We start from the raw sequence: 576,716 nt of genomic DNA on the forward strand, positions 1-576,716 counted from the left end.
TTGTTGAAGTCATCTACATATAAGTACCAATTCAGTTAGTACACATCTTAATTCAAAGGCATTCTATATTCTTTGCGTCCAGAAGAGGAGTTCAACCAGCCAATACAGGCTCAGTAGCTCCTAGAAGTCCTAATGGACCCATTCTAACATTCTCCACTCAGTTGGTAAATGCACACCAAACCATGTTTCCTCTTGCTGATATCTTATAAGGATTTCTATCCTTTAGATGCAGCTCATAATCAGCAGACTTAGGGGCAGTTTTAAACTTATGAAAATGCCTAGGATGTATCTCTACAGGATCAAACTCCACCCTTGAGTAAAATATTTTAAAGGAGTATGCTACACGTACGGTAACTCCTACAATTCGCTCACCCCCTCCTTTCAGGAAACCTCATCCCACAAAGTGTTCTATTAATTGGACTCTAAAACGTAACCTTATCACCAAAGGGACTACTGCAATTGTGAGACAGATTCATAATTATTTAAAAATGCAATTGAATGTGGAAATTATTTTACCAGTCAGGCTTGATAAATTCGTTAGCAGAGAGGGAGCTCAAATCAAAACCGAGGGAGGAAACCAAAATTAAAACAGCCATCTCCACATTAGTAATTATTGGTACAATCAAGTGCATTTTTCAATGGCTACTCGAAACTCCACCTGCTTTGGGCACCATGGTACATGTTTGCAACTTTAGAAGCAAATGTAGCCCAGTTTTTAGAAACCTTAAACTGTCTGGCAAAGATCAGTCTTAGCCAACCCGAGCCAGGGAACCTAGCTAACCTCCTACTCATTTCTTGACGATGATGCGTTCATGGCAATTAGTTGTGAGTCTACAGGATTACTTGTTGCATTAATGAGTTCTGAATCTCCTTTGGCCAGGGATTGACACACACAAACAATCCATATTATATATTGAATATATTTGTTTTAATTAAATGCCATAACCTAGTGTAGATGCAATGAAGAGCTGTAATTATGAAAATAAGAAACCAGTGCCAATGAAAACGATTCATAAAAATATGTCAAGAATTACAATACTGTTAATGGTATTGATCGCAAAACTCTCTTAACAATGAAGTGCTCATTTGAGTGTCTTAGGTGGCCTCTAACTTGCATAACTTGGCTAAATATGTCAGCTGTATTATTAGAAGGTCACTCCATTTCTCGGTTGTGGTGTTTCTCGAGCCGAGAAAGGTGCAGATAGCGACAGCCCTGCTCCAGGGAACTGATGACCTTTGCTGAAGATGGTTGCTGCTGCAACTTGACCAAATCTCTAAAGAAAAAACTGAAGATGACTCTCCCCAAATATGTCTGTACTAGACTTAAATGTTTTTTTCTGATTATAATGAAAAGACCAGACCTTGTGATGCAAGAATAAACATATGTATTCGATTGCACATTTACTAAAATACATTACACACCATAAATCAGATTACTACATATATGAGCAAATGGATGATCTATCTGCTTAAAATGTAGCACAGTTTTATATGTTGTACATATACAAATAGCATTAAATGAATCACGTTTATAAAGGAAAAATATGCACTCAAATACATGAACTTATGAAATGCAATAGAGGAATATATGCAGAAAACGCAGAGCACACATCACAATCCTTCACTTTAATCTTTCGTAGAAACAATTGAAACTTAGGGTTTGATTGAGCAAGAAAACTAGCTCCAACGCATCTCCATCTTCAACCCTTCACTCACTTTGGTCCTCAGATCCATCTCAATGGTCTGTGCCTGACAACTCATTGATGACCTCTCACCTCCATGTGTCACAGTCGTGTGCATTCCTACCACAGAGTGAGCAGCATCCATACTACTCCAGTAGCTGTAATTATTATGAGATTTTTCTTCAATATGCAGCTCTCTTACAAAGGAAATGCTCTGACACATCTTCAGATGTCATGCGGGCAATCTTCAGGAATGCAGTGCTCTGTCTGATATACTATGCAACTTTACCTCTGTTCGACAAGCAGCCAAAAATAAACAATAACACTCAAAAGCCTCTTTTATGGACTTCCCATTCGTCTCTTGTGCTTTCTCGTTTGCCGTATATGTGTGCACCGCTCGGATCAAACATTGTCCTCATAATTAAGGTGCAGTGGAATGACCCAAATGGTGATGCACAGCAAAGTTAGAGTCAATTTATGTATAAGTCCAATCCAAATTGTGTGCATTCCAATGCGTCTTTATTTTCAATTTTCAATGGTGATATGGAAAAAAGCTGAAATGGTCATTATGGGCGAGACGTGTAGAAGAACACCATGGAATTCTAGAGATGCAGGACACTAAATTGAGGGTCTGAGATGCAGGTCTATTAGGCGACCCTGGCAGAATGACCAAAAACAGCAGGAGACATGATGATCCATTGTTATTAAGAGATTGAATTGACATTGGGTGAAGATTATACCTGACCGATGCACAGCTTCAAATGCCCTCACAAAGTTCACATATGGTGAACGAAATGCGTTGACTGTTTTTCCATATCACCAATGAAAATTTAACATAAAGATGCATTGGAATGCACACAATTTGGATTGGACATATATACAAATGGACTCTATGTTTGCGGTGCATCATCATTTTGTGCACTTGGATTGTGTTTGACCATCTGGTTGCACCTCGGGAGCGGCAGGTGCTTGGTTTGGTGCATGCAGTAAAATGTTAACTTTTTATCAATCGGAAAAAGGGTGATGTGCAACTCCAAAAGTGACTCACTGCTCTGTTGTGTGCATGAGGCCGTGGAATGACCCTAGGTGCACAATGTCCTTTGATGGACATACAACAGACACAACTAAAGTCTGCAATATGCAGGATTGTTTCAGAGCTCCCAAACACCATGACTGAGTCACCTTTACTACAATTCCCCCCACAAACCTTCAATTTGGCACTGAATTCAAGCTCTCCATTACCATTCCCCTCCACCTCCGTCTACCCTTCAGGGCAGTACATCTTCTGCTCTCTCTCCAGTGCCAGGGTGAGCCAGTAGGACTTCTTTTCTTACACATAGCCCCAAAGAGTTCCAATGCAACAAGTTATAGTTGCTTCTCACGTACATGGAAAGATATGCCTGAAAAAACACAAACAGTCTGGAGCCTGTGAGTCTCTGTGGTCCCAATAAAGCACACCAAAAGGCTCCAGATGTTGAGAACATCGAGGCCCCACACCAGGTCTGTTTTTTGTAAGGGGGCCTTCCAGAGAAGAGAAAACAGCAGTTCAGTTTAATAAGTCCTGCACCTCAAAGAATCACCTACAGTAGGCATTCTAGAATGTGGCTTTGCTTGATTACACCTGCTTGGGTTTTGAGACCTTTTATGACATTATTCACTGGATGCCCATTTAAAAGTGCTATTTTCGAAAACAAGAGAGAGCCCAAGAATCACTAGGGATACTTTAACAAACAGTGGTCCCTAATATAAGTATAGACTAATATTAATAACCATTTCTCATTTAATAAATATATATATTTTACAAAGTAAGAATCGGGTGCCGTTGTTCTCTCTTTGGCGTGTCTTTCTTTGCCCGACTGAAGCACTGCACAGTTCCCTGGACTCTCAAACAGGCACATCTTTCACTCCGGCTCCTCCCCATCGTAGTGACGTTGACGTCGGACTATCTGCATATTCAGGCGTCAACCCCTGCTACTTGTATTTGTCTTGCCCAAGAGACCAGCTTTTTGATTACTCTGACTATCTAAACATTTGACACGTGTTTTGATTTCCTGTTGTCTCCGCCTCGGGTTCCATGTCTTTAGAGTCCCGATGATGATCCTTTAATGTCCAGAGGAATCGAAACGTCGTTGACATTAGGTATGGACCCTTGCAGCATTGTATATTTTAGCCAAACGGGCCTGTTCTTGACATCTTGATACACACATTGAACACTTTGCTCACACGTGGGTAGCGCACTAAGGACAACACGTTTGTCAGTGGAACCTGTTTGTTTAGATTGTAAAATGTATAAATTCATTAAAGGACAAATGGTTATTAATATTGATATATACTTATATTAGGGAATACTGTTTTTTGAAAGTGCCAATTAAAAATCCTGACGCATTGAGAATGGATTCTGTATTTGGCACAGACGTTTTCTGTGAACGTTTGCTTGGCATGGTCTCCCAGACGTCCTCTCTCAATTCTGTTTGGGCAATTACTTGGGGAATCATGTATATTTTATAAACTTAACATTTGTGTGCGGTGTGTGAAGGGTATTGGATGTGTTCTGGGACGAGGTAATTTTTCATAAATCGTCTTAACGAGGCAATGTTAAGAATATGCCTCATTGCAAGAGCAGGTACAACATTAGCGATTGGCCGAATGGCGCTGTATGGTTAGGTTTTGCACAATTAGACATTACATTTGCCTAGGAACGCTGGGACAAGGGATTTGAATGACAATACAGAGAGATAATGAATAAGTGGGGTCTGGCCTGAATTGCACCTCATTTTCATACAAAAGTCCCATTTTGAGTACTTTCACCTCCCCGCAGAAAAATATCTTTCTTGAGCGTCTTACTCCTCAGTCTGTCCGTCGTCCCCTTCCACATCTAACTTCATTAGTTTTGAAGCAGTTATCCCTTGTAGCAAACCGCAAGGACCAAGGCCACACCACATGCTGTAACGACAACCCCAAGTACCATCCCCACTTCCAAGTAGCGCAGCATCGGCTCCTCGGGCTGCTCCACTGCTGAAGGAAAATGTCGGGTTCTTGCTCTTGTTTTAGGGCCTGCGAAGAGAATCAAATCAAACGAGTCACTTTACAAGCAGAAGAGGTGGATCCTGCCTAGCAGGGGTCTCAGGACTGATGGTTGGTGCTGTGCCCCATGGGGTTTAAATTAGCATTTGTCTTTCTTTTGTCCAAGAGTACCATCACCACAACACCATATTTCCAATCTCTGAACGTGAACACATGTCCCTCTGCATTTCCTGAAATTCTGAGCATACCGTGAAATCAGACTCATAGAAACAAGCATTTGCAATGCAATCGGTCTCGCCTTTGGGACCTTATATGTATTTAGCTATGTTGCACATTAGCCTGAGTGCTGAAATATCTACTGTTCTTTAGAGGGAAAGTAAGCACCAAACTGCATGACAAACCAGGTATGGGAACACATGGAGAGCAATATTGCCTTTCAGCAGGAAATGGTATAGTCCAAAGCCCTGTTTTTAATATAGCAGGGCCTTCGGTGGTCATATCATTGAAAATACAAGATTTGAAAAGATTATTATTGTCTATGGGTGCTCGTGGAAGACAATTTCTATGGACTGGAATCTAGAGAATGCTAAAGTGATTCTGGTATTTTGCTGACCTCTGCTGGTCGTTTTCTATCAAGAAAGTTAAATAGAGGAGGTTGCCAGAAAAAAAAGAGAAAGTCTCTCAGAAGAAAGCAATTCTGGTATTTTACTGACCTCTGCTGGTCGTTTTCTATCAAGACAGTTAAATAGAGGCAGTTGAACAGAAAAAAAGTACCTAAGCGGAAGCAGACAGGTCTTAGGGCTCATCTCCAGAGCCCACAAAGTTCATACACATATAAGTATATACTAAAGTATATATACTAAAGTATACTAAAGTATATACAAGAGGTCTTGAATGCTCGACCTAAAAAATGCGTTTTGTACTCTAGGTTTCCGGTTTGCTTGCATTCCATTTCTGATTGTCTGTGGCTTGGCAGTTTGTCATATCAAAAATAATGCAGTTCTTCTTGTGGTGGCCTGCAGCCAGCCCCACGTTTCACCAAGGCTGGGCATGAGAATCACACAAGACCTGCTGAACTAATGCTTTGGACAGTGCAACCCTCATGGCACAGACACACATGGCACACTCTTCAAAAGACAAAACCAGCACGCAGCGACTGTTCAGCATTACTGACAGCATGGAGAAGTGAACAGACAACTAATTTTCAATGGCAACCACCAGCAGAAGAGCTTGGATCAATGCATACTAAGCAGGCTGAATGAATGCACAGGGCTGTAAAAGGGGCTCTGCAGTGCTTGATTTGTAATGACATTACGTGCAGAAGCCCAAAGATTTCCTTAGGAGACTGCCTCCGGTGCTGCTGTATGCCGAGGTTTCTGAATTCCAAGGCAAAATTAGTCTAGATTCAGTAGTGGCTGGCATTGCTTGTTGGTTGGGGGGCAGGGGCAAGGGGTCGTGGAGGGGATTCACAGGGGTATCTAGGGGGGATTTGCAGGGGTGTCATGGGCAAATTAAAAAATAAAATAAATAAAATTAAACCTACCTTTCCGTCGGGTCATGCGTCTTCTCTGCTCCTGCTCTCCTGCCTCTGACGGAAACAGGAACAAGAAGCAGTCAGCCAGGCTCCCTCCCCTAAGTCAATCACAACGCTGCAATGGCAGCGTTCTGATTGGTCGGGACGGCGCAAAGCCAGGGGCTGGTGGGGTTGGCATGTTCTCTCTTCAGGCTGCACTGCAGCCTGCTTATAAAAGGGCAGAGTCCGCATCATTGGTTTGGGCGGCCCGAGAGGGCCAACAAAACAGTCTTTGCGCACTCAGGGGTGGACAAACCACTCCTCCCCTGCCCTGCTCAAAGAACAGAGCGGCCCAGTAATATCCACCCGCCTGCCCAAAATGCGCAAAGCAAACATAAAATGGTAATAACTAAAATGTATTATCATTTTATGTTTTGGCTTTCTAGCACTGCAAGAAAACAGTTGGGCGACGCTAATCCGCCCTAGTGGAGGAACTGCCCTTGTTTAGATTACACCTCAAGCCTCCTTCCACCACACTACACTGCCTAGCACCAACGCATGCACCCATGTGCCCTAGTGCAAAGGTCCCTGGGTTGCAGGGAATAATTGTTTATGTGCAGGGAGGTGTCCCTTTCTGCACATAAACAATCAATAATGACATCTTGCTCTTTCTATGCAGCACACATTGAAAAAGCAAAAACGAGGAGAAATAAAAATATTTCTCCTCGTTGTGCCATTCTAATGCCTGCTAATGCATGCCACTCGTTTTTGGGAGCTGCCTCACATTTACACCTCCTTGTAGATCTGGGGCAGCGGCAAAAAACAATGGGTGTTGTGGTACAACAACCACTACAACACCCATTGCACACCCCTTTCACGCAGATACCTGTGTGGAAGGGTACCATATTTACAAAGCGGCGTTAAACTACAAAATGTAGCTTAACTGCACTTAGCAAATATGTTGCAGGGCACTGCACCACTGGAACTTCAATAAAAGTGACGTTCCAGTGGCTCAAACCAATTGTAAATATGCCTCTCTATTTTATCCCTGCAGTCTTCCTCTACTGCTGGTTTTCCTCTCCTCTTCCTGCGTCTTTCGTCCTTTTGTGCTTTTCTCTCTTTTGCTCTCAGGGAAAATGTAAGAAAAAGCAAGTCCAAGACCCCGAAAGTGAGCTTCAGTGCCGACCACCAACAACCACTGGCTCTGGAATCTGTTTTATAAGCATAGCTGATAAATTATCATTTATAAACAGGTCGATTTTGTCAGACTTGTGTTTTCATACCACTGTAAACAACAGAGTGTACTTTTACCCAATTTAAGGGTACTGATGTTATATAACTTGGTAACAAAAAGTCTGCAAGCTCACAGCAAACATACTGCTCGCAGGCTGTGCAAAGGTTAGTGCAGCAACCACATTAACATACTAGTCTATGCATGTGTTTTTCCGCGCTACAGATAAGGCGCAACAAAAGTTTCTGTCACTGAATTTAATCAAGGAAATTGGAACATCATTCAATTTCAATCAATTTGACGAACACATTTTCAATCAAGCAGTTAAAATACAATGAGGAGACAAGATATCAGTATCAAAGATCACTCAAATTCATGGATGTTTTGTTTTAGGATCAAATGTTAGAAACAACATGATCATCAGCAGTGGTCCAATTGGGAGTTGATGCCTAAAGACAACGTCCGTGGCATAAACACCCAATAACTCTGCACCCCGTCGGAGAGCTCGAGGAGATTCCAATACCGGGCCGGCACCGGGGGCAAGATCGATCTGAGAGCCAGGCCTCCGGCCTCAAAATGAGGGACCCCATGGCGTGCCGCACCAGGGAAGCAACGGCCAGCGCCCCGTCTTCTATTCTTCACAGCCGAGACTGAATTGAAGCAGCCCCCCACCAAGCAGCTCAGCTGAGGGATACGGGACTTGGAGTGGAGAGTCAGCAGCTGCCGGAGGTGTCTCCTGGTGGCCTGAGCGGGGACAGAGGGAGCCCCCTGGAGGGACTCCGGCGGAAGGCTTGAAGCAGAGGTGGAGTTCCCCCCGCAAGGCCCTGTCAGTGTGCAAACGGGCATTGCTGCAGAGCCCCTACCGCGGCCCCGGCGGCACGCAGCACAAGATGGCTGGAAGCCCCTCCCCCATCTGCGGCCTGCAACCTAAGGCCTAGTGGTATGTTTCCGAAGACTCCGACACTACAAGGCCTAAGCGTTTAAGTTTAACCGGTTCATTTTGAATGTAATAGAGTGACAGATGCTTCTGTCCCAGGGGTATAGGGTGGGAGGAGGTGGGGGGGGGGGTTGAGACCATTGTCCTATGTTTTTGTTCATTACTGTTTAGTGTTCACAGCACTCCATCCTTTCACCAACGTGAATACATAGCGATCCCACAAACTAGAAGACAGATGCCTAGGTTACAACCGCTCGCAATCCAGCCCAGTCCCCCAGGGAGACTGAAGCCCAGTAGTCTCCTGACCCCATACATAGATCATGACACAAAGGTTAAATAGGGGTAATCCCCTCTGAGTTCTGTCATGGAACGTCAATGTTATGCTTGACAGAATCAAACGAACAGCAGTCTTGATGTACGCCCAAAGGCGTATTCTTGCTTCAAGAAACTCACCTCCTGGGGAACCATTGCTCCTTATTTGCAAGGTATGGGTTCGACAGAGTATGGCACTCCAGTTTCGAATGGGGGTCACGGGGGTGGCGATCCTCCTGAGGAGCAGCTTTCCCTTTGTACTTACTCACGTCACTAGGGACTCTCAAGGCTGGTTTGTGGTCCTATCCGGGATGTTGGGGGAAAACACCCTCAACCAAATATATATATATATATATGTCCCGCCCGCCATGCTCACATCGTCACTGAGACAGCTTACTGATATTGTTTCCACCCTGCTCCTGGGTGAGACAGTAATAGAGGGTTACTTCAATGCAGTCATGCAACCAGACCTCAACACCATATTCATACCCTCCTCTGGTAGGACAGCACGTCTGGAGAACTTGGAACCCTTGAGGCACTCACTACACCCACACTTCAGCGGCACACCATACACATGCACGAATCGATATGATTTTCATGGCAGCCCATGATTGCCAGAGAGTGTCGGACATCAGTATCCTCCCCCGAGGTATCTCATACCATTCATCACTTCTCCTTTACCTGGGCGACCCCTTCAACACACTTCGCCCAATCTGGAGGCTGAATGCCTGGTACCTCCAGAACAAAGATATCAATAAAGCGATAGGGGAGGAACTCCAACAATACTTCTTTATTAATCAGGACTCTGTCCGCTCTCCGGGTACCCTCTGGAAATCAGCTAAGGCCACTATTCGTGACTTTGCCAGGGGCCAACTCAAGGCACAATGACTATCCCAGGATAGCCGACTTGCCCTCCTCGAAGCTCAGGCAACTCGCCTTGAGAGAAACTCAACTGAGGCATCAGTCGATTTGCGAGAAAGGCAGCTCACAATCCTACGGAAAGAGATCAAACAGATCTCGTTAGAATCAGCTATGCTGCTATGGAGTTTCTCCATTGCCCGAGTGCAATGTTGGGGTGACAAGAATGGGAAAATATTGCACAGGCTGGAGTCGTATCCCTTAGCAAAATGTATAGTTCCCGGGGTCTGGGACCTCTCTGGAGCCATCCATTGTATGCCACCCACTATAGCCCATGCTTTTGCTATTATTCCTGGCTTTACACTGCCCAAAGACCCGAAGCCTCGCTTCCCAATCTGACTAACCTGGGAGGTGCTCGTCTTCCCCCCGTACCGCAAGCGAGGCTGCAGGCTTAGATCTTCTGTTCACCCCCAGAGGAAATAGGTGACACTATCCCCTCGATAGTAGCAGGGAAACACCGGGCCCGAAGGGTTCCCGCAAGAATACTATGCTACATACCGAGACATTTTGATCCCCCACCTCTCCGCTCTATTCCAAGATGTCACAGAGACAGGGGCATTCCCCCCTGAAACGGATGCAGCAACCATTGTCGTCATCCCCAAGACTCAAACACCCTCACCTACCTGCTCGGACTACTGTCCAATCTCACTAATCAACATGGAGGTAAAGATAGTTGCCACGATCCTGGCCCAACGCTTCTGTCCATCCCTCAGTAAATTGGTCTATCCTGATCAATGTAGCTTTATGCCGGCGCGTAGGACAAGACATTGTCTGCGGCGTCTACACCTGGCCCTCGTGAGTCGCCAGTCACTCACCCCCTATCCAGCACTCCTCTTTGTTGATTTTGAAAAAGCCTTCGACACAGTCGATTGGCAATACCTGGACGACGTGCTAGCCGCAGCCTGTCTGGAACAGTACTTCCGCCGCTTCTAGAATGTCCTAAACTCCAAACCAAGAGTGAGAGTACTCATAAATGGGACTCTCTCAGAGGTGTTGCTGATTAGGAGGGGTACAAGACAAGGTTGCCCTCTCTCGCCCCTCTTTTTTTCGCCCTGGCGATTGAGCCCTTGGCTTACATCATCCGGGCTGATGATCTGATCCAGGGCTGGAAATGGAAGGACCACCACATTGACAAAATCGCCCTATATGCAGATGATGTACTGCTCTTTCTTGTGGATCCGGCCCAGTCCGGACCCAGGTACCTTCAAGTTCTCTGGGCCTTTGTACAGGTCTCAGGCCTACGTTTAATCCAGTGGAAGCACAGATCATGATGGGGGACTTAGGGAGGGGTTTCACAAATATATCTCTCCTTAACAAAAAATGGCCCAACAACTCTTGCCTCGCTCAGACACCGCTGGGAGGGGTGGCTGGGTCCCCTCGAGGAGGAGGACCGGTGCAATGCTTTAATGGCCCCCAAGACTATTACCACCTCAGCTAAGCTCTGCTTATTCCAGATATACTATCTTCATAATGCCTACCTAACCCCAGATCGCCTTTATTAGGCAGGTCTGCGATCCTTACTGTCCTGTACGTGCGGCGGGCAGGAACCGGCTAACTTTTATCATATGGTCAGGTCCTGTCCCCACCTCACCCCATACTGGGAAACACTGGAATCTGAACTTACAGGTGTCCTGGGTAGGGAGGTACCACACAACCCCCTGAACCTCATCCTGGGAGTCATGGACGGCCTAGACGGGTCCAGGGCAGACAAGCTCTCCCTAGGTTCCGCCACCATGGTGGCTAAACGAGACATTGCCGCGGTATGGAAGCAGTCTGACCCCCCCAAGCTTAAATAAATGACACCAGGGCGTGGACTGGTGTGCAGCACAATAGAAGCCCTTGTTCAAAGCTAGGGGATGCCCAGCCAAACACTCAAAGGTCTGAGGCAAATGGTTTAACCAATTGGGATGAATGGGTTTTCTGTCTCTTTTCCGACTGTGATTGCATTGACAATAAGTTTTTAAAAATTTACCAACATGTATGTTTGTACATGACAAAATCAATCATATGCTACTGTACCAACCGCTATTGGTTATCTGTGCTGAAAGGTTTTTAGTTTGTTCAAAAATCAATAAAGTTGATTATAAAAAAAAACAATCAGAAACACACTCTTTGCCCGCAGACTCTGCAGCACTTGCTGGGATGGGACCTCATCCCCCAGCAGACCTGTGATCAGGAGGAGGAAACATATCATCGCGCTTGAAAAGCGCTTGGTTTTTCCATCTGCATGGGACCCACTCTTTGACCGCAGACAATACATCATTTGCTGGGGTGGGACTTCATCCCCCAGCAGACCTGTGACCAGGAGGAAGAAGCCTCACGTCTCACTTCAAAAGCGTATGGTTTCTCCCGCTGTACGAAACGTGCCAGGACCAGGCCAAGACCAGGCCCATCTGCACCTGAGCCAGGAAGATGCTGGGCTGGGCAACCCCTCCAACATTTGTGTTGGTGATGATACCGTGGAAAATTTGTATCCTATGTGGGTTACCTGTTAGGAGTGCAATATAATTGCTGTAGATCGCATTCACATATTATCCAATATAATGAGAGAAATTAGATGCTAGCAAAAATGTAAATCAAGTAACATTCTATGAAAGTAGTACATTTTATACTAAGCTTAATAATTAATGTGTATAACTTGTGCTGTAAATTGTGACCAATGCAATTCGTTGATATAGGACTTATTAGTGAATGTGATTCAGTGATGTATTAATTTGTTAGATGCTTTTGTAGGCTAATGATGTAGAGTGCAAGGCACGTCTCAATGTAGTTAAAGGGATTATTCGTAATGAATGTTAATGGGTTATACAATTTCTTACATATATCGTAGGGCGAATTCATTATTTTAGCCTAAGTCGTAGGCCTTAATTTGCAACACATTTAAATGTTCCTGTTTCTGAAAATGAATGTTAAATTCTCACATGAATTTACGCAGATTACTTTCTGTCTCACGTTTGCATTGCAGGTAGACAACGTTTAGTAGCAAAGAGTAGGGGTATTGTTCTATTAGACAAGGTTGCAGAATGAAGGAGTTACAGTTAGGCTGGCCTGAGAAAGATAAGGTGGAGGGAGGTGATTTCACCTGGGAGAAGGAGAGAAGAGCAAGGACGAACTGTTACAGAGGGACGTACATAGAGGAGGCTGTGAAGATAGGAGACGTCATGGAAAATGTTGTGGCTGAGTGTATTGTGAAGAATCTATGAGAAAGGCATCATGGGATATTTGCAGACTACAAGTTTGAGCACATGATGCATTGTAGAGAGGGACAGACACCCCATTCCTGTTTGCCATCTTGACAGAGAGCACAAGTGCTATCTTGCTTCCCTTTCCTTGGTTGTGGCTTCATGCCTTAGACACATCTGATGGTAAAGATACTTCTTAGGAAGGCTCTACCCGCTGATATCTTTTCTCTTGCAAATCCTGTTCTTATTGCTAATTTAGGGATGCCACCTCTAGAGTTAGAGAAAAGATAGTTAGAAGCTAAATGCTGTGTATTGAAGAAGTGCCGATGCAGAGTGACTTGAACTTTTGCTTTCTAATTTCATGCAGAATTGTAATAGAACCTATTGCCCTTTTCATGTTTCATCGAGTGGACCTTTTCTGAGATTCAGATTCCTCCTATTCCCCTGTACTTTTATACTCTCATGCTAAGATTTGTGTAGGTCCAAATATTCTTGACTTTGTATAAATTTTAATTTGTTGTCTTGCGAAGTAGTCACAGGAATTGAGTGAATGTGCTTGTTGTGTCCAACGTGATCCAAGAAGTTGTTTTATGGTTATCGGGCCCTGAAGTGGCTTAAGATTTCAGAATATTTAAAGGTGTAGAAAACACAGAGATTGTGATTGTCTGCTGAAGAATTGAGGGGTCTTCATGAGACGTAGTCAATGGCTCCACCTAAGATAGGGAACTTTGTGTGAATGGGACAATTGTGAGCGTTCGTTTAATTTCTTTTAGAAAGGCAGACAATTACAAATTATAAGATGATTGTGTGAGTGAATACGTACAGAGAAATTGTGAAGGAGGGTAGTAAGCCCCTGTGAGGAGCAAGAGTGCCGTCAGATTGTGCTGCGCTGGGATAGGTTGGTTGTTGTAATGCCATGCTGGGATTGGTTGATGATTGTTCATCACATTTCAGATGTTTGAGATTGCATTGTCATACTAGTTGATTTGAATTGTATTTGGATTGTTGAATCTCATAACCAGACCAAACCATGCAATGTTTTAGGGATCTAAAACATATGTTTCGAGCGGATGAGGGCCTTATATAACAAGGGGGAGGAGGGCGAAGAAGCGCCACTAGAAGACACACCAGCAAATGGTAACAAATGTAGGACTTCATACTATTTTTTGGCTTCAAAATTGGCACAAGATCACTGAGAAAGAGGGAGTTTTGGCATTTCCATCCTTTGGCACTTTCAAATTAGAGATACTTAACCAGTTCAGGGGATTTATGTTTGCAATGAAACCTTTACCTATGCCTACCTAGTTTGAGGCACTTGATGCATAAATGAGTGCAGCTCATGCTAGACAGTAAAAATGCTATCAGGGAAAGGTAAAGAAAACAATGCAAGCTTACCAAGAGGCACAGTGGGATGCTAAAATGAAGAGATGTAGGGTAGACATGGTTGAGTCCGAGATATTATATCCTGCGCTGATGAGGGATGAGGATGCAAGAGATAAGTGGAAAAAGTAGACAGGTGTAAATGATGACAGCGACACTGGTGATAGTCTGTTGGATGGACTACTGGCAGAACATCCACCCCCTTGTAGTCTACTGCGGGATGAAAGCGAGAGACCCCCTGAGGAGACTGTCAACACTGGGAGCACATCAGCACTAATGGTCTAGGACCCTGGTGTTGTGGGAAGGATATCAACAGGGGTGAGGTTAGCAGAAGGGAGAGAAGAGGCAGGAAGAGAGCTAATAGGGGGATCAAATCACAGTAATACCAACAATGCTGCTTCAAGGTTACTGGAAGCTCTTACAGTACTGGTCAAAGTTGGCCTATCATTCCTATATACAACCCATGTTCAAAAGGGAATGACAGTAAACGAAAAAATGTGGGGATTGAGGGAACATCACGAGGCACATTAGCGCATGATGGGGGGTTTTATCCCGTTGCTTTCTGTAAACTTGAGTATTCCGTATGGAGCGATGGCAGACCCTTCAGTAGATCAAAGTAATTCTCATGTTATGAGGACCCTACCCCCAAGAACCACTAATTCGAACCTGACAGTCTAAAGGGCTCTTCCTAGAGTACAGAATAGCACACCTCAGGAAGAAGGGGCACGACAGGGAACATCTGGCGGTCAGCACATCCTTGATGTCTCAGATTTAGAGTCGTGGCTTAGAGATTACAGTTACACCAAGGAGACTCAAAACAAGCAATTGAGTCAGGGTACTATAAAGTCTGCAGTGAAGGCAAAACTGGTAGATGTAGTAAGGATGAGAGACAAATTGGACGATATAATTAATGGGAATCTAGCACTTGTGCGAGTAGAGACATATGAACCTGACAAATTACTGTTTATTGTGAAGGATATCAACAGGAGCGCAAGACAGGTCAATGAGAAGTTGACTATATTGCCTTAGAATTATGATGTAGATTTGACTTGAACTAAGATGTTGCAACAGAATCACAGGCTTACCTACAGTGGTCAGGAGACAGAGGAAAAGAGAGTGGCCAACTTGAAAACCCACATTTGAGAATTGGTAATAGGTATGAGAGCATGAAGTATGTTGGACAAATGGGAAGAGAGGTGGTCGAAGAAATTAAATGCAAAGAAGGTGTTGGGGGCACTGCCTTCTCTGGTGGCAGGGAGAAGCAGGAGTAAAGGCATACCTGTTACGAGAAGTGTCTAGCGTAGGCTATGTACATGTTCCTTTAAGTCAAAATGATCTTGCTGCCTACACAAATGAGTTTCCGAAGTTAAAGAAAAATCTAACTGAATGGTATAAACAGGTTAAACAATCTGTGAAGATTTCAAAGGTGTTGTTGTTTGATTTGAACACGTTGTTTGGAATTGTAGTCCCTAGTGATTTGTGGTCTACATATCAGATAGCCATAGAATGTCCCTAGAAGGAACCAGACAGGGATCCAGTGACTCATGGTCCATCGCCGATGGTAATGAAGAAATATAGTCAGGTGAACACGCTTTGCAATCCAAAATAGCCCCATAGGATATTGATTGTGTTAAGATTGACAAACAACTCAGGAGCCCAAAGAAACTGTTCATGAATATTATGAAAGACCCTTTCAAACAGTACAGTGGATTAGATACCCTTGATCCCAAGGACATGGGACAATTTGTGTCTAAGTTCGTAACAGGTTTGCGTGTCCTGAGCTTAGCTTAATGATACAACAAGACAACACTTGATCTGCTGGCAAAATAAGACTGTGGATACAATTCTACAATATGTCAGGTATTGTAGCGATGAGGTTGACTCCAAGCATAAGAAATGGAAGGAAAAGCTTGTGTTAGTACAGATGCGGAATGCACAAAGTAGAAGACAGGCACAGGCACCTGTTGGAAACGTTCCTCGTGTGCAGGGAGCTCATCCAGTGGGAGTTCAGATGCAAACCATTGAAGGGGCAACAGGACAAGGAAGAGGTAGAGGGTGCCCTATAGACCCGAAGACGGGGATAGATGTGGCGACGTTGAAGAAGTCGACAATGGGTCATTTTTGTAATAAGGTGGGGCATTGGAAATGGAAATGTCACCTCAACCCTGCAAACCAGAAGCAGGAAGAGAATGACATGGCGCAAATACAGTCTGCGAGTAGGCCGAGATCTCAAAACATGGGGGGGGTTCCAGGGTCATATAATGCCAGTACCCCAACTCCCAATAATATCGCAGGGAAATCAAAGGTACCATCAAATGCCTCTAATGGAATATATTGGCAATTTTGGTTTGGATTCGTCCTTATGATGGTGCCTGAGGGGGAGGAAGACTGTTCACTTGGTGCAGGCTATGAGGTAGACCATGTATGTAGATGCTGAAGTTGGCAAGCATCCAATAACATTCCTAAATTATATCAATGCTATCCGCTCTACTGTGAGAACAACAGAGGCCTCAGATCTAACCCTCTCGGGAACATCAATCCAAGTTGTGGGTGTTACAAATAAAAGGATGTGTAACCCTCTAACTGAAGAGATACCTGTAAAGATTGAGTCCTTTGAGGACCAGCACCAGTTTTGGTGTGTGACTCGAGTCCTGTATGTTTATTGGGTCGTGACTTGCTCTTTAAATTTAATTGTACCATGTACTTCACCCCTATGGGGATAGAATTGCAAACAAATGATGAGGATATTGCTTTCAAGTTTGTGAATCAGAATTTGTGTGTTACCATGTTTTCCCTTTTAACGGTGGAAGATAACCCTATAGACCTTAAGGACACTGTCTCAGCAGTATTGTGGGACTTCACAGGTGAAGATATAGAACTCATCAAAGGAGATGACCAAGTTAGCATACAAGTCAAGCCAAATACTGAATATCTGAGAACCCCACAGTATAATTGGACCCCTGAAACTGTGGCGGGTATTACACTTGTGATCCACTCCATGATTGAACAGGGCATCCTGAAAGAGATCCTGGGAAGTCTATGTAACCCTCCTATTATGGGCTTGCAGAAGCCTTGCGGCAAGTAATGCATTGTTCAGGATCTCCGAAGGATTAATACAATCGGGGTTCCTTGTTGTCCTGTGGTACTGAATCCATCAGTGATACTGTTTCAAATCCCATGTGAAGCTGAGTGGTACATGGTCATCGACCTCTGCCAAGTTTTCTTCTCCATCCCATTGCATGAGGAGAGACAATTTGTATTTGCTTTCTAGCTGGGAAACTGTGTCTTAACATGGTGTTGTATCCCACAACGGTATACTGAAAGCCCATCTATCTTTAACCAGATTTTGAAGAGGAATCTTGAGTCCCTGGTCTTTCCCCACAACTTGGTTCTGATCCAATACATCGATGATCTTTTGATTGCATCCAACACAAGAGAGCCTTACAGAGATACCATTGCGTTGTTGAGTCATCTTGCTGACAATGGACATAATGTGTCCTGGGTAAAATTCTGTATTCTCTGCATGAGGTACATTACTTGGGACATCGGAATGGGAAAGGTAAGAGGAATGTGTCACCAGAATGGGTATTGGCGATCATGCAAATGAATCCCCCGCACATTCAAAAGGAGTTCGGGATGTTTCTGGGAATGGTGAGCTACTTTCAACAGTTGATCCCAAATTTTTCTCTAATGGCCAAGCCCTTGCGGACCCTGACACATAAGGACGTGTCAGATCCATTGCCATAGGATAACGATTGCTTGCTTGCTTTCCTGTGGCTGAGAGAGAGCCTGTGTTGCGCTCCAGCTTTAGTAATGCCTGATTACAACAAAGCGTTTCCACTATTTTGTCATGAATGAGAGGGTTGCGCACACTCTGTCCTCACTCAGTTACATGGAAGTGCCCTTAGACCAGTGATTTATTTCTCTGCTGCACTATATCCTGTAGCATCAGCATTGCTCGGATGTCTCAAATCCGTTGATGCAGCTGGTGCCAGTAATGAAAGGTGCGAGTGCATCATAATGGGTCATCCATTAACTGTAACCTCACTCGGGAAATTCTGTTAACCAGAACAAAGACGCAGCATTTGACAAGCACTCGGTTGACCAAATATGAGCAGGTAATTTCGGTGGCCGACAACATTCCATTGAAACGCTGTTCTGTGTCAAACCCTGCTACCTTGTTACCTGTTCCAAACCCAGAGGAGGAGGAAGGTGAACACCACGATTGTCTCGATATCACTGAACTGTGGACCAAATCACGTCCTGACATTGTTGATGAGCCACTGCCCAATTATGATTATGTCCTATTTGTCGATAGCTCATGTTTAAGGGACAATGAAGGACATCTGAGGACAGACTTTGCTGTCTGTACCATTTCTGGAGTGGTGGAAGGCACTTGGTTACAAGGAGTACACTTCATGCAAGTGACTGAACTTGTTGCCTTGACCTGTGCATGTTTCTGAGAACCTCCGAGCAACAAAATACAACTGACGGTCAATATGGGTTCGGAGTGGTTCATGACTTTGGAAAGTTGTAGTCTCAAAGGGATTTCATGACCATGACTGGGTATCCAATAAGAAATGGGGAAACTGTGTGAAAATTGTTGGGAGCATTAAAGTTGTGAAGTGCTCTGAGCATTGCAAGTGAACGGAATATGTTACTGCTGGAAACAACTACGCAGATAAAATTGCACATTATTGTCCTATGAATGCTTGTACTTTAAATGGGGAATACAGAAAGGAGGAAACAGAAGTGACCGATTTCAGTGTGATACTGTTTTTTGCCAATACTTGGGATGAGGTGAAGCGTTTACAGCAGGAAGTTTCTAAAGAGAACAATCAGGCTGGGTTATACCAGGTTGTGTGAACAGAGAGGATGATATCTGGGTATCGACTGATGAGAGAGCAGTTTTGCCCGACTGTTTACTGTATCAGATGGAAAGACAGATTCATGGTGCAGCACACGTGGGAAGAGATGCAATGGTGAGGGTATTTAGGCAGAAATGGTTTACTCCAAAGTTTTGAGTGGTTGTCATCGATGTGTAACTTGTCACCAAATAAACGCAGAGAAAAGGACTTTCATTACATTGAGCCAAACAGAGAGGTCAGCGGGACCTTTCAACAGGATGCAGATGGATATTTTTAAGATGCCTATCTGCAATGGATTGAAGTACATTTTGGTTGTGTGTGCTTATTCTCCCATTGGGTCAAAGCCTTCACAACTAGGAGGTGTGACATATCACTGTAGCTAAGCTGGTGTTGAGGGAACTCATTCCAAGGCTCGGCGCTACATTGGAGTCAGACCGAGGGACTCATTTCAATAATGTTGTTCTGAAATTGCTGTGTGCTGCTTTGAGGGTGAAACAGGGACTACATTGCAGTTACAGGCCTGAACCTCAGGAATAATTGAGCAGATCAACATTACTCTAAAATCAAGACTGGCAAAGGTGTGCTCTTCAACTTGCCTCAAATGGCCCTATGAATTGCCCCTTGTGCTAATGAGCCTAATGAGGATGAGCTGAGTGTAGTCGGAGTAGGAAATGATGTTGATGTCATGGGTTCTGACGATATCAGCTAGCAGCGTCATGTAGATGTTGAAGAGGGTGGGGCTGAAGGAAGAGCCTTGTGGAGACGTCGCAGATGGTGCTCTTGGGTTGCAACGTGAAGGGGTAGGTGGATTCTTTGCATGTGTCCCATAAGAAATAGTGCCATCCATCTGAGTTTGTCTCCTTTGATACCGATTTGTTGTAATCTTTTCATGAGTGTGGGTGGGAGATGGTTTCGAAGGTGCGGAGAGGTCGAAAATGATCAGGGCGGCCAAGTCTCCTCTGTCGGGTAGGGGGTGGATGTTGTCCGTGGCGGCAATCAGGGTAGTCTCAGTTCTGTGCTTGGCTCTAGAAAACTGATTGGGAGGGATCTAGCAGGCTGTTTCTTTCTAGGTGTTCGGTGGGCTGATGGTTGATGGCCTTCTCCAGGACTATGGCGAGTAACAGGAGCAGCAAGATTGAACGGTAGTTACGGAGATCACTGGGGTCTGCGGAGGATTTCTTGAGGAGAGATCTGACCTCAGCATGTTTCCATTAATCAGGAAAGGTGACTATGGCGATGGATGCTTTGAGGATGGTGGTGAGTTGGTGGATGATCTTGTTGTCTCCTGGGTTGAAGAGGCAGTGGGGGCATGGGTGCCCCTGAGTAAATGGAGTTCCTTATGGTTGTGGTGTCAGGTGTGTTGAGTTGTTCCCATGTGGTGAGGTGGTCGGTGGGGGGACTTCTGTAGGAGTAGTGAGGCTGAGGAGTTTGATGGGCTGGTTTGGAAGTTCCTGTAGATGGCATATCTCTTGTTCTAGAAGTGATCTACTAAAGCGTTGCAGAGTCCCTGTGGGGGAAGGATCGAGTTCTTGGTGGCTGCTGGGCAAGAGGACTCTCTGACGATGGTGAAGAGTTCCTTGGTGTAGTTGGCGCTTGCCTCAATGCATTCTGCAAGGGCCTTTTTCTTCAAGTCTTTGAGTTGATGGTGGCATTTGTTCGGGGCTGATTTGAAAGTGGCTTGGTCTGTGTCATCTCTGCCGGTGTGCCATCTTCTTTCTAGTTGTTTGCAGCTTCGTTTCATTGCGTTGAGTTCCGGTGTGTACCAGCTGGCTTGTTTGGTGGATCTGTGAGTTTTCACTGGTTTGATAGGGCCAACTCGGTCAGCAGCGTTGGTGATCCAGCTGACTGCTTGTTTCTGGTTGCTTGCTGCGTCGGGCTGGGTGGTGTTGAGGGCATCCGACCATTGATTCTCTTTCACTTTTCTCCAGCTGCGGAAGGAGGTGCTAGGAGGGTTGGAGGAGGTGCACGGTGTTTCTGCGGTGGTGAAGTGGACGATGGAGTGATCCGTGATATGGCTGCATTTGAATCTGTTGCTGGACGTGAAGTTAGGGTCTAGTGTGTGCCTTGCTCTGTGTGTGGTGTCTATGACCAGCTGGGTGACGCCGATGTTGTCCATTAATTCTAGGAGGTTGGCAGAGTTCACGTCTGTGGGGTCGTACATGTGGGAGTTAAGGTCTCCAAGGAGGATGTAGTGCTTGGATTTGATGTTGAGTGGGTGATAAAGTCTGTGATGGCGTTGCAGAGGCCGGTTCATGGTCCTGGGGGTCTGTAGGCGAGGATGTCTTTGATGGTAGTTTTGTCATTGGTGTGGAGTTGAAAATTCAGGTTTTCCATGATCGGTGTTGTTTTGTCTTCGGTGGTGGTGCAGCAGATTCATTCTTTGTGGATGATGGCAATGCCACCTCTGTGTTTGCTGGTGTGTTGAAGGACACATAGTGATGTCTTTATGTAAAAAGAAGTTGTGTTTTAGATGTCGATTTTCATTTCCACACTACGGTAAATGTCTTGCTCTTGTACAGATTAGTAAAGGCTGTGGGAAGGAGTACCATTTAGTGATGGTTTGCAAAGTGAAGGAAAAAGTATGTGCGTCACGGCACAAAGACAAACAGGCTGCTGGAATGTTCTATAAGCAACATTTGACGCACACCCACAAGGCCAATTGGTGACAGCTGTTAAGACAAATTGACGCTGAAAGAAGTTGATAATCATCTAAATCATCGTCATTTCTTTCAAATCAATGTACAGTCAAAGTGATAAAAATGATTTTAAAATGTTGATGGTTATCTCAGAAAAGCATATGCATGTTGATTTGGTCGCTTGTGAAGAAAAATGTCAGTCGAAGAAAATTCATCTTGCCAAAGCACCAAAGCCATTCAAACATTGTCCAAGATTACACTGAAAGTAAATGGTTGTTCGATACCTTTTATTATCGACAGTGGTGCATCAATAAACATTATGCCTGGGGAGAAATATACTCCCACATGCATCAAGCTAGGATTTTGCGAGTCCTTAATTGTGAATATTAAGGATTCGCAATTAAGGACTCGCAAAATCCTATGCATGTAGGAATCGCTATAATAATAGAGATTCCTACACATTCCTTATTTGCGACCCGCAAATTGTGAGTCGCAAATAAGGAATAGCTTCTCAATCATTCCTATGGGCCTACAGGCTCATAGGAATGAATGGCAAATTGCAAGCGCAATTTGCGAGTACCAATAGGTACTCGCAAATTGCGCATGCAATTTCAGGGTGCATGGGTGTCAAAAGGACACCCTGTTGCACCTCTGGAATTGACCTGTGCAAATATGTTGCGCACACACATGCCTTAGGGCCATGTGTGTGCGCAACATGGAACTTTGAAAAATGCACAAAAGTGCATTTTTCAAAGGTTTTGCAAATTACCATGAAGTTCAACTTCATGGTAATTTGCCGCACCCTATTAGCGAAATCGCTAATTTTTTTACTTTAATGCATTGCATTTAAGGAATCTCAATTTGGGATTCCTTAAATGCAATCGCAATTTAAGTAATCACAATTTAGAGATGACTTAAATTGCGATTTTTGCATTTGGGATGATGCATCCCAAATGCAAAAATATCGGTCGCAAAGGGGCAGATTCTGAGAATCTGCCCGTTTGCGACCGGTTTTTCTTTTGATGCATATGCCTGATAATGATTTAACTCCATTGCCACAACTTACACCATCAAAAACCAAACTGTATACATGGGCTTGATCAACGCCCTTAAAAAGACAAGGTTCATTTGTAGTGACAAAGAGACATAGAGAAATGAAGCTGCAAGCACCAATCCATGTACTTCAAGTCGCAGTGTCAAGTGCCTGTCTACTCTGTTTCAGCACAGCCGCTGATATGGGACTGGTTTCTCTGAATTACAACATAAATGCTCACCACAAAATAGTAAGTCAGTTCCCTTTATTATTGGTTTGGGAAAGCTTAAGACTATGAAAATAAAGTTGCATATTAATGAGGATGCCCGTCTGTTGCTCAAAGACATAGATTAATTGCTTTTCATTTGCAAGAAGCTGTTGAAAAAGATTCTGAATCATTACTTAAGCAAGATATTATTAAGCGTTCTACTGGTCCAACGCCACGGGCTTCTCCCATAGTAGTGGTGCCTAAAAAAACAGTAAAGGAGCTGTACGCATATGCATTGACATGCATCAGGCAAACAAGCCGATTGAATGAGAACAGCATCTAGGTCCACATATTGCTGACATGATTTACATAAAGGTAATGATCAGTTAGAACTAAAAAAAGATTTCAGGTACATTACAACCTTTTCTACACATGTTGGTCTTTATCGATACAAAAGAATACGTATTGGTGTGTCATCCACTGCAGAACTGTTTCTAGACGTCATTCGATGCATCATACAGCCTGTCATGAATGTTTTCAATTACAATGATGACATATTGGTTTTTGGAGCAACACAAATGGAGGGAGATAAAGCTCTTATACACGTATGTTGTTTACTTGCAGAAGCAGTATTGACTTTGAATGTAGACAAGTGTGAGTTCCATAAGACAAAGCTAAACTGGCCATATCTTTTCTGACGGGGTTATGACACCAGATTCTGCTAAAGTACAAGCGCTGTTAAATGCTGATCCCCCACAAGATGCTGCTATGATGCGTTTGTTTCTTGGCGTGGCCGGTTACTGTTCCAGATACATGCAAGACTTTGGCACTGTAAGTGATCCATTGAGAGACTTGACAAAAATAATGTTTCATTTATTTGGTCACATGAATGTGAGAAAAGCTTTAAAAGAAGCAAGCTAGCCATTAAGAATGCAATTGAAATGGCATATTTATAGCCGAAGCGTCATACAGAAGTTGTTGTTGACTCTAGCCCAGTTGGGTTAGGGGCAACCCTTGCACAGCACAGCAGACACCAGAATGCTATAAGGCATATAGTGGCATATGCAAGTAGAAGTTTGTCCCAAACAGAATGTGCTTACTCATAACCAGATAAAGAAAGTTTAGCCTGGAATGGGGTTGTGAACATTTCTATGAATTCTTGTATAAAAAACCTTTTACGATGGTCACTCATCATCAAGCATTACTAACTATATTTTGCAATCAAAAAGCCAAAATGCCTCCTCACATTGAATGATGAAGACCTGGGTTACAAGACTAATATTATAACATTGTGCACTAGCCAGGGAAGGATCATAACCCTGCTGACTACTTTTCCAGAGTGCCCTTACAAGGTCACAGAACTCCATCTAAGACAGCTAAGGCCTATATGAACTTCATTGTAAAATCAAATACACCAGCTGCCCTTTCGTTAGCCCAGATTATTCCTGCTCTGAGCCATGATAGTGACATGGTAAAATTGAAGGATATAATTACACATCAGTCATGGAACTAACACACTCAACCACTCATCAGTGATTGTGATCAGAAATACAACAATGTCAAGGATAAACTGTCCATAACTCAGGAAGGAGTTATACTACAAGGGTTGAGAATTCTGATTCCGGGAGAGTCTGCAACAGAAAATCATTGAAGTAGCCCATGAAGGACATCATGGAATCGTTGCCACAAAACTAGCTCTCCATGACCGAGTCTGGTTTCCTTATATTCATAACAGGGTTGAAAAGGTATTGAAGGTCTGTCATCTATGCAACTGCTTTTCCACAAAACTACTCACCACACCTTGAACATGTCAGAAATTCCAAAGCATGCATGGAAGAGAATAGCCATTGACTTTTTCGGTCCACTCGACAATAGACATCATCTGCTGGTGATTATGGACGAATACTCATAAGTTACATTAATTGAAAATCTTTCATCTACTACTCAAAAATGAGTCAGTGAAAGGCTAGATGTTATCTTTGTGACATGGGGTGTTCAAGCCATAGTGAAGTTTGACAGTGCCCCACCTTTCAATAGTCAAGAGTTCAAATATTTCTTGGAGCATTTGAATATAAAGCACCAGAAGTGCACCCCTTTGTGGCCTCAGACCAAGGGACTTGTTGAAAATGTTATGAGTACGCTAAAGAAAGCAGTGTTGTAGGCTATTTTGGGAAGCTCGATTTTAAAACTGTGTTGACTTCTACCTTGAGAGCTTATTGTTCAACACCTCACTCGACTACAGGTGAAAGCCTTGCAACATTGATGTTCGGGAGAGCAAGAAACACCAAGTTACATCAATGGACCAATCAAAGAAAGATGAGAAAGCATCTCATGAGAAGGACTTGGTTAACCAAAATACGAAGAACATTGTCTTTAAGAAAGGAGATCGAGTGCTCTCACGACAGATGCGGAGACAAAAATCTGATGCTACATTTGATGCAGAACCTTTTCAAGTGGTGTCTACCAAAGGACACATGGTGACTGCCCAGTGCCCTGAAAAGTCTGTTACCAGAAACTCTTTTAATTGTAGGCATTTAACTAGTCATTCGTCAGATCTTACTGTTGAGGGAGGGACTGGGTCTGAAACATCAGTGACTGCTGTTGCTTTAACAACATTGACATAGATCCTGGACATTGATGATGACAGTTCCAAATTTCCAAGAACAAGATCAAATCGAACATTAAAGGGGCTAAAAAGATAAATTGAAGAGATTTAATTGTATATGTCTATCTACATATGTATTTTGTAAAATGTTTTAATGTTTTTATTTAACTGAGGGAGAGATATAGTGTTCTGCAAGGAAGCCTGGGCGGAGTTCGAGGAGTTCAAGTGACAAAAAACTTCTGCCAAGCTACGCGGAGTTCCGCGAGCAGCGAAGTGGGTTACCTTGCGCCGTCGCACTGATTTTCAGTGCCGGGTGTTTGTCCTGCACTGTAAAATACAGCACAAACAGCTTCTTGCGCAGTGCAAGAGGGCGCTGCTTCTTTCTGCCGCTTGAGTAGAAGCTCTACTCAAGCAGCAGCTTTCCCAACATGAACGGAAGGTTTCTCAACACGAGAGATAGCAACCATCAGTGACCACCCGTGTTGAGAAATCTCGCAGGGAAGTGGTCTAGCTTTGAATTTTCCTCACTCGCGCTCACCAACTTACTGTTGGCAAGCGTGAGCGAGGAAAAAACTCGGAACCCCGTGAGTTCTGCAGAGTTAAAAAAAACTCTGCAAACTCTGCAAACGGAGAAGAGTTCACTGCCGAGGCTTACTTGCGAGTTAGAAATGATGGAAGTCTTTCGGCTCCTGATGGATTCTGTAGAACTGTGACTAACTTTTAGAGCCGGATGCACTGAAGACCGGTTTAGAATGTGGAGTTCACAGTTACATGCAGACGAATAAAGACGTGTAATACTAAGATCCATGTAAGGTGTAGTCATTTGCAGCTGGAGAAGACGCTATAGATGACACTTGAGGCGCCCAGCAGCCAACAAGTATTGATTTTAAGGGGAATGGGGGAAGAGTTCAGAATTGACTAACTCCTGAGAAAGCTGTTGTGAGGTCTAATATAATAAATCCAAGAAGGTGTGCTTCATAGAGTCTCATTCGACATCATTCTGAACTGCTACCCAGACAGTTTCTGTCTCCTATTCAAGTCCAACCTTCACGCACGTCTAATCAAGCAACACAAGTGAGTCTCGATGGCTCAAGAAACAACAGGGCAAATATTTTTTTACCTATTTTTACCTATTTTGGCAATGGCTGAGTGCATAAAGATAGGTCTAAAGCTTGCTCATTGTTTGGAGGTGAGCTGAGCTTCTTTAGGAAAGGCTTTATGAGACCTTCATTCTAGCAAAAGAACACTACTTCTTTGAAAAAAGAGGCACTTAGTGACGATGTATTTGCTTGTGTAACTGCCTGGAATAATGTAGGAGGCACCACTATATGGCAGCAATCATCTGGAGAGCCCGATCTGATAGACATGAATGGAACATCATCCTAATCATGCTCAATTAGATACCTTATGTAAAATCTAGCTTTATTGTCAGATTTGACCAAACCGTGAAAGGCCACATTTATAACTTTGTTGAGTTTCTGAATTTTCCAGGTAAAGTATGTGACAACTTTGTACCAGGTGTTGAAACACTCACACTTTTGGGATTGACCAGAAGTGAGAAGTGGAACTTGAAACTCTTTCTTGCAGGCACTGTACCTATACACAGGCACAATAAGCCTGCCCTGGGCATGGATGAGAATGCACATCTTTTCAGGGCACAAATCAATGAAAGTACCTTAAGTGCTTCAAAGATTAACGCCTATGTTCTATAGTAGGCATTGCCTATTAAGGTAGAGAAATAGGGTGGGTGGATTTGCTTTTGTTTGAGTCTTTGGGTAACCACCGTGTAATTTGTATACCATAGGGACTTGGCTTCTCTTGCATTGGGCCGGATGCTTGGTGAGCACTGTTCCTCACCAAACACACTCTAGTGTGGTAGTGGAAACTGAATGGACTGGAAGACAGTCAGACCTCTTCAGGTTAGCCTATGTCCTACAAGCAATACAGTGAGGGATGGTTGTGAGTTACTAAGCCAGCAGGTGGTGTTGTTAGGCAGCCTTCTCCTTAACTTTTAACAAATCAGGGCTATGGTGCACCTCTCCATCATCACATGATTTTTCTTGATAGGCGGGGGGGTAGTCATCTTGAGCGCTAAGGTGTTGATCTATTTACCCATCTGCAGAGCACCTAAAGTGACTGTGTATCCCCTTATTGGTAGTAATATGTGACAATTTTTCCCCTTTTAGACTGAGTTCTGAGTACAGATGGTAGGATTATTTTTCTTGAAAGCAACATTTGCAAAAGATTTTGCTCCACCATCTTATTGTGCCCCTAAGAAAAGCTGTTTTTTTTGGTAACTCATACTTTTTAGAATGGTACAGTTGCAAGTAATTTCTGACGCTAAGATTTCCAGAAGTCCCAGAACTTTTGTGTGATATTCTGTTATGTTCTGAATGCTCTCTGGATTGGTGTTTCACTCTGGTTTATTGTGCTGTGTCCGATCAAAGTCGATAGCCAACCCAGTCCCAGGACTTCACTCAGAAAACTAGACAGAAGCCATTCTACGCATTTTTTCTTCGATGGGCACTTGTATGATCACCACCTACACGAAGGTATGGAACACCTTCCCAACTACCAAACATGTAACAGGTGGTAGTAACTGGCACATTTTGCGTCAAACAATAATAGCCTGGGAAAATGATTAGGCGGGTGCTCCTGAATCGATGAGCAAAACGTGTTGATAAATTTCCAGCCAGGTTTTAGAAAAGGGATTGGAACCATAGAGCAGGCATTTGGCCTCTTATATGCGCCAAATATGTGGTGATCGAAAAATGTCCACTTTATCTTATGTTTATTGACCTGAGGTCTGCCTTTGAGCTGGTATGCATACAAAAGCTGTGAAGCAACCTCCACCTGCTTGGTGACGATCCATCTTCGTTGAAATGCATTAAAAGTCTTCACTTTCATACCATACAGTGTATCCGAGTTGGCCCAGCAGGGGAATGTGGCCCATCCTTTCCCATCCCCTCTGGAGTTTGACAGGGTTGAATAAAGGCACCCTTCTAATTTGGTTATTTATAAACCATGTTAATTCCTCTCTGTAAGGGACTACCCTAAGCTAGTAAGGGAAAAGGTACCAATTTTACAATATGCAGACTAAGGCAGAACTTCTATCTTTAACATGCATGCTCTGATCAACACATTTATTGGGTACTGTGGAGAAAAGTGGCTACACATTAATGTTAAAAACGATGGTCATGGCTATGAAAACAGGTTTGAAATCTAAGAAGGTCATTTAAGGTCCTGAAGATCCAAACCATCCTCGGACCAGCTAAAAATTCTTAGATCGGAAAGGAGCTCCTATAACAAACAAATCAAGATCGCTAAGGACGACTACTTCAGATCCCAACTTAATCAAGCCGCTAATCACCCCAAGAAACTTTTTGAGCTGGTTAAACAACAATCGGTGGAAGCACCAAATCGCCCGGACTCTGAAGTCATGCGATGAGCTGGCTGCTTTGTTTACTGAGAAATCAAGACTCATCAACATTGATCTTGACTCCAGGAATGCTCTATTGCTATCCAGTGGGTCTGCGCCCCCCCGGCCCTACTAGAGAAGATCAAACCGAGTAGCCTGAGCACCAAGAACAATGCCTCATGGGGCACCTTCACTCCCCTCAGTGAAAGAGACATTAACAAGATTCTTCAGAGTATCAACCCTTCTAATCATTTTAGTGACCCATTGCCACCTTCCATTTTCAAAGAAATCAAGGATGTCATCACCTCCATCTGGACAAAGATTGTCAATATGTCTCTGTCACAAGGCACAATCCCGGATTGCCTAAAAGCTGCTCAGATAACACCTATTTTAAAAAGCCTACCGCAGATAGTACTGACCTTAACAACTTCCGCCCTATTTCTAATATCCTCCCTCTAGGCAAACTCCTAGAAAAATGCTTCCAATCTCAACTATGTGAATTTCCATCTCCTGGACCAACATCAATCTGGCCTTCGGAGTGGGCACAGCACCCAATCGGCTCTCACTCACGTTATGGATGACATTTTAAAAATGCTTGACCAAAATGAATCTTGCCTCCTTATCCTTATTGACCTTTCCTCTGTGTTTGACACTGTTAATCGTGACAACCTCCTATCCATTTGAAGCCTTTCTGGTTCGGTGCTGCAATGGTTCTCGTCCTTCCTCCACCACAGATCCCAAAGAGTTAAGGCAAACCACTCTCTCTCCCAGCCATCACCAGTATCCTTGGGGGTCCCCCAAGGGTCTGCATTATCCCCCATACTCTTCAACTTGTTCTTGGAACCATTAGCTAATGCACTAAATTCCACGGACATTCTCTTCCATATGTATGCGGATGATACACAACTTTATCTGAAAATCTCCTCCCCGTTTAACCTCATATTACTCAACACTACCCTAATAAATATTCAAAACTGGTTAACTGAGAACCACCTCCTGCTCAACACCTTCAAAACAGAATACCTTCTTATTTCTCCTCCGAATCACACCCCCAAGTTAGACCTTTAGATGAACCACCTCTTTGCCTTCAACTACTCCCCCCTCATTATTGACTCAGCCAAAACTCTCGGAATCACCCTGGGCAAGCATCTGAACATGAAGAATCATATTAGCAATGTGTGCAAGGGAGCTAATTACCTGATGAGGATACTCAGCAATCTCAAACCTTTCCCCCTACAAGCTGACATCAAGCAAGTGGTCCAAGTGCTTGTTTTGCCGAGGCTAGACTATGGCAGTGCTATGCTCTGTGGCCTCTCCAACTATACATTAGCCCTACTAAGGGCCTCACTGAATGCTGCGGCCAGATTGGTTAGGGGTACAAAAAGAAATGCGCAAATCTCCCAAGTCTTAAAATCTCTAAATTGGTTGCCCTATAAAGGAAGAATACAGCTAAAGATTGCCTGCCTGTCTCACCAAGCCCTCCATTTCAAAACCCCCAGTTATCTAGCGCAAAAGCTAGAATTATCCGGAGGGGGTAGACCTTCTAGGAGTGCTAACTCTCTCCTCCTGAAACCACAGATCTTTCGCAAAAAGAGAACGTGTCACTGAACTTTCTCCGGCTCTGCGACAACGATCTGGAACTCTCTCCCACCGGAAATACGCAGAATCTCCTCCAAGGTTGCCTTCAAATTGGAAGTAAAAAGATTTCTCATGAACAAGTTCTTACCTTAAAAGGGTTTCGGATCATCTGCTCTAATGCATTGGACTTACACCCTAAGCCCTGCGCTGGTTGTTATTCGTCTTTACTAATCATTTGCTTGCTTCCCAGTTCGCTATGTACCAGTTAGTATCTTATTCTTTGTTGACCCCTTTCGACTGCAACCTTTTTGTTTGGTATGCCTATTTGATATGTGTTTGGGTTGGTATTCCTTTTGATGCCTGTACTGCAATTGTTACCTTCCTTTCCCTCCAATTGTAAAGCACTCTGATATCCTTCGGGATCATGTTCGCGCTATATAAAACTTTATAAATAAATAAAATAAGATAGGAGGGTATCCATTAGAACATATCAACCAGTTTGATTATTTAGGGCAGGGCTTTCATCGCTCACTAAGCTGGCATCCGAATTGGAAAAATCCACAGCTAAATTTAGAGCATGCCGTAACTCGGTTCTTAGTTTCGTCGACAAAATAGGAAGACAGTTGTTAACTGTCACTCTGAATGAATTTCTTTTTTTTAATTGTCTTTATTGGTATTTATAACAAGAGCCAAAATGAAAACCCGCATTGGATACATGGCAGACAATGATGTTGTCTGTGTCATAAGCTCTGAACAAAAACAGAAACCAAGGTATACAAATACTATCAAGTAAAGGAAGTGTGAGGGAGGAGGGGAAGGAGGAGAGGGGGCAGAACAAAAGGGTTATGGAGTTGGACCTCCCATGTGATATAGATAGGAAAGCTAACCATTGAAGTTGTACAGCAAATACAAAAAAAGTATAGAAGAAACAATCAACGTTTGCCATTAAATAGCTCAAATCATAGTGAGATAAACTGGACCATGGGCTCTCACTGATATGTGAAAAGGAAGAATTTGACTTAAATCAACTTGTGCATGGTCACAGAGAGACCACTAGGCCGGCGCCGAGGGCTGAGCACCTGCATGGGAATTCACCGTATGTAGCTGTCCAGCAGTGGGTTCCTGTGAGTAGAGATATAGTAGTAACGGTTCCCAAATCTCTTTGGGGCGAGGTGTCGGTGGCATCTGCTCTGAGCAGTTAGCCAGCTGCTCTTAGCAGTAGATCACATCTTGGAACCAAGATTTAGTTTTGGGTGCCGGTTCTGGGTGCCGGTTTCCATCCCCAGGGCATAGCGACATGGCGCTTCGCCAACAGCAGGAGCATAGCTGTGAAACAGCGGGTGTCTGACGGGAGGTCTTTCATGTAACCCAGTAAACATGTCAGTGGGGTTGGCGGCATTGCATGCCCAGAGATCTGTTTTAGAGTACATTCTGCCAGTAGTCCATGATGGGGGACAGGCCAGGGCGAGATGTATAAAAGGGGCTTGTGGAGCACCTGCACCTTTTACAGCATTCATCCACCTCAAGCCCCATTCTTTGCAATTGGTTCGGTGTTCGGTATATCTGATGGAGAAATTTTAAATTGATAAGCCACAGTCTATAATTAGCTGAGAGAGCAGCGGTTTGTGTGCAGCAGAATTTCCATTGATCATCCATAATGAGGGAGCCGATATCTCGCTCCCATAATGCACGAGCATTAGTGGTACGAATGGGTACTGCATTTTGCATAATGTATAGCCTGGTGATTAATTTACGGGAAGACGGTGCAGTAAGCATATGTTCAAGAGCATGCAGCTGCTGTGGGGACTCAGGGAATGTGTTATGGAGAGTCCTGCATGTGGCACATAGCTGGTAGTTGAGCATAGTGTCTAGTATAATAGAACTGGGAGTGTCACCAGGGGTAAAAGGCGGAATTAAATGACCTTCTGGGTATAGATCTGCAAAAGTGAACAACTGCCACTGGCGCGCACGTGCTCTAGTACATTCAGCCTGTAGGGTGAATGCAGTGGGCTGCTTGCTAGTGGGATGGATGGAGTATATAGGATGGAAAGCCGGGCGCGGCCGACTGTAGCATTCCACTGTGTTAATTTCTCTGCGTGGGGGGTTATAGTGCTGGTAAAGCGCAGTGGTCCGTGGCCAGGGAGCGGCGGCACCCATCTCCACCTCTATGTAGGGTTGAAATCTTGTAGGGTACAGCCAGTAATGTAGATATTGCGTTTGCACGCGTAGTGCACATGGCGGCAGGTCAGGTGCATTTAGACCCCCATGAGAAAAAGGAAGTGTGAATATTTCCCCTGCAACTTGAGGTTGTTTGCCAGTCTACGCTAGGGATATCAGATTAGAATGCAGGTGCTTAAAGAATGAGACAGGGAGCGGCATAGGAGCGTTGTTAAATAAGTACAAGACTTTATGTAATACTATCATCTTGGCTATTGGCAGACGTCCCATCAGGGACAAAGGAAGCCTACTCCATGTCGGTATTTTCTCTACAAGCCAGGTCATTGCTCTACCGTAACTTCCAAAGTTCCTCAGTGTCTCAATTGAGCCAAATATCAAGAGAACTTATCAGCTCCAGGGCCCACTTTAATGGAAATTCTGATTCAATCTGAAGGGTTGCATCAGTAAGAGGAAACAACGTGGACTTAGCCCAGTTAATATGGATACCTGAGTAGCCGCCAAATCGTATAATTTCTCGTATAACAGGCTCAAGGTTTGATTGTGGGTTTTGGATATATAGAGCAATATCATTTGTGAACACGGATATTAGGAGACTGAGATATTGTGAAGCTACTGCAGTAGGCCACCAGGGGGTCCATTGCTATCACAAATAAGATAGAAGACGGAGGACAGCCCTGCAGAGTGCCCAACATTATCAGAAATGGATCTGTTAATATACCATTAAGACTTAGGGCGAAGGCCAAGTCGAGGGAGAAGAAAGAATAGATATGTCCACTCAAGTGAGCCAAACGCCTTTGTGGCGTCAAGTAGGGCAGCAAACGGAAGGTAGGCTAGGTTCCATTCTGTGGAGCACTGCAAATAAGGTGCACAAATTATGTGCTGTGGATCGGCCCAGGACAAAACCGGATTGGTCTGGGCATACTATGTCAGGCAAAAGCACTAAGAGATGGTTAGCAAGCAATTTTGCAAATATTGTACTATCGACATTAATCATCGATACTGGCCAATAGAAGTCGTAGCGATTGGCTGGTTTGTCAGGCTTGAGAAAGGTTATGATGACTGCCTTTAGGGGGAAGCTCACCGGCAGATTGGGAAGCCTCAAACATATCTTGTAAGTGTGGGATTAGCAGGGTAACATACTCTTTATAGAAGGAGGCTGTCAAGCTATCCAAGACCGGACCCTTGTCATTGGGTAGGTTTTGTATGACTCTCGCAACTCTTCCTCAGTAAAGGGAGAGCTAGGAATGTGTGGTGAGAGGGGTCCATCCAATGCCGCATTGTCTCAAGGTACTTTTTGAGCCCAGTCATGCCATGAGGCACAGTAGTGCAGTAGAGATGGGCAATATATGAGGTCATAGTAGAGAGCATGCCTTTAGGCACGGAATGTTGCTCCTGCCGGTCATCTATCAATTCAACTACATATTCGGAGGTCAGTGGATGTCAGAGCAAGTTTGCAAGGGTTTTCCCAGGACGTTCCCCTTTGCCAAAACGGCATGCCACTGAATCACGGGTAAGGAAGCTTAACTCCCATGATGCCTCGCCGTTGTGTGCAGTGAGAGTTTCCTGGAACATCACCATGATGAAAGGGGATTTAGACATGCAGTATTCCTGCTCCAATGCCCGGAGATTCCCAATCATGATCTAATTGCTTTGAGGAAGCCAGCTTGTCTAGTAATACATACTCCCCGAATTGTAACTTTAAAGGCATCCCATAAGGTCGATGGTGAGGAGATGGAGCCTGCGTTTAGTTAAAAAAAAAAAAAATTTTTAGTTGCACGCAATTGGCCCCACAAGCAGAACCTGAAAGGCTCAAGATGGCAGCCGCCATGTGAATGCGCGTGATATGGTCACTGGAAAGTCAAGTTTGAGGATTACTGGGGTGTGATCTCATAGAGTTCTGAATAGGTGAGATACCTCAATTGTCCAAGTGAGTGCAGCGCAAGAGACAAGCCAGTAGTCTATAGGCGACCAGGTGTTATGTGTTGATGTAATGCAGGTACCCTCCCTGCTTTGCTCATGTTTATATTGCCAAGTGTCCACGAGAGAGTTGTAAGTTATGAGGATGTGTAGCTGAGTGGCAGAATTGGTATGAGGACGGCAGGACATGCCTGAACATTCTCGTGCCGTATCTAATATAATGTTAAAATCAACCCCATATGATCGCTCCTGGTTCTATAATAGTGATGCGTGGCCATACGGTCACAAATAAATTTGAAAATTCATAATTTGGGCCAGAGATAGAGACAAATATAACAAAACGTTGATGCAGAACTCCAGCCACCATGATAAATCGACCCTCTGGATCACTGATACTTTGACATAGATGCCATGGTGTTCCCTCGCGAATCAATAAGGCAGTCCTGCGTGCATAGCTGAAGTAGATTGTGACATATGAGTCTGTGCCCCAACTCACCTTCTTGCCGTCAAGGGTGTGAGATGTAGTTCTTGGAGAAAGCATATATCAGCATGATGTTGTGCTATATAGGCATGGACAAGTTGAGCTTTGCCCTGGTTATTTGAGTCCCCTGATGTTCGAGGCAAGACATCTAATTTTGGCAGTCATATTAATGTGGGAGCGGAGTTGGAAATACAGTGTGTGAGGCTTTGGATGTCCAAAGTTCTGGAATGGTGGGACAAAGAAAATGTGACTGCCTGGAGTGTGAAGAACGTGTTAACATGTCAAGTGTGTATATGATGCACAACCCAGGAAATGCAGTTCTATAAATTGTCATGGTGGACGTCTGCTGAAGAAAAAAGCAGTAAACAAACAAAAACATTAACATTTCTACCTGCCCCCACCCACTTCCGCGCCTAAATCTGGCAGAGTTCCAGAACCCTCCCCCTCTCCCAAACCCACATCCCATGTGAAACAACATTTATTGGAATCATTCTTGGAAACGGAGTCGAAGCAGGCAAACTGCCCAATCTAAACTAGTCTGGGTGGACGAAGGGCATATGCGCCCAAGGGTACTTCTAAGGGCAAGTACGTGGTAATAGAAATCAAACGGGCGTGTTAGTGTGATGGTCGATCAACACAAGACATTATAATGAAAGTTAGAGTCTATAATTTTGTTAGTCAGGAGACCAAGAGGCAGCGCCACAGGCTGATCAATTCGGTACAGCGGCGCTTCACTTAATGCCGTTAATGTCATCTTCAACTCTGTCATGTGACGATACCCGGGTAGACCCAGTTTCTTCCATAATGAGTTTGGCAAATTTGAGGGATGCCTTCGGGTCGGTGTAGTGATGCATTTTATCTCCATGTGATATACGTAGTTTGATAGGGTATAATAGAGCGCAGGTAATATTCAGCTTTTGCAAGATCATCTTCGTAGGAAGAAATTGTCTGCGGGCTGCCTGCACCAGGGGGGTGAAGTCCAGGTAGAAAGAGAGTTTATTTCCTTGAGAGTGTATGTCTTTCTGTTCTTGGGCTCGACTAAGTACCACATTGTGATCTTTGTAGTTGAGCAGTCGAGCCACTATAGGCCTGGGTGTGGAGCCTGGCGGCGGTCGAGGCACCAAAGTATGATGGGCCCTCTCAACCATAAATACCGGGCTAAAGTAGTTCCCAAAAATCTCACAAAGCATGGTCTCTATGTAGTCTTCACCTCTGTCTATGTTGGTGGATTTCGGTATTCCAGTTATTCGGAGGTTGTTGCGTCATGATCGCACCTCCAGGTCCTTGTTCTTTGCCGTTATGAGCTTCAAAATTTTGTCCATGCGCAGTAGGGGTTTGCTGGTTGGGGCTTGTCCATCTTCTGCCTCCGATACCCTAGTCTCCAGGTTGTCTATTCTGGACTCATGTTTATCGACCCTCTCCTTCATATGGTCCAAGCGGCTCGCCATGAGATTTAGTTTAGCATCGATGGCCCGCAGACTGGATTTAACACCCACCAGGATTTCTTTGAAGTCTTCTCTGCGGCCGTCCGCTTGAGTATCAGTTAGTTCTTCCTGCGCTGGATCACGGTGCGTTTGTCTTGCATATTTGTTACCTTCAAAGTTAAGTTTCGACTGGTGTGTGACCTGCTTGCCCATTGTAGCAATGTATGAAGGTCTTGTACAGAACTAACAAGTGCAGAGTGAATGCTGGGGCTATGCAAGGGCGACAACATCCCCAGCTTACAACACCAGTGGGCTGATAAGATCTAAAGTTCAGTCATCTACAGTAGGCTGTGTTATTAGCTGCTGGGTACCTGCATCAAGGGATAAAGGATGGATAGGTCAACAAGGTCTGATCTTACAGCGCTAGTTTGGTGAGCACGGTGACAAACCGGTATAGAAGGTGAGCCAGGAGCACTCAACGGTGGCATTTTCCAGTGTGGCCCTTCCACATCCTGGGAGGGAGGCAAAAGCCGGGAGGCACAAGCAGGCTACACAGCGTTAAGCAGACCAGGAGGGGGGCCACCATGGGGCAGCCTACAGTTGTGGGGTCTAAGGGGAATACGATGACCCAGGTAGGCTTCAGTAATCCCCACCCCAGACAAGGAGTGGCAAGATAAATGAGGCATCCAAGTCTACCAGGATATCAATAGTCAGTTAGTGGTCTCCCCTTTGTTGCAGTCTCAAAAGGCGGCCCGCCTCTCGCCGGGATAGCCAACGATCTCGGGTAGCACGAGCAGGTCATTGTTCACCACCGAAGGTCGCTGGCAGGGAGCCACAGGGTCCGAGGGCCAAAAGTTGAAAACTGGACAGTAAATGGTGTTAGGAGTGACCTTTGTTCTAGTGGGCTGTGTGCAGGCCCAGGTCCGCCGGAAGCAGTTACGATTATGTCTGGGCCCAGGATCCTGAGGGGAAGCTCAGGGGGCCAGGGAATGAAGGCAGGTCCACATTCATGGGGGCTCAAACAGTTCGGTGGCCGGTTCGGGAACCACTCATGGGCTCTCCCTGCCGGTAGGGACCTCGGGGGCTAAAATAACACACAGCGGGCCAGGCGGCAGGCCATTGATGATCCAAGAGCTGGGCCACACCGTGCAGCAGACCACCCTAGCTGCACGCACAGTCCACCCCGAGGGCTAGGCCCAGCACACCAATGACTCACAACCAGGGCCCGAATTCATGCCCTCACCTCACTCCCCTCACTGAAGTCCCGGCTGGGCCTCAGAAGCAGGTTTCTATGCCGCTTGTGGCTCTGGTAGTACAGCGTTGCCGCACTCTACCTGCAGGGTTTGGCACCGCAGGTCCCACGTGCAGGCTGGGCAAGGCAGTGCCCACCGCCGCCTGTGACAGCTGCGATCTCCCTCTAAGCCCCTCACACAGAGTCTTGTCTTCTCAAAGCCACTTCTCAAGCACCCTGTCACCCACAGGCAGCCCCAGGCCACTCTCAAGACAGGCACCGCCGCTCTCCACTCCCTTTTCAATAAGGTCTCTTTCAATCTGAACCAGCTCTTCATGGTTTGTGGTGACAATATAAGGGCGATGATAATATGGATGCCCCCCTGGAGGCAGGATGTATGACAGAAATTAATCATGGCTGGCAGAGCCTCTCTAAAGAGCGGCCATGTTGCTGTCCGGCCAGGTCCCCCCCAATTTGAAGATTTATGAGCAGAAGGCCATTTCAGCAGCTCTCTATGGTGTAGAGGTATGGAGCTATATTAGAGCCGAGGTTCTGCAAATAGTGACATTTTTTTTTGCACACTCTATTAAAAACTGAACCCTAGGACTCTGCTACTTCCCTTTTACGCAGAACTAGATATTTATACGGTATCAGATATAGCTGGCTTCTGACCTGTCCTATACTGAATTTGATTAGACATGAACCATTTGGCAAGTGTGTACCTTTAATTCGCCATGGAAGTACTGCCACTGAATTCACAGAGAGGTATAGTTGAGGGAACATGTAAGCAAAGTGCTTAGTGAACTAATCTTGGGTTATTTCTGGTGAGACCCTAGCTGAATAAACAGGAGCCTTGCAATCAATAAGAAGGCATACTGGCCTTCTAAATGTACTGCTGCGAGCAACAGCGAGAACCCAGTGGTGTAACAAATGCCCTGTAGCTGCTGTGGGGGGACCCCGAACTCTGGGGGCCCCCTCCAGCACTGGCAGGCCCATGGCCTGAGAGCATCAGACTGGGTCCGGAGCATGGGGTCCCTTGTTTGTACTTTGCAGGGGGGCCCTCAAGTTTGGTAATGCCACTGCGTGGACCCCCTAACTGCTAGCTATTTTTGATGTTACACACCTAGCAAAACCACATACCTGGATTTTTTACATCCAGAACAGAAACGTACATTATACATATAGTTTAGGCTCGGAATACTGCCAAATTGAGTGTACCACTAAAAATGGGTGGCACATCTGCCTAAAGACTACAAATGTTCTTTAAGGAGTTAAGGACACAATATTCCACTATTTGCTTTTTTGTACAAAACCTGCAGGTTCAAGGCATAATTGGCTCCACCCTTTGTTTAATAAGCTCGGAATAAGGTTTTATGAGGCTGTACTATCATTATGCTATAAACAGATGATATTGCTATAGTTTGCACTGTCGCCTACAATTTATGGTCTGCTTGGTATACCTTGAGAAAAGAAGAAATTGAGAGCCATAAAATTGATTATGAAATGTTTTTGATGTATTATTAATATAATACATTTTGTTGGATGGCTTTATTGGTTTTACTGCGATTCTAACATTGATGCATTAGGCTGCTATTCATTTTTTTATTTACATGCTGTTAATAATTTTATCTTCTTATGCTTGGCTGTAATTTTGTGTTAATATGTTATAGCTTTAAGCTGAAACATTCGCAATAAATTAATACTGATTGAGAGGATTCAAAACTCCTCCCAACCAACAACCACAGTCCTTGTCAGGGTGAACGATAAAGGTCACTAAATTAAAATGTGCCTAACTCTGGTAGCTTGGCACAAAAGCAGTCAGGCTTAACTTAGAGGCACTCTGTTAAGTATTTATGCAGCACACAAACTGTAATAAAGTGTAACCACAACACAAGAAAAAGTCGCACACCAATTTAGAAAATAGAGTAAACTTGAATAAATGAGAGGACATCAAAACATATTACATCCAATCAGTAGAATTGGAAAAATGCAAATTTAAAGGTTTATGTAAAACTAGAGCCAAGAAGCAGAAAGCACTAACTCTGAGGAATCTGGTCCCCCTAGACCGGGACAAAGTCACAAGTTCAGGCCGACCGCAATAAAGTGCGGGTGGACACAGGGACCAGGTTAGTTCTGCTGAAATGTTACCTTCTGAAAGTACTGCTGCAGAGTTTGAAACTTCAGAATTTCGCTGCAAGGTCTCATCTGATGCCAGCCAAGGGTCCAGGACCTAGGGAGGCACCTCCTGGGGGGCAGGAACTGCACTCCAACAGGAGCCAGTAGGGCTCAGACAGGTCCAGTTGCAGGGCCAGGCAGGGCAAGTTGCAGCAGGTCAGCTGGCCAGTTGCAGTGAAGCCTCTGGAGCTTGCTGTTTCCATGCAGCTCTGAACATGAAGTCAGCCAACTGACCCCTGTAGTCACACAGGATAGCCTGGTAGAAAAGGAGGTACAGCCTTCCTTCTCAGAGAGTAGAGCAGGCTCCACTCCAGCAGCAGGGCACTCATCTGAAGAACAAGACAGGCCTCAAGCAGCAGGGCAGTCCTCTAGGGGACAAAGGAGTCTTTCTTCTATAATGTCGACTGGACAGGAGTGTACTGATGAGTGGCTTAGGATGTCCAATATTTATACCCGGTGCAACCTTTTGAAGTGGTGGAAACATCTAGTCCACCCCCATATGTAGTTTGAGAAATTTCCTTTCTTCTCCAATCTACCCAGAATCCAAGAGGTCTAGGGTGCTAAAAGGCTGGTGTCAAGTTCCTTTATGAGTGTGCTGGAGGCAGCCCTTTGACATGTAAGTGAAGCAGGGAACAGCTCTGCCACTCCCGTCCTGGCAGGATAGTCCTCTTCTACTTACACTCAGGTCCCATGGTTTACTGTCTGGTTCTTATATGCATTCCTTATAGGGGAGCAATTAACAGGTCCAGGCATCTGGAAACTCCTAGAAGGCCTCAGAATGTTTTGGACAGGAAATAACAACTTTCTACATGTGCAACAACAAAAAGGTGATAGATGGAATGCTTGAATTATTCTCAGCCACTGGCAATTGATCAGGCTGCATTCCAATCCATTGTTTTTCACCCACCATGCTACCTCTGTTTGGACCCAGCCATATGCAAATCAGACTTGACCCTGCATCTCATGGGAATAGTCCAGCCCAAAATGCCAAGCCAGATTCTCCCTGAACTGAAATACAAGCAACCAAAGACCGGTTTCGCCCTGAGAAGTGCTCATCTGCCAGGCATAGCTTGATTCCAAGGGCACAGTGAGCATGAGACCCAGGTCTGGGCATACCATTTACACTTATGGCATCAACTGCAACAACAAAAAGGTTATGGATGGAATACTTGAATTACTCTCAGCCGCTGGCAATTGCTTGGGCCGCATCCCAATCCATTGTTTTTCGCCCACCATGCCATCTCAGTTTGGACCCAGCCATATGCAAATCATCCTTAACTTACACCTCATGGGAACAGTCCGACCTGAACTGCCGATTTTTCCCTGATCAAGGCTTATTAGCCAGGTATAGCTTGAATCCAGCGGCACAGTGAGAATGGGACCCACATATGAGCATAACCATCTCAACTTTCTAAAAGTGGCATTTTCAAAATTGTAATCTAAAATCCATCTTTACCATTCAAAAAGATTTTAAAATACAATTGATTTGAGTCAAACATGACATGTCTACCTGTTCCTAATGAAAAGTTAGCGCTTATTATATATACTAAGGTAATCCTGTTATCCTGTGGGAGGGGCGGGCCTTGCAGTAGCCAAAAACAAATTTAGGAGTTTTTCACTATCAGGACATGTAAACCTTAAAACACGTCCTACTTTTTTAAATACAATGCACCCTGCCCTATGGGCTGTTTAGTGTCTGGCCTATGGGTAGCATATATGTATTACAAAGGAAGGTTTAGGCCTGGCAAAAGATTAATTTTTTCAGGTCGAATTGGCAGTTTACAACTGCACCACAAGCTGCAATGGCAGTTCTGAGACATGATTTAAAATACTTCTTTTAGTGAGAGTCATTATGAGTGCTGCTGCCCACTACTAGCATTTCATTAAAAAGCCCTGGAACCCGTGGTACCACATAAGAGGCACTTACAAGTAAATTAAATGTACCAATCCTGTGTAAGCCAATTGTACCAAGTTTTAGGTGGAGGGCACACACCCTTTAGCACTGGTTAGCAGTTGTAAAGTACACAGAGTCCTAAAAGCAACACAAATTGGGTCAGACATGGGGAGGGTGAAAGCAAAAGATTTAGGATGATCCTGGAGAGAGAGCCAAGTCCAACAGCTTCCCTCAGTTGTATGTTAGAATACTGCTGCCTCAAGTGTTGCCTGACACAAATATTGTCTTCTAAATACAATGTATTGCCTCTTTGTAATGTAGATTTTCTATTACTTTATTTACAACACACTATTTTTGTCAGACACTCTTTAGTTCAAGATAATCTGGTTACATTTCTTTTATTCAGCCCTTCCTCTCACAAATAATGTCAATTTTAGTCATAAAATGCAGGTTGGTGATTGACAAGTATGTTTCTGATGCCAAGTGTTTCCATTGGATGACAAGACTCAGTACTGACCGGTCAATTTATGAGACATAGTGTTGGGCTGTGGTGGCAGGAAAGTGTTAAATGTGTTGGATAGAAATAGTCCAGGCAAACGAGGCTGTGGGGAATGAATGTTAAAAATGACTAATAGAGTCTAGGGTAATGATAGCTAGAAGGGGCATAGAGTAAAATGTGCTGGAAGGACTGCTGATCAGTGATCAGTAGTGCCAGAAAAGAGTAATGGCGGTGCTAGGTGGCAACGGTGGCAAGAGATGGCTGTCAGAAAGCATACTAGCCTATTGCAGCTCATGGTAAGGCAGGCTGTATGCTGGGTAGAGCACTAGGTGGTCTGACTTAGAAGGACTCCAGGGAAAATGGAGCTGGAGAAGAGCTAGCAGTGGTGGGAACAAGGAGTGCAGTTCAATGGCTCCATTATGCAGTCATGAGAAACAGCAATGCAGCTGGAAGGAGGGAATGATGGGCTAGCAATGGTGATAGCAGGAAGTGATTGGCACACAGGGTAATTTGCGCAACAATTGCAGATGGTTAGAACCAGCACTCATTTTTGGGAGAGCAGGACTTGTTTTTTAGCCCTCAAGCTTTAAGTCAGAAAATGAGAGAGAGACAAGGAAGAAAGAAAGAAGCAAACGGTAGGGGCGTAATGACAAAGATACAAAACTTGCATGAAAAAGAACCTACAAGAGCGAGATTATGAGACAGAATTAAATGATGATGGATGAAAGACACATGAAGTGGAATCATTCAGCAATACTAGCAGTCGGCTACTAAAAAAATGTTTGGTGCCTGTACTTATTTTATTTGCGTAATGCGTGGCCAACGCTATTAGCAAAGAGTACTGTGCAATGACATCAGTAATGAGTGCTGGCAGACGATGGCTGGAAGGGCTGTTGGGCAAAACAAATTGGAAAAAGTGCGGGAAATGACATCTGGAAAGTGTATCAGATGATTGCACCATGTAAGAGCCTAGCAGTGGTGATGAGAACTATGATCAGAAATCCTCAGTCTAAGGAGTGGCGCTTCTTAATAGTTAGTGGATATGCAGCCATAAGCCGTGGCAACCCACCTCCCACGCAATTAGATATGCTACTAAAGCTCACCTTCTACCTTCAGCATCAAGATGCAGGTCTTTTCCTCTTTGTCCTCGTAGGTGACGAAGCAGTGGTACAATCCGGCGTCAGCAAGGGTCACCTTCTCTATGAATAGGGTTGCATTCCACATTGTATTCGTGTCCTCTACTGGCTGAAGGATATGGTGTGACCTCTGTTCAGAAGGTGATGCTCCGTCTTCCCTAGTCCAGCGTGTGGACAGCTGCCCTGGGGACGTAGGGGCTGGAGTCACCAAAAAGACACACCAGAGCAGCGCTCGCTCGCTACTCTGGCCAGCGACCTCCTGTACTGTCTGTGTCGCTGGGGACATTGTACCTGAAAAGCGATCGCAAGGAGGGTTAAAGCAGGATCCATATCAGAATCGATCAAACCATGATTCATGCAGATAAGTAGGCGGTCAGTCACAACACAGGACCAAACGGTCCGCTTTCTCGCGAGTTTTGCACTTTTTTGTCATTTCAGCTCCATTGTCACTTTTGCTTTACTACGCCAATGCATTGACTCAGCCTTCCCTTTGTGGGACAAGACTATACAGTATGCTTTTAATTCTGACAACACATTAACGAGTTCATGCAGGTCACAGTACATTCCAGTGTGAGCATTGGACACAAATGCTTCTTTGTGCTCATTGAGGTTGCCCCCTTTGCTGAAGTGAGAAGGGATTTGCCTCAGGATTGGAATCTGCATGTCAGGCTTTTGTCATTGATAAGGTGGGCAGCATGCCTCACACTGTACAAGATACACACCACAAACACATGCACCTACAAATGCTCCACGCTGACTGTACTGAAGAAATCATCCACCCTGTAGGTGGGTGTTCTATCCATCTCTCTTTTAACTTTTTGGACTTTTCTTCCATCAGCTGCAGGACGGCAAGAAGTGTGACGTGTCTCAGTGATCTAGAAGCAGAGCACTAGGCTGTGCTAAACAGGTGGCGCAACCCACGGTGTACCCATACCCGCGATAGAGGCGGCCCTACCTCCACACGGTGCTGTGGGCAAACTAGAAGTTGGGTTTGCAGGGTTGACATAGGCCACATATATGTTTAGCCGTGTTCCAGGGCAGGGGTAATTAGTGACTCATTTGTTAGAATCTGTTCAAACCTCCATGACTGGGTTTCTTTACATGTCAATGAGTGTGAACTGTGTATAGGGGTTTAACCAAAATATCAATGCTTTATTCAACTGCACAATATCCACTAGCAACATCTTTTCAAGTTAAGCAGATGTGTTGGTAGAAGAGTAAATCTACACTCTCCAGTGCTTGCTTAGCTTGATGATATGTTGGAAGTCTATATTGGGTAGGTGATATAAGAACAGGTCCATATTCTTAACCTCATTATTTTGACATACAAGCATCTGTATCATATGTGGGTTCTCTTCACAGACATACCACATATAGCACATAAAGGAGGTTTCCGCTTTAGAGCTATGTTCACTCCACTTTCAGTGTTGTTGGGCCAGTCCCTGTGTCATGGTTTCACCCGTATCTGGACAATAATATATACATTTTTGTCTTTAGTCTATAGAATGCTTGTGTGAATGCTGTTAGGATGTGGACCTATTTATATTTCATATTTGTTGTATTACTTTATTAAAATATAGTTTGTACTCTTTTACGTTTTGTTCCTTCTGGTTTAATTATGAATTATTGTTCGTTTTTTATAACAATTGAGTTACCTTAGGTCTTTGCATTTATATTTTGATCCCTGCCTATAGGAACTCGCATCGTACAGCAGTGGGCCCTTTGTTTATTTATACTGTAAATTTCTCTGTTTCCACCCACATTTTTGTCATGGAGTGTTGCCGATAAGGTGCGTGTCAGTTTTAATAAATTGTGAGGTGTTTTTGGTCATTGAAACAAGGCTATATCACATTGTTTACATATTTTGAAGGTTAGTACAGTTGCCTATTGTTCAGTAAATGTATGTGAGTGGTAGGTATCTGATGGTGTAAGTGTTGCTGTATTAGTTTGTGCCCACTCAGCCATCTTTTTGGTCGGCATGATCTAGAGTAGGCAAGTGCCCAGGGCAGACATAATATTGCCTCTGCAATGTGTACAATCCCAGTAACCCTTGCTATGAAACTCATAGTCCAATCAAAAAGATCCAGGTTTAGCCAAAGCATCCATGCCTTCCTCCCCAGGATATCATTGACCATACATTCCAGAGCTAAACTTACTATAATGTCTCACTGTGCATTTAAGGTGTTTATACTGTATGTTGCCACAGAGAATGCTAAAACCTTTAGGTTTTCGGTCTTGGTTATTATTTTAGCAGGACTACCCTTTCATACTGAACATAAACACCCAAACTACCACTTTGGGGTAAAGACCGAGGCTATCATTTAGGCCTTGGTATACAGCCCTCCGTTCACCAGGAGAGAGATGGCAATGGCCCCTGCCACCTGCCAAATCTAGAGATCTGTCTGCCTCTCTATGACTTTAGAGCAGAGATCTTCAATCTGTGGGGCGCGACGCCATCTCAGGGGGGGGGGCGCGCACTCCTCTCTATTCTTTCCTTACGATCCCATGCTTTTGTTTAGCTAACTCTCCGGGGGGGGGGGGGGGGGCGGGGGCGGGGGGGGGGGTTAATTCATAGAGCTGAAACGCTTCAGCTGCAGTGGGAAGCAGGATGTCTCCTCTGCTAAAACCGAAAGCAAACGAACAGACAGTCCTGTTCCATATCACAGCAGAGGAGACCCCTTGCCTCCCACTGCAGCTGAAGCATTTCAGGTCTATGAATTAACCCCCTCCTGGGAGAGATAGCTCTTCCCAGAAAGGAGACAAAAGTTTCCAGGGATGTTTTAAGGCATGGGCAAGGTGGGCTCTGGCCTAGGGTCCCAGCCTTTTAAAGCGGGTGGGGTGGGAGGGGGTGCTGAAAGAGCCAGCTCTGTTCTGCAGAGTCTTGCCATCATGACCTTGACATTTTTTTTAAACACAATGCTGTAAATAGCGTTTTTCTATCATTCATTTTTAATGTGTAAGAGTCTATTACAGACATTTTGCAGCCAAAAGTTGTTTATGCGTCATGTAGCATCCATATAAAAAGTTATTTTAGATCAATACAGGACCTCGCATATGAGAAATGGGAGGGTGTGACAGAGATTATTTGCAGTAATATTAGTGAAGTGTTGTTGTGTTACATACTGAAAACACACATCACTATCCCTGAATATCATATGTACACACATTTAGTATTTGACCAAAGAAGGCATGAAAGAGCTGAGGCTGGATCCAAAAATCAAAGCTGGTCCGAACAGGGGCCCCCAAAATCCTTAAAACATCCCTGAAAGTTTCTTTTAAAATTACACAGGCAGGCGCGCAAAATGCCAGCCAGCCATGTGTTGTTTAAACAGCATGCAAATTGCTTGACTTGACACTAAATATGGTTATAAATAAAGTAGTATGTATTCATTTGTAATGTGCCTTTTCTGTTTTTGTTCCCTTTAATTATCAGTCATGGATCATTCAGGCAGCTCTAGAAAACAATTAAAAGTTCTTTCTATTTATATTTGCTGTTCAAAGTATGCACAGACAAGTGCTGAAAATACAGCTTTAGGTGACTGCTCATTTTTATACCATCTGTGACATCAAAATAATGAGCTGGGTACCCTAATCATAAGACTGGAAGTTTGTTGAGGGATCAGCACACTATTTCTTTCTTCCACCCTGATCCCTGGTTACTGCCATAATAGCAATAGTTTAAACCCTACGCTGCGGTCAATAACATGCTGAGTTACTTCAAGTGTCTGGGATTGCACCATGCATTCAGACAACTCGCTCCTCATTCTCGCCCTTCACTTTCACCCTCACCCTGCACTCACACTGATCCGATACACTCACACCATTCACCCACTTACCCTCCACTCACACTGATCACCATGCACTCACACCATTCACCCGCTCACCCTGCACTCACACTGATCACCATGTACTCACACCATTCACCCACTTACCCTCCACTCACAGTGATCACTCTGCACTCACAGCGATCACAATGCGCTCACACTGATCACAATGCGCTCACACTGATCACAATGTGCTCACACTGATCACCATGCACTCACACTGATCACCATGCACTCATACCATTGACCCATTTACCCTCCACTCACAGTGATCACTCTGCACTCACAATGCACTTGCGCTGTTCACCCTGTACCTCACCCTGCAGTCACACGAGCCCACGACTCAACCTGCACTCGTGACACTTCACTCTACTGTCCCCCTCACTGTTCAATCTGCAATCTCACTCAAATAAGCCCACCACTAACCATACATTCATTCGCCTCACTCTGCACCAACATGCACACCCAAATTCATATGGTCACCTCACTCACCCCTGTACACAAGTATGGGCATGTCCTGCCCCATCAAGGTTTTCGTCCTAAATTACAAAAGGAGACATCTAAATGCACTGCAATCCAGCCTTACAGGGGCTCCTTGATAGAGACAGTTCTGTTGTTGCCTTGAGGGCCTGGAATAATTCCTAAACAGATTCTTGCAAATACTGTTTTGTTTAATCTCTTTTTGATGTGATTGATGTGAGGGAGTCTATTACTATTTGCAGAGAAATGTGTTTGTTTCATGCACCAACCATAAAAACGTTAACCATAAAAAAGTTAGCTCCAAGCGAGTCCTCACATATGAGAAATTGGAGGATATCACAGATATTATTCACTGTAAAATTAGTGGGCTGCTGCTTTGTTACAACAGTGAAAACACATCACTATCTCGGAATATTAGATGTAAACGCTTTTAGAATTTTGACTACAGTGCCTGTGCACCGTTAGAAGCCTGGCTAAATAGGGTATGGCAGAGTTGAAAGTAAATCATTTAAACTCAAAGCTGTACTAAACAGGGGCATCCAAAATAGTTTTGGCACAGGGCACCCAAAATCACTAACATGTCCATGCCATCACAAAGTCTGTCAGACAACATTACCCTGAAGTAAAATAGACAACATCATTTATTTATTATTAGTTCTATTTTTTTGAAACATAAGCCCGACGTGTCCTAAACTCCCACTGCTTCAGGCAAGCAACTTATCGTACTACTTAGGAATTCTCAATTAGGTGTTCGTTCAAAGGGCTATAAGTGATTGTCCTTTAAACCTTGGCATTGAGAAATCTTGACCCTGGGCCCCCAGGTTGCTTTTACATTCTATCTGCGGAATGTTATTTACTATCTCGATGAGCCGTTTGCTAATAACCTAGAAAAGGCGGGGCCGGCACCGGACACGCTGATAATATGGCGGTCCTGCCAGCCCCCGACGACCTGGAAGGCGGGCCTGTCGCGCACAGCAGTGACGCGACAGGCGCGCCTCCACCACTATTGGTCATCGGCTATAGGTCGTGACCCGGAAGTGAAGTGATTCACGCTAGTGGCCAGCACCAGGCCGGCTAGAACCGGCCTGGGCTATTGATGGCCATAAAAGGCTGGGGAGCAGAGGAATCTTCCTCTTTGCCTTCCGCGCTCCCCAGCCTGTAGAACAACCTCGCTAGGTTTGCTAATAACCTTACAATTGGAGTGTGCCGCGTTTACTCGATCGTAAAAATTGAATGTTTCCTCCTGGCATTCTGCAATCAATCCTACACTTTTAGTAGTGATTGTGTAATGCATAACAATGCCATTTATTGTGTTTTTTTTAACTGATATGCTTATATATCGCCACATTTAAAATGTTATTTTTATGTACATGTCGATTGTGCTTGTTTGTTTGTCTATACTTTCATGATCCATGGTGATTGAAATAAAGTGTTATGGTATGCAATCAATCGTTTTGTCCACACTCTGTGTGCAGTATACTCCTAATTATTACCAGATCCTGCAGTTTCAACTGACCTGGGTCTGCCTTGTCTCACAACTAGGTGAACAGATTTTTTTCTCACTGACTCTCTTGTTTGAATTCCTGTAGGATTCTCCACATTAGTAAATATTATGTTGTGCTTATCTTGCTCTATTTCCACAAAAATCAAAGGCATTACGGGGCATATGTACTATTTTTTTATGCAAGGAAGGGTAGCAAGCAAAGTTGCTGCTGTGCGTTGTGTGAAACGTATAGAGCAGAAATACACCTCAACTACTTAGATATGACACACTTCTGTTCCCTCCTAGCACTGGCACGCTGTGTGCTGTCTAGCACCAGCGCAGGCACCCTTGCGCTATGTTCAAGTGTGCCTGCAATACAGCCTGTTTTGTGCCTGTGCAGCAAGGGATACTTTCAAGCACAAAAACAGTCTGAAGAGTCATTTTATAATGCATCAAGGAAAGAAAGAAGAAATAATGAGCGAAAAAATTGGTTTTCTCCTTGCTATGCAATCCTCTGGCAGGCATACCAATTTCCCTCAAATACATGGTTTACTAACCTTTGTAAATTTTAAATTGCATCAAATCCATGGGTAGATGCATGGGAAAGCCCACGTTCCACCCATGGAATGCCGACCACCTTAAAATGTAACATAATGCAGTACAAGCCACTTTGTTGCATTACTTTTGTTTATAAAGCCACGCAAGGCAGTCCAAATCGCCCCTTCCGTGGCTTTGTAAATCTTACTGAAGCCTTGCATTGCCCTAGCATTGCTTTTCGTGATGCAAGGACCACGCAAAGGCTTAGTACATCTGTACCTGGGTGATCCTCATAATCCTTCTAATGAGATTCACCTATAAAGCTAGTCAGTGTAGGGAAACATCGTTTACAACGCGGGGATTACATCGCGATGCCATTACATCGCGGTTTTTACAACGCAAGTCGTTACAACGACTTGCGCTGGATGGCGCTCTAGGACAAGGAATAGTATAATTTACTATCCAACACCTTCCCTACTGTACGTAAACTGGAGTTGGAATAGTAAATTATACTACTCCTAAGTCCAGCGCCCTCCAACGCAAGTCGTTGTAACGACTTGCGTTGTAAAAACCGCGATGTAATGTACCGCGATGTAAATGTATGCATTGTAACGTCATACATCCGTCAGTGTAATCTGAGGTAAGTCTTCCTCCAGGACCTACTTGGCACCGCTTATTTCATTTGTAAGCCATTGCATGAATCTATATTACTCTGCAAAAGTTGCTTCATTTGCTGGCAGTCAGAATTTAAACTTCATGCTTGAAGGTTTCTCTCAGTATGAATAAACTGGAAGGGAAGAAGCGTCAGGCGACTTGGTTGGGAAGATGTAGGTGTTTACCACAAAAGAGCTGCTCCTAGTGTGATAACCCAAACGAGTTACAAGAACGTCGTGAGTGTGGGCATCTCACAAAAAGATACGGACTGGTCTCACACACCACCTGGTGTCATGCTTCATCATTGACCAGTCCTCGCCCTCCAAAACCTTCGTTTGATGGAGGGCGGGCATACACTTGACGACAAGGATGCACTTCTAAGTGATTGAGTGGGGGCCCGTGACTATGTGAGTGAAGTTAAAAATCATTATAGTAATCAGTAGCAATTTTTTAATGTGAAATGAAAACTATATGATATTAAAATAAAGGTGTGACGGTGATTGGGACGGTTATTGTTCCCAACCGTCTAGTGGATGGTCTAGTGGATGGTCGACATGTTTCTGCCTGAATGGCCCCGAAGGGTCCGTGGCATTCATCAGGACCTAGAAGTAAAGAATAAAGGGCTCCGTTCTTACCAAATTTGGTAATGTGTAACCACTGCGGGAGTGTGGCGTTAGTCACACTTCACCGTCTTAGAGCTGCTTCCAATAGTGAAGCCCTAGTAATTTGGACACTTTGTCCCATGGGGGAAGGGGCGGGGGAGAAACCACAGTTGTGTCTCCTTGTAACTTGTGATCAATGCGTCCCGAAACCTATACGTCCGCTCCCGGTCCTCCCGAATGTCACATTGGGAACAATAACCGTCCCAATCACCGTCACACCTTTATTTTAATATCATATAGTTTTCATTTCACATTAAAAAATTGCTACTGATTACTATAATGATTTTTAACTTCACTCACATAGTCACGGGCCCCCACTAAATCACTTAGAAGTACATCCTTGTCGTCAAGTGTATGCCCGCCCTCCATCAAACGAAGGTTTTGGAGGGCGAGGACAGGTCAATGATGAAGCATGACACCAGGTGGTGTGTGAGACCAGTCCGTATCTTTTTGTGAGATGCCCACACTCACGACGTTCTTGTAACTCGTTTGGGTTATCACACTAGGAGCAGCTCTTTTGTGGTAAACATTTAGTATTGGAGGCTGCTGCTCCTAGAACCCCATGCCTCTTGTTCCCTCCTCCACACATCTAGTGGAGTTCTCTTGTGATTGGGAAGATGTAGGGACATTTCAACTCAATGTCAGGTGATATTAGACTCTCAGATATGGGGAACTTGCAGATCCTTGGGAACGCCACTGTCCTGCTGGGGATCATCATGACAGTTTTATAAACCTGCCTTGAATCTAGGCACGGTATAGCCATAATCTTGACTTCATATTCTCTTTCCTTGTAAAGATTGTTAGTGTGAGAGCCCAGGGGTTTGGAACCGGTCCTTAAGACCGTCAGCTTGATCAACCTCCTTTGTCATTGCTGCTCAGATAGGCAATACCATTTTGGTGCTCACACCTGCTTGAGGATGACCTCTGTCACTCAGGATTTTTATACTATGTCAGGGTGTCTGTTTTCTCTTGTAAATACCTTTTGGTGCAGGATGTAATTCCACCTGGTCTGGAACATCCTACTCATCCACTTTGCATTCTGTCACATTATAAACTGGAACGAGTAATTGCTGGAGCAGGGTTTTCTGTTGAAAATTTATCGGGGTTTTAAGCTCCAGTTTTGTCTATATGTCGAGACTTAAAATACTAATTTGTAATCATTAATTATTTGTTTCTGTGTGAAAATTCTGACTAACCAATACAATTAACAAGAGAAATTACACGTGGGAATGCATATATGGTGCTTAATAATAATGTGCAGGTTTAATTAAATGAATGTTGCTAAGTGCTGTTTGTTTAAAAGCACAAAACGCTTTTGAAATAATGTGTATTAATGCTTTATTGTGTTGCAAAAGGCTAGATAATTATATATACATAAGGGTATTAGTGGGGTTAACACTGTTTAATTACTATGCTATGGTAACGTTGTTTTTGTCTCTTTTAATTAAGATGGTCCGTTTTGGCCTGTGATAAAATGGCTGCCTTTTACGGCCTGCACTCGAGTGATCGAATTTTGATGAGAGGGCCTTGCTGAACATGGTTGACAGTCACCTGACCATGGCTTCTGCTGGAGTTTTGAAAGTTTCCGTGATGACAGTGACTCCAGGCAAGCGTCCAAATAACCTTGGAGGACAAGAGAGCCACAATGAACTTTGTGATTACAGTGATGGTTCCGAGGAAATGTGTGCGCGAAAGTAACATTTGCAAAACTCGAGTTTCCTTCTTCCGTCTTTTTATTTTTGTGATTTTTCTGAGCGGAGATTTTCCAAATGTAGCCATGCTACATCCTTTCCTGCTCGCTCTGCTCAGCGGTTCAACGGATACTCAGAACATTTTATGTTGCGTTATTTTTGAAAGATTTGCTATAAGTATTGTTAGACTAGAGAGGGTCTAAGGCCACTTCTTCCCAAACCTGCGTTGGTGAGGATCGATGCTGTGAGGACGGCGACTCGGGAGACTTCTACTGAGAGACCTGTCCTGACCCATTCATGACATTTAGCTAGAATAGGTAATTATGAGAATAATGATTTGCTTTGATTGAATTTCTTCCAACTAATTTTAGATAAAGTACCATTATTTTTAAATACAGTGTTGGTGGTTATTTCTTGTCGTTTATTGAATACTCTATTGTGATTATTGTTGTTTATATCATGACTCAGGACAGAATCAATTTGGTCGCATTGGCCTCACTGTAGATACAGGGTGTGATAGGAGTTTTCTCTCTCCACAGGTTCAGTGCTGATAGAGTAATCGAGCGTATGTTAGTAAAATGGGCCCAAGTGTGTGATGAGTGTGTGTGCGTGTATCTGTGAAATTACTCTATCCGTGGAAGTAGGGAGAATTTGTATGCCCTGATCTGCAGCAATTTCCTGGTAGCAGAATTTGATGGTTTTGATTATTGTCTTGATCTGATCAGATTTCTTTTTAAATTGGCTTTTTGATTCATTGATTATTGATTGATGTTGGTATATGTACTAATACTATATGTTGGAGTCGTCGTATTGAGTTATATGTAGTGCTTCTGGAACTTGGGAGCTGGTAGCAGTTCCGTAGTAGGGCAGAGGGAAGTATATACTGCTCTCGGGAAAGACGGGATTGTTGGTCCTGTACGTATGCAGGAGAAACGTGTGACCATTGAAGTTGCACGTCACATTGTCTGGGTTCGGAATCAGTGACATCGTCGTGTGTTACTATTAGGGATATATTTCTGGTATAAAAGAAGTGTGGATGCTAGCGAAGGTTATCTGTGAAACTCTGGTCTTAAGTCCCAGGGATCCGTAAGGTTCGCCGTTAAAGCTTATCGCGGGAGAAGTAATAGGTATTCTCTGAGCTTGTCTGAAGGACTGGGCAGAGGTGAGCACTGCTTGGTTAACGTGTGTTATAATTCTGTAGTAGGGCAGACTGTTTGCTGTTCTCGGAAAAAAAAACAGGATTCTGTGTGTATGTACTACATTTTCTTGCGTGAAAGTGCGTGAATGTATGAGCATTTAGTTGATTGTAAGACTCTTTGGAGTAGTCCTAGAGGAAACAGTTAATGAATGCATGATAGAAGGGCAGAGTAGAGGGATGTACTACTGTGTCAACGAGAGTATTAATTCCGTACTGGAGCAGAAGTGAGTGCTGTTTCAGGGAAAGACGGGATTCTTGTGAAATAGATTTTCTTTACTATTCTGTGGTTAGCGAAGCAGACAATGGAGATGTTTATATGTTGTAACTAATAGATTCTGTAGAATTTGACACGAAGTCTACTGAGAAGTTTTGTAAAGGAGGGGTAGACGAGTGACAGGAGACAGGAGCAGGAGCGACTGCAGCAACTGCTGACGTCAAACAAACCGCGCTCTGATTGGATATTGGATCAGAACAGTGTTCGCGCTGGGATTGGTGCGTTGGTGTGAGCCGCGCAGGGATTGGAAGGAGTACAGGGTGACGTATACGCTCCAGGATTGGTGCGTTGGTGTGAGTCGCGCTGTTATTGGATGAAATATCGTATTGTACAGTTGTATTACGGAAGGGATTAGAAAGTTTTGGTAAACGCTAAAATGTATTACCAAGAAGAGAAAAAGAAGAAATCCTTGTTCGGAAAAATTAAAAGATGGTTTGACAAGGATAAAGATGTTAAAACAAGAGAAGGTGAATTGTTACCTCCAACGAAAACGCCTGCATCCTTCATGGTTGCGAGATATGGGTATCATACCTGTATATGGTTGGAGAATTGGGCTAGGTATACTAAGGAAGATGGTGTCCTAGCATTCCCAGAACATGGTTCATTTAATCTGGCCGTGTTGAGAAATTTACGGGAGAAAATGATGAGTCTAGAGCCTAGACCAAGGCCGACACAGTTTGAGGCTTTGGTGGAATGGGAAGAGGAAGTACATGAGCGAGAAAAACAGAGGTCTGGAGGCAACTATAGGTACATGTTCGGGAGGAAATATGATCGTGAAACTCATCATGATGGAATGAGGAGATGGCGAGATGCTAGTATGTCAGAGGGATTATATCCTATGAGAACAGTTGACGAGAAGGAAGAAAGGAAGGGTACGGAAAGGGTTCCTGAGGCAGAAGTGAAAAGATATAGAGTTAATGATTATGAGGGTGAGGTCTTGGATGACATGATTTACAAGAGACGACCTCCATATAGACCAGAACCCGAAGAGAGCACACCAGTTGCTTCTCCGATAAGGGATACATTGCGTATCATTGAGACAGAAGTTGTGACACCTGACTTAAGAAGTGGTAGTTCTTTCAGGGAAAAAGAGAGAGAGAAAAGATGTGGTGATGAGAATACGAGAGAATTAGCCAGAACTACATCAGAACTGACGGAAAAGATTAGAGAACTGACGAAGAATCTAGAAGCTGTTACGGTGCCTGTAACCATAGGTCCGGTTATGCCTATTTTTGATAAGCAGAGGACGAGTGAAAATGGTTTGGTGGTTCCATATGTTGGGAATAAGATAACAAGTTTGGCTGGTCCCTCAGGAGAATCAGGAAAAAGGACAGAAAGTAGTGATTTGAGACAATCCAGACATGACACATGTAGTGGAGGATTAGAGGTACAGTCTAATTCGAGATTGGATACTAGTGATACTAGTTGTTCAGGGATGCCAATTTTAGAACCACAGAGGATGCCAGAAAAAGTGGTTCCAGTGAGAAAAACTACTGAAATAACAGCTGAAGATTTGAATGATTGGATGAGAGTCCTTCAAAAAAGGGATAAAGACTCACAGGCAATTGATGTGGCCAGGTTACGCATAGAATTAGAGGAGCTTGTTGTAGGGACAATTCCTACAGACATTGTAAAAAACCATCATGATGGAGAATTATTATTCATGTGCAAAAACATTACCTGGAGAGCTAAAAATACACATGACAGGTTAAGAGCAATAGCGAATGAACAAGGAGTTGACATTGATAAGGTGAAAGCATTGCAGAAGTCTTACAGGATGGATTTCACGGACAAAGATATTGAAAATCTGAATGGTGCTGGTAGAACAGGACAGATTAAGGAAATGATTGCATTGTTGCGAAAATGGGGTGATGTAGAAAAATGGAAGGATAGGTGGTACAAGAAAAGGGAAGAATCAGTGGACAGGACTTATTCAGCATTTCCTGTGAGAGAAAAAGAGAAAACAGTGGATGCTTATCCTATGAGAGAAATACCTGGAGGAGGATATGTACATGTTCCATGGACCAGACAGGATATTTTATCATTTACGAATGATTTCCCTCGACTAAGAGAAAAGCCTGTCGAGTGGTATAGGCAGGTAGACAGGTTTGTGAAATTGTCAAAAGTGCTGTGGATTGACCTGAATAGTCTTTTTGATATAATTGTTCCAGCAGACTTGTGGGCTGAGTGTAAAATAGTTGTAAGTTGGCCTACTGAGGAATATCCAAGAGATCAGAGAACAGGAGCACCAGATCCAGAGGTAATGAGGAAGTATGATCAGGTGATTGTATACCTGAAAAGTAAAGTACCTCCAAAAGAGACAGACTGGGTTAAGATAGATCGAACACATCAGGAAGCAAAAGAATCAGTTCATGCTTTTTATGAGAGGCTGATACTGGCTTTTAAACAGAAGGTTGTGAGACAGCAGAGCCAAGAGCCAAAACCGCCCTTGCCGCAGAATAGAGGGTCACAAAAGTACAATCAGGATTCAGGATTCTACAATGATGAGCAGGTAAACAAACCAAGGCGTTATAACCAGGTACAACAGTATTTGTTAACCCCTTCGGTGCTCATGACGGAACGGTTCCGTCATGAGCCACGGTTGAGCTGTGCTCATGACGGAACCGTTCCGTCATGACCACGCCCGCGCAAGATTCCGTCAGCACAGCGGCGGAATCTGCGCAGCATGGAAGGGGTTAAAGAATGAAGGGAGTGAGCCTGAAGGTGATTATTGACGGTGCCGAGGAGAGGAGGAAGAGTGCATACTTGGTGCAACTCTAGAAATAGACCAGGCAGGACCATTTGTAGATGGGAAAATAAATGAAGAAAGTGTTACTGTTTTAGTAGACACAGGTGCGACAAGATCAACTGTCAGGTCAGCAGATATTAGAAATCTTCCTCTCTCGGATGAAGCAATCCAAGTAGTGGGTGTAGCCAATACACAAATCAAGACACGTCTTACTGAACCAGTAAGAGTAAGAATAGGGACATTTTCAGACATGCACAGATTTGTGGTCTGTGACACTAGTCCAGTGAACTTGTTAGGCAGGGACCTGCTATGCAAGATGAATTGTACAATTTTTTGTACTCCGGATGGAATAGCTTTTGAAACACAAGATGAGGATGTTTTGTACCGAATGACTCTAGATAATAGAGAGAGTGAGATGGTTGGTGCATATGCTGTGTTTAATCCGGAGGATTTGCCTCAAGAGCTGAGAGACACAGTGAAAAAGACAGTTTGGGATTTTACTGGAGAGGATGTGGGATTGATGAATAATGTAGATCCTGTGAAAATTTCAGTGAAAGAGGGAATTACTTATCCTAACATTCCTTAGTACAAAATGACACCAGAAATAATTGAAGGAATAACTCCTATAATTGAGAAAATGATTCAGCAAGGAGTTTTGAGAGAACTACTGAGTAGCCCGTGTAATTCACCGATAATGGGGCTAAAGAAACCTAATGGGAAGTTCAGGATTGTACAAGATTTGAGAAAAGTTAACAAAATTGTGGTGGCATGTTGTCCCATTGTGCCAAATCCGTCAGTGATTTTGTATCAGATTCCACATGATGCTGAGTGGTACACAGTGATTGATTTGTGTCATGCTTTCTTCTCGATACCATTGCATCATGACAGCCAGCCAATTTTTGCATTTAGATTTGGCCAGCGTATTTTAGCATGGTGTCGAATCCCACAGGGGTACACAGAGAGTCCTTCGATATTCAATCAGTTATTGAAAAAATCATTGGAGAGTTTGATCATGCCTGAAAGCTCAGTACTAGTGCAGTATATTGATGACCTACTTGTGGCATCAAAGACACGTGAAGCTTGTGAAGTAGATACTATAGCTTTACTGAATCATCTGGCAGATGGAGGGTTAAAAGTATCTCCAGCCAAATTGCAATTTTGCAAGAAAGAGGTGCATTATCTTGGACACAATATTGAAAAGGGTCTGAGGAAGGTGACTGATGACAGGATCAACATTATCAGGGGAATGAAAGCCCCAAGGACCCAGAGGGAAGTGACGATGTTTCTGGGGATGGTGGGTTATTGTCGTCAGTGGATTAGTAACTTCTCCCTGATAGCAAGACCACTGATTAAGCTGACAAAGAGTGAGGTAAAAGACCCATTGGAACTAGATGGAGAACAGATGGCAGCATTTGAGGAATTGAAGAGCAGAATGTGTGAAGCCCCTGCTTTGGGTATGCCAGACTATGAAAAAGAGTTTGAGTTGTACTGCAGTGAGAGAAATGGATGTGCACTTTCAGTGTTAATCCAGAAGCATGGACAACTGAGGAGGCCTATTGCGTACTTCTCATCGACACTTGACCCTGTAGCTGTAGGTTTACCAGGTTGTTTGAAATCTGTAGCTGCAACATGCAGAAGTCTGGAACAGAGTGAGGGAATCATAATGGGATATCCTGTAAGGGTATTCGTACCTCATAATGTGGCAATTCTTTTGACAAGAAGCAGAACTCAGTACATGTCACATAGTCGGCTGACTAAATATGAGAAAGTCATTCTGGGAGCATCAAATGTGACTCTTGAGAGATGTGTGAATGTGAATCCAGCAACATTATTGCCAGATACTGAAAGTGTGGGTATAAAGACAGAAGATGATCACAATTGTTTAGATGTGCTTGATTACTGTACAAAACCGAGACCAGACATAAGAGATCTTCCATTGCCTGAGAGTGATCATGTGCTGTTTGTGGATGGATCATGTCTGAGGAATGATGAGGGTGTGCTGAGTGCAGCATATGCAGTGTGCAAGGTTTCAGAAGTTATGGAAGCTTCACCATTGAAAGGAGTGAAATCTGCACAAGTTGCTGAATTGGTGGCATTGACGAAAGCTTGCAAAATTGGGAAAGATCTGAGAGTGACTGTGATGACTGATAGTCAGTATGGATTTGGAGTTGTGCATGATTTTGGCCAGCTTTGGCTACAGAGAGGTTTCTTGACGTCGAGTGGGACTCCAATAAAGAATGCTGAAGTGATTGGAAAATTACTTGAGGCGATACAGCTGCCTAAAGAATTAGCAGTTGTAAAATGTGCTGCTCATGGACAAGGAGATGATTTTGTAACTCTTGGAAATCGTTTTGCAAACGATATAGCACAATATTGTGCGAAAAATAATCACTCGATTAATAGGGAACGAGAAGGGGAAATGTCTTTTTGTTCTGTAATGTTTACTAATGTCCTAGAGACGTGGGATGAGGTGAAACAGTTTCAGGATGAGGCAGGAAAAGAAGAAAAGAAAGACTGGATCAAGGCAGGTTGTGCCCCAAGAGAAACAGATCATGTTTGGGTCTATAGAGATGGTAGACCAGTCATGCCTAACTCTATGTTGTCGACAATGGCAAGGATGTATCATGGCCAGGGACATTTGGGAAGGAATGCGATGATCAGGTCTTTTAAACAGACTTGGTACAATGCAAAGTTCAGGACGATTGCAGAAAGCATCTGTCAAAGATGTTTGATTTGCCAGCAATTTAACACTGGGAAAAAGACAGTGGTGAGTCTGGGAACGATAGGCAGAGAAGGTGGTCCTTTTACGAGAATGCAGATTGATTTCATTGAAATGCCCCAAGTGAACAGATTGAGGTATGTTCTAGTGGTAGTCTGTTTGTTCTCGAGGTGGGTGGAGGCCTATCCGACTAGGAGAAATGATGGAATAACAGTGGCAAAGTTACTGTTAAGAGAGTTGATTCCTAGGTATGGGTTTCCAGTAATGATTGAGTCTGATAGAGGTGGACACTTCTATAATGAGCTCATGAGTTTAATTTGGGAAGCATTAAGCATACAGCAGAAGCTACATTGTGCTTACAGACCAGAGGCTTCTGGTGTTGTTGAGCAGATGAACGACACGATCAAGAACAGGATTGGTAAGATGTGTTTAGCCACTGGAATAAAATGGCCTGATGTCTTGCCTCTAGTGCTAATGACTATTAGATCTACTCCAGATAGAACTACTGGTTTAAGTCCACATGAGATTTTGATGGGACGTGCAATGCATCATGCATTTGTGCCTGTCAATAAGTTGATGACAATAACTGATGACATGGTTTTGGATTACTGTAAAGGCCTGGCTGATGCAGTTCATTCTGTGTTTCACCAGGTTGGAGGAGAGTCTACCACACTTGAGAAGAAGCAAGCTCATGATCTGAGTCCAGGGGACTGGGTGAGGATTAAAGTGCACAGAAGAAGAAATTGCTTGGTTCCAAGGTGGGGAAGGCCAAGACAAGTCATTCTGACTACGACAACTGCAGTGAAGTGTGCTGGTGTGAAAAACTGGGTACATGCAAGTCATACTCTGAGAGTTCCAAACCCAAAAGATGGGACTGGTAAGGAGTATTTTGAAGAGTAAGATTCCAGTGATGATGAAGAAACAGAACCAGTGAGAAAGAATCGGAATTTTGAAAGAACAGAAGGAGAAAGAGAATCAGGTGATTCTTTCTTTCCAGGAGAAACTTCAAGAGAAACATTGAGAGTCTCAGAAGGAAGATCAGATTCTGTAAGAGATCCTGAAGTTCCGACAAGCAGTGGAAAAGAACGAAGAGAAAAGAGCAGTTCCACAGAGACTACTCCTGAATCAGATGAGGAGATTGAAAAACCACTTGAGATTATACTTGAAGAAGCAGGGTCAGAAGAAGATAGAGAGGGACAGATTGCGGAAGACCCCCGAGGAGGTGTAGGGAACATTCCTGATAAGCTAGGTGAAGGGACAAGTAGACAGCAAGAAGATTGCGTGTTGGAGACCCGAGGAGGGAAAGAAATAGGGAAGTCTCAAACAGTGGTGGAAAAGACTGTGGAGCGAAAGAAAACTGCTGAAGAACAAGAGGCATTTGAAACAGAATCAGATGAAAGTGAGAATGAGAAATCAGAGGGTCGAGTTCTGAGAAAGAGAACTTGGATTGGAGAAAGGAATAATAAAGAAGTAAGACCAAAAAAGGTTGTGAGAGGAGATCTTTGGCCTAACAACAGAATAAAGAGGCTGAGATACAGACTGATACGAGCAAATACATCGAAAGCTGAACACGTGAAAGAAGTGTCGAGTCAAAATTCAGCAAAAGGTGAAAATCAGAAAGAGTCGAAGGAACCAGAGGAGATCAAAAGAATAAGAAAACCTAACCAGAAGTATAGGTCGCCGGAATGGACGTACGTGGCACTGTCTGAAGGTGAAGAGGCAGAAAGTCAAGGAAATCCAGAGGAGACCGTACGAGAAGTGGTTGAGGAAGATACAGGTGAAATCTTGAAAGTTATCTTGACTGACATTGAAGAAAAGTCGGATACTGCGGATGTTGTTGAAGATCTAATACAATTTGATGTCGAAGAAGTTGAAGTGAAGAATGATGAATATCCAAATTGAGTGAACTAAAGGAGTCACTTGGAGAAAAGTGAAGAGAGAGAAGTCTGAAATTAAGCAGTTTGAAGTAATCCAAAGTTTCAAAAGTTCCAGTAGTAATATAGTAGAGGCTAAATCAAAAGACACGGTCAAAGTAGTAAAATGGCTAACATAGAGAATAATCAAAGTAGATGTGCCTTCTTAAAAAGATGGTGTAAAATGTGCTGCTGCTGTACTGGATTATTAATGCTATTGTGGGGTGTACTAGCTTTATTAGTTACTTTTAGAGTTACCATAGGTACATTTGAGATACACACTGAGAATGTGACTAATGCAGAGAAGAGTTCGCATAAAGTAGTTCCAACTAGAATTAGTAATGCTTACATACATAAAGATAGGTCAATTAATGATTTTTCTAGCAATGTTTTTTTCAAAGCTGTTGTACGAATACGTGAAGACAATGGAAGTAAGGGATTGCTACGTATGTATGCAGTTACCTGCATCCGTTTCAGAGGGTGTTACTTATCACCATTTACCAGCTACGTATGGAATTTCTTGTAGTGTGTTAAGTAGTGTTTTTTATTTGCTAGGGAAAATAGATTACGAGATGTCTAACAAAGATAACATTTTTGGGCAATTGCCTATGAACGAAAGGCTGAATCCAGCTAAAGAAGCTAATATTTTTGGTGAGATTTTTATTGAAAAAGAAGAATTAACATTAGATTACATTTTTAAGAACAATTTAACTTGCAGTTTGAAAGAAGAGGAGAAGGCTTTCCTAAATATGGTGGAGGAAAGAAGAATGAGCATGCATGAAAAGACAGGGAAGTATAAAGTGAGTGAGACAATTTGGGACATTGAGATGGGAAAAGAGTTGAAAAATGGGGCTAGTCCAACTTTAGCTCTAGATGCACCACAGAAGGGTAAGCTATGCATTACAAGAAAGAAATCCCAATATGATACATATTTTGTTGGGACTAGTGAGTGTCATGATACATACTTCATTGCAACAGGATGGGGTTTCAAGGGAGGAGAGGATCCAGGATATTGTTTCCTTTGACTTGTGTAATTGTTGCTTTATTGATACTAAGATTGGTGTGTTTGTGTTGTAAAAACAGGGGAGGGAAAAAGAAATTAAAAGAAATATTGAAAAGAGAAATAAAAGGTCAAAAAGAGAACCACAAGAAATAGAATTAGAAGAATTGAGGGAGAGTGTTTACTTGGAAACGAAGAGGGATGATGAAAGGGAGTCTGGTGTGTAGTGTTGTGAAAAGAGAAAAAAGACATTTCCAATTTCTCCTAAAATGGGACTAAATTTTTTTTGGGTTGTTTATTTGGTGATGATAACACCAAAGGGGGGATTGCTGGAGCAGGGTTTTCTGTTGAAAATTTATCGGGTTTTTAAGCTCCAGTTTTGTCTATATGTCGAGACTTAAAATACTAATTTGTAATCATTAATTATTTGTTTCTGTGTGAAAATTCTGACTAACCAATACAATTAACAAGAGAAATTACACGTGGGAATGCATATATGTTGCTTAATAATAATGTGCAGGTTTAATTAAATGAATGTTGCTAAGTGCTGTTTGTTTAAAAGCACAAAACGCTTTTGAAATAACGTGTATTAATGCTTTATTGTGTTGCAAAAGGCTAGATAATTACATATACATAAGGGTGGGGTTAACACTGTTTAATCACTATGCTATGGTAACGTTGTTTTTGTCTCTTTTAATTAAGATTGTCCGTTTTGGCCTGTGATAAAATGGCTGCCTTTTACAGCCTGCACTCGAGTGATCGAATTTTGATGAGAGGGCCTTGCTGAACATGGTTGACAGTCACCTGACCATGGCTTCTGCTGGAGTTTTGAAAGTTTCCGTGATGACAGTGACTCCAGGCAAGCGTCCAAATAACCTTGGAGGACAAGAGAGCCACAATGAACTTTGTGATTACAGTGGTGGTTCCGAGGAAATGTGTGCGCGAAAGTAACATTTGCAAAACTCGAGTTTCCTTCTTCCGTCTTTTTATTTTTGTGATTTTTCTGAGCGGAGATTTTCCAAATGTAGCGATGCTACATCCTTTCCTGCTCGCTCTGCTCAGCGGTTCAATGGATATTCAGAACATTTTATGTTGCGTTATTTTTGAAAGATTTGCTATAAGTATTGTTAGACTAGAGAGGGTCTAAGGCCACTTCTTCCCAAACCTGCGTTGGTGAGGATCGATGCTGTGAGGACGGCGACTCGGGAGACTTCTACTGAGAGACCTGTCCTGACCCATTCATGACATTTAGCTAGAATAGGTAATTATGAGAATAATGATTTGCTTTGATTGAATTTCTTCCAACTAATTTTAGATAAAGTACCATTATTTTTAAATACAGTGTTGGTGGTTATTTCTTGTCGTTTATTGAATACTCTATTGTGATTATTGTTGTTTATATCATGACTCAGGACAGAATCAATTTGGTCGCATTGGCCTCACTGTAGATACAGGGGGCCTCATGTAGGTAGCGAAATACCGGTCGGTAACGGCCGATTTTCGGTAAATATGCCGTTACCGACCGGTATTCAGACAAGTGAGATGTAGGAGTCCAAAAACCACTTTTCGGTAAATATGAGGCGGTAAATACCGATTCATAGTTACCGAATTCTAAAATACCGATTCATGTTTACCGAATACATAATTAACGAATCGGTAAATATGAAGTGGTAAATATGAAGTGGTAAAAATTTAAAATGACATGTAGGAGCAGTCGGTAATTAAGAAATCCAGGAAAATCGGTAAATAAGAGTCGGTAATTAACACGGATGGAAAGCAGGTGGTAACCATCAACAATGCACATAAGCAATCCCAAAATGCAACAGCGTGGACAACATGGCCGCCATGTACGTCATCGCAAGGCGCCTACGTCTACAGGCAGCAGGACTGAGGGTGTGGCGACGGGAGGAACAAATCTACAGACAGCGCATCACACTATTCCAGCTGACTGATGCAGAGATACATGAGAGGTACAGGCTACACCCCGAAACCATCATGGACCTGATAAGGGACCTGCACCCACTCCTGGACCAGCCAACAAGAAGGGCGCACGCCATACCACCACATGTGCAGGTGCTCTGCAGCCTACATCTACTGGCATCCGGCAGTTATCAGGTGGTGATAGCTGCGGTGGGTGGTGTATCCCAGAGTTGCCTGTCCCGTTTCTTCAGGAAGTTCCTGGATGCCATGATGCAGAGAATGCACCACTACATAAGCTTCCCAAACACACAGGCTGCACTGCAGAAAACAAAAACAGACTTTTATCACATGGCACAGTTCCCCCATGTCATCGGCTGTATTGATGGTACACACATCCCAATCTGTCCACCAGCTGATACAGAGCACATCTACAGGAACAGGAAGTCCACCCACTCCATCAATGTGCAGGTGATCTGTGATGCAGGGAACATCATCACAGATATTGTTGCAAAGTTTCCTGGGAGCACCCACGACTCTTACATCTTCCAGAATAGTGGGATCTACACACGACTGAGTGCCGGCGAATTCGGAGAGGGATACCTGCTGGGTAAGTAACAGTGACGCCCCTTGAAACCTGCAAATCAGAGTGTATAGAGGCATGTAACTGATGGTTCCCTTTTACTCATCCAGGCGACAGTGCATATGCATGCCGGTCATTCATCCTCACTCCCTACCTACACCCAGCAACCCAGAGTGAGAGACGATACAACGTGGCCCACAAATCTACACGCAATGTGGTGGAGCGCACGTTTGGACTACTGAAGAGCAGGTTCCGCTGCCTCCACAAGAGCGGAGGCGCACGCCAGTACAAACCCATCACCTGCTGCAAGATAATTGCCACTTGTGCAATGCTGCACAACCTTGCCACGAAAAAAGGTACAGATGTGGAACTAACATATTTTGAGGACAACGAGGATGAGTCAGGCCAGCCAGAGGGCAGCGCAGCTAGAGTGCCAACTGCAGTCGATGGGAGAGAGAGACGGGCAGAGATCACATGCAACTATTTCTGAGTAAGTGAGGGGACACAGCGAGTTGTGAGAAGTCATGACGTAGTTTAATGTGGCACCACGCCATGAACACATGAACAGGCCAATCTGGCAATATGCCATCTATACAATGAGTATGTCCAGGGTTACGTCACCCAATGGCAAGTGGATAAGCAGGGCCACATCAATGTTTGCGCATACGCGCTGCAGTGGTGGATTGCACGGCCTGTGCATCCTCACTAGAGCCAACCCCAAGCCGCCTGCTGCTCCTGCGTGCTTCGGGGACGGGGGGTGTGATGCTGCTGCTGGTGTCGATGCTCTCCGCAGCATCCCCTGCAGCAGTTGTCGACGCCTGACTACTCAATAGCACCCCTAGTGCACTTGTCACCTGCACCATCCCCCGAGACAGGTCGCTGCAGCACTGTGTTAGGCCCTCCTGCATCGTCACAGAGCGCCGGCAAAGTAGGGAAGTCGCAGTTGCCAGACGGTTGAGTGCCCTGCTGGTAGTGTCCCTTCGCTGGCGTTCCCGGCGCCGTGCTTCGATGTCAGCATCTAATTTGCTGCACAACTGCTGGATTGACTGGGACATGTCCCGAATGCCCGCAGCCATGCCGCCAATGTTTGTGTCCATGTTGACTAAGCTTGTCTTCATCACCCGCATGTGCCTCTGGACTGACATAACTGCCTTTGATTGCAGGCGCTGTTGCTTCAACATTTGGCCCTCGAGCCCCAAGAAGACACCATGGCCGTCAGTGGGTGCTGGTGGACTCTGGACACGCGACCTGCGGCGCCCTCTTGCTCCCGTCTGTGCTGCCTGTGAGGTGTGGGGCACAGTGGGATGGCTCCCTTCCTGGGGCCCGGTGCGGTCTTCTGGGCCCATGCTGTCGTCTGACGAGGTGTCTAAGGCTCGTAGCCTGGCTGCTGGACGCCTCCTCATTCTCACACCTGCAAGCGGAGATGTGGCCGGTGAATCGAACATGAGTGGCGATGCTGGCTCTGGTGGTGGTGATGCTGGCTCTCGGTGAGGTGATGCTGGCTCTGTGTGCGGCGAGGCTGGCTGCGTAGGTGGTGCGGCTGCAAGTGGGCCTGCTCCCTGGTCTGAACTCGTGCTGGCTAGAGGTGATTTTTGTGGCCGGTGTGCCGTCTCCCCTGCAGCATGCCCTGTACTGCATGATGTCACATCTGTGGACAGAAAAACAACATTGGCTCAGTGTCCCCGAAGGGCTGCATTGCAAGCGTCACAATAAATCATTTCACATTCCAATCTGTCCTCTGTCTCCTTGTGCCTCGAGTGCGTGACATGCCTTGTTGCCCTGTGACATTTACGTCATGGTTAGTGTTGCCCTGACTACATCTCCCGGAATGCATTGCCTGTCTGCACTGACACGTGTGGACTGCAGTGTGATTCTCGTTTCACAATGGGGGATGTGGGATAGGGGTAGGGGAGGCTACATTGCTGTGCTTTCGTCTTACCTTGGTGTGTTGCGGCTCTGGCAGAGCTGTCGGCGTCCCCAAGACCCACGACGCTCTCTTGCTCGAGTGTGGCCGCCACCAGCTCCTCCAGTTCGGTGAGGGCAGGTGCCCTGTTGGTTCCACCTCCGGTCTGGCTGGCCTCCTTCTGGATGTCGCCCATCTTCCTCTTGGTCACAATCCTCAGGTCATACCAGCGCTTTTTGAGGACCTCAATGTCCCTGTGGGTCACTCCCACAGCATTGACCTGCGCCTGGATGGCCAGCCATATGTTGCGCTTTTTGGCCTCAGGCACTTGCAGGGATTGCCTCCCAAACAGCTTCTGGTGCTGCTTCACCACCTCCTCCACCAGCACCTGGAGTTCCTTGGGGCTGAATTTGAGCTTCCTCCTCCTTTCCCCTCCGTCTTTCTGTGTTCTCTGGCTGGACATGCTGTTCGTTTCCCGCTCGCACATGCAACTGCTCCCTGCCTCTCCTCTGCACTCCAGGCCTCTCCAGGGTCGGCTAATTATGTACACCTGCCTGGGTGTGGCCACTTCGGCTAATTGTGTACACCTGCCTGGGTGTGGGCAGTTCCTGGTTGGGTGGGCTGTCGTTGCACAGGATTGGCTGTTTCGTCAAGTCATGTGATGTTATTTACCGAATCCGTACGTACCGATTCGGTATTTTCCGATTCGGTAGATACCACCTCGGTATTTTCCGATTCGGTAGATACCACCTCGGTATTTTCCGAATCGGTAATTATCACCTCGGTATTTACCGAATCGGTGAATTCCGATTCGTATTTACCGAATGTTACCGAATCGGTAACTGTTACCGAATTTTTACCTACATATAACTTACCGATTCTAATTTACCGATTCGGTACGGCTCGGTATTTAAGAACCGGTAAAATTTATTTACCTACATGAGGCCCAGGGTGTGATAGGAGTTTTCTCTCTCCACAGGTTCAGTGCTGATAGAGTAATCGAGCGTATGTTAGTAAAATGGGCCCAAGTGTGTGATGAGTGTGTGTGCGTGTATCTGTGAAATTACTCTATCCGTGGAAGTAGGGAGAATTTGTATGCCCTGATCTGCAGCATAATTACTATCGCAAGTGCTTGAATTTTGTTCCTCCCTTGTGATGTGAACATCAGTGCCATTAGAGGTGTACATGTTAATGGGGTAATGCACCTGACAAGCTCTCTATTTTGGTAGTTTGAAGGAGACACCGGTCCTCTAAAGCACAAGGGGAGCAAAGAGAACTTTGAAAGCTCAGGCAAGCGATAGATCTCTTGTTCTTATCTTCGTGGGCAAACATGAACATGGTGGGATCATCAAACTAGAATCTGCTCACATGCACATGCCTACTTAAAAGTCTGAGCACGTTTATGAAGTAAATAAGGAAATTGTGATATCACAGGTTAAAGGGCCAATTGCTCTTATTTGGACAGCAGTGTGCATTAATGCCCTCAGATACATAGAGTTGTTTATTGGCTTTTGCATATAGACATCAACGGAGTACATTAGGCATACACTGAAACACTGATCATTGCAGATGTGCAGCGTTTTCACGAGAATGGTGTAAATGGCCTTGAGAACAGATACCACGAATGCAAACTTCTAGAAGCTGAGCTGGCTACTTGTGAATCCTCACCTAGTGCTGCCAAGCATGAGAGAAGGGCTAAATATGTCAAAGTGGTATAGCCTGTTCTGCTATGGCTAATATTGGCAAGCAAGAGACCATCAGCTATCACAATGATGTTAAAACATAAGTGCAATTTATCAGCATGGATATGTGAAATTTACCAAGATAAAGTGTGAGTATGGAATAGAGCGGTTAACCTAACTGCAGCAAATGTTAATACATTTTGGATGGGCACTTCGCGTTCCAGTGTCCAACTATGAACATTCTACCTGTTACCACCCATTACGTATGGGTTTCTTATGCTGATGTCCGAAGAAAATTTGTTTTGCTAAGGAGTTACATATGGCAACTGTGCCTGATATCAGCTTACATCTTGTCAGGTATGGAGCAACTTCACAGTCTGGCTCTTTTGTTAATTCTTCTTTCTTTTACTGGCAAGGATTTTAAAAGGCTTGTTAATATCAAATTGCATTGCTTTGTTATATTGAATATTTGTGTAATCCTTATGTATAAATAAGTGCATTCAACACGGCGTAAGAACATGCAAGGAGGCCTTAAGGTACATTTACACCACTATAGTCCCGATGGAGTTGGCACGAATTGGGAAGTTTTATGCAGCTGCTGGAATGTCTTTACGATCGGCCCGAGAATTGACAGTTAAATAAATTATGATTCACGGATCATCAGTACTTGCTTATGCTCAGCAGTGCACTTTTAATACTATTATTGTCTACACTTACTTTTACTAGCAACAGGACAATCAATAGACTAAGCCCCCCGTGGTGACGTAGCTTTGTATACCCTCTGCATGTCAAATCCTTCATGTGTTTTAGCTCTTAATGTCCCGTTTTTTGCACAAAGTTATTTATGTATGGGAATATTATAGCATCTCTGCAATTTAACCCCCCTTTTAGATTTTAACAATTTTATCTTTACCACTCATTTGTTTCGTTGTTGTAAAGGATTTTAAGTAATCATACAATAAAGTTCATTCGTTCAGAAAAAAATGCAGTGTTTCAGTTAATACATTTGCTCTCACAGGTCTACATCCATGCAAGGGTGCAGATTTAAGCCTTTCAGAAATTTCCAATCCCTTCTAGAGAAACTCCAGGGAAAGAGAACAATGTCGGTCCTTGTTTGCTCTTTGTCCAACCCTCAAAGAACCATCTTTGCAGCTCTCTTGCCCATGGGTGTGTTCAAGGCTTGTCATTTCGCAGGAACTCTGCATTTAAACTTTCACCCCCACAGAAGACACCCTAACTGTCATGAGGAAGCACAGAGACAGGAACATACAAGCTAATCACAATGCATCCCAGAGGTGGGACTCTCCATACATTGTGGAGATCAGCTCAAGGAATGGGATAGTAGTGACACCAGACATGCAAATGATTTTTTTTTGGCTAAAAAAAACTGTATGTTGCCATTTGCAACATTTTGTTTAGGATTTACACAACCTACATAACCAACTATACTTATGATCCAGGAGCTACGTGAAATAAACCCCATAGGTTACACCCTATCTTTTAAGAATTGCACTTAGTAAAGCAATAGATCTGGTACGCAAAAATATTCACACCATAAATGAGTATTCCATTGTTTGTCTGGCAGGACACTGATATCCAACATTCCAGAGTTCTGAAGTGATTTGGCATTTGAGCTAGGAAGGAGGATGGATTCCAGGACTGCCCAGCTCCACCCCCTGGACCAGCGCAGCTAACCTTGTTTGACTTCGCTACCGATAGAGCAGATATTCATATCGTACATGGGGTACCTGTTAGGAGTGCAATGTAACCGATTGTACTACGCGCTCACATAATATTCAGTGTTTTTTGTGAAAGCAGATGTTAGAGGAAATGTGAACCAAGCACCATGTCCTTATGAAATTAACACAATCCATTGTGAAGCTTAACAAATGATTCATAGAATTGTACTGAATACATATATAAACAATATAACACACTTATGTAGGGCTCATTAGTGAAGTGACACATTGACGTCTTAAATGTATTTTGAATGTTTCTTAGGCTAATGATGTAGTTGAAATAGACGTATTAAAATAGTTTAGTGAACGGTTCAACTGAACATGCTAATGGGTTTCTTGAAATGCTAAACGTAAATAACATGGTGCCCTCATTACTTTAGCCTAAGTTGTAGGCCTGAATCCACAGACCATTTTGAATGTTCTCCTGAAATTAATGCTTAGCTTCCCATGTGAGTCTAGTATAATGGTATTTGTTCCCATGTTTTTCATGTCAGGTGGACAAACGCTTTTTAGTGGAGAGTAAGAGTATTGTTTCCATTAGACAGTTGAGGAATGAAGGAGTTACAGTTAGCTTGGCCCGGCAAAGATAAAGTGAACGTAGGTGCGTTCACACGGGCGAAGGAGAAGAAACCAAGGATGAATTGTTGCAGAGGGCCATACATGGAGAAGGCCGTGGAAGGAATCAGCTTAATGGAACATTTGGTGGAGTAGTGTGAGAAAATCTTTATGGGACATTAGCTGAATGCAGCTTTGATGATATGATGCATTGTAGAGAGGGACAGATACCCCATTCCTTTTTGCCTTCCTGACAGAGAGCACCTGAGTGCTAGTGTGCTTCTTTTCAGCTTGTGGCTTCATGCTGCTGACCCATCTGATGCCGGAGAGACTTCTTAGGAAGACTCTAACCACTGATACCTTGTCTATCTCTCACCTTTTTCTTAAATGCTAAAGTTAGGGATGTCACTTATAGAGTTAGAGAGTAGGGATAGATAGAATTACATGCTTTTCACCAATGAAGTGCCGATGCAGGGGAACCTTAACTTTTGCTTTCTGATTTCATGCATAATCATAGAACTTGTTGATCTTTTCTTGCTACACCGAGTAAATCTCTTGAGGAGATCTGGATTTCTTATGTTTCCTCTGTATTTTTATACTCATACTGAGATTCGTGTATGTCCAACTATTTTTGGATTGGTAAAATATTTTAACTAACCTTCATTTGGTTGTCGAACTGAGTTATTGTGTAGCCACATTGAGTTACACTGTATCTTAAATTGATTTACAAAAATGTTACTCCCCTTTACACTTTCATGCTGATAAAAGAACCATCGAAGGATCGACACTGGAGGAGAATTGGACAGATGGGCCCAGGCCCTTTCACTACTCAAGGCCAGGCTTCTGGATTTCAGTCTGCAGTATATGCAAATCCTGATGATCTCCGAGTCCTGCAGATGTTTTCTGTGACTCATTCACCAACTTGTCTAGTAACCGGTTGCTAGGCACCCCCATGTATTGCTTCAAGGATGTCCAGCTGCTTTTAAATAGCCAAAAAAGAACTAATGTTCAAATCAGTCTAGACATCTATCCTGAAGAACCATAACAGCTGCTTGTCCTTATAAATTTGGCTCCTTACTATAAACTTTATTGCCTGGACGCAAGCTCCTAATACTATCTGCTAATTCGATATCAGTGTATGGATATCTGTGTCAAAGAGACTGTAGTACCAATCTGGGCCTTATTTAGAGAAAGGAAGTAACAGAACATGTATAAAAAATTATCCTGTCTGACCTCTTCTCTGTTCCGCCACATCAGGGGTTCCTAACCTTGTGATTTCCGTTGACTTCCACTCAATCACTACTGGATGCAGGGGGATCCTACCTAAGCAATTTATGCGATTCTAACACCCCAAACAGTACAAAAATACAGAAACAAGTATAAATAAAACAAATATAATAATAATATAATAATAATAATAATAATAATTTGCTCCTATGCAGATGACACCCAACTTACGGTAGTCCTGGATGAGAAGACCAATTCCAAGGACAGACTTAGGAGCTGCCTCTCAGATTTGGCTGATTGGATGCATAAACACTATCTCAAGCTGAATGCAGACAAATCAGAGATATTGTTGTTTGGAGGCCACACACAAAGGTGGAATGACACCTGGTGGCCCGAAGCATTGGGCATCCCCCCAGCCCCTACATTAACAGCAAGGAATCTGGGGATAACGATCGACACGTCCCTTTCCATGAAAGCTCATGTAGCCGCTATATGCGGCAAAGGCTTTGCGATCCTGAAAATGCTCAAAAGAGTTTTTCCTTGGATTCCATTAGATTGCAGAAGGATCCTAATTCAGTCTCTCTTGATGAGCAGGCTGGACTATGGAAACTCTCTGTTTGTTGGCATGGCGGAGTATTTGTTCACCAAGCTACAAACACTTCAGAACGCAGCAGCCAAGGCCATCTGTATGAAAAGGAAATATGACTCGGCCAAAAACTGTCTGCGAGATCTGCACTGGCTTCCGATGAAGCAGAGAGCAACTTTTAAGATGCTGTGCATTGCTCATAGAGCACTTCATGAGACAGGCCCTCTCATCCTTAGAAACAGGATCCGGTTCTACACGCCCACTAGACACCTCCGCTCACAAATCGCGGCTCTGGCCAGCATACCGAGGGTAAAGAAAGCCAGAAGGGGCGAACGAGCCTTTTCCCACGTTGCCGCAAAGAAGTGGAATGAACTTCCCATGGAACTTCCCATGGCCCTTCGACTTACAGAGGATCATCTGGCGTTCAGGAAACAACTGAAAACTTTTCTTTTCCCTGACTACGACTAAAGACACCTATTTTTTTCCCACTGCATCCTCACTGTAGCAATCGCAGCGCCGTGATATCCCTCGGGATGATTGTTAGCGCTTTATAAGTAACCTAAATAAAAATAAATAAATAAATAAAAATATACAAATTAATTAATATTTTGGTCGATTTACAAACAAAAATATGCAAAAATCTAAATTTTAATTTTAATGTGAAGGTCGGAGCTTTTCAAAATGTAGTTTTATTTCTAAAGATTAACCAATACGCTAGACTCTAGGATATGGCTTTGTCTTTTTGCTCCATCTGCATGCTCTTTTTGTGTTGGCAGATACCACTGCTGCTTTAACTGAGGCTACCATGCAACCATACTAAAGTGTCCATTCCGTTTGCTGAACTTGTGCTGGTATCACTTTTCAAGATAGGGATTACAATGGAATTTTTATTTTCCGATTTCAAACTGCTTCACATTTACAAAGCATTTTAAAACTTTGCTTTTTATGTTATTTACTTTATTAATTTGCTAACTTTATTTAATGCTGCAGACCTACTGAGTAGGTGTGGCTGACCCCCAGGAGTTCACGGAGCACAGATTAAGAGCCGCTGATTTAGAGTGTAAGGGAATACAGTTTTCCTGGTGGCAGATCAGTGATTGCTCTACATCTTTCAGCAATTCTAAGGATGGGTTCCTGCTCTGGGTGCCTAAGTTTAGAAAATACATCTTGATGACAGCTAGCCCATGTCGGACTGGCATGCCTGCCAATACATATATGGTCTGTGACTCCGGCAGCTGTACCGACACTGGGACTACTGTGACGCAACGCAACCTTGCACAGTGAGTCCAGCAGCACAGCTCACGGCCGCAGGCTCAAACGATAGAGACTACCACTCCCCTGCGGATACTCGGCAAGCCCCCAATGAGGACTGTTCTGGGCATCTCCATAAATCAGGTAAATGGATTGCATGGCTTTCTCCCCCGCCTGGGTGATTCTTCCTTGACTGCCTGGGGCAGCGGCTGCAGCATTAACCATGGACCAGGTTGAATAGACCCTATTGCTGTAGTGGTGATCATACTGCGGCCTAGATCAGGGCACCTGGCTGCATCTGCCCTCCACTTGCAGATCTCGCAGGGATTGGCCAGTAGGTCCTTGGATGTAGGAAGCCTACCTGGCCCCCCTAATTACAACGCTGCATTAAACAAGGCTATGAGGTGCCCACCTATAAGTATTGCTAGTCGGATACTTAGACTCTGTGTCGCCCTAATTGGGTGTCCGCTCACCGGGAGCTGTGTGGTGCATACTTGATGTCTCGAGCATCCCATGGGACTCAGCTTGATGCTCTGTGATTTAAAGACTCAATAAGGGGGCCTGCATCCTCTTCAAATACCCCATATACAAGCACTGTCTGCATCAATGATACATAATCCTCAGTACTGGCTTGTCTCACCCATAAGACTTTGGCAGAGCAGGCCCCCAAGGGTGTGCCTACATGTACACCAGCTTCTGGGCCCGGGTCGTATGCCCTCACTGCTGCCCTAAGAGCTGTCACCTGCACTCTTACTGAGGGGCTGTTTCTTACCCAGTCATGGCCTTATCATAATTTCTAGTGACCCCCCCCCCTATACTGGTTTGTTGCGCACGCCTAAGCAAACTACGGACTATAAACAAGCTGTTCTTGCTGCTGGCTTCCCAGAGGTGTGTCATAATAGAGGGGGCTTTGGAGGTAGATGTGTGAACACCCAGGGTGATTGTGGGACCTTAATTATCCATACTTTACACACCTCCTTATTGGGATATATTTCAGGCTTTGCCTATATACAGCTGCTCCCTGGGTAATACACCGACTAGGTACAGCTGTTTTCTGCACTACTGTTACATGGATCCTGGTGATTTGTTTCCGCCTGTGTAACCTGTTATACTGAGCTGTGTCACTACCTGGCCACGCACACTGGTGTGTCTGAAGACTGATAAGACCCCAGCAACGGTGGTAGGTGCCCATGGGAGTGAGGAGATCACAAATACTACTGATGCTGTGGGTTCGTCCCTAGAGGCCAGGTTATTCGATCATTCATGCTGATTTGATGAACTTTTGACAGCTGTGCTAGACATTAAATCCACTCTTGAACCTAAGCTAGACACCTTATGCAAAGATATGGGCCTATTGCGTGAGGATCACCAGAAACTAAAAGACTGAGTTCAGAACACAAAATCAGCACTAGCTGCTTTGAGACCCATGGTGATGGACTCTGACAAGTGCCTCCAGACCATGTAGGAGAAGATAGCTTATCTCCAGGGCAGAGTAGATGATTAAGAGGGCAGTTCGAGATGGAACAATGTGATGATCATTGGCCTCCTGAAACAGGCAGCGGGCCCAAATATGGAACTGTATCTCGAGGACTGGTTCATGAACATGATTTTGCAGGGTAAACAATCTTCCTTTTTCTATGTTGAACAGGCCCACAGGGAGACCTTTTCCTCTGGGTGCCCCTTCAAGGCCAGTGGTTACCCACCTTTTTCACTATAGGGACAAAGACCATATTGTACAGGTGATGCAAACCAGATCCATGCTTCCTTACGGAAACGTGGCTTAAACCCTACTCGACCCCGGCCATTGCGCTTGCAATTCCCACGGGCTATAAAATAATCAGGCTAGACCGTCCCACGAAAATAGGAGGAGGGATTGCTATCATTCATAAACAAGAAATCAATTGTACTGTTGTAGCTGAATTAAGCACTCCAGATATTGAATTACTGGTTTTTAAATCCTTCTTTTCCTCCAAAAATATACAGATGGGTGCCCTGGTTTATCGCCCTCCGGGTCCTTGTACGAACTTCTCCAATACGTTACTTGAGATCCTTGTCCCATATATCAGTAATGATAGGGACTTCCTATTGGTAGGAGATTTTAATATACATAGCGAACAGAAAGACTGTAAGGAGGCACAGTCTGTATTAAACGACTTATCCCTACTTGGGTTAACACAACTGAATTCAGGGCCAACACACCAGGCAGGGCATACCTTAGATTTGATATTAGCCAATTTTCCCTCAGTTACATGTCTACCCCCCACCCAAGTCAGCTGGACTGACCATTTTATCATTGAATTTTATACCTCTCACCCCAAACACACTCTCTATGGACCGACTTCCCTCCCTAGCAAACGACGTCAATGGCATAAAGTCAATAAAGAAGCTTTTAAAGATAATTTCACAGAGCCTTCCATTACCACATCAGAGAATATTGAAAGTGCCCTAAGGAAGTTCGAAATAGCAACTGGGTTGGCTATAGATAATATAGCCCCTTTAAAACAATTTAAACCCCGGCCTGCTAACAAACAAGAAATTTGGTTCTCTGAGGACCTCAGGGCATTAAAACAAGCAGCTAGGAAGCTAGAGAAAAAATGGAGAACTTCCCACCAGGTGAGTGACAGGAGTCACTATTGGGATTCATTATCTATTTATCACAAAGCGATCCGTAGTGCGAGAAAAACTCACATAGCATCCCAAATTACTGCTGCAGGGAATTCCCCGCGGATCCTCTATCAGGAACTTCAATCATTTGTCAAACCTGTAGCATGCGAAAGCTCTGAGCTGGCGTCACAACAAAATAGATACTATCTACGAGAAAATAGTTGATTCAAATAATGCTATGACCACCGACATAGCTCTTGTTTTTTACGACACAGAACATAATCAAAACGCACATACTCTAGACATTTTTCTCCCTATCACTCCTAAGGACATACTAGCACTAACCACGCAGATCAAAAGTGGTAGCCCGGATGATACTATCCCAGCCAGACTAATGCCCACCTTATTCAAATTACTATGTCCTATGATTGAAAAACTTGTCAATCTGTCTCTTAGTACGGGCTCCGTCCCCAGAGAATGGAAGCGTGCGTTAGTAAGGCCTATTAGGAAAAACACTGCTAATCCATGGACTGAACTAGCCAACCTTAGGCCCATCTCACTGCTGCCTTTTCTGGAAAAATTGACGGAAAAATATGTCAACAGACTCCTATCCAGCTATATCGAAACTGCTGGCGGCCTAGACTACTCCCAATCTGGGTTTAGGCCGAAACACAGCACTGAGTCCACCCTTCTGTCTGTTACGGACGACTTACATATGTTTCAAGACAAAGGCTACTCTGTGATCTTAGTGCTACTAGATCTGTCGGCAGTGTTCGACACCGTGTCACATAACATCCTTATTAACTGGTTGTCGAACGTAGGAATAAAGACCAAAGCCCTTGCCTGGCTGAGGAGCTTTCTTTCTGAACGTACCCAGACCATCACCATGGGCACATACCGTTCGGCGGAGGTAGAAATTACGAAAGGGGTGCCACAGGGCTCCTGTTTGAGCCCAACACTCTTTAACATCTATGTGGCACCCCTGGCAAGATTGATGCGCAAATTTGGTTTCATCCCTGTGTCATATGCCGATGATACGCAGCTCCTCTTCCCCTTTAAAACCCTCACCACGGAATTAAGGAGTTCCTTCTCTGCAGGCATGAAGGCTGTAGGACAATGGATGTCTACCAACTACCTACAGTGCAATGTCAGCAAAACTGAGATTATGCTGTTCGGAGAAGCTAAAATATTGTGGACTCCTGATTGGTGGCCACCTGATCTTGGCACAGCCCCAGAGCCCAAACAGGTTGTTAAAAACCTGGGGATCCGCCTTGACCAGGATCAGTCGCTAAAACAACATACAAACTACGTTGCAGGCGTATGTTTTCATACTATCAGCCTGCTACGCAAGGTCTTCCCCTTGCTGCCGGACTCTTTCAGAAAAACCTTAGTGCAGGCCCCTTTTGAGTCGGATTGACTACTGCAATGGCCTGCTTCTCTCTGCCAATGAGGGAGTGTTGGCCAGACTCCAGGTAATACAAAACACGGCGGCTCGCCTGGTCCTTAATGCCCCTCCAAGAACAGCATCTAAGCCACTCTTAGAGAAACTACACTGGCTCTCAATCCGTCAAAGGACAAAATTCTAAATATGCTGTCGGATCCACAAGAGCATAAATGGACAAGGTCCCTCCTACCTGGAAAAGAAATTCATCCCTTATATTCCTTCCAGGTCGCTCAGATCCAGTAATGGACATCTGCTGGTAGTGCCACGTGCTAAGAAGGCTAGACACGGAGGCAAAGCTCTATCAGTGGTGGGACCCACATTGTGGAATAGTCTCCCTCTAACTCTTCGATTATGTTCTGAACACCTGAAATTCAGGAAACAACTTAAGACCCTGCTGTTTAAAAATTAGATTTAGTCTCAGCCCTCTCTCCTTCTGCAATAAATGATGGATAATCCGGCCCTAAAGCGCAGAGATACTCCAGTTGGAGTCGATTCAAGCGCTATATAAACCCATAAATAAATAAATAAATGCTGGCTAGATACCCCTGGTCTGTTCGATCATGGCCTTAAATACGCTTCGCAGTTTCCTGCCACACTTAGGATTATACACAAGGGCACTACTTCCTTTTGCACGACACCAGAGGATGCCTGGTCCTGGCTGGAACTCAGAGGCATCACATTCGCCTCTGGGTTTAGGAAAGACCCCCCCATATGGAACACTCAAAGGCAATGTAAGCCACATAATAGTGGCTGGTGGCTGAAAGAATAATATCACTTGGTGATACGATAGCTGAGCGTTGCAGTCACATCCACACAGGTCCACTGCTGTCGATGTCAGAACACCTCCCACTTGTAAAGTACCTCTGGTATAGACTTTTACCTTCATATTGTTCGGATTGCATTATAGTGCCAATGGCTGGTCACTCTTTCGTGCACTGGCTTGGGAATGGGAGTTGGGAGTTTCTTATATTCTCTCTTTATTATTTCCCATATGGATTCTTCTTTTATTTTTGTGGACGATTGTTGTTAGTTGAAGGGATGGAGAGAAGGGGTTTGGGGTGTCGGGAGTGCTGGGATGGACTTCACACACACATCACAATGGTATTAATGTTGTAGCAGCTGATACCTCACTTCTATTAATGACCTGGAATGTACAAGGATTAGCAAGTTACACAAAGTGATACCGTGTCTACCAATACATCTGCAGGCGCAAGACTCAGATAGCACTCCTTCAAGAGACACACCTGATTGCTTCAGACCTAGAAACTTTAAACACGCTTTGGATTGGCACACTGATAGGGACTGCATATTCCAGATATGCAAGGGGAGTTTTAATTTGGATGGCACCAGAATACCCTTGGAGGTGTTGCACACCAGAATCGATACAGACGGATGGTATGTTGTTTTAGAGGGTCTATTGGATGGCCTCCCTCTCTCCCTTGTATCACTTTATGCACCCAACCCTAATCAGGCTTCCTTGCTACAGTTGTTGACTCCAGCGCTGGTGCATAATACATTGGCATCTAGCTTTTGGGGAGCAGATTTTATTCAATCCCGGATCTAACCTATGACCGTTCCCCCCAACCTACACGGGGCACAATCGAACTCTCTTACACAACAGTTACAAAGATGGGCCACCAATATTCAGGTGAGGGATGCCTGGTGCAGTCTGAACCCGGAGGCTAGGGAGTATTCGTATTACTCAGGTCTACATGACCTAAACTATAGGATTGATCTCAGTTACTGTTCTCACGGTGCCCTTGCTAGAGTAACGTGGACCGAATACGGCAGAAGCACTCTTTCAGATCACTTTCCTTTGCAGCTGCAGTCGGGAAGAAGTAGACTGAAAATACCTACATGGTGCATTGCCTCGGAAGCGCTCTACGACTCCGCATTTTGCTCTTCTCTCTAGAAAATATCACCTCCTATTTTCAGGAAAATGAGGGCTCAGCCTCGGGAGCTGGGGTCGAATGGGACGGGTTCAAGTCCATACTCCACGGCTACACAATTAAGGCTGTCTACGGAGCCAAACAAACCCTTCGCAGGGAACTCAGTGCCCTGGAAACAGACATACAGCACTATAAATAATTATCTCCTACAGACCAATCGGGTGCAGCCCCTGCTGGTGCACGCTTGACTGGCGTGTAGAACTGCACTGGAGAAGCTGGGGGCCCTCGATTACAGGGAGCAAGTAGCCAAGAAGTATGTAGAAGGGGATAAACCAGGTAGACTCCTTGCATGGCCTCTTCACCTTCACCTAGGAACCTGATTACAGTTATAGGAGATAGAACAGGATGTATTTGTAACTCACAAGACAGCATTAATGTTGCTTTTCATTCATACTACACAAATTTGTATAAAGCCTCATAGGGGAGGGCCCAACATCAATGCAATCCTTTCTAGACGGAGTAACTCTTCCCCTCATACAGGCCTCACAGCGTGCGGATCTGGAAGCTCCAATTACTGAAACTGAGATCTCTGATTTGATTAAACAAATGGCATGAGGTAAAACCCTAAGGGCGGATAGCTGGCCACTGGAGCTTTACTCCACATACATATCACAGCTCGATCCAGAGCTGCTCAAGACCTACACCAAGGCTTACACAGTGGCGGTGTTGGTAGTCTTTCCCAAACCAGAGAGGGATCCACTACTCCTGTAGTCATATCAGTCTCTCTCTATTGCACTCAGATTACAAGATTCTTGGGAAGGTGCTAGCCAACCGACTGATCCCAATAGTGCAACATGTGGTGCATCACAACCAAAATGGGTTTATTCCTAGCAGGAGTACTTTCCTGAACATGCATCTGCTTTTTATATTGATGGATTGAGCTCACAAAACGGGTGTGCGCCCTTGGGTTGCATCCTCTGACATGGAGAAGGTTTTTGACACCTTGGGACAGGGCTACCTGATAGCAGTACCTGGGAGATTAAGAATGGGATCCAAATTCTTTAAATGGGTCTTTCTGTTATACAACTCACCTATGGGTCAGATGGCTCCGGTAAAACCAGGGACCACATTTTGGGGCCGATTCCGATCTGGGTCGGAAGGGCACCGAACGTGATCCGGCCGGAAAAACGACGAGCCGTAAGCGTGCTTTCTGGCCGACTCGTACAGCTCAACGAGCGAGCCAGTATGATGCGAGCTACATGAAATTCACGACCGAGTCGTTTCCGGGTCCGAACCGCTCCGTACGTCTCGGTCGTAAGCTAACCGTGGCGTGCAATGGATGCGGTTCACGACCAAGCCAGTATGATGCACGCTTCGGACAGCCTGTGCGAGCCGGAGTGTCCGGCTCGCAAAAGCTCCCGTAGTCGGACTTTGGGGGTCCGCATCGGACCCCCGACACCCGCAGCCATATGACTCGCACACAGGGAGAGACCTATGGGTCTCCCCAACACAGACATGTACGGTGCGGATGGCACTGACGTGTACCCACTGTAGGGGGCGCACTTGTTCGAGACATACCCATTCAGTCAATGGGAGCCCATGTAGGCGTCGTACGACCGGCTCCAATTGACTCCTATGGGGGTCCGACCGAACCGAGTCCGGCAGCATACGGTCGCATCGTACTCGCTCGGTCGGACTGCAGTCCTCCGGCTCGGTCGGAGTGCTTTCCGACCCGGATCGGAATCGGCCCCTTTGTGTTTCTTTCAATATAGGGTGTGGCACCCAGCCAGGCTGCCCGATCTCTGATTATTTTTGCACTCATGTTGGAACCACTGGCTTGTGCTCCGGCAATGCGCAACAAGTTAGGGATACAAGCAGACAATCATTGCCATATAATATCTATGCGGATGATGCCCTGGTGTATATTTTAGAGGACACCATAATACTAGTGAGTCTCATGGAAAAATTAGACCAGTTCGGAGCGCCTTAGGATCTAAGGTGGATTGGGATAAATCCCAATTGTTCCTAATGAAAAATGCCTTTCCCTTAATCGGCGGCGGGCACTTCCGGACACCTTGCTCCCTTGGGCCTGTGATTCGTTTAAGTATTTGGGGATCCAGGTTTAACCCTCTGAAAGGGATTTATTGGACCGAAACTTGGGTAAGGCCATTACTAGTTCCAGATCTTCTCTGTCATTCTGGACTGCATTGCCGATTTACCCTATGGGCCATTTAGATATCTAAAAAATGCTGGTGCTTCCCAGATTATGATACTTTTTGCGGGCACTCCTCATTCTAATACCTCAAAAACATTTTAATGATTTGCGAGCACTTTTGATCTTACTTATATATGGTAATGGTAGGAAGCGAGTGTCTATTAGTAAATGATATGCCCATCTAGCGGAGGGCAGCTTAGGTGCCCCAAATTATGAGTATTATTACACAGCCACTCAATTACAATGGCCTACTCATTGATTGGCGGGCCTAAATATGACGGAACTGGGAGACTGGTCGGTTGGGATACACCCGCCCATGGTGTTGGAGTGGTTGCTGGGGTCGGAGAGAGTGATCCCTAAAAAATCTGGAAATACTCTTATAAACACAACCCGTTTGTTTTGGAATACTTATCTAGTCAAGAAGCACCACTAACCCCATCCACCACTGAATTGTCTCTTTGGGTGATGCCGGATTGTATAAACTTAGGTTCCAGGCCGGAGGACGCCGCCCGGATCAATTTGGGCCTCACAACATGAGAAGACTTCTTCTCACACAAAATCCTCTGCACGTTTGAGACTCTGGTTGATGATTTTGGTATTCCACTGGGATCTTTTCTTCTCTGTGCTGCTCTAACCCACCATTTACACATGGTCTGGCATAGAACACACAATGAACCAGATACATGTTTTGTTATGTTATGAGGTATTTCTTAAGCGCACAGCTACTCCGAGGAGTGTCCCGGCGCTGATTAGACCCCAACACAAAGAGCAAAACTAGAATACTCTATCACCCTAATATTGTAAGAGCCAAGTTTTCACGCACTTACGAAAATTTAAGAGGTCGCATTCCTGTCGCAGCTTAAGAGGGAGGCTATTCCATAGTTTTGCTGCGTCCACCGGAAAGGAGCGACCACCCTTTAGAGAAAGAAAAAATGTAGGCACAGTTATTAATTGTTGTGAGGACGAACGTAATGTTCTGAAGGGTTTATAGAGCTGAATCTTATTTCTAAGATATGGTGCTCCAATTTTATTGATGGCTTTAAACGTTAAAATTAGGGATTTAAAACATATCCTTTGTCTTACTGGAAGCCAGTGTAAGGTGCTCAAATGAGAAGACATATGGTCTCTAGGTCCCACTGTCAAAACATCCAGACTACTCCAGGTCATGCTTACACATGGGTCACCATGCTATCACACACCTATATAATTCTCTGCGAGCAGATAGAAACATGTCCCTCGCTACTCTCCGCACCTACTGGGACGAGGCACTATCCTTTACACTTTCAGACAAAAAAAGGACACAATGCTTAGGGGTCCTGTAATCTAATTCCAAGAACGCCAGGTTTAAATGGACCTAGTTCAATTACCTCAGGCATACGTTTCTCCCACCCCATAGATTGGCGCATATAAATCAGGGGTCCTCGAACTCCTGCCCACGCTGCTATGAAGCCATAGCAAATTTTAGGTGCAGAGACAGAATATCGAGTAAAAAATATTGATATGCACAAACATCGTGGCAAAAATATCGTTGGCCAGGAATATCGACAGACAAATTCTTGTGGTTAAGAATATTGATTTTAGGTAAGTAATATCGATTGAAAAAATATCAAAGTGTTTAATATTGTTTGAAAAAAATACAGTTGTTAAAGACATTGTTTTTTTTATAAATGTTATGTATTTTAAATGTATGTGATGTATTCTTTTTTTATAGAAGAATTGTTTGTATTTTTATTATAATGTGTTAAACTTTAGTAGTTATTAATTTTTATTTATTTAAATTTTACGTTTTTAGTTCCGTAGCGGGTTAAAGTAATTTAATTATATAAAATGTATGGATTGTTTTTAGTAATAATTATTTTTTTTTATTTGAATTTTGTGTTTTTAGTTCCGTAGCAGGTTGTGAGTTTATAGAGGAATAGGGCGGGAAGTACTTTATTTATATTTATTGAATAATTTGTATTTATTAATATTTGTTTAATTGAGATGCTATATTATTAATTATTTAACAATAAGTTGTTAATGATGGTAATTGTGTAATTAATTTTAGGTGTGTGTTGTGGTGTTTATAGGTGTAAATGGTGGAAAGCTATTTATTTTTTATTGATGAATTAATAATTAGTTGTTAATTAATTTAAATCAATTTATTAGTACTTAATGATGGTAATTGTGTAATTATTTTAGGTGTGTGTTGTGGATATTATAATGTTAAAGAATGAGTACTCAATGAATGTTTATTATTTTTTTATCAATAACATTTTTTAAATTCATTATTAGTTATGTTAGTTATGTAAATAAATTTAAAGAAACATGTTGATGTCTTTTTTTATCGGTGTGGTGTTATAGGGTAGGAAATAAAATAAATACATTTATGTTTTAAATAATGTGTTTGTTTGTTAATATTTGCTAGTGTTAAATGAATCTTGTTTATAAATGTATTTATTAATTTATTTTATATAATATCTGTAGCTTTTTGTTATTTGTAAATAATATTATAAAATGTGTTTGTTTTTTATATGTTTAATATATTTAATCGTATATTTTTAAAATATTGTTTATTTATTTTTAACCCGTTTGGTGCTTGCGTCGGCAGTATCTCTCTGGTGCGGCGCATGTCCATTGACCGTCACCAGGGAGGGCCTCCTGTGAATCTCCGGTGCAAAGCACCAGAGATTTTTTTTTAAATTTCCCCTGGGGGAGACACGGAAGGCTTTCCGCGTCCCCCCGCCCCCTCCCCTTCCCGCCCATCCTTGACATCAACGCCCCAAGAGGCACTTGGGGCCACTGGCGCCGAGGACAGCCGCAGGTAAGGCCGTGCTCGACTCCGGTGGGGAAATCAGCCCGAAAACGGACTCCTCAGCTTTTAGGAAGGCCTCGTTTGAAAGGGAAGAGTCTCCCCTTTCAAACAAAGCCTTCCTGAAAGGGTTTCCTGGCTGTGGATCACAACGCAGCCCCCACTAGACATCAGGGATGTATTTGGGGGGGTCGGCCCTCGTGGTGATGGGTCGGCTCCCCCGGGGGCATACGTTTTTATTCCTGAACGTTGGCGCGATCTCCCCCCAAAATGTTAAAATACTTAAAAATAATTTTGCTCAGTGGCCGACCCCCTGTGGGGGCATTTTGTTTTTTATAGCTATGTACCTTTTTGTGGGGGCCACAATCGGCCCCCAGGGAAGGTATAAAAAAAAATAGAGAAAGAGAGATATCTCTTTATATATATATATATATATATATATATTTATTTTTCTTTTTGCAAGGTTTTTTTAATTTTTTTTTCCTAACAATAATGTGTGTGAAACCTATGATTTTTTATTGTTTTTATTGTTTTTTTTTCTTTTTTACATCATTTTTTTCCTTTTTATTTTTTCCTTTAAACACTATTCTACCTATGTATATATTCATGGTTTTAATTCATTCTTCAATTTTTAAAGATTCACCTTTTTTAAATAATTGGTTAGATATAGTTGTATAACATAGTTAATATCTTCAGCAAACCTTTTTTTTTTTTTTTACCGTGCGCGTACGGTAAGCTTACCGTAAGCGCACGGTTCGCTTTATGTACGGTGAACGTACGTAATATTTCTACTCTGTTTGCGTATGCTTACGCAATTTGCGTATGCATCCGTACTTTCTACGCGATGCGTAAGCACATGCTTTACACGCGCACGCGCGCGCGCACGTTACGCGGAAGTGTTCGACCGTGCCTGTAATGCGCATGCGCGCGTGCGTCTTTCGTACGCGCATGCGTACTTTTACCGTACGCGCTCGGTAAGCTTACCGTGCGCGTACGGTTGGTCATGTGATCAAGAAACAACACTTTTGGTTTAAACTACTTTCAGTTCCAGAATCTTCCTACACCACACCCATTCCCCTCATTACTGCTTGTGATTTCTTAGGAGAAGGAGCTGAATTGTCTTTGGGATACAATGGCAGAGCAGCAGACCTCTTCTGAGAGTGAGCAGGGCAGCAGCATCATCAGGCAGAGAAGGAGGAAACAAAAGAATTCTTTTGTTTGGGAGTATTTTACTTTTCCAGAGGGGCAGAAAAAGGTAAATGCTCCATTAGTCACCTGCTCACTTTGTGAGCGTGTCTTATCTAGAGGTAACCCAAGGAAGAAGTATTTCTTTGGTAACCACACTATGGTGAGACACATTAGGGATAAACATCCCAGGACTTTTGCTCGACATTCTGAAGCAAATCCTTCAGAAAGTCATCCGAGCACACCCGCAGAAGCTCAGCCGAGTACATCTTCGGCAGCTCAGCTGAGCCCTTCCTCTGCGGTGGGAGCATCACCCTCTTCTGCTCCTCTGGAAATGAACCATCGATTTCTGAGGGTACAAATGAGGTGCACCAGATGTTATGGTCTAATTGTTCATGGGGAGAGCAGTGTTTCCCTAATAAACAATAGGATAGACCAGCCATCTGTAGTACTTATTAATATTCCCATTCTTTCTTTCCTCTGTCCCTGTATTAACACAACGGCTCTTTTAAGAGCCAACCTTACCTCACAACTTTTTTAAAAAAAAATGTAATTAATTTTTTTTAATTTTTTTTTACCGTGCGCATTTTAATTTTTTTATTTTTTTTAAAAACAAAAAAATTAGGTTTTTTTTTACCCTACAAGGTCCTTGAGGGAGTACAACGGAAATGAGAAAAGCAGAGAGAGGAGAAGTGAAAAAAAGGGAGCATGAAAATAAATGTGTAATAAATACAGAAATTTCACACTTACCTGACCCAAAAAATATAATATTTATAAATAAATGCTTCATTTAAATTGCTGGGAAAAACGTTTTTTTAAAAAAAAAATTTTTTTTCTCAATCTGAAAAAAAAGAAAAAAGTATTAATATTTAAAAATACATTTCAGAATACAATACACATATTTTCATATTTAAAAAACATTTTTTTGCCCTTTTTTTGCTGTTTTCAGAATATATTGAATTTCACTGTAAATCGTGAAAGCAATAGCATTCATCACTTAACAGCGGGCAAAAAAAAATAACAATCTGAAAGATTGTTTTAAAAAAGCCCAGAGTCTCTTCTCACTAAAACATACCTTTATAGAAATGTTACATATTTTTCAAAAATATCATCTAAGAACAATAACTTTTTGCACTACATATCGTCGTAAAAAAATTTTTGCATAAGCATAATCACCAAAATAATATGTGTCTAAGAAGTCCACAATACAAATTGTTACCTTTCCTTTAGGCCAAATGGTAATTTTTAAAACCTTTTTTGATGAAATTTCCAATGGTAATCCAATAAAATTGCAAAAATGGTTTGTACAGATGTTGCAAATTCTATCTAAAATTTTGGTTTCAGAAAAATTAAATAGGAATTTGCTAAATCAAGAGGCAAACGTTGCTTAAAAACCAATTGAGAATCATTACACAGTGTCCAGCCTTTTTCACATTTAAGATAAACTGTGTGATGACCAGAAGTTATTGTAGGTCCATCATGGAAAATTATTGCAACTGTAACAAAAGTTTTTCCTGAAATTGATAATTGCTGTCCTATAAACTTCTTTATTAAAGTGTCCAATTTTGAACCATCAGCTCTACAACGTTGCATCATTAAAATTACATACTGTCCATATTTCTTTAAAAATAACGTTGAAAACATGTCAGATTTACATTCACAGCATTCCATGCTATGATTGGCATCTTTAACTAATTTACTAAAACTCACTGATTTACTTTCTGGCAATGTTAAATAGATAAACCTTTCTGAATCAACATTAGAGCTGCATGTGAAAAAACAGTTTTCACAAGTATGTTCCCATTTATAAGAGAGACCGAACATATTCTCAATATCTATGCCTTCATCTTCCAGTACCATAAGGACATACATCAAGAATTCCTGTGCATCTTGCTGGACATTTTGAGTAAACTGTGTACGTCCTGAACAAACGTCTAAAAGATTTCTAATTTCATTAGCACTTTCTATTTTATTTTTATCAATACTCAGTTTCTCATAAAGCAGACTTAGCACAGAACAGAATCTTTTATCATGATTTACTATTATCTGCTCTTGCAAACTTTCAAGATAAAATACAACATTTAGCACTACATTTGCGTAGCAGTTGACACCAGAGCTATTTTCAAAATGACAACCAACAACCTCTTCAACATTATCCTTTTTCTTTTTGCTTGCAATCACATGAGTCTCTTTTTGTTTTCTCTTCTCTACATCCTCATTACAGATATTCTCAAATCTCCTTTTCCGAGAAACAACACGTTTCTCCAACACAGGATACTGACCTAAATGAGGAGCATAGGTTCTTCTTAATCTATTATACTCCTTTACACAATTTGCATCTGCACTAACTTTTGAGTCATCAAAGTCTATCATGAATAAACCAGATAATGTTTTCACTCGTGACAAAGCAACATATGCCATACCTTCTTTGAACACAGTAGATCCAATGTTTACAAAAGCACTATCTACAGTTAATCCTTGAGACTTGTGAATAGTTACAGCATATGCTAGAGAAAATGGAAACTGCTTCCTACGTACATATAAGTCTTTTACAAGCAAAAAACGGACTGAACAACGACTAATATCTTTAATCTCTGCAATCTGATCAAATTTTATGTTTAAAAATTCAATTCCATCTTTATTCTGGTATTTCACAAAACCCACAACTTTACCCATAGCTCCATTCACTAAACCTTTTTAAACATCCAAATTTCTCCTTAAAAATACTCGACAGTTCATGCAAAGATATAGATTTTTTTCTAATCCAGCTGTTTTCGAAATGTTCTTCTCTAGAGAATCCAATTTATTTTGCAGTTTGCCTGTTAATGTAATAGTAATTCCTTCATGCTGAATTTTGTCAACTGCTTCCATTTTCTTAATCTATTCCTTTTCCAATTTCAAAAGTTCCTCATTGAATGTCGAGCATTCACATAGTGTTGGCATTAAGCAGATTACAGTATTATTTTCTGCAATGTTCTTGTATATTTTCTCTGCAACTATTTCTTCCTTTGGAAATAAATTATGTAGCAACCGACTCTGTAATGCTTTTCTGCCAACTTCTGTCAGTAGTCCAATTCTGATATCTTTCAGAATACTTGCATAATCTTCATCGTTTGCTTGCCTCATATTGGTAGTAAGTTCTTTGTACTCAAAGAACGACCAAATATTTGCATTACCAATGCTTCCTAATGACTTCTTCGTGTCTTCATGTGTCACAGTATTAAACACTGGTTGTCCTTTAACTGGAGTAAGCTGTAGAAGATCCCCAAAAACTATAACATGTTTTTCACCAAATAACACGTCATAGTCTCTCTTTAGAATTTGCTGCATTCTTAAATGCACAAAGGCAAGCATTAAGTTTGATACCATGCTTACCTCATCAATAATGAGAACTTGCATCTTCTTCAACACTCTTGAAACTTCGAAGCATGCTTCTCCTGTAAGCTTGTGATATTCTATTTTGTTCTCATGCTCCACTGGTAATATTAGCAAGCGATGTAAGGTAATTCCTTTTATGTTATATGCTGCTAACCCAGTTGGAGCAGTAACAACACAAGACAAAGTTGAATCTGTTTTTTGCTGTAGGTAGCTTCTGATGACTTTAATTAGGAAACTTTTTCCAGTTCCAGCTTGTCCACTCTCATACATCCTGATTGGTTCAAATGATGTGCATGTGCACTCTTTATTTTCATGTAGTAATCCGTGATCAATTTTTTTTCTGACTTCTTCATAAATTTGTTGTTGTTCTTCATTCAGTTGTTGTTCCAAATTTGGTAAGTCTATCAAATCTTCTTGAGCTTGATTCATAGCTGTTTCAACTTCATTCATGGCTATTGCAGCTTCATTTTCTACAATTGGTTGTCCTAAGGGATCTTGACTGAGCGTTTCAGAACTTTGGCTGTCTTGAGAACTGTCTCTAGCTACTTCAGCTGCAATTGTTGCTTCCTGTTCAATTTCTTCATTTAACATTTGGACATAATTTATGAAAGTACTGCATTCAATCGTATCTTTACATGCATTGAATGAATCCTCATAGCTTTCAAATTTTCCAAGTAGTTCGTCCTCTGTACGCCATGGTTTAAACAGCTGTAAAAGTGCCAAGTAGTAAAATTCCTTTTTGTCAGTAGTGTCGCAACTCAGCTTCCTATGATTAATCAAACTTCCTTTTGTTTGCTTCACCAAACATTCTTCCTCACCAATGACTTTATATTTTCCATTTTTGATGTCTTCTGTGGCTTTCCGTGAAAAAATTTAGTTCTGCAGCACTTCATAGAGACACATGTTCTCAAGATGACAACTTCTTTTTGGGTAATACGTGTCCAACATGTTTGTTTTCAAAATATCTGTACTTTCCGGGTCGTTCTCGGCCAAATATTCAATTTCTGCAACAGATTTTAGTACCCGATTTCGCATTGCTGCAAGGCCTAAACTTACCCAAATTATTCTTCTGGATTTCGAGTACAGACTTGCATATGATAACCTATCTGAGCATTCGTAGGATCCAATTTCTCGATGCGACAACATCTTTAAACTGAAACTGTATAGTTTCTTACTCACAGTTTTCTCGTGAGAAATCTCTTCCCACATTTCCTTCAATTCCGTTGTCTCAGATTTAGTAATGTACGATGTGACATACCGAGCAACAGCAATAGAATTGTCTGCCACATACTGAATATCCATGTTAGCATTCCACATGGATAAAATGACTGGGTTGTAGTCATTTATATACTTTGACTCTTCTTTTCTTCTTAGGTTGTACGTATTTTTTGGAGATTTTCTTGTAATAGTATGTCGCACAGCTGACATAAAACTGTTGACTCTTCCTTTTGAAAGAACAGGTCGTGGAAATCCAAATCGACATTTTGTGTAGAATTTATCTTTACTCTTGTACTTCCGTCGACAGTATTTTCCACACCGATGACTTCAGAAACGTAAAACTTGGTCTTTTAACTTTTTCTCTTCTGTGCTTTTAGGTATAGCACATGTTGCATATTCTTCGATGAAAGATAAAACTGCTTCATCAGCATCTGTTCCAAATTTTGAGGCATCCTTGATCCACAACAGCATATGATTATGAGGAGCACCTCTTGCTTGGTACTCTTTTTTCCAAAAGAAATCCACAACTTCTCCAAGAGGTGGATTTTTTTTATTGCAGATGAAGGACATCATAGCCTCAAATCTATGATTGAAATATCTGCAAACATTAACCGGATCCAATGAGCACAGTTCTCCTGCTGTCTTGTATTTAATGTTTTTAATGTTTGAATTTGCCTCTCGTAGAAAATCCAGAAGATCATCCCAAGCGTACTCGGCACAGCTTAGGGTGAGAAACCATGTAGGAGTTCCTAAATTCCATAACATGCACTTCAATTCTCCATGGCGTCGGTACCAATATTCATTTGTCCTACGCTGACAAGCCATCAGATTGATCAATTGTGATTCCAAATGATCATCTCGCTGCTGCACTTTGTTCATAAAATCCTTAGCAGACACATTATGTAGATGTACTCCACTTTTTAAAATGTGATTTACTGCATAAGATAGTGCAGACAAGTCACTTTCAAATAAAAGATGGAACAAATAAGGAATACTTTGACAAAATCTGGGATCTTCTGCATATAATCTTGTAGTCCGATACTCCGAAGCAGGAATCTGTACTGGACGTTCATCATATCGTCCACCTTCTCCTGTAGGAAACAACTGGGGAAAACAACGAGCTTCCAAACTCTCCTCCCGTACACTTACGGGAGTTCCTTTGGCTTTTTTCATCTGAAATAGATCAATGGTGTTTGCCATAACTTCTTTTGAATGAAGAGGATGTATGCTGAAATGTTCATAAATTTCTTCTTCTTTTGACTTGTCCACTTTTTCAATTTGCCCAGTTGGTGTGTCTGTGTCTCCTATTAAATCTTCTTCATCTTCATCTATATAAATTGATTCATACCATTTATTATTCCTTTTCAAATATAAATTTGCTCTTTGTACTTTCCGTACATCTACCAGCTCCTGCCAAATTTTCTTACTCTTTGTAGGTACACCATTAACCAGAATAACTAATGGTTCAGTTTCCAAAGTATCTGTATCAACAGTTTCCATATTTTTTTTCAAATCCAACGGCAAATAGACAACTCTTCCTTTTAAACCTCTCTGTAAATCTGAAGGAGGTAATTTGCCTGTGTTTGGCTCCATACGTACTATGGTCTGGAACGGATGAACACATTGAATGAGTATAGACTCATACGTATTTAAATCAGAAAGTTCTGCAGGAACTTCAACCAATTCTAAATTATTATGTACAGCTCTAGCTGGCATTTTATTTTCTTCTAACTTGTTGTAACAGTATTTACAAATACGATGATCTTCACCCAAATCAAAACAATTTTTTCAAGAAATATATATGTTGCAAAATCCTTCCACTTATAATTATCTTCTTCTTCACTTGTAGAGATCAACATTAATTGTTTGGATTTTATAATGGCTTCTCCGGCAACAAATACAAGTAATATTTGGTCTTTCATTAGAGATGATAGCAAATTTTGTTATTTGATCTTCAAATTTCTTATTTACGGAGGGTTCTACATTCTCTTCCACATTTTCCTCAATAACTGTGTCATTCCCTGCACTTTCTTGTTCCGGACCAAAGTAACTTAACTGAATTTCATCAGTAACCTTCTCAACATCTGATACAGATCCACGGAACAGAGCCTTATTCAACTCATTTAACTTCAGTGCTGGACTTTTAGCAAAATACAATCTTCTCACAAATTTTCTAATTTCAGAATGATGAACTGCCAGCATCCTAAAATGGTGAAAAACACTTTGACAAACTTTCCTAGATAGACAAGCCAGAGAGTGTCCTTGCAAACCAGTATTCTCTCTCACTCTGCATGGATCTAGTCCTTGAAGCACCTTAATCTTCTATTTAACACTCTTTTTACTATATTCTCTTAAAAACTCACGTAATTTATCAATAGATTCCTGTCGCAAAGTACAAATACTACTACAATTCTCCCCATAACCTCATCCGCAATCACTTCTTCCTCATTTCTTGGAACCATTTTCTCCTTTTCCATTATACAACCATCTTTTACTTCATAAGCTCGTCCAGTGGTGTCAACTGCATGCAGCAAACTATTACTTTGAAGATAACTCTCTTCATTAAAAAATGGTTCAGTAATTGAACTATGCATCCATTCTCCTAAAAACACTTTACAAAAGTTATTTCTTTTCACTACTCTTTTCGTTTTGCTTTGTGACTTCATTACATTGACTATTTTTTCTAATGTACGCATCCTGTTCAAAATTAAAATGAATAGTTTTCTTTTTAATTCTAAAGCCTTAGCTACAATGGCTTCAATATCTTTTTTTCTCTTGTAAAATTTAGCTCTTTTCTTATATTTTTTCACATCCTTTAGCAAATTGGACATCACTCTTCTCTGAAACATTTTCCTACGGATCTCTTTAAATGCTGATTTTCTTTTCAAGTCAATTTTTATAGCTTCTGCTTGTACATTAGCATTTAGTAAATTCTCACTATTCTCCTGTTTTCTACTTGAAACAGTTTTTCCAATGGGGACATTTTTTAAATTTTTCCTTTTTTTGAATATATTTTTAAAGAATTCCTTTGTCTGCTAACCAGAAGACTTTTTCTTTTTTCCAACATGAGCATCTTCAACTAACTTGGGTCCTCCAGTTGTCTTCAAATATACATGTTTTTTCTGTTGTTTTCGCTTTCTTGATTTTATAGGCATCTTATATTTCCTTCACTGCTCTGCAGCAATACCTGAAAGAAACTAAAAAAAAATACCTTTTTGTAATTTAAATATATTTCTATTTTTGTTATGATCTTTTCTAATCTTATAACACTATCTACCCCTTTCCTACAAGTGAAAAACACAACAAAACCAACACGAATTTAATCTCTAAGAACAATTCCTGTGTGCACACAGACTCTTGGTGTGATTCTAGGCAGAACACGATATTTCATTTGCAATTCAAAAGCACACTTACTTTTTTTTTTTTTGCAACTGTTAATTACTCTAACAGTCTGACACTGTCCAAACAGCTTTTTCAGAGCATGTACATGTGTAACCTGGCTGACTGACTACACTCCAGCAAAGATAATGAGCCTTGGTGATGTTCAATGCATTAGCATTCCTCACTCCTACCTAAAACACCGCTCGCAGGCGTGGACACAGGAGAACTTTGTTCCTATCTTAACTTTTTAACAACGAGGAGTTTTATTCACGACGTCTTTGTGTTGGTATATTTGGAGTCAGTTTCCTGCTGGGACTGCGAGGTCCAGGGTGCGCTGTTGTGAAATCGGATTGAGCGCACCTGGTCACTCTTCCCGGCTCCTCCTCCTCCTCTCTCGCCTACATAACGCCTCGCGGCCCCCGCTTCGCGGGAGCCGCTCGCAGGCGTGGACACAGGAGAACTTTGTTCCTATCTTAACTTTTTAACAACGAGGAGTTATATTCACGACGTCTTTGTGTTGGTATATTTGGAGTCAGTTTCCTGCTGGGACTGCGAGGTCCAGGGTGCGCTGTTGTGAAATCGGATTGAGCGCACCTGGTCACTCTTCCCGGCTCCTCCTCCTCCTCTCTCGCCTACATAACGCCTCGCGGCCCCCGCTTCGCGGGAGCCGCTCTGAAGTACTGGGTATTTTAGTCCCAGCGGTGCAGGGGCACACACCCTATGACTTCTGGGTTTCACCCTGTTCCGGACCTACAGAAACACAGAGTCTTCTGGGTGAAGTCAAAGAATCGTTTATTGGCTGCAGACCAATTACAGGTATCCTAGAAGTACACCAGCGTGTATGTTCTCAGGAGACTGCTGAAAATCATAGGAACAGGCTACATCTTAAATAGGCCTTTTCTGGCCCCAAGCATACATTCCTGAGTTTTATGAAACGGCAATATACAAGGATATGTTACAAAGAAAAGGCAGAGTCATGATGACCATCCCACATTCCAGTTCGGCCAGCCCACAATGATTTACACAACAAGGTTCAGATCCCACATTAGATTTACAGATCCCCCCAATAAACATGAGCATCTCCTGTTTTGGGAAGCAAGTCATAAAGCAGGAACAGCCAGGTGCGAAAGAGATTAGCCAGGGGCTTGTGTAGGATGAAAGGGTTTTATGACGGGTCAAGCCCTGATACGAATCACAGGTGGAGAGAGGAAGGGGAGCTCGTGAGACCAGTTTGACCCGGGGCAGCAGAGCCAGCTGCCCAGGTCACAGAGAAGTCAGAGAAGAAGCCCATGTACTGTGAGGCCCGTATTTGCTCCATTATAGCCTATGTGAGGGCAATGACAAGATGGCCACTGCTTCCAAAATGGAACCCGCGTAGCGAAGCAGAATAACGTGTACGCAGTGCATTCATAGCTAGAACGGTATATAAAGCACTCGTACGTGCCGCATTTACCATTTGCGGTTCGCTAATACCAAGATAGACAGAGGTAGGGCCCTGTTCCCTACGCGGTCCCGAATATTAAAGTACGACAGACCCTCCTTTTGCCCTTACATAGGCAATCACTATACTCATCTTAATCCGAGTCTAGGTCAATGTTCACAAAGTCATGGAGATGTTGCTGTAGCATCATCCTATTACTTAGCTCGTCCCTCGATACAGGTTTCCTTACACATAAGGTAGCACAGAGGCCACATATCGCAGGAGCACACTGTATGCATAGACAGAACAGGAAAAGAATGGCTAAGATCATTCCAATGACCATTAGAACTTTCCAACCCCAGGCAGATATCAATTCCCAGAACCACCCCACCAGTGACCAATCTCCCTTATCCACGTGTATGGATTCAGATATTTTATGGAGTTTGGAGATGGCTTGATACACTGTTGGAGCATTATCTGGTATGAAAATGCATCAACTGGATTGGATAACCCTGCATACCCCACCGCGGTCTGCAAGAATAACGTCTAGGACCATGCGGTTCTGCAAAGTCATAAGGCGATCCGCTTGGAGCTCAGCTGTCAGATTACCAAGGGCACCAGCCGTTACATTGACGGTGGATTCAACCACACGAGTCAGCTGTCTCAGGTTCCTACTATTGACCATAGGTCCCCAAAACGGCAGGAAACCCAAGAAGAAATCTCCTGCTTCCTGACCGGCAGTGTCCTCCTTACTAATCACGCCTCTCACAACTCTGGTCTTGTGATAGTCGGAGGCAGCAGTAAATGTAGGCGGTAGCAGATTCGCAATATAACATGTGCCCGAGAAATCAGGGGGCAACCATGTATATGCTCGATCATTACAGATGAAATATGTACCCTTGGCAGTCAAAAACGCAGGGGAAAACTGTGACGGAAAAGTGTACGTTTCAGTACAGTCACTTCTTCCCAGTTGAGCTCTAGGATTCTGACCATTACCCTGTAAGCAGAACCGACCCATGTGGGGTACGACCCAGATTGGAGATGAGATTTTTCGCTGTCTTTCACCCAGACTAATACTATACCCCGTCGCGTTCCATCCTACATAAGGTCTCAGCTCTTCTTTGGGAATGGATGAGTATGCATCAATATCCCTACTCATATCGGCAATTCCTCTCACTAAGGCTTTATTATTTGTACCAGGTCTGATGGAACGCGGTTGGCGAGGGGAGTACGTATCTAGAGCATAGAGAAACATGGTCTGGAATGCCCATGACGATCCATTGTAACTATATGGCAGCACCAGGTAGGGAATACCCTTGTTAATGGTATGTGGCATTAACCCACACACCCAGCAATTGGTCGTGTTCACTACTAGTTGGTGCTGGTGCAAGAGCTGGATGAACGAGTTATTTACGAACTCTGATCGTCTGGTCTGTTCGTGTTCAGGCAAAGGGTGAAAAGAGTGAGAGGAGGCAGTAGAAAGGGGTATAGGCTGTTCAGTGGGTGCAATGGGCTTTTGAGCAGAGAAAAACACACATCCTACAATAAACATCATTATACTACACAGTGCAAAAAGGCACAAAAAGACAAAACATTTACTTTTTACAATTCTACACATCCTTGTTTGAAAGTTCATTTCCTCAATCGGTCTCTCCATCTTAAAAAACTCCATCCTCTACTCGGGCCGCTCGCGGCGGATGAGTTTCTTCTGCTAAGGAGTACGCCTGTCAGTCCAGGGAAACGCCCTAGACCAACCAGAACCGTTGACCTAACGTCTTCGGCCTGTACCCCAAAGTCTTGGCACCGCGACCCTGCGGCAGAACCCGGATGGTGGTTCGAAAAACAAAAATCAAGAAAGTCCTTCAGATGGGAGAGCAAAAAATGTCAAAAAGGAAAGAGTAAGGAAATCTTTATTTGTCCATGGGCCTTGGTCTCAAATTATAACGGAGACGGCCAGGTGCCGTTTGGTCTTGAAACAAAAGTTCAGGCTCAGTGGTGTCCAGTCGATTCGATGGCGGCACAGCTTCCTGCAGAATATTGTCACTCTCTTGGACTGAAGCTGTGTCTTTTAGGCGTGCGTCACTGAATGGTACAAAACGAAGCACAGTGTCTGTCTCAGTGTCAGCGATACCCTCTTTGACCCACTGGTCATATGGCAGAGGCAAGGGGACTATTTTGCAATGGGCACCATGAATCCAGTGCTTCCTTCCTTTTACTCGCACCGCTGATCTCGTCGACAGAAGCACAAGATGAGGGCCGATCCAGCGAGGCTCGTCGTTGCCCTTACGCTGGAAATTCCGGACCAGGACCCACGAGCCAGGGTTGATAGGGTGTCCAGGAGGTTCAGAAGCTTGGGGAAGAGTATCATGTACCTGTTGGTGCAAAACACGCAGTTTAACAGTCAAATCATACAGGTAATCGAGCAGTACTGGATGCTCTATTTCACTGAACTTCGTAGGCCTTGGCACACCCCATACGTTGGCCGGGCGGCCAAAGACTACTTCATAAGGACTAAGTCCCACTCGTGAGTGTATCGTCATTCTGGTGGACAGGAGTGCTAAAGGCAGAGCGTCAGGCCATTTAAGACCGGTGCTCGCCTGGATTTTGGCCAGCTTGAGCTTTAAAGCTCCATTGTAGCGTTCAACTAGTCCAGCTGATTGGGGGTGATTTGCAGCGTGGAATTTCTGCCTTATGCCTAAACCTTCACATACATTCTTCATCACTTTACCCACAAACTCACTTCCATTATCACACCATACCATTCTCGGCATTGCAAACCTGGGGAAAAATTCCTTCACAAGGGCTTTGGCTGTGGATAGGGCAGTGTTATCTTTCAGAGGATAAGCCTCTACCCATTTGGAGAAAGCACAAACAACCACCAGTACATATTTTAGGTTGTTGCATCTGTCCATGTGAATAAAGTCCAGCTGCAAAACTTCGAATGGACATGATGGGGGTGCAAAGTGACCGGCTGGAGTTGGGGTTCCCCTACCAGGGTTGTACTTCAAGCATACCATACAATTCTTGACCACATTCTCTGCACACTTGGGAATCCCAGCATTCTGCCGTACTGGAGCCAACAACTTACAGATACCTTTCGTACTGATATGTGCCATTCCATGTGCCATAGTAACCACTGGAAGCACATATGCATCAGGCAACAACCATCGCTTATGTTCTGTCAGATCAATCCAACAACCATTCTCATCCAACTTACCCATACTCTCTCTCCACTTGCTTAACTCTTCTTCTGTAGCTTCAGCCTGAAGCGACTTCACACTCTCTATTGTGTTCTCGCACATTCCCACATCATTAACCCATCTTGCGGGGCCTGCAACATACATTCTAGTCTTCACATTCTGTGCTGTCTCTTTCGCGGTCTCATCAGCAAACGCATTCCCACGTCCAACATCATCTGTGACTTTCCTGTGCGCACTGCATTTCATGATCGCAACTTGCAACGGTAGGGTCAGTGACTCAAGGAGATCATTCACCAACTTGCCATTCTGGATTTTAGCTCCATGTGACGTCAGGAACCCACGCTCTTTCCACAGTCGCCCGAAATTATGAGCCACGCCAAAGGCGTACTGGCTATCTGTGTATATATTCACTCTCATTCCTTCAGACAACACGCATGCTCTCGTGAGGGCAATTAATTCTGCTGCTTGGGCCGAATTATGTGGCACTCGTGCAGTTTCCATGACCGTGTGTAAAGTCGTGATAGCATATGCAGCAGTCGTGTCACCATTAGGGAGTTTGAAGCATGAACCATCCACCCATAAAGTACCATCACACTCAGTCAGGGGAGTATCTTTCAGATCCACTCTCCCTTTCGTTTCTTCTTCCGTTCTGAACAGGCAGTCATGCTGCTCAATCTCATCTGAGTCTGCTGGAATCGGCAATAACGTGGCTGGATTCAGCGTATTGCATCTTTTTATGTGTATATGATTCGCTAACAGTGTGAGTTCATACCCTGATAATCGCGCACTAGTCAAGTGTTGTGTCTTGGTCCTATTTAATAATGTGTCTACAGCATGTGGAACCATAACGATCAATGTGTTGTCCATTACCAGACCAGCAGATTGTCGGATAGACATTGCTGCAGCAGCTGTCGCTCTCAGACAGCTTGGCAATGCCCTCGCTACAGGGTCCAAGGTGGATGAAAAATATGCGCATGGGCGCGGTCTGTCGCCAAAAGGCTGTGTTAACACTGACAACGCACATCCATCTTTCTCGTGAACATACAATGTAAAAGGCTTGCTATAGTCAGGAGTGCCCAACACAGGTGCTGAACACAACGCATTGCGCAATTCCACAAAACTGTTCTGGCACTCTTCAGACCATGGGATAGGATTCGGTGTGTCTTTGCATGTTAATGCTAATAAAGGTTTTGCCAACAAAGAAAAACTTGGGATCCAATGCCTACAGTATGAAGTAATGCCCAAGAAAGCACGCACTTCTCTCTGTGTCTTTGGCACACTCAACTGTGCAATGGCTTGAATTCTTTCTGGGGTCAGTCTCCTTCCCTCCTTCGACAAGAGATGACCTAAGTAGGTCACTTCTTGTCGACAATATTGCAGCTTAGAGAGAGACACTTTGTGATGGTAAGCGGATAAATGGCGCAACAATGACAATGTGGCTTCTTTACAGATCTTCTCAGTATCCGCGGCGATTAGTAAATCATCCACGTACTGAATCAGGATAGCTCCACTAGGTAAAACAAGTGCATCAAGCTGCGCTTTCAAAGCTTGACTGTATATGGATGGACTCTCGCAGTAGCCCTGGGGAGCGCGTTTGAAGCGGAAGCTTCGGCCTCCCAGACTAAAACCAAAAATGTCTCTGCTCTCTTCTGCAATTGGGATGCTAAAGAAAGCATTCTTTAAATCTATCACTGAGAACCATGCAGCAGAGGCTGGAATCATCGTTAATAAGGCAGTTATATCAGGGACAACCGGAAACTGTGGCACAACAATCTTATTAACCTCTCTAAGATCAATCACAAATCTGTAAACAGGTGGCTGTGAAGGGTCCGTTCGTTTTAAGACAGGTAAAATCGGACTATTGCAAACGTTGCCTCTTGTCTCTTCAATCACACCCTTATTAATCAAGTCGCTGACAATGTCTAACAATGCTTTCTGGCCTTCATTAGAGATTTTGTACTGGGGAATACGTGGCAGTCTGACATTAGCCTTTAAAGTCACCACGTATGGCGGTATCTCCAAGAGGCCCACATCATTGGGACCAGTAGCCCAAAGGGCATCCGGAAGGGATGACAATTCAGGTGGCATTGTATTTTTAGACAAGTACATAGGGGAAATCACTTTTTTGCCTAATGTAAGTTGTACTCCTGAAGGAGAACAATACAGTGTAGCGTGCAATCTTTTCAACAAATCTAATCCCAGCAAATTCTCACCACAACCTGTTGTTAGGATCAGGGGTGCTTTCAGTTCGCAAGGTCCAACAGAAAGTGACATGGGACTAGAAATCGGGTTCCTAACTGGGGCGCCAGAAAAACCTACTGAAACATTTATATCGCCAGACAAAGGTGCGCCAGGGAGTTTGGAATGCATTATTGAACTCTTTGCAGCACCAGTGTCTAGCAGGAAAGGCTCCGTTACATTTGCTGTAGTCACATCAACATACGGTCCACTCTGATCCACTGGCACTGAAACAACTCCCTCTCTCTGTCTATGGCTGTCCTAGTAATCATTATTTTCTGCATCGCCATCCTCCACATAATAATCATTATTGTAATACTGGGCCGTATTACCAATCGCGTTAGCTTGCTGATCAAAGCTATTAATGGCGCTTTGGGGCGGAAGAGGACGCGCGTTTTGGGGAACACTTCCACGCCCTCTGCCTCTAGGAGCTTGCTGACCACCTCTACCTCTGGCGCCATACGCATTACCGTTCCGTTGCATTAATTTAGGGCAACTATATTTAAAATGACCTTCCTCTTTGCAGTATGAACATTGGTTGGGACCTACAGGGACACGTGGTTGATAATACCCATTCATTTGCTGATTAGTCTGAAACTGTTGGGGTTGGTGATAAACACCTTGGGGTTGCCTATAATTATTCTGACCTCCACGTGGTGGATAGGCCTGCTGTAAAAGGACCTTTGTCTTTAATTCCTTCGTTTTCTTTTCTGTCCTATCTTTCTCGTCTTTATCTCTGTTTTCATAATACTGTGCAGTAGCCAGTATTTGCGCTGAAGAAGAAACAGCCCAAGAACTCTCTGAGTCTTTCAACTTTTTACACAGGTCAGGAAGTAAATTCTGCACAAACTTATCCACAAATAACCGTTGGCCACCCTCAGTACTCATATCCTGCCCACTGTGGTCAATAAACGTTTCCTCAAACCTAGTAAAGAAGTCTGACACTGTCTCATCTTTCTTCTGCTTACATGCAGATAACTTGTCCCAATTTACGCGCATCGCAGGCATTAGTGTCTTCATATACGTGATTATTCTACCAGGCAATTCAGCTACTAAAGGCTCAGGTTTCGCGCCACCAGTTTGTCTTGCATCAGCAGCAATAATGTTAGCCCATGTATCCCCTAGTTCTGCATCGTGATCTGCATTACGAATTGACCCCCATAGAGGCTGTGGAACAACATTACCAAACAACATGTCTATATCGGCCAGGTTCATAACGCATGACCCTGCCGTCTGTGACAACTCTTTATAATAACCTGCTGGGTTTTTACGGGGATCAGGCAATGTCTGCTTAAGTGCTAACACCTCAGAGCGCTTCCATGGAACATGCACCCAAACACGTTGGAAATGCGCTGGCACAGCGGGGTTATTGCCGACAGCTGCAACTGCTTCCTTCCATACCGGGGGAACTTCTCTCATGGGATATTGTCGCGCTTTTACCTTTTTCCCCGCAAGGACATCTTGTTCAAACAATGACTGTTGACAATCATCATTCCTAAAGGAAAATACGACCGCAACTGCTTTATCTATATCGCGGTCCACAATTACACCAGTTCCAAAATCAAACCTCACTCTACACAATTCCTGCGGGCTCGGATTTTTACCACTATCCTCCAATTCCTCACAGAGAAATTCGCACATTTTCTCAAACACATATCTCTGTTTTGGGGCATCCCACTGATGGAAGACATTGACAACTGATTCCACATCATACAATGAAGGGAAAACAATCCATCTACGCGCCATGCTATCTATTACCTTTTTCTCATCAGGGTTAGGCAACTGACTACGCAATTGCTTACGCCGTAAACCAGGAGTCGCACCAGATGACTCAAAGAGAGGCGACATTAACGTAGTAACCACATTAGCTAAACGCTGTCGCGCTGAAGGAGAAGCTGAAGCGGAAACAGGGGGAAAAACAGAGGGAAGAAAAGAGGATGTAGAAACGGGTACTGGAGTGGTGCAAGGAAGAGTGTTAGGGGAGGCAGCTGCTGGATTAGGCAAAGTCGCAGGAAGTGCGGGGGCAGTTGGAAGCACAACTGGCAGCCCTTGAGAGGGTTGCGTTACATGGATAGGAGCCGGCTGCACAGCAGCTGGCGGTAACGGCAAGGCTTGTATTATATCAACTGGAGGTGGCATATTCACAAGCTAGGGAGGTGCTGTGGCATTTTGAGCATACGGAGGTGGTGAACTCAACAAATGTGACATCAGGGGATCTTTTTCCTTTTCTTCTAACTCATTCTGCTTAGAATGTGGTAAAGCTGGGTAACATTTGTCAATCCCTAACTTACGCTGCCTGTGCATTTGCTCGCTCATCTGCTCCTCCTCATTGTCTTTAAATTGTACAGCTGCTTGCATTACTGACATACCTCTCTCTCTTTTATTCTTCTTCGCTAGCTTAATTTCCTTCTGTTTGGCTTCCTTTCGCCATAAGCGGAAAGAGTCAAACATCGCCGGCCGGGCTTTCTTCTTAAACAATTTAATTTCCAAATTATCTAAAATATCGGTATCAAAACTACCATTTTGGGGCCATTTTAAAACACCGTCTTTCCTGGTGTAGTGGATCCACACTTCATTATATGCAATTGGGCCTACGCCATGTTTTACATAGAGCTCATAAGTTGGAGTTCCAACCGGAGGAACCGGACATGATTCTTCCAGCTGGAAACCTTTTCCACAACCCAAACAGAATAATCTACCAAATAGTCCAGAACCAGGCATCTTCGCTCACTAGTCTAGATCCAAACGTCAGAGGATTATCGATTACGATATTCTCGTGAATACACGAGTCCTCTGGCTTTGGGGTTTGCAAACACCAAATCACCAAATTACCAAATCAAACCAAACGATCCCGAAGGATACCAAAACAAATGGGAGACGCTCCACTTATACTTAACTGAATATTGCTGATCGATGACGTCACCAGAAGACTCTCTCGATTGTTTCGCTCTCTCAAACTCGTCAAGGGTCCAAAACAGGTCGATTAATCAGGGCAGCAGTCCTTCGTAGCCGTCGGGACGCGGAGAACCTCGCAGAAAAGACTTTCGGACCACGTCGACATGCAGGGGTCGATGAAGTGGCGGCCTTCCTCCGGAATTTCCACACGAAGCTCCTCACGAACCTCTGGCTTGGACTGGTACCGCTGAAATCGTCCCGAGTTGGGCGCCAAACTGAAGTACTGGGTATTTTAGTCCCAGCGGTGCAGGGGCACACACCCTATGACTTCTGGGTTTCACCCTGTTCCGGACCTACAGAAACACAGAGTCTTCTGGGTGAGGTCAAAGAATCGTTTATTGGCTGCAGACCAATTACAGGTATCCTAGAAGTACACCAGCGTGTATGTTCTCAGGAGACTGCTGAAAATCATAGGAACAGGCTACATCTTAAATAGGCCTTTTCTGGCCCCAAGCATACATTCCTGAGTTTTATGAAACGGCAATATACAAGGATATGTTACAAAGAAAAGGCAGAGTCATGATGACCATCCCACATTCCAGTTCGGCCAGCCCACAATGATTTACACAACAAGGTTCAGATCCCACATTAGATTTACAGATCCCCCCAATAAACATGAGCATCTCCTGTTTTGGGAAGCAAGTCATAAAGCAGGAACAGCCAGGTGCGAAAGAGATTAGCCAGGGGCTTGTGTAGGATGAAAGGGTTTTATGACGGGTCAAGCCCTGATACGAATCACAGGTGGAGAGAGGAAGGGGAGCTCGTGAGACCAGTTTGACCCGGGGCAGCAGAGCCAGCTGCCCAGGTCACAGAGAAGTCAGAGAAGAAGCCCATGTACTGTGAGGCCCGTATTTGCTCCATTATAGCCTATGTGAGGGCAATGACAAGATGGCCACTGCTTCCAAAATGGAACCCGCGTAGCGAAGCAGAATAACGTGTACGCAGTGCATTCATAGCTAGAACGGTATATAAAGCACTCGTACGTGCCGCATTTACCATTTGCGGTTCGCTAATACCAAGATAGACAGAGGTAGGGCCCTGTTCCCTACGCGGTCCCGAATATTAAAGTACGACAGCTCGCAGGCGTGGACACAGGAGAACTTTGTTCCTATCTTAACTTTTTAAGAACGAGGAGTTTTATTCACGACGTCTTTGTGTTGGTATATTTGGAGTCAGTTTCCTGCTGGGACTGCGAGGTCCAGGGTGCGCTGTTGTGAAATCGGATTGAGCGCACCTGGTCACTCTTCCCGGCTCCTCCTCCTCCTCTCTCGCCTACATAACGCCTCGCGGCCCCCGCTTCGTGGGAGCCGCTCGCAGGCGTGGACACAGGAGAACTTTGTTCCTATCTTAACTTTTTAACAACGAGGAGTTTTATTCACGACGTCTTTGTGTTGGTATATTTGGAGTCAGTTTCCTGCTGGGACTGCGAGGTCCAGGGTGCGCTGTTGTGAAATCGGATTGAGCGCACCTGGTCACTCTTCCCGGCTCCTCCTCCTCCTCTCTCGCCTACATAACGCCTCGCGGCCCCCGCTTCGCGGGAGCCGCTCGCAGGCGTGGACACAGGAGAACTTTGTTCCTATCTTAACTTTTTAAGAACGAGGAGTTTTATTCACGACGTCTTTGTGTTGGTATATTTGGAGTCAGTTTCCTGCTGGGACTGCGAGGTCCAGGGTGCGCTGTTGTGAAATCGGATTGAGCGCACCTGGTCACTCTTCCCGGCTCCTCCTCTTCCTATTTATTTCCCGCGCCTACTACCGCGTTGCGGGACGCGTTGCGGGACGCGTTGCGGGGCGTAGTCCGGGGCGAAGCCCGGGCAAAGGGCGGGCCCGTTTAAGCCCGTTCAAGCACGGACAAGACCGGACCGGGCCCTGTCCCTGTGTTCCACTGTTTCGCCGTGCACAAGGAAGTAAGTCACTATGGATACACGGGGTAAATTAACGAAATTACAACCGATAGTATCTGGAACACTGGATAATTTTATTATCAGGGCGAACTCTGTAATCCAAGGCGAACTGAACTTACTAGAAAGGCGTTTATCTGACGGGATTGCCAGTACACGCAGGTCATCTCTGGGTTTAATCGCATCTGCAGGCTCCCCTTCAAACCTCGATGACTCACAAGCAGCACTGATGGACAGTATTGATCGTACAATTGAATCTGTATTATGTGACTTAAGATCTAGCTCCCCCTCATGTAGAGATACTCTTCAACCCATCCCTGAGGGTACGGATCATACTATGCACCCCCGATTGCCGGACCAGATGCCAAATCGTGCACAGTACATTGAGGAGGGTGCTGTTCCAAAAAGAAAACGTGTGGGGCCCACAAAGAGAGGGAAAAAACCCAGACTCGATATACCCCATACTAGTACTGTTAATGCATCTATTCCAACATGTACTAGGCCTGCCCAAGTCAACAGTGGCATTCTCAAACCCCCATTGGAACAAATTGTATTGATGCCTAATACATCCATACATGTCTCTGATTGTGATTTGGAACCTGATGAGGCCTCTTGCCGATATAATGATATTGTAAATACTGCTATCAAGGGTCTTCTTACTTCATTGATTGCTAGGTTTGATGCAATTGACACTAGGCTTAAGGAAATAGAAAGGGTTGTCACAGCCCCGGCAAACGTATTAGTGAGCAGAGCCAAACCGTGTGCTGTATGCGAAGCAAGAAAAGCGGACTCACATTTTCCCTCCCTTCCTATTCCCTTAGGCTCCCCAAATCCGCTTCAAAGGAAGGAAATCCCTCCACTTGGAATTCGTGACCCCATGCCAAACATACCAGAACCTACACCAACTATCTCTTTGCCGGTATCCTCTGCCTCGCAACACACATCCTATGTGTCTGCCCAATGTCAATCACAATCCTTAACTAAGAATTTAGTTACAGTACCCACCCCACAACATGCAGATTCGGGCCAAAATAATAAGGATCCAAGAGCCAACATTAATTTAAATACGGCTCTAACAAATAGGAAAAATATAATCAATCTCCCACCAGAAGCCTCACCTTATGTTGTTGTTTTAACAGGCGTTCCGGAACTTACTAATTCATTGCCTGAATCCTATGCATCTTTAAAAAACAAAGTCATTAACTGGCTTAACAAGCATAGGCCTCTCCCCCCAAATATTAGGTCACAGGTTCTAATGGTCAGAAGGGTTCCTTGGCTCGGTAGCACTACAAAGAATATTAAGGGTGACTGTATTTTGGTTAATTTCAGCAACCGCCTAACAGCTCCCTATATTCTAAATTGGACTGGTGGCAATAGTACCTCCCTTATTAATTCTTTACCTCTGTCTTTTTTCTATCCCCCAATTCACACTTTTTTTCAGGATGATATGGATGATAATTGGTTCAAAGTTGGGGGCAATGGGGCTAGAGGCAGGCATAGGCGTTTCCATATCGATGAGCCCTTGTCCTCTGGCTACTCAACCTTTAATAGGTACGCCTGTCTCGAGGATGTCGATTGACTTCCTCAGGAAGACTCTACTTCTGTTCTATCTCCTCCACTGCTTCCACTTCCTAATTGTCACTCCACCTCTCCTGTTTCTATCCCTGTTCCTATTACCACTCCTACTTCTCCGAATTTGTGCGAGCCTTCCGCTTGTAAAACTCCCGTAGCTCCCTCCAATTGCACAACAAAACACAAAGTGCTTTCATGGAACATAGCCGGTCTACCCAGTAAACTTGATTGCCCAATTTGGGGCTCTTTTATAGATCTTCATCAAATTTGTTGCTTCCAAGAAACCTGGGAAGACAAGATTACCACCGATTGGGTTACGCTACTTATTCAATTCCGGCGGTGTGGGGTGGTCGTGGCCGCCCTTCTGGCGGTCTGACTATTTGGGTTGCTACTCACCTAGGATGTACTGTTACTAATTTTGAAACCGGGTCTGATGATATTCTATGCTTGATATTGGATTGGGGCTTAGATAACAAACTGGCGGTGATCAATGTATACGCCAGACCCGTGAATTTTTGTGTGGAATCCCGGGTGATTGAGGCCCTTTCTAATGTCTTAACTGGAATACCCGACCACATAATGCTTCTCATAGCCGGTGATTTTAACTCCCATTTTGAACCACTCGAGGGCTTGGTGGACCAAATAAACCTAGAAGAGGACGAAATCTGGAATATCCCTCAGGTTTCAGGCCCAATGGCTAGGGCCTGGACACCTTTGGCTATCCAGATTACCTCCTTGACAATGGTCCACTCTATTAGGGCTTGTAATGGACGAACTACTCTAGATAATCCCCCTAAGCCCACATTTAATAAACCAGGTAGAGAGGCCAGACTTGATTATATTTTTGTCCAAGCCAAGGACTGGAATAGAGTCCTTGATTTTCAAGTCATTCCAAGGGGGGAGAGTGACCATAATCCTCTTATACTGGATGTCTCCTTATCTGGTCTTTGCCCTCTAGATTTAGCGTCACCACCTAATTCGGAGCCGTCGGACTCAGCTATTCTCTCAAATAATAAGCGGAGAATTAAATGGACCAAATTGGTTCGCAATGATAAAGAAATATCCCAAGTTTATGCTGTAGCTGCCTCGGTTCTAAATAATATAGCGGAGATTCTAGAGCAGTATTCCCCTTCAAACTATCACGAGAAATTGGCTACTGCCCATCAGGAATTGTTTCTTATGTTGTCAGGTTTATTCAACCCTATCGTTCCTTGTAAAAAGGGATTCGTCAACCAGCCCAACTGGTATAACAAGACGTGTAGATCGGCCAAGAGCGACTTGCTCGATGCTATAAAGAAGAAAGCCCCTAAGGCTGACATCCAACACAAGAGACAGATTTATAGATCCCTGATACACTTTGCCAAATTGGAATGGGCTTCTGAAAATTGGGAGAATTTAACATCTGCCCTAAAATCTAGAGATTCAAGGAGATTTTGGTTGATTGTATCTACTGGCTCAACCGAACCTCCTGCAATTGTAATTAACAACATTGCCCCAGAAGCCTGGGAAACCCACTTCAGCACTCTCTATAGGGGCCCGATGTCTGCCCTAGTGAGCCCATTATATGCAGTATCAAGCCAGGACCAGGTAATTTTTATGTTAACTGAAATCCAGCTTGCAATCTCCCAACTTCCTGCTGGGAAAGCACCAGGGTTGGATGGGGTACCAGGTGATTTGTATAAACACGAACCTAGAGTATGGGCACCATACCTTACATTACTGTTTAATGCTATTCTTGACGGCTTGCCTATCCCCTCTACATGGCTAGGCGCCGAAGTTGTGCCTATTTTCAAAAAAGGGTCCCCACTGTTGCCAGGGAATTACAGGCCTATGAGCTTGATAGATGTTCCACAAAAACTTTTCTCGAGGCTGATTCCTGAACCGTATTATGGAATGGGTCGAGTCATCTGAGATCTTGAGCAACTACCAAGCTGGCTTCCGAAAGAGCGTTTCCACAACTGATCAGATTTTTAGGTTGTGTATGCTCTTCTGGAAAACAGTAAAGATAGAGGGGGGCTCACTCTATACAGTCTTTGTCGATCTCCGCGCGGCTTTCGACTTAGTTCCCCGCACAAAATTATGGACCGTGCTACAAGATTTAGGCCTTCCAGGGCCTCTCCTGCACATACTGGTGCGCCTCCATACTAACAACTATGCGAGGGTAAGATGTGGTAGAGATGGCAGCCTCTCTGCTAGTTTCCCTGTCGAAAGAGGGGTCAGGCAGGGTTGTGTTTTGGCGCCTACGTTGTTTTGCCTTTATGTAAATGGTCTCATTTCTCATCTAAATGATGTACCTAATAGAGACGCTCCACGGCTTGCGGGTATTGGCATTTCAGCCATTATGTTTGCCGATGACACGCTGCTTCTAGCTAAGACCCCTATGGGGTTACAACGTGTCTTGGATGGTTTTGTATCCTTCTGTATTGATCGGGGGTTGGAGATCAACACGGCCAAGACCAAATTTATGATCTTCAACCCCCCTAGGTCCCTTCGTCCTAATCCCACCATAAATGGAACCAGCTTAGAAAGAGTCCACACTTTCGAGTATTTGGGTCTAACTCTCAACGAGAAAATGACCTGGTCCCACCATCAGATAAAATCAAATTTAAAGTTAAATCAAAGGGTAGGGGGAATCCTGAAACTATGGAACCAATCCATGACCCATCCGATTGGTCCGCCTCTGGAAATTTATAAAATGCAGGCGCGTGGGGCTTTAATTTATGGCGGCGAACTCTGGGGCATTGATTGTGCCCCTGAGATCGCCGCTACGGAAAACAAGTTCTTACGGAACGTGTCTGCCCTTCCATCTAGCACGCCGTTACTTCCCTTGAGGCTCGATATGGGACTGAGACCGATAAGGGAAGAACTTGGTGTGAAGCCTTTAACTTTCTGGAGGCGTCTCTGAACAACCCCTGAACTTTTGAGCTATCGCTCTGAACTTATGGAACTCTATCTTCATCCAGCTCTGGGCAAAATCCCATGGCTGAACTATGTCAAAAATGAATTTATTAAGCTGGGCCTACAGACCCACTGGACAAAACCCCTAGAGGCCTGTGCGACTATACCTCGTAAATAACTTGTTGCACTATACCACAATTCTAATCTCTTGGCATCTCTTGCAAATGAGAATTTGGGATCAATGACCACCACTTTTTTAATCACTAAGGACCACTATAGATTGGAAACCGTCCTGAATGATATAAATCCTGTCGCCCTGAGAAAATTATTTTTACAATGGCGATATAACGCACTTCCAGTTAGAGCACTCACTAGTAAGTGGCACCCGCCTACCTTAAAAAATTGTCCTGCATGCTCTAGTGAGCTGGAGGACAATATTCATTTAATGTTCTTTTGTCCTATGTACACTAAATCTAGGAAGAAGTGGATCGCTCCTATTTGTAGGAATTGGGGCTTTAGACGATATTTAGATGCCTATAGGCTGCTGAAAAGTGATTTATCTTCTTCTACTGTTTTTGCTATTAGCAAGTACCTAGCAGCAGTATGGTATATTAGAAGAATTCATCTGCCGAAATGAAATGTAAATTGCTTATTTGTGGCTAGGATTATGCTGCAATTTCCCTCCCTAGTTTATAGTGTATTTTTTATTAATGAAAGATTTCTTTCTTTAAGATAATTTGTGTGATTTAAATGCATTTGTATGATTTCTTTTATGATTCGTTGAATCGAAATAAAGATTTAAGAAAGAAAGAAAACACCACACAGTGCTGATTAGTAAACATGAGTGTACAGGAAAAACAGCTAGCTCTCTGCTAAGAGTGTGGTTCTGGAGACTGTCTACTGTCAGGTGCAAGAGAGACTTGAATGGACCCTTACATAACTGCTTAAACACTGTAAACATGTATGTAAGACTACATGTGTGGTAAGGGTTAATATGAGTTTTTAGCATGTAGCAACTACATAACCCATTGCAAGAGTGGAAGAAAAATCTACCATGTTGATTTCAAATATGTTAGCATTTGCCTCTTATTTGAGATACTGTTTTGGGCTGAATACTAACCATCACATTTCCAGAAAACAAGCTTCCCCTTTCATACAAATGCAATTCTAAATGAAGCAGAGTGTCACGAAATGGATCTCTGAGAACAATTCCTGTGTGCTCACAGACTCATGGTGTGATTCTAAGCAGAAAACAAAATTTGCTTGCCAATTTCAAAGCACACTTACTACTGTTTTTTTCTGCAAGTGGTAAGTACTCTAACAGTCTGATACATTTTCATTACAGTTTTCTGAAACAGAAAAGAGCACATGTGCAAACAGCTTTTTGAGACCATGAACATGTGTGACCTTGGTGACTGACTACACTCCAGCAAAAGAAATCAGCCTTAGTGATGTTGAATGTATTAGCGTTACTCACTGCTACCTGAAACACCACTCACTTGTGAATACTAAGCATGATTCTACAGGATAAACTACTGGGTGTGTGCTAAGAGTCTGCTTATGCACACTGTGTATTTTCAGTTACAAGAGACATATGCATGTATACATCCATAACAGCATAAACATTGTAGTAATGTATGTAAAAGTATACGTGTGGCAAGGTTTAATTTGAGTTTTGTATATGTAGGACCAACCTCACCCATTCCATGTTTAGTAGCAAAATCTGCTATATCTATTTCAAATGTGTTATCATTTGCCTCCTATTTGTCTGATACTGATTTATAGTGAATAGAAACCATCACAGTACCCCAAAAAAAGCTGACCCTTTCATACAAATGGCATTCTTACACAACCAGGCCAACAGAAATAAAATCTCTGACAACATTCAAAACCTCCCCTTTCCTACCAATGCAATTCTTAAAGAACCAGAGTGACACAAAATACATCTCTGACAACAATTCCTGTGTGCTCACAGACTCATGCTGTGATTCTTGTCAGAAAACGAAATTTGCTTGTCAATTTCAAAGCACACTTACTGCTGTTTTTTTCTGCAAGTGATAAGTACTCTAATAGTCTGATACATTTTCATTACAGTTTTCAGAAACAGAAAACAGCACATGTGCAAACAGCTTTTTGAGACCATGAACATGTGTGACCTTGGTGACTGACTACACCCCAGCAAAACAAATCAGCCTTAGTGATGTTGAATGTATTTGCGTTACTCACTGCTACCTGAAACACCACTCACTTGTGAATACTAAGCATGATTGTACAGGATAAACTGCTGGGTGTGTGCTAACAGTCTGCTTATGCAGACTGTGTATTTTCAGTTGCAAGAGACATATTCATGCATGCATCCATAACAGCTTAAACATTCTAGTAATGTATGTAAAAGTAAATGTGTGGTAAGGTTTAATTGCAGTTTTGTATATGTATGACCAAGCTCAGCAATTGCATGATTAGAAGCAAAATCTGAGATATCAATTTCAAATGTGTTAGCATTTGCCTCCCATATGTGTCTTACTGATTTATGCTGAATGGAAACCATCATATTTACAAAAAGAAAGCTGCCCCTTTCCTACAAATGCCATTCTTACAGAACCGGACCATCACTATTAAAATCTCTAACAACAATTCCTGTGTGCACACAGACTCATGGGTTGATTCTAGGCACAAAACAGTATTCCTCAGTGATACCAGTACACCTTAACTTATGGTAAAAACACACTCCATAATATTTAACTAGTTAAAGACAGTTAAATATCTCCCAAACCACAAAATGTAAAACATAACTTTTAAAGAAGAATCACAATTCTAATATTTATATCAAAAATCACCACATACATCCTCTCTCAAACTCATATCTCACCTTTAAAATTACTTAGTTGAGAAAGAAATGTGGCACTCAAACAGCATACTATCAGAGTCAGAATATCAGAGCTCTACACCTCTCTCCTCTCTCCAGAACCAGTAAATGACAATGTTTCCCTCTCTTTTTTCACACATATACATGGTAATTACAAATCTCAGTGCTTCCCACATTTTTTCAAATGAAATCACACATTTCTATTGGTTGAAAACGTCAACCCTTTTCCAAATGTACCCTTCCCCCAACTTGACTTCTGCCTGCTACCATAGCAACAGCTCATGGAACACTGCTATGAGGAGAGAGGTCAGAAGTTCAGCACACAATGTTTCAAATCCAAAGAGCAAGAGTGCTTCACCTGTCGAACCTAACAGCAAATCCAAACTAATCTTCTGTGGGAACACAATTTTCTGAACCAATACAAAACATGCTTCTAAAAATGTACACATACAGCCTACTTTTTACTGTAAAAAGAATTGAATCAGCCAATGAGTTCTTTTTATTTTAAAAAAATATGTATGCCTCCATTTTACAACTGTCTTTCATTTCATATTGCCATTCTACTGAAAGACACCTTCTGAGTGCATCCAGATCTCCTTGAAAGATGTTCACAGTGTGGATTGTAGGTCACAGCTATGTCTTCTGGAGTGAAAAGTATGCAGAAAAAAGAGGTATGGTGAGAAACCTTGCTTTGCCAAATGTAGACATTAAATGGATTGGTCAGAGAGGGTTAAAGTGGCACCAATTATTGCCTTTGGTGAAAACCTTTCAACATCTCCCACAGCCTAACCTTATTATTGTGCACTGTGGTGGAAATGACCTAGGCACTTTAACTGGTGTAGGTCTGGAAATGCTTATTAAGGACACCTTTGTGCAATTGATGTCGCTTTTTCCTCAATCTGCCTTTGTATATTCTAACATATGCCAAAGGCAAAAGTGGAACTGGTCCAACCAATTTTGTCCACAGATTGACAAAGCAAGAAAGCACGTCAACAAATCTATTTCTGCTTTCCTCAGAGACTATGGTATGGGTTCTATATCCCACAACAACTTGCGTTACAACATGCCAGGCATTTATAGAGGAGACGGTGTACATTTCACTGATGAAGGCAACAGAGTCTTCCTCTTGAACTTTAGACTCTGCATCGGTACTTACTTGTAGGTACCGAAAAACACTTCATAAACACAACGGCTCTTTTTAGAGCCCCCTAATATCTTAACACTTAAATTTGTTTTTTACTTCTATTTTTTTTATTGTTTTTTTTTTCTACCGTATGCGTACGGTAAGCTTACCGTACGCGCACCCCGCGATTTTTTTTAAAAAAAATTTAAATGGATTTTTCATACTTTTATGACCTTCTTGGATCCCCTGACAAACGCTAGGGGGTCTGCAACTCTCTTTGTTGCCCCCTTTCCACGTTCTCCTCCTTTGTTTATCAGTGTGAGACACACAAAATGGAGGCCGACACTTCCTGATTTCGACCGATTCGAATGTTTACAGTCATGTAACCACCAATCAGAATTAAGCTCGCGCACGGCAGCGTGCGCGTACGGTATGCTTACGTACGCGCTCGGAGCGCGCCTATAGATATATATATTGATTTAAATGCTATTTTCTCAGCAAATACTGAACACATTTACACCAGACCTACAAAAGGCACATCCCTGACCTGAGGACTACCTCTCTGCCAAATTTCAAGTAATTCTGTTCAGCCGTTCGGGCTGTACCTTGGACTAAAGGTCCTATGGAAAAATGCATGGGGAAAACACGTTTTGGGACCCCCCTTTTTCTCAGCCCCCGCTTGACGAATCCCCCCGAGACTTTCAGGGTAGGAGCGGAGCGCCCCACCTATTTTGAGAATTTTGCGAGGATTCGTCAATCGGCTCCAAAGTTATTCCAAATAGAATGTTGCGGATTTCCTATGGAAACACGGTCCTAACTATAACTATCTACTGGCGACCGCCAGTAGATATATATATATATATATATATATACACACAAAAGGTTGTCCCAAGAAGAAGTTTTTACCCCTTCGTGAGCAGCTTCTTCTTGGGACAACCTTTGGTGTGCATCAATTAGCGGCCAGTCCAGCCGCGAGGTCGCTTCACTGCAGAGCCTGCAGGTCCATGGTGCTTAGAAGTACGAGCACTGGTGGGAACGGAGGGGGCCTGAGCCGCTGGTCGATACTGGCACGACTCGTAGCAGTGCTGCTGAATGCTTTCCACCCAACAGGGATAAACATTTTGCTACGCTTAGTGAGGCAGCGGAGTCCACATGGCTTTGCATTTAAGGAACTGTGCAGGTTGATTTTGTGTTGAAAAGACTACCACGACCATAATACTTTGAGCCCAACAGGGCGGAGCCTGTTACTTAAATAAATGGGATGTTCCTAACAGTTCGCAGACCTCGTGAGTGTTTGTGCCAGTGAACAAGAGCATTCATTGCTCAAAACGCGTATGGCTTGATTGTAAGGCGGATGGCGTACTGTGAGCCGTGCTGCCAGCAGGATTGTGTGTTTATACCCCTTTGTGAGCAGCTTCCTCTTGGGACAACCTTTTGTGTGCATCAATTTGCGACCAGTCCAGCTGCAAGGACGCTCCACTGCAGAGCCTGCAGGTCCATGGTGCTTAGAAGTATGAGCACTGGTGGGAACGGAGGGGGCCTGAGCCGCTGGTCGATACTGGCACGACTCGTAGCAGTGCTGCTGAACGCTTTCAAACCAACAGGGATAAACATTTTTCTATGCTTAGTGAGGCAGCGGAGTCCACATGGCTTTGCATTTAAGGAACTGTGCAGGCTGATTTTGTGTTGAAAAGACTACCATGACCATAATACTTTGAGCCCAATAGGGCGGAGCCTGTTACTTAAATAAATGGGATGTTCCTAACAGTCCGCAGACCTCGTGAGTGTTTGTGCCAGTGAACAAGAGCATCCATTGGTCAAAACGCGTATGGCTTGATTGTCAGGCGGATGGCGTACTGTGAGCCATGCTGCCAGCGGGATCATGTGTTTATACCCCTTCGTGAGCAGCTTCCTCTTGGGACAACCTTTTGTGTGCATATATATATATATATATATATATATATATATATATATATATATATATATATATATATATATATTACCTACTGGTAGTCGCCAGTAGGAAGTTATAGTTAGGACCTATTTTCCATAGGAAATCCGCAACTTCTATTTGGAATAACGTTGGCGCCGATTGACAAATCATGAAATTTTCCAAACTTTTGGCCAGCTCCTGTCTGCTCCTATCCTGAAAATTTCATGGTGATTCGTCAAGCGAGGGCCGAGAAAAAACGGGGGGTCCCAAAACGTGTTTTCCCCATGCATTTTCCCATAGGACCTGTTGACGCAGCTACAGTCCAAACTGCTGAACGGAATTACACCAAATTTGGCAAAGAGGTAGTCCTCAGTTCAGACTCGTGCCTTTTGCTTAAATGGTGTAAATCCGTTCAGTAGTTCCTGAGAAAATTAGAGTTAAAAAGATAGATATATCTGGGCGGAGCCTAACCACACATCTCATCGTGAGATCTGATTGGCTGTCAGTACTTCATCCAAGAAGTGTTGGCAGCCATCTTGGGACCAATATACATGATAGCACCTCATTAAAAAGCATTGCAGTTAATAGAAGGTTTGAAGACTTTAGTTACATTATAAATCATTTGTTGATGGTACCATACTCATTTTAGGAATTGTGGTGTGTTCTAAGGTGATTTTACCATGTGAAAAAGCCTTCTGTTGTGATATCATGAATCATGTTTGAGAGAAAACTATTTTCTCATGCTTTTCCCACAGAGGTTTGGAAGGTGATCTATAAGCTAAACTGAGAGCATATTTTCTGTAAATTCACATTATCTTTCTCAGTCATGTGAGAATGAAGTCTGACATTCTCAGTAAAACATGTACATCCAACAAGGGCAGAGACTGTCAGTTGATTCCTTTGTGTTCTACTGCAGCTTCCCAGAGTGTTCTAAATAACAACTAGAGCGCTAACAGTCCTACTTATGACAAACGTATTGCACAGCTGAAGCCATCTTGATTGGAATATCGTGGTAACTCTTAAAACATTTAATTTAAAAAGGAACAAAATGAGGGGGTTCATTTTGCCATAGAAAGTATGATTAGTGCTGCAGAAAGAAAAATTAGGGCACATTTTGACTTCTCAAATCCTCTTCTATTTCATAAAAAAATTCTGACATGCAGACTGAAACATGCACTTTGAATACCAGCAGCAGACTTCCCTGGTGAGCAGTAGCTTTACTACAGTGATCTAATGAGCAACTAGAGTGCTAACATTCAGAATGTATGGCAAATGTGTGACACATCTGAATGCCTTCTTGATGGAGCCAAAGTAAACAACTGAAAGTATTCCCTACTGAGGAGACTGCAGTAAATGAGGAAATTAGGAAACTTCATAACAAATAAATCTCCCAAGATGGCCACCAGAGACAAAAGAGCCCAAATGTAGCCCAAATATCACCCAGATGTAGCCCAAGTATAGCCCAATGACAGAATGTCCCAGAGTGTTCTCAAGAACAACTAGAGCGCTTACTGTTTTACTTATGACAAAGGTATGGCACACCTGAAGCCATCTTGATTGGAATAAACTGGTAATACTTAAAACATTTAATTTAAAAAGGAACACAATGAGGGGGTTCATTTTGCCATAGAAATTATGATTAGTGCTGAAGAAAGAAAAATTAGGGCACATTTTGAGTGACTTCTCAAATCCTCTTCTATTTCATTAAAATATTCTGATATGCAGATTGAAACATGCACTTTTAATACCAGCAGCAGACTTCCGTAGTGAGCAGTAGCTTTACTACAGTGATCTAATGAGCAACTAGAGTGCTAACATTCAGAATTTATGGCAAATGTGTGACATATCTGAATACCTTCTTGATGGAATCAAAGTAAAAAACTGAAAGCATTTCCTACTGAGGAGACTGTAATAAATGACGAAATTAGAAAACTTCATAACAAATAAATCTCCCAAGATGGCCACCAGAGATGAAAGAGCTCAAATGCAGCACAAATATCACCCAGATGTAGCCCACATGTAGCCCAATGACAGAAGTGTGCAAAACACTTATTTTTTGTGTATTTGCAGTTTTATATAGTGCAGACTTGTCAGGTATTGGAGTGCTTTACATGAGCATTGGTTACATCACACAAGATCAAATTCATTTCGGTTGTAGACATGGGGAGAATAAGTGATTTGACTAGAATCACAGAATGTTGAGCTGAAGCAGAAACTCCAACCTGGTTCCCCAGTTGAAAAGTCTGCAGCTCTGGAAGTAACACCACATCCTCTCCCCTAAGTGCAACATTTATTCAAGTGGTCAACTGGATAAAAAAACATAAAGATTACAAATAATTTAAAAGTTCTTTGTCGCTTATTAGAAAACTCAGAAACTATGTCCTCATTTTAGTTTTTTAGAGCACTAACCATAATTTTGACGCAAATAAGACCCTCTCATATATGTAAATTCTAAAGGAAATGCTCTAGGTATTACAGTTTTGATTACATCAAGATGACGTCAGGTGTTCCACACTTTTGTAATAAATATAGAATGTTAGCAATCTAGTTGTTCATTGGGATACTTTTGAGAGGCAGAGGTCAGGGGCACGGACTCTGAAAATTGAAGGCAGGTAGGAGAGTGCAGAGGCAACAATTTGACCACACTGGGCAGGCAGGAAGGGCAGTGGCAGCACAACAGACTATTGAGGGCAGTGGAAAGGGGGGCAGGGGCAACAAACCAACAATACAGGACTGGCAAGAGAGGCTGTGGCAATATAATAGACCATTGTGGGCAGAAGGAACAGGCAGTGGTAGTACAACCATACATCCCAACAGACCCGTTTCAGCCAGGAAACGTCCAATGTTTTTAAGCTCAAATGGGCTTTATTTGATCTGTCTCCTGTCTACAATCTCCTCTTTTTCAATGTAACTCAAAGGGGAAAATCAATACCCCAGTTTTTTTTCTCAAAATCTCCCTCTTACCAAGTTCAAAATGTTCGCAAGTATGGTACATTGGATCATGGTAGGCAGGAGGAATTGGAGTAGGGACATGGACTCGGATAACAGAGGACAGGAGGGACATGGAGCGGTGAACCAAACTGACCCTACAGGGCAGGCATCAGGGTTTGCAGCAGCACAATACACCACACAGGGCATGCGGGACGGGAGTGCTGCACAACAATCGATAGAAAGCAATAGGGAGGGGACAGGACCATGCACATGGACAACAGAGAACAGAGGGGGAAGAGGCAATGGTAGCTAGCTGACCATAATGGACAGACAGGAGAGAAAGCTGCAGCATAACAGACCATAAAGGGCAGGAGGGACGGATCAGGGGCATTACAATGGAACAGACAAGCCAGGAGGGAGGGAATAGGAGTCTGCACATGGAAACAGAGGGCTGGGGGCAAGGGGGCAGGGCAAGAGCAGCAAGATGACCATGGAGGTCAGGCAGGATGTGCACTAGAAACAAGACACACCATGGAGAGCAACAGTGAGACTATGATGGCATACACACAGACCATGGAGGGAAGGTGGGAGGGGGTCAGGGGCAGCTAGCTGACCACACAGGGAAGGTGGGAGGGGCCATGGCAGCACAGAAGACCATGCATGGCAAGCGGGAGGGTTAGTGGCAGCACAATGGCTATGATGGGCAAGAAGGAGGGTGCAGGGGCATGCACAAAGGACCATGGAGGATAGAAGGGAGGGTCAGGACCTGGGCACATACAAGAGAGTTCAGGGGAAGGGGCCTCACAACAGACCGCGCGGGGCAGGCAGGAGGAGCAGTTGCAGCACAACAGACCAGGGAGGGCAGAAGGGTGTGGCAGTAAAATGGACCATGGAGGACAGGAGGAAGGGGATAGGGGCATGGCATAGTGGAGGGGGCAGGGACAGGTTACAGTCATCTGACAATGCTAGGCAGGTGGGAGGGGAGTGGCAGCTCAACAGAACACTCAGAGTAGATAGGAGTGGCAGATCCATGGAACATGGTGGGCAAAAAGGATGGAGCAGGGGCATGCACAAAGACATCGGAGAGCAGGGGGAAGGAGAATAGGGGCAGCAAGCTAAGCACAGAGGCTGAGCTGGAGGTCAATGATGGGCCATAGAATTGGGCAATGGAGGGCAGGAGTAGTGGACTGGTACATCATGCTAAATGGAGGGCAGTGGCAGCACATCAGACCATGCATGGCAGGAGGGAGGAGGCTAGTCCATGGATTCAGACAACAGAGGATAGGGAGAAGGTGGATGGGGCAGCAAGCTAACAGTTCAGAGAAGGTGGGTATTAGGAACTTTTTTGTTTTTAAAATGTGTGTCTGTGCAAACTACTTAAAATATGAACAAGTATGCAGCATAATCTCACTTTTATTCAGGAAGAAGAGGACGTTTGTGACTGTGACTCCGGGCTCACTTGGCAGAAACACCCCCTGACCCTCCACCCCCCATCGCAAAATGTAATGCCCGTAAAAAGGGTAGGTGGATGCAGTGTTATATAGAACATAGTCCTGAGAGCACGATTGAAAATGAAAACTAGATATAGTATATGGTATAAACTATGCACCAAAAAGTGTGATATAAGATTAACCGGGCGTTAAATATAATATGTAATACATTGTGCGCAATGACAGATTCATTGGAGAGCGCGAGATAGCACAGGCACTAGCGCGTGCTATGCGATATGCGCCTTGGAGTGTAATATGCACAGGGCAGTGTTGTGTAACCTAACTAGTCTCTAAAGTTGTAATATAAAATATGTGCTGGGGAGTGTAACGTCTTTTAAGAAAAACAAGGGTACCCCAATACATGAACCTGGGGTGAAATATGCGGTAAAAAAGCAATGGTTCGGGTGTGGCTAAAAGGTCCAATAATAAAGTGATCCTAAGGAGAGCACTTATGGTTAGAGAGCTGAAGATTAATTATTTTAAAGGAGCAAAAAAATTAATAATGTACATAGGGACATAAGTCAGTTCATGTGAAACATTTATTTCCACAACAATAGAATCCAGGTGCTCACACAATAAGTGAAAGAGGCGTGACGTGCAGAGTGATGGTGAAGTTTAAAATAACGGCATCGCATTGACAACAATAGTGTAAAACTCCTCAAGCAACTTTATAGAATAGGAAGAGTTTTGTTGTAGAGGGTCAACGGCGTTTCGATCTCAACTGTTCGAGATCATCATCAGGACATATAACGGGTGAGCAAGCTGAATCTAAAATGAGGAAAAACGGGCAAATAAATAAGCTATAGTTTGATCGCTACATGTAGTATAATTAATACAATCAGAGGCTCCTTTTTATAAAAAACATAATGACATATATAAATACATATTACTCCTGAATTATTCTGTATAACATGTCTAGGGGTCAAGGTAGGTGTGGAAATACATGAATTAAAGCAAATACAGAAGACAAAGACATGATCTAAAGGCAATTCGGAAGCGAAAGTCAACGATGTAAATTACAAGTGGTGAAAGTATTTAAACGGTGGAAAAGAGAAGATAAATATTAGCGATTCAGAAGCAAGTGACCAGTACCTGGTATTGGTATGTCCATTGTTTTGAAAATTTTAGTTTCTATTTTTGAATGTGTGTATCAAAGGTTATATTAGGGGGACAAGAGGTCTGCCACTCTATCACAAAGATGATGTCATCAGTGATGTCATGAGTGATGTCACTGACCATGTCATGAGTGATGTAATATGTGACGTCATCAGCAGTGCATTGCGGGAGCGCGAGTTATAGTTAGCTGAACTAACTATAATGGGGGAATTGCAATGGTTTTGTACGAGTGAAAAGTCCAGCTAACCATAACGCCCCTGAAACCTATGGTTTTTTCAGTGAATAAATATATATATTACCTACTGGCAGTTGCCAGTAGGTAGTTATAGTTAGGACCTTTTTTCAATAGGAAATCCGCAACATTCTATTTGGAATAACATTGGCGCCGATTGACGAATCTTCGTGAAATTTTCCAAACTTTTGGCCAGCTCCGGTCCGCTCCTATCCAGAAAATTTCACGGTGATTCATGAAGCGGGGGCCGAGAAAAAAGGGGGGTCCCAAAATGCGTTTTCCCCATGCATTTTCCCATAGGACCTGTTGACGCAGCTACAGCCCGAACTGCTGACAGAATTACACCAAATTTGGCAAAGAGGTAGTCCTCAGTTCAGACTCGTGCCTTTTGATTAAATGGTGTAAATCCGTTCAGTAGTTCCTGAGAAAATTAGAGTTAAAAAGATAGATATATCTGGGCGGAGCCTAACCACACATCTCATCGTGAGATCTGATTGGCTGTCAGTACTTCATCCAAGAAGTGTTGGCAGCCATCTTGGGACCAATATACATGATAGCACCTCATTAAAAAGCATTGCAGTTAATAGAAGGTTTTAAGACTTTAGTTACATTATAAATCATGTGTTGATGGTACCATACTCATTTTAGGAATTGTGGTGTGTTCTAAGGTGATTTTACCATGTGAAAAACCCTTCTGCTATGATATCATGAATCATGTTTGAGAGAAAACTATTTTCTCATGCTTTTCCGCACAGAGGTTTGGAAGGTGATCTATAAGCTAAACTGAGAGCATATTTTCTGTAAATTCACATTATCTTTCTCAGTCTTGTGAGAATGAAGTCTGACATTCTCAGTAAAACATGTACATCCAACAAGGGCAGAGACTGTCAGTTTATTCCTTTGTGTTCTACTGCAGCTTCCCAGAGTGTTCTAAAGAACAACTAGAGCGCTAACAGTCCTACTTATGACAAACGTATTGCACACCTGAAGCCATCTTGATTGGAATATAGTGGTAACTCTTAAAACATTTAATTTAAAAAGGAACAAAATCAGGGGGTTCATTTTGCCATAGAAAGTATGATTAGTGCTGCAGAAAGAAAAATTAGGGCACATTTTGAGTGACTTCTCAAATCCTCTTCTATTTCATTAAAAAATTCTGACATGCAGACTGACACATGCACTTTCAATACCAGCAGCAGACTTCCCTGGTGAGCAGTAGCTTTACTACAGTGATCTAATAAGCAACTAGAGTGCTAACATTCTGAATTTATGGCAAATGTGTGACACATCTGAATGCCTTCTTGATGGAATCAAAGTAAAAAACTGAAAGTATTTCCTGCTGAGGAGACTGTAGTAAATGAGGAAATTAGGAAACTTCATAACAAATAAGTCTCCCAAAATGGCCACCAGGGACAAAAGAGCCCAAATGTAGCCCAAATATCACCCAGATGTAGCCCAAGTATAGCCCAATGACAGAATGGCCCAGAGTGTTCTAACGAACAAGTAGAGCGCTAACAGTCTCACTTATGACAAAAGTATGGCACACCTGAAGCCATCTTGATGGAATAAAGTGGTAACACTTAAAACATTTATTTTCCTCAGGAACAAAATGAGGGGGTTCATTTTGCCATAGAAATTATAATTAGTGCTGCAGAAAGAAAAATTAGGGCACATTTTGACTTCTCAAATCCTCTTCTATTTCATAAAAAATTCTGACATGCAGACTGAAACATGCACTTTGAATACCAGCAGCAGACTTCCCTGGTGAGCAGTAGCTTTACTACGGTGATCTAATGAGCAACTAGAGTGCTAACATTCAGAATTTATGGCAAATGTGTGACATATCTGAATACCTTCTTGATGGAATCAAAGTAACAAACTGAAAGCATTTCCTACTGAGGAGACTGCAGTAAATGATGAAATTAGGAAACTTCATAACAAATAAATCTCCCAAGATGGCCACCAGAGACAAAATAGCCCAAATGCAGCACAACTATCACCCAGATGTAGCCCACATGTAGCCCAATGACAGAAGTGTGCAAAACACTTATTTTTTGTGTATTTGCAGTTTTATATAGGGCAGACTTGTCAGGTATTGGAGTGCTTTACATGAGCATTGGTTACATCACACAAGATCAAATTCATTTCGGTTGTAGACATGGGGAGATTAAGTGATTTGACCAGAATCACAGAATGTTGAGCTGAAGCAGAAACTCCAACCTGGTTCCCCAGTTGCAAAGTCTGCAGCTCTGGAAGCATCACCACATCCTCTCCCCTAGGTGTAACATTTAATCAAGTGGTCAACTGGATAAAAAAACATAAAGATTACAAATAATTTAAAAGTTTTTTGTCGCTATTTGAAAACTCAGAAAATATGTCCTCATTTTAGTTTTTTTAGAGCACTAAGCATAATTTTGATGCAAATAAGACCCTCTCATATATGTCATTTCTAAAGGAAATGCTCTAGGTATTACAGTTTTGATGACATCAAGATGACGTCAGGCGTTCCACACTTTTGTAATAAATATAGAATGTTAGCAATCTAGTTGTTCATTGGGAAGAGGCCAGGGGCACGGACTCTGAAAATTGAAGGCAGGTAGGAGAGTGCAGGGGCAACAATTTGACAACACTGGGCAGGCAGGAAGGGAAGTGGAAGTCCAGGCTGTGTCACTTTTTACACCTCTCTGCAACGCAGCTCTGTGGCGCTTACTGGAGGTACTTAGTGGGCTAATTGGACCCTAGGGACCCTCAGGATTCAAATGAACTTAATCTCCCAACTAAAAACGGCCACAGAGCGTGTTTACACAGTGGTGAAGGGAGAGGACGGGGCCTGAGTTAATGTGTGCAAACAAGCCCTGTGGCACGTTTTAAGTTGGGGAAATAATTCCCCTTCAATCCTGAGGGACCCTGGGGGCCAACTAGCCCACCAGGTGCTTCCAGTAAGCGCCACTGCGCTGCGTTGGTCTAGGCCGTACCCCTTTTTACATCTCTCTGCAACGCAGCTCTGTGGCGCTTACTGGAGGTACCTAGTGGTCTTGTTGGTCCCTAGGGACCCTCAGGATTCAAGGGGACTTAATCTCCCAAATTAAAACGCCCACAGGGCGTGTTTACACAGTGGGGAAGGGAGGGGACGGGGCGTGAGGTGATGTGTGGAAACACGCCCATTGGCGCGTTTTAAGAGGTAGTTTTAATCCCCTGCCCTATTATATACTAGGGGCTTACAGAGGAGGTCATGCTAATCACAGGGGGACCCCAACGCATAGTGTTCCCTAGTGTATGTAGGTGTTTTCACTGTATTCTGAGTGTCTTTTAACATAGCACTGGCTCTAGGACTGGTTAGTCAGACTCAGTTACCACCAGTATCCGTCTGAAAAAAGTTGAGGATACAGGATGATTTTGCAACAAGGCTTCTTTCTGCTCTTCTGTTTGTTCTTTCTGCACGTTATCCTTCTTCTTGCAATTTTCTTCGTCTTTGAGGACTTCTGTTGCTTCTTTCTGCATTTCTTGTTTTTCTTTTTTTTTCTTTCTGTGCGTTTTTTCTTCTTTCTTCACATGTCCTATCTCTGTAGGCATAGTTAGAAATTAGCATTTAAAAAACCATTGAAATTCACTGAAAAAACCATAGGTTTCAGGCACGTTATAGTTAAGAATTAGCATTTTAAAAACCTTCGAAATTCACTGAAAAAACCATAGGTTTCAGGGGCGTTATAGTTAGCTGGACTTTTCACTCAAACAAAACCATTGAAATTCCCCAGTTATAATTAGTTCAGCTAACTATAACTCGCGCGCCCGCGATGTACTGCTGATGACGTCACATATTACATCACTCATGACATCACTGATGACATCTCAAATGACATCACTGATGACATCACTGATGACATCATCCTTGTGATAGAGTGGCAGACCTCCTCTCCCCCTAATATAACCTTTGATACACACATTCAAAAATAGAAACTACAATTTTCAAAACAATAGACATACCAATACCAGTTACAACAACCTATTCAGTAATTCTAAGATCCACATACACATCCACTCATTCACCAACAGTCCTATACAGTCACTCATACATGTACTCACTCATCATATGTACTCATACACCTATACATCCTGTTACACAACGCCACTCATCCATAGAGTTACTCAACACACATAGTCACTCATGCTAATAAAGAATCACACATCCATTTACTTGCATATGCAGTTATACACACACCACCACACTTACTTCTACAGAAACTTACACATACTTAGTCTTTTAAACAATCACTTATAGAAACACATACTTATTCATACAGGAACTCTTTCAATCTCTCACTCTCACATATACTCACTTATATACACCAATAGTCACATATACTTGTTTAAAACATATGTAGTTACTCATAAAGACACTATTGAGACAGTCATTCACTCACTAACACACCCATACACACACTCATCCACCCATACAGTCCTGCACACATGCTGTCTTCAACACATACAAACAGTGAGTCACTCATTCATGCACCTATGCACTACGTAATACCCCCCACCGAACCATACAGACACTCAGACACTCATAGTGATACTCAAAAAACCAACTAATAACTTATATAGACACTCATGTAGCTACTCACCAACCCATGCAGCCACTTATACACAAAGTGAGAGACTGATTCAGATATTTACATATTTAAACATTACGCACTAAGCCATGTATCCACTAAGATACACTTAATCAGTCAGTTATACAATCAATTTTTCAAAAACAAATCATCCATTTAGACACTTATATACCCATTTATTCTTCTATCGACCTTGAGATATACATATATAAAACATATGTAATTTTCAGAAAAACACACATTCACTGGATGATGTCATCAGTGATGTCATCAGTGACGGCATTTGAGATGTCATGAGTGATGTCACTGACCATGTCATGAGCGATGTAATATGTGACGTCATCAGCAGTGCATTGCGGGCGCGCAAGTTATAGTTAGCTGAACTAACTATAACTGGGGAATTTCAATGGTTTTGTTCGAGTGAAAAGTCCAGCTAACTATAACGCCCCTGAAACCTATGGTTTTTTCAGTGAATTTCTAAGGTTTTTAAAATGCTAATTCCTAACTATAACGTGCCTGAAACCTATGGTTTTTTCAGTGAATATATATATATATATATATATTACCTACTGGCAGTCGCCAGTAGGTAGTTATAGTTAGGACCCTGTTTCCATAGGAAAACCGCAACATTCTATTTGGAATAACTTTGGCGCCGGTCGACGAATCCTCGCGAAATTTTCAAAACTAATGGGGCGCTACGTTCCGCTCCTACCCTGAAAGTCTCGGGGGGATTCATCAAGCGGGGGCTGAGAAAAAAGGGGGGTCCCAAAACGCGTTTTTCCCATGCATTTTTCCATAGGACCTTTAGACACAGCTACAGCCCGAACGGCTGAACAGAGTTACTTGAAATTTGGCAGAGAGGTAGTCCTCAGGTCAAGGAAGTGCCTTTTGTAGGTCTGGTGTAAATCTGTTCAGTAGTTCCTGAGAAAATAGTATTTAAATCAATATATATATCTGTGGCAGCTTACGGTGCGCTTACCGTGCGCTTACGGTAAGCTTACCGTACGCGTACGGTGACGTGCGCGAGCGCAATTCTGATTGGCTGTTAGATCTTAGTAAACATTCGAATCGGTCGAAACCAGGAAGCGGCGGCCGCCATTTTGTGTGTTTCACACAGAAAAAAAAGGGTGATAACTTGAAAAGGGGGCAAGGAAGAGAGTTACAGACCCCCTAACATTTGAAAGGGGGTCAAAGAAGGACAGAAAAGTACAAAAAAAACATTTATTAATTTTAAAAAAAAATCGCGGGGTACGCGTACGGTAAGCTTACGGTAAGCTTACCGTACGCGTACGGTACAAAAATAAAATAAAAAAAGAAATAAAATTCAGATTTAAGTGTTTAGATATTAGGGGGCTCTAAAAAGAGCCGTTGTGTTTATGAAGTGATTTGATTTTTTAGTGGTACCTACAAGTAAGTACCGATGCAGAGTCTAAGGTTCAAGAGGAAGACTCTGTTCCCTTCATCAGTGAAGTGTACACCATCTCCTCTATAAATGTCTTGCATGTCGTAACGCAAGTTGTTGTGGTAAATGGAACCCATACCATAGTCTCGGAGGAAAGCAGAAACAGATTTGTTGACGTGCTTTCTTGCTTTGTCAATCTGCGGACAAAAATGATTGGACCAGTTCCATTTTTGCCTTTGGCATATGTTAGAATATGCAAAGGCAGTTTTAGGGAAAAGTGAAAACAGTTGTGCAAAGGTCTCCTTCATAAGCATTTCCAGACCTACCCCAGTCAAAGTGCCTAAGTCATTGCCACCACAGTGCACTATTATGAGGTCAGGGTGTTGGATTTGCATGAAGGATTTCACCAATGGCATCAATTGGTGCCACTTTAACCCTCTCTGACCAATCCATTTAATGTCTACATTTGGCAAAGCAAGGTCTCTCACCATACCTGTTTTCTCTGCATACTTTTCACTCCAGAAGACATAGCTGTGCCCTACAATCCACACTGTGAACATCTAAAAAGGAGAACTGGATGCACTCAGGAGGTGTCTTTCAGTAGAATGGGAAAAAAATGAAAGACAGTTTGGAAATGGAGGCATACATATTTTTTTTTTAAAAATGAACTGATTGGCTGTTTCATACCATTCTACACTAAAAACTAGGCTGTATGTGTAAATTTATAGAAGCATGTTTTGTATTGGTACAGAAAAATGTGTTACCAAAGAACAGTACTATGGATTTGCTGTTAGGTTTGAAAAGTCAAGCACTCCTGCTCTTTGGAAATGAAACATTGTGTGGTGAACTTCTGACCTAACTCTACACAGCAGTGTTTCAAGAGCTGTTGCTATGGTAGCAGGCAGAAGTCAAGTTGGGGGAAGGGTACTAGGCTGAAGTCAAGTTGGGGGAAGGGTACTTTTGGAAAAGGGTTGGTTTTCAACCAATAGAAATGTGTGATTACATTTGAAAAAAAGGGGGAAGCACTGAGATTTGAAATTAACATGTATATGTGTGGAAAAAGAGAGGGAAACATTGCCATTATCTGGTTCTGCTGAGAGGAGAGAGGTGTACAGAACAGAGATCCTGGCTCTGATAATCTGCTGTTTGAGTGCCACATTTCTTTCACAACTAACTAATTTTAAAGGTGAGTTATGAGTTTGAGAGGGGATGTATATGGTAAATTAAGAAATGAATAATAGAATTGGAATTCCTTTTGTTGAAGTTGTGTTTATCGTTTTGTGTTTTGGGAGAAATTTAAATGTGAGGAACATGTAAAATAATATTGACTATGTTTTCACCATAAAATAAGGTGTATTGTTATAAATGAGGAATACTTTTAGGGTTTGAGGTTCCAGTCAGTAATGCAAATACATTCAGCATCACTAAGGCTGGTTGCCCTTGCTGGAGTGTAGTCAGTCACCCAGGTTACACATGTTTCTGGTCTGAAAAAGCTGTTTGGACATGTGCTTTTTTAAGAATCTGAAAAGTGGATTAAAAATGTGTCAGACTGTAAAAGTACTTATCACGTGCAAAAAAAAAGAGTAGTAAGTGTGCTTTCAAATTGGCAAAGAAATTTTGTTTTCTGACTAATATGAAACCATGACTCTGTGTGCAAAGAGGAATTATAGACAGAGATTTATTGCGTATTACTCTGGTAATTTTACAGTTGCATTAGTAGGAAAGGGGGAGCTATTTTTTCTGCAGAAGCAGACTCTTAGCAGACACCCAGCTGCTTATCTTGTGGAATCATGCATAGTATTCACAACCGACTGGGGTTTAAGGTTGCAGTCAGTAATGCAAATACATTCAGCATCACTAAGGCTGGTTGCCTTTGCTGGAGTGTAGTCAGTCACCCAGGTTACACATGTTTCTGGTCTGAAAAAGCTGTTTGGACATGTGCTTTTTTAAGAATCTGAAAAGTGGATTCAAAATGTGTCAGACTGTAAAAGTACTTATCACTTGCAAAAAAAAAGAGTAGTAAGTGTGCTTTCAAATTGGCAAAGAAATATCGTTTTCTGACTAATATCAAAGCATTACTCTGTGTGCAAAGAGGAATTTTAGACAGAGATTTATTGCGTATTACTCTGGTAATTTTACATTTGCATTAGATGGAAAGGGGGAGCTATTTTTTTCTGCAGAAGCAGACTCTTAGCACACACCCAGCTGCTTATCCTGTGGAATCATGCATAGTATTCACAACCGAGTGGGGTTTGAGGTTGCAGTCAGTAATGAAAATACATTCAGCATCACTAAGGCTGGTTGCCCTTGCTGGAGTGTAGTCAGTCACCCAGGTTACACATGTTTCTGGTCTGAAAAAGCTGTTTGGACATGTGCTTTTTTAAGAATCTGAAAAGTGGATTAAAAATGTGTCAGACTGTAAAAGTACTTATCACGTGCAAAAAAAAAGAGTAGTAAGTGTGCTTTCAAATTGGCAAAGAAATTTCGTTTTCTGACTAATATCATACCATGACTCTGTGTGCAAAGAGGAATTATAGACAGAGATTTATTGCGTATTACTCTGGTAATTTTACAGTTGCATTAGTAGGAAAGGGGGAGCTATTTTTTCTGCAGAAGCAGACTCTTAGCACACACCCAGCTGCTTATCCTGTGGAATCATGCACAGTGTTCACAACCGAGTGGGGTTTGAGGTTGCAGTCAGTAATGCAAATACATTCAGCATCACTAAGGCTGGTTGCCCTTGCTGGAGTGTAGTCAGTCACCCAGGTTACAGATGTTGCTGGTCTGAAAAAGCTGTTTGGACATGTGCTTTTTTAAGAATCTGAAAAGTGGATTCAAAATGTATCAGACTGTAAAAGTACTTATCACTTGCCAAAAAAAGAGTAGTAAGTGTGCTTTCAAATTGGCAAAGAAATTTCGTTTTCTGACTAATATCAAACCATGACTCTGTGTGCAAAGAGGAATTATAGACAGAGATTTATTGCGTATTACTCTGGTAATTTTACATTTGCATTAGATGGAAAGGGGGAGCTATTTTTTTCTGCAGAAGCAGACTCTTAGCACACACCCAGCTGCTTATCCTGTGGAATCATGCACCGTGTTCACAACCGAGTGGGGTTTGAGGTTGCAGTCAGTAATGCAAATACATTCAGCATCACTAAGGCTGGTTGCCCTTGCTCGAGTGTAGTCAGTCACCCAGGTTACAGATGTTGCTGGTCTGAAAAAGCTGTTTGGCCATGTGCTTTTTTCAGAATCTGAAAAGTGGATTCAAAATGTGTCAGACTGTAAAAGTACTTATCACTTGCCGAAAAAAAGAGTAGTAAGTGTGCTTTCAAATTGGCAAAGAAATTTAGTTTTCTGCCTAATTTCAAACCATGACTCTGTGTGCAAAGAGGAATTACAGACAGAGATTTATTGCGTATTACTCTGGTAATTTTACATTTGCATTAGATGGAAAGGGGGAGCAATTATTTTCTGCAGGAGCAGACTCTTAGCACACACCCAGCTGCTTATCCTGTGGAATCATGCACAGTATTCACAACCGAGTGGGGTTTGAGGTTGCAGTCAGTAATGCAAATACATTCAGCATCACTAAGGCTGGTTGCCCTTGCTGGAGTGTAGTCAGTCACCCAGGTTATACATGTTGTTGGTCTCAAACAGCTGTTTGGACATGTGCTTTTTTCAGAATCTGAAAAGTGGATTCAAAATGTGTCAGACTGTAAAAGTACTTATCACTTGCCAAAAAAAAGAGTAGTAAGTGTGCTTTCAAATTAGCAAAGAAATTTCGTTTTCTGCCTAATTTCAAACCATGACTCTGTGTGCAAAGAGGAATTATAGACAGAGATTTATTGCGTATTACTCTGGTAATTTTACATTTGCATTAGATGGAAAGGGGGAGCTATTTTTTTCTGCAGAAGCAGACTCTTAGCACACACCCAGCTGCTTATCCTGTGGAATCATGCATAGAATTCACAACCGAGTGGGGTTTGAGGTTGCAGTCAGTAATGCAAATACATTCAGCATCACTAAGGCTGGTTGCCCTTGCTGGAGTGTAGTCAGTCACCCAGGTTACACATGTTGCTGGTCTCAAAAAAGCTGTTTGGACATGTGCTTTTTTAAGAATCTGAAAAGTGGATTCAAAATGTATCAGACTGTAAAAGTACTTATCACTTGCCAAAAAAAGAGTAGTAAGTGTGCTTTCAAATTGGCAAAGAAATTTCGTTTTCTGACTAATATCAAAGCATTAGTTTGTGTGCAAAGAGGAATTACACAAAGAGATTTATTGCGTATTACTCTGGTAATTTTACATTTGCATTAGATGGAAAGGGGGAGCTATTTTTTCTGCAGAAGCAGACTCTTAGCACACACCCAGCTGCTTATCCTGTGGAATCATGCACAGTATTCACAACTGAGTGGGGTTTGAGGTTGCAGTCAGTAATGGAAATACATTCACCATCACTAAGGCTGGTTGCCCTTGCTGGAGTGTAGTCAGTCACCCAGGTTACAGATGTTGCTGGTTTCAAAAAGCTGTTTGGACATGTGCTTTTTTCAGAATCTGAAAAGTGGATTCAAAATGTGTCAGACTGTAAAAGTACTTATCACTTGCCAAAAAAGCAGTAGGAAGTGTGCTTTCCAATTGGCAAAGAAATTTCGTTTTCTGCCTAATTTCAAACCATGACTCTGTGTGCACACAGGAATTGTTTTTAGATATTTAATTTGTGAAGGTGTTATTGTGATTTTCACTTGTAGGAAAGGGGTACATAGTATTTTAAGATTTGAAATGTTCATAAAAAATGTAGTAATATATTTAAATAAAATAAAGGATTTTTTTTTTAGTTTTTTTCAGGTATTGCTGAAGAGCAGTGAACAAAATTTAAGATGCCTACAAAATCCAGACTAAGGAAAAACCACAAAAAAACTATATTTGAAGACAACTGGAGGACCTAAGTTAGTTGGAGATGCTCATGTTGGGAAAAAGAGAAAGTCTTCTGGTAAGCAGACAAAAGATTTTTTAAACAACATCTTCAAAAAAAGGAAAAATGTACAAAATGTCTGTACTGGAAAGAATGTTTTAAATAGAAAACAACAGGAAAAAATTGAGCATTTAGTTAATGCAAATATACCTTCAGAAACAATAAAGATTAACTTTAAAAGAAAAACAGCGTTTAAAGAGATACATAGAAAAATGTTTCAGAGAAGAGTTATGTCCAATTTGATAAAGGATGTGAAGAAATATAAGAAAAAGGCTAAATTTTATAAGAGAAAAAAAGAAATTGAAGCCATTGCAGCAAAGGCATTAGAATTAAAAAGGAAACTATTCATTTTAATTTTGAACAGGATGCGTACATTAGATAAAATGGTCAATGTACTGAAATCACAAAGCAAAAGGAAAAGACTAGTGAAAAGAACAAACTTTTGTAAAGTGTTTTTAGGAGAATGGATGCATAGTTCAAGTAGTGAACCTTTTTTTAATGAAGAGAGTTATTTTCAAAGTAATAGTTTGCTGCATGCAGTTGACACCAGAGGTCGTGCTTATGAAGTGAAAAATGGTTGTATAATGGAGAAGGAGAAAATGGTTCCAAGAGATGAGATACAAGTGATGGCGGATGAGGCTATGGGGAGACGTCCTAAAGCCCCAGTGTACACTTGGAATTGTAGTAGTATTTGCACTGTGCGTCAGGAATCTATTGATACATTTCGTGAGTTTCTAAGAGAATATAGTAAAAAAAGTGTTAAACAGAAGATTAAGGTGCTTCAAAGTCTAGATCCATGCAGAGTGAGAGAGAATACTGGTTTGCAGGGACATTCTCTGGCTTGTCTATCTAGAAAAGTGTGTAAAAGTGTTTTTCATCATTTTAGGATGCTGGCTGTTCATCATACTGAAATGAGAAAGTTTGTGAGACGGTTGTATTTTGCTAAAAGTCCAGCAATAAAGTTAGATGAATTGAATAGGGCTCTGTTCCGTGGATCGGTATCAGATGTAGAGAAGGTTACTCATGAAATTCAGTTTTGTTACTTTGGTCCTGAACAAGACAGTGCAGAAAAGGAAACAGTAAATGAGGAAGAAGTGGAAGAGAATGTAGAACCCTCTGTAAGTAAGACATTTAATGATCACATAACAAAATTTGCAATAATCTCTAATGAAAGATCAAATATTACTTGTATTTGTTGCCGCGGAACTCATTATAGAAAACAAACCAGGAATGTTGATCTCTACAGAAAAAGTGAAAATGAAGATAATTATAAGTGGAAGGATTTTGCCACATATATATTTCTTGAAAATTGTTTTGAATTGGGTGAAGATCAGCGTATTTGTAAATACTGTTACAACAAGTTAGAGGAAAATAGAATGCCGACCAGAGCTGTACATAATAATTTAGAATTGGATGCTATTCCTGCCGAACTTTCTGAATTAAATACATATGAGTCTATACTTATTCAATGTGTTCATCCGTTCCAGACCATAGTACGTATGGAACCCAAAACTGGTAAATTACCTCCTTCAGATTTACTGAGAGGTTTAAAAGGTAGAGTGGTGTATTTGCCCTAGGATTTGAAAAAAAATATGGAAACTATTGATGCAGATACTTTGGAAACTGAACCATTAGTTATTCTGGTTAATGGTGTACCTACAAAGAATAAGAAGATTTGGCAGGAGCTGGTAGATGTACGAAAAGTACAAAGAGCAAATTTGTATTTGAAAAGGAATAACAAATGGTATGAATCAATTTTTATAGAAGAAGAAGAAGAAGATTTACAAGAAGACACAGAAACACCAACTGGACAAATTGAAAAAGTGGACAAGTCAAAGGAAGAAGAAATTTATGAACATTTTAGCATACATCCTCTTCACTCAAAAGAAGTTATGGGAGACAATATTGATCTGTTTCAGATGAAGAAAGCAAAAGGAACTCCCGTGAGCGTATGGGAGGAGAGCTTGGAAGCTCGATGTTTTCCCCAGCTGTTTCCTACAGGAAAAGGAGGACGATACGATGAACGTCCAGAACAGATTCCAGCTTCTGAGTATCGAACTACAAGACTATATGCAGAAGATCCCAGATTTCGACAAAGTATTCCTTATTTGTTCCATCTTTTATTTGAAAGCGACTTGTCTGCATTATCATATGCAGTAAATCACATTTTAAAAAGTGGAGTACATTTACAAAATGTGTCTGCTAAGGATTTTATGGAGAAAGTGCAGCACCGAGATGATCATTTGGAAACACAACTGATCAATCTGATGGCTTGTCAGCGTGGGACAAATGAATATTGGTACCGACGCCATGGTGAATTAAAATGCATGTTACGGAATTTAGGAACACCAACATGGTTCCTTACCCTAAGCTGTGCTGAGTACGCTTGGGATGATTTACTGGATTTTCTACGAGAGGCAAATTCAAACATTAAAAACATCGAATACAAGACAGCAGGAGAACTGTGCTCATTGGATCCGGTTAATGTTTGCAGATATTTCAATCATAGATTTGAGGCTATGATGTCCTTCATCTGCAATAAAAAAAATCCACCTCTTGGAGAAGTAGTGGATTTCTTTTGGAGGAAAGAGTACCAGGCAAGAGGTGCTCCTCATATTCATATGCTGTTGTGGATCAAGGATGCCCCAAAGTTTGGAACAGATACTGATGAAGCAGTGTTAGCTTTCATTGAAGAATATGCAACATGTGCTATACCAAAAAGCACAGAAGAGAAAAAGTTAAAGGAGCAAGTTTTACGTTTCCAAAGTCATCGGTGTGGAAAATACTGTCGACGGAAATACAAGAGCAAAGATAAATACTACACTAAATGTCGATTTGGATTTCCTAGACCTGTTCTTTCAAATGGAAGAGTAAACAGTTTTATGTCATCTGTGAGACATACTATTACAAGAAAATCACCTAAGAATACCTACAACCTTAAAAGAAAAGAAGAATCAAAAAATATAAAGGACTACAACCCAGTCATTTTATCCATGTGGAATGCTAACATGGATATACAGTATGTAGCCGACAATTCCATTGCTGTTGCTCGATATGTAACGTCTTACATTACTAAATCAGAAAAAACTGAATTGAAAGAAATGTGGGAAGAGATTTCTCACGAGAAGACTGTCAGTAAGAAGCTGTACAGTTTCAGTTTAAAGATGTTATCGCATCGAGAAATTGGATCCTACGAATGTTCAGATATGTTATCTTCTGCAAGTCTCTACTCGAAATCAAGAAGAATAATTTGGGCAAGTTTAGGCCTTGCAGCAATGAGAAATCGGGTACTGAAATACTGTTGGAGAAATTGAATATTTGGCCGAGAATGACCCAGAAAGTACAGATATTTTGAAATCAAACATGTTGGACACATATTATCCCAAGAGAAGTCTTCATCTAGAGAACATGTGTCTCTATGAAGTGCTGCAGAACTACATTTATTCACGGAAAGCCACAGAAGACATCAACAATGGAAAATATAAAGTCATTGGTGAGGAAGGATGTTTGGTGAAGCAAACAAAAGGAAGTTTGATAAATCACAGGAAGCTGAGTTGCGACACTACTGACAAAAAGGAATTTTACTACTTTGCTCTTTTACAGCTGTTTAAACTATGGCGTACAGAGGATGAACTACTGGGAGAATTTCAAAGCTATGAAGATTCATTTAATGCTTGCAAAGACAGCATAGAATGCAGTACATTCAAAAATTATGTGCAAATGTTAAATGAAGAAATTGAACAGGAAACTACAATTGCAGCTGAAGTAGCTAGAGACAGTTCTCAAGACAGCCAAAGTTCAGGAACACTCAGTCAAGATCCCGTAGGACAACCAATCGTTGAAAATGAAGCTGCAATAGCCATGAATGAAGTGGAAACGGCTATGAATCAAGCTCAAGAAGAATTTATAGACTTACCAAATTTGGAAAGACAACTGAATGAAGAGCAGCAACAAATTTATGAAGAGATCAGAAACAAAATTGATCACGGATTACTACATGAAAAAAAGAGTGCTCATGCACATCATTTCATCCAATCAGGATGTATGTAAGCGGACAAGCTGGAACTGGAAAAAGTTTCTTAATAAAAGTCATCAGAAGCTACCTACAGCAAAAAACGGATTCAACTTTGTCTTGTGTGGTTACTGCTCCAACTGGGTTAGCAGCATATAACATAAAAGGAATCACCTTACATCGTTTGCTAATGTTACCAGTGGAGCATGAGAACAAAATACAATACCACAAGCTAACTGGAGAAGCATGCTTGGAAGTTTCAAGAGTATTGAAGAAGATGCAAGTTCTCATTATTGATGAGGTGAGCATGGTATCAAACTTAATGCTTGCCTTTGTGCATTTAAGAATGCAGCAAATTCTAAGGACAGACTATGACGTGTTATTTGGTGGAAAACATGTCATAGTTTTTGGGGATCTTCTACAGCTTACTCCAGTTAAAGGACAACCAGTGTTTAATACTGTGACACATGAAGACACAAAGAAGTCATTGGGAAGCATTGGTAATGCAAATATTTGGTCCTTCTTTGAGTACAAGGAACTTACTACTAATATGAGGCAAGCAAACGATGAGGAATATGGAAGTATTCTGAAAGATATCAGAATTGGACTACTCACTGAAGCTGGCACAAAAGCATTACAGAGTTGGTTGCTACATAATTTATTTCCAAAGGAAGAAATAGTTGCAGAGAAGATACACAAGAACATTGCAGAAAAGAAAAGTGTCATCTGCTTAATGCCAACTCTACGTGAATGCTCAATATTCAATGAGGAGCTTTTGAAATTGGAAAAGGAAGATATCAGGAAATTGGAAGCAGTTGACAAAATTCAGGATGGAAGAATTACTATCACATTAACAGGCAAACTGAAAAATAAATTGGATTCACTAGAGAAGAACATTTCCAAAACTACTGGATTAGAAAAAAATCTATATGTTTGCATGAACTGTAGAGTATTTTTAAGGAGAAATTTGGATGTTGAAAAAGGCTTAGTAAATGGAGCTATGGGAAGAGTTGTGGGTTTTATTAATTATCAGAAAAAAGATGGAATTGAATGTTTAAAAATAAAATTTGATCAGATTGAAGAAGTTATAGACATTTGTCGTTGTACAGTTCGTTTCATGCTTGTGAAAGACTTATATGTACAAAGGAAACAGTTTCCGTTTTCTCTAGCATATGCTGTAACTATTCACAAGTCTCAAGGATTGACTGTAGATTGTGCATTTGTAAACATTGGTTCAACTGTGTTCAAAGAAGGTATGGCTTATGTAGCTTTGTCACGAGTGAAAACATTATCTGGTTTATTCATGATAGACTTTGATGATTCAAAAGTTAGTGCTGATACAAACTGTGTAAAGGAGTATAATAGATTAAGAAGAACCTATGCTCCTCATTTAGGTCAGTATCCTGTGTTGGAGAAACGTGTAGTTTCTCGAAAAAGGAGAATTGAGAATATCTGTAATGAGGATGTAGAGAGGAGGAAAAAGCAAAAAGAAAAAGGAAAATGTTGAAGAGGTTGTAGGTTGCCATTTTGAAAATAGCTCTGGTGTCAACTGCTACGCTAATGTAGTGCTGAATGTTGCATTTTATCTGGAAAGTTTACAAGAGCAGATAATAGTAAATCAGAGAAAAAGATTCTGTTCTGAGTTGAGTCTCCTTTTTCAAAAGCTGAGTAATGATAAAACTCAAATAGAAAGTGCTACTGAAATTAGAAAACTTTTAGATGTATGTTCAGGACGAACACAGTTTTCTCAAAATGTACAGCAAGACGCACAGGAATTCTTGATGTATTTTCTTCAGGTACTGGAAGAAGAAGGGGTGCCAATTGAAAATATGTTTGGTGTCTCTTATAAATGGGAACATAGTTGTGAAAACTGTTTCAATACATGTGGCTCTAATGTTGATTCTGAAAGGTTTATTTATTTAACATTGCCAGACAGTAAAACAGTCACTTTTGCTAAATTAGTTAAAGATGCTAATCATAGCATGGAATGCGGTGAGTGTAAATCTGACATGTTTTCAACGTTAATTTTAAAGGAATACGGACAGTATGTAATTTTAATGATGCAACGATGTAAAGCTGATGGTTCAAAATTAAATACTTTAATAAAGAAGTTTATAGGACAGCAATTATCAATTTCAGGAAAAACTTTTGTAACAGTTGCAATAATTTTCCATGAAGGACCTACTGTAACTTCTGGACATTACACAGTTTATCTTAAATGTGAAAAAGGCTGGACACTGTGTAATGATTCCCAATTGATTTTCAAGCAACGTTTGCCTTTTGATTTAGAAAATTCCTATCTAATCTTCCTGAAACCTAAATTTTAGAGAGACTTGGCAAGATCTGTACAAAACAATTTTACCATTTTATTGGATTAGCATTGGAATTTTCAAAAAAAAAAGATTTTTCAAATTACCATTTGGCCTAAAGGAAAGGTAACCAATTGTATTGTGGACTTATTTAATTCCTAATTAATCTTTCCGAAACCAAAAATTTTAGAGAGAATCGGTAACATCTGTACAATTTAAATTTTGGAATTTTATTGGATTACCATTGGAAATTTCATCAAAAAAGATTTTTAAAAATACCATTTGGCCTAAAGGAAAGGTAATCAATTGTATTGTGGACTTATTTAATTCCTAATTAATCTTTCGGAAACCAAAATTTTAGAGAGAATCGGTAACATCTGTCCAATTTAAATTTTGGAATTTTATTGGATTACCATTGGAAATTTAATCAAAAAAGAATTTTAAAATTACCATTTGGCCTAAAGGAAAGGGAACCAGATGTATTGTGGAGTTATTTGAGATATATTATTTTTGTGATTATGCTTCTGTAACAAAATTGTCAGACGGTATTTTAAAGAAATAGTTTTTGTTATTAGATGATATTTTTTTGAATATTTTGCATTTCTATAATGTTATGTTTAAGTGAGAATAGATTCTGGGCTTTTTTAAAACAATCTTTGAGATTGTTATTTTTTTTTTGCCCGCTGTTAAGTGATGAATGCAATTGCTTTCACGATTTATAGTGAAATGCAATATATTCTGAAAACAGCAAAAAAAGGCAAAAAAAGTGTTTTTGGAAAATATGTAAATACGTATACTGTGTTATATAATGATTGATTAAATATTAATACTTTTTTCTTTTTTTTCAGATTGTGAAAGAAAATTTTCGAAAAAAAACAACAATTTTTACAAGTAATTTCAATTTAAATTTTAATTAAAAATTAAATTGTTGGGTGGGTCAGGTAAGTCAGAAATTAGATGGTCCCTTTCTTCCACTTCTCCTCAAACAGATTTACAGTTTTTAGTTATTAATCCCTCAAGGATCTTGGAATGTGGTAATTGTTTTTTAGTGTTTAAAAAAAAAAAAAAAAAAAATACGCTTACCGTACGCGTACGGTAAAAAAAAAAAAAAAGTTTTTAAGAAAAAATAAAAAAAAGTTGAGAGGTAAGGTTGGCTCTTAAAAGAGCCGTTGTGTTCATGCAGGGGCAGAGGAAAGGAAGAATGGGAACATTAGCTGGTAGGACAAATGTGCTGGTCTATTTTGTTGTTAATGAGGGGAAGACTGGTCTCCCTATGAACAATTAGACCATGGCAAAATGAACACCGCATAGTAACCCTCGCAAACCGATGGTTCGTTTCCAGAGGATCAGAAAAAGGTGAATCTGCCCCCACAGATGAAGGGCTCTGCTGAGCTTCCGAAGAAGGACTCGGCTGAGCTGCTGTGGATGTGCTTGCTCGACTTACTGAAGGGTTGCCTCTAGTATGTCGTGCATGTGTCCTAGGATGTACATCCTCAAGGTGTCTCAACATAGTGTGATTCCCGAAGGAATACTTTTTGTTGGGATTACCTCTCGAAAGTACATGCTGGCACAGCTTGCAAGTCACCAAGGCAGCATTGACTTTTTTCTCGCCCTCAGGAAAAGTAAAATACTCCCATATAAAAGAGCTCTTCTGTTTCCTCTTTCTCTGCCTGATGGTGGTGCTGCTAGCCTCACTCTCAGCAGAAGAGTGCTGGTCTGCCATCGTATCCCAAAGACAACTCATCTCCTTCTCCTAAGGGATCACAAGCAGAAATGAGGGGAATGGGTGTGGTGTAGGAGAATTCTAGAACTGAAACTACTTTGAACCAATCAAAAGTTTTGTTTCATGATCACATGACCCACCGTGCGCGTACATTACGCTTACGTTACGCTTACGGAGCGCTTATGGTGCGCTTACGGTAAAAGTACGCATGCGCGTAAAAAAGACACGCGCTCGCGTGCATGCGCATAACAGGCACTCCCCAACACTTCCGCGTAACGTGCGCGTGTAGCGTACACGCTTACGCGCCCCATACGCAGTACGCACGGCTACATAAATTGCGTAACCATACGCAAAAAGAGTAGAAATATTACGTACATTACGCAAACCGTACGCTTACCGTAAGCTTACCGTACGCGCACTTAAAAAAAAAAAAAAAGGAAAAAAAGAATGTCTATGTTATACTAATATATCTTACCTGTTTAGTAAAAAAAATGAAAAAAAATAATATATTACTGTATTTTTTAAAATTAAGCATAGTGTATTAAGAGAATATAAAGTAAAAAAAAAAACAAAAAAAAAAACTTGCAAATTAAAAAAAAATAAAATAATTAATATAAGAAGTTGTATTAAAAAAATCATAAAAAATCAATGAAAAAACCATGGGAATCACACATGTTATAGGTAAGAATTAGCATTTAAAAAACCATACAATTCACTGAAAAAACCATGGGTTTCACACACGTTATAGTTAGGAATTAGCATTTAAAAAACCTTGCAAATTCACTGAAAAAACCATAGGTTTCACACACGTTATAGTTAGGATTTAGCATTTAAAAAACCTTGCAAATTCAGTGAAAAAACCATAGGTTTCACACACGTTATAGTTAGCGGACATTTCACTCATAAAAAACCATTGAAATTCCCCCGTTATAGTTAGTTAAGCTAACTATAACTCGCGCACCCGCAATCCACTGCTGATGACGTAACATATTACATCACTCATGACATGGTCAGTGACATCACTCATGACATCACTGATGACATCTCAAATGACATCACTGATGACATCATCCTTGTGATAGAGTGACAGACCTCCTCTCACCCTAATATAACCTTTGATACAAACATTAAAAAATAGAAACTGAAATTTTCATAAAAATGGACATACCAATACCAGTTACAACAACCTCTTCAGTAATTCTTAGATGCACATACACATCCACTCATTCACCAACAGTCCTGTACAGTCACTCATACATGTACTCACTCATCATATGTACTCATACAGCTATACATCCTGTTACACATTGCCACTCATCCATAGAGTTACTCACACACATAGTCACTCATGCTAATAAAGAATCAAACATCCATTTACTTGCATATTCAGTTATACACACACCTCAACACGTACTTCTACAGAAACTTACACATACTTACTCTTTTAAATAATCACTAAAAAAAACACATACTTACTCATACAGGAACTGTTTCAATGTCTCACTCTCACACATACTCACTTATATACACCAATAGTCAAATATACTTCTTTAAAACATATTTAGTAACTCATAAAGACACTATTGAGACAGTCATTCACTCACTAACACACCCATACACACACTCATCCAACCATACAGTCATGCACAAATGCTGTCTTCAACACATACAACCAGAGAGTCAATCATACATGCACCTATGCACTACGTAATACCCCCCACCGAACCATGCAGACACTCAGACTGATACTCAAAAAACAACCTAAAATCCAATATAAACACCCATGTAGCTACTCACACACCCATGCAGCCACTTATACACAAAGTGAGAGACTGATACAGATATTTACATATTTAAACATTACTCACTAAGCCATGTATTCACTAAGATACACTTAATCAGTCAGTTACACAATCAAATTTTCAAAAACAAATCATCCTTTTATACACTTATATACCCATTTATTTTTCCATCGACCTTGAGATATACATATATAAAACATATTTAATTTTCAGAAAAACACACATTCACTGGATGATGTCATCAGTGATGTCATTTGAGATGTCATCAGTGATGTCATGAGTGATGTCACTGACCATGTCATGAGTGATGTAATATGTTACGTCATCAGCAGTGGATTGCGGGTGCGCGAGTTATAATTAGCTTAACTAACTATAACGGGGGAATTTCAATGGTTTTTTATGAGTGAAATGTCCGCTAACTATAACGTGTGTGAAACCTATGGTTTTTTCACTGAATTTGCAAGGTTTTTTAAATGCTAAATCCTAACTATAACGTGTGTGAAACCTATGGTTTTTTCAGTGAATATATATATATATATATATTCAGAAAGACAAAGGATGCCGCACTCCAGAGATTGGTTTCAGAGTTGCTTTATTTTCACCATGACTGGTGGTAGTGGTGGTGAAACTAAAGCAACTCTGAAACCTGTCTCTGGAGTGCGGCATCCTTTGTGTTTTTGAATTTAAATATCGGGTAAGGATTCTACCAGTTGCTGCCTGCACCAGGTATTGAGGGCGCTGACATTGGGAATTAATTGTTATGCTGGAAAGAACAGATCTGTATTATGTGGATAGCTAAGTGGATTAGTAAATACACAGTAGAAACACTTTGAAACAGATGAAATGTATGTGAGAGAGGGGCTATGGAGAGATGAGGGGCACGTTTGCAAGGATGGTAGTGAGGGAATCAAAGGAAGTCATAGTGTGCAACTGTAAAGCACACGTTCACCCATAGGCATCTTGGCACCAAAATGATGGTCGCACTGGCTCCCACCAGCGCTAAAAGGCTGCGATGATGGGTATGTGACAAGGTAAAGTAATTCTGTGTCTTTTTTCTCTCTTTCTTAGTCTCTTTGGAGAACGTACGGATTTCACAAAGGAAAGGTAAGGTGACTTTGTCATTATTGACGGTTAAACACTTCACTCATGCACACACCCACTTACACTTTGAAACCAACAAACTATCTGCCTTGTCCATAGGATAGTGTTTTAAAAGGATAATTTTAGGCACTAGCAGAGATGGCATATCGTTGGATGAATGCTGCCCAGTCCCTAAGTCTGGTTCTGGAGTCCAGCTCTGAGGCAGGATCAGAGACTGAGACAGAAGATACTGAGACAGCATCTGAGGGAGAGGACAATGGAGCCGAATCTGGGAGTGATTTTTCAGTCGGCACAGTTCCATCCGACGACTCATCTTCCAGCGATTCTGAAGGAGACGATGTCAGTCGTGCTGTCCCTTTGCCAGAACAGTCTGTGCAGCAGGACACCAGTAACAGGTTAGGGCAACCCAGATCACAGGCACGTGCGGCCGCAAGCACAGACAGAGTGCTGTCTTGGCAGCCTCCCAATTTAGTTCAGCCCCAAATTCTGCCTTTCACTGGTGACGCTCAATGTAAAGTCGATACGGCAAATTCTTTGCCAATTGACTACATCCATCTCTTTTTGGATGTTCACTTCCTTGATGAAATTGTGCAGCAAACAAATTTGGGTGCCGAACAATTTCTGAGGGAGCAAGGAGGCACTCTTGGGCCTCATTCTAGGGCGTGCAAGTGGACTTCCACTTCTTTAGGGGAGTTGAAGATATTTTTGGGCCTCACGCTTAAAATGGGGGTAGTACATAAACCAACCTTGCTATCCTACTGGTCTACTTGCACGGTTTGGTTAACCCCCATCTTCGCACCATACATGAGCAGAGATCGTTTTTTGCTATTGCAGTGCATGCTGCATTTCAATGACAATTCTGCTGCATTGCCCTGGGACCATCCAGACCATGACAGGTTGTTCAAACTTCGGCCTGTCGTGGAACATTTGTCTGCCAGGTTTCCAGAGGTTTATACTCCTGGAAAGAATATAGCCATTGATGAGTCCTTGATCTTGTATAAAGAGCGGCTGCTGTTTTGGCAGTACATTACGAGCAAACGCGCTCGCTTTGGCATCAAGCTGTACATGCTGTGTGAGAGCTCCACTGGCTATGTGTACAGCTTGAAAGTGTATACAGGGAAGGACACAACTCTTAACCCTGTAGGTTGTCCTCCCATGCTAGGGGTCACAGGAAAGTTCATGTGGGAGCTTGTCCAGCTACTTCTTCACAAAGGCTATAACCTTTATGTGTACAATTTCTATACAGGAGTAGAGCTGTTCAGCGAGCTCTACAAAGCTGGCACCGTGACCTTCGGTACAATTCGTTGTTGTCGCAAAGGATTCCTGCAGAAGCTTGTTTGCAAGAAGCTCCAGAAATCGCAGAGCACTGCGTTGCGTTCCAACGAACTGCGAGCAGTCAAGTTCTCAGATAGGCATGATGTGAACGTGCTCACTACAATTAATCCTGAGAGCACTTCCCTGTCACGGTTTGAGGTCAGATGGCCGAAGTCCACAAACCTACCTGTATACTTGACTACAACAAGTACATGGGCGGAGTGGACAAGAACGACCAGGTTCTTCAGCCATACAATGCGAGTCGTAAAACTCGCACTTGGTATAAGATACTGTTTACTCACCTGATCCAGATGGCAACATACAATGCGTATGTTGTTTATCGTCAGACCACCACAGGAAGACTCATGTCTTTCCTTGACTTTCAGTTGTCTGTGATTGAAAGTCTCACTGTTACAGAAGCAGTAGCCTCCACTTCATGTGTTCTGGAGGAAGTGGCAAGGCTGCAGGAGCGACACTTTGCTGATACAATTCCTGCAAAACCCAAAAAGGAGAGACCACGTCGTCGTTGTAAAGTGTGCTCGATGCAGGCAAAGAGGCAGGAGACTCGTGTTTACTGTCCCCAGTGCCCAAGTAAGCCTGCCTTATGTTTTCCTACTTGCTCTATCTCGTATCACACTAAAGCAAAATACTGGGAAATTGACTGAGGTGGAGCTGCAAATAGGTAAACCTTTCAATTGGTGTGAATGGATACCTACTGTCTGTGGACCACTCCTTCACTACGCAAGCAGGTATAGATTATTTGTTCCTCTACTTCAGGAAATCATGGACTTCTCAACACCTTTATCTGCTTTCAGAACGTGGTAGTTGTTCTGTTTGTCAATTGACAAGTGCATTATAGTCCCCACGCTGCACATACTGGTGGACAGAACATATGCCACGTTGTCATGGAGTAGCCGTGTTTCACATTCAACCGTTCTTCATAGTTTATGAGGTTCTCTTTAGGAAGCTTTTCAAAATGTCCATGCATGTTTGCCTTAGTTTCAAAGGTAGATATGCTTGCTCAGCTCAAGGAATGACTTTGCGGCATACTCGGGCACCCCCCAACTTGCATCCACAAACTGGAAGGAGTTGGATTGAGCATAGTGAGAGCATTGATAGCATGTGACAGAAATGTTTACTCAAGCTTCAAGTAGCCAGAGATGGAAGGCATTAGTATAGGGTCTCTTGACAATTGGACAGGATTAGTCAGGACTCTGAGGACAGACACACGAACGGGTTAGGACAGCTTACGGTAGGTGCACTTTCCGAGGAATATTGCAAAGGTTAAAGGCAGATAGTAAAGGTAGTATAGATACACTTCATGACTTTATCTTCACTCATGAATTCAAATCCATTGCTGCCACACTCACACTGAATTTACTGTAGTACTTATGGGTCAATGCTGCTTGCCATGTTCATCCTCGGTTAGAACTTAGTAGATGGTCAGTTTGCTGAATGATAAGTGCATTACAGTCACTGCACATAACAGTGGATTGGACATATGCGTGTGTGGTGCGTGAAAGGCGTGTGAATGAGCCATACAGTGGTTGGTGCCTTGATGTGGCTTTATGGCTCCCCTTCAGAAGGCTTGGCTTCAATATTTATATACTTTGATAAGTATTTGTGCTTTGAAACCAGCGTTTCTGGAGGTGCTAAAACCAACCAGTGTAATTGGTAGATTAGCTTTCTCAAAGTAGTGTTAGAGTTATATTTGTAGCGGTTTAATGGCCGTTTGTAAGACTTTTTTGTTGTCAATATGAGCAGCAAGGGACTTTGTGTCCTAGCTCAGTTGTCACCTAGGCAAACCTTCACATTTTTGAGTAGTAGACAAGGGGGGGAGATACAAGGATGAATGACTTGTGTGTCCCTCATTGTTTTTTTGTACCCAACGTCCCCATGCAAACCTCAAATTTAGCTGAAAAAAATCACTTTTTCCACACAGTTTTGTGTGGGAAAGTTGTGGGATCACCGGGCTGACACAAATTTCCTACCACCCAGTGTTCCCCCAGGTCTCCCGATAAAAATGGTGCCTCACTCGTGTGGGAGGCCCAAGTACCCACGACAGGCAAGAGCCCAAAATGTATTGAGGAGACAACAAAATTCTATGTCAGGACCGGAGGCAAGGATTATGCTATTCTTTCTTTACTTTATTGAATAGCAGCCATTTGTAGTCAAGCAAAACAAACCACTATTCCCATGAACCATAGGGAATAACAAACAAAACAATAGAGAGTCTCAGTCTAGAGTGTCCATGCTCTGCACCAATCACATGCTCCCAATGTGCTGGTAGTCGCGTCTCTGCCCATTCCTCCTCTTTCTTCGCTGCTTGCAGTCAAGATAAGTCCAACCTTTTTTTCTCTACTTGTGTTTGTGACTGATATTGTTTATTCTATATTACTGCTTTATAGTTCTGTATTGCAGCGCGTAGTGCTTTACTTCTCGCGCTGTTGCTGTGCTTGGGTTTGTTGCCCTTAGGCGCGTAGGGATTTTATTGCCGTTTACCTCATGGCGGTGTGCAGGCAGCGCACATGTCAGGAATCGCGTGCCCGCCGTGTGTTTTTCTGTTTTGTTTTCAGATTTGTTTTCCCTATCAGCATGCATATTCTTGCGAATCTGCCGCTACTCGGCGGCTCGTGTTCGGCCGTGGGAGCGTCTGAGCTCCCTAGCGGCAGCGGTCTTTGGTGCCTGCGACCCGCGGTGACAGCGCCGCCTCGTTAGAGGGCGCTTGGGTCGCACGCTTGATGCGGCATGCGTGCTCCGGATTCCGCGCATTCTAACATCACGTCTGGATCCGGAGCACCGCTGCCGCGCGAGCCTGGTCTGGTCTTTGCCTGCTGTGACACCCCTGACCTGGGTCTGTTGTGTATCTGGGGAATTATTCCTGTGTATTTCGCTGGAGAATTATTCCCGTGCAGCAGTTGATTGTTACGCCCCCTGAACGCCTGTAATTACTGGTCGGTACCTGCCATTAGGCAGTTGTCAGCAGTCTTGCTGCTTATTTGGGGGTCCGTATTTTCTAGGCCAAAAACAATCCTCTTTGGGGAGTCAGTATCGCAGACAGAGTCTGTTGGGGACCCATTTTGCTGCAGGCTGCCCTTTCAATCTGTTGGCACCAGGGCTGTTGGGGTCCAGGGCTTAGCCCCTTTTTGTTATTGTGGGCATTGCCTGCCTTTATCAGGTAGTTACCCAGCCCCCCTTATATTCTGAGGTATAATCTCTCACCTGGTTCCTGCTCATCTTCCCCTGGTGCTTAGTGGTTCACCATGGCAGAATTCCAGGATGACGTCTATGAGGATGATCAGTGGGAGCAAGACCCCCTTGCGACCCTTCAATGGGACGATGATTTCTATGACTCTGTAGAAGCGTCCATCCTCAAAGCGGTGGAGCAAGCTATGACACCCCTTGAACAGAGGTTGGTTCGTAAGATAGACCAAGCCTGCGATCGACTGGCTAAGGATTCTCAAGGGTTTTCTACCACCCTCTCATCTTCTGTTACTTTGACAGACTCTCAACCACCGGCAAAACGCGCCAAGCCAGCTGGCCTAGACACAGATGCCTTTTTACCGCCTCAAGCAGGCGTTTCTTGCCAGTACTACCCCACGGCCCCTTCCAATACCCCTCCGACGCCCCCGGTTCCTGCTGGGGATGATGACCAGGGCGAAGATGATGACGCAGCCAGCCCCTCATGGCCTTGGCGCCCTTCTTGCCCAGATCCTTCCTCGGACAGGCAGAATCTCTGTGCGGATAAGTTGGATCCTGATGATGTTCTTCATCCACATTCCTCTGACTGGGCCCCCTCGGACAAGGTCGCCAAATATGTGGCCAGTCGTATCCGCCGCCCGCTCGAACCCGCGACTCAAAACTGTCTTAGGGCAGAATGTCCTCGCCCCTCCCTGGAGGGGAAGGTGGTCGCCACGCCCGACATCGACCAGAGAATGGCCACCTTCCTTCAGAAGTTTATCAAAGATCCTAAAAAGGGCATCGACAGGTCCTGGCGGGCGTGCCAGGACAAGCTCCTTGATATCCTGGGCCCAGCTACCAAGATCCTAGACATGGCGGAGGAGGCCAAGGCTTCTGGTTCCCTCATTTCTCCTGAACATCTGTCCTCGTGGGCTCAGCGTGTGGTGGTGTTCCTGGGAAATGCCAACTGTGCTATATTCACGGAAAAGGCGCCGGTCCCTTCTGATTAAAGTAGACCCGAAGTTGGGGGATCTGGCCGACTTGGAGGCGGGCGCTGTGGCGCAGGGCGGCCTCTTTGGCAAACCCTTTATAAAAGAGTTGGGGCGGTTTGTTAATACCTTTACCTCCCTGGACTGGGCGCAGTCCTCCATGAGAAGAGCGTTTCGTCCTCCGCTCCTTGATGCTTCACCAAGGTCCCTCGACCGGTGACCGAGCGCCTGCGAACGTAGGGCATGAGACTCATCGTCTACCTAGACGATATTCTTTTGATGGCTCAGGATCCTCGGACGCTCTTGTGTCACCTGCAGTCGGCGGTCGACCTCCTTCAGAGCCTCGGGCTTGTCATCAACAAGGCCAAGTCCACCCTGGTCCCGTCTCAGATGGTTCTTTTTCTTGGCTTTATGATAGACTCCTTGGAGTCCACCCTCAGCCTTCCCTCGCACAAGATGACGAAAATTTGTCACGAACTTCGGAGGTCTTTATCCCAGTCTTAGATCTCTCTCAGACAGCTCGCTTGCATTTTCGGTCTTCTGTCGGCCTCCATTCAGGCAATTTTTCCGGGCCCGCTTCATTACATAGCCCTTCAGCGTCTCAAGGCGGCGCACCTTCATAAAGGCCTTTCTTATTCCCACAAGCTGGCTTTCTCAGCGGATGCCAGAGAGGAGCTCCAATGGTGGCTCTCGCACATGGAGGCTTGGAATGGACGAGCCATTTTCGGGTCCACTCCAGATATGGTTATAGAGTCAGACTTCACCACGGGAGGTGTGTGGTCTCCGTCGGAGCAGAAATTACACATCAATTGTTTGGAGCTTTTGGCGGGCTTGTTCGCGATCCAGTGCTGGACCAAGGATTCGATCCAGTCCTGCGTCCTCCTCAGGATGGACAATGTGTCGGTGGTCCGGTACATCAACCATCTAGGAGGCGCGCGCTCAAAGGCTCTCTCCGATCGGGCAGCACATTTTTGGCAGTACTGCCTGGATCACCGGGTCTCGGTCACAGCGGAGAATCTACCGTACCAGGACAACAGGGTGGCGGACATCCAGTTGCGGCATTTCCAGGACGGGAGTCTCTGGAAGCTTCACCCAGGAGTGTTTGCGGACCTCCAGAGCCTCTGGGGGCCCTTTTCGGTGGCCCTTTTTGCCTCCCGTCTAGATCCTCAGCTTGCCTGATTCTTCAGTTGGAGGCCGGACCCCCTGGCGGAGAGGTCAGACGCGTTCCTACAGAATTGGGGGGAGGAAGCGGGTTGCGCCTTTCCCCCGTTTGCCATGATCATGCGAGTGACAGCCCATGTGAGGCGCCAGGAAGCGGATGTGGTGCTCATTTGTAGATGGCAAGTCTGGTTTCCAGTTCTGCTGGAACTTTCTTGGGATTTTCCAATCCCACTCCCCCTGTTTCCGACTCTTCTCCTCGATCCGACAGGGAATCCTACAGGGGACGATGGGCGGTCGCAGCCCTTTCGGAACCGACTGCGGCATTCATGGCTAGAGCCTGGGCTGACAGTACTGTCAAAAGATACCGGTTCTCCTGGGGACGGTGGTGTCGTTGGTGTGTGCGACGGAGTGTCAATCCCGTGGCAGCGGATGTGACCTCCATCTTACATATTTTGGCCTCTCTAGAGGAAGGGGGTTTGGCCTATCGGACCGGTCCGCTATTTCTGCTGGGCATGCCATGGTTGATGGCTTACCGGTCGGGGAACACCCCTTGGTCTGTTGTTTGCTCCGTGGCATCCGTCTGTCATTGCCCCCTGAGCCTCGTTACTCCCAACTATGGGATGTGAATAGGGTTCTGAATTTTCTGCTATCCTGGCAGCCGAATAGGTTCCTTTCCAGGAAGGAGCTTTCTGCAAAATTGGCCATGTTGCTTTGTCTGGTCTCTTGCAGACGGGTCTCGAATGTTAGAGCCCTGGATATCTCGGGTAGAATCTTTTCCCCTACGGGGGTTACTTTTACTATCCATAGCCGCACTAAGTGTGGAACGATATCCATCTCGTATCCCGCATTTCCGGATTCTCCTAAACTGTGCGTGGTTGCTTGCCTCAAGGCATATGAAGAGATGTCGGAGGAGTTCGGCCCTCCTGGAGAACACCAGTTGCTCATTTCTTTCAAGCAGCCTCATAAGGCTGTGTCTTCCCCCACAATTGCTTGCTGGGTAAGGTGGGTGATGCACAACTTGCGTGAGTTTGGAGCACATTATAAGAGAGGGGCGATGGCCTCCAAAGCATTTACCCTGGGAGCTCGTCTAGAAGACATTCTGAACGCGGCAGATTGGTCTTCAGACTCTACCTTTAAGAGGTTTTATTTCAAACCGGTTATCGATATGGCTCACTTGGTGGTGAGCAAGCTTTAAACGAGAATAATCCTCGCCTCCGGCTCTGACATAGAATGAAAAATTTCCTAGCTATCGTAACGGAAAGTTTCAATTCTATTTAGGACTCGGAGGCGAGGATTATCCCACCCAGGGTACAAGTTCCTTGCTGCTCTCCCTCCCTCGTATTGGAGTACGTAAAGTTTGGTTTCTTTAACTGCTTGGTTTGACAGTTTTGGTTGCTTGTTTTAAAAAGCTTTCTCCCACAGAAGTAATCCTTAACCATTTCTGTCGCTGATGTTATGCGTTTAATCCTTGCAGGCGATTCCAACAAACAGGATTCTTGAGGTGTCCGGTGCCGACTGAGCGACGAAAGAGGAGGAATGGGCAGAGACAGGGGACTACCAGCACATTGGGAGCCTGTGATTGGTGCAGAGCATGGACACTCTAGACTGAGACTCTCTATTGTTTTGTTTGTTATTCCCTATGGTTCATGGGAATAGTGGTTTGTTTTGCTTGAGTACAAATGGCTGCTATTCAATAAAGTGAAGAAAGAATAGCATAATCCTCGCCTCCTTAATAGAATTGAAACTTTCCAGTGCCTCCCTGGAATCCCCCGGGTGTCTAGTTTTCAGAAATATGTGGGTTCAGTAGGTTTCCCTAGCTGGCCGCCGATCACGGTGCCAAAAACCCAAGTAACCCCCTTGCAAAACAGGTTTTTTGTGATAGGCAATTTTGATGTCTCCTCAATACGTTTTAGGGCCTTGCCTGTCGCGGTTTACTTGGGCCTCCCACACAAGTGAGGTACCATTTTTATAGGGAGATCTGGAGGAACGCTGGGTGGTAGGAAATTTGTGTCAGCCCGGTGATCCCACAACTTTCCCTCACTAAAATGTGTGCAGAAAACGTTGGGGGATCCACGCAACCAATAGCTCCCTGAAATTCCCCGGATGTCCACGTTGCGTTTTAGGCCGTTTCCTGTAGCGGGTACTTGGGCCTTCCACACAAGTGACATACCATTTTTTTCAGAAGACTTTGGGGAACGCGGGGTGGGTGGAATTTTGTGGATCCACGCAGATTCCAGAACTTTCCACCACACAAATGTGAGGAAAATGTGTTTTTGTTTTTGCAATTCTTTAGGTTTGCAAGGGATTCTGGGTAATAGAACCTGGTGAGAGCCAGTCAAGTCACCCCATCCTGAATTCCCCTGGCTGTCTAGTTTTAAAAAATGTATAGGTTTGCTAGGTTTCCCTAGGTGCCGGCAGAGCTAGGGTTCAAAATCTACAGCTAGGCACTTTACAAAAAAAGGGTCAGTTTTCACTGTAAAAATAAAGTGTGTCCACGTTGCGTTTTGTGCAGTCGCAAGCACTAGGCCTACCCACACAAGTGAGATTCCATTTTTATCAGGAGACTGAGGGTAACACAGAATTGTAGAGCAACTGCAATTACCTATTGACTTTTAATGCATTTCTGCCTTCCAAATGAAAGACAATGTATAAAAAAGAAGTCATTTTGAAAAATGACCTATAATTCTCATGCTAGTATGGGTACTCACAATGTCGGAAATGTGCAAATATTCACTGTTTATAAACTCTATATTTTGTTTCAATTTCAGAAATACATAGGTGTCTTTCATACCGATGTTTCCATGTATATATTTTCCCAAATTAATTGCTATATACCGGGTACATAAAAAAAACCATTGCAAGACACTGCTCAGTTATTGGCTCTGGGTTCGTCTGGTTCTTGGTGAACTTACAAGTCCTATATATCCCCACAACCAGAAAGGTCCAGCAGATGTAACGGTATATTGCTTTCAAACAGCTGTCATAATTAGAAGAAGTTACAGGTGAAAACGTTGACACAAATGGCAGTTTTTTTCAACTAATTTTCAATTCTTCCTATATTCAACGGTTAGTTTCTATAAAGAAACCTTGAAGGATCTACACAAATGACCCAATGCTAAATTCAGAATTTTGTCTACTTTTTAAAAATGTAGCGCTTTCCAGGGTCCATTTTTGCTTTCATACCCATTTCTACCATTAACTGTAAAGAGGTTGAAAGCACAAAAAATAGCCAAAATAGGCTATGTCCCAGAAAAATGCAAAAACTTTGTAAAACAAATTTGGTTTTCTGACAAACATCTGCTTGTCCCTGTAAGTTGGGAAGATGGTGATTTCAGCACCATAATCCATTTTTTGATACCATTCGCAGGGAAAAAACCAGATGCTTTCATCTGTAGCTCTTATTTCCAATTGTTCCCCCCCCAAAAAATGGACCTGTATTTTGCCTAATTTCTGGGTCCCCTCAAGGGAATCCACAAACCCTTAGAATCCCCATGATGTTGGAAGAAAAATACGCAACTTTGACGTGGATACCTTATGTGGTCAAAAAGTTACAGAGGCTTAAGTGCGAACTACCCTAAATAGTCAAAAAAGGGCTCAGCACTGGGGCGGAAAAAGCCCAGCAGTTAAGGGGGTAAGATTTGTAAATTTTTTTCAATTTTTTAAATGTTATTAGTAATTTTTGTTTTCTGCTATCCAGCACTTTACCTACTGTTGCACTCATTGGAGTGGGAATTGTAATTTTTACCCCTCTGCTATCCAATACGTCCCTACTGTTGTTCTCACTGGAGTGGGAATAGTAATTTGTACCCCACCGCTATCCAAAACTTTCCCTACTGTTGCTCTCACTGGAGTGGAAATAGTAATTTTAACCCCTCTACAATCCAGCACTTTCCCTACTGTTGCACTCACTGGAGTGGGAATAGTAATTTCTACCCCTCTGCTATCCAAAACTTTCTCTACTGTTGCACTCACTGAAGTGTGAATAGTCATTTTTGCCCCTCCGCTATCCAACACTTTCCTTACTGTGCACTCACTGGAGTGGTGATGGTAATTTTTACCCCACCGCTATCCAATACTTACCCTACATTTGCACTAACTGGAGTGGGAATAGTAAATGTTACCCCTCCGCTACCCAACACTTTCCGTACCGTTGCACTCTTTGGAGTGGGAATAGTAATTTTTATCCCTCCGCTATACTACATTTTCCCTACTGTCGCACTTTTTGGAGTGGGAATAGTAATTTTTTCCCCTCCGCTATCCAACAGTTACCTACTGTTGCTCTAACTGGAGTGGGAATAGTAATTTTTATCCCTCTGCTATCCAACAGTTTCCCTACTGTTGCTCTAACTGGAGTGGGAATAGTAATTTTTACCCCTCTGCTATCCAACACTTTCCCTACTGTTGCATTTATTGTATTGCTAAATGTAAGTTTTAATTTTTTTAAATAGTTTAATGTTTTAATTTAATATAGAATGTTTTTTTATTTGAAAATATTGATATATATATAATATTTGTACATTATTTAAAAGCTTAAAAATTAAATAAAAATAATAGTTTATAAATTATTTTAAAGTAAATATATGTATATGTATAAATATTGTTTGTGTGTTTATATTATTTTAAATTACGTTTACTTTTTATATTTAGCTAAACTGTATATTAAATGTAAGTAATGCTGTTAAAGATAATATTTATATATATTATTTTATTTCATTTTATTATAAATCGAATTTTTTTACCTCTATATTTTTAACTTCAATATTTTTTATTCAACATTTTTGTATTTGCCTGTTAAGGTATGGGAGTCGAAATTTTTGTAGTCGATTTTTTTTTCTTGGACATTCAGAACACTGATGTTTTTAGCATCGATAATCTATCAGTGATCCCAATTTTATTCACATAGTATGGCATGCCCCCAGCTCCATATTTGACTACAGTTACAGAAGTACTCTACGAAGCAGTAGGCACTACACTAAGACAGCCTTCATTACCTCTTAGGGATAACCTCCTGTTTCGCTGCGCGCAAAGCCACCAATAAATTCCTTGATTTTGCTTCAATTTTGACCAAGCGCAGAACAGTAATGTGCTGGAAATCAGCGATGTCCCCACCCATCAAAATATAGCTATCTGACCTGCGGGCTGGTATTATGGCAGAACAAGAAGCAGCACATGTTGTAGGGACAGGCCGGCTGGCTCCATTTCAACTACTAAATTGGCAGAAATATCTGAAGGTGGTGGAATCCAGACACGAAAGAGCATCCTTCTGAGCATACACAAGAAGTTGGTCACATTATTGGACCAGAGGGGCAACAACCTTGGGCCTGCCTTGCCCACCCCTAGGTTTTACTCCCACCCATATACAGAGATGATGCAACAAATGAATCACCTTGAGTAATCGGCCTCATCCTCCCAGTACTCAATTTGACCTACTACACTAATGCTTTCAGTTTTTCAGATATATTCAATAATACGTTACTGTTCTAACTGTTGCAAAGATCAGTATGCACGTATAATGCAGAGCTGTATGCGATCTATATATAATGCATGCAACAAAATTCCTTCAACAGACATGTGGTACACATTTCAGTTGTATTACTTAATATAATGAATGTAGCTGTTACTATGATGTTGCTCAAACTATCAATAAAGACATACAAAAAAAGTAGCTGGCCAGCCTGGGAACAGGCTGGCCAATCAGGAGAGAGTACCTGGAATGCTGGATTTTGGCTCACAGAAAATAAACATTACTAACTTCTTCTCTGTAATAGTCACTATAAATCTAACCGTGACAAGTTGTTGAATTTATCTCAACTATTAATTTGATACCTTGAAGTATATTTTTACATGGCTCGGGACCGGAGATGGGAGGTCGGTCCCGATTTCGCAACGATATTGTATTAAGGGCCTAATTGTATCACCAAACACAAGCATCTCAAAATTTTTAAATACCAAAATTATTGCCATGAGGGCCCATTTTACCTGTTTGCCAAATACGTAAGGTTAGTCCACAAATATAATATCAACTTGACATTTTCAGACATTACTCTGATTTGCTACTAATCATCATGCATAGCTACTGCCACACGTTCCCATTGAGAACATCAGATCCTCCGTTTCAGCCTTACATCCTCAGGTTTAACCTCACATGACAATTCAGCCCTAAGAAAAGGTCTAGATTTAACAGATGACCACTCATGCTAGGGATGCCAACCATCATGCCAGGTATGGCTACAATGTAGCATCATGCTAGGGATGCCAGGTTTGGCTACAATGAAGTCACAGAAGCGAATCATTACACCAAGCATGACCAAACGGGCCAACATGACCACGATATTCCAAGGATGGCAACGAACGCCGCAGGTAGCACCACTGTAATTGCAGTGAAGAACCCTGTGTGTGCTTGTATGTGAGTAAAAGTTTTACATTGTAAGTTAGCAAAGTTCTAAGTTGTAGAGGTACTGCTTTCTGCAGATGCCAATGAGTAGAAGTCAGGTGCGCAACTGAGGTGTTGGATTATAGTTGGAAGTGGTTTTAAAGGTTTTCTTTGGGCGAGTGGCAAGTATGTGACCTAGATGTGTGCTCTAGAGGTGCATGGTTATCCCTTTTCCTATACACATATATATAGAGCAAGCTTGTGTACATGAAGCTGAGACTCAGCAGTAAGGTCCAGATGTACAAAGGTTTTTTGAAGTCGCAAATGGCCCAATTCACAGAGTCGATCCTATTGCGACCACAAAAAAGCTTATTTAAATGTACACAAGGCAAAATACCTGAGGGCGATGGACTTTGTCACCCTACCCACCGCAGCGGCGTTAAACGAAAAAAATAAAATGGCAATGAAATGATTTCGTTGCCATTTTCTTTCTAATGTTTAGCATACAGCAGCCTCCAGCTGGAATACATGAGGGTGTGTCCTCCTCTGCTGCTGATTGGCAGCTTAGAGGACTGGAGGAGCAAGATGGGCCCTTCAAAGTATGCATGTCAGTTTGGCCAGCATTCTTGAGCCAGCCAAAGTGACATGCACACTTTGCAGCTAACAACTCAGCTGTCATAGACAGCTGGGTGGAGACCAAGCACAGGCCTAAAGGGCCTGAAGAAGCATCCAGCCAGGACGCTCCATCCATTTGGGCCCTGCGCTAATGCTGGTGAGAGTAGTGTCTGGATTGGTTTCCAGGAGGCTGGAGCCTGTGGAGCTGACAGAGGAGGGACAGAGGACGTCAGACGTGCAGAATGCAAGGTAACTGACTTTATTTCTTATTTCCTTCCACTCTCCTTGCCTGTATGCACGCATCCACCCACCACTTAGTTGCCCGCCCGCCTGCCCCACTGGAACTTCTACATGCCAGCCACCCCTGCAAAATGCACTTTGGCAACTTGTTACCTGATCACAATTTGCATTAGCTGTCTGGTATTTGGAAGAGGTGTGTTTAGAACATCCCATCCAAACACTGATTCTCAGTAATATGTGTTAATGTTTTGAATTCCAGTCGTAAAACTTTAATACTTTACCAACAATTAAAAAGTGATGGGAATCCGTTCGCAGACGGGAAGTGGTCCCCATGAGACCATTCCCCTTTTAAAATGTTAAAAAAATAGTTCTAAGAGTATTCTCTTAAAAAATGAAAGTTACATTTTTTTTTTTTTAAATGCATCCAATTTTCCTTTAAGGAAAACGGAATTAATAAAAAAAAAAAAGGATTGCTTTATTTAAAAAGCAATCACAGACATGGAGGTCTGCTGACATCAGTAGACCACCATCCATGTGATGGTTGTTTTTCCTAAAGGGTCGCAAATTGCAACCTATCTCATTGATGTTAATGAGGTAGGTCAATTTGCGACCATTTAGGAATCGCTAAATAAGAAATATAGGGCCAGATATAAAAACATTAGAAATACCGATTTCATATTTGCGATTCTCACCAAATCGCAATTAGGAAATCGGGATTCCTAATCTATGAAACTCATTGAGTTTTATTTAGGGGTTGATTGTGGGCTGCAAATTAACCTACCTCATGAATAATAATGAGGTAGGTCGCAGTTTGCGACCCATTAGGAATTAGCGATTAGGAAATAGCGATTTGGAAAAAATCGCTATTTGGAAATCGCTTTCCTAAATTACTTTGCTGCTGCATGTACAACCCAAAAGGGTTAATGGGATCCAAGGGGTAGTGGACGCTTTACAAGTGCCATGTTGACTGATTGATTTTATTGTCTGAGCTTAATGTTATGTCCTAGTGGTAAACAATTTGCTCCTCCCGGAATGGTCAATGTTGCAGGTGTAGGACTAGAATTCATAGCTCAAACTATTGTGTATGAATGGGGTGTAAACAGTGCTGGCAAATAGGGGTTCATCGAAGATTCCAGTTCTGGCAGCTATTTCTGGTCAAATCTGGGATCCAACGGATCCAGGGAAACATACTGAATTTGTTGTGGTGTAATTTTCTGACACCAGGACACATTTAAGTAGTGCCCGCACATTGTCTGCGTTCCATTCAGAGCAGCAACGCGCAGGTGGCAAGTGGGATTTCTTATTTACACTTCTAGCCAGGCTCAAAATAAAAGCCTGAATTAAAGGGCAATCAGCTCTCCTTTTGTTTGAGTTTAATACTGGATGGCGCCTATCTGGAGCCAAATACCTAGATGTCAAATCAATGGAAGAAAATAAAGGCACACTGTATGTTATCACTTTACAAATACTTAAGAGAAACTATAATTTGGAGGCAGCTTTTTAGCTTTGTTTGACTCTAGCTAAGAGATGTGCTTGCACTCTAAGAATGCAACATTTATCTGTCTAGGAGTAATTACACAAATATTGATGTAACTGGCACATACTATTTTTATAAATGTAATTCTTTTATAGAACTACTCATCCCAGTGTAGGATGTCACAACGCTTTACATTACGCACAATCATACATGTGTATAGATCAATATACAGGAAATGTTATATAAGACAATGAGGGTTGTTAGACCTGTCAGCCTTAGGGTGATCTTCCCCTAAACCTTTTTCCCAATGCTGCCACAACTCCACACACCTCAACACAGTGAGGCGCAGCCCACCATTGACTCTGGCCCAGCGAGAGGCAGCTTGTCCTTGACACCGACGTATCTCTAAACCTTTTGCCTTACTCCTCCGGTTTTTGCTGCATTTGTGTTTGTTGGCTTTAGGGCTGCACACTTTATCACTGCTTACTAGTGCTAAAGTGTTTGTGTTCCCTCCCTTAAACTTGATGTAATTGGCTTAGACTCAATTGATACCTTTACTTTACTTATAAGTCCCTAGTAAAGTTGTACTACCTGTATCCAGGGCCTGTAAGTTAAATGCTACTTGTGGGCCTGCAGCATCATTGTACCACCCACTTAAGTAGCCTTTTAAACATGTTACAGGCCTGTAATTGCAGGCTGTGGGTGCAGTTTCAAACTTCCATTTAAACCTGACAAAATAAACATTTTGCTAGGCCTAACCATTCTTTTTTAATACATATAAGTCACTCCTAGGGAAGGCACTAAACAGCCCAGAGGCCATGGTGCAGCGTGGTTAAAAGTTGGACATGTACTTTTAAGTTTTACATGTATGTCCTGGAAGTGAAACATTCTTAAATTTGTTTTTCACTACTGCAAGGCCTACCTCTCCCATAGGATAATATTGGTTTACTTATTTACTTGCAACAAGTGATAACTTTCAATTAGGAGCATGTAGAAATATTGAGTTTGGTACCTAAAGAATTCTAATTTAAAATCCTCTTAAATGGTAAAGTCGGATTTTAAATCACCATTCGGAAACTTTAGTTTTTAGAAAGTTGGCATTTTCTCATCACAACCATGTGGTGCCTGCAGCCTGTATCCTGGGTCACATAACTAGGTGTACCTGGCAGCTGATCTTTGTGTACTACTCTCAGACAGTAGGAAAAGGGGGAATAGGTGTTGGCAGGATGGGCCATCTCTGACTTGATGAGGGGGAGGAGCTGTCACCTACCACACTTGCACATCACAAAGCCTCTGCCTGTGCAGGCTCGCAAAGAGTTTCACACTAGTCTTTGGAGTCCCCAGAGAAGCTGGGACCAGGGCAGGGAGACAAAAAATGGCATTCACCTCTGTAGTGGAGAACTCTAGGAGCTTATCCTACTTCAAAGTGGGCAACAGGTATAAAGATCATTTCTGGACCTGTGGACTCTGCCAGGAAGAAGAATTGCCCAGCTGTGAGGTCTGCCCTACTGACCTTATTGCTGACCTTGGTCTTGGCTTTGCTGCCCAAGGCCTGCTGTTGCAGTACCGGGAATCCCCTGCTGCTGGAAGCTGCCCTGCTGAATCCAGCATGCCAGTGTGGACTCAGGAATCTAAGGAATCTCTAAGGGTCAGTCGGCTGGAACCCCCTGTTCAAGCCACAAGGATACAACAGGCTCCTCCATGCTGACACAACTCCACACATCTCGACACAGTGTGGCGCAGTTCACCAGTGACTCTGGCCCATCGAGAGGCAGCTTGTCCTTGAAACCGACGTATCTCAGTGCTAGTCTTCGCAAGCCCTGGCAGCTGCCTCAATGATGAAGTGGGACCTCACATTGCATCTCTTTGTCAACTGCTTCTCAATGCTAAACCTCGCATTGCAGCTCCTCGCTGAGGGCTTTTTAACGCCCAGGCCACAAGGGACTCTTCAGCAGACTAAACTCAGTCCTGTACCCTGCCTACGCTCCATCGCCTCAGCCTGAACTTTTGACTTGGACCCCAGTCTACCGCGACCAGATAACTGTGGTTGGCACTTATTGCTTCTTAGTGCTTGATTTTCACAAAACATTTAAAATTGCGTATCTCCAGTTCTACTAACCGGATTCTTGTCATTTTGGTGTCAATAATTTATAAAATTTCACTCTAATTGTTCCTAATCTGGGGTGGTATTTTCTATGTGTTGTGTTTCCACCTGATTACTGTTTTTTTGCTTCATAAATACTTTACACATTGCTTCTAAGTTAAGCCTGACTAATGTTGTGCCAAGCTACCAGAGGGTGAAGCACAGGTTAATTTGAGGTTTGCTTGTGTGTCACCCTGACAAGAATTGTGGTTGCTGTTTGAGTAGAGTTTCATCCCCCTCAACCATTAACCCAATTTCCTACAAGGGTTATAACTTATATCATGTAGAATGACATATCATCCATACATTAAGGCATTATATGTTAGAAGTGAACAGTTGGAGGAAGTCAGGATATCAAACCTAACGCAGCAATTCTGGTTGTCTGTACTAATAAGACTTTGGGGCATATGTATCAAAGGATACATTTGCTATTCTCAAATAGCGATTTTTAGAGAATCGCTATTTGAGAATCGCAAAACGCGATGTATGTAGGATTTGCAAATAATTTTGTGAATCCTACATATTCCTTAATTGCGAATCGAAAATTGCAATTCGCAATTAAGGAATACCTCCCCATTCATTCCTATGGGCCTAGAGGTCCATAGGAATGAATGGGAAGACATTCTCAATTTGCGATTCTCAATTAGAGAATCACATATTGAGAATGCAATTTCAAGTGTGCCAGGGTGTCAAAAGGACACCCTGTTGCACCCCTGAAATGTGCATGTGTGCACATGCTGCACACATACATGCCCTAAGGGCATGTATGCGTGCCACATGGCACTTTGAAAAATTAAAAAAAGTTCATTTTTCAAAGATATCGCAAATTACCACCAACTTGAAGTTGGTGGTAATTTGCGATTTCTTAAGGAGAAATCGCACAACTTGGGTGCTTTTTACATCGCATTTAAGGAATCGCAATTTGCGATTCCTTAAATGCTTTCGCAAAATAAGGAATCGCAAATTTTGCGATTCCCTATTTTACGAGGACCTTTAGGAATGATACATCCCAAAAGGCTTTTTCCCGTTCGCAAACGGGCCGATTCTCAGAATCGGCCCGTTTGCGAACGGGAAATGGGCTTCATACATCTGCCCTTTTATTACTTCGCAAAGAAACCTTTCTTTCCAATCTTAGAATAGCAACAGATTGCGAAACAAATAAGGATCTAAACCCATAACTTACAGCTTGCGTGCAGCTCCATGATACTGGTAAATAGAGCACTGTGCAATATTAGAAGGCTTGCAACTTATGAACTGGAAGTAACAAAATTATCTAAGTGTCAAAAACAGTAGCCCACTTGCCTATCTAAATAAAAAAAGGTCTGTGATCTGCATGTTACACAATACACTTTGCAGCAGGGACATTAACCTTCTCCGCTTCTTTATGAGTCAAAACAGTGACTGGACAAAACGCAGCACTCTACCAGAGCTATTTTTACCACTAGAGTTGTCCCCTTAAAATTGCTGCCCACATAATGATATCTGCAGCAAGTATCTTAAGCCTCTAAGATGCTTTAAAATGCAGCCTCTTTATGACCGATTAAGAAATCTAGGATAGATTTACCATCACATATGTCGTTTTTACCCTTTTCTGGGCAGCAGATCCCCCAAAATTCGATATATTAATTGTCAGACTTTGCTTTTTAGCACCCTCCCTGCGTCACTCTACCCCCTTTCTTCTGCCACATCTTGACCCCCAATTTATGGGTTCCTGAAGTAAATCAAATCTTTATTTGGTTATACTATTACCATAAAGCACATACAATCCACTATAAAGCATCACATAAATACAAGATACAAAGCAAATAAAATACACATTTTAAAAATAAATAAAAGCCTCATATAAAATCCTGTAACACACACCCTCCGATTACAAAGATTGATAGAGCGAGATACAGCAGCATAGTTAATCAATCGTGGAATCCCTTACTATCATTCTAGCACTTAAAAAGCAAGACACTTTAAAAATAATGTGTTCATCCGATAATAACTGAAGACACATCAGAGCCAGTCAGACTTGCTAAAGTTAGGGACTTCAGTAGAGGCTTAATAAGCATTTTTCTTGGACCAGTGAAGCATATACAGAGCTTCATAAAGTGATGGGTGTCCTGTGGGGACTGATTGTCGAAATCACAGGCACCCAAAGTACCCGGAGGACTCCAGTACCTCTGGGAGGCCAGAAGAGGATGCATCATGTTGAATCTAAATCTGGTCAGTAAAACTCTGTCCCTATCACTCTTCACATTAAAAAGGTATGGTTCCATAGTCCAAACTGATTTTAGCAGCATATGGCCCATTACCATAGGTTTCAACAGTTCTGTCTGCTCTCTCTGTAGTGACTTGAGTTCTAAAAATGTACCCCTTACCCAAGTTCAAGTTCAAAAAGCTTTATTCGGTATGTAAAATACAACCATATAAGCAGAACAAAACACATAAAATACATAGCAAGCTAGAGTGTCTTGTACACTGAACGGTACAGAAAACAATATATAAAAAAAACATTATTAAAGTGCATTGTGCTTCCTTGAACAGTTCAGAATTAGACTTCGGAATTTACTAACAAAACATCTACAATATATATTTAACAAAGTACAGATTCCATATAAAGTGTCTAATGCGTGCAGATGTGCAAAAGATGCTATGTATAGTAGCAATAACAAAAATACAATGTTCATCCAGAATCGTCTCGGACTTTAAAAGTGCATATAAAAGTCTGAGCGATACCTAAATGTGCAAAGTACATAAAATGGTAAAACTAAGCAGAACAGACTATAGACTTCCTTATATTTATGCATTTTAGCACATATGATGCCACAAAAAAACAGGTATCAGGACTTTCCAGAGTTGTTAAAAACTTCATTGCTGATTTGGTGGACCGAATCTTATATTTTAAAAGGATAGGTTTAAGACAAAACTTCCTAAAATAACAATAAAATTTACAGAACAATAAAAAGTGACAGCAGCTTTGTTTTGAAATATTATCACAAGGACACAGCATATTGGATTTGATCTTCATATCCGGAAATGAGACTAAATGATGCACAATCCCTAGCCTTAGGCGGGTTAGGACAAATCTGTGGGAGTTATAAGTCACAAACGCAAGATATGTCTGAAAACCTCTCCTTAGATTCAAATCAAGGTAAGAAGCAACGGTTATTAAATTACTAGACTGACTCTCTCTAGCCGCATTCTTATATGCTAGAAACCTCAATTTTATATCTTTCTTTGGTATCAGTGCGGCTGCTTCTGGGTTCAGACGAATATTACAATCAAACAGAAGATTAAACCAGTAGTAAATATAGCTCAGCCATGGTATACGTGACAAGTTATCAAGGTTCAAACAGTCTTTGATAATTGTTTGTGTAAATATTGTCTCTGTTTTGGACCAAATGGAGCGCCAAAGTAATAATGGGCGTAATGCAGCTAGGTCCATAATAAAGTCGATACCGGCTTCCATATGAGTTAGCAAATTAGGAACTGAGGGGGGGGGCACATAGCAATTTCTTCAAAAACTTGTTTTCATCATTCTGTAGGCTGTTAACAGGATGGTGGCCCCATACACCTGCCCCGTACAAGGCGGATGAAATACACCTGGCTTTGTAAATAGCCAACATATCTTTCATTCTCCTTTGCCCTAATTTAGCCGCAAATCTAAAAATACTACTGGTGTTTCTATTCATCTTTAATCTCACGTTCTCGTCCTCATTAGTCCATTTCCCATCTCCAGAAAAATATCCCCAAATAACAGAAACTGTTGACCGATTGTATCTTAACTTTATCAATAAAGAAGGTGGATTTAGATTTCACCTTCTTTCCGCAGGTCATAGCAAAAGTCTTGGTTTTATTGACTACCAGTTTCCTGTCTTTAATAAATAGCACAAATCTATCTATAAGACGTTGTAAACCATTCTGTGTTCGTGATAAAAGAACAGCATCATCTGCGTATAATAAAATTGGGGTAACACTTCCGTCAATCAAAGGGGCATCTGAAGGCAATTTGCTTAAAATCGAATCAATTTGATTAATAAATAGGGAAAATAAAAACGGAGCCAAGACGCACCCCTGACGAATTCCTCTTGCAACTTTAAAAAAGGGCGTACATTCTCCCATAGGACCATAACGTACTTTACATGAGAGTCCGGAGTATAGCCGTGCCAAAAAGTATACACACTCTTTAGGGGCGCCGAGTTCTAACAGGGTGTCCCATAGGATATTGTGGTCTACAAGATCAAAGGCACTACTCAGGTCTGCGAAACAGAGGAACAGATTACCATCCTTTGCAACAGTATATTTATGTATAAGGAGGTCTAGATTAACACACTGCTCCAACGTCCCCAGACCTTTCCTAAATCCGTATTGTGCCTTTGAAATTATCGAATTATCCTTGGCCCAAGTCTCAAATCTATTTAAAATTATTCTACTCATAATTTTTATAGATGCGTCTAGTAGGGCAATGGGACGATAGTTACTTGCCTCGGACTTGGAGCCTTTCTTAAAAACGGGAATTATTATAGACTGGCCCCAAGAAATTGGCATCTGTCCCTCCACTGTTGCATTAAAGAATCTGGTCAGAATGGGGGCCCACAGGTGTAACTCGGATTTATATAAATCCAGCGGGACCCCATCCGGGCCAGGTGCCTTACCACCTTTGCTGTTACTTAAACCCTCATAGACCTCGTCCAGACTAATAGCCAGAGGTAATCTTGGCCAAGTAAACTCATTATCCTGAGGGGAATCTAAAATTAACCTATCCGGGTTAAAAATATTTAAAAAATGATGCATCCACGATTTACAGTCAACATGAGAGGTTATTTCAGGCACTATATCATTTTTCAAAAAGGGACTATTTATGGTATCCCAGTATAGTTTACTATCATTTGTATCTGCCGCAAGGCTGAGATTGTTCCAGGCCTCCTCTTGTAGCGCTCTTTTCCTCTTAATAAGTGATGTTTTATAAACAACGCAACAATTTTTAATTATTGTGGAGTTTCGAGGTTTAGAGCTCAAAGCGCGTTTTAAAGCATGGAGAGCCTGAGTGCAGCTTTTGTCAAACCATCCCGTGTTAATTTCTTTTTTCCCCCTATATGTTTTTGTAAGTAGGTTGTCGATTGTTTCATTAATTGTACATAGGTGATTAAGTACAACATGCGAGTGTACCTCATCGCCAAGACAATAATTTACCTCCATGTTGCATTTTCTTAAAACCTCCTCCAACAATTTGTGTGGGACAACCTTTGTCCATTTAATCCTAAACCCATTAGGTCTTACTGCCTCGATATGACTGATACAATTTTTGGCATCCGTTTGTTTGTAACCCCAACAATGCAGCGATAAAGAGATACTATTATGATCACTTAAAGTTTGCTCATTGACACACAAGTTAGAGTATGCACTATCATTAGAAAGTAAAATGTGGTCAATGTATGAATTGGCTCCTCTTCCAGTAAAAGTTGGACAGTTTTCGTTAGCACTATTTTTCGTGCAACTTAACATATCCAGGTCAAACTTAGCTAGCATCATATTTAGGGCCGTGCCATAAGCGCAATGTGGGAAGTGTAAACAATCGGTTTCCTCCATATTTCCGCATTCCCTTCTTAATCCACATAAATTACTCGTGGCAAATGGGCAGGGACTTATATTAAAATCACCCAACCAAAGGATGATCGACTGATGACCTGAAACTGCCTGTGTCCTCTCAATTTCCTTTTCTAACTGGGTCAGAATTTTACCTCTGTCAGCAGTGAATACATTATTATAAAAATGTATCAGCAACAAATCTTTACCTTTGTCAAACTCTAGACATAATACCTGAGAATAGACATCCACTGAAACACAACTTTTAATTTTGCAGGAGTTTAGTTTAGTTGATATTAAAAGCAAAAGGCCACCTTTGGCTCTTCCAGCAGTCGAACTCACTGCATTCAAACTGTGTGCTGAGTAGCCCTCAATAAAAATGGGTTCTTCGCACCAAGTTTCCTGGAGGCATATTATGTCATACCCTATATTAGTAAAATCCCTCCAGAAAGGGGAGTCCAATTTTCTGTTCAAACCTGCAATATTCCACGTAACAACACGGTAACCTGTATTAGGGTCGCAGTTAACCACTATACAATCGTTTAGTGGGTCTACAGGGGAGGAATCTGGATTTAAAAGGGAATCTGTGATAGAGGGCAAGGTTAAAATCGGAGTCCGTTGGACTCCTGCGCTCACCCTATCAACTTCCGCTTTATTAGATTCAGGTAAAGAGGGCAAGAGAACAGTCACTGCTTTACTAGGCAATTCACAGATAACTTGTTTGTCGTACGGCTTCCTGGTAATATCAAACAGTCAGTCGTTTTCCTCCAATGAGGACAAGGCAGAATATCGGTTAGAAAGGGGGAGAGTATAATCCCTCTGCCCGCTAGGTGGCTGGTTTCCGTGAGTATCCCCACCATTAGAATACATCAGGGCTCTCGGTGGCATGTTAGGAGGGCAACCAACCCCCCCCCTAGTTAAACCAAAATCGTAATGCTCGTACTGTTGGGGCCGTCGCTGTTGTGTACAATTCAAATGACTGTAAAAATAACCTAGAGGTCTAACAGAGACTGAATTAACCTGGTTGGGTAAGGAGGCAGCTCTTAGGAGGACGGTAGCCACATGTTGTGGATATTTAAAATTAACTATAATACAGTCCCCTCTTGTAGTTTTCCTGCCATCCCCTATCCAGCCAACTCTGCGAGTGGATAGTATATCGTTAGAAAATGCCAGCGGAAAGCTACAGTTTTTGTTAAGCCAGGCAAGTGATTTATTTTTTAAAGAGTCATGGGTTTCCTGCCTGGAGTTAGACATACAAGAGTCAACCTCAGGGACATTAATCAATACCACTGTGTAAGGTGCACACTGTGGTGGGAGGTTAACAATATGGTTTCTCTTGTATTTAGTAGGCCCAAAGACATCTCCCTCGGCTACAGACTTCTGAATATTCTGTGGGCGTGTGAGTACTAAATGTGATTTACCTGAAGAATTGGCTATAGTAGAAGATGGATGTACTGGTAACGCAATAGATGAGGCATTTGTAGGCCGACATAACTGGCTACTATCCCCCGGGGCCCTGGAAACTCCCTTGCTGTGTGTACCAGACGGGTGCAAAATGGGGTCCAGGACACAATCCGTTAGACTATGGACCACGGGGGCCGATAGGGCCGGTTGGGGGGTTGTCAGAGAGGAAGGTCGAGTTAAATAAGAATCCAGAAGACCTTTCAATCTGTCTACTTCTGAAGAAACTGAATCTAACTTCGCCAACAAGGGGCTAATTAAAGCCTCCAATTTGGACTCTAAGATTGATACCAAGTGTCCTATTGAGGCTGTATGAAGAAAAACCCCCTCGGCTATATCATTAGACCCTAGTGTTTCTTTTAATGAGTCTGGTGTAACCCCCCTGCTCGATTGGGGTGGACCTTGCTTTTTTGACTTACGAGTTACCACCCTCTTCACTGGGGCTTTCCTGCACGCCCGCACTCTTCTCTGCATGGGAGAAGGAGTTGGGGTGATCTTTAAACAGGGTACTGCAATCTGTGAGGAGGTTGAATCATTTAGGGAAATAAGTTCATCCATACTTTCAGCATTAACCAGATCATGGGGTACATCGACGTTCACGTCTGCAGTGTCAGTATTAGCGCTACAACTTTCAGGAAGAGATGTTTTAGTATTAGGGGCTAATATGTCTGCTGGAGATACTTCAGGGCTCGGTCTACCCAAAGAAAGTCTCCTGTCTTTGTTGATCTTGTTTACGACTTTTACGAGATAGTTATACATGGTCCTCTTTTCCCCTGTGCCGGATAGGTTAGATGACCTGGACTTCGACATCAGTGATGACAAAAGCGACAACTAGCAGGACAGGTGTATGACTGTGGAACTGGTTACTTACAAGTCCGTAAAAATCAAGATTCTGGGCCCGGCCCGGCCTCCTCCGGCCCCGGACGGCCACAGACGGTCCCGCCCTTGTCCCGGGCTTCTCCCGGCGCCACCTTCGCGCTACCCGCGACGCGGGGGTCAAGGAGCGTTAAGTAGCGCCTCCGGGCGCGCTGGCGTCGTGTTTCCGGCCCCAAAGGATCCCGGGAAATGTAGTTTTTAGTGTGCGCTCCCCCCACACAGCGGCCACCACAGCAGGCGACGGCGGGAGGGAGACGCGGCAGGCACAAGGAACTTGAGAGTGTCAGGAGCTGTAGCGCGCTCAGGTGAGTTTCTCCAGCCTTCCGCCACCTTATTACTTCGTCCCCCGCTTTGCCGGGGTCAAGGAGCGTTAAGTAGCGCCTCCGGGCGCGCTGGCGTTGTGTTTCCGGCCCCAAAGGATCCCGGGAAATGTAGTTTTTAGTGTGCGCTCCCCCCACACAGCGGCCACCACAGCAGGCGACAGCGGGAGGGAGACGCGGCAGGCACAAGGAACTTGAGAGTGTCAGGAGCTGTAGCGCGCTCAGGTGAGTTTCTCCAGCCTTCCGCCACCTTATTACTTCGTCCCCCTTACCCATTTTACCTTCGCAGTGCTCAAGGATTGAGGGCTACAAAGTCCTCCCTGCCCAGGCTACTAAAAGCACCCTTGAAATTTGCAATCCATGGAATCTTAAGTACATGATTCATGGATAGAGAGTTCTTAAAAATCTGCCTATTCAGCAGGAATTCCTCTCTCACCCACAAGTTGATCCAATAGAGCTGTAGCCTAAAAGAGCAATCATGTCACTCATAAAATGGACACCTAGTTCATCATGCACAGATACTGCCGGTGTACTTTGAGGAACCTGCAACGCTGGCTTAAAAACACATTTTCCACCGACTGGATGCTGTCAACACTGGTATACCCTCACATCTCGCTGCCACATAGGATCTTGGAGGCGCACTTTGCCTGATATACGTTGATTAAGGTTCTGGGCGGGCAGGACCCCAATCTCTGAGCAAACCTAAAAACAGTGACGTTTTCTTGTTTTTGATCAAAAGCTTCCAATTTCTACTGCAATCAAACAGAACCCGAAGTTACGAAAAACAGGGACTTTGGCTAATGTGTGTAAGCCCACTTTAAATGTTTTTGATCTAGTACTTCCTGCGCCCAAGACCATTATATCAGATTTAGTGAAATTAACTGCGAGATCGAAGCTAGCCATAAAATTAACAAACTTGTCCAGTAACAACTGTAGGGCCACGGAGGTCCTCGCCATGAGGACCTTATTATCAGCGTACAGTAAAACCGGTGGCAATCTTAACCCAGCCTCTGGGCAATCAGCTCCCACAGACAGGGGGGGGGCTTGCTCCAGCCCATTAACATACAGTGTGAACAGATAGGGGGCAAGAATACATCCTGACACCCCCCCCAGTGCCAAAGGACAGAGAGCAAGCCGATCCCCGAGAGTATCGAACTGATGCTGTAGTGGGTGCCTCAGTACATTTTCCCTAATTCCAGCACTTGGGGTAAAGTTATAGTGGTAGGTGGTTTTCTGTTGCTGTACTACCTCTGGCCATGAGGGGGAGGAAGCACGTATGTGAATGTGGTGGAGGATTATGTCTGTAATGTTCTTTTTGCTTCCAGTACGGACACATGACAGAGCCTTGTGGTCTTAATTAACCCTGGGCGTAGTTCGCGAAGTAGCACTTCGCGAAGCTACGCAAAGTGCAGTTCGCACTACGCGAGCTACGCGTAGCACTTTGCGAACTGCGTAGTACCTTGTTCGCACTGTGCCAGATGTCGTTTTCAATGATTGCACAGTGCGGACAAGCAACCGGCACTGTGCAATCATTGAAAATGGCATCTTGCACAGTGCGAGCTGTAGTTTTCTGCTGCTCGAGTAGATTTTTACTCGAGCGGCAGCTTTCTCAACGCGAACTGGTAGTTTCTCATCGCGAGCGGTCGCGAGCATACGCGACCACTCGCAATGAGAAACCTGACCTCCTCGCGTTGGGAATCTCGCCGGGAGGTTTATTTTCCATGCTCGCGATCGCCAACTTGATGTTGCTGATCGCGAAGAAGGAAAACGTCTCGCCGGGATGTCATTTTGCTTGCTCGCGGTCGCCAACTTGACGTTGAGGACCGCGAGCAAGCAAAAAATGACCGCAGCACTACGCAACACTATGCTACGCGTGTTCGCACTGTGCTACGTGCAGTTCGCGTAGTGCGAAGTAGCGCGAACTTCGCAAACTACGCGAGCGTAGCGTAGTGCTTTGCCCAGGCTTAGTCTTAATGTGTCTGAGTAGCTGTGTTTCTCTCTTTCTATTCAGGCCCGGGCATTTGTTTTGTTTTTTTCTCCTTTCTGTTGCTGGCTAAGCTGCGGCACACCTGCAATTCTGGTGTCACTTTATGGTCATACCTGTATTCCCTTCTTTGGTGTGGATGAGGAGTAAGTGTGATTAAGGTATTGAGATACAGAAATAGGTGTTTTTTTCTAGGGGTGGGTGTAACTGACATAATTCTCTCTAGCGTAATTACTTGTAAGTACTGAAAAATGAAATAATTATGCATAAACGTGTGAGAAGTTGAATCCAGCATTTAGCGCTATTTTATTAGTGCAAAATGCACCTTTTTGCCCAAAATGAGCCAGAAAATGCATTTTGCGCTTAAAGGTAAAGGACACAAACAGCAGTATCAGCACCCAGTCACGCTCTTTTAGTTTGTTGTTCTTGTGCTCCCGCTGGTGTTTTGTGCCCCAAATTACTCTTAACTACTCAAGCTAGCATAATTGTGTGATTTCAGTAATTTCGCATCACAAGAGTATTGCGGAATTACTGAAATTACTCTGACTTCTCTGGCATAATTAAAGTTTATCCCAGGCTGTTTTTTCTACTTAACCTAGGGGCAGGAGAAACAGATGCTTTGGTGGTTAAGTTTGTGTAAGAGTAAGCTGAGGATACAAGTGAATGATTGCTATGCTAGTTTGAAGCTTTTTTCCCCTCTCCTGTCTGGTCCTCCTGGCCAGAAGCATAACCGAATTGTTGGGATATAGGAGCAACTGGTTATCGCACATTTTGTATAAAGGCAGTGTTAAATTTGAGTTGATTGTGAGGGGGTGTGGTTTGCAGCCCAAGATGGTGGTCACTTAAGCGACGTGCTCCGGGCCGGGGGCATTGTAATCGGACCTCCCCGGCTCGCTCAACAGACACGACGGCACGCAGGCTGCTGCTGAGTCCTACCAGAGAGCTGCTGCAGGTGATCCTGCGACTCCCGGAGGCTCGTGGTCCTGAATACCGGACCTTGGAAGGATCCTGCACACCTCCAGGCCTGGCTGCGTCGTGCGGCCTGCTACACCGCGGCCTTGCCTGAATCTGTTGCCATGCCGGGTGCCCCTGGGGTCGGCCAACATCCCAACTCAAGCCCCCGGGCGAGGGGGCTGGCGTCAGTTACCTGTGTTTGCTGCCTGGAGGACTCCTGGTAGGTGCAACTCAGCTCTTCCCTGCTCTGCGGCGACCTGAAGATAGCTGGTGCCGTCGCCCTATATAGCATTGGGCCCCCCCGGGACTAGGCCTTCCACCATCCACCGTATATGCTAGTCCGCCCGGACTGACTTCCTTTGGGGCCGAATGGCCTGGGGGCTCGGGGCCTCTGGATGTGCCCTTACACCAATTGCTTCACTCTGCTGCCTGGCTGGGGCCCCGGTGGGCGCAGTGTCGCTCCTTGCTATATTGTGGTGCCCCGGAGGCTTCCTTGTAGTCACCCAGTGTGGATTTGAAGCCCCGGTCGGGGACCCCGCATCGGTCGACTGGTTCTGCTGCTGGGCTGGGGACCCCCAGTGGGTGCGGCACCGCTCTTCTTTGCCCTGGGAAGGCCTGGTACCCTCGCCGCCATTGCTTTGAAATAGCTGCGGGATGTACTTTCTCCATGACCTGCCTCTTACTGGTGGGGGTGCTTCCTTCAATGCGTGCGGCGATGCATTGACCAACGGCAGGGGGGCCCCTTTGGGACAAGGTCATACGGAGTGGTGCTGGTGGATCCGGGGCCTTGGGTGGCATCCGGACCTGTGGTGTGGATTGATTGAATCTCTGTGACGCTGCTGGCCGAGGGACCTACACTGCAGCGGTCTCGCCTGCGCTGACTACCAGGCTGCCTTGCCTTGACCCCGGCTGGTGTCTTGGCTTGGGCCCTTCTGGATTTGGGCCTCTCTTCGGCTGGATGGTTTTGTCGCCTGGACTGTTTGTCTCTGTGAAACTGGGGCCCCCCTTACATCAAGTGGCCTACATCTTCTGCTCTGGGACTGGCGGGGGACTATCTCGTTGTTTGTGGTACCACATCTGTGGATCCTGAGGTTGCCGGGGCCACCACATGTCCATAATCCCACGTGATACTAACCAGTTCCGTTGGCTGGAGCCGCCTGGATCAGACCTCAGTTCTGGGATTGGTCTGTTTACCCCTGACATGCCAGTAATAATGAGCAGAGGTAAGACGAAATCCTCTACTAGATCCAGGAGGACTGGGTCGCTATCACCACACTCTGAACACTCCTCGGGCTGTTCCCGCTACTCTGAGGACGGGGACATATCCAACTCCCCGGAGGATAAATTGGACGTGATCTTAAAAGAAATTCGGGATTCCCAAGCAGCACTGGAAAACCGTTTGGGCACGATCTTTGTTGAGCTCAATCTCCTCAAAGCCGATCATGGAAAGTTGGCGGATAAAGTTAAGACTGCAGTCAAATGCTGGAAACAGTGGTGCCGCAAGTCACTGATCATGATGAACAACTTAGTCAAATGCGGCAGCAAATCGACTCCCTACAGGCCCGGGCGGATGATGTGGAAGGTCGGGCCCGGCACAATAGTCTTAGAATTGTTGGACTGCCAGAGGGGACTGAAGGCCCTAACCCTACGATTAACATCGAAAACTGGCTGAAAACAAGTGTGGCCCCCACAGGTCGATCTACACATTTTACTGTTGAACGGGCCCATCAAGTACCTACACGAAGCCCAATTCCAGGCGCAAACCCCCGTTCAATGCTAGCCAGAATCTTAAATTATAGAGACCGGGATCATCTGCTGCAGGCGGCCCTCAACAACGGCCCACTGCTCCTTGACAATGTGAAGACATCTATTTTCCCCCAACTATACATTGGCAGTGCAGCGCAAACGTTTTTCATTTGTGGAAGTCAAGGCTAGAGTCCACGCTGCGTGTCTCACCTTTGCATTACTGTTCTCGGCAAAACCGAAATTTATATACAATCAGCGATCGCTACTTTTTTGATTCACCCGACGATGCTTGGGACTGGCTCGACAAAACCTTTCCGGATGTCCTACCTGCAAGGCGGATGGACTCCACACAGCCGAAGTCATAACGTGCTCCCCGGAGACACAGGATGGGTCTCATGACACAGAGCACGGGCTTCAGTCCTCCTCCTCAGCAGCAGGTGTGAGAGGGTAGGCAGGAAGCTCTTCAATCTGCCACAACCTTTTGCCCTCCTCACCCACCTATCAGCACCAGTCCTTCAGTTGAGGCCAACTCGGACTCTGAATCAGCTGGTAGTGAGTGACCCACTTTTAACTTCTGTGTCTACGCAGCTGAGTAACATGGAATGATGGGCGGCACATGTGATGATTATTAGATTGTTTTATATCTGTCTAGACTGCCTGTGCACAAAAAAATTATGTTATAAATAATGTCATTCTTGCGGATCTCTGCGGCAGCCTGTAAGTTGGTATTACAATTTCTTTTGCTATGTAACTGGGGATACTATGGCATGTCTCCCCCGGCCCGGCCTGTCTTGGGCAATTTCAGGAATTCTTTTCTTTCCTTATCTTCTAAGGACCAGTTCTGTTTGCAACCTCCCCCATAGGTGATAGCAATAAATTGATGTGAGTTATGTTGATGTTTTTCAAACAGTTTGGTTGAGAGAAGTTAGGTCGCTAGACCCAGTATTGGGTTATGGTTTTATTGTTTGTATTTTTGTCGCATGATCCAATGTGTGGGGGGTGGGTTGGGATGGAGGGGGATGGAGTGGGTCCCACTGGGGTGCCCTGACAATGACTACTTCCAAATCTTATACAATCGTATCCTGGAACATTAGGGGACTGGGAGCGATAGCCAAGCGCCATTGTATATCTGCACAGTTACAACGCTGTAAGGCCCAAATAGTGTATTTGCAAGAGACACACCTAATAACCACCGAAACCGCGAAATTGCAACAACGTTGGAGGGGTCAAATATATGCCACAGCATTTTCTGCCTTTTCTAAAGGGACTGCAATATGGATACGGGCGGAGATCCATTTTTCCCTTAGTGAGAGTAGGATCGATGAGCAAGGGCGTTACGTGCTCCTACGGGGGGACCTTGGATGGTACACAAGTGGTGTTGGGGTCCCTTTATGCGCCAAATGTAGACCAAGATGCCTTTCTGTCTCGGGTGTCACTAGCCCTTTCAGACTGGTACTGCTACCCAAGGTTACTGGGGGGGGGGGCCTGAATGCGGTGTTTGATGTAGTCTTGGACTGCTCTCATCCTCCCTTGCTAAACACCATTGTGCGCTCCCAGGCTGCGGCGCTGTCGCGTTGGGCACAAGGATGGCCTTTAATAGATGTTTGGAGGTCCCAACATGTAAACATGCGGGAATATTCCTTCTATTCACACCCCCACATGTTGCATACCCTTCTGGACTATTTCCTGTGTTCACCCGAGCTCTCATCAACTAAATCGCACTGTACTTACTTAGGCAAGACAATCTCAGACCACAATCCCATTGAACTAAATCTCAAGTGGGGACGCTTTCCCACGCCTATGCCGACCTGGCGTATGCAGCCCCTACAATTAGGGGATCGGGTGTATAGGGCTACATTAGCCACTGCCATAACTACATATTTTACAATTAATGAAGGCACAGCCACGACCCGATCCCTGGAATGGGGGGCATTCAAGGTGTTGATTCTTGGCGTCTCTTTGAGCTCCTTGGTAGGACTTAGAAGAGAAGCGATTAGAGACCTCACGGAAGAGCAAACTGCAAACACAGGAAGTGGAGGCCCAAGGGGACAAGGAGGGGGTGGAGCGTTTACAATTATCTAGGGTCAAATATGCAGAAATGCTGGAATATTTAAGACTGATTGACTTTAATGCATACACACTTCGCACACACTCTGAGGCAGACCGTGCCGGCACCTTACTGGCGAGACTCATCGCGCCTCCAACAACCCCAAACCCCATATTGGCAATCAATAATAGTCAGCATGCGCAGGTCACCACTCAAGCTGAGATAAATTCAGCATTTCAATCATATTATACCACTCAATATACTGCTCCTCATCTGGACATGATAGATGATACTACTCGCTTCTTGCAGAGGTAGACCTTCCAGTTATTTCTGACTACGTCGCCCAAGACCTGGAAGCTCCAATTACACCGGTAGAAATTAACATGGCGATTAAGGCGATAGGTCGTAATAAAACACCAGGCTCTGAAGGGCTCCTATTGAATTTTATTCAACCTTTGCGACTGCGATGGTGCCTAAGCTGCTGCAGCTTTACACTACCTCGCTTGCTGAGGGTACACTGCCCCTCACAACTAGAGAGGCATTAGTCACTTCCTTGTTGAAGCCTGACAAGGATCCTCTTGAGCTTACATCCTACAGGCCCCTCTCAATCCTTAATACGGAGCAAAAACGGATTCAATTATATCGCCAACATACTTTATTTATCGAGGCACGCAACAGGGCTGCACCCTGTCGCCTTTATTGTTCGTCCTAGCGCTTGAGCCTCTAGCCCAATATCTGCGGCAAATCATGGTCCCTTATGGTATTCCCATACATGGAACGGTTCATTATGTGTCTCTCTACGCCGATGACATGTTATTGTATTTCCGGGACTTGAACAAATGCATGCATACAATAGCGGATGTTTTTTCACGATTCGGGGGGCTGTCGGGATTACATCTCAATGCCTCCAAATCAATATCGTATTCTTTCAATAATACGTATGCTGACCCGTTTTTATGATTTGGTCCCTTGCAGTTTCAAATTGAACCCATAACCTTTAAATACATAGGAATTTATATATACAGGACCACCGCCAACACAATAGCTGGCAATGTAGACATAGACTGGCATTAGCCAAGATGCATCTGCCCACTGCTGCAGGCGTGATAGGAGCACCCGATCATAAAGCATATTGCATAGTTGGGCAATTGCAGTGGCTGGAATACTGGCTAGCAGGCCATAATTTATTTGAGATAGTGTATTCTCAGGATTGCCTTGACTGTGGTACCTTACAGGCGTTGCTATGCTCGGGGGCAGACAAAGTACAAAACCCTCCCTTTCTTTTACACATAGCACTTCACTATTGGAGACAAGCTTATAAATATGCAAAAATATCGTTCCCATATGCCCCGAATATCCCGCTCTGTGGGTGACCCACAACACGTGGAATAATAACAGGGGTACAAATTCGAGTTTGGACACAGCTAGGGATTGAGACAGTTGGAGACTTCTTTCATGATGGTAACCTGATGCCTCATGATGAATTTGTATGCACCAATGCAGTACCTGACACCCTATTTCTTATTCACGCCACGATTACACACTTTATTCGCAGATATTGGCTGGTGGACCAGGGTGAGCCTCCCACCTTTCATTTGCTGAAGTCCATTCACATAATGGGACATGGCCGTCATCTTGTTTGATGGTTGTACCGTGGGCTGCGGGAACATTTGAATATCCCGTTATGGCCTCTCACACAAAAATGGGAAACAGTATTATCACGATATTTGGAAGATAGGGAATGGACCCTCATTTTGGAGCATCCTAGAAAAGTATCCCGCAACTGTCGATTGAAAGTAATACAGTTATTTATTTTACATAGGGCCTACCTCACCCCGAAAACACTACACGAAATGTACACTACTGCCTCCCCGAACTGCCCTAAATGCCCCGCTCATGACGCTGATTTTATCCATATGTTGTGGTCCTGCCCGGCGTTGCATGGGTATTGAGTGGAAATTATCCAGAACCCCGTCTGTATTAACTGATACTGTAGAAGCCTGCATTTTGGGCCTTTTCCCACTTCCCAAGAAATCTAAGCTGCTGCGTCGCTTTGCAGGCTTAGCTCTGATGATAGCAGAAAGGCTGATTACACAGCGCTGGAAATCTAGCACGCCCCCACTTGCGGGTAGATGGAAGGAGGAGGTTCCCCTTTGGGCTACTGCAGAGAGGGAGGCGCTACAGCTGGAAGAGTGTAGGGGACTACGAAAACATCCAATATCCTTAGAATGGGTGCAATTACTATAGCTTCTCAAAACGGACACAGAGGAGGTCTCAGGAGTCTCTCAAACTCCACAGACTGCTGAGGATATAGCTTTTGGGTCCCCCCGTATGCAGCGGTTGGACTCTTAACAGATATCCTTTGAGTGGATTGTCATTCCCCCTCCCTCTCTCCTCTCACTTGCCCCTTGTGTTGCTATTGCCTCCCCTCCCTTGTCCTCCCAAACAGTATCGGTGGTACTTATCCCCTGGTACTCTCTTCCAGGATATGATGTAGCACTTTCGTAGCGGCAAGTGTTTTTTATTTTTTTTTATTGCGGGTTGGCTTGTGGGGGGTGGGTTAGGGTAGGTGGGATGCATTGTGTTCTAATCATAAATTACCTTGGATGCACAACTAATGCTGCAATATTATATTGTGGATATATGTGAATTTTCACTTGGTTTGAATACAACGATTGTGCACAGGAGCAAATCTACAGACCGTGATATGTAGACGTACCATGAGTCATATATAATCTGTACTTCATTCCTGTACGAATTTAATATGTATGAAAAATTGTATAAATATGCACTGTACACCAGAAGTACCCAATAAAGTTTGTTTTAAAAAAAAAGAAAATTGTTGATTGTAGCGTCATCTCACCTTGAACCTTCAGCCTCATCTGACTCGTCGTCTTTCTGTTACCGTATGTCACACTGCAGAGGTAGAGTCCAGCATCAGCGAGTATCACCTCCCCTATCACAAGAGAGGCATTCCCACGCTCCAGCTCAAAGACAAGCAGTTGCAGACGTGACAAGGCGACACGAGGCACCATATTCTCAAAGGTGGCCTTGATGTTCCCATCCTTGGCCCAGTGTACAGTCAAGAGGCTGAGATTCAATGGGAGATTTTCCACGGATACAAGACATTCGAGGTGCAGGTTATCTCCGACGCGTGAGGTGACCTGCGGCATGCCAGAAGTGGCCAGGACTGCACCTGCAAAGCAACCACATGAGCATGAGAGCTTTTCACATCTTAAAGGTCTTTTAACATTTATCCAATTGCTGATGATCATAATGATTCTTTATCTTTTATATAAGGCTTTAGATGAATAAGATGATGTCATTCGTTGTCCTTCCGGGCAACAGGTTTTCACACAGCCAGCACCTGTGTTCCTAGGTTGTTGAAGTGGCATGGAGGAACCAGCTGAGGCACAGCACAGAATTCACATACCTTCAAATATGTATGTGACCAGACAGCTGTCTTCCAAACTGCGCACTCTGTTCAAAGAGCGTTCTCAACTGCTGATGGCCTCCATGTCTTCTCTCTTGCTCATCCTTAACACTCTTATACCAAGTTATCTTGTACTATATTGCCCTGCTTAGCTTCTTACAAGGGCAGAGAAGGTGGGCACATCCCAATGTACCATTGTGTAGGGCATTCAACCATGGATGCAGCACCCATTGGGCAGAAAGTGCTTTAGCCCAAAGCCCACTCGTCTGCATCTGTGAGCCTGGCTGGGACAGAAAGATCAAAAGTCAGTCTTGTGGTGTGGGCACGTCTTCAGAAAGGCATTTACAGCTCTAAAGGCCTCCTGTTTCTACTTTTATTTTATTAATTGCTTCTATTTCCCACCAGCATCTCAACCAAATTGTTTCACTTACATAATAACTACTCACATGGGCTACTTCAGGTATCCAGGGTTGGAAGACAGCAAGGACCTCCATTCCCAAACAATTGACAGGGATATTAAGCAAATGCCCCAATTAGATGAAAAGACAGAATAGGAAAGCTACTATTAAAGTTACATGAAGGAAAAGCTGGGAACATTATGAATAGTGGCTTTGTTCCCGAAACTGCGCGTGACGTTAGAAAATAAATCTTGGCAGCAGTTCAATAGTTTTTTAGGTCTGGCGTTAGCCAAGGCCTTTTGATTTTACTCAAAGATGAATCATATACTTAGATATATGGGCTTTCAGCCAACTATCATCCATTGATCTGTTATGTCATTCACATTTTGCTTCCGTCCACTACATCATGTAGACAGGGGCAGTGGGTCACCGTACTTAAGCCATTGGGTAACTTCACTTTGAGTTACTGAATTTTACTCTCTTACAAGGTGCACATCAGCACACAAGCTGGTTCCCTTCAGTGCCAGTGTTTTTGTCTTTACTTTACAATTGCCTTAGTGTTGTCATTGTGTTTAGAGCCTAATGTGAAAGCAGGAGGCTTCTGACCCACTGTCTATCTTTATCAGACCCCATCTCCAGCCAATGCTGTTGTAAATTGATTTTGGAGTGTTTTGCTTTTCTGACTGCTGCTATTTCACAGCATACCAGATTGTGTCCTTTTGAAACTGTTTGGTATCAAGTTATGCGCTTTTTGCTTTTCTTCTAGCTTTCTATATTTCATTCCTTCATACTTTCCTAATTTTTTTCTTTCTTTTCTTCCTTCCTCTTTGTTTCTTTGTTTCTTTCCTTCCCTCTTTATTTCTGTTTACGTTTTCCCTTCTTTCTTTTTTCTTTCTTTCTTTGTTTCTTTCTCCTTCTTTTATTCCTTCTTTCCTTCACTCTTTCTTTCTCTTTCCTACTCCCTTTCCTGCTTAACCCTCTTTCTTTCTTTCTTTTTACTTTGCTCTTCTTTCTGTTTTCTTGTCTTCTTGTTCATCGTCTTTCCTTCTTTCTTTTTCCTCTTTCCTTCTCTTTCTTTCTTTCCTCCCAACCTTCCTTCCTTCTTTGCTTTCATTCATTCTTTTTCTCTTTCCTTCCTTATTTCCCTCTTTCCTTTCTTTTTTCCCTTCATTCATTCTGCCTTCTTGTATTAATTATTTCCTTCTCGGGGGCGTGGCCAACCACTGAGCAACATGGCCGCAACTTGAGGCCGCTCTGTCCGCGGCACCGCCTGTTTCGGTGCGGAGTCGCCGAGTTTGGCTCCACGATGTGAGCAGCCCGTCGCAACATCATCGACGGTGGGGGAGGAGCGACTAGGCCCCTGTCGACAGGCGCAGCCCATCTCCCGTCGTGAAAACCTGTGTCGCCAGTGGAGCCCAGACCTGAAAGGTTCATCGGGGAGCAGAGTTGAACTGCGACTAGCTCCGGTGAAACCCCGGAGTGATGAAGACATCACCCAGCGGAGCTCCCAACAAGAGGGCGGCCCGAGCGTGCTCAGCTCGGGAGCGGAGAATCAGCGCATACCCCATCAGTATCGAGGCCTACTGCGGTGGTGTGAGGAAAGAGTGACCCTGACGTATTGCCTGTACTCCCGGGGCCAGAGTCATCACCAAGCAAAGCGCCTAGCAAGAGGACGGCCCGAGCGCGATCAGCTCGGGAGCAGAGAACCAGTTCATAGTCCATCAGTGTCAAGCCCTACTGAGGTGGTGTGAGGAATGAGCGACCCTGACGCCAAATCTTGCCTTTACTTCTAGGGCCGGTGAGCTGAGTAGAGGCGCAGAGCTGGGTATCGCGACCGCACCAGCTGCCATCGGAGAAGATACGAGGGGCAGACACTGTGATCCGGTCAGACTCAGCCTTCCAGAGACTGCCAGCACCCTGAACTTGTGCCGCTGATACTAGTGAGGCGAGAGTGCCCGGTCGCCTCTGAGTTGCGGGGGCGGCAGCGTGGGAGGGAGTCTTTCTCTGCCTGGCTCCATTGCTGCCGTCCGATCCAGACATAGCGGCTGCGTTCCCCTCTATGGTTACGGAGTGCGGGCGCCTGATCTCCCAGGCTCGCGAGCGATGGGTTACGGCGCAGAGAAAGATTTACAGAAGAGGACGTTACAGCAAACCACACAACAAACATCACTGGGCTCACTGAACCGGCAACGGGCGCTTGTGCCAACGATGTGAGAGAAAGCCAAAGCCCCAAGTAGTCTGAGCCGTGATCAGTGTCATGGAGCTGAGTAGGTGTCTACAGTTTGCATGATCTCCGGCGCAATCATAATTCATCCACCGCTGGCGTAGTCCCAGCGATCCCACTCACGACGAGCAGAGCATTGCTCAGAAATCCACACATTGCAAGCGTTGCCTGCTTCGATTACTACAAATCAGTAACGCTGTCCTGCAAGCCACGGAGGACCTGCCCGTTTTGTTTCTCACCACTCCCACTCGGGCTCCTGCGGTTGGACCATGGCAGGAGACCGCAATTCCAAGGCCTCTATGCAGGCTAAATTGGCGAAGTTTGCCCCGGCCCCAATCAAAAGGGAAGCGATGACTCATCCGAAAAACACTCGCTGGCGGATGGGGTAAAAGAACCAACTTTGCAAGACATCCTAACGGCCATAACGACAGTCAGAACATTGTTGGAGTCCAGGATTGACTCAGTATCATCAGAGGTCTTCCTGATTAGAGCGGATATGCGCTCCATGAACACTAGACTCAAAGATGTGGAGTCAACGTCGGGCTCTCTCGTCGCTGATACGACCCTCCAGAGACGGGTGGACGATCTTCAGACCTTGAGCGCGAGGTTGGAGGCGCCGCTGGATGACTATGTATGGCGCTCACGGCGCAACAATGTCCGTATACTAAGGGTCCTGGAATGTGCAGAGGATCCCTCGATGGATTTGTTTGTGGAGGACCTTGTCATTACTTACCTTAAGCCATCTAGACTGTCGAAATTTTTCACTGTTGAGAGAGCACATAGGGTGCAGGGGGGCTGACCAAAACCGGGGGCTCCCCAGAGACCTATAGGTGCGAGAATATTCAACTATAGAGATAGAGATGTCATCTGCAGACTGCTCGAACAACACCTCCAATTGAATTCCAGAATAGCAAAGTGACTTTCTTCCATGATTTCACGCTCAGGGTGCAAAGGCAGAGATGCAGTTTTCTAGAAGTAAAGAAAGCGTTAAGACCCAAGAACGTCAAGTACGCAATGCTTTTTTCGGCCAAATTGAGAGTGGAATCAGAAGAGAAGATCTGGTTCTTCGCCACTCCCGTGTACGCTTGGGACTGGCTGGATGGCTGGAGACAGGCCGGGGAAGGGGGATGCTGAGGCCCACGGCTTGGCCGTGAGAACTCGCAGGGGGACCAGGACGCAAGATCCCCACCAGAAGAGTATCAGACAGCAGCAGTAGACGAATGAGACTTGGTTTGTGTTGGGTGTTGGAACTGTGTATGCCCTGTTGCTGTGCTTGTCTGGGGCTGAATAACGGCTGGAACCTTTTAATAAACCTATCCACAGCCACAGCATGAACTGGTGGATGAACTGTCGGAGTCAGACTGCCAGTTGCCATACAATGACATAATAATGGGTATTTCGTTTTATTGATTCATTATTTGCCTTAAATGTCTCAAACGGGTGTCAGGTTACACACACACACCTTAAGTTTTAGGGGTGGGCGATAGGCACTCTGCATGTTTGCGGTGGCGGGAGGTTCCGAAACCGCCATGCAGGGAGGCAAGGAGGGGGTTGTTGTTAACTATGTTTAAGAGGGTAGGTTCCTGTGCACTCACATTCTCCGGTATGGATGCAACCATGCAGCCTACATGAGACTACCATATCTCTGTTTCAGGAGGGGGGGGAGTTTGGTTCAGTTTAACGGGGTTCCTGACAGAATTGATAATGCAGGCTACACCAGAGTCGAATTGACTGACACGTTTAGTGATGGCGCATTGTGGCACATCAGGATGGGGCGCATAGTGGATGTGGCGCAGATCGGCGGTCATGGTGGGGTGCTTCCCTTGCGGCCACTGACACATTCCCTGGGCAGCAATGACTTCAGCAGTTAGACTTGGGCTCAAACTACTGTCTTGGAATGTAAATGGACTGGGGGATAAGATCAAGAGGGGAGTGGTGCTTCAATACATAAAGCGGCATTCCCCCGACGGGATTTTACTACAGAAACGCATTTACTAGGCAATGCATGCAAAGCGATGTCGAGGAGGGGGTTTACCCTGGTGGCGCACTCCGCGTTCTGATCCGGGTCTAGGGAGGCAGGAATAATGATGCGGAAATCCTTCCCCATTTAGACTGACAGTCTGGGCAGATTTGAAGCAACTTCAGGGACATGGGAGGGGCGAAACATCAGCCTGGTTTCAGCCTATGTGCCTCCGGGCCTTCATGTCCAAGCATTTAAAGACCTTGGGAGCCTCCTCCTAGAGTTGCCGGAGGGCAGATTATTATTATTATTATTATTTTTTTTTTTTTTGAAACCGTTTATTACAAGACTCAAAAATATACAAATATGGGCCTACAACCTTCCGGCCGGCCGCTAGCAGTGAAAGGAGCATACGATATACATTTATAAAACACATGGTGCTGCGGCCGAGCATGCACAGGAGGTAACATCGTTGCGAGCCACACTGTCCTGACCCCACTATACGGTTCCATTTTAAACTTAAAGAACAACAACTACAAACAAACCCACAAGGCAATCCTCAATTGGAAATAGCAGCACGTGCTCCCCTGGAGGGGGGATCCTAGCCATCCATAGGAATCTCACGAGGGGGGAGAGATCAGAACTAGGGCTGGGTACACCCAATGCCCAGGTACCGGGGGGATGAGTTGGCTAAGGGGACGGGGCCGGCGACGGATCGGGCAATAACGGTGGAGCACAGATTCCCCCGCGGTAGGCGTTCCAGGTGCCCCACACTTTCACCCATGTCGCAGGCTTACCTCTCGCCACATACACCACCTTTTCCCGAAACATGCACCAATCCATATGTTCCTTCCAGGCCGAGACAGTCGGGGGCCTCTGGGATCCCCACAGCAGGGCAATATCACGCTTGGCAACCATATACCCCAGAGTCGCCCATCACGTCTGCGGCACCGAGTAATCGGTAGGCTCCCACACATTCAACAGGCATCTCCTCGCTTCGGGCAACAGCGCCACATGCGTGACCACTCGCAGCACCCCATGCACACCACGCCAGAACCCCGCCACCTCCGGGCACTCCCACAAGATATGCAGAAAAGTCCCCAGCGCACCACACCCGCGCTTACACAAACCGTCCTCAGCGTAGCCCATACGCAGGAGCTTTGGCCCCGTCATGTAGACCCTGTGGAGTATCTTGAGCTGGACAAAGCGAAGGCGAGCCGGTATGGCCACCTCTTTCGGGGAGGCCACCGCGGAGATCCAGTCCTCGTCGTCCAGCTCCAGCCCATCGGCTACCCAAGCCTCACGAAGGGCAATCAACAAGTCTGAGCGGTCGTTGATCAGTTTTTTGTAGATCAGTGAGATCGTGCTGTCAGGGACATGTCCGTCCAGCACTCTATCCTCCAGGGGGGAACACTCCGGGATGGAGGCAACGTCCGGAAAGACGGAGCCCAGCGCATGTCGGACCTGCAAATACCGAAAGTATTCGCTGCCCTGCAACTGAAATTCCGTCTGCAGCATTTCAAACGTTTTAAATCCTCCCCTCGTCCAGAGATCCCCCACTTTGCTAATGCCTATTAAGTCCCACTGCTCAAAGCCCTTCGAGGTCCACAAGGAGCCCAACCGCTCAGACGCATATAGTGGTGACGCCCGGGTCAGACGGTCCTTCCACCCCATAGCTGCATTGGCCGCGTGCCACACTCTCACCATGACACGCGTGGGCCCCGTTAGGCGAGCGTCGGGCGCGCTAGAATAGAGCGCTCGATAATGGTCACCACCTGGAAGTAGCGTCCTATCCATTTCAAACGCCGGGTTTAAGGCTGGCCCATATAGGCCCTGATTAATCGCAGCTAGCTGGGAGGCCCAATAATACCGTTTAATATCCGGGAGGGCTATCCCCCCATCATACCATGGGAGCGTCAGCTTAGCCAGGGCAATACGTGGCCTCCCGTCCCAGAACAGACGGCGCTGCAAACTCTCCACTTCGCGGAAGTAGCGCGCCGGGACGAGGTCCATAGTGTTCTGCAACGCGTACAGGAAACGCGGCAGCGACATCATTTTAAACAATGCCGCCCGGCCGAGCGGCGAAAGCGGCAAACGCCGCCAGCGCGCGACATCCTCTTTCAGACGCTGGAGGGGGGGAAGCAAGTTCCGATCATACCGAGCCTCCGGGTCCAGAGTGATGAAGACACCCAGGTACCTAAATCCCCGCGGGGCGACCTGGATCGGACAGCCCCGCGGGAGGATAGGAGCCTCCCCGGAGAGAACATACACACACGATTTAGCCCAGTTGATGACCAGACCGGAGTTACGACCGAATGAATGCAAAACATCAACCAGTACTATGAGTGATTTACGTGGGGAAGCTAGGTACAAGAGGATGTCATCAGCGTATAGGGATACGCGGTCCTCATACTCAGGGGTCCAGCGGAGACCACGGATGGAAGGCTCCCACCGCAGCCACTCCGCCAGGGGCTCCAAGGCAAGTGCAAAGAGGAGCGGCGATAAGCGGCAGCCCTGCCGCGTGCCCCGGCCCAGCTCGAACGGAGCTGACACTCTTCCGTTCACCACCACCTGCGCCAATGGGCCCGAATACAGCAATTTGACCCAACTGATGAACCCTGGGCCGAATCCAAACTTCGCAAGCATCGCCCAGATATATGGCCACTCAAGCGTGTCAAACGCCATGGTGGCATCTAAGGACGCCAAAATGGCCGGCTCCCGTATGAACGGGGCACGTGCGAGCACACCGTGCAAACGCCGCAGATTAAGGGCTGTGTTGCGATGGGGAATAAAGCCCGATTGGTCCTGATGAACAAAATCGCCCACCACACCGACCAGCCGATTGGCCAGTACCTTGGCGAGAATCTTGGGCTCCGCGTTCAGTAGCGAAATGGGCCGATAGGATGTAACCCGGTCCAGAGGTCTCCCTTCCTTGTGGATGACCACGATTGTAGCCAGACGCTGGTCCAGTGGGAGGGAGCCCACCGAGTGTGCCGCCAGGAACATAGCCCGGAGGTGGGGTGCCAGCGTATCCGGTCGCAACTTGTACAACTCGATAGGGAGACCATTCGGACCCATGGCCTTGCCGGAAGCGACCGAGCGTATGGCGAGGGCGATCTCGTCGGAGGTGGGAGCGGCGTCCAACGACACCCTGTCATCCCCGGAAAGGGACGGCAGCGCGATATCACTGAGCAGGGCACGGGAATCCTCTTCCGAGCAGGGAGACACCGGGGAATACACCCCACGGAAATAATCCGCGAAGCAGGAGACAATTTCTTCTGACTCAGTTACACACACACCATCCGTTTTCTCAATCAGCGGGACCACACGATTCGCTCTCTCTTTTTTGTCCAACCACGCTATAAGTTTACCAGCCTTATCACCCACATCATACAGTCGCCCCTGTTGCTCTCTACTGAGGCCCCTGGCCGCCTCCGTGACGAGGGCCCTATAGGCCGCTTGCTTGAGTTGGAGGACATGCAATGCGGCATCCGTCACCCCACCTTCTAAATTACCCTCCAACTCGGCTATTTCAGCCTCCATCCGGGTCACCTCCTCCCGCTCGCGCCTCCGGGCGTGGGAAATAAGGGATAGGGCCTCCCCTCGGAGTACTGTCTTGAAGGCCTCCCATAGCGGTACAGCCGAAGGCACAGACCCCACATTCTCATCAAAATATCGCTGAAGGCATTTAATCAATTCAGCGCGAATGGTGGGGTCGCGCAGGTACCAAGGATTGATTGGGACCACCCTACCCTCACCCCTCGGAAAGACATCAAAGTGCAGTAGGAGCGGGGAGTGGTCCGAAATACCCCGTGGCAAATGGCGCACCTCTCCCACCCTCCCAACATAAGCCGCCGGGACAAGGACATAGTCTAGTCGTGAGAGACTACCATGGGCTCCCGAGTGGAAAGTGTACTGCAGCTGCGTGGGGTGTTTTAAACGCCAGCAGTCCACTAATCCAAATGTATCCAAGAGGCCGGGTAGCCACGCCTGTGCCCGGGGGAGGTCCCTAGGGGGGTGACGATCCACAGTCCCAGATACCACCGCATTAAAATCCCCCCCCACAACTAAAAGCCCCCCCCGGAAGGCCAAGGAGAAGGCGCCCAAGGTCCGCAAAGGTGGTCGACTGCAGCCCCGGTGGGATGTATACTGACACAAAGACAATCACTTTGCCCTCCAATCTTCCCACCAAGACCGTGTAACGTCCCCTGTCATCGTGGAGCACCTCATCAAGCTCCAACGGGAGCGAGTTCTTCACCATGATGCCCACACCCCTTGAGCCGGACGTGAAGCCCGAGTGAGCCACTAGGCGATAGCCACGCCGATTCATGGCGCAGAAGGAGTTGCCAATAAGGTGTGTCTCCTGCAGAAAGACTACATCGGGCGAGATGCGCTTCAAAAACTGCAGGACCACACCCCGTTTGATCCTGTCCCCCAGTCCATTCACATTCCAAGACAACAAAGTTAGTTCCCTACCCCCCATCATGTACAGAAGCCATCATTCGTCCCCCGGAGAGCACTTTAGAACTAACACAAAAATACGTTTGCCTTGTGATAGAAACGAACAACACCCCATCCCCACCCACCCACCCCAACAGAACTCCCCCCTCCCTGCACCCCTGCATGAGCCCAAACAGCCCCCCAACGTGCAGTGTGCCTGTCGCCCCATATATAGTTAGACTAACTAAACCCCCTAGAGGAGGAGGGAGAACCCCCAATAGACCCAACACAACCTCCATAGGAGGGGAACTTACAAAAACTGACGCAGAATCAAAAGTGGCAACATTTTCGTCCAGAGTGAGGCCCAATATTAGATCCTCAGTCCCGATCCAGCATGCCGTCTCCCCCCGCCGCCACCCCCCCCCGGCCCCCCTGATCACGATCCCCGGGCAGAGTATCCAGCCAGTCCCCGGCCGCTTCAGGACGATCAAAGAAGTGAGTGCGACCATCCACCTCCACACGCAGCTTGGCCGGGAAAAGCATGGCGTATTTGAGGTTTAGGTCCCGAAGACGGCGTTTGACGCCTAGAAAGCTCAGTCTTTGCTTCTGGACCGCTGGGGTGAAATCAGGATAAAAATTAACCTCCATATTGTCGAGCTTGACCGGTCCATGCAGTCTGGAGGCTTGCAGGATAGCGTCTCTATCCCGAAAATTGAAAATCCGGGCGATGAGAGGTCTCGGAGGGGCTCCGACCTTCGGCCTTCCCCCGGGAACCCTGTGGGCCCTTTCCACAGCGAAGAATTTGCTCAGCCCCCGTGGCTGGAGATGGGTAGCAATCAGGTCCTCCACAAAGAGATCCGCCGCCGCCTCCTCGCGTTCCTCGGGCACCCCAATAATGCGGACGTTGTTCCTCCGTGCCCGACTCTCAGAGTCCTCCAGGCGTCGATCCATCATCGCACTCGCCTGACTAAGCCGGCGCACCTCTGTTTGCAAGGCCGCCACATCTGTCGTTAGGCCCGATGCAGTGTGGGCCAAAGAATCTACTCGGTCGTTGGTTTTGGAAAGATCGGCCCTCACCAGGCCAACATCCACAAGGACCGAGTCAATCTTCTGCGCCAGTGTATCAAACCGCTGGCCCACCGAGGCCTTCATCTCGGCAATGGCGCCCATGACATCTCGCAGAGTCAGATCTGCGGGCAGGTCTGGGGCATCAGGAGGGCTCTCAGGGGACTTGCGCGGTCCATCGGGAGATCCCTTCTGGAGGGTATAGCGGTCCATACTGTTGGCCTGATGGACGGCGCCACGCCGGGTCGATTTGGTCTTTGCCCGGTCTCCATCTTGTTTCGTGGCCATGGCCACCAGTCTCCCAGTCGCACCAGCCACGTCGTGTAGGGCAGGAAAGCAGGGCCACGAGCTCCGGGGGGGCCCCCTCAGAGCAGTGGGGTGGATCACAGCCGGCAGGAAGGCAGAATCTCCCAGCAAGGCCACACCACACCAACACCAAGGGCTCCGCGACCCAACCTCGCAGAAACGACAAGGTGGTGCGAAAGCGAAAGTGCGGGGTACGCGAGTCGCCAGGCCCTGCCTGCCGCTGTTGTTCACTTTGTCACTGGATCACCCCACAGCGCAAATCCGGGGTCTGGCGAGGGGAAGGCAGCAAACCTCAATCGGTGCTCACTCCGGTGTCCGAGGTCCGATTCGGAAGCGGAAAACGGGTGCCACCTCAGCTCGGGTTCACCAACATAGTCCCCTCATCCAGGACAGGATAATTTCAGGATAATCGTAGGAGGTTGCGGAGGTCCTCGGGAGCCTCGCACCTACGCGGCCATCTTGGTTGCGCGCTAGGCTCCTCCCCCGAGGGCAGATTATTTATTTATTTATTTATTTATTTTTTCAGTTTTTAATGTGTTTAATATTTCAAGACTATACGTTCCCATTGCTTAATAAGCCTTGCTTTGTCGCTGCATTCATTTGCTGTAAAATGCACCATTTGCAATCTTTTTAAAATTTCTTTATCAGGTCTCCCTAGACCCCAGATTTGTCCATTGAACTTGTTCACAGCGCTAACTAGTGTTTTCTATTGGAAAGGGTAGAGCCAAAGCAGTTTTGCTTAGTACCCTAGCCCTCTTCAGAAGTCAGACTTGCTTGGCAACCCAGAAATTCTCTGAAATAATGTATGAGTTTTCTTTTATGAATGCCTAGAAGAACTGAATTTTTAGTCCATTTATCACAGAATTAGTGCTGAAAATCGCACCAAAAAGATGCCAATTTTTAAAAGACTTCTTCACGGGGGGAGAACCCCCCCCCCCGAACCCTCCTTATTGCCGTTGGGCTCACTTGCTGCGCTCACTTGCATATGTTGATTCGTTCTGCTTACGCCTCACCAGTTTCAAATTCCACCATCCGCCACTGTCTGAAAGTACTTTAACCTTCATACCCCAAATCAAATTTCTGTATTTTCCCAACGCCCAATAAATTGCCAATGCCTCTTTTTTTATAACTGAGTTAATCTGTTCTGAATCTGTCAAGCATCTACAGGCACAAGCTTTAAAATGTTCTATTACATTCTTTTTCTGAAGTAACACCGCCCCAATGCCTTTTGCACTGGCATCAGATATGAGTTTCTTGGGATAAATGCCTGCAAACTGGGTGCATTTTTTAAATTATCCTTGACTGACATAATCTCCTTACTGCACTCTGAACTCCACTCAAAACTCACATTTTTTCCAAGTAATTCCCTTAGGTTTTGCGTCTTATCCGTGTAACCTGGTATACATTTACAGAAATATTCCACCATCCCCAAAAAGGATACTAGCTCTTCCTTGTTACTGGGTTCCTGTAACTTTACTATGGTGTCCACAAACTCTTTTTTTGAAAAGACACCTTGCCCTGTAATACAGTGACCCAAATAATTAACTTCTTATAAACAAAACTTACACTTGTCCTTTCTCAAGGTTAATCCTACCCTTCTTTTTTTTAATTTTTTTAAAACTCTTTTTATTAACATTTTCATGTATAACCAATACTGCAATACCATAGCGTGTATTATCAAGTACATCACAGTTTGCTCGTGTCAGCTGCTGCCGCGCTTCAAAAGTTCCATTCCGTCTCCTCAGGACTTTAACACCCTCTTCCCCCACCATGCCAAACAGCTTGTGTGATGCCGCCCCAGACACCCTAAGTTAGTCTGAGTCCTCCGTTAGGGAGTCATCCTGCGGGGGTTCACAGATGTTCCCTCGATAGTCATTCCACTTCCCCCATATCTTAGTCCATTTTTTGGGGCATCTTCTGTGCACATAGACCGACTTCTCCGTCACCATTAGGTCGTCCATACCATTGCACCATTTTTGGAGGGTCGGAGCCTGCCTGGCTCCCCATTGTTGCGCTATGTCTCTTTTCGCCAATGCCATCCCCAACGCCACCCATGTTTGCACTGTCTGCGTGATGTCCGCTTCGTCTCAAATATTCAAAATGCACCCCCTGGGATCAGGGACTAATGTTGCCCCCGTGACCTGCGCAGCTGTTCGCATGACTGCCTTCCAATATTTCTGGATGTGTACACACTGCCATATTATGTGCCAGAACGTGCCTGGCTCTCCGCACTGTCTGACGCAGAGTGGTGTGTCGGCTCTATGTAGTTTATGTAGTAGTGTCCTGGTGTAATAGGTACGGTGTAGTATCTTAAGTTGTATTAATTAAAATCTGGATGAGATCGCCACTTCTCGTGGCGATGCCAGCGCGTCCTGCCAATCCATCTCATCTAGCTCCCCCACGTCGGCCTCCCATTTAGTTTTGAGGGCTTGTGTCGGGTCCGGTTGGTTGTTTACTAATTTTTTATATGTGAGTGAGATAGCCTTCTTCGTCATATGATCAGTAAGGAGCCTATCCTCAAGGGGTGTGGACTCTGGGAGCTTAGTGCCTTGTGGTATAAGCGCCGTAAGGGCATGCCTTATCTGTAAGTAGCGAAACGCCTCAGTGTCTGCCATCCCATAGCTACGTTGCAACTGCTCAAACGGGATGGGGCTCCCCTTTTTCCACACGTCCCCTACCTTTGAGATACCGATCAAATCCCACTGTTTAAACCCCTTCGTGTTCCGTAGCCTGCCCAGTTTGTCGGTGTCCCATAGTGGCGTCGCCTGCGTGATGACTCCTTCCCATCCCATCTCCTTCTGTACTGTATGCCAGATCTTAATTGTATGTGCTGTAGGGCCTATAAGGTGCTTGTGTTGAGTCCTATTGTACAGTATTCCCATGAGGTTATCCTCCCCCAGTAGGTGTCTGTCCATACGGTAGGCTGGGTCTCCCTGATCAGCATGAAGCCATTGGTTGATCACCATCAGGTGGGAGGCCCAGTAGTACAGCTTAATGTACGGGAGAGCTATCCCTCCATCATACCACCCTTTCACTAATTTGTGCATCGCTATACGTGTCGCCTTGCCATCCCATAGCAGCTTACTGAGTTCACTATTCACTTCCCGAAAATATGCTGGGGCGACCGGGAATGGTGTATTTTGTAGGGCGTACAGGAACCTCGGGAGCGCCATCATTTTAAAGAGGGCTGCCCTGCCCAATAGGGTGAGTGGTAGGGACCGCCAGCACTGCACATCCCTGCGTAGACGCTCCAGTGGTTTTTTAAGGTTTTCCGCTATGAAGCGGGGTTCCTGCGCCGTGATGTAGATGCCCAAATACATGAATCCCTCAGTCACTATTTTAGCAGCACAGTTACGTGGGAGTCGGGGCCCATCGCCCGAGAGTATATAAATATGTGATTTTCCCCAATTTATGGTATACCCTGAGACCCGGCCAAACGCTACACAAATATCCATGAGGCAATTGAGTGATCGGGCCGGTGAGGCCAAATAAAGGAGTATGTCGTCCGCGTAGAGTGATATTCTGTCTTCCCACCCCCGCGCCCATTTAAGCCCATGGATTACCTGGTCTTGTCGTATCCACGCCGCCAAGGGTTCTAACACTAGTGCGAATAGAAGAGGGGATAATGGACAGCCCTGCCGGGTCCCCTTAGCCAGAGGGAAGGTGCCCGAGATCCTCCCATTGGCCACAACCTGCGCCATGGGTTTTGTATAGAGCAGCTCCACCCATTTTATGAATTTGGGACCGAAACCCAAGTGGTGAAGAACCGCGAATAAAAACGGCCATTCCACCATGTCGAACGCCATTTGCGCGTCCAGGGAGAGAATTATGGCGTCTTCTTGAATGAGGGGTTTGCGTGCCATGACGCTATTCACTCGCCTCAGGTTCAGCGCCGTATTCCGCTGCGGCAGAAACCCCGATTGGTCCGGGTGGACCACCGATCCCAGGCAGGGCTGGAGCCGCCTTGCTAGCACTTTGGCTAGTATCTTCGCCTCCGCGTTGATCAGGGATATGGGCCGGTAGGACATGCAACTGGTTGGCGGTTTCCCGGGCTTGTGTATTGCTACTATCGTTGCCAAGCGCTGGTCTCTGGGAAGCTCCCCCCGTTCCAAGCTGTCATTATACATGTTCAAGAGGTGGGGCGTTAAGACCGTAAGCAGGTGTCGGAAAAGCTCCACCGGGATACCATTAGGCCCCAGGGCCTTGCCCGTGTGGAGTGCGAGTATGGCCTGAGTCGTTTCTTCCAGCGTGATGTCCGCCTCAAGCGCCTGCACTGCCGTGGGAGCCAACTTTGGCATTTGAATGTCGTGTAGGAAGGCTATGTTTTCTGCCATAGTGGCCGTTGCAGTTGGTGTGTAGATGCGTTCATAGTGTGCCGCGAGTTCCTCCACAATGTCTTGGGGGTCTGTGATTGGCGCGCCATTTGGCGCGGCCAGCTCTGCTATCCACCTATCAGCTTTGTCTTTCTTATCTAACCAGGCCAGCAGCTTTCCCGCTTTGTCACCCTGCTCATAGACTGTGTGCCTTGTGGCCTGTAGTCTGGCTTTCGCCTCCTCCCATACAAATGTCTTGTACTCTTGCTGCGCCAGCTGTAGCCCATGCGCTGCCTCTTCGGTAACATCGGCGGCGTAGTCCGCCTCTGCCCGCTGCATGTTCTCCTCCAGCGCGTGGAGTTGTTGGCGCTGGCGCTTTTTGTGGTGCGATATTGAGGAAATGGCCTGGCCCCGCAGGACCGCCTTATAGGCTTCCCAGAGTGCCGTTGGCGACTCCACCGTGCGCTCGTTCTCACTAAAGTAGTGTTTTGTAGTGGTGACTAACTTTTTCTTGATCTCTTTAATCGCTAAATAATGTGGATAGATTGGATAGAGTCTGCGCCTGCCCGGGATGTCTGATGAGTATGTGAGCATGATTGGGGAGTGGTCCGAGATTCCCCTGGGCAAGTGCGTCACCTCTGCTATCTGTTCCAATCCCAGCATCTGGGTAAACATGTGATCTATCCGCGACTCACTGTTGTGCGCCCCTGAGTGAAAGGTATACTGCCTGTCTTGTGGGAATTTCGCTCTCCAGGTATCTGTGAGGCCGACCGTATCTACAAAATCTTTAAGTTTCGAACTAGCGCTACCGGGGCCTCTGGGGGGCCGCCTATCCACGTCAGGGTTAACTACGGCGTTGAAATCCCCCCCTATAATCGTTGCACCCTGTGGGAGCGACAACAGGAATGCGCCCAGGTCTGGGAGCGCGGTGCCATGCAATGCTGGTGGGATATATACTGATACGAAGTTGTAGCGTTTCCCTTCCCATTGGCCCGTCAAAGCAGCGAATCTGCCCTGCGCGTCGGTCCATGTCTGCTGTACTATCAGGGGGCAGCGCTTATGAAGTAGTATACCTACCCCCCGGGATCCAGAGGTGAACTCCGAGTGTACCCCCATTTTATACCCCCACCTGTCTAAGGCTTGACATGCAGTGCCCAGCAAGTGTGTTTCCTGCAGCAGTGCTACCGTCGGCCCCTTTCGTTTAATGTATTGGAGCACCAGACCCCGCTTAATCTTGTCCCCCAACCCGTTGACATTCCAGGACAGGACCACTAGGTTTTTGCCAGTACTGTTGTGGTCAGTTGTGAGCGGATTGTCGGTCGTCCCTAAGGTTCGTTCCGCGTCCAGCCCCATGTGTTATCGTATGTGGTATGCGCGGTGTAGAATGTTCGGTGTATAGCGAGTCTATGCAGGTGCTGACCGAGCTTGCGGTATGCAGATATAACCTTGTGAACCAAAACCCCCTGTAAACCCCTCATTCCCCCCCCCCTCCCTGCTGCCCTGCCCGGCGGATTTCAAACTACCCACCACCCCAACTGAGCAGAGTGCTTTATCCCCATAACTGTGTACTTGCGTGCCAGGGGGGGAGATGCCCGCTGCACCCAGTCTCAGTGTCCCCCTCAGAGCTTCATCATGTCCACGGCTGCGAAGAGGGCTCAGGCTCCGGCCGTGCAAGCCCCCCCTCCAGCCCTCTCCAGTATGGCGCCGTTTCTAGACTTCGTAGGCCTTCTGAGCCATCGCCGGCGAGAGTCCCCGGGGAGACAGCCAGGGCCAACCCCCACGGCCCTCCCCCAGGAGCGGCCGTGGTCGTCAGTCCATTCTCGTTGCCTGGCGAGCACCGCATTCATGTCGTACTTGGCCCAGTGTCACAGTTGTACGTCCGCCTCCTCTTGCAATGGGTCCGATACCTCCGTCCTGCCCGCGGACTGTCCATGTCTCTGCGCCGCTCCCGTGCGTCCCGTTGGTTTTCGCCAGCCCTCCAGCCACTCCATGGCTTCCGTCGGGGACATGAAGAACCAGGTTTTCCCCTCCGCCTCCACCCGGAGCTTCGCGGGGAAGAGCATTGCATACTTCAGTTCTCTCTTTCGTAGCTCTTTCTTCACGTCCAGAAAGTCTCTGCGTTGGCTCGTTACCAGCGCTGTGTAGTCCGGGTATATCTCGATTTTGCTATTCTCCACTCGGAGTGGGGGAGCGACTCGCGCTGTCTGCAAAATGGCGTCGCGGTCGCGGAAGTTGAAGATTCTTGCTAGTATTGGTCGTGGTGGGGCTCCCGGCTTGGGCGGCCCACCTGGCACTGTGGTAAATAAAATTCCTTTACCTGGACTTAATTTGATACAGAAACATAATAAAATAGCTCAGTAAAATGAGAGGCAGAATCCGTGATATTAGAGGTTCGGAATGGGCTTTATTCCAATGATCGATTATAATCGGTTGCTCCAAGTTCCATCACCACGGGGGTTCAGGAAGTGAAGTACATACTTTATTGACAAGAAGTAACTTTTATAGTACATACATTACAATGAAGCGAATGCAGTAGGCGTAACAATTGATAAGGAAATTGACGTTTTACCTGCGTAACCGAAAATGGGTGTAATAAGGAGTAAAAAGGAACATAATTGGTTATGATGTCACACATAGGTGGATCTATAAGATAATACTTGGCATAGATGCGCGCGCAGCAGCATGACGTGTAATTGACGTGTAACTAGGGGGTGAAGGGGACTTGACATTTAGCTCTACATGTGGAGACAAAAAGTCTGGGGGGTCAAGTCAACCTAATCCCAAATCATATCTAACATCCTATGTTTAAAGAACTATGTTATCCACAAAAGAAGGACTCTCGGACAAAATCTATTCTATGCTGACTGTGCGTGCGTGTACAAGCGTCTAAGTGTCTACACTGTATGCGAGGGGGTAGGAATATTCTCTGGTAACAGGGCTATGAATTACTTGCATGAGGACAGAGAGGCCGAGCCTTTGCTCAGTAGCTGGAAGAATGTTTACTTAAGCTGCTAGACAGGAATGCATCGGCTAAGGAGTGAAGCAGATAATTCGAAGGTGAAATACAGTTCTTGGCAGAGAATAGGCTGATGTCAGGCTTCGTGAGCCGCGCAGAGAATGAGACAAAGTTCATGGTCACAGATGCAGGCTCAGACTGGAGCTTTCAGAGGCAGAAGGCAAGAGGAGTTTTGATGACAGAATCAGGGCCTACTTGCCTGGACTGTAAAATGGCATAAGTGAACCATATAAAGCCGGTGGCCTTTCATACTTAGGAATGGAATATCCGGCCTATTCATGGCGGATCTGACAGAGCACATGTTGACGGTGGACGCACATGTGTTTGCGTCTTCATAACTGGAACTGGAGGGAACATACATGTACTTGTAACATGCACATAGAACCGTTGGGGTCCAAGATAGGGGACATAACTGACCAGGAAAATCCACATTTCCACATTCCCTCCTTGTCCCCTACTTGCCCGTTAAGAGATATCAATCTTCATCAATCCATTGATCTGTTCAGATAGCATCATTTGTTCTTCTTTCTTCTTCCGTGACGAATGAAATCTTGATGGTGGAATACACGATGTGGTACACAGACCACAGATCGCTGGTCCACATTGTAGACATAGACAGCAACTGAATAGTATGAGAAGGCCAATACCTAGGAAGGATAAAACTCTCCATCCCCAGGCTGATATCACACTCCAAAACCAACTGGACCAAGTCCAAGTGCCTGGGTTCTGGTGTATCTGGTTTACAATCTTATGAAGGCGAGTGATGGCTTTATATACAGATGGCGAATTTTCGGGTATGAATACGCAGCAGCTTGATCCGATGACCCTACAAGCTCCGCCCCTATCAGCCAGGATGACGTCAAGGACAAGACGATTTTGAAGCACAACAATCCGCATAGCAGACTGCTCTTCTGTTAAATTGCCTAAGGCGGAAATAGTCTCATTCACTACTGCTTCAAGTGTTCTAGTTAATCTACGTATCAGCTTACTATTAGTAACAGTACCTATATAGGGAAAGATGCCTTTATTAAAATCTACATACTTGTCCCATGCCGTCTCAGTGTAATCGACAATGGGGAGATCTCTCCGCTCTCTCTTGTGTACTAAATGAATATTTCTGTAATAATCAGGAGGAGCTAGGAAAACAGGTGGCAAAAGGAATGCAATGTAGCAGGTACCATCCCAATCTAGAGGTAGACGCATATATGCAGTCTGACCACATATAAAGTAGGAGTGGCGATAAGCTCTAAATGAAGATTTGCCTTGATCACTGAATTCTACTATAGTGGTGCATTTGCTATGGCCCATATGTATGGAACCAACCTTTCTTACACACAATTCACCCTTCGCTGGGAATACTGACATGGTGGGTAAGACTAGTTCAACTTCGGATACGACATTTAGAATCATGAGATTAGGTGTAAAATTACCTAATCCATATACTTCATTTTCTAGATCAGTTCCTGTTCTTTTGGGGCGACCCTCCTTGTCAGGGTAGCAGACCTTGAGTAAAACTAGGTTCAGGTTTCCCCATACCCAATGATCTTGGTAAACTGCTGTGTCTGAGTCTATGGAATTGATTAAACTAAACCATGCTCCACAGGAGCCATTATGTGTAAATGGATGTGGAAAGAATGGCAGGACTCCTTCATAATTCTGATAGGGAGGGAGTCGGCCACACACCCAACAATTGGTGGCATTACTGGTCTGATGGGAATGATGTAACATACTAATGAAAGTGTTATTGCGCAGCGCAAGTCTATAAGACAATTCATGCGGAGGTAAGTCACTAAAAGAATGTTCAGCAGTAACATTATAAACATGTCTAGAAATAGGGTAATATATGTGCAACAATATACTTGCAGTAATTATTAAAAGACTCAAGAAAAACAAAATTAATAATGTCACTATGCAGTGGCTACGCAGTGATTTACAATACGCCTGTCGTTTCAACATTTTCCGGGTATTTTCTCTACTCAGGTCCAAGGGATACATGTCAGAGACAATTCAACCGCTTCACCTTGGAGAGGACTTAAACAATCAAATTGCTCGACTTGTTGGGCCTAAGCTTTAGTTTGTAGTTTTCAGAGTTATTCTGTTCAACAAAAGGAAGTTTTGAATCAGTCTGTGAGGGAGTGCAGGGCACAATGTCTATATCCGAGGATAGTCCATGAAATTTCTTGATATGACTTGAATGAATCCAGCCCTTGCGGCCCTCGATCTTCACGGCTGTCCTTGTAGTGAGCAGAACCAACTTGGGTGTCTTCCACCTGGGCTCCAGCTGAGTCTTTCGGTCGAAATTTCTCACAAATACAAAATCACCCGGAACTACGTCATGGGGTTTCACCTCAGTGTTGTCGGGAAAGGCTGCAGCAACCTGTGAACGACAAGATTGTAGTGCAGACATCAAGGAAGCCAAGTAATCTGTCAGCATATTACAGTCAACATCAGTTATCTTGCGTGGTATAGGCGTCCCCCACATATTTGGTGGTCTGCCGAAGATCACCTCATACGGGGATAGCCCTGTTCGAGAGTGTGCTACCATTCTCATGTAAAAGAGTGCAACGGGTAACGCTACTACCCAGTCGACACCTTTCTCTCTGCATATTTTGGACATTCTGATTTTCAGTATCTGGTTATGTCTTTCTACGAGACCTGCTGCCTCGGGGTGTCGGACACAGTGGAATTTCCACTGATAACCTAACAGAAGTGAAACGTGTTTCATTAATTCGGATGAGAACGGCTGGCCGTTATCTGAGTGAACAACACGTGGTAAACCGTATCGTGGGAAGAATTCTCGAACCAACTGTTTGGCAGTAGTCGGGGCAGTGTAATCTGAAACCGGGTATGCCTCTGTCCAACGGGACAAAGCGCAGACAACTACAAGAACATATTTGAATCCTCGACATCGTTCCATCTGGATATAGTCCATCTGGAGTACTTCAAAAGGGTGATTAGGAGGATGAAATCCACCCTGTTCTACGGGAACGCTTTTTCCTGGGTTAAACTGACAACAGATCATACAGGTACGGACCTTTTGTTTGGCTGCTGCTCGTAAATGTTTATTGAACCAAATGTGTTGAATGCTGTCTAGCATAGCTTTTTCTCCTAGATGCGCTGGACTATGTATAGTGTTAATTATAACTTGGACCATTGAATCAGGAAGGAACCATACAGACTTTTCCTTCATCATCCATCCTTGGTCCATTTGGATCCCTCCTAATTCAGTCCATTTCTTTATTTCGTCTGGTGTAGCATGTGACTGTATGTCAATTACGTCAAGAGTAGGATCTTTAACTGTCATACAATGTGTCGGTGTCGGGACTATTGTCTTTGTCATGTCGGGGGTTTGAGTTTGAGCAGTCTGTTTAGCTGTTCTGTCGGCTAGATCATTGCCTTGGGAAATGATATCAGTAACCTTCGTATGAGCCTTACATTTCATAATTGATATTGCAGTGGGTAGATGTATTGCATCTAATAAGGCATGAATGAGGGGTCCGTGCTGAATGTGGGCACCGTGGGAAGTTAAATAACCTCTCTCTCGCCACAGCACGCCGAAGTCATGTACAACTCCGAATGCATAACGTGAATCAGTGTATATGTTGACTTTTTTATTCGTGGCTTGAATACAGGCTTGTGTCAGAGCGATAAGCTCTGCGGCTTGAGCTGACAAAGTATTTATACGATTAGTTTCAATGACTTCAGTATCTGTTGTGACTGCGTAAGCGGCCACTAACTCTCCTGTACTTGTTCTCATACATGAACCATCTACATACAATGTCAGGTCTGGATCTGACAATGGGACATCTGTCAAGTCTTGTCTGGGTTTTGTCGTTATCGTAATAACTTCAATACAGTCATGAGCTAGTGGATCTGTTCCGGTTACTGGCAAAAGTGTTGCAGGATTCAATGTGTTACAGCGTCTGATTTCTATATGTGGCTGAAACAATGTAAGTTCGTATCCTGTAAGTCGCGCTATAGTCAAGTGTTGTGTTTGCGTTCTATTCACAAGAACCTCTACTGCGTGTGGTACTTGAACTGTCAATGGATGTCCTAACACTATGGCATCGCTTTGTCTGATTGCTAAAGCTGTCGCTGCTACTGATTTTAGGCATGCAGGCAAAGCCTGAGCTACGGGATCTAATGTACTAGAAAAATAAGCACACGGTTTGTGTGATCCTGCTTGTTCCTGTGTGAGTACTGACAAGGCAGTACCTTCGCGTTCTGTAACAAAGAGTGTAAACTGTTTTCTGTAACATGGCGTTGCTAAAACAGGTGCTTGACATAAAGCTTTCTTTAGGCTTTCAAAAGCTTGTGTATGTTCCTGAGTCCAAGGGAGGACAGTCGATATGGCTGCCTCCTGTGTTGTTAACTGAATGAGTGGTTTTGCTAGAAATGCGTATTGAGGGATCCACTGCCTGCAATATGACGTGAGGCCTATGAAAGCTCGTACTTCCTTTTGTGTCTTGGGTATTGGCATGTTAGCTATTAACTGAATGCGGTCAGGTGTAAGCTGCCTTCCCTCCTTGGACAGCGAGTGTCCAAGATAAACAACTCGCTGGACACAGAATTGCAGCTTAGAAGGGGACACCTTGTGCCCCTTTTCGGCTAGAAATTGTAAAACTGTCAGTGATGCTTTTTCACATTCTGGTTCGCTTCTCGCGGTGATCAGCAGATCATCGACATATTGAAGCAAGGCAGTGTTAACTGGCATGTGGATACTGTCAAGTTCTCGTTTCAGTGCTTGGCTATAGATGCTGGGGCTTTCTGTAAATCCTTGAGGTGCGCGTGAGAATTTGAAGCTACGCCCATTTAAACTAAATCCGAACAAATATTGGCTTTCCGGATCTATTGGGACGCTGAAAAAGGCATTCTTGAGATCAATTACAGTAAAGAATGTTGCTTCGGAATCAATAGCTGTCAGTAATGACGAGATATCTGGGACCACAGGAAATTGTGGCACAATGCATTTGTTTAACTCGCGCAGATCAATAACCAATCGATATACTGGTGGGGCCGTAGGATCTGTTCGTTTAAGAATCGGAATTATCGGTGAATTACATACATTGGAGTCTGTTTCCACAACTACTCCTTGGGCAATTAGCTCGTCAATGATTTGTAGTAAAGCCACTACAGCATCTGGTGGTAACTTGTATTGTCGCATTCGTGGTAGCACCACTCCTGCCTTTAATGTGACTCGATATGGTGTAATATTCATGCAACCAACATCAGTAGGGCCTTGTGCCCATAGATGTGTAGGTAAAGTCTGCAGTCGGGGATCCATGTCTCTAGACACATAGTGACCTTTAAAATCACGTAAAAACAACCTTACTCCTTCCGGAGAACAACATATTATGGCTCCTAGGGCTTTCAGAGTTTTTATTCCTAACAAGTTTTCTGGACATGATTTAGTAAGCAATAAATCTGTAGTTCGGGTCAGAGGTCCTATCGTAAGTGGAAGAGGCTGTGATACTTCATTAACAATAGGTTTTCCTGAAAAACCAAGGGAAATATTCTGAGAGCCTGAGAGGGGTGCCCCTGGGACTTCACTACGTTTTATAGTTGTTCGACTTGCCCCTGTATCGAGTAAAAATTTTCTATCTTGACCTAATAATTCACTATGTACATAAGGTCCTTCTTGATCTACAGGAATCTCGATAAGGGGTAAGTCAACTTCCCTCTCTAGGCTAGTTCATGCGTAACGCTGATACTCAGGATATTCATACTGTGCGGTCTGATACATTTGTCGTGTTGTTGTCTGTGTGGCAGCAACAGGCAACGGTGGTGCAGCTGGCACAAACTGTATTGGCTGTTGTGCGGCTGGCATGGCCTGGGCATGCTGCAGAGCGCCTTGTTCATTCTGATCTTGTCTGAGTGGTCGTGATCTTTCTTGTGTTTTACCTATGGCGATATTATGTTTTAAAACTGGACAATCGTGTACGTAATGACCTGGCTTTTTACAATAATTGCATGTCCCTTTTACAGGTCCTGCTGAATCGGAATGTGTCATACCCTTTTTATGTCCTTCAGCTGGAACTGTCTGGGAAACTAGCATTTTCATTTTCGTGTCTTTCATGCGTCTGTGTTCATGTTCTTGTTCCTCTCTAATTCTATTGTGATGATACTGTAACATTTGTAACATTTGTGATGGAGTGTTACCTTGCCAGGTACTCTCGAATTTTAATACTCTATTCTTTACTGGGGGCAGGGCATTTTCTACTAATTTTGTTACAAACAGATGCGGGTATGATTCGCTACTTGCTTTTATACCACTATTTATACCAAAACATTTCTCGAATCGGGCATAGTAATCACTAGTGTCTTCATCTTGCTTCTGTTTACAGGCTGAAATTGTACCCCAATCTTCCTTTTTCGTAGTTAATAAACGTGGCAGTACCTGTACTAATAAACCTGGTAATGCTTTAGTTTTATCCCCAAGTCCTGCTCCTGCAGTTCGGGCCTTTTCTTCCGCTTCTAACACTGACCATTCTATCTTTTGGTCTCCTACCTCCCACTCTTTTTCCTTGAGTTTCTCATAAATGCCAGCAGGCATCAATACCTTTAATATTGTCATAATGTCGGGATAGGTATACTCTCCCATGAGTAACATGTCTTTAATTTCTCGGTGAAAACCCGCTGGATCTTTGTCATGACTGGGTACCACTTTCTTCATTTGTAACAATTCAATTTTTGATATGGGCGTATATACAAATACGCGCCTAAACTCGTTGTCCTCGCCTTTTATTGGGTGCACTTCTCGCAAGGGATTCTGTCTATCCATGTGATACGTGGTTCTTTCCTTGACGGGCAATGAGACATGCTCTGCGCATACAAAAAGAATATACTGCTTTCTTGATTCTAGAATTTCTTTAATTAATTTAGTACCTGCACCTCTCCATTTATTCATAAGCAATTCAGTCAATATGTCAGGTAAGGGACCAGGGTCCGAATGCTGACTCCGATATAGTATAATGAGTTGTTGAATCATATAAATCCCAGCTAACCTCTGTTCATCTGGGGTGAGATTCAAAAATGTGCGTACTACTGTGTCATCACTATATTTTCCGGGACTGTCCACCCAATGGACAGCTGCCCTCGCTAAATCTTGTTCATCCATAGAATCGAGAAAATGATAACCCCTTCGTTCTCGGAGTAGTTTGTCGGCGGTTTGGAACGAATGCTCGTTAGACCTTATATTAATTATAGGTATTTGGAAATTCCTGTTATTATCTGGACATATCGGACGTATTGAGTCAGTATGACATCTAGTCTGATTTCTATTACAAGATCTTCCTCTACCTACATAGGCTATGGTGTCCGACTGTCCCGCGGGCAGTCCTGACCCTTCTTCCTCGCTTTGTTCGAACTCGTCTGCCTCTAATCTTTCTTCGTGTAGGCGTTCTATTTCTTTACGGATCTTTCGGCACATGGCTATTATACAATTTTGCTTATCATGTCTCCCTTCTGATATATTCTGGCTCCATCTTGTAAGAATTTGCATTGCATCCGGGTCTACCCCCGGTCGGTCTTGATTTCCGATCACACAGTTTATGAGGAAACGTAACAGTTCCCCCTGTATCTCTACTTTCTGGTATTCCATAGCTCTGTTAATACATTCTGGATCTCGCCCTGTTTGGACAAAATGATATATTTTATCTAGATGCGCAGTCATTCCTGGTAACTTCCCTAAATACACTGCGGCTCGTCTGATACGCAATGATGCCAGGGTCATTTCGTCCTCTTTACCGGGCACCGGGTCATATCTACAATCTATAAGAAGTTCCTTAAGCGCACGGGCACTTACGAGTTTGGGTGTACGTGAATGTACTGAGTCTTGAAAAGTAAGTTTATTTATTCTGGGTGGCGTAGAAAAAATATTGGTAGCACCTCCCGTGGCCCCATCTGGGGCGTCGGGTGTGAAAGGATTCGTCGAACGTGACACAGCAACTATAGGTGTGGACACAGCTATAGAAGTAGCTGTAGGAACAGATACAGAAACAGATGTGCTTGCCGGAACTTGTGACTCGATTTGTTGCTGTAGGGATACGGGTGCTGGATCTTGGCGTGGGACCTCCCTGGTATGCGGTCTATGTGGGGCGGAATTAGCATACTCGGGAGCTGCGTCATCTAAATATGAGGAAAGAAAAACATCTTCTGCGGTTCTAGGATGCCCCTTAGGGTGTACCTTAATTGGGAATAATGGAGGTGGCAAGTCTTTCGGTATCTCTGGAGTAGCCTTAGGTAATCCTTCGGCTAGAAGGGGATACATCCCATTCATAAGGGCATTTCTTTGTCTATCTACTTGTTCTGTTTTCACTCGGATACCTTCCTCAATTAATAGATTTTCTCGAACTTTGTTTGAACTCTCTTTACTCTTCTCTTCCTGTCTACGTGCTTTTTCTGTACGTCTATGAGATTCTTTACGCCATAACTCAACGGCGTCTTTCTGTGACTGTCTGACTTTCCTTTTCCATAACTCTTCCTCGACTTTCATGATGCACTCTGCATCCCAGGTCCCCGCTGCGGGCCACCTCTGACTTTCTGGTAATCCCTTGGTGTAGTCTACCCATAAATCAAGAAATAATATAGCGTCTAAGCCATGTTTGTGATACATGAAGTGCCCTGGAGTATCCCTAGGAGGAATAGGGACGGCTTCTTCGAGTACCCCTTTTCTAGTAGTGATCTGTCTTAATTTCGAAAAGAGCGGCATATTGACAACTGATCCGATACTTAATCTTGAACACACTTAATACAAAAGCACAATAATGAACAACCATTCATACCACAATATGCAGGACGTTTAACACATTAAACATTAAACATTAAACATTTTTAACCTTTAAAATAAACAACAATGATGATCGTCTGCATAACTAATCACCAAGCATAATTCTTGACACTAACTAGATACTTCGGAATACTTGATATACTGCTAAACAGTACAGATACACTGCTAAAACAGTGCAGACCGGATTTGTGTACCCAAACCCGTCTTGACCGGCACAACCTATGTGCACGTCAGAAATGCCTCCCCAGTAATGGTACTCACCGGGTAGCTTCGGAAACGGAAGGCCTCGGTAACTTGAACTTGAACCGGACTGGACTCGACTCGACTCGTCGGAAACTGGGCTTGACTTCGAACTGGTGGGTCTCTGTATACCTCGGATCTTGCTCTCTCAGCTAGGCTCTGGTCGGGATACTTCGCACTTCTCACCGCCTCGTCTGGGTGTTGATCGCAGTCTCAGTCGCCCCCGCTTGACCGGAGGGAGATACAGGAAATCCTGCTGGTACGCGTAATTGTCCGTCCAGCTGTGGCAGGAGACCGGGCCTGCAACTCACCGCCGGCGCGTGAGATGAGAAAGTGTCCCTGTTCGGGCGCCATCATGTGGTAAATAAAATTCCTTTACCTGGACTTAATTTGATACAGAAACATAATAAAATAGCTCAGTAAAATGAGAGGCAGAATCCGTGATATTAGAGGTTCGGAATGGGCTTTATTCCAATGATCGATTATAATCGGTTGCTCCAAGTTCCATCACCACGGGGGTTCAGGAAGTGAAGTACATACTTTATTGACAAGAAGTAACTTTTATAGTACATACATTACAATGAAGCGAATGCAGTAGGCGTAACAATTGATAAGGAAATTGACGTTTTACCTGCGTAACCGAAAATGGGTGTAATAAGGAGTAAAAAGGAACATAATTGGTTATGATGTCACACATAGGTGGATCTATAAGATAATACTTGGCATAGATGCGCGCGCAGCAGCATGACGTGTAATTGACGTGTAACTAGGGGGTGAAGGGGACTTGACATTTAGCTCTACATGTGGAGACAAAAAGTCTGGGGGGTCAAGTCAACCTAATCCCAAATCATATCTAACATCCTATGTTTAAAGAACTATGTTATCCACAAAAGAAGGACTCTCGGACAAAATCTATTCTATGCTGACTGTGCGTGCGTGTACAAGCGTCTAAGTGTCTACACTGTATGCGAGGGGGTAGGAATATTCTCTGGTAACAGGGCTATGAATTACTTGCATGAGGACAGAGAGGCCGAGCCTTTGCTCAGTAGCTGGAAGAATGTTTACTTAAGCTGCTAGACAGGAATGCATCGGCTAAGGAGTGAAGCAGATAATTCGAAGGTGAAATACAGTTCTTGGCAGAGAATAGGCTGATGTCAGGCTTCGTGAGCCGCGCAGAGAATGAGACAAAGTTCATGGTCACAGATGCAGGCTCAGACTGGAGCTTTCAGAGGCAGAAGGCAAGAGGAGTTTTGATGACAGAATCAGGGCCTACTTGCCTGGACTGTAAAATGGCATAAGTGAACCATATAAAGCCGGTGGCCTTTCATACTTAGGAATGGAATATCCGGCCTATTCATGGCGGATCTGACAGAGCACATGTTGACGGTGGACGCACATGTGTTTGCGTCTTCATAACTGGAACTGGAGGGAACATACATGTACTTGTAACATGCACATAGAACCGTTGGGGTCCAAGATAGGGGACATAACTGACCAGGAAAATCCACATTTCCACAGCACCCTGTGCGCCCTTTCCACCGAGAAAAACTCCGACAAGCCTCTAGGCTGGATTTTTTTCTTGACGAGGTCCTCCACATACAAGTCCAGCGCCGGACCGCGCACGGTCTCCGGCACTCCCACTAAGCGGATGTTGTTGCGGCGGGCGCGCCCTTCTTGGTCGTCCAATTTCGCCTCCAGTTGTTTCTGCGCCAGTTCCAGTGCCTTTACTTTGTTCGTGAGCAGCGTTGTTTCCGTGGACAAAGTGGCCGTCGTGTCTTCTACCTCCCTCAGCCTGTCGTTGATTTTTGATACGTCTGCTCGTAACAGTGTAATGTCCGTGGAGATCGTGCCTATCGCCGTTTGCATTTGTGTGAGTGTGCGCATTATGTCCTGCAGGGTAACCTCCCCCGGCTGACCGTCCTGCGTCGCGTCTTCATTCTTCCCGGGAGCCTCTGGGGTTTGCGATGTCTCCCTGCGGTAGGCATATTTATCCAATTTGCCAGTCTGCGGCCCCCGTTGGCCTTTGCCCCCCATGGTGCTTGCTGCGCCTCGCGGTGTAGCGGGGAGGTCGGCAGTCGCCGCTGCCAGACTGCGCCTTACAGGTCAGCGCTCGGCCTTTCGGCGCTCCCTTCCCTCCTCGCCTCCGCTCGTGCAGGAGGTCGCCGTCCAGAACTCACTCACTCTTCTCAGGTCTCGACGGGGAGCACCATATGCATCCCCCGGTGCGTCGCGTTCACTCTGTGCCGGGGGAGGGGGCCGCAGGCGCTTGATACGATCACCGGTGTTGTCCCCGCCACTCTCCGAGGGAGTTCGGGTTCATCAACCCTCTCTGCTGTGCGTCTCGATCCTCCCGGGGCTTTCCCAGACCGGCGGGCAGCAGGGCCCTTTATCATCTGGTGCCGGGGTGGGGGTGGCCAGGACACCTCTATGACACGCGTCTGGGCCTGCGTCTCGGTTCCTTTGGGTGCGCTCCGTCCCACAGTTCCGCAGGGTCCTGAGCGCTACGGGGCCTCGGTCCACGCCAGTCGGCGCCCTCACGTGTCGTGCTCCGCTGCTGCTTCGTTTCGCCCTACGCGGCGTCCCGGTCCTCGGAGCGAGCCCACTCTGCGCGCCACCTCCTCGGCCGCGCCCTCGTACTCCAGGCCCCGGTCGCGGTCCCGGATAGTAGGCCACACCGCTGGCCTCGTCGATGCTGACCCCGCGGCTGCAGCCCCAGCCCTCAGACGGCACTCGATCAGCACCGGAGCCTCCCGGTAATCAGAGCAGCTGGTCCTTGTCAGCGTGGACGCGGATAAATGTCAGGATTTTGGGGGAAAGAGACTAGCGAGCGCGGAGCTCTCCTAGGCTGCAGCCATTGCTGTCGGCTGCAAGCCACGCCCCCCCGAGGGCAGATTATTGATCATAAGTCCATTGTCTCAGACTTCCTGGACCGTTGGCCCCAAAGGGTTCTGCCTCCTTCCCGGATGCAGATCCATAGTTTCTAGGGAGCGCTGGGCCTAGTGGACACCTGGAGAAGGCTGCATCCTGTGGCACAGCAGTATACCTACTACTCAGGAGCCCATCATAGCATGTCCAGGATTGACTAAATAGTAACACCGGTGAATCAGATTGATGGTATTAAGGAAGTGAGCCACCTAGCCAGGGGTATCTCAGACCATTCACCCATTTTGTGCCGACTTGAAGTGGGGGAGCCCACGACAGGTAGAAATGCCCCAATTAACCATTGGTATCTCAAGATTCCCCAAATACAGGATACGATCACGCGGGACATAGAACTCTACTTCCAAGAAAACGAGGGATCGGTAGACTCTGATGTGACACTGTGGGAAGCCTACAAGGTGGGTATTCAGGGGGTGGCTATGGGTCAAATTGCAGTGTCCACAAAAGAGAAACGCGTGGGTATGACCCGTCTGGAAGGGGAAATATTGCAGTTGGGAGGCACAGCTTCAAGCAGATGACTCGGAAGAAGTCGGACAGACTTTGCACCTTAAAACCAAGGAGTACACTGACTTAGCTACTGAGGCTGCTAAGGCCCAACACAGGGCGACACGCGGTAGAGTCTTCGAGGTCGGAGACAAGGCAGGAAAGTTGTTGGCCTGGCTCGACCGCAGAGACCAAGCAAACCGAGTTGTTGTCGAGCTAGAGGGGGAATCGGGAGAGTCTCACTACGCCACAAGACATAGCGGACGCCTTCAGGCAATACTATCAAACTGTTTACACGTCTCAGTCCCCGCACACAGAGGAGGAGGCCGCCTCCTTCTTGAGGGATATCTCGCTTCCAGTTCTCACTGATGAAGAGCGCTCTGAACTAGACCTGGAAATAACTAGTGTAGAGGTGGAAAAGGCCATACACGAGTTGCGTGGAAATAAGGCAACGGGCCCCAATGGCCTACCCAGAGAATTGTACAAACTAACATCGAGTAAGACTGCTCCATATCTTGCCAAAATGTTTCATGAAAGTAAGGCAGTAGGATCGCTCCCCATTGACCAGAGACTGGCAACGATCGTGGTAATCCACAAGAAGGGTAAACCAAAAAACAGATGCTCCTCCTACAGACCAATATCACTGCTCAATGGAGAAGCCAAGATTTTGCCAAAGGTCTTGGCAACCCGACTCCCTACAAAACTAGTCCACCCGGATCAATCAGGCTTTATGCCGGCCAGAAATACCTCCCTCAACCTGCGTAGACTCCATGGAGTGCTCAGCCCAACTCAGACAATCAGTGAAGATGCGGTGGTGGTGTTTCTTGACGCGGCCATGGCATTCAACACCATTGAATAGCCCTATATGTTTGCTGTTCTGAGGAAAATGGGGTTGGGCCAGGAATACATTGGTTGGGTCCGGCTTTTGTATCAAGAACCGCTTGCCCGAATTGTAGTCAACAATCGACAATTAAGCACTTTCACACTTAGTAGAGGTACCAGGCAGGGATGCCCCCTGTCGCCGTTACTTTTTGTCCTCACCCTCGAGCCACTGGCATTGTGGATCTGGAGAGATCCTGTTATCAGAGGACTTAAGTGGACAGAAGGCTGGAAGGATCGCATTTCATTAAACACAGATGACATCTTACTCTATCTAGCCTCACCAGCGTCCTCCCTGAACTGAATACTGCACATTTTCTCCGTATTCGGCGGATTCGCCGGTTAACAAAATTAATTGGACAAAGTCAGTGCTCTATGTTCTTAGTGGGACGTTGCCTTCACTTCCTCATGGATTTCAGATCTCAGAGGTGAAAGACGACTTTAAATCCTTGGGGATCTGGTCCTTCAAAGACCCGGCCCGTTTTTACGAACGCAACCTCCAGCCTCCCTTGAAACGGCTCAAGAGCGACGTCCAACACTGGAAGTCGATCCCTCTCTCCCTGCTCGGGCGTGCAGCCCTATTTAAAATAATGTCCTTACTGAGATTTTTGCATGCGTTATAAAATACCCCGTACCAGGTCGAGTCTGCATACTTTAAGGAAATCAACAGTATTCTTCGGGACCTACTATGGGATGGCAAACCATCGCCAATAGCCACTCAAAAGCTCACATTAGGGTGGGTTGATGGGGGCATCGGGCTCCTGGACATCAAAAAATACTACTAGGCGTCCCACCTTGCTGCAATAAATCAATGCACATACAGAGAACAGGGAGACCCTGCCTTCCAAATGGACAGGTGGCTCTTATCGGGGGGTAGTTTCGAAGGGCACTGTACTCACACTCGGTAAAGCTGACACTGACAGGGTCCACTGCACATGCAGTGCAGGTGTGGAAGACAGCCACAAAAAGTCTGGGCTGGGAAGACAAGACCCCGCAGGCCACACCACTCTGGTACAGCAAGCGGCTGGGCAGGCTGATTCACACAAAGGGCTTCAATCGCTCGGACCTAACAGGTATCTCAAGAGTGGAAGACTTGTGAAAGGAGGGGGAAGTGATTCCCTTCAACCAACTACAGGAAGACCACGAGCTAGCGAGCACTGAGTATTTTAGCTATCTACAGATCAGACACGCTTTGTTAGCAGTATTAGCCAGGGGGGAGACACTACGTGAGTCCTCCCCGCTGGAGGATAGGGTCCTAGATGGAGATCTGCCTGAGAAGGCCATATCACTGATTTACAAGAAACTAGTCAGCAACACGGCTGATCCACTACTCAGGCTTCGTACAAAATGGGACCATGACGTGGCAGGGCTTGACGACGAGGAGTGGCTTGCAACATTAGCTTCGCCTAAGGAGGTGGCCATCTCCTCGAGGCTCAGATTAGAACAGTTGAAGCTATTGCATAGATCCTACTTAGCCGGCCTGTTGCTGGTGAAAATGCGCTATTGTGTTGATGGAGGGTGCCCCAGAAACTGTAGACAGGAGGACACTTTCATCCATATGCTCTGGGAGTGCATGACTATCCGAAGGTATTGGTCGGCAGTTGTGGGCCACATGGAGGAAGACTTGGAGTCAAAGATTGACTGTAATATTAAGCTTGGTCTTCTGAATGTCTGGGGCCCAACGGACTTGAACTCCAAGGAACGCATATGGGTGACGCTGGGGGTGATGGTTGCTAAAAGAAACATAGTACGAAAGTGGAAGGCGCTAGACCCACTACGCCTAGCTGACTGGAGCAAGGACATGGACTGGTGCATGGTAACAGAGAAGGCCATATATGAATATAGAGGGTGCCCCACCAAGTGGACAACGATTTGGGGACAATGGAACAGCTACAGGGGTGGGATATGTTAACCTCCATTGGCAAGGGACAGCATCAATGCGACGGATCTGATTAATGAGAAGTTGTGAATTTATTTTTGCCTTACCAAATGCTAGCAAGTCAGCTGCCTGTCCTTTACTAGTGTCATGTCGTCATTACTTATGTGTGTATAATCACTGCATTGTCATTCCTCTTATTTCAATAAAAAGTGTATATTAAAAAAATGTCCTTCTTACCTTCTTTCTTTCTTTCTTTCTTTCTTACTTCCTTTCTTCCCTTCCCTGTTTCCTGTTTTTTCTTTCCTTCTCCCTCCCCTCTCCTTTTTTCCCTCTTTCTTTCCATCTCAAATTAATTTTAGATTTCAAATGTATAAATGTATTTATTTAACATGCATAGTTAAGTAAAACCATTACATGAACCAAAAACATAAAATGTCACAGCTCTCAGGTCACCCCTTACTACAAGTGCGGTTCAGAACTTAATATACCGATCAATAATCCCTCACTTATCACCCTATGAATGGTAAGGTTACTCACAAAAAAACACAAGCAAACACCCTAGAACCCTAGATGCTTACCTAATCACAATTAAAATGCATTCATTGCTTGCGCTAAAGTGCAGGCAGTTAAAAATAACCTTTCTGAATTCCTATAAAACAGTTGAGTGATCTGCAGAAAAAGGTTGAACACACTGGCACACCAAAGAATTTGCTTGAATACAGAAAAAAAATACATTCAAATCTTATCCAAAATTACTGTGTACAATTAAAATGCACGATTAAAGTGCATTTAGTACTTATGCAATCATGCAAACAGTTAAAGTGCATTTGGTCTGGTACAAGCATGCAAACAGTTAAAAGGGGGCCACTACTTGACTCTTACCTGTACATCAAATTGATAATCCTACAAAGAGGATACTCTTACTGCTGAGCTCAGTAAATAGAAAACCAAACAGCACACATTTTTATAATAAAAGCAGACTTCTTTCCTTTATCTTTCCTTCTCTCTCTCTTCCTTTCTTCTTCCTTTCTTTCCTCTTTTTCCTTCTTTCTTTAACTTTCTTTCTTTCTCTTTCAATTTTCTTTCCTTCTTCATGGTCTTTCTTCTTGCTGCCTTTCTTTCTTTCTTTCCTTTGCTCTTCTTTCTGTTTTCTTGTCTTCTTCTTGCTCATCCTTTATCTTTCCTTCTCTCTCTCTCTCCTTTTTTCTTCTTCCTTTCTTTCTTTCTCTCTCCTCTTTCTCCTTCTTTCTTTAGCTATCTTTCTTTCTCTTTCAATTTTCTTTCCTTCTTCATTGTCTTTCTTCTTACTGCTTTTCTTTCTTTCTTTCTTTCCTTCTATAAACTTGCAACTTGCAGCCAATGCCAGACTGTTTTTTTTTTTAAGTCGTTTCCTTCAGTGTCAGGGTGTACTATGGTAATGTGTGATTTTTTTCAACCCAAAAACCTTTTTACCTGTAGTAAATTATTATTTATCAGAATGATGTAGGCCTGGCATATTTCCAAACAATAAAGTTTTGCAAACACTATGACAAAACAAAACAAGAATTGCCAGAAAGCTGGTGGCCAATGCATTCCTAATTAGGCCTGGGCTAAAATTTCGTACCGTTCGCGGAAAATGCGATAATTTGACATTTTCGCGTACCGCGGAAAGCGCGAAAATGTCACAATTTCCGCATTCCGCAGCTTGGCGATAATTTGTTTCTTGCTCGCGCTGTAAAATAATACATTCGCGCGCGCGCGCGCGGTCGCCTTACCTGAATCCCTGCGTTCGCCGACAAGTTTTCTTGATCCGGTCGCGTTCTCCATGAGATGTTGTATTGTTTTTAGCCATTTGCGCTGTCTCACGACAGTTCGCGCCCGCAGTGACGTCATGCGTCGCGCGATCACGTTTTTCTTCTCGCGATCATGCACCGCGAGACAACTGAAAACAAGATGGCCGCGCCCGCGAGCAACCACATGGGTAAGTTGGCGAGCCGCAACCATGCAGACAATCTCGCGAACATGCGGGAGAAAAACTTCCGCATCTTCGCGATATTTCCGCGTGTTTGCGATAATTTTTAACATTTTCGCGATAATTTGCGAAAGTGGATTTCGCAAATTCCGCCCACCCCTATTCCTAATATATGACACTATTTTGTACAATAGAAAAGTTACATTCTAGCATACATTTCTTGCAATAATTCTGCTTACTGCACATAACATCCATGTGCATACTTGTGTTATGAGTGGACAAAATGTTATTTTTTGCCCAGTAAGCGTAATTTTCACAAACGTTCGTGCATTTGGATGGCACTTTGCCAATATCGTGCATGAAAATGCAATATGAGAGAACTCCTTGCAAGCAAAAGTCACACACAATACTAGTGTGAGGCTGGGTCAAGGAGAAAATGTCTCTCAACTGCAGTATTGCTGTTCTCGTAATACATTTTCTGATCAGATTAATGACCTTTTGGGACAAAGCTTTTCAACATAATGAAAGCTTCCCTTCGGCCTATAGTGAATTCATGGGCCAATATTATGACTATGTAATTTAAAGAGAAGAAAATTAAAAAATTAAAAAATCTGCTGTAGCCAGCACTGCAGAGGTACACTCTGCAACCATCCTATAAAAAGCTTACTTTATAATTAGGGCCTATGCTTATCCTCAAAATCCTCTAATGGGTTCCACCACTTGGGTTAACCCACTATTGCTAACAGACCCTGCACTAAAGACCCAAACGGCTAAGTAAGTGGTAAAAATGTGCTGTACAACAACACATAATATATGTTTCTTAAGTATTTAAGTGCTCACCCAGGACTAGCACATTAATAAGTTGGGTCGAAACAGCCATGGCGTCACCAACAATGGGCAGCAACGAATGAAATATTGCAGGTAGGAGCTTTGTAAACAACCCTTTTGCTGGGGAAGTGATGTTGGGACGGAAGGTAAAATGCATTTTTGCCTGTGGCAGGGCAGGCCAAGAGCATTAACTAAGTAAGGTTAAGTAGTACCTAGTATGGACCTCTGCAGTCTGAATAGCTATACTTTTGTTGACAGATTACTTAAAGGTACATGCAAGAAATATTACATTTTCCAGAATGAATATGTATTCTTTTATGGTATGTTCCCTTTCTACATATTTAGTGGGCTCTTGTAAATGTGATGTTGTGTGGCTATTGTACAAATGTACATTTGTGCCTATGACTGTACATTCATTGCTGTACACCAGCAGAGTGAAACAAATAATGCCTTCCTTTAGCACACGCATCCATGCTCATAGGAGCCTGGCTTTTGGATGATGGGTGGGTAAACAAAAAGGGCTAGATGGTTGTAAGGTAAGGAGGGAAGAGGCCTTAGGCCACCCTTCAACCACATAATCTGCAAAACATACCATTTAAACAAACAAAACCACTGAAATTCACTGTTATACTTATCTAAAGGAACTATATCTCGTGCCCTATAGTAACTATAACTTGAGCCCTCGCCATGCACTACTAATTACCTCACATATTGCATCACTCATGATATGTTCTGTGACATCAGTGAAAACATCACTGCAACATCTGAAATGACATCATTGATAACAACACTGTGCATGGCGGAGGCGCGAGTTATGTTTAATTTAGGGCATAAGATTTAAGGCCTGATTTAGATTTCGGTGGGTAGGTTATTCCGTCACAATAGTGACGGATATTCCCTCTGCCTATGGGATTCATATTTAGGTGGACGGGATATCTGTCAACATTGTGACGGAGTAGCCCGCCTGCCAAAATCTAAATCAGACCCATAGTTCCTTGACTTAACATTAACTGGAAAATTTCAGTGGTTTTGGTTGATTAATGCAGTATGTTTTACTGACATTTTCACTTATTTAAAATGTCACTTTAACCTTAGGGGTTTTTCAGTATATATATATTATATATATATATATATATATTCACTTAAAAAACCATAGGTTTCACACATGTTATAGTTAGCTGGACATTTCCCTCGTAAAAAAACAATGAAATTCCCCCGTTATAGTTAGTGCAGGCAACTATAACTCACGCGACCGCAATCCTCTGCTGATGACGTCAGATATTACATCACTGTATTTAGACACCTATTTAGCCATGTCTTCTTCCATTAATCTTTAGCTATACATATATTACAAATATTTATTTTTCAGAAAGACACATATGTAATCAGTGATGTAATATCTGACGTCATCAGCAGAGGATTGCGGTCATGTAACCACCAATCAGAATTAAGCTCGTGCACAGCAGCATGCGCGTACGGTAAGCTTACCGTACGCGCTCGGAGCGCGCCCATAGATATATATATTGATTTAAATTCTATTTTCTCAGGAAATACTGAACAGATTTACACCAGACCTGCAAAAGGCACATCCCTGACCTGAGGACTACCTCTCTGCCAAATTTCAAGTAATTCTGTTCAGCCGTTCGGGCTGTAGCTTGGACTAAAGGTCCTATGGAAAAATGCATGGGGAAAACGCGTTTTGGGACCCCCCCCTTTTTCTCAGCCCCCGCTTGACGAATCCCCCCGAGACTTTCAGGGAAGGAGCGGAGCGGAGCGCCCCACCTATTTTGAAAATTTCGCGAGGATTCGTCAATCGGCGCCAAAGTTATTCAAAATAGAATGTTGCGGATTTCCTATGGAAACACGATCCTAACTATAACTATCTACTGGCGACCGCCAGTAGATAATATATATATATACATACATATATATATATATATATATATATATATATATATATATACTGCGCTTTCCTTTGGATAATTGGGAGGCGTGCCTGCTGAAATTATTACATGGGACCTGCACCTGTGTTACCGCACTAGCCCCGTTTGGTGGACGTGGCCGGGACAATTCTCCTTTAATGATTAACTTGCCTCCGCCGCCGTGTTAGTTTCACCTGCGACCAGCAGCAAAGTGTGCTGCACTGGAGAAATGGTCGCCGCAACGAAGCAAATATGGAAGCCGCAGTAATCAAGAGGGGTGAGTAACATCCCTGGTGTGTCGTAGGATGCGCTAGCGGTAATTATTTCTTTTCCGCTGTCTTTGTAGTATCGCCTTTGTGTTTGCTCACGCATTGGAAAGAATTACTGAACCACCTACAGCAGGGGCGCCACGCGAGCTATCTCTACCATGTGGAGTGTTCTATTTCTGTCAAAGGTGGATATAACTATCAGGCTCAGGTTGGGGCCAGAGGAACGGAAACACTGGATGCCGCATATCAGTTACTATCCCTCTTTTTGTTTGGTGCACAAAGACCCGAGTTGAGGGACACAGGTGTCTTTCAGCATTTGCATTTTGGGGGAGAGTTATCAGTATGAGTGAGGCACGGAGAAGGAGAATGAAAGAGGCAAAGTGCCTATTCAATGAAAATGAGACTAACTTGAATGATACTTTTGAGATAACTTCACCAGAAACTGCTGGCATAGCAAAGTCACTGACTCAACAACTTAATACATATAAAAAACATTTAAAGAAAGAGATTAATAGATCATGGGAGGTGATGCCACTTGAAAGTTACATTGAGGTGGGGAGGGTCCCTAGAGGCCATAGAATTCTAATTACTCCCACCTACCAGAATCCCAATTCAAAGTTGTTAGAGGAATGGTCCTCACTCATGGCTAATACATGCAAGAACATGCTAGGGCTATTAGCCAAATATGCAGCAATCGAACTAGAACAAACCATGGAAGAGATAAGCACACTTAAAGCTATTCTAGAGAAACATCAAGAACAAGACGAGATAAAGAAATATTTCACAACAATGGAAGAGAGATTGAATAGATATGAAGACGAGATCAAGCAGAAGAAAAAACTGAAATTCCTAAGAGACAAACAAGACTACGCCCAAGGCAGGATTTTGACATTTGAACGAACGTTCGATGATACGATCTGCCAGTACAAGAAGGTTGGAGCACTTAGGCAGCAGGAATTGGCAACATCTGAATCAGGATCCGACAACTATTCGTCTGATTTGGAGGATCATAGTAGTACAGGAGGGCATGATGTGGTTTCTTACACGGTACTTGATGAATACCGTTTTTTACTAAGGAACCAAACATCCCGCGGAAGACCACCAAGAGGAAGAGGAGGAGACAGAGGAATAGGAAAACAACAGGAAGACTCAGCGTAGAAAGTAACATTGCCACATGGGAGAACGATGAGGCACTCAAAGAGGAAGTGATGGGTGAGAAGGCCTTAACTGTCATTAACCTTTCCTCCCACAATTTGACTCCTGATGAGCAATCTGTCTTGGAATTGGGTTTATCATTTTGTCCCACGGCAAACGTTGACTTTTGCAGAACAAGGATTGATGTATTTTTGTTTATTCGAAAATTTAAATTGAAGAAAGGTTTTCTTCCATCTCCCAAGAAGGCTCTTTCTAAAACAAAACCGTCTCTGCAACTGTCCAGGTTGACGACAATTGTGTGAACTATTTGAATCTTGGGGACATAAAGGGCCTTGCCACATTGGTAGAGCTGGGAGGGGGTGTTACTGATTGGGAAAATGAGAGAGAATTGTTGGAATCTCTTGACTTAGAACTTGACAGTACCATTACCACCCCTTTCAAACCTAAATCGACATGCAATCCCCACACGACATGTTTGACACCTTTCATGAGGTGGTGATCAGATATCTGATCAAAATCTGGCACAAGACTAGGAATAATTTTCCTCCAATATAAACAGCAGTCAGAGAGAAGCTTTTAAAACATTACAAGAAGATTATAATATTATCATCAATCCCTCTGACAAGGGAGGGAATGTGGTCCTGTGGCATGTCAACAAGTATAATAGAAGGAGTTCAGACAACTAGATCTGAGTGGGGATTATGAAAGGACTACCATTGAGAGTTACAGACACAGCGTAGAGACATACCTATCTTTGCTCCCTAGATGGAGAGACAGTGGACTACCGTCCACAGAAGAATTTTTATTCCTCAATGTGAAACATCCAGTGGTCCCTTGTTTCTACATGTTACCAAAAGTAAACAAGGACAAGGAAAACCCTCCCGGTAGACCAAATGTTTCAGCCTCTGACAGTCTATTAGAACACACTTCTACGTATTTGGATTTCTTTCTGTTACCCTATGTGCTGGTTCTCCCGTCTTATTGCATGGACAGCACCGATTTCATTCCTAAGGTGCAAAACATACCGTGGCAATCACAATTTCTGCCGGTCATAATGGACGTAACATCTTTATACACATCTACTGATCATACCTTGGGTATTGAAGTGTGCAAATTCTTTCTCAGGGACAAATCCATCTCAAAGTTTTATCATACAGTAATGCTACTAAAAATGTCGGATTCTGTCTCAATAACAGCTTTTTTATCTTCAGGAACCTGCGGTTTCGACAACTGGTCTGAACTGCTATGGGCACCTGCTCTGCGCCAAACTATACCTGTTATTTAATTGGATTACTACATGGATACTGTTTTAAATATTGTCATTGTTCCTGTTGAGTTAGACTTACCAGATATGTACCTTGATTGTTCCTAAGCAAGTGTTTGGAACCCAACTTGGATGGAGATCTATCCGTGAAGGAGGTTGTGGACTTGGTGTCTCCCCATTTTTCTTGTCTTTTATTCTTTATTTCTTTCTTCTTTTTTTTTAACATAACTGTCCCTTCAACACATTCTCAGGGATAGTAAGCACTATATAAATACAAAGACAGTTGGAGGTCTGCCTGGCCTTGATTTCCCAGCACAGGAAAGCATTTTAACTAACCGTCTGAGCCAATTTCTTTTACAAATGAAGTGCACGACCCCCTTTCCATGCCTCCACGCCCCCCCAGATAGAAGACCTCTGCTCTAGAGGTTATTTCTAGTGCTGGTTGGGCACAATTTGTAATTGGCTTTGACAAAGACCTTCTCAGGTGGACACGCGTTGCCGCAATAAACTTTATTGACTGAAGGACACTGTGCGGTCCTCCCACACCAACAGTGTTTCATTAATCCTTTATTCACAGACAGAAAGGCATAACACGTTTCAACTCATGCGAGTCTTTGTCAAATGCTGCTGTTCGTTTGGTGGGTCAGTTAGCTTTTGAATGAAGTGCAGAGGGCCAGAGGCAGCGCTCACTGTTCCTTTTGTGGAAGGGAGCATGATGCTCCCCTCTGTGAGCCTCTGTGAAGCCCCAGATACCGCATTCCACAGGGCTGTTGCGACAGCTAAGGGGAGGAAGCATGTGACCTCCCTCCCAGAGCCTTAATAGGACTTGGAAACCCCACCCCCTGGGGCCAGCTCTATTACTTTGCCCGAGGGAGGCCACTATCACCGCGGGTAGGTAAACATATTTTTGACCCTGCTTGGTTGGAGCAATTTTAAAGCTACCTCCGGGTGGTAGAAGACATGTCTTCCCTGCCGGCAGGAACACAGGCAGAAAAGGCATGTTTCTCTCACTCTGCAGGAGCTTTAAAAATGCTCCCACTCGGTGGGAGCAGATTTCTGCAGGCAGGTAAACACACATTGCACCCGCCTGGAGGCAGCAAGCAAAAACAGCTGCTCCATCCAGGAGGGAGCAAAGCTGGCTCCAGTTGCACCCAGGATTGGTGCATGAGGGGAGCTGGTGGGGCCGCGGAAGCCCTAGGGATGCTTCTGTGGCCCCAAACTTGCTGTTTGATGGGCACCCTGAGTTGGCAATGGGTCGCCCACCTAGAAATAAGAAGGTCTCAGGGGTGGTGGGATGCCCAGGCCTACAATAGGCTCAGGCAGGGGGCGCGCCCCGCCCACCCCTTTAAGTTATTGCGGTCCACGGAGATGAGCTTCCCAGGGTCTATTAAGGATCTGGGCAGGGGGCTACCTGGTCCCCTCCCCTTTTTTATTGCATTTCGGCCCTGGGGGGAAGGCGTCCCAGGGGCCTAAAATAGCTAGGGGAGGAGGACTATGTGTGTCCTCCCCTTAACATATAAGTTTTGGCCACAGGGTATGGGGTCCTCAGTCCAGTATTGGCTCTGTGAGGGAGCAATGCATCCCCTCTCCTTAAAAAAAAGAAATACCCAAGGGGATGGGTCCCTGGGCTCAACAGGAAAGGAGCTGTGTACCCCCTCAACTTAAAAGAAATAGCCTCAGGGAGATGGGGGCCCAAAGTTGCTTGGAGTGGGGCAGTGCACTAATGGCTAATCCAGGCTCTGCAGCCAACCCCACGCCGCGCATCTTCAAAGGTGTGGGGTTGAAAAGGAGGAGCCTAGCGCTTGACCAAGATGGCCGCGTGAGCTTTGAGCTCCCGAGACCCTCGTGCCCTCCGTCGTCTATCCTGTTTATAATCCTGTTCGTATGCATGGCATCGTGTAGATGACTTGTCAGGGAGGCGATCGATGCCACCCGAGGTCGAATCGCCCACCGGGAACCGGAGTTATGCATGGCGGAAGATTGAGGCCCATCTCCGAGGGATGCCAGGGGCTCGAGTTGGCAGGATGCCCGACCTCTAATTGAACAACAGCGGCCAGGCGAGGTGTGAGCTGCCGGACGGAGGTCCCTATCCTTTCACTTTCACTTTCTCGCCCTTTGTCTGCCCAGCCCAGGGAGTGCTCGCGTCTGCTTTATTATCATTTGGACGCTCTGCATGCCACATTGGCGACCCATCGTAAGACGGAGCACTCCTGCTCTCTCTCGCTGAGAGAGGGCAGTCCTGTTTGACCCGACTTGCTCGAGCCCACCATGTCGGGCAAAGCAGAGGTGGATCGGCCGAAGCCCAAGGCCACCAGGCGGGGAGCCTACACTCAAGCCAATAACATGGACCGCTATGCCCAGCAGAAGGGGTCACCGGGTGCACCGAGCCAGTCCCCGGATACACAGAAGACTGCTTCGCCCTTGGCCCCGGAGCTCTCACTGCAGGATGTCATGGGTGCACTTGACGGGCTGCAGACTTCGATTGGGAGACAGTTTGATGCCCTGGCGCACAAAGTGGATACCATCTTGGTGGATGTGAATCTGATCCGCGCGCATTTGGGCAAAACAAATGAACGGGTCAAATCCCTGGACATCAAGACCACGGGCCTCGCCGATGATGTCTCGGACCTGCAGACCGAGGTCCGTAAGTTGCGGACCGAGCATGATCTCGCAGCCCGTCGGCTGGAGGACTTCGAGAGCCGGGCCAGGCGCAACAACGTGCGCGTTATCGGGGTCCCGGAGTCCTCGGACGAGATTTCAGTGGACCTGCTCGTGGAGGACTTGGTGCTCAATCATCTGCAGCCTAAGGGTCTAGGGAAGTTCTTCGCAGTTGAGCGGGCCCATAGAGTGCCTGGTGGGCGGCCCAAGGTGGGAGCCACACCGAGGCCGATCGTCGCCCGGCTCTTTCATTTTCGAGACCGGGACGCTATCCTGCAGGCCTCGAGGGTAACGGGCCCGGTCCCCTTCCAGAACGCGTCGGTGAATTTCTATCCTGACTTCACCCAGCAGGTACAGAGGCAGCGGCAGGGCTTCCTGGGGGTGAAGAGGAGGCTTCGGGAGAGGGATCTGAAATACGCCATGCTCTTCCCTGCCAGACTACGTGTGGTGTTTGAAGACCGAACATTCTTCTTTGAGTCGCCTGCCATGGCGGATGAATGGCTGGATGCTCTGCCTCGACGACGCACGGAAGAGGACACTGCCGTAGACGGGGACAGTGGCCGGGATGAACAAGGTTGATGTATTCGGAACCGGACTGACTCGGACTGACTTTAGATAATGACTTGCAGTAAACACGGAGGTTGTGGGAGGACGAGGGGAGCTCTTTCCTCCCTTAGGGTACTTTTTGTAGATTTTGGGTTTGGTAGGGCGACAGGCACACTGCAAGTTGGGGGTGCTTTGTAAGCTGCAGCAGGGGTGCAGGGTGGGGGGGGTTTCCGGGATTTTGGGGTTATTGTTGGGGGGTTTGTTTCAGCAAGGCATAGTGATTATTTCCAGGACTGTTCCATGGGGGCTCTTCGGGTGTGGGGTGGGCCTCTTTACGTTTGGGGATGGGGGGTAGGGGTTTAAGTGTTATAAGCTGGAATGTGAATGGTTTGGGGGATCGCATTAAGCGTGGGATTGTTTTGCAATTCTTGAAACAGTCATTGCCGGATGTCGCCCTGCTGCAGGAGACGCATCTTATAGGTAATACGTGCTATGCCCTGAATAGGAAGGGTTATAAATTCATAGCTCATTCGGGATTCTCCTCTGGGTCCAGGGGTGTGGGCATCCTAGTCAGAGCCTCGCTACCATTTGAGGTGGACTCCACCATTGTTGATGATAGGGGGAGGTTTGTGGCGGTGGCGGGGCGGTGGGAAGGAAGAACTTTGGTTTTAGTTTCGGTGTATGTCCCGCCGGCCCTGCAGGCCTCCACTTTCACAGATCTGGGTAGGGCCCTGCTGGATCTCCCGGGGGGTATGCTTGTAGTGGGAGGTGATTTCAACGCTGTTGGCTCCGGCCTGCTGGATAGATACCCGCCCAGAGACACGGGGGGGGCTCAGAAGTGGCTTCCAGACTTTCTAGATACGCTTGGCCTGATAGACTGCTGGAGGCTCCGGCACCCCACACAGAGCCAATACACTTTCCACTCAGGGGCGCATGGTAGCCTTTCTAGGATTGACTACCTACTCACTCTGGCTGCGCATGCCTCATTGGTGTCTGAGGCCAGGCACATGGCGCGTGGTATATCTGACCATTCGCCGGTGTGGGTCAGGCTGGATCTGGGTCGAGAGGGAGGGGGAAGGGTGGCCCCTATCAACCCTTGGTATTTCCGAGACCCCAAGATGCGCAGCGCGCTGGTAAAGACAGTAGATAATTTTTTCAAGGACAATCAGGGATCCGTGGACTCGGCAGTGTCGCTGTGGGAAGCATTTAAGACCGTGCTGCGAGGGGAAGCCCTCTCCCTTGTAGTGGCTGCCAAGCGGCGGAGAGATGGCGAGGTTTTGCAGGTTGAGGAGGAGATCGCGGTTTTGGAGGGAGCGCTGGAGGAGGAGGTTACAGAGGCCTCACTTCAAGAGCTGTGCTTGAAGCAATCCGAGTATAAGGACCTGGTGACGAATGCCGCTAAGACCCTCGGTAGGGAACAGCAGGGCCGTCTGTATGATGTTGGTGACAAGGCCGGGAAACTCCTGGCTTGGCTGGACAAAAAAGAACGGGTCAATAGAGTAGTGCCTGAGTTGACGGGAGAGGGGGGAGAGGTGATTGTGGAACCTGAGAGGATTGTGCAGTGTTTCTCGGAATATTTCCGTATGGTTTATGCCTCAGTGTCGGACAGGCCGCCCGAGGACTCGCGTGACCTCCTGCGTGATATTGCATTGCCCTGTCTCTCTGATATGGATAGGCACGATCTAGATGGTGACATAACGGTCGATGAGGTGGCGGGGGCTATCCGCGCGTTGAACTCGGGCAAGGCCTCGGGTCCGAACGGCTTGCCGGTCGACCTGTACAAGTTATTTCCGGATAGGGTTGCCCCTCACCTGCGCGCCATGTTCGTGGAGGCGCGGGGGAGTGGGGCCCTCCCGTTGGATCAGCGACTGGCGACGATTGTGGTTATACACAAAGAGGGCAAACCCCGAGATAAGTGCGCCTCATATAGGCCTATCTCACTCCTTAACGCAGAGCCGAAAATTCTGGCTAAAATCCTGGCGGCCCGGTTGATTAGGGTACTCGGTGACTTGGTCCATCCGGATCAATCCGGATTCATCCCGCACCGTAACACAGCGTTAAATCTTCGGCGCCTTCATGGTGTAATCGCCAGGGCGGGCACGCTGCGTGAACCAGCTATTGTGGCGTCTCTCGATGCCACGATGGCCTTTGACACGGTGGAATGGGCATATTTGTGGGCCGTGATGACCAAGTTCGGCTTTGGCCACGGTTTTGTGAGCTGGGTGAGGTTGCTGTATGAGGGTCCTCTTGCGAGTGTGGTGGTAAATGGCCGGGCGTCGACTCCGTTTCAGCTTGGGAGGGGAACTCAGCAAGGTTGTCCCCTGTCGCCATTGTTGTTCACCCTTGCCCTTGAGCCGCTGGCTGCGTGGATACGCTGGCACCCGGATATACGGGGACTTAGATGGTCGCCTGAGCACGAGGACCGTATATCGCTCTATGCTGATGACATCCTCTTGTATCTTGCCTCACCCAAGAAATCACTTATAGTGGTCTGTGACGTACTCACATCTTTCGGTAGGAACTCGGGTCTCGTTATCAACTGGAGTAAATCGTATTTATATGTTCTTAGTGGCGAGGTTCCACCGATCCCTCGAACTTGTTCGATCCAGGTGGCTCAGCAGGGCTTCGTGTATCTGGGGATCTTTATCTCCATGGATTCTGCCGTGCGATATGAGAGGAACCTGCTCCCCCCCCTAGCGCGCCTGAGGCGGGATGTGGAGGGCTGGCGGAGGCTGCCGCTCTCCCTCGTTGGGCGTGCGGCCCTGTTCAAAATGATGTCTCTTCCCCGGTTCCTCTACGCACTGCAGAATACTTTGGATTGGGTACCGGCCAACTACTTTCGGGAGGTCGAAGGCCTCCAACGAGCATTGCTGTGGGACGGGCGGCCGCGAATAGCTATTGCAAAGTTGACGCTCCCATGGTACGACGGGGGTATTGTGCTTCCAGACATCCGACGGTACTATTGGGCCACCCAGCTGAGTGCGATTAATCATGGGTTTTATGGCCCGGCCCTCAGCCCTGGGTATGCCATGGACAGGTGGTTGCTGCGTGGTGGTAACTATTACAGGGCGTTGTATTCGCGGTCCCTGGACTCGTCCCTCACGGGGCCCACTGGTGTGGCGGTGCGTGTGTGGAAGATGGCAACTGACTCGCTGGGCTGGAAGGATAGGCTCACCCTCGCTACCCCGCTGTTTGAATCTGAGAGATTGGGTAGGCTTTGGCACACAAAAGGCTTTGACAAATGGGACATGATCGGCATCTCCAGGGTCGGAGATGTCCTGATTAAGGGGAGGGTGAAGTCCTTTGAAGAGTTGCAGAAGGAGTATGAGCTGGGGCCATCTGAGTTTTTCCGCTATATTCAGGTGCGTCACGCCCTCCGATCAGTCCTCATATAGGGTGAGAAGGTGCCTGAGTCCTCTCCTTTGGAGGACCGGGTCCTTGATGGTCATATGCCCGAGAGCACGATCTCGCTCATCTATAAGAAACTGATCAACGTCCGGGTGGATATGCTTCTGGGGTTGAGGGACCAGTGGTCTAGGGATGGCCTCGAGTTGGATGACGAGGATTGGCAGTCTGCTGTTTCCTCTCCTAAGGAGGTTGCGATCCCGTCGCGTCTGAGGCTGGTGCAGCTTAAAATACTGCATCGAGTGTACGTGACGGGGCCAAGGCTGGTTCACATGGGATTCTCGGAGGACGGCCTATGCAGGAGGGGATGTGGTATGGTGGGTACTTTCCTGCATATCATTTGGGAATGTGGTGTCATCACGGAATTCTGGCGGAGAGTCCATGCAGTGATGGGGGAGGTGACGGGCATTGCTATGCAGCCGGAAGCGCGGTGTTGTCTCCTGAATGTCTGGGGGCCCACTGATCACAATGCGGCGCAGACCCAATGGGTGACTCTGGGTAACATGGTCGCTAAGAGAGATATAGCGTGATTGTGGGGATCCGTGGGCCCCCCCACATTGACCGCGTGGAAAGAAAATATGGACTGGAGTATGCTAAGGGAGAAGACGGTATATTGCGCTAGAGGCCGCCCTCGGAAGTGGCACGGCATCTGGGGGCGGTGGAACCAATACAGGGGGGGAATTTGTCTCGCCCCTGATCTGGATCCCCCCGAGGAACAGCTTTCCTCCTAACCTTCTTTCCAGCTCAGTATGGTTAATGGACTTCTTTGGCCTCTGCTGTCCCCCTTCTTCCTCTTTTCACGGTACTGTAAATGGTAGATGATTGGGGTCCTGTCTCCCCTGGGGGGCTATCACCATGGGCATTCAGTGTTCTTGCCTTGCTGGGGGTTGTTGTGTGTTTTGTGTTTATTTAAAAAATGGAATCTTTGCACTCCTCCTTCACTGTACTGTGGACGCGTCTCTGTTCCTCTTTACCGAAGCTGCCGAACCTCCGGGTTGTCGGCTGAATAGCTGTGTCCAGACTTTTGAAAATAAAGGTTTTTAAAAAAAAAAAAAAAAAAAAGGTGTGGGGTTGGCTGCCTGCAGGGTATTGAATTGTGGTTGGCTTATGGTAACCAAATGTATTATTTAAGTTGAAAAATACCCTAGAAATTCACTGAAAAAAACAAAGTTTGAAGTAATGTTAGTGAGAATTTCAGTGACAATGTAACATTTTAGAGTAAACAAAAACACTGAAATTCACCAGTTATAGTGTACAGTGTAAGGGTATTTTAAGTGTTTAGGCATGGATATGTGTGTAAAGTGGTAAGGGTATATTTAAAGTTCAGGTTTAGGGGTGGGTAAGAGTATAGGGTGGTAAGGGTAATTTTAGTGTTTATTGGTGCGTAGGGACATAGGGTGGTAAGGGTGTTTTTAGGGTTTAGGGATGGGTATAGGTATTGGGTGGAAAGTAATTTTTTTTAGAAGGTGGGGTTTGTGGGGTCCCTCAATAAAGAAAAAAAAGAATATATAAAACATTTTTTTTAAAGGCGAGGAGTTTGGGGTTCTCTCCCACCCCAAACAAATAATAATATTATAAATATATATATATATACACACATATATATATATATCAATCACACAATGAAGTCAAATGAAGGGCACACTCAGGAGATGTTGCTTAGTGCAGATTTAATAACCAGTTGATCCGCGTTTTGACAGTAAAACTGTCTTGATCACGTATATTCACATGTATTTGCACCCCCTTGATCAAATCCCACAAAACCTTCACTCCTCCGACAATGAAACGTGTGCAACATGTCGGCAAAATTTCACAGACACCGTGAAACAGGTGCAAAGTTATCAAGAGACAAAATTGACAAAAATTCCAATGTCGATAAAATAAACAAATTCATAAACAAAACTGTTAACCTATTATCACTTAAATGAAATGATAATAGGTTGTTAATAACAATAAAGCCTAATATATAACTATATGTAAGACCTTAACCCAGAATGCATCGGAACGCTGGCTGACCTTACAATAATACAATATTGTGATAAAAAGTACATGGCAGATTTTTACCTTTGCTAAACACAGCCATCAACTAATCACATACCACTTCTCAGCACCATGTACCGCAGTATACCGAGAACTTACCATGGTATACCAAAGCACAATATATTAACTACATTTTATACAATGTATAACTTTACCATTACTTACACTATTTACATATACAACCAGAAAATTTAAATTGACATATATTAATATATATGTTATGTTATGTTATTTTAATTTTATTCAGCGCACAGCTACTCGGAAGTGTCCCGGCGCTATATGTTGGAGATGTAGCATTGATGTCCTTTCACACTTTTTAACAGTACGTTTCCTTTCATTTACACACTCCACCTTATGTTACTCGACTGTATAACAGTTGACTTTATGTCATTCAGCTGTACTCTATTTAGAGTTTTCCACTCCAGTTTACGACACTCCAGTATATGCCACTACATTGTATGCTAATCTAGTGTACATTACATTACTCCATTGTAACAAATGGGGGTGCACAGCTTAAACAGTCCAACAGGCCAAAGTAGATAGAAAAGTCAGTTCTTTATTTGAAAATATTTCTTTTATAGCAAACATTCATATTAAATCATCCAGCCAACGCGTTTCATTCCCTTATAGGGAACTTCTTCAGGGCACGCACAGTATTGTACGGAAAAGTATATCCGCCAAGGTCGTAAGAACTTGTTGTCTCAAAGTGGTAGCCGATTATAAAGAATGGAATGTTCCCAACCAATCCTGTTTATGATAGAAAGGAATTCCAAATCCGACACTCGAAAAATAGAAAAGAATCCAACTATAATACTTTGAACCCGTCAGCCAAATTCAATGGTCTGGAGGTAGCTGTAATATTCATCCCGGCTTCTCCAAGGTTGGGAGACGCTTCTAGTCAATAAGGAGACGGGGAAACCCAAGTTTGAAATCAACAAGAATCTGTGATCCTACCCCAACCACTTAAGGGGTGGAAGAATCAAGCCACTCCAAGGATGGAAATGGTATTGTAGAAAAAGTATTTAGAACGGGATGGCGCCAATGTAATACAGCTCCAATTGGCAAGTATCTGTAATGCAGACCAAGCCACTCCAGGGATGGAAGACGTAGCAATTCGGTATGGCGACAATGAGGTGCAGCACAAACAATGGAGAATATCTTTTGCAGTGTATTCTAGTCATCAATGTGAAGACGACGTATTTAATTTGTACCACGTGTATTGCATTGTGGCTCAGAAAAGCTTATTAACTATATGCACCGAATTCCTGTCCAGCTCAATGGTTGGAAACGTGCCGCATGTCTTCCACCTATTCCTAAGGGAATGAAACGCGTTGGCAGGATGATTTAATATGAATGTTTGCTATAGAATAAATATTTTCAAATAAAGAAGTGACTTTTCTATCTACTTTGGCCTGTTGGACTTTTTAAGCTGCGCACCCCCATTTGTTACAATTGTCTTTTGATCTGGAGCACAGCAATGCCACTCAACAGCTGGCGTAGGGGTTGGCTGCACAGCATCTCCTTATATAGGAACTGGCACGAGGTGCGGCACTGGAGGTCCGCTGTTGCTTTTTTTTCTGGTTATTACATTACTCCACTTTACTCCACCTAACTACATTGTACACCACTCCTGTCTACACTACTGTACTTTATGCTATTATACTGCTCATTACTGTATTTTATTACACTCTCTTGTATGCCACTTTAGTGGACGCCCCTAAACTATTACTGCTCACAACTGTATGCTATTCCAGTGTACACAACTTCACTTTACGCTGCTCCACTCTATGCCATTCCCCTACTAGATGGTACACAACTGGAGTGTACGCTACTCCACTGTACGCTACTCGATTCTGCGGCACTCCATTATACTGAACTGCAGTATACACCACTGTCTGTTATTTCAATTTGGCAAGACTACATTCTTTGCCCCTCAACTAAACAACACTTCACTGTACACTTAATGCCATTAAACTCTTCACTATTCCATTGAACACTACCTAATTCTATGTTAATCGACTGTATGGCACTACACTTTATGCTACTCCAGTATACGCTATTGCACTCTTCCCTATTACACTGTTCCTCACTGTGGTGTACGCTATTCTGTTCTGCACCACTGCACTGTACGGCACACCAATATATGCCACTCCGTAAGCAATTTCACTTTTCAATACCACACTGTACCACTCATGACTTCAGGTAAGCGCAGTGTACACAACTGAACGGTAGCCCACTCCACTGTACCACACTCCACTGTGCACCACTCCACTGTACACTATTTCAGTATATGATATCCCAAAAAATGCCCCTACAATGTACAACACTCCAGTGTATAGCACTCAACTTTATGCCAGTACAGTGTATGTAGATACACTATAATATTTACAAGACGTAACTCTACTTTACCACACTCCACTCTATGCTATCCCACTGTATACCAGTGCACTGTACACCACTATACTACCCAATTTAACTTTACACTGTACCATACTCAACTTTATGTAAGCCCACTGAACTGTACCCCACTCCACTATATGACACTCCACCATACCCCACTCCAGTCCATTCTATTTCAGTTTATGCCACTTCAATGTACCACAATCCACTGTACGCCACTAGACTGTATGCTACTTCAGTATACAATATTCCAATATAAGCACCCAGTGTACACTCCAGTGTATAGCTTTCCACTGTATGCCAGTAAAGTGTACGAATATACACTCTACAATAACCTGGACGTAAGTCCACTTTACCACACCCCACTCTATGCTATCTCATTGTATACGACTGCACTCTTTGCCACACAATATATGCCAATCTACAGCATCCGAGTTCACTGTATGCCACTCCACTGTACGCAAACTCCACTTTACTCCACTCCGCTGTATGCCATTCCAGTGTACACCAATCCGGTACACCTCATTCCAATTTAATCCACTTCACTATATCACAATTTACTGTGCCACAGTATACCCTTTAACACTATCCTCCACTGTATTGTACCACACTCCACTTCACAGGATTAAAATACTACTAATTTGTTTCTAACAGTATAAAAACCATTGAAATTCGTCAAAAGAAATCAAAAGTTAAAGATAAGTTATAGATAGGAAAACTCCATTTATGTTTGGATTACAAACCCAACTTAAACTACACAAATAATCGAAATTCTAAAGTTATGGTCATCTCGTAAATTTATGATTTACACACCACTTACGCACTTAGTGCCTCATTATGATGTCGGTCTGAAAGGCTCGGAACGACATTCGGATTTTCCTAACCCGCGTCGGAATCCATGTTTCCGACTGACTTTGAAATATTTCCAACCAACCGATTACCATGGAAGGTAACGGTTCTGTCATTCTGAATCGGTTCCGAACGGCATTCGGAGAATCCGAATCAGTCGGAGCTGAACCATACAGCTCTGTGGACTGCATTTCTGACTGACTTATTACGATGTCCGATTCAGACAGCCTTTCCAAATCAGTCTGTTTGACATGGAACGGCTGTCATAAACTGACTTTGGGGCCCATGGCATGCTCCCTTCACCCAGAGGCCTCTGGTTGGGGCCCATGGGGGTACCCATGAGTTCCCTCTTTACAACCATGCACAGTGTGGCAGGCACCAGGGGTTGCCTGTGACAGGGTACAAGGTTTTCCGCAACCACTCCTTCTTTCAATGGGAGCCTGTGTTGTCGGTCGGAACACAACCTCCCATTGAAGTCAATGGGAGTCTTGACCGAACGGCTGTTCAGAAACATAGTAAATGGTCGGTCAGACTCTCCGAACCCGAGTCGGTCGGAACCAATTCCGACAAGGAGTCGGTCAGATTGCTTTCCGACCGACATCGTAATGAGGTCCTATGTTATTTCTTATGTGTGACAAACCCAACTTAAACTACTCAAACATAAGAAATTCAAAAGTTGTACTTATGTGTTAAAATTATAATTTATGCACCACTTCTAAATAACTGTCATATTTATAACTCACATTTATACTTCTGCATCACCATTAAATTAATGTCACTCATGCACCTCTGTAGACTGTTTTGTCACCTCACTCACCACACTACATCAACTATAACTTGTCACAGTGCCATGCATTGTGTTTTGTCAAATAATATAATTTCTGATGTCATAAGTGTTTTAATTAATGCAATGATGATATATTCTGTAATATCCAAGGGTATAGCTAGTGCATGGAGAAGGGGCGAGTTGGGTGCATACAGTTGAAATCCGCAGCAGGGATAGGGTGAGGCGGGGTTGGGCACAGGTGGGTAGGCTATACAGACAACACATGCTGAGCATCACCAAAGACTGTGTGCAGTGGGGGCTGACTGCTTGTGAAGGGTTGGCTGCCCGTCCAATTTGGAATTTACCGGAAAGAAAACCCAAAGATTAAAGTGCTGGTACAGTTAGATAAGTCCTAAGATCGTAACTTACGTAAAAAAAACAAAAAGATATTTAGGTTTAAAGTGATGTTTCAGAACTAATTTTAGCAAACTCAAAAACCCGTGAAAAAAATTGCTAATAGTTTAGTCATCTTTATCAAATAATCTTTATTCGGTTTTATAAACAACCGTAAAAGCACATACAAAACAATAACCAATACAGGAGATAAAAATTAAATAGTCAACAGTATAAAAACCTTATCGTTAGTCAAAAAACTACAACTTCCATCCCCATCATGTACTGGCCTTTGGCTTGGCGCTTCACCCATCTCTGCGCAAACATCTAACCTACATTATCGTCCATTTTGAAACATAGTAACATGACATTAATGATCTAATATGTGAGGTTAAACACAGTGCATAATAGGGATGGAAGGTACAGTTCTGTGTAGAAAATGAAAAGCGTGGGTGGGTAAAACATTGTAGTTTATTGGAGTGAAACTCTAAAATGACCTCCCTACAAACTTGAAGAAAGTTTTGTGCTGAGAAATTTGCTGAAGGACTATAAATCTGTTTCTGTGTTGAAGTACCTGTTACTTTAGGCTAAAGATCCATACTGGTGCATGGATGCCTCCAGGCTTGGGCACCATTCAAGTAACTTTGAGATTAACTTTGCCTTAAGATGGATACTCACCATCTATTCATCAATGACATGGAAGCTGTCATCAAGTCTTGTCCATTTTACCTTCTTATGGTTTTCTAGTTAAAGGATGATCTGAGATTCATCATCACAACTGCAGCAAAGGAAATGATCAGCTCTGGTATGAGTTTGAGGTAGCAGTTACACAAGTGCGAACTGATAATCAACCCATAGTGTGTGGTGAACAGAATTGATGTAAAAAGGGATAGCAAGACAATGCTGTGCTGTCTGTGGAGACAGAAGATACACTTTGGAATACTTCAGCATATTCTGAGCTTATCTAGTCACAACTGTGGAGCCACATTGATGTTAATAGATACAGCAGTATCAGTGTCAACATTCAGTTTCTTTCCAATGTAAGTAGTACATCACCCTAGACGGACAGTATGTAAAATTCAGTGCCTCTGCTTGGATGGTATGGTAGTCCGATGGTGATTTGCTCCCTTCTTTGATTTCTGAGCTGTAATAAGAGGCAGCCCTTTGAAACCATGTTCCTATTAATGAGAAATTGGTTGGCTGCATCTGAAAAGGTTCTTTTTTTCAATGAGTTGTCAATTGAAGGAGGTCTTAAGTTGAAGGGGAAGGTGCTTGACAATAAGCAGTTGTTCAGTATGATTTATGAGCCAACTAGTTTTTCCATTGCTTGTGTATAAGTGGTTTTATGTGTCACTCGTCTTGAGGTAGCAGTCCTGGTAAGGTTACATGGAAGATGGGGCGAGGGTTGCTCCAGATTATGGGAAATGTACTGTTATTGTGACGTAGTGTAGTGCAACAAAAATTATGATGTAGGAGCGTCCACCTTCATGTGTCTGTTCAGATATAAGTTTGGATAAGTAGAGGGCTACCAGATTTTTTATTATAGATCTTGTTTAGGTTGGGTTGGTTCAGTTGAACTAGACATTCCAGCAGTTGCTTGCACACCAACAGTTTTCAAATGTGAAAGTTCAATTTCAGTCCTTGGAAGCTAAAAAAAAGGCTTCTTTTTTATATCCGGTTTCCAACCTGAACACAACCTTCAGCTAGCACATGTTTTCTTTATCACTTTGGGTCATATAGTTGACACTGGCTTGGTTTTAGTCACACTTGTTTACACTGGAGACAACTGTATTGGTTATGGTGGCAACCCAATGATAAAGGCTAGACCTGATCTACTGTAGTAGGCAAGGGTTTTAGTGCTCATGACCAACTTGAACAAACCATGGGGATAGACGATTTGCACTATGATAATTCTCATTAGGGTCTATTAGTAAGGATACTGTATTGTTCTGACAACTGTATTTTGTACATATATATTACATGTCTGCCAGGATCTTGCTATATAAAAATCCTTAAATTATACATACATCCATATAGAAAAATATAACCACATATATACATAGAGGGCATTTGGGACCACTCTGTTCTGCCATTGATCTGCCTGAGTGTCATTTACACTCTGCTTCTATTCATGTCCGTGAACTGCATGCTGTAATGGATGGATTAACCCAGATCTGTGACTGCGGGTGAATGTTTTGCCAATGTGCAACATTCCGTCCATCATCTTGTGTGTTTTGCTGTTCACCCTATGTGGGAAGGGTATGCATAGACGTGGATCCCGTGCTCACTACACCACTGGAATCAAGCTATCCTGGCTGAAGAGGGGTGAAACCCCAAAAACGGTCCTAGGATGCTTGATTCTGGTCCAGGGAAGACATGGCTTGGCAGTTCGGGCTGGACTGTTCCCATGAGGCACAGGGTCAAGACTGATTTGCATATGGCCATGTCTGAACTGGGGTGGCGTGGTGAGCAAAATAACGATGGATTAAACCCAGATCTGTGACTGGGGGTGAATGTTTTGCCAATGTGCAACATTCTGTCCATCATCTTGTTTGTTTTGCTGTTCACCCTATGTGGGAAGGGTATGCCCAGACGTGGGTCCCGTGCTCACTACGCCACTGGAGTCAAGCTATCCTGGCTGAAGAGGGGTGAAACTCCGAAACCGGTCCTAGGATGCTTGATTCCAGTCCAGGGAAGACATGGCTTGGCAGTTCGGGCTGGACTTTTCCCATGAGGCACAGGGTCAAGACTGATTTGCATATGGCCATGTCTGAACTGGGGTGGCGTGGTGAGCAAAATAACGATGGATTAAACCCAGATCTGTGACTGGGGTGAATGTTTTGCCAATGTGCAACATTCCGTCCATCATCTTGTGTGTTTTGCTGTTTGCCCTATGTGGGAAGGGTATGCCCAGACGTGGGTCCCGTGCTCACTACGCTACTGGAGTCAATCTATCCTGGCTGAAGAGGGGTGAAACCCCGAAACTGGTCCTAGGATGCTTAATTCCAATCCAGGGAAGACATGGCTTGGCAGTTCGGGCTGGACTTTTCCCATGAGGCACAGGGTCAAGACTGATTTGCATATGGCCATGTCTGAACTGGGGTGGCGTGGTGAGCAAAATGACGATGGATTAAACCCAGATCTGTGACTGGGGGTGAATGTTTTGCCAATGTGCAACATTCTGTCCAACATCTTGTGTGTTTTGCTGTTCGCCCTATCTGCGAAGGGTATGCCCAGACGTGGGTCCCGTGCTCACTACGCTACTGGAGTCAAGCTATCCTGGCTAAAGAGGGATGAAACCATAAAACCCCGAAACCGGTCCTAGGATGCTTGATTCCGGTCCAGGGAAGAAATGGCTTGGCTGTTCGGGCTGGACTGTTCCCATGAGGCACAGGGTCAAGACTGATTTGCATATGGCCATGTCTGAACTGGGGTGGCGTGGTGAGCAAAATGACGATGGATTAAACCCAGATCTGTGACTGGGGGTGAATGTTTTGCCAATGTGCAACATTCCGTCCATCATCTTGTGTGTTTTGCTGTAATGGTTCAGTCTGCATTAGTCATTGGTTCTTTTGCCCTGTAAATAAAGGCATTTTGTGATCACATGTGTACTTTCACCTAAAAATGATTGTGCTTCAGTATCAGGGATAGTTGGCCAATCCTTTAGTTTTGAACATTCTCATTTTATAGTACACCTTTCATTTCTTTGCTTCTTGTCCTATTATTTGAAGGTTTCCTAAGAAGCTACAGCTCCAAGGCAGTGCTGACAGGTTGCTTGCTTGCCGCTTATTTCATCTGCAGTGTGCCGCACTCCAAATGGCCACTTCCTCTAAACCAGGAGAACATTAGGCAATGCTCGTGTCCATATTGTATAATTGTTTTCCCATTCCAAGATGGCCAACGCATTGGTTCTAAATTTGGCGGCCATTCTTGACCTACCAGCTTCTATGTTTAATTTTGCTCCTGCAAACAGACATGCTCGCAGTGTTTAAAAGGCAGCATGTTTTCTTTTTGCTACTTGTGTTCATTTAATTTATCTTGCATATGTTGTTGAGTTTGTGTAGTTTTGTCAGACGGCAAATTGAAGGGTGAGTCAGTAGATTGATCAATGGAGGCATGATGACTTGTTGAGTGCCTACACCCATCAGTGATACAAAGGCACTTTCATTCATAAACCAGACCTTTTGACATTGTCGATGTATTGTTTCAATTTTATTTACCAGCTGATGTCTTATTCTTTGTGTGAGGCAATATTATTTGAGTGTTCTGTTACACATGATCCGTTATGAACTCCTACATTGTTGGTGGCCTTATATTAAACATTTTGCATTTATTTATGTGCGGATATAATTCCAATGAATTTTCTATGGTTTTTCTTGTTCTGATGAAGTGATAACAATATAAAAATGTTGTAATGTAAAACGAGTTCTTTTACTTGACGAGAAAACAATACAAATCAGTTAAAATTATAAAATAGGGCAAATTACTAACAATCGGATACAGGCTACCCCACTGACGGTATTACTGGGCTTCATGTCCGAGATTCCAAAGAGCTCCAGGAGGCTCACGGCAATGTTGCTACTATTGGCAAAGAGACAGGTGGCAATTGATTGGAAAAAGCAGCAGCCCCCCACAATAGCTGCCTGGGTGAACACGGTAATTTATTGTAAAGACTAGCTCTCGAATTATTGGGAGTTAATGCCCAGCAGATCCAGACCCAAGGACATCTGGAAACCATTTGTGGCATGGTTGAGTGCAGGGGGGTCGGATCTCTTAAGAACCTAAACGGTGAAGAATAACTGACCACGCTATGTGCCAGGGTCACGGTCAAATTACAAGGGCTACTGGGCGGAGTAGGGTGACGAAGGGGTGATGGGCCCGCGGATTGTTGCCATTGAGCAAAGAGAACGGACGGTTGGGCCAGATAGTCACACACACCACACGACAAACAGGGTGATATTAGAGTTAGATTTGTTAAGATAAACCTCGCATCACTGCTGGCCTGAAGGGTTGTAAGCAGAGAAAGCTGTATCCTGTTGCCAAGATATTTACATGAAGCTAGCTGCCGGCCTCCGGGTTGTAGGCAAACAGCTGTGTTGCCATAAATCGTTTAATAAAAACACTTTAAAAAAAAAAAAAAAAAGATAAAATAGGTTAAAATTTTAATCAGGCAATCAGCAAAATTGCCTTAATGTGAAGTGTGGTTTACTACGCCAGTACTCTGCCCAGTAATCCTTATCACTGGTATTAAGCGTTCAACTTTCAAGATGAAACAGAAATACCATATTCAGCAAAGTAATGTGCCAATTGCTAGATGGATAAATCACTTGAATAATCTTTCCTATTTTCTTCTGCCCCTGGTTAACAATGCAGACAATATATATGACACTATTGCAAAATATATTGTAAGCATGTATGTCCTGTAATAAATAGAGTGAACCGATGGATCGTTTGCTACCATAAGTTTTAAATATCAACAACAACTACTTACTGTGAGCAATTGGTGTACATATGTGTACTTTTGTACATAAGTGCATGAAATTAAGAACAGAATCCTTGCACCCATGTTGCAGTTGCAGTTTGGATGAAATATCAAGTTTTAAATATTGTAGGAGATAAATATTGTTAACAGAATATTGTGACTACCAAAATATCGTTGGACTGAATATTGTGGTCAAGAATATAATGTATTGGTATATAATTTCATTGTCAAGAATATTGGGGCTTATTCTGATGAAATCAGTCGGACAACCGACCTCCATCGCAATGGGAATGGGACCGCCAGACAAGGAGTCGGAGGTCCCACCTAGCGAATTACAATGGTATCGCCAGCACGGCGGTCAGAAAAGTACTCAATAACACTGCGGCTTGTACTGCGGCCCTGGAAAAGGCAGCAGTATCACTGAGCACTTTGTGCACATACATTCACTGCGTGTGCCTGGCACACGATGGATGAATGTGCATGGGGGCACTACACGTGCCCCCTATGCCACATTCCAGTGGCCCATGGGGTACGGGGGCCCTGCTTGGGGCCCCCAAAGTCCCTTTCCAACAGCCTTTCCATGGCAGTGAGACCACTATAAAGAGGCTGTCGGAAAGGGACATCGTAATCCCTACGGCGGTGCCTGTGCAGGCACACCCTCTATTGTAGGGATTAATCTTTGACCGCTGCAGTAACAGGATCATAGATCCTGTAGGAGGTGGCGGTCCATCCCCCAACAGTCAAGGGTCTGCCCACCTGCATCGTAATGCGGGGGTCGGCCCCAAGGGTTGTCTGTAGGTGGGTCCGCCGACAGCCTGTCGGTGGCGGTCCCACTGGCATCATAATGATGTTCATTGTTGTTTTTAATATTATTTTGTTTGATATACATGTAAAAAAATTATTTTAATTAATTCAAAATATTTTAGTTAATAAATTAATATTAGGTGTTAGTATTAGTGTTAGTGTTATTAGTATGATTGATAATAATTTAATAAAAATATTTTTTGTAATTGTCTTTTAGTAATTCATTTTTAAATTTAATTAGTAATTTATACTTTAGTAGTGTGTTATTAGGATTATTTATTGTAAATTAATTAATTGATTTTGTGTTATTTGCGTTGTTAATTGTTTATTTTTTTTAGTTAAATTGTTAATTTTAAAATATATTTTATTTTTATTAGTAGTAATAGTAATTTATATTTTAGTAGTGGGTTGTTGGGATTGTATGGGTATAGGGTGAGAGGTTAATTAAATTATAAATATTTTACATGTAATGGTAATTATTTTTTATTTTAAATTAATTATTTGATAGTTTATTAACTATGTAAATTATTCAATTGTCCTATTCAATTCAATTAAATTAATCTTTATTTGATTATGCATCATAATCATAAAAGATAAAAACATAAAAAACACAAAATCCTTAAAAACGATAATATATACAGTCCACCTTATTTCGTTGAGATTGCACAGTCTACAAGCATTAGGTATTGTTTAAAAACAGCAAGCTAACCTGTCAGACACATCTCTATACACTAAGCACACATTATTTTATTCCAATATAAGACTCCTTTTTGATAGTCGGTGACCGCCAACATCACCACATGATCAGGTAATAACTGTAAATATAAAAAGGCAGGTCGAAATTGGAGAAAAAAAAACTTGCTTTTAAAAGTGGTAATAAATACCTCTTACGCAAAAAATCATACAATTTACAGAATAAAACCAAGTGTATTAAGGTTTGAGGCGAGTGATCATCACAAGGACAGATAAACTGCATCTGGATCGTACTGACCCAGGGGAAGACAGATCATAGTACGAATGGAGCCCAGACGCAATTTTATGAGCAATGATCTGTCCCTTGGATGTTTAACTGCTATAAGGTATGGTTCAATACCAGTGACAGATTTCAAGAGCAGGCAGGATCTGTTTGAGTGTTTCTCCAGCGCCCTACTTTTTTCTCTAATATTTCAATCTATTTAAAATATGTTCCCTAAAAAGGCCCCAATCACCTTTTTTGAGAAGATGTGGCCTGTTAAAAATATTCATACAATTTAGGGAGCGGGCGGCGGTTTTAATTTAATTTAGACACGGTATATTTTGGCCGTAGGTACACTCCAAACAGTCCTCAATCATGCTCCTATTGAACCTCGGTCTCTCATCGACCCAAACTGAAATCCAAAGTAGAAGTGGTGCCAGTTTAACTTGATCCTCCACATAATCCAGACCTAATTCCTTGTGTGTAAAAAAGGAAGCACTATTTGGACCCAGGCCTAAAAAAATTCTACAGAATTGGTTCTCCTCCCGCTGTTACAGAACCCCCCATATGGCTGCAGCGTATGTCAGAACTGGGAGACATTTCATTCTGCAGATTTGCATTAAGGGCAGAATAGGCTTATTACCTATTGACAACAAAAATCTAAACAGGGCACTACAAGCTTGGCTATATTTAGAGTAACGATTAGAAATACAAGAGAGCAAATTATTCTGCTGGTCTTATGATACTCCCAAATAAGGAAAGGTAGGAACTCTAGTAACTTTTTGCCACTTAATGTCAATAGGTCTGGTTTTATCAGCCTTCCTCCCACAAACCATATAATGGGTCTTTGAGAGGTTTGTATCCAGATCCAAATCATTCATAAAATTTACAAACCTATCAACCAGTAGCTTTAACCCATTAGCCGTTTTGGCAATCAATACGGCATCATCAGTTTTGACCATGGTGGGCACATTGACTGACTTTATCTTGGGCAGATCCACCTCATTTTCAATCAAACAGGTGTTGAGGCTACTTATATATAACAAAAACAAAATTGGCACCATCACACAACCCTGCCTGACCCCCGTGGAAGGTTAAATGAATGAGTTCTCTCCCCCTCAATGCCGTATTAGACACATGCATTTACGTCCATGTGTAAGGCTCTAAGGACATTGACCAAGTGAACTAGCAGTCCCAATACACCAAGGATGTCCCAGAACTTTGACATGTTTACCCGGTCAAAGGCGCTACTGAGGTCCATAAATGCAAGAAATATGGACCCCTGATTCTCGACTACATATTTCCCTATTATGAGGTTAAGGCTCACGCATTGTTCCAGCGTGCCCATCCTTTCCCTAGATCCATATTGGACAGGGCAAATAATTTTATTAACCTGGGCCCATACTTCTATGCGCTTTAGAACTATACAGCCTACCACCTTTACTATTGAGTTTAACAGGGAAATCGGTCTATAGCAGGTGGTGTCCTGACTATTCCCCTTTTTAAAAACTGGGACTATAGTCTCAGATTTCCAGGACGAGGGTAAACCTAACTGGGTGACAGCATTAAGTACGTTCATCAGGCCTGAGGCCCAGAGGTGTGGTTCTGCCGTGTAAAAATCCATTGGTATCCCGTCTGACCCAGGACCTTTATTGGAGGGGCTTCCAATAATTGCCTATAATATACAGTATCCCTCTAGACCTAAATTGCTTTTAGTTTTTGTGGGTTCGCATGGAAAAAGTACAACAACCCCGTATGTATATTTATTATTCTGTTTTATTTATTTTTTTATTTCTTTTTTTCATTATTTTCACTTATGGGTAAAGTTCATCTTTTTTTTATAAGAAACATACAAAAAGGGTTATTACTCCTTTGTATATTTACAAAGCTATTTTCACTATACAAAAAATGTATGACAAATTTTTACATGTGTTTTAGCATTTTAGCATTGAAAAGCCAAAATTAGTACAAAATAGAAGAAAAGAAGAAGAAAGAGATTTTTTTCAAAAACATATGCTTCTTCACATTAATTCAGAAGAAATCCCCACACCATTTACACCTCTGAGCATACCACATACATATCACTCTCATACATAACATACATACTATCCACCACAGAACCAACCAGCATGCACAGAACAAGCCAAACAGGGGTGGACCGCTCAACCCTCTGATGCTTTGCTGAACGCTGGGGTGTATCATGCAAACTGGTCGACGCACGTTTCGATGGCTTAGTCTTCTTTCAATGCCATCTTCCTCAAGACCTGTTACTACGTGATTCTGTCACGGGCAGGGATGGGGGAATCAGTATTCTGTTGTGTATCGGTATTATGGTTATACTAGTTGCTTTCTGTTGTTATTTCCATGTAGTCACTGCTGTTGTCCCTACAAAACCCGCAACCCACACCTAAAACGTAACTTTAGAAATGTTTTTTACACAATTAGCATAAATAATCATCAAATACAATTTTTATATTAATTACAAATTAAATATTAATTAATTGTAATACATTTACTTCCCACCCTATCCCCTACAAAAGCCACAACCCACACCTAAAATGTAATTTAAAAAATAATAATTACACAATTAACACAATTATTTATCAATTAAATAATTATTATTAATTAGAAATTAATTATTACTACATTATATTTAGTTCACACTGCAGCAACCACAGCACCGAGACCGCCCTCCTCGCCGCCACCGATGACATCCGCATGCTACTCGACCAGGGACACACCTCGGCCCTCATCCTACTAGACCTCTCCGCAGCCTTCGACACCGTCTCTCACCGCACGCTCACAGCCAGACTTCACGACGCGGGGATACGAGGAACCGCCCTCAACTGGATCCGATCCTTCCTCTCCGGCAGAACCCAGAGGATCAGACTCCCTCCTTTCCCCTCCAAACCAACAGAGATCAACTGCGGAGTACCCCAAGGATCGTCGCTCAGCCCCACGCTCTTCAACATCTACATGGCCCCCCTCGCCGCCATCGTAAGACAGCATGGGCTCAACATAGTCTCATACACCGATGACGTCCAGCTCATCTTCTCCCTAACGAAGAACCCTGAGGACACCAGACTCGGCTTCCAGGAAGGAATGAAGGACGTAGCACGCTGGATGAAAGACAGCTACCTGAAGCTCAACTTGGAGAAGACCGAGGTCCTCATCCTAGGACCCTCCAACTCGGCCTAGGACAACACCTAGTGCCCCTCTGCCCTCGGGAGTCCACCCACCCCTACAGACCACGCAAAGAACCTCAGCATCATCCTGTACTCCTCCCTCACCATGACCTGCCAGATCAACTCCGTCGCCTCCGCCAGTTTCAACTGCCTTTGCATCCTCCAAAAGACCTTCAAATGGATACTCCCCGAATGCAGAAAGACCATCACCCACGCACTCATAACCAGCAGACTGGACTACGGCAACGCCCTCTACGCTGGAATCAACACAACTCTGCTGCACAAGCTCCAAACCATCAAGAACGCCGCAGCAAGGCTTGTCCTAGGGACACCACAACACAAACCAATGACTCAACACCTACGAGACCTTCACTGTCTCCCCGTCGAGAAGAGAGTGACCTTCAAACTTCTCACCCATGCCTACAAATCCCTCCACAACATCGGACCCAAATATCTCAATGAGAGAGTCTCCTTCCACATACCCAAAAGGAACCTTGGCTCCGCCGACCTCACCCTTGCAGAGACCCCCCAGGTCCGCAGAAACAGAGCTGGCGGATGAGCCTTCTCCTACATCGCAGCCAAGACCTGGAACGGGCACCCAGTAAACATCAGACGCTCCCCGAACCTGCACACCTTCAGGAAAAACCTCAAGACCTGGCTCTTCAACTGAACCGGAGTTGCGCCACCCCCCCCCCGTGCCTTGAGACCCTCACGGGTGAGTAGAGCGCTTTATAGGCCCCTGACTGATTGATTGCATCCCATCCTATGCCCCTATAAACCCCTCAACCTGTTACTGTACTATTAATCACAAAAATCTATAAAATAAAATGTAATAACTACTAAAAATGTAACAATATAATGAAAATATAAACAATAATAATACCAAAAATTCATAACACATTTAAAATATATACTAAAATACATAATAATACTTAAAAAACTATATTAACAACTATATTTTTGTAAAGGATATTGATGATTTAGATATTTTCAAAATCAATATTGCTCACCTTAAAATTGATATTCTTGACAACGATATTCTTGCAGAAAATATTTCTATATCACGATATTTTAGCATGGCAATATTTTTTTTGAATATTTTAACTAAATACCTCTAAGTAGGAAGCCCATAGGCTGCTACCAGTCATTCCCTTTAACGCCCACAAATTAAGTATTTAGGTGGCATCCCCTGACCCTGAACTTAGATTTGACAAACCAAAAAAGAGCAATGGACACAGAAGAGCTGCAGACCCAAGAACCGAAGACATGCTGCAGAAAATTGGTACCAAACCCTGCTGGCTGCTTCCAAGACTCAACAATCGTGGTGTGCTGTCTTGTCCTGCAACTGTGAGGCCTCCAAGAGCCCCGGAGCACCTCTGACCTTCGACCAATTGACGCGAACCTCCTTTGGAGTAGAGGAGGTACCAAACAGCGAAGCATGGTTCACCGATCTGCTGCTCCCCAGCAGCTTCTACGCAGCACCCAAGCCAGCAGAAGTACATTAACTCTGGGGGGGAGGTCAGATCTGACACCCCAACAAGTGAGAGGACACCAGGACCTACTGGAGCTGTTCCATTCCAATACTTTGGGTACCGGCCTCCTCTACACCAAAGACCAAGAAGCAAGAGTCTAATCTGGAATCCAAATAGCCCAGGACACAGACACTTATCAAGGGACTTTGAGATCCCTGAGACCCGCTTTGTGAGTGGCCCAGCTGTCCAGGAATCATCCCTGCAACCTGCTTGATGCAAAGCCATCTTGACACATAACGCTTGGCTGCCCTATCTGCTCTGCACCCAGCCCGCCCCACCTGGGTGACGATGAACCAGCTATGCTCCCAAGGTCCTGTGTCCCTTGCGACCTTGAGTAGGACCCACTGGACTTACCTTTAAGTCACTCTGTGGAGCATGTTTTCAGATGGCCCCCTTCTTCGTAGCACCTGCTACAAACTACTTCAACACCTTGCTGCCGGTTGAATCCAGGATGCTCCCTATCTTCCACTGCTGGAACATTAGACCTGGCTCTGCTACTTCAAGCCAAGTCAAGTTAAACTTTATTTTGGTTAGTAAGATCCAAACCAGTTCACATAAAACATCATAAAATGAGACAAATAAAATGAATAAATATCAACACATAATCAAATTCAAGGTATTATCTGGGTACAAACACATAGATTAAATAATACTCCTATTAGTTAGCAAAATCCTCATGAATGGACCCCTATGCTCACCAAGAGTAATTTCGAAATCTTAGTAATTCTATTGGTAAAAACCGTTACAAAGCAGATAATACGTATCATAGATTAATTCAATGTCAAATAAAATCATTTAAGATACAGTCATTAAAAATACAAGTCCAAGCGATAAAAATGTAAAACTCCAAGTGAGCTGATGATCAAATATACACTTGCTAATTGCAAAATAAAAGAAACCAAAACTTGGTTTCCACTGTCATAGGCCCAGCTAGAAAGAAGCTCAAGAGCAAGTTAAGAGAAGACTCCCTACTCAACTTAAAACTTGTTATCGTACAGATAATATACTCTTCCAGCCCACCCTATAAAACCAAATATTTGGCTCACTTATTCCGGACACTGTGCGAAAAGCGGCTAACTGAAAAAACAATAGAGGCAGAAGTGTCTGTTTTTAAGACTCTCAGAGCTTCCCTAAAATAAGGGGTATTTCGAAAAAATCTGCAGTGTCCTCTTTTAACGTGCATTTTGATTCTCATGGGAAAAAAAGAAAACATGTTCAACCATTTTAAAAGTCTGGGCACATGGCAGAGGACAAAACTTTGTTCCACTTGGAACTAAAAGACTTAGGCCCTAATTATAATATCAGGCAGAAAGCCATCTGACAGCTCGTAGGCTTTCCACCTGACATCATGGGCTTCCGTTCAACCACATATAATGATACTGGTGGTCGAAAGGAAACCCGCGGTGGATTTTGTTCTGCTTCTGATGGGCTCACAAAGCCCACCATGGCTGCGGGCAGAAGAGAAATCCGAAAATGACAGTGGAGCCAGCCGTGCCTCTGCCATCGGGATTACATTGTCGCTTTCCACCTGCCCTATCATGGTAGTCCACCCGCCATGAAATGGCAGGTGGAAAGTGACTTTGAGGGTCCCTAGCAGGGCCCCCTCTCCCTCTGTTATGGGGCCTGGGGGGGATCCAATAGTACCCCTCTAAACATTCCTTTACTGTGTGGCAACACGGTTCAGGGATATTTGAAAACATCCATATTTCTGTTGCAGCTTGTCCTGCAGCCCTTTTCTGTCTGCCCACAAGCTGCCTCTCCAGAACAGGGTTCCAATATGTGGATTTCAGCCTAGCCAACTCTGACGTGTTGATGGTTCAGAGGATTATCCCACAACTTACTCAACCTCAGTTTCCTGATCCAACTTGATACAAACTTGAACCAGAGAATTTTGGATACGCCTCTTGTGCTTAATAGATTAACAAGGCCTTCCCAGTACACTGAGAGCTCAGGAGTAGTCCAGATATGTACAAAATGAGATCAAGGACTTCAATTGTGCCAGATCCGCAATACGCTTTAGGCCTAGATCTTGAAAAAGAGGTAAAAGAGGCGTAGTTACAGTGACTGGAATGAGTGATCTAATACATGAATTCTCAGCTACAGAAAGTCTCTGGGTGTCAGTAGACCCCCACAGTTCAGCTCCAAAAGTGCGACACTCTGAACCTTTACTCAATACGCCTCGAGAGCGGGGGAATTGGCTTGTGAGAAGGAACGTTTTTTTAAAGCGATGAATTGCACTAAGTCAGTTGGAGAGAGCTTGTGATTGTCTGGGAGCTCAAGGATAAATTGTCAGTCAATCTGACTCCCAGATAATCAAAGCTGCAGACACACTCAAGGGGCAAGTTATCAACAGATGCAGGTTTTACCAGGTCCAAAAACCATACATTCAGTTTTATCAGCATTTAGCTCAAGGCCTCGGCGAGTACAACAACTCACACATTCTTTCAGAAGCAACTGTAAACCCATAGGTGTCTTTTAGATGAGCAAAGAGTCATCTGCAAATAATAGAATGGGCACTTTCTCGTCATTCAACTACGGATAATCATTTTTACAGGAATGAAGCTCCTCGACCACTCCATTTATATATAACGTAAATTAAGTGGTTGCAAGGACACCTCCTTGTGCACCATGGAGCAATAGGAATGCAATTTGTTAGATCTTCTCTATTGCCCCAGTGAACCTGGGCATGCGTCCCCTCATGCAGCCTGACTAGGTGATTAAGAAGAATACCAGGTAACCCCATCTTAGCCAGCACCTCCCACAGCCTCTCCTCTTGCAGGGGACCAGATCGAAAGCTGCTTGAAGGTTTACAAATACAACATATAATCTTTGCCTCCCTTATAGAGCATACTTCCAGTGAAGAAGTGCAAATTTGAATGCCTGGTCAGAAGTACTTGTTTTGGTATGAAAAGCAGCCTGCAGGGAAGATAAAATGCATTCTTTTCAGTTCAATTACACAACTTATCATATAACTGCCGTGCAAAATGTTTTTGCAGGTTTTTGATTAGGCTTTTGGGCCTGTAGTTCAAAGAGTTACCCTCATTGCCCTTCTTGAAAATTGGAAAAATGCCAGCCCCCTTCCAGGAGTCCATGGAGTTAGTTGAATTTTGATGTAAGGGGCCCATACTGAAGGTTCAACTTATGACTTGTGTCACCTGGAATCCGGTTGGGACCGGGGGCCTTAGCCATTTTGGATTGACACACTGCAGTATAAGTGTCTTCTAGGGAAAAACAAACTCACTGCTCTGCGGGGTAAAGGGACATGAAATCAGTGAAGGAAGAAGTGAACTGTTTGCATTATCGATAAATATGAATTGCTTAGGGCATACAGCTCAGCAAAATGCTCTTCCCACTTTTCTGGTAAAATATTGTGGAAAAACTATGAATAGTGTCTGCACTCCCATGTGAGATAGGGCGCCAGGAGGTTCGACAATCATTTGATTTAGCGGTGGACAGCAGATCATCCCAAATTTGCTTGTCTCAATCTTGTTTGACTTTTTTCAGAAGTTTCTTGTATTTATATCGAGCTTCACAAATATTAGCTCGTTCCCCTCTCTTTAAGAACTACACAAACAGTCGCTTTCACAGATGTACAGGCAGATATAAACCATTTAGGGTTTTTTGGGGACCTCTGTTTTTTAGCCTTGACTTCCCTAGAGAAAATATTGAACAAAGTACTAAAAAAAAGTTGGTGAACAGTTAAAATTGTTTCTGGTAAAGTAGAGCTGGGAGGAATTCCAGACGCAAAATTGCCAAACTAGCTGTATATATTAGCATGCAAATTAGAGTTAGCTACAACCCAAGACCTGATACCCTTCTGTAGTAATTATCAATAATCAAGGTTATGGCAGTTATATTACAAACTGTCATTGGCCCTCTAATAGCATCCCCTTTTAGAGAAATAATACGAGGGTTATGGTCGTTATCTGTTCGGTTCACCCCTACCATATCAACTAGTAATGACCAGAGCCCAACTTTCAACAGGAAATAATCAAGGACATTAGTATAACTTCCTTTTTTAAACGTAGGTTATCCCTTACATTCAGACAGAGTACGCCCGTTACAAGCCCAAACTCCCCACCTGACCACCAAAGAGGCCAACTGGAAAGCAATATTGGAGAATGTGTGCGGCCAAGGAATGCCGGTAAGGCAGGGAATTCCCCAAAGTTCATCCTCGGCTACTACCAAGTCATGAATAACAGAAGACGGCTCAAAGTTTACATTGAAATCACCCCCCACCATAACTTTAGCCTCAGGTTGCTGCATCTCAAGTATTTCATCTGTTAATGCTACCTTTGCAGGATTACTACCAGGAGATACAGACCTAGCATAAACATTATACAACATCAGTCTTAGTCCAAGGAGAAATTCCAAAGAAACACCCAAAAAGTCCAATGAGGCATTTCCAGTTGTGAATGAGAACATGCTAGGTTATTTTTTTACAAAGACCAACAACCTGCCAATTGCCCTACCCAGTCCACTTGGGGGAATTGTCTCAACACTATAGGTACCATACCAATCAAGAAACATTTCCTCTGTTTCCCACGTTTCCTTAATATAAGTGATCTGCTTCCTACCTAAATCCAGAAGGCGAACCTCGAGAACCCACTGTGTGATTTTATATGCGTTTTCCAATTTTCTCCCATTGACTTCTATTGTGTAGAATTGGGCAGAACAGTGATTTATTTTGTAAACTTTAAAAAATCATAACTTTAAAAGTACTTTCCTTAGAATGAAGTTCTTGGTCTGAAAAATTATAAATATAGATGTTATTTTTTGCAAATTGGTCTTGGATTTATTCTTGCGCTTGTGTCCCATTCATTGCCTCTGTGAGTACAACAAATGCTTAGTTCAACCCTCTGATAAGCCTACAGGTAAGTTATAGTTAGGCACAAAGTTCACTCATTCCAAATAATTGAATTTCAGCAGCTAGTTAGCTGAGTTAACTATAACTTGCGCCCCGCAGTGCACTGCTTATGACCTCACATATTACATCACTCATGGCATGGTCAGTTACATCACTCATGACATCTCAAATGACATCACTGATTGCATCAATGATGTCATCATCCAATGAGTGTAAGTGTTTTGGAATCATTTCTGAGACTTGGAGATATATACTAATGAATGATAATATTTCTACCATATACCATCTGAGTGGCAGTGAGACTGTCTGAATCTGTGTGTGAGTGACTGTCTGAGAGTCTATGGCTGCATGATTGGGTGTGTGAGTGGCTGAATGGGTGAATAAGTAGATGTGTGAGTAGCTGTATGGGTGTGTGAATGGCTGTATTGGTGAGTGAGTGGGTATGTGAGTGGCTGCATGGGTGGGGGAGTGGCTTTGTGAGTAGCTGTATGGGTGTGTGAGTATGTGTGTGAGTGGCTCTATGGGTGGGTGGGTGGATGTGTGAGTAGATGTATGTGTGACTGAGTGGAAATTTGAATAGCTCCAATGGTGAGTGACTGGGTGTGTAAGTGGGTGTATGGGTGACTGAGTGAGTGTATGGGTAGTTGAGTTAGTCTGTGAGTGGCTGTATTGCACAGTAAGGGCCTGATTACAAGCTTGGCACTGGGTCTGCCCCACCACAGCACTGACAAACTCTTGGTGTGGCCGCCCACCCGCCCCTTTGTTTCCTCTCCAGTACAGTTTTCATGGAGGAGGAACTGCCATGAAAACATGGTGGAGAGGAAAATTACAATATGCTTGGCAGGACTGCAGTGGTGCAGCCAAGCATATTGCTGCTTCTACACTACCAGGGAGTAACAGTTGCCTGGCTGCTGTGGCGGGAGAATGGCTGTCCGACCACCTAATTGTAACAGGGCAGTTGGAAGACCGCCATCGCTGTGTCACCACGAGTCTGGCAGTATGAGGACTGCCAGACTTATAATTGACCCCTGAGTGCCTAATTATGAGTCTGCCAGTCTGAGGACTGCCAAACTCATGGTGGTGCAATGGTGGGGGTCCAGACACCACCGCACTGGCAGTCGAACCGCCCCATTACAACTTGGGTGGCTGGACCGCCCTGGGACCACTAATGCTGCCAGGGAACCACCATCCCTGGCAGCAGTGTGTTCAGAGGCTGCAGTATGCTTGGTAGAACCCAAGTGGTCCAGCCAAGCACATTACGAGTTCTCTCTCTGCACTGTTTTCATGGTGGTTCGACTGCATGAAAACCCTGGCAGGGAGGAAACTGAGGGGGCCCACCTTGTGTGCATGCACACCAGTTCCTGCACAGCATGGACATTACAGTCTATGCCGTGCTGGAACCTTGTGAGGAGTTCCCATTGTGTTGCCTTTTCAAAGGCACTGCCGGCATTGCAAGAGGCACCACACCGGGAACCACAACACCGTCCATGTGACTATAAAAAACTTGTAATCTGGCGGGTGGGCGGCAGAAACTCTTGGCAGTACGGGAGCTTAGCAGTGGCAGGATGCCTGCCCCCACACCACCAAAAGTCGTAATCAGGCTCTAAGTGTCTGTATGAGTGACTGTATAGGTGAGTGAGTTGGTATATGAGTGCTTGTATGGATGTGTGAATGGTAGGTACGTGGTTGTGTGGGTGAATTAATAGGTGTGTGAGTGGCTGTATGAGTGAGTGGGTGGGTTTGTGAGTGTCTCTATGGATGAGTGAGTGGTTGTATGGGCCTGTGAATGGGTATGTGAGTGGTTGTGTGAGTGGGTGTATAAGAGGTAGTATGGAGGTGTGAGTTGGTGTGTGAGTTATTCTGTAAATGATATCATCAGTGATGTCATTTGTGATGTCATTTGAGATGTCATCAGTGATGTTATCAGTGACACAGCTGACCATGTCATGAGTGATGTAATATGTGAGGTCATAAGCAGTGCATTGCAGGGACGTGAGATATAGTTAGCTCAGGTAACTACAACTGGTAAATTTCTATGGTTTTGCATGTCTAAAATCGGAGCCTAGCCATAACATTCATGTAATCTTTGTTTTTTCAGTGAATTTCCTAACTATAGCATCCCTGTAACCTTTATTTTATTTTGTGAATTTCAAAACTTTTTTAATTCTACTGTTCCTAACAATAGCATTTCTGTAACCTATGTTTTTTCAGTGAATTTCTAAGGTTTTTAAAAATGATATATGATAACTGTAACATCCATGTAACCTATGGATATTTAATCGAATTTTAAGTTTCTTTAATGTCATTTTGCTAACTCTAATCTGTAACTTCACAGGATGATAATAATAATATAATCACAATAGAAGTAGCTCTCCGATGAATTTAAGTATCACCTGGTATGTTTATGTTTGTAAGCCCACTTTAAAGAATAATTGTTTTATTTTGAGTATTAACTTTTGAAATGTTTTTTGGGGAAGTCACAGATCAATCGTAAATCGTCCTGTCATGTATTTTCGGATCTGCTGGGGGTTCGTGAATCCAGCATTTTTTGGGCAGTAATTAAAAACATTTATATACACTTTCATATTATTGTTTGAGTTAAGTGGTTTGCTAAAAAGGTAATGAAACATAATTTTAGTGAAATTTTTTTTTAAAACTTTGCTTGAATACAGTTCTGGGATTCGTGATGACGTCGCAACATTGTCACAAATTCCATGTGAGACAGGAACAAATGAATTTCAGTGGTTGAAATACCATTCAATTACTTATAGAGGAAGTCTCCTCCTGTTCTTTTCCATGCTTTAGGTGTGGTTGTGGAAATTCATACATCTACATGTACAGCTACAGTTTTGTGATTTCTCTGGTGTTTTTACTAATTAGAACATGCATCTGTTCCAGAAAATTCTAATCGGGAAATTGGACGCTCTCTATCTGATGAAGAAGAACTCCCAAGAAAGAGAGCATTGCATGGACGTTCTTCACGATACCACCTGGTGAGAAGAAAGTCATAGTGCAGAAGGTGAAATGCATGCTATGTAATAAAGCACTATGAAGAGGAACTTCAAAGAAGTACTCCTGTGGTACTTCTAGTATGCTGAAACATCTAAAAACCATTCACCCCTGACATCTTGCATATGCTGAGAGAGAGCGTGAGAGCAGCAACCCCATCTGCAGCAGGTACAACACTTCTAGGCACCTCTAAAACCTCTACAGTTGCATCACATCTTCTTCCAACAGTACCAGAATTTGCCATGTTGAAACAATTTTGGCTCAAATATATAAAAAAAAGTTTTGAGTATGGGAGAGCCGTCCATCCCTGCTCTAGTTGAAATCTGTAACATTCCCAAGTGGGTGTATCAGGCTGTATGAGTGAGTCATTGGTTGTGTGAGTGGCTATGTGGGTGAGTGAATGGATGTGTGAGTGAGGGGCTCTCTGAGTGGCTGCATGAGTGAGTAAGTATATGACGATCTGTATGCGAGAGTGAGTAGCTGTGTCAGTAGCTGTAAAAATGAGAAAATGGGTGTGTGAGTGAGGGGCCCTCCGAGTGGCTGCATGAGTGAGTAAGTATATGACGATCTGTATGCTAGAGTGAGTAGCTGTGTCAGTAGCTGTAAAAATGAGAAAATGGGTGTGTGAGTGGCTGTATAAGTGAATGGAATGACTGGGTGTGTAAGTGGCTCTATGGGTGAGTGACTAGTTTGTGAGTGGCTGTATGGATGAGTGAATGGGTGTGTGAGTAGCTGTATGTATGAGTGAGTAGCTTTGCAAGTGCCTGTACGACTGAGTGAGTGGGTTTGTGAGTGGCTGTATGAGTGATTAAGCATGTGTATGACTGTCTGCATGTGTGTGAGTGGCTGCATAACTGAGTGAATGTGCTAGTGTGTGGCTGGGTGTGTTACTGTATACATTAGTATATGCCTGTATGTGTTGGTGTATGCATATGTCTGGGTGTCAGCATATGCATCAGTGTGTGCCTGGGTATGCTACTGTATGTATCAGTGTGCACCTGGGTGTGTTATTGTATGTATTAGTATGTACCTAGGTGTTACTGTATATATCAATGTGTGTTTGTGTATGCATCAGTGTGTGCCTAGATGTTTTACTATATGCATTGGTGTGTGCCTGGGTGTGTTAGTGTACTGCATCAGTGTGTGTATGTTTGCGTTAGTGTATGCATGAATGTGCACCTGGGTGTGTTAGTTTATACGTGAGTGTGTGCCTGGGTGTGTTAGCTTATGCATCAGTGTGTGCCTAATTTTGTTAGCATATGCATCAGTGTGAGCCGGGGTTTGTAGGTGTACGTATCAGTGTGTGCCTGGGTGTGTTATTGGATGCATTAGTGTTTGGCTGCGTGTGCAGTGTCTGTATTGCTGTATGCCTGGGTGTGTCAGCGTATGCATTGGTATATCCCTGGGAGTGTATTATTGGATGCATTGGTGTATGCTGAACATGCACCTCCCTCTATCCAAAAGCAATTCTGCAAAGATGCAAACAGACAATTTCTGGTCCAAGCTGGTTTTTAATGCAAAAAAAGTCAAATGCAAAGGCATTCTGGGAACAGGTTAATTGTCTCACGAGACCTAATAAAATACTTAACGCTCCTTGCCTCTCAGAGCAGGTCTGGATGCAACATTTAATAAGCATCTTTGGGAAGGTGGATACAAAGAGAAAAGAAGCTATAAACATCATCAAACATCTGCCAACAAAGGATGAAAACGCAATTTTAGAGTTAATGCCAAGGGACACTATCCAACCGATTTTATATAGTCAAACTGAGCAGATTAAATCACCTTATATTGCTGGTAAGACATCGGGTATATTCTATGAAGTAAAAATAACAGCAAACAGCATGATTGAAAACTCCATTACGCAATTTACAAAAGATGACGTTTTTAAAACAATAAGGTTAGGTAGAATGGATGGTGCTCCAGGACCTAATGGCATCCCACAGGCAATCTTCAAATTGGACCCGGATTTCTGGGCTACGCCTTTGATGCATTTATACAATGAGGTGAGCAGCTCTGGTATTTTACCTGAAAGCTGGAGGGGCACCATAATCAACCCTGTACATGAAGGAGGCAATTTGGAAGATCCAGCAAATTATAGACTGATTTCGCTAATGGACTCAGAAGCTAAATATTATGCCTCTCTAATTCTCAATGATTTGGAACATTGGTCGGAAACAAATAACATAATCCCCATAAATCAGTCTGGATTTCGTAGGGGTTTGGGCACAATTACAAATATTCTAGCTCTAGGCTTCATGGCAGATAAGATCATACAACAGCGGAAAAGCCTACATGTATGCTTTGTAGATTGCAAAACTGCATTCGATCGTGTAGACAGAGGTATTTTATGGAACAAATTAAGGCAGTGGGGGCTTCCAACGCACATCCTCCGAGCCATAATGCAGCTGTACACAAACACCTGGATGCAAGTTAAATTAGCAGATGGCTCTAGACTTACGAGGAAAATACAAACAGAAAATGGCATGAAACAAGGTTGCCTTTTTGCCCCTCAACTGTTTAACTTATTTATGGCCGATCTTTCCCCCAAGCTGGACCAGGTGAACTTACATCCGCCACGCCTACACCCCCTACAAATAACGCATCTATCCTATGCGGACGATATAGTTTGGTTAAGTCAAACGAAAGTAGGGCTTCAAAGAGGGATCGACATATTGAGCAATTTCGCGAAGGACAACTTACTAGAAATAAACATAGCGAAAACTAAGGTCATGACAATAAGTCACCGCTGCGCAGGTACCACAACAATTCAAACTAGGCAAAGTGAACTTGGAGGGAGTCATAAATTATAAATACCTCGGCCTAAGTATTGACAGCAGATTTAACTTTAAAACACATAATGATGGTTTAATCAAGAAAGGAAATGGATTGATATATACTTTTTGCTCAATAGCGAAGAGTTTAAGCGGTCCATCGTTCAAACCATTATTGGCTGTTGTTAAAGCGAAGCTCTTGCCGACTTCAGCCTATGCTACTGAAGTTCAACATGGCAAGGAAGCAGCAGTTCTTAAGAGAATGCAAATTAAGGCATATAGAACAGTATTTCCTTTACCGAGAAATTCCTCTCCTGCGCAGATTCGCCTAGAGTTTGGTTTACAGCAGCAACGTCTAGCAAGAATGTATGCGACAATAAAATTATGGTATAAAATCCGCTTAAGCTGCCAGAATCCGGTTAATAGCACCATTTGGGAAGCTCAAGAGAATAATTCACGATCAGCTTATCACAAATATTTGCAATTATCAATAAAGTTAACAAAGGTGTCAGACTTATGGAACTTGAATTTACCATTCACAACATTTCGACGACTCATATATACAGCAGCAAAAAGACACTTGTTAATGGAGGACAAAATAACATTCAGCAAGCGCTCTCATGCCTGGATGGTACTACAATCTTATACGATTTTACAACCAGCGACTTATTTGGACATATTCCGTTCATCGAAAAAGGAAATTGCTAGCAATACGTCTTGGGGCACTACCGACTAATGCTGATCAACCCCTCTGGAAATATAGTGGTCCGCCGTCATGTACATTATGTGGTGCTCCGAAGCAGGACTTTGTTCACCTGATCTGTATATGTCCCGTTTTAAAATTAAATCGTCTTTTATTGTTAACAAATCCTTTTCAAGATAGAGGCATACGCACCTGCAGATCTGCTATACTATGTCTTGATCCATATGACCCGCAAATTAACTGTAGATTGGTAACATTTTTACTTTTATATGAAAAATTAATTTGAACTGGTATTTTAAATGGTATTTTCATAAAGAGATGAAACCTTTGATACATTGTTAAATTATTGTTTTATCTAATCGGAACAGTTTTTTCAGCGGACAACCAGTAACTCTAACATGTATATATAAATTGGTCCTAATACTGCCTTGATATGATGTCGTCAAAAGCTGTAAACTTAATTAATGGTTTTAATATGTACACTATATGTTCCTCTGCAGACTGTTTAATTTTATTGGAATTGTTATGGTTTCAATGAACTTAAACAATAAAGATTCATTCATTCATTAAACAAACGTTTGCTATAGCTTGGCGGGAGTGGTGTGCCCGTCAAGCCATAGCAAACTGCAATGTCCATGGGGTGGGTACCCCAAGACATTGCAGGAGCTGGCCCTGGGGAATGGCAATCTCCAGGGCCATCTAGGTACCAGACCTAAACTGGCCCAAATGATTTCCGAGTCCTACAGTGAGAGTCACTTTCGACTGCTGCATTATGATGCAGGCGATCGAAAGTGATACCATCTGATCTGGCTGGATTCTGACAGGCTCAAGTAGTCCATCAGCCAGTCAGAGGCCTGACCTTAATCCCAATGGACGGCGTTTTCACGGTCGGGTTTACGATGTGGGTTTCCGACAGACTTTCCATGTCGGCCTTTCTGACATGGAAAGCCTGTTGGAAAGTGACTTCTCCCTGTGGCCTCTGGTTGGGGCCGAGGGGGCACCTATGGTGCCCCCCTGTTCATCCCTGCTACACAGTGCAGGGATGAACAGATTTTACCATTCCTCTATGTGAGCTTGTGCTATGACCGATTTACGGTCCCATAGGGAAATGGGAGTATGCATCCGCACCATGTGCAGGAGCATTTTAATGCTCAACATTGTAATAAAGCCCTCAATATTGTGTTTCCCCTTTGCTCTGTATCTCTGTCAACAATATTTCACACATTTATGCGAGTGGAACACCAAAACTTGTTGCCTAAGAGTTCTGTTCTCAGGCTCTTCTGGAATGTCACAACTTATATACTGCTCAAGGAATAATAACACTGAGTCATCAGTATCTTGACCAAACTATGGTGCATCTTTTGCGCACAATAACATGTGTATTTGGTGCACCCCTATCTTGGTACTCTTTTCTACAGAAAAGTACACAATGTTGTCGGCAAACATTTGCCGGATCAATGGAACACAATTAACCTGGAGTTTTATAACTAATTGCTTTATTTGTTTTTTTTATTGTTTTATTTGTATTAGATGGCCTGAGAAAAGTCATGAAGATAATCCTAAGTATACTCTACACAGCTCAAAGTGACAGACGAGGTGGATGCACCTACAGTGCTTAAAATACACTTTAACTACTTACACCTCTTTACACGATAAAAGCTATATAACATATTCCTGTTGAGGGAACTTTGCTGACAGTGAGAAGGGGTTTTCACTTTAGAAACAGCAATCTCTCCACTGAAACCTCAGAAAAGGGTAAATGATGTGTATACAAGCCTTCAGGAAAACACACTCCAGATTCTCCCGTTTTATAATTTGAGAAACACTGCTTCCTTTCCTTAGAACTGAATACAGACTGAGCACTTCCTGTTTTTTACACAACATGCAATCCCTGATGACATAGTTCAATATGGTAATGTCTACAGTAAACGGCTATACTGAGAAACCTACCCCTCTACAAACAGTTTTTCACTCAGTAAGCATGGTGTGGAATAACTTTATAAACAATAAGCCTGGGCGTTGAACTACGCTCCGTTCGCGGAGCTTGCGATGTTTAGGCAACTTCGCGATTCGCACAGAGCGCGAAGTTGCAGATTGCTACGCAATCTAGCACGTAGCGTAGTAGTTTTGCTTCCTCGTGCGCTCAATATTCATTCTTGCGCGCGCGGTAACGTCTTACCGCGATTCTGCGATCGCCAACTTGCTTTTCTGTCCGTTCGCGAGCGCCACGAGATTTGTAATATGGCTGCCCAAGCCCGCGAGAGTGTGCGAACGCGAACACGTCATTCGGGCGCGCGAGCTGACTTCCGGCGGCTGTCTTGGTAAGATCGCGATCCCGAACATGCAAAAACTACAATCTGGCGAAGAATATCTCGCGATCTTCATAAAACCTTCTCTAAAATGATCATTTTGCTCAGAAAAACTCCTCAGATTGTGATTTTGCTGTAGTCTTTTGTGTAAGGAGGAGTCCTTTAATTTTTTTAACTCTTTTTTTCAAGAGGAAGGAAGTGCCCCTGAGTCTACAACTTCCTGTTCCTGTCCAGCAGGCTCCTCCCAGAGCTTTGTGCATGTGCTGTTCGCTTTCATTTGGATTTGGAGCTGCAAGGATCACTTTTTGTGTCTGTCTGCTGCATCATACCATTGGATTGGATTTATTTGAGGACTTTTTGATTTGAGATTTAATTCACTACAAGTTGGAGAATTGGTGTGTTTGTTTCATTGGGGCTTGTATTACCTACATTTTTCTGGGTTTTTCATTGTTTTTTAAAATAATTGTTGTGGCGGGTGGCCTGTGCTTTTAATAGGGGCCTAGTTATTTTTCTCTGCAATTTCAGCCAGTAGGGTACCCATGGGTCCATGTTTCGTGGTGTCTGTAGAATTTTCAACATCATGTAGGGCATGGATGGTATAGGATTATTTGAAATGCTAAATGTGGCTGTGGTGTATTTCACTGTTGGTGTGTGTGTGTGTGAAATACCTTTGTTGGATGTGTGTGCTTGATGTGTAACTTCTTTCCAATCCTTTCGTAGCCCTGTTGATTTTCATTTTTGTATTAAAGCTGTGTTGTTTAGCAGGCCTCCTTTGTCCGGTCATATATTATAGGCCTGCTTCAGTTCATGGTTTTCCATGGCCTGTTGTGACTGTGAGTGCCCATGTGGCTTGTGGCAATTTTGTGGTGGTAGTTTAGTAGTCTGTGCTTCTTTTTCCATAAAGGCCTGGATTTCTTTTCTTTGTTCCCCATGGCTTATGCTTGTTGTTGTGTCCTCTTGGCCATGTGTGTGGCGGCCATTTTGTCAAGGCAGGCATTGTGCTTTTGCCATAGGCGTACATTGACTGTTCCAAGCTTGTAGCCTAGTCTGCCAGTAGGCCCAGAGGTAGTGAGCCTCAAATCTTTGGTGCGTTATTTAAATTTACAGTTTGTGTTGTCTGTTGATTGGTTTTTTTTTACACCATGGATGGCTTTGGATTTTATTGCAAAAGGTGTTTTTTTGGGGTGGAATAGCATTTTTTGGGTGTGTGTTAAATAAATAGGGCTTTTTAGCCAGTAGGTAACCCTAGGGATTCAGCTCGCGAACTTTTGGTAACTCTGCACAGCGCGACAACGCGGACTTACAGTTTTCGTCATTTTCGCGCTCTCAATATGCGTGTTTGCGCACGCGATAAAGCCTTTTTGTACAGTTCGCGATTCCGAACACGCAGCATTTGCAATCTGGCAAACAATATCTCGCGAGCAACATAAATCCTTCTCGAAAATGCTTTTTTTGTGCATTTTGCTAAAAAAACTCCTCAGGTTGTCATTCAGCTGTAGGTTTGGAGCACGGAGAAGCTTTTATTTTTTTGAAAATATTTTTATGAGAGGAAGTAAGTTCCACAGACACTACAACTTCCTGTTCCTGTCCTTTGTAATCACTTTTTGGTTATTTGTAGTGGGTGGCCTGAGCATGTGTGTGGCGGCCATTTTAGGAAGGCAGGCATTGTGCTTTTGCCACAGGCGTACATTGACTGTCTTCCATTTCTTGTTGTTGTGGGTGTGTGGCGGCCATTTTGTGGAGCCATCCAAGCAGTGTGCTTGCTTTTGCCATTCTGTTCCAAGCTTGTGACCTAGTCTGCCAGTAGGCCCAGAGGTAGTCAGCCTCAAATCTTTGGTGCGTTATTAAAATTTACAGTTTGTGTTGTCTGTTGAATTTTTTTTTTATACCATGGATGGCTTTGGATTTTATTGCAAAAGGTGTTTTTTTGGGGTGGAATAGCATTTTTTGGGTGTGTGTTAAATAAATAGGGCTTTTTAGCCAGTAGGTAACCCTAGGGATTCAGCTCGCGTACTTTTGGTAACTCTGCACAGCGCGACAACGCGGACTTATAGTTTTCATCATTTTCGCGCTCTCAATATGCGTGTTCGCGCACGCGATAAAGCCTTTTTGTACAGTTTGCGATCCCGAACACGCAGCATTTGCAATCTGGCAAACAATTTCTCGCGAGCAACATAAATCCTTCTCAAAAACGCTTTTTTTGTGCATTTTGCTAAATAAACTCCTCAGGTTGTCATTCAGCTGTAGGTTTGGAGCACGGAGAAGCTTTTATTTTTTTGAAAATATTTTTATGAGAGGAAGTAAGTTCCACAGACACTACAACTTCCTGTTCCTGTCATTTGTAATCACTTTTTAGTTATTTGTGGTGGGTGGCCTGAGCATGTGTGTGGCGGCCATTTTAGGAAGGCAGGCATTGTGCTTTTGCCATAGACGTACATTGACTGCCTTCCATTTCTTGTTGTTGTGGGTGTGTGGCGGCCATTTTGTGGAGCCATCCAAGCAGTGTGCTTGCTTTTGCCATTCTGTTCCAAGCTTGAGGCCTAGTCTGCCTGTAGGCCCAGAGGTAGTCAGACTCAAATCTTTGGTGCGTTATTTAAATTTACAGTTTGTGTTGTCTGTTGAATTTTTTTTTTTTACACTATGGATGGCTTTGGATTTTATTGCAAAAGGTGTTTTTTTGGGGTGTAATAGCATTTTTTGTGTGTGTGTTAAATAAATAGGGATTTTTAGCCAGTAGGTAACCCTAGGGATTCAGCTTGCGTACTTTTGGTAACTCTGCACAGCGCGACAACGCGGACTTACAGTTTTCGTCATTTTCGCGCTCTCAATATGCGTGTTCGCGCACGCGATAAAGCCTTTTTGTACAGATCGCGATCCCGAACACGCAGCATTTGCAATCTGGCAAACAATATCTCGCGAGCAACATAAATCCTTCTCGAAAACGCTTTTTTTGTGCATTTTGCTAAAAAAACTCCTCAGGTTGTCATTCAGCTGTAGGTTTGGAGCCCGGAGAAGCTTTTATTTTTTTGAAAATATTTTTATGAGAGGAAGTAAGTCCCACAGAGACTACAACTTCCTTTCTGTCATTTGTAATCACTTTGGTTATTTGTGGTGGGTGGCCTGAGCATGTGTGGCGGCCATTTTGTGGAGGCAGGCATTGTGCTTTTTGCATAGGCCTCCAAGCTTGTGGCCTAGTCGTACAGTAGGACCAGGGGTACTACTCATCAATCATCACGGGTGCATGGAATTTAAACGACAGTTTTTGTGTTGTGCGTTAAATAAATTTCAACATCATGTATGGCTTTGGATTGAATTGTAAAATGTGGCCTTTACTTTTTTACGGGGGTAGATTTCACTTTTTGGGTGTTGTAAATAAATGTTTTTAGTTTTTGTGTATATGTTCGTTGTTGTTGCTCCCTGATGCTGCATCCATCCCATAAGTTGCACACATTTTTATTTAGGGCAAACAGGCTAGACTACATTTATGTTTTTGTTCTTTGCTATTCTTCTTCCTGAATGTACACAGTACAAATACAACAGGGTCCCTGGCCTTGTCAGTCTCTTAATGGCTGGCTATACTGTTGTTGTTCACTGACGTCATAAAATTTAATAATTGTGACCACCCACCAGACACTAATAAGTTATATATTATATTATGGATCTTTTGACTGATGTTCTTCTGGCTTTTTTGCTTTTAGGTGCACAAAAGACAGAGGAGGTGTGTCATCATCATCCACCGTTGTGGTGCCAGACCGACATCCTGCTGCTGTACACGACGTGATGTGTGAGTGATCTGACCAGGGATCTCTGCAACTTGTGCAACTGAGTGCTGTTTTGACATCTGTTGAAGATGCCCCCAAAGAAAGCAGGTAGCAGGTCCTCCGGTACCAAGAAAGTTGCCATGGAGAAGAAGGAACAGAAGAAGAAGGAAGTGTTACTTAAGTCTGGTGTGCCTCCCAAAACCTTTTTTGGTACACCAAAAATGACGCCTGCAGCAGCGGTGTTGGGGGGACATGCTGGGGGCAGCACCTCCACATCAGTGGGCCCAACCCACCAACCCAGGCCTAAGCAGATGAGTGTGGAAGAGGTAGCCAGCCTTATGGTGGAAAGCAGTGATGCTGAGCCTGAACTAAACTTATCGCTATCTCAAAGTAGTACACAATCAACGCAGGAGGGAACACAGCAGATAAGTGGTCAACAGCCGCAGCTACCGCCCGCAATAGTAGCTGTTGGTCATCCCGAAGTAGGGGCAGTTCAGGAAATTGAGCCTCATGCAGAGGAAGAAGAGGAAGCCACTCCTTTAGAAGTTCCATTGGCTTCCAAATCCCCAACAAGGAAAAGGAGGGTTAGTACATCAAGTTCTTCACCAAGCCCCCTTCTGATGATCTAGATGCCACTTGGAAGCCACAAACTGAGTCTGAGAGGGAAACACATCACAAGAGCAGGCATGGGAAAAGGAAGGTTCCAGAAAGCCTTACACTTATGGATGTTGATGTAGAAGAGCAGGATGATGATGATGATGATGATGAGCCAGTCATCACAAACATCACTCCCGGGCTTGAGGAGATGGAGACCAACATTTTTACACTATCCAAAATGGCTGCGAGGGATGTAGCACGCATACCTCCAACACAGGTAACACCAACACGACCTCCAGCTTCCATATTTACATTAGCAAAGGGCCGGCAGCGTTCTACATCCAGCACAAGCACCACCTCAGCAGAAGTAGGTAGTGGTACTGCACAGAGTCAAATTCAACACACACCCTCCAGTTCATCTGGCATTGGAAGTGGGAGTGGCACCTCCAGCAGGAGACAAAAGTTAAGCTCCCCAGTGTGGGACTTCTTTACGGTTAGCGGAAAGGAGGAGAACATTGCTATATGCTCCGTTTGTCACACCTCTGTTAGTCGTGGTAAGCTTGGTACAAACTATGGTACCGGAGGCCAAATGACCCATCTGAAAAAACACCACGCAATCCAGTGGGAGGAGCACCTTAGTCTTATCAAAACTGGAACCATTGCTGTTGGGCATAAACGAGTAGAAAGTCCGCTCACGGTGGAACAGGAAGAAGAGGGAGACATTCTCTGTGGAAGTGGTACACAAAGTAGCCCTGTCCCCTGCACTGCAGTGGTAACGCCCACATCCTCAGCCACATCTCATTGGCACAAGAGTAAGAGTCAGCCTGAGACACCAAGGAGTACTGCTGGCCAAAAAAGTGCGACGTTGACCACAGGAAGGAATACCATGCAGCCTACCATTCTTAGCATGTTTAGTAGGCCGGAGGGGCAGTACGAACGCAATCACCCAATAGCACGTTTGTACAATGCAAAGCTGGCTAAAATGTTAGCACTGGACCTTCTCCCTTTTTCTTTTGTTGAAGGGGTGGGTTTCCTTGAATTTGTGACCACCATCTGCCCAAAATGGAAAGTTCCCAGCCGCTACTATTTCGCAAGAGTTGCTGTTCCAGCACTACATCACGACGTGCTGGAATTGCTTGGAAAAGCCTTAAAACAGAGTGCTTTTCAGAGTATACACCTGACAACAGACATGTGGACCAGTTGCCAAGCCACTGATTACATGTGCATCACTGCACACTGGGTCTCTTTTTCGGGTGTTAAAGATAAGATATCTGACGGTGTTGTTGACACCACTGAGATTTTTAAAGACACTCGCAAACATGCAACTGTAGCCATGTTTGCTATGGAGAACTCTCATACTGCTGCAATCATTTTGGATGAGTTTAACAGCAAGGTGTTTGAGTGGCTGCAACCAAGAGGGCTTACCATTGGTTTTGTTGCCACGGACAATGGCAGTAATGTAGTTAGGGCCATGAAAGATGGTGGCTATTTCAGGGTGCCATGTTTGGCACACTGCATTAACATTGTTGTTCAGGACTTTCTGAAAAATGAAAGCAAAGTCAGCAGCTTACTGACCACCTGCAGAAGAATATGCACACATTTCAACCATTCTTTTAAAGCCCGGAAGCAGCTGAGGGTCATTCAACGTGAGCATAAAATGCCAGTCAAAGCACTCATCCAGGAGGTGCCAACACGTTGGTACTCAACGTATTACATGCTTGAGCGTCTGTTTGAGCAGTACATACCACTTAATGCTTATGTCATGAAAAGGCCAGGGGATCCTACTGTGAAAGGCATGACAGTTGAGATGGCCCAATGGGACCTCGTCAAATGCCTGACAGAGATGCTACTTCCTTTTGAGTTCTTCACACGTGAAGTGAGCAGGGAGGACTGTACTATGGGCCAAGCTATCCCATTGTTGTACATGCTAGAGCAAAAGCTGAAGGAGGTGTTAGAAATGTACGCAGGTGTGGATGACAAAGTAGACGCATATTATTTGGCAGACACCTTAGTCGCTCGCTTATCTGACAATACAAGGATTCAAAATAACATTGTGTCACATCCACATTACATTACTGCCTCAATTTTGGATCAACGTTACAAATTATTGCTGCGCAGTAATGAAGTAATTCCTTTTTCAGAAGTGGATGTTGCCCAGTACAAAACTTTGATAGCTGAGGAAGCCACTGACTTTGAAAACGAAACGATCTTAATTAGAGGCCCGCCCCCCCCAGGGCAGAAAAAGTACTGCTGGGCACCCAGAGTCAAGTTCTACTTCAGAGTCCAAGAGCAGTGCGTTTGCCTCCCAGCAGTCAACAACACTGCCAGCAATAACATCAACAGCACCAACAGGATCATCAGGCACATTTAAAAAAACGGCAGGTGATTAGTTTCTACGGAAACGTCCATGACTGATGCAAAGGCAAAAGAGGCCCAGGAAATCGGAGCACCCCTGAACATTGAGCGGATGGTTCAGGCCTATCTAGATGACACAACAGAGGTCTTCATGGAGCAAAGCCCATTGGTGTATTGGTATGGGAAAAGAAGCCAATGGCCAGTGCTCAGCAGGCTGGCGATAAAGTATGTGGCTTGCCCTGTTGCAAGTGTCTCTTCAGAGCGTGTTTTCAGTCCATTGTTACTGTCAAAAGGACCAGTCTCTCGCCCAAAAGCGTTGAGAGGTTAACCATGATCAAAATGAATCAACACTTAATACCACCGGAGTACAACATACGTGAATCACAGCAGGAAGAAGAGAGCGACTTCGATGACATAAGTAGTGGGTTGTTAGACGTGCTTCTGTCCGAACCACCAGAGTTTGAGGACGAGCGCCTCTTCCCTGACAACTAGGCTTTCAAATTGTTCTCCCTTCCTGTATTTGTGTGTGACTGTTTTTCTGGTTCAAAATGTAATCACAACAAATCCATCAACAGTCTCCTCTTTTTATTTCCCTATTGGAGTTGCACGTCTGTGCATAACTGTCCACTCCACTCATCAGGGTCCTGCTCCATCTTCCTTACTCTCCCTAAGTACATTTCAAGCAAGCCAGACATTGGATGGAGATGGAGAATAGTACAATGCATGTTGCCTCTAACAGTCCCTCCATAAGAAGTGAAACGTGACTCCAGCTATATTCCATTTTGTTTCCAAGCCGGAAGAAACTCATCACTGACTGCCAGAAGGCTAGGCAGGCATCAGATCAGACAGCCAAAGAGAACATCAAGACAGGTAATGAGTGATTATTGTGAATGATGGTGGCATGCATTGCATTGGATGCTGGCTGACTACGAATAATTGTGCATGAAATAGAACTATACTAGTTTATCGACAAAGTAAAAGTGACTCAGGTGTGGTGACAGTTAATGTTTCCTTGTTGTTTAATAATAACCACATTGTACTCCTACCACTGCAGGTGCCGGCCAATATCCGTTGCAATTTTGTAATATGGAATATATTATAAACTTAATCAGTCACTATAGACTGAGTTGGTGTTGGAGAATACGTACCACACGGTCATCATCATGATGCTGCTGAGCATACTATCTTTGCACACAGTCAGTTGGATCGGAGAAAATTGATGGAATAACTGCGTTTCATGGGCTGACTTAAAAGGTAAACAGTTTGAACAAGAACCACAGCAGACCTAGGCTAGATGTCCGTGTAGTGGTGTGGACTGGAGTAGAGTGTAGTGGTATGAGGGACAGTGGCGCATTGATTTAGTCACTTCGTTTGGAAAATGCTAGGTTGCTGCAGTGCATATGACATTTCTCTGGCTCGGTCAAAATGTAAGTAAGGGGTAGGGTGCCTGGCCTGCGCCGCGGTTCTCCGGTTCTGTGGCTGTGTTGGCTCCTGAGTCCTGTCCCGTTGTTGTTGTACCTTAATGCTGTAGAGTAGACACTATGTATCCTATCCAAGCTGCCTCAGTCTGAAAGTGTCCTCTCCAGAGTGTTGTCTTAGCGTCTTGCACTCCACTGTAATTGAGTTTATTGTTTTAAATGCAGTAATTTTTCAATACCCCGTTTGTTTTTCCATCGACACTTACAGGCCGGCCTTTAACCTGTGCTATAGTGGGAGAAACGACTCACACTTACCTTACCAATCCGCATCAGGCAGGCAGTGGTACCCAAGATTGATGTGCGGAGTGTCCATGGAAGGGAGGACCAAGAGGAATGACGAGAATGATGCAACTCCACATTTGGATCAGGATAATATAGTAACTTTAGTATCATTCATCATTCGTCTTTAAATTCATTTGATTGCTTTTTTCTCTTCAATCATTACGACTGTGTGTTGTGGTTTGTTTGGTAATTGATCCCTACAACTATTTTTTAATTTCCTTAGCTTGCTTGAAAAATAAAAGTAAGCCCGGTACAGCATGTAATTGGGTTCGGTCTGAGCTCTGAGAGCGGCAGACAGGCAAGGCAAATTTCAATTTCTTCCCTGACTGTACTGTCTCATTGGGTAATAGTAGTTATAGTAAGTACAACTCATTATCATTACCATCAAGTTCTCTTCCTCAGCATGCATGCATTTGCTTTTTCTCACTTCATACTTTGATTTCTTTGATAATGATCATGGTCGTCTTACAAGATTGTGTTTTACTTTTGTTGTGTCCATGCATACCGTCTGTTTTTCTTTCTCAAACCTTTCCCAAAACCCCACTTCCCATCCATTCATCAATCCCTAACCCTCTTCCCCCGGGCTGTGTGATTTATATTGAGGTGTGATGTGATGACTACATTAAATGTACACCAATTGATCACACGCTTGCTGGGGCAGATGTGGTGAAAGCAACACTAATTGAATTTCAACTAAGGCAGGGCAAGGATCTTCTTCTGCTTGCCCACCCATGCTGTAGTTTACATTGTGTTCTGTTCTACTACTCCTCCCACAGTCTCTCAGTCAAGTGACTTTCTCTTTCTTTTTTCAAATGCTATTGCCAGTGTCTACTACTACCACCACAATAATGGCATCTTCTCCGTCAATTTGGGAAACCAACCATGCAGCCATCAGTGTGCCGAACTTCATCATCAATCACAGGTAAGATAAGTTTGGTGGGAGGTATGGACTAGGAGGAGAGACTGACAGTACTATTATGACAATTAAAAATAACTCATTGAGGAGCGCTAGGTGGCGCCTGACCGTCATGGAAGCCTTTCACTGAGGCTCCCGGCATCGGTCCCCGCAAATCCTGCTGATTCCTCTCCTTGACTGCCCTGGCCGGCTCGCTCGGAGTGCGGGGGCCTGTGAAGCTGCCCTGCTGCCCCAAACCAAATCCTGGGGCGCTGCGGGCATCGGGAGCCTGCCTAGCCGTCGCGGAACCGGACCGACGACGGAAAGTGGCGGCTGTGGAGCCGCGGCTCGGGCGAGCTGGAAAATTTAGCCCGCGGCGCCCACGAGGGGCGCAGGCCTGACCCTGCTGGAGCTGAGGACGCGGCGGCGGCGAGGCTGCCGCGGGTGCTGTTGGCGCTGGCCGGGCGCTGCCCTGCTCCGCTGATGCTGTCCGGAGCCCCGGGAGTGCTGGGACGGACCCCCCCAAGCGGCACAGAGTGGCAGATCAGGCGGTGAGTGCGGCTGGCTGTGACCGCTTCACCGGGGCAACTGTGGGGTTGGGTGTGAAGGGGAGACCCCCCCCATCGGGCCGTGCGTCGGCGGCCGGGGGACCCGGGCCCCCAGCCCCCCCCTTCTCCCTCCCTTCTCCTTCTGGCTGCAACGCAGAACCGGCCCCATCGGCCCAAGACTGATTGCGGACTCCGGGTGCGGGGGGGCCTTCCTTGACTCGGGCCGCACATCGGCGGCCGGGGGGTGTGTGTGCTGTCCCCCCCCCCTTCCATCGCTTGGGCCCCCGGCTGAGGACCCCGACAAGTGGCACTGTGCCCCCCCCCTGGGGACCGCGGGGAGACTGAACTGGCGAACCGTCCCCGTGGAGAGGTGGGCTGAGACAGGGGTTGCGGCCTTGCGACTACCGGCTGAGAGGCCCCCGAGTGACGGATCGGTGGCCTGGAACTGGGAACTACGTTGCTGGGCCTCGCTTTGTTGAGGGGAGCCTGCGGGCGCACCTGCGACCGGGGGCTGGACGGGCAGTCCCGCTGAGCTGCCCATCGGGGCTTGACTGTTGAGGCTGGTGGTACCCAGCCGTTTCCAGCCGCGGGACCTCCCGGCCACGCCTCCTGCTGGTCCCACGGCAGCCCGAGCACCCGTTGCCATCCCGCAGGTGTATCGCCAGCCCGTTGCCCTCCTCCGCTGACGGCCGCCCCAGAAATGGGTAAGGACAGGGCCACCAAGCCGGCGTGTGGGGCCACCCAAACCAGGATGGACAGATTCACGACCTCCGACAAGGGGCCCGGCCCCACGGGCGAGCAGGTCCCGGCCCCCGCTACAGACCTGGCTGCCATCCTGCAGGCCATCAACTCATCCCGCGCCTCTCTCGAGGGCATGGTGGGAGAGGTCAAAGTGGACGTCGCTCTTCTCCGGCAGGATCTGAGGAATGCCACCGCCCGTATTTCGGAAGCCGAGTCCCGGATATCCACGGCTGAGGATGACATCCGCCATCTACAAGACCAGGTTCGGGAGCTGACCACCCACTCTAAGGAGCTACACCGCCGGGTCGAGGATGCAGAAAACCGCGCTCGGCGCAGCAACCTGCGCTTAGTGGGATTCCCGGAGGGAGTCGAATCGGGCCGGGCGGACGACTTCATGGAGCGCTGGTTCCGGTCCTGGATGCCGGCGGACAGCCTGTCGGCTTCGTTCGAGGTGGAGAGAGCCCACCGCTCCCTGGCCCCCAGGCCCCCCGGTGCGCCACCCCGGCCGTTCATCCTCAAGCTCTTAAATTTCCGTGACCGAGATGCCATTCTCCGCGAAGCCCGGCGCACGGACGCCCTCCACTACCAAAACCACAAAATCATTGTATTCCCGGACTACACCCGCGAAGTCCAAGAGCTGCGTCGCTCCTACACTGAAGTGAAACAAAAGCTGCGCTCCCTGGGACTCCAATACCAGCTCCAGTTCCCGGCCCGCCTCCGGGTCGTCTTCCAGCACAAGACTCTTTTCTTCGATACCCCGCGGGCGGCCTGGACCTGGTTGATGGAGGAGCACCCCCTGCAGCGCTCTGGGCGTGGAACGCCTACGGGTACGCGGGGGGGACGGGGGAGGCCCCGGACATCGAAGACCCGTCGGCGGCACTGCACATTACCCCGGGAGCGCACAACGGGGGCGGCGATCACCACACGCTCTGGGGGACGGCCACGCCGGGGATCGAGAACCTCCTCTGCCTCCTCGGCCGCACACGCCAGTCCCGTGGCAGATGGGCGGCGGGCCGTGTCACCCCGGCTCACAGGCCCTGCAACCCAACCGGCCGAGTTGGTGGACACTTCGGACCTCTCTCGCAGCCCTAACATTTGACTTTCTTTGCCTCTTGTGGGGGAGGGGGGGTGGGGGGTGCCTGGGCGGGGGGTGGAATGCTCCGCTGTCAGTGTTGCTCTTGGCCAGGGCAGGTAAATCAGGCTTGACTTTCGATGTATCAGGGGTCCACTAGCGCTCAAGCCCAAGCGTTTTAGCTTGGTGGTTCTTCCATTTGGTTCGGGCGACAGATGCTTCCGTTTTCGAAGTATAGGGTGGGGGGTGGGGGGTTGGGGTTGGTTTGGGGTTGTTTCTTCCTCGTTGGGGAGATTTTGTTGGTGGGGGATGACTCCCTCTTATCTGTTGTGCTAAGGTATCATGTACTGTCTGACCTGCTCTCTCACCCGATGTTCCGCTGTCCTTCCTCTCTAGGAGCCTGCTCAGACGTGCCTCCACTGGCCCCCTCTTCTGTCCTCGACTATGGATGACCCACCTGTCCCTAGGGCCGCCATGCGCATACTATCCTGGAACGTCAATGGTCTTCTGGACCGTTTTAAACGCATGGCGGTCCTCAAATATGCGCAACGTGCAGAGATCGATGTGCTCCTCCTCCAGGAGACTCACCTGTTGGGTAACAACTGCCCCTTCCTTGGCCGTTACGGTTATGACAGGGTATGGCATTCAGGTTTTGCACGGGGATCCCGAGGGGTGGCCATTTTGCTTCGCAAGTCCTTCCCCTTTGTCCTGACCCGGGTGCTTTTGGACCCCCAGGGTATGGTAGTGGTGGTATGTGGCACTCTGGAGGGGCGACCCCTTACCCTGATGTCCCTCTACGCGGCGCCGTCCCTCCTGCCGTCGGCCCTCTCCCACGCAGCGGGTATCCTCTCGACACTCCCGGCGGGTTCCCTCATTCTCGGCGGGGACTTCAACGCTGTCTACTCGCCCCACCTGGACTCGACGGGTCCGGTCTCCCTGACCCGCGTCGCCCGTGCAAAACAGCTCTCATCCTGGGCTGAATCACAGGGCCTCTGCGATGTCTGGAGGATCTGGCACCCGCAGACGCGCCAATACACCCACACGTCGGCGGCCCATCACTCCCATGCCCGGATCGACCTCATCTTCGTACCATCCACCGATTGCGCGGGGGTGCGGGACGTACGCATTCTCCCGAGGGGCCTTTCGGACCACTCGCCAGTGCTCCTCGCTCTCGGCCCCCCCCTCTCTGCCCGTCCGATGTGGCGCTTGAACGCCTGGTTCCTCCACGACAAGGCTTTTCGGAAGGCGGTCGGGGGCGAGATAGCCGACTATTACTCTCACAATGAGGGCTCTGTCATCTCCCCTGCCGTCCTGTGGGAGGCCGGCAAGGCGACTGTTCGGGGCGCCGCTAAAGGGCATCTGCAACGCCAACGGCGGGCTCAATCCCAGAAGCTCGTGGAATGCGAGGCCCAAGCCTTGGAACTGGAGCGTAGTCTGGTGGACTTGGATGATGCCGCACGGTCTCGTCGCTTGGCCTTCCTGCGGGAAGAGATTCGCCTACACTCCCTGGAGGCGGCGAAGATTCTATGGCGCTCCTCGGTGGCCCGGGTGTACAGTTGGGGAGACAAAAACGGCACTCTTCTCCACCGCCTGGCGACCTATCCCCGGGCGGGCAGGATCATTCCAGCCATTGCGGACCCTGCGGGTGGCATCCACACGACCTCGGTGGCGATAGCCCAGGCGTTCGCTGACTATTATTCCCAGCTGTACCGTCTCCGGCCGTCCACGCTCGCCCTAGAGGAGTTGCTGGGGACGAGCGGGGCGACGCTTGCGCGGCTGCAGCCTGATGTTTCTGAGACCCTTGATTCGCCAATCGAGCTGCAGGAGATTGAAGAGGCGATCGGCCGCCTGGCACCTGGGAAGACCCCGGGACCCGACGGGTTCCCCCAGGAGTACAACGCTCACTATCGTGAGACTCTGGCCCCGAGGCTTCGGGACCTCTTTGCGGCCGTGGTGGAGACGGGTTCGTTCCACCCGAAACGGACACAGCAACCATAGTTGCCCTCCCCAAGACACAGCCTCCCTCGCGGTCCTGCTCCGACTACCGGGCGATATCCCTTATCAACACCGAACTCAAAATCTATGCTATGGTCCTGGCGCAGCGGTTGCGCCCATCGCTCGCCTCCCTGGTCCACCCGGATCAATGTGGCTTTATGCCGGAGCGGGGGACCAGACACTGCCTGCGGCGCCTACACCTCGCGATGGCGCACCGCGGCCGCCTTTCCCCCTATCTGGCCCTCCTCTTGGTCGACTTTGAAAAGGCCTTCGACTCCGTGGGATGGGCGTACTTAGGTGACGTCCTGGAGCGTATGGGCTTCGGTCCCCGGTTCCGTGCCATGGTAACAGTCCTGTATGCGCACCCGCGGGCCCGTGTGTTGGTCAATGGGGCTCTATCTCGCCCGTTTCCCATAGGTCGGGGGACGCACCAGGGATGTCCGCTCTCGCCCCTCCTTTTCGCTCTGGCCATGGAACCCCTGGCGGTGCTGATTCGCGCGGATCCCGTTCTTCGCGGATGGGAATGGCCAGATGTGGCCCCCGATAAGATCGCCCTATACGCGGACCATGTCCTCCTCTATCTATCGGATCCAGAGACCTCGGGACCCCAGGTCCGCCGGATCCTCCGTCGGTTTGGCCAAGCGTCGGGTCTTCATCTGAACCCTAAAAAATCCGTTCTAGTCCCGCTACACCCGTCGCGGGAATGTTTCGACTGGCAATCGGATATTCCCCTCCGGAGACTCTCCTTTAAGTACCTGGGGATCTGGGTCACCCTCCTTCCGGAACTCTGCTGGGCCCTCAATGTGGCTCCAGTAGTCAACAAAACCAGATCAGATATGCTCCGGTGGCAGTCCCTCCCATTGAATCCGCTAGGGAGAGTCGCTCTATATAAGATGATGATCCTCCCCAAGTTTCTTTACATGCTACAAAACACTCCATGCCCTTTTCCGCGCCCGTGGTTTCGAGAACTGGATAAGATGGTGACCAAATTCCTCTGGGGCGGCGGTAGGCCTCGGCTGGCCTTGGATCGATGCAGGGTCCCCTCCTATGACGGCGGCCTGAGCATGACTAACCTCTACCTTTATTATCTGGCCACCCAGCTACTGGTTATCCATGACTGGTTCTCGGGGGGCTGGGGCGACCCGGCTTATCGACTCGAGGTGCACTGCCTCGGGTTCTCCTCCATCCAAACCATGCTCTATGGCACAACGGTCCCCCTGTCACTCCCCGACGTCGTGCGGGCTCCCTTTCTCGCGTGGCCTTGCGGCACACCAGATGGTCGGGGACGTCCACGCAACTCACTCCGCTTTGGCACGGGACATGGCTGCGGGAGGTGGTGGGACTAGCGGGCTTTCGGCAGTGGGATCTTCTTGGTATCTCCTGTCTGGGCGATTTATGGCGTGGGGCCGCATGTGTTCCTTCCAGGAGCTTCAGACCCGCTTCTCGCTGCAGCCCTCTCAATTCTACCGCTACCTTCAATTGCGCCACGCGGTCCGGGCTCACGTCCCTCTAGACTCCAGACTGCCTTCCCATAGCCCACCTGAGGCTCAGGTGATGTTGGGGTATCTGGGGAAGGGGGGCATATCCCGCATTTATAAATCCCTTATTAACAATACCCCGGTGGACTGGAGTGGGCTCAAACAGCGATGGGAGGCCTGGGTGGGACCCCTGGATGAGGCGGGCTGGAGGGACGCCCTTATGGGCCCTCGGTCGCTTACCATCTCCGCTAGGCTGCGGCTCATCCAAATCTATTACCTCCACACTGCCTATCTGACTCCGGACCGCCTGTATCGTGCGGGCCTCCGTGTGGACGCCTCCTGCACACGTTGTGGGGTGGCTCCGGCGGATTTTTTCCATATGGTGTGGTCTTGTTCCCGTCTGGAGGACTACTGGGAAGCGATCGAAGCCGAGCTAGCGGAGGTCCTGGGATGGGAGGTTCCCCACGAGCCTATAATGGCCCTGCTGGGCATCATGGACGGGATGGACGGGTCCCGTAACGAGAAGTACCTCCTCGCCACTGCCCTTATGGTGGCTAAGAGAGATATAGCGGCAGTGTGGTCACAGCCGGACCCGCCCAGAGTGGCTACCTGGAGTAGAGGGGTGGATTGGTGTGCGGCCCAGGAGCGGTCGCTATATGCTGCACGGGGCTGCCCCAAAAAATTCCGCAAGATATAGGGGAAATGGCTGGGGGGCCTGTTTTGAAGGGTGGGGGCGCAGAGGGTGGGGACGGAGGATGGTGGAGGAAGGGAGGGTCTTTGCAATTGTTTATTGATGCTTCCCCGATTGAAGTTTCTGATGCCTTGTTCAATGCACTGATGTATATCATTCTTGATACTGTTCTTTATGCCGCAAAACACAATAAAAATTTGTTTATCAAAAAAAATAACTCATTGAGGGGTACTGCATCTATCGGTTTGTGTGTTACAAAATCGGCAGATCTTTTAAATCAAACACTGGCTGTGGGCATGCAGCAGCACGGAAACAAAGTAACAAACCATGTAACTTAGATTGAATTCTGAAAACTGTAACCCACCACAAAACATTAACATCGTATAAGTAAATAGAATAAAATGTAATATCCCCTAACAAAAATAAACTATCCCACTCTGACCTAACCCACCCCCCTCCCTAACCCCAACCAATGTCCAAAAAGAAACGAAAGTTGAAGAGTCCCAATGTCCGAAAGAGTCCCCAACGCCCAAAAACCCACCCACCAACAAAAGGAATTAAAAAAGGGGCAAACGACGAGGTCCTCTATTGTCGGCGGGCCTTAAGGTGTTTGTCCACCAGGATCTTTACCCGCTCCTCCAAGTTCTCCTCTAAGCGGGCCATCCGGCGGAGCAGCTGGCGGCGAAATGCCCTGCAGTTACATGCAGGGTGGGGGGCAGCAGTGCTTGAAATCGAGGCGCGGCAGCGGGCGGATGCCGGACCACGGCGCCGTGAAAGTGGAGGCAGGGCCTGACTGGGGCCCGGGGCATTTGTCGAGGCTGCAGCCGCCTCCTCCTCCTCCTCCGCCTGAGCCACCAGCCAGCGATAATGTTCGCAGATGGCCTCCAGTTTCCGGCGCCGGGCCCTAGCGGCCAACTCCTTCCTTGATGGTTTAGTGGATGTGGAAGGAGTATCTATATCAAGAAAAAAAAGAACATGTTGTAGCCAATATTCTTAGCAAAACAGAAACACTAAAATCATTCAACACATAGTGTCACAGTATCACTAGCAAGCACAGTTCATAACATTTGTGATTTGGTGGTAAGTATCTCTAATCCTACTTCCTTGGACTCTAACATTTGTGGGAGTTTCCGACATTATAAATATAATCGTACTATGTACTCCGGTACACCAGTCGTGTTGTTCTTATTTGTAGTTTAGCCCAATTACATAACCTTGTTGTAGCCAGCATGCCAGCTCCGTCAGCTAAGCTTGCACCCAAGAGAAACAGATATGAGCCACATGATGCAGACTCACGTTAGTTTTATTTACTACTACTGTCTGCAGGTGGGGAAGCTCATATTTTTGTATGGCGCCTTAGCGCCGTTGGCACTGGTCATACTCTGTTACATGAGGGCAAATGGCATGCACAATTTCACTTACACCCTGCCATGGGTACTACAAAAAGGCTGATTATTTATCTGATCCAATGATCATTGCTTATATTCATATTATAGATGCTAATACGATACGACATCAGGTCGGTGGTGGGAGTGCTGCCGGTCGGTGACGTGGGAAGGTGCAGGGTGGGGATAGTAAACTATGGATTAAGGACAATCACAGGTAATTAAACAATACATTAAAAAAAAAAAAATTGTTGCACGCACTGCATCGCATTCGGCGGTGCAGTGCGCACCTTGAAAATAATTTTATTTATTTCTATGTTGATTACCTGTATTCGGCCGTAATACACAGTTTACTCGCCAGTGCCACCCACCCGTCCCCTCCCCATGTCACCGCCCGCCAACACTCCCACCACCAACCGCTACTGCAGAGGGTATTTTGCTTTCATTGATTGTGTAACCAATAACCATAAACAACAGATTGGCCACCCTTTGCAGGCTGGCTGCCCCAATCCAAAATACATTAATAATAATAGGTAGGGAGTGGTCCCCAGAGTGGGAGGAAGGGGTTTCCGCTTGATAATATAGATATATATAAATATATATGACGTGCTTGCAAACTACTGCAAGTGTACTGTATTCTGATAATACTACCTATATTCCTCTAGGCTTTGCTACTGTCATGCAGTTTCTTTTACATTTTCTTCAAAGTAAGAATCTCCAGTGACACTTTCCACCTATACTGTCTCTTGATGATAGTACATCCAGGCATACATCCATTAAAGTAAACGTTTATCCTTCTATTTATATCTCTCATACTTAGTTGGTTTCACCAACAACCAACCATGCTTCCGCTCCTTCCTTGCTTGCCTTGGCTTTGAATTTGAACCAAACAACGCAGATTTTTGCTATCTAGCACTATCCACCCATACTGTTTCGCCCACCCAGGCAGGCATTCTTTCACCTTCCACCCATCCTTCAACAACCCATGCATCTGATCTGATTACTATCAGCCACCTATGCATGCTTCCAACAACATATCCTTCTCTGCCAGTCAGTCATATTATTTATCTCGCCCGTCCTTCCACCCTTAGTTCTTTCCCTCTTTGTTCAAGAATCAACACATCCATCAAGGTTATCTGATCTGAGTTTGTCTTCTCCATAAAACATTCACAGCTGATTTTGGAGTCAAATAGAAGAGGCCATTGGTTACTCTACTCACGCTGCTAATGCTAAGTAAAGGGTGTCTTCTTCAACCGTTGTATAATAATAAGTCGCACAGTACAGTGAAATAGTGAACACACTTCCATCTAGCTGTAATGTCAAGAAGTAATGAATATAACTTACCGCCGCCGGCCACTGCTGCTGGATCCCCCCCTGTCTCTCCTGCAGGTGCCGCCAGTTCGCCTGCCCCCTCCGGAATGGCCGCATCGCTGGCCCCGACGGCACTGGTGGATAGTAGTGTGCCTAGAAAAAAACATCACAAATTTTTAGATGCCTGGAAACCTCCCCCTATTTTAAGTGTTCACATTGAACATTGAAAAAAAAGTTAATGCAACATACATCAGCACTAGACAGTAAGTACAGTCAGTAGACAGACACTAGTAGTGATATGGTTCCACTTCCTAGAGTCATCTAGTCCTACTCTACTCTTTTGAAAGTTAGCCTGAGCTATCTGTAACCCTTTTACATTCATCATGTCGACAACTACTCTTTTGGCGCATATTTAATTATACCTGCCAGCTTATTGACATGTGCAGTAGATGCCTTTGAGGCCACTTGACTGTTGTGTACAAGTGAAGAGGTCGGAAAAAAAACAACTTATTGAGTTTGTTTAGTTCATATTGCTTAGCCAACACATACATGTTACACTTTTTGCCATGACTGCAAAATGCTTGCATTCACCAGTATACTATCTAACGGCTAACTCGCAGCATTTTTCTCATATAATAGGCGGAAGATTCCCTGCTAGAAACCAGAGATTTATAGAGCATATTGGATGCAAGATGATGTAACCAGTATTTCTACGTTCTACGGTGAGGGGTCTTCCAGAATTCAAAAGATCTTGGCTCTTGTTCTTGTTGTCATGCACTTGTAAATGTTTACTGTTTTAATGTTAGGCTTTTTGCTGGCTTATTGACTATGGCTGTAGTAAATTAAATTTCATATTAACGATGTACAGAGTTTGATACTTGTTTCAAATAAACCTTTTGAACTTACACATAGACTCTGTGGTATTTGGTGTGGTGGGGTGGACTTACACAAGTGAGTGAGCAAAATGGTGTTATTATGTTCTGGGTTGTCTGTCTCAGTCATCATCAACATTGTGTATCTTCTTCGTGGGGGGGGGGTCGGGAATGGGACCCTAATGTGAGACACTATAGCTAGTCGGTCAGGGGATCCTGGGTTCTTCGGACTGAGGTGTGATCAGTAAGGTCCAACCTCCCATCAGCAACATCCTATTTTGTTGTGCATAGTTCTGTATGTGGCTCTGCAGAATCACTAGACAATAGTAGTATCATGTACTATCCGATCAAAAATACTAGTCAAATATCTGTTTGACCATTTTGTTTGTGGTATTTGTCAAAGCCTCAACATTGAGAAGACTTGAAGAGGACAACCCAAAGGACAGGACACAGTGGCTAGAGCTATTGGTCAATCAGAGTTTTATTATTCCAAAGAAAACCTTCTATAAAGAGTGGGCAACTGTGCAAGCTTCGCTACACACAGAGTGATAATAGTAATAGTAGTAGTAGTAGTAGTAGTAGTAGTACAGAGAGTCATAGCAGAGGCAGTTAGAAGCAACTTAGTTAGAGGCAGGGATAAACAGAATTTGGAAACAGATAGTCAAGGTCAAACAAGTAAGCTTTTGTAAAAAATAGAATTAGAAAGTGGAACCATAATTTATAGTTCGGAAAAAAAAGATGCAGTAAAATTTAGGGAAATATAAATGTCAATATAACCACTGGAGGACTTACTGGGGCCAGCAGCAGGAGCCTCGGTAGAGGAGCGGTCCTGTGGTTCCCCCGCCGACTCCGACCCCGTCTTCTTGCCCCTGGGTGGTGCTGATGATCATGTAAAATATAATAAAGAAATGAGACAAACATTAAGGAGTGCTGTGAAACAAATAATAATAAATCATTTGGAAAAATAAGTCAAACAACATTTTAGGAAACAAACAACAATTGCAATAAAATTGACCTATCTAATCAGATGGATCGACTACTGGCTTCTTCCTGCATTCACGGATCATCTACTTACTTATGAACACTCCAGTGTTCCATAATCATTCTAATTACAATACGAAGCCTAGTAAGTACCACCTGACCTACACCACCTATTCCAGACGGGCCAATTGTTCACTAAGTCTGCATTTCCATTTTTTTCAGCCATCAAATGCATGGATGAGATGGAGGACACATGCATACATACAACAAATTGTGGGTTGGTTGCATGATTCTGATCTAGTTCTGCTACTGACTGACCATGCTAAGCCTATCACTCACTAAACAAAGTACAAAAGGTTTGACGGAGGACTGGGGTAAGCAGCACTCAGTGACAGAGGAGGCGTCACGCAGACCGCATAAAACAATTATTAACTACTACTAACAAACTAAACCTAGTATCCAATATCCATCCACCACTATTTCACAGTAGGACAATGGAAGGACTAGAGTCTCTCTAGCAAATCGCATTACCTAACTTCAGTTCTGTAAAATAAACTCTTACATAATCAGCATCAGCACAAGCTAGCGCAAGCTAAGTTGCAAACAAGTAAGCGTACCACCGTGCACCTGAGTCCTTAAATCAAAGAACATTTTGCTTTTTGGAACGTAATTTACCAGCAACGCTTGGCATGCAGCAGTGATCTTGTTGTTCATCAAATTTAATATACACAATCAGTTACTCACCAAGCCCGACGACCTCGACACCTAGCAGGTCCAACAGGTCCTGCTCCCGGTCCAGGATGTCGGACCACCGGTGGGCTAGCTGGTTGTGGGTGCGCCGGATCCCAGAGCACCGGAACACGGCCCGGCGCACCTTCACCCACCGACGGTGCCGCTCCTGGGTAGCGTACCCGGAGCCGGGCCTGCTGCCAAGGTCAAGGGGAGGAGGCACTGGATGAAGAAAACAAGGGCCGCCACCTCCTCCTCCCCAAACAGTTGCCGGGCCTGCACCCCTGCAGGACGCATTCTGCCGCAAGGCAGGCGGCCCTTCTCTGCTCCTGCAGGTCCCTTGCCCTTGGCACTCGGTGTGCCCTTGGCCATGGTTCTGGGGTGGTTGGGAGGCGGAAAAGAAAAGTTAGAAGGGGAAAAAAAAGTTAGGGGGAAGAAGATAGAAAGAACTTTATAAAAGTAACAAAAACACAGTAAAAGTAGAAATAAAATGCAAAATATAAACTTAGAGAGAGATAGATAATAACTAAAAAAAAGTCAAAAAAATGCTTTAAAGACAAAGGATTGCAAAGATAAAGGGAGGATAAAAAAGTAGGCCCAGAACCATAGCATAGAGTGAAAAACAAGATGGCCGCGCCCATTCGCGACTGCGTGGGTAAGTTTGCGCGATATTTCTCGCGAACATGTACTATTCATCGCGAACAAGTAAAATGCGCTCCCGAACACGTCAATGCACATCGCGAACACGCTATCCACGACCCGGAACAGGAAATAAGGCATCGCGAGCGGGCGGGACAATTGAAAAACAAGATAGCCGTGCCCGTTGGCGACCGCATGGGTAAGATCGCGAGATATTCCCCCGAGCATGCAAACAGCTCCCCGAACACCCTCACCGCGCTCCCGAACAAGAAAAAGTCATCGTGAACGGGCGCACCAAGCAACAACGCAAGCTCACGAAGCTACGCGAAGGTTGCATAGTGCAAGAACATCTTCGCGAAGCGCGGCTACGCGAACTACGCCCAGGGTTAATAAACAACAGGCTATCTACTGCCATTTCACAACAGAGTGAAGGGCCTGTATCATATACTTCAGAGAAACATTAGGCCGAGCACAAGTCAGAGACTTCCTTCGCCTCCAAACCATCAAGCACAATCTCTGCTATCTGTGGTTATGGAGCCAATCATACACAGCATTTTTTCAACCCTGTAGTGGCAAGGTTAACTATTGGTTGACCTCAATATAAACCAGTCCTTTTTTTTTCTTTTCGCCATATGATCTCGTGAGACACTAGTGGGATCATAAAGCACCTTGTGGCAGGGTCTCAGTAATTTTCCATGCAGATCTGGCAAGACTTTTGCGGGATCGTGCAAGCCTCATACGGCAAGCTTCATTCGCGGAACCTCGTGAAGTACCTGTGCAAACCGCAGTTTCCGATGGGGAATTTTTAAGTGCTCACTTAGTGTGTCACCCCCTGTTAGACCTGGCATCTTTTGGCGTGTTTCTCCTGTCATTTTGCTTTCAGGCCTATGGTTTTCAATGGTATGTTGGAATTCATTTTGATACTTTAGTGCCTCTGAGTACTTTCTCACTGCTGTTCAGTGTTAAAGTATAAAAGTATAACTGCTCCTACTGTAAATTGTGTTTCTGGATTGGTGCTTCCATGTCTGGCTTCTTTGATTTACTACTAAGTCCCTAGTACAGTGCACTGACTGTGCCCAGGACCTGTAAATCAAATGCTGCTAGTGGGCCTGCAGCACTGATTGTGCCACCAACAAAAGCAGCCTGCCACTTCCAGGCCCTAAACTTCTCTTTAATTACATGTAAGGCACCCCTCAGGCAGGCCCAAAGTACCCCCATGGACAGGGTGCAGTGTATGTGAAAAGTAGGACATGTCCTGGTGTGTGTGACATGTCCTGATAGTGAAATACTGCCAATTTTGTTTTTTACTATTGACAGGCTATCTGTCTCCTAGGCTAAAATGGAAGTTTCTTTGTAACTTTTTACAAGCCTAACTTTCCATTGGGACAGGATAGATAAATAGAGTTTAGTATGCCTGAACTCAGGATTTAAAAATGCATATTTTAGTAAATGTGATTTTTTTATTATGTGTTTGAAAATACCATGTGTAGAAAGTGGGTATTTTCTTTCCTAACCATTCTGTGTGCCTCTGCTGGTTTGTGTATTGACTGTCTGGTTTTGGAGTGACAGGGGCAGGGTATGTGCATTCACTGTAGACAGCCACAAGGGGGGTTGAGGTGTGTCCTGCCTTTCCTGGGTGGCTCATAGTTGGGCTGAATAGGCCTGGTCTGCATTTAGAGTGGTGGGAGGAGTTTCACAAGCACCTGAATGTGTCTCCTCTGTGCAATCCTGTCTCCAACTCCTAGAGTGAAGCTAGGCTAGAGAGAGCAGAACTGGTTTGGACTGGGCTCAGAGACCCTTGACACAAAGAGAACAAAGTGAAAATGTGGTATCAAGATTGGGGTCCTGACCCAGGGACTTTAGAACTCATTTGGATCAAGGAACCTGCCAAGAAGAAGAGCTGGAGAATCTGTGAGGAGGAACTACCACTTCACTGTGTTGGCCTGCAGCGGCTCCTTCTGTCTTAGACAGAGAGAGGACTGGACTGAACTTTCTGCAACTTTTTTGTTTGAGTTTCTCCAAGGGCTTGAGTTAGAGCTTTCCCCCTGTTCAAGAAGTCTCAGGAATATCAAAGTCTTCAAATTCATCTGCTACCAGCACTGGGAACTGTGTGTTTTGTGCTGCAACAGAAGTAAAAGCAACCAGCCGCCGTCAATGATGCCGCTGCAGGCTTCGTGTTCTGAAGGAACCGCAGAGGGCACTGTCACACTTCACACTGCAATCCTTGTTTCACCGACGCTGCCGTCCTATGACGCCACCGAGCTGCTGCTTGCACCGTGACTAGAGGGCACTGCACTTCACACCGTTGCTCTGGTATCTCCAATGATGATGCTTCATGCCGACATCAACACTGCTGCTTGCACAGGGGTTTGAGGGCACAGCTGGTGTAGTTACACGACGCACCGCCCCATCCCATACCGCAGCCTTGGCATACCGATGCCGGCGCCATCGACTCCGGTTCATCAGCCGATGACAGCACTTCAGCAACGACAACACTTGCACCGTGACTTGTCAGCACTGCAACAAACTTTGCAACGCAGTTATGGTCTCACTGGTCCCTCTAGACGACCGTCACCAAGCTACTGCCTGCACCGCAACCTGAGGGCACCGCACGATGCACTGCTGCGCTTCGTACTGCAGACCCAACGTCTGCTGGTGCCAACGGTCCTGACTTCAACTGCAAGGAGTTCGATATGCAACACGTGTGACTTCAAGGATCCAATGACTCCTGCACCGACCTCCGGAACTGACGCCTGCCGACGCTGGCTCTTCGGAGCTCACTGCAAGGTCCCTGACACCTTGAATTTCTAAAGGTACTGTTTTGCAGGTCTTCCTGACACCATAGCTGGCCCACGATGCCCAAGGTCAGCCAGAGATGTTTGAATTTGTTGTTCACGATGGACAGAGCTATCAACTTCAAGGAAGTGTAATTTGAGTCTATTTTTGCTTATTGATTTTTCTAAGAACTGCATGGCGGATTTGTATCATTTTGGTCTTGTTTTGTACACATAAAATATTGGATATTTTTCTAAGACTGGTGTGGTGTCCTTTTGTAGTATGTTCACTGTATTACTATTGGTTATGTGCAAATGCTTTACACACTGCCTCTGTGATAAGCCTGACTGCTTGTGTCAAGATACCAAGGGGGTGAGCAGGGGTTATTTTGGAAGTGTAACTCCCTTATATTGACTAGGAAGAAGGGTCCCTACTTAGACAGGGTAACAACCTGTCAACTAGAAACCCCCATGTCTAACACCCCCCACTCCGCTCGAACCGGTAGTGGGTTGTTCCAACAGGTTTACCCAAATGATGGAAAGTGTTGCAGAAGGATCATCACCTGTCCCTAGAGGTGAGGAGGCTAGCAATACCCCTCGTTCACAAGATGCAACAACTAATTGGTAAAGAATTGTACTAGCTTTGCGCATTGAAGTAGATGGCCTAAAGGAAGTTGTCAAATCTTTGGAATGTAAATAAACACTGGCACACAAATGTTAGCCCAGGCTATCAAACCGCTGAGTAATACAGCTAGTTTGTTTCCATCTTCATCCCCTGCCCTTTCAATTTCTGAAGCCCTTCAGCAATGTAGACCAAACAAAACTCTGGACAAAGCAGGACACTGCTAGCTTGCCCTGTTTATTCATCTCAAAACACTTAACCCCCATTGCATCAGGGTAGGCAATGGGGGTTAGGTATCTGGCAGGATTATATACATGACCCCAACTTCTCTGACACCTGCAGTGCAGTGTGCCCTAGTAGAATCATTGTTCCTGGAGTCTTTGGTATGCCCTGTAGAGGGGGGACATGGGTTGGCCCATCGGCTAGGGACATTCATGGTCCTATCTACAGAGAGAGCCACATTCAGACCAGACCCAGCGAGGGCTTTTGCAATTTCAAATTGATTAATGTTCCAAAACTGGAAAAAGGGTGTTTTGAGAGTAGGAAGTCCCTACACAATAAAGTCTTATACTTGCAAATGTAAGTTGATTATTAGGTAAGACATCCTGGGAGTCAGTAGAATTTCTTCATAGCTTGAGCCACCTGACATCATTGAAGTCGAGGTGGCCTCCAGGGAAATCCTAGTTGGACTACAGGCAATTGAAGCATGTGGTATTCGTACCACAGGTGCAGGGACTTGCCATTTGTAAGAACGTGGAGGTTACCCAAGGTTGGGGAGGGTGGTCCTGGACGGGAGCAACCTCTGACTGGTGTTGGTTGACTGCTGCCTATAGCTTCCCACAATAGCTCAGCCCCTGCATCTAACTGAGTCAGCTTAAAAGCCCTGACATCTCAGTCAGAAGTAGAGGCAGATGATGCTCCAGGGGGTAAGGATTATTTGTTGGGTACGGCGTGGGAGCAACCTAGAACTGCTGGACAGCTGCAGATTCTTTCCTGGAATATTGCCGGATTATGCATCAAATTGGCTGTCATGGGCAGATTATAATAATTTTTTTCATCTTTGCCTCTTCCAGGAGACCCAGGCCACAGAGCTTTTATATAGGTCAGGTTTTGTTACCTTTGCACTGGATGTGCTTTCTTCCTCACCTGGTCGCCCCTCTGGGGACCTCCTGATTTGGGGTGAAATCTCTCTCAACTGGGTCATTTAGCAAATGACGATTGAGTCGCCGGATGTTCTACGGCTAAGTGTAAGAGCAAGCAATGAGACCATTATCAATATTTATAGCATCTATAACCTTAACATTGCTAACAATAGTGCTTTGCCAACTCTAAGCACTCTTGATAACCAATTAAAGTCCCTGTGTTACAAACCTAAGCTCATTTTGGTGGGCAACTTTAATACCACCTGCAAGCCATTCGATTATATTATGCTGGTGACTGCACTGGAAGACACAGCTCTGGCCATTCCGGAACAAAATGTTCCCCCCTAAAATCTTGTTCCACTTTGGCTTCACAATTAGCTCTGTTTACTATCACCCATAGGTTACTGGCTTGCACTGGTAGATCAGACTGTGATGTGGGTAGGGCATATACATTCCTTAGGGGCTATGTCAAAGAGCAGAATGGATTACATTTTGTTATTCCCTAGTCTGTGGAACTGGCTACGGGAGTTCCGTGTTACCAATAGAATAGAGAGCGATCATAACGCGCCGCATCTAACTCTCAAAGAAGGGCTGTTTGAGGTCTTTGGCTAGACCATGTTACCTGGGAATGCAAACATTGGAAACTCTGGGAGGGTTCTCAAGTGGTCAAAAATCAGTTCCTGTCCCTCAGTTTCTTCATAGAAGAAATTCACAACAGCTTCAGCCCCCAACAGCTTCAGCCCCAAACAGACCGCAGACACCCACAAACCCGATGCCCCGAGCAACACCAACCTCCTCCACACCTGGACCCTCGTCAATGAAGAAGACGTCACTCACATCATGGCCTCCATCCACTCCGGATCCCCATCGGCCCCTGCCCTCACCACATTTTCAATAAAGTTAGCAACATCATCGCTCCCCACCTCTGCAACACCGTCAACAACTCCTTCGAGTCAGCCACCTTCCCGGAAATCTGGAAACACGCGGAAGTCAACGCACTAATGAAGAAGCCCAAGGCGGACCGAGACGACCCGAAGAACTACCGGCCGATCTCCCTCCTCCCCTTCCCGGCCAAGGTCATCGAAAAGTCGTCAACACCCAGCTCTCCCGCTTCCTAGAAGACAGCAAGGCGCTCGACAACTCCCAATCCGGATTCCGAAAAAATCACAGCATCGAGACCGCACTCTTCGCTGCCACAGACGACATAAGGATCATGCTCGACAAAGGAGAAACCGCAGCACTCATCCTGCTGGACCTCTCTGCCGCATTCGACACGGTACGCCATCACACCCTCCGCACACGACTCCACAACGCCGGAATCCGCAACAAGGCTCTCAACTGGATCTCATCATTTCTCACCGGCAGAACCCAGAGAGTCCGCCTTCCTCCATTCCTGTCTGAGGCCTCCAAGATCATCTGTGGCGTCCCTCAAGGATCCTCCCTCAGCCCAACGCTCTTCAATGTCTACATGGCTCCTCTCGCCAACATCGCTCGGACACACCACATCAACATAGTATTATACGCAGACGACACCCAGCTGATCCTCTACCTCACGAAAGACCCCACTCCTGCCAAAAACAACCTACACAACGGACTACACGCCATCTCTATCTGGATGGAATCAAGCCGCCTCAAGCTAAACACCGATAAAACACAGATCGTCATCTTCGGCTCCAACCCCTCAGCATGGAACGACTCCTGGTGGCCCAACTCCCTAGGCACCGCACCCTCACCCACCACCCACGCTCGCAACCTGGGCTTCATCTTGGACTCCACTCTCAGCATGACTCAGCAGATCAACGCAATCTCCTCCTCCTGCTACAACATTCTCTGCATGCTCCGCAAGATCTTCAAGTGGATCCCCGTCGAGACCAGGAAAACCGTCACCCACGCCCTGGTCAGCAGCATATTGGATTACGGCAACGCCCTATATACAGGAACAACGGCCAAGCTACAAACCAAGCTACAACGTATCCAGAACGCATCCGCCCGCCTCATCCTTGACGTCCCATGCCGCAACCACATCTCCCCCCACCTCAGAGACCTACACTGGCTACCCGTACCGAAAAGGATCACCTTCAAGCTCCTGACCCACGCACACAAGGCCCTCTACAACACCGGTCCAGCCTACCTCAATGACAGACTTTCCTTCCACGCTCCCACACGCCATCTCCGCTCCACCAACCATGCTCTCGCCACCATCCCCCGCATCCGCCGCACCACCACCGGAGGAAGATCCTTCTCACACCTCGCCACCAAAACCTGGAACTCTCTACCACTCCAGCTACGCCAGACCCAGGACCTCCTAACTTTCAGGAAACGCCTCAAAACATGGCTTTTCGACCAGTAGCATCCCCTCTCCCCAGCGCCTCGAGACCCTAATGGGTGAGTAGTGCGCTTTATAAGTATATTGATTGATTGATTGATGCAGCTTGCCTCAATTTACAATCCTTTTGTGACAGTCCTTTCACCATATGAGGATGCTGACTTGCATGCCATTCCCATCCTCAGTATCCATGGCAATCTTTTTTGCTCTTTAAATTGCCTTTTTGAAGTTGAGGTGGACACCCCCATCACAAAAAGAGTTGGCTTCCTGGTTTACTAAGGGTTGTAGACAGGCCAAAACTAGTCTGTTAAGAGCTATCAGAATCTTAAGCCCTCTGCAAATTTGTGAGGTCAGATGTCATTATAAAGAGATGCTAGAGGCTAGTAAAAAGTGTGGGGATGAACAAAACTGGCAAAAATAATTAGAGGCTTTAAAAAGGAATGATGCTTCTTCCTTTTGGCATATAGTTGCCCATGGAAGTTTGGAAGTCCGTGCCTCAATTTTCCATCACACAACAGAGCAGATACGGGTTCAACATTTTGCCAACCAACAGGCTTGCAGAAAGTTTGTGGTACCTGGCCCCGATATTTTCTCCTTAGAAGACACTAAAGAAGAAATTCTGCACCTGAAGCCCGGGGAAAGCTCCCAGACTTGATCTTATTCTATGTGGCTTATGTCATTCTGAGATCGAGATTTGGGCTCTGTATATTAACATTCTGTCTAATTCCATCATGTCAGGTGCTCCTCTCCTTGACTCATGGAGAGAAGCTGTGATTATACCAATTTTCAAAAAGGACGTTAGATCTGATCCTAGAAATTCTAGGCCTATAACCTTATCGACATTTTACAGAAGGTGTACTCTCACCAGGTTTTAGCTAAACTTCAGGGGTGGGTCATCGACAATGTTGTCCTTTCTCCATTCCAGGCTTGGTTTCGATCTAAGGTGGGAACAAAGGATCACATTTTTAGATTCATGCTGATACTCTGGAAGTATATTAAGATCCAGGAGAATCATCTATATTTAGCCTTCATTGATCTGAGAGCTGATTTCAATCTGGTTCCCAGAGCTTGTCTCTGGGATTCTCTCCTTCCTTTCTGGTAGGATTCTAATGAGGCTGCATAAGAATATTTATGCCCAAGTTCAATGGAGCAAGGATGGGGTGCTAACTGAGAGGATCTGCGTTTCACGTGAGATGTGGCTAGGATGCGTCCTCGCACCAATGCTCTTCTCCCTGTACATTAGCGATGCGTTCAATTATCTTCATGATGCCCCTAAACTTGCTGATGTTTCTATCCCTGGACTGTTATTTTCCAATGACATGCTGCCTATCTCAAGAACCCCTGCTGAAATCCAGAATTTATGAAACAGTTTACATGAGTTTTGCAACCTTAGGGGGCTAAAGATTAATGTCAAGAAAACTAAATGTATGACTCTAAGGACGCATAGATCATTTTGCAGGAACCTGACACTAGGGGCTACGGTACTTGAGGAAGTCAGGTACTTTGATTATTGGGGTATACGAGTTATCAGTTCCCTGTTGTGGTCCTCTCACTTTGAGAAATGCAAGTATATAATTCTGCACAAATCAGGATGCATAGGGACACCACCCAGAGGGCAGTCTCCCTAACAGTCAAAGTATACAAGGCTGCTGTTCAGTTGGCTGCATTATATAGGACCAAGGTTGGGCAGCTCTAGATTCTATTATAGGTAGAGGAAATCATTTCATAAGATGATTACTTTGTATTCCCCAACCTACACCACTTGCTCCAGTATATTTCGATATATCCTTAAATTGTATTAGTGACCTGGCAGCTTTGAGGCCCTTGGTCTATTGGGCCAGTGTCTGGTCTACTCCAGAACTGGAATCTTATAGACAAAGCCTTCGTGAACTCATTCAGTCGGACAAGATTGTGACTATTCCCTGGCTACTTCATATATAAAAATGGCTTTATAATTTGGGTCTGTAAGCATTGTGGATTAATTCTTCTGTCACTAATTCTTCATCGAAGGTCCTTCTGAAGAAATCATTTTGGGGGTATATAAATATTGAATACACACGCAATTCTGACAGAGACAGCCTCATTGGCAAGTTCTTGATTATAAAACCCTCTCCTCTGTTCGAAATCTACCTCACCGAGGTCAAAGCACGGTGGGCCAAAACACTTTTGATCAAATTTAGGGTTGGCACCTTAGCACTGAATAGCTACACCCACAAATGGAACTTGGCAAGTCCCGATATAAGTGATAAAAAACTGTGTTCTATATGTTCAGGTTGGTGGAAACTGTAGAACACGTTCAGTTCAGCTGCCCATTGTACTGTTATACTACAGCAAAATGACTGAAACCTTATTGCAGGAACATGGGGTTCCAGCATTATTTACCCATTCTCTGATACGAGTAGATTAACTGTTTCTTGCTCAAGTGGATTTTTACTAGCGGTGGGGATGGCCAAGAAATTATTGGGCCTCCTACCTGTCTTGTCGGAGGAACATGGCGGCCGCACCGTAACTGCCGCGGGCTCGCTCCCACGGGCTCTCATGGCGGCTGGAAACCGAGGCTTGGATAGGCGTTAATCGCCAGTCTAAACCTCAGATTTTTGTATACCTCAGTATTTCTTTGCATTTCCTTTTTAATAGTATCTCTGCGGTTATTTTTTCGGATATTTTTGGGGATATGCGAGGGAGTCTGTTCGCATCAGCGCGAGATGACGTGGCTGTCCTCAGCGCTCTAGGCGTTCCAGACGGTGAGGGCGGAGCAGCTGCAGGGAAACCACGTTGGAGGTGGAGATTAACCGTGCTCAAGCGGAGGCGTAGAGAGCTTCTTTCCCTACTGCTCCGCTACACCAAGGGATGGGCAAGTAATCAAGTGGATGTCGGTCCAGGCTTCAGGTCCGTGTACCCTTTGGTGGAATGTGAGCAGGTAGGGGGGACTCAGTCCCTGCGATTTGCTTTGGGCGAGGTTTCTAAGGACTTCAGGCTTCCAGTAAATAATCTGCTGGCGGGTAAGTCGGCGCCTGAATTTTTGGCTGACAGAGAGTGGACGCATTGTGATAGAGCTAATAGGGGTATTTTGATAACTGCCCTGGGGAGTGTTTTGGCGGTGGAGATTGGGAAGCCCCTTGATTGCATGGAGAGGAGTGTTGGAATTCAAGAGGGTACTTTCCCCCCTAAATTAAGTAGATACATGTTGCGAGCAAGGGCAGCTTATTTGGCATCCCAACACAGTGATTCCCTCACTCAGTCCTACCCTTGCGAGTCTCCCCCCTGTGGCGGAAGTCAGAACGACGGTGGGACAGCGTAAACGGGGGGGTAGTGGTGGGTTTGTAACCCCAGTAAGAGCCAAAACGCACAAGGGCAAGGGGAAATCCCGGGATAGAAAAACATCTATTACAAAATCGAAAATCACTCAGTCCTTGAAAACCTTTTACCAAGTCATGTCACTGTCTTCGACAACCCCACTGCCACCGTCATCGTCCAAGCTTGCGATTAAGATCACGCTTAAGCCTTATCCTGTGATTACTTCTGCATTTACATCGGTCTCCACGCTGCCCCTGGCCTTTACTCCTGCTCCCACGGGTCCAGCATGCCCAAAAGAGAAGACATTTTTGGGTGAGTGTAGCGAGCCCCCAGATAAAGTTACTCAGTTGGGCCCGGCCGAATCTTCCCAGCCCCCAGTTCCTGTAGAAATTACCAGCACAGAATCGAAGGTTCACCCGGCGATTAGTCTCACCAACAGATACTCAGTGCTGGGATTACAGAAAGACCAAGATCAAGACCAAGGGCAGGAAAAGAGTAGTGCTGAACAAGAACTTGTGCAGAAGATTGGGCTGGAGAAAGAGGGGAGCAGGTAATGGAACAAATGGAGGACCCGGGTAGCCTGGGCTATCAGAACAGTATAAATTTAACTCTCCCTCCCCCCGACAACCAAAGTACACCAGCATCAAGCACACACTCGTTAGCTGACCTACTCTTGGCTATGAAAGACGAGATGGCATGCAGATTTACTGTTTCCGAGACAAACCAAGCAGAGTTGGCTAACAGGTTCTCTGTTTCAGAAGCGAATCAGGCTGCTATTCGGACATCATGTGAAGTTCTTGCTCAGAAGTTAGAGGAAGTCACTGCGAGGACTGAGGCAATCGAGGTGGAAATCCCCAAATTGAAAGAACTACCTCCCATTTGGCAAAACTATCAACCCAAAATAAGGAATTGAAGGACGACCTTGAACGATTGGAGAATCATTCGAGGAAAAACAACTTGAAGCTCCTAAATATTCCGGAAGCTTTGGAGGGGGAGGATATAAGGGGTTTTTTGATCTCCTTACTGAAGGGCACGGTTCTTAAGAATCATCCTAACATCGATCTTAACTATGAAATCCAAAGAGTCCATAGGGATCCCTTTAAAAGGGACTCAGGAAGACATAAACCGCAGAAAATATTAATAAACTTTTTGTCCTATTCAGTTAAAGAGTTGATTTTGACAGCTGCGTTAAAGGAAGGGGCCATTTCTTCCCCATTCTCAGATTTGTCTCCCTTCTCTTTCTCCATCAGATCCGACATCTCGCACATAACGGCCACAAGACAGTGGGAGTTGGGGAAAAGGCTGGTAGAGTTAAATAGTCTGGGGGTCAAGGCCCAACTTAGGTTCCCTGCCACATTACGAGTGATGTGGAATAACCACATGCATATGATCCGTTCTACGGAAGAAGTGGATACTCTCATAGCGAAGATACACTATGAAAAACAGGGAGGGAAGTAAAGGAAGAATGTAAAGAGAGCTCGGTTTCCAGTTTCCAAATAATTAATACGTTTAATGTTTCCAAATAAAGCATGAGGTGTGGCGTCCGAAAAGGCATTGCCTATTGGAAGGGAGGGTTCCTCAGGGTTTAGGGGGGTATAGGGGTCACGGGGTCATGGAGGGGACGGGGGAGGTCGTGGGGGAGCAGAGTAGGAAAAAAATAATAAAAAATGATTCCTCATCTCATTTGTTATATAAGGAATGCCATCAAACTCAAGCAAAGGATGCCCAAGCCAATGGTAGGTAACATGAAAAGGGATTGCAAAATTCACCTTATTTCCTGGAATTTGAATGGTTTGAGATGCACGCATAGGCAAAGGCTGATCCTTAAGTATTTAGAACTTTCTCCAGCACAGGTTTGTCTGTTGCAGGAAACTCACTTAAATCCAACCGAGTCACAGACAATTTTTGCAAAAATTTCCTGGATACATAGTTTTTTCTTTTTCCCAGCAATCAATAAGTAGTCGCTAAGTAGCAATTCTGGTGAAGAAAGGGATTCCTTGTAGGATTCAATCAGTCCAGACAGACCAAACAGGTAGATGGATCGTAGCTCTGTTGGATTTTGAGGGGGTGGAAATGACCTGTTCATGTTTTTATGGCCCAAATACTGACGATCCTACATTTTTAGGTAAATTACAAGATAGACTGATCACGGTGAACCCTCCCTTGATAATAGGAGGTGATTTTAACGTTCGTCTTGATCCCTCTAAAGACAGAGCCAACTTGAGCCATGTTACAGGGACCCTGAGATCACGCAGGGTTTTGAAAAATCTGTTATTTAATATAAATCTGGTGGATCTCTGGAGGGCTAAGATGGGTGATTTTTTTTTAATAAAATATGTTTATTGATTATCATCTTATATCACTCATAAACAATTCAAACATGAGCTTCCGCTCGCATGGATCGTCCTTAATACACATGTCTCCTTACACGATCTTTTCATTAATCCATGGTTACAATTGGAAGTGCTCACAACTATACTGGGTAACCTTGCAGTGGTTCACAAACAATTCCCACCATCGCATTTTCACAGCAAGGCACAATGTGATAAAGGGCAATAATAGGTATTCCATTCGGAAGCTCCGGATCATAGTATAGGAAATGAGCACAAAAACATAAAGCCTATAACATGCTACAATCCCTCCTCCCTCCCACCACCCCCGGCATGACTTGTTAGCTGGAGGCATAACAGGGCATTCGGCTCTTTGTCCACAACAGAATACCCTACAACTGAAAGGTACACATCAAACTTTCATAACATAGGACAGCTGGTAGTCTAATAGGGGTAGCATCCATTCTCCAACACCGCTCTAAATAGTGAATCGCAAGGCCTGCCCTCCTCACTATCTAAGCACAGAATCCACCTCAGTATCGGAGTCTGTGGGTTTTAGGAGTTCCGTTAAGGCTCCCCAGGCGCAGGCAGAGTCCATTGCTTTGTCGCTATGAGCTCGGCCAGCCGTTTGCAGTCGGAGAACCGCCTCGCACTCTGCCCACCGAATAAATTCAGCCTTCCACCTCTGCAATCTCAGCCCCCGCTGAGCCTACCAATTAGCAGTAATTTCCCTTTTGGCCAGGACTAGCCCCAGGTCTATAAATGTACTAGTTATTTTTATCTTCGAGGTGTGGGGGAACCAGTGTAATAAACATGGACCTAGAACAAATTCAATATCCCTCTCCGTAACATCAGAAAGCAGTGTCCACACTTTCCGCCAATAAGTCCCAATTCGGGGGCTGTCCCACATCATATGGTGGAAATCCGCTTCCTCTCTGTTGCAGCGGGGGCAGGGTGCTGCAAGTGTTTTCAAATAACGTTTAATTTTGACTGGGGTGAGATCAGCCCTGTGCAAAATAAAAAACTGGATCTGTTGGAATCGGGCGTTCCTGGAGCATTTCCAGGGGCGCTCAAGCAATTCAGCCCAGATTTTGTCAGGAATTTCCCCTTCAATGTCCTCCTCCAATGTTGCTTCAACCTCAAAAGGGGGGGCAACTTTTCATAAGTCATCCGTCGATATAAACAAGGGACAGCTTTAATGGTACCGGCCGCCAGCACCACACACTGGCAAGCCATTGATGTCTTAGGTTCAGACAGCCCCCCTTTCCATCGCCGCTGAATAGCCGCCACTAAGGCCGCATGCAGCAGATAATCACTGCGAGGGAGATCAAAACGCTCACGGATGGCCGCATAAGGCAACAGAACATTATCTTCATACAAATCTCTCACAGCTGTCAATCCCGAATCACACCATCCCGTAAGCGCCGACCAGTTGCCCCCATGAGACAACTGCTGGCACATTAACAACGGGATCTGTGGGGCGCACGGGCAGGCGATCCGCGCCCTCTGTTGACTCCTATTCCAGCACAACCGAAAAGTCTGCACGTCTCCAGGGAGATCCCCAAAGTAAAGCGGCTGTTGTAAAAATAATCCTAGAGAGCACGTTGGCAGAAATCCGCCCCCCGCAGCATCTCCCACTCCCCGGAACTCTTGAGCCACCGCCTGAGTCAACCATTGCAGCTGGGCCACCAAATAATAGGACTCAAAGTCCGGAACTGCTAGACCTCCCTCCCCCCTCGGGCGCAGCAAAGTGTACAAAGCTACACGTCGTCTGCCAGAGAACCAGAGAAACCCCGTTATCATCTGTTGAAGCCTTTTAAAAGTCGACGCAGGGAGCTAAACAGGAAGCGTCCGAAAATAATATAGCAGCCTGGGGAGTGCCACCATCTTGAGGAGCGCCACCCGCCCTATCAGGGACAGGGGCAACGACTGCCAATAGTCCATACTGCTTTGAAGACCCCTGCCAATATTACCCTCCACCAGATATTTCCATTCATGCTAGATACGTGTCCCCAGATATGTTATACAGGTATACTCCCATTGTACCTCCTCCGTATACCGTGGACCCTCAACTGTCTTGGAGGTGGGGAACAGGCACGATTTTAACCAGTTCACTCTCAGACCTGCCATTTCTTCAATATGTTGAAGTAGGCGCTTAGCTCCCAGCAAAGCCTCCTGGGTGTCGGCTAGGAACAGGAGAAGGTCGTCCGCGTAGAGCGCAATATAATGGGTATCGTCATGCACCTGGAGTCCCCTGAACCATCTCCCCGTTCGGGCCTGGGCCGCCAGCGGCTCTATGGCCAGTGCAAACAACAGCGGGGATAAAGGACACCCTTGGCGAGTCCCTCTACCTACCGCACAGGGAGCCGATATCAGGCCTCCTGACTTAGTTCTAGCCGTGGAATCCCTATATAGCAAAGCCGTCCAAGCCACAAACTGCTCCCCCAATCCAAAGGTACGCAGTACCTGAAATAAATAAGGCCATTCCAGACTGTCAAAGGCCTTTTCAATATCAACAGAGAATACGGCAGCAGTATGCGATGAGTACGTATCGGCCTCTAAAACACAGAGCAGGCGACAAACATTGCCTGCTGTATTTCGTTTGGGTATAAACCCCGCCTGGTCCACATGTATTAGGCGGGTCATATACGGCAGGAGGCGAGTGGCTAGTATCCGACTTAAGATCTTATAGTCGGTGGTAAGCATGGATAGTGGACGGTAGGCAGTCCTGTCAGATGGGGGCTTCCCAGGCTTCAACAGCGGTATGATAAGCGCCTCACGCGTCGTGGCAGGAAGCCGGCCCACCCTCCGTGAATCATTGTAGATGGCCACTAACCTAGGGGCCAACAGCTCAACATAAGATGCATAAAATTCAATCGGCAAACCATCCACCCCGGGAGTCTTCTTCCGCGCCATATGTTTGATTGCAACTCTTACTTCCCCCAGCGTGATGTCTTGACTCAACAAATCTGCTTCTGCTTTGACAAGGGCCGACAAGTCCGCCTCAGCTAAAAACCCTCTAGACGACCCTCATCCAAGGTGACTCATAGTAGTCAGAAAAAAGGTGATTAATGACCTGCTGGGTGTAGCACATACCCCCCACTGGATAGCAGAGTGCCAAAATAGGGGCCACCTGCCTCACGGGATTTGCGAGCCACGACAGCAATGCACCAGATTTGTCACGCTCTGCGTGGGCGCGTACCAAATACTTCTTATAATCGTAACATCGCAACTTCCCAATCCCCACTGCTACTGCCTCCCGGGCCGCCAACAGCTCCTCCTGCCCCTCTGGATGTTCTGGGCGAGCACGCTCCAAATCGCGCAAGCGCTGGTCCGCGGTGTCTATTTCCTGGAGGAGAACTTTTCGTACCCCAATCTTATGAGCGATGCAGAGTCCCCTCACCACCACTTTAAACCGTCCCACTCCATTGTCAGTGAGGAGGCTGTACCTGTATTATCCTGAAAGTACTGGGTCATCCCAGTTCCTATCACCTCCCGGAAGACCGGATCCTCCAGTAGCTTCGGATTTAATCGCCATGTTGGGATCGCTGGGCGCTGTGGGGCCCGACGAAGTCTCAGCAACACTGGATTATGATCCGAGATCGTTCTGGTCAGGTATTCACTGTGCTGAACCGCCGTGTGTATATCAGGGGAACAAAGTATCGCGTCTAATCTAACGTGCAACTCATGGAGCGCAGAGAAAAAGGAGTAGTCTTGCTCACTTGGGTGGTGCTCCCTCCAGGTATCCAACAACCCCCAATTCGACTGCCATGTACCTCGAGCCCTAGCGATCTTATTAATTGGCGCTGCCGAAAGCGGGGGTGGGACCTGTCAAGAGCGACATCTGTGATGGAATTAAAGTTACCCCCCAGCATCACTGGACCAGACAAGTTGGACGCCAGTTTCCCCGACAATAAAGTAAAAAAGGCCTGTTGCTCAGTATTTGGAGCATAAATACTGCCCAGCGTAATGTCCCTCCCATCAAGTCTACCCTGTACCAGTACATAACGCCCTTCCGGATCGACAATGTGCTGCACCGGTTGAAAGGGGACCCCAGCTCTGACCCACACCAAGACTCCTCGTGCAAAGGCAGAATACAAGGTATGATAAACCTGACCCCTTCATCTGCGCTGCAGTGCAAGACCCTCTGAGCCTGTGATATGTGTTTCCTGGAGGAAAGCTACCGGTACCCCCCTCCGCACCAGGTATGTATGGATCTTATGCCGACGGCTCATGGTGTGCAAGCCCCTAACGTTCCACGTTATGCACTTTAAATCTTTCAGTGACCCCATGGTATATGGTATGTCCAGCGCCCCATCAAGAAAGCACAATCATCATGCCAGAGACCCTGATAAACATTCCCAAACTTCCAAACCCCCCCCAAGGACAGTTACCTTAAAACTAGTGCCCATCCAAACAAGAAAAAGTAACAACTAAGAAAAGTCCTCCCACTACTTCAGAGGCAAGGGTGAACACAGCTGTCCCGGGACAAGCTCTGCAACCAAACAGGTGACACCAACCGCATATAAACAGGCTACCTTCCCAAAGACTGCTCATCCAGCGCACAAGCAATTCCTTTCAGCAAGGCACCAAAATGTTTCTCAACCTCCCCACAGTAGAGTCATATTATATCATCCACACTCTGGGGCATTACCACTGGGAGTCTCGCACTACTAGTAGTAGAATTGTCTGAGTCACTATCCGCAGAGTCCCCGGCAGAGCCCTCCTCACCTGCAGGCGGAGGCGGACTGGCGGAACCCGACACAGATTCCACCGCCCTTAGAGCGGCTGCCCGCTCCAGTTCAGCCTGCATCGTGGAGGGCTTCATCCGGGCCCCCCGCCACAGCCGCCGAGACCCACGCCTTTCGGTAAAGCCACCTCGGGGCGCGGAGCTCTTATGCCCGGCCGTGGCTGTCAGTCCACCTTTATACTTCCCCAACCAGTCCCAGGCCTCCGTTGAGGAGTCAAAAAAATGGGATGTATTATCGACAACAATTCGTAGCCATGCTGGAAACAAGAGGGAATACTGCAAGCCCTCCTCCCTCAACGCCTTTTTGACCTCAAGGTAAGAAGCTCGCCTTCGCTGGACCTCCAGGGTATAATCCGGGAACAGTGTGACTCTGCTGTTATCCACAGTGAAGGGGCCCGCCGTTCTCGCCCTTTGAAGTAATAGATCCCGATCACGATAATGTAGAAGGCGAGCAATCATTGGCCTCGGTGGTCTGCCCGGCCCGAGTGGCCTAGCCGGGACCCTATGGGCGAGCTCCAAAGTGTAAAAGACAGATAGGCCCTCCGGGGCCACCACAGTCTTAAGCCAGGTCTCTAAGTACGCCACCATGTCAGCCCCCTCCACTCCTTCCGGCAGCCCAACCACGCGGACGTTGTTCCTCCGATTTCTGCCTTCTGCATCGTCAGCTCTGCGTTCCAGGGAGTTCACCCTATCCGTAAGAGCATGCAACTGGTAGGCCGTATCCTTGTGGGCCGGGAGCAATTCCGCTATGCTGGTTTCAGCGTCCTTGACCCTCCCCGCTAGCTTCTTATGTTCATCGCGAAGGAGCCCCAGCCCAACCGCCACCGTACTAATGTCCTGGTGGAGGGTGGCTTTAGTATCTGTTATGGCTGCTAGGATTTCTTTGAGCTGTCGTTGGATAGGTTCCCCAGTGGCCATCTGCGACAGGTCAGTCGCCCCATCCTCAGGGTCCTGTCCCGTACCGGCGTTCCTGGCTTTAAGCTTACCCATGGTAACGAACCAGGCCCAATCAAAGGCGCCCCTGGTCTTCAGGCCGAAAGTCCCTGGGCTGGAAAGGCCCTGCTACTCCCCGCGCCGCTCAGCAAGGAGGCCCCAGAAACAGGTCCCTACAGGCTCCCTCACGGCATCGCAGCCAGCACACAGGACCCTTTGATCTCGGAGGAGGCAGCTTCGCACTGTCCGCAGTCCACAGCCAGGCCGCACAGGACTTCGTCCCACACCCAGGCCCAGAAAAGCGTAGTAACACAGGAAGCGCTGAATCAGGGCGATCTCGGCTCCAACACCCCTGTATCCCCTAGTTCCGCAGCCAGGGAGAAACGTACACCAGTCTGTGGGGGCTTCACTGCCAAGTCCAGGCACCAGCGGTAGCCATCCAGAGCCCAGCAAGATCCAAAGTAGCGGTATTCCCACGTGGGCCCCAGCAGGCACCGGCCCTCATTCACCTGCCAAACCACGGTAGGACCAGCTAATATCCACTACCGGGATACCGATTGATGTTCAACCAGCTAGCACGGCATACGGGTCATCCGGGTCACCAGTTGCGTCGCGCCGCCCCTCCTGCAATAACCTCACGGGGCCGATGGTTCCAGCACTCCGCCATAATGCACCCACCTTCACTGGGCAAGCGCTAGCATGCGCATGGCTTCAGCATGAGCGCGGTGTTAGTCTCAGTGAAGGTCCGCCGCTCCCCCGCCGTGCAGGCCGCTCCAGCGTCTCATCCGCGGCACCTCAGGCCCATCAGTCAGCCCGCGATCGGGGAGTTGCGTAGTCGTGCAGCCGTCCTCGCGCTCCACAGGAAGTCGCCGCCAGAGCCCCTCGCGCCCAGAGAACCAAAGACAGCCGCCACCTCGTCCACACCACAGCGTCCGCAGCGAGAATCGCCCGAACGCCGCCGAGGACCACCGCCGATCTCAAATAGGCAGTCAGGTGTAGCGCCGCAGCCTCGGTCAGCGTTTAGTACAGGATTAATGTGCGGTCGGTGCGGAGCTCCTCGCTCACGCGTCCGCCATGGGTCCCAGGCAAGCCACGCCCCCCCCCTAAGATGGGTGATGCTCAAGGTTTTACTTCCCATTGTAAAAAATACCATCACTCCTCTAGAATAGACTATGTTTTCGTCAACAGAGAAATTTTAGACAACTTTTCTAATATATCTGTTCTACCGAGACATTTATCTGACCACGCCCCTCTTTTGATTTTATATTCCATGGACGGCAATTATCCAGAAACAAGATGGACGCTGAATAGAACAATGTTGTTGGATCCAGGAATAGTTCAGTCCATCAGAGCGTCTTCCCTTGAATTTTTCTCTATCAATTTAGGCTCCACATCAATAGATTATGTTTGGGATGCCTATAAGGCCATTTTGAGAGGCATGTTGCTTAGCCTAATAAGCTCTAAGAATCGAGTAAAGATATTGGAACTACAGACCTTGGTGAATAGGATATCCGCACTAGAATTGGAAAGGGGCAACATTAATCAAGAGAATACATAAAAACGGATGCAGATAGGAAGAAATCTGGAGGAGGCCAAGCAGGACCTTAGGTGCTTCCTGGATCTGAAATGTAAGGCCCAATGCCAAGCTAAAAATATGGAAAACTTTGAGTATGGGGAAAGAGCAGGGGCCATATTGGCTTGGAAGGCGAGGATAGACCGGGCAAAAAATGATATCAATGAACTTATTATTGATAGTAGCTGGAGTAAATCCAGTAAGCCTGAAGAATTGCAAAAATGCCTCCTTTCTCTCTTCTCAGATCTGTATAGGGAGAGCCTGGACTCCTCCCAGGAATTGATATCATCCTGGCTAAGGGATAAATCTTTGCCTGTTCTCACTGAATCTTCTAGGGATGTTCTCGACGCGCCCATAAGCATCGAAGAAATCATGGACCAAATCAAGACGTGTAAAAATAAAAAGGCTGCCGGTCTGGACGCTCTCCCCAATGAAGTATATAAACTTTTATTGGATGAACTTTCCCCTGTACTCCACACCCTATTCAACTCAGTTTATTGCTCCACAGGGGTGGTACCTAGATCTTAGAAGGAGGCCACGATTGTTTTAATACTGAAGCCAGGAAAGGACCCCCTGATGGCTGACTCTTACCGTCCGATCTCCCTGCTGAATGCCGATTACAAGAGCTTTATGGGCATTCTGGCAGGGAGATTGGCGACACTGGCGCCAAGCCTGATTAATATCGATCAGAAGGGTTTTATGGTGGGGAGAGTTATTCAGGGGCAAACACAACTGTTGATAGGTAACATCAATCTGGCCGAGACGAGGGCGGACCCCTTGGCAGTAGTGGCCTTAGATGCTGCTAAGGTCTTCAACCGGGTGTGCTGGAGGTACCTTTGGGGGGTCCTAGAGGCTATGGGTATGGGACCTATCACTGTGCAGACCCTAAGGAATTGTTATCTAGGATCATCTGCGAAGATCCTCCTGAACGGTTCCCTGACCCCAAGCTTTGACATCCAGAGAGCGTCTAGACAGGCGTGTCCCTTATCCCCCCTCTTATTCAACATTTATATTGAGCCCTTAGCACAAACTATCAGATTGGATAATACTATCAGTCCGTTTAAATCTCAAAATTACCAGTGTAAAATAGCATTGTATGCTGATGATGTTATAGTATACACTAGTGATCCAGAGATATCCATCCCGCGGCTAGAAAACATGTTGAAGGAGTTTGGTTCGATCTCAGGATACCTCGCCAATTCGGCCAAAATTGAAGTCATGTGTTGGAACACTGACTATAGAGGTGGCCCTACCAGCAAAGAATTTAGGTACCTAGGTGTTAAAATTGTTAAGGACTTGAATAAAATACCTTTGATAAACCTGGGAAAAATTGAAAAGGAAATTGATTACCTCTTCGCCAGATGGAGAAACCTCCCTTTGACGATCTACGGGAGGGTCAATCTGGTGAAGATGTGTGTCTTACCTAAGCTGACGTACATATTTAATGCAGTTCCTTTAACTTTCCCCCATAAGAATATAAGTATGATCCAGGGGAAAATTGGGAGTTTTATATGGAGACATAAAAGTTCAAGGATGTCATGGAAAAAACTAAGAAGGAAACTCTTAAAAGGTGGGTTGGCTCTCCCGGATATCAACTGGTATTTAATGGGCTTCCTATTCAAGGGCATCAGGATGCTGCTCACCACCCCAGAGGAAACTACGTGAGGCTGGCTTTTGGGCGAAATTACATTGGTTGAGGGGGGTAGTGGACAAGGAGGGTTTTTATACAAGTTTGGGGCCCCAGGGTACTTTAAACGTGTGCGTCTTAAGGTTCTTAAGGCTGCCTTGACGACTTGGTACAAAGTGAGAAGCATATGGGGCATAGGTTACTTCCCTGCTTTTGCCCCTATCTGGGATTCCCCGGGGACCCCTCCTTGCTTGAGTGATAGCTTGGCGATCCCGATTTAAAGAGCAGGCCTGGTGAAATGGTCGGATCGGGTGGATATAGATGGGATTCTTCCATGGGAGATCTTACAAGCTAAGATAGGCCCCACATTTTCTAGGTTTAAGTTCCTCCAATTAAGATCATGGTATGAGGCAGAAGCGGGCGAAATTAAAGGGAGCTGGGAACTCGAGCGGCTACTACAAGATCCTCTGCCAAAAAAGAAAGAAATATCTTTGTGGTACACAAGGCTCCTTGAAGCAGAAGATCTCGAGATTCCCTCTCAAACATCGGTTTGGAACCTAACATCACTTGCCCATGTTATTGAAGAATTTTTTGAGCCATCCCTTAAGTTACTTTATAAATACATCAAGCCCGCCAGTTTAAAGAAGAATCATTTTGTTTGTGCTTAACAGGCTCTACTATACCCCAGCCAAGATAGCCAACTTTGCCCCGGTTCCAGCTCCAAACTGCCCAAGATGCAAATTTTCTAACGCAGATGATATTCACATCTTTTTCGAACGTCCGCAGTTAAGTTCCTTTTGGAAAAATGTGGGGGACTCTTTATCATCCATCCTTGAAACCGATATAGAGATCGATCTTTATATGGTGATCTTTGGCAACAATTATCTTATAAACGGGGCGCTTTCACAGATTCACATGGGCTTGTTATTATACCTTGTATTGTTGGCCCGGAAGAAGATCTGAATAAGATGGAAGGATTCGATCCCTCCGGACAGAGAGGGTTGGCTTAAAGCTGCACTGAGCATGGCATGTTTAGAACAAGATGGTAGAGAGGAAAACCCACATAATATCTGGCGCCCATTGATAAGCTGGGGACGGCGCCTGCGATTGATAACTTAAGTGTTGGTCTACCTCCCGGGTCCTATGATTACACCAGACCTCAAACATACGAGGAAGGCCATGCTGACTTAGATAAACGCAGTTAGCCATAGGGTGCCCACAAACAACAACAAAAAAAAACGGCTTGTTAAAACTGCTGACGTCTTTGGTGAGATGAGGACAACAAAAAAATATATATTATTGGGCCTCCTGATATAGCACAAGTCTGATCCAGTATATTGAGGCATCAAAATATCATGAAGCTGGTTTTCCAGTGTTCAGAGATATGACTATAACCCAGCTGATGATTGTTCCATATGTGCTGGAAGTACCTTGAGTTCCCCCACAAATGTATTGACCCATCTTGTGCTGTGCGCTGATTCCTGGAGGCATTCTTAAACACTATTGCAGCGTAGTGAACTATCTGCATAGTGGACTTTATCCCTGGTCAGCAGATGTATTGCCAACCGCTTTCAACAGGGATGCAGGGTTGTTGAAGAATTTGCACTTTACCCAACCTGTAGATTCATTACGGGCATGTATGTGCATAATGCCATGTGGCACAAGAGCCAGCTCATTCAGTGTTGCTCGTCTCAGAGGCGTGCTATGTTGTTATATTTTGTGAATTTTTATACAGTTATTGTCACAGTATAAGTTGCTCTAGAACTTTATGGTACTTAATGGCTCTAACTAATTGGCAGCTTACTCATTTGGAGATGGGAGCTATGGATAAAACACAGCTATGTCTCCACTCCATACATGTTTGTTCATATCTTGACCTGTAATTACCATATTTTGGCTATATTATTTATGTCTCTCATGTTTATTCTACAAAGAATTGCTATTTATCACTTTTATGGGTTTAAATTATGTGCCTAGTGGTTTATTATTTCTTGCGAACCAAAAGCTGTTTAATTTGTTTTTATAGTAGGTTTTAGAATGTGCACTTTATTTAACCTGGTTGACCTGTGGAATTATGTGGGGCATGTGTGTGCATATTGTGAGAGGCACATGAGTTGTTCGCCAGGTTTTGTTGCTATAGGGGTGGGTCATGCTGCTGTATTTACATTTTCTATGGATTTGTGAGCTTTTATCTTGTAAGCCAATGAGTTATTGATGAATAGTTTGATGTATTGTTTGTATTGACTGCTTTTATGGTCTGTGACTGATATAAAATACTATTACTACTACTACTCTCACGAGGCTCCCGCCAAATCACAGCAGAATTTCAAACTTATTGGCTCCTTTACAAACCTAACACTGTTCAACTAATAATTCTATTATGTTATAACTTTTTTTTAGTGCAATATTGACACCCACAAGAAGCTCCCAAGAGTGGGAGCACCCAAACAGCAGCATCAACTGATATTTTTGTCCTACACCTGTGAGAGTCTTGTTAATTAATAAACCTAATACATTTTTAAAAGTTTTAAATTGTAGAGACTGGTTTCACTGCTCCGACTGATAGGGTATAGAAAGAGAGTGGCCTTTTACATTACACCTCTGTCTTGGATAACGTGTCTGTGTAATAGGGTGTGGGAGGAAAGACTAACCTTTCCACCTAGACCTCTCTCTCAGACGCCGAGTGTGTGTAGAAGGGTATAGGAAGGGACTGACCTCTCCACACATTCTGAACAGATTTACACCAAATCACAAAAAGCACAAACTGTGGACCAAGATCTAGCTTCCTGCCAAATTTGGTGTAATTCTGTTCACCGTTTTTGTGGTAGCCCTTCGTAAAGAAGTCTACAGAAAATGCATGGGGATTTTGCATTTCAAGAGCCCCCTTTTTACTCAGCCCGCGCTTGACAGATCACCTGGAACTTTCCATGACCAAACTAGTCAAAAAGTAACAGTTTTGTGGAAACTTCGGCTGATTAAAATCCTTACATCGTCAGTGGGCCAAAAAAGCTGGGCACTCCCCCATACTGAGGTGGTTGTTGAGCTCCAATTCCACTGCTTCCTCCATCCAAGTACTGGACTTAAATATACAGCAGGCGGGCGTTTGTTTAACATATTGTTTCCAGAACCATACAACACCAACAAACACCCTTCTAATCAGGGTTGGACTCATATACATTGGTGTCCCTGCAAAATATATCCAAAAGAAGACACACCTCTGTTCAAGGATGCAAATACGAGCCACCCCATACGACATTGTGCAATAAATCCATTTATTACAGTGGATAATCTGCATAACGCATTTTGACCAAAAAGGTCTTGATCACATGATGCAAGGAGCAAACAATTCATTTTTAAATGCATTTGTGTATAAACAGCAAAGGAAGACTGCATGGGCATTGTAAACACAAGACAAAATCACAATGGATACATCCACCCATGGCTATTACATACACATGCAATTGTATAACGTCCACCATGTCTTTTTGGAAAAAACGATAGCACCTTACCTTGCATTTGATAATCATGAAATTCAAAGAATTTGTTTTGGATGTATTTCCATATAACGGCAAAAACAAACTTCGTGGGTTTGGAAAAAATGAAGAGAATCACAATAAATGCATACTCAAAATAACATACCATTTATTGTTTGGTAAGTATTTTGCAAGTAAGCTCTCGGAGCTTTCAAAATCATGTGATTCTATTGTCCCCACTGTCTAATATTGTTGCATATATGTGTATATGCAACAATATTGGTACAATGTAAGCATTTTGTAAGCAAGCTCACAAAATCAAGTGATTCTATTGTCCCCCCTGTCCAATATTGTGCATATTTGAGAATATACACTTGTTTTTTGTACTTCCTTCCCGGGCGGAGGGGTTCTTTTAGAATACATATGTATTGGGAAAAGACTTCCTCCCTGCATTTGTAAAGAGTAGATTCGAGCTCCACAATTGCAGGAGGGGCCACGATTGTGGAGCAGGACTCCATACCACTAGTTACCAGGGACTGTTTTTTGTGATTGTTGGGGTAGCGACCCTTTAGGCAAGGGACGCTTCCCCAGGTGGCATATTCTATCTGTGCTTCGGTCCCCCTCTGGGGTTGATTCTTCCATTTCATAGGCTGATTAACCGCGTGGGGGTCGAAAACCCACTAGAAGCCAGGGAATAATGCATTATGATGATTTTGCCCCCTTGAGAGATTTGGGAGTGGATTGAGCCTCAGGGTGAGTCGTCACCTAGGAATAAGGTTATGTATATGGTGCTTTTGGGTTATGGTTTACTTCTCTTTGGTGGTGCCACGCCTTCTTTCGAAAGACACTGATCAGTGTCTTTTGATATTTTGTTACTTTTTTTCCTGTTTTAATTTTTTTTTATTGGAGAGCCAATCGTTTCCTTTGATTTGGTGGTGAATCCTGTTTGCGGGCACAGCTTTGGCAGGTCTGCAGTTTGTGGAGTTGTGATTGACAAGCTACTCATGTCATAATTTTCTCTTCTAATGTGTATCCTTCTCCTGTTTGTAAAGTTTGTTTTGTTATCTTTTTGTGTGATTGTCTTTCAAAGTAACATATTGATTTCCCCACATTGTTTACTGCCTTGTATGTAATGTTGTTTTTTTCCCTTTCTTTCTAGTGGGACTCTTTAGTGCTTGCTGTGTCTGTGCAGAGTTAGTGCAGTTGATTCTCAATGTTGCTGTCTCTGGCAAGTGGGTGGTATCGTTTTAGAGTAGATAGGTCTTTGTGTGCTTTGTATTGATTTACTTTCCCTTCTAGATTTTACTATATCCCAGTAGTTTTACTTTCCATTTGATAAAGCCACACTTTCTTTATCACTTATTGTATAGAGTGTTGGGTATTGTTGACTTGTTTGTCAAGTTTTTTTTCGTAGTAAGGATTATGGCTAGCCGCAGTATGACCGCTCAGCAGGTTGTTGGTATGCTTTTCGAGTATTCTTCTGACCATGATTATGAGACTGACTCTGCATCTGAGGCAGAAGAGGAAGGCCAGGTTTCTGGCTGTGAATTTTCTGTCCAAGAGGAATCATCTGATGATGAAGCTATTCTCATTGTGGATGAAGTGCCGCTTTTAGAGGAAGACACTGATGTGCCAATAGCGCAGCAAGAGGCATCTGGATTGCAGCCTTGGACTGAAAGTCTTCCCATTGGAAGTGCAGGACTCTGGGTTGACCCAAACATGGTGCAGCCGGTCTTGCTTGCCTTTAGTGGCACTGCAGGGTGCAGCGTGAATACTGAAAACATTTTGCCTATAAATGTTTTCTGTTGTTTATGGATGATGAATTTTTGGATGATATTGTTGAGCAGACTCATTTGTATGTTGAAAAGCATTTGAGGGACAACAATGCCAGATTAAAGCCCCACTCTAGAGCTACACGGTGGACTCCTACAAATCTGAATGAGTGGAAGAAATTCTTTGGTTTCACTTTTTTGATGGGCCTGATAAGGAAGACGTCACTGTCTTCATATTGGTCTACCAGTCCCTCGATGGCAACGGCTGTATTTCCTGTAGCCATGAGTAGTAATCAGTATTTGCTTCTTCTTTGGATGCTGCATTTTGTTGGTAATGCTTTAGCATTGCTGCAAGATTACCCTGGTTGTGACTGGCTTTTTAAAGTTCTGCTTGTCCTTGGTCACTTTGTAGATCGATTTTCTGGGATCTATGTTCCAGGAAAAGAAATAGCTGTGCATGAGTCTCTGGCCCTGTTTAAAGGGCGATTGTTTTTTAGGTAGTACATTCCTAGCAAAAGGGCACATAATGGGGTGTACTGGATATGTCTATAATTTCAGGGTGTACACCGGTAGAGATTCCAGTGTTGACCCCCCTGGTTGTCCATCCACTTTTGGAGTTGGTGAGAAAATTGCGTGGGAACTTGCTAGAGGACTTTCACAAAGGTCACCATTATACATGAATATCTTTATACCGGTGTGCAATTCTTCAGGGAATTGTTCAAAGTGGACACTATTGCTTGAGGCACAATCTGCTCAAATCATGAAGGTTACCCAAAAGAGCTTGTTTGTAAAAAACTTGAACAGGGACAGAGCAGTGCCTTGCATAGTGATGAACTTCTAGCTGTGACATTTTCTGACAGGAGAGATGTTTATATGTTAACTAACATCAATTATGAAAGTACTTCACCTGTGACTGTTTGGGGGCAGGTTGCTGAAGTGCGCTAACCTGTGTGCATTTTTTTAAATAATCAACTTTATTAGGTTTTAAACAACAGCACAATAATTCATTACATTCTGGCATTCAGTACTTTTCACGATCATTCCAGGGTCCTTTACAGCCCCAATGATTTACAGTTGTCATAAAAATGACCTAAGCCCCAAAAACCACAGTTTTCCACCCAGCACCATTAGCCTGTGAAGCCCTCCCATGGTCATAGTTGGCTGGACACCCTCTCGCCTCATATACAGGTTTTTCCTTCATGGCGCACCATTCCAGTCCCCTGCGCCAGCGGTAGATAGAAGAGGGCACTGGGTCCTTCCGAGTGGCTGCTATATCTCATTTGGCCACCATTTTGGCCATCCCCAGGAATGCTCTGTCAGTGCAAGAGCATCCCAAACCCTCCATGACTCTCAAGATGAGGGCCAAGGTGCTAAGCGTGACCTCCCACTCCAATGTGGCATTCAGTCCGCACGCTACTGCTGTCCAATATTGAGTGAGAGCTGCGCAGGACCAGGCCATATGGTAAAAGTCAGCAGGCGCTTCTGCACAACGTGGGCATCGAGGAGTCGGGAGAATGCCAGTGCGGTCTAGTCAGACTGGGGTGAGATAAGCGCAGTGGAGATAGAAAATCTGGATTAAACGCAGCCCAGCTGAGATGGTGATCACCCGGGGCACCATAAGGGCATCTCACCAGTCCTCCTCCTCCAAGGGGCCAAACCATTGTTCCTAACCATTCCTCGCATGGTCTAAGGTGGTTGGGGAGTTGTTTTTTTTTTTGTTTTTTTGAAACCTTTATTACAGAATGCAAAAGATATACAAAGATGGGCCTACAACCTTCAGGCCGGCCGCTAGCAAGCAATGGGAGCATAAAACACAGTTATGAAACACAAGCGGCAAGTGATAAAGGTCCCAGAAGTCAAAGGAAGCGTTGGCGGCCAAACCGTCCGGACCCCCCAAATGGCGGTTTCATTTTTTATGAGAAACGACATACAAATCCACAAGGCAGCAAAAGTCAAAGCAACATTATGGGCTCCCCTGGGGAGGACCCTACCGATCCACAGGAATAGGGGGGGGGGGACGGGCCGGGACAGAGGTTGGGGAGTTGTTGATGAGAGAATGGTAAATCTGTGAGACACCCCCTTCCCCAGGTTTCCCATGAAGAGCTTGGCTTCTAGTAGACTAAACTCAGGCAGTGCAGTGTCAGCAGGGGCGTGGAGGGTGATAGCATGCTGGAGCTGTAGGTATTTACAGAACTGAGTGGAGTGAAGGGAGTATATGCTTTGTAAGTCTTCAAAGGTATGCAGGTATCTCCCCGACCACACATTTCCGAGGTGCGTAATGCAAATTTGATCTCATTTCTGGAATCCCTCTAATGCTGCCACCTCCCCCAGCCAGGTGCCGTGCCACAGGAGCGCCTGTAATTTGAGCTTAGCATTCCATTGTGTATATCGTAGTGCAGAGCGCCATGCAAGCAGTACCGCTTGAGTTACTACCGGGAGAGCGTGGGGAATTGGAGCACCATAGAGCATTGTCTGACACTGGGAGAGACTCAGGATTCCCAGTTCCAGCTGGTATGCCGGGTCAGACCATCCCCCCGAGAACCAATCGTTAAGCACCAGAAGGTAAAAAGGAAAAAGGTTTGTTATTTCCATCCCACCATCGTATGGGGCCTGTTGGCAGTGGGCGAGGGCCATGCGCGGTCTAGAGTTGCCCCAGGGGAAATGCTGTGGCCATCTTATCTAGGTAATGGAACCATCAGCGTGGAAGGTGGAGTGGGATATTTTGCTGTATATATAAAAATTTAGGGCGCACCATCATTTTGAATAGAACTATCTTTCCCAGAGGATTCATGGGAAGGGATTGCCACTTACGAAGATCCTCTTTAGTTTTCTTTACTAAGGGGGTAAGGTTTAGGGACCAGGTGAGCTCCGGGTGGAGCGCCACCCAAATCCCCAGGTATCGGAAACTGAGGCACCATATGGGAATGTCAGATTGCCAGTCCACAAAAGCCCGTGAAACGTGCAGGGTTATTAGAGTTGATTTGGCTGGATTAAAGCGTAGGCCAGACACTTCCCCAAATACCCTCAGGATGCGGAGATACCGGGGACCCTAGTCCACCACGTTTGCAATGAATAGGAGAACATTATCTCGTATAAGGCAATATGATCCTCATAAGAGCCTTGCCATTGCCACCCTGGTATTTGCGCATCACTTCAGATAAGTCTCGCTAGGGCGAAGAGGAGGGGCGACAGGGGGCAGCCCTGTCTCATTCCCTGATGGCTAGGGAAGACATGAGAAAGCACCCCATTTATCAGGAGCTGAGCCGATGGATTGGAGTAGGACACATGTATAAGCCTCTGGAAGTGTGGACCGAATCCCACTTTCGGTAGTATACCCTTCAGGTATCGTCAGCCCACCGTGTCAAAGGCTTTTTCGAAGTCTATTAATAGCAAAGTCAGATCCGGTGGGAGGGGGTGGCAATGGGCCAAATCTACGTGCTGGTTCCGTAAACAGTGCCTCATGCTGAGATAGGGCATAAAGCCACATTGATTGGGGTGATGGGGGGTGCGTCTTAGGGATGACCACAACAGTGGCCATGTGAATGTCTGGTGAGAAGGCACCTTTCTCCACCACTTCGCTGTAGAGAGCGTGAAAGCATGGTGTCAACATAACTTTAAATGCAGTATAATACTTTGGCAGGAATCTGTCCGGGCCTGGAGTCTTCCCGGGTGCTATTATTGAGACGGTCTCACTAATCTCTTCCAGCAAGAAGGGCTGGTCGCAGAGGTGTGAGTATAATGGAGCGATCTGGGATTTCATGTTCACCACACGTCACACATGCCAAGTTTGTACGCCCATTCTGTGAGGCGTTTAGCACTCAGCCGCCGATGGGGGAGGGCATCCCTGTAGCATTGCAAGTGGGGTTTAGGAGAGAGTTAAAGTCTCTTCCGATTACTGTCAGGCCCTGGGGAAGAGAGGACAGTAAGTCTGCTATGTCTCAGAGGGAGGGTTCAAATGCTGCTGGAAGGACATAGTTCAAGACAAGGTTGAGGGTAGCTTCTCCCAGACTCCCGGTGAGTGCCACAAAGTTTCCCTGGGGATCTCTAACCTATCTGGCGGCTGTGAAAGAGAAGGGGCGGCGCAGGAGAATCGCCACACCACAAGATCCTCATATCCTTGGTGCGAGAGGAATGGACAGTGATTTACCATGAGATGAGTTTCCTGCAGCAGCAGGATGTTAGGAATAGATCTCTGAAAATATTTTAGGACCGCTGTGCATTTCACCCTATCTAGGAGGCCGTTGACATTCCATGAAAGAATCTGAAGGGGCTCTCCATCATAGTGGGGCAAAGTCATGATTACTGGTTATTAAAGAGCGAGAGCATCTATTTATGGCGTGCATCTGATTGTTAGGTCTTAGGGACTCCAGTGGAGGAATCACCGTGTCCTAACATCTGCAAGCATGTGGGCCAGAAGTGTCATGCCAAGTGCTGCAAGTTAAAAGAAAAGATACAACAACAGGAGAACAGATTCCCAACCACCCCCAACCAACCCACTCCCCCCACCCCATACTTCTTTTGAGGAAGCATCTGTCGCCCTAATAGAGGAACACTGGATTCTTTATCAGATTTTTGGACTCCGGGAAAGGTCAGTGTCCTCTAAACTGGTTGCAGGAGGAGTGGAAGAGCGTCTGCGGGACAATCCAGGTTCCAATTCTAGATCTTGCGATAATCTTAATTACCCGGCAGGCTAAGGAGACTCGTTCAAGCCCCTCTCAGCCCCATCAGCCGATGAGGAAGCTACTCTTTAAAAGTTGCACCTTCTGCGGGAGCAGGTGCATCTTCTCTGGGGCTTGATATCTTAGCTCATTGCAGTTCGTGTCTGGGAGGCAGACGAGGAAGCCGTGGCATGTGGATAGAGTGGGCGCTCCTCGGTCGTCCACGTCCATGCTGCCTCTGGAGTATCGAAGAAATTGGTTGTATTGTTGAAGACCACTCTGAGGCGGGCAGGGAACAGGAGTCTGTATTGGAGATTGAAGGCCCGTAGTTTTTGCTTGACTGAGGTGTAGGAACAATGTTGTGTCTGCACCTTCTTAGAGTAGCTTGGGAAGATCATCCCTTTACTGCCTTGATAGGACAGGTTAGGATGAGAGCGGGACTCGTGCAGAATGGCATCTCTGTCCTTAAAGTTAAGGATCTTGGCAATGATTGGCCTGTGAGAGGCTTCTGGCCGCAGCTTAGGAGCAAGAGCTCGATTGGCTCACTCCACGACAAACCACACCGAGAGGAGGTCTGATGGCATCCAGGACTTGACTCAGGCCTCTATGAAGGCCACAGCCGTGCCGGATGCCCTCTAGGCGAAGGCTGTTTTGACGGGGGTGGTTTTCGGCATCCTCCGCATGCCTATGAAGTTCATTTTTGAGGGACAGCAGCTGCGTGACCTGCTCCTTCAGAGTCACTACATCGTCATCCATGGTGGACAGGCGGGATTCGGCCTCTGATATGCGAGCCGGCCTCTGATATGCGAGCAGGCCTCTGATATGCGAGCGGTAGTGTTACAAAGGTCTTGCCGTATGAGGGCCATGTAACACGCACCTCACCTATTTTGGTTTCCACAGAGACTTGCGAGGAGTGTATAGCTTGAAGGATCGTGGCTAGATCTCCCTCCGGGAGGGGGGCCTTGGATGAAGCAGCCTCACCAGTTTTGGCCCCGCATGTGATGTACTGGTCCATGCGGGTCCGAGAAGGAGGAGGTTTCATCGCTTCCTTCCCCATGACTAGGTCGTGGTGGAGGGGAGGTTGATCCGAGAAAATAGTTACTGGTCACTTCTGGGGGGTATCCCTGCCAGGACCCCCATTGACCCAGGTGTTCAGGGTATCAAGGCAATCCTCTTCCCCCCACTCCCAGTCTCGCTGCAGCCCACTTCCAATAAGGTTGTGGGGGGGTGAACCGCCTAATCACTATTGCAGTTATAGCCTGCAGGAGGGCTGCCTCCATGTCCGGGTAAGGTATAGTCTAATGGCGCTGTTGAGTCACCGTCCCAGACAAAAGTATCTTCAGTGTTGGTGCCCACTTAGTGGTTACCATTGGTCTTTAGTGGCAACCCCTGATGTTTGTCTGTCTTCCGCCCCCCTGCCCGCATGCAGCAATTATCTGAGGGCCAGAAGCCTGTCTCCGACCTTCAACCAAGGAGCGAGCACTAGAGAAGATAATGGACTCAACTAGCCTGGTTGCAACCCCACGATGGTAGGGGGCGTGTGGCACGCCTTGTCCCTTGCCTGATGCTGGGCCTTATCTTTTATTCCCTTCATTTAGGGCCTCACGTCTGGTCCGTGCCCCCAGAGTCCAGGGGCAGGAGGCCGACGGGGGACTTTGTTGCTGGGGGATCTCCGCCTGAGCGTCACCAGTCCATTGGGCGGAGCTCATTGCAGTGCTTGTGGAAGCCTAGGCTCCTCCACTGGGAGTCTCTCACTTCAGTGCAGCGCAGCTCCTGTGGGCCGCCCGGTTCACCGCCCCCTGAGCTTTGTCTCCTCACCTGCCGGGGTATGTTGAGCAAAGAAGCCCAAGCAGGGTGATGTTAGTGCCCCTTGGGAGCCACCCCAGAAGCAGCAGAGGAGGCCGCAGGGTCCGCTAGTGCCTCTGGTCAGTTGCTCAAGTTTCCGGCTGATCGTCTTCCTCTCATTGGGCGGGGACCATTGCTGTGTCTGTGAAGGCCCAGTTTCCTCCACCAGGCGGCCCAGCTCCAGCAGGCCTCTCCATCAGTCACGCCATGCCTCCTCACTTGCAAAGATATGACTGGTGAAACCAGTCTGGGCCCTGCCGGTGCTTCATAGGCCGCATAGGAAGATGTGGGGGGTCCGCTAGTGCCACAGGTCTGCTGGCCGATTGCCTGCCCCCCCTCATGTGTTCGGCTGAAAGTTTGGTGGTCCGGGGTGCCACGGCACAAGACTCAGCGCTCGGGCAAGGGGGGTCAGGTCAGCAGAGGCCCGCTCGGCCATTCAATCTCCCTGGGGGCCTCATCAATATGTGCCAGGCGAGTCTTACAGGCCCCTTTCAGGCCGGTGCCGTTTTACACCCTTGTGGTCGTTGTTTAGTGCGGCAGCCGTCTTTATGGCACACCGGAGTACTCCGCAGAGACGAAACCAGCACAGATGGGTCACCTGATCATTAGTGATCCATTGGAAGTGTCTCTCACTTCCAAAGCACTGGCTGGATGCGAGAGGATTACGAAAGGGTCCAGGGCACTCTTAGAGTGCGACCGCCATCTTGACATTCGTAGCCACGCGCCAACCTGTGTGCTTTTTTGGACTACAATACGCACATGTGTGGTGTAGATAGAGTAGATCAGAGGTTGGAACCTTACACTGTTGTTCGTAAGGCATAGGTTTGGCATAAAAAGTTGGCTATCCATTTATTCCATTTAGCAACCTTCAGTGCTTTTGTTGTATTCAAGGATTGTTCTCCAGAGTCAGAGATGACATTTGTTCAGTTTCACGATCTCTGATAGGCAGCCTTGTTGGAGTTGAACAGGCAAGATTTACGAGAGAAGCTACGGTGGAGGATGTTACTAGACTGAACGATCGCCACTTTCCAGATCATATTCCTCCCACTGTAAAAAAAAAAAAATCCTACTAAGAAATGAGGGGGGACATTTGTAATAAAATGTCGGAGTGCGGCATTACGCCAAAATTAGTAGAGCTGCGCTCGGACATTTTTTTAAACACACGGATGCACCGTATTTACAAAAATACTGTGCACCCCTGCATTTCCACTAACAATGGCACTAAAAAAGCTGCCTAGCACCTGCACAGGCACCCTGCACCATTGCACTGCAAGGATGATTGTTTATATGCAGTAAGGGACACCTTCCTGCACATAAACAATCGTTAAAGGCGAGTTGCTGTTTCTATGTGTGCTGCAGAATACAGCACACATAGAAAGAGCAAAATACAAGGCAAAATTAATAATTTCTCCTTGTACAGCCATCCTAAGACCAGGTTTTACCTGGCCTTAATTTTTGGTGCTGCCCCATTCTTGTAAATACGGGGCTGCATCAAAAAGCAATGGGTGTTGCGGTGGACCACCCACTGCAACACTCATTGCTTGCCCCTTTGCTGCAGAGGCAGTTCGGGCTGGATTGTTCCCATGAGGCACAGGGTCAAGACTGATTTGCATATGGCCAGGTCTAAACTAGGGTGGCATGGTGAGCAAAAGAATGATGGATTTAACCCAGATCTCTTGACTGGGGGTGAATGTGTTGATTTGGTCTGCATTCCGTCCATCAATTCTGTGTTTTTTGCTTTCTTGCCCTAATTGCGCCAGGTATGCCCAGACGTGGGTCTTGGGCTCACTGTGCCACTGGAATCAAGCTATCCTGGCTGAAGAGGGATGAAACCCCGAAACCGGTCCTAGGATGCTTGTTTCCGGCCCGGGGAGGACCTGGCTTGGCAGTTCAGGCCACACTGTTCCCATGAGGTACAGGGTCAAGACTGATTTGCATATGGCCAGGTCTAAACTGGGGTGGCATGGTGAGCAAAAGAATGATGGATTTAACCCAGATCTCTTGCCTGGGGGTAAATGTGTTGATTTGTTCTGCATTCCATCCATCAATTGTGTGTCTTTTGCTTTCTCGCCCTAAGTGCGCCAGGTATGCCCAGATATGGGTCCTGGGCTCACTGTGCCACTGGAATCAAGCTATCCTGGCTGAAGAGGGGTGAAACCCCGAAACCGGTCCTAGGATGATTGTTTCCAGTCCAGGGAGGACCTGGCTAGGCAGTTCGGGCTGGACTGTTCCCATGAGGCACAGGGTCAAGACTGATTTGCGTATGGCCAGGTCCAAACTGGGGTGGCATGGTGAGCAAAAGAATGATGGCTTTAACCCAGATCTCTTGGCAGGGGGTGAATGTTTTGATTTGTCCTGCATTTTGTACCTCAATTGTGTGTCTTTTGCTTTCTCGCCCTAAGTGCGCCAGGTAAACCCAGACGTGGGTCTTGGGCTCACTGTGCCAGTGGAATCAAGCTATCCTGGCTGAAGAGGGGTGAAACCCAGAAACTGGTCCTAGGATGTTTGTTTCCGGTCCAGGAAGGACCTGGCTTGGCAGTTCGGGCTGGACTGTTCCCATGAGGCACAGGGTCAAGACTGATTTGCATATGGCCAGGTCTAAACTGGGGTGGCATGGTGAGTAAAATAATGATAGATTTAACCCAGATCTCTTGACTGGGGGTGAATGTTTTGATTTGTTCTGCATTCCGTCCATCAATTGTGTGTCTTCTGCTTTCTGACCTCAAGTGTGCCAGGTATGCCCAGATGTGGGTCCTGGGCTCACTGTGCCACTGGAATCAAGCTATCCTGACTGAAGAGGGGTGAAACCCCGAAACCGGTCCTAGGATGCTTGTTTCCGGTCGAGGTAGGACCTGGCTTGGTAGTTTGGGCTGGACTGTTCCCATAAGGCACAGGGTCAAGACTGATTTGCATATGGCCAGGTCTAAACTCGGGTGGCATGGTGAGCAAAGGAATGATGGATTTAACCTAGATCTCTTGATTGGCGGTGAATGTTTTGATTTATTCTGTATTCCGTTCATCAATTGTGTGTCTTTTGCTGGTTATACTCAAGGGCGTAGCTTGGTCAGTAAAATTGGTGGGGAGGAGGGGGGGTGAGCTTCAAATATCCCAACAATCACACTGGCATATCATGGTAAAATACATTATTTGAGAAGCAGAGTGTGAGAAGTTGGCCTGGTATATGATGCTCACTAGTTAAAGTGATCACCTTGTACCATGCCAAGCAACCCTTATGGTGTGGTTGTAAGTCAACCTTTTCGGACTAGCTGCCCTAGTGGTAGCGTAGGCTAAGCAGTCTTTGAGGCTAAACTCGTGAAGCGTGTTAAGCAAGCTGTTTTACCAATAGCAACCCCCTTTTATACCAATGAAAGGACACCACACAGATATATATTCAAAATATATATGTATTTATTTATCAAAGTAACCCCTAGTCTCTTTATGAGCATAGGAGCACAAATCGTCAAACAAGATTATCACAGAATACACAGAAGTTGCACTTTATATGGATAGGCCCGGGTGGCCACTCAAACCATATACTAAAATAGTGGTATAAGTACCACGAACAGAAAAGGGAAAAGGCCTAGGGCCTCTAGAATCGCTGGGCCTACAAGGAGCTAACGTCAGTTAGTGACCAGGAGGTCCACGGGTGGCGTGTGCAGAGCAAATAGTCACACGCGTGCTCCCATAGGTTTCAATGGGTGCGTAAAAAGTACAAAGTTACTGCAAAAGGAATCTTCCGGATGACCTAGGAACTTAAGATTTGGAACACAGGCACTAGAGATGTATTACTACACTTGGGCACAGGTGTGCCAGCTTTACCTCACCCACAGGAAGCGGGTGCATAGGCCTCGAAGTGCGTCGGGTTTCTTCTATCTGTTCCGTGGAGCTTGAAGACAAAGATGCTGCAGGCGGTCGGTCCGGGAGAGATGCAGTGGATCCAAGAGTGGATCGGAGATGTTGAAGACCTGTAAGCAGAGGGGACAGTGTTCACAGTCACTAGCCAGTGACCAGCGTGGCACCAGGTGGGTACCAGGCGATGTCGGGTGCAAACAGGTGATGAGGGGTAGCTTGTCTCCGCAGCCACGTGGTCCCTGAAGGTTGACGACGTCCAGGAGTCGGCTCACGAGCTGTCCCACGCAGGCTCTCGCTGTCGGCGGTGTCGGCGACTTGATCGAAGCAAACAAGCCTTGGCAAAAGCAATTGCAGGAGGATTCGGAAATCAGCTGTTGGTTCTGACCAGCAAGGTCAGAGGGATTGCTCCTTTGGAGGGGAGCAAGGGCCAGTCTGGAGCAACCAGACCAGCGGTGTTTGTCGTAGATTTCGTCGCCAAGATGGCCACTAGCCAGCGGGCCAGCAACCGGTTAGGCGCGTCGAGTGGCAAAATGCAGAAGGGCCCCACGCAGATCGTGGAGATGCTGGAGGGCTCACCTTTGGTGCAGATGCTGCTCGAGGGTTGGGCTTCTCAGGACCCAAAGCACAACTTGGAGGGAGCCTCGGTTGTTGCACTGGTCAGCTTGTCGTAGTCGTTCCAAGATGGCTGGCTCCACGTGTCTCGGTGCCTCCACGGGTCTCCTCTTTTCAGGGACTGTGGATCGGGCGGTGAGAGGTCTGGAGGTCCAGGTCTTGTCAGTCTCTGGGCTCGGACTCCGGCGGGAGGCGGCGGCAAAGCAGACGGTGATTCGCTGGATGGTGCTTGCGTTAGCAAGGTGGTCACTCCCTGACCACAGGGGAGATTTTCTTCAGTCTTCTGTGCAGCAGAATGTCGAAGTTCCCGTCTTCTTCTTAGTTTCAAGTTGATTCCAGGATGTCTGAAGTCTTAGGACACAGCTCCTACCTTTATTCGGATTCTAGGGGCCGGACTACCTGCTAGGTCCCTCCCTATGGGCGGGACCAGGAAGGGGGGTGGTTACACCCCCAATCCTTTGTCCAGCTCGCCCCAGGCCCGGGACTGGTGTGCCCCAGGACCGGTTTGAACTGGCATATGCACCGAGGCTCCTTGTGAGCCACAGGCATGTCTGGTTTCTTTCAAGCCCTACCTGACCAATACACAAAATCCTGTCTGGGGTGGTGCACGCACCTCCCCTGGCAGGAAACCCTTTGTCCACACCTCCCAAGCTGGAAGGACTCCCAGCAGCAGGAGGGCAGACTTGTGTCTGTGGTGGCAGCATCCATTTTGTGGAGCTGAGGCTATGTCTGATTTTACCCGGGTTTCAGGCACTGTACATGTCGTGTCCCTCTAGAAGGGTGGAATGCTAACCCCGTCGCCAGAATTGGCGAGGGGTTAGTATTCCAATTCGTATGACACCTTACTCGACATGTTTTGATAAAGCCAAACCAAAGATAGCATTTAACCGCGAGGTTCATAATGCACTTAAGAGTATATGGTATGACGATATCTGGAAACAGTAGAAGGAAGTTGTTCCGACCACTGCAGACAGGCTCAGCTCATGCCAGAGCACCATCTCACATGGAACCAAGCACTCTGCCTTCAGGATTGTTAAGGCCTGCTATAGGAGTGACTTATAGGTTACCAGGTGTCCCATTTAAGGTTAGGTATAGGTATACTACACCTAAGTAAGAGGTGATTACACCAACTTACCCCAGCTGAGTGATCAGCCAGTTGTGTCAAATTGTTAGGCCAAGCCTGGGGTGGCATAATACATGCTGCAGCCCTTGGCAGGCCTTGGGTACACCAATGCCCTGGGTACCTAGTGTACACTGGTACAGGGGCTGACAGGGTGATCCACTTCCAATTGGTTATGCACCTAGGGTGCATAGTTTTAATTTAGTAGAGAGAACAGCAGGCTGGGGGTCTGATTGGCAGGCCCACAGCCTCAATATGTCAAAAACCAGTGAAGCAAAAAGCAAAAATTTGGGGTGACCATAGGATAGCAGACCCTACTCTCCTACACAACCCCCCCCCAAACGCTGGGACATTAAACTAGCCTTGACCAGTCTCGTCTTCATGTCCTAAGTGGAAGTACCTGGAGAGACCATCTGCATTCCCATGGTCAGTACCTGGCCGGTGCTCCACTGTAAAGTCCATCCCCTGTAGGGAAATGGACCACCTAAGCAGTTTGGGGTTTTCACCCTTCATCTGATTTAGCCACAAGAGGGGCTTATGGTCGGTCTGAATCTTGAAGTGAGTGCCAAACAAGTATGGCCTCAGCTTCTTCAGGGCCCACACCACAGCAAAGGCCTCCCTCTCAATAGCTGACCAATTCTTCTCTCTGGGGGTCAACCTTCTGCTAATAAAAGCAATGGGTTGGTCTTGACCATCTACATTAAGTTGTGACAGCACAGCTCCCACACCCAACTCAGAAGCATCTGTTTGGACAATAAACTCTTTGGAGTAGTCAGGACTTTTCAGGATAGGTGCAGAGCACATGGCCTCCTTCAGGTCATCAAATGCCTTTTGACAGCTTACTGTCCACTGACCCTTTTTGGGCATCTTCTTGGATGTCAGATCATTAAGAGGAGTCACAATGGACCCATAGTTCTTAACAAACTTCCTGTAATACCCAGTCAAGCCCAAGAAAGCTCGAACTTGAGTCTGGGTGGTTGGAGGGGACCAATCCTTGATGGACTGTATCTTACTCTCCAGTGGTTGAACTTGGCCCCCACCTACAAGGTGGCCCAAATACACAACCTTACTCTGCCCTATCTGGCACTTAGTAGCCTTGATAGTGAGGCCTGCCCTTTGCAGAGCCTCAAGAGCCTTCTTCAGGTGGATCAGGTGATCCTCCCAGGTGGAACTAAAGACAGCAATGTCATCAAGATATGCTGCGCAAAAGTCATCCAACCCAGTAAGGACTTGGTTCCCCAGCCTTTGGAAGGTGGCAGGTGCATTCTTCAGACCAAAGGGCATCACCACAAACTGATAATGCCCACCTGGGGTTGAGAATGCTGTTTTGGCCTTAGACTCCTCAGCTAATCTGATTTGCCAATAGCCAGCTGTCAAGTCAAATGTGCTCAAAAACTTTGCAGAAGCTAGTTTGTCTATGAGCTCATCTGCCCTTGGAATAGGGTGTGCATCTGTCCTGGTGACAGCATTGAGTCCTCTGTAGTCCACACAGAACCTCATCTCTCTCTTGCCATCTTTGGTGTGAGGTTTGGGGACCAGAACCACTGGGCTAGCCCAGGGGCTCTCTGAGGGTTCAATGACACCTAATTCCAGCATTTTATGTACCTCAGCCTTTATACAGTCCCTGACGTGGTCAGGTTGTCTGTAAAGTTTGTTCTTTACAGGCAGACTGTCACCAGTGTCCACAACATGGGTACACCAGTCAGTTTGACTAGGTATCAAGGAAAACATATGTGAAAATGATTGTAGAACCTGTCTACATTCAGTCTGCTGATGGGCAGTGAGGTTGCCTCCAAGGGTCACTCCTTCAACTGAGCCATCTTCAGGGTTCTGAGACAACAGGTCTGGGAGAGGGTCACTCTCTTCCTCCTGTCCCTCATCTGTAGCCATGAGCAAGCCCATGTCTGCCCTGTCAACATATGCTTTAAGCCTGTTAACATGGAGTACCCTGTGGGGACTCCTGGGAGTTCCTAGGTCCACCAAGTAGGTGACCTCTCCCTTCTTTTCCAGGATTGTATGGGGTCCAGACCATTTGTCTTGGAGTGCTGCTGGGGCCACTGGCTCCAACACCCATACCTTCTGTCCTGGCTGATACTCAACCAAGACAGCCTTTTGGTCATGCCAAGCTTTCTGTAAGGCCTGGCTTGCCTCAAGGTTTTTAGATGCCTTCTCCATATACTCAGCCATCCTGGAGCGGAGACCAAGTACATAGTCCACTATGTCTAGCTTAGGCTTTTTGAGAGGTAACTCCCATCCTTCCTTCACCAAACACAGTGGGCCTCTCACAGGGTGCCCAAACAACAATTCAAAGGGGCTGTAGCCAACTCCTTTTTGTGGGACCTCTCTGTAAGCAAACAGAAGGCAGGGTAGAAGGATATCCCATCTTCGCCTGAGCTTTTCAGGTAATCCTTTGATCATACCCTTTAGGGTCTTGTTGAATCTCTCAACAAGCCCATTGCATTGTGGGTGATAAGGGGTGGTGAACTTGTAGTTGACACCACATTCCTTCCACATAGCTGTCAAGTATCCTGACATAAAGTTGGTACCTCTGTCAGATACTACCTCCTTAGGAAACCCCACTCTGGAGAATACTCCCAGCAGGGCCCTGGCCACAACAGGAGCTGTAGTGGTCCTAAGGGGAATTGCCTCTGGATACCTGGTGGCATGATCCACTACCACCAGTATAAATCTGTGCCCAGATGCAGTGGGAGGATCCATGGGACCCACTATGTCTATTCCCACTCTTTCAAAGGGGACCCCCACCACAGGTAGTGGTATTAGGGGGGCCTTTGTTGTGCCACCTGATTTGCCACTGGCTTGGCAGGTAACACAGGAGCGACAAAACTCCTTTGTATCTTCATTCATATGAGGCCAGTGAAAGTGAGGGACAAGTCTGTCCCAGGTCTTATTCTGGCCTAGGTGTCCTGCTAAAGGAATGTCATGGGCCAAGGTAAGCAGGAAGCCCCTAAATTGCAGAGGTATGACCAACCTCCTGGTTGCACCAGGCTTGGGGTCTCTAGCCTCTGAATAAAGGAGCCCTTCATCCCAATACACTTTATGGGTACCTTGAGCATTCCCAGCAGCCTCAGCAGCAGCCAGCTGTCTGAGGGGTTCAAGAGAGGGACAGGATAACTGAGCCTGCCTCAAGTCAGCCCTTGAAGGTCCCCCTGTCCCCAGAAACTCAACCTGATCAGGTTCAAGCTCTTCAGGGACAGTTCCTTCAGGGTCCTCTAGATCAGCTTCCTGGGAAGGCTGATCATCACTCTGAGGCAGGGGGGAAGGCACAGCCTTGACCCTCCTGTTCTTCTTCTTGGTAGGTACTTGGTCCATTGTTCCAGGATCCAAGACCTGAGGTTCAGTGAGGCACTTTTTGGCCTGTGACCTGGTCACAGCAAGGACATGTGATGATATACCTAACATCTCTGCATGAGTCCTGTACTCCACTTCTGACCATAGAGAACTCTCTAGGTCATTGCCCAACAAACATTCTACTGGGAGGTCTGCACTAACCACAACCCTTTTGAGGCCAGTTACCCCTCCCCATGAGAAGTTAACAACTGCCACACTGTGTGAAGTAGTGGCGTTGCTGGCATTGGTCACCAGGTAGTTCTCACCTGGTATGTACTGTCCAGGGTCCACAAAGCCTGGTGTCACCATAGTGACACTGGCACATGTGTCCCTGTAAGCTTGAGCCACTTTGTCATTAATTAAAGGAGTCTGTCTGTACTTGCCCAGGTTACTGGGGCTCACAGTCAGGGACAAATCAATGTCCCCATCACAGATCAAGACTGCCTGTGTAAGGGTTCTGTCTAAGTCAGAATCTCCTTCAGTTCCCATAGTGATTCCCACTACACCCTTTGTCTGGGGACCAACACTGCTAACAGTAGTACTGGGAGCAGGTGCCTTAGGGGCAACAGTGTTGGGGGCTCCACCCTTTTTGCAATCACTAGTCCAGTGAGTTGTATTTTTACAATGATTGCACCAGGGTTTCTTCTGACCTTCTTTCTTCTTCTTGGACTGTTGGGACCCACCCTCCTTAGCAGTAGTTTGGGGCCCTGTTGAAGACTTCTGGTCTTTAGGTTTCTGATCTCCACACTTTTGGTCTGTTTTCTTCTGATCACCCCCTTGGCCCTGGTTCTGGTTCTTTTGCTTAACCCTGGTTCTGACCCATTTGTCTGCCTTCTTTCCCAATTCTTGGGGAGAGGTCAGATCAGAGTCAACCAAGTGTTGATGCAGTTGCTGGTTTTGACAGTTATTTAAAATCTGTTCTCTCATCATCAAATTATACAATCCTGTAAAATCAGATACCTTACTTCCCAGCAACCAACCCTCCAAAGCCTTAGTGGCACATTCAATGTATTCAGACCAGTCCTGAGTCTGTGTCTTTTGGGTGTCTCTGAACATTAACCTGTACTGCTCAGTGGTTAAGCCTAACCCATCTACTAGAACACTCTTCAGGACTCTGTAGTTTCTGACATCCTCTTCTCTAACAGTGAGGAGTCTGTCTCTGCCTCTTCCCTCAAAGGAGAGCCAGAGGATTGCTGCCCACTGATCTTCAGGAACCTGCTGTACTTTGCAGGCTCTCTCAAGAGCAGTTATCCACTTGTGGATGTCATCCCCACTTTTGTAGGGGGGCACAACCTTAGACAGGTTTCTATTGTCGAAAACCCTATCTTTGTCCTTAGGGACAATGCTGCCACCAGTGGGTATAGACCCACTCTCTTTATGCTGTCTAGCCTTGCTAAGTTTCTCTTCCATCAGGGCTACTTCTAGCTCCTGCTTCCTGATCCTCAGCTGGGCCTCTTGCATCTTGGCCTCATGTTCCCTCCTCTGAGGGGTGGTCATCCTTCTCCTGGAGTGACCTTGAGAGCCTCTAGAGCCATGGGAAGCATTGGAGTCACCTGAGCGATTCCTTTGCCTTCCCAGCCCTGTGTTAAGTCCACTGGGGAGATCCAGTGGGTTGAACCCACTCTCAGTCCCCAATAGCCTTGGTTTAGCTGGGCCAAGTATAACACTTGGCACGGGGCTAGTTCTCCCTTCATCCTCACTACTGTCAGTATCCTTTTCACTCTCATCCTCTGTGGTAGGCATCCCATCTAAGGGGTGACTATTGGGAAGGGGTACTTCAGTGGCATCTTTAGAAGGGGGGCCTCCTGTTCCTGTCCCTAAGGGGGCTAACTGGGAAGCTTTCTTGAGTGCTCTCTGATTCTCATCATTCTGTAAGAGCTCTCTGAGCTCAGCAGAGTTTGGGTTCTTGGGCTGTTTAAGGCCTCTAAGAGTTGCCAAATGCCTGAGCTCATTCTGATTAAGGGTAGCAAAGCTGGATGGTGCCCTCTGGGGGTCACTCTCAACAGAGATGGGTACAGTGGACCCCTCTGCCCCGGCCATTGCTCTTAAGTGTGGGTGGATGTGTTGCAATCTACCTACACTTGGGTTTACCTACTAAACCTATCTAGTAGTTGTAGTCAGGGTGTGCTACTCCCTTTGCTCTACAACAACTAAGTTCAGTAGAACTTAAGTATATCTAATCTTGTTTTATATGTACCTACAGGTACCTATGTGATCTTTCAATTGGTAACCAAGAGATTACAATGGTAAAACACAGCAAGCTCAAATCCAACCGCTGCTCACCAATGTGAGAAGTTGGCCTGGTATATGATGCTCACTAGTTAAAGTGATCACCTTGTACCATGCCAAGCAACCCTTATGGTGTGGTTGTAAGTCAACCTTTTCGGACTAGCTGCCCTAGTGGTAGCGTAGGCTAAGCAGTCTTTGAGGCTAAACTCGTGAGGCGTGTTAAGCAAGCTGTTTTACCAATAGCAACCCCCTTTTATACCAATGAAAGGACACCACACAGATATATATTCAAAATATATATGTATTTATTTATCAAAGTAACCCCTAGTCTCTTTATGAGCACAGGAGCACAAATCGTCAAACAAGATTATCACAGAATACACAGAAGTTGCACTTTATATGGATAGGCCCGGGTGGCCACTCAAACCATATACTAAAATAGTGGTATAAGTACCACGAACAGAAAAGGGAAAAGGCCTAGGGCCTCTAGAATCGCTGGGCCTACAAGGAGCTAACGTCAGTTAGTGACCAGGAGGTCCACGGGTGGCGTGTGCAGAGCAAATAGTCACACGCGTGCTCCCATAGGTTTCAATGGGTGCGTAAAAAGTACAAAGTTACTGCAAAAGGAATCTTCCGGATGACCTAGGAACTTAAGATTTGGAACACAGGCACTAGAGATGTATTACTACACTTGGGCACAGGTGTGCCAGCTTTACCTCACCCACAGGAAGCGGGTGCATAGGCCTCGAAGTGCGTCGGGTTTCTTCTATCTGTTCCGTGGAGCTTGAAGACAAAGATGCTGCAGGCGGTCGGTCCGGGAGAGATGCAGTGGATCCAAGAGTGGATCGGAGATGTTGAAGACCTGTAAGCAGAGGGGACAGTGTTCACAGTCACTAGCCAGTGACCAGCGTGGCACCAGGTGGGTACCAGGCGATGTCGGGTGCAAACAGGTGATGAGGGGTAGCTTGTCTCCGCAGCCACGTGGTCCCTGAAGGTCGACGACGTCCAGGAGTCGGCTCACGAGCTGTCCCACGCAGGCTCTCGCTGTCGGCGGTGTCGGCGACTTGATCGAAGCAAACAAGCCTTGGCAAAAGCAATTGCAGGAGGATTCGGAAATCAGCTGTTGGTTCTGACCAGCAAGGTCAGAGGGATTGCTCCTTTGGAGGGGAGCAAGGGCCAGTCTGGAGCAACCAGACCAGCGGTGTTTGTCGTAGATTTCGTCGCCAAGATGGCCACTAGCCAGCGGGCCAGCAACCGGTTAGGCGCGTCGAGTGGCAAAATGCAGAAGGGCCCCACGCAGATCGTGGAGATGCTGGAGGGCTCACCTTTGGTGCAGATGCTGCTCGAGGGTTGGGCTTCTCAGGACCCAAAGCACAACTTGGAGGGAGCCTCGGTTGTTGCACTGGTCAGCTTGTCGTAGTCGTTCCAAGATGGCTGGCTCCACGTGTCTCGGTGCCTCCACGGGTCTCCTCTTTTCAGGGACTGTGGATCGGGCGGTGAGAGGTCTGGAGGTCCAGGTCTTGTCAGTCTCTGGGCTCGGACTCCGGCGGGAGGCGGCGGCAAAGCAGACGGTGATTCGCTGGATGGTGCTTGCGTTAGCAAGGTGGTCACTCCCTGACCACAGGGGAGATTTTCTTCAGTCTTCTGTGCAGCAGAATGTCGAAGTTCCCGTCTTCTTCTTAGTTTCAAGTTGATTCCAGGATGTCTGAAGTCTTAGGACACAGCTCCTACCTTTATTCGGATTCTAGGGGCCGGACTACCTGCTAGGTCCCTCCCTATGGGCGGGACCAGGAAGGGGGGTGGTTACACCCCCAATCCTTTGTCCAGCTCGCCCCAGGCCCGGGACTGGTGTGCCCCAGGACCGGTTTGAACTGGCATATGCACCGAGGCTCCTTGTGAGCCACAGGCATGTCTGGTTTCTTTCAAGCCCTACCTGACCAATACACAAAATCCTGTCTGGGGTGGTGCACGCACCTCCCCTGGCAGGAAACCCTTTGTCCACACCTCCCAAGCTGGAAGGACTCCCAGCAGCAGGAGGGCAGACTTGTGTCTGTGGTGGCAGCATCCATTTTGTGGAGCTGAGGCTATGTCTGATTTTACCCGGGTTTCAGGCACTGTACATGTCGTGTCCCTCTAGAAGGGTGGAATGCTAACCCCGTCGCCAGAATTGGCGAGGGGTTAGTATTCCAATTCGTATGACACCTTACTCGACATGTTTTGATAAAGCCAAACCAAAGATAGCATTTAACCGCGAGGTTCATAATGCACTTAAGAGTATATGGTATGACGATATCTGGAAACAGTAGAAGGAAGTTGTTCCGACCACTGCAGACAGGCTCAGCTCATGCCAGAGCACCATCTCACATGGAACCAAGCACTCTGCCTTCAGGATTGTTAAGGCCTGCTATAGGAGTGACTTATAGGTTACCAGGTGTCCCATTTAAGGTTAGGTATAGGTATACTACACCTAAGTAAGAGGTGATTACACCAACTTACCCCAGCTGAGTGATCAGCCAGTTGTGTCAAATTGTTAGGCCAAGCCTGGGGTGGCATAATACATGCTGCAGCCCTTGGCAGGCCTTGGGTACACCAATGCCCTGGGTACCTAGTGTACACTGGTACAGGGGCTGACAGGGTGATCCACTTCCAATTGGTTATGCACCTAGGGTGCATAGTTTTAATTTAGTAGAGAGAACAGCAGGCTGGGGGTCTGATTGGCAGGCCCACAGCCTCAATATGTCAAAAACCAGTGAAGCAAAAAGCAAAAATTTGGGGTGACCATAGGATAGCAGACCCTACTCTCCTACACAGAGCATGAAGGGGCTTGAGGGGCAGTGGGAAGGGATAGCAGTGTGGATTGTCAGGGTTACTTAAAAGACAATGGGCCATATGTAGGTAGCTAAATACCGGTCGGTAACGGCTGAAAATCTGTAATTTTCCCGTTACCGACCGGTATTTAGCCCTTTCTAATGTAGGAGGCAGGTTTTAAGGATTCGGTAATTTACCGATTCCTTATTTTAAGGAATCGGTAAAATACTGAATCCTTATTTTAAGGAATCGGTAAAATACCGAATCCTTAAAAGCTATGTAGGAGGCACTCAAGTGAGTGCATTTTTGCATTCAGGATTCGTTATTTACCACCAACTACAAGTTGGTTGTAAATACCGAATACCTTTAAAAAAGCAATAATTTGCTTTTTTCAAGGTGCCATGTGGCAAACATACATGCCCCTAGGGCATGTATGTGCACCACATGTGCACACATGCACGATTCAGGGGTGCAACAGGTTGTCAATGTGACACCCTGCCACCCTTGAATATGCTCCCCCTATTACCGATTCGGTATTTACCAAATCGGTAATAGTGAAAGGCTTCCCATTCATTCCTATGGGCCTCCAGGCCCATAGGAATGAATGGGAAGGTGATTCCTTATTACCGAATCGGTATTACCAATTCGGTAATAACGAATATTACCGATTCGGTATTTTTTAACGAATTTTTAGCTACATATGAAATACCGATTCCTAAATACCGAATCGGTAAAATTCGGTATTTAGGAATCGGTGTTTCATATTTACCTACATCGGGCCCAATATGTTGTAAAATAGCCACCAGTTTTAAGAACTTCAAAACAGAGAGTAGAGAGAGAGAGAGTATTTTTTGTCTGTGTGTGCACATAAAAATCCTAGGTGAAATCCGACAGCCACCTCACCATACCCAACTGAAAGCATCGGTACCCAACTATTTACTAGAGAATACATTTGTTAGGGCAGTGTAACATCCCGAACACCACTCGTTGAACCTACACCTCAGTAATAAAATTAATTTGTTCCATGCAGGGGCCCGAAACTATGTCTTGCCTCAGGGCCCCAAAATCCTTAACACAACACTGTTACTAGCCTCAACCTGCAGGCAGTGAGGGGCTTTTCTTATTCTCACTTCAGCTAGGCCCAAAACAAAAGCCTCATTTAAAGGGCCATCAGGCCTCCTTTGGTTCGACTATCATCCTGTCTAGAAGCTGGCTGGCACCTCAGTGCCAATTGATGGCAGAAAACAAGGCACACAGCTTTTTATCACAAGTACTTAGAAATTACAGTTTGGAGGCATGTTTTTGACTTTCTGCAACAAGTTTATAAGAAATATTCATGCACTGTAGGAATGTTAGATGTATGGCTCTGTATGAGTATTGATACAAATAATTTATTTTGCACTATTTTTCTAAATTCTTTTAAAGCACTGCTCACCCCAATATAGGGTGTCAGAGCGCTTTATAACACACACACACATTATTCAGAGACAATAAATCATCCACGTGTGTAAATCAGTATACAGGATGCTACATAAAATGGTGAGGGTTACATGGTCTAGGAGTCACATATCGTCCTCACTGGTAGATATTATATGTCACCATCATCATCAGAAAACTTTATTTCGGCCAAAAATGGCCATAAAAGCACAGATAAAAAAGACTACAATATATGTGGTTAAAAACATATCTAAAAATGAGCTACATTGCATTCGTTACATTGTCAAAACCATTGCACTGAGAGAGACACCAACTAGCACGGTAGAGATATGTTTAACAATCATAAACCATTATCATCTCAGTTGTCCCTCTAGCCCACCCCACAGCCCCACATATTATATGCCAAGAGCGCGTGGTCCAGAGAGACACAAAGTCAGGATTTAAAACGTAACTCAGTTATTGGGATTATCTGCACAAGTAAGTCTTTGTTACCACCCAGAGGAGGCTTTCTCAACAACATTAGACTAACAACAGATTAAGAAGAAAAACAGTAAGGATTTATACGTCCATTCCTTGGAGTGTGCATACAGTTCCTCGATGCTGGTTCCACTATTATTAGAAGGATTGTAACTAATGAACTTCAAGTTACAATGGGATCTCTGTGTCAAAAGCGGTAACCCACTTACCTGTTTAAATACAATGCAAATCTGTCATCTGCATGTCTCACGTTGTGCTTTGCAGCAGGTAAATTATCGATGCCACTTTATGAGTTAAAACTGTGACTGGACAAAAAACAGAGATTTCTCCAGCAAGCGCACCAGTTATCTCACCCTTCTTTTTTGTAAAACAGACTTTTTATTGTTTTTTATCGCAAGGCCAGGTGCCTCAAAACATTACAAATAGCACGCCAAGGCAGTCTATCCTATTATGAAGTAGTAACAACAACAATCTAATGATCCCTCCTCCTCTCCCCCTCCCCCCAGCTGAGTCGTGGAACAGTTCTATGATTCAGTAGAAAGTTTGTCTGCTCCGGGTAGATCTGCAGGCCGCGGCGCGCGCTCTCACTCCAGTCACTTGCCCATTCACGCAAGAACAGTGGGATTGCACTTTTGTCCATTCAGGGTTTCTCAGCTGTCCCCGCGTTCTTCCCCATCTCCCCAGACACGGCTCTGCTGTGGCCGGGTCAGTTTCCTTCATATATTCCGCGAAACTCTCACATGCATGAGCACCTCTATTGAGCCCTGGCCTCTTTCGGCTTCCTGGAATAGCAAATGGCTTTCATGGCTGGTCCATTCCTCCAGCTCCATGCACCAAGTGCCTTTCCTAGACCCTCAACAAGCGTTCCAATTTTGGGTGAACTCACGCTTATTTCACCATTCTTATCCCTGAAATAAATGTGCTGGACGCACAATGAACTCTGCAGTAGGTGCCTTAACCCCAAAAGACATTTTTTTAAATGCAGTCTTTTTGTGGTCAACCAAGTAAGCCAGAACACATCTATTGTCACATGTGTCCTTGTTGCTGCTTTCTTTGTGGTATATACATCTATAAGTGAACTTTCAGGCATCACTTTCGTGACTCTGTCCCTCGTGACTCCATCCAATTTCCCCTACAAAACCTTGCCCCTTCATTTATGGGTTCCCAGAATACAGGTTTTTCCCACGGTCTTACTCTCTAACATACATAAATAACCAATAACGCTGCCCCTATTTCTTACACTTTCTATACCCAGTGAAAATGTCGAATGATTGTTTTTCCAACTTGCGTAAAAGAAAACAAAAAAATGTGTCAGTGTCTAACGGGAAAATCCCAAGCACGATTTTAGACGTAGAGGTGAGCAGTGATAATTTCAAGACTGGATATTTAGTTGTGAATAAAGCAAAATAAAGGCGTGGGACTATTTACAACCTATTGCGCTTTGTTATTCTTTGTTTTTCCGCTAATTGAGGAGTCGCTCTTTACTAAGAGATAAGTAATATTTGTAGATGCACCCCCCCCTCCCCAAGTAACCACACTCTTGCTAGACATGAACATTCCAGCATCTTCGAAAAGGTTGTAAATAATCATTCAGCAGTTATCCTGTAAACCCAGCCTCGGTGTTGCACCTGTTCGGTGCTGTACTCACCCATAACGTTCACTCCGAGCCACAGGATAAGCAGGCGGAGAGGCGGGCTCCATGATTCGCCCATTGTACCGAGGTGCTGGCACAAGACGACCGGACCTTTCTTCTCAGGCGTCCTCCAACACTAATGACAAAGCAGGAGAGGGGGCTGAGAAGGTGACAGGGCAGGCCTGGCCTCATATCTAGTCACGTGATGATCTATGTGCTCAGGGACCTGCTGCGGAGGAGATAACTGCAGGCCGCACCCTGGCGCGGCTCTTCTCCAGCTCTCATCGAAAGCTGGCCTGTCATGGCCCCACCCTTCGACGACTTTCGTCGTTTTGTGTGGTATTGCAACATTAATATAGTGCCTCATACCCCGTTGCTGGACGCCGAAGCCCATCAAATAGACCCCAGTGATACCGGCATCTCCAACCTACTCAAGGTAATTCATAAAACAAAGAAGAGTCTTCCCTAAAAGTGCCCCCTTTTGGAAGATTGATACAAAGACTTTATTGCTATGTGCACTGCTACAGAAATGTAAAATGCGTGGCTCTTGATAAACGTCAGCCAGGTAAATGTTGTTTACTTCAAAACGGGCCTTTGAAGCAGTGCTTAATGTCAGGCCCGGTTCTAGCGGGTGGGCCAGGCCCACCCAAACATGGGCCAGGCCCACCCAAACATGAGCCTGGCCCACCCAAACATGAGCCATGGCCCTGTCAGTGAGGGATTGAAGACAGGCGCGCAAAGCACAGGCCGTGTGTGTCTGCCCGGGCCGAGATAGCTTCCCAGGAGCGCACACACATTCAGTTTTAGATTATCGCAACCGCACCCGAGTACTTCACAGGTCTTTAAAAGACCATTTATATGTTAACGAGGCTTTGTTTATTGTTTCACCCCTTCATCTCCACATGGCAAAGGCGACAATGTTCTGCTGCGTGGATATTTCTTTTTCTATGCAGTGCAGGAGAAAAGAAGTTTGTTTATTCCTATTCACCTTTCCTGACCCCTGCAGCTGCTTATCACATCAGGCTGTGACACAAAGTTTGACTAATGGAGTAGGTAAGAGAATGTGTTACTATTTGTTTTTCTTTTTAAAATCTGCACAGGCCCAGCAGGACACATACTTCGTGTGTGCTTCATTTAGACAGTTTTTAGTATTATCATGGCCGATGCAGGACAACAATAAGACAATACAAAATGCCCAGATAACGCTGGTGATTAATGATCCTGCTGGAGAGCAATCATTTGTCTGTTAGTAGTTTTTAAATGCAGATGAACTGTATTTTATGTGGAAGCTCAGTGGGTTACTGTCATTGTCACAGAGATCCTTGTGTTACTTGCAGTTCAGAAGTTACAATCCTAACATAGGACAGTGACCAATGAAGTGTCATCAAAGAGCTGCATACAAACATGAATGGTATAGTTAGAACTTCGCTTTCTTTTTTTGTGATATAGTTAGAACTTCCCCAGTCTTTCATTATTCTAATGTTGCCAAAATAAGTATGTTTGGGCAGATATACATTTTTATCAGTAAAGCTGACCCCCATGGAATACGCTTTAAATCCTAAAGTTGTGTTTCCCCAGACCAAACCCTCTTAAAATATACTGCCCACCAGTATGGATGACGTGATTCATACACCTTGTAATCCTCATTGGCTTATGTGACATTCCCTGTAGACTGATTTACATACTTGTATGATTCATTGTCTCTGTATAATGTGTGAGTGGTGTAAAGTACTGACACACACTACACTGATATGAGTAGCGCTATACAACAAATGAAATGCATATGAGAGAGGAGCTCCGTAAAGATGAGGGGCACTGTTGGAGGGTGGCAGTGAGGGAATCCGAGGAGGAGGTCATAAGGGGAGGGGCTATGGGGAGATGAGGAGCAATTATGGCGTGTGGCAGTGAGGGAATCTGAGGAGGTCAATAGGGGGAGGGGCTATGGAGCGATGAGGGACACTGTTGGAGGGTGGCAGTTTGGGAATCCGAGGAAGAGGTCATGGGGTGGAGGGGGTAGCTAGGGAGAGATGAGGGCACTGGTGGAGGGTGGCAGTGAGGGAGTCTGAGGAGGAGGTCATGAGGGGGATGGACTACAGAGAGATGAGGGGCACTGGTGGAGGGTAGCAGTGAGGGAATCCGAGGAGGAGGTCATGAGGGGGAGGGGAGGGGCTATGGGGAGATGAGGGGCAATTGTGGCGTGTGGCAGTGAGGGAATCTGAGGAGGAGGTCAATACGGGGAGGGGCTATGGAGCGATGTGGGACACTGTTGGAGGGTGGCAGTTTGGGAATCCGAGGAAGAGGTCATGGGGTGGAGGGGGGAGCTAGGGAGAGATGAGGGCACTGCTGGAGGGTGGCAGTGAAGGAGTCTGAGGAGGAGGTCATGAGGGGGATGGGCTACAGAGAGATGAGGGGCACTAGTGGAGGTTGGCAGTGAGGGAATCCGAGGAGGAGGTCAATAGGGGGGGCCATGGAGGGATGAGGGGCACTGTTGGAAGGTGGTAGTAAAGGTTATTTACGGAGAGAGAGGTTATTGGTGCGGCGCCAAAAAAGACTTTTGCATCAGCGCTGTCCTGGCCTTTCTGTTTTTGTTTATTTAATTAGCAGTCGGGTCATAAGGGATACTGTGGAACATACTTTAAAGTGCGTGCTAATTATATTTACCACTATATTCAATGTTTTAAGTTTGCAGGTGATTTTACTAATGTTTATACCGGCAAAAATGAAAGTGGAGCCCGATGGTGCCTGATATGGGGCTGGGGCCCAAGGTCAGCTGTGAGATAAGGTGCACTGGAGAGGAGCAGTGGATAATCAAGCCTGTAAGGGAGTGCGTTGCAGAGTCTGGGGTCAGGTGGAGGTAGTACTGAAGAGGGATTCTCCCTGAAGGCTCGCACAGAGGGAGCCTGTAAGGGAGTGTGCTGCAGAGTCCGGGGTCAGGTGGAGGTAGTAATGAAGAGGGATTCTCCCTGAAGGCTCGCACAGAGGGAGCCCGAGAAGTGTCACTTGCCTGATACTCCCACCTCAGAAACCTCCTCTTCCCATCAAAGGAAAATTACATGGAAAAAACACTTTTTGAGAGTGATAATATTTAGAAAGAGATTTGGAAAAGAGTGTGTTTTACTGGGCTTTGTAAGACTAAGAAGAGATAAAGGAGGGCCCTTAAGCAGGCCTGCCTAGACATATATGCGACAAATCCTGCCCGCAGTGGACCACCCAAATGCACCCTTGGCCCACCCAAACAAAAATTCCTCGACCTGGGCTTGCTTAATGTATGGAAATATAAGTGCCAGGGCTCAATTATTTCTCAGAAACCCGCTGCAGCTTTCACCACCCGCTCTCCCAGCAGCGCAGCCAATTGCCAGTACAAATGTAACCTACTGAACATAACGCTGCTGCAGATATGACAATATCCTATTCTCGCCCTCCTCACCTGTAAAAATGACCCCGGAGTTGATGGTGTGTATTTTTGGTGCACTTTGTATTTGAAAATCGTCTGCTGATGTTTAAAAATAAACATTTCCATCATGTGTAGATCTATCACATATGTCCCAGTGTCAAGAAATAAGTGCCAGCGCCAAGCATCGGCAAACACCGGCGCAAATGAAGCACTGCTGTGCAAACATTGACAAACCAATGGGGTTGGGGTTGTTTAAAAATGACCGAACATAAATCAAAAAAACGAATGTCTTTACTTGGCCTTAAGTCTCACATAAGCTCTCAAACATGCAGGGCTTTAAGTGGTATGAAAAAACTAGGGGGTCTGTCAAAGGTTCGTGGCCAATGTAATTAAGGGCGTGGCTTAAAACACATAAGCTAAAAGTCTCTGCTTAGCATAGTGTGCCACCTGACTTGTATTTTGCTGTGTCTGTCATTGCATCCAGATATATGATACAACAAGTAACATCATACATACAAGAAGTCAGGACTCTTGGCTTTGTCAATGGTTGTTAGTTGCACAAGATAAATAAGCAGCAACTATGGCTTGTATGTATTATATTAAAAAAGCTTCCACTTAAAGCCCTGATGACACCATGACAATGTTGCTGCTCCTGAGTTTCAAAAAGAGAAGGGAAATCCAGAGAGAAAATGACTCTCTTTATAGGTTTTCCCTTCCCCTACAACGCTTATCTGCCATTACGTCATGCCGTAACTTCTCCACCAGTGAGAAGTGAGCAGTGTGAGCAGCGCACATCGATGTGCCTGCTGTCACTGCAGTCCGGAAAAAACGGAGTGCTTGTGCCAGGGCACAAAACAGAGCCCGATAGAGACCCCTTTCGAGGACCCTTTGAAAAAACTGCCGGTGCTCAGACCCAGTGAGACCCGGCCCACTTAAAGCCTTGCGAACATGGAACGAATACGAATTGCCCATATGAATGTTATGCAGATGCACAGATCTATGAGAGGTGACCTGCTTAACAAATCTGGTTTCGTTTAGGGCTGACTTTAGTGTTGGAGGTGCCAAGTGCGACAATCTTTGTTGACGGTCCCCTCCTATGACCTCCTTTTCCACAAATTCAGTCACTTCAACCCTCCAACAATGGCACTCTTCTCTTAGTTGGCCCTCTCTCCTTCATTTCATTTCCTCGGTAGGGTTACTCACCCCAGTGTAGGGTGTCATAGAGCTGGCTCTACATCACACACACACACACACACACACACACGTATAGAGACAATGAAACATACAAGTGTGTAAATCAATGTACAGGAAATATTGCATTAGACAATGAGGGTAACAAAATGCAGGAGTTGTCATTCACGCTCGTAGGAATCACGTTTCTTATGTAAAGAGTGCTTGGTATGGAGAAACTCAAACTCAAGATTTACAAAACAACACAGAGGCTGGTTTTGTGTATACTAATAAGAATGTACTACTATCCAAAGGAATCCTATTTTAGCCACTATAGCATAACAAAAGAATAATGTTTGAAACCTGTGTCTTGCACTTTCTATGCAGTTCTTTGATGTCGGTTCATAGCTCATTGTGCTGTAGTATAAGGATTGTAACTTATAAACTACAAAAAACAAAAAAGATCTCTGTGACAAAAGCAGTAACTCATTAAGCTATCTACGGATCACTGCCATAATATCGATGCATACAGTATCAAAACACAAAAATATCGGAAAATAAATATTAACAACAAAATTGCCTTCCTATACTCGAATAATAAAACCACAAATATCAATGACACAAATTTGGTTGTGAAAAATATCGTATTGAAACCACAAATATCATGAAAAAAAATACACAATGTCAGCTACAATAATATCTACAAAATAAATGCAATACCATTCATATTTTACGTGAAAAACTGATTGAAAATAAACATAAAACATTTTCTGTAAAGAGATTTGGATAAAGAATGAGCCCAGCGCACAACCCAGATGCTGGTACCCAAACAGCATGTAACTCTATAAAACAGTAAACCTATTGATCTGGTAAAAGAATTCAATATCCAGTTCGTAGGTCATCGGATAGGGAGATTTATTCCAATTTCAACCAAATTATAAAGCCTTTTGGCTTTATGGACATATATAATCAAAGAGTCCAAGTGTGGAATTTAATAAGATGTAGAAATACAGCAAACACATGTTTTGCAACACAGTCGCTTCTTCAGGGCTACTGAAATACAGATGAAATGTTTAAGCAAACGATCCCCATCATAATTCTAACCCAGTTAGGAGAGTCGATCAAATGATTGTGAACAATGGTACCCTCCAATTATCAACAAACGCTGAGAAGCGAATTCAGCAACCTCAAATCAAAAATCACGCAGCATACATGTCATCATGAACAGATAATGGCCCCCATGATAAGAGAATCATTTTAAATACAATCATATTATTGTTTGAGATTGCTAAATTTGCTTGTCCACGTATGACTTGGCATTTAAAAGCCCTTGGCAAGCCTTAAACTCCTCTTGTACAACATATACGTCACTTTTAAGGTAGGCTGTAAGTAGGCCATAGGGTGGGTAGCATGTTCTTAAAATGTAATAGAGGTACTTTTAAGTTTAGTGAGTTATATGTGCACTTATAGAACCATACACCCAGTTATATCCAGTCTCTCACCCATGCTGCAACTTATATACCTATGTACAATATGATAGAGCCACTAACACATCGAGACAGACAGCGACAGAGGCACTTACACATCCATTCACTCACTCGCATAACACATATGTATCCAGCAATAACTGAAGCAGTGGTACACATAGTTACGTACGTACCCGAGCACTCACTTTCACAGCCAGTAAGCAATCCATACTGTGACTTACATACACATTTACAGACCCATAGAGTCACTAAGCGAGCCAGTCATATACTAACGTAGTTACTTACACATTAAGTGACACACCCACAGAGGCACTGATACACTCACTGACATTTGTACTCAATTTATGACACAACCTAGTCACCCATGTAAACAAGTAGCCCTTTAAACATGTCTTCGGCCTGCTACTGTAGAGCCTGTGAGTGCAGTTTCACTGCCAGGCCGACTTGCCATGTAAAAGCCCTTAGCAAACCTTAACCTTTCCTTGTAGTACATATAAGCCACTTTTAAGGTAGGTTGTAGGTAGGGCATAGGAAGCGCGCCATGTGCTTAAAGTGAAAGAGAGGTACTTTTAAGTTCAGTGAGTTATATGGGACTAATAGACCCATACACCCTGTTATATATCCAGTCTCTCGCCCAAACTCTGAGTGACAGCCCCATGTGTAACATGATAGAGCCACTAACAGTCGGACGGTGACAGAGGCACTTACACATCTATTCACTCTCCCTCATAGCACTTATGTATCCAGCAGTTACTGAGGCGTTTGCGCACACAGTTACATACTCCAACACTCACTATCACTAACAGTAAGCAATCCATATAGCAACTTGCATACACATTTACAGACCCATATAATTACTAAGGGAGACAGCCATATACCGATATAGTTACTTACACATCCAGTGACACACCCACAATGGCACTGATCCACTCACCCAAATATGTATTCAACTACTGACACAACCAAGTCACCCTTGAAGACAAGTAACCCTTTAAACATGTCTCGGGCCTGCTACTGTTGAGGCTGTGTGTGTTGTTCTACTGCGAGGCTGACTTTGTATTTAAAAGCCCTTGTGCAAGCCTTAAACTCTCATTGTAGTACATATAAGACACCCTTACGGTAGGCGGTAGGTAGACCATAGGGAGGGTGCCATGTTCTTAAAATGTAAGAGAGGTACTTTTAAGTTTATTGAGTTATATGTGGTAAGACATGCTTTGTGAAGTTCTACTTAGTTGCATCTGTACTTGCAGAATCACATGCCTAGTTAAACATCCAGCCAACCACTCATACTGCAAGTAATATACATATTTACTTAATCATAGAGGCCAGTCAAAGAGAGGAACTTGCACATTCACTCACATGCCTATGCAGCTTATATATCCAGCACTAATAGGCAGTTCCTAGCACAACTATAAACCCCAAAACTCAGCAATAGAGCCAGTCAGTAATATATACTGCCAGGTACATATACATATAGACAGCTAACCATAGAGCGATGTACTTACTTTCATATCCAGTGAAACACCCAGAGAAGGACAGATGCACCTATTTACATATATAGTCAAATGGTGGCTACTAGTTACTCATTCAGACAAGTGTTGTGCCTGGTACTACAGAGGTTGTGTGTGCAATTTTACTGCTGGGTAAAGTTGGCTTTAAAAATTGCTTGATATGCATTAAAGTTCCTTTCTACTCAATTTAAGTCACCTGTAAGGTACAGTGTAGGTAGGGCATAGGGCAGGCAGCTATGTGCGTAGACTGCAAGACATGTACCTTGAAGCTTTAGTGAGTTACATGTACCCTTGCAGACCAATATGCTAAGTCAATCATTCAATGTTCCACCATTATTGTAAGTCACATACAGAATTTAAAAAGGCTTTACTTTAGCTAGTACAAAGAGTATTTTGGTTGTTTACCTCACCATAAAGGTCTCACCTTCAGTAACAATGAATACCCTAAAGGAGTAGGATCAGTAACTCTACCTGATTCCTTACATTAAGTTATCCCCCACCCAGTGAAGGGCTCTATGTAAAGGTTATGGTATTAAAACTGGATCTCAAGCTACCACTGAGAAGCTTAGAAGGCTTTTGGCAGAATATGAGAGAGATGATCCATTGGATGAATATGATCACCATGAGGATCAAACAGGAGAAGATGATGCTGATGAAGTGGTAGAGACCCCTGTCTCAGGAGAAGCAGCTCCATCAGAGAAGGAACTTTCTCTAGAAAGATTGTCCAGGAGGTTAGCTTTAGAAGCAGAGAAAAGAGATGGGCCTAGGACCCATCTCTTTTGGCAGCAGTTTCATAACTAGGGGAAGAGAGGAATGTTTTGACCCAAAAATCCCCAAAGGGATTGTCCCCAAATATACAGATGGTGATGATATCACCAAGTGGTTTACTGCTTTTGAGAGAGCTTGCATCAGTAGAAATGTAACCAAGAAGCATTGGGGCTATATCTTGTGGGAACTGTTTTCAGGTAAATGCAGGGATAGACTCCTGACATTGAATGAGACAGATGTGAGTCTTATGACCTCATGAAGGGTACCTTGATTGAGGTCTTTGGACTCACCACTGAAGAATATAGAATCAAAATCAGGGACACTCAGTCAGTCAATAACTTTATTTTGGACGTTGAGGCCATAAAAGTATCACATGCATACAATACAGTACAAACATAGTAAACAATCAATTTAAAAAAAACAGCCCATAATATTATGGGCTTTTTCTTCTTGGAGTCCAGACTTCCTAAAGTTCCAGGGAAGAAAAAGAAGCCACAGAAGTGCATGTGCATAGGGTATAATAAATTAATAAGCATCTTACTAAAGCAGGAGCCTAGGATTAGTAGAGTCTGCCCAACCCCCAGTTTTCAAATAGGAACCTTGAAAGTGCCAGTGCCTAAAGTGCAAAAGGGTCCAAAGATTCATTACTAAGATCCAAAAGCTGGTTTGGTTCAACTATCTAATACAATAATAAGACAAATTAAAAAAGAACGATAAAAACAAGTCAAGTCAAAAAGTCTTTATTGCGAATATTTCATCATAAAAGACATACTAACATTTCATCATATACAATTTAAAAAGAATACAGATATAAATTGACACAGTAAGCATAAAAACCAGATAAATAAGTTTCACAATTAAAAACAACAATAATAAAAAGATATTAAATGTGCAATTTTACAATGACTTGATCTATTAAAACCTGTACCATAAAAGTCTCAGCATAGTTGGGACCAGATAATTAAGGACTAATCCTCCGGTTCCGTAAGAGCCATGCCCAACTAATAAATTTAGCCACACCAGTAACCACAAAACTTGATGTATCAGACTTCAATATTCTGCTGGCAGTCTGCGCTGATCTAACTCCCAGTTTGTGGCATACAGGGCGCAACCACAGCCATCTTGGATGGATATACTCTGGGCAAACAAAGAAAAAGTGGTCAACAGTTTCTATCATATCCTCACATTGGGGACATTTATCATTACCCGATGTATTCCAACTTTTTGTAAAACAACGTAACGGAAGGGTGCCAAGTCTAAACTGATGATAGAGTTTTCGGTCCTGCAGCTTTGTTATTATGTCTCAATACACTTCAAAAAAGGAATCATCCTTAGTAGCCAAATATGTTATGGTCAAGGAACCACCAGTCAAGGAAGCAAAGCGCTTAACTTTAACCCATTGCCAATAAGTATCCCTGAAGACCTTTTTCGGGGGGAAAACAGCCGTCTCAGGGTTGGTCCACAATTCTCCCATTCCCATATCAGTCAGAGTAATTTTGATTTCAGCCAGCCAGCTGATTCTATGAGAACCCCCAAGGGCTTTGACTTCTAACAGTGCCTTGGCATATAGGCACAATTCTGGGGTGGTCCACAGGCGTCGCCATAGCGCCAGCGCCCTATACCGCACCATATCCTCAACAGGCTGACAGCCTAGGTCATATAGGAGGGGTATACGTGGGGATGATTGTGGTAACCCTACTGCAGACCTAAGAAATTTATTTTGTGCTACCCTCAGGGAATCCAATTTGCTAAACCCCCATAATTCAGCACCATACATTACCGCTGGAAGAATTTTAGACCCATATATTTTAATCAGTGGAGCCATAGGTTTGGTTATGGAATGCCTATGTTCTTTAAGTAGACCTCCACCTAATTGAATGTGCTTAAGGGTGTAGAGATCAATCTGGGACTTACAACTTAGGTTGTCACAAAAAGTGACCCCCAAGTAGGTAAAGGTAGATGTCTGTTCCAGAGTGGCTCCTCCCATTTCGACCTTAGCCTTTACTGGTCTAGCACCACGAAGGACCATAAACTTGGTCTTCCCCACATTTACCTCAAGCTCATGTTCGCGGCAAAACAACTCGAAACGGGTCAGAGCTAACTGTAGCCCCTGTCGCGTCTTAGATATTAAGAGAGTGTCATCCGCGAACATGAGCAGGGGGACCTTCATACCAGCTAAAGAGGGTGCGTGTGTCGGAAAGTTTGAAAAATAATTAATAACCCCATTAATAAACAAGGAAAACAGGGTGGGGGCCAGTACGCATCCTTGTCTTACCCCCTTAGACACCTCAAATCTTGCTGTCACCTCCCCTGGTTTCCCCCAACGAACCTGGGCATATGTGTGTTCATGTAAATTAATCAACAGCCTCAGTAGTTCTGGTGGCATAGCCATCGCCCGGAGGACTTCCCACAGTTTGAGCCTTGGGACAGAATCGAATGCAGACCTTAGGTCCACAAAGGCTGCAAAAAGCATGCCACTCCCAAGATGTACTTCCTTCCAATATAATAGGGTAAACCTGAAAGCTTGGTCAATGGTTCCGACATGCGTCCGAAAGCCCGCCTGTAAAGGTGTTAAAATGTCAGTTTCAGAAATCCAACTCTGGATACGACCCAATAACAGACGAGCTATAATTTTTTGAGCAGCGTCTATAAGGCTAATCAGGCGATAGTTGGCCGGGGCAGAGCGATCACCTTTCTTATAGATCGGCAATATCTCTGCCCCGAACCAAGAATCCGGAACCGTTGCTCCACCAGCCAGGGCATTAGCTAGAATGGTCAAATAGGGGACCCATAGGTCCTGCTCCTGCTTAAATATGTCTGCGGGAATACAGTCAGGTCCCGGGGCATTACCACTCGGAAGAGATTTCAAGATTGCCTTTACCTCACTGGGAGCAAACTGTAAAACTTCTACACCGCTACATGACTAAGTAACACTTTCTAGCCTATCCCTGGACTTAAACTGATTTTCAAAAACGCTGACCCACTGTTCAGCTTCAACATGAGTTACCGGGGTCATATCCTGCGGGTTCCTGCCCCATTTGAGGAGGTGCCAAAATTGGCACATGTTTCTACCCTCACATGCCTCATATAACTCGCTCCAACGGGTTTCATCCCATTTTTTCTCGGCTTTTGTTTGGGCAGATTTATACGCAATTCTACAACTCCTAATGCTATCTGGTAGCCTAGATTTAATAGCTATTAATAAAGCTTTACGAGACTCTCTACAACTTACATCATACCAAGAGTTTTCCCTCAGAGTTTTGGTTTTACCATTGGCAGGGATGCTTTTAATAAAAAGGGATTTGAGCCCCACAAATAATTCTCTGTGAATACCCGGGATGCTACACTTAACCCCTTCCTCCGACTCGCATCTAGTCAGTTTATTCATAGCTATACTAACCAAATTCCTAATGGCAGCCCGTGCATTAGCATTAAAAGCAATCTTTGGCCAACAAACCCTTCTCTGATCATTAGTCAGCATAGCATGCGCTTGCACAATACTACCATCATCAATAGGGGAGCCAGTGAAGCTACTATCTGATAATAACAACGTCAAGGGGTTGTGGTCGCTTTCTAACCTGTCAGTCACCACCATATCGGTAACAGCCGGCCACAACTCACAGTTAACCAAGATATAATCTATTCTGCTCCCACTTCTACCATTGTTAAAAGTCATCTTCCCAGACCTGTCCGATTTCGTTCTGCCATTGGCAGCCCTCAAACCCTTTTCAAGGCATAGACCCTTCACATATAAGGCTGCTTGGGTCCATTTCCTTATGGGATTTAATTCCAGCTGCGGGATTCCCCACACGGAGTCCTCAGCCTCAGACAGTTTCCCGTCATCATCACCCAGGGGCTCGAAACATGTATTGAAATCACCTGCCACCACCCTATGACCATCTGTGGGCACTGAACAAAGTAATTGTTCCAAAAGAAGAACTGTCGGGGAACATTTACCACCTGGAAGACCCCTCACATAGATGTTTATAATGAGGATATTAAGGCCCCTTGTAGAGGTAACCCTGATGGCCAGAATATCAGGGTTTTCAATCGGCACTTCCACGACGGAAATGCCCTCGCATTGATGTACCCATATAGTCAGGCCTCCCACGGTCTACCTCTAGGACCCTTGACGGCTGGTTTGAAGAAGTTCACAAACCCTACCGACCAGGTCTCCTGGAAGCACCAAATGTCTGCCTGGTCGGCAAAAACCACCCAATCGGGTACAGCCAATCTAGAATGTAATCCGGCTATATTCCAAGAGGAAATGATAACATTATGGGAGCCAATTTTTTTGTTCACCGCCTGGTTCGCCAAATTAGAGTGGGAAACAGGACAGGCACTGGGTAAGCCTTCATATGTGGGGCTTAAAATTAAAGCAGATTCTTCTCCTTGAGCCAATGGGTTTGTTTGTACTAATGACTCCCGACATGATGGTACTAAACCCCCTGTTACCCCAGACCCAGGGAGAGCATTACCATCCCTCAGTCAGTCAATATCCTCCAGGGAAGATAGGGCGGTGAAACGGTTGTGTAACATAATAGACTTAATAGGCTGCAAGCCCTGCTGGGGAGCATTATGCGGGGCACAGTAAAGTCTATTAAGCATGTCCCTTGCTGGTCTGTAAAAGTAACCGAGGGGTAAAATCATGATCTCATTGGGGTTAGGAGCATAATGGGAGGCCATCTCCAAAATATGTTCTACCAATAGCGGGGACCTAAAACTCAATACCACACAATCCCCTGCCATAGACTTTTGAGAGTGGCCAACCCATTTTACCCGCCTAACCATTTTAAATTCCTCGAACAGACTTTTACTAGCCCCGAAATTGTTCCAAAGACAGTACAGAGCTTTATTTTTGAGATTAGACCAATGCTCCCTTGACCCTACTGGAAGTGTTGGAACATTGGCTAGAATAACTGTGTAGGGAGTAGCTTCCGGAGGAAGGTGTAAACTTATTAACGCATCAGGATCCTCTGTTTCTTGGGCAACACGCCTTAGCGTATTCCCCCTTGACTGCTGATCGGTCAAAGGCCTACTAACAGTGTTGGGAGGGGCCATAGACCGATTTGAGTGATCCCTGATTACTGTGGGATCGTGGGAATTAACTACTTGGGAGCTTAGGTCATGATGACCATCAAGAACCCCTTCACCTACATGGCTAGCCACTTCCTTAGGATTCTGTTCGGGTAGTGATACGGCTAATGAATTTTTACTTAACAAATTAGCTTCGATGCAATTAAGCCTTACCACCACTTATTCTAACTTTTCCAGGACAGGTTGAATAAGAGATGCTAACTGTTCCTTAAGAAGAGAACATAGTAGCTCAAAATTCTGCTGGGTCATAGGTTGCAATGGTGAGGTGCTTACAGAGGCAGTAGAATTCCCACAGGATTGAGACCCTGTGTTACCGGGGAGCACCTTAGGGGCACTTAACTTACTAGGGCCCCTTCCTTTCCTTTTCTTACAGGGTGGTTCTCTGGCTTTAGGACCAGTAACTTTATGTTTCGCCCGAGTTGTTACCATAACTGGGCTAGAAGGGCTACTTACAATTAACGAGGGATCAGTAAACCCGGACCTAGATGTTAAACATACTTGATCCACCAGGGAACAATTACCAGACCCAATATTCTTAATGTTAACCTGCACGTCAAGAGGCTGTGCAGGAGGTAACGTTGAGGCTGGTTCTAAAGATAGTCTTGGCTCCACTGCTAATATATTGTGATTAATTACTGACTCTGCCCTTGTTAGATAATCATCAAGAGTCCCCACCAACCTACCCTCAGCCTTCCTCTTACTCATGTTAATAAGTAACTTAACACCTGTTGCGCTTATACTGGAGGCAAGCAAAAACAGAATACAAAATATAGAAGATACCCCACAAATAATACTGAATAACTTCGTACAACCCAACAACGTCCACACTGAATACCGGAACTGGGAGCAAGGGAGGGGGCCCAGCCCGGCCTCAACCGGCCACTGACGGGCAAGGACGGGCCTGCCCTTGGCCCGGGCTTTGCCTGGGCGCCGCCCGCGCACGTCCCGCACTGCGGGGCACAGGTAGCGACTTTAAGCAACCCCGGCGCTGCCTGCTGTCGGCAATGGCACGCGCCGCGGGGCTGCTGGGGGATGTAGTCTATGTTGGCCGTTCCCCTCACGGCGGGTTAAGGAGTTCGGGAGCAGGGCAGCTGGACCCCCTTGCTGGCCGTTTCCCTCACGGCTATGGAAAGGTTAGTGTTCCGATAGTAGCAGGTGCTGGCGCGTCCCGCGCTGCGGGGCACAGGTAGCGACTTTAAGCAACCCCGGCGCTGCCTGCTGTCGTCAATGGCACGCGCCGCGGGGCTGCTGGGGGATGTAGTCTTTGTTGGCCGTTCCCCTCACGGCGGGTTAAGGAGTTCGGGAGCAGGGCAGCTGGACCCCCTTGCTGGCCGTTTCGCTCACGGCTATGGAAAGGTTAGTGTTCTGATAGTAGCAGGTGCTGGCGCGTCCCGCGCTGCGGGGCACAGGTAGCGACTTTAAGCAACCCCAGCGCTGCCTGCTGTCGTCAATGGCACGTGCCGCGGGGCTGCTGGGGGATGTAGTCTATGTTGGCCGTTCCCCTCATGGCGGGTTAAGGAGTTCGGGAGCAGGGCAGCTGGACCCCCTTGCTGGCCGTTTCCCTCACGGCTATGGAAAGGTTAGTGTTCCGATAGTAGCAGGTGCTGGCGCGATAAAACAATTAAAATCAGTACTAGGAGGTGTAGCAGCAAAAGTCTATGCTGTAAGAGTTAACGGCATGATCTATCATGCAGTACAATTCCATGTTTGGTACAATACTAAGTTAATGAATAGATACTTATGTAAATAATAAAATACACAGGAACTACGTCAGTTGCATGATAAATGCATGACTTCTACTGATCCACATTTTACCTAGAAATTTTGCAACTGCACGGACAATTAGCATGCGAGAGTCAGATTTTAAGATATGTTGCACATCGCTATTACAGCGGGTACCTAGCCGTTTACAGATAGGAGCTATCCACCTAGATCTCAAATGGTGGTACCTAGGTCATGCAAAGAGTATGTGACTGATGGACCCGGCTGCAAGAACGCAGCCAGAGCAAATCACAGATGCAGAAGAATGCTGGGACCAGGAGGCAACAAAGGTGTTAAGAGGAGGGAACCAAATCTGAATTGCATGAAGAGTTTCCTATCCTGGGCATTTGTTATAACCTCCAAATATTGCTCAAAAGCACCTTCCAGTTTGAACTCCATAAATTCGAGAGTCAAACGGCTCCCAGTTGGATGGTAGAGAAGGGACTGTGCCTCCCAGTCCCAGTAGTGTTTCTTAAGTTGGGCTTTGGTTGGAAGAGATTCTGGGGTGTCGGTATCCCAAATGCATTCCATCCCTAGAGTGGACAACAGTGATTTCACCCTGGTTATCCAGCCAATTTTCTTGTGACATTCTAGCGCATAGACTTCGTCCAGAGCAGCACCATATGGATGTAGCTTGGGGGTTGTTTTTAGACGTAGCAAAAAGAGCAAAGAGCGTAACGGAGCTTTTTGCACAATCGTAAATGTACCCAAATCAAATATCAGCGGTTGCAGGGAGGTACTCTGTGAGAGGGAACAAAGTGATATTAGGAATTTATTTTGTGAGGGTTGATCATTAGGAGGTTAGTCTATGCAGCATGTATCTCAAGCCCTCTTACTATCAAAGTGTTGTCTGCAAAAAGTAAGGATGTCACTTTAACCCCCCCCCCGGGTAGGTGCGTCAGCTGGGCTCTCAGTGAGAAACTGGACAACACCATTAATGAAGAAAGAGAAGAGAGTTGGGGGCATTACACACCCTTGGCGGACCCCTCTATCTACCCTAGTAGGATCTGACAATTGACCTTGATTACCCCAACATACCCTTGCATAGTTGTTCTTATGCAAGCAAATGGTCAGTGATAGAATTTCAAGTGGGATGCCTATTTCCTTCAAGACGCACCAAAGTTTGTGTCTAGAAACAAGGTCAAAAGCAGACCGTAAATCAATAAAAGCTACGTATAGGCTTCCCTTAGAGATTGTCACTGTCTTCCATGTTAGTACTAGGAAGCGAAAAATCTGATCGACAGTGCTGACTTTCTGTCTGAACCCGGCTTGAAAAGGAGTCAGAATGTTATTGTTTTCTATCCATGTTTGTACTTTCATCAGAAGTGCTCGGGCAAAGACCTTTTGGGCACTGTCGATCAGGCTAATAGGTCTATAGTTCGAGGGCAGTGAACGATCACCCTTCTTGAACACTGGAATTACCTCAGCCCCTTTCCATGAAGACGGATTTGCTGAGCCAGCGGCTATTCCGTTTGCAAGGGCCAGAATATACAGTGACCAGTTCTCGATATTACTGAGAAATAGGTCACCCGGAATGGCGTCCGGCCCAGGGGCTTTAGAACTAATGATTGCATTAATACTAGATTCTATTTCCACTAAACTGAAGAACCCATCAGTCTCAAAACTGGCATGAGCAACTGTTAGGTCCACAATAGCATCAGCAGGATCTACGGTGTATAAAGTTGAGAAATGGCAATGCCAATCTTCGACAGCAATGTTGTTGTCAGGTGACTGGGACCTATTTTCTCTCCCCTAGTTACTAGAAGCAAGAACCGTTGTGTGTCTTTCTTTGCATAAGGATCGCAAATCAGTGCCCAACGCTCCACTTCCCAGTCCTTTTTGGCCTTGAGAATCGCTTTCTTATATGCTCTCCAAGTTTCCCTCACTTGATTTACATTATTTAAACGGATTGCCAAGGCCAGCTGGGTTCTAAGGTCCCCGCATTCAAGCGTAAAACAGGCAAACTGCAATTTAGAGCATTTGTTCCCTTTTTTCCATTGTATTTAAAATAAGTGGCCAGCAAGTTAAAAAAATTAGTATGGCAGTTAGCAATCTTTCCAAGATCACCCGGGTGTTCTGTAAGGCTATGCATCAATTTAGTACTGGTCTCCAAGTTGGTGTTAATGAGAGCTACCTTCTCTGGATCCATTGCTACACGTGCCCATTTAAGGCGCCTATTGTTATTGATAGAATGGACCACCCTGGTGGTGAGAGTGGCATCAGTGGAATTTAGGCGTGTAGCCCAAGGATAGATTAGGGTTAGCTCGAGGGGGTTGTGATTGCTATCCGTGGTAGATCCTAAAATCATTTCAACAACTTTCGGCCACAGTCTTAAATCTAATAAAAAATAGTCAAATCAACTCAAAGTGGTGGTCCGATTAAAAGTGTTTGCTCCTGCCTTGTCAGAATTGGTTCATCCATTAGCAGCCCTCAAACCAATTTCAAGTGTTATTGCATTAAGCTACAGTGTGGTTTGAGACTACTTTTTGATGGGAGTAAGATCCAAGGGGGGAATGTGCCATAGCTCCTCCTCTTCTTTACTTCCACACAGATCCTCCAGCCCCAAAGGTTCAAAGGGGACATTGAAGTCTCCTGCGACTATTACTGGTAATAGGGTATATCTAGCATCTAGCATCTAAGAGATTCTCCAATTCCTGGAGGGTTGGAAGATGTACTTCCCGCTTTCGTCCCTCTGGCATACAGGTGAAAAAGATCCACCCCCATCCCGTCTTCTACCCTTATCTGGGCTGCTAGTTTGTTCGGGCTGTTTGTCTTAAGTTCTTTAACAGAGCAGTGCAGATCAATTTTTTATTAAGATTGGTAAACCACCGCTTGGGTGCCCAGATTTACTAGTGGTGGCAGTTCGATGGAATGTGATATACCCAGGGATAAAGATGGGAAAAGGGCACCACGTTTCTTGTAGAATACAGATGTCGTGCCTTTCTAAGTATTGGATCCAGTGGGCAAGTGCGAGTTTTGGTCTCACCCCAGCAACATTCCATGATAGTAGAGAGAGTTTGGTCACATGGTCTGTGTTACCTAAGAGTACAGGAATACCACCCTCTCCCATACCTCCTCCCTGAGATCCCGATTCGTGTTCCTCGGGGCTACCCCCCTCATTACGGCAACTGGTTGCAGTCAAATATTCATCACCAGTTAAAATGTCCAGGGCCGTTGCTGAGGGTGGCGTTAGGTCATCAGGGCAGATTGGCACAGGAATAAGTGGAGTTGGGGTGAAAGGGAGTGCCTGATGGGAAGGTTGGATGTACAAGTCAATCATTAACATCAAGACTTGAACCAGGGGTCTGCTCATGAAGCAGACTATGGGTAGTTGGCAGTAATGGACGCATTACAGGGCGATATTTCATCTGTATTCCCGTACGAGTGAAAGGATTGAACCTAGTCTCTAATGCAATCAGATCATGTGCAAGGTTCACATTGCCAAAGAGCAATCCTATACAATCTGTCATGGAGTTGGGTCCATTAACCCTTTTGGCCCTCCCTGATTATTGGTCGTCACCCCCTCACGTGGCGTATCCAATGAATACTTTTATTGATAAGGGAGTCTTCGTTTTCATGTCTTGTGGTAGACGACAATCTAGGGACATTGGTCAGAAAAATACTCTTAGGGGGTCCTTATGGTGAGACTCTCCTACTAGGTATATCTCGGCAGAGGCGGGTGTCAATAGGAGGAGGGATTGGTGGGCCACTAAGTGAAATTCGACTGTGAGCTGTTTTAGCATAGCACGCTGTGTACCTAGGCATGGGGTAAGAGGAATTCTTGCAGATCGAATTTGAAACAAGGCCTACGGATGAAACAGTAGGACTATCAATGGTAGTTGTGCGGATCAAAGATTTTATAGGAAGCTGCTTGGGCAAATGGGCTTCGATGTCACCTTTTTTAAATAGCAATTTAATTTGGTCCGTTAGCTCTTGAACTGCCTTTTTCAAACTATCTACCTCTGACCTCAATTCAGCTATAGTCTAAGTGGATCCTGGCCCTTTCCGACCTGGTCGATAATAGCAGTCTCACCTATTGCCCAAGTTGGAGTGTCTCGGGACCCTTGGTCTGCTCCCGAATCCTGTCTCCCATCATCTAGGCTGTGAAACTCACCTGGCCCCATCGCCACTATCACTGGGGGCTCCTGGATGGCCTGAAGCGGGAGGAACCTATTGGAGAGCGTAAGATAGGTGGTTAAATTACTAACAACTGAGGCGTTGTCTCGGACTCTGACCGAGAGTTCTGAGGCTAGCGCCCCCTCAACCACAACTGCCTCTTCTACAACAACGTTGGATATGTTGGGTACAAGTGAGTGGTCCGGAGAACAGTTTTTCGTGCTGCGTGTTTTGGGCTTTCTAAACATAGAAGGAATATGTGCTGGACTTTGAACTATTGGAGTGCATTGGTGAGCATGAGGGACAAGGGGTCAAAGATGAATCGTCTGGCGGAAATAGGATATCTTTCGCCTTCAACAAGAAGGTCATCTATGCGATCAAGGACACAATTACCTCCTGCTGACTTGCGTGCTTTATTAGTTTTATTTGATTATAATTTCGGTTGTGCTCTCCATCGTCGTTTTCAAAGTCTCTGGATTTCCTTTTCCCCATGATGAATTGTGGGTTTTAATGCCTTACAAGTCTAATGATTTAGCCAGAGTTACTCCCCCAAATACTTTTTAGACTGTAATTAGAGGAAGAGTTAATGCTAGTCTGCCCAACAAGCAACCTAGGGCGTACACAGATCACAACTACAGTAATCAACAAAAAGCTACGAAACTGACCACAAGTCACTATACCCACACAATATAAAACAGTACTATGCTGCAAAAGGTAAACAGGACATTGGTCAGAAGCAGCAAACAAGCTGGCCCCAAACATTTACCAGCAACCCAGGAAGTTCAAGGACAAATAATAAACCCCTCCAAATGCCGAATGGGCCAAATGGATCAAGATCAGGTGCTCAAGTGGTGTGGCAGCTATTGAGGGCCAAAAACAAAGTCAAATACGAAGTCAGAAATTGAAACAAAGTCCAGAAGGTTGGAACTCACAATTGGATGGCACACGGGTCACAAGGGGTAGCCCTGGGGGCGTGGCCAGCAGCCGATGAGAACGGACGTGAGCTGAGGAGCTTCGACCGCCGTTCCCCCTGTATCCAATTATCCTGTGCCCCAGATGCAGCTGGGGGTCCACATTTTCCAGCCGGGGGCAGCCAGGGGCCAGGAGAAAAGGAGAATGGCCACCTTATACCCAGGCATGACAGAGAGGAGGCCGAACTAAGAGCGGAGCAGACGGGCTTAGGTAGTCTCAAGATGGCGGCCGCGCTGTGAGAGGAGCTGAAAGCCTGCTACGGACCGTTGCCGAAGTGAGTGAGAGTGACAGCGTCGGTCCTCTGACACCACAGGTGCTGCAGTGAGGCGGACAGAGCTCCGTGTGGAAGCTGGCAAAATGGCAGCTGCACTGTGAAGGTCACGAAGTGGGGAACTGGATGCGTGAAAACCCTTGACGGAGAGGCACCCTCTGGTCTCGGGGAGGTTCCCGGAGCCCCAGGACCATTGGTATGTGACCAGCAGAGCAGCGGCGTTTGAAGGGTGTTGGAGCGGTCTGTGCAAGCGTCATTTGCGGGATGCAGCTGCGGCCGGAGAGGCCTCTACGCGGGCACCAGGAGGGTCGCCCACGCACCATGCACCCTGTACCCTGGTGCCACAGGCCGGCGGGGAGGAAATAGACACAGCTCTGTATATACCTGCAGAGGCCGAAGGGTGCAGAACTGACGGAGAAGGGCCTGGCCTTCCCCAGGGGTACCCCTTGCATACGCCACTTGAACCCAGAGGGGACTCCTGCAGGGAGGTATCAGGGAAGCGCCAGGGCAGGAAATAGGCCCTACACCGCCCATACCAGCTGACAGGGAGGAGATGTGTCCCGCTGGAGCGGCACTACTTAGAACATGGCTGGTACCGGTCCTTCAGACTTGAATACCTGAGGGGCCAAGGTCTGCCGGGGCTGGCCCTCATGGAGTGAGAAGGATCTCTGCTGAGGCGGTGGAGGGGCAGCATTGCAGGGAGAGCTGGAGGTCCACTGTGTAGTGCGGGCCCAGACATAAGTCACTACAGTGGCTAGCTCAGGAGAGGTGGAAGCTCCCAGCTTGCCATCACATAGCTGCACGGAGGAAGACGGGCTTGCTGGAAGAGGCGACAAGGGCCGTTAGCCCAAAACGGTCTCTGCTACAGGAATCAGCTGCAGCTAATACCTCCTGTCAGAGGCCGAGTGCGGGGCCCCTGCACTGCTGCCAGCCTTTGATGCAATAGCTGTTCAGGGGGCACGCCACGGCTTTGGAGAGGGATCGTCCTCTTCGGGACATACAGGGAGAACACGCACTCCGAGCGGAATCCAGGAGGCACAATTAGTGGCGCTACGCTAGATCCATCACGCTGCCAGTCACTCAGGAGAAGTGCCGGACTTGAATACGAATTCACGCCCACAGGGAAGTCTAGAACTGGCCCTGAGGAGCAGATGGTGTGCGGACGGGTTTGGTGAGAACACAGGGGTCCTGTGGCTCTGATCGATCCATACTGCACCACACCTGGTGAGCAGGGGCATTGGAGCGGAGCATCCTGCTGAGTTCCAGACCCAGCCATGCTCGGAGGAAGAAGCTGGGCGCTTCCTCAAGACCATGGGGAGAACCCAGGAGAAATGGGGATTTAATGTCCTCAGTTTTGATGTCACCGGAGTCCAGACGGATGATGAGGAAGAAGTGCTGGAAGTCAATAAGGATCTGCCTCCAAGAAAACCAATGCTGGCGGACATTATGCAAGCGATTACGGCCTCCAGAAGAGGCCCTAGAGGGGAAAATAGACGCAATAGGCACGGAACTGAACCTATTGAAAGATGACCATCGGAAGCTCAAGGAGCAGGTGACAGCCTCTGAGAGGGAAATGGGGGCCTGCCAACACAGATGGTGGAGATGCAAAAGACGCTAATAGACTTAGAAACGAAAGTCCTAGAAGTTCGAGCCAAAGACAGTGAAGGGCGCTCTCGGAGAAACAACATCCGCCTGGTAGGAGTACCTGAGGAGGCGGACGGTGAGAACATGGTTTGGTTCCTTGAGGACTGGCTGCGAACAGAAGTGTCTCCAGAGGGGTTGTCCTCCTTCTATGCGTTGGAGCGAGCCCACAGAGTCCCAGCGCATCCACCCAAGCCCCCCCCCCCAGACCGATAGTTGCACGTCTGTGTCATTTCCGGGATAGAGACCATATTCTACAGCAGGCCTGTCAAAAGTGCGGATTAAACATTGACAATAGCGCAGTTATGATCTTTCCAGACTTCACCAGGGATGTCTAGCACAATAGGGCATCCTTCTTATCTGTTAAAAAGAAGCTCCGTTAACTACAACTGCCATACGCCATGCTCTTTCCTGCCCGGCTCAGATTGGCAGACCCAGCGGGCCGCGGTTCTTCAGTACACCCCAAGAGGCCTGGGATTGACTGGATCCAAGAAGACTCCCGGACCGACGTGGCTTTACAACAGGCTTACCACAAAACAGTCCCAGAAGCAACAAGTCAGGGCCCAGAGCCCCCTCTCCAAGAGAGCTTAGCATGGAGTGGAGGAGAGTACTGCAGGAGGTAGCAAGACACAGCCATGGCACCTCCAGTCCTACCTCCAGTAAAAGTGGTTTGGAGGCAGACCGATTGGAAAGATCACAAGCTTCGAGTGAAACGGACATCTCAGAGGCGGAACTTCCAAAAATAACTCCTCAAACGGCGGACGACATTATCTGAGAATGGGGACCAAACTGTTCGGGAAGTAACCTCCTGGGACGGCTGGAACTTACAGGTGGTGAGGCGGGCAATGATCCCTGCTGATGGCGCCACAATCTGTAATATCTGATTGCTGGTCTGGGTCAGATGTTCGACACAGCTGTTGGGGGGCAGAGGTTTAGAACTAGAACTGTTAGCTGATCAACCCTCTATTCAATAGTGAATGTGTTTGCAGTTAAGTGCAGTTTGGATGGGGACTAGTTCACCAGTACCTGTCCTAGGGAGGGGGAGTTGGGGGTTCTGTTTAGTTCATAGATTGGGACGTTGGGGTAGGCATGTCACTAGGGCGGACTTTACTGGGGAAAGATTTTACCACTACAATGGGACCCACATTAGACCTAAAATGTATTTCGTGTAATGTGAGAGGGATGCACACAATGACACGACAGCATAAAATTCATGCATATTTGGTCTGTAGGGGGGTTCCAGATTGCTTTACTCCAAGAGATCCAAATCATGGCGAAGGATGGAGTGGCAGTGCAACGGCGCTGGCAAGGGCAGGTGTTCTATACTAATTTTTTGGCATTTGTGCGAGGGGTCCTCATATGGGTGCCGGCGGGAGTACCCTTCCAGGGCACACAGCAAATAATAAACTCTGAAGGCCGATATGTGGTAGTTTCTGGGAGATTGGATGGCAGGGATATAGTACTGGACAGTATTTATTCACCCAACAAGGACCAACTCAGTTTCTTCTCACACCTTTCCAGGAAGCTGGCCCCTGTACTCACGGGATCGGTTCTATTGGGGGGTGACTTTAATAGTATACCGGATGTTGCCCTCGATCGCTCGCATCACCCGCTTCCTAATGCACCCACACATAAAATAGCAGAAGTAAGACAAAATTGGCAGCAGCAGAGGGGGTTGGTGGATTCTTGGAGAGCCCAGCATCCCAACACTCTGGACTATTCCTTGTTTTTGGCACTTCATGAGCTACATGTGCGCTTGGATGCTATCCTGTGCTCCCCGGATGTGCATCAGGGAATACGCAGTAGTGAATACCTCACTCGAACGATTTCTGACCATAACCCAGAGTTGGTCTGTCTAAATAGGTCCAGGCGTGGTCCAAAACACCCACATGGAGGTTGAGGCCGGAGGCCCTGGTGTTTCATGCCTCGATAGGCACGGCTATAGACCAATATGTCCACAAAAATACCAACACAGCCACAGACTGACTGGTAGAGTCGGATGCATTTAAAACAGTGATCAGGGGGTGCTGTATCTCAGAAATGATGGGTACCCAGAAAGTCCTACTCCATGAAGTGCAGGGAGCAGATCAGCATCTCAGGGAAGTAGAGCAGGAAAGGCTGGGGAACGCAGACAAACATAGAGAACTCTTAGATGCTAAGGAAGCAGTGGCAGCGCAAGTTGAGAACCTCCGCTGCTTTGAGTATAAGACATTTTTGACATAGACTTATTCTGAGAGGAACAAATCGGAAGCCTTGCTGGCCTGGTTGGCCAATCCGGCTAGAAGACTCATGGCCATATTAGAGATTCGAGCTCAGAACGACGAAGCAAGATAGGATCAACAAGGCATAAATGACTTGTTCCTAGAATACTACACTGAGTTGTATAGGAGCAGGGTGATCCCACGGGACGATGACATGGACAGTTTCATGCGAGACCTGGAACTACCAGCCTTAGATGAAGAGGTAGCAGATATACTGGGGCGGGACATGGAAATTGGGGACGTGAGGGGGGCCATTAAAAATATGGCTGAAACAAATCCCCAGGAACGGATGGCCTACCAATTACATTTTACCTAAAATACATTGATCTTTTAGCCCCCAAACTGGTACAGTTATATAATGTGGCAAAACAGTTGGGACACCTGCTCGTTTCCACCAGAGAGGCGATTATCATACCCCTGCTTAAACCGGGGAAACAGGCATGGGATAGGGTGGCATATCGGCCCCATTCCATGCTCAATCTGGACTACAAAATCCTCAGCCGAGTACTAGCTACTCGATTACTCCCATATATGACAACGCCGATCCACAGGGACCAATCAGAGTTTATCCCCACCAGAAACACAGCGCTTAAAGTTAGGCGTTTACTGAGAGTGCTGGGGGCAGGCACTTATGAGAAGGACTCGGCGACGGTCTTCGCGGTGGACATAGAAAAGGCATTTGATAGCCTAGAATGGCCATGTCTGTTCCAGGTGACGCAGTGGTTTAGGTTGGGAAATAAGTTTGTGGACTGGACTGCACTGCTATACTCTGGCTTCACTGCTCAGGTAAAGACATGGACCTTGAGATCCGATGCCTGCGGAGTGGGGAGGGGCAAGAGACAGTGTTGTTCACTCTCCCCCCTACTGTTCGCCCTAGTTGTTGAGCCGCTTGCCGCCCGAGCCCGCACACGGCAGCATTACCAAGGCCTGGTTGTAGATGGGGTGCCACATCACATTGCGCTGTACGCGGACGATCTACCGTTGTTCCTTGCAGATTCGGGAGAGACACTTTGGGGATCGAAGGACTTGCTTCAGGCCCTGGACGCAGTGGCAGGATTTAAAGTGATTTGGGCGAAATCCTGTTTATTTCCGACGAAGGACGGCACAGTGGGACCATGGAAAAGTGAGGGAGTGAGATGGGAAGATAGATGCCTCACGTATCTGGGAGGCCAAATATATCACACTCAGGGGGATCTCTTAGGGGGCAACATAGGAAGAGCTATACAGAGCACGAAAGGCAACTTTGACTTTGTGAACACTTTGCCACTATTGGTAGCAGGCAAAGTAGCTTTACTTAAAATGGTGACCCTACCGAGACTGTTATATTTCTTTGGAACCCTACCAATTTGGATACCGCTGCACTACTTCGCCCAACTCAAATCAATGGTCACAGGGTTTTTATGGAGGACAGGCTAATGAGGCCTACTACCTGTCGGCCCAGCTCCAATGGCTTACGAAGTGGGTAGCAAGGCGTTTAAGGGGAGCGGAGCACACGGGCAACGATCTGCTGACTGTGAAGCTCCTCTCCCGACTTATTTTAAGATTCCCGATCCGGAACCAAGCCCTCCCCATGGAGCTAGATACAGCTAGGCGGTGCTAGCGCAGATACCTGTGGCGAGCCAAAATTGGGTGCCCCTATGCCCCAGAAATCCCTTTACTTATGTGCGAAGCATTACCGCATGGGGGAGCTGGCAGAGACTGACGACTTGGGTGGACCAGGGTTTGGTTGTGATGGGAGACTTGTATGAGGAGGGGGCAATGATCCCATTTGATGACCTGCGGGACTGGTACGACTTGCCCAGGGGGGATTCCCTATTGCACTCTGCCCTGTGGCCATACAAAAGTACTGGGGAGGGGGACTCACCTAACCATCCGTATCGCTGGGGTGCCAATATGTAGTGATGGCGACAGGCCCATTCAAGGCAGTCACCTGTTACAGGTGCATTACAAGGAAAGCCTTGCCCCCCCCTACTGGAGTTGAGCCTAAAGTGGGAGGCTGACCTGGGAGAAGCTATCCCAGAGAAAACCTGGGAAGAGCTGGTGGAGAGGGCTTGGAAAAGCACCAGAAATGCGAGATTCCAACTGGTCCATTTTTACATACTGCACAGGGCATATCTCACCCCGGAGAAAATGAATAAGTACTTTGCGATCAATACTGCGGCCTACCCCCGGTGTAATATATACAATGCGGACTTCAAGCACATGTTCTTGGACTGGCCACTACTGGGCACTTTCTGGGAAGAGGTAACTAAGATATTGGCTGAAGTCACTGATAGAGACACTGCGGAATCCCAAAATTACTTGTTACACTGGTTCCCGCACATGTCCAAAAAAAAGTTACGAGCAAATTTCTGGACATGGGTCTACTCTTAGCCAAACAGGACATTACCATGCACTGGAAAGTGAGACAAGGTCCAAGTGTAGCCAGGTGGAAGAAGGAACTCATTAAGTGAGTGGAATGTGAGGGAGCAATCAAGTTGCAAATCGCTCAGAAGACGGGGAACGAGAAAACTTTAGATACAGCCAGGGCATGGGAACCTTTAGTTGTGACACTCATGAAGATGAGGACCTGCTGGTAGCGCCCCAAGAGGGAATAGACTAGACCTCAAACACCTGCCTCGCTTGATGGGGTCTCAAGCAGAGGCTCTCTGAAAGTAGCAGGATGTGGAGGGTACTGTCTGGGGGACTGGTGGGAGTGCCCCGGATCCACAGTGAGTCCTCAGCTGCAGGACACAAGAGTTACAAGGAAGGGTTTATCTGCCAGTGACACACCTAAGGGGTGGGGAGGGAGGGTGGATTGTTGAGGGTTAAGGGTCTTCAACTCAGAACAAGGTTGCATATACGAGCTCCAATTGATTACTGCTAGAAGTATGCACAGGGTGTTACCATGGGAGAGGGGGAGTAATATACGGCTTGTTACAGTTATTGCTGTTATTTCCCTACTTCTGTATAAGGTGTGTAGGGATCTGGAGACCTATGATCCTGATCAAAGGATACACAATGTATTGATGCCACCTGGAACTTTATGCTAAACTCAATAAAGTTTGATTAAAAAAAAAGGGGTAGCCCTGCCTCTTCCTGGCAATGATGGGCCCACCCTTGGCCTGAGCTTCGCCGGGTGCGGCCCGCGCAGCGGGGCGCATTTAGCGCGTCAGGCAGCCCCTCCCCAACCAGGAAGGAGCCAGAGAGCAAGGCTTCTTGGGGCTTGAAGTCCCCCACTGCACCCGCGGTGCTGCCAGTATCCTTTTGCATGTCCCACGCAGCGGGAAGGAGTTGGTGTTTTAGTGCATCGGGGAGCCCTTCCCTCAACCAGGAAGGAGCTAGAGAGCAAGGATTATTGGGGCTTGAAGTCCCCCACCACTCCCATGGTGCTGCTGGTACTGCCTGTATCCTCTTGTGCGTCCCGTGCAGCGGGAAGGTGTTGGCGCTTTCAGCGCCTCGGGCAGCCCCTCCCCCAACCAGGAAGGAGCCAGAGAGCAAGGCTTCTTGGGGCTTCAAGTCCCCCACTGCTCCCGTGGTGCAGATGGTGCTGCCTGTATCCTCTTGCGCGTCCCATGCAGTGGGAAGGTGTTGTCGCTTTTAGCATGTCGGGCAGCCCCTCCCCCAACCAAGAAGAAGCCAGAGAGCAAGGCCTCTTGGGCTTGAAGTCCCCCACTGCTCCCGCAGTGCTGCTGGGGCTGCCGGTATCCTCTTGCGCATCCTACGATGCAGGAAAGCGTTGGCACTTTTAGTGCGTCAGGCATCCCCTCCCCCAACCAGGAAGGAGCCAGAGAGCAAGGCTTCTTGGGGCTTGAAGTCCCCCACTGCTCCCTGCGTGCTGCTGCTGGTATCCTCTTGCACGTCAGGCCTGGGTTGGTTTTATAGACTTTTCAGTTAAGACAAGAAGGGCCAGATATACGACCCTAAATTGCATGCACAACCGGGTTTGTGACCCTTTTGCGCATGCAAAATGGCCCAGGGCCATGTACAATTCCTAAATAGCGAGTCCCGATTTATTTGCGACTCGCAATGTAGGAATTGCGAGTCGCAATTAGGAAAAGGCATTCCCTTCCTAATTGCGTCCGCAAATCAATGGATGAATTTTTTGTGACCGCAATTGCAATTGCAAAACACTCGCAAATGACCACCCTCTTCAAGATGGAGGTAATGCAGTCGCAATTCGGAAGAGGTCCCCAGGAGACTCCTTCCAATTTGTGACTGTCTCTAAAAATATTTTTTAGGGGCAGGCAGTGGTCCCAGGGACCACTACCTGCCCTTAAAAAACGAAACGAAAACGTTTCAATTTTTTTTTTTTAAATGCATCCCATTTTCCTTTAAGGAAAACGGGCTACATATAAAAAAACCTGCTTTATTTAAAAGCAGTCCCAGACATGGTGGTCTGGTGAGCGTGGGTGGGTCAAGTACCCGCGACAGGCAAGGGCCCAAAACCTAGTGAGGCGACATCAAAATTGACTGGTTTTGCAAGAGGGTCACCTGGGTTTTTGGCCCCGTGCTCGGCGGCCAGCTAGGAAAACCTACCAAACCTACACATTTCTGAAAAGTAGACATCCGGGAGATTCTAGGGAGGTATGGCTTGCGTGGATCCCCCAAAGTTTTCTTACCCAGAATCCCCTGCAAACCTCAAATTTATCTGAAAAAAATCACTTTTTCCACACATTTTTGAGTGGGAAAGTTGTGGTATCACCGGGCTGACACAAATTTCCTACTACCCAGCGTTCCCCCAGGTCTCCCGATAACAATGGTGCATCACTCGCGTGGGAGGCCCAAGTACCCGCAACAGGCAAGGGCCCAAAATGTATTGAGGCGACATCAAAATTGCCTATCACAAAACGACTTGGTTTTGCAGGGGGGGGGGGGGTCACATGGGTTTTGGGTCTTGTGCTCGGCGGCCAGCTAGGAAAACGTATCAATCCCACACATTTCTGAATACTAGACTCCAGGGGGATTCCAGGGAGGTATGGCTTGCGAGGATCCCCCAACGTTTTCTTACCCAGAATCCCCTGCAAACCTAAATTTAGCTGAAAAAATCACTTTTTCCACACTTTTTTGAATGGGAAGTTGTGACATCACCAGGCTGACACAAATTTCCTACCACCCAGCGTCTCCCCAGGTCTCCCTATAAAAATGGTGCCTCACTCGTGTGGGAGGCCCAAGTACCCGCAACAGGCAAGGGCCCAAAACGTATTGAGGCGACATCAAAATTGCCTACCAAAAAAAGTTTTTGGGCCCTTGCCTGTCGAGCGTCCTTGGGCCTCCCACATGAGTGAGGCACCATTTTTATCGGGAAACGCTGGGTGGTGGAAATTTGTGTAAGACTGGTGATGCCCCCCGGGGGGCAGAAAGACTGGAATTTCTCTGGCGGGCTGGGGGTATTGTCCTGCCCATTTTGGGCAGTCCCCACCCCTACATGAATACAAAAAATAATCCCTGGTATCTAGTGCGCTTTCTGCCCCCGGGGGGCAGAAAGACTGTAATTTTTTTGGGGGGGTGGGGGCATTGACATGCCTGTTTTGGGCAGCCCCCACCCTAATTTCAATTGCCCAAAATAAATCCCTGGCATCTAGTGGGCTTTTTGCCCTGGGGGCAGAGAGGCTGTCATTTTGATGGGGGGGGGGGGCATTGGCATGCCCATTTTTGGCAGCCCCCACCCTAAGTAAAATTGCCCCCCAAAAAATCCCTGGCATCTAGTGGGCTTTATGTCCCCCCGGGGGGGCTGATTGGGGGCTACTGTCCCCATCTGCCCCCCGGGGAAGCAGAAAGACTAAATTTCTTTGGGGGGGAGGGGGGCATTGACATGGTCGTTTTGGGCAGCCCCCACCCTAATTTCAATTGCCCAAAATAAATCCCTGGCATCTAGTGGGCTTTTTGCCCCCCTGGCGGGGCAGATTGGGGGCTACTGCCCCATCTGCCCCGGGGGGCAGAAAGGCTGTAATTTTGGTGGGGTGGGGGCATTGGCATGCCTGTTTTGGGCAGCCCACACCCTAAGTAAAATTGCAGAGGGAAAAAATCTCTGGTGCTAGTGAGCTTTCTGCCCCCAAGGGGGGGCAGAAAGACTGAATTTTTTGGGGGGATGGGGGCATTGGCATGCCCATTTTGGGCAGCCCCCACCCTAATTTCATTTGCCCCAAAAAAATCCCTGGGGTCTATGGGATTTTTGCCCCCTTGGGGGGGCAGATTGGGGCTGCTGCCCCCCTGGGGGGGCAGAAAAGCTGTAAGTTTGGTGAGGGGTGTGGGGGCATTGGCATGCCCGTTTTGGGCAGCCCCCACCCTAAGTAATTTTTTTAGAAGAAATTCCTGGCGCTAGTGTGCTTTTAATTGGTAGCTACTGCCCCCATCTACCCCCCAGGGGTGGCAGAAAGACTGGTATGCTCAAAACACAATGGGGGAGCAAAGGCCATTGCCCAAGGGGCCGCTACCCCCTCCCTGGCGCTAGTGGGTGGATCCCTGCTTGGGGATAGCCCTCCTGGGGTGATCCCCAAGCAGGGATCCACTAGGGAAGGATGCCATTGGAAAGGGGAGATTCTCCCCTTTCCAACGATACCTCTCCCAAGTGTTTCAGTGCTCGGGGGGCTGAGATAGCCCCACCAGCACTGAAACACTGAAACTGTGTTTCAAATTCGTTTTCAATGTAATGACGACAGCGCGACATGCGCGCGATCGTCATTACACTGAAAACCAGGGGAGGGCTTCGGGAGGTTGGGGAAGCTCTTCCCCACCTCCCGAGGAGCAAATAAAAAAAAAAAGGGAATCCCCCTGCTGTTTACAGCAGAGGGATTTCCTGCCCCTGTCCTCATCAATGGTTCCGTCATGAGCACAGGAGCACCGATGCTCATGACGGAACCATTCCGTCATGAGCATCAAAGGGGTTAACCTTTTGCCACACTGTAGAAAAAGACAGTATGTTGGCCCGCCCTGACTTACTCTGAGGGTATTTGTTTTTATTTTTAATTCACGTGTACTTCACCATATTCTGCTGTTTCTGGTACTGAAGAGGCGCCAATGACCCCTGTGGCAACAAGGGCGCAAAACATGTTGACCTATTACACCCAGGCACAGTATGCCTGCTGGGGTAACACACTCAACCCACGGGGCTCTAGTTGACTATGGGTATTACCCCCTTGGACAGTTTAGTTCACGTAGCACGCATTACCCCCCCCTCCTCTTAGGACCCAAACACACGCAAGCACCATCCGGCATTGCTCCTAAAAGATCTCCGATAGAGTGACCCTTCAGGGGACCGTGGGGCATTGCAGCGCCGGCCCGACGAGGAGCAATTGCCCGATGATGAAGCATGACATCCTTCTGGGTGTGTGAGGGCAACATGAGACAAGACCTGTTTCCCCCATTCAGTGGGTCTCCATTACACCTAGGTATCTTTTCCTTCTTTATCTTTATCTTTATGGGCTTTTGGGTGATAATTTCCACCCTGCCCTAGGAACAGTGTCCTTTTGTTTGGTTTAATTATTACGCGTGAGGTCCCCTCCCTTCTTGGGTTTGGTTAATACATGATCAAAAGGCTGCCATGATGGAGTTCCAACCAGCCTAGAAAGTATGGGTTTTGGAGCCTGTAACTCCTGGGACCCTCCAAGACAAATGGACTGGACCCTTCCCTATCCTTGAGAGAACATTAGGGTCACCTACCTGGTGGACCATGGTACTTGCAGGAACTCCAAGAAGGACATCCATGTAAACAGTCTTAAACCAGATCATGACCGGGCTGAAGTGACAATGCTGATGGTCACAGATGATGATCAGAAAGCAGACATCCTCATTGCCTAACAGCAGAGTGATTGCAGGCAAGTACTAAAACATTTTGCTGAGCTCATCTCCTTGACCCCTGGTCAGACTGACTGGTGTACACATGATGTGGACACCAGGGACAGACTACTTGTAAAAAAACAAAATCTACAGGCAGTCTGATCATGTCAAGGAGATCATTCAAAACTGAAGTAAGCAAGATGCTGGAATTGGGAGGCATTGGACCCTTTGAGAGACCCTGGGCCAGCCCAGCTCTTTTAGTCCCCAAAACCTCACAACCAGGGTGGAAAGAAAGAGATTACGTTTTGTGTGGACTACAGGGACCTCCATGCTGTGACCAAATCTGAGGCACATCTAATTTCCAGGACAGAGGATTTGATTGACAGATTAGGGGCAGCCAAATATCTCAGGACTTTTGATCTCACATCCGGTACTGGCAGACAGGTCTGCAGCAAAAGAAATTTCAGCCTTCTCAACCCCAGATGTACATTACCAGTTTACTGTTATGCCCTTTGGATTAAAGAATGCCCGGCTACCTTTCCAAAGGTTGGAGCAGAAACTGCCATTGCAGGCTGCGAGTCTTGGTGCAGGGAAACTAAAAAGTTGACATGGCACACATCCCTGTCTCAACAGTACATACTGGTAACCCAATAGATTTTACACTGATTTTTATAGTGCTTACCCCTAAAGATGGGCAGTTCTTGCCCAAAATGCATTGGGATTAAATTATCAATTTTGGATTATGTGAAATCGTTAGCCCTTATGTGTCTATGAGTAAAGCCTGTGCAGGCACTCGTTTAACTTGAGGATAGAATGGAAGGGGAAACATTTTGTTGCATGTATGGATTTCTTCTTGATTACAGATGGAATAATTGGATTAAAAAATGGACGATAGAGCTTGAACTTCATTGGATGGGTCACATACATATCTTTAGCTGTGCATCCTGGGATGGGATGCCTGACGAGGCTCCAGCCCTCAGTGTTATACATTCACGCTCGCGGAGAGAGTCCATTCCAGGACAGCACCCACCAATTTATTGCCTTGAGCATTGTAAAAACATTGAAGGACATCATATGTTGGTGTGCGTTCTACCATTTAAAATATGGGAACATTTACCCTTTCCGTCCATGGTGAAGTTTGCATCCTTATTTGAGGATTCTGTACAAAATGTTTCTGTGAGTTAAAATCCAAATCAAAATGCTACAGGACACTGGAGGTTCATTTTCAGGCCATTGTCTAATGTATTGAGAACGTCAGCAGAGTTCACTGTCGTGTTTTAATTAATCATTTATATGTTCTTACAATTGGGAATACCCTTGTTTATGAGCATATATTAGCATACTTTGGTAGTTATTCACCATAGTTTTTTAGTTTTAATTTCAATTTAGTAATACATGCTGGATGTGTGGTTTGATTGCATCTTGATTGTTCGTGAGAGCACGGTGGTTGTAGTGTTTCTTTCATTTTACAGTGGATGTTCAGTCATGTTATATGATTTTATCATGTGACATTACTCACAAAAATCCGATACACCTGTGGTGTTTTCAGTTGAGACCGGATGGATGACTAAAACGTGTTTGTTCACGTATTTTGTAGACGTATGTTTTATTAGCTTTTAAGCTTTGGCGCATTTAAAAGATGATGCACAGTTTTGTATCACAGCGCAGTTTTCATTGAATGTTGATTTTTTGGTTTAAATGAAGGGGGGCAGCCGACCGCAGAGAGGTCCCCCCCCCCCGGGCGGTTTGGGAGGGGGTGTGTGGGGGGGGAGGGCTGGCCCGCGCCGGCCATTTTGAATTTGGGCTACATATTTTGTAGCCCAAAAGTAGCCCAATCTATAAAGCGTTTGGGCGCCTGCTCCCAGCCACCATTTTAGGTTAGGTGACCTGGTGTCTGAGAGCTTAGCTTGTGGTGATTTTTGTGTCGCAAAGTTTTTGGCGCGTTTCCCATTTCTAGGTTTGCAGTCGGTTATGGCGTCGCAAGACTTGCGTGTCCTGGAGGCCCTCCGGCTTCTAAGAGAGGCAGGCAGGATGGACCTTGTCATCGGCGAGGTTGCGGGGCCGTCGCGGCCTGCACGGCAGGCCTCGGCTGGTGTGGCGGCGGCAGGGGCATGTACTTTGCCCAAAAAGCAAAGGATGGGACCGGTATGTGAGCGGGGCCGCCCGCGTTTTAAAAAGGCGGATAATTTTGAGCGCGATGTCGGGGTGGGCGGAGCCAGCGCAGAGTGTGTGGTTGGTTCCAGTGTTTTGGTGAGGGGTTCCAGGGGAGATTCCTCTGTCGTCATGGGAGGCACAAGGCAGGCATTTGGAGGGGATTTTGGATTGGAGATAGTAGGGGGAACTGGGGATGGTGGGTCTGTTAGCCCGTTACTGTTTTCCTCCCCTTCATCATTTAAGGGAGAGAGAGGGTCTGTTGGGGGGAGTTCGTGCGGGGAGGGTGAATGGGCTCAGGTGGGGGGCTGGCATTCCCATGGCAGATCGTAGGAATGTGAGGGTGTCAGTTTCTCTGCCTAGGGTGTGTCTGCTGCCCTCGGTCACGGGGAGGGAACGTCAGGGGTTGCCAGGGGCGGGGGGGTTGGTGCGGGTGACGAAGGTTTGGCATTTGGGGATATGGAGCTGGCCGGGGGGGGGGGGGGGTAGGGATTGGGAGGGGCTGAACATTTTTCCTTCATGGGCTAAAGGGGTTCGGGGCTTCGGAGAAGGGGACTCTTTGAGGGGGGCCCGGGTGAAGGGGCTCCAAGGGGGCGCGGGTAAAGAGTTGGGGGCCAGGGTTGGTTATCGTGGTGGGGAGTGGGCAGGGTCGGGTGGTTCACTGGGTGGCGGGGTAGTTAAGGGAGTTGGTTCTGCGTCTGCGGTGGTTCAGGCGATGTTAGAATGGAGTGGGGATGAGGAAGGGGTAGTGTCTCCTTCTCCGGTTGGTACGGGCTTTTCCGGTTTTGCTAGAAGTAGTGGGCAGAGGGAGATTTTTCAGAGTAGTGGAGGGTCAGGTGTGGCAGGTAGTTTTCAGGTACCCAGCACACCAGTCCAATATTTTTCTTCACAGGTTAGGAGGTCTAGCAGTGCAGCGGACTCGGTAAGGCAAGGTGCGGCCCAGTTACACCGAGGAGAAGGGAGGGTGAGGCCTGGCGCGGCACATTCCGTACCATCGGGGGATCCCGACGCGGCCAGCACACGGTGGCCAGCAATTACGCAGGAATTGGATGGTCAGGCCAGTCAACGGTTGGGGGAGGACCGGCGAGTACAGTCGGCTCCCCCGCAGAGTAGATATTCAGGGGCCGCTGTGGCCAGTGTGAGTCAAAAAAAGGCAGGGTCCGGTAAGGCCCGTGTGGTGGAATTTGCCAAAGAGGTGGTACAGGCGGAGGAGCCAATTCTGCTGGACTATGAGGAGGATAGTCCTGAGGAAGGGGAATTGCTGGATTATGGGGGGGGGGGAGGGGGCGTCTCATAGTTTTTTGCAGATCCCAGGTGCGGTCCCACATAAGCAGTCAGTGACGGTACGAGCCAAAGGAGAGTGCGGCCCTTCGGTGAGGGCGCTTCCTACAAGGGTTTCTCATGAGAGGTCGGCGCGGCGGTCGGAGTCCGTCCAAGCACCCTCTTTAGAGCCAGGTGAGAGCATTACAACACAGGCCAAACCTAAAATGGTGTCTGTGGGGACGGGAGGGGGGGGAGTGGGGAGGTGTTGGAGGGGAGATTGTTCAAAGGAAAGTATGTAAAAGATACAGGAGTAGGCACTCAAGAAGCTCCCTTACATGGGGGTGACAAAGCCGCTAGGTGCGCATTTGATGCTGGCAACTAAGGAGCGCATATGGAAAGGGGAATATGTGGAGATTTTGAAACCGCTTCATAGAGAAGTGAGGTCCAAAGAGGGTTCTAAGGAGGAAGAATATGAGTTAGCCAAGCGCCCTAAAGTGCCGTTGACCATTGAGAATTGGACAGCGGCATTTTTAATTTACGCCAGTGTTTACTGCGAGAAGTTTCCTGAGCGCTGCGTGGCTATTTTTAAGTATATGGATGTCATTCAGAAGGCCCAAATTACGGGTAGTGGTTTTGCATGGGCACAGTATGACGAAGAGTTCCGGGCTCGGATGGCTTGGGACTCGGAAGCAAAATGGGGAGAGTTGTACAATGATTTGTGGCAACATACAATGGGGGCGGCGCCAGGGGGTAAGACCATTTTACAGCTAGTGGTTTGCCTTTAGTTTATCGGCCCTTTCAGGGGAAGCCGACCCGGGGTGGGGTGGGAGGCACAGCCGCGACACAAACTGGATTTGGGGCATGCTGGGATTTCAACAAGGGTTTAAGCACACGGGAATTTTGCAAATACCGTCATGAGAGCTCTAAGTGCGGAAAAAGACATCCCCTCGTTAATTGTTGGGGCGTCAAACCGTCAGGCGGACAGCAAGGGCAGCATTCAGGTGCAGGGACGTCTGGCAATGCGCTTCACCCTCAGGGTGGAAGGGGGGGAAGGGGAGCACAGGGTTCTGGGCCAAAGGGCTCCTACGTCAATTAAATTGTTGCAGTATGAGGAAGCATTGCGGGGTTATGAGAATGTGGAGGCAAGACAGACACTTTTGGATGGTTTTCGGTGGGGTTTTCATTTGGGGTACCAGGGGCCTCGGCTCAGGAGGTGGGCCGATAATTTGAAATCCGCATCAGAGCATAGCATGGTGGTGCGAGGGAAATTGAGCAAGGAAGTGCGTAAGGGGAGGATGGCAGGCCCTTTTGATGATTGGCCATTTCACAATTTGATCATTTGCCCTATTGGGGTGGTACCTAAGAAGGAGGAAGGGCAGTTTCGGCTGATTCAGCATTTGTCATGGCCAGAGGGAGCCTCGGTCAATGACTTTATTGATGAAGACGCTGCATCGGTGTCATATTCCTCAGTTGACGTGGCCATGTCACTTGTAGTGACCGCGGGCGCATCTGTAGACATGGCAAAGTGTGATATCAAGTCAGCCTTTAGGCTGCTCCCGGTTCATCCGGATGACTGACCTTTGTTGGGGATACATTTTGAAGGCAATTGGTATGTGGACAAGGCTTTACCAATGGGCTGCTCTGTGTCATGTGCTCTGTTTGAACTTTTCAGCACGTTCCTCCAGTGGTATTTCACGCAACGCACAGGTCACAATTTGGTCACACACTACTTGGATGATTTCTTTTTTGTTGGTGCCCCGGGCTCCACGGAGTGCCAGAGTGCTCTGGACACTTTCCACAAGCTTATGGAAGAGCTGGGGGTGCCACTAGCACCGGAAAAGACAATGGGGCCTGCTACTGTTTTATCCTTTTTGGGTATTGAGATTGATTCAGTAACAATGCAGGCTCGTTTGCCTGACGACAAAAAATTCAAAATGCTGGCCTTGCTAGACAGAATGTTGTCCAAACAGAAGGTGACAGTGAAGGACATTCAAGTGTTATTAGGTCATCTGAATTTTGCCTGCAGGGTCGTCAGGGCAGGTAGGACTTTTTGCAGGCGCCTGGGCCGGGCATTGGCGGGACAGCATTTACCTCACCATCACGTGCGCTTGTCAGCAGGGGTGAAGGAAGATTTGCGTATGTGGTCTGTTTTCTTGCACTCCTTTAATGGAGTACCACTGGCTAGGGACGAGGATTTACAGTGGGACGTCCAAATGTTTTCGGATGCGGCAGGCAGTGATGGTTTTGGTATTTACTGGCAGGGACGGTGGTGTGCGGAGAAGTGGCCGCAGGATTGGAAGAATGGAGGGCGGAGCATTACTTTTTTGGAGCTCTTCCCACTCCTGGTGGCTTTGACCATTTGGGGCAAGGAGCTGGAGCATAAGAAGGTGCTTTTCCGTGTGGATAACATGGCGGTGGTGCAAATTGTCAACAGGCAGTCAGCAAGAGATGAGCAGATTTTGAAGTTTATGGGAGTGTTTGTGCTGGGCTGTCTGCGTTATGACATTTCATTCAGGGCTTTACACGTGCCGGGTGTGGACAATGATATTGCGGATGCTTTGTCTCGTTCGTAGTGGGGGAGATTCCATGGGCTGGCCAAGTAGGCGGACAAGACGCCGACCCCGATGCCGGAGCACCTCTGGTATGTAGGCAACGTAGGGTATTTCAACTGGTGGTAGGTTCTTTGTCCGTTTCCACGCGGGCAGCTTATGCTCTGGCGTGGAAGGAATTTTTGGCATCTGGAGCTTGCAGGAGGGAGGAGTCCTGGCGCCGTTCTGAGGATGTTGTACAGTTTATCTTGGACCTCATTGAGAAAGGCTTGTCTAGGGTTACTATTGCCAGGAAATTGGCGGGTATTTCTTTCATGGGTAAGCTGCTTTGGGGTTATTCCCCTTCTGCTGGGGAGGTGGGAAGAAGGATGCTCGAGGGCTGGGCTAGGGAGCGGGGAGGGGTTTCGCTGTCTCGCTCCCCTATTTCTTGGCAGACGCTAGCACGTTTGTTGGAAGTTTTACCTGCGGTTTGCAGGGATGATTTTGAGGTGTCTTTGTTTGCTACCCTTATGGTGTTCATGTTTTTTGGGGCTTTTCTGGTTTCTGAGCTTCTTGGAACTAAATCAAAGCGGGGTATTTGCTGGCAGGAGGTGTTTCTTACGGATAACGGTGTGAATATTTGGCTGTCCAGTTCCAAAACGGATCAGAGGGGCATGGGTATAGGGGTGTGGTTGGAAGCAGGAACCCCCAGTTGTACTTGTCCGCTGCGTTTGGCAAGGCGATGGAAGATTCTGTCTGGGGGGGTTGGGAGTGATTTGGTTTTTAAACATATGGATGGCTCCCGGGTGACAGACTATCAGCTGCGTATGGTTTTGCGCAAAGGGTTGCAGCGGATTGGGTTGGATGGGGCTCATTTTGGGACTCTTTCTTTTAGGATAGGGGCAGCGACTGAGGCTCATAACCGGGGTTGGTCTCAGGGTGACATTATGCGGCTAGGGCGCTGGGCGTCAAAATGTTTTCAGAAATACGTGAGAGTTAACGCAGTAGAGGCGCATGCGTCAACCCCCTTTTTGTGAGTCTCATTCTATTTTCTCTTTTCAGGTTCTGTGGCTGGGCCCCATGCGAAGGAGTTGACGGTGTGGATTGTAGGGCATTCATTCATCAAGTGGGCACATGTGCAAGCGTGCAAAAGTTATTTCGGGGGAATGTAGGGGTTCAATGAGCATCTCTTTCGGATCATTTGGAAGGGAAAAGGGGGAATGCTATGGAGGGACCTTATTCCGGTTTAGAATAAGGCCATGGTGAGGGGCCAGTGCCCGGACATTTTGTTGATACATTGTTAACTGTCCGCTTATCTAATAAAGCAGATTCACTGTAAATACTGGAAAGCTGGGTATCATTTTTAAATATTGGCTAGACAGCGCATACGCTGTCTTTTCAAGACTTGTTTACTGTCAGTGGTGTTATATCCTTGTCTTCTTCTTCTCCCTGCTGCTCAGCCTGTGTGTGTGATGTCATCGGAATGTTCGTGGATGCATGGTTTGAAGTGTGGTCAGTTTGAGTGAGATGGGCTGAGCAGCTGGATGCTGCTCCCGGTGGGGCCTTCTTTACCATCTAACTTATTGCTAATAAACCTACTTAATTATACCTACGGCTCCTGGATTACATTACCTGCTAGAGAACCTTCTTCAATGTAACAGTGGCGACTATTGGAAGTAAAGAACCACGCGAAAACCTAAGGAACTGATGAAACTGCGCCTAAGTGAAGCAAGCTGAGCCTGAAAAACAAAGCTAATCCACGTCTTGGATGCCCCACCGGTGTCTTTTATAACAGACAGCCTACAGAGGTATGTTTTAGGCGTTGGAAATTGTGTGGCTCAATTGATTTGTAACCTGTTTTGCTTATTGACATTTTCAACTTCAAAAGAAAAATCCCATAAGTGTTTGGCAGAGTGTGGCCTGAAATCTAAAACCCACCAACATTGGACTTTTTGCTGCCTACTGCTGTAGCGATGCTAAATGCCAAAATACGCTGTGCAAGATGTTATCCTGAGTTTAGAACTTGCACTGGTTAAAGAGGGGATGCTTAATCTATGTGTCTTGTCATCAATCCGTCTGCAGTATTCTCTGGATGTGCTAAGTCAAGTTTCGCATGGGAAACCCACACGGAATTATCACATGGAATTATCTGATTTCATGAACTGGCAGAGTGTTAGTGTTTTTCATCAACAAATAGAGGCTTTGTGTTTCGTTTTTTTTTCATTTAATTCGCCGCAGTCATGTCAAATCTGAGAAATGCCTTGCAAGTATTAACACCCAGTGTTGGTTATTTTACGATACCATCGATGTGCTTAACTGAGTATTTTACCACAAAACTGTAGTGGGCAGTTGCTATCTTTGAAAATGGTGAAATTTTTAAAACGGAGGCACGTGCTTCGCTTGGTCCGCGCGCTCTTACCTGTTGTACAACTACCAAGTGCACGAGCAGGTACCTTTCTGACGTCGCAGCAACTTCACTTCTTTCGCGTTGCCGATTGACTTTTTCACTCACAGACGCACCTGGAGCCACCCGGCGGGCGTCAATTCAGCGTGCTGCCATTTTGTGCTGTCCATCAGTGAAGCACGGAGTGGTGTGCCTAAACGCTGCGAAATTGCCACTGTGAGGACCGTCAATGAACCAATTTGGTTTGCAAGGAGCGTTGCATACTTGTGTCAGGTAATTCATCTATAAAAAAAAAAAAAAAGGAAAAACTCCATCGAATGAAGACTGATATCTAGAACTTCATCCGAGAAAAGTTGACGTGATCAGCACCACCTGAGCGTGCTAAACCATGTGAGCTGCGTAGTATGGCCATTGAACAATGTGTTCTGTAATGGGTGCTGCACCGATCTTTTGTATTTCAGCCTCAATGTTTGCTGCAATGGATATTGGCGTTTCATTTTCAAATTTTTGGCAACACTACCACCTTGTGGATTATGATGGATCCTAATGAGTTTTGTTTCAACTTGTGTACTGGTGGGATTTTATTCGAGCAACTTTTTCAGTGACGAGAACGGTGACTACTTTCTGTTATTTTAGTTTATTATGTTTATAGTTACGGTGCAAAACTTATAGTAAAATCTGCACTGTTAATGTATAATGTACAGTGGTAAAGTCTGGCAAGAGCTATTTAATGTGAATTTGATCATTTCATGTTTTGGCAGTGGTTTGCTCAATCACCAAATATTTATTGGCATTGGCAACCTCTGCGATTTACAGTTTAAGTATTTTCTAACTTATGCGTGAGTGCAGATTTGTAATAACACTGGCATTGTTTAATATCCTAGTACCATGATGGTCGCGCTTGGTTTAATTGGTTAGCGTGGGCATCTGTATTTGACGGGTCACAATCTTTTTATTTTGTTTTATGTTGGGTGTCAGTTACCTTTCAAAGTTTGTCTAGGCGTGCGATTCAGGGAGTCAAGTATCCCGTGAGCGCTGGGGAGTCATGTACCCCTTAAAGTGGTTTTGCCTAGGCGTTGGTTTTAAGAGTCAAATACCCTTTAAAGCGTGTCATATGTTTAGTCTAGGCGTGCGTTTCAGGGAGTCATGTATCCTGTGAGCGCTGGGGAGTCATGTACCCCTTAAAGTGGTTTTGCCTAGGCGTTAGTTTCAAGAGTCAAATACCCTTTAATGTGTTTTGTCTAGGCATGCGTTCTGGGAGTCAGGTATCCTGTGAGCGCTGGGGAGTCATGTACCCCTTAAAGTGGTTTTGCCTAGGTATTGGTTTCGGGGGTAAATACCCTTTAAAGTAAGTTATGTGTTGTCTAGGCGTGCGTTTTTGGGAGTTAGGTATCCTGTGAACGCTGGGGAGTCATGTACCCCTTAAAGCGTGTGTTGCCTAGGCGTTGGTTTCGGGGGTTATATTCCCTTTTAAAGTGTGTTATGTGTTGTCTAGGCGTGCGTTTCTGGGAGTTAGGTATCCTGTGAGCGCTGGGGAGTCATGTACCCCTTAAAGTGTGTGTTGCCTAGGCGTGTGTTTCGGGGAGTCGCGTACCCTGTGCGTTGGGGGTCATGTACCCTTTAAAGTTGTGTTTTGCTTTGACATATGTTTGAATAGTCATTTACCTTATGTGTTTTTAGGAGTTGTATACCCCATGCTGTGTGTTGCTTGGTTTAGAAATGCTGCGTTCCTGTCTTTGTTATTCTTAGGGGCGCCATTTCTTTTAGCTTCGGTTCCCTGTTTATCACTTTTTGTGCTGGTCTGGCCAACTTGCATGATTTATGATATTTTGGGTATTTTTGGTTTGGATGAGGGATGGTGGTTAGGTGATGTCCTTGTGTGTCAGCTTGATTTGTTGAATTGTATGGTCTTATGGTGTTTTTGTATTAGTTAATATCAGATGAGTCGTCATGTGGGGTTTCTGCATTGAGTTGTTGGTTTGTATTGTCAAGTGATGTTTTTACATTGGTTATTGTCGGATGAGTGGTCGTGTGAGGTTTTTGCATTAAAGTGTTGGATTGTATTGTCATGTATTGTTTTTGCATTGGGTTGTGCTAGGTGAAATTGTGCCCCTCTTCATGTTTTGTACGAGAGTTGTCGTCCTATCTTTCTTTTGTATTTAGTGTGAGTAGTGTTTTGTTATGTGGTGTGATACAATTAATCATACCGTTTTAAATTATTCACCGCGGTTTGAGTTCTTATATTGTGCTGTATTGCTATTTCAAAATTTTATGTATAGTTATTCATACATTCTCGTTATTGCTTATTTGTAATCCTGACCTTGTCATCGTCAGGACTTACTGTGTTATTTTCTCTTGTATTCTTTTGTTTTCATTGTTTAAAGGAGGGAGATGTGTTATATCCTTGTCTTCTTCTCCCTGCTGCTCAGCCAGTGTGTGTGATGTCATCGGAATGTTCGTGGATGCATGGTTTGAAGTGTGGTCAGTTTGAGTGAGATGGGCTGAGCAGCTGGATGCTGCTCCCGGTGGGGCCTTCTTTACCATCTAACTTATTGCTAATAAACCTACTTAATTATACCTACGGCTCCTGGATTACATTACCTGCTAGAGAACTTTCATTAATGTAACAAGTGGAATTGGAGGCCGGCCATTATTTACAATTGAATGGCTTTAAAGCCACACTCAAATTCTTGCTTCCTGCTAGTCAGCTCTCCTGTGGCCACTTCCTTCTTCTTATAGGTCTCGGCTAGACAGCTCATGCGTTGTCTCTTTGAGACATGTACTTTGAAAAATGAAAGACTAGCGGTATGAGGTGGCCAGATCTGGCTATGATGAACAGCAGCAGTGCTACTTGTTATCATGGCTAAAAGGCATTGACATTGACAATACCAATATTTCTTGGATTGCTGAGACCAGCAGGCTTTGCTAATGCTTGTTCAGTCTTGACTTCATTTCCAACCAAAGAAACATGTTTGCCCTGCTAAGGTTGTTTATTATCTGTAGGTTTCAAGCACAATCAAGTTTGGCAGACAGAAGGTGCCTGTGTGGGCATTCCTCGACCGCAAAGTTTCAACAAACTACAACAAAATGAGTAAACCATCTATGTGCACTTGCTAGGGCACATGTTCAACTGGCAGATCCATGCTACAAATTCCTGGCCTGGGATTGCAAGGATGCTATTATTTCAAGGGAATTTGAGAATGACGCATGTATAATGCACTTAGGTTTGTATTTGCCATTTTTATTGTGCTGTTGTCTATTCCAAACATACCTGTTAGATGTGCCTTATTTGAGAATTCCCTATAACACTATAATAAGCATGTTTGGGCTTCACCTGTCATGCATTTTCTATTCACTATTTCACATTACCATAACAGACTCTTATGACAAGTGAAATCACTCATCCCAATAGGTGACGCTAAATCTGGGGTACAAGCCCAAGTCCCCTCTAACTGGACTAGGGCATTTACCTTCTGCCTGAATTCCAAAGACATGCAGTGCTCATTGAAAAGCAGTTGCCATGAACTTGGCGGCAGCTAGTCTGATATCCAGCATCAGAATACCCAACCTCTCCATTCCAATACTGTTCATGCTCTAGTGACTTCGCACAACTACTCATGGTTGCTCCCCCAACTAACCAGCATTCAAGGAAGCACAAACTTTAAATTAGTAATTTTCAGGGAGTGGATCCAGAGTCTGGAATTCCATATCTCTTCCTCTATTTATTGTATCCAAGTGATAACCCAACATCCTACTCTTCCAACATAACTTCCAATGGCGTATGACTAAATATTGAATACAAAAGCATGGTAATACAAAAATATCAGCAAAAAAATCTAGACTTTACATACTGTGAGCAACAGTAGGGAAAGCGTTGGACTTTGAAATGGTGAGATTTACTATTCCCACTGCAACCCAAACAACAGTAGGGAAAGTGTTTTACTTTGGTTGGATTTACTCTTCCCTCTCCAACCTGAGCAACAGTTGGGAAACTGTTGGACTTTGGATGAGCCAGGTTTCCTATTTTCAATCCAGCCTTAGCAACAGTAAGGAAAGTGTTGGACTTGGAGGGTCAGATTTACTATTCTGACTACAACATGAGGAACAATAGGGAAAGTAATGAAAATGTTGACATTGTTCAGATTTGCTATTCTCATTCCAATCAATGTAAGCAACAGTAGGGAAAGTATTGAACTTTGGAGGTCAGATTAATTACATAGTAGAAACATGAAGGGGTAAGGCAGGGCTGTATTTTGGCCCCAGTATTATTTACCCTGTATATTAACAATTTGAGCTTCGCTCTTTGTGGCGCTTCCAAGGACATACCTCGGACGGGGTACTTGTAAATTCCAGCACTAATATACATAGACTATACTGTATTATTATTATTAGTTAGAACCTTGGTGAGCCTCCAGAGGCTCTTGAACTCTTTCACAGAGTTCATGGTGTCGTTTGATATGGAAATTAACCACTCCAAATCCCACACTATTGTGATTAGTCAATTAAATAAGCCTCATAAGAATATCATTAGGGGCGAACAGGAGCTAACCAGAGTGGTAACTTTCCCATATCTAGGGGTCATTTTCGATGAGAGAGGAACATGGTCACCCCAAAGAAAGATCCAGCGAAATTTGATGGCTAGATTAGTGGCCACTATATTTGACTTTGCGAGTGGACTTGGGATGAGACCGCATGAGGCATTGTTGAAAATGTGTCAATCCAAATGCCTGTCAATTGCTAGATATGGTAGTGCTATATGGGGCTATAAGGATTGTGGTGAGATACAGTTAGTGGAAAATATTTTTTTCAGGAGGCTGCTGTCTCTCCCACAATCAGTATTCAATTTTATGATGCATGAAGAAGTGGGTCTAGATTTTATATCGGATAACTTAGCCATTTCTCTTATAGTGAGGCGATTCAAAATCTGGGCAGGTTCTGACTTGGAGCTGAACCAGAGAATTATAAAAGATTGTCTTGTCTTGGATTAAGTCTCCACCATACTGTGGTTGCTCTACATCAAAGTCCCCTTGGAAAAGTTGGGTTGTGCTGCCCTTTTTTGGGGCTCCTAAACAAATCAAGAAAAAAGACCTGCCTTAGATTAAAAAATATTTTATGGCAAGAGATAAACTTGAAAGAGATGCAAGGGAACTGAAAAAATGTACTGTGAGTGCATATATTTCTTTGAAAACAGCCCCATGTATGGAACCCTATCTGTGGGTGGTGTTATCACCCCATCATTGTTTCCTATTATCACGATTTAGATTAAATATTTTGCATTGGCTCTTAGCTGAACCTGGGGACCACCATAATGTAGAAAGATTAGGGCTGTGCTTGTGTGATAATGTTTCAGTACAAGACAGAATCCATTTCCTCTTTGTAATCCCTATAGTACTCTAAGGCAGCATTTTATCCTACCATTACTCAGAGGTAAAGGTTTTTTCTAGGTCCAACCCGCTCTGATTTACTTACAGATGCTGCAGTCCCTTGTAGTTCATTTTCGTGTGGCCTGTTTTTTGTCAGGCGCGTTGAGATTGAGAAACAAACGCTCGCCCCTTTGAAGGCTGAGACGCCCTGGCTGTTTTAATCGGTAATTGTGATAAAGTTATAGGAATTAGTTTATTCATTTTGTGTACCAAAGTGATGGGTTTCTTTTAGAGAAATAATAATTTAGCACAATAAAAGTTACCATAATGTTGACTTGGAGGAGTGCCCAGGGATATTGGTATCTTGTTTGGGATAATTGTATCTGCTTTTTAGAATGTTTTTAAGATTGATATTTATATGTTTTTTTCTGATTTTATTGAAGAGACTGTGTTTTTTGTGGGAAAGTGTTTTTTTCCATTTGTTTTTATTTATTGTATTTTATGTTTGATTGGTTTATATGCTTGTTTAGATTATTGTTTAATCCAAATAAAGTCTATTTAAAGTAAAGTAATGTACATAGTAGAAATAATATAGTAACTTTAGTAAATCATGGAGTGGCTGTTTGAAGCAACCGCTGTGTCTTTCACCTTGAAGGCAGCCCCACCTGCTCTTCAAAGCGGGGGCAAAGATCGCCTTGTAGGTGGGTTCTTAGACCTGTCAGCCTTAGGGTAAACTTCGCTGAAACTTTTTGCCTTACTCCTCTGTTTTTGCAGAACTTGTTTTTATTGGCCTTTAGACTCTGTGCGCTTTACACCTGCTAACCAGTGGTAAAGTGCAAGTGCTCACTCCATAAAACATGGTAAAATTGGCCTACACCCAATTGGCACATTTAATTTACTTGAAAGACCTTAGTAAAGTGGCACTACATATACAATTGGGACTGCAACACATATTGTTCCACCCACTTAAGTAGCATTTTAAACATCTCAGGCCTGCCATTGCAGCCTGTGTGTGCAGTTTTAAACTGTCATTTCGACCTGGCAAAATAAACCTTTTGTCAGGCGGAAACCTTCGTTTTTAGGTCGAGCCTAGCGGCAGCACACATTCACTGCTCGCTCTGCAAGGCATGCTGTAGTAGAGTATGCCCTGGAAACCCCGCCCGTATTTTTAATTGGCTTTTGTCATTGTCCTTCATAAACTCTGGCTTCCAATTTATTATTAGGCTTGTTAGTCCCTCCTTGGTACCACCTTGTCTCCATTTGTTACCGCCCATAAGGACTGGACCTTTAACTTGGCTCATTCCACGGACTGCTTTATCTAGTGGGTGAGCTCTATTTTTGTTATTAACAATGATGGGGACAATAGCGGGTGCATTTGTTTGTTTTTGCATGCTGAGCACGGCGCCCGCTTTAGGCTCAGTTAACATTTTATTTTTATTTTGTGGATTTTTTTCCCTTTTCATTCCCTTGGACATAAAAGTACATTTTCAGGTGCTCAGTTAGTGATTACGTACTGTAAAATGCAACACCACATCTCTGGGTATAACAGGGCCAATATAGCGGAGGCCAATTTAAAATGGAATGCACTTTGTGTCAGACCTTTCCAGGCTAAGACTAAATACCGGTGCATGGTTATTTTTTTCCATCAGACTATTTTACAAACTTATAGATAAATCATGTATTAATGTTTTATAAGAATGTCCTTTGCAAGATGGCTGCTTTATTCTTATGTATTTCAGCTCAACAGATCAATAAACAGTGAATGAAACCCAGGGATCAGAGTAGACTTAAAACATGTTTTTTTTTTTTTTTTTTTTATTAAATTTTTTATTGAAACAATAAATCAGTTACAGGCATGGGCCTACAACCACCAGGGCCGGCCGCTAGATTCAGAAAGGATCGTACATTAGTTAAGGCAGTAGGCGACTCCTGGGGCCCAGCCCCGTAAATGGCTCAGGATAGCTCGAAAGAAGCAGGAGACACACATTTAACATAAATAACAACTAAAAACAAAAGGCGAGGCATAAGGGCAAAAAGCGTGGGTCAGGCTACATCCGGGGGACTCTACTCCAAACCTTCAATTAGCTATCAACAGGAGGGAGTACTGAAAGATCGGGGGGGGGTAACGGGAGAGGAACATCTATATTCGATTATTACATCCAGTTGCAAGGAACCATCAAGGGTCAGGGGGACAAGGCAATATCGGTGTCCACTAGGGGGGGCGTACAGATACCCCCACGATACGCGTTCCATTGCCCCCAAATTCTACCCCATGCCCCGGGTTTACCGCGGGCCACATACACAGTCTTCTCCCTGAACATACACCAGTCCATGTTCTCCTTCCATACTGACACGGTGGGTGGCCGCTGGGAGCCCCAAAGCTGCGCAATATCCCTCTTGGCAATCATGTATCCCAGGGCCGCCCACCGAGTCTGGGCCGCGTTATAATCATTGGGCTCCCACACATTCAAGACACAGCGACGCACCTCCGGCAGCAGCGCAACCCCGGTGACTTGTCCCATGACCCCATGAACCCGACGCCAGTATTCCGCCACCTCCCGGCACTCCCAAAGGATATGGAGAAAGGTGGCACTGAGCCCACACCCCCGCTTACAGAGCCCATCTTCCGAGAATCCCATCGAGACCAGACGGGGGCCCGTCACATACACCCGGTGGAGAATCTTTAGCTGGACCAGGCGGAGACGGGCTGGAATGGCTACTTCCTTGGGGGACGATAGTGCGGACTGCCAGTCCTCGTCGTCTAATTCCACCCCGTCCCCCGTCCACGTCTCCCGAAGGCGCACCAAGAGGTCGGCCCGATTATTAATAAGTTTTTTATAGATTAAAGAGATAGTACTGTCGGGGACATGACCATCGAGTATGCGGTCCTCGAGGGGCGAAGAGGCAGGGATCTTGGTCCCCTCCCCAAAGACAGAGCGCAGGGCGTGCCGAACCTGGGCGTATCGGAAGGACTCCTTTTCCGTGAGTTCGTATTCGCTCTGGAGCGCCGCGAAGGTCTTAACCGCGCCCTTCATCCATAAGTCTCCCACTCTACTGATGCCAATCGTGTCCCAACGGTCAAACCCCTTCGTTGTCCAGAGGCTTCCCAGTCGGTCGGAGGCAAATAAAGGAGTAGCACATGTTAGTCGCTCACTCCAGCCCATGGCTGCATTGGCCGCCTTCCAAATCCGTACCGCGATCTTAGTAGGGCCCGTCAGGGTCCGTCCGGCCGAGCGGGAGTAAAGCGCCCTGTTATAGTTCCCACCGGGGAGCAAGAATTTATCCATCTCATACGCCGGATTCAAGCCAGGCGCATACGTGGCATGGTTAATGGCCGATAACTGCGAGGCCCAATAATACCTGCGAATGTCGGGAAGCGCGATGCCCCCGTCGTACCAGGGGAGAGTAAGCTTGGCCAGGGCGATACGCGCCCGTCCGTCCCACACCAGTCTCCTCTGCAGGCTCTCCACCTCCCGAAAGTAGGCCACTGGAATGATGTCGAAGGAGTTCTGAAGTGCATAGAGGAATCTGGGAAGGGACATCATTTTAAACAATGCTGCCCGACCCAGTGGGGACAAGGGCAGCCTACACCACCGCGCCGTGTCTTCCCTCAAACGCCGAAGTGGAAGCAGGAGATTGTGCTCATAGCGAGCCACCGGGTCCAGCGAGACGTGTATCCCCAGGTATTTAAAGCCGGACAGAGATATTTGAATCGGAAGCCGAGGCGGCAGGAGAGGGGGGCCACCGGAGATAGGATAGACACAGGATTTAGACCAGTTAATCGTGAGACCCGAATTTCTCCCGTAGGAAGTCAGAACATCGAAGAGAACGTTAAGCGACTGCCGCGGCGAGGTAAGATACAGGAGAATATCGTCAGCATATAACGAGACCCGATCCTCAAAGCCCGGGGCCCACCGGATCCCCCTGATCGAGGGCTCCCAGCGGAGCCAAGCAGCGAGTGGCTCCAGGGCGAGAGCAAAGAGCAGAGGGGACAACGGGCACCCCTGCCTCGTACCCCTACCGAGAGCGAAGGGCCGAGAGACCCGCCCATTAACCACCACCTGAGCCATGGGTCCCGTGTAGAGAAGCTTCACCCAGCCAAGAAATCCCTCCCCAAAGCCGAATTTGGTCAAGGCAGCCCAGAGGAATGGCCACTCGATGGTGTCGAAGGCCATCGTGGCATCTAAAGAAACCAGCACGGCCGGTTCGGAGAGGTATTCTGCCCTGGCGAGGGCGCCATGGAGACGCCGCAAGTTGAGGGCAGTGTTGCGATGCGGGATGAAGCCGCATTGATCAGGATGAATCAGATCGCAGATGACGCCCAACAAACGATTGGCAAGGACTTTAGCCAGGATTTTAGGCTCTGCATTTAGCAGTGAGATAGGCCTGTAGGAGGCACAGCGGTCCCGCGGCTTACCTTCCTTGGGGATCACGACTATCGTGGCCAGTCGCTGGTCGAGCGGAAGGGAACCGGCCTCAAGGGACTCCTGAAACATACGACGGAGGAAGGGCGCTAGTTCATCCGGGCGCAACTTATATAATTTGATAGGGAGACCGTTGGGACCCATGGCCTTGCCCGAGCGAAGGGATCGAATCGCCGTCGCTATTTCATCTACCGACAAGGGAGCGTCCAGCTGCTCACGGTCCTCGGCGGACAGGCCGGGCAAAGCAATGTCCCTCAGTAGAAGGCAAGAGTCTTCCTCATCCCTATCAGTCACCGGGGAGTACACGGTCCGGAGGTGGTCGGCAAAACATTCCACAATCTCACCAGGCTCAGTCACACACACTCCATCCGAGACACGCAACTCCGGGACCACACGATTCACTCTCTCCTTCTTGTCCAGCCACGCAATCAGCTTTCCCGCCTTGTCCCCGGCATCATACAATCGACCCTGCTGCTCCCTATACATAGTTTTGGCAGCGTCAGTGACAAGAGATCTGTATTCAAACTGTTTCAGGCTGAGGGCGTGGAGCCCGTCCGGAGTGACACCCGCCTCCAAGGCCGACTCCAGCCCCGAGATGTCAGTCTCCAGCCTCACCACCGCCTCACTCCTGAGCTTCTTAGCCACCACTATCTGGGAGAGGGCGTGTCCGCGGATTACGGTTTTAAAGGCTTCCCACAGGGACATTGCAGACACCACCGACCCCTCGTTTTCAAGAAAGTATTGGTCCATAGCCTTAACCAGACTATCGCGAGTCGTAGGGTCTCGCAGGTACCACGGGTTAATGGGAGCGATCCGCCCTGCAGACCGCGACTCAGTGTCAAAGAGAAGCCACAGCGGGGAATGATCGGAGATACCCCTCGCCAGGTGCCTGACCTCTCGAATTCGACCCGTCTGCGCCGCGGGCATAAGGAAATAGTCTAACCTAGAAAGACTCCCATGTGCCCCAGAGTGAAAGGTGTATTGACATTGGGTCGGATGCATTAATCGCCAACTATCCACCAGGCCGAAGGTCTCCAACAGACCACCTAGCCAAGCCTGGGCAGCGGGGAGGGCCCTGGGTGGGTGACGATCCAGGTCACCCGAGACCACCGAGTTAAAGTCCCCGCCCATAAGCAAAAGACTGCCCGGAAGTTCAAGCAGCATTCGACCCAAGTCCGCGAAGGTGGAGTTCTGGAGGCCCGGGGGGACGTAAACTGAGACCAGGGCAAGGGGATGCCCCTCCCACCTCCCAGTCAGACAAACATAACGCCCTCTGTCATCTGAGTCTACACTGGTGATCTCCAACGGAAGTGAGGATCGCAGGAGAATGCCCACCCCCCTGGAGCCAGTTGTGAAACCAGAGTGAGCCACGAGGCGGTATCCCCCCCTGTTCATTGCATGGCAGACATTACCAACCAGATGCGTCTCCTGGATAAACACCACATCAGGAGTCAGACGACGCAGATACTGCAGTACTACACCCCGTTTGATACGGTCCCCCAACCCATTGACGTTCCATGACATCAACTTCAACCCGTCCCCCCCCATCCCCTCCAATAGATCAGAGGTCCCCCCGCAAGTAGCACAAGTCCCAAAAGTGGAAGAAAATCAATACCTCGCCCTGCAAACAAAAAACACACGGCAAAACAACCCCTCCTTCCCCCCCACCCCCCCCAACACCCAACTCCCCCCACCCTGCACCCCTGCGGGCCAAAAAACCCCCCCAACTTGCAGTGTGCCTGTCGCCCAACTAACCCCAGTCTACAAAAAGACCCTGGAGGAGGAAAGGGACCCGTCCCCGCCCGCCCCCCATACAGGTCCTAGCAAAACACACTGAACCAAAGAAGTACAACCCAGCTGAGCAGTGCAAAATGGCAAAATCAAGGACCAAGAGTCACTCCAAAGGGGACCCGTCACCGTTGGCACCTGCAGAGGGCCCGGGACGGCCACCTCTGTCCGGTAGCGAGTCCAGCCAGTCACTCACGGCCACAGGAGAGTCAAAGAAGGCAGTCCGATCCTCATGTTCCACTCGGAGTTTGGCAGGGTAGAGCATAGAGTACTTTAGGCCCAGCTCACGAAGACGACGTTTCACCCCCTGGAATCCCATCCGCTGTTTCTGGACAAGTTGAGTAAAGTCCGGATAAAAGTTAATGGATGAGTTCTCATGTCGAACCGGGCCATGGACACGTGAGGCCTGCAGAATCGCATCTCGGTCTCTGTAGTAAAACAGTTTGGCCACGATAGGCCTCGGGGGGGCCCCCGGCCGTGGCCGCCCGCCCGGAACTCGATGAGCCCGCTCAACTGCAAAGAATTTACTCAAGCCCGCAGGGGTCAGCTGTTGGAGGATGAGTTCCTCGACCAGGAGGTCAACCGGGCGGTCGTCGGAGGACTCCGGTACGCCGATGACACGGATGTTGTTGCGTCGGGCCCGTCCCTCGAAGTCTTCCAGCCGCCGGGCCATCTGATCATTGACCACCTTGATGTCACCAAGTGCGGCCTGCAGGCCCGACACATCCGCACCAAGGGTGGAGGTCCGCGCATCGAGAGTTTGAACCCTCTCGTTTGTTTTGGAGAGATCCGCCCGTATTAAGGTGACATCAATCGCCACCGTATCGATCTTGAGGGCCAGGGCCTCGTATTGCGTGGCGATGGTCTCCCTGATGCCATCAATGGCGCCCATGATATCCTGTAGGGAAAGTTCCGAAGAGACGGATGTGCCCCCACCGGCGGCGTCTGAGGGGGGACCGGCCGTTCCAGGGGAGCCTCTGCCCTGTGTGTAGCGGTCCATGTTGTTGGTCTGGACCGATCCCCCACGGAGGGAGGCCTTAGTCTTACGCCCCTCGGGGCCCCCCTTGCCCCCCATGTGGTCACAGACTCCGAGGGGGACCGCCGATCAAAAGTAGCTGAGGTACAGGCCCTGGAAACCAGCGCCTCACCCGAGGCAACAATATGGCGGTGCAGGGGGACCCAAGGCGATAGGCACTCTAGAGGCAGGCGGAGACAAAGCCTTGTGCAGTGGGCGAGGAAACACCCCGCCACCTCAAGCGCTCCACCGGCCAGCCCCCCGAGGTCTGAAAGTGAAACCGAAAGTGGTCGAGCGGCCCCTGGCACCGAGCCGCAGCCGCTGTTGTTCAATTGCGACACGGCTCCACGATTCACCTTCGCCCCGGGCACCTCCGTCGGGTGGGTCCCAAAAGGTCAAACAACGATAACTCAGGATTCCCAGGTCCGATTAAAGTTCTGAAAAGAGATACGTGCTCAGCCGGTCGTCATCTCCCAGATTCCATAAACCACGTCAGGATATTGTCAGGATAAATTCCGAGGAGCAGCGAGGGTCCGGGGAGCCCTGTGCTCACGCGACCATCTTGGATGCGCGCTAGGCTCCTCCTCCTAAAACATGTTTTAAGTTATTACACCAACGCTTAGGTACAAAACACACCTTGAACAGGCAGTACAATGTGAACGAATTTGCAGTGGTACTGAGAATACCCTAAAAAAAAAAGCATTTGCAATGCAATAGGTCTTGCATTTACGCTGGTTTGCGCTATTGGCATTGTAAATGACAATGCCTTTTATTTATGTTTTAGTTTTTAAAACAAAAATAACATGCATTGTCATTTACAATGCCAAACTCGCGTAAATGCGCGTAAAAAATGTAAACTCGCGTAAATGCGAGACCTTTTGCATTGCTTGTTAATACATGTAAGTCACCCACATGGTGGGCCCTACACATCCCAAAGGGCAGAGTGCAGTGAATTGAAAAGGTTGGAAATGTATGTTTAACTTTTACATGTCTTACATTTATTTTTCACTACTGCAAGGCCTACCTCTCCAATAGGATGACATTGGATTACTGTATTACATTTAATAAGTGAGAACTTTCAATTGGGAGCAGGTAGGACTGTCGGGTTTGGTGTCTTAAGACCTGTAATCTAAAATCCTCTTTAATGATGAAGTCTGATTTTAAGCCATAATTCTGAAAATGCCACTTACATAAAGTTAGAATTTTCTTGTCCCACTCATTTGATACCTGCAGCCTGTATCTTAGGTCACATGATTAGGTGCAATTGGTTGTTGTTCTTTGTGCTTTCAGACAGTTAGACAAAGGGGGAATAGATGTTGGCAGGATGGGCCATCTCTGACTTGATGAGGGGGAGGATTTGTCACCTACCACATCACAAAGCCTCTACCTGAGCGCACTCACAAAGGGTTTGACACTAGTTTTTCTGCCCCCAGACAAGCTGGGAGCAGGGCAGGGAGGCAGGAAATTCCAAACACCTCCTGGGCTGGAAACCTCCAGAATCTTCTCCTAGTTCAAAGCTGGCACCAGGCATAAATATTGGACCCTCAGACACAACTCTTTAGTAGAACCTCTGGAAGACTAAGAAGGACTTTTCTGCTGCTCAGCTGCAAAAAGTTCTGCCACTCTGCCTCCCTGCTGCATGGTGCCCTGCTGCGTGAGTGAAAAAGACAGGGCCTGCATCCTCCAATAGCTACTTGGATTGCCTCCTCATCAGAGCCTTAGGGACAGGAAGGCTCCTACCACCTTCACCCAGCACCTGGACTCTGTCTGTTATGAGTCTTGCCCCCAAGTGGTGCCACCCCACTCTTGGACCCTTGGAAGTGGAAATTGAACAGATTCAGGCAACTAGAGCTCCTGTTTCTGCACCACCTGAAGTAATCACTGGGTTACAAGCAAAAGGTGCCCACCTATAAAGACCAGCTACCAAAAGGTTAAAAATTCAGGAAATTTAACACGATCAAGAGGCATAAACAAATGTCTACAAAGAAAGTTTGTACAAGAAAGAATGAAAACACGAATAGTAGGTCCTTTTGTTCGTGTTTGTCTTCATAAGGCATTATAAGACAATCAGACTACTCCATAACGAACACCGAAATACCTGATTACTGGATGCGATTTTCTTGCCAAAAACGGGGTGGACGGCTTATCCCGAAACCCTGAACATTCGACCTTAACCATACCATAGGTTAATTAACTCTCAAACTTTGATGTATACAAATCAATCTTTTACATGTGTACTCTGAATGATTGGTGGTCCTCTGCGACGCTGTTTTCTCATATTGGCTCATAATGCCTTTTTATCCAATTCTACCCTGAGGAAGCCTGTAATAAGGCAACACGCGCTTGATGTACTTGTTTGCACTGTTGTTATTTCAAAAACTTTCTTTGTATACAGTTTGTTTTGTTGCTTCTTGATCATGGTTATTTGACCCTTGGAAGTGGGCCTGAAGTTGCTCTGCCAACCCAGCTGGTGTCTCTTGGGCAGAACATACGCAACTCGATGCATCTCTCCACACCTTTCATCGGAACCACAGATGCACAATGCATCTCCTCTCAGCCCAGTACAGGAACTGCTGCTGCACGATGCATCCCTGGTGGAAGACCTCACATTGCAGCCTGCAGTTCTTGGAACTGCCACTGTGCAACACATTCCTGACACAAGACTTTGCATTGCAAGCCCTTGTCGACTGCACCTCGACGCCGATGCAGGACCGCACATCGCAAGACCCACTGAATGCCTTATCGGAACCGCTGTTTCCTAACGCAATTCCTTGCAACACAATCCGAAGTCTCTCTGAACTTCCCCTGCTTGACTCATCCTCGACATGGGATCTTGCCACGCTTTGCAACCAGGATTAAAGGTACTTTGTTCAGTGGACCTAACTTGGTCCCGGTATCTGGCCCACACTCCATTGCGGTTGGCCTGAACTTGTGCCTTTGTCTTGGCCCAGCACAACCAGATAACTACAGTTGGCCCTTTGTGCTTCTAAGCATTGTTCTCAGTTAAATTCTCTTAAATTGCATATCCCCTGGTCTACTGATTGAATTTTTGTCATTTTGGTCTCAAATAATTTATTACATTTCACCCTATTTTTCTAAATTGTGTGGGATTGTTCTTGCATTGTGTTTTTACTTAATTACTGTTTGAAGTGCTGCATACATACTTTACACATTGCCTCTAAGTTAAGCCCGTCTGCTTTAGTGGCAAGCTAACAGAGGGTTAGCAGAGGTTCATCTGGGGTTTGCCGGTAACTTCACCCTGACAAGGATTGCTGCTGCTGCTTGAGTAGGGTTTCACCCCCCTCAAACAGTAACCCAATTTCCTACACGGGTGCAGTAAGTGACTGCTCCTAACTACAGGGATATGTCTGAGGGGTCCACAGGTCCTCCTTTCAGCCCTAGAGGGCTGCCCTAAGGGGTTATACTGACTGTGCAGCACCATTATGTTGTGCACAGTCAATGAGCCTCCTGACAGTCTCTTTGCCTCTGTGCCTGCATCCATAATACAGCACTTGCCCAGAGGCAAAGTGGTTCTCTCATTTTCATAGGGCGACACTCCCACACTCCCATAAAAATAAGGGAATGCCCTCTTATGATAGTGCTGACACTGTATTTGTGCAAGCACTAGCTATATTACAGAAGAAGCCATACAAGCATCTGCAGGGGCGTCTGTACTTCAGTGCCCGTCAGGCACAAAGAGGTACCACTAGGGCTCTTAACGTAATACAACAATAGAAATCATCATCTAGAGCCCAGATTTACATATGTTTAGTGTCTGCTTAGCGTTACTTTTGTAATGTAACTCAAAGCTAAACCTATTTGGGGATTGACAAACCAACGCTAATTGGTATTAGCATTGGTTTGTATGGAAAAGTAACACAAAGCAACGTGCAGCACTAACTTTTATTACTTTGCGTTAAGGGGGGCATTACATGGGTGGCACATGGGAGTTCCCATGCAACCACCTATGCTTTTTGATGCTAAAACCTATCTACCAACATTAGTAGACAGAGTTTAGCTCCAAAAACGAATGCAGCTGGGAAGCAGACATTAAAAGGAGAAATGTTTTCATTTCTACTTTCTATCCGACTTTGCATGCATGCTGCAGTGTGCAGCACACATACAAAGTAGGAAAAGGTTTTAAATTTGTACCCTTCCTGTACAAAACCTATGCCAGACTCAGGCACGCAACCTAGCAACATGGTGCTACGGTGTGTGCTCGGTGCACAGCAGCTGAAATCAGCAGTGGCACAAGGAAGAGGGGAGGAGAGTGCCATATCTCAGTGAATATGGTGCGTTCCTGCATTCTCCATGTCAAGCAAAGCAGCACAGTCTCTTTTGTTGCTATGCTCCGGTTCGTGACACCTTTCAGATTCTGGGTCTTGGTCTCTTAATGTTGGACCATGATGAGATGCCTGCTGTCTATGTTATTTGACCTTCTTCTCAAGCTGCGGCCACTGCAGGTAGGGCAGTGGGGCTAGGTGGGGGGATTTCGAGAGATGACCACGAGGGAAAATAATTATTTATTTAATTTCCCCTCATGAATGTCCCTCAAAATCCCCCCTAACCTGGCCCCACCGCTCTTACCTGCAGTGGTTATGGCTGTTCTTCTCCCAATTTCTGTACGGTATACTCTTTGGTAGCTGTAAAGCACTGAAACACCTGGTTCATGCTCAATTACACTTCAAAATAAATTAATATACATCCTTTTGAGGTGGACAGCACAGCCTTGTAGCATACATTGATACCATACACTTTTCAACATTTTATATCTTCGCCAGTCAGGGAGATTGGGTGTACCTTTCATGGTAGATGGTAAAATGCAACAAGTAAAGAGACTATTTAAAGATGCAAGGCTTCTTGAATATGTGAGAAATGAAAAGGCAAAAATGCACATTAAGAACTTTTAATAAAGTTGAACAAACAATTAAATGTTTGAGGATGGGATGAGAGAGGCAGAAGTCAATGGCTGGAAGATCAAGAATGTTGTAATTGCACTCTTCACAGAGAGAGTAATAAAAGGAAGGAAATGTCCCTCAGAAGATGGGTTGGGGTGTAATGAGCAATAAACATGCATAGTCGTCAAATGTGTAAAACAGTCTGAACTGCTCTAACGGCCTCAATCAGATTTTGGTGGCAATTGAAAATCCTGCAACTTTTGGAGGAGAATACTAAATCTGGAGGAGAATCTACTGGGTGGAATTATGTTCACAAAATAAGGCCTGCAATTTGTTTAAAAAGCAAACAGCCAAAATCTCTAGAATAAACAAGAAAACAGTAGATTTTGCACAACAGTTGATAAAAATGCCAGCCCCAACCTTTCAGAATGTAAACCAAAGTGCTTTGAGTCTTGGGTGAAGTAGCTTTGTGACCGCAAAAGACAGACCCCTGCAAAATGTAAAGGTGTTTGCCTCCTCTCTCCTCTGAGGGCCTCGAACTGTGTGACCTTTATATGGCTTGCATATAATACCATATTTTAAGCAATTAGAATGTGTCATCGTGCAGATGCACATTGAGCACAGAAACAAGTTTCTGGCCCTCGCTCTCCGGCTCATGGCTGAAGTGCCTTGTATTCTCTGCCAGCTGCACACTTCTCCACATCAGTCTTCATGAGGCTTATCGTCTCCTGCAGGTGGTCCACCGCCTTCTTCACCTGAATTATCAATTGCAGGGTCTCCGGGCCATATTTTGGCGAGGGCTCAACTGGGGGCGCAACGTCTTCCTCCTCCTTTCCTTGGCCAGACTCTGTGGGTGAAAGGGAACAAGTAATAAGAAATGAGGTACGGTGACTATGATGCCAATCCATCTTCCATTATGTCGTAATGTGAGAGGCTCATGGAGCCCTGAAGCACAGGTACAGCTGAGCCCTGCAATAAGGACACTTCACGTGGCTTAACTCTGCCTTGTAAATAAGGCCCCCTTTCATGCTATGGTTAGTGGGAAAGGGGTGAGCAGTGGGTGTTGCGGTGGGCATTCCACCGCAACACCCATTGATTTTGACGCTGCCCCCAATGTACACGGGCAGCATACATAGCAGGCAGCGCCAAAATTAAGACCTGTGAAAACCTGGTCTTAAGGTTCCAAAACGAGGAGAAGTGCATTATTTCTCCTCCTTTTTGCTTTTTCCATGTGTGCTGCCTTGTTTAGCACACATTGTCCCCCTTCCTGTACCTAAACAATCTTTAAAAAAAACACCATGTTGTGGCTTTCATGTGTGCTGCATTAAGCAGCACACATGAAAGTGACAAAATGGCATTTCAGGATTGTTTATGTGCAGGAAGGGACACCTTCCTACACATAAACAATCCCCCCTGCACGCAGACACCGTTGCACTATAGTGCAGAGGTGCCTGCGTTGGTGCTATGTGTAGCGCTATCGCAGGGGGAAACGCAAGGCTTCACCATATCATTGTAAATATGGTGCAGCCTTGCGTTTCAGAAGTGGCAGAGTGAGGCGTTAAGCCATGATGGCTAACGCCTCACTCCGCCACTTCCTTGAACATATCCCCCTCAGTGACGACTGCTAACCTAGAAAACTGAGGTTACTTATGTGTGCTGCAGCTTGCAACATTTTAGACTGCTTTGGCAACTGTGTCAACAGAGCGTTTGTATGAGAATCATTTTTGATCCCTAAATGCTTTGAACTATTTTTGTACTCTTCTAGCAGGTAACACATTGTTGGTTACATTCAGGTTTTAGAGAGTGCTACATGTTCCCCCTTTTACCCCACCCCCTCTGATCACATCAAGGTTTAGTGTATTCTCTGTTTCATAGATACTTACTTATTACATTATTATCTTTTTAATGTCAACAAGTCTACTATTCTAGCATTTTTTATTACTGAATTGCATTACACGTATTATTGATCTTTTCACAAGTTTTTCATCAGCCACTTAGCAAAAAGAAATTAGCTTAGTGACACTAAGATATTTTAACTAGTTAGCACAGTTGTGATGCTGACTTTGGATGTGAAACTGCTTGAAGAAGACTTTGCAATCCCTCTTGGGTCTCAATTGCTTAACAAGAGGAAAATATCATAGTGACTGTGTGTGCCACTATGTGTGTGCATTAGACAGATTAACCAGGTTTTAAGGATAATTCAGAGGAAAATTAATTTTCCTTTTCTAGAGAGCCCTAAAGAAAAATGACACCAACACCCCTCTGAATGTCTGCAACTGGATCTTTAACGTGCTCTTCCCTGTAGGCCCAATGTGACTATGCATGTAACTCCCTAAATAAATCTTTGATGTGGTACTCATGTCAATAATTAATTGTAGCCTCAGACCTGCCGGTCTTTGTACTTTGCTGTTTGTTGTCTACTTTGTAATCGGTCCTATACAGGTGTTACTATGGCAACATGTGCTTCACTTTGTTCTCTTCCTCCTCATGCAGGTGTCAGCAAGTTTTGATTTGCTAGAAAGTAATACTTAATTTAGGCATATTTCAGTTAGCAGAATTAGGCCACACCAAGCTGCAGAAAAATGCATGTTAGCCTTCCCTGTGCATGTATTTTCTATATTTCAAAAAAGCAATGAAAATATAGCCCCAGTCAAGGTCTCTTTGTTAAACAGATGTATAATATATGTTCTTTCCTCCAGTATGGAGAATGCTCACGACTGTTACAATTTTCAAAGCAGCTGAGCTGAGCTCTGATGGTTGTTGGACAAGCTATTGCAGTACTGTGTTTTATAAATTATGGTTTCATCTCCTTAATATGTGTACAGTTTAACCAAAAAGATGCAGTAGGAAGTAAGAGTTTCTGAGGGTGCCTTGCAAACTAATAGACTGATTGGTTGTCATCAATGAAACATTTAGAATCCAACCATTCTACTAAATGATATGCTACGAATGTGTGTGTCCTCTGTTCCCTAACAAATATAAAGTAATGTGCTGTTTGGAGATGGTCCAGAACACCTCTGCCTTGATATGAATGCTCTGTCAAACTTTTACTCAAAACATTCTTTGGGCTTTTGTGTTTTTTGGGGGACAGAACCTATGTCGATCTGCTTGCTAGTTCACTTTATTTAGTAATTACTTTAGTTTTGTAATTATAGCATTTTTTTGATAAACCCATAAGGTTATTAACTTTCGAATCTTGTTGTGCAGGTTTCATTAAGAGCCCTGGACTAAGTCTATGAGAGACTAAGATAATCTGATTCCTGCTTATTGTTCCTTTAAATTTTTAACAGTTAATTACTTCAACAGTTTTGTTGACCCGTACAGGGAACGGTTTAATTAATCAATTAGGCTATTTAGTGGAACTGTTTGGTTGAGAAAGAGTTGGAGAATCCTGGAGATTTTTGGAGCATTGCCACAGTACATGTAGCTGTTGCCCAGAAGTTTGTTTGGTGAGTATTAATAGGGTCTTACGCAGTATGTTTTGCAACACGTGTTTTGTTTTGGGTATTGTGTCATTTGCAGTATGTGGTATATGGGCTGTTAATAATGGAGCATTATTTTTTTTTTTTTTAAACCGTTTATTACAGAATCCAAAAAATATACAAAGATGGGCCTACAACCTTCAGGCCGGCCGCTAGCAAACAGAAGGAGCATATAATACAGACAGTAGAACGCACGCTGCGGCAGAAGGGAATTCACAGGAGTTGAAAGAGGCGTTGGCAGCCACACCATCCGGACCCCACACGACGGTTTCATTTTTATATAAATAACAACAAAAAACAAGTCCACAAGGCAACCCACAGTCGGAAACAACAGCATGTGCTCCCCTAGGGGGGGGACCCCACCGATCCATAGGAATATCGAGGGGGGGAATATGTCAGGACGGGGACTAAGTAGACTCATTGCCCAGAACCGGGAAGACAAACAGGCTAAGGAGACGGGGCCGGTGACGGATCAGGCAGTAGCGGCGGGGTACAGATTCCCCCACGGTAGGCGTTCCAGGGGCCCCATACTTTCACCCATGTCCCAGGCTTACCTCTCGCAACATACACCACCTTTTCCCGAAACATACACCAATCCATGTTGTCCTTCCACGCCGAGACAGTCGGCGACCTCTGGGAACCCCACAGTTGCGCAATGTCACGTTTGGCCACCATATATCCCAGAGTCGCCCACCACGTCTGCGGCACTGAGTAGTCGGTTGGCTCCCATACATTCAAAAGACATCTCCTCGCCTCAGGCAACAGCGGCACATGCGTAACTACCTGCAAAACCTCATGCACACCACGCCAGAATCGCACCACCTCCGGGCATTCCCACAAAATATGGAGAAAGGTCCCCAAAGAACCACACCCACGCTTACACAACCCGTCCACAGCATAGCCCATACGCATCAGCCTCGGTCCCGTAACATAGACCCTATGGAGTATCTTGAGCTGGACGAAGCGAAGGCGGGCCGGTATGGCCACCTCTTTCGGGGAGGCCACCGCAGACACCCAGTCCTCGTCATCCAGCTCCAATCCATCAGCCCCCCACGCCTCACAAAGGCCGGTCAGCAGTCCCGAACGGTCATTGATGAGCTTTTTGTAAATTAATGAAATCGTGCCGTCCGGGACATGCCCATCTAGCACTCTATCCTCCAGAGGGGAGTACTCCGGGATGGAGGCAACGTCCGGAAATACGGAGCACAACGCATGACGGATCTGCATATATCGAAAGTACTCCCTGTCCTGCAGCTGGAATTCTGTCTGCAGCACATCGAACGTTTTGAATCCCCCCCTCGTCCAGAGATCGCCCACCCTGCTGATGCTTATCATGTCCCACTTCTCAAAGCCCTTCGAGGTCCACAGGGAGCCCAGCCGCTCAGATGCGTATAGTGGCGTCGCCCAGGTCAAGCGATCCTTCCACCCCATCGCCACGTTAGCCGTGTGCCACACCCGTACCATGACCCCCGTGGGGCCCGTCAGCCGCGCGTCAAGCGAGCTAGAATAAAGCGCCCGATTATAGTCACCACCCGGCAGTAACATTTTATCCATCTCAAAGACCGGGTTCAGGGTGGGCCCGTACAGGCCGTGATTGATCGCAGCCAGCTGGGAGGCCCAGTAATATCGCTTGATATCTGGGAGGGCAACCCCCCCGTCGTACCACGGGAGCGTCAGCTTCGCCAGGGCGATACGCGGCCTACCCTCCCAGAACAGTCGGCGCTGCAAACTCTCCACCTCGCGAAAGTAGCGCGCCGGGACAACGTCCATTGTATTCTGCAAAGCGTACAGGAAACGTGGCAGCGACATCATCTTAAACAATGCCGCCCGGCCGAGCGGCGAGAGCGGCAAGCGCCTCCAACGCGCGACGTCCTCCTTCAGGCGCTGGAGGAGGGGAAGCAAGTTCTGTTTATATTGGGCCTCCGCGTCCAGGGTAATGAAGACACCCAGGTACCTAAATCCCCGCGGGGCGATCTGGATAGGACAACCCCGCGGAAGGATAGGATCCTCCCCAGAGAGGACATACACACACGATTTAGCCCAGTTGATGACCAGGCCGGAGTTGAGGCCAAATGAGTGCAATACATCAACCAGTACTATCAGTGATTTACGTGGGGAAGCCAGGTACAGAAGAATATCATCAGCGTAAAGAGATACGCGGTCCTCATACTCGGGGTCCATCGGAGACCACGAATAGAAGGATGCCACCGCAGCCACTCCGCCAGGGGCTCCAAGGCAAGCGCGAAGAGGAGCGGTGATAATGGGCAGCCCTGCCGCGTGCCCCTGCCCAGCTCAAACGGAGCCGACACCCTACCGTTCACAACCACCTGCGCCAACGGTCCAGAGTACAACAATTTCACCCAACCGATGAATCCCGGGCCAAACCCAAACTTCGCCAGTGTCGCCCAAATATATGGCCACTCAAGTGTGTCAAACGCCATAGTGGCGTCCAGGGATGCCAAAATGGCCGGTTCCCGTATAAACGGGACACGCGCGAGCACCCCATGCAAGCGCCGCAGGTTAAGCGCAGTGTTGCGATGAGGGATAAAGCCGGACTGATCCTGGTGAATCAAATCGCACACCACGCCAACCAGCCGATTAGCCAACACCTTGGCGAGAATTTTGGGCTCTGCATTCAGCAGCGAAATAGGCCGGTAGGACGTGACCCGGTCCCGCGGCCTCCCCTCCTTGTGAATAACCACGATAGTAGCCAGACGCTGGTCTAGCGGGAGGGAACCCGCCGAACGGGCCGCGAGGAACATCGCACGGAGATGCGGCGCCAGCGTATCCGGTCGCAGCTTGTACAATTCGATGGGAAGACCATTAGGACCCATGGCCTTGCCGGAAGCGACCGAGCGTATGGCGAGGGCAATTTCCTCAGAGGTTGGGGCGGCGTCCAGCAACACTCTGTCCTCCTCCGAAAGGGAAGGCAGCGCGATATCCCTAAGCAGGGCATGGAAATCCTCTTCCGAGCGGGAGGACACCGGGGAATACACCCCACGGAAATATTCTGCAAAGCAATCGACAATTTCTTCCGGTTCAGTGACACACACACCATCCAGTTTCTCAATCGACGGGACAACTCGACTCGCTCTCTCCTTTTTATCCAGCCACGCAATCAATTTCCCAGCCTTATCACCCACATCATACAGTCTCCCCTGTTGCTCTCTACTGAGGCCCCTGGCCGCCTCCGTGACGAGGGCCTTATAGGCCGCCTGCTTGAGTCGGAGAACATGTAATTTGTCATCCGTCACCCCACATTCGAGGTCGCCCTCCAACTCAGTTATTTCAGTTTCAACACGGGTCACCTCCTCCCGCTCGCGCCTCCGGGAATGGGAAATAAGGGACAGGGCATCCCCCCGAATCACCGTCTTAAATGCCTCCCATAGCGAGACCGCCGATGACACCGACCCCACATTATCGTCAAAATATCGCTTAAGGGACTTAACCAACTCTGCGCGAATGTTGGAGTCATGCAGGTACCAGGGATTAATCGGGACCACCCTACCCTCTCCCCTCAGGAGAATATCGAAGTGCAATAAGAGCGGGGAGTGGTCTGAAATACCCCGCGCCAAATGGCGCACCTCCCCAATCCTCCCCGCATGCGCCGCCGGCACCAGGACATAGTCTAGCCTTGAGAGACTGCCATGGGCCCCGAAATGAAAGGTGTACTGTTTCTGCGTAGGATGTTTCAAACGCCAACAATCCACCAGCCCCAAGGTATCCAAGAGGCCAGACAACCACGCTTGGGCACGGGGGAGATCCCTAGGGGGGTGACGGTCCTCAGTTCCGGAAACCACAGCGTTAAAATCCCCCCCAACCACCAGAATCCCCTCCGGAAGGCCAAGGAGGAGGCGCCCCAGATCCGCAAAGGTGGTCGTCTGCAACCCTGGCGGGACATAGACAGAAACAAAAATAATCACTCTGCCCTCCATTCTACCCACCAGAACCGTGTAACGTCCCCTGTCATCATGGAGCACCTCATCAACTTCCAACGGGAGCGAGGTCTTGGCCATGATGCCCACACCCCTTGAACCAGACGTGAAGCCCGAATGGGCCAGAAGGCGGTAGCCCCGTCGGTTCATAGCACGAAAGGAGTTGCCAATGAGGTGCGTCTCCTGCAGAAAAACTATGTCAGGTGAAATTCGTTTCAGGAACTGCAGGACCACACCTCGTTTTATCCTGTCCCCCAATCCATTAACGTTCCAGGACAAAAGACTCAGTCCCCTACCCCCCATCATAAACGAAAGCAATCACTCGTCCCCCCGAGAGCACTTTGGGAATAGCACGACGATACTTTTGCCTTGTGGTACAAATGAACAACACCCCACCCCAACCCAACCGCCCCAACAAAACTCCCCCCTCCCTGCACCCTTGCATGAGCCCAAACAGCCCCCCCAACTTGCAGTGTGCCTGTCGCCCCTATATAGTTGAAACTAGGTAAACCCCCTAGAGGAGGAAAGAGTTCCCCTTCAAGACCCCGCACCACCTACAAAGGAGGGAGAACGAGTACAAAAAACGAGAAACCCTAAGCTTGGCCGAAAGCGGCAGCATCTTCGTCCAGAGTGAGTCCCAGTATCAGCACCTCAGTCCCGGTCCAGTGGGCCTTCTCCTCCCGCAGCCCCCCCCCCGCCATCCCGATCCCGACCCCCAGACAAAGTGTCCAGCCAGTCCCCGGCCGTTTCAGGACGGTCAAAAAAGTGAGTGCGACCATCCACCTCCACCCGCAGCCTGGCCGGGAAGAGCATGGCGTATTTTAAGTTCATGTCCCGAAGCCGCCGCTTGACGCCCAAGAAGCTCAGTCTCTGCTTCTGGACCGCTTGGGTGAAGTCAGGATAAAAGTTCACCTCCATGTTCTCCAGCTTAATCGGCCCTTGCAGTCTGGAGGCTTGCAGAATCGCATCCCTGTCCCGAAAATTAAAAATACGGGCAATAAGAGGCCGCGGAGGGGCTCTGACCTTCGGCCTTCCCCCGGGAACTCTATGAGCCCTCTCCACGTCAAAAAATGTACTCAGTCCCCGAGGCTGGAGATGGGTAGTGATCAGGTCCTCCACAAAAAGATCCGCCGCCGACTCCTCCCGTCCCTCAGGTACTCCGATGATGCGGATATTATTCCTCCGGGCCCGGCTCTCGGAATCCTCCAGGCGCCGATCCATGAGCGCACTCGCCTGACGAAGCCGGTGTACCTCCGTTTGAAGGGCCGCCACCTCAGTCGTGAGGCCCGACGCGGTGTGGGCCAAAGAATCGACCCGGTCGTTAGTCTTCGAGAGATCAGCTCTCACCAGGTTGACATCAACGAGGACCGCGTCGATTTTATGCGCTAAAGTGTCAAACCGCTGGCCCACCGAGGCCTTCATCTCAGCAATGGCGCCCATAACGTCTTGCAGAGTCAGATCTGTAGGCAAATCCGGGGCATCCGGGGGGCACTCAGAGGACTTGTGCGGTCCACCGGGAGATCCCTTCGGGAGGGTGTAGCGGTCCATGATGTTCGCCTGATGTGCGGCGCCACGCCGGGTCGACTTGGCCTTCAACCGATCTCCATCCTGTTTCGTGGCCATCGTCGCGGGTCTCACACCCTCACCAGCCACGCAGTAAAAAGCAAGCAATCAAGGCCACGAGCTCCGGGGGGCCACCCCAGGGTGGCGGAGCGGGCCACAGCAGGCAGGCAGGCAGGGTCTCCCAGCGAGGCCACCCCAACACAAAGAGCGCCGCGATCCCACTTGCAAAGACAGCAAGGGGGCGCGAAAGTGAAAGTGAAAGTGCGGGGTACGCGACTCGCCAGGCCCAGCCCGCCGTTGTTGTTCACTTTGCCACCGGGTCGCCCCCAAACGCGAATCCGGGGTCAGGAGAGAAGTAGGCCGCAAACTTCAATCGGTGCTCACTCCGGCACCCGAGGTCCGATTCGAAAACGGGAAACGGGTACCACCTCGGCTCAGGCTCACCGACACAGTCCCCTCAACCGATGCAGGATGAAGACAGGATAAACGTAGGAGGTCCCGGAGGTCCTCGGGAGCGTCGCACCTACGCGGCCATCTTGGTTGCGCGCTAGGCTCCTCCTCAATAATGGAGCATTATTAAATATTGTTGAGATTTAATTTGTCTTGATGTGCATTCTGTGTGAATATTTTTTGATTTTGGAGAAGTTGAGTTAGATAAAAGTGTCTGTGGAAGATTTAAAGGAAGTGTGAATGTTTAGAAATAAGTTGACGTTTATGATTCTTAATTGTCTAGCTGTGAATGATAATAATTAGGAATAGTGATGCTTATTGTAAGCACAAAGGTGAACTAAACTTATTCCAGGTTAGGTTATTGCTGGTAAAAAGCCTAGCTCAGAGTAAATGGGATGATGTAATACCTTGGAGCACTGCTTCTCTTTTGTGGCGAGTTTCACTTCCCTCTTGTGTCCCAGTACACAGACACAAACTTATTATTTATTGTTTTTGATTTGATCGGATTAGTGTGTTTGAGATACTGTTTGAAATTTGACAGTAATTAATTGTGCTGTCTATTGTGAAGATTTTAAATTTACAAATGGATGCAACTTTGGCAAAAGATAATAATTAATTGTTTGGATAGCAAGCTTCGCACTGGTTGGAAGTGCTGCACATAAAATGCTGTTGAATTATGGTATGCATACTGGTCTATGGCTTAAAAAACATCATAAAGCTGCAGCATATAATAAAAAACAAATATTTCATGAAAACAATACATGTAAAGTGAAGAAACATGACTATTTAAGCCAAGTTGTATTTGCAGTGATATCTCTGCCAAAATCCATGTAGCTTAAAGGCCTAAATGAATGGAATTATATAGCTAATAAGAAAAAACATAATAAAATCTTGAAACGTCAGAGTGATAAAAATGTTCCTAATTGGATGGGCAAAAGACTGCATTAGCGCAAAAACGCATGATATGAGTAAGTTTTAGAAACTGTTGGTGCTTTGCCCATAATTGCTAGTGACGCAAGTAAAACCAAATTAAAAGCGATCAAGAAAAAAAATTAAGATGATGGAAAGAGTGAATCAAAGGAAGATGAATTTATGGATGATTTATTGTTATAAGACTGACGTTAAATCCAAATGGTCGTACTCCCTCCATAGCAGGTCAAGACTAAATTTTCTCTATTTCTGCAGAATCATTGACATTTCTTACTTTGACCAGATGTTGTCTGTCCTTATCTTTCCAAGAACCTGTGAAAGGGCCAAGCCACCCAGACAATGACATTGATAAGGACACCTAATGCGACATCAGTCTGGGACAAGCTCCTTCTTATCTCAATCTCAAGGCCAGACAAGAATAATACCATAAGCAGTTTAGTTTAAATTGACCTTTTTGTACCTTATTTCTTCATAAAAATGCATCTAAGACTATCATCTTGATGCACATAGGTGTTGGCAGACATTCCTATGGTTCTGTCTGAAATTCCCATCTCAGATAAGATACAGTATAAAAGGGTTGCCACTTGACCACATGTCAGGAGAGATCCTTATCCCCAGATCATTGTGCAAGATAGCTGCCAGAGAAAATCTTGAGTGCCAGACATGCTGCCTCATCAGGTGTTTTGCTGATACCGAGCCAAGTCCGGGAGGAGAGGAGCTGATGCAAAGCACGTTTTCCTTTCACAGCAACCACTGTCTCCCTGGCTTCTGATAAATACAACGTTTTGCTGCAATCAGGTATACAGTGTGTTGATTCTCCCTAAGAAACTCTAGATGCAAGTTATGCTACTCCATGCTCTCCTAGAATAGCACATAGAAGTAGGTTCTAGGGTGTTAGATGACATTTTAACTAGTGTAGAAATGTTTGTGATGTTTTAATGCTATTATGTATGGTAATTTTCAGATGTGCTGAGCAACAGAATGAGAATGTAGAAATAAGCGATTTTTGGAGACGTGTCTATTTTCTTAGCGCAGTTTGTGTGTGTTATTATAGAAAGAAATTTGGTCTTTCAGATTCTCACAGTGTCCCAGGATCCCTGTTCAGGCTCCGTTAGAAATCGAAAAACAGTGACGCCACTTCAACTATTTACTGTGTGAAGTTTTGCGGGGCTACAATAACCTTTCTTTCAAATCCAATCGTTGGTGCAAGAACTAAGTTCACTCGTGTAACCTGTGGGTGTAAAAAACAACCCTTGTAGAGCTAAGCCAGAGTCTTAGTTTACGCAACAAGACCATTTCCTTATAACGAGGATCAAGTTCAGATTCAAGAACTTGAGTTGTGTGAACCAAGTGAACGGGAAGAGAATTCAGAGGCTGGTGAATCATCATAACGTGAGACAAGGGTTGTGAAAATAATGTTTCAAAACACAGAATAGATTTAGAAGAATTTGCACATTCAGATATTTATCATTGTAAAATTCAAAACTCTCTTTTGATGAATTGGTATTTTTGAATTTGGAGGCAGGGAAGCACACTTGTTGTGCATATGAAAAACTTGAAAGAATGGCTGAAGAACTGGGTGTGACTCTGGCTAAAAGAAGAAATTAGTTGTATAATGAATAGCAAATTTCAGAAAAATGATAGATTTAATTCGAGAATGGGAGAAGACGAGAAAGCACAAAGATGAAAGGAATAAAAAGCCACGGAAATGTTAAAAGAAAAAAGTTATGAGTGGTTCAGAATGTGAAGTTGTTGAAAGAGAATACTCACTGAGAGTAATTCCCGGAGGAACATATGTGCACGTTCCTTGGAGTAGACAGGACTTTTACAAAGGGTTTCTCAAAACTTAGAGAACATACAAGAATAGAACTATACCAATTTCAAAGTTCTTAGGGAAGATATTAATGCATTTTTACAAATATAGCAACAAAGGATTTATTAAAAGAATGTAAAAATATTGTATAGTGGCCAGAGTAAGAACCAGGTACAGGTGTTCCTAGTTACAAGCCCTCGCCAATTGTCATGCAAAAATATGCTGTAGTACCAGGTTTATTGGTCAAAAATTATGAGATCATCACAAAATGTACACAAGTCAGTTCACAAAAATGATGGGGGATTAATGCAGATTTACAGGGAACACAGAGGAATGGATAGCCATAAAAAGAAGGAGCATCTCTACTTGTTTCCTTGTTTTGCTGGTTTTGTGTCTGGAATTGAGTGTACAGGTTCAACAGAGAGTGATGTGTTGGCATGCAAAATTTCTGGATGAGATATTATTGCATACGTACTACTTATTGTGAGTTAAAAAAGAAATCTAATAAAGAGAAGCTGACTGCGCAGACACTGTTTTTTTCAGAAAGGTGATCAGAGTGTTTTGCAAGTTCCTGGTGTGCATTTCCAGGGTCCTCCGGGAGGCGGTGACATTAGTTCCTATGGTAGAGGAAGAGGTTTAAATTTCAAGGCTAATGATAGTCAGATGAAATATGGAGCTTGTCATATCTGTGGTAAAAATATCCATTGGAAAATAAATAGTGAATTTAATGTGAAATAATTTGCAACTGGAACTCAAGTGATGCCTCAAATGAATCCTATACAGCAAAACATGACTCCAGAGGTACAGAACAGAATGGCACAGTCAATGGTCCTGATACTACTGGAACTTGTGCAAAACAAGCAGAATACAAGGCAGTTCAGTGAAATTATGCCTTCAGTTCCAGTTTTACAACATCAAATACAGAATAGTGTGATCGTATTTTCATGAGATTTTAAATTTCAGCAAAATGCAGCTCAGCAAAGGCAAAACCTTTGTCTTCTCTGAGGCCAGGGGTCACAAAGGAGGTGGCAGGAGTAGCAGGAAGCAAGCTAGAGATCACAGCTGTGACCCTTGACTACCCCCAAATGACGTCCATGGTGGGGGTTCCTGTTAACAACGCATGAGTTGTTTAGCCTTCAGTATCTCACAATGATGATCAGTAGTAGCTCTCACTACAGAAAAAGTTGGAGACATATACTCTAGAGCCTCCCGGCCCTCCTCCTTAAGGGAGGGAGTAAGGAAATCCAGGACGAACTCGAACAACCCCTACCCCATCTCGGAAGAGTGCAGGCTATAGATGGCCTGCATATGGGCCTCCATCTATGGAACGATGGCCACTGGAGTCTCGACCTGGGCTCCCCTTCAGGCACCGTATTCACCTTTGGCTTTCCTCACGTTTAGCTAATACACCACAAGTTTCCTGGCCTTGTTACCGAATTAGTACACTTGCCCCTGCTTGGCCCAAAATCGGGCCTAGCTTCCTGGTGTTCCAGCTCTCTCTATGCTCTGAGGATTTTTCCTGGTGCCCCAGTCCATTAGTTCTCATGGATCCAATCACCACCCTCCTTTACAGGCCCCCAGGTCCTTGGCATGTCACCATAATCGGGGAGTGGTCCGAGATACTTCTCTGCAGATACTGTAAATCCCCCCACCAGCCGGTCTGATGCAGCAGAACCAAAAGATAATCCAGCCTGGAAAGCGACCACATTATGTTAGCAGCATATGAGAACTGCCTCATGTTGGGATGCTACACTCGACCCAAATTCACTAGACCCTTGGACCCCAGGAATGTAGCCTAAATCTTATTTACTATAGCTGCCTAGTCGGCCTGCATTATTCTATCCCAGGCTCCTTGTGCTGTCAAGTTGAGATCCGCCCAAAAATTGTGAGTTCTGAGTTCATCTGGCGCAGTTTCACATTCGAGGTAAGCCTTCAGTTTGCAAACCTGGCAGAAGATATCATGAAACTTTGGTGAGGAGGAGCCCATTCTAGGTACCCAAAGCAGCTGCCCTACACCTGTTTGTGGCTGCCCACGTCCTCACCACAAGGAGAATAGAATACTGACCCCCACCCCCTGGAGGGCTGCGAGAATCCTGCATGGACTTTTCGTCTGTAAGGCCTTCAGTTAAAGAACCCATTTGGGTATGCCTGAATAGGAATTTTGTAACCACTCCCCTCTTGATGTAGCTACCAAGATAATTAATGCTCCAGCCTCAGAACCACAGCAGTCCAACTTGCCAATCCTCTGTGCCCTGACTGTAGCCATTTGAGCCCTGCTACCGTAGCCGCTGTCTGGGCATAAATCAACCTCAATCCACAATAAGACCACCCCACCCCACCCCACATCCTCGTGCAATGAGTTCAAAACTACCCACCCCAATGCACAAGGTGCCTGTCGTCCTCCCACAAATGCACACTGATCCAGCGTGTCCAAGAAGATTAGAACTATAAAGAAAGGAGGTGGGCGTGGCCCACAGAATCCAGTGTACAGTCACACAATCAGGTCAATAGCCATGGAGGTAACCACTGGTGGCCCCCCTCCTCCAGTTTGCCCCTGTGTCATAAGCTCCCCATCTGTCATATATTTGTCAGTCTCTTTATCAATATCCAGCACCACCGTTTACCAACAGACCATGCACGGCCACTCTGGAACTCTGCCACCACTCTCGCCCTTTCAGTCTCTACTTGTGTCTTGGTGGGGGTAGCCCATGCTTAGGTCACCACCCCCATTGCTGTCTATGGGTTATCCAGTGCTCCTTGCTATCATCCTCTGGATGACCTGGCACCTGGTGCTCCTTTGCCTTCAGCCAGTCCTAGGCTTCAACTACCATCCCAAAGAAATGGGAGCTCTCCAAATCTGTAGCACGAAGATTGGCAGGGAACAAAAGCACATATTTAACATTCAAGGACCTCAGTTGCCTCTCAACCTCAATGTAAGACTCTGTGCTTTGAAACCTTTACGGTGTAATCTGGATAAATGTTAACTGCGCCGCTGCTCAGGCCCGCAAACCCTGGCCACCTACAGGATATGATCCCAGAAACGAGTTTGGCACCCTGTGGACCCACTACATGGTAAACAGCTTTGATGATCACCCCTCCAGCACCAATGTGCCTAACCAGTCCTCAACATATAACCCGGTCAACGGACCCTATGCACGCACCGGGACACCCACCAACTGAACATTATTATGGTGGGAGCAGCCTCGTCTAATTTTGCAGCCATAGCTGCATTATCTGCCATCAACTTCTCAAGGCGGTCCTGGGCTCCACCTAGCAGTGGCAAAATCTGCATGAGGGTGTGTTCTCCTGTCCCTACTCTCTCCAACAATTACCTATGGTCCACCTATAGCAGCCCCACCTCCTGAGTGACTGTATAAATTGTAAGTTTCAGAGAGGGCTTAGTATCCCGGATGGCCACCAAAATTGCCACAGGCTCTGGTCTGCCGCATCCGATCAGTGACTCTCCATGATCCACAGCAGGTGCTCGGACTCCTCCAGATGCTCCTGTTTTGCACTCTTCGTGTGGCACATATTTAGGGTATTTGACTTTTCGTGCTGTATACCTTAGACCGGGGAATCCTCCTAACTGGTAGCCATAGGATACCCAGGCACGAACACTAGGCTCCAAGGTCTCCACCCAGTCTGTCCAGCTCCTCCACTTTCTGGGTAGCGAATGTTGGGGCTGCCCCACAGCCGGCATGCCACAGCCCCCCCAGAGCATGCACCGCTTTCCCACCACCCCCACGCAGGCCGCAGCCGAATTCTCAACCACAGCCCCCAGGAAGGTACCAAAGGGTATGCACACCGACCTACAGCTAAGTGCCCCAGCCAGCACCATGGGGCATTAGCGCTCTAACCCTCCCCCTACCTTACTCTCTGGCAGCACAGCAGGCAACCACAGCTGGACCCCACAGCACCTGGATGGGCAGCACCGTTCAATGCTCCCAGATCACTCAACCACAGTAATCTCTCTGGGTCCCTGGGCACACTCCAGTCCTAGGCGGCTGCCCCTTCAGGCAGGGCCTTCACTGTGTCCTCCTGTCTAGACTCCGGCCCCTCGTTGGCAGGCCACCCCAAGGGTCCAACGGCCTCGCTTCTTTGGCTCAGGCAGCGTGCCGTCTTCGACACAGCTGCACCCTCACTGATCACAGGTTCAAGCCGCACGCCCCCTCCACAAGCCTCCAATCACAGGTGGCAACCTCTGCAGTGTAGTGATTCCCCTGATGTGCTGCTGCTTCATCAGGGTACAGCAGGGCGCCAAGCCACCTCAGCACTAACCGGGCACATTGTAGGTTCACTAGATGGGGCAATCAGGTCTATCAGGTCCCCTGTCCTTCTCAACACCGGCAGAGCTGCCACAGCAGGACAACAGCCTTGCACATAAGACCCAGGCAATGCACCTTCTCTGGCACTGCCACTCCTTTGCTGGCCGCCGGTCTCAGCTGCCCAGTCGATGCTCCGGCTACACACCCCCGGCAGCCTCCAAGTGCACCTTGTATGGCCCCGCTTGGTCACTTGCCACCATCTTTGTGCCTTGGACGCTGATCCAAACTCATCTCTTCCCGACCCCAGGGAGGTTCCCCAGACGGGAAAGGCTGTGCCACCTTGCTCCTGGACTTGGGTACCCTGTCAAGTTTTGTGGTCCCTTTCAGCCCCCGGGCCCCAGGGTACATGTCTCTGTGGGCTACCACTGCCATCGGAGCTCTACAGAGACGAGACCGGCTCCTTGTGGTTCCAGGCCACTCCCCCAAGATGCAGTGTTTCAACACTTTCTCCAGTATAGGCTTTCTTATGAAGCTGGGGAAGGTATTACACCCATGAGTACAACAATGGTGTGGCAAGGCACTTGAAGAAAGGCTTTGGGGAGTCAATGTAACTAACGTATAAGGGGTTTGCGCAAATTGAATGTGAAATAGAGGGTAGGTCAAGATTTCAGAAAGATAAATGAGACAGCAGTTTTGTTTGGCCCATGGTACTGAATATTGCAGTAGTTTGATTTCAAATTCCAATAGATGCAGAATGGTACACAGTGAGTGATTTGTGCTCAGAATTTTTCTCTATTCCTTTGAGGATAGCCAGTATCTTTTTCAATTGAAATTTCGGGTTTGGGCTAATATTCCACAAGGTTCTTCAAATTTCTCCCAAATACTTAAAACAGGTCTATACTCTTTATTGCATTGTGGCTCAGGTTTAAGTGCAATATATTAATGATTTGATTAATGCAGCAAAAATGAAAAAGGGCTCTAAGTGCATCACCATTGTATTATTATATCCATTAGATAATAATTTCCCTGCAAAGATGCAATATTGTCAGAAATAAGTTATTATTTGGGACATCAAAATCATAAGGGAATGAGTAAGGTGCCTACAAAGTGCATTTCTGCAATCTTGAGAACAAGCCCACCAATAACACTGGCAGAAGTAAAGATATTTCTCTGAATGGTTGGATACTGTCACCAGTGGATTCCAAACATATCCTTGATTGCAAAGCACCTACAAAGACTCAAACACAGTGACATCTCTGATCGGATGCCACAGGATGAAGAATGAGGGTAAGCCTTCCTGGAAGACAGGCTCTGTTTACAGCATCCGCATGAGGAATTCCTGATTATGAGAAAAAAATGATTTATTTTGACAGGAAAAACAAGGGTGCGCATGTTCTGTTATCACACAACAATATGGCAACGTAAAGACAAAGGGACCAATAACATATTCTTTCACCACATTAGATCCTGTTGCAGCAGCTCCAATTACAATGTAAATGTAAACCACCCTCAAGGCCATAAGACGGGTCGAAACGTTGACGCCCCCTTGTTTTAGCCTGAGATCCGTAATCTCCCCACGTGCTATACTAAAATGGATGTCTAGTCTAATTTGAAATTATATGATTTAGATTGTATACTGTGAAACGTGGCCAGGCTCTGTAGGATGGTGATTGAAAACCAGTCAATTGTTTAATTATGTCTAGCTTCCCTACGTCACCACTCTGAATTTTCTTTTTCACTCACTCACCCTTGAGCACCCTTGCTACATGCACGTTCCCTTTGGAGCAACCCCCACTACAAAAATTGCCAAAAGAAAGACTGTATGTTTCACCAATTGTCATGAAAATAAATGTTTGGTGATTAAGATTATGGTCTGTTGCACTCTCCATGTTTTATGATGAATAATGTATTGAATACCATGAGCTAACAAACCCGTTTTTCTAAAAAGCTCATAACTAATTAATGATATCACTGAGTAGGGATTAATACCCCTTCCTTGTAATGAAGGTCTAGGACCACTGTTTTTTGTATCGCATTGCACCCAGGTCCTTGACTATTGGGTTACCCCATTTCTTGTAATCAATATGTAAATTGGGGAAATCAAGAACAAAGGAAGTCACAGTGAATGGCCACCTGTATAGGATCAACGATTTTAAAAAACTGTGAAAGCACAAATGTGATATATCTTATTTCATGCTCTTGTGCAAAACATTATATTGGGAGGACTATTCGACCTTTGAAAATTCGTATCCAGGAGCATTACCGAAACATCCATAAATCAGACACTAGGCAACCCCTGGTGGAACATTTTGAAGCACACCATTGCCATCAACACCCTTTCACTTTAATCGGCCTCAAAAAACTGAAACAATATAAACGAGGCGAAAACTTAGAACTACGCCTTCGTAAAGAGGAAAGTTCCCTAATTATTGGCCTAGAAACTGTGGAAAAAGGTCTCAATAAAGAACATGAGTGGCATCACTGGATCTAATAAATGGTTTGGCTTACCCACTTGGTGTATATAACAGTATCTATAAATGATGACAGAGGAAGAAGTTCTGGTCAGTGTTACATCTGGAAATCAACTATTAAGTGCAGGACTCTGAGGGAATGTTACTTTAGCCATACTCTTCCCATTTCTACTCTCTGTTTATTATGTGCCATTTCAGAACAGCAAACTCTGGCAAGGTCTGCTCTGAATGTTCATCTGTACACTACCCTTTAATTGATGGTAGAGGATTGTTTTGGTCTTTATACAATAATTACATTTGAGCAATATCTCTCTGCAAGGCCTATTTTGAATATTCAGTTATAAACTACACTGTATCTGGCAGAGGAGGACTGTCCTATTTTTATACAGATCAAGGTTGAGCAATCCCCTTTTTGGGTATTTCCCTTTACGGCGCCATGTTTCATCTATTAGAATGACTATATTAAATGAATGTCAAATGTGTTTGACATGAACTAAAAGAGCTTTTGGTCATCTCGACTTTCCCATCTCTTGAAATCTTGTTTTTGTAAATTTGCCATTTTAAACCCTGCAGTCTTTCTTATTTCTTTTCTTAATCGCTCCAATATGGCGGCACTCGTTACAACGTTATGGCCGTCCATAGTCTCAGCACTACCTAACTGACGTAAATACGTACAACGATTATTTCCGTGTCGGTGAACGGGTCTTAAACCTTCCGATTAACCCTTACGCGTCTCTCTTCTCTTTGACAAATTGCTCCAAAAACCTTGCCATAGACTTAAAAACAAACACGATGCAGAAATTTTGTTTACTGCACAGTAAATTAACACAAAATACAAACCTAATCGGCCGCTTGCACGGCCATCAATGTTACACTTCCGGGGCATATCGGCCTCGAGTATTACTTAACATGATGGCGATCCTTCAACAACACTCTGTTGGACCGCCACTTGTACGGATTTACCCGGGGACTGATACGGATCGGAAAATACTTCGGCTACACAAAGTAAGTCATTTCGGCATCTTGGCCGTTCCCTTGGATCTTTAATTTTGACTCTGCCTTGCTAAACTAAATTTTATGCTCTACATGGAGGAGCGAGTCTGCACGCTAGTTAACGTAAGTCACTTCGGCATTTCTGCCGATTCCCATGACTCCTTATTCTGACTCTGCTGTGTCAAATAAATCTATTATTCTGCCGTTCCCTGTGACCTTTATTTGACTCTGCCACGCTATACTACACCTAATGTTTTGCGTGGAGATGTTAGCCTCCGCGCTTTATACAGTAAGTTATCTCTGCAATTTTGCCGTTCCACATGACTCCGTATCTTGACCCTGCCGAGTTAAATTAATCAATCTCTTTGCCGATCCCTGCGACCTTTTAATTTTGACTCTGCCTTGCCAAATCAAATCTAAATGCTTTGCGTGGAGGAGTGAGCCTGCGCGCTATGTAAAGTTAAGTTAATTCAGCATTTTTTCCTGTGACCTCGTATTCTGACTTTGTCGCATAAAATAAATAAATCCATTACTCTGCATGGAGTAACTAATTTTTATGCATCTTTTGTCGGAGCCTCCTGTTTCTGTTCAATTACATCGCTTGTTTTATGTCATTACGTTAAAAAGCTGAGAAGAAAAAAGAGGAAGTACTGCTATGAAATTACAGACGTACATGTATAAAGGCACTAGACAAAGTATTTACTTTGGTGTATAGATTTCACATCTCCAATGCATAGGAGACATCATGATTTAAATTTTTTGCAAAAATGTCTGTTTCTTTTAGACTTTGGACTTTTTTTAATCAATCTGGAAAATAAGCAACCTCTGTTAAAATATGCGGTTGTTTACTTATGATGATTAGATAACTTTACTTGAAACTACTGTCCTTAATGGCATTTCCTGACTTTGCATGATCTCACTCTAGACTAGAGGTATAGTTCCTATACCATCACCTTCTAGAATAACTAAATGAGTCTTCTATTATTTGACCCGTATTAGCGGGCGTTTGCCTCACCAACATTTAGAATAAAAATGGTAAAGATACGTGCTTGCCAGCACTACACCCAGTTTCATCCTCTTTCTTTCTTTTTTCTTTATTCTTTTCTTTTTTGACTTGTTTCTTACGTTGTTAATTCACTCATAATTTATGGATGAAGAATTGGCTTGGGACTTTTTCTTTTGTGCACTCTTTTTCACACTCAGCACATATTTCTTTATCCCTTACTGCTAGTACTTATTAAACAAAGAAATCCGTTCTTCCAATCTCGGTTCACTTGAAACACTTTGGTTGGTGTTTCTCTCCTTGAGGGCTATTTGCCCAGTAACTTTTTACTTAATTTATTTGTTCTTTTCTTCACAGCCTTGCGAAAGCCCTGGCTCTACTTGCCACATAGGGCGAAACACGTGTCGGCTGTTCCATTCTATAAAATCTGTTTATACAAAAAATCAAATGAGTGAAATGGATTTATAAATCAATCGATGTAAATAAAAAGAACCAACTTCACCCAAATCACTGTGGATCATTGTGTTGTACTTCAAGTAAAGAATCATCATTCAGTTAATAAAAGACCGCTTTGGAAGAGAGGAACACTTGCTTACACCTTCACTTTGTAATGTTTGTGGGTGATACTCCCTTAGAGGAGGTGGCAGAGTTTGACTATCTAGGCATAACATTTATAAGAAATCTAGGTTGGTCCCTGCAACTGGAAAGGGCAAAGTTGGTACAACACACTGCAAATATAACAAAAATCCAAAGAAAAACTATATCTAGAAGGGTGGACCCTGCACTAGAAATTTACAATGTTTAGGCTCTATGGTCAGTTTTATATGGTGTGGAGCTATGGGGTAATACAAAAACCCATAGCTTGTCTGTAGTGGAGAGCAAGGTTCGGAGTTCTTTACTAAATCTCCTAGCGAGTAGTCTATTGACTCCCCTCTATCTAGATTTGGCAAAGAAAAAAATCAGTCATAAGATTGAGTTCAGACTTCTTAGGTTTTGGCATTGGCTTTGGTCTACTACAGCTTTAGAATCTTACAGGATGGGCCTTAGAGCCCTTAAGTCTTCGATATGTGTGAGGAAGATCTTATGGCTATGCACTGCAACAGCTCTTCTCCAGCGGTTAGGCATTGATACATAATGGGTCTTTCCGGAGACACTGTGCTCAATCCCAAAGTCTAGTATTAAACCTTCTTATAGGGAAAGTGTTGCAGTGGACAATATTTTGAAATGTAAAGGTTAATAGTCTGCAGCTTATATTGATTTTAAATCTATACCACAGTATGAGAAAACCATTGATGATATCGCCTCTCCCTGCCTGTAAATACATTTAGAAGGAAGTGACATAAAGAAATAGATACTCTTGATGAGTCTTGTCCGTGCAGTTGAGGGGGGCCTGAGTCACTCAAACATGTTCTGTTTTTCAGTCCTTTTTATAAACAGTCTTAACACAAATAGATTGCCCCCCTTTGTAGGAAGCTGGGAATCAGGAAGCACCATGAGCTGTTTAGAATATTGCAGACAGATTCAAGCCAGGTTGTGGTATTTTGCATGGCCAAATTCCTGATGACAATGTGGACTAGATGCCCGAAATATGTACACAATAGTCTTTAAACTCTATACTTTTTAGATACCTCTTCCTTTATGCTGCTATCTTGATGTCCTGCTGCTGATACTGTCTTTTAACTGTTGTAGAAGAGTCTTTTATATGTTTTTATTCTACAAAAGTGATCAAATGATGTAGGTTAAACATTTTATAGGAGAGCCTTCCTTAATTGGGTGCTCCTTAAATCGAATAACAAATATTTAAAGTTCTCTCTGTCTTATGCGTTAAGTTTTATCTGTTTAAAGAGTAATGTTATGCTTCTTTGTGATTGTACATGTCGTGTTTTGTACAGTTGATCTAAAGTCATCATAGTCTTTCTGAACTGAACGTACATTGTAGAGGCATCATACTTGTGTAATGTACCTTCATCACAAGTAGCTGAATTAATTACCATCAGAACTTGCTGTATACCCAATGACTTGAGTGTTAAAATCTATATTGATAGTCTTTATTGCTGTGGTGTAGTGCAGCATTTTAGCCAATTTTGGGAACAGCTAGGAGCCATGACTTCTGCTGGGACAGCACGCAATGTGCCACATATTCTTAATTTGTTACATGCATTGAAATTATCAAAGAAAATAGCCTTTGCCTAATGTGCGGCCCCCAGACCTGGAATGAAATGACTACATTGGGTAATAATTTTTCTGCGCAAGTTGCAAAATATTGTGCACTCATGTTGGCAACATTGCCAGAACAACAAATGAGAATCCAGAAAAAAAATGTGAAAATGTAATTCAATTTCGCTCAAAATGTTGACTGAAATACCAGTTGAGGAAAAGAAAAAGTGGATAAAAGTAGGATGCAAGAAAGATGAAGACAAACTATGGAGATGTACTGATGGGAGGTTTAGCTTGCCACATTCATTGCGCCTGCAGATGGCAAGACTAGTGCATGAACCTACACATGTAGGGCGTAATGGAATGGTAGAACCTTTCAAGAAGTATTGGTTTGCTCCTCATTTTTGAAACATTGCAGAACCTTGTGCCAAGCATGCATAGTAGATGAACAAAACAACACAGCCAATAGGACTAATGTGAAGATGTGTCATGTAGGGAAAACAGCAGGCCTTTTCACAGGACTGCAGTAGATTTTGTGGATACCACAATGGGTTCAAGTATATGGTAGTGATTGATTCCCTATTTTATTAGTAAACGCATTAAGTTTTGCCGTAGTGATTGATAAAAATAATGTATTTGTTGCAGGTTTTGGCTTGGCAACCAGTAGTACAATATAAGTTACTGAAGCTCCATAAAAGTGTTATGACTTGTTTATTGAGAAAGCGAATATATTGTGCAGTAACTGGTGGAAATATAATGCGGGTAAATTAGGTAAGGGGCAGAGGACAAAGAAAACAAGTAATACAGCGAGAGGATGTGGCACTATGGTCAGAGCTGCCGACCTTGCTACTGCTATAAGCATTTCACACATGTGAAACTGGCATGGGTGACTCCACACACACTGTGTGTCCCATGAGACCTAGCGTGCTGTTGCAGTGCTGTGAGTGCACTGCCACTGCTGGTCTGGAAATTTGGGATTAAAAATTGCATTTACAAAGCATAGGTAGATTACATAGTTTATCCCAAATGGTTCTACACCAGGCACACTATTTCAAGCTTGTTGTAGATTGTTGAAATTACTAGGATGTGCTGATAAGGGGCAGGGGCTGCTCTACTGCACGGTCGCTGTGCAGTAGCGATTCCTCTGCACCAACATTGGTAAGCGGCGTATGGAGGATTAGTATATGCAGCCCTCTCTGCACTTCTGATGCGGGGGGATTTGGTGGGTTGCTTATGCCCACTACGTGTGCACCACTACCATATTTAACAATAAGTTGTTATCAGTGGGTAGGGGAAGGGATGTTAGTAGGGGGTTATTCAGAAGAGGGTAATGTCTTTGGCGCAATTTGGACGCTAAAGTGGGTGGGGGGAAGGCAATTGTAGAAACGGTAATGTTGAGTCATGACACCATGGTATTAACACAATGCACACACAACACTACTTCACCCCTTCAACATGGCCAATAGATCGGAGTATGGCACAGACACATAGGCCTCTAACCCTACTCACTTGGAATATGAGGGGACTAAATAACCCCTGGAAAATTCAAACAAGCGGGGGTCCTTGGAGACATTCGTCAGCAACTACACATACTCGAAAGTGACATTCAAGCATTTGAGAGGGAGCACAAACAGACTCTAGAGGCAACATTACTGGCCACTGTAAGAACAAAAATACTAGCAGGCAGAATGCACCCCCAAATGCAACATCTAGTCCTGCCAGATCAGTCAAGCTTTATCCCTGCTCGGTCAACGACCCAAAATCTGCACACAGTTTTTGCCCTCTTCCACCAGCCAGACCCAGAATTACCTGCAGTGGCCACTTTGTTGCCCACGGCCAACGCGTTTGATTCGCTTTGTTGCCAACTGCCAAGGCGTTTGATTCGGTGGAGTGGGGTATATTTTTGCGATCCTGCATAGGGTTGGGCTCCCTCTGACTTTCCTCTGCAGGATCCAGCTACTGTAAACTGGACCAGTGGTCAGGCTCCAGGTAAATGGTAATGGTAACACAGAAGAACCACTCAACATCCATAGAGGAACACGGCAGGGCTGCCCTCTCTACTGCTGTTCGCCCTGACGTTAGAACACTTGGTGTGTAAAATATGACAACGACATGCGGACACGGCATTGACCTTTTAGTATATCACTGTAAGCAGACGATATGGCCCGATATATATGAAACCCAGCAGATAACTTGGAGCTATTACTAAGGGAATATATTCGATACGAGCAATTCTCAGGCCTAAGCATAAACTGGGCTAAGTCGGTAGTTATCCCGCTAATCCCCTGTACGCAACAGTTCACAATCTAATTCCCTCTGCTTTGGCGTATACACCTGGTTAAGTATCTAGGGATCTGGGTTCATTGAGATTCGGAACTGAGGATACACAAGAATTATGGAAGGGCGTAGGGGAAACTAAAGGACCAAGTGGCCAACTGGATCCGGCTGCTACTGTCCTTGGCTGACCGAATCGTGATTCAAAAAATGGTCACCCTACCGCCTTTTTTATATTTATTCATAAATATACCTATCCCCCGGATGCAACACTTTTTTTTACAGAATTGCGATCTCATCTGACCACACTACCATGGGCAGGCTGACAGCCCAGAATCCGTTGGGAAGAACTCACTTGCCTATATGCACAAAGTGGTTTCGGAGCACCAAATCTGCATCTCTACCATAGCTGTTAAGAGGCGCACTTTGTGCACTACCGGCAACACTCGCATGAATATGTCCCACATGTTGCTATAGAATTGGATGAGGCTTTTCCCATTCGGCTAACAGCTCTTATACCACAGAGAAGGGCGGGCACTTCACACTCCATTATTAACCCAGTACAGTGTAAGATCAAATCATGGAGCAAATTAGCACAACAAGCACATAAGACACCACTATATGCCCCTGCACTTCCCCTTCAACATCATCCAGACATATCAGTCACACAAGAACAAAAGGCACAGAAACTGCTGGACAGGATGGACTTGCGCACAAAGGGTGATATGTTCAGAGAGGGGCCCGTTCGTTAACTCTACAGAACTCTTCACCGGAATCACACAGACCCCTCTACTTCTCTTTACATACATGCATTTGTGGCTTGCCGTTAGAACCTTAAATTCATCCTTTTCGCAAGAACCAACTACACTGCCGGCATTACAAACTCTTCTGTCTGCCCCCACACAGGAGCACCTACTCACCAAACTCTACAATGCAGCTCAACAGTAGAAATACAGAGACATGGAGAAGGCGCTAGAGAGATGGAACACTGTACTGGATACACCTATCTAGAGACAAGTGGGGGTTTTGTTGTACACTCACAGAGTTGCTAACACCGGACTGTAATCTGCGTATTATTCATTTTAAATGTTTGCAACAATTGTATTGTACACCTGTACAATTGCATAAATATGGATTGCGGAGAAATGCTGACTGTATCAGATGTGGGAATAAGCAAGCGATTTTTTATATATTGGTTGGGCATGCCCTCCTGTTTGGCGGTATTGGAGAGAGGTGACGGATGCTATGGGAACTATGTTGTCTGAGCCAGTCCCCAATACTCCACAAGTGTGCTCAATCGCAGGATAACTGCAGTGGCCCTTTTGCTAGCCAAAAGACGCATAGCTATGTACTGGGGTAGCAGAAAAGCTCCAAGAACAAAATGCTGAATTAAAGCCATTGTGTACTGTATAGAGCAATTGGGAACATATGCAGAGGACCTACCTGTGGCATCAAGACCAAAAGATATATGGGGCCCAGTGACTCAATATTTGCAGACACAGGAAGATGTCCCACCAGATGATGGGGAGTGAAATATTTTCGTTGGTCAACAAAATTCAGAGTAGGGGTTAAATACTGTATGATACTTTATTTCGGAATGTCGTAGTGCACAGCAAGCTGTAACATGTTGTACTGAAATGATGCATGTTAAAATTACCGTGTATTATGTTGATTTATGACATAAATTAACAATAAAGTAAAATAAATAAAGTAATGCATCACAAAAGCAATGATGCTGCCCAGAGTACGTGAAGTAGGCCTGTATCTGTTTGCACGATTAATTATTTGTAACTTCGGTTACAAGCATTCCATGTAAAGCACTCCAATACCTTTGGGTCGTTTGTGCTACATAAAAGCACCAATAAAATTAAATACAAATAATAGGGCCCTGAATGGAGGTTAAAAGGACACGAGGAAGGAGGGTGGGAGACACGAGGAAGGAGGGTGGGAGACACGAGGAAGGAGGGCGGGAGACACGAGGGAGGAGGGTGGTGGACACGAAGGAGGGTGGTGGACATGATGGAGGTTGCGGGACATGGCTGAAGCAGGGGGTGGGTTAAACAACAAAAAGTAGGGAGGAGGGCATGGTGGGTTAAAAGCATGGGGGCTCATTCAAAACAATGGCAGGGTGGTAAGTTAACAAGTCGGGAAGAACACGACTGTAGATGCAATCATCTGGAGTGGTCCCTAGGTGTCCCTGTGTAATGTAGGTGGTACTCATGTAAAGCACTGCAATCCCTTAAAGGTTCCAGTTTGCACTACAAAAAAGTCCCTACAAAATAATTAAATAAATAATAGGCAATCCAGTGCAGGAAGATGACAGAGGACAAACACATGCACTCCTATGGAGTGTGGTAAAGAAAGGATAAAAATAGTGCCTCTGAAGTGCGCGACCAGTGGAAGGACACTGGCCACCAGCCGGAAACTGTACTTGTTCCAAGCTCCAGGGAACAGCCAAAGAAAGAGGAAGTGAAAGCTGTCAACATGACTGTGATGCTTCTGACCATGTTTTTGTTTTTCCAAGTAGTTAGGCTTTCCATCTACAACTAAATAATATAATAAAACTTTCTCTGCATTTTACTGAAAGGTATATACCCACTTTGAAACATCCTGTGCTGTACCTTTATTTGGTTCACCATGGGCCTTTGAACCCATTAATACATATATTGTAGCAGACTTGCTGTATTACTGATAACATTAATTTAATCAGCCTATTTAGGTCTGGTTTGAGACAGCTCTAGACCTCTGCTGGAGCGCATGTCATAAACACCATAAGATACACAAAAAGGGGCTTTTGGGAGCCCCTTTCAGCCATTAGTTGATTGGGTCACTCGCCTCAAGCATTTCTTGGTGTTATTGACACGTTGGATTAGGCAGAGGAGTATTTTGTTTTCAACATTAGCTTCAGGCTATTAAGCTTGATATTCCTCATACCTCAAGGGTGCATTTACTGCTGTGCAGGACAGTCCATGTATATGGAATGGCTGAAGGCAGGGTGACCCAAAGTTTGCACTCTGCGGACTTGTGTATGCTGCAGATGTGATATATCATAACTTATTTGTTATCTTTTATGCTGAAAAAACATTTGTTTTTGGGAAATTTTAACAATGCACATGAAATATAATTTAGACATACACTGAAGACACAACAACACTTAACACAGGGACAAACAAATGTAATACATCCTCAATCAAATTCTCTGTGCAATAAACCATTAATCTGTACAGATCATGTTCTATACAAATTTTTGATCTTCCAGTTTATCTCTCTAATCTGTACCTCTGATACTTAATTCTGTGTAACACATTTTGTTATTTTTTTATTCAGAGGAAGAGTTCCAATTGGTGGACCAACTGTGCTCACTTTAAATTTGTATCCATATACAGTTAGTTAGTAGCGAGCATCATGCGGTCTACTCGTCTTAATGGGCACCTAATTGGTTAGACAAACAAACAGTTGACGCGTTTCAAACCCTTGGGACATAAATGTCAGGTTCTCCTCAGGATGTAGAACATCAAGCTAAAAAACAAAACAAAAAATAATAAATATTCTTATTGTCAGAAACGTACAGACATCCAACTTCTATTACTCAAAATAAATCAACTTATTTTACCTCAATCTTGTCTTTTGAATGAATACCAATCTCCTTGTTCACCAGCCGGTGAACCAAGTGAAAGAATGAAGCCTTTGAAAAAGAACGCGTTCAAAAAATTTGTTCCTATCAAGGGCATTTCGAGATTATAGATCTGTGGTCAGCCAGAGAAAGTTTTAACAGTGCTTTCTTTTTTTGTTTTTTTTTGGGATTGAACCCGTTGTGCCTTCACATATTAGTTTTTCTTGTTCTTATTCAATCCCAAAGTGATCTGTTAGTTGAAACACCATATGTCTTGCTTTAAAAATAGTTATCAAAAACATAACTGTAAGTGATTTGAAAACTACTTAAACAGTACAATCCGTTCTTGAGTGTTGTTCGTGCCCTGCCCGATCCATGGGGGCAGAAACTCGTTATCGCTCACATTTTGCTAATTTGGAACTTGCCACACACTCATGCGAGCTAACGTCTAGACGGCCGTGTAACGGAAAAAGTGCTGTGCGTTGTTTATCCTAATTCCCATCCCTATATTGCATTTCCTTGCCCGGGTTTTGATGATTTTTGCTAAACATGAAGAAAATATTAAATACTGTATGATCCAAACTTACTTCTCTATTCTTTAGCTGCTCCTCGACGTGCGTTATACGGTAGCGTCTTCTACCGTGGCAGTACTTCCGGGTCAGTCATAGGGCATTGCTTCCGGGGTCCATTTTTCAACACGTTCTCATTGAGAGGTGAGAAAACGTTATTGATACATAGCGATGAATCTGTGTGGTTTCCATTTTTTTAGAATCTGGGAGAACGTATGTTGGTCTCTAAAACGCGTATCATGAGGCAAGTCTAAAAAATGAAGATTTACGCAATTGTGATTCTTAAGAGCACAATAGATAACCGTTCCTTATAGGAACATGAATATTCTAATTCAAAATGGAGCAACTCAAAATTCACACAATTGTGAAACTGGTGTGTATCAACCATAATTTAACTGTTGAAGATGGAAACTAATTATACAGTCCAAATTTAGTTCTTGTATCCACCATGCAACCAAGGGATATGTCCTATGATAAATTGTCCAAGGCACAACGATGTAACTTTAAATCAGCAAAAGCAGAAGGGATGTCACGGTGCTAACAGATTATGTATTTCAGTTTGTTCATTCAGCCCATTTATGGCTGTATTAAATTTGATGATCAAAAATGCCTCTCGTTGGTTCAGTTTATGCTCTAAGTCACCTCCTTGCACACCTAACTCAATTGAAGATATCCCTGTTCATCTCAAATCTTTTTCGAGGTGTTTTTTTCAAGTCAGTGAGTAACAAGGGGAGCTGTCACTATGTGTTTACGTATTCGAGACTTGTGTTGACATATTCTTTGTCGTACCTCTTGATTGTCTTCCCGATATTAAGTTTGTCACAAGGGCAGACTATACCATATACAATGTTTTTTGTTTTACAGTTTGTGAAAAAGTCATGCTTTTAATTGATTGTTCCATGGGAAAATAAATAAATTGTCTTCCATTGTTTGGTTGCAACATACACATGTACCACATTTTCGATGTCCTTTAATAGGTGGTAGTCTCAGAAAGCCACGCATATCTAATCCTGGTGATTGTTTTTGGAAAGAAGCTTTCACCAATTGATTTCTTAAGCAGCTTTCTGTTTTGAATGCAAATAAGGATCGTTTGAAAGTGTTATCCCAATTCGAAATTATATGCCAATTTTGAGTCATAATTTTTTATATTCATTGGATTTAGTACAGAAGGTGGATACACAAACCAATTGGTCCAATTTGGTTTTATTTTTCTTCTTCAATAACTCTTCACGCGGTGTCCACCATGCCCTTTTCATTGATCTCTTCAGAAGTCTTTTGGGGTACCCACGATCCTTTAATTTGCAAATCAGATTCTCTGCATATTTCTGGAATTCCTCTTTGTCTGTGCAATTGCGTTGAATTCTTAAAAACTGGCCATAAGGGAGGTTTTCCCTTAGGCATCGAGGATGATGACTTTGAAAATGCAGAGAAAGTGCTAAGAGTCCTAAGTCCAACAAAGAGTATCAGAAAAACGTGGAGACAAAAAGTAAAAAGATTTGGGGTAGACCACCCTAAGGGCGACAGGTCTAACACTTACCATGCTAAATGTCTGGAAAAAGCAGGTAATCTCAAATTGTCGTACTATCTGGAAAACAATGTAATTCTGAATTCTACTCAATCTGGCTTCCGTCCTATGCACAGTACAGAGTCAGCCTTTTTAGCTGATTCAGCTGATGTCAAGTTTATATTAGACAAAGTCCTGAGTCCAACTTGATCTCTATGCACATTCAACATTGTCTCACATCCTATTCTCATCTCTCGAGTTCTAGGGGTAGGAACCTGAAAAGAGGCCCAGATATGGTATCATTCTTTCCTTTCAGATTGCACTTTTGCTGTATATCTTGTTCTTTTTTAGTCTCCTGCTAATCCCCTAAAATATGGGGTGCCTCGTAGTTACTGGCTTAGCCCCACTTTGTTTAATATGTATGTTTCCTTTCTGGCTTTTCTCATTTATAATTTCTGATGTGAGATTGTTTTCTATGCTCACAACAGTCAATTCTTTTTTTTTAAACACTTCTTATGGAGGGTTCTTTTACATGGATACATTCTCATATGCGACAAACAAGAACAATTGTCAAGAGGAGGATACATTTAGTCTATTCTGGATGTTCGTTCGTATAAAAAAGTACATGGGTGGCCTCAGTGGAAAAGCTGAGTGGAAAGCCTGTTCAGAGGGGCTGTGTCCATTGTGTCCATTGTGCAATCCCTATGAGCCCGAGTTGACCCCATTGTGGGGTGGAACTAAGTTGCTTTGGAGATGTGAGTGCAAACCTCTTCCCACTGTAGGAGAGGGGGTAACTAAACAGCAGTATGCACAAGAATTGCATTGGCGTTCATGGGTGAACAGTGTACAAGCGGGGATGGGCGCAGCGTTGCGCTTCCTGCAGCTCTCATTCGGTGATCCCCGCACACTGTCTGTGTGTTGGCCTACACAACCACCACTCCTCCTTGAGTGGGGGACCTCCTTGTGCATCAATTCTTGGAACTGCATGAACATTGTGTCCAAGGCCACTGCTATGGGTCTCTTACAAATGTATCAAGCCTCCGCCTGGTGCAGTTTAACACCTTTTGGCTTCTTCCCACTGGAGGAGCTCCTTATGCCATAGTGTTACCGCGGAGAGCTGGTCAGCCCTCTAACATAGTGTGAGGGTTTGTTTGACAACCAATAGGGCCAGGTTCGCAAATGAGACTTAAACCTTGTGATCTCTTACCCTCTTGTAGATGCCTAAGGTGGTTGCTGCCCACGTGTTCAGGTTGGGGAGTTGAGTGACTGTATTCGATATACTAATAACTTCAAGGTCACGCAACAGATTTCTATCCAGAGGGGTCTGGCAGGGTTGTATATTGCCCTCTCTTTTGTTTAATCTATACATCAATAATCTGGAGAAGGTTTTAGTGGAGTCTAAGGTGGACTTCCCCCAGGTAGGATGGCGCGGTCTGCCTGTACTACTGTATGCATTCAACGCTATCCTCGTGGCCCAGACTGGGAGGGGGCTGTCGACGCTGCCAAACTCTTTTGACCAATTTATGGAAAAGCAAGACCTGCTGGTCATTAACTCTAAATCCTATGTGAATCAGGTGGGATCTCGCTTGAGGAAGTCCTACACTTTTAAGGATGGGTCCACACCAGTCTCCAAAACCAGTGTCTTTTATTATTTGGGGTTCTGTTGGATGACAAGATGAACTGGGGGCCTCTAAAAAGCAAAAAGAAGGAGATTTTACGTGGGTAAATGCTTCTATCTTCAATTTTTCATCTAGATTGGTCAAGAGACTGATTGGGGCACTCTTGCAGATTTACAGGGCTAAGTGCATTGCCAAGGTGTTGTATGGCAGTGAAATCTGGGGTTATATTGCACATGAAGATCTACAAAGAGCCAAAAACATATTTTTGAGATGGCTCCTAGCTGTACCTCAGGGTACCTCTACCTTTGTAGCCCAAAAAGGGCTTGGTATGGCCTATCTCTCATACATGCCAACATTTCAACTTCAATAAGAGGGAGAAATATGCATGGGTGGAAAGAACTAGGCCAAGGGCGTCCCTTCCTAACGGCGATTGGCACTTCTTTGTACGATTGTTCTGCAACCGCAATTGTGGTAGCAAAACACTTGCAGTTTACCACCTACTTCAAGGAGGTGGTAAGCCACGCACAAACAGGAAGGGGTCCCCAGGGGAGCCTTCCCCTGTCTGACTGGCAGCGAGAATATTTTTTACAAGCAGGCAGTGGTCCCACAGAACACTGCCTACTCTTAAAAAATGAAACAAGCGTTTCATTTTTCTTTTTTAAATGCTTCCAGTTTTCCTTTATGGAAAACGGGCTGCATTTAAAAATAACTGCTTTGTTTAAAAAGCTGTCACAGACATGGTGGTCTGCTGACCCTAGCAGGTCACCATCCCTGTGAATGCTGGCCACTCCCAATGGGGTTGCAAATTGCCCCCTGCCTCATGAACATTAATGAGGCAAGTCATTTGCGACCCAATTGGGAATCGCAAACAGTGTCTGAGACCGTGTCTGAGACCCTGTTTCACACTCCATTTTGCGAGTCGCAAAATGTCGCAATTTGCAGCTTGAAAAATGGAATGGTCATACATCTGGCCCTAAGAGGCAAAACAGGTGTCATGTAAACCCTATACAATGCCCAGGATATTATAGAGCAACATTATAGTCTATTAAATCAAACACAATAGATTTTTTGTAACTGCTATTCTGAACTCACATATTTGAAAGTGCTTTCATATTCTATAATGAAGAAAAATAAGTTTGAGTGAAATAAAGTATTTACCCAAGAACAATTTAAGCGGGGAAGTCACAATTTACAAATCAGCCACTAAATAGGTATCTATTTTGTCTATACTAATATAATGCTTTGTTTTTACCTTGTTGTTCATTTCTCATATAGCAGACACGACCTGAAGGTAAAGAAGTGCTTTACATGAGCACCAATTACATTACACAATGTCACCACTCATTGCTTATAGGGATGGGGAGATTAAATTCTTTATACAGAATCAAAGGATGATGAGCCAACTACAGGACTTGAACCTGGTTCGTTATTTCTAAGTCTGCAACTCTGGCAATAACACCAAATCATGAGTATGGGGAAAATCAGCATTTCGTTTTGGCGCTAACAAAAACAGAGTTTTAGACTCTGTTTTTATGTGCATTAATGTGTAAAACTGGCAAAAATAAAAGGTCGATTCCCCTCACATGCTCCTGTCTCCCCCTCCAAGAATTAAGGACAAAGCGTTAAGCTTTGATGTCTGAGGTAATTCCTGGAGAGGGAGATTAAAGCGTGCGTGAATCAAGACTGGCATCAACATTTTATTGTTGGCAGTTTTACAAAGTGTTCAAACAAAAACAGTGTTGGAACACATATTTCTCAGTTTTATTGAATGTTATTTTTTCTTACCTTGACTTCTTAACCTGTGTCAGGAGCAGGCTATAGCAGTGATTGGGAGCTTGGCAATATATTGTGCACTGGCCTGCAGGAGCAGGTTACCGGCAGTACGGTACTTCCAGTCTGTCACTCTCACAGAAGATGCCTGCTGTGCTGAAGCCCGCCAAGAAATACTAATTAGGCAGGGCGTAGGAGGCAGGAAAATGATTTGTTTCCGGAGTTCTCAACCCTGGGCCCGCCTAAGCTCACATTTAAACCAATAGCTTTTGGGGCGGGCTCAGGATATAGTAAAAACTACCGGGACTAGGTGGGGGGAAGTCCAGAAGAAAAGAGCAGAAACTAAAGCTGGACTCATTTTGAGCGCACTGCTTCTTCTGCTTATTAAGCACCCTAGAGCAGCAGGCAACCTAATTAGTGCTGGCATCATGTTTCTAGATGCATGAATCGGGAGGTGGGAGACTAGCCTTCAAATCGGTAGTCTCCTGCCTGAATCGGGAGGGTTGGCATGTCTGCTTTCTACTCAACCCAATCTACCCCTCTCCACTTCACTCCATACTACCACATGTGGCTCAAATCTACCCCACTCCAGTCCAGTATACTCCACTGCAGCCATTCCACCCCACCCACTCCAATCTACCCTAACGCACTGCACCCCAAACTACCCACTCCAATCTACCCTACTCCAATCTACCCCAAGCTACTCTACTCCAATTTACCCCACCCTAGCCCAGTCTACTCAATCCACTGCACTCCACTCTTCCCTAACCTATCCTACTCCACTCCAATCTACCCCAAAATATCCCACACCAATCTACCTCACTCCACTCTATCACACTCAAATCTACCCCCCTCCAATCGACCTCACTCCACTCCAATCTAACCCACTCCACTCCCTCCAATATACAGCACTCCCCACTGCAATCTACCCCCTCCACTTTACCCCACTCCACTCTACCCCACTCCACTCAACCTCACTCCACTCCAATCTACCCCACTCAAATATACACCACTCCCCACTCCAATCTACCCCTCTCCATTCTAATTTACCCCAATCTAGCCCACTCCAAACTACCTCCATCTTGATTTGCCAGAACAGCGCATCAAACAGTAGCATGGACAATTGCATTAGGAGCAAAAAAGAAACAGCAATATGCTAGAAGTTTGCAAATCAATTTGTCTTTTAGAAATAAAAACACTTTTTGAATAAACTCAAACCTTCCCATTCAAATTTTGATTTTTGTGTATATTTTTGTTAATTAACAATTATTTCATAATTTGTGCTTTTTTGGATGTATACTTGTTTTTCTAGGTGTGAGCAATTTCTACAGTTCAAACCTCAAAAAAAATACAGAGGCAGGGGTCCTCTTTTCAATAGCCTTTCAGTGGAGGTCCACAAATTTCAAGAGGTTAAAAAGTTGCTGCCCTATACCCATTTCCAATAAGGAGTGGGTAATGGAGTATGTTGTGTTATGTTTTGTTAATTTGCCTGTAAAATGCTTTTTGCAGCCCTAAGACTGCTTTAGTATGTCAGGTGCTGGTGCAAGGCATAATTAATGGGTAGGAACGATCAGGAAAGAGCAAAGGATGGAACAAGAGAACATATGAGGGAAAAGCCTTGTATGTTTCTGGGGCCAGTGGTGCCCAATGATAAGATCAGGTAAGGGCATTGGTATACCTACTTCTGAGGACTAGTGACCTACACAAGTGGTTCTTAACTTTTTGTCTTCTGTGGTCCCCCACTATATCTCTACTGGATGTCCGGTGACCCTCACCTAAGCAATTTTTAGAACTACAAAATCAAAACAGTGCACCAAAATTCAGAAACAAGTATTATATCAAACACATACACAAATTATGAAATATTTTAATAACTTCTCAAAAAAGTGCTAAAATCTAAATTTCAATTTTAATCATAAATTGAATTTTTTTTCAAACTGTCATTTTATTTCTAAAAGACAAAGCAATAAAGTGGATGCTAGCATGTTATTTTGCCTTTTTTGGTCCAAAAGAATGATATTTTTGTCGGTTTATCTCAATGCTTCAGATGAGGTCACCAATCAGCCATACTAGAATAATTTTGCTGCACTTGCTCTGCTTTGACAAAAATAAAATTAAGGATACTAAATTAATTGGTAGCCTCCAATTTCAACTTCCTCTACATTTACAAAGCGTTTTATATTTTTTGATGTTGCTTTTTTAAGTATATATATATATTATTAATGTGCTAATATTTAGTTTTCTTACCAATTGTGTACCCCCCGAGAAGTAGTTGCGGACCCCTAGAGGTCCCCAGATCAAAGGTTAAGAATCACTGATCTACACCATTAACTAATCTACCCAAACCTCACTATACCACAACTCTATGACTCATCCTATTCTTCTTCCAAAATGTCCCCTACCTACTCTCCCTGACATCCCAAACTTATTTACTGGTGTGAACTCCCAAATAACCCTTTCCAAACTCTTCCCTCCTCTATCAATGCTTTATCCTATTCATCTAACTAGCAGACTCACATGCCTACCACTCCCACTCCTCTCACTAACAATTTATATTTCCCTCTACTAATCCACCTTTGGGTTCTGGAATAGCGTGCTACTCCCCGAAAAGCGCTTCAACGCCTCGTATGTGCTATATAAATGAAATTACAATTTCCAGGGTTCTGGATCAGAGGTCACACTAAAGTCAAGCAAGAAAGTGCAAATACCAAGTTCCATGGGCCTGGACCAGAGTTTAAGCGGTGGATCATGGAAGACAGTCTGTGTGCCTAGTTCTTTGGTCCAAGATCACATAGCACACACAGTGTCAAGAAAGGCAGTCCAGATACCCGGTTTCTCTTGGTCAGACCTGAAGTCTGAGAAATGGCCAGAGAAGGCATCCGTACACCCACACCCATGAGCACCAACAGTGGTCAAGCATAGATCAGGGAAGATAGTCTGCATATCCACTTCCGGTAGCCCCGATCAGATGTCTTATAGATCTGACAAGGCATTATATATCGACTACCGGAGGGCGCGATCAGACATCAAGCAGATCAGGGAAGGCATGCTGTGTACCCACTTCCAGGGGCCCTGATCGGCCGTGGTAGCAGCAGGCCCAGCTCCAGGAACTTTTATTTGGATGGGCCAAGAGAGCATTCGGGTGGGCCATTGCTTGCCCAATTTGTCACTTATATATCTCGCAAGGCCTGCTTCCGGGCCCTCCTTTATCTCTTCTTAGTCTTACAAGGCCCAGTAAAACGCACTCTTTTCCAAATCTCTTTCTAAATGTTATCACTCTCAAAAAGTTTTTTTTCCATGTAATGTCCCTTTGATGGGAATAGGAGATTTCTAAGGTGGGAGTATCAGGCAAGTGACACTACTCGGGCTCCCTCAGGGAAAACCCCTCTTCATTACTACCTCCACCTGACCCCAGACTCTGCAGCGCACTCGCTTACAGGCTTGATTATCCACTTTTCTACCACCCCTCTTCAGTGCATCTTATCTCACAGATGACCTTGGGCCCCAGCCCCATATCAGCCACTTTCATTATTCCTGGTGAAAAACATTAGTAAAATCACCTTCAAACTTGAAACATTGAATTTAGCAGTAAATGTAATTAGCAGGCACTTTAAAGTATGCTCCCCTGTTTTCCTAATCACCCGACTGTTAATTAAATAAACGAAGACAGAAAGGCCATGACAGGGCTGGCTTTAGTGCTGGTGCGAAAGTCTTTTTTGGGACCCCAACAATGACCTCTCTCTCTGTAGATACCTTTACTACCAACCTCCAAAAGTGTCCTTCATCTCTCCGTAGCCTCTCCCCCTCATGACCTCCTCCTCAGACTCCATCACTGCCACCCGCCACTAGTGCCCCTCATTTCTCCGTAGCCCGCCCCACCCCATGACCTTCTCCTCAGCTTCACTCACTGCCACCCTCCACTAGTGCCCCTCATTTCTCCGTAGCCACTCCTATCCAATGACCACCTCCTTGGCTTCCCTCACTGCCACCCTCCACTAGTGCCCCTCATTTCTCCGTAGCCCCCCCTACCCCATGACCTCCTCCTCGGCTTCCCTCACTGCCACCCTACACTAGTGCCCCTCATCTCTGTTAGTCCCCCACCCCATGACCTCCTCCTCGGCTTCCCTTACTGCCACCCGCCACTAGTGCCCCTCATTTCTCCGTAGCTCCCCCCCACCCCATGACCTCCTCCTCAGCTTCCCTCACTGCCACACTCCACTAGTGCCCCTCGTCTCTTCGTAGTTTCCCCCTACCCCATGACCTCCTCCTCGGCTTCCCTCACTGCCAGCCTCCACTAGTGCCCCTCATTTCTCCGTAGCCACTCCTATCCAATGACCATCTCCTTGGCTTCCCTCACTGCCACCCTCCACTAGTGCCCCTCATCTCTCTGTTAGTCCCCCACCCCATGACCTCCTCCTCGTCTTCCCTTACTGCCACCCTCCACTAGTGCCCCTCATCTTCCCGTAGCTCCACCCCCACCCCAGGACCTCCTCCTCGGCTTTCCTCACTACCACCCTCCACTAGTGCCCCTCATTTCTCCGTTGCCCCTCTCTCATATGCTTTTCATTTGTTGTGTAGCGCTACTCACATCAGTGTAGGGTGTCAAAATACTTTACATTGCGCACACATTATACAGAGACAATAAATCAGTCTACGGGGAATGTCACATAAGCCAATGAGGATTACAAGGTGTAGGAACCACGTCATCCATACTGGTGAGCAGTATATTTTACGAGGGTTTGGTCTGGAGAAGCCCAAACTCGGGATTTAAAGAGTACTCCAGTGGTTGGGGGTTGGCTTTACTGATAAAAATGTAAAACTGCCCAAACAAACTCTTTTTACCACCATTACAATACTGAAAGACTGGAGAAGTTCTACCTATATCACAACACAAAAAAGCTAAGTTTGTATGCAGCTCTTTGATGACAGTTCATAGGTCACTGTTGTTTCTTAGGATTGTAACTTCTGAACTACAAGTAACACAAGGATCTCTGTGAGAAAAGCAGTAACCTGTTGCAGTTAGCGCTCTAGCGTCCGACGCTAGAGCGCGCGGACTAGACGTATTGTGCGTACGCCACGACGGTGGTGTACGTGTGTGTATAAATAAAGGGGGCGCGCCTTTCTAGGCACTGGCGCTGACACCGTAGCCGAGAGTGGTCTCTGTCATTAACGCGCCTGCATTGCGCCTCACCAGCTAGGCCGCGCAAGAGTGTAACACTGGCGGCGAGGATCACTCGAACCACGACGTGTGCAAGCTCCTCTGTTGCTGCCTGTCGGCCCGCTCGCGACAGACCCGCGACTGACGTCCCGACGGCCCTCCGGACCTCCTCCAGGCCGCTCCGCTACTGCCCGACGTCGGAGTCACCACAGGCCTCCCTGCCCCACGGTGAGCCACGTGTGCACCAAGCACTCTGCCCTCACTCAGCGGACGAACATTCCCGCTTCAACTGCCTTGCACCTGCTTCAAGCCGGTTTCCCGCCTCGAGCTGTCGTCCCCGAGCCTAACCCTCAGTGGTGTGTCTCCTGCCTCCATTTCTGCCACCACCGGCGTGTGCCGCCACGTGCCTCTCAGACACTTCCCACGTTAAAATTCCACAGTTTCCTGTGCCAGCTGCTCAACACCGCGTCACCCTTTGCCTGCAATGGGTGACGACGCCCGTCCTGCGCCAGCCACCCCGTTCCACCCGCCAACAGGCGTGCTGCCGCCGTTCAGTGAGACTGCTGACCCCGCCACAGCCGCCCCACGCTGGCAGACGTGGCTCGGCCGGCTCAACAATTACTTTATTGGGTCCCGAGAAACTGATGGCGCGGTGAAGCGGTCGCTACTGCTTCACTATGCGGGGGAGGAGGTCTACATGCTCTTCAAGCACCTCCCTAACACTGGGGATGCGGACGACTACGACGCGGCCGTGACGGCCCTCAACACACACTTTGACCCCCAGATGAATCCGGATTTCGAACATTTCAAACTGCGACAGGCAAGGCAGAAGGAGGGGGAATCAGTAGATGCCTTTCACGCCCGACTAAGGGTGCTAGCCGACACGCACCTTGTAGGTGACAGAGCAAAGGAGGAGATCAGAGCGCAACTAATATGCGGCATCCGGAGCAAGAAGCTGCGGAGCCTCATCCTCCGCCAACCGAATATCCCGATGGCTGACATCCTGGTGCTCGCACGGTCCCATGATCTGTCCGACGCCCGTGCGGAAGAAATGGAGCAAGCGTTCACGCGGAGCACAGGATCAGGAGTGCCGGTTAAGTCGGAACGAGCAGACGCCGTACAAACACACGACAAGGGACACCGACCGGCAGCCAGGAGACCGTCTCAAGCCCAGTGTGGATACTGCGGATACGCTGAACACCCAGGAAGAACCTGCCCGGCGAAAGGGAAGACGTGCACCAATTGTGGCACTCCAAACCATTTTGCCTCCGTCTGCAGGAAACGCTCCACGAGAAAAGATCAAAGAGGGAAGAGGCCCGCAAGGAACATGGTGAGGCAGTTGTCCCAGCTGTCCCTGGCCTCCCATACTGACGCTGCACACAGCCAAACGCAAGCCTTGCGAGAAGATGACTCCGACGACGAAGGGGAAACATATCTGATTTCATTCACCAGAGCCCTCAAAAGCACGAGAAGACCACAACCTCGGTGTGACATCATGGTCGCAGGGTCAAGAGTGGACGCTGTGATCGACACCGGCGCGTCAGTCACCGTCATGGGAGTACAGCAATATAACTGCCTCAGGCCGAAACCAGAGCTCAAGACGTCGAAGGCTCGCCTATGGGAGTGACGTGCCCCTACCCCTCATAGGAAAAATGACAGTACCAGTGAGATCAGGAGAGGCGGAAGTAACTATCGACATACATGTCATCAATCAAGAAGTGGACACGCTCCTAAGCGGACACGCCGCCGAGGACCTGGGGCTGCTAGCGTTCGTCAGGAAGGTACAAGACATCCAAACAGCCAACCTACTGGACCAGTTTCCGGAGCTGTTCACTGGTCTAGGGAACATCAAACGCCCACCAGTCAAGCTCCACATTGATCGCTCCGTTGCACCCATGGCGCTGAAACACAGACAAATTCCGTTCCATTTACGCCCACTGGTGGAAGAGGAACTCAAGAAACTGGAAGAACAAGGGGTCATAGAGACAGTCACCGGGCCTACCCCCTGGGTGTCCCCAATGGTGATCGCAGAAAAGCCCCGTCAACCAGGCAAAATCCGGGTGTGCATTGACATGAGGCTCCCCAACAAGGCCATCAAGAGGGAGAGGCACATCACACCCACCATGGATGACATCATTGCCGATCTCAACGGGGCTCGGTGGTTCTCCAAGTTGGACTTAAATGCTGGCTACCACCAGCTGACGCTAGCCAAGGAGAGTAGATATATCACCACTTTCAGTACACATCTTGGGTTACGAAGATATCGCCGACTCAACTTTGGGATCTTGTCTGCGGCGGAGATCTTCCAGAACACCATCCGTGACATCTTACAAGGCCTGCCTGGCGTCATGAATGTAAGTGATGATATACTGATCCACTCCACAACAGTGGACGAGCACTATCGACGAGTCCGAGCCACACTGACACGACTCAAAGAATATGGGGTCACACTCCACAAGGACAAGTGTCAGCTGTTCCAGCAGCGTATCGAGTTCTTTGGCTACACGTTCACCAACAACGGCATCCAGGTAGACCCGAGGAAGTCCCAGTCCATCAAGAACGCCCCCGCGCCGGCTCCGCATCAGAGGTACGCAGTTTTCTGGGGATGGCTACCTACTGCGGGCGGTTCATCCCGAACCTGGCAACGATTGCCGAACCACTCAGGCACCTCACGAAGAATGACATCTCGTGGCAGTGGGGACCTCGTGAAGACCAAGCGTTTCAAGCCATCAAAACCGCGCTCCTCGATCAGACCACACTGGTCTACTTCGACCCAGCAAGAAGAACCGAGCTGCTAGTCGACGCCAGCCCGGTGGGGCTCGGAGCGGTTCTTACCCAGGAACAGGAGCCAGGACGATGGGCGACGCTGGCGTATGCGAGTAAGGCGCTCACGGCAACCGAGCAGAGGTATTCCCAAATTGAGAGGGAAGCACTGGCCATAAAGTGGGGCTGTCGACACTTCCACCTATACGTCTGTGGACACCCGTTCACAGTCGTGACGGACCACCAGCCGCTAGTGCCCCTGTTCAAAGGGACAGCGCCGCACCAACCACCGAGAATAGAGCGATGGGCCATCGGACTGCAACAATATCACATGGACATAACCTATCGACCGGGCGCCAAGAACCCGGCCGACTTCCTGTCTAGACACCCAGACAAGGGGGAGCACTCCCCGACGGGAAAAGAAGATGAAGACGAGGCCGAAGCGCACCTCGACCTCCTGGCTGCCCTGACCTGCCCCCAAGTGCTGACGCTCCAGGAGATCCTACAGGCAGCTGAGCGGGACACTGTGATGACGAAGACCCTGGAGGCCCTCCAAAAAGGGTCGTGGGCATACTTCATACAATCAGCCAACGCGTGGACGGAGGACGAGAGGAAGGACCTGCAACAAGTCTGGCGGATACGGAACGAGCTCAGTGCGACCAGAGAGGGAGTCATCTTGAGAGGGGACAGGATCGTCATACCAACAGCGCTACACCACCAAGCCACGCTCCTCGCCCACAAGGGGCATCAGGGAACAGAGAAAATGAAGGCCCGGATGAGAGAGAAAATATGGTTCCCAGGAATGGACAACCTAGTGGAAGACGTCGTGAGGAGCTGCCAAGCGTACCAGATGACGAGCGGACCCGAACCTCCATCCCCCATCCTCACCGAAGAACAAGGGAAACACCCCTGGGACAAAGTCAGCGTAGACTTCGGGAGTCTTCCGGACGGGAGAGTGACACTAGTAGTTCTCGACAGTTTCTCCAAGTATCCCCTGGTAGAGGCACTACCATCCACGGCATTCACGTTCGTAGGACCAGCTTTAGAGAAGATTTTCAGCATGTTTGGACGCCCCTCGGAACTGAAAAGTGACAATGGGCCACCTTTCCAAGGCCACGAGTTCCGAGAGTTCCTTGCACGTCAAGGTATACGGCACCGGCGGATCACCCCTCAATGGCCCCAAGCCAATAGCGAGGTTGAACGCTTCATGCGGACACTAAACAAAGTCCAACGGATAGCCGGCACTGAACACCAGGACCCGGAGCGAGAGATCCAACGGTTCCTAGGGGAATACCGGAGCACACCCCACTGCTCCACCAAACAAGCCCCTTGGGCCCTTATGCTAAAAGGGACTCGCCGTGATGGTCTCCCCACAGCCCCAGGTTGGGCCCCTCCGCCGTTCGAGGAAGAACAAGCACGGCAACGGAGGACACACCGAAATCAACAAGTGAGTGAGTCAAGGGGTAGTCGGGAACGTGCCATCGGACCGGGAGACAATGTCCTCATACGAAATCGGACACCCGGAGGGAAGTTCAAACCACGGTATGAGCCCGGGAGCTGGACAGTGGAGCGAAGGCGTGGGACAATGGTAACAGCAAGGCGAGGAACAGAGTCTGCGACGCGCAACATTTCATGGTTCAAGCGGATTCCGGAGGCCACAGAGCATCGCCATGGCCCCACCGAAGACGAAGAAGAAGACATCCTGGTCCCGGTAACGGAACCCCAGTCACCCCAGGTCAGGCACGAGTCAGCACCAGAGCCAGAACACCGTAACCCCGGGGTCGGCGGGGTTGAAGGTGGTCGCACATCAGACCCCAACACCCGAGCGACAAGCAGGTATGGGCTGAGGGGGAACCCCCCACCGAGCAGCCGCCTCAGAGACTTCGCCTGCCAAGTAAGTGAGTGACTGTTGGTGTCCAAGTCGGGGTTTCATCATCCAAGTTGGAGAGGGATGTTGCAGTTAGCGCTCTAGCGTCCGACGCTAGAGCGCGCGGACTAGACGTATTGTGCGTACACCACGACGGTGGCGTACGTGTGTATAAATAAAGGGGGCGCGCCTTTCTAGGCACTGGCGCCGACACCGTAGCCGAGAGTGGTCTCTGTCATTAACGCGCCTGCATTGCGCCTCACCAGCTAGGCCGCGCAAGAGTGTAACAGTAACCCACTGAGCTATCAACATAAAATTCAGTGTACCTGCATTTAAAAACTACCAACAGACAAATGATTGCTCTCCAGCAGGATCATAAATCACCAGTTATCTAAACATTTTTTATTGTTGTACATCGGTGGCAGATTCATTGCCAGGGCCAAGGCTCATGTTTGGGTGGGCCAGGCTCATGTTTGGGTGGGCCTAGCCCACCCGACCCACCCGCTTGAACTGGGCCTGGGTCGCAGGGTAGGGGGCGGTCAGTCCTCTTAGCAATGCCAGTGTTTTCCGAAGACCACTGTTCTTTAATAAATGAATATTTGTTTCTTATGATTTTCGCAGGTCCGTTTCACGTTATTATTAAGCAGCCTAGAGTAGCTGGCAACCTAATTAGTGCTGGGATCGGGTTTCTATGTGCATGAGGCGGGAGACTAGCCTTCAAATCGGTAGTCTCCCGCCTGCATCGGGAGGATTGGCAAGTCTGTTATCATACTAAAAACTACACAATTCCTGGGCTCCCTCAGTTCCTCACTGTCTGCCTGTGTTTCCTCTGTGTGGCAGCAGCTTGTTAAAACTGAAAAGCGTTTTCCGCCATCAGTCTCTCGACGAATATCACTCATCCCATAGTTCAAAGCTAGCAGCAATCAGGACGAGCGTTAAAGAGCACTTACTCAGCTCCTCAAAGCCAATCACGTTGTAGGAAACAACACTTCTTACGTGGTGGGCGATCGTGATAACGTTGGATTCGTTGGGAGAACTCTTGTCTTGGATTGGCTGGGCGAGTCCTTATCGCTAATTGGATGTTAGGTCTGCATACCGTAGAAAGGCTTTTGATTTGCCCGGGAATTGCACGAGAGCTCGTATTTTAAGCTTGTATTTTACACAGCTTGGGTCACACGCGTTTTGTCGTGTTAGTTTTACTGGGTTAAAGTAGCTGTATTTCAAGTATGCTGGAGTTGAGGTCTGAAATTCCTAGAACACATGGGCATAATGCTGGTCAGAAATCTCACAGTCAAGGAGCCCTTACGTCGTGTACAGTCAGACTTCGCCCCACCGCAGCGGCTTGTGGTGCCCTTTGGCACCTAGAGCATTTGCTTTGCTTCTCCTAGCCGTACCCAGTGGTCGAAGTGGGCGGGATCGGCGGGGCACGGCGTGCCCCTACTGTTCGTAGCCGTTCGGGGACGGGTGTGGGCTGAGGAGGAAAAGGACTCTTTTCCTTCTTGCCCAGAGAAGACCAGGGCAGTGTGCACTTCTGTTATGCCTTTAGCAGCTGCCCCCCTCTCTTTCTCTTATTCCCTCTCTTTCTGTTTCGCTCCTCCTCACGTACTGAAAATGTGACTTTTTACCCTATCTTTCCTCATTTCGTTTATTTGTTCCCCTGTGAAATGGATCCAAAAACAGAAAAATCACTTGTCATCTTTTTCTGACATTTTTGTTTTCCACAGTGCAGCCGCAGGAATAAAAGGTTCCAACTAGGAAAAATAAATTAAAAAAGAAATCAAAGCAAGACCGTGTTCGCAAAGTGGCCAGATTGATTTTATTCACACCCAAACACATTAGTGCCACTTTACAGAGTTTGCCAGTGAAGTGCTGCTTTCGTTTTCTTGTCTTTCTTTGAACAGCATTGTTTTCCCTGGGTGGGGAAGTGCACCAATCTTGGAGGTGCTGCAATGCCTGATTGATGGGTGGATTGGTAACCATGTTGTTCCTGCTTACATTTCACATGCTTTACTTTGCTTTTTCCAGGATGTGTTTTTTAGGCACCATATTGCTCTTGTCTAGTGCGTAATTTGAATTGAGTTGCATCCAGGGTATTTATAGCAGGGCACAATTGGGTTGTAGTTGAAGGCCGTGCGAGTTTCTGCCAGTGGGGCAGTATGGTGTTCAGTGGAGGAGTGGATGTGCCACTATGGTCAGAGCAGACGAATTTGGAACTGGGGAACCAGGTTTTCAGCCTTAATGTCCAGTCCCCGAGACCACGCACCTGAGGGAGCACATTCCCGCGCTATACCATAGATGGCCCCGCTAGACCTTAGAAGCCCTGGTGTCTTAGCACTAGCAGGTGGACCCTAGCGTTGGCAAGTGTAGGTTAACTTTGATGCCTGTCCACCACAATCCATACTGAAGTTCACCTCCAGTCCTGCGGGCAGGCCTATGAAGCAGCACACCCTAGAGCAACAGTGACTCTGTCACAGAGGTCACATGATCCTTCAGAAGGGCCAGCTCTAGGTCGGTGTGACCACAACGGGCACTGACTTTGGGTAGGGGCGTCCTGTTTGCAAGTATATTATGGTCCTAAAAGCACTTGCTGCCTCATTCCTGGCCTCCAGCAATTTTCAGAGACAATACAAATGTCATGATAACGCTGGTGATTAATATTCTTCCTAGAGAGAGAGAGAGAGAGATCCCAGTTTTGTCTAGTGGAAGTTTTGACTCATGGAAAGGTAGCGCAGAGGGTTAATGTGCCTGCTGCAAAGAACATGTACCATGCAGATCACAAAGTGCACATAATGTAAATAGGACAGTGGGTCACTGCTTTTGTCAGAGAGATCCTTTTGTTACTTGCAGTTAATAAGTTAAAATCCTCACATAGAACAGTGAGCTATTAACTGTCATGTAAGAGCTCCATTTTCCCCAGTCTTTGATTATCCTAATGTTGCAAAAGGTGCTCACTCAGATGGAAATCAATTCTGATTATTATAGAGAACCCCCAACCTTGGTATGACGTTTTAAATTCTCAATTTGTGTCTCTCCAGACCAATCACTATTAAACTGTATTGCCTACTAGCATGGTTGTCATGTGGCTCCTACACCTTGTAGTACTTTGTCTTATATAACATTTCCTATACAGTGATTTACACACCTATAATTGATTGTCTGTGCAATGTGTGTGATGTAAAGTGCTCTGACACCCTACACTGGTATGAGTGGCGCTGTAAATCAAATTAAATGCATCTGAGAGAGAGTGTAGTTATGGAGACTTGAGGGGCACTGTTAAAGGGTGGTAGTGAGGGAATCCATAGCGGAGGTGGACATTGGGGGCACCAACAAACCTTGTTGCACAGGGCGCTACCAGCGCAAAAGCCAGCCCTGCCGTTAAGGCAAGTCCTCCTCACCTGCAACTCACCAGGGATCAGCAACGCAGGATTTGCACACACACCAAACTAAGTTCGCAAACTTCACAGTCTTTCTGCTTCATGCACAAGCATTTTTAACATGTCCTGCCTGCTCTGGGGTCACTGGAATTATGCAGCAAAGGAGGACAAAATGATGCCACAGTGTTGACTAAAGTATGCAGCAAAAAAGAATGTAGCATAATGCAGTATATTTTCTGATACTTTATTATTTTGACATTTTACACAAGCTAACAGTCTCTGCAAAGATTTTGCCTTATTAGTACTAGTGTAACATACAAATACAGCAGTGATCAGTCAACCTTTGTGAAGGGCTGTCTACTTCGCAGCAACATAAGCCACATTTTTTTGTAACTTTTCATCCGTTTGAGCTACAAACAATTTATTAGATAAAATTGTCAGATTATGTATCAGATATTGTGTTATGTGTCAACTATGGCAGAGCCATAATTATAAAGAAAACATTTACAAACTAGGATATTTTGCTATTCATGTTGGAACTGCTCTGGTGGAAAAGGGAGAAGAAGTGAGTATGACAGAAACTGCATAGCTCGGAGACAAATGGCTTGTGCTTCCACTTTTAAGCATATTTGGGAAATTCTATGATTGGAAACATGTCCCACTTTGTGAATGTATTTTAAAGTCAATAACTCATATTAAACCTTAAATGATCATGCGTATCCATTGGTTGAATTAAATAACATTATAAGCTGTAACTTTAGTGAAATGCCAAACAAGTACTAAAAATTGGGATGTTTTGTGCATTTTGACCACACCGCTGACTCCGCCCACTGATCCAATCTTCGGGTAATTCCCGCCCTCTGATTCTCCGCCCACAGTTCCCCTACTTTTCTTTCCCCACTTCGACCACTGGCCGTACCGTGTGATGCCGTGACTACTGGATACTTGCGTGCTAAGGACACACGTGCTCCCGTGCTTCTCAAACGTATCAAACTGCATACCCTTCTGTGATATTCGCAAACTGCGCAGCGACTGCTATATCAGGCCAGGCTGATCTACTGTCAGTAACTCAGGTCGAGTGCTTGTGATTGAAATCCGCCTAAGCTGGAGCCAGGAGAACCCTTACTGTTTCATTTGGGGTCTTAGTCGTGATTTTTGTAACCGTGCCAACAATGCCTCCTCAGAAAAGTGACAATGAAAAAGGGGTCAGTCGTAGGTAGCCCCATGGCCCACCTAAGGTCCATTCCCAAGTAGAAAACTATGATCTCCTATTTTTTTCTTAATGAAAAAGTAATAAATGCCTGCAGACGATCAAAGTGTAATTGTGCAAGTTTCATCTATAACGCCAATGCCTTGGGCAACTTAAAGTACCCGGGGAAAGGGTGAGGTCGAAAGGGATGGTTGGTATTATTGTGCACATATAAACAGAAAGGGGTCCTGAGACACTCCCACTATATTAACACCGCAAGTTCCCTCACACAGTAATCAAGAGATCAAAAAAGTTTTATTGCAGAGAGAGAGTGTGTCAAGGATTTTGCCATTACAAGGGAGGTAAGTGAAAATGAGCTTACGCTCAGGATATATATATATATTTCAGTTCCTCGTTATATTTTCTTTCTGCTGTGACATTCCTAATCTATGGCCAGGACCTCTAGAAGTATTGTGACTGGGGAAAACCAAATTTTGTGTCAGGGTTGGTTAGATTATCTGGCAAAAAAGGCAAATTACTTGCCATAATGTGGCACATTTTATGGTAGTATTCATTTATTTTTACAGGTTAACGCGGTCTTGGAAAAGTTTATACCTCATTATTACCATTTTAACACCGAAATGCAGAAATGGCAACTAAAAGGTGACCAGTCAACTTTTGCAAAGGGCCTTTCACAGTGCAGCACCACATGTTGCTGCATTTTTTGTGACTTTCAATCTGTTTGAACTGGAAGCAGCAGTTTGTTTTGTTAAAATATGCAAATTAAACAGCAGATGATGGATTATGTGGCAAACCCAAAATGATGTGGAATACGCTGCAGCAACAGAATTCCTTTGGCCTGTTCATGGCACTATGTTAAGAAAAAAACACTGATAATGGCAACATTTTGAGTCTTAAGTGAAGACTTATCAAGTTTCACTAATACAATAAAGCTACAGAATGACAAGGAGCAGTGCATGTGTCTATTATACAAAGAAAATACATGGCGACACGTGCAACGTGCTGCTGCTGTCCTGCCTACACTCAATCTCGCGAGGTTCTCGAACATGGTGGAGCTCAATAATATAGGTAGAAGGATTTTAAAGAACAGACACCCCACTTTTCTGTGCCATTGACTGTGCATTGATTCTCTACATTTTTCACATGAATAGAAATGGATTATAGTCAGGACCTCTATAATTATGCGATCCTTCAGATGCAGCATTTTATGTGTAATTAATAATTTCTCACAATTATCACATAAGCCATCATCTGCTGCATAATTGGCAGATTTTAACAAAAAGTCATCTTAAACCAATGAAAAATTGGGCATTTATTCTCTCCCAACATATTTTCTCATTTTGTCACACAACTAGACAGAAATAGATTATAGTCAGGGGCAATATAATTATGCGATTCTGCAGACGTAGTGTTTTATGTGTATTATGGATTTGCCACATAAACCATCGACTGCTGCATAATTGGCACATTTTAACAAAAAGCCATCTTAAACGTATCAAAAGTTACTAAAAATGCAGTGGCATGTTGCAGCACAGTGGAAGGTCCTTAGCAAAGGTATACTGGTCATCTGACAGTTGCCAATTGCTGTAGTTTTAAGCTGGGACTAATGAGATTAAACTTTGTTCCACACAGTGTTAACATGTAAAAAACAAGCAGTGGCATAGCCAATAGGTCTTGCCTTTGGGACCTTATAAGTGTTTAGCCATGCAGCATATTATCCCCACTCACATGCTCACCCACTCCAACAACACATAGCACATTGGGACCAGTGGTGCCAATCTTATAAGAAGAAAAGTGAACAGACAAGGCCTAATCTTGTTGGTTACAAATAACAAAACTGGAAAAATCACAACATCATACATGGGTCAAGTTAGAATCTGAGCCCGTCTTCAGAAAGAAAAAAACCTTTCTAAAACTGTCAACAACCACAGATGCTATTTGCCCTGTTGGTGCAGTGAGGGGCAAAGATGCTTGAAGGGTGGTTAAATAGCAATTGTAGTGTCAGTGAATGAGGATTCTCAGGCTAATCCAGGCTGTCATAGCCCTACAGAAGGTAGCATTCTAAGCCCTAGCTGGTTTGCAGCGGAGTCCATACATGTATGCAGTACAGTATTGTGCTACCCTGGAGAACTTATGCACAGCCTCAAAAGACAGCGTGGGTCAATCTGATGAACACACATGTCACTAGTGCATGTGGGTTAGTGGGGAAATATTTAACCTCTGAGGGGGTGGGATCGTGGGCTGGGTTGCAGGGCTGCTCTTCTCAGTGAAGGAGGAAGTCTCCCTCATCGGAGCTAGTAGCCAGTGACTCATTAATGGCTGTATTTTCCTTCTCGGATTTCGGCATTGGCTCATCATGAGTGGATGTATCTTTTTAAGGTGATACCCTCCCCTGCAGACATGAAATGTGCCTTTATGTTTCATTTTGCAGTTAACCATTGGCAGGGATCCTAAGAAATAATAACGAAAGAAAATATATACCAGACAAAGTAAACTACAACATTTATGGGTTCTTAAAAGTGGGAGGGGTGGAGGGAGAGGGAGGAAGCATAAAGGGGCGGATGAGGAGCCAGTGAATAGAGATAGATTGGAGAGATAAGAAACAGTGCTAAATAAAAACAAGTATATGCAATGCAATAGGTCTCGCATTTGCAAAAGATGGAGCTATTGGCATTGTAAATGACGATGCCTTTTATTTATGTGTTGGTTTTCAAAACAAATAAATAAAAGGCCTTGCCGTTTACAATGCCAATAGCTTAAACTCTCACAAATGCCAGACCTGTTGCATTGCAAATGCTCGTTTATCTTGCATTCTGTGTACACCTTTTTATCCTTTTAATACCAATGAAATAAGTAAAGTTACAAGATCTATTTAAGTAGTATCTGAGGTGGCAGTTGCTTTCCATAGATTTGATCTTCTGTATATCTTTTTTGCCAATCTGACTTTTATGTTTTTTTGCAAAAGCTGAATAAAGTTGTTGTTGTTGACTGTGGCAAGAGTGTCATGTATTGTGTGCCAATAGTGTGCTAGGATGGGACAGGACCAGAGCATATGCTGCAAGTTGGAAACAGTGGAATGACATCTGGTACAAGTGATATGTGCCTCAGGGGAACATTCAGGTCCTTTTAAGGTGTGTCGAATAAGCTCTATGGAGTATAGTGTTTGTATATTTTTAAATATTGCATTGAGGGAGACCCTCTGTGGAGACTCAAATACTATGTGCCACTCAGCGTCATGCAATAGACATGCAATGTCTTCATCCCATGCTGTTCTACGGGATTCTAGAGATGCCCCTACGTGCTCCCTGGTAGCCTGTTAGAGCCATGTGACTAAGTGGCTCTGCGTGCCTATGGTATATATGGTTTGTATAATGTTGCGGGAGGGGGGTTCCTTATCCACGATAAGAAATTGGCCTGGTGGGATACCGTAATCCGAGTTGATCAAATGTTAACTGGTGGTCCTGAAATAGATCACCGACTGTCTCTATGGAGTTATCACGCCAGGAGAATAAATTGTCAGCTGTGAAGGACCCTGGGAATCGCAGCAGGCCGAGGAAGAGGAACAAGCATTGGCATAGCCAATAGGTCTTGCCTTTGGGACCGTATAAGTGTTTAGCCAGAGATATTGACTTTGCGTATGTCTTTAAGCTGTGCTGTAGAGAAGTGTGCAGCATGCTGAAAAGTTATAATAAAGAAGTGTCAGAAGCATTTTTGTTACCTTATATATGACCAAGAAAACATTATGTACAACTGAACGACCATATTATACAAGGTCTTTGTAATGTATAAACTAAAGCGCTACGAAGCTGTGCTGGGCATCTGGTGTTTTTACATGATCTCATTAAAACATTTTCCAGTGGAATCCGCAGTAAGAAGCACTGTGTTAAAAACCTGCCCCATTGTTCCACGCTTGGTGCGCAGTCAGCAAAGCGCCCAAAGGCTGCCCTCTTGGTGATTCTCACAGTCGCATGAGCTTCGCTCTCCGAGCTCCCAATGCAGAGGGAGGGTGCGTAGAGGGTGTGTTTGATTCCATGTGACTTTAACATTGAATTCTACATCGAAATTTCTAAATGAGACTGGGGACGATGCAAATAAGTAATAATGTCACTGGTGTTTATTTATTATTTTTTCGGAGTTTTTTTATATAGCGTGGATTTGACCAAAAGTATCTGAGCGCTTCACCTGAGCACCAGTGGCATTACAGACGGAACATTGATTTTGTTAGGCATGGGGGAGATTAACTACTTTGCCCAGGACCACAGGATGTTGAGGGTTTCTACAGTGTGCGGAGAGCGTGTGCTTCACGTGCACCCCGAGAACAAATAACACCCGAACACGAATCTGAGGAGCATCATTGTGCACAGTACGTAATATTGAGAGGCTGTAGTGAAAAAACAGGCGCTGGCAACCTGCAATTGAAAAACAAGTAAACGCCGGGACAGGGGCTTTAAAAATGGCGGCGCGTGTTAGCGCCCAAAGGCTGCCCTCTTGGCCATTCTCACAGTTGCACGAGCTTCGCTCTCTGAGCTCCCAATGCAGAGGGAGGGTGCGGAGAGGGTGTGCTTGATTCCGTGTGACTTTACCAGGGAATTCTACATTCAAATTTCCAATGGAGGCTGGGGACGATGCAAATAAGTAATAATGTCACTGGTGTTTATTACGAAAAATGTCAGAGTTTTTGTTTTTATAGCTGTGCATCTGGTGTTTTTACAAGATCTCATTAAAACATTTTCCCGTGGAATCCGCAGTAAGAAGCACTGTGTTAAAACCTGCCCCATTCTTCCCCGCTTGGTGTGCAGTCAGCAAAGCGCCCAAAGGTTGCCTTCTTGGCGATTCTCACAGTCGCATGAGCTTCGCTCTCTGAGCTCCCAATGCAGAGAGAGGGTGCGGAGAGCGTGTGCTTGATTCCATGTGACTTTACCAGTGAATTTTACATTCAAATTTCCAAATGACACTGGGGACGATGCAAATAAGTAATAATGTCACTGGTGTTTATTATTTTTTTTTTAGGAGTTTTCTATATAGCGTGGACTCGACCGAAAGTATGTGAGCGCTTTACATGAGCACCAATGGCATTACAGATGGAACATGGATTTTGTTAGGCACGGGGAGATTAACTATTTTGCCCAGGAACACAGGATGTTGAGGGTTTCTACAAGGTGCATAGAGCGTGTGCTTCACGTGCACCCAGAGAACAAATAACACCTGGACACGAATCAGAGGAGCATCGTTGTGCACAGTACATTATATTGAGAGGCTGTAGTGAAAAAACAGACGCTGGCAGCCTGCAATTGAAAAACAAGGCAACGCAGCAAACAGTAATATCTGTAATGCTGTTTGTTTATTCTTTAGAGACTGGGGTGTCTGCAGTCTTGTGAGAAATGCGTAATTAGTCTGTGATCCTTCTTTATGCTTAAAGATGACTTCGCTCCTTTTCACTCGCAGAGGTAAACAGCACAAGGAAAGGAAAGGAAACTGACACAGCCTGCCAGACACACACAGTGTTTCCCTTGTGGGAACGAGCAGGGGCACCATCTGTTTGCAAGTTAATTACAAACAGATGTCGCCAAAGCTCGGTCCCGCAAGGGAATCGCAAAACGTGCACGCGTTGCCATTAAAAAGCAATGCAAAGCTTGCACGTTTTAGGGCGAAAAATCAAATCGATTCCAAGAGGTCCCATCCTATGCAGCACGTGTGCGCTGCGTAGGAGAGACCTAATCATGAGTGGATATGGGTGAACATGGTTGGTCAGTTGGAAGATCCTGGCAAAGTACTTTTTGGCTACTCAGACGTACAACAATCGTGAGCATTGAAGCTTTACTGCGGGTATCAGAACTTGTTGAATGGTATCGGGAGATAATGGCCCTTCGCCAGTACCCGTTTCACAACCATTGCCACTCACCTATCAGTGGGACACCTATTGGAGTTGGGCCACGATGTAGTACAATTCATAGGAGGGAGCGCCTAAGCTACCTCTACTTACCAGGACTTACAATTTATGTAGGGCTATCCATTGCCACTTGTCGTCCCAGATTAGTTCCCCTAGCATGGAGTCCAATTCCCAGAAGAATTGTATTTGCAGATAGACTGTTGTGTTTACAAAGTATTACAATAGTCGGGGAAGAACATGCATTTTGGAGAGGGCTATTTTGCCTGTAATCACAAGTGGCAAGCGCTTCTGAATGTTACCTGGGACTTAAGGCCTGCGAGTGCTCATTTTAAGTTTACCTCAAACAGGTTGAGTTGTGAATGGTAAAGCTGGATCCATAAGTAACGAACTGTGCCCCTTGCCAGAGCAGTGTGGCACTGCCCAGCTTTCTCTCCTGCAGTGGTGTGTCTCGCCGGAGAGGGAAGACACAGGATTTTGTCCCGTTCACTCATATGCCCACTGCCTTTTCAAACTCTTGGAGGGTTGCAAAGATCGTCTCAGCAGCTGCGCTGATGTTTTGAAGACATTGTATAAGATCGCTGGCATAAAGCCCCACTGCGTGGGTGTCATGCCTCCCAGTGGGATTCCCCATTGTGCGCCCTCCAAGTGAAGGCAAACAGCCAAATGTTCTATGACAAGGACGAACAGTATGGGAGATAGGGGGCAACCCTGGTGAGTACCGTGACCCACTGGGAATGGTTCAGGTATTAAGCAGACAATACACACTGTAAGAAAGGACCCTATTTTTGCATGGTTGACCCCACTTTTTGCCAAACTGTTGATGTACTTTCACTGAGTGTGCCCTTGGTTCCTGCCAACCAGGTACCCAGGGCCTATGGTCTTTCCCTAAACTGCATTGATACAAAACCGAATTGGCACTCTTTGGCCACATGTAAGTCCCTTGTAACTGGTCCCACAGATACTAAGGGCACTGTGGCCAGGAATGGCCTCTAAGGGCTGCAGCACTTATTGTGCCATCTTTAGAGGCCATATACCTTTACACATACACACTGCCCTTGCATGCTGCGTGTTTTGGTGCAGAACAAAGAGAAGAGTCGACATGGCACACATCCGTGTGCCTTGCCTACAAGCCACTGCCCTGGCAAAGGTAAGCCACCCCTCTAGCTGGGTGCACTATACCAGTAGTGAGGGTATAGGTGCATGAGCCCTGCACCCCTACAATGTCTAAGCCAATTCTTAGATATTGTAAGTGCAGTACTGCCATTAAGAGTATATGGCGCTGGGAGTTTGTCATTATGAACTCCACATCACCATAATGGCTTTACTGAAAACTGGGAAGTTTGGTATCAAACTTCTCAGCACATTAAACCCATACTGATGCCAGTGTGGCATTTAATGAAAAATGCATTCAGAGGGCATCTTAGAGATGCGCCCTGAAAAATGACCTAACTCTAGTGTCCTGGCTGAGTGGCTGCTCTCCAGCTGCTACCACCAGACATGTTTCTGGACCTCTGGGTCGAGAGCCTGCTGCTCTCGGGGGTCTGAAACAATGAACATCCTAGGACGAGGTGCCGAGCTTCCAACCAAGGATGAGCAGGGTCCACGAAGGGGAAAATTAAAAGGCATGTGCCGTTTGTGAGCTACCACGGCCATTTGCTGCTTCCAGGAACTGGCCCCCACCAGTTCTGCCCCCCACTTTGGGCAGGGGAATCAGTGGGAAAACCAAGGGAGGAAGGGAGGTGTGCCCACCTTTGCCAACCCCACCCCTCAGATGAGGAAGGCGAGGTGAAGCACACCTCTCAGTCCCCACCATCTTGCAGATGTGGGGACCCAGCCAACCAGAGAGAGGCATATGCCCCCCTCCCACTGGAGGGTGGCATAATAGGGGGTGTACCCACCCCAAATAAGGGACCCATTGGTCCCGACCTTTACTTACCTGTAACGCCCCTAAATCTAGTATTTAGGGGCAACCCCGAACCTTGCCTCTTCAGACAAGAACTGACCAGAAGTGGGGAAGAAGAAGGACCGAAGAAGCCGTGCTGAAATAAGAAGAGGAGGATGCCCACTGGCTTGGCCCCAGCCCTACCGGCCTGTCCCCACCTTGAATTTGCTCCAGTGAAATCCCAGCAGCCCCCAAGAACGCAGAGGACCTGCCCTCCCAAACCTAGACTTTGTCTCCCGCGAGTCTGCACCCGACGCCCACGGCCCGAGTTCGAGTGGTCCAACACCACGAGGAGGTCCCCCCGGCAATCCTGACCTGAGATCTGGTGATCTCTGACCTGCCTCAAATCGCCAATCAACGTCTGCAGCCCCTTTCTGGAGGAACCTCCGACCGTGACCAGAGTTGGTAAGAAAACCTGATGCCTAAAGACACCCCTGCACCCGACGTCCCACGGCATTGGGTGGCCCAACCAAGGGTGTACCAGCATCCCCATGCATCCCAACTTACCTCTCCTACCGATCTTCGTCCCTAGCCTGCAGTGTTTGTTGCAACCGGAGAATCCACATTGAAATCAACAGGGCACCCAATGCCAAAACAGCACCCTGCACCCAGCCGCCCATATGCTGCTGCGGGTGCACTTTGGGTGCTAACTCGGATCGTCCTTTGTCCTGAGCCTAATCCCGGGAGCTTTGCTCCCACAACTTTGTGGCCTGATCGTGAGCAGCCATCAACCGGAGACCCCCTTTCCCCCTTGGATAATATTGGGCCTCAGCACTCTGCACCCGGCTGCCCTAGTGCCGCTGAGGTTGTTCTGAGATTGCATCCTCGACCCCGGGGAAACCCTTGTTCTAACCCCAGAATACCAACTCCCACAAACAAATACCTGTAAACCGTTAACTTCATTTCCTACCATAGGATTGCATTGACTGCTTTTCCTTGAAAAGTCTGTCAAGTGTGGAGTTGGTTTGAACGAAACATTGAAAAACTGCATATGTGTAAACCCTGAATTACTTACCTTTTGACTAACAAATGTGTCAGTGTGATATCTAGGCATATCACACTGATTAGCAAAAGTAAGTAACCTAAAAAGTAATCCAGTAAGTAACGTGCACATTAATCTGTAAAGTAACTAAAAAGTCATTTCAAATTGTTGACTTACCTATAAATCAACCAACTGCAGTTGAACCTGCATTCAACTGTAAATCTCTGCCTAAGATTTTACTAAGTATTATTTGACTTACCTGCACTAAGCTTGGCTTGGTTCTAGAAATAAAATAACGAAATAATATTTTTGATACAAACAAATTGGTCTGCGTTCAGTCTTTGAGTGTGTGACATCATTTCTTGCCTGAGTATATACAACAAATGCTTAACACTACCCTCTGATAAAGCCTTACTGCTCATCCACACTACCACAAATAGAGGGTAAGGTGCTATCTACTTTTACCTCTGCCTACCTTTGGGGTTCCACTGTGCACACTAGACCTCATTTTGGTATAGTATATACAGAGCCAGCTTCCTACACGCACCCAGGAGGATGGGGTGGTATATAATTTCGTACTGTCCATTCTTTACATCAATTTCCTCTAACATCTCCAACATCCAAGCCATCCTCACAGCTTATATGGAAGAAGTTGCTAAATGGATGTGTACAAACTGCCTGAAACTTAATGATGTGGCAGCAAAGGTTCTCTATTTTTTGGACAAGAGACCTCCTTTTGGTCTTCAGCATGAAGACCCTTCAGGTTGGGGTCCTGTCCCGCACCTGTTACTTCTGCTACAAATCTCAGCATGCTCATGGATGATAAACATTCTTTTGCCAAATAAATTAATCAGATTGTTGCTAATTCCTTTCACTTTCTTAGACTGCTATGTATGATTCTTCCTTTATTTCCTATGACAGAATGCAAATCAGTAATCTAAACTCAAATTATCATCCACCTTGAGTTTGCTAACTGATAATATCTTAGAACCCTATACTTGTTTCAATGCCTTCAAAGTATACAAAATTATGTTGCTTGATTTGACTTAAATCTGTATCCTCACACTCCTGTTCTGTCATACTTAAGGGCCTCCACTGGGTGTCAATCCAGAAATGCATTGTGTTTAAGGTTCTCTGTCCTATTAGAATACAGTTAACAATTTAGGTTTAATCAGTCTTAGAAGGCAATTTTCTGTTTATAATCCTCCTCATGGTTCGTCTACCAGCAGTAAACTGATGATCCCTAGGATTAAATGCTGTAGACAAGGAGAGCATGCTTTTCCCTGCCTGGCAGCCAATCTTCTTCCCCATAAGATCCACATTTCTCCTTCAATAGCTCATTTTCAGAAACAAATGTAAAACTTGGCAATTCTGAATACTTCTCTCATCTCAGGCTACATCTTTAGCGATGGGAAAACCTTTGATATCTTGCACTTTATAAATTATCTCATCATCATCAACATGATAAAATACCAAGCAACACAGACAAGACTTTGGACAATCGGGAAATTCTCACACAAACAGTCAGACAATATATGAAGAACTTTCAGGAGCACTAACAATGAAATTATATCTTCATTAACAACCTCCAAAGCATAACCCATAGGAATTATTGCAGCAACTACTTGGGGCTTCACCCAAAAGGCCATATATAAACGTATACTCTCTTGAGGCACACTTAACTCAACTAACCCAATCTCCAGTGTAGTTAATTGATCCTTGCACACTCAACCCCTCAAAGTACCGGATCAAGGCGTCAACCCTTTACCTGTTGCCCACACACCAAATACAGGTATCAACAAGACGAAAAAAAGAATGATATGTTTCCACTACTTCAGCAAATATTTGCCATACATCCGTATCAACACAAGATCCTTGAGAAAGGATGGAATACAAATACGTGACCTACTAGGTGACTCCAAGCCAGACCTCTTCTTCACAGTAACAATAAACAGGAGTAGAGCCCGTTAACCCAGGTGAGACCGGGCGTAATATGCAACAAAAAACAATGTCTCAACTGGAGGGTATTTTAAAGGGAGGAAACAATTTGGCGAGGTGAGGTCAATCACAAGTGAACGGGGAAAGGGGAGGGAGACCACAGCATGAGCCAAGGGTAGAAAAATGTAAGTTTATATACAATTCTGCAAGTAGTTAAGAAGCACTACAGTACATATATTTGTACAATGACCGTAACACACAAGGTGAGCACTGAATGTGCTGGTGAATTGTGAACGGCGCAGTGACACAAGGGTGTGAGAAACAGCATGAACGGCGCGATGGAAAAGAAATACAGTGGTCAACAAACAATGCAGGTATATACAAATATGTACAAAAATTATTTTGATGGTTTAGTTGACCACAGAAGTGCCTGAGTTCTAGGCTGTGTAGTCGACGGCGTTTCAACCTGAATAATTTCAGGTCATCATCAGGACAGAGGTCATAAGTTAGAGGGTAGTGCTTCTGGTTAAAAGTAAGGCATTGCGTAAATAAGTGGATATATTGGTGGACGCTGTATGATTCAAGGGGTTCCAGCCCGGGATCCAAGGGGAGAAGGATGCGTGCTGGCCGGCCGGCCAGAGCGTGAGGATGGAGGGGAGGATCCGAGGGGGAACTGGTACTGGGCGCAAGGGCAGTGTTTTAAATGTAGCGTCCCAGATGCCGTTGGAGAAGGGGGAAGGAGAGTTTATCATTCCTGGAGCGAGGAACGAAACCTCTGGGCAGTTGGCGGAATGTCCTCTTCTTCACAGCAACTTGGATAGAAAAAAACGCTTCAGCCATTCTACATGAAGCTATTCCCAATGAATGCCTAATGCACCACAGAAACTAGTAATAATAATAATATTTATTCAGCAGTAATCACAGTCATAATAGGTAAAAAAACAGAAATGTAAAAACAACAACAGTTCATTTAAAAACAACATGTTAAGCTATATGCAAAATCGCAAAAGTGCTAACAGCCATCACTGACATCTAGAATTTCTGGATCTTAATGTTGCTCTTAGAAAGTTCATCACTACAAAGAGCATGTGAATGTTGGGAAGAAGCTGCAGAAACAATAAAGCAACATGAGCATTCCTGAATCTCAAGTCATTTAAAAAAGGTTTAAGAAACAGTCTCCTAGGATGAGAAAATATTTGCATAAAAGAACAAAATTTAGGGTATCCTGTGGAGACCTATCGTCGCAGCCACAGGGACCTCTATCCTCTGCATGTAAAACAAAACCAGCTGGGGATGCCAATGGATGGTGGAGCAAGTTTAGTCTAAAACAAATTATTAAAAATCTATCAGAGGGATTAGTTCAAATAGAGAGAAGTTCTCCATACCCTGAACTGACTTAACTAAAACGGGCCCTCTTACCATGGGTTTGATGAGCTCGTTCCCCTCACGGAAGGCCATGGCATTTTTATAAACAACTCTTTTACTATTTTCATGTCTTGGGGCTTCACCGAATCGTGTTTCAAGAAAATGTCTCCTCTTCTTAGAGCAGTGAGGGTATCCTTGGCATACTGTAACCATGGGATTTTGAATGCATGGTCTAGTGACAGGCAGTCCAAAATAACTGAGCAATTGAGGGCTGTCACTAGAACAGATCTTTACCCGACACAACAAAGGTTTAACTGCCACCAGGTCAGTTATATACTTAATTTTTTGTGCATGGAGAACGAGGGGGTACCCTGAGGAACTTTCAAGATTTGTCTCAAATATCTGTTTTGTGCAGTCTGTAGTTTGTTGACTGTCATATACCTCCAGACCTCACTACCATACAAGACCTTAGAAATACAGAAGGACTGGTATAACTTTAGAATCACCCCCCAGTGACCAAGTGCCTAATCTGTAGGTGTAGTTTGCAATGGCTCCCATTGATTTTTTCATGTCCGTTAGCTTCCCCTCTGCATGTGTTTACAGTTTAGCTTTGCATCAAATAGGGTACCCAGGTATGAAAAAGCCGGGACCTTGGCTAAACTTGGTTCCTGCCTTGAAGATCTTTGATCTAATTGCTCGAGTTCCTACTTCCATGACATACGATTTTGAGAAATAAGGTAACAGGTCCAACCCATTCATAAAAGAGACAAACCCATCTATTAGGGCCTGTCGGCCTACAGTTGTGAGTGCCATCAGTACCTCGTCATCCGCATACAGCAGGACCGGCACCGCTCTCCTGCATATCCTGGGGGTGTCAGTCCGTCATGATATCAAGGAGGACTCTAGACCGTTAATCCATAACGTAAATAAAACCGGGGCTAAAATGCACCCTTGGTGAACCCCCCTGGTACAATCATAATACTCAGTGGAACCCCCTTCTTGAGAATGTCTAACTGCAGCAGTAGTATGGGCATGAAGAGTCATTAATACATTTATAATCGATGGCTCAACCCCTAGGGCACCGAGTAAAATACACAGTTTCTTATGGTTCACCCGGTCGAATGAGGAGGTGAGATCCATGAAGCCCAAAAAGAGGGCTCCAGATTGGGCGATTGTATATTTAGAAACTAAGAGATAAAGATTTAAGCACTGTTCTGTAGATGATTTTCCTGTGCGAAAACCATATTGCACCTCCAAGACAAGTTGATTTGTGTCAGCCCAGGCGGAGAGCCAATTTAATAAAACTCGGCCCAAAATCTTGACTGTAAAGGCAATAAGGGATATAGGACGGTAAAAGTGAGGGGTTTTTCCCTGTTCCCCTTCTTAAAAATTGGGATGATGGTAGCGGTGGAAGATGAGGGTGGCATCATGTTCCTTACTGCGGCATTTAGCACCCATGCCATAACCGGAGCCCATACATCAATATTGTCCAATAAATGGTCTGGGGGAATCACATTGGGTCCTGGGACCTTATTCCGAGACAGTCCCTCAATGCTCAACCTCGCTTCATCCAGAATAAAAGTAATAGGAACATGGCTAGGGCAGGGCTCTCACTCATTAGTAGATCCCTCGCTTTGACCGAAGTTGTAAACTCCCTCAAAATGGACATTCCATTGCTCCGGAGTAATATGGTGATATAAGGCTGGTCTTGAAGGCTCTGAGAAGCAGGGGCTGTTAATAACATTCTCAAAAGAAGAGGAACCGGGAGCTTGTTTAAGCAGGTCCAGCACACGTACTCCCTAACTAGAATTAAATATGCCAAATTGGTGTGTAGTTCCTTAGAGAGATTGTGAGTGTTCAGGTCTGTGGAATAGCCTCCTTTTGGAGGAAGTGTCCTCACACACCCCGAAGGATGTCATGCTTCATCATATGGGCGAGCTCCTCGTCGGGCCGGTGCTGCAATGCCTGACAGCCACCTGCAAAGGGGATCTTTGGCGGAGATCTTTTTGATGAAGCTGTTTGGTGCGTGTAGGTGTGTGGAATGAAGTGAGTAGTGAAGTGCAGAATAGAGCATTAAAATAGGTTTAGGAAGACCCTACTGCATATATTTCGCACACGTTTTTCCAAGCGGAAAGTTATGTACTGGTGTGTCTGCCGACCACTCAAAGAAGGAGAGAAAGGGGAGATTCCACAGTGCATCATTGGCCTGGTACCAGGAAAGCCCCTGGAGCAGATAATGCACCCGACAGCCTTGATGTAAGTCTGTGAGAAACATCCTAGCGTGTGATTGCAGGTGGCTTTGAGTGCGGGACGAGAATCAGACCGGGGCCATCGTGAAAGCAGCCTCTGCTGCCGCCGTGAGGGGAATGGCTGGATTTCTTTCTTTCCCGGCCGTGAGGGGAACGGCCCAACGACACTACATCTCCCAGAGGCCCTTGCGCTCCTGCAGCATCGTCACCATGCCGGTGGGCGCGATATAGTTGCAGCGGCCCTCCCGCAGCGCGGGACGCACGTGGGCGTGACCGGGCTACAACTGGGCGAAGCCCGGGCCAATGGCGGGCCCATATGCGCCCGTCAGCGATCGGAGGAGGCCGGGCTGGGCCAGACATCTTGGCCATTTACAGACTGAAATACGTGAAGTGTGCCCTGAAGCTAATGAACGTTTGAGTCCCAGTACGGCAGTGAGTTAAAGCAGCAAGATAACTTTGAACCACTTTGTTTTTTGAACTCATAAATACTCTGAAGTATTTTACAGAGGGCCGTGAACAGAGATTGGGGTTTTCTTTCGTGATCTATGCCGTCATGGGTAAAAGGAAAACACTCGCTACACAAGGGGGCGCCCAGGGGTATGCATGGCGTGCAAAACTAATTACTTTCTGACCAAAGCCACACATGCAATCACGCAAGAAATAGCCTTGACTGAGCGGAGGCTATCCATTGAGGCAAGTAAATGTCTCCAAAGCCAAAATATTAGTGAAGAGAGAGAGCAAGGGGACTCTGAGGCTAACATGGGCCCCTCAGAATGTCCTGTAGTTTTATCAATTTGTGCACCTTTAAACGAGACACCCATTTCTGGCGAGTCAGACATACCTTCCAAAATCTTAATTGCTAAAACACCAGAGGATATCGAAGTGGCTCCGGACCTACCGCCACCGAAGAGAAAACTAACTGGTTGTAATAAGCCTATAAGGAAATCCCCACGGTTACAAATACGGACTCAATTATCTTCACAATCTGATCTAGGTCAAGGGCAGCTATTGGATTCTTTATTTTTAAAGTTGGAACACATAATGAAGGCTCTCTTAGTGCCAATAACACAAAAAATAGAAAAAGTAGAGGAGTTGGTTCAAAATTTATGAATCAACTGTAACATTAGCTCTCCGTCCATTGTGTCAAATTCTGTAGGGGCAGGGGGTGGAAATGTTTTGCAAAATAAGTCGCAAACTCATACTGAATCCGTGCTACCTGGTCGAAACCTAAGCGTCCCCATTATTCCAGGGTGTAATGGTGGATTAAGTGGCCCAAGTCAGTTAAATACACTTGTAGTAACAGAATCTGCAGCCCAGAATGCTGAGACAGCGCAGGTCAAAGGACCCCTGGATTCACAAAGGGTATATTTACCCATACGTATTCAGTTTACTCACGACATACCTAAAGTGGCGAATCGAAGTATCCTTGACTTACCTCCTGCATCTGCTTTGTTAGTAGCAGTTTTATTAAAGGTTCCCCCTCTCTCCCAAGAAACTAGGGAAACTACCGAGGACTTAATTCACAAAGTGATCCATTTGTGTACAAAAAATGTTATACATGGCTAATACATATCATCTGGCATTATAATGGCCAGAAGAGTGGGATGGATAGGCCAACAAACTAACAAGGCTGGTGTAGGAGATTGCATAGTTGTAAATTTTAAAGATCCAGAGAAAGCCAAGATTCTAATAGACAGTGCATCCCAGAGTAATCTAAATTCCCAAATAAATGTAGTCTCACTACAATATTTTTACCCCCCCAAGACAGTGTGGAGGTTTTATACAAGGGCAATGGCAAATACCACGAAAGTTAGGGAACCCGGTAAACATAAGCAAGGTAGGAAATGAGCTGTCATTATACAATAGATTTCAAGCCCTGGCAGATTGCCGAAATTTGGATGAGAATGACTGACTAGAGCAAGGTTATAAATTTGAACAGGCTTCTTCCCTATTTAATAGGATCACAAATTCATCAACATCAGTAACTGAGGTTCATGCTGCAATAATTACTGCAGTCCCAGATTCTCCCCAGTCTCAAAATATCACGGGGCCAAGTATGGTAAAGTTCTTTCATGGAACATAGCAGGCATAAGGGTTAAAAGAGGAAATCTATGTTGGGAAAATTTTCTAGCTATACACCTTATTATTGCCCTTCAGGAAACCTGGGACGGAAACGACTGTTTTTATTTAGATTCTTTCACCTAATTTTATAAATGTGCCACACCGTCAAACATGGGCAGAGCGCGAGGAGGTTTATTGTTAATGTTTTCACTCAAACTCTCTTGTAAAACATGTTAAGTTAATTGTAATTCTCAGAATGTTTTGGCAGTGAAACTGTCTTTTAAGGATCGGCCTACTGTTAGTGATACATTTTTATAATTCTTTTACCAGAGGGCATGAGCTGGAACATTTGCAAGATTTAAAAGACTTTTTGCAAGATTATGAGGAGGGTAAATCAGCCTATTTTGAAATAATAATTCTTGGGGACTTCAATACTCATCAATGCTTTTCTAAATGTTTTTCAAACAAGGATCAGGGAAATTTTAACTCACCCTTACATCATTTTGAGCAAAAATCCTCAGGCAATTTTGTTGAGAGTATTTTAGCAAGTCAAAGTTTATGTTGTCTCTCACAGCCGGAAAATATGTCCCCAGTACCTACTTATATAGGAAATGGTAGAGCTAGCACTATTGATAATATTTTAATGTCTACTTCGTTAGTCCCTTTTACTGAGGATTTATTGGTTAACTGGTCAAGTCTAAGTGACCATAACCCGCTTGCGGTTAACATACAACTTCCTACCACTAAAGTGGGAGAATCAGCTTCCTGCCTGACAAACACTAATATCAGTACTAAAGATCAGGCTTGCAGGCTAAAATGGGAAAGGATAGCCCCAGAATTTTTTTAAACCAATTTATATACAGTCTTTGGTCCTGAAATTGAGCTTTGCTTAGACTCTGTCAAACGGGATAGCTCCACTATAAAAGATTTCGAGAAATTAACAAAACAGATCCAATCAGATCTCACAATTATTGGCAGATCTAGACCCCCGAAGGCTGTTAAATGGTTTAATGGAGCATGCTCGGCAAAACACACGGACCTTATATTAGCCCTAAAAAAGATCCCAAGAGATAAAATAGAAATTAGGGATAAAAGGAAAGCATATCAGATAGCACTTAAAAAAAAGGAAGAAGGAGCTTAAAGACCAAGCCTGGGAGGCACTACAACAAGCAAGCATATTGAAAGACAGTGCAAATTTTTGGTCGGTAGTTAATAGCCCGTTCCTTTCTGAAACCCCAAATTTAAACACTGACTGCCTGGTTCCAGCAGATAAATGGGTATCGCATTTTGGAAACATCTTTAGCAATGCAAATTTGACAGCAACAGAGGAGTTAAGGTAAGGTGGACAAACGAGCACATCACTTTTCGTCAGGGTAGAAGAGGTTTATGATGCCATTGTAGCTACAGCTGGTGGAAAGGCCCCGGGCCCCGATGGGGTACCGGCCAATCTGTATAAAGCTGACCCAATTGTATGGGCAAGCATTTTGACCAATGTTTTTAATGCTGGGTGTTCTCAGGGATATAGACAAACAATAGAAGGAGTACACCCTTAAAGGTAAATTAATGCCTAGGGGATGGAGAGGTGCACTGTAAAGAAAGGCTTATCCTTTCTTATAGAAGACCCCTCACTCACCAACCTAGTTGGTGACATGCTTCATCATCGGGGTCCCACCCGGATAACCGAGTGTCATCCGGGTGTGCTGCGACACCTGACTACAGTGGAGCTGGTTTTTTAGTGTGGTGCAAGTGCATGAAGTGATTTTAAAAATTGGTCAGATTTAACTCACTATCAAAAATTGTTTAATCATGGAGCAACTGAACAATATTAAAAAAGATTGGCGGGATACCATGTAAGGTTAAATTGACCTAAGGTATCAAAAAAGTGAAGTGAAAAAATGGTGAAATGGGTCTACATGTTTCAACCTTGAGGGTAGTTATCCAGGTTTTCGTCAGGACCGATGCTTACCAGGGCGGTCTACACGCGCTAAGGTGTACCCTACCCTTGGCTAGAATTAAAAAGACCTCCTGTATTTACAGTGGGGTAATCCTTGCTCGTAATTCTCAAGGGAAAATACCTGTTGGAAAAAAGAGAAGGAAACAATATATACATAACAAAATATGTTCTGTACTCAGCTTCGTTCCAAGCTCCTCTCAATCGTCATCCAATGTTATTTGTAACGTTGTTGTATGTGACTCAACTCACCAGTCATACTGATTAGCCACATACAGTGAATTTATATCACCGTGCTTCGTTGTGTCTCACGAAACGTAAACACTGAGTCGGGCTTACATTCACCCGTGATCACTCCATGTATCCGAATGAAACACACAAGTGATATTTTGCACTCACAAGGAAAATACCAGGGTGCACATAAAGAAGTGACGAGTGGTCAGGTGACTAGCACGGGTGCCATTCGTCCCCCATGAGAACACACATAGCCAGTATCTAGTTACTACCGACGGCGGCGTCCTAAGTTACAACTAGATGTGCTCCACAGCATAGAATCACTCTCAGAGGCATGCGTGCGTGAACAAAAATAAGGGACAAAACTGAGGGGAAGGTAAAAAGGCCAGAAGGGCCAGCCTTACTGGTGTTGCGAAACAAACGTGCCTCTTGGATGTCGAGGTCACGTTGCCAGGTCCTACCACAATCTAAAGAGAGGGGATATGTGGTTAGGTAAAGCGGCAGGCGGAAACAGACAAGTACTGTGGTGCCCACCCACAACTATAGAAGGAACTTACTTTGTGGAGAAAACGGGTCCGCTGTTACGCCTAGAACCGTGACCTGCAACCGCGTCTCGACAATGGCCGAGATACTGATGGAATTACGGACGGAAGTCAAATACTACCGGATTGACGGCAATAGGAAGAGGGAGAGCCAATCAGCGGTTGCTAGCTCCGGATTAGGAACCAATGGCTTACGTTCATGGAAAAAGGAAGTGTCTCTCTCAAAGAGGAGCAACGTGATTGGTAACTAGGGACGCTACAGGATAACCAGCTGAATAAGTGAGCGCCCCTAATTATAGAGCGTGACAGATGTTGTATCGCAGGCTCGTTTAATTAAAAAGCGAGCGAAAGGGCATTCCTCAAAATCGGGCCAGGAGTGCCAAAAGGGACAAAATCCCTCTAACTATAAACTATGAATGGTGTTATACAACAGGCTCGCGTTCATAGACAGCGAGCGAAGGGGCACTGCTCGGAGTCGAGCCAAGAGTGTCAGAAGGGACATGATCCTAAAAACAGATGGTAGAGAATAAACCCAAGTCCTAGTCCCATGTGCAAAGCCCCCGTGAAGAAAAGGGGGAAAAAAACAGTCAACCAAAACAGGCACTCCCTTGTACTGATGGATCACTTAGTCAAACAACGATGTTAACAACACGTTGGATAAATGACAGTCTATTTTGGAAGGACAGAATTCCATGGGATATTGTCATTTAATCCGCTTTTGTGAGTGGAAAGTCTGTATACCCAACGTTGTTCTTTTTCAAATAATCGCTCCTGCATTCTCTCCCCTGTCTTTATCTGTTTAATAACGGTCCATTTCAGATCGTTTGTTGTATGACCTTGCGCAAGGAAATGTTCCGTGAGTTTAGTCATTGATTTCTTACACCGGATGGTGCTGCGGTGTTCACAAATTCGCTGTTTAACTTTCCTGCTTGTCATCCCCACATATTGGAGTTTGCAGGGGCAGATAATCCTGTAAACCACATTTGTGCTATTACAGTTGGTGTGTGTTCTCAAGGTCCACACCTTTCCAGGTTCAAGTTCTAGGGTTTTTGTGTTGTCTGTAAGGTGACAGACACTGCAATTACCACACTTGTAGTGTCCAGTGATTTCCGGTAGACCCCATGCGTTGAGGACAGTAGTTTGTTTTTCTTGGACCATCATTTTGGGGCGTGTATTCACTAGAGTATCCCTCAGGCTTCTAGATTTCTTATATGAAAACAGAGGTTTTTCTCATTTAAGGTTGCCGCTGTTGAGGATTGACCAATGTTTGTTGATGGACTTAGTAACCAAATTGGATATTGTATTGTATGTGGTCACACAAGTCAATGGTGATGTAACGTCTTTATTGATTCGGTCTTCCAGTAGTGCTGTTCGTGGTTGATTTCGTGCCCGTTTCTGGCATTTGTTGAGAATTTAACAAATGCCAGAAACGGGCACGAAATCAACCACGAACAGCACTACTGGAAGACCGAATCAATAAAGACGTTACATCACCATTGACTTGTGTGACCACTTACAATACAATATCCAATTTGGTTACTAAGTCCATCAACAAACATTGGTCAATCCTCAACAGCGGCAACCTTAAATGGGAAAAACCTCTGTTTTCATATAAGAAATCTAGAAGCCTGAGGGATACTCTAGTGAAGACACGCCCCAAAATGATGGTCCAAGAAAAACAAACTACTGTCCTCAACGCATGGGGTCTACCGGAAATCACTGGACACTACAAGTGTGGTAATTGCAGTGTCTGTCACCTTACAGACAACACAAAACCCTAGAACTTGAACCTGGAAAGGTGTGGACCTTGAGAACAAACACCAACTGTAATAGCACAAATGTGGTTTACAGGATTATCTGCCCCTGCAAACTCCAATATGTGGGGATGACAAGCAGGAAAGTTAAACAGCGAATTTGTGAACACCGTAGCACCATCCGGTGTAAGAAATCAATGACTAAACTCACGGAACATTTCCTTGCGCAAGGTCATACAACAAACGATCTGAAATGGACCGTTATTAAACAGATAAAGACAGGGGAGAGAATGCAGGAGCGATTATTTGAAAAAGAACAACGTTGAGTATACAGACTTTCCACTCACAAAAGCGGATTAAATGACAATATCCCATGGAATTCTGTCCTTCCAAAATAGACTGTCATTTATCCAACGTGTTGTTAACATCGTTGTTTGACTAAGTGATCCATCAGTACAAGGGAGTGCCTGTTTTGGTTGACTGTTTGTTTCCCCCTTTTCTTCACGGGGGCTTTGCACATGGGGCTAGGACTTGGGTTTATTCTCTACCATCTGTTTTTAGGATCATGTCCCTTCTGACACTCTTGGCTCGATTCCGAGCAGTGCCCCTTCGCTCGCTGTCTATGAACGCGATCCTGTTGTATAACACCATTCATAGTTTATAGTTAGGGGGATTTTGTCCCTTTTGACACTCCTGGCCCGATTTTGAGGAATGCCCTTTCGCTCGCTTTTTAATTAAACGAGCCTGCGATACAACATCTGTCACGCTCTATAATTAGGGGCGCTCACGTATTCAGCTGGTTATCCTGTAGCGTCCCTAGTTACCAATCACGTTGCTCCTCTTTGAGAGAGACACTTCCTTTTTCCATGAACGTAAGCCATTGGTTCCTAATCCGGAGCTAGCAACCGCTGATTGGCTCTCCCTTTTCCTATTTCCGCCAATCCGGTAGTATTTGACTTCCGTCCGTAATTCCATCAGTATCTCGGCCATTGTCGAGACACGGTTGCAGGTCACGGTTTTAGGCGTAACAGCGGACCCGTTTTCTCCACAAAGTAAGTTCCTTCTATAGTTGTGGGTGGGCACCACAGTACTTGTCCGTTTCCTGCTTGCCGCTTTACCTAACCACATATCCCCCTCTCTTTAGATTGTGGTAGGACCTGGCAACGTGACCTCGACATCCTAGAGGCACGTTTGTTTCGCAACACCAGTAAGGCTGGACCTTCTGGCCTTTTTACCTTCCCCTCAGTTTTGTCCCTTATTTTTGTTCACGCACGCATGCCTCTGAGAGTGATTCTATGCTGTGGAGCACATCTAGTTGTGACTTAGGACGCCGTCGTCGGTAGTAACTAGATACTGGCTATGTGTGTTCTCATGGGGGACGAATGGCACCCGTTCTAGTCACCTGACCACTCGTCACTTCTTTATGTGCACCCCGGTATTTTCCTTGTGAGTGCAAAATATCACTTGTGTGTTTCATTCGGATACATGGAGTGATCACGGGTGAATGTAAGCCCGACTCAGTGTTTACGTTTCGTGAGACACAACAAAGCACGGTGATATAAATTCACTGTATGTGGCTAATGAGTATGACTGGTGAGTTGAGTCACATACAGCAACGTTACAAATAACATTGGATGACGATTGAGAGGAGCTTGGAATGAAGCTGAGTACAGAACATATTTTGTTATGTATATATTGTTTCCTTCTCTTTTTTCCAACAGGTATTTTCCCTTGAGAATTACGAGCAAGGATTACCCCACTGTAAATACAGGAGGTCTTTTTAATTCTAGCCAAGGGTATGGTACACCTTAGCGCGTGTAGACCGCCCTGGTTAGCATCGGTCCTGACGAAAACCTGGATAACTACCCTCAAGGTTGAAACATGTAGACCTATTTAACCTTTTTTTCACTTCACTTTTTTGATACCTTAGGTCAATTTAACCTTACATGGTATCCCGCCAATCTTTTTTAATATCGTTCAGTTGCTCCATGATTAAACAATTTTTGATAGTGAGTTAAATCTGACCAATTTTTAAAATCACTTCATGCACTTGCACCACACTAAAAAACCAGCTCCACTGTAGTCAGGTGTCGCAGCACACCCGGATGACACTCGGTTATCCGGGTGGGACCCTGATGATGAAGCATGTCACCAACTAGGTTGGTGAGTGAGGGGTCTTCAATAAGAAAGGATAAGCCTTTCTTTCCAGTGCACCTCTCCATCCCCTAGGCATTAATTTACCTTTAAGGGTGTACTCCTTCTATTGTTTGTCTAAATTTGCTCCAGGGGACTAGGAGTACCCCAAGCAACTGTACCCTTTCTCTCCTATTGTTTTTTCGTGTTCTCGGGGATACCCAAAATCTTGGGGGAAAGCAGTCATAGTTCCTATTTTTAAAAAGGGTGCAAGGGATGAGCCTATATGTTATAGGCCAATCTCACTTTTAGATTCTGCAGCCAAAATCATTGGAAAAATCATATTAAACCGTTTAACGACATGGCTGGATGACCGAAATATCATTTCCAACCTGCAATATGGCTTTAGGCCAGGTAAAGGGACTTTGGACCAATGTCTAAACCTACACTTAGTGGTAGGAAAGTACACCATCGCAAAAAAGGAACAGTCCATTTGGCATTTATGGATCTAACGCAAGCGTTTGACTGTGTCAACAGATCAAAGTTGTGGTCCATTTTGAAGGATATGGGCCTCGAACCAGAGTTGGTGGACTTTTTAAATGCCATCCACAAAAATAATACAGCGGCTGTTAGGTATAATAGTAATGGGGACTTGACATCTACCTGGGATGTGAAAAGAGGGGTACGCCAAGGGTGTATCCTGACCCCTCTCTTATTCACATTATACATAAACAATCTGGGAGATTCCCTAATAGCCAGCTGTAGAGACATTCCTAGATTTGGCGACAAGATGATTCCTGCATTATTATATGCAGATAATACGGTTACATTAGCAAGAACAGCAATGGGCCTTCAATCACTTTTAAATGCTTTTATAGTTCTTATGGACTCTTTAGATTTATCAATACATTAAAAAAAAATCCCATACTATGTCCATTGACCCTGAAAAGTCCCAAAAAAAGAAAAAAAATATTGTAAAGGGATAGAGCTAACAAAGGTCCCAACCCTCCCTTACTTAGGGGTACTTTTTGATGAAAACGCGTCATGGTGCCCACAAATTATGCAAAAAAGAATACCCTTGCAAGGGCTACAGAGGCTACACTAAATTTTGCTAAAAAACTAGGGACCAAACCCATTGCAGCCCTGATGAAGATATACAAGGAAAAATGCATTTCACTGGCAACCTATGGCAGTGACATCTGGGGATACATAGAAGGGAGGGGTATTCAGCAGGAGGAAAACAAATTTCTATGTAAGGTTTTGGCAGTTCCGTTTTCCACGCCCACTTACATAATACATGAAGAACCAGGGATGGGATACATTACAGATCAGATTGCAGTGGCTCCACTGATGCGATGGTTGAGAATTTGGGCAAGTCCCACTATAACCTTAAATCAAATAATAATTACTGACTGTTCAGCATTAGATAGAGCCAAACACATCCCCAGGTTTAGGTATCTAAAGGAACTGACAACTTGGCTAGGTCGCCCTGATTTATTTTTAAGCCCCAAACCCATGGATAAACTTTTAATTAAAAATATTAGACTGCAGTTTTTGTCTAAGCGCCAAGGTTTGAGGGAAGAAGAGGAGCTGCAACAACCATCTGTAAGACGTTCTGCCACATTATCTATGAACAATCAATTCCAACCTTACTTATTAAATGTTGGCAAACCTTTCCATCGTTTTATCTTAACAAGATTTCGTCTGCAGATGGCTCATTGGCTTTTATCTGTACCTCAGGGTTTTTCCAAACCTGGCACTCTGAAATCATGTCAGTGTGACAATTTTTCAGAACAGGATATTATTCATTTTGTCTTTGTTTGTGATTATTATGTCCTTTTACGCAATAAATGTATACTACCACTGCTTAGAGATTGTCACTTTGTCCAAACCAAGCCAACCCTACTGTATCTTCAGATGTTAGCATCCCCCTTGGTTTGTTTTGGAGTGGCAAGTTTCCTAACTGGAGCCATTAGGCGTTGGAAAAAAATGTTTTTTTTAAACTGATATTAAGGCTTAAAATGTGTATTTATATGGAGGCCCATAATGTGTTAAGATTTTAGAGATCATCTTAAAATTTTGAATTTGTCCTATATGCACTTAGCACTTTATATAATGTTTCTATATTGTATGTAGAGCAGCCCTTGGCACCCTATATGGCCGTTAGGAACAAAATTTCTGTAGCGTACCCCGTTTGGAGTATATTTTCTTTGCACTTTGTACTCTATAAAACCTTTTGCACTTTAAGATGTATTATAGGGAAAGAAACGTGAAGTTTTGTGTTTTAATATGTTTGCCCTTTTGCACTTTTAATTTTTAACTTGAGGACTAACATGTGTTATTTTAATTTATGAGCTCGTTTAACTGCACTTTGCACTTTATATAAAATTTGTACTGTATGCTTAGCAAAGCTTTAGCATCATAAGATGGATCATAGGAAAAGATAATTGTAGTTTTGTATTTTAACACTGTCTGAGCATTTGCATTTTTGAATCCTGCTCACTAAGTTCCTTTTTCGCATGGATTGTTATGAGTTGGCTACCCAGCTGATATTAGGATGGCCTCTTTTTAAAATGAAATGTAGTTTTGAATGTAATGTTTACTTTTATGACATTAAATTGTCGAATAACGCATTCTTGACTGATTGACAGTCTATAGTTACCAACTTTGCGAGTAAATACAGGGTACGATTTACCTAGTATTGATCGACCTGAAAGAGAAAGCAATAAAAAAGAAACCAAGGGGGCGTGGCCAAGTAAGATGGCAGAGCGAACGTGAGCCGCTTCAGCTCCGGACCCCAACGACTGCCACAAACCATTTTCACCACATGTAGAGAGCAGCGAAGCGAATGCCTGCACTCAGCAACGTCCATGCTGAACGGGAGCCTTTCATCAAACCCCGTAACTGTTCGCCAGACCTGATCTCGTACCACGAGACGGAGAGCTGAGGCCGTTCCTAAGACGGCATAGAGACGCACGCAGGACGTCCCTACAGGCCTATCGAACCGGGCTGCCGGTCTATGGCAGGACTGGTGCAAAATACAGGCGGGGCTTAACACCCCTGACTTCGCAGCACTCCGGGAGGGCACCAACGACACTTACTACATCCCGCTCCCCTCCAGAACTGCCCAGACAAAGCTCTTTGCCTCCGCGGAGCCGGGAAAAGCAGCTGCAACGTAATGAGGGAACTGATACAGCGCTGAGTGCACCACGAGCTGGTGGCAGTGGTGGGGGATGCTCTGCTCTCCAGTCGGGTCAGTCTCTTCCCCCTTTACCGATTGCTGCGCATAGAAGGCCCAGGGGGAATCTACATCCAAGAGCTCTGCCTGACCCAAAGATGGTGCCTGAGTAGATGGAAACACCGGGTGAGGTCTCCTGATCGAGGCTGCGGGCGCCGGATGGGGAGCGGTGAGCGAAGCATATTCCCCCCTATACAGCTCGGCCTGTGCAGAGGCCTGACCCCAACACAGGGAGACCTACACGTGCAGAACTTGTTTTCCTGATCTCCTTTCCTAGAGAGGTCTCTCGGCACCCGCTCCCACGCCGTGCTGGGCATTGCCCCTATGCCACCCAAGAAGGTACCAAATAAAGTCTCCTGCTATTTTGCAGCGCCAGAAAAAGGCACCTCGCCCTCGGAGACTGACCAAGCGCAGAACATGGCGCTCACCTGGCAGAAGCTGATAGCCACCCTCCGTGACTTCAAAGCCGAACTGTGCCTAGAAATTAAACAAGACCTGCGGACCTCCATGGACCAACTCAAGGTTGATCTCACCGAAAAAATGGCGACTCTTCAACAGGATGTGGATGCTGTAGGCACCAGAGTGTTGAAAGTGGAGGAACAGGAATCCCAGCAGACCCTCCAAGTCCAGCTCCAGCAAGCAATTTTGAAAGCAGAAGATTTAGAGAACGGATCCCGAAGGGAGAATATACGCATCCAGGACCTGGAAGAAAGTGCGGAGGACCCAGATTTGGATGCGTTCGTGGTGGGCCTCTTTGCGGAACTCCTAGCCCCTCACCAATTGAAGGTCAAAATAGATCGGGTCCATCGTGTGGGGACCCCACAGTCTGGGGAACGCAGTAGGGACATCTTGGTCAAGATGCACTCTTTTAAAACAAAGGAAGAAATCCTGAGTGTGGCGAGGAGGAAGGAGGAGACGTCCTTCCAAGGCTACAAATGTGCCCTCTTCCAAGATTTAGCTCCCTCCACCCTGGCACGTCGACAACTACTGAGGCCCGTTACCACCAAACTACAAGACGAAAACATACGTTATCGCTGGACATTTCCTTTTGAGCTCGCTTTTGAGTACAAGAACAATGTGCACCATGTGACCAACCTAACTGAAGGTCTTTGTATCTTGGACCTCCCACTTCCAGAAGACGGAAACACCGCTGGTTTCTCGACAGACACGGAACACCCTCGGAGAGGCTCCCGGCCCTGGCACACGGTCACAAAATCTCAATAAGCCACTAGATGTACTTGGAGAGACGCTTTCTATAGACACTCCGACTTTCATTGTCTCCAGTCTAAGAAAACTTCTGTGGAGCCATGACGCGCCGGAGCCCTGAGGTCGCTGGGTGAACAAGTCCTTCTGACTGGAGAAAGAGACACCGCAACCGTTCATCAAGGACACTGAGGTTTTTGTTTTCGTCTTCTTGAACTGTCCTATAGATTCCTAACAACAGTTGGGGTGCGGGCCTTGTCTGTACCACCCAGAATTCCTCTATCTTTTTTGGAAGAATTTTGAGCGGAAGGCCCGTTGGCCTTTCGGCTCACACTTTTTGGGGGATGTTGGGTGTTTCCTTTTTGGGGGGGAGGGTTCCTGGTGGTGGTGTAGGGGTTCCATTAACTTCTGGGGGAACTTTGTCTTGATAGGGTCAGCAACTGCAGCATACGAAGGGGGGGTCATGATCCACAAGGGGAGGGAGGGAAGTAAATCCTGCCAATGGTCTCCGTAGCATCCTGGAATGTAAAGGGCCTGAACTCACCCCAGAAACGCTAGAGAATCTGGAAATATCTCACGGACCGCCGATTTGAGGTGGTACCCCTCCAAGAAACTCATCTCAAAAAGTCCGTGGACACTCGGCTACGCCACAAATCGTATCTCTTAATCTATAAGTCATCCGCTGGCACCAAGCACAATGGAGTGGCCCTGCTTTTCCATAGCACATCCAAGTTCCAACCTGAAGCCACCAAGACAGACCGGGAGGGGAGAATCATAATGGTTAGGGGAAGACTGAGGGGCACCCTATGCACATGTATCTCTCTCTATGCACCCAACTCAACATTCCTATCTAACGCAATAGACTTGATAAGTGGCTTTGCGGAGGGCCCCGTGGTCCTATTGGGAGACTTCAATCTGACATGGCACGATACCCCGGACAGTTCACACTCACACAGGGCGACTACCAACAGTTTTTCCAAAGGGGTTAAACAGAAAATGCTCACACTGAGCCTATGCGATGCCTGGCAGACGCTGCACCCCACCTCGAAAGACTACACGTACTACTCGCACGTCCACCAGTCATACTCTATGATTGACTACATTTTCATTAGTCAGGCATTAGTGGGGCCCCTGCAGGCAGCGCAGATACTGCCGATTTCTGTATCAGATCACAGCCTGGTAACTATCTGTCTGACCTGGGGTAGGCCTAACTAGGCACGTCTAGGTGGTGCTTCCCGTTTGCGATTACGCGAGACAAGACACCCCGCAGGCTACTACCCCACAGAACAATTGGGACGCTTTTAAAGCGGTGCTGCAGGGCAAATGCATCCAACTTAACGCGGTCCTAAATAAACAGAGGGTGAGGGAACGCATTGCCCTTGAAGGGGAATTGGAAGTAGTTGAAAAGGCACGCAAGGAAACACCCACTCGGGCACTGCAGTGACAACTTACCGCGGTAAGGGGCAAGCTATGCTCCATTTACAGTAATAGAGCTGAATATACACTGCTGAAGCTGCGTCAGACATCATACGCCCAGGGCGATAAGGTGGGTCCCCACTTAGCGCGCCAGCTCCGAGTGAAGAGGGAACGCAAATTCATTGGGGGTATCCTAAAAGAGGATGGCCAGCTCACTCACACAGATGACATTAAAGCCAACATTTTTGGTGACTTTTATGGGAAACTCTACCAAGGTATACCCCCTGATACGGCCCTACAACAACACTATCTTAATTTGGTGAATCTTCTCCATATCTCCCCCGCGACCGCGGGATCCTTAGATGTTCCCATTACTTCGGAGGAGGTCGGCCAGGCCATCTCGAGACTCAAACTTCATAAAGCCCCCGAACCTGACTGTCTTCCGGCGCAGTTTTACAAATGCTATGCATCCGAGCTAATCAAGGCGATAGCAGCAGATGCTCGGGTCTCGGCCATCTGTCATTGCCAAACCGGGGTAAGACCCCCAACACTGTGCCTCGTATAGGCCCATAGCTCTTCTTAACCTCGACGCAAAGCTTTACTCCGCGATCTTAGCCGCCAGGCTGGAGGACCTGATACCCGCACTAGTCCACCCTGATCAATCAGGCTTCATAAAGGGAAGGCAAACACATGACAATATCCGACGCACCATACACCTCATTGAGAAAGTGTCCAAATTCAAGCTCGCAGCAATTTTGGTGGGTCTTGATGCAGAAAAAGCCTTCGGGGTGGACAGGCCGTTCCTCTTCCTTGCCATGTGGAAATATGGCTTTGAGGAGGCATTACTCAACATGGTTAGGGCCAACTACCATCTTCCGCACTCCCGAGTTTTGGTCAACGGCTGTGCATCACTCCCCTTCCTCCTTAGCAGAGGCACGTGGCAGGGTTTCCCGCTTTCTCCCCTCTTATTCGCCCTCTGTATCGAACCCCTAGCAGTGAGATTCCGGGCCAACAAAGAGATTCTGGGAATACGCTTTAGCAGCATAGATCATAAGGCGTCCCTATTCGCAGATATCCTGCTCACGCTCATGGATCCGGCCCCCTCACTCCGGGCAGTACAGGAGGAACTGAAGCACTTTGAACTGGTAGCTGGGTTCAAGGTAAACCTATCCTAAATCCTCCATACTACACCTCACGCTCCCACCTCCGAGACGACAAGACTGAGAGGCCAGACATCCCTACAATGGGCTAAGCAATCCTTCCTATACTTGGGGGTCCATCTCACGCCTAAAATTGGGGATCTCTACAAGGCCAATTTTCCCTCTGTAGTGACTCAGCTTCAGCAGGACTTTAAGAGATGGAAACCTCTTTACATTTCCTGGCTTAGGCGGATCAACGCTGTTAAAATTATTCTCCTACCAAAACTCTTACATCTATTTCAAGCCTTACCTATTGAACTTGACCGCGATCTACTACCACGCCTGCGCTCAATAGTCACCAAATTCATTTGGCAAGGGGGGAGGGCTTGTCTTCCTTTTCACGTGCTGAGACGCCCTAGGAACGAAGGGGGGGTAGCATTACCGGACTTTACATTGTACTATCAAGCAGCACAACTGCGGGTGGTGACAGAATGGTCAGTAAGAGAGTCCGACAAGCACTGGCTCCACATGGACAGGTCAATTGTGGGACGGTCCACTTGGGATGTCCTGTGGAAGCCAAAGAAAGACCGGCCTGCGAACACCTACTTAAGCACTCCCACACGCACTACTCTGACAGTATGGGATCAAATTACAAGGAGGGAGGGTTGGATTTCATTTCCTTCCCTATACACCCCAATCCACCTCAACCCGGCATTTCCGCCGGCACTGCGGGAAGGACACTTTGACTGCTGGAGGGAGGGGGGCTGCCTAAAGCTTTCTGATTTATTTCATAACTATGATGTCCTGTTGTTTGAAAGCTGCAAAAGAGAATTTATGGCCCCACACAGCAAACACTACCGCTACCTCCAGCGCAAACACTGGGTCGCACTCCCACACATAAGAGAAGCCGCTACTAGAGAGCTAACGGCTATGAAGAGACTGGTGGTTCACAAGGCAGGCTCCATGAAGGGTGCAATCTCCTCACTATACGCTATGTTATTGACTACACTACACGCCCACTGGGCATGTAGTGTAGTCCTTTTGGGAACGGGTTCTCGGGCGCGATATCACCGAGAAGGAATGGAAACACGTGTGGGGCGATATCACTAGATACAATAAGTCCGTGGCTTTGAGGGAAGCTCACTATAAGACACTGCTAGATTGGTACCTTTACCCTACTAAGCTCCGGCGGATCTTCCCTGACACATCAGATCTCTGCTGGCGGGGATGTGGTCTACAGGGGGATTTCTGCCACATCTGGTGGTATTGCCCGGGTATTCAGCCTTTTTGGGAGGAAATCCTTTCCCATCTCAAAGATATGCTGGGGTACCCCATCCCGACCACCATCGAGGGGGCTTTACTGGGTATCAGGGACCCGGCGTTGAAACAACAAACGAAAACCGACAAGGCGATCATGTGGGCATGTCTGGGACGGCAAAACTCACGGTAGCGGTTGCATGGAAAAAGAAAGACACACCAGCGACGTCGATGTCGCATGCCCACCTATGGTGAATCCTCTCTATGGAGCGTATCGCAGACATCTTTAGAGACGATTACAAGGCTTTTGAACACAAATGGGGTCCATTAGTAACCTATCTGTCCCATGGTCTTCCCTTGGCGGTCTGTCCGCCCTCTTTAAGGGCTATGCATCTCTTCCAACTCTAATCTTTTAGCGAGATGGAACTAGTTAGTATACTCCCTGCTTACTGATCGGATAAGAACCCTCTCTTGCTACCCAGCTTTATAGATGTACCAATGTTGCCCACTACCTCACCATGAGACAACACCACCACCAGGGAAGGGGAGGGTGGAGGGGTTGGGGGGGTTTGTGTTCTCGTCTGAGGAATAATCCTCAAGACTTGTTGCTTCAAAACAGGCATCTTCTCCATTACCTGTGGGGGGGTTGTATGGACCCTGGGACATATGAAACTGGGCTCTAACCAGGTGAATGTTCTTGACCCCAGGCCCTACACAGTCTACTGTATTCATGTTGTCATTGTGGCTTATGATGCTCAATAAAAAGAATTTTGACACAAAAAAAAGAAATCAATGTAAAAAGGTGTGACAAAAAGGCTCAAAGGCGCATGATTATATATTTCACGGCGGGATCCCCATCATTGTCCGACTAGCAGTGCAGTATTGTATTTCACGGGGGGATCCCAATCAGTATCCATCTAACAATGCCACATTGTGCCACAGTTGGATTTCAGAGGTAAATTGCAGAAGATGGAAACATCTCCGAAATTTGGGTGGGGTCTCGGTGATCGTAGCATTAAAAATCGGACAACATAAACGGCGATCTGCGACACATGGTATCGTCAATTTCACCCACTCCTATTTGGAGTTATGCACGTATGACAGCATGTTGTGCTGCACTTAACTATGTGTTAGGGTTTTTCGTCCATCATTGAACTATGAGTATAACAAATTCTGCCTCCATTTTTGATGCTACGATCCCCGAGAACACACTCGAATCTTGGGGATGGTCCTGTCTTCTGCAATTAACCTCTGAAATCCCACTGAGGCACAGTGTGGCATTGTTAGTTGGATACTGATTGGGATCCCCCCGTGAAATACAATGCTGGACTGCTTGTCGGACAATGATGGGGATCCCCCGAGAAATATAATCATGCGCCTTTGAGCCTTTTTGTCACACCTTTTTACATTGGTTTCTTTTTTATTGCTTTCTCCTTCAGGTCGCAAAATACTAGGTAAATCATAACCTGTATTTACTCGTAAAGCTGGTAACTATAGCATTTCTTACACCCTACGCACCAACCTTGCAGTAGTGTAAGACTACGGATATTTTCCGAATCACCTGGGCCTGATGAATTGCCAAGAGACCCGTTGGGGGCTAACAATGGCAAGAAACATGTTGACTTTTATTCACAACACACATGCCCTATAGTACCATTGTAGCCAGTTAGGTCCACATTGCTTTTAAGTTAGGGCAGTAAGTCCATGAATAAAAATGTATGCAGTAGGGCCTTCCTAAACCTATTTTAGCGCACTATTCTGCACTTCACTACACTACTCACTTCATTCCACACACCCACATGTACCAAACGGCTTCATCAAAAAGATCTATGCCAAAGAGCCCCTTCGCGGGTGCCCGTCGGACATTGCCGCGCCGTCCCAACGAGGAGCAGGCCCATGTGATGAAGCATGACATCCTTCGGGGTGTGTGAGGGCACTTCCTCCAAAAGGAGACTATTCCACAGACCTGAAAACTCACATTCTCTCTAAGGAACTGCACACAAATGTTGCTGTTAATAACATGCCAGAAAAGAGTACAGTCCCTCTGTTCACTTGCTTCTATTAGGTCGTCCTATGCTTCTCTTTGTAGCAAGCAACTCTTTTCCTTAAGGGCTCCTTTATAACGACTATGAAAACTTTCCACCCAAGTTCTATCATGTGGGGTCTGATTCAGGGCCATCTTCAGGAGCCAGAGAGCCCAGGAGAACTCTCTATCAAATAATTTTAGGTATTCAGAGGGAGTGGTTAATACCGGGACTGTTAACAAACTGGCAACAGACCGAGCGATGGTCATGAATGAGTGTATGGTTTCTTCTCCAAGAGCTACAGAAACTAGCTAAACAGCCGGTGTAGTGAATGTTAGGGATTCAAGGGAGAACCTCACTGATATCTTGGAAAGTGATCACTCAAATCCTAAGACTGAGACACAGAAAGCACAAGTGTGAAGACAGGCCAATACACTCATCGCACGTAACAGGAACTTTTGTCAAAGCATGCACTTGAAGTTATTGAAAACAGGAAATGGAAACTTGGGCTATGAGCTATACCAGTAACCCTTCTGGGTAATTAGACAGCGGGAGAATTTGGGTCTGTGGCATGGATTCAGTAGCTTCCTGGCAAGGTTTTGTTGTGTTAAATGGCTTTCCATTATGCCTAGTTTGTCACCTGATTTTCTTTTTTCTCATCTTTGTTGTTTTCCCCTTACTTATTGGTCCCACCATGTTTGATGCATTTTAGGTAGGATTTTCCTTGCTTGGTTGCTTGCTTGTTTGTACTGTCAAACGCATGCCCATAATCCTGCAAACTTGACTTTACTCTGAATCCTGCAGTTCCTCAACTATATCCTAGTCAGTGTATGGTCTCGTAACAGCACCAACTTTTGAGGAATTTGGCAAGCAGTTACAAATGCTGATTATTGCAAATGATCATCTTTCTGTCTTTATCAATGTTATAAATGCATGTTTATTTGTAACAACAACTATGTATCTGCGGTGCCTTCTGACAACATTGATGTCCTGAAGAAGCAAGTGGCATCTGTGTTTCTTTCTCTGTCGCTCCTTTTCTCCTCTCTCCTCCTTTTCCCCTCGTTCTCTCTGATTAATGTCCGTATGCACAACCCACCAACAGCGATTGAGTGGCAAAATTGGGATTCGTCAATACCCTCCTGTTTCCTTTATCAGATTATCACAGTTGATCATTTTAAGACATGATTTCCAGGAGATCTGAAAAAATCTGACATGATAAACCGGAACTCTAAGCACTAAATTACCACCAGCTCATCACTGGTGCTATACATTATGCAGTTCATATCTGTGATGTCATATTCTCTGCAAAGGACATAATCGCAGTTGAAGAAAAACGGCCAATCACTTGGAGTGAACACATGTTATACTTCAACATTAACCTGTCAGTGTTGCCATCACCACAGACACCATCTAACAATGTCTCCCTAAACATGCCATGGAAGAACTTTAACATCACTGTATTCTTGGTAACATGACTGCTTAATCCATTGATGGCTGTAAATCAATTTCATCAGTTGCTCACTGAGGTTTTATTCTAAGTGACCCCCTTTGAAGCCTCTACGCACAAGCATCGCCAGAAAGCACCAATAAGGCTGTTAGCTGGGCTGACCAAAATAGCACACAGTCTACACTCTGCTTGATTAACTCACAGTCCATAAAAGAAACACATGAGCTAGTGACAACAATAAGCAATGCTGGATCATCTGCTGACCCGTTTCCGCCAAATAGAGTGAAGAACAACTTTGAAGCTACCACTGCAGGCATCCCATCCAGAGCAATAATTATTAAAAACTATTATAATTCAGAGAACTTAGTGGTGAACTAAATATCTCTTGCATAAAGCTCCTCCTGAATAATCAAAGAAAGGACCAAAAGACCCAATGATTTATAGAGCTATATCAAAGCGTCAATTTCTTGGTACGCTGATAAAAAAAGCAGCCTTTATGCAGGTCTCAAAATTCTTAGTGTAGAACAGCCTCCTCTCTGACCAACAAGCAGGTTTTTAACTGAATAGAGGCACTGAAATAGCATTCATTGCAACCTAGGATGACCACAAGAACACAGTAGATCTCTAATGAGTGGTTGCTATCCTCCTACAAAATCACACAGCAGCTTTTAATACTTTGGACTAACAAGTATTTCTCAAAAGGCTAAACGATACAGGAACACAGTGTATGGCACTAAAATGGATTGGATTCAGTCCTACCTCACAGACAGAATACAAGTAGTGTATCTACATCTTTACCTATCAGCAGCATTCTTTAGGAAGTAGGTGTTACGCAAAGCTCAACAATTGCTCCTCTCTTTTCAACATGTACCTGGCCCCACTCGCTCAGATTATAACCTCCTTTAAGCTCAACTGTTATAACTATGCAGATGACACCCTATGCAGATGATACCCGATTACCCTCAAATTGGAAAAACAGCCTTGTGACATTCTAGACTTTCTAAATGCCAAGAGGCAGTTAACATCAAGATGCTGCTGAAACACCTAAATATAAAACCCTTAAAAACAAAGGGGCTTATTTATGAGAAAATAACGCAGTGCGGTGCCACAAGTTATTTTGCTGCACCACGCTGCGTTAGTTCCAAGGCACAGGGATGCAACATATTTACAGCAACCTGTTGCATCTCTGTGCCTTTCCCTGCTGTGACGCACAAACTGCTGCCATGCGCCGGCACCATTGCACCATGGTGCAAGGATGCCTACATTGTGGGGAGATAGTTTTTGTGCAGAAAGGGGCACCTTCCTGCACAGAAACAATCACTTGAGGGTATTTCCTCTTCCAATGCGTGCAGTAGAATTGAGCACACATTGAAAGAGGAAGAAAAGAGGAGAAATAATAACATTTCTCCTCGTTGCGCCTCACTACGCCAGCCCTGGGGGTGGCGTAGCATTCTGATGCATTTCCAGGTTTATTACTGCTCGTAAATAGGGAAATGCATCAGGGGACATGGGTATCCCGTGTTAACACCCACAGCAACACCTAAAACGCAACGTGTTGCGTGAAAAGGGGCGATGTTCATGAGCACACATAAACCACGCTGGGTGGCATTACATGTGCTTGTCAATATCAGGCAGCAGGTTGCACCACCGGTGCATCACATAACGAGACGCACCGGCGGCACAAGGGGCTCATAAATAAGCCCCAAAGATCCTAACATGTGGAATGTGGAAATCCTCTGGCTCAAATACTAAGTACACCGATATCATCAAACACAGTGATCTCACTTCAGCTCTTCCACTTTGTTTGCTTCCTCCGTACTGCTTACCAAAGAAAGTCCCTATTGGTTTTTAAAAGGACTAGGGTTACCAGTAGCATCCTTCATCATTGAGTCCTCAACCAAACACAAATTGTATCTGGGTGGGCAAAACCTTGATATTCAAGAGAGCTCTTAGTGTGTTATTTTGGAGGGATCTAAATATAAAAGTCTCTACAGTTTATCTTAGGGAACCTTTGGCAATATTAAAAACAGGAGGAATGTTGTGGAGCATGCAAGGTACTCAAACATCCCTGGGTCTACATGTTTCAGCTACATAGTTCTTCCATACTGGTCAAATGGTTTTATTCAGGACTGAGTTTGAGATCCCTAAGCTGATCCCCAATCTGGTTTGCTATATTTAAGAATGACGTATACTCCGAGCTTGCTATATTTCATTAATTCACCCACTCTTATTACAGCAAGCCATTCATACCAACCATACTGAGAACTTTCCTTAGTTGAGTATCTGCAGATTAAACAATGCTCTTATGTCATGTGGCACAAGTAGTGACGGCACTTGTTGGGCACTGCACACATATCCTTTTGGAGTGAGAGCACAAATGTGCATACAATTCCCTTCCCTTCTTAACAGACCGTATTTCTGGTATCCATGAGCATCATGGACGGCTACTATAGAGCCTTGTGATTTAACAATACTACTCGTGCTGAATTCATCCGGCACACAGTCTCATCAGGTAATACTAATTACGCCGTTTTAAAGGGTGCCATATGGCGTTAGAGACTGGCGGACATTGTAGTCATAAGCAAGTCTAGAAAGCAAGAAGGGGTAGTCAAGTAAATAAAAGTTATGCTTTGGTATAGACAAGTGAGAGAAACTCAAGAGAAAGTAGAAAATGCTTCCTTTCCCCTGTGGACTCACTTATTGAAAGACATGCATCCATGAGGAACCTAATTGCGCCTTTATGCTCCGCATCTTGTTGGTATCTTCCGGCAAGACACTATTTCTGTACTATCTATGTCATGTGGTATGCGTCACTACGTGCTGTGTCATGTGACAGTGTGCGATAATGCATTATGACAGGGTGAGTATATAATTTGACCAATTATGCGATCGGGGATATTACTATCACTACCTTCTAGTTGATAATTGTAAGGTCTCTTGATAGATAATTTATCCTCCAAAGATATTTTATTTTAGAAAAGGAAAAATAGAAAATGTCATAAATGGACATTGGTCCTTGCTTGCTTATTATACAAGATCAGATTATATTAATTGTAAAAATGTTTTTTTCTATGAATTCATCACTACTTCAGAGAAATATCAGTACTTGTTCGTCTGGGAAGCCAATATTGTCAATATTAGAAAATCATGATCCTAGTGTTTAGTCCTAACAGTCACTTTAATCCCCCAGAGATATTCTTTATGATTTGTAATGCCTAATAGTTGTACTAGTTCCCAAATTATATTCAGTGTGGTGTGTAGTACTAGGACATATAACTATTCCTTCCTTTTATGAGGACGTGGGTGAGAACTGCATCACATGCCATGTATTTATTATCTGCTTATGCAGAATAATGAAATGTCATCATTCATTCCTTCTTTGTGTGTCGCCAGTCTGTAAATCCAGGGTTGCTCTTTTTCAACAGTGCTCATTCAGATTGCCTAAAGTTATTGTCATGTTGTTCAATGCCACTCATTTTATGTCCTCTATTGTATTCTCCTTAGTTATGTAAAGGTTGGATGTTTTGGTATGTTGTGTTTGTACCAGCTGTTGCTATGGTGCCCGCTGATGTGGGTCTTTATTTTACTACAGGTCCTCCCTATGGATCTAATGGAGAACGGGCAGGTTAACCCCTTCGGCGCTCATGACGGAATGGCTCAGTCATGAGCACCAGTGCTTGTGTGCTCATGACGGGACCATTCTGACATGTACACACAAGCACAAAATCCCTCTGCAGCAGACAGCAGATGGATTTCGTTTTTAAAATCTTTGGTTCTGGAAGTGGGGAAGAGCTTCCCCAACCTCCTGTGGCTTTTTTTTCAAATGTAAAGACAATCGTGCACACAGTACGCTGACGTCATTACATATGACACTGAAATGAGCCGATTGGCTCGTTTCAGTGCTTTGGTGCTTGTGGGGCCATTTCATCCCCCTGAGCACCGAATCACATAGGAGAGGTATTGTTGGAAAGGGGATAATTTCCCCTTTCCAATGGTACCCTTCCCTTGTAGATCCCTTCTTGGGGATTGTTCCAGGAGGACGATCCCCACTAGGCAGGCACCAGGGAGGGGGGAGCAGCTCCTTGGGCTAGGGCCTTTGCTCCCCTAATAAAATTCACCATAATCAATCTGCTGGGGGGATGGGGCAGTAGCCTTCAATCGGCCACAACAGGGGCTGAAATCCCCCTAGACACCAGGGATTATTTTTTTATTGGTTAGGGGTGAGGGCTGCCCAGAATGGGTATGCCAAAGCCCCCACCCTTACCTCCCCAAAAATGCAAAAGTATTTCTGCCTCCCCCAGGAGGCAGATGAAGGCAACAACTTTGGTGCCATTCAGCTGCATGATCCTGTCCACAATGAGTGGACGTGGATGTCTTCGCTTTCAATTGTTTTTAAACGTTTTTAAATCTTGCTAACCTTCTACTGCTGCCATTCACCGCCTTGCCTTCACTCCTCGCGCGTTGTTGCTCCCTCGCGCCGGGAAGGAAGGGGCCGGCCATCTTGGGTGAGGGAGGGGTAGCGCTGCAGCTGCTCGCCGCCTCACGCCCTCCTCTCACGGATAAATGGGACACATTACTCGACCGCGCAGCGGGCGAGCGCAGCGGGCGCGCCGGCGGCGCGCCGAAGGCGCTCCAAAGGCAAGCCCGTCTGCGCCCGTCCGCGCCAAGTCCGGGCCCGGGGCCACGACCCCTGTTACATCTCCCTCACGTTTGAAACAATCATACGATCGCTCCACTCTTATGAGGCTTCAACCTTCCCCCTCTTCAAGCTGCTTCATACATGTCCCCTCACAGCTAAATAACGACCCCTATCACACCTGCTTACATTGCAACACCATGATCAGGATTTACAACACTAAGGTACTGATCTATCAGGAAAAGGATACTAATGAAGCGACCATTTTCATGGCACTCATCAACGCACACTCTCTAGTCAAACACAGCCAAGAAATTGCCGACCTCATTCTCGATAATAACCTGGATGTGCTGTACATCACGGAAACCTGGACAGATGATGCCTCAGGCCCCGACCTTGTGGTGGCAGTTCCGTCCGGTTATAAAATCCACAGACAGGACAGGGTTGGCAAACAGGGCGGGGGCGTAGCGATTATAACTAGAGAGAGGCTAGAAATCCGAACAGCACCTATCCCTGATACCGCTTGTGAAGCTATGTATCTTAACATAAAGCTCACAGCCTTGTATAATTATAAGGGTGTGCTTCTTTATCGTCCCCCGGGGAACAAAGCTGACTTCCTCGCCAACCTTAGTGTATTAACAGAAATCATGGCTACAGATGAATCCATCACTATAATGGGTGATATGAATTTCTATCTGGAACAATTGACTGACAGGGATACCGATGCTCTTATCTCAGACCTTGAAATCATGGGTCTCAGACAACTAGTCACAGCCCCTACTCATAAAGCAGGACATACGCTGGATGGCATTTTTTCCAATGCAAAGGGCATACATATATCACATATCTTGCCCATGCCTTGGACGGATCATTATGCCATCTTCAGCAGTCTAAAATTGAAGGAAGTAGTGAAGAACAAGGCTGTAGCTTTAACAACTCTCCCTTTTAAAGTCTGGAAGAATTTAGACCAGGATAAATTCGCTAAACTACTGGATGAAACTCGTCCTATTTTATCGGATGATCCTACCACTGCCACTAACCAACTTTATGATTGGCTCAGTACGGCATCGAATCATCTTGTACCCACTAGACGCTATTCCAGGAATAGGAGCACCCCGACAGCCCCTTGGTTCACGGATGAACTACGAGCCCTAAAACAAATATGTAGGAACAAAGAAAGGCAATGGCGCAGAAGTTATGATGCCAAATCCAAGGCAATATACAAAGAAGCATTGGCCATCTATAAATCTACGATTGCTGCTACCAAAAAAATATATTTCTCACAGCAAATTGAAACCTCAAAAAATTCTAGCAGACAACTGTTCACTATAACAAAAACCCTGTCTGGTAATGCACCAGATTTACTTCCACCTCCGTCCCAACCACTTTGTGACGCGTTGTCAGAATTTTTTTACTCTAAGGTTAATAATATCTATCAAGCCTTCTCCGCTACCAATACCGGCAGTAAAGTTCCTCCGGTTGACATCAGCCCCAGTAGTTCCTTGTCCAGCTTTAGGAGTCTTTCTACTGATCAGATAACTACCATCATGAAAACCATCAAATCAGGTTCGGCCCTGGACCCTGGCCCTCCCGCAATGTTCTCCTTGGCGATGGACACTACCATCCCTGTCATCACTCAGGTCTGTAACACCATACTGACTTCCGGGATGTACCCCGATTGTCTCAAAAACACACTGATTAAACCCTTATTGAAAAAACCCGGTCTTGATACAGAAGAATTCAAGAACTACAGGCCCATTGCTAGTCTTCCTTTCCTAGCTAAAGTGGTAGAAAAGGCAATGAATCAGCAGCTTTCCGAATATTTAGAGAGCAATCAGCTCCTGGATGATACACAGTACGGCTTCCGTAAACATCACGGCACGGAAACCGCCCTCCTCAAGGCAGCCGATGATATAAGAACCATCCGCGATCAGGGCATGACAGCACTGCTCGTGCTGCTGGATCTCTCGGCAGCCTTTCACACGGTCGATCATAAGATTTTGGTCGACCGTGTCGGAAAGAAGGGTATTGATCAGTTGGCAAAAGAGCTGCTCTCGTCCTTCCTAGCCGACAGAACTCAGGTGGTTACCCTGGGTCCATATCAGTCCACCAAGTTGTCACTCCCTTGTGGGGTTCCCCAAGGCTCTTCCCTGAGTCCGACGCTATTTAATATTTATGTGTCGGACCTTGCAAGTATAATCAAATCAGCCGGGATGAGCCTAACCTCCTACGCCGATGACACTCAATTGGTATTGGCCATTAAAGGTAAAGGGACGTAAGTGGCAGAACACTTTCAAAATACCATGAGTTTGATAGGAGAGTGGATGGCAGGTAATTGCCTAAAACTTAATTCCGACAAAACAGAGGTGGTCATCTTCGGATCCCTTTCACCGACCTGGTCCACTCTTTGGTGGCCCCCTAAGTTCGGCACTCTACCTGACCCAACTACCAAGGTCAGGAATTTGGGAATTATCTTCGATGATCACCTCAACTTTATGGCACATGCTAATAAAGTGGCAGCTACTGCCCACTACAAACTGAGGATGATTAAAAAAATCATGCCATTTCTTCCAGATGATGCTGCCAAAACTCTGGTTACCTCTTTGGTCCTCCCTTCTCTGGACTATTGTAACTCACTTTTTCTCAATAGTCAATCCAGAGTCACAAAAAAACTCCAAACTATACAGAACGCGGCAGCACGCCTTCTGACAAGAACTCCAAAGTTCGCACACATCTCGGATACCATCAGGTCACTCCACTGGCTAACTATAAAGAACAGGATCACCTTTAAATCCCTTTGTATCATTTACAAAATCCTACACGATCAAGGTCCACACTTTTGGAAAGACCAACTTAAACTCTACAGACCTACTAGACAACTTAGATGCATGACCCTTGATAGGCTGGTGGTCCCACGCTCTAAAACTGTCTCGTGGGGTGATCGCCGCTTTACAGCAGCGGCACCCAAGATTTGGAACACGCTGCCTCAGCAAATTAGATCCAGCACATCTTTAACTAAGTTCCGTAAGAGCCTGAAAACATGGTTGTTTAACCAGTAATTCCCCCTTGATCCTTCTTGCTGAGGAGAGTTAGCTGCTTAGTCTAGCGCCGAGACGCCCATGGGTAATTGTTAGCGCTCTATAAATGTCAATAAATAAATAAATAAATAAATAAACCCCTGATCTGTCCCCCAGAGGGGACAGAAAACCCACTAGGCACCAGGGATTCGTTTTGTTTTGTGAATATGCCACATGTGTTTTTTCACCGCATGCCATTACAACGTGGTCATTACAACGAATGCGTTTTAAAAACGCATGCCATTACTCCTCAAGTCGGAACAAAGACTTGTTCGGGGTGGGGGGGGGCACTGAATGTTGGAATGGTATAATTTACTATTCCAACTCCAGTCTGTGCAACTGTAGGGAAGGTGTTGGGTTTTATATCCAACAGCTTCTGACCCCTAGAGCAAGTCGTTGTTCCGACTTGCTGAGTAATGGCATGCGTTGTAACAACGCGGTCATTGTAGCAACTGCGTTGTAATTGCGCGCAGCCTCCCGGTTTCGTGGTAAATGATGTTTACCTCATTTTATATACGTTGGGGTGGTGGCTTCCCAGAATGGTTATGCCAATGCCCCCACCACCCAACAAAAATTGACAAAGTCTTTCTGCCCCCAGAAAGCCCACTAGGAACCAGGAATTATTTTTTTAAATATATAGTGGTGGGGGCTGCCCAAAATGGGCATGTCAGGTGCACACCCCTCAAAAAATACATTTGCCACAGTCTCTCTGCCTCCCTGGGAGTCAGATGGGGGCAATAGCCCCTGATCAACCCCCCTGGGGGAGCGGAGAGACCACTGGAACCAGGGATTATGCTGTTTTTTTATAGGTAGGGCAGGGGGCTGCCCAGGCCACAGTCTTTCTGCCTCCCTTGGGGGGCATATCGGGGCAATAGATCTGTCCCCCCTCCCCCCGCCCCCCCCCCCCCCCCCCCCCCCCCAGGGCTGCAGAAAGCCCACTCGGCACTGACCTTTTTTTTGCAATGTGCCTTGCTGTAAAAAACACATTTTCCTCACATTTCTTTTATGGAAAGTTCTGGATGCAAGGAAGTTTGTGTCTCCCCCCAGATTCTAAAACTTTACATCACAGAAATATGAGGAAAATGTGTTTTCTTTTTACAAAGTTTGAGGTTTGCAAGGGAATCTGGGTAACAGAACCTGGTAAGAGCCACACAAGTCACCCCATCCTGGATTCCCCTGGGAGCCTAGTTTAAAAAAGTATAGGCCTGCTAGATTTCCCTAGGTGTCGGCTAAGCCATTGTTCAAAATCAACAGCTAAGCACATTGCAAAGAAAGGGACCGTTTTCACTAGAAAAATGTGATGTGTCCAAGTTGCATTTGGGGCCCTTTCCTGTAGCAGGCACTAGGCGTACTGACACAAGTGAGGTACCATTTTTATCAAGAGGCTTTGGGGAATGCTGGGTAGAGGTTTGTGGATCCACGCAGATTCCAGAACTTTCCATCACAGAAATGTGAGGAGAACATGATTGAGGTTTTCAAGAGATTCAGGGTAACAAAACCTGGTAAGAGCCACACAAGTCACCCCATCCTGGATTCCCCTGGTAGTCTAGTTTTAAAAAAAGTATAGGCCTGCTAGATTTCCCTAGGTGTCGGCTAAGCCAGGGTTCAAAATCGACAGCTAAGCACATTGCAAAGAAAGGGACCGTTTTCACTGGAAAAATGTGATGGGTCCAAGTTGCATTTGGGGCCCTTTCGTGTCGCGGGCACTAGGCGTACCAACACAAGTGAGGTACCATTTTTATCAAGAGGCTTTGGGGAATGCTGGGTAGAGGTTTGTGGATCCACGCAGATTCCAGAACTTTCCATCACAGAAATGTGAGGAGAATATGTTTTTTTCAAAAAGTTTGAGGTTTTCAAGAGATTCTGGGTAACAAAACCTGGCGAGAGCCGCACAAGTCACCCCATCCTGGATTTCCCGCGGTATCCAGCTTTCACAAATGTACAGGTTTGCTAGGCTTCCCTAGATGACTGCTAAGCTAGGGTCCCAAATCCACAACTAGGCACAGAGCGAAGAAAGGGTCAGTTTTCACTGGTAAAATGTGATGTGTCCCCGTTGCGTTTAGGGCCGTTTTCTGTAGCGGTTACTAGACCTATCCTCACAAGTGCGGTACCATTTTTATTAGGAGACTTTGGATAATACTGGGTGACTGGAAGTTTGTGGCTCCCCGCAGATTCCAGAACTTCCCATCACAGAAATGTGAGGAGAATTTGTTTTTTGGACAAAGTTTGAGGTTTGCAAGGGATTCTGGGTAACAGAACCTGGTGAGAGCCACACAGGTCACCCATCATAGATTCCCCTGGGAGTCTAGTTTTCAAAAATCAACAGCTTTGCTAGGTTTCCCTAGACGCCAGCTGAGCTTGGGTCCCAAATCCACAGAAAAGCACATTGCAAAAAAGGGGTCAATTTTCAGAGGAAAAATGTAATTTGTCCATGTTGAATTTTGGGACGTTTCCTGCCGCGGGCACTAGGCCTACCTACACAAGTGAGGTATCATTTTTATTGAAAGACTTGGGGGAATGCTGGGTGGGTAGAAGTTAGTGGCTCCAAACAGATGCCAGACTTTTCCATCAGAGAAAAGTGAGGAAAATGTATTTGTTTTTTTGCAAAGTTTGAGGTTTGCAAGGGATTCTGGCTAACATAACCTGGTGAGAGCCACACAAGTCACCCCATCCTGGATTCCCCAGGATGACTAGTTTTCAAAAATGTATAGGTTTGCTAGGCTTCCTTAGGTGCCAGCAGAGCCAGGGTCTAAAATCCAAACCTAGGCACACAGCGAAGAAAGGGTCAGTTTTCACTGGAAAAATGTGATGTGTCCACGTTGTGTTTAGGGCCGCTTCCTGTAGCGGGATACTAGGCCTACCCACACAAGTGAAGTACCATATTTATTGGGAGACTCTGAGGAATGCTGGATGGCTGGAAGTTTGTGGCTCCCCACAGACTCCAGAACTTCCCATCGCAGAAATGTGAGGAGAATTTGTGTTTTTGACAAAGTTTGAGGTTTGCAAGGGATTTTCGGTAACAGAACCTGGTGAGATCCACACAAGTCACCCATCTTGGATTCTGCTGGGTGTCTAGTTTACAAAATTGTCCACTTTGCTAGGTATCTCTAGATGACAGCTGAGCTAAGGTCCCAAATCCACAGCTAGGCACATTGCAAAAAAAGGGTCATTTTTTACTGGAAAAATGTGATGTGTCCATGTTGTGTTTTGGGACATTTCCTGTCCCGGGTACTAGGCCTACCCACACAAGTGAGGTACCATTTTTATAGGGAGGCTTTGGGAAATGCTGGTGGGTCGAAGTCTGTGCTCTCCATAGGTTCTAGAACTTTCCATCACAGAAATGTGAGGAAAATGTGTTTTCTTCCCCCAAAGTTTGAGGTTTGCAAGGGATTCTGGGTAACAAAACCTAGTGAGAGCCACATAATTTACCCCATCCTTGAGTCCCCTGGGTGTCTAGTTTTCAAACATGTATAGGTTTGATAGGTTTCCCTGGGTGCCGGCTGTGCTAGGGTCCAAAGTCCACAGCTAGGCACATTGCAAAAAGAGGGTAAGTTTTCACTGGAAAATTGTGATGTGTCCACGTTGCATGTTGGGCCATTTCCTGTCGCAGGCACTAGGCCTACCCACACAATGGACTTACCATTTCCATCGAGAGACCTAAGAGAACACAGAATAGTAGAACAAGTGTTATTACCGATTGACTTAATTTGCTTTTCTACCTGCCAAATGTAAGACAATGTGTAAAAAAGATGTCATTTTGAAAAATGTCCTCTAATTTTCATGCTTGTACGGGTACTCTCAATTTTGGAGATGTGCAAATAACCACTGCTTCTAAACTATATATTTTGTTCCCATTTCGGAAATATATTGATTTACTTGGTACCTGTTTTTCACTATTAATATTTTACCAAATGAATTGCTGTATACTCGAAACCACAATGAAAAACTATTGCAAGATGCAGCTCAGTTATTGTCCCTGGGTACCTCGGGTTCTTGGTGAACCTACAAGTCTTATATATCCCCGCAACCAGACGGTTCCAGCAGACATTATGCTCTATTGCTTTGAAACATCTGCCATGCTTAGAAGAAGTTACAGGTGAAAATGTTGCCACAAATGGCTGTTTTTTCCAAATCAATTTCAATATTTTTTTTATTTCAATTGTTAGTTTCTATAGAAAAACCTTGAAGGATCTACACAAATTACCCCTTGCTGAACTTAGAATTTTGTCTACTTGTCAGAAGTGTATAGTTCTCTGGGGTCCATTATTGCTTTCACACCCATTTTTAACACGAACTGGAAGGAGGTTGAAAGCACAAAGTATAGGAAAGATAGGCTATGTCTCAGTAAAATGCCAAACCTGTGTAGAAAATGTTGGTTTTATGACAAAAGTCTGCCAGTTCCTGAAAGCTGGTAAAATTGTGATTTAAGCACCACAAACCCTTTGTTGATATTTTTGCAGGGAAAAACAGATGCTTTCTTCTGCAGCTCTTTTTTCCCATTTTCCCTAAAAAAAAACAGAAAAAAGTGGCTGTATTTTAGCCAATTTCTCAGTCCCCTCCATGGGAATCCACAAACTCTGGGTACCTTTAGAATCCTCAAGATGTTGGAAGAAAAGGACGCAAATATAGCATGGATACCTTATGTGGACAAAAGGTTGCAGGGGCCTAAGCGCAGACTACCCCAAATAGCCCAAAAAAAGCTGAGCACCGGGGGGAAAAAGGCTTAGCAGCGAAGGGGTTAACATGTAGATAACTTTACAAGAGTTACAGTTGGTGTGCCTGTTTAGAGGCCATAGTGTCTTGAGGCTCGGTTCCAATGATTTTGTAGTAGTTTTTAAATGTCAGACACTACAGTGACCAAATGGGTAATGGCCTGTCACTTTCGGCCACCTCCAGAGGTTAGTGGTGGTTACTATGCTGACTTTGGGGGTTTGGTCTCTAGTATGTACCAGGGTATCGCTTATGCTCCTATCCCTTTTGTGTGGAAACATTTTTTGCCATGACAAAGTTCATCAGTTTACTATCTGCCAGTTTGTTGATGATCTTCCTGACTAGGTTAAGGCATTGTTGAGTGTAGTAATGCAAATTAAACTTTGGTCTCAATAGTTCCCATGTGTTGTTTCCAGTAGTGCTTCCCTATTCTGGTTTCTTCTTGGGGTTTTTTAATAGTGTCTCAGGGTAGCCTCTTTGCCTAAGTTTTTGAGAGAGATTTCGTTTTGTTTTTTTAAACCGGTGATTTTCCTGGAGTTCCTTCCCAACCGTCTGAATAGTCCATACAGGAGAATCTCTCACAATGATCCAGGGTGAAAATTGTTGAATTTGAGTACATTATTTGTATGTGTTGGTTTGTGGTACGTGTCTCTCTGCAACATTTCCTCTTTTGAAAAATTTCTCACATCAAGAAATTTTAGTATCTCGTTGCTGAGGGTATTAGTAAACTTCATTACATCACAGTTAATTGGCCACGATATGGCTAAGAGCAGCTAAGTAATCTGACTCCTCCCAATATTGAACAAATTCTTATAAGATATGAGACTGTGCTATACCACTATTGATGGTCCTGTCCCCAAATAATATCATAGAGCAATGAAATTATTTGCCATATTGAATCATAATTGGCCACCTGGCGCTTCTCTCGGATGCACAGATGAGTAGAGACCCTATTCCCTCACAATGTTGGCAGGGGACTTACTTTTCTATATGATTATCAGAGCAAGGCAAGTTAGAGCTCAGGCAGGGACACTCCTACATCACCTCTAAGTACTTTATAGTGGTGTACGTTGGTGAGTAAATACGCCAGAGAGAAAATAACAGTGATAGTCAGAGACAAAATGGATAAACAACAAATGTGAGTATTTCACACTTAGGTTAATAATGATGGGAGTCTTCTGAGGCATGGCACATATGCTGTGTTGATAGGTCAATAAAAGACGTTGAGTTTCTTTAAGCTCCTAAGATGCTGGTGATTTCCCCATCATCGATGTGAATGTATTTCTTTCAAATGTATAACATATTTGATTACTATACAGCAAAAAGCACAGGATGTATTGATTATGATTGTAAATCATGCTTCTCTCTGTGTACCTTAAAAAACCTTCTTTAAAGAATTCTACTATGTCTGTTTTTTTACAGTCCTTAGTGATATGAATGTGACAGCCAGAATGCTACATAAGGCAATGTTGTGGCAGAAAGTTAATTAACTTGTCGTTGATCAGCGTAGATGGGCTGGTGACAAGTGAGTGGGAGAACAAATGGATTGACACAGGTGTGCCAAGACCCCTTCTTGCAATAACATCAGGTGGATGGGGCACGTGTTTACTCACACCACACATGTTCACTCACCCACACATGTTCATCAGCATGATAAGTTCCCCCTACTCACTACAGACATCACCGCTCTGTCTGGTAACATTTCTCCTTCGGGGCTTGAACAACCTCTAAGCAATGCTACAAAGCCTCCACTGACCCAAGCAGCAGATCCTGCTGGCATGCATAGAGGGGGGCTGATAAAATGCTGGCGCAGGGGTCTAAGTGCAGAAAGAAAAGAATTGGAACTGCAACAGATACAACGTTTTTGGGGTCTGCAAGGGTGATGACAGTGGGAGTGAGGTCAGCATGAATGGAGCAAGACATGAGCCTAATTATTTACTGACCAATAGCTATAATATAAAAATAAAAAAAACTACAGATTACAGAATGCAAACTGCATTTAGCAACAAAAAAAATAAAACAACCTGGATTAAGATATCACACATGACCTATGGCATTCTGGCAGTTTACGTTGATTTTGCTTGTGAAAAAGGCTTCGACTAGTTCCTCAAATGGAGAGACCACTTTTTAGGAAGAGATCAAAGGTGATTCAGATTAGTGAGGGAGATAAAACATGCTAATGGACACACATTTAAACTCACCTGGAACAAAGACGCTTACTAACAAGCATATTACCTAGCACAGTGACAAACCTCAGAGGTCTTGGTCTGATAAGAATGAGCTCATGGCTTCCCACCCCCTCTCTCCCTCGAAAACGTCAGCAGCAAAAGCAGTGTGCATGAAAAGGCTTCATTCTCTGCACTGGCAGGACCTGTAGGAACTTGATGCTAATTCTTTTTTTAAAGAGGTTAGGAAAAGATTTTCAGTGATAACTTGCATGGGAATGCCAATCCCATTAGTCCCCGCCCTCTCCAACCACTGTCCAGGAGAAAATGTTGAAATGCAGAGATTTTGCCACTGACATGTAAGAGGAGCAACCGGTTGACATGCAAGTAGGGGATGACATACACAGGGAATAGAATGCTGACATTTAGGATATGGACCTTGCTCAAACGAAGATTGGTTACTGACATGGAGGATGGATGATGACATACAAGGCATGGAGCCTGCTGATATGTTGGACCAGGGTCTGCTGTTATGAAGCAGTACAAGATGGCTGACATTCCACAAGTGGAGTCTAATACCCGGAGACCTAGAGAACTCGAATGTAGGATTTCATACCACACACTGCTGGGGTGGGGGGGCTACTACTATGTGCATTTATTAAAGCCTTTAAGGTGCCTCCTAGTAGTGGAGTAACCAGATCCTACCCTAAGCACTTGTTTGACCATGTTACACATCACGGGTCACACTAACTTTCTATAGAAAGTTCTATGGTGCTCAATGGAACTGTGCTGGAGGAGTGACCTAGTGAAGGGTTTGTGAGCTGGGAAAGCTGAACAATCAGTCCATCTCTTTACCTTGTACAGCCAGGACGATCTGTTTCATCCTGAATTCGGACTGGTAGTACACATAACAGCGGTAATTGCCAGAATCCTCAACTTTGGTTCTGGAAATGAGAAGGGAGGCATTGCCATTTTTTAGCTCATTGGCAAAAAGGCTAACCCCTGGCCTGTCAATGGTGACAGTGTTGTCGAACTCTGCAATCTGCTTCCCTCGGTGGAACCACTGCACCATCAACTGCTTTAGGTCAATGGGTTGTTTGTCCACTTTCAAGATACAGTTCAACAGCACATCCTCTCCAGGCTTCACATTCACAGAGGGTCCAGTGATCACATCAATTTTTGCACCTGAAAGAAAAACACAATGTGTTAATTTAACATCCAGAGCATCAAAAGAAGAACTACAAAAACAAAATCCAACATAACACTTGGAACTCAAACAGAAGAAATTCACGGTAGCATGTATTGCATCATATTGTATTTTAATTGCACCAGTAGCGGCTGGCATTGCTCGCGGGTGTCGGGACGGGCAGTCACGGGGGGGGGGGGGGGGGGTGAGGGAGTCGCACAGGGGTGTGCATAATTTTAAAAAAAATTTACTTACCTTGCCGCTGGGTCCCTCGTCTCTGCTCCTGCTCTCCTCCACGAACAGGAAGCCCAGCCAGGCCCCACTGACCAATCACAACGCTGCAATGCAGCTTTGTGATTGGTAGACACCCATGCTCCCCTGACCAACGTTGTGATTGGTTTTGAGTGTCCCGGTTCGACGCTCAACCAGGGAATAGGGGCCTGGGCATGTTCTCCACGCAGGCTGTAATGCAGCCTGCTTGGAGAACCGGGAAAGTGTACATGACTGGTTTGAGTGGCCCGAGAGGGCCGAAAAAACAGTCATTGCGTACTTAGGAGTGGCAAACCACTACTCCCCTGCTCCGAGAGCAGAACAGATCTGCCCACCCACCTGCAAAGTGGCACAAACATTAAATGACAATAATATTATCATTTTATGTTTCAAGTGCTCGCACTGTGACGCTCCTCCGCCATAGCGGAGGAGCCTCCACTGAATTGCACTTATATAGTACTTACTACCCCTGACAAGGCGTTGAAGTGTTTTAAAATGGGCAGCCACTGCTCCAGAACCCATGGGATTTTTTCAGTGGTAATTGTTGGTACTTGGGATTCGTTTTGTGCTTTTAAGGAAACATTCCAAGCACTTACTTCCGATTCTATGTGGTGGATGAAATTATTAGGAATTTGGTTGTATCTTTAGAGAGAGTGGAGTTTTCAAATTCATGCAAATAGTTGGTGGAATTATTCGGTGAGTTACAGAAGATTAGGTATTTTTAGGTTGCATGGGTATCACTTTTAAAGGAGAGGTTCTGATCTTGAAATTAGGTGTGGAAAGTAGGTGAAACACAACAATACTGATTAAAATAGATAGTTATGTGACTTAGGGTAGGCTGTGCTCAGAGAGAGGAAGCATGCGGAGGATGGAAAGTAAATAGAGGTTCATTTGAAAGATTAGTAGAGGAAGTTTTAAGTCAAGGAGAATGCCAATTTCCGAAGGAATACAGAGGTTTGTTTTTTTGGTTGCGTGCAATGTGAGGGTACAAAACTGTAGAAAGAAATATTATGTGCTTGCGAGATTTCTTAGGTATCTTTGGTTAGCAATAGAATAAAATAAACAGTCTGTTCCCTGAAAGCCTGACGCTAGCCCACCGCTTTTTAAGAAAAGCTGATCAGCTTGAGCGCTGGAAGTGTAAAGTAATGGATTTATGCTTGATTGGGGAAATATCAGCAGTAACCTCATTATTATAACAACATGGCACAGTATAAAGAGTAAATAAGACATTGAAAAGAAGATTCTGCACATACTGGAGCAGAGTCCAGAGCACCAGTAGGAGAAGATAACAACATAACAATCCTCCGAATAACAAAGATCCCCAGGAGGAGAAGGAATGGAGGCAATGGCAAAATGAGAACCACACCAGGGGGAGCCCAAGAAAACATAGCAAACCTGAGAGATAAGAATTGAAACTGTGATATTCACTTGAGATAACACACGGCGGTAGCTTCCTGATCAAAGCCACTGCTTCATTGCTTACCTCTCTGCAGTAACCAGCGGGACACAAATTGGGAGTGGAATCGAATTAGCAGGGAGGCACATAAGAGCAAATAACCGTTCAGGAGAGAGTGGTCTTTACACTCTTTTTCCACCCTGCCAACAGACAGGATTTGCTTTTCATAATCCCTCTGGGCCTAGACTTTACTACTGGGTGACAGATCTTAGTAGTGCTTGCCTCTGTGGACATTATTGCCACTGTAATAAGGTCTCCAGATCCAGAGGCCAAACAACAGATCACTATGTGACAAATAAATAATCACAGCCCTGAGTTCCAACAGGACGAGATTAACACAAGACAGTACAATGGCCTGATCATCAACAGACCAAACCAGACCATAATACTGTAGAACCTAAAGCTCCAATGGGAGGATTTAAGGACAGCGCGGGAGCCCACAATACAAAACCAAAGCTCAGGCTCTGAGCCCAGAAAGCACTTAAAACAATACAACACTTTGGGCCCCAAATTCCATCAAAAGAGAGTGAGGACATGACTACATGTAGAGTTCAGGACTTGAGTAGATGGTTTAATTCAGCTAATTTTAATATTTTTAATATCCAAAAATGAAACCCTCTAAAGCACGAGTTAGGAAGTAAGAATTCCAATAGATGGCATTGTGGTTTAGATTATGGGTTTTGGATTTGCACCTCAGAAGTATTCTAAGTGCTTGATGTACAGGAGGGCGATAATGTAAAAGTCATCCAATTTCTACTGGAAATACTAAATGCGGATAGGAATCCACCAGCGAAATTTCCTCCCCCCTAATTTAGGCATGAATGAGGGCCTTTCACCAATGGATTCTTCCTGTGCTTACTTTAGGACTCATAACAGATACCATTGACTGCACTCCTTTCATATTAGCTCTCAGGATAGAAACAAGCTTTGACAATGCTAATAGGGTTGGCTCTTATATAGTGCATGCATACAGACTCACAATACCCATGCACACAATACATATCACAGACACATGCACACATAGATTAAACAACACATATACAGAAATCTATGCACACATAGCAATACACCTATAGACATCTCAGTATCAGGATACCCTCCGGGGTGAGTTGTGCCCATTACAAATACACATAACATAACATAATATCTATGCAGGCATACATCAGTACATACAGATCACCTAATGTTAAGGTACCCATAGACCTACTGGAAACTGTACAATCAGACCATCAAACATGCAGTTAACTATGCACAGGACTGGTCTCTGGGACAGTGCAAGTAGTGTTGCCGCACTGTGTACTGTCAGGGGCGTCGTGTTTAGAAATAACACAGGTTTAAAAAGTTCCTGCTGCAGAGTTTCTTGTGTGGCCAACAGTTTTCAGACAACATAAAAAAAATGTCAAGCTATTTCTGGTGACTAATTTTCCTGCTGGAGAGAAATTTGCGTTTTTTATAGTGGCAGTTTTCACTCTTGATAAAGTAGCGCAGAGGGGTAAAATGCCTGCTGCAAAGAACGTGTACCATGCAAATCACTGATCTGTATTTTATGAGGATGGCTCAGTAGGTTACTGCTTTTGTCACAGAGATCATTTTGTTATTTGCAGTTTATAAGTTTAGCACAGTGAGCTATGAGCTGTTATCGAAGAGCTGCATGCAAAGTGTATGTTATAGGTTAGAATGTTATGTTTTGTCCCCAGACTTTGATCATCCTAACATTGCTAAAAAGGGTTAATTTGGGTAGAAATCCATTCTTATTCGTAAAGCCAACCACTGTGGTACGTTTTAAATCCTGAGTTTGTGGTTCTGCTAGTATTGGTGATGTAACTCCTACAGCTTGCAATCCTCATTGTGTTATGGAACATGTTCTATAGACTGATTTACACTTGTTTGATTCACTCACTCTGTATAATGTGTTTCTGATGTAAAGTGCTCTGACACCTTATACTGGTATGATTGCCGCTATAAATCAAATGAAATGCATGTGAGAAAGGGTCTATGGAGAGATTGGGGCACTGGTGTGAGAATTCGTGGAGAATTATATTTTTTTGTGGGGGGCCACCAGATGTTGTCGGACTGGGCGACACCAGCACAAAAGCCAACGCTATCTATCAACTCAGATTCAAATGTATGAAGTTAATGCGCATACAGAGACTCACAGACACAAAACACAGAGACACACATACAGTCCTAAACAACACACTTGCAGCTAGACAGCATGAAAGCAAGCTTAGCATTTACAGATGGACATAGAGATATGGATGGACAGAGTAATGAATAGAGGTATCATATACATCTATCTTTACTATAGATAAAATCAGACTTGGGTTAGAGAAAAGACTGGGTAGCCAGCATCCATTTAGTCTTTGGCTCTTCCATAGGCTATGATTGAAAGAAAGCTTTAGTCTCTGTTGTGACAGAAATGCCCCCTGCATAGTATGTGGCTATGTTCCCCTGCCCTGAGTGCCCAATTACATGTATATCTGGTATCCTGACTTATTTTGTCCTGGCACCATGCTAATAAAAGTATGTGCACAGAGGACTGGGACTGTCCTTGACTATGAGAGGTCCTAGTTCCATTTTGCGACCTGAAGGGACACACTAAGCGTGACCTCAATATGGGCAGAGGATTACTCTCCCTGTCCTGACAATAGTGCAATAGTACATAAAGCAGTGGTGACAACATACCCTATTTTTTAAGAAAGATCAGTACTGTGACAAGACTTTTTATCTGTGTCACTGGAAGTGAGGTCTACTGGCCCACGTGTATAAAGTTCCACTATTTGGTGTGTGTCCAATGCCTTGAGCTGTGTATAGAAACAGGGCGACTTTATGTAGACAGGAACCTGGGTATTACAATTATAAAATAATGGTACCACCATTATAAGCAGCTCCTAAACAAAGACCACACATTACAAGAAGCATAAACAAAATAGTTAAATTAATATATATTTATATGAAGAAAAAAATGCTGATGTTGATGGATTGCTTAGCACAGTCAAAAGTGCTGTGTTTGATATTAGACATACCAATGAACAAAAACACATTTATGGTCAATTAATACGTAGTCAATAGGAGGCAGCAACATGTGTCAGGTCAGGAACTCCTCAACAGATTACAACGAAAGTCCTGTAATCATTCAAATGACACTTATGAAATGTATACAAAAACGTACCTAACCACTACTCTTTGAGGCTGTTTACTGATTAAACAGACTTAGACCATTTTATTACTTCATTTGGTCTGTAGTAATTTATTTACTTCTATTTTCATCTTTTTTTTGCATATTCAAACATTATCATAACATGTTCTTCAAAAAGACAGACTACATACAACATTTAACATTTACACACACAAATGACTCAATTAATAGAACAAACCTGTATCACAAAACATACATTAAGTACCAAATGCAACATAAGACAATTTAGATTCTTATTACAGCCAGTCAGAAATAAACAACAACAGCCATAAAAATGGTTATTTCCACATCATTAGATTGGAAACCTATGAGGGCTGTTGTCCTCTGGGTACACATATTGGAGGGTCTAACGGGGCAAACAAATTTTAAACAAATGCTCCAGATAGACAAGTGAAAGTCATTGGTGTGTTATCCCAGGAAAGTCAACGCTGACGCGTTTTGAGCCCCTCTATCACTCACTGGGTTTTCTTCAGGGCATGTGACTGGATGAGATCTGGAAAAAATCCAGAAAGGTTTTACTATGAGGGCTCTCTTATCAGTTATTTATTTAATGCTACAATTTGATTCCCATGTGTAAAGGAGATGTACCTGTATACGTTCTTACTGGTACCCATTCGTGTTCAATATATGGTTCAACCTACTGCAACTTCAGGGTAATTGATCTGCGCGATCAAGTAAAGGACGGTTGTAAAATCTTTGATTGTTTAAAATATAACAAAAATTTGAGCACAAAGATATAGCACGTCTTATTTTGGGCTCAGTTCTTTTATAAATGAAGCCTTGCCAGTATGTGGTTCGCCTTAGCTGTGTATGATTAAGTAGTTCTTATTTCTCCTTAAAAAGTCCATTGTTATTGATTTTGTCCTAAAGGAGCTAAGACAAAGACAACATTACTAAGCTCAGAATGCTCCTAACGAAAGACGGTGAGGCTTATGGCAAAAGGGCACAGTCTCTGGACTTACTTCAGCAATAGTTTGTAGGTTAAACCTCTAAGGGCGGTAAGCATTACTGAACGAGGTAAGTTCCTACGTTGCTTGAATTCTCTGGAATTGAAGACAACGGGCTTTGATTGAAATACTGTATCTACGTTAGCTCAAAGCTTTTGGACATGCATCATCTAGAGCGATGTACTCACGTTAGTTCGATTGCTGTCTCTCTCTGATATTTGATGCGTATTCTTCAACTAACTCGAGAGCCTGGGTTTCCTGCGCTGTTGAGCTTCTCTGCAACTGAAGCAAACGTGCTGTGACATTTGAAAGATTACAGGACTTTCGCCATAATCTGTTTAGGAGTTCCTGACCTGACTCATGTTGCTGCCTCCTACCTGGTTAGGTACTTTTTTGTATACAAATTTGATTTGTAAAGGCTGACCTGACTGCCAGAAGGGCCAAACCCCTTGTTTGCACAAAACGTGTAAAAAGTGGTCATTTCAACTGCTGTGTGTTAGTCAGAGAGTCATCCTCAGTGCCGTACGTAAAAATACAAGCAGGATATTAATTATATTGAATATTAAAAAAGGAGATGTGTGCGAAAAGAGAAAATAGACACCAAATGGACATAAAAGAAAGACTGTATGCATTAGCCAAAAGCATAAAAAATGGCGCAGATAGACTAAGACAGTTTCTTCATGTAAAAAAAAAACCCTCAATTTGATAACAAGGGAATACAACTAGGCCTGGGCGAAGCACTACGCTACGCTCGCGTAGTTTGCGAAGTTCGCGCTACTTCGCACTACGCGAACTGCACGTAGCACAGTGCGAACACGCGTAGCGTAGTGTTGCGTAGTGCTGCGGTCATTTTTTGCTTGCTCGCGGTCCTCAACGTCAAGTTGGCGACCGCGAGCAAGCAAAATGACATCCTGGCGAGACTTTTTCCTTGTTCGCGATCGCGAGCATGGAAAATAAACCTCCCGGCGATATTCACAACGCGAGAAGGTCAGGTTTCTCATTGCGAGGGGTCGCGTATGCTCGCGACCGCTCGCGATGAGAAACTACCAGTTCGCGTTGAGAAAGCTGCAGCTCGAGGAAAAATCTACTCGAGCAGCAGAAAACTACAGCTCGCACTGTGCAAGATGCCATTTTCAATGATTGCACAGTGCCGGTTGCTTGTCCGCACTGTGCAATCATTGAAAACAACATCTTGCACAGTGCGAACATGTTACTTCGCAGTTCGCGAAGTGCTACGCGTAGCTCGCGTAGTGCGAACTTCACTTTGCGTAGCTTCGCGAAGTGCTACTTCGCGAACTACGCCCACCCTTAAATACAACGAGATTGAACTACGGTTATATTAGTACAGTAACCAGACATAAAGAAAATCAAATGTATAACCTACAGAGACTTTTGGAAAAATGGCACATTCAACCGCGTGTGAATCGAAACATTCGACATTCTAGTGAGGAGAGGAGTAAAAGAGTTTGATTAAATGGATTACATGGATTATTGTGGAAATACAAACATAGCCAACATGGCACAATTCAGCAGTGCAATTGGTTGGGACGAGATGACGCCCCACCTCGTAATGCTGTAACCTACAGAGACTGCCATCTTGGTGTGCGAGATTTCTACAAAAGCTGACCTAACAAAAGGCCATGTTATGATGATGTCAAACCTCCTCTACTATCGAAAAACAGATATGTGTATCTAATGTGTTCCACAGTTGTATAAAGCCACATGCATAAACAGCTTATGTAGCGGGGCACAATCACTATTCATGGATAGAGAATGCACAGGCCAAATTATAAGGGAGATCAAAATCAATACGTGAGATGAAAAACATTTATATCTACCCATACCTGTTACAAAATACTGAACAAACATGTATACATTATGTTATATAGTTAGATGTAAACGTAAATAAGCTGTTCATTTAGTTCAAGGCTGAAAGTTGCAAACTAATGATGTTGTATAATTCCTCCATATTGTTTATTCTATCCTTGATAGAGTTACATTTATTTATCCACAAGCATTCTTGTCTGTTATGGATTATCATCACCACTACTGCAGTTATTAATCCATGTCAAAAAGGATTCAAAGTTGGATTTGGAACGGTCCAGTTCAAGAACACATTGCCAATGTACCAAAGGCAACATTTGATGTTGGTATTGTGGTGTTTGTGAGTGTGCAAGATGAATTCAAAACGATCAACAAAGAGTACAACTAGGTTTGAAACGAAGACAGTACCCATCATGGTCCCTTTAATATGCAGATGAAAATCCCCATTCAAGTTTAATTAATTCCTTCTCACTGCCAGATTAGTGAGTGCCATGAGGAATAACCTGGGTACCGGGTGAGGGTGGTGCAAGCATTCACAAATGACGCTTGGTGTTTGTTGTTGTGCAATATTGGTACACAGATGTTCTATATGAATGGTACCTAAATGCTTCTGACCCAGATTAATTTGCAGGCTCTCTATCAAAAAAAAAAAATGGGCACTGTACCCATCATTTGACTTGGCGAATGGTATAAATTCCTTTCAGAAAACAATCCAAACATTTACAAAGTGGTTCTGGTGCTTGCTAACCCGTGTATTTGCCTAGTGTCTGAGTCTGTGCAGTGGGGATAACATATTTCTGGTGATAAACTGTATGTATGAGTTAGCATGAGTAATGATGACCAGTGGTATCTATTTTAGATGTGGTATACCACAAGATGGAGAATGGCAACTGTTCTCCCAAACTTTTGAAGTGTTTTGCCTGTAATCTTTCAGTTATTGACAGAGGAGAACCAGACACTGAAGGGAAGAAGATGCAAACGGGGCTACCTTTAGAAATTCAAGAGGCCTGTTTGTAGCAAAAAGCTGCTAATTAATCTTCCTGGGTACTGCCATTTAGTGGATGGAAGGTGTGAGGGGTGGAACTGCTGTCTATTTTGTGTGAAGTGAGGAAGTCTCCTGGTGCCTATCCTTTTGTGTGACCCTGATATTCTTTTAGTGAGGCTGATGATAGCCAGGTGCAGAAACCTCACACCTCATTGGGTTTGTGTTGTCTCTGCTCCAGGTTGGATTCAGCCGCAGTACTAACTGCTGTGAGAAGCATCAGTATACACAAACACTGTGTCCAGAATGTAACGTGGGGGGGCATATGAACACAGTCCACCCTCTCCACGACTCGACAGGTCAACACCCTCAGGATCCTCCGAAAGACCTTCAAATGTATCCCCCTGAATCAAGGAACACAGTCACCCAAGCACTCATAACCAGCAGACTGTTCTACGGAAATGCCCTCTACGCCGGGATCAACAAGTCTCTGCTCCGCAAACTTCAGACCATACAGAACACCGCAGCCAGACCCATCCTCGGCATCCCTCGTCACGAATACAACACCCAACACCTGCGGAACCTCCACTGGCTCCCCACTGAGAAGAGAGTAACCTTCAAGATACTCACCAATGCCTACAAATGCCTCCACAACACCAGACCCCAATACCTCAACGAGAGAATCTCCTTCTATGTACCGAAGAGAAACTTCCGATCCGCCAACCTCGCCCTCTACAAAACCCCACGCATCCACAGAGCCAGAATAGGTAGAAGAGCATTCTCCTGCATTGCAGCCAAGACCCCAAGACCTGGAACGAGCTCCCGATCAACATCAGATGCGCCCCCTCTCTGAACATTTTCAGGAAGACACTCTAGACCTGGCTCTTCGACTGAATGGAGCTGCTTAAACCCCCCCCCCGACCCCCCCCCCCCCGGGCCTTGAGAACCTCACAGTAGCGCGCCTTACAAACCCCCTGATTAATTGATTGATTGATACTGATTCTGCAGTTTGAAATAGTAGTTTCACATCCCATTCTAGAAGTTATGTATAAAAGTGGAACTCAACAACTCCACTTTGTTACAGTTCCAAGTCCTTAATGACCAGGGAAAGGAGTATCCACAATGTACGCAAAGGACTGCAGTCCAACCAGGCTTGGTGTCTGCCTGCCAGGCAGTCTCCAAGATGTGAGAGGATATCACCTGAAGTATGCACTACCTGCTGGAAGAGCTGTGGATCGCCTAAAGAACTTAAGTCTATCTGCCAGCTGACCGAAGGAAGGAGTCTGCCTGGCACAGCAGGAGTAGATACTATCTAGTATGAGATAGAGGTCTAGACTGTGTGTGGTATCAGAGGGACTTCCAGGGAGAACAGAATGTCCAAGAGCAAGCTGGGAGAGACCCGTATGGCAGGGTCTTTCACCCCAGATCCAGGCAAGAACCTCTGCAATTGTCTGATCATCATAGGCCCGCATTATCCTGTAACTGTTGTAATCATTATATACCCACACATGGGCTGTAACTGCCATGACCATAGTAGTGCTGGACTAGGCCTATACCCTCTGAAATCTCTGGAGGCCTAAACAGAAACTGCCACCTCTGAGATCATCATAGGCCCATTTGGGGCTACATCTATCTTCAGCCAAATCGGGCTGCACCTGCCATGCGCACTGTTGGGTTGAAACTGACATCGGTCCAGGCAGGGCCACATCACTACAACTGCCAGAGCCCAATGCAACAGGGTCTACACCTGCTCCGGTGCGTCAGCCTCGGAATACTGAAGCTAAGCAGGTGCCTAATCGTACGCAGTATTGAAAAGAAGTACAATCACAGATAAGGTAAGTACTCCATTTATTATGTCCCCTCAAGGCAGCTACCAGGCAGCAACTGCCGAAGGAACACATTCCATGTTCCATGCAGGGAACAGTGCCACAAGAGAATTCTATGAGGGAGAACGTGATGCAGATCCCAACACACCTCCCTTCCTATACAATAAAAGAAAAAGAAAAGTAGAGGAGAGAAATAGATAAGAGAACAATAAGATAAATAGAAGAACAAGAATCAAACAACTGAAAAATCATAGTATCATCAATGCATAACATAGTCTTGACATTTAACAGGAGTAGATCTCATCCTGGAAGAAAAAACATAGTATCATCAATACATAACATAGTCTTGTAACTTAACTGGAAGGAAACCTTTTGAAAGAAGAACAGTCCAAAAGAACATTCCTATTGGAAGGAACTGCATTAGAAGAAGCGTAACTTGGAAGAACAGGAGTTGCATTAGTGGGATCAAAATGAACACCCATCTTCCCACCAACGTATGCAATTTTAGATTGAGGAACAACAGAAATGGCACTCTTGTTTCTAATCTTCCCATTCTCCAACACCACCACATGGTCTCTTACTTCTCTCACCTTAGCCGGGGCTGAGAACCAAGAAGTCCCCTTGCGAATGTAGCCAGGGTTCTTGATTCTTGCCCAATCTCCAACACACACAGGAGAAACTCTTTCAGAAACAGTGGCGTACTTTGATTGAACTGCTGTCCTCACATCCGCTACCTTGCCACGTCTAGCTTGATCGACTTCTTTCCTGGACATCCAATCTTTGTTCAACTTAGAACCTGCAACTCTTCCCCTAAGCAGAGTGAAAGGAGACATCCCAGTACTAATATGAGGAGTAGTTCTGATTGTCCACAACATGTCTGCAATGGCCATTCGCCAGTGTAAACCATTCACCAAAGCCAATTCCAGTTGATCTTTGATAACGCGATTAAAGCGTTCGACCAATCCGTTGCTGCGAGGATGATTAAGTAAGGTTAAAACATGTTTGATGCCATGCTCTTTGAGGAAAGTTTGCATTTCCAAAGACACCAACTGGGTCCCGTTATCTGTCACTAGTTCCTCAGGAAACCCCTCCCGGAGAAACACTTCTTTGAGGATATTAATGACAGACAAAGAATTCACAAACTCCACAAACTTGATCTCCGGCCACTTGGACATATAGTCCACTAAGACCAGATCATACAAAGGAGAACCTCCAGAAATCCCAAAAGAACCAGCAACATTGAAAGCTAATTTTCACCAGGGTAGATTCTTGACAACAACTGGATCAATGGGAGAGGGATGAGTTACTTGAGTCTTATCGCTCAGAACACATGCACAACAGTCCCTGATGTAATGCTCGATGGACCTGTCCACCCCTGGCCACCAAAAGTCCTCTTGGATTCTGTATTTCATAGCGCGAATACCAAGGTGACCTTCGTGAGCCAGAACTAAAACTTTGTTTTGCATGCATGTCGGAACGACCACACCTGCGTAAAATTCCATCCACCATGGATAACTCATCAAAAACCCTTTTGAAAGGAATTAACTCAGGAGACAAATCTTTGTTGACAGGCCAGCCATGAACCAAGAAGTCAACGATTTTGCTGTTCTCTGATAGAGCTTGCAACCATTCACGCTCAGAAAGTGAACCTTTCACAATGTCAACAACAGTACCAACGGCATACACGATGTCAAGATCCTCCTCAGAAGATTCGCTGATGTCTTTGACAAGGGGTAAACAGGATAGAAAATCAGCAATGTTGTTTTTGACACCAGCAACATACACTAAACGATAATTGAATTCCTGAAGTCTGTATTGCCATTTAGCAATACGTGGAGTGGAGCGACCGCCACCTTTGGTGGTGAAGAGATCAACCAAAGGTTTGTGATCGATCCTGAGGATGAATTCATATCCCAACAGGAAATTCCGAAAGTACTGGACACCCCACCATAAGGCTAACGCCTCTTTCTCAATGGTGGAGTAAGAACTATCTGCACCACGAAGAGTCCTGGAGGCAAACGCAATGATCTCCTCATGACCATCACTTCTCTTTTGCATAAGAACAGCGCCCAATCCTATGTTGCTGGCATCAGTAGAAAATATGCATTTGTCATTGATGTTAAACAATTTCAAAGGGCGTACCTGCACAATTTCCTTTTTGAGAAGATCAAATTGGTCAACACACTTGTCGCACCACACAAACTTAACATTTTTCTTAAGTAATTCGCGCAAACAGGAGGTCTTATTAGCAAAATTCCCCACAAATTTGGCATAGTACTCCACAAGACCTAGGATAGAGCGAAGTTGGTCTTTATTTGTGGGTGAAGGTGCATTTTGAATGGCATCTAAAAAATGTATTTTGGGTTCAATTCCTTTGCAGGAAATGTGGTGACCCAAATAATCCACAGCCTCCAGAAAAAAATTGCACTTGTCCTTCCTTAAGGTTAGCCCATGAAGTTTCACAGTATCCAGTACATGTTTAACTCTGCTGTCATGCTCTACCTCAGTTTGTGCATACACAAGAATATTATCTTGGAAAAACACGACTCCCGCTGTGTTTTTGAATAAATTCCCCATGAGGCGCTGAAACAAAGCGGAAGCCGATGCCAGACCAAAAGGCATTCGTTTGTAACAGAAAGCTCCTTCCGGTGTTACGAAAGAGGTGAGATGTCTGGAGTCCTTGCTTAACTCAACCTGGTGGTAAGCTGAGGAAATATCAAATGACGAAAAATACTTGGCTTCATCTAAGGTCGCCAGCATTTCATTTATATTGGGCAAAGGCTGGCGGTTGATCCAAATATTAGCATTCAGATCGCGCAAGTCTATACCCATCCAAAGAGACTTGTCAGCCTTGCGTGCAAGAACTATGGGGGCCAACCATTCGGATCCTTCTATGGCTTCAATCACATCCATGGTGCATAAACGTTCAAGTTCATACTTCAATTCCACATGCAAACTCAAGGGTACCTTACGCACCTTGTGTGCAACAGCCTTTGCAACACTTTTTAGGATGATGTGGTGCTGAAAACCCTTTAGCTTTCCAAGTTTGTCACAAATACTTCGCGATACTTCTGAATCCACTAATCGCCTGATAAATGTCCCACCACCAACGCATTAGGCAGACTGGAAGATGAGGAAGGAGGGTAAAATTTGCGTGTTTCACGCCTAGACAGAACCATGTCAGGATGATTAGGATCAAGAATGATACTGACCTCGTATAGCTTTGAACAAGTTAACCAAGGGATGGTACGACGGAGGCATTGCCCTTCCGGACATTAGACTCTATTATTGGGCATCACAGCTGATAGTAGTGAATCACTGGATTTATCGCTCCCCAGCTGACCCAGCATACTTGTTAGACAAATACCAAATGGGGGGTGCGGGATACCTGGGAGCACTATACTCGAAGGCTTGAAAAGAGCAGTACTTCGGCCCCACAGCACACACAGTAGCAATACGGCACCAGGCAAACTCCCGTCTTGGTTGGCTAAATGTCCTCACCAAAGACACACCACTGTGGTACACCCAACTACTGGGACTTTTGTGTCACCAACCCGGATTTGATAAGTGGGACCTCATCGGGATTTCCACTATAGGAGACTTGGTAAAAAAGGGCACGCTCCTTAAATTTGGAGAATTAAGAGAGAAATATGACATGGCCCAGGGAGAAGTATTAGATATCTTCAAATCCAACACGCCCTTACCACTGCTCTTCCTGACGTGACGGACATACCGGAGTTGTCCCCCTTGGAAGACGTGCTACTTGACAGACCGTTGCTCACCAAAGCCATATCTCTTACTTACAAAAAACTATGTAGCAACATACCCAACACGTTCCATAAACTTCGAGAGAAGTGGCAAGTAGACCTTGGTGCACATTGATGATGACGACTGGCAGGCGGCACTAATGTCCCCCCGAGAGGCGGCCATTACCCTTCGCTACCGACTTATCCAACTCAAGATTTTACATAGATCTTACATGCCTGGACTAACACTAGCGCGAATAGGTTCAAGGATGAGCGCACTTTGCCTTCGGGGCTGCCAACAAGAAGCAGCCTTTTATCATACGACCTGGGAGTGCCTGGGGGTGCGACCGGTATGGGAAGGGGCCACGGTTCACATTCACAATGCCCTGGGGAAAGAGCTTGCCCTCACGCCAAGATTGGGGCTCCTTAACATGTGGGACCAGACAGACTTAACGGAGGTTGAACAACAAATGACAACACTGGGATATACTTTAGTTAAACTGGAAATTGCAAGGAGATGGGGGTGGCGGATAGACCTTCACTCAGGCTGTGGATCAGAGAGTATGACAAATGCATGATAGCAGAAGAGAGATGTTTAAAGCAAGAGGTTGCCCCAAGAAATGGGACGAGAAATGGGGCAAATGGAATGCATACCGGGGGGACTTGTGTGTTTCCCCTACAGTAGAAATGGAAATGCAACGCTATAGAGAGCGACACATGAGTACTGGCTTTGTTGTACCGTGTAAACTGCCATAATGTCGATTAGAATATGTATGTGACATCTATTACTGTGAAATTAATAAAAACATCAAATAAAAAAAAGAATGATATCGAGTTCTCCTTTCTCCTCCCATCCCAACAAATTTGCACCATCCTCTACAATGTATACAGTTCCTGTAGCAAGATCACCACAGAATTACAAATCAGCTTCAAATTTACAAAGAACTTCCACTCTTTTGCCCCCATAGGCATAAATTCTAATGTTAGACTGGTGCAACTGAATGTCTTCTAACCCTCCAAAATCCTTAGCATAGATAAGGGTAAATGGGGAACCGGAATCAGCCAAGAAATTAACATTTTTCCCATTCACCCAGATAACACATGCAGGGGATTTTCTTTTACGCAAACCACCCATGGACGCAATTTCAACGACACCCTCAGATTGTAAAGATGAAGAAGAAAACATTAACAACATATTGTCATTTTCTTCCCTAGAGTCAATAAAGTCTTCTTCAATGGACTTGACGATTTGCGTGTTTCCTTTGTTGGACCCCATGGCTTTACAGAGACGTACTCAAAATGTATTCATAGAGAGCACAATAAGCAGAATGGAGGCTGAGGAGTAGCAATGGAACTTTCTTCTATCGAAGGTCGTTGGAATGTTTGAATCCACAAAGTCATTTTTTGAACCTATGGTAAGCAGGCGTGAAACTTGGTGAAATACTGCCTGAGTTCACTTTTTTCATATCTGCATGCCCCAAATTAAAATTGAGGCAAAATTCAATCAGAATGGCCTGCACCATAGGGACAGGAAGTAGGGGTGCTGAGGTTTCCGCAGCACCTTCAAAATAACTATGCTTAAGTTCAGAAAGTGAATGAGCAAAAAAGATGCCTTTAGATTTCGTTTCCATTTGTCATATTTGCTGTGTATTCAAAGACTGAGGCTGAATGTAAGACTATGTCATCTGTGAAAATGCTGCTTATTCTTTTAACATTGGGATTTGTGTTTACTTTTGTTTCTCTGACTGCAATGTGAGAGCATCTTGTAAAGGGAACTATGTGACAACCTTGCTCGGGTACAGAGAATGCGAAAGGAAAAGCTGTAGGATATAATTTTTTTCTATATACCTATAGCCATATACCACACCCTTACCACTCTCCTGCTGCATGGGAATGGCTCATTTGGTACACTTGTTCTTAGTGAATTTCTTGTATTTTTCAAGCAGCTGAGTAACCCTACTTAGCACGTCAGAGAGAAAAAAATAGCGAATTTCACATATCTCGAAGTTTGTTCGAAGATTTCACCCACCCCTAGTTGAATATACATGTTAATATTGTGTCCCAGTAGGAACACAATATTAACTGAACTGAAATTATTTCAGAAAGGTAAAGTGCCTGTATAAAGAAACACATGCATGTTTTTTTTGCATAGACAAAGTAAGGCTTAAGACCAAGTAGGGCACGCTGGAGCAAGAAATTGGAAATGGACAGCCCAGTTTGGACTAGCAATCTTTAAATGTATTTGTATAAAACAATCCTTTCATGATGCACTAGCGAACAATGGTAGTAAGAAGGCAAAAGGAAGCTCAAGCCCATGAAGGACATATAGTTCATGAATCTGCAGGAAAGTGACACATGAGTGGGGCTAAGATCTTTATCTGATGTCACATTTTATATTTGCTCAAATAATCCCTCACTCCTTAAGGAGCTGGATTAGTTGTCTTCTAATCTATCGCCCATCACTACTTTACTCTTGCACTAGAAAATATAGAGATGGGTGGATAGATGAACAGACAAATTGATGATTAATTGGTGCAGGGGAGAGTCAGGTTTTATTGACACTTAAATCTTACTGTTTAGCCCCTAGTCAGATAAAATACCAATTGGGGTAGAAGAAAGTAGTGAACGGCCAGCACACATTCAATGTCCGCTCCATGAGAAATCACTTCTACTGGGTGATAGAAGACGTCAATCTCCTTTCCCCTCCAATCCTTTCACAGAGCATTAGGGAGGCTGCTTTTTTAGGCCGAGCCTGTAGGCACTGCGCTTGAGCTGTCCCTATTGCGAAGATTTCTTGTGTTTAAAAAAACACAAAAGGGGCTTTTAGCCCACCCACACTCACCATTTGTTGACAATATAATCACTCTCCTTTGCTGCCTTCTAATTCAGCAGAACTCACAATGCGTCAATTCCTGCTGCTAGTGTGGAGCATTGCTCAAGCGCAGGTTGATTAAGCTTAATTAGTGTTTCTACGCTGCTTGCCCTGTGATTGAGGTACTATTTCCACTTTCGCAGTCCCCCGGCAGAACACGGACCAACCTGAGTGCTCCCAATCATTGCACTCTCTTAAGCCACAACCTCCTTCCCCCTCCCCCTCCCGGGACAAGCATGCATGTACTTCTGTGCTCCCTCCGTTTTCATGTCGAGCCTACAGCACTTGCACTGCAGAATCAACTGTTGTATGTACTTTGTGGGCTCTGGAATATTTCCGCAGGATTTGTCTGTTTTCGCTTTTTACTTTCTGCTTAGGGACTTTTTTTCATTTTGCACAGTATCCCTCCCAGTCTCTTCCTTGTGCTACTATTTTTTTCACAGCTTGTGGGAAATAGCCATTTGGTTTCTCTCCATTTCTCTGGGTAGCATGCTGCTGAGTGCTGTGGGCTCAGTTCGCTGCTATTTTCGCTGTGGAGATCCTCCGACATGCCTTTCGTCACTCCAGAGTGAGCAAACACGACCTAGTGCCCCTGGGGCACAAGCATGGGCCCACTTGAGTGCTTTCAGGCTAATGTGCACTCAGAAGTCCCCCTGAGGCAAAAACAGGCATCTACTTCAGTGGCTTCCTCTGATTACAATGATGGAGTGCTGCTATTGTTTGCTGCGGCTGTCTATACAGCTCAAATATTTTCACAGACAGCAGATTTAGTGTGTCATGCTGCCCTGGTTCATCAGTTCAAAAGAATGCCTGGGAAGGGTACATTGCAGCTCCTTGGCTGAGCAGAACGGGCAGCGGATGTGGACACACAGAAGAAACAAATGTCATTTTCTTTTTCATTTTACGAGCCTTGCAGCAGTGTGTGTGTTCTTGTTCAAACAGGCTACTATTTTAAATGCTTACCTTGGCCCCTCACTATGTAACTCACTTCCCTTAGCTATCCGGAACGAAACGGTCTATGACCATTTCCGCAAATCCTTGAAGACTTGGCTTTTTAACCAGTAATCTCACTATGCTGCTATACATTCTATTGGTCTGCTCCGGCGCCGGGAAACCCTTCTTGGGTAGCTGCCATGCCTTACAAATTTAATAAATAAATAGGTAAGGACTGTGAACTGTGTTTAATTTTAATAATTATTATACTGATATTTTATTATTTCTTAAGCAATAATATCTCAGTTTCAGTTACACTGTAACTTTTGTACTTTTTCTGCTCGTAAAGCTTTCCTGCTCCTGAGGTCGGCAACTGAAGCTGGCACCGGCCTGCTTCTGAGGCTGGCATCTGAGAGTGGTCCACGCCATATACTGGGACAGTGATAGTCTTTTTTATTTTTTTTACAACAGATTTTTTTGAGTTTTTCAAAGTACCACAAGGGCGAAGCCCAGCGAGCAAAATACGATTGGAATGCAAAATAATGAGTATCTAGTGGAAACAGCCGCGTACAGAGTCTGTAGCCTGCATACCAGGAGCGCAAGGGGCCTCTGTACACCATGTCTGGTTACCCTTTACTCCCCCACATGCAACAGCAGGCTTGTATTGGAGCCCTGGAACCTTCACTACAGCAGCCTATCAGGCCCTCAAGTGCTGACCAGTAGGGCAAGTCTCCGTCTTCTTGATATTTCCGAGCAGGGTGGTACCCAGCTCGCTCTTCCCAGCCCTACTCTACATACTTACACAGTTCGTTCGTGACGGACTCTTCCAAGCTTTATCAGCCTCTAAGAGGCGCCCCTGCCATGGGACTGACTCGTTCTCAGCCTTCTCTGTTCATATAGAGAAGGCCTGCTTTTCCTATTTCCTGATGTCCTCTTACAGGGGAGCCTGAAATGTGACCACATCTGCCACTGCTCGGCTGACCTTTCAGAGACATGCGCCTGTTTGGAAGTCTACCTCTGGGCGTGCCATAATTGCCACCCATATAAGTAGGGTTGTACCTTGTTTTGTCTATAGTTTTTTTTAAACTTCTAAATAGTATCATTTTAGTTATTTTATCCCATGTGTTTTATTAAATTAGTCTCTACTTCATGTTTAACACTTCTCAATTTTATCTCAGTTACCCCCTATTTCCTTGGTATAATTTCATTTTATTTTTTTCTACCTTTTCACTTACTTTTTTAAAAATTTACCATGAAATGTATATGTTAAGTTAATATGCTTATAGGTATAGATTGTATTGCACTGTAGTAAGGCCTATAAAGAGGTATTGTGTTGCAAGGACTTCCACAGTTTACCCAAGTGGGCAAAGGTTTTGGTGTTATTTGCTCCTTTCAACAAACTCTGAATGTAGGAGATATACACTGTGAAAATTGTTGCTAGCCCCTCTTTGAGATGTTGTATATTATTTTTCTAACTGTATCTTTATAGGTCTCGCTGGAATACTTTAACTGTCTGCCAGGTTCTTTAATGAAAACAATCATAAAAAAGACATAGCCGTGCATAGACAGGATTCAGGTTAGCCCTCTTCAGCCATTGGTCTGTTTGAGTGTCATTTACATTCTGTATCCACCTTGAGAGCATTTAGCATGGGGCAATAAGTCGGCACACTGAGTCACAGCGTTTTGCCTCATCACATGTACATGCCTGTCTCAAAATAAGTGCGCTTCACTGCTAGGGTTGCTTTCCGTTTTCGTCTTTTACAAGTACCCTTTGACCTATATGCTTTGCATTAATTTAAAGCACCTTGAAGTTCCCCCAACAGCGCCACTGGGCTGCTCAGTTGCTATTTTTTTGATCTACAGTGTGGCTCATCCTACACGGTAACTGCTTCTTAACAGGGCATCTGCATTGGAATGGTATCCTCCAGAATAAATCATTGTTTTACTGTTCCACGGTAGCCACCACTTTTACAGTGAACTCATCTGTCATCTTCTATCAGTACAACAATTATAATCACTGCACACTACCATTACAAGCTAACTGCCTACTGCTATGTTTAACTTATTACTTTTCTAATTGCAAATCTATTCCTGCTAACTTTAGGGGGTGACATGTTTTTCTTTTTTATACCTTGTTTTAATCTATCATGCATATGCTTGTATTTGTGAGTTTTTTTGTGGCTAGATGAATACAAAAATGCATCCGTTTATCAAAGAATGGCGCATTAGTGCAAGTAAAAATGAGGTTATCTACGATGTGTTTATTGATGACCCAGTTTCACTAGTGAATGAATTAATTTGCATTTGTGAATGAATGAATGAATTTGCATTTGTAAAGCGCATGGCTACCAGAAGTCCTCCCAATGCTAGGAACAGAGCCATCACAAAACAGCCACTAAACATCAAGGAAACAGAAAGGTTTTAAGCAGTCTTCGAAAGGACAAATAATCATCCTCAAGGCGTATATGATTATTTAGCTGGTTCCAACGTTTCGACGCACTGTATGAAAACAGTCGTGCCCCGCTCCGAGACCTATTTATCCTGGGAACTGCTGCCAGGTGTTTATTCCAAGAGTGCAAGGACCTATTGGGACAGTAGGGAGAGATGATTGACCGGAGAATCGGTGGACCCTTTGAAGATAAAGTCTTATGGACGATACATAGAGCGCTAAACTGAACTCTTTCTGCAACCGGAAGCCAATGGAGAGAGGCGATTGACAATCTTGCCCATTCCCTGTTAGAGATCTGCATGAGGAGGCGAGCTGCACAATTTTGTACAGTCTGTAGTTTTTTAATCGTTGAGCACGGGGAGCCTAAATAGAGAGCGTTAGCGCAGTCAAGTCGTGAAAGAATCAGAGCTTGAACCAGCAGTCTCCTAGCATTGAAAGGCAGCAGGGGTAGGATTTTCCCTATCGTCTTCAGTATTCCATAACAGGTCCCTGCTACCTTCCGTGCTTGCTCCTTCAAGTTTAGATTATGGTCCAGCCAAACACCAAGGCTTTTGATTTGATCTTTGGGAGGAGGCATGATGCCCAAGCACATAGGCCAGAGCGAGCTGGAGTTCAGGGGGGAGGGTTTACCCAAGAACATCAGCTCAGTTTTTGCCCCATTAAGTTTTAAATATGAGCCTTCCATCCATGCGGACACCTTTTCCAGACAGCCGGACAGATTGGTTTCCGCATTCTCAGATTGGTTTAGGGAGACTATCAAGTGAGTGTCGTCCGCATAGGTAACAATCTGTATGCCAAAGGGTTTGATAACCTCAGCCAGGGGCTCATATAAATATTAAAGAGCGTGGGGCTCAGGGACAAGCACTGAGGGATCCCGCATCCCAGAGGCATACTTTTGGAGATAGAGTTATCCTCAAAAACTTGAAATGATCTGTCATCCAAAAAGGACTCTAGCCACTTAAGTGCCATCCCATTCACTCCTACCTCTCTGAGTCTCGCAATCAGTAGTTGATGATTAACCGTATCAAAGGCCGCGCTAAGGTCAAGGAGGACGATTGCTGCAGAGCCACCGACATCTAGAATTTTTCTGGCTTCCTCAACTACTACCAACAGGGCAGTCTCTGTGCCCTGTTGGGGTCTAAAACCGGTTTGCGAGGGATGAAAGCAGTAATTCTTCTCCAAAAAAGTGGAGAGAATGGAATTAACATACTTTTCAGCAATTTTTGCAATCCCTGGTAGAAGCGAACTCGGCCGGTAATTCGCGAATACTTCTGGATCCAAACTCATTTTTTTTGAGAAGAGCTTTGACCATGGCCTGTTTCCAAAGAGAGGGAATGAGCCAGGAGGAGAGTGAGATGTTAATGAGATCCAGAATGGTTGGGGAAACTGTATTAAAGGCCTGCTTTAAAATGGTGAAGGGGGGCACATCTCTAGGGGAACCAGATTTCAATTTGTTGAGATAGTTTTTTAGGGATTTCATATCCATGGGAGGAATTACAGCTAAGGATCAATCAGGCATTAGTGGCTGGTTATCCACAGGGGAGGCGTTTTGAAAACCTGGAGTCGGGGAAAATGGCAAATAAATATCTTGAATTTAAAAAAAAAAGATTTCTGCCAGAATGTTGCAGCGCCCTAAAATATCATCAGAGGGCAAAGATGGAGGAGGGGGGTTAAGAAGAGATTTCTCAATCTGAAAATTTTAGCGAGGGGAGTTGGAGGCTGAGATAATCCTTTTTTCTTAGTACAAGGCTTGAGGACTTCTGATTTCTGCCTTGTATGCTTTAGTAGCCTCTCTGTGTTTGATCTTCTTAGCGGTGGAGAAATCTTTCCTCCAACTTCTCTCCAAGCATTTACATTTTTGCTTCAACTCTCTAAGCTTAGGAGTGTACCATGCTACTCTATTAGAACCTTTCTTATTGGTTATCCATTTTTTGGGAGCCACCACGTCTAAGGAGGATTCAAGCCAGTTATTAAACTTGTTGTTGGCGGATTCTGGGTCATCCTCAAACACAGGTCTGGTGTTACTAAGAGTTAGCGCCCAGGACTCAGTAGGAAGTTTGGCCCAGTTGCAACTCAACTTTTTAACCGTTTCCATTGGCGGACCACTAGCCAAAGGGGTCCATGAAAAGGATATCATATAGTGATCCGACTAAGGTATGGGGATAGGCTTTTCAACAACAAGATTGTTAATGTTGGAGAAGATAGGGTCAAGTAGATGGCCTTTTTGATGGGTGGGGCCAGTCACTTTCAAATTAAGTAAAAGAGCACCCAAGCTGTCACTTACTTCCTCAACAACAGGTGAAGAAATATCATCAAAATGGATATTCAAGTCACCTAATACGGAAAAATTGGGAAGAGAGCTGACTGATTTAGCTATTATCTCAGGTAGGTCTCTACTGAAGTGACCAATAGCTCCTGGAGGCCGACCCCAGAAAAGGTACAAGTATGGGAGAAACCAATTGCAAATGAGAGACTTTCACAATCAGGAATCAGACCTGTCGTTATACGACAATTGAATATATCTTTTTAAATAATGGCTAGGCCACCTCCTCTATTTAATTCACGATCTTGCCTCTGGATCAAATAACCAAGGGGAAGTGCTTGGACCACTACCGGATCTAATATGTTGGTAAACCATGTTTCGGTTGAAATTACTGCTGCATATAATCTGCAATTTTGCCGAATAGAAAAGAGTAGGGGGTTAAGGGTAAACACCTGAGGCTCCCGGAATAGATGGGATGGGGTGAGGGTTCGATGTGGAACCCTTCGTAAAGTTGTCACTTTGTCTGTTTTCACAAATCATATCAATGGTTTTGACATCTATTTCGAGCACCTTTATGCCAAACAGAAGAGTTTAGGGACATCGTGCACATAATACATAAACACAAATGGAATTTCCCACCTCGAAAAAAAACGCAGGTAAAGAAACAAAAACTGAAGGATTCTGTAGAAAAACTGTGATGTCTTACATGTACTTGCTGAGGTTTGTGGATTTTTGTAAACCTCCAAAAAGTCAAATATACTCAATCACTGAGGCACGCAAACTACGAGTGGACTTCCCAATCTTTAAAAAAAAATAGTAGAAGAATGGCCCTCAAATTAATTGTGGCAAAGTATAACAGGCCAAGAATGTTCAAAGTACTGGACTCGAGTAAAGCAAAGAGTAAGGCTGGTTAGAAATAAACTAGCCTCCACTGCGGGTGGGAATCAGTCGCACCTCACTGCATTGTTCTTCCTGTCAGCACTGAAACTGGATCCTTTTTTGGGTATCAGTGCTGGACTTCTTTCCTATCCAAATCCGGATGAGTCACTTTTAGGGATGGGGCGCAGGGGCAGACAAAATCCACTGTCCTCACTGCAGACCTCACTTTTTCCCAAGCCACATATAGGTGGTCCATTCAGTATTCTTTTCAAAGTTGCATTCTAATGTTAGTAGTTTTTTTCATCCAGCCTAAAAGAAATATATTTAGGCTTCTGGAAGATGTACATAGTTGTCAGCCAAAGAACTTAGAACAAGACCAGCGCAACAAGCCTGTCAGTCTCCACTGCTCCAATCTCTTGGCCAAGCAGAGTGATCCTCGGCAAACCTGTAGTGCCATGTTACTCAGCTGGTTAATGCATCTGCTGCGAAGCTCTGTGTAAAAACAGCAGGGTTGAATGTTTGTGGGGAAGTTCAACATGTCATCCTTCTAAAGCTGATAAAGTAAGTATTGTGAAAGCTGAGTATATCTTATGGCAGCTATTAACAGCGCTATGGAGCAACAAGTCTGTGTGTTAACAGTTGGCATGACTCCAAGCATAACATAAAACAGCAATGTGTAATTATTACTGCTACATCTGCTGAGTGACTCAAAAGGCTCCATCAGGGTCACTGCTCGGGGTCCAAAGAACTCACGTGGACTGTCTTCCTCCATAGGGTTGATGAAGGAGGTTACCATTTGTGCCTGCCTACGGCTGATGCCGGCTGTGCACTCACCACTAGCTCAAAGAACACAGTCTTGGCTGGGGTACCGCAAAAAGATCAATGCAAACACAAGCATCTCACGCTGTCTCGTAGTGTCATGACAACGTAATTTAGTGATACTTTTACATTTTTGTTTTGCATGCGATGACTCCAGCACCCTGGTAGCCAACATCCTGGTAGCCAACACTTCCAACCCTGTGTGTTCATATAATATACCGGTTCAACCAATTGGAGCTTAACATTTTTAAAACTGAACAGCTGGACTAACCTCCCCAAAACACAATTTGTTCAGTAGAAACGTGAGTCAGAGGTGGAACCGTGGTGACCCTGTGACATGGAGTCCCCTGATCAACCTCATGATGAATGATGTGACCATCAACATGATGTGCTTTCTGAAATAGCGCCAGCAAGGGACGCCACTACTAACAGCGTCTTCTGCGCACCACATTCAGTGCGGAATATTGACCTAGTGTCGTTTTTGTTTGGGTTTGTTGGACATTGCCAACAATGCAGAAAGGTAGAAGGACTGGTTACAACTTTTCCTCAAATGGCGACTTGCTACCCCGGCGGCGCCACTGTCTGAATGACAAAGGGGCATGTCTGATAAAAATCTCCAAACAGTAGATGTTGCAGCACCCAGGATAAAGTGCTGCATGGCTAAATATTTATAGCGTCCCAGGCGGGACCACTTGCATTGCAGACCGGTTTTGTAGCATAGTATTATACTCCGAGGAATCAAGAGGATAATATAGAACAATGGAGGAAAAACTCTGGGGTGATAGGGAACTTGTTTTTACATAAAGGGTAGCAAATGTATGTTACAGACTATCAGTGGGATTGGTGGAAAATACCTCCACAAATAAACATCAGATGTATATGTGGCGTTGTTTTTTTGTAGTTTTATACAGTACGATTTTGGGATTAGAGCGCTTTACATGAACTCCAGATTACATTATGCAAGGTGAGATTAAAATATTTTCTTGTAGGCTAGTCGAGATTAAGTGATTTGCCCAGACTTGCAGGATGTTCAACCAATGCCAAGACACGAACCTGGTTCCCAAAATTCTAAATCAGCAGCTCTGGCCATTAAGCTACATCTCCTCCCAATGTATAACGTGACAGTAGAAAGAGGCTGTTAATCTTACTTCGTTTTCCAATTACTTGGACGTGTGTGACACTGTGGCATTTAGTGTCAACCGATCAGCCCATTTCAAGTCTGTTTAAGACTCCCACACATCAGTGGCATAAAGCAAAATGCCCCTCCCCTTCCCCCCGCCCCGACCCTGCAAAGTGGGCCCCAGAATCTCCAATATCTCACATATCTACATAGGCCTTTGGCTGAATGGTGGCCCTCTGAAGCTTGGGGAGCCCTGAAGGGTTTCCCAAAGCGCCGCTGTCCCACACTACATGGTCCCGAATTGTACATTTGCGTTCCCATAGCTATTCTTCTGATGTTCAACATTCCTGGCTTTAAACATCACACTGTCGCAATTCTGTAATAATCAGAGGCCAACAATTGGGAACAGAGAAGAGGGACCTTGCAAATAAATAATCATGGAAATGTAATGTTCCCAGCAAGTTACAATGCAGTGAAACGGCTTTAAATAGGAGAGATTAAAAAAAGAATATTTTTGTTTTTAAAATCCAGGATTATCCAGTTTAAATGGGGCGTGTCGGCAGTTGATGACAGACTATGGCATAACTTCTGGAACCAGATTTCAGAATGTAAAATCACTCCAGTACCTAGACGTCACTCTGTGATTTCACACCAGAAACATGACAACAGACACTGGAATGGCTTCAGCAGCCTGGCTTCAGATTAAAATGGACTTCAGGAACCTGAGTCCCTCCTGTGACATCAATCCTGGAAAATTACTTCAGACTATGACATTACTCTTTCATCTCACAACAAGATACAACATCACTAGGGGGACGCATTGTCAGACATTTCAGGAGCCTAACTTTAGACGGTGACGTCATAAGAGGAACATGACATTACGCCAGACGTGACATCTCTGCATGGTCTCAAACAGGATTCCTCCACTCTGAAAGCAACTTGTCTAACTACTCAAGTTTCCGAAGAATGGAAAATGATTCACTCAAACGGATTGACACTTTGTGCTTAAGAGAAACCAAATAAAAATGAAACCGCGCACATTGAAATAAACAGCAGTAAAAGAAGAGGAAAGAAACTAGCAGGAGGCTGTATTCTAAATAAACACGAAGCTAGATGGTGTGCTTTCCAATGTTGTACAAGCGACAGCTGAAGAACTTACAGGCTGTGGCGATGGCCAGGAAGAGCAAGAGGACAGTCTGCTCTGAGTGTGGCATTCTTACGACAGTACGACACAGTCTCGTGCTTCTTTACTTCAGCTTCTCGCGCTCCCTCTCGCGCTGTCTTTTTGTCTCCTGTGAGGTGATCCGCTCCCTATTCACGCTCGAGGAGTTCTTGACTGCCCAGCTTGAAAGCCGTCATCAATAAATAAGCTCCCTGAACTCACGTGCCCCTCACATTGACCACAGGAAATATCTAGGTCAGGGAAATGTGAGTGTGACTTCCCGACCACCCGAAGGATACACTTAGATAACACGAGATCCGGTGGTGGAGGAAATCAGAGTGCGAATGAACTGTAAACAACTGCCTTGAAGTCCTTCAAATTTATCCCAGCTTTGGGGCCTTTCTGTGAGATATGAAAAGAGTTAGGTTGATGAACTGAGCACTTAAGCCATGGAAACCGTGTTACTTGCAGGTTTTAGGTTCCACTCCAAATGAGATCGTTTTGTGGGGTGATGCATATGTGTTTTAATCTTGAGGCTCTGTAAATAAAACTCTATTTTGTGTGTGTGTGTTTACAAAAACAGATTCTGAGGGTGGGGTGGGGTGGGGTGGGGAACCTCAATACATTACGGAGATATTAGTAGTAAGGACACTGTACAGTTTCTTTTTACATTACACATATTTATATATACATACAAGAACCTATATACCCAAAATCCGACACAACTATTTGGAGCTGGAGAATTTCCATGTCCCATCTTGAGCATTGGCCAGTAAACCACAATGCACAAATTATCACAAGACAATAATACAAAGAGCTACAAAAAAAGAGACACAATAACCTTAGAATCCCTGCTGGAGAACAGTGACAAAAGCGCACTTAAACCTGTGTCACGACAACAGGCCATAAATGAAATCATCGTAGGCAAATAAATGATAAGTAAAGGCAGATAAGGAAAACACATTACTTCCATTTAATGGAGGTAGAATCAAAAGATGCAAAAACAACCATTGATGAACAGAATGCAGAACAATGTCATACATTCACCCCAGTGCAGAGATCTGGGCCTAAATCCATAGTTTTTTTGCTCACCATGCCATTGCAGTTTGAACCCAGCCATATGCAAATCAGTCTTGACCCTGTGCCCCATGGGAACAGTCCAACCCGAACTGCCAAGCCAGGTCCTCCCTGGACTTGAAACAAGCATCCTAGGCCCAGTTTCGGGCTTTCACCCCTCTTCAGCCTGGAGAGGACGGGACCCACATCTGGGTATACCCGTCCCACTTTGGGTGACAAATGCAAAAACAACAATTGATAAACAGAATGTAGAACAATGTCATACATTCACCCCAGTGCAGAGATCTGGGCCTAAATCCATCGGTTTTTTTGCTCACCATGCCATTCCAGTTTCAACCCAGCCATATGCAAATCAGTCTTGACCCTGTGCCTCATGGGAACAGTCCAGCCCGAACTGCCAAGCCAGGTCCTCCTTGGACTGGAAACAAGCATCCTAGGACCGGTTTTGGGGTTTCACCCCTCTTCAGCCAGGATAGCTTGATTCCAGTGGCATGGAGAGCACGGGACCCACGTCTGGGCATACCCGTCCCACTTGAGGTGACAAATGCAAAAACAACAATTGATGAACAGAATGCAGAACAATGTCATACATTCACCCCAGTGCAGAGAATTGGGCCTAAATCCATTGTGTTTTTTGCTCACCATGCCATTCCAGTTTGAACTCACTCACACTGGATTCAAGCTAGCCTGGCTGAAGAAGGGTGGCATACCCTGAAACCGGTCCCAGGATGCTTGTTACCTAGCCTGGCAGTTCGGTCTGGACTGTTCCCATGGGGCACAGGGTCAAGACTGATTTGGATATGGCTGGGTCCAAACTGGGGTGGCGTAGTGGGCAAAAGAACGATGGATTTAACCCAGATCTTTTGACTGGGGGAGAATGTTTGCATTGTCAGCATTCCGTCCATCATTTGTTTGTATCAACAGATACCAGGTGATCCTTACCCACCCAAAGGGTTCTAACTGAAAATAATTTATGGTTCAGTCCACCCATCAAAGGAGACTATCCCTGGATAGCTGTGGTTCCTGCAGGAAAACTACTCCCTCCACACAATAGACCTTCGTTTAACTTCACAGAAGAACAACGGTAATTCACTAACTGCAATGGTGAACCAATGGTATGCATCATCTCATGCATGGGTTCTCCTCTTTGTGGGAATGACAACTGGAAAACGTAGACTACACATTGCTGAACATAAACGCAGCTTACAAAGCTCCAGACTATCAACTAAGCTTGCCACTCATTTCAAATAACATGGTCTCTCATAAGAGTATTCAAAATGGACCATTATTGAAAAAGTAAAAAACATCAAGCAACCAAGGACTGCTCATAAAGGAACAATCATAGTTTTACTGTTTGTGGACACACATGAAGGGCGTCAGTGATGAAGTGGAATGGAGTTTTCCCACCATGCACACACCTTCACCCCATCAGTGATTGATGCTGTACTACTACAACTGACACTCATGCTTCCAAATTAAGTGCGGGACAGTTATATGAAGAAATGTGTATTAAAAATATATATATATTTGTTGAGAGCAATTTTTTACCTAACAAATAAGTGTAGACACGATTTCAGGAAAATATAATTTTCCTTACAAAGAGAATACCACGAGACTGCATTTTCCAGAAGCCTTTAGGCAAGATTCAGAAAAACTTCCAACAACAGTGATCAAGGGTGAGTAGACACGATTTTAAAGGCACACAAATGATTTTGGCAATTTGCAAGCACAGACCAAAGATGTAATGTGAAAGGGGTAGCCATTCTGATAAATGGCTCAGTACAGGCTAAGGTAATAAATTATATTGCTGACCCCGGTTGGAGGTGGTTGACAGTTAATATTAAAATACGCTGTGTAGGTTACTCATTTATAGGGTATCATGGCCGAATAACGATGACCCAGGACCTCTCCGCTTGCTGTAAGGTCAACTTGCTTGCTCTGGTAACTCAGGGAAACCACTTCTATGCCTACTGCTCAACTGTCGTTCTGCAGTAAAACATACGTCAGACATTGCTGCTCTCATCATTAGTCAGGCAGTCGACGTGGCAATATTAACAGAAACATGGGCCACTGAGTCTTCGACCCCTTGCATGGATCTACTGGTGCCTCCACATTATAACATTGTGAGGCTAGACAGACTAAAGAAGACAGGAGGTGGTATAGCTTGCATACATCGCTCTGATCTCTCGGTAAGCCATCTTCCATCCGACCCTCTTGAATCCTGTAAATACCTCGGCCTCACTATAAAAACTGTAGATAATCAAAGATGCAACTTGCATGCTCTATACCATCCACCAGGAAATAATGCCTCCTTCATTGACCAGTTAATGGAGATCATCACTGCTTACTTTAACATTCACACTAATGATATATTCCTAGGTGAATACAATTTACACTGGGACGATAATAATGACAAACAGGTCAACGTACTCAAAGATTTCTTAGCAGACCTAAACCTTACTCAAACCTGCACACTGCCAACACACTCGAAAGGGTCAACTTTGGACTGGGTGAGCTCTAGAATTAAGGCTACTACAATTCACTCAATTGTCCCTTGCGATTGGTCCGATCACCATGCCATAACCTTCTATATATCTACCATAAAAAAGAATAAGACCACGCAACCTGTCCAACTTAAACAATGGAGTCAGGACTGCAAGGACCCTAATATTGAGCAGTTAGTAGCTCGATGTGAGAAGGATCTATATCCACCTAACAACTTGATGGACGTTAGCGAACTCACCGATCACTACAATGCATCAATGGCGAATATAATCAACTCCACCATGCTGCTAAGACTGAAAAGAATTACAGAGAAAGATAAAAATCCCTGGTTCAATGGGTCACTAAATGAAGAAAGGCTGAGGCGAAGACTAGCAGAAAGAAAATGGAGACAACACCCATCATCCCCCCAGCTAAAAACCCTCAGGAAAACTAGAAACGACTACAACAAAAGCATTCTCAGATTCCCAAAAAGACTTTTTTATAGATCTGAACTGGATAATGCTAAAAACAGACCACAGAAACTCTTCGAGATGTTAAAACAGCAATCCAATAAATTGGCCAAATCTGCTTAGGAATCAACAACAACGCAAATGAGCTGCGAGGAATTCTCAACCTTCTTCACAGACAAAGCCAACTCTCTAGAACGGGAACTCAGGATGGCAGCAGACAACCTCTCAAGCCCATTATTGTCACAGAATGATGTTAACATGTACACCGCTCAAGATATGACGAAAAATAAAGCACAATGGTCGACCTTTAAGTTATAGGACCAAAATACCATTGCTAAAACTCTCTTAGATATCAAACCAAATAACCACTACAATGTCCACTAGTTATAATGGGCACCCCGTACCAGTCCAAACAACCCCTTATTGGTTATAGGTTAAAGACAACCTTTATTGAAAGCTATCCTAGTGGTAGCTATGGAGAGCAGCCTTCAGGCTAAGTCTTGAAGGAATGTAAAGCAGCATGTTTTACCAGTCTATAATCTCTTGAGTGCCTAAATGAAAGACAGCCACACCAGGTATATATCCAGATATATATGAGACTAGAGGTCAAAACACATAAATTACACTTCACATATGACAGTAAAATAGAACAAATACACGTCAGGCCCTAGGGGCGAGCCAAACCATATGCTAAAATAGTGGTATAAGAACCACGACTTGACTAGACACAAGGCCTAGAGCCTGTAGAATCGCTGGGACCCCAAGGAACCACCCAAGGTAGTGACACAGGGGACCCAAGGGGGCCGTGTGCAGTGTGAGAACACAGCCGCGAGCTCCCGTTAGCTTCTATGGGGAAAGTCGTGGTTAGATTTTTAAAGATTAGGGACACTTAGAACTGAGTCAGGATCAAACCCTTTGGGACTTAGGAGGTTCTAGGGCCAACACCCACAGGAGCACTGGAGTACTCGTGTTACCTCACCCAGGGAAGCCGGGTGCATAGGTGTCAAATGGTGTCGGGTCGCGTCGTCGATTTCAATGGGAGCTGGCAAAGAAGTGCTGCTGCCTGGAAGATGAGAAGTGTCCGAAGAGATCCAAATCTGGATCAAAGATGAGAAGAACCTGAAAGCAGAGGGGACAGAGTCTGGGTCACTAGCCAGTGACCAGGAAGGCGATAGGCAGATGCCCACCGATGTCGGGTGATTTCAGGTGAAGAAGGTGAAGGCGTCGAGGACAACCAGGAGCTGGATTCGAGCTGTCCCACGAAGGATGTCGATTGCTGCAGCATCGGTGCCCGGATTGGATACAACAAGCCTTGGCAACAGCAACCCACGCAGAAACGAGAAAGATGCTTCGGTGCAGACCAGCAAGGTCTGTGGGAATCACCACTTGGTAGGGAGTCAGGGCACGTCTGGAGCAACCAGGGAAGCCCAAGGAAATTCAAAGTTACCCCCTCAGGATCCCACCAGTCGACGGACGAGGGATCGCGACGGGACCTCGAGGCGAAACACAAAATGGCGGCCCACGGGTCACTTGAAGTGGCTAGGCCGACAATCTTTGGTGGATTCAGTGCTCGAGGTGGGAGCTACAAGTCAGCCCAAGCACGACTTCAGGAGATGTCGAGAAGTCCACATAAACAGCAAAATAAGCAGTTAGGGAAAAACAGCTGCACCACTCTGCTATACACAAATTGTAAATATATTTGTAGATTCAGGTTGCCCACCTCCCTGGTCCACTGCCTTAGGACAATACAAATCTAACACATTTAAAGAACACACAGAGATGCAACACCAAAAAATGCACAGAATACACAGTAAGTGATTCAGTCCAGACTTTTCATTATTATACGGTATGTTTTTTTTAATGTTGCAAGATGATCATGCACAGCAGCCGCAATACAGCCAGCGCGTTTCACCCCCACGGGGCTTCCTCGGGGCAATAATAGAAATCATCCAATCTTGCTCATGTTTGAAGGCCAGCGGTGGGTCGAGGGACACGGCGTCTTACGGGGGCCATTGATGAAGTAATTTTGAATGTTTTGGAGTTTCACCTGTCGTAGTGAACACAAGAGATATTTAAATCTGGATTTTGAAATATTAATTGAGGATTTTATATATTTTAAGCATTTGTGAACTACTTCAAGTGTCGATTAAATTGAGGAATCTTTCGTATTTATCATTGGGGATTGAAGAAAGATTGCCGTACTATTGCTAAGTGAATCAAGTAGTGATCGTGGTACGTCAGCGAGCTGAGCAAGATTGGATGATTTCTATTATTGCCCTGAGGAAGCCCCGTGGGGGCAAAACGCGTTGGCTGTATTGCGGCTGCTGTGCATGATCATCTTGCGACATTAAAAAGAACATACCGTATATTAATCAATCAATCAAAGCTTTATTTCGATAAAAATTTGTATCATAAAAGCATCAACATACATACATAAAAGATACAGTTTATCGCGTGGGAAGAGAGTACTAAAAATGAATAAATACATTTGACATATGATATGATATTTACAATCAGATAAAAAGGAATTACATTTCAGAATTGATCCCAGTGCTTTTGGTTGAAAAAAGACAATCTAAAAGAAGTAAAATGTAAAAAAGCTAAAAAGTTGTGTCAGAACGGAGAGACTTGAGCCTAATTATCCAAGACCACCCAAGAAATTTGGCCACACCACAAACCAACACAGTACTAGTATCTGATTGTAGAATTCTAAGGGCTACACGATAGTTCAACGTGCCCAGCTGTCTACAGACACGACTTAACCACCTGTTTCTTGGGTTTTTGTAAGCTGGGCACTCGAACATAAGGTGTGCAATACTTTCGACCTTCCCACTGCAACTCGGGCAAAATGCCGGGGTTTGATAGGGAGGCTTCCATTTGTTGGTATACTCTCGGGTTGGTAGTGTGCCCAATCTAAATTGTATATAAAGTGTTCTGTCTCTTGGTTTCTGAACAAAATCGAGGTAGGACTCAAGACTGACAACTTGTTTATGTAAGTAAAAGTCTTCTGTTAGTCTGCCTAGGTTGGGATTGCTGATCTCTTGAGTATCGATCCATGCCCAATAAGCTCTTTTGAGATCAGTCTTGTTTATTAATTTGCCGGATTCCCAGACCTCTCTAAGTCCCAACAGGGAAAAAAACTTCTTGATGTTGCACAGCCAACCAACTCTATATGAGCCCGGGGTATTTATCACTTCTCTAAGGCCCTCTGCATACTTTGATAGTTTGGGGGTACGCCATAAGCGTGCCCAAAAAAGCAGGGGGCGCAGTCTTGCCAGGTCCTTTATTGTTCGCCTACCCAAATCGCTAAATAGGGGTTTGAGGGGAGTGCCCCTTGGGACTGAGACCAATTCCCTCAAAAATGTATTCTCTGACCTAGAAATTTCTTCAACGTTGTCGAAGCCCCATAGCTCGGCGCCATACAGGGCCGAGCTAACAGCTTTTGCTTGATAAATCAGTAAAGCTGGTGCAATGGGCCTGCTCTGCGAGGAGCCATGTTCTTTCATAATGGCCCCTGCAGCCCGCTTGTGATTGAGAAGCATCTTTTCCAGATGGGGTCTCCAACTAACATTATCGGAAATTCTAATGCCAAGATACAAGTTCGAGAGGAGTTCCATCTAACATGGGGGTAATTTTGGATGGTCTACGTCAATTAAACAAGAGAAGTTTAGTCTTTGCAGTGTTTATAGACAAGCCTCTCGAGTTACAGAAAAAATAAAGTCTATCCAAGAGCTTCTGCAACCCTGCTGGGGTCTTAGAAATTAGCAGGGTGTCATCTGCAAAAAGGAGGGCGGGGACCCTATCACCCGCCATTGCCGGGGCATCTGCTGGAGTATCTTGTAAGAATTTTACCACCCCATTCACAAATATAGAGAAGAGGGTGGGTGCCAAAACACAGCCCTGGCGGACTCCCCTATTAACAGCGATTTTTGCAGTTTTTTGGTTATGGGTTCCCCATCTAACCTGGGCATAGTTGCCCTCGTGCAGGCGAATCAGAAGGTCACGGTTTGGTAAGGGCACGCCAATTTCCCTCATAACTGACCATAGGCGATCTCGAGGGACCAGGTCAAAGGCGGTCTTCAAGTCTATGAACGCCAAGTGAAGACTGCCCTTGCCGATCAAGACCACCTTCCAATGTAGGAGAAGGAGTCTGAAGACCTGGTCGATTGTGCCTGTATTTGATCTAAATCCTGCCTGATAATGAGACAGGATGTTATTCTCATTAGCCCACAGCAGGATTCTCTCCAACAAGACCCTGCCAACCACCTTCTGGCCAGCATCAATGAGGCTAATCGGTCGATAGTTGGCAGGGTCCTCCCTAGAACCCTTTTTGAATATTGGGACCACCTCGGCACCTTTCCATGAATCAGGGACAGGGGATCCATTTATAAGAGCGTTGAGCAGAATAGTAAAATACTTTGCCCAATTTTGGGAGTCCGCTCGAAACAAATCGCCGGGGAGACCATCTGGGCCAGGGGCCTTAGCTGGGACTATTTTGTTAATGGCAATCAGGACCTCAGACTCCACGAAGGGGTCACATGCCTCTAAAATAGAGGTAGTGGCTGTTGAGTAATACAGGGATCGAGGACTTTGTACTTCCTCCCCGGAATAGAGTTTTTTAAAATGGGCAAATCACTCTTGGTTTGTGATATGATTTTGGATGGTATCGAAATCCGAACCTGTGGACCTTCTGCACAGGTTCCAGAAGGTATTTCCGTCCTTTGCCAAGCTGGCGGCTTTTAGTTCCAACCAGTGGGATTCCTCCCAAGCACGCTTTGCTCGCGTCACTGCCTTTCTGTACTCTTTTCTGGCACTATGCACTTGATAAGAGTCAGACGTTTTGACAGCAGTTATTAGTGTGGTCTTTTTTTGTCTGCACTCCGAACTGTACCATGATCCAAGTGTTTTGTGAGGCTTATTGGAAGTTCTCGAAGGGAAAGGTGACAAGAAGAATGAGCCTATCTTCGTAACTGTATCTATATGAATGCTCCCAACCTTTAGACACCCGTCTGGATCGCTACATGCTTTTTGTAGTTCCATGATGTTGGCTAGCAAGACCTCCTTTATTGCAATCAATTTGGGCTCGTTGCAAATGATTTGAGGCCATTTGAGATATCTCCTGCAATTTGATGGAACTATTTCCTTAGAAAGCATGGCAAGGCCGGTGCCAGAACCTGATGAATCAGGAGACCATGGGCTCTTCATAATTAAACACAGGGGATTATGATCACTCTCAGTAGATGGAACTATGGTCATATCCACTGCGTTTCTCCATAGTCGTCGGTCAATCAAGATGTAATCGATTCGAGTTGGGCAAAACATTCTATTAAATGTGTTGACGCCAAGGTTATCAGATGGAAGACGTCCATTGGCTGCTCTTAGGCCAAATTCTAGTGTTAAGGCGTTTAGTTGAATTGCTACCGGTGTCCATTTTATTATAGGGGGTAATGTCAAAGGTGGTATGGACCACCTGGCATCCTCATTCTCAATCTCGAGGAAATCTTCTGTGGCCAGGGGTTCGAACGTACAGTTCATATCACCTGCCACCAGAATGAAAGAATCAGATGAATACGAGGAAAGTTCGTCTTCCAAGGTTGTGATTATCGATGACTTTGAACCTCCACATGTTCCTCTAATGTAAACATTAAAAAGCTTGATAACGGGACCGCCCCTAGACCCTCTCAATGTCAATCGCATCACGTCTGGGGAAATGCAGAGAAAGTTACAAACCCTACAATTGAGAGCAATGCTCACCCACACTATGAGACCTCCTGATGGACGCCCTTGCCCCTTCAAGACAGCTGGAACACAAAAGCAGGCATACCCAGATTTATATAATGGGACAAGGCTTCAGGTCTCTTGGAATATGCATATGTTGTGGCTTGCGATCAGATCATTCCAATCTGAGAGAGAAAGCTTGCTTCGCAGGCCAGCAATATTCCAGGAGATCATTTTAAGGTTTGAGAGAGGGGGCGGTAAGGTGTCAATAGCGTGGGTATGCAATTCATGTGTATGGGATCCATTCGCTCCAAATGTATTAGTTACGTTGGTGTTGTATGTCATAACAGTAATATTATGAGATTGGACCAATTCCGGACCAACACTAGAAGAAGTACCTGGTTTGCTCAAAAAATTCACATCAGGAGTTAGTCAATCAATACTGTCGAGTACAGAATAATTCCCCTCTAATAAGTCCTGAACTGCAACCCTCCTCCTATTTGGTGTAACAGAAGGAAATCGTCTGAATTGGATAGCAGATTAGTCTGGGGAAGAAGATCTGAACTCTAAAGCTAAAAGACCCTCAGCCAGGGGATAGCTGGCCAGGGTAAGTTCAACAGTTTCTGTAAAATTGTCATCAGATCTATGTCTTTGGGCTCGAATTATATCATCCCTTATTAAGGATCGACAACCTCTGACGTGACGTATCCAATGGATAACCTTATTTTTTAGCGACCCTTCATCCTCTCTCACTTTTGCTAATGGAACCCTAACCATATAGACCGTGGGCTTGTTAGGAGCTAAGGGTATTTGGGCCTGATTAGTAGGTAGAGGTAAACAAGAATCAGGATTTCTGCGCAATGGATTAGCGTGGCTGCGATGGCTGGGCAGAGTGGAAATCGAATGAGGTTTTTTGGGAAGGTTGCCAGGAGTAAGGCCAGCTCTAGATGTTACCCTTGATTCATTTCTGCTATATTCAAACGGAACGGCAGAAGAAGTCTGGTTATCAACATGGCTTGAAGATACAGGCTGGGTTGCGAAAATAGAGGGGATTTGTCAGAAGGAATGGGCGGTTGGTGCGGGATTGCCTTTTTAATGATGGTTATCAGCTCCGAAATTAGTTGTTTAATTTCGCTGATTTCTTGCCTTAGTGATTCGACAGTTTGCCCAAGGTTAGCTGCCTCCCCACCCATTCAATCTTTAGACTCCCCTCCCTCTTTCCTAATAGCCTCTGAGCCTGAATCAGATGGTACAACAAAATCAGGATTATCAGGATTATCAGTTAGTACAGTACAGTACAGTTAGAGCACACAATCACTACAGGGTCGAGAGGCACTGGGTTCGCATCAAGTCTCAAGAAGTCTGGTCCAGGAGAAGCCACCAAAGGGCTTCCCTCGTCACTCCCTCTTTCATCATTTTGAGGTACTAGTTGGCGGGAGGGTACTTTGCAAAACATTTGGGGGATAGACGTAGTGCCAGATCGGTTTTTCTTCGAGGTGGCTGGCTCAGTACTACGAGAAGAAAGTGAGTCCGGGGCAGCTTGTAGGATTGTTTCGCAGTCCTCGACCAGCGTCTCTATACGATCCATTGTACCGGGGCCACTCGTAGAAGAATGTTTGGAGATCTTCTTCGCCTTTTTTCTTTTTGCTGCCCCACCTATATTTATTGGAATCCCTCCAGTAACATCTAGCAACTTTCTTTTGCCCATAGCTCGGAAGGTTAGTTTATGATGGTTAAGTCTCGAACCGAGCCTGGAAGAAGTAACTGGTACAGGGCTGGATACAATACGAGTGCTTACCCCCACTATAAATTGAACAATACCTTTATTTGATGACTGGGGGGTCCGAATGAACGTCAGAGGATGGGCCCGGCCCGGCCTCCTGTGGCCCCTGACGGCCACAGACGGCCCGCCCTTTTCCGGGCTTAGCCCGGCGGCCGCCCGCGCGCGTCCCGCGTGGCGGCACTCCTATCGACAATATATACACTCCGGTGTTTGTGGGAGTGGCCGCTGCTCGTGGCTGTGCCCCGCTGTATCCTGGGGGTTGGAGTCCCTCGAGAGGTGCTGGCAGTCTGGCAAGGTAACAGGCAGCCCCTGGCGAAGCGTCTACCGTATATTAATGAAAAGTCTGGACTGAGTCACTTACTGTGTATTCTGTGCATTTTTTGGTGTTGCCTCTCTGTGTGTTCTTTAAAGACGTCGAGAAGTCAATGCACTTGCAAAAGTGCACGGTGACAAGAAGTTCCGGTTCCACGCTACTCACCAGGGCTGCGGGTCTCAGCTTTGCTGGGGACTCGGGTCGGCCTCTGAGATGTCTGGAAATCCTTTTCCTGGGCTGCAAATACTTCGGAGTCCGGTGGGAGCTTCGGAAATGCAGACCGGCAAATCGCTTCGTTGGTGCCTGCGAAGCAGGGGAGTCACTCCTTGACCCCAAGGGAGATTTCTTCAGTCCTTTAGTCTTGAGTAGAGCGTCGAAGTTCCAGGACTCAGCTTCAGAGTTCCGTCCAGGGATATCTAAAGTTCTGGTTACAGGACTTCCTTACTTATACCTAAGGAAGGGGTTGGATTAACTCTGGGGAACCAACTATGGGAGGGTTTGGAAAGAGGGGTGGCTACACCCATTTCCTTCGTCCAGTTTAGCGCCAGAGCAGGGGCTGGAAGCTCTGGAACCGGTTTGAGCTGGACTATGCACAGGGACACTAAAATATGTCCCCAGTGCTGGACTTCAAAGCACTCTGAGAAGGCTCCCATCCAGCCCCAATACACATCAGCCTGTCTGGGAGGTGGTTACACCTCCCTGTGACAGGAAACCTATTTTCCAGGCCTCCCCTGCCGGAGTTTCGGTCAGCAGCAGGAGGCCAGACTTGTGTCTGTGGCTGCAGCATCCATTTTGTGATGCCAGGTTTCTATTAGATTTCTAGCGGGTATACCAGTGGTGCCATGTCTCTCCCTCTAGAAGGGTGGGATCATACTCCCACACCAGTTACTGGTGTGGGGGTATAATTCCAAGGTGCTTGACACCAAACACGACATGTTTTCGTGCAGCCAGTTCAAAGTTAACATTTACTGTTTGGTTATATTGCACGTAAGAGTTTATGGTCAGGCTGCACCACTGCCAACCCCGGAGAGGAGATTCTGAAGGCTGCAGAGGGGCTCAGCTCATGCCTGGGCACCCGCTTACATAAAACCAAGCACTCTGCCTTCAGGATTGTTAAGGCCTGCCATAGTAGTGACTTATAGATCTGTATGTGCAGTGATAGGTGAGGTATAGTGAACCTAAACCTCAGTAAGGGGTGCATGCACCACCTTACCCAGGCTGCAGTAGCAGACCTGTGGTGTCATTTTGGGTTGCTTTCCAGGGGTGGCATAATACATGCTTCAGCCCCTGGTAGGCCTCTGAGGTACCTATGCCCTGGGTACATAGTATACCATAAACTAGGGACTCACAAGGGTACCTCAGGATCCATCTGTGGTGTACCTAAAGTACATGCAATCAATTTAGAGAGGAAGCATCTAGGCTGGGGCCCTGAATAGCAGGGTTCCAGCCAGACTACAGTCGAAAAACAGTGAAACACCAGCAAAAAGTGGGGGTAAACATGTGAAGCAGATCCTACTCTCCTACACCCCCCCCCCCAAACGCAGGGACATTAAACTAACCATGACCAGTTGAGTCTTCATGTTCTAAGTGGAAATATCTGGAGAGTCCATCTGTATTGGCATGGTTACTCCCAGGTCTATGTTCCACTCTATAGTCCATCCCCTGTAGGGAAATGGACCAAGTGAGCAGTTTGGGATTTTCACCCTTCATCTGTTTCAGCCATATGAGGGGCTTATGGTCTGTCTGAACAATGAAGTGAGTACCAAACAAGTATGACCTCAACTTCTTCAGAGCCCAAACCACAGCAAAGGCCTCCCTCTCAATGGCTGACCAACGTTTCTCTCTGGGGTCAACCTTCTGCTTATGAAAGCTACTGGTTGATCCTGACCTTCATCATTCAACTGTGACAGTACATCCCCTACCCCCAACTCAGATGCATCTGTTTGGACAATTAACTTTTTGGAGTAGTCAGGACTTTGTAGAATGGCAGCAGAGCACATGGCCTGCTTCAGGTCATCAAATGCCTTTTGACAGCTAACTGTCCACTGAACCTTTTTGGGCATTTTCTTAGAGGTTAGGTCATTCAGGGGTGTCACTATTGATCCATACCCCATGACAAATCTTCTATAGTACCCAGTTAGGCCTAAGAAGGCTCTCACCTGAGTCGTGGCAGTGGGAGCAACCCAGTCCATTATGGTCTGGATTTTGCTCAGCAATGGTTGAACCTGGCCTCTACCTACAAGGTGGCCCAGGTACACAACCTGACTCTGCCCTATCTGGCACTTAGTAGCCTTGATAGTTAGGCCTGGTTTTTGCAAGGCCTGCAAAATATTCCTCAGCTTGACCAGGTGATCCTCCCAGGTGGAGCTAAAGACAGCAATATCATCAAGATATGCTGCACTATAGTCTTCCAGGCCTGTAACGACTTGATTCACCAACCTTTGGAAAGTGGCAGGAGCATTCTTCAAACCAAAGGGCATTACCACAAATTGATAGTGCCCACCACTAGGGGTAGAAAATGCTGTCTTTGCATCATCAGCTAGTCTGATCTGCCAGCTGTCAGGTCAAATGTGCTTAGAAACTTGGCTGAGGCCAAAGTATCTATCAGCTCATCTGCCCTGGGGATGGGATAGGCATCAGTCCTAGTGACTGCATTGAGATCCCTGTAGTCCACACAAAACCTCATCTCTCTCTTGCCATCTTTGGTGTGAGATTTAGGTACCAGGACTACTGGACTAGCCCAAGGGCTATCTGAGTGTTCAATGACTCCCAAATCCAACATCTTTCGGACTTCTGTCCTTATACAGTCCCTGACATGGTCAGGTTGCCTGTAGATCCTATTCTTGACAGGCAGGCTCTCCCCAGTGTTCACGTCATGAGTGCACCAGGTAGTCTGACTTGGAGTCAGAGAAAACATATGTCTGAACTGGCTGAGAAGCTTTCTGCAGTCAGTTTGTTGCTGGACAGTGAGGCTGCCTGCCATGGCTACACCATCAACTGACCCATCATCAGGGTTCTGAGAAAGCAGGCCAGGGAGTGGGTCACTCTCTTCCTCCTGTCCTTCATCAGTAGCCATGAGCAAGCCCATGTCTGCCCTGTCAACATATGGTTTACGTCTGTTGACATGGAGTACCCTGTGGGGACTCCTAGGGGTTCCAAGGTCTATCAAGTAGGTGACCTCCCCTTTCTGTTCAACAATTGTATGGGGGCCACTCCATTTGTCCTGGAGGGCTGCTGGGGCCACAGGCTCCAACACCCACACTTTCTGTCCTGGCTGGTAGGTAAACAGTCAGTACAGCCTTTTGGTCATGCCAGGCCTTTTGTAATTCCTGGCTAGCCTCAAGGTTTTTGGTTGCCTTTTTCATATACTCAGACATCCTGGAGCGGAGACCAAGTACATAGTCCACTATGTCCTGTTTAGGGGGTTTTAGAGGTAACTCCCATCCCTCCTTCACCAGACACAAAGGACCCCTAACAGGATGGCCAAACAAAAGTTGTGGCACCTCCCTGTAGGCAAACAAAAGGCAGGGCAAAAGGATGGCTCATCTGCGCCTAAGCTTCTCTGGGAGACCTTTGATCATGCCCTTTAAGGTTTTGTCGAATCTTTCAACTAAACCATTGCATTGTGGGTGATGGGGTGTGGTGAATTTGTAGTTCACTCCACACTCCTTCCACATAGCAGTCAAGTAACTAGACATGAAGTTTGCACCCCTGTCAGATACTACCTCCTTAGAAAAGCCTACTCTTGAGAAAACACCCATGAGAGCTCTTGCCACCACAGGTGCTGTAGTGGTCCTAAGTGGAATGGCTTCTGGGTACCTGGTGGCATGGTCCACCACCACCAGTATAAACCTGTGCCCAGATGCTGTCTGAGGATCCATGGGACCAACAATGTCAATCCCAACCCTCTCAAAGGGAACCCCCATCACAAGTAGTGGTATCAGGGGGGCCTTTGTGGTTCCACCTGCCTTGCCATTGGCTTGGCAGGTCACACAGGAGCGTCAAAACTCCTTAGTGTCTTCAGACATGTGGGGCCAGTGAAAGTGAGAGACAATTCTGTCCCAAGTCTTGTTCTGGCCCAGGTATCCTGCTCGGGGAATATCATGGGCTAGTGTCAATAGGAAGCCCCTAAACTTATAACCAACCTCCTGGATGCACCAGGCTTGGGGTCTCTACTCTCTGAGTAAAGGAGTCCATCATCCCAATATATTTTATGGGTGCCACTAGCATTCCCAGCAGCCTCATTAGCAGCTTGCTTTCTGAGGGGGTTAAAGAGAGGGGCAGGTTTTCTGCTCCTGGCTCAAATCAGACCTGGAAGGGCCCCCTGTCCCCAAGAACTCAACCTGGTCAGGTTCAAGCTCCTCTGGGACAGTTCCTTCTTCAGGTTCAAGATCATCTCCCTGAGGAGACTGATCTGCATTCTGAGTCAGGGGGGAAGGAACTGCCTTAACCCTACTGCTCCTCCTCTTGGGAGGCACCTGGTCCATTATTCCAGAATAAGGGGCCTGTCCAGTGTTAGACATTTTGGCATGTGACCTAAGCACAGCAAAGACATGAGCAGGGATCCCTAACATTTCTGCATGTGTTCTGAGCTCCACTTCAGCCCAAGCTGAAGTCTCTAGATCATTGCGAAGCAAGCACTGTACTGGTAGGTCTTTACTTACCACAACCTTCTTAAGGCCAGTTACCCCTCCCCAAGAGAAGTTAACAACTGCCAGAGAATGGTCTGTTCTGACTTTACTAGCATTGGACACTTGGTACATTTCACCAAGTATAATCTGCCCGGGATCCACAAGATCTTTTGTCACCATTGTGACACTTGCTCCTGTGTCCCTGAATGCAAAAGCCTCTTTTCAATTTATCAAAGGCTGTTGTCTGTATTTGCCCAGATTACTGGGACTCACAAAGGAGGACATATCCATGCTTCCATCACAGACTGAGTTGGAACTCTGACTAGGCCAGAGTCCATAGCAAAACCCAGGGTCAACCCTACTACACCCTTATACTCAACATTACCACCACCGATTGTAGCTGTACTAGGGGGAACAGTTGCCTTAGGGGCAATGGTGGCTGGAGTAGATTATTTGGACTTGGTGCAGTCACTGGTCCAGTGAGTTTTCTGCTTACAGATTTTGCACCATGGTTTCTTTTGGCCGTTTCCCTTGTTAGACTGTGAACCCCCTCCTGAATAAAATCTTTGGGGCCCTTGTGAAGACTTCTGGTCTTCACTCTTCTCCCCTCCCTTGTCAGAGGTTTTAGGATCTTGCTTCTTGGGTTCACCACCTTGGTTCTGTACCTTCTGCCTCACCCTGGTTCTGACCCACTTGTCTGCCTTCTTTCCCAATTCTTGGGGAGAGGTCAGATCTGAGTCCACCAGGTACTGGTGCAACAGCTGATTTTGACAGTTATTAAGGATCTGCTCCCTCATAATTAAATTGTACAATCCTTGAAAGTCATGCACTTTACTGTCAAGTAACCAACCCTCCAGAGCCTTAGTAGCACAATCTACAAAGTCTACCCAGTCTTGATCCTGTGCCTTTTGGGTATCCCTGAACTTTAACCTGTATTGCTCAGTGGTTAGGCCAAACCCTCAATTAAGGCATTCTTCAGACTGTTGTAATCATCTGACTAATCCTCTCTAACAGTGAGGAGTGTATCTCTACCTTTGTCTGCAAAGGAGAGCCATAAGATTGCTGCCCACTGCTCCTGGGGGACCGTTTGAACTTTACAGGCCCTTTCCAGTGCAGTTATCCATTTGTGGATGTCTTCCCCACTCTGGTAGGGAGAGACAATCATATTCAGGTTACTATGGTCATAAGACCTCTCCCTATCTCTAGGGCTGTTGCTGCCACCATGGGACTGTAGTCCCAACTTTATTTCTGGCTCTGTAGAGCTCCAGGGCCTCCTTATCTTGGGCTACCTGCCTCTTTCTGATTTCCAGCTGAGCTTCCTCATACTTAAGCAGTCTCTCCCTCCTCTCCTGAGAGGTTTCCCTCCTATGAGAGGAAATAGAGGTCCCTATGGATGAGTAAGAATGGTTAGACTCCACTGAGGGAGACCTTGACCTTCTAGGCCCGCCACCAACTTCCAGGAGGGACAAAGAGGGGTCCATTGTGGTCCTCTCCATCACCTACTAGGGTAATTGGATTTTCCTGGTCCAGATCATTGTCATCTGCCTGGCCAGCCTCAGAGGTCAGGTCATGGGGAGTTCCACCCCTGGGCCCTTCCTCTGGTGCTGTCCCACCCACTCTGCCTACCCCTTCAGACCATATAGGGCAGACATGTCGCATCACCATGGGACACATGACATGCAGCTGGGAACACCTGAATAGATGGTCAGACTTGTTGACAGTCATCTGTGATGGGATTGTGGATTGTGATGATGGCATCAATGTGTGTTACACTGCCCTCGGACACATACGGTTTGCATTGGCTTGACATGGTGTGGGACTTCCACATCAGAGGATCAATGGTGTATGGCAGCCTCTCCGTGAGCAGCAGGGGGTGTTTAGCTGTTAGCCGACACTTGTGTGCCAGTTCCATGGCTATCACGCATTTGTGCTGCAGAAGGGGGGTTCCAGTGTTGGACCCACATGTTACTCCACATGACCTGTTCATGTATACTCCGAGTTGCCTCTGCATTCCCGAACACATGAATAATAAAGGTGTCCCTATGCCTCCAAGGTGCCTCTTCTCAGTCAATGCTGGTGTGTTGCCACGGTGCATCCGGCATGTCTGATATAGGTCTTCTGAGATCATCCAGCCTGAGAACCTCTATGAGATGCTGGGTGGTTGGTCTTTTGCCTGTCTTCAGTTTCCTAGCTGTGCATAATGCTCTCAGTTCCAAGAATGGGAAGTTATCATACTTTGAAACTAGAAGCCCATTGGCTTTTGGCAAGGACCCACTGGTTCCTGGCCTGGAAGACATTACTAGTGAGGTGTGGTGTATTGCACTACCTACTCTAGTGTGGCCTACTGAACTCTCTTGAGTTGTAGAAAGGGTGTGTTAAGCCTTTAACACACAACTCTAAGTTCAGAAGAACATACTGTATTATAAAGCTTGTATTATATGTACCATGGGTACCTTTAGTGGTTTTCAGTTAGTCACTCAATTGAGATTATCTGGTAAAACAATAGCAAGCTGGAATCCTACACGCTGCACACCAATGTGAGAAGTTGGCCTGGTATATGCTGTCCACTAGTTATAGTGGGCACCCTGTACCAGTCCAAACAACCCCTTATTGGTTATAGGTTAATGAGAACCTTTATCGAAAGCTATCCTAGTGGTAGCTATGGAGAGCAGCCTTCAGGCTTAGTCTTGAAGGAATGTAAAGCAGCTTGTTTTACCAGTCTATAATCTCTTGAGTGCCTAAATGAAAGACAACCACACCAGGTATATATATATAACATATATGTATTTATTACTAAACACACCCTCCTAGTCTCTTTATGAGACTAGAGGTCAAAACACATAAGTTACACTTCACATATGACAGTAAAATAGCACAAATACACGTCAGGCCCAAGGGGCAAGCCAAACCATATACTAAAATAGTGGTATAAGAACCATGACTCGACTAGACCAAGGCCTAGAGCCTCTAGAATCACGCTGGGACCCCAAGGAACCACCCAAGGTAGTGACACGGGACACACGAGGGCCGTGTGCAGTGTGAGAACACAGCCGCGAGCTCCTGTTAGCTTCTACGGGCAAATTCCCGGTTCGATTTTTAAAGATTAGGGACACTTAGAATTGAGTCAGGACCAAACCCTTTGGGACTTAGGAAGTTCTAGGGCCAGCACCCATGGGAGCACCGGAGTACTCGTGTTACCTCACCCAGGGAAGCCGGGTGTATAGGTGTCAAATGGTGTCGGGTCGCGTCGTCGATTTCAATGGGAGCTGGCAAAGAAGTGCTGCTGCCGGGAATATGAGAAGTGTCCGAAGAGATCCAAGCCTGGATCAAAGATGAGAAGAACCTGAAAGCAGAGGGGACAGAGTCTGGGTCACTAGCCAGTGACCAGGAAGGCGATAGGCAGATACCCACCGATGTCGGGTGATTTCAGGTGAAGAAAGTGAAGCTTGACTCTTCAGCCACGAGGACCAGGAGGCGTCAAGGATGACCAGGAGCTGGATTCGAGCTGTCCCATGAAGGATGTCGAGTGCTGCAGCGTGCTGCAGCGTCGGTGCCCGGATTGGACACAACAAGCCTTGGCAACAGCAACCCCCGCAGAAACGAGAAAGATGCTTTGGTGCAGACCAGCAAGGTCTGTGGGACTCACCACTTGGTAGGGAGTCAGGGCACGTCTGGAGCAACCAGGGAAGCCCAAGGAAATTCAAAGTTACCCCCTCAGGGACCCACCAGTCGACGGACCAGGGATCGCAAAGGGACTTCAAGGCGAAACACAAAATGGCGGCCCACGGGTCACTCGAAGTGACTAGGCCAACAATCTTCGGTGGATTCAGTGCTTGAGGTGGGGGCTACAAGTCAGCCCAAGCACGACTTCAGGAGACTTCGAGAAGTTAATGCACTTGCAAAAGTGCACGGTGAACAGGAGTTTTGGTTCCATGCTACTCACGAGGACTACGGGTCTCAACTTTGCTGGGGACTCGGATCGGCCTCTGAGATGTCTGGAAATCCTCTTCCTGGGCTGCAAATACTCCGGAGTCCGGCAGGAGCTTCGAAAAATGCAGACCGGCAAATTGCTTTGTTGGTGCCTGCCAAGCAGGGGAGTCACTCCTTGACCCCAAGGGAAATTTCTTCAGTCCTCTAGTCTTGAGTAGAGCGTCGAAGTTCCAGGATTCAGCTTCAGAGTTTCGTCCAGGGATATCTAAAGTTCTGGTTACAGGGCTTACTTACTTACACCTAAGGAAGGGGTTGGACTAACTCTGGGGACCCATCTATGGGAGGGTTTGGAAAGAGGGGTGGCTACACCCATTTCCTTTGTCCAGTTTCATACCAGAGCAGGGGCTGGAAGCCCCTGAACCAGTTTGAGCTGGACTATGCACAGGGACACCAAATGTGTCCCCACCAAATGTGTCCCCAGTGCAGGACTTCAAAGCACTCTGAGAGTGCTCCCACCCAGCCCCAATACACATCAGCCTGTCTGGGATGTGGTTACACCTCCCTGTGACAGGAAACCTATTGTCCAGGCCTCCACTGTTGGAGTTTCGGTCAGCAGCAGGAGGCCAGACTTGTGTCTGTGGCTGCAGCATCCATTTTGTGATGCCAGGGCTCTATTAGATTTCTATTGGGTATACCAGTGCTGCCATGTCTCTCCCTCTAGAAGGGTGGGATCATACTTCCACACCAGTTGTTGGTGTGGGGGTATGATTCCAAGGTATTTGACACCAAACACAACATGTTTCCGTGCAGCCAGTCCAAAGTTAGCATTTACCGTTTGGTTATATATATGGTCAGGCTGCACCACTGACAACCCCGTAGAAGAGATTTCAAAGGCTGCAGAGGGGCTCAGCTCATGCCTGGGCACCCTCTCACATATAACCAAGCACTCTGCCTTCAGGATTGTTAAGGCCTGCCAAAGGAGTGACTTAAAGGTTTGTATGTGTAGTGATAGGTGCGGTATAGTAAACCTATACCTCATTAAGAGGTGCATGCACCACCTTACCCAGGCTGCAATAGCAGACCTGTGGTGTCATTTTGGGTGGCATAATACATGCTTCAGCCCCTGGTAGGCCTCTGGGGTACCTTGGTACCTATGCCCTGGGTACATAGTATACCTTATACTAGGGACTCACAAGGGTACCTCAGGATCGAATCTGTTGTGTACCTAAAGTACATGCAATCACTTTTGAGAGGAAGCAGCTAGGATGGGGCCCTGAATAGCAGGGACCAAGCCAGACTAAAGTAGAAAAACAGTGAAACACCAACAAAAAGTGGGGGTAAACATGTGAAGCAGATCCTACTCACCTACAATCGTCGTCCCCATATGGACAAAATATATCAATACCTCACTGCCTCAAGGCACCTTAACAGAATGCCTAAAAACAGGTCAAGTCATCCCCATCATTAAGAAACCTACAGGGGATCCAGCAGACCCAAACAACTTTCGCCCAGTGACCAATATTCCAGTACTAGCCAAACTACTTGAAAAATGCGTGCAAAAACAACTAAGCCACCACATCACTAATTTCAGCCTGTTGGACGACTGCTAATCCGGATCCAGACGAGCCCACAGTACGAAAACAGCAATCTTACATATAGTGGATGATGCCCTACAGGCTCTGGATCACAATGAAACATGCCTACTAGTTTTTCTAGACCTGTCTTCTGCATTTGAAATGGTAAATCATGAAAAATTACTAGCCCGGTTTAAAGACAGGATGGGATTATCTGGAAATGTACTGAAATGGTTTAAATCCTTCCTACAAAACAGGACACAAAGATTCTTGGTGAACCAGGTGCTATCCCCGCCATGCCCAAATTCGATTGGAGTTCCACAAGGATCAAAACTATCCCCATCACTATTCAACCTATATGTCGAACCCCTCACAGAAATTCTCCGGCACGCAAACATCTCCTAACACATGTACGCTGATGACACTCAGATCTACGTCAAGATCTCGTCACTGGAGGAGATCAAGACAATGAATGAGGCCTTAAAAAAGTCATTACATTGGTTAACTAGCAATAACTTGAAATTAAATGCGCATAAAACAGAATTCCTATTAATATCTCCTCCAAAAAGCCCAGCAGATGTGAAGGAATGGACCAAACTGATCACGGCACTAAACTGCACCCCTACCCTAGTTGACTCGACCAAATCGCTAGGAATCATGCTCGATAAGAACCTAGACATGAAAACTCACATCAAATTGATGGCGAAAAGTGCCCGTTTTCACCTGAACTATCTTAGAAAAGTGAAACCATTCATTACTACGTCAGACCTCAAAGTGGCAGTTCAGTCATTAGTCATATAAAGGATTGAATATGGCTGTACAACATTATCAGGTCTACCTAAAATCTCCACAGCACCACTAAAAGCCTGTCTCAATGCAGCTGCAAGACTCATTACAGGCTCAAGAATTTATGACCACATTTCCCCACACCTGAAGGCATTAAACTGGCTATCTTATGAAGCCAGAATTCAACTTAAACTGGCATGTATTACCCACAAAGCGCTCCACTACAAAACGTCAATGTACTTAGCTCAGAAAATTGAGTTATCCGGTGGAGGCAGACCATCCCGGAATTCCCGAGACCTTTTGCTGAAACCTCCCGTCTTTCAGAAGAAGAAAACGTATGACAGAGAATTCTCCGGAGCTGCCTCCAGAATCTGGAACTCACTGCCTCCAAACATTAGAAAAATTGCAAACACGTAAACCTTCAAGACAGAAGCACAGATCTTCCTAATGAGCAAATTCCTACCCTAAACAACAATTGATCATCATCTGCAGAATGGTTGATTGCTAGGCGTTGCATAATCCTGTAGGATACATCCTACACAAGAAAGATCACAAGACCATCAAAACAGACATGGATACGTCCTAAAGAAGAAAGATCACAAGGACACCAAAACTGCCATCTACATGGATATAAGAGGTATGCCATATAGCTATGATATAAGTGTTACCTCAACAGGACAATAATGTATGAAAGGATAAACCCACCAGTTAGCTACGAAGGCACGTTGGGCGGTACTCTCCTACAATTGATGGACCCTAATAGGGATTTTGTTGTAACAAATACAAAAGGTGCACATCGGAACCATATGTATAATATTACTGTGATACCTGTTATACTCCAAAATGAACCTAATCTTGTTTTGTTGAAACTGATACGAATGGTACACTCAGGAACCATATGTATATGTATATTACTACTGCTATACATGTTGTATTCGAAACGACTAACGGCATATAACTGTGAAGCGCTGTGATACCCATGGATCATGTTCGCGCTATACAAAACTCTATAAATAAATAAATAAACTAGTTGAGGTCGAAAATTACATAGTGATAGGTGGAAACTTCAACGTGCTGTTAGACCCCTCCATAGATAAATCCACTACCATACTAGTGGTCAACTCTCCAACAATAAGAGATTGTGTACATCATATTATGAAAGATCTTGGTTTAACGTCTATATGGAGGCAAAGGGCACGTCAGACAAAGGGATTTTCTTATCATAATAAAAAATATGGTAATTTCTCACAGATTGACTTTTTTTTATGAGTACGAGGTTAGAGCAAAAAGTAAAAGCAATAATACATCTGCCGGAACATCTATCTGAACCTTCAGCAACAAAGCTAGAGCTTCTGCTAGACAAAGAGCTCACACCACCTAGATGGACCATAGGTAGAAGAATATTAGGTGACCTTTATATAATTAGTCCACTCAAGAAAGACAGCAGAATGTTTCGCAATAAATTAAGGCTCAGCATCCATAGACATTATATGGGATGCCTATTAAAGCATTTATCTCGGGAAGAATAAACAGGTATGTGGCACAGAAAAAAAGGATGATAGGCATACAATGAGAGAACTGGAAATGAACATAAAGGGGCCACAATAAAGACCTACAATGTTGTAAAAGTCTGGGAGAACAGGTGGATTTGAAGTAATAAAATTAAAGAGGCAAAAGAGGAATGGATAGGCTATATAGATGGTATCACACGGAAAAAGTGAGAGGCTAGTAAATTGGCTCATTATGAGTACGTGGAAGGATGTAGAAAACTATTGGCATGGAAAACAAGGGTGGATACTTCAAAAGAACAGTTCAAAGAAATTATAAATAAGACTGAAGAATGTTATCTAGAAAAGTCGGATATAGAACAGGCTTTTGCTAATTTTTTTCAAAACTCATACACAAATGATGTCACTACTACACAAGATCAGACAAAGAACTGGCTTAACGATGAACATCTCCCAGCTCAACAAAAAAACTACAGTATAGTTTATTTCAAAAACAAAAAATAAGTACTGAAGAAGTAGAAAGTGCCTTAAAAGGGTTAAATAAAGGAAAGGCAGCGGGAATGGATAGCCTATCAAATGAGTTATATTGGGCCCTAAGAGAAGAACTAGCCCAATTTTTAAATAGTCTACAAAATGCAGTTTATGTGGAGGGTCATGGTCACCCTAGCTCGTGGGAAAAAGGAACAATAAGCATCATTTTAAAACCTAAGAAAGATCCTGAAGAGCGTGAATCATATAGGCAAATATCCCTATTGAATAATGATTACAAAATCCATACGCACATCAAATTGAAGAGGCTAGATAAGGTGCTTGGTGAGTTGGTGCACACAGACCAAAAAGGTTTCATGAAAGGTCGACAACTAAATGAGCTGACTCATGAGTTAGTGTGTGCAATCAACTTAGCAATAGATGGAAATCATCCTCTCACCATAAGGATATTTGATGACGCAAAGGCATTTGATAGAGTAAGCTGGCCTTTTTTTAATGCAGCAGTTGAGAAATACAGTCTAGGAGAAAACTTTCTCAGGGCAATAAAGGCTATCTATTGAAAGCCATCAGCAAGGATTCTAGGTAATGGAAACCTAACACAAACAATTCCAGAGAGAAACAGGAACACAGCAAGGGTGTCCATTGTCACCACTACTTTTTAACTGATATACTGAGCCACTAGCAAATAAGATAAGGAAAAACCTGGAGATCATTCCTTTCCAACAATATGGGTGAAGAAAGTAGCATAGTACACAGACTTAAGGATCTGCATGCAAGACCGTACAAAATCTTTTCCTGTTATTCAAAATACTTTAATCGACTTTAGTAGAGTGTCAGGCTACTCAGTGAATAAGCAAAAAAAGAAGTAATGTCCTGGAATACTCATTTAATCCATAACCTAGAAAAAATGGAAACTAGATACTTAGGGAGCCAGGTAGTAAAGATCTGAATACGATGGTCCAAGTTAATTTAAGAAAACTTATGACCGAAACTAAGAAATTACTGAAATCCTGGGCATACTTCTCCCTCTCATTTCTAGGTAGAAAAATTGAAATTAAAATGATCCTACTTTCAAAGTTCACTTTCATATTTACTGCAATACCTTTAGAATTTAGACAGACTAGTTAAAAAAATTGTAAGGAGAATTTAACTGTGTAATCTGGGCCCATAAGAGCATGTGAATCGCTTGAAAGAAGCTACGCAGGCAGAAGATAGATGGATGTGTTGCTCTTCCAGACTTTCAGCTATACTATTGGGCTTTTCAACTGAGAATTATAGTAGTCTTCCAGCAGCTCCCTCCGCTATATTGAGCCCTTACTAAAAACTCACTGGATGAAGGTGACAATTTCTTACTTAAATTTGGTCACTCAAAATGTTTCAAGAAAATCAGGCTAAAGACGCTGACTGGAGCATGTAAAGTGTGAATCCAAGTCAGGCAAGCATTAAAAATGTCATACTACAGCAAGTTCTCCCCTATATAGAACTCCCCGGTAATGCCAGAATGTTTACAGGATGCCTTAGCAAGACATGTAAAAGAAGCTGGGTTTACACAGTGGCGTCAATTAAAGGAAGAGGGCACGTTGATAACATGGAATAGCTTTCTAAATTAAAATTTGACCAATTGTTGAGCTCGACAGCCGCTTAGGGAGACTTCGTGAAAGCGAACCTGGAATGGGAAGAGAAACATATCAAAAACTAAATTCCCTTATGTGTCAAATTCACTCAAATCCAAATAGTTTGCACTGAACCAGAATCTGCCCTCCAATACTGAATGTCTAAACAAGTCTATTTGGAAAAGTATATTTTATTACATACAATGCAAACAAAGACCTGCTTTTTTCATTGCAATTTAAAAAAATGATTAAAAATCAACACAATGATGCAACTAATTGTCCGCAAAATATAGTCTATGTTTACATAAAAAATTATTTATTCTAACAATTTTATTTTTATTTTTAGATGTATGGTCTGTTGTTTATGAATTTTAAGAAAAGTAGCAATTTTTTATATAAGTCCTGAAGAAAGTGTCAAGAAAATAAAAAGATACACTGAAACACTGTGTCAACACACTGTCTTTTGACAACACTAGCAATTGAGTCAATGTATTGATATATTGTCTTTCTACTTATCGTGTTTGTTTTTTCACATGTATAAAATGGATGTGAGTACTAAATACCTGTAATGTTTTCATGAAATGTTGTGGGGAACATTTATTGTGGACAATTAGTTGTATCATTGCGTTGATGTTTAATAGTTTTTAAAAATAACAATCAAAAGCAGGTCTTTGCATTGTATGTAATAAAAATACTTTTCTAAATAGACTTGTTTAGACATTCAATATTGGAGGGCAGATTCAGGTTCAGTGCAAACTATTTGGATTTTAGTGAATTTGACACATAAGGGAATTTTGTTTTTTGATAAGTGCTAACTACCCGGTCCCTTCTGGTCTAACTGGGGTATACTCTCTCTATTTTTGCATGGGAAGAGAAACTCCAAAGCATCGTTCTTTTGAAGAAAGAAACATCGAACTGGTACTGGATGTTAATCCTATGAGAAGATGGACCCTGTTCTTTGCCTGAGATGTTATGGAGAAAGGACCTGCTGTCGTTGGAGATAATTAACAGTTGGTAGCTATCTATGTCTACACTTTGGGCAACTGTCAAATCTGCAGCTCTGAGAATAAATCATTTATTCACAACACATAGGGCATACTGGTCTCCAAACAACTGGCGAAGATGGGAGGTCATAAGAAGAGGTGTTATCCTAAGTGTGGTCTAGAGAAAGCAGATGATGTTCACCTGTTTTGGCAGCATCCAGATATTGAGACCTACTGGTAGGATGTGCTTAATATCATTACGGCTATAATGAATAGAGAGATCACAATGAACCTGGCACTATTTATTTTTGGTGCCTGGATGGGAAAGGCGGGATGGAGGACTGAGGAACCTACAGTCACAGTTACTTTTTATATTAACACTATTTGCACGAAGGGAAATGTGCATGAAATATGTATCCACTGAATCATCAAAAGGCATAGATTGGGGGCATGGCTCAGCAAGATGGCTGAGCGGTCGTGATCCGCTTCAGCTCCGGACCCCGAGACTGCCACGAACTGTTTCCAACGCACATAGCGGACCGAGCACCGGATGGCTGCATGCGGTATTCCCTCGCACTGATCAGGGTCACAACGGCGGGTCCAGAAAGTGGCCCCATAACCGGCAATCATCCCAGAATCGGGATGGACCAGGAGGCCGAGTCCGATCCCAAAATGGCACGGAGGTTTGCCCCAATCGGCATCGCGCATAACTGAACGCCTACCGCCACCGAGCACTTTTGGATGGGGCTCCATTAGCGCAGCACACCACCCGGATCTAGCGACGCCATTGGGGGGCCTGTTGCTCATCACGGACCTTGGTTGGCACCACTAACCTGGAGGTCGCCTTGAACTCTGTGAGGCTGCATCACGGAGGCAAAAGGCCATGAGGAGCCGATTGGAGCGTCGGTGAAGCAGGCGTCAGAGGCATCTACGGTGCGGGGATGGTGAGCGGCAGCAGGGGGCCCGCCTGTCGGATTGTTCCCCCATTCTCACTCCTTCCATACAGCATGCAGCAGCCCTGGTGAAGGCCCATGAAGTGAAGCCTGCCTGACCCTAAAATGTCACCCGCACAGTGAAAAAAGGCCCCGACTTGACACCAGTGACAGTGGGAAAAAGGAAGCAGGCAAGGCACCTTCCTCCCTTTGTTTCTCCTTTTCTATCTCCTTTCGCTGCCTCACCTAGGAGAAAAGGAAGCCTGTCACCTCAGTACTGCTGCACCACTCCCTCATCCGGTGCCTGACCCTAAGATGGCCCCCAGGGTTTAACTACAGGCAACAGGCCTGAACCTACGGCTGGGAAACCCCCGAGTGCAGGGATAGATTTTTGGCGACGCTGCTTAGAAGGGGATCTCTTCAAGTGTCTTGGCACTGTTTGCCGCGCTGCTCCTATGCCGCCAAAGAAGGCGACAAACAAAGTCTCCTGTTACTTCCCCGCAGCAGATAGGACCAACCCCCCGTTGAGACAGACCAGGTGCAGACGATGGCCCTCCGAGACTTTAAAACTGAACTGTGTCATGAACTTAAGCAAGAGATGCACGCCTCCATGGACTAACTTATGGCTGACCTAACGGAGATTGAGGCACTCGGGCACGATGTGGATGCGATGGGCTCCAGGGTAGTGGAGGTGGTGGAACAGACGCAGGATCTCGAAGCCCACTCTACTAAATTACATGAAGCCCAGCACACTCTCCAGTCCCAGCAGCAACAAGTGCTTCTGAAGGCGGAGGACTTGGGGAACAGAACCCGGAGGGAGAATATACACATCCGGGACCTGGAGGAAGGTGCGGATGGGCCAGATTTAGAGGCGTTTGTGGTCAGCCTTTTCTCGGAAATCTTGGCACCCCGGCAACTGAAGCTAAAGATCAACCGAGTCCATCGGGTGGGGACCCTGCAGACGGGGGAGCGAAGGCGGACACGAGATGTCCTGGGAAAGATGCACTACTTCAAAAGAAAAGAAGCTATCTTAAGCGCCGCGAGGAAGAAGGAAGAGACCTCCTTCCAAGGGTATAAATGCACGCTCTTCCAGGACTTGGCCCCGTCCACCTTGGCGCATAGACAGTCATTTCAGCCTGTCACCTCCAAGCTACATGAAGCCAACACACTGTATCGCTGGACATTTCCTTTTGGTCTGGCATTTGAGCTCAAGAATGAATCTCATCATATAACCGAGCTGAGTGAGGGCCTGCGCATCCTGGGCCTACCTGTGCCAGAGGACGACATTGGTGCAGGTCCTTCGACAGACTCAGGACAGCCCAGGAGGGAAACTCGGTCCTGGCAAATGGTTACGAAAAGCAGGCAGACACCAAAATGAACGCTCTCCGGGTGATGATGAAGACAGTCTCTCTGCCGCTCACCGTGTACAACCGTGGAGTTCCACCGATGTGCCTCTAATAGCTGTGGTCCTGGTACAATGGACTAACCAAGATGTCACTCCAGAACAGTTGGTGTTAGTGGTCAACCGTCTAAGTCAGCTCTGTTATTTTCAAATGTTCTCTATGTTCTACCACATGGCAGTCGGGGTGTGAGCCTTGTCCCTACTGCCCAGAATTCCAGTATTCTTCTTCGTGAAGGATCGAGCTGAGGGCCCATTGGCTTTCCTGAGGAATGTTGGGCAATTGTTTTTCGGGCGGGTGGGCTCCTGGTGGTGGTGACGGGGTAACGGTAGCGAGCAGCACATGGGGTGAGAGCCTTTTGAGATGTGAGGTTTCTAGGAGGTGGGGTCCTGACACGATGAGAGCAGCAGCCGCGGCACAAGAGGGGAAGGTGAGTGGATGGGGGGTTTCATTCTCTCTGATGGTCACGATAGCGTCTTGGAACGTTAAGGGCCTCAATTTGCCCCAAAAGTGCCCAAAAATCTGGAAATATCTCAACGGCCGCCAGTTTGAGGTTGTGGCCTTACAGGAAACACACCTTAAAAATCCGAAGAACTGCGGCTACGCCACAAGGCTTACTCCCTCATCTACAGCTCTTCAGCTAACTCTAAACACAAAGGGGTGGCCCTGCTTTTTCGTAGCACAGCTAAGTTTCAGCCGGAGGCAATCAAAGCCGATCGGTATGGGAGATCCATCATGGTGAATGGAAGGCTCCGGAGTACCCTCTGCATGTTCATCTCCCTCTGCACCCAACACAGGACAGCAGACGTTCCTAACCACCACGTTAGATCTGATAAGTGGATTTGCGGAGGGCCCAGTGGTTTTACAGGGGGAGTTTAACCTGACATGGCACGAGACGCTGGACTGCTCTCACGCTCATAGGACGACACTCAACAGCTTTACCAAAGCGGTTAAACATAAAATGTCCAATCTGGGCCTCTGTGACACTTGACGTACACTCCACCCCACCTCTAAAGACTACACATACTTCTCCCATGTGCACCATTCCTACTCAAGGATAGACTAACAGGCACATGCATCAAAAGAAAAACCTGTCGCAAACGGGCAGATTCTCAGAATCTGCCCCTTTGCGACCGTTTTTTTTTGCATTTGGGATGCATCATCCCAAATGCAAAAATCGCAATTTAAGTATTCCCTAAATTGCGATTACTTAAATTGCAATTGCATTTAAGGAATCCCAAATTGAGATTCCTTAAATGCAATGCCTTAAAGTAAAAAAATTAGCGATTTCGCTAATAGGGTGCGCAAATTACCATGAAGTTGAACTTCATGGTAATTTGCAAAACCTTTGAAAAAAGCACTTTTGTGCATTTTTCAAAGTTTCATGTTGCGTACACACATGCCCTTAGGGCATGTGTGTGCGCAACATATGTGCAGAGGTCAATTCCAGGGGTGCCACAGGGTGTCCTTTTGACACCCTGAAATTGCATGCGCAATTTGCGAGTACCTATTGGTACTCGCAAATTGCGCTTGCAATTTCCCATTCAGTCCGTTGGGCATGTAGGCCCATAGGAATGAATGGGAAGCTATTCCTTATTTGCCACTCGCAAGTTGCGACCCGCAAATAAGGAATGTGTAGGAATCGCTATTATTATAGCAATTCCTACATGCATAGGATTTTGCGAGTCCTTAATTGCGAATCCTTAATATACGCTATTAAGGACTCGCAAACTCCTAGCTTGATGCATGTGCCAGTATATCTTTATTACTCAATGTCTGTTAGGCCCATTACAGGCAGCTTAGATATTACCACACTCACTATTAGACCTCAACCTCATTTCCATTAGCCTAAAATGGGGGGGGGGGGCTAAACCCGGCATATCTAGGTGGTACTTCCCGATCTCGCACACCCGAGACAAGCTGTTGCGGGAGGAATTGAGGGCCTCTATCATTGACTACTTTGCACTTAACAACCCGCAGGACACAACCCCCCAGAACATTTGGGATGCTTTCGAAGCATTACTCAGGGGTAAATGCATCCAACTTAACGCAGTCCTGAACAGGCAGAGGGCGAAAGAACGCCCCCCTTACTTCGAGGAGGAATTAGAGTTAGTGGAGAAAGCCCATAAGGAAACACCCACACGCCAGCTGCAGCGACAGCTAACAGCATTACGGGGCACATTCCGCTCCATTTATAAAAATAGAGCAGAGTACTCACTGTTGAAGCTACGGCAGACATCATATGCCTTTGGTGACAAAGTGGGGACCCACTTAGCACGTCAGCTGCGAGAAAAGAGGGAGCGCGAATACATTGGGGGCATCCTGGATGGGGAGGGTTATTTTATCCATTTGGATGACGCCAAGGCTAATATTTTTGACATATTTTATGGGGAACTCTATTCAGGCACTCCATCCGACACGACCCTACAGCAGCAATACCTCAATTCGATGGAACTTCCCCGTCTCTCTCCGATAGCTGTTTTGGGATCTTGTGTGGAAGCCGAGGAAAGACAGGCTTGCAAATGCATATCTAAGCACCCCCACACGCACCACACTCACAGTTTCAATCTATCAAGAAGTTTGGGATCAAGCCACGAGAACAGATGGTTGGACCTCTTTCCTCTCTCCTTTCACCCCAATACACTTCAACCCTGCCTTCCCGCCTACACTGCGAGAGGGTCCCTTTGATTGTTGGAGGGAGGGGGGTTGCCTAAAACTAACGGACCTCTTTCACAACTTCGACATCTTGACATTTGAGAGCTGCAAAAGAGACTTCCAGGTCACACACACCGAGCACTTTCACTACCTCAAGCTTAAACACTGGGCCTCGCTACCTCGCATTAGGGAAGCTGCTACCAGGGAACTTACGGTCATGGAGAGAATGGTGCAAAGAGCAGGCTTCATGAAAGGGGCAATCTCCTCCCTATATACTATGCTACTAACCACCATGCACGCTCCTCGGGCACGTTACATGTCCTTTTGGGAACAGGTGCTAGGAAGAGATGTCACAGATGAGGAATGGAAGCACATTTGTGGAGAAATTCCTAAACACAACCACTCAGTGGCTTTACGGGTTGCACACTACAAGACACTATTAGACTGGTACCTGTACCCCACTAAACTCAAGCGCATCTTCCCCGACACCTCATTTCTCTGCTGGAGGGGTTGTGGTTTGCAGGGGGACTTCCGTCACATTTGGTGGGACTTCCCCAGTATTCTGACATTTTGGGAGGAGGTTCTTTCACACATTAAAGATATGCTAGGGTATCCTATCGCAACTACCATAGAGGGGGCTCTCCTAGGTCTTAGGGACCCTGATCTTGAACATCAATCTAGAGCTGATAAGGCTATAATGTGGGCCTGTCTGGGGGCGGCAAAACTCATGGTGGCGGCTGCCTGGAAGAGGAGGGACACACCAACGATATTGCTATGGCATGCTCGCTTGTGGAGAATTCACACTATGGAACGTCTTGCCGATATCTTCAGGGACGAGTCTAAAAACTTCGAACTTAAATGGGCCCCATTGGTGACATATTTGTCTCGCGGCCTGCCCTTGGCGGTGTGCCCTCCCTCTCTCAGGACTATGCACCTCTTTCAATTTTGATCGCTCCCTTTTACGCTGACTACCAATTTTAGCGCTCTGTGAAGGGCTGTGACCTTTTCCCTGCTGCACTACCTCCTAGATAACTTTATGGACCACTTTCTTAGCTAGGGAAGGAGGGAGGGTTGGGGGGGGGTTGTTTCTTGTATCTTGTTTTCAGGGACCACATTTAATGCTGCATATTAAAAATGTCATCTCCTCTTTTTGAATGCGGGGGCGGGTTGCACGTACCTTCTGACACGTGATTCATGAACTACAACTAGCGGAATGTCTTGAACCAAGGTCTTGTGCACTCTACTGTATCCATGTTGCCATATATGCTTTTGATGCTAAATAAAAAGAACTTTGGCAAAAGGCATAGATTGGGAAAGAGCAGAACACCTCTTTTGTAGATTGGACTGCACCAATGGGTCACAAAAATGGATCAGAATGTGGAAATCTTTTGTGACACGTCATATTTGACTTAAATAGGAGCAAGCAACGGTAAGGGTAAGACAAATGAGAATTTAAAGGTCCAAGGATTACGACATAAATAAACAAGAGAGGAGTAGAAGGTTTGTTTTTTGGAAACTCTTGAATGTTGAACGAGGCAAGGTACATTAGTTGGAGCCTGATACAAGGCCCCTGGCGGTCACACGAGAATAAATTCCTTGCCTCTTGTCTCATATTAGGATAAAAAAAAATAGTGAGGCCATCTAGTTGCGCATGCAGAACCATGTTACGCACATGCAGCCACAGAGTCAAGGAGGAATAAAATGCACCAGCCTCGTGTTCTTTCTTACTAGGTTATGAATGTGGCAAAATTCACTTAACCCAGGACCACATTACCCAAAAGCTTTTAGGCAAAGCTCTGCAAGCTCCCAAATGTAGTGATGTCATTAAGTCACATGTGTAGAACCACATTATGCATCCCTTTAGCTAAGCACAGTCAACCTCATATTCTCTCTTTACTAGGGGATGAGGCGCAGACGTACTTTGGTAAAACCCACTGACAGTATGAGACAGAAGTATGATAATGAACCCCTAAGGAGTAGTATTTCTCCTCTTTTTACAGAATTATCATTATATTGGTCCTCCTTGTCCTCTCAATATTGACAGAACAGACTTAACCCACCAGATGTCCATGCTATGGGGTAATGTCAGGTGGGGTGAGTCACAGAAATTTCAAATGATGCCTCCTGTTTCTGATGTTGGGTGTTACATTTAGTCCACCACTCATTTTCATTATGCATGTAATCTGGTCAACAAGTACTGTGGGCTGGTGTAGAGTGGATTGCTCTGGCTCTGGCTAATGGCATGGTTTTTTGTAGACTAATTCTGCCCATTTAACAGTTCACTATGGAAAAACATTATGATTATGCTTTTAAGGAGGGCAGTAGCGATATTCAGATCAGATCAAAAGCTTTATTTCGCTATATAAAGTACAGAGGGCCTTTTCCCTCTTTCTGTGGATAGGGATTATGATGTTTTTCTCCACAAATATGGTGGGACCACCTTTACAAAACTGTTAGTATATTTGTTAATAACTGCACCCATAGCCCTTGATGAACTAAAAATAAATCTATAGGTACCACACCCAGCCGGCTGCCTTATCCAATCTACACTGTGCCAAACGAGACCTTATCTTTGATAGATTAATATCAAATTACCCTTAGGGTCAGCTATTAGTGTGATATTACAGGCACTCTCCTCAATCTCTGTGGCCCCAAAAATGTTCTTGAAATGTGCCACCCAATCTTCTTCTGCTACATGTAATTCTAGGAATGGGTCACTCTAATTATTTTTTAAATGGGGCATTTATCACTTTCCAAAAATTCCGACTATTTTTCCTGACAGCTGCTGATCTCAAATTCTCCCATGCTTCTTCCTTCAGGGTCCTCATTCTGGCATTTCGGGCCTTCTTATATTGTTTTTGCAAATCCTTCACTAGAGGTTTATTTCATTTTAAGGACTTCTAAGGATTGGAGAAAGGACCTGCTGTCGCTGGAACAACCAGCACTAGACCTCTGGGTCTTTGAGCATGGTCTCACCAGGTTTCATTTTATGTGGCCAAGCAGTTCCTCAAAAGCGCTCACTGCTTCTGATGGATCAGGATTAAGTTCCAAACACGTCAACATCTCTGGCTGCATTTGGGCCATTATCAAAGGGAAGAACCTTTCTTTGTTAACCTTCTCCTATTTCAAAATGAATCCACTTCTCCTGGTGATCAGAGGCTTTGGAGCAATGGTGTCTGGTACCTTAGATGTAACGTCCCAGGTCAACAGACAACAAAGGGCAGCATGATCACTAAAACTAAGTGATCTAACTTTTACTTGAAGAATGTGTTTGAACACCAACATATAATCAATTGTAGAGCTGTTTTCTGGGGTCCCGAATGTTATTTTTCAAATGGCCAGTATTTGGATCTATTGTGTTAATTATATTTACGTTCCTAATGGTAAATAACCTGTTAAGAGCATTGCCAAGTCTGGTGGCTCAGTGAACTAATGCTTCTACTTCAGGGGCCTGTGTATGACCTCATGGTCACAGGTTCAAATTCCGGCGGGTTCACTCAGCCTTTCATCCATCTGAGGTCGATAAAAGGAGTACCATTGAGTTGGGTAACAACAAACATCTGTTATTCAGCACCAAGATACCCGTAGTGGTGAACGTGCACTTTAATAATACACGTTATGTTATTTCCATAATCATTATGAGTAAAATGAGGCAGTGCCTCCTCCTCACCATCAACTAGCCCAAACACCGGACTGGCTGAGTTTTTACAGTTGTGAGTATTAAAGTCTCCTGCCCATAGGATTTGTAAACATTTAGAATTTGAAGCACTGAGGAGATCTAACTCTTTGTCCAAATAGCCAACCACCTCTGCCATGTTGTCTTCAAATTTATTATTGTACAAAATAATTTGGATCCAATCCCAATTGATACTTCCTTCACATAGCAGGATCTGGAAGAAAGGTGATTCGTTCAAAAATGTAAAAACCTTTATTCTTGACAACATAGTTGTTATGCCTCCTTGCGCTCAATCTGCCCTAGAGGGGATCGCTGGGGTGTGAAAAGACATAGCCATCTAGAAAAATGGAGCCTGTTTCCCAGGTCTCCAGAAAACATAACATGTCATTGTTTTGCACTATATTCACCCAATCAGGGTTAGTCAATTTCAACCTTATGCCTGCAACGTTCCAGGTAATGAAGGTTAATCTCTGGGTGCCCTCCCCCCTTGTTCTTCCATGATTATAATCCCTAGGTGCAAGACATGTGGGTTCGTGGCACACCTCTAGTTCAGTGCCCAGTCACGTCACTGATCCCTCTAATGAAGCGAACTGATTACTGGTCCTTATTTCATGTCTAAGAGGCTCTGATGGACCAGGATGGAAGGATCGGGGAACAGTGTATCGACCTGCCTTCGTGACTTAGGCAATCTTATTTGCAGGTCTATAAAAGAAGCTCAAGGGTAATACAACACTTTGCAAATCAAAAGAGGGGATTTGGTAGTGTTCCCAAGAGGCTCTGATGGACCAGGATGGAAGGATCGGGGAACAGTGTATCGACCTGCCTTCGTGACTTAGGCAATCTTATTTGCAGGTCTATAAAAGAAGCTCAAAGGTAATACAACACTTTGCAAATCAGAAGAGGGGGTATTTGGTAGTGTTCCCAATAGATTCCCTACTAACCTGTGATCATTAAAATTAATTACAACACAATTACCTCCCAGCAATTTTGGGGAGGAGCCTACCCATCCCACTCTCCGTAGCATTATCATAGAGTTGCTGAGTGTACAATCCTCACTGACATATCTAGTCAGCTAATGTAGATCTGTTGCCATTGTCAGCTCTTTAGATTCGACCTGGCACCTTCCCAACTCTGGAACGTTTGGCAGAATTAGGACATAAGGGCATGCAGTTGGGGGTAGGCTAGAGTTTGCCTCCTCACACTCTCTACGCTCTTCTGTCCTAGGCCCTCCCTCTTCCCCACTTCATCCACCCCACCCCTTTTATCATCCGAGCGTGTTCGGTTTCTGCCTCCTAGTGTGCCCCCTTTAGTTAAATAAACCCTCTCCTGTTGAAAATTGGACTGCGTAATGGACATTGCAAGTTCCCCTCGGTATGTGTTAGATGGAAATCGGGTAGTAAGACCCCTTTCACAACCCTTCCCCTCTTTCAGTCTACCAACTCTCGGTGCACACTCAGTCGGGAGGAAGGATATTCCATAGTCTACTCTACTATCAGATTGCATGAACACTGATGGTGGCATTGATGATCCCGCAGTATAATGTATTTCCTGCTCACCCTGGGTCCTATTTACCCTTTCTGTCTGTACGCCACCCTCATGTACAATAGACCGCTTGCTGCTAATAAGAGAATTTAAACTTTCTTCAATCTTTAGTAACCTGCAGCTAATGGGTATAACATTAATAAGAATACACATTCCAATCTTTGGCATAAATTTTAGTCACATTAGTCATATTAATGTCCCTTGTTGCCATTTCCACGTTTACCACTGTGGGTACCTTAGATGTCTTAACCGCCCTTGGCACTGATTTAGTCCTCAAACCGGCCCTTTTTTAGGTCTCGCCTATGCAGCGTGCATGCGCTGCATAGGAGGGCCTTTAGCCATCGCTCTTCTCATTTTCAAGCAGACACTCGTGCTTGTGGCGGCATCCACCTTGCGGGAGCGAGCAGGGGCACCCCACAAGCACGAGTGCAGTGCTTGAAAATGAGCAGACAGCGCACGCACACACCACTCCTGGGCTCGCCTCCTGCTCCCCCTCTCTCTCACGCGCATTCCTTGTTTTGTCATCTTGCGGATGACTCACCTCCCCGATTTCCCGATTTAACTTTATTACTGCACTTTTTAATCAATTCCCTTTGGGGAAATTAAAAGTGAAGCCCTTAATTCCTCAAACAGTCAAAATATTTGAAATGCGTTTCATTTGTATGTGTCTTTTTAAATAGCATCCGATATTTCACTCATACGGTGGAAGTTTCGTTGAAGCAAATGTCCTGTATCACCATGCTGTATGGATCCTAACGGCAAATGTGCCAGCTATTTGAACACCACATCCACCACCACCCCACTACCACGTCCACCACCACCACGTCCACCACCACCACGTCCACCACCACCACATCCACCACTGCCACTACTGCGTCCACCACCACATCCATCATGTCCACCACCACCACGTCTACCACCACCACCACGTCCACCACCACCACATCCACCACCACCACCCCCACCAGGTCCACCACCACCACGTCGACCACAACTGCGTCCACCACCATCACATCCACCACCACCACCACAACTGCGTCCACCACCATGTCCACCACCACCATGTACTCCACCACCACCACATTCACCACCACCATGTCCACCACCACCATCACGTTCACCACCACGTCCACCACCACCACATCCACCACCACCACATCCACCACCATGTCCACCACCACTTCCACCATGTCCACCACCACATCCACCACCACCTCCAACACCACGTCCACCACCACCACATCCACTACCATGTCCACCACGTCCACCACCACGTCCACCACCACCACATCCACCATGTCCATCACCACGTCCACCACCACCACATCCACCACCACCATGTCCACCACCCCCACGTCCTCCACCACCATGTCGTCCACCATCACCACGTCCACCACTACCACCACCACCACGTCCACCACCACCACGTCCACCACCACCACGTCCACTACCACCACATCCACCACCACTTATACCACCACTTATACCACCACCACATCCACCACCACGTCCACCACCACGTCCACCACCACGTCCTCCACCAGCACGTCCTCCACCACTACCACGTCTACCACACATCCACCACTACCACCACCACCACCACCACATCCACCACCTCCATGTCCACCACCACCACGTTCACTACCACCACGTCCACTACCACCACGTCCACCACCATCATGTCCACCACCATGTCCACCACATCCATGTCCAACACCACCACCACGTCCACCATGTCCACCACCACATCCACAACCATATCCACCACATCCACCACCACCACCACCATGTCCACCACCACCATGTCCACCACGTCATCCACCACCACCACATCCACCACCACCATGTCCACCATCACCATGTCCACCATCACCATGTCCACCACCACCACATCCACCACCATCACGTCCACCACTTCCACCTTGTCCACCACATCCACCACCACACTGTCCACCACCACGCCCACCCCCATGTCCACCACCACCGTGTCCACCACCACCACCATGTCCACCACCACCACGTCCACCAACACATCCACCACCACAACGTCCACCACATTCACCACCACCACCACCATGTCCACCACTAACATGTCCACAACGTCTACCACCACCATGTCCACCACCACTACCATGTCTACCACCACCATCACCACCAACACCACGTCTACCACCACGTCCACCACCACCACGTCCACCACTTCCACCTTGTCCACCACATCCACCACCACACTGTCCACCACCACGCCCATCCCCATGTCCACCACCACCACCATGTCCACCACCACCACCATGTCCACCACCACGTCCACCAACACATCCACCACCACAACGTCTACCACATTCACCACCACCATGTCCACCACGTCTACCACCACCATGTCCACCACCACTACCATGTCCACCATCACCACCAACACCACGTCCACCACCACCACGTTCACCACCACCACCATGTCCACCACCACTGCCATGTCCTCTGTTCACCACGTCCCCCACCACCACATCCAGCACCACCAGTACGTCCACCACCACCAACACATCCACCACCACAACGTCCACCACATCCACCACCACCACCATGTCCACCACCAACACGTCCACCACGTCTACCACCACCATGTCCACCACAAACACCACATCCACCACCACCACGTCCACCACCACCCCATCCACCACCACCACCGCGTCCACCACCACCACGTCTACCACCACGATGTCCACCAGTTCCACCACCAGGTCCACCACGTCCACCACCACCACCACCACGTCCAACACCACATCCTCCGCCACCACCACAACCACCACCACCAGCATGTCCACCACCACCACAATTTCCACCATGTCCACCACCACATCCACCACCATGTCCACCACCACCACGTCTACCACCACCACCACATTCACCACCACCACGTCCACCAACAAGGCCACCACCATATCTACCACCACCACACCCACCACAACGTGCACCACCACCATGTCCAACACCACTACCATGTCCACCACCATGTCCATGTCCACCACCACATCTACCACCACCACCACGATCATGTCCACCACCATGTCCATAACCACCACCACGTCCACCACAACTTCCACCTCCACCACCACGTCCACCACATCCACCACCACCATGTCCACCACATCCACCACATCCACCACACCCACCACCACCACCACGTCCACCACCACCACATCCACCACCACCATGTCCACCACCATGTCTACCACCACCATCATGTCCACCACCATGTCCATAACCCCCACCACATACACCACTATGTCCACAACCACCACGTCCACCACCACATCCTCCACCACCACGTCCACATCCACCACATCCACCACCACGTCCACCACCACCACGTCCACTACCACATCCAACACCAAGGCCTCCACCACCACGTCCACCACCACCACGTCCGCTACTGCCACCACATCCACCACCAGCACAACATCCACCACATCCACCACCACGTCTACCACAACCACCACTCGTGACAGGTAAAGTGTCACTGGAGGGCAGGGGTAATAGGAATGTCAACCCCGGCTGTACACGGGACATTTAAGGATGCACTGGGTACGAGAAGATGGGAATAGGGGCTAGAAGTATTACACAAGACCCAAGATACATTTTGAAGAGGCACAATGTCACAGGGGCTCCTGTAAAAGCACTCGCAGCATCTCTACCTCACAATGGCATACCTGCACGAGCCACTCACTCAGAACAAGCATTGGCATAGCCAATAGGTCTCACTTTGGGACCTTATAAGTGTTTAGCCATGCAACACTTGATGTTGTTGCACCAAGGATATTGTGCTTGATAACTAAACACTTATAAGGTCCCAAAGGTGAGACCTTTTGGCAATGCCAATGCTTGTTTTCTTTACTGGGGGTTCACACATGGTGTTGTATCATTATCACCATAGGTTAAAAGCTGCCCATTTAATCCTTCATGAGAACTTGTTCCTTCAGTTACAGTTGAAGAGTTTAAGCGTTCCGCTAAATGAGCAGTTTCGTGAGTGTCGCCACAAGGTCTTACCTCTCATAGGGATAATCATCATTCATTTACTTTAATTTCCTTAGTTAATACTCTCTCAGCCTTAGTCAGAAACGAATCAAAGGTGCTGATTGTGGCATCCCCATGATCTAGGTGTTTTCCTTTCCTTTTGCCCATGGTCTTCTCAAGCTCAGAGTTCCTCCACATTCGGGATCCGCCGGCTTAGAGAGGTGGCCTAGCCCAGCCTCCTACGGATTATGATGGGCATGGACGGGCCAGCTCTTGGCCCGGGGGCATCCCGTGCTTCAGGCTCGCGTCCCACTTAAATGTGCATGGTGGGCGGGAGTTGAAGTGGAGGATGCTGGTGAATGAAGTTTGCTCCTGTACCGTACGACTTGAGCACAAACTCCTGCAGTGGCTAGAGGTACTCCTGATTCAACAGCACCGATGTGAGTGAGTAATACACTATTGCTTTGGTTTTTAATTTCCTACATACAGGTTAAGACACTGTCTAAGTGGCACCAGAACTGTAGGCCTCATATTTTGGGCTATTTAAACTCTAAAACCTATAGGAAACTCGTTAGGTGCAACAGTACATTTAGGGTCTCTACTGAGATAAAAGCCTACTGACCTGTAGAGGCCGTAAGCATCGGCAGAAACAGAGGCAGTAAGTATAGGCAGGTATAGACAACCTGGCAAGGAATTCAGAGTCACACAACTCTTTATTGATTTCAATATTTTGACAGTAGGGGTATTAATAAGGAGTTTTGAACCCACCAGTACAAAATCTTATATTTTTCAGACCTACATATAAAAAAGTCAGCATCACTCACTAAAGCAGCATTGATGTAGTTAACAGAAGAGCTTGAAAAAGGCCCATCTTTGACTTGTGTCCAAGATGAGGAGTAACCCTGAGAAGAAACATGTCACCTTGCATTAATGAGGATTTGCATCCTTCAAACCACCTACAGCCCTGGTACTACGTTGGTGGTGTAACATAGGAAACACTTCCACACTCCCTCTTGGATAGGTTCTTTGGTGTACACAAAATACTCAAGGGGGATAGTCTGTTATGCCCTTAAACATTTGTTACTCTATATTCTCATGTTGTGGTGTAACATTCTTTTTACATCACAAATAATTTCAAGATAAGTTACAGGAACAGTGATTTGCCCACCATCACATGATGTTTTGTTCACAAATAGTAGGCTAAGAACTTTGGGGGCTGATTTACAAGAAACTAACGCAGCGCGGTGGCGCAAGTCATTTTGCTGGGCAACGCTGCGTTAGTTTCGAACCACAGGGATGCGACATATTGTTGTAAATATGTTGTTTCTGTGCTTCCCCCTGCACTGGTGTACAAAATGACGGTGCGTCAAGCAACCTGACGCACCAGCGGTACAAGGGTTTATAAATCTGCCCCTGGGTTTGCATGTTCTAATGTTAAAATGGCTACACTTGTGGTAATAGAAAAAGCTGGTTCTATTAGGAAATATATAGCACGTGCATGTGTTATCAATCTACTGCTCTCTTTTCCACCAATGTGAAATAGTCACTTCCACTATTTGGAGGAATGGATTTTCAAGAAAAAAATAATTGAAATAAATACATTTGCTAAATACAGCTCTGAAAAGGCTGGATTGTCTTGCTAAAAATGTGATATCTCTGAAGAATATACAGTGCTATAGAGGGTTCTAATCCCATTCTGTTTTTCCCTCTATGAGAACATAAAACAAAAGATCTGGAATATGCGAGTCACCTATGCACTGGGAATATTTGGTCAAATCCAGCATAGATAGTGGCATATCTGACTCAGAGGCCCTTGACCAGACAACAAGCCAGAGAATGCAAAAATAAATGTGTGGTTATTGTGGGGGGGACAGTGCGGGGTGGGGTATTACTTCCGAACATACACCACTGATCGAGGACTTTGTGATGCATCCTGTCTCTGGAACTTCCTCATTATAGGCACAACTTTCCTGGATAAAACCTACTTAGATAAGCACTGTGTACGGATTTGCTTCTCTACCACAAGGTTGGCTGTGCGGTCAATAGGAAGATGGGGTCATGCAAACAAAAGAAAATGCATCACTCAGGCCTCCGAGGCCTTATCACAACAGATAGTAATAAGCTGTAACTGCTTTTGTCTGCTAAAAACTTATGTTTACCAGCATATGCTGGAAAGTAGCCCTTTTCCTGTCCATACATCTTATTTTTTTAATAATGTAAATATGGCCAAGTGTGCAGAATCCTAGTGTTACCTAAGTGCCCGTTTTAGAGTTTGGAGTACAGGGAACTCCTTTGCAACAGCGATCCCCGGTCGCCATACTATCAGCCCGGCCGCCTAACGTTAGTCAGATAGAAATCCAGCTTTATGGTGACGCAGTAAAATTTACTACATTAATGCAAACCTCCTTCTGATTGTCCAAGGGAGTACAAGCCATTGGTGATATGCTACCTGACCATCTGCTCTATTTAGAGTGAGCCGTTGGATGGCTTTTTATGTTTTTATTGTTCTTCACTTCCAGTAATATTTTGGTGATGAGATACAGTAAAAATAAATAAAATACTCCCACAAAATTCTGATTTTAGTGGTCTTAGACAACCTTAGAAAGCTCATTAAGTGGTAGCTGTGGAGAGCAACCTTCAGGGTTAGTCCAGAAGGAGTGTGAAGCAGCTTTTTTTACCAGTACTAATCATATAGTGTAGATTAAGTGAAAGAGAACCACGCAGTGTAGTTATAAAAATATGTATTTATTATAAACACTCACCAACACATTGCAATAACTCCTCCCCAGAGATATAATCACAATATACACAATACTTCAGTAACAGAACACGTAAGTAGCACAGAGTGGTCTCCAGAGGAAGACTGAGCCATATACTAATAAAGTGGAATGCGACCCACAACCTAAGTCGAGACTTGACCCAGAAGACTTAGAAGAGCTGGGGACCCAATGAACCACCCAAGTTAAGTACTTAGAAACCCCACGGAGACCATGTGCAGAGTGGAAACACGACTGCATGCTCAATAAAGTCAATGGGGAAGTTGCTGTTGCAATTTCCAAGAAGAAAGAGCCTTCCCAGAAGACCCAGAAGAAACCCAGTGAAAGATGGAAGGTCGGAGAGTCAGCCCACCCGTGGATACCCCGAGAACTAGGATACCTACATTAGTGAAGCCGAGTGCATAGGTGGGAAGTGACGTCAGAAACATCTGTAGACCCCAAAGGAGGACTTCAGTAAAGATGCCGCTGGTGAAGAAGGTAAAAGAGTCCAGTGGAATACAAGGGTGGATTCAGGATGAGAGGTACCTGCAAGCAGAGGGGACAGAGTTTATGCCACTCAGGAGTGACCAAGAGGCACGGAAGACGAATGCCCACCAATGTCAGAAGATGCAGGAGAGTTGATGATGATCTTGGCACTGTAGCTATACAGACCAGGTGACACTGTGGCAGACCAGGAGCCATTCATGAGCTGTCCCATGTCAGATGTCAAGAGCCAGGGGTTCGGTGTACAGCGGGAGCCCCAACAAGCCTTGGTGGCGGCAACAAACATGCAGGCAAAAAAGGTGAAGTGTCGGGACCAGCAAGGTCCAAGAAACTCACCAAGAGAAGGTAAGTAAGAGTAGGCCCTTAGCAAGCAGGGTAGCCCACAGGAGTCAAAGGTGACCCTCAAGAGGACCCACAGGCCGGAGGCACAGGAGTCACAAGAGGACCTCGAGCAGCTCAATAATTTTGCAGGCCCACGGTGCTGAAGATGCGGTGGAGGCGAAGATCTTGGTAGCCCAAAGATCTCTGGAAAAGAGAGTCAATAAGCCTTGGCAACAGGAAGTCAATGCGATGCACAGAGGTACTGCTCCAGCGGTTCCGACGAGGGATACTGATTTCAAACTTGCTGAGACTCCTTCACTCCAAGGGAGATTCTTTCGGGTGTCTTCGATGCCCACAGGCCTGGAGAAGAAACTGTATGGAGCACAGGCAATGCAGAAGACTGGCAAGATGACGAGTCCAGGAGCAGCAGGACTCTTCTCGGTGCAGTCTCGGTTCCCAAAGCAAAGTCAAACGAAGTCCAAAGTGCCCAGATGGTTGAAGATGAAGTGGCTTCGGATCTGAATCTTGTCCCATGATGAGTCTAAAGAATCACCCACAGGTAGGCCCTTAAGAACCCTAAAGAAAGGGTAGGGACGATTCAAGGGTCCCTCCCAGAGGAGGGGCTGGACAGTGGGGAGGATATACCCATGTCCATTGTCCAGTTCCGCGCTACAGCGTGAGCCAACAGCTCCCTGAACTGGTTCCAACTGAAGTATGCAAGGGGGACACCAAATGTGCCCTTCAAAGCAGTCTAGTGGTGCTGACAAGCGACCCCACCCTGGTCCAATACACTAAGTCCTGTCTGGGAGGTGGTCACACCTCCCTGTGACAGGAAACCTATTGTCCTACCTTCCCCTCCATGAGCTTGGCTCAGCAGCAGGAGGGCAGAATTGTGTCTGTGGTCGACAGTGGCCATAGCTTGATGTCAGACTCTGGAAGACTGTTACTGGGAGCACAGAGGGCTTTCCGGAGGAGCTCCACAGTGCATGGAATCATACCTCCAGCACCATTTATGGTGTTGGGGTATGATTCCACCATGCTTGATACCAAACATGCCGGGGTACGTTATAGCCAGTTTAGAGTTAGCCATCACGTAATGACGCATGGCCACTTTATGTATCGTAATGGCTGATGCACTTACAATGCCTGAAGAATAGATTCTGGTGTTTGTAGGGGTATCCTGCACATGCAGGGGCACCCTCACACTTATATAAGATATGAGAAAACGTATATATCTGTCATAAGTGGCGCTAGCACCAGCTTACACAGGCTGCAATGACAGGTCTTTAGTCACAATTTGAGTGGTCTCCCATGGGCAGCATAATACATGATTCAGCCCATGGGGGACCCCTGGTGTACCTATGCCCTGGGTACCTTAGTGCCATATACTAGGGACTTACAAAGGTACATCAGTAGCCAATCTGTGGGAACCGAAGTACTCACCATGGTCCAATTTAGGGAGGAAGCACAGAGTTAGCAGAATCCGAGTTATACTAGTCGGAAAACAGAATGACACCAGCAAAAAGTAGGGGTAGATCCTACTTTCCTACACAACCTCCCTCCCCCAAACGTAAAGGAGATGAGACTAACTTTGCCCAGTTGAGTCTTCACTTTCTAACTGGAAATATCTGGAGAGTCCATCTGCATTGGCATGGTTACTCCCAGGTCTATGTCCCTTTAAAAAAAAAAAAAAAAAAAAAAAAAATCTTCATTGCACATTTTATAAAAAATACATCCCCAACTCCCCCCCCCCCCGTCCCCCCCCACCTGATCCAAACCAACAGAAATGAAACAATTTCATCATTTAGGGAGAAAGCAAACATTGATAACACTACAGTAAATAAATTGGTCCAGATATTTAATTAACCCAAGATCTCATAATCATATCAAATCCCCCTATACATTACTGGTACGATGTTAAAAAAAACTGACTGTGTCCCCGTGGAGGCGCCAGATCCAACCCTCTCCTATCCCGCGCCCGTCGGTGCTCTCTGGTGCTCCCTAGACTCACCCACCCCCCTCAAAGATTTGCTCATCTATCTTGTTGATCCGGATGCTCCGGGGTGCCCAAATTTCCATGCCTCTTTTCCACGCTCGTCGCCCTCTCCGGGCATATACTGCAGACTCTTAGCGATAAACTGCCAAGAGTCTACCCGTCCACTGTTGGCTGGTTGGTGGAACTGGGTCCAGCCAACACGTGGACAGACAAGAGTCTTAATACTGTCATGGCGATGAATAAAAATACCTGAGTATGCCATTGAGCTTCTACGTCAACCCACCCCTAGCACAATTAGCTGGGAGGAATAACTATTTGGTGCCCCAGCTGTGTTTCAAGCATACTACAGATATCCCTTTTAAGAGTATCAAGGCTGGGGCAGGATGCAACCATATGAGCACTATCAGCTGCATAGCAGCCAAAGTGAGGGCAGTGTGAGCCAGCAGAGCCCTCACACCTTGCTATCTTAGCAGGGGTGATGTAGAGAATCAAAGCAGGTTTTGAAGAATTGCATCTGCAGGTTGGCTGCTATAAAAGAGTTCTGAACTAAATGCAAAGAGTCTACACATCCCCCCGCCCCAACCTGCATAAGTCCATGCCAGCGATCCATATACTTAGCTAGGTCATCAAGCATTACCTCATTCAATAGCTTTTTTTTTAAATTGATTTTCATGAAGTCTCATACAGTGTAGAAGAAAAGCATCAAAGAGTACAACAATATGAAAAAACAACCATCACCAACTCGTGGCTGTAATGCACTCACAGAAGGGATAGACTCCGATCACATTGATACAGTTACATATAGCATTCGGTACATGTCATTACAAATATTGTTGTTTACAAGGAAGCATTGTCAAGGGCATCTGATTGTGCAACAGAACACAGGTATATCAGTAGGGGTTCCAAGATGTTGTTTGGCCTGGAGGACGACGGCAGCTCCTCCGCATACCTCATTCAATAGATTATAAACAGTACCCAATGATCAAATCAATCAGTCCAACCCTTGCAAAACCACATCTTCCCCCACCTTTTTGACCAGGAAGTCCCGTATTTGTAGGTACCTGAAAATGTGCCTGTTCTCCATACCAAACTTCTACTTAATTGCTTCAAAAGACAAGATCCCCCCCATCATCCATAAGATCCCGCAAATTCCTCAACCCCAATTGTTCTCAGTATTTCATGTATCCATTCTTAAAAATGTCTGGGTGAGTGCCATTATTGTACATGGCGGTATAAGCATTGACAACGCCTACCTCAAATTTTTTCTGGACAGCTGTCCATACCCTAAACGCACAAATCACAGTTTTATACCTGCCACATTTAAAATAGCCAAACTCAGTATGGCGTAAATGGCAGCCTCTAGCTTCAGTTCCCAATAGTATTTCATATATTGAGATAGGAGCCGTCCCCATTGCACCTATTTCCCCCTCCCCTCTTAATAAAACTGCCATTTGCTGTAGTATGAATGCCCAATAATATAACTGGAAATTAGGAACAGCCCTGCCACCTCGTTCCCTCGGGTGAGTCGGAAACTTTAGATCTCTTCTGGGGCACAGGTAGGCCCACAAAAATCTGGAGACCAGGTGGTTTAAAGTCCTAAACCAGCAGCCTTCTATCTCCAAAGGAATAGCTCTAAAAAAGTACAGAACTATAGGCAAAAATAGCCTTTTAACCACATTGCTTCTACCGATCAGTGTGAGTTTTAAATGATTAATTCTGGCAAAATCTGCCTTGAATTTCTGAAATAGCGGATCAAATTTATTTGGACAATTTTCCCAAAGTCAGCCAGTATTTAGCAAGTACCCTGAGATATGCCCAAACATGGCAGCTTCTTTTTCAATTTCTATCAGGGTGCCTGCTGGGTTGGAAGTAGTACTCGCTAGATCATCGGCATAAGCTCAAATCTTTGTCTCCCCCCTTATTGTGCATAGACAAAATAATGCTATTCCCTTCGATCTTCCTAATTAAGGGGTCAATGTACGGGGCAAACAATAAAGGAGAGCAGAAGCACCCCTGTCGTGTGCCACGGCCAACCGCAACCAAGTCGGACATTCCTCCCATTACCGATATTCTAGCGACTGGATTATGATACAGCGGCTGAATAGCGTTGATAAAGCCCCTGCCTAAGCTTTTGTTATCCAATATTGCCCATAAAAAGGACCAGGAGACCCTATCAAATGCTTTCTCTGGGTCTAGCAGGATTAAAGCCAAAAGGGTCTCCGACGATCTTTAATGCATCACATAAAGCAATTGCCCGCCAGATGTGATCAATTGTGCTGCGGCCTGGGACAGACAAAACCATGCTGAACCTGGGACACAAGTTTCTTGATTACCCCCGCCACGAATTTCTTTTTGCATAAATCTTCAATTCGCTATTAACCAGCGTGATTGGGCGGTATGAACCAAGCTCGTTAGCCGGCTTGTCCTTCTTGGGGAACACGTCTATATTAGCAAAGCTCCATGAGTCTGGAGCCACCTCACCTGATTGTGCCTACAAGAAAACCTCTCTCGTAAATTCCTGAAGGCAGGGTAAAGCATCTTATAGAGTTCTCCCAGAATTGAGTTGGATTCGACCACCTTCCCTGTCTGGAGTGACTGAATTGACCTAGTTACTTCTTCTTCCGCAATTGGGGCCTCCAGCAGCTCCCTCTCCTCCGAAGATAGCCTTTCCCCAGGTAAGCCCACCAAATATTCATCTATTTCTCTTTTCGCATAGTGAGCTTCCACAGTGTACAACTGCTGGTAGAACCTCTGAAATGATGAGCGTACAGCTGTTGGATCAGAGATTGGATCATAAATCGGATCCTTAATTTTCTTGATCCCCCCTGAGTTACCGCTGTCTTGTATGCATCGCTAGTAGTTGCCCCACCCCTTCATTGCACTTGTACATCTTACTTTGCCAGGCCATGTATTCCCCTGCAGCTTTCTTTGATGAGATATTGATTATTGCGGACTTCACCACCGCTAATCTTGATTGGGCCTTATCATATCCTCCCCTCATGCGATTGCTCCCACCAACTGCCTTTCTGCATCCAGTAATTTACCATATAGTTACTGTAAGAATTTTTTCTCCTTTTTCTGAGATGCCCAGCCATATCTTCAAGTCTCACCACTTATCCCCGCCTTGAGAGTGTCCCAAACCACGTCAAGCCGGGCACTTCCCTTGTTCTCTGCTATAAACCTAGGAATCAAGATCTTCATATGTATCGCAATTTCCAGTACCTGCGTATTGTGGTCGGACATGACTCTGGGGAATTTATATATTTGACTTAGCTGCGCTATCTCCTGGGATACGAAGAAGTAGGCGAGCCTGACATGCACCCGGTGCGGGGTGAAAAAAGAGTATACCCTTGATCTTGCGGTTCTTGCATAGAACAAATGTCAGATAGCCCATGCATCATGCATAAATGTGTTAAGGATTTAAAAACCTTGGGTTTATGGCCTTGATACGATCTTCCCCCTACCTTACCCCCTCTCCCTTCAGGGTTAATGTTTGTGTTAAAATCTCCACAGATTATAAGGTTTAGTGACCACCCAACTAGCTCTATATTAAGCCATTCAAACAAAGCAGGGTCATCCAACACTGAGGCTCCTGCCAGTTGGGAATGCTTAAGTGCCAGTAGGTCTATTTGGGGTTTCCATTTAAACTTCCTGCCTAAGGTGATTCCAAGGTAGGTAAATACATCCGCTTGCTTCAATAACACATTGTTCATGACGACCCTGCCCTCAACTGCTCTATGCTTGTGCACAACCATGAATTTGGTTTTATCCACGTTTACAACCAAATCATGGTCCCTGCAAAAGTCCTAAAAACGAGAAAGCGTTTGCTGCGGCCCCATTTGGGTTTTTGCTAAGATTAGGGTATCATCTGCGAACATTAGCATCAGAACTTTTGTACCTGCGAGTGAGGGAGCATCAGTGGGGTGTGAATAAAATTAGTTGACCACCCCATTTATAAATAATGAAAATAAAGTGGGGGCCAAAACACACCCTTGCCGTACCCCTTTTTGTATTGGAAACTTGGGGGTGACATTGCCCTGGGTTCCCCAGCGGACCTGCGCAAAATTAGACTTGTGCAGCTTAACTACAAGCAATAAAAGCTCCAAAGGTATCCCCAGATCTTTCAAGATAGCCCAAAGCTTATTGCGCGGAACCATGTCGAATGCTGATTTGAGATCAACAAAGGCGGCATAAATAGTGCCATCTGCTAAAATTACGACACGCCAGTAAATTAAAATAAAACAAATTACCTGGTCAATCGTATTTACATGTGCCCTGAATCCTGCCTGAAAAGGGGATAATATATTATTTTCTGCGATCCATGTCTGAATTCTGTTCAGCACTAATCTAGCCATAATCTTTTGTGTAGAATCGATTAAGCTAATCGGCCTATAGTTACTGGGACTGGATCATTCCCCCTTTTGTATATAGGTAGGATTTTGGCTCCTCGCCAGGAATCGGGACTAGCTGCTCCACTGGCTATCGCATTCGCAAGCAACAGAATATACTTAAGCCAGTTCTCTTTATCATGGATAAACAAATCTACCGGAATACAATCGATGCCTGGAGCCCTGCCTCTTGGTGCCACATTCAGGGCGAATTCTACCTCACTTTTAGTAAAAAGCACCGTCGAGTCTGGTTTGAGTAATTGCAGCAAGACTTAACCACCATCATAATCATTAGCCACAAATTGTGCGTCAAAAAAGGTGACCCACTGATCCAGGACTACATGGTTTTGTGGTGTGTGACCTGGCCCGCCTTTGCCCCACTTTACCAGTTGCCAACATTTTTGCATACTTTTCTCTTTGCTGGCCTGCAAGAGTTCTAACCACCTTAATTCATCCCACTCTTTTTTTGATGCAGTTTGTGTGGTTTTATATCTTTTGCAAACTATTTTAATGTTAGCCATGGCTTTCAGTTTTATTACTTGGGACAAATGCTTATCTGCCTCTGCACGCCTTGTTATACCAGTGGTCATGCTTTGGGAGAAGCCTACTACTTACTTTGTGAGGTTTTGCAAAAAAGTTCTTAATTGTGTTAAACATAGCCTCATGGATTTTAGTTATGTTAGAATTTAATTCACCCTGGCTAGTAAACCTTTTGTGGTCCACAACTGTACTCTCTACTACTTCCTTCATTTTGTTAAGAGAGCTTTCGTTTTCTATGATCCTGGACCATTTGACCCTCCCCATTACATATAACAACATCTGCAGTCATACTTTCGACAATTTGGGGCTGATCTATTGTATGACCAGACACCAACATCTTGAGCAGGAGTGGATTATGATCACTTTCATTTCTCACACGTACCTCCATATCGACTGGTGACGACCAACACTCAAGATTAATAAAAAATATAGTCAATACGACTACTTCTCAAGCCATTGCAGTACGTGTGGGAGCCTTATCGATCGGAAAGTGTTCTTCCATCGACCACCCTAACTCCTCTCTCCAAGCTTAAAGCTTTTTTTTTTTTTATTCTTTTTATTATTTTATTTCAAACCACAACGGTAGCAATAATCTTGGCGTATCTCCACAGGTAGCAGTTTCAACAGGCTCTTGGATACAGAATGCACATCTATACATCAACAAATCACATTGCGCTTGGCGTCTGCCGTTCTGCAAAGCCAATGTATGTCATAGTCAGAGAGTTCGCGATCTCACGTGGTCCTCCCCCCCCCCCCTCCCTCCCCACGGCCTGTACACCTTCCATCGTTCGACAACCCTGTTATGCAGCCTCTCCCCATGTTCAGACCCGGGTGAGCTCCCTCTCAGACAGCCCTCAGATAGTGACAGATTACATAGCCCATGCAGCTTATTCCCTGACCCCTCCCCCACCCCTCCCCAACAATGTAAAACCCTCTCACATTAGTGCGTCATGCCTGCTAGCGGGCGCTCCAGTAAATAACATGTTAATGACGCCCATATATCTCGAGGCCTAGAGGCTCTAGGCAAGAGCTCCGAATATAGCATAGCTTGCTCCTGGCACGTCACCAGATCAGTAATCCAATCCTTAAACTTCGGAGCCCGCCCCCGTCCCCACCGGCAAGCCACCCTCCTCTTCGCCATCAAGAGCGCAACTGCGACATATTTCCGGTGTGCTGGCGGAATAGGTTTAACAAATCCTAGCAGTGCCAGCAAGGGCGTGGGCTCTACTGGCGTGTGCGTCATATGGGACAATGCCTCAAACACCTTCCCCCAGTAGCGATGTATCTCGGGGCATTCCCAAGCCAAATGCAAAAAGTCAGCGGCTGGCTCCCTGCATCTATCGCAACAGTCCGTATCTCTTAAATGGAATCTGTGCAATCTAGCCGGTGTGTAGTATAGTCTGTGTACGTATTTATAGTGTATCATTCGGAGCCTACTGCTGGCCATTACTCTCTCAGTTTGCTGGCAGCAAAATTCCCACTGATCATCCGAGAGTGGCATCCCCAGTTCCTGTTCCCATCGGGTTCTGGACTTAGGGTCCGCGTATTCCCTCTGTGTATGGATCGTTCTATAGATTAGGGAAACGAGACGCAAGGCCGACGTGCACCTAAGCATCACCTGCAGTGGGGCCAGCGGCCGCGGCTCCTCCGGGAAATCCGGTGTGAGCGCACAAACTCCTTCTCGCAGCCTAACATACAGAAATCTATCCATGGGGGTCTGCTGTATACCCGGTAGCATCTGTTCCGCTGAGCGGAACTTCCCCTCCGTATAGAGATCCCCCCACGTCCCTATGTGAGCGCGGTCTCTAAACCGGTGGAACAACGTCTCCTGCAACAGGGGCATATTTGGATGATACGTAAGTGGTAAAGTCGACCCGTACTGCATGGGGGTGCCCATGAGGATCCCGATTCTATGCCAAGCATGAATCGTACAGGTAACAGTTGTGGGGCTCCCATCCCTGGGTGTCACGGGCGCAAAAAGCGCGCCATCCAAAGGTATCGGGTGAGCCAACCAGTGCTCCGCCGCCACCTGCGGCATGTATTTGGGCTGCTTCACCCAGTACCAAGCGTAATGAGCCTGCACGCTGAGGTAGTACAGCTCAAAATCTGGTATTCCGAACCCTCCCTGCGAATAAGGTCTCGTCAGAATGCTCCACTGTAAGCGAGGCTGTCGACCTCCCCAAACCAAGCACATCAGTTTGGACCTGAGTGACTTAAAAAAATGTTTCCCCGGGTAGAAGGGAATGTTGAGGAACAGATAGAGTAACTGGGGTAGAATCACCATTTTAATCAGTGACGCCCTCCCCGCCATTGACAGCGGCAGGGTGATCCACCGGGTCACACTGTCCGTTATTCGCCCCATCGCCATGCCGTAATTCAGCCGCATCAACTCGTCTTTATCTCTAGTCACTCGTACCCCAAGATAGCACAGTTCCTCCTCACACCACTCCAGGGGGTAGTCAAGCATGAATCTGTGAGTTGACGATGTCAGCGGGAACACGCACGATTTGCCCCAATTGATGCCGATGCCAGATATCCTCCCGAAAACTATAAATTCTCTCAGAATTGGGTTCAGGTTTTCCTGCGGATTCCGAATGTACAACGTGATGTCGTCTGCATACAACGAGATCAGGATTTGCGCCAAGTTACATCTCAGCGCTCGCTCCCGGTGGTGCTGCCGCAGCCGCACCGCAAGCGGTTTCGTAACCAGGGCAAAGAGCAATGGAGAGAGCGGGCCCCCCTGCCTGGTCCCTCTCGTGATCGCTATGGGAGGCGATGTGTGTCCATTGATCATTATTTTTGCTACCGGCAGAGTGTACAATAACCGGATCAATGACAGGAACAGGGGCGGGAACCCCATTCGCCCCAGCACCCCAAATACGTAGTCCCATTCTACCGAGTCAAACGCCTTAGTGGCGTCAAGGAAAACAGCCGCAAGCGGCAGATCCGGCGAGGCATTGTTGAGGACTGCAAACAGCGTTCGCAGGTTATGGGATGTAGCCCTACCAGGCACAAAGCCTGACTGGTCTGGCAGTATCAATTTATCGAGTAGCAGGCTTAAGCGATTGGCGATCAGCTTAGCCAGTATTTTGGCATCGCAGTTCAGGAGGGAGAGCGGTCTGTATGAGTCGCACGAGCGCGACGGCTTTCCCGGCTTCAGCAGGGAGATCATCAGCGCCTCTCGCATCAACGCAGGGAGAGAGCCAACTTCAAGCGACTCCTCATACACTTCAAGCAGTACTGGGGCCATTATGTCAATATATGTTTTATAGAACTCTATGGGGATGCCATCCGTACCCGCGGCTTTCCCCGACTGCATACCCATGATTGCTTCGCGCACCTCGTCCAACTCAAAGGGCGCACACAAAAATTCTCTCTGCCTATCGCTGAGCCAACCCAAGGTAACCTCTCCCAAAAAACCCTCCAAATCTAGCTCGTCGCATCGTTGGGTAGTGTATAGCTGGCGATAGTGCTTTGTAAACACTTTGAGGATAGAAGTCGAGTCGCGGGAGGGATGTCCCTCATCATCTTCCACTTCTAGAATATAGTTGGAACTTCTGGATGGTCTAATCAGGCTCGCCAGTACCTTCCCAGGCCTCTCCCCCTCCCCATAGCTGCGGGCTTTCCAGTATTTCCCGCGAAAGTTCGTTTCCCTCTCCGCAGTAGTGATGTACTCCGTTAACTTGTCCCTGAACCGCACCTGTGCCTCACCAGTCCCAGCGATCGCCATGTCAGCTTTTAAACTTTTCAACTCCCCCTCCAGTTTTTCTAGCGTCCGAAGGATGTCCCTAAGCACACCAAACCCCTTGGATATGCAGAACCCACAGATTGTTACCTTAAAGGCCTCCCATATAATCTCCACACTGTCCACTGATCCTTTATTCCTCCTAAAGAAGTCCCGCACCTCCTCTCCCAGCTCTTCCTGAAACACTGCGTCGAGCAACATTTTGGCCTGCATACGCCAGCCGCTCCGAGGCACCTGGAGATCCGGGGACGACAATGTCAGCCTCACCGGGGCATGGTCCGAGTATGTTCTCGCTAGATGTTGTACTCCGACAACCGCCGGACCCAAACCCCTGGACACCAACCAGTAATCGATTCGTTACCAGGAATTAGCGCTTGCCGTATAGTGCGTACCCTCCTGCGATGTATGGTACACATGTCTCCAAGCGTCTAAGAGTTGGTACGACTCTATAGTGTCTCTGAGTATACCGGCCGCTCTGGTGTAATGGTGCGGGGCAGGGTGAGATCTATCCCTGCTCGGGTGATAGGTAACGTTAAAGTCTCCCCCCCAAATAATGTGCTGGGAGTCCACCTCCAAAATTGCGGCCCAAAGTGAGGAAAGAAGCCGGGGTCGTCTATATTAGGCCCGTAGCAGCATGCTAGGGTCACTGAAATGGAACCCAGTCGTCCCCAGACCAGACAGTAACAGCCCTGTGGGTCCACCAATTGTCCCCCCACGTGAAAAGGCACCTGTTTCTTTATCAATATGGCTGTGCCTCGTGCATACGATGAATATGAGGAGAAGGCCCTGTAAGCTGCCCACGTGCTCGTGAATCTGTCACTTCCCAGGGGGGAGAAGTGTGTTTCCTGCAGCATAGCAATATGCGTATGGTGCCTGTCTAGGTAAGCCAATACTTGTCGCCGCTTACGCGCATCCCCCAGGCCCCTGACGTTCCAGTTGAGTATGTTCAGATCATTAGGACCTCCCTCAGCCATTCCCCTCAGCGGTGCCCTGTCCCAGGTGTGTACGCCAACCCCCGCAAGCCGACCCGGGGACTCTCCGATCTCCGCACAGCCTAGCTAATTCAAGATGTGTCATTCCTGAGCGATCTCCGAGTGCTACCTCTTTGTGCCCTTCCAGAACTTGAAGGGAGTAGGACGTAAACAAAAACACAACCCTTTGAACTCTCCCCCCCCTCCCACTGAAGCAACCCCAACTTGTCAGCGCATTGTCCCCTCCCCATCCCCCCCATCTTCCACCACTGAACCAGGGCTACTACCGCACCCCTCCTCCTGCCAGGGATGTTGGATCTGGGGTGTTACCCGCTGGGGGCCTTAGTAGGTGGCAGCACAAACTCCTCTCACCCCCCCAGCCCCCCGGCCTAGCAGCCGGGATCTAAAGGAGCCAGAGGTTCCCGGAGGGGTCCTATAGTGCACCCGACCGCATGACCGTCCCCCCCGCCGCCAATCCGCCCCAACCCTGCCACCTTAACTGTTCAGCAGAAGCACCGAGTCCAGGACACACTCGTCACCGGGCACATCGAGCACAGATCATGGTGCTTCATCGCTGTGCCCGTCAGTTTTTCCTTGTGATGCCGGCGGACGTCCACCTCCAGTGCGCCCTGCGTGTTTAATGCGCTTGAGGAAGTCCTCCACCTGGGCTGGCGAGGTGAAGAAGTGTTGTTTGCCCTGCTGGGTCACTCTAAGCCTCGCTGGATATAGCAGGGCGTAGTCAATTTGCGCTTTGCGGAGCTTGGCCTTAACGTCCATGAACTTGCGTCTCTCCTCCTGCACCATTGGCGTGAAGTCGGGGTAGATCGTAAAGGAGTTTCCTTCATACGACAGGGTTTGCTTCCCCCTGGCCGCTCTCAGGGCCGTGTCTCTGTCTCTGTCATTTAGTAGTCGCGCTATAATGGGACGGGGGCTCGCTCCTGGTTGCGGTCTGGGCCCCAGCGCACGATGAGCCCCTTCAACTATGAATTGGCTCGACAGCTCCCCCTCTCCCACAGCGGCCCGCAGCATCTTCTCCACGTAAACATCCATCTTCCCGATGTTGGTGGATTCTGGAATCCCTAAAATGCGGATATTGTTGCGGCGACTACGCGCTTCCAAATCCTCATTCTTTGCCGCGATTATTCGTAAGAGATTGTCCATTCGAGCAAGTTGCGTGTTGTGCTTCGCGACGGTATCTTCCGTCTCAGATATGCGCTTCTCAGCTTCCTGGAGCCTGCTCTCATGTCCCTCAAGTTTGTGGACTATATTGTCTATCCTGGTAGACATATGTTCCACCTTTTCTACCACCGTGGCAAACCCCTGCCTGATCTCCTGAAGGATACTCTGAGTGTCCGCCACCGGCAGTCCGCCACTCTCCTGCTCCTCCACTCGTCCCCCAGGTGGCTGGCTGGTCTGGCTCGATGGGCCACCACGTTTCGGTGCTTCGAAACTTAATTTCGACTGCATGGCATCGGTTTTGCCCATGTTTCCGCCGTGTAGGTCCCGTTTGTAGGGTATAGCGTCTGCCTCCCTCACTGCCAGTCCGCACTCCAGGTCCGCACACTCGCCGCCTCCACGTGGCGCTGCACTCAAAGTTGTAGGCAAGCCTATGCGCCAGCTGGCTATTGCGATCCCCCCTGTTGGCTGTGCCCACCGCGCCCCCCTTCTCTCCGGGGCAGCCCCGATCACTCGATTAGCAGCAGGTCATGACCAACTCTTTCCGTGATCTGGGCAGCTCAGCGTTGCGTGGCGCAGTGCCGCCGCTACTATGTCCTCCCTGTTGATGTCCCCGCAGGTCCAGGGGGGGAAGGGAGCCAGCACTGCAATCACCCCTTGCCAGCTGTGCCAGCGCCCTATTCATCGCACGAGCCCCTGCCTCCTCCTCATGTGGACGCTAGCCGATATATATCCTAGGGCGGTGCACACCTTACGCCAGCCGATCTCTCTGTCCAGGCACTCCGGGCACGACCCAACACCTCGAGCCCCCCGATCCTGAGCTTCCCGGGGGGGGGGCCGCCCCGCACCAGCGCTACTCAGCTGCCCCGTCCACCAACCTCAGCGGCCACAGCTTGGTGCTCTCTGATGGGCCCCCTCAGGATGGTTCCGCCACCGGTGACCACTAAGTCTGCCCCTTCGCCCTCGGGCACTTCACCTCGCCCCGCCAGTCGGCTCCTCCTGCAGGGTAGGGTACTTGCCAGGTCTCGCCGCCAGCTCCTCCGTGCCCGTCCTGAACCGCCTTGTCCGCAGAATTCTGCCGCGGCTTGCGGCCTTCCGTCTCGTGGCAAGCCGCGCGCTCGTGTAGTCTCGCAGCCGCCACCAGCTATCACCAAGCTCTGCTGTCTACGCCCGGGCAAACTGCTCCACCGGACAACTCGGGTGTTCCTGGCCCGATCGGCCCCAAACTTTCAGCGAATGTTCCTCAAACCCTTACAAGGCTACTGGCACCGGGGCAGGTGTCGGCCACGGCGTCAGGCAGGATATTTTGAGGATTTTGGCTCCGGGAAACGGGAGCCTCGCTAAAGCGCAGCCATTCCGTCAGTGCGCCACCTAGCGCCCCCACAAGCTTAAAGCTTTTAGTTGTAAAGCTGCCTCAGTTCATTTCCTTATCTGGGGCAGGTCCTATAAAGGAATTCCCCATTGGGCATCTTCTTTGGCACTGAGATTGCTATCCTAATAGTCGAGCGGTTCAAAGGTAGTGTTAAAATCTCCTGCCAAAATCAAATTATTTGTGTCTCTTTTTGTCTCTAGGAAATTATCAAGTGAAGAGATTATTGGGGAAGATCTGCCTCCCACCATGCCTCTAGCATACACATTAACCACTAATAGATTTGGGGGGTATTTGGGTCGAAGTAGTAATACCATAATATCTGGGATATCAATAAAGATTTCCTCTATTGTGTAACTAGAGCTTTGCCTAACCCAAATGGGAAGCCCTCCTGAAGGTCTGCCTTTTTGACCACCTGTCGCTGGCTCTGAATAGTTTAAGTAACCATGATGATAAACTGGATTGAGCGACCATGTTTCCTGAAAAACTATTATATCTTGGGTCTCTATAAAAGCAGTCCAATCCAGTGACATAGTCTTGGAGGACAGACCCCCTATGTTCCAAGAGGCAAAGGCCAGCTGTGGGGCATTTTGTATGTGGGAAATGCTACAAACGTCTACCTCAGTACCTTGTCACTTAGTCTGGGGCAACAGTACAGCTGCTGGCTGTTCAGGAATGTACATTAGGTCTTCCTGGACTGGAACTTTGGGCATTAAAGGCCTATCAACAGTGTCAAACCCACCAGTACTACTACAGTCGGTAGATGAGCCTATGCTGCTTTTATCTACCCTCCCTGACTGCACTACTTCCACTGGACATAATGAAGGGGTAGAGTTCATTAGGCATCAATCTATATTCTGTAAGGAAGAATCCTCATTGTATCTTTGGGCTGAATTACTAGTTATTTGATTTATGTGTGACTCTGGAGGGTTACGTTTTATCATGATGTTAGTTGGGATCAAGTGAGATGTTCTTAGTTCAAAGGCCACTAAATTCTTTACTAAGTCAGTGTTTGCAAGTGTAAGACACACAAAATCAGGTTTTTGGCCCATAGATATATGCCTTTTGGCAGAAAGTATGTCTTCCCTGATTATGGATCTACACTTACGCACATGTCTTAACCACTGAGTAGATTTATTAATTAAAGATTGCTGATCTTCCTTGATTAAGCTTGGGGGAAGTTTGGGAACATTATTCAAGAAAATTTGACTTTTTCTAGAATAAATCAAAGATTTCTCATTGTTAGTAGCTCTGTTAGATGGTAATATTCGAAAGCAGGGACCAGGTCGCAACAATGTGTGATATTCTCTGTCAGATCCCTTGGGTTGTGGGCTAGGGCCCCCTTGTCTAGTTTGTATATTCAAAGTAGATGGCTGGACAATGGTTGGACCAGTATGTGGGCGTCTGCCTCTAAGTACTCGATGCTCTATGGTGTTCCTACCAGTGGTTACTCTATCAGCACAATCGTTTGACGGGTCTACAGTTTTTGATTTTTGGACCATTGTCTGGCCTACAGTCGCTATTTGGTTAGGGCCAATGTGTGTTTTCAGCGCAGTAAAAAGCAAATCTTTCATACCCTTGAGTGAGCTAACTGTTTCTGAAAGTTTTGTCTGTGTTTTTAAGTCTGCTATTTGGTCACTAAACTGGTTGGTATACGAGTTCTTACACAGACAGGTAATAGCTACAGGTTTATCAGTAACTCCTCCCATTCCTACTATACCCTGGTAGTCACTGGATTCCACTTCATTCAGGTACATTAGGGGTAGGAATCTGTTTGTATAGTCTATTGTAGCCTCAGAGTGACTTATGTTGGCTGATTTAGTGTTTGTTGGTTTAAGATTATTCTTCGCTTTGTTCGTGGTCCCTTCTTGAGATGACATTGGAGGTCCCTTTAAAAACGACCTTTTAAACATCTCTGGAATAATTGGGGGGCCATAT

General features: G+C 45.5%; 2 protein-coding genes across 3 annotated transcripts; both read right to left on the reverse strand.

The window, feature by feature from the left end:
- Nucleotides 1–1,368: 1,368 nt before the first annotated feature.
- On the reverse strand, nt 1,369–331,463 carry LOC146811986 (protein borderless-like). Of its 2 annotated transcripts, XM_085618965.1 has the most exons (4): nt 331,343–331,463; nt 179,316–179,648; nt 43,428–43,751; nt 1,369–4,736 (listed from the first exon to the last, which is right to left on the reverse strand). In XM_085618965.1, the coding sequence occupies exons 1-4, from the start codon at nt 331,404–331,406 to the stop codon at nt 4,582–4,584; spliced, it is 876 nt and encodes a 291-aa protein (XP_085475091.1). In that variant the 5' UTR covers nt 331,407–331,463; the 3' UTR covers nt 1,369–4,581. The 2 variants fall into 2 exon arrangements, with proteins under 2 accessions (XP_085475091.1, XP_085475090.1); XM_085618964.1 differs by lacking the exons at nt 1,369–4,736; nt 43,428–43,751 and adding an exon at nt 65,144–66,792.
- A 57,897-nt stretch (nt 331,464–389,360) lies between these two features.
- LOC146811987 (uncharacterized) lies at nt 389,361–515,657 on the reverse strand. Its single transcript, XM_085618966.1, has 3 exons — nt 515,435–515,657; nt 488,360–488,689; nt 389,361–390,215 (listed from the first exon to the last, which is right to left on the reverse strand). The coding sequence occupies exons 1-3, from the start codon at nt 515,487–515,489 to the stop codon at nt 390,022–390,024; spliced, it is 579 nt and encodes a 192-aa protein (XP_085475092.1). The 5' UTR covers nt 515,490–515,657; the 3' UTR covers nt 389,361–390,021.
- Nucleotides 515,658–576,716: the final 61,059 nt, after the last annotated feature.

The sequence above is a fragment of the Triturus cristatus genome, chromosome 7 (genome assembly GCF_964204655.1).
Source record: "Triturus cristatus chromosome 7, aTriCri1.1, whole genome shotgun sequence".
Classification (NCBI taxonomy): Eukaryota; Metazoa; Chordata; class Amphibia; order Caudata; family Salamandridae; genus Triturus; species Triturus cristatus.

Bases quoted from the DNA above. Each gene is read 5' to 3' on its own strand.
- LOC146811987 (XM_085618966.1), bottom strand. From the start codon at position 515,489: ATGCCACACTCAGAGCAGACTGTCCTCTTGCTCTTCCTGGCCATCGCC. The intron at 488,690-515,434 runs GTAAGTTCTTCA...TTTTTCTTTCAG, and splicing joins CCTGGCCATCGCCACAGCCT to GTGCAAAAATTGATGTGATC. The intron at 390,216-488,359 runs GTAAAGAGATGG...TTTCACCCACAG, and splicing joins GATCGTCCTGGCTGTACAAG to AGTCTGGCCAAGGAAAGGAG.
- LOC146811986 (XM_085618964.1), bottom strand. From the start codon at position 331,406: ATGGGCGAATCATGGAGCCCGCCTCTCCGCCTGCTTATCCTGTGGCTC. The intron at 179,649-331,342 runs GTGAGTACAGCA...GTTGCTTTGCAG, and splicing joins GCTCGGAGTGAACGTTATGG to GTGCAGTCCTGGCCACTTCT. The intron at 66,793-179,315 runs GTGAGATGACGC...TTCTGTCCACAG, and splicing joins GATGAGGCTGAAGGTTCAAG to ATGTGACATCATGCAGTACA.